At 44.0% G+C, this 576,716-nt stretch overlaps 7 protein-coding genes, 2 long non-coding RNA genes, 2 other non-coding genes and 8 pseudogenes across 25 annotated transcripts; 13 read left to right on the forward strand and 6 right to left on the reverse strand.

The window, feature by feature from the left end:
* The first annotated feature begins 21,951 nt into the window (after nucleotides 1–21,951).
* Nucleotides 21,952–23,517, forward strand: LOC118664645 (annotated as a pseudogene).
* A 5,753-nt stretch (nucleotides 23,518–29,270) lies between these two features.
* Nucleotides 29,271–29,415, reverse strand: LOC118662112 (annotated as a pseudogene).
* Nucleotides 29,416–34,658: 5,243 nt separating this feature from the next.
* Nucleotides 34,659–46,788, forward strand: SPESP1 (sperm equatorial segment protein 1). Its single transcript, XM_036353037.1, has 4 exons — nucleotides 34,659–34,665; nucleotides 36,808–36,960; nucleotides 37,060–37,826; nucleotides 46,717–46,788. Exons 1-4 carry the CDS (start codon nucleotides 34,659–34,661, stop codon nucleotides 46,786–46,788), a joined length of 999 nt encoding a protein of 332 aa, XP_036208930.1.
* A 4,880-nt stretch (nucleotides 46,789–51,668) lies between these two features.
* On the forward strand, nucleotides 51,669–52,127 carry LOC118664648 (annotated as a pseudogene).
* Nucleotides 52,128–56,617: 4,490 nt separating this feature from the next.
* Nucleotides 56,618–94,816, forward strand: NOX5 (NADPH oxidase 5). The gene is made up of 16 exons (XM_036325013.1): nucleotides 56,618–56,667; nucleotides 63,367–63,490; nucleotides 65,015–65,165; nucleotides 68,917–69,127; nucleotides 70,239–70,473; nucleotides 71,734–71,887; nucleotides 72,111–72,289; nucleotides 73,571–73,753; nucleotides 75,280–75,412; nucleotides 78,697–78,839; nucleotides 83,789–83,833; nucleotides 84,143–84,267; nucleotides 84,539–84,623; nucleotides 85,739–85,838; nucleotides 92,905–93,071; nucleotides 94,121–94,816. The coding sequence occupies exons 1-16, from the start codon at nucleotides 56,618–56,620 to the stop codon at nucleotides 94,250–94,252; spliced, it is 2,217 nt and encodes a 738-aa protein (XP_036180906.1). The 3' UTR covers nucleotides 94,253–94,816.
* An 83,036-nt stretch (nucleotides 94,817–177,852) lies between these two features.
* LOC118664659 lies at nucleotides 177,853–178,251 on the reverse strand (annotated as a pseudogene).
* A 22,245-nt stretch (nucleotides 178,252–200,496) lies between these two features.
* Nucleotides 200,497–307,804, forward strand: GLCE (glucuronic acid epimerase). 5 transcript variants are annotated; one of them, XM_036305974.1, is made up of 6 exons: nucleotides 200,497–200,631; nucleotides 202,540–202,617; nucleotides 242,167–242,258; nucleotides 295,697–296,292; nucleotides 298,805–299,050; nucleotides 304,008–307,804. In XM_036305974.1, the coding sequence occupies exons 4-6, from the start codon at nucleotides 295,710–295,712 to the stop codon at nucleotides 305,030–305,032; spliced, it is 1,854 nt and encodes a 617-aa protein (XP_036161867.1). In that variant the 5' UTR covers nucleotides 200,497–200,631; nucleotides 202,540–202,617; nucleotides 242,167–242,258; nucleotides 295,697–295,709; the 3' UTR covers nucleotides 305,033–307,804. The 5 variants fall into 5 exon arrangements, with proteins under 5 accessions (XP_036161867.1, XP_036161850.1, XP_036161854.1 ...); XM_036305957.1 differs by lacking the exon at nucleotides 202,540–202,617 and adding an exon at nucleotides 249,336–249,451; XM_036305961.1 differs by lacking the exon at nucleotides 202,540–202,617.
* LOC118661159 lies at nucleotides 212,942–213,048 on the reverse strand. The gene has a single exon (XR_004969173.1). It is a non-coding gene; the product is annotated as a U6 spliceosomal RNA (small nuclear RNA).
* A 17,508-nt stretch (nucleotides 307,805–325,312) lies between the features above and the next one.
* LOC118664667 lies at nucleotides 325,313–326,256 on the forward strand (annotated as a pseudogene).
* A 12,919-nt stretch (nucleotides 326,257–339,175) lies between these two features.
* PAQR5 (progestin and adipoQ receptor family member 5) lies at nucleotides 339,176–414,296 on the forward strand. Of its 4 annotated transcripts, none has more exons than XM_036305987.1 (9): nucleotides 339,176–339,328; nucleotides 370,183–370,348; nucleotides 391,745–391,872; nucleotides 394,690–394,698; nucleotides 394,780–394,985; nucleotides 399,093–399,219; nucleotides 406,154–406,250; nucleotides 408,119–408,260; nucleotides 411,118–414,296. In XM_036305987.1, exons 2-9 carry the CDS (start codon nucleotides 370,298–370,300, stop codon nucleotides 411,357–411,359), a joined length of 1,002 nt encoding a protein of 333 aa, XP_036161880.1. In that variant the 5' UTR covers nucleotides 339,176–339,328; nucleotides 370,183–370,297; the 3' UTR covers nucleotides 411,360–414,296. The 4 variants fall into 4 exon arrangements, with proteins under 4 accessions (XP_036161880.1, XP_036161900.1, XP_036161888.1 ...); XM_036305995.1 differs by lacking the exon at nucleotides 339,176–339,328 and adding an exon at nucleotides 341,443–341,604; XM_036306002.1 differs by lacking the exon at nucleotides 339,176–339,328 and adding an exon at nucleotides 353,719–353,736.
* Nucleotides 414,297–420,571: 6,275 nt separating this feature from the next.
* On the forward strand, nucleotides 420,572–463,456 carry KIF23 (kinesin family member 23). Of its 6 annotated transcripts, XM_036306016.1 has the most exons (25): nucleotides 420,573–420,688; nucleotides 423,786–423,855; nucleotides 426,319–426,447; nucleotides 439,772–439,877; nucleotides 440,319–440,455; nucleotides 440,661–440,770; nucleotides 441,206–441,376; nucleotides 442,143–442,184; nucleotides 442,891–443,003; nucleotides 443,344–443,465; nucleotides 445,985–446,032; nucleotides 446,832–446,934; nucleotides 451,515–451,594; nucleotides 451,679–451,798; nucleotides 452,085–452,211; nucleotides 452,542–452,700; nucleotides 453,528–453,685; nucleotides 455,070–455,243; nucleotides 455,503–455,682; nucleotides 455,946–456,257; nucleotides 459,665–459,895; nucleotides 460,757–460,839; nucleotides 461,039–461,117; nucleotides 461,930–462,000; nucleotides 462,952–463,456. In XM_036306016.1, the coding sequence occupies exons 1-25, from the start codon at nucleotides 420,675–420,677 to the stop codon at nucleotides 462,965–462,967; spliced, it is 2,955 nt and encodes a 984-aa protein (XP_036161909.1). In that variant the 5' UTR covers nucleotides 420,573–420,674; the 3' UTR covers nucleotides 462,968–463,456. The 6 variants fall into 6 exon arrangements, with proteins under 6 accessions (XP_036161942.1, XP_036161909.1, XP_036161929.1 ...); XM_036306049.1 differs by lacking the exon at nucleotides 455,946–456,257 and having other exon boundaries at nucleotides 420,572–420,688; XM_036306036.1 differs by lacking the exon at nucleotides 445,985–446,032 and having other exon boundaries at nucleotides 420,574–420,688.
* Nucleotides 463,457–471,327: 7,871 nt separating this feature from the next.
* Nucleotides 471,328–471,434, reverse strand: LOC118661172. The gene has a single exon (XR_004969178.1). It is a non-coding gene; the product is annotated as a U6 spliceosomal RNA (small nuclear RNA).
* Nucleotides 471,435–472,664: 1,230 nt separating this feature from the next.
* Nucleotides 472,665–475,102, forward strand: RPLP1 (ribosomal protein lateral stalk subunit P1). Its single transcript, XM_036306064.1, has 4 exons — nucleotides 472,665–472,884; nucleotides 473,536–473,610; nucleotides 474,660–474,777; nucleotides 474,971–475,102. Exons 1-4 carry the CDS (start codon nucleotides 472,813–472,815, stop codon nucleotides 475,048–475,050), a joined length of 345 nt encoding a protein of 114 aa, XP_036161957.1. The 5' UTR covers nucleotides 472,665–472,812; the 3' UTR covers nucleotides 475,051–475,102.
* Nucleotides 475,103–484,845: 9,743 nt separating this feature from the next.
* Nucleotides 484,846–485,894, forward strand: ARF6 (ADP ribosylation factor 6). Its single transcript, XM_036306070.1, has one exon. The coding sequence runs from the start codon at nucleotides 484,879–484,881 to the stop codon at nucleotides 485,404–485,406; it is 528 nt and encodes a 175-aa protein (XP_036161963.1). The 5' UTR covers nucleotides 484,846–484,878; the 3' UTR covers nucleotides 485,407–485,894.
* Nucleotides 485,895–529,464: 43,570 nt separating this feature from the next.
* LOC118677742 lies at nucleotides 529,465–531,143 on the reverse strand (annotated as a pseudogene).
* A 7,032-nt stretch (nucleotides 531,144–538,175) lies between these two features.
* Nucleotides 538,176–542,685, forward strand: LOC118677890 (annotated as a pseudogene).
* Nucleotides 542,686–543,349: 664 nt separating this feature from the next.
* On the forward strand, nucleotides 543,350–544,295 carry LOC118654677 (annotated as a pseudogene).
* A 19,507-nt stretch (nucleotides 544,296–563,802) lies between these two features.
* On the reverse strand, nucleotides 563,803–570,549 carry LOC118654684. Of its 3 annotated transcripts, none has more exons than XR_004967025.1 (5): nucleotides 570,189–570,549; nucleotides 569,808–569,943; nucleotides 567,750–568,698; nucleotides 565,929–566,016; nucleotides 563,803–564,963 (listed from the first exon to the last, which is right to left on the reverse strand). It is a non-coding gene; the product is annotated as an uncharacterized LOC118654684 (long non-coding RNA). The 3 variants fall into 3 exon arrangements; XR_004967024.1 differs by having other exon boundaries at nucleotides 565,929–566,135; XR_004967023.1 differs by having other exon boundaries at nucleotides 565,929–566,320.
* LOC118654698 lies at nucleotides 570,004–570,915 on the forward strand. Its single transcript, XR_004967026.1, has 2 exons — nucleotides 570,004–570,276; nucleotides 570,541–570,915. It is a non-coding gene; the product is annotated as an uncharacterized LOC118654698 (long non-coding RNA).
* Nucleotides 570,916–576,716: the final 5,801 nt, after the last annotated feature.

A 576,716-nucleotide genomic window follows, 5' to 3' on the forward strand; every position in this document is an offset into this window, starting at 1 on the left:
GATCCCTAATCCAGTGAGAGCTAGTAGGATTGGAAAACCCAGACTTCCCCCTTTTACCACACCAGAGAGCAATACTGTTTCCCTGGAGAACCATAGCAAATTAGTGTCACCGTCAAAACCTTGGAAGTTGCAAAAGTGATGACTTCTGTCACACCTGCAGTATACGTGGCAATTTGGCTGATGCACAATTTAGAAGAACTTGGAGAATGGATTGACAATGGCTTTAATTGTATCTGCTTTTACAGATGTCTCTTTCATAGCCCCTGATATGTCACTGTTGATTTGGAAAGTGCTTCTTCATCTCAATGAAAGCAGCCATTTGCTTTCACATGGCAGGGACTGCAGAATACTTTCAACTTCTTGCCTCCGACTTATATCAGCTCCACGGTTTTTGGCTTCAGTTTTGTACTTAGTAACCTTGATCATCTCACCAACCCACAGGACAGTCCTGGGCCTCTACACGGATGTCATCATGCTAAGAGGGCCTGGTGAGCAGGAAGGAACAGGTACCCTGGTTGACTTGGTAAGACACCTGCATACTGAAGGTGGGAGATGTATCTTAAGAAAAACCAGGGAACTATCACATTAGTGAAGTTTCTGAGAGTCCAGTAGTCTGAATTATGATGGATAGTTCTCCAGAGTGAAAGGTAAATCTCTTAATTTTGTGCCCCCATATAATTTTGACAGAGATATAATACTTTATAGGACATTTTTGGAGGAGCAAACACTTGTTAGCTTTGTGTGAGGCCCAGAGAAACAGAACACTTCTCAAGCTATCCCAGGCTGCAGTGTAAGTAACTGCTACCTAGCATTTCTGACCAGTACATCTCCTGGTATTCAAAGTGTCTGTGGAAGACTGGGCTGTGTGGAGTCTGGGGCAAACCCAACATAAGAAGTCGTATGAAGGCTAATATTCCATTACTGTCATTTCTCTGTGATAGTACCACATGATTTCTGTTGTTAATATATTTTAAACATTTTTCAATTGTGTAAAATATAGATAACTTAACATTTACCATCTTAAATGTACAGTTCAGTGCCAGTAAGTATATTCACATTGTTGTGCAATCATCATTACCTTTCATCTTCAGAACTTTTTTCATTTTGCAAAACTAAAACTGCATAACCATTAGCAATAGCTCCCCACCCCTCTCTCTCCCTAGTCCCTGGCAACTGCCATTCTACTTTCTGTCTCTATGAATTTGACTGCTCTAAGGTACACCATGATTTAAATTTTGATATCTTTACAGTATCTTTTGCTCTGCAGAAAGTCGTCTTTCCTCATTGTTCTTTAAAAAATTTCCTGGACTCACCCTGGCCAGTTGCTCAGTGGTTAGAGTGTCAGCTTGAGGACTAAAGGGTTTGTTTCCAGTTAAGGGCACATACCTTGGTTTCAGGCTCAATCCCTGGCCTGGGTCAGGGTGGGTTCAGGGGGTAACCAATAGATGTGTCTCTCTCACATGGATGTTTCTCTCTGTCTCTCCCTCCTTTCCACTCTCTCTAAAAATAAATAGAAAAAATATCCTCAAAATTTCCTGGACATCTCTTGTACATTTGATTTTCCAGCTTAGTTTTTGAGACAGCTTATCAAGTTTCATAAAAAATTCAGAGGGGTTTTTTGATATTACACTGAACACATTGCTAAGGTGTAAAATTTAAGCTTTATTAAAATATAATTTATTAAAACAAGTTAAGTCTATTATAAGAAGTCATGAGACTCTAATGACTGCAAATAGAGATTTTCTTTTCTTTTCAAATAAATAATATCATACTCAGGTTAATTTTATACAGGTGAGAACAATTTTGTTCACATTTAACTGTAAATATGTTCTCAGGATGTCTTCATTATATCCATACAGAAAGATAAGACTTTTCCCTTGAAATATTAATGAACAGTCTCATGGGACTTCCTGTTCCTCGAACATATGGTGTTAGTAGGGAAAAGACAGGGCCCTGGAGAGTGGGGTAGACTCTAAAAACTGAGATTACAAAAATTTCAAAATAGGTTTGTATCAGATAGCCTAATGTCCCTAACTATGTTTTAGCCACCTTGGATGGACCATAACATTATTTGACTGCCCCCTAATTCCATGCATCATATGTCAACCAGCCACAGGGTGAGCTTTTATCATAAGGTCAAAATATAATTCAATATGGTGTGTGGTAAATATACATTTTTTAATGGATGGCTGGTTTTTTAAAAATATATTTTTATTTATTTCAGAGAGGAAGGAAGAGGGATAGAGAGATAGAAACATCAATGATGAGAGAGAATCACTGACCAGCTGCTTCCTGCACGCCTCACACTGGGGATCGAGCCCAAGCCTGCAACTCAGGCATCTGCCAAGACAGGGAGTCAAATCTTGACCTTCTGGTTCACAAGTCGATGTTCAACCATTGAACCACACTAGTGGGGCCACATCTTCAAGTATACTTTAAAAATCACATCTAAGACCATTCAGTTTATAGTGTGATGTAGGACAGGGGCCTTTTCCCAGCAGAAGCATCCATTCAAACCCTACTAATTCATAGCTACCATGCTGTTCACCTGAAACTAATACAAAATAATACTGAAGATAAAGCATAATTGAAAAAAAGCCTCTACCAATTCATATATGAAATGTGTCCCACTCAACTCTTCCACGCTGAGGCAAACAGCATATTTCATGTAGTAAAACACAAGAGGGTGACCTAGGGGCCCAAACTCCCATTACAGAGAATATCTGAGGATAAACTGAAAATATGGTCAGAGTCCTTCCTTAGATTGAGTGGTAGAGTTTGAAAACCTCTGGACTGATAATTAGATCAAAATCCAATGCATTATAGTAATATTTTTGGAAGCATCCTGGATCCATCCACTTTAGGGATGGTTCTTTCATGTGGTACAGAAAATTGAAAGAAGGTTTTTCTGAATGGCATTCTAATTATACCAAATTTGAATCAATTACTCTGTAAGTTGAAGTATTCAAAAGTGTATATAACCAACTACCTGCTTAACATTAAAAAAACATTTTTAATATACATTAAAAAACATTCCCCACCATATTTTACAAGTATAACTTAAATTTATAGTTTCTAAGATAGTTTTGACCTTATTTTGATTATTTTACATATATCATAAAGAAACAGAGCTACATCCTACATGCAAAGGCTCACTGATTAGATACTCTGTTACTTATTACTAAGGATGAGACAACCAGATCTCTTGTGCTTCTGAAGGTGATGTAAATTCATGAAGTCCTAAGTTTGGCATTCCAGGGCTGAAATATGAAGTATCCAAGACAGTTGAGGGATATATAATTAGATAAAAGGTTTGGAGAATATATGGTCCAGCTAAAGCTGTACCCCTTGTAAGTTAAATAACTAAAAAATCAATACACAATGTTACCGACAACCAAGCTATTGCATTGTGGAGGTTTTGTGCTGAAACAGATAGTAGTAAAAGAGAATTATGTTGTTTTTCATGCATCATATGTTGCCTTCCAACCAATGGCATGATCTGGGGAATCCATAAATAATGACTTATAGCAGGACCCAAGCCTTGAAATAAAGTCGTTTGTGATCAAGTTTGATGAACATCTTTGCCTGTTGTTATTTAAAAAGCAATAAAAGACTTCTAGACCTGAAAGATAATCATCAACATGTTAAAAGAATAAATAAGTTACAGAAACTTCATTAACTGACCACGTAAAGCTTGGCCCTTTGCAGCACCTTGCAATTTAAACTGCAAGGTCAGTCAGAACAAAGGCTGTTGTAATGAATGATTAAAAATGGATCAGCTGTATGAAAATGGAGAGCCAAAAAAGAAAGCCCCACCCCAAGGCCATGTTTTGAACACTTATATCTGTTTGTGGGAAGGGAATTTAGTACAGTAGTCTCCTGTTATCCACAGGGCATACATTTCAAGGCCTCCGTGGGTGCCTGAAACAGCAGATAGTACCAAACCCTACATATACTGTTTTTTCCTATGCATACATACCTATGATAAAGTTAATTCATAAATTAGGTAGAGTAAGATATTAACAATAACTAATAGCACAATTATAACAATATCCTATATAATAAAAGCATAATATGCAAATCAACTGAATGGCTGAACAGCAGAACAACCATCCAGATGACCATCCGGGACCACACTATGACACTCACTGGTGCCAGGCCAGCCAAGGCAGGTGTGATGCGATTGGTCAGGGCCTGGCCATTGCCCCATGATCACCCCGCAGAGGGAGGCCCAGGCCACCGGCTGGCAGGGCAATCAATTGGGGGAATCCATGATTGCCCCAAAGAGGGAGGCCCAGGCCACCAACTGGCAGGCTGTGGGGTGGGGGGGCGGGGGGGTTCCCTCTGCGAGAAAAGCCTGGGTCCCTGTGGCTGGAGGGAAGGAAGGCCAGTCTTGCACGAATTTCATGCATCAGGCCTCTAGTAGTGTAATAAAAGTTACATGAATGTGGTCTCTCTCTCCCTCTGTACTCATCCTTCTTCTTATAATGATGTGAGATGATATGATGCCTCCGTGATGAGATGAAGTGATGTGAATAATGTAGGCATTGCGACATAGTGTTAGTCTATTATAAGGGCTACTTGAACACAAGCACTTCGATACGATGACAATTGATCTGATAACGGAGACGGCTACTAAGTGACTAATGGGCGGGTAGTGTGCACAGTGTGAACACGCTGTACAAAAGGATGGTTCATGTCTTGGGCCCAGCAGAACAGGACAGTGAGGAATTTCATCATGCTACTCAGAAGAGTGCAATTTAAAACTTATGAACTGTTTATTTCTGGAATTTTCCATTTAATATTTTCAGACTTTGGTTGACCATGGGTAACTGAAACTGCAGAAAGCTAAACCTTGGATAATGGGTGACAACTGTACAAATGTTTTACAGGGAAATTTGGCCCTATATACAAAATTTTAAATATGATGTCCTCTGACTCAACAAGGCCATCTGTAAGAATTTGGCGCACTGAAATATTGGAACATATAAAAAAATATATGTACAAGAAAAGCTCATTACTAAATATTTATAATATTTGTGAAAGTGAAAAGTTGACATGTCTAAGAATAGAGTTAAAAACATTATTGTAGATCCACAGTGTGAATACTATGCAGCCAGGAGCAAGAAGGAGGTTGATTTACATGCACTGACTTGAAAGTAACTCTGGGGTCTATTGGGGAGAAGACAGTAAGTTGCAGAGCAGCATGCATAATGCAATTTCATTTTGTAAAATAAATGTAAAAAAAGCAATCTGAATACACACGCACATGTGTGCTCATAAATAATTCAGGAAATACTATATTCACAGCAAACTGTTAAGAATGGTTAATGCTTAGGAGTGGGTGAGAGTGCTTCATTTGAATTTTTTAGGATGTACTTTTGTTATTTTATTTTATTTTTTTAAGGCAGAATTTAGTTTTTGTTTCTTTTAAGAACAATGGAGCATGTTGTCAGTTAGGTTCTCTCCATACCATCCCAAGTACAGGGATGAGAGAGAGAGAGAGAGGGAGAGAGAGAGAGAGCGCTGATCTATTCTACTGTATTTTTGGCAAAGGTTTCCATTAGGTAACACATTAAAATCACTTATCAGATAAATATCATATGTTACTTGAAGAATTAAAATGATATATTTGTGCCTATTCATATTGCTCTATTTTAAACGTGGAATATAAAGAATGCTTTTCCTTCTTCCCTAAGCTATTTCTCACTTCCTGGGTCTTCCAAGACCTACATCTGTCTCTCTCTAGACACCATTCAATTAGCAGAAGCTGTTAGTGGTTCTAAAAGAAGTGGCATTTCTGGAAGTTTCCATATGGGCTAGGTGAATGAAGGGGGTCAGGACATACTTATGGGATCCAACAAGTGATCCAACAATTAAGAGACTGAAGAGCAACTACCCAGAGATCAAGGGTAAATCACCAAGATGGCACTTCTGTTCCCACCCAATAACAATGCCTGTCAATCAACTTAGTACATTGTGAAAGCAACCAAAGAATTAATGGAGAGTATTAAAAGTATAGAGAATTAAGGAGAATTGCTTTGAACAGTAGCAGTTTAATTTTGGAAAACATCATTTGAATTCTTAAAAAGGGATTAAAAATAAACTCTTGAGGTATAATATACAAAAACAAAAGTACATATTTAATTTAATAAGTGTACAGCTTATTAGATTTTTATAAACACAACACTTCCATGTAATCAGTATCCAAATTAGGAAATACTAAATCAGTATTACAGGAACTCCTTGGTTTTTGTTTTTGTTTTTAGTGTCAGGTGACAGTATATGTGTGAGTTTGCTTTTGGGCTCTCTTGGAAAGGACTGACATGAACACAAATGTTGAATTTTTCAATTCATGAACATGGTCTATCTCTCACAAAGGGAAACTTTATGATTCAACAACTTCCCTGAGAAATGCAAGAGAATCAGGAAAAGAGTGACTAAGTTCATCAGTTTCCCTGGGGCTCCTGAGGGTCGCTGCAGGGAGATGTCCTGCTTTACCATACCCTCCAAAAAATAAATTTTTTACTGATCTGAAAAAAAAATAGATAAAATTTTGATTCATTCACACCAGACAGCTATTACCATTTTTTAATCTGACAATCTAAAGGAAAAGAGTTCATTGATCCTGACTAAATAGTCAAGTATTGCATGTTTTAAAAATTCTTGCAGCACACTGGTGTGCCTCTTGAAGCATACCAATAGAAAATTGCTGCTGTAATCCAATTCCCCCTTACTTTCTCCCACATCTATGTAATCTTCCTTAGCTCCCTCCTTAATTTCAAATGCATAAAAAAGCTGCAAAACTGTTATTCTCCAGAGCATTTGAGACTTTGTTCCCCCCAAATGGTGTCAGTTTGGCTCAAATAAACTCATAAAATTCTCTACAGGTTTAGGCATTTCTTATGTTAACAGGTTGAAATCAAAGGACAGTGGGCAGTGCTCAAAGCCTTATGAAAAAATATAGATGTCCAGTAAAGGAAACTACATGGGTAAATGTAAAAGCTAGCATTGCTGTATTTGGTTTCTAACTCCACTTTTTATATCTAATGATTAAAAGACAAAGGTAAAAGCAATCATTATAAATGTATAGATGCATGCACAATGTATAGAGATGTAACTTGTGAAAATAACAACCTAAAGGGGGAAATGGAGCTGTACAGGAGCAGAGTTTTGTTTGCCACTGAAATTAAGCTGGACTCAATTCAAACCAGATTTCTACAAAATTAGGGTGTTAATTGTAATCCCATGGTAACTATTAAGAAAATATCTAAAAATTGTACACAAAAGGAAATGAGAGGGAATCAAATGGTACATTACAGAAAAATTAATCACAAAAGAAGGCAATAATGAAGAAAATGAGGGATAAAGGAATAAGACATACAGGAAACAAACAGCAAATGCCAAAAGTAAGTCCTTCCTTATCAGTAGTTACTTTAAATGTAAATGGATTAAACTGTCCAACAAAAGGCAGAGATTGGCAGAATAGATTTTAAAAAATGATCCAACTACATGTTGTCTGCAAAAGAGTCATTTTAGATCTATGGACATGCATGGGTTGAAAGTGAAAGAATGTAAAAAAGGTATTCCATGCAAACAGTAATCCAAAGAGAACTGGAGTGACTATACTAAAATAAAATAAAAATAGACTTAAAGCCAAAACTTTTAAAAGGAGAAAAAGAAGAACATTACATATTAGTAAAAGGGTCAATTCATCAAGAATTTATAACAATTATAAACATATGCTAGTACACACCAAATGACAGAGTCCCAAAATATATGAAGCAAACACTGGCAGAATATAAGGGAGAAACAGACTGTGCTATAATAATAGTTGGAGACTTCAATACCTCACTTTGAATAATGAGTAGAACATGTACACAGAAGATCAATAGGAAATAGAATAATAATAATAATGCAACAGGACTATAAAACAACTAAGCTTATATAACATACATATATAGGACATTCTGCTAACGACAGCAGAGTACACATTCCACTCAGATGCACAAGAAACATTCTCCAGGACAGGCCATAGATATCAGGACACAGAAAAATCTCAATAGGTTTAAAAAGATGGAAAGCATGCAAAGTGTACTTTCCAAATTCAATGAAGAACACATACCTAGGTAATAAAAGGAAAACTGAAACATAAAAAAATACGTGGAAATTAAACATACCCTTAAACAACCAATGGGTCAGAGAAACAAATCACAAGGGAAATTACAAAATATTTAGAGACAAATGAAAATGAAAACACAACATACCAAAATGTATGAGTTGCAGTAAAAGCAGTGCTAAGAGGAAAAACCTATGCTTACATTAAAAATAAGATCTCAAATCAACAACCTACATTTACAGCTGAAGAAACTTGCAGCATTATTTATAGTAGCCAAGATTTGGAAGCAGCCCAAATGTTCATTAGTAGCTAAGTGGGTAAAACAGCTATGGTACATTTACGCAATGGAATATTACTTGGCTGAAAAAAGAAGGAAATTTTACCTTTTTTGACAGCATGGATGCTAAGTGAAATAAGCCAGTTAGAGAAAGACAAGTACTACCAGTATATGATTTTACTCATATGTGGAATCAAATGAACAAACTGAACTAACAAGCAAAATAGAGACAGATTCATAGAGGCAAAGTGGTTTCACTGGTGGATTCTATGAAACACTAAAGAAGAATACCCATTCTTCTCAAACTCTTCTAAAAAATAGAAGGGGAAGAAACACTTTTTAACTCATTCTATAAAGCTAGCACTACCTTGATACCAACTCCAGACAAAGATATCACTGTAAAGAAAACTATGGTCCAATATATAAATATAGATATAAAAACTTTCAATAATATATGAGCAAACCCAAGTTGACAGTATATTAAAAAGGACTATACACCATGACCAAGTGGGATTGGTTTTTTTTCACTTTGCACAATTTCTTGGAGGTTCATCCAAGTTGTTGCATGTATTCATAGTTCATTCTTTTTTATTGCTGAGGAGTAAGCATTTCATGGTATGGATGTACCACAGTTTGCTTAACCACTTATCCATGGAGTGACAGCTGAGTTGTTTCCAATGTTTTTGTTATTATTAATGAAGTTGTTATGAACATTTATGTCCAGATTTTCTATAAAACACATTTTCAATTCTCTTGGATAAGTACCAAACATTGCAATTATTGAGTCATACAGTTGTTTCATGTTTAGTTTTACAAGAAAATGACAAACTGTCTTCCAGAATGACCACACCATTCTATCTCCCACCAGCAGTTTACGAGTGATGCCGTTTCTCTGCATCCTCTGCAGCATTTGGTGTCACTGTTTTCATTTTGGCCATTCAGATGTGTGTGTAGTGGCATCTCGTGGTGATTTTAATCTGCAATTCCCGAACGGCTAATGAGGTTCAACATCTTTTCATGTGCATGATTTGCCATCTGTCTATTCTCTTGGGCAAAGTTTCTGTTTGTACTTTGGCCTGTTTTCTAACTGATTTTTATCTTTCACTGTGGAGTTTTGAGGACTCTACATATTCTACATACTAGTCCTTTGTCAGATTTGTGGTTTGCAGAGATTTTCTCTAAGACTGTAGCTTGTCTTCTCATTTTCTTAACAGCGTCTTTCTTAGAGCAAATGTTATTAATTTTGATGAAGTCAAATTAATCAATTTTTTTGTATAGCTTTTGGTGTCAAGTCTAAGAACTTTTTACTCAGTCCTAGGTCCTGAAGATTTTCTCCTATTTTTTCTTAAAGTTTTATAGACTTATATTTGTGATCCATTTTGAGTTAATTTTTGTACAAGGGGTGAGGTGAGGTTTCTAGTGTTGTTTTTTTAACCTATGGATGTTCAATTGCTCTAGCACTATTTCGTTAAAAGAGTATCCGTTTTTCTATTGAATTGCTTTTGCATTTTGTAAAAAATCAGCTGCGCACTTATATCTAGGTCTATTTCTGGATTTTCTATTCTGTTCTATTGAGCTATGTGTCTATCCCTCTGCCAATACTACACAGTTTTGATTAGTGGTTATTTGTTTTTAAAGCTCTGCACTAATTCTAATGTGCTGTAAGGACTGAGAACCACTGCTGGAGCTAGAAAAATGGTTTCAAGGGAATGACAAGTCCAATGATCTCGTATAATCCAGAGAGCTGGAGTGAAAAGCATGTGATACTTAGAGGCAAAAGACCTGGGTTTTGCAGTCTTATTGCCTCAGGGTGTGGCTGCAGGACCTGGCCAAACCTTTTAGGCTGAGCCTCAGTTTTCTCATCTAAGGAAGGTGGATGTTAATATCTGTTTAGCCTACCCGTCCAGTATAAAAGGAAATATAGAGTCTGTAAGGTTTAGACTCAATCCAGTATTCAAATTAAAGGGTTATTATTTGAGTGATAAGGAAAATGAGATCCCAAGAGATTAAGGTCCTTCTCACCTTCTATTTGATTTGGTGGCATCACCAGAAAGTGTCACACGTTATTTGACAACACTTCCAGAGCCCACATTCTTTCAGGCCCTGTGAAAAGCCCCTGGGACACCAACACAACAAGGCATGGTCCCTGTCCTTAAGAATCTTTCTTTACAGTGGGGACATATTCCATTTTTCAAAGGTTAAGTGAATTCAAATTAAATTTATATTGAGGAATCCTTTAGAATTCCAGGACCTTCCTAGGTGGATGGATACACGGAGTAATAAATCATGGCTCTGACATCTCTGTAAGTCACCAGCTACATTCGCAGACTTTCATAAAGCTGCACACTGACTTTGGTAGAGCGAAAGGAAAGAGGGAGGGTTTTCCTGGACAGAACTAAAACCACTCGGAGGTTCATATGCTTGCAACCACTTTCCAACTATTCCCACAGCCATTCCAGGATTTCTTTGCCATCTACTTATTAAAACAAAACAAAAACAGCCCATGGGAAAACAAACCCCACGGAGCCAATTCAAAGTCCTATATAGTGAATTAAAAAAATGCATTTTGTCTACCTGAAGTGGGGCAGAACCTGTTGAAAGAGGGCACTTCCAAGGCTCAGCCTGCCTCTTCTATGTGCCCCCAGGTCTCATTTTACAAAATGATTTCAGCCCAGGTCTGTCTGCAATGAGCTGCATTGTGGAGTGGCTTTAACAGCCAGAGAAAGACTAGATGTACAACAATCCTCTAGACAGCCTGCAGTGGAGAAAAATCTCACTTATTGAACAAACTGATATTATTGAATCATTTTGAATATTAGTACATCCTATTTGGTGCATTTAAAATGCACCAAACAAAACACACAACAGCAAAACACACTCCAGCTCAACAAAATCAGAATCCAGTTCCTAGCCGCACAGCTAGAGCAATTGGTGAGGCTCTGCTGCCCCCAGGCGGCTGAAGCCTTTCTCAGACAAAGCCACAAGTGCTCCAGCGCTAAGTGTTACGGTAACTTTTAGAATGATTTGAGTGGATGGATGGATAGGGAGATGGGTGGATTCGTTTATTTGTTCATTCAGTTAATAAATACAGAATTTAAACTGTTTTTCAAGGCACTGCCACAAGTGCTGTTAGGAAGTGGCATTTGAGACATGACATCTGAAAACTTCTATGGCCAGAGCTATCCTGTGTATTGGTCCCAAGAAAATAGTGGGAGCAAGTGAGCTATGATGATAAAGGCAAGAATTCCCAAACATGTTATTTCTCCCAAAGGACAAATATATCTCATAGCCTCTTAATTAAAACCCATTGGGAGAAAGAATATGAAGCAGGTAAACATATACATTAAAAGGAATGAATATAGGGAAAGTTTGAGGTGGGGACAGAGAGTAGGCAGAACCTTTTGCCTCACTGAAAAAAAAAAAGTGAACAGACTAAAACAACAAGATACCATATTTAACATGGTCTATCCTCAAAGGTGATGACAGCCAATATTAGTAAGTCACCATACTATTGGTGGGTATAGAAATTGGTGCAATTTATTTGATAGAGCAATTCTACAAGTAGGAACTTATTGTCCAGAATTACTTGCAGAAGTGTATAGAGGAAAGAAGAGATGAAGTGACCACATGCCATTTGTTTCACCGGGATTAAATAACAGAGTCACAGACACTTAGAGCTGAGGAGTTCCTTCTTAAGACTAAACATTGTGCTGGAAGTTGCCTCTGTAGTTGTCTTACTATTCTTAGGTCTTTTTAGGACTCAGTAAGCCTATATAAAATTCCCAACGTTTTAATTTCAATTGAACTCAAACATGCATTTATTGAGCACATTGGTCAATCCAAGATTTTGGCTGTGTTGGGGAGGGTGCACTGCAGAAATAACTTAGATCTGGTTCCTGGACCTCAATGACCTTGGTCTAAAAAAGATTGACTTGTTAAAAGATAAAATTCAGTAATTAAATGAAATAATGGCTATAAGATAGCATTATGGAAATAATATGAGATCCGGAAGACATAATATGTTCTAAGTGGAGAGGTTAGGGAGGAGTGGACTTCTAGCAAATGTGGTATTTGAGCCTTGTAATACAACAGGATTTTGATAGGCCTGGGAGGTCAGAAGGGGGGAATAACTCTTTTTCTTTAGGTTGGAAGATTATGAAATGTTAACTGTTGAGCAAGTCTTTACTGAACACCAACAAGGTACTGTGTTAAATAGAGAAGCACAAGAACTACTATATCCCTGAGAAAAAAAGTTGTATTAAGTGATGCTGTGTGATTAGGTATTGCACAATCTACAGAGTTCAGAAGTAAAGCAGAGATGCAGCCTAGACATATATTTTTGGGAGTGAATTAGCCACTTGAAAAATATTTCAGTAATAGAAAGCATGAAACATAAGATATATATTATTTCTATTACTGTCCCCCCTTTCCAAGTTTCTAGATTTTTTAAAAAGTAATTGTTTTATTTTTAATTAAATGAACAATGTATAATATACAGTATAATCTTGTTTGGAAAAGTTTAAGGGACAAGGAAAATATTTTCAGTCAAAATTAAAACTCCCCCTTCAAAATTTCCCATTCTGCCCCCAATCTCATTCTCTTCCCAGCAAGCACTGTTATCTGCTTGCTGTGTTTCCTCCCAGAATGATTCATGTAAATATATAACTGTGCTGTATTTTCACATAAATGGATATGTGGAGGGTTTTTGCACTCTTTCTTTTAACTCAATACCATATTTTGGAGATTTTTCTATGTTAGTACATAGATCATAGAATACATAGAGTTAAAACTCATTCTTCTGAACTAGAATTCCACAGTAAGGCTATACCCTGGCTATTTCACCATGTCCATTTTGATGGTCCATGACAGTCACTAAGGTCTGATCTGATTTATATAAACAAGCAAAAACAACCCCACTTCTGGGCTTAACAGAAAGACATTTTATTTGAACCTCTCACTTACAGCCCCTCGCTCAATTCCCAGACCTGAGTCCATTCACAAACCCAGAGTCTCCTAAAGGAAGGGAAAGCTGAAAACTTGAGGAGTAAACATTAACAACATCACAAGTACGTACTGTGACTCTTACTCCTAGCCTTACCCAAAGGAACCAGTGGTCATCTATAGAAGATCTGCATGGACAAAAAGAAAATTCAGTCCTCTGAGATGACCGAGGCCTAGCTGTGAAGTACATTAACGCCTAGAGACCTGAAATGTCACTGCAGTTCACTGGTAGGAGTGAGACTCTATACAGCAGTGAGGTGATCAAAGAAATTGTAGCCTGAGTCCACCTTACAGTGAGTTTATTGGGCTCCTAAACCATTCCTGTGGTTATTTCCCCAAATCTTAAGTGTACAGCAGAAGGAGATATACTGTTCACATTGGTTTCCAGGCTTTTACAACAAGAGTGATTATGATAGAAAAGACTACGTGGAAACCCACAGGACTTCCTCCCTTCACCAAATCAAAAATGGAAGTTATATAAATCCCTTGGCTAATGGCCATAGCAAGGGTCACCATCAAACATTTGAAAGATACATTTAACCTGCCAGCTTGGTTGAGGATGAAGATGGATGGATCTTGAAGAATGACTGAGGATTATAAACACAATCAGGTAACGTATCCAACTGCCTTACCCAAAGGGACCAGTGGTCATCTATAGAAAACCTGCATGGACAAAAAGTGCTTTTCCAGGTGTGGTCTCTTTTGAGGAACATATCAACAGAGGCCCTGGGATGGAGCCATTGCCTGAGCAAATGCTTCCCCTCATGTATTTTTATAGATAAAACGTACCAGAAGCAACTTGCTTTCACCTGGAAGCAACTGTTGAACACCATCTTGCCTTAGTGTTGATGTAACTCTACGGATCTGTTTGGTAAGCAGAGATCATGATCATCTCACTAGCCCACAGGATATCACAGTGGTTCCAAGGCTGATGAGCTGCTTAGTAGCACTCCATTATTAAGTGTGTGCGTGTGTGTGTGTGTGTGTGTGAGAGAGAGAGAGAGAGAGAGAGAGAGAGAGAGAGAGAGAGAGAGAGAGAGTTATTCATTTGTTTGTCTGCACTCGGCTACATTTCTACCTTCCTATACTCTTCTTAGTTATCATAAGGGGCCAAAAGTATATAAAATACATTTATCAGACACTTTGCAAGGTAGCTTCCAGTTAGGTTTTTGACAATGAAAGATAGAAGCCAGGAGAAGGCATATTTTGTTTGTATTAGTCCCCGCCCCCTCCTATTTCTGGCTTACTTACAGACAGCAGTAACTGTGGACAAGAGTGGGCCCCTGGGTTCCCATGTTATTCCAGAGATAGCAGTAGCAGCAGGCACGCTGGAAGCCACTGAACAAGTGACCCTGGACTCTGGCTGTGGTGGGGGCAACAAAAGAAGGTGTCTGGTATCCTGCAATGTCATGGTGGTTGTAGCACCAATGGCAGCATCCTCAGCAACAGGTACTGTAGCTGGCTCACCTGGACAATGATCGTGGGCTGTGTGTAACACCATTTATCATTCTCTGTTGCTGTGTTACACATTACTCTCAAACTAAGTGGGTTAAAACAAGAAGCATTTATCTTACAGTTTGTGGTCAGGAATCTGGGCATTGCTTACCTGGGTACCTCACATGGCAGCTGGCATCACTCACAATGAATCAGCAAGAGATTAAGAGAAGGTGCCCAAGATGGAAGCCACAGGGCTTTGTGTCCTAATCTCAGAAGTGACATCCTGTCACTTTTTTTTTTTAAATACATTTCACTGATTTTCTAGAGAGAGGAAGGGAGAGGGATAGAGAGTTAGAAACATCGATGAGAGAGAAACATCATCAGCTGCCTCCCTCACGCCCTCTACTGGGAGATGCCCGCAACCAAGGCACATGCCCCTGACCAGAATCGAACCTGGGACCCTTGAGTCCGCAGGCCGACGCTCTATCCACTGAGCCAAACCGGTTAGGGCCATCCTGTCACTTTTGTTGTATTCTGTTCAGTAGAATCAAGTTACTAGGTCCAGCCCACACTGAAGCTAATATTTACTCAGTACTTACTATCTGCCAGGTCCATAGACTCTGTCTCCTTCTCTTACAAGCCACAGGCATGTCTGAGTTCAGAGGTGCTCTCCCAGCATTTCTGAGCTCCCCCTGAGGCTTAGGAACACTAGAATGCTCCCCTGAGCTGTCCACCTGACCTGTCCACTTAACTGAGTCAGCCATAGCTGCATAATTGCTCTGCGCCCATACGGGAAGTGCAGCATATCTGAGAAACTTGAAGTTTCCCCTAAATTCTATCCTGAAAATGAAATGCAAATACAGGAAGGTTCTGCACGCCCCCCAAACCTGTCAGGGGGTCTATATGCAAACTACAATCCTCCTTTTCTGCTCCCAGAAACTTTACCCTGAATCAGGGAAGCTGACCTTACATCATCTTGATTCTGCCCTTGACCTATGGTTTATGCTCTCCTGTCCTACAAGTTCCTTGGCTTTTGATACTCAAAGCCAAGCATGTCCACTAAAAACACAAACAAAACAAAAAATACTTTTTAACTTACAAAAGGGCTTTGACTTTTTAAAAAATATACAGGTTTTTATTGATTTGAGAGAGAGAGGAAGGGAGAGAGAGAAATAGAAACATCAATGAGAGAGAAACAGATCAGCTGCCTCCTGCCCGACCCCTATGGGGATTGAGCCTGCAACCCAGGCATGTACTCTGACTGTGAATGGAATCAGTGACCCCTTGCTGCATGGGTTGATGCTCAACCACTGAGCCACACCAGTTGGGCAAAAGTGCTTTGACTTTTAATCCCACCATGAATTTTTTTTTAAATCCAGTCCCTCTTTTAATGTCTCTGTTCAGGATTCTATCTATTTTTCCCTGAGGCAAGTACATTAAGGTGATCACTAATATCTCAGTGGTGGAATGAAAGATAAGGGACAAGGAAGCTCAAGGAGGGTAGAACCTTAGTTAATACCTCAAATATCATCTACTACAAAGTGTGTCTTAGGACATATCCCCCCCCCCCCTCTTAATTTATATTACATCATTTATATCATAGTATTTATACTATGTTAGGCTTTTGTTATATGTTCTAGGCTGCTTTCCAAATAGTGTAACTGCTTGATTCTAGAAGACTGCTATATTTGGATTAAGCCCTGGTGCAGCATATTAAAGACTCCTACACCAGCCATGAAAACATTGTCTGAACTAGCTATCACCATTTCCTAACCTCTTACTTATTCCTCGACTCACTGTGGTCTGGCTTCTTTCTTTAGTGAAGTGGTTTACTCCACTAAAACTGTTTCTGTTTCTAAATCTAAGTTCTCTTGTTTGACTTCTCAGAAGCATTTGATAATTATGTATTCCTCCTCTTCCATGAAGCTTCTATTTTCTTCTGGTTTTCCACTTCCCACTTTTAATCTCCTTTGCAGGTCCATCCTCCCCTTTCTAGCCTACCCAGGGATCTGTCTAATGACCTTCTCTTTCTAAAAACTCTCCTTAGGCAATCTCATACATCCCCACTTCAAGATGCTGATGCCTCCTAAATCTCCTTCTCCATTTCAGCTCTTTCCAGGGCCCTACATCCATGTGCTCCTGTACAGGCCACTCCAGTAGGTCACAGCCAGGCCAGCAGACCCTGAGTGATGAATGAATGATTACTCTGACACACGTTTCTGTGAAAGAGAGGGCTAAGGGACTGCTTGGCTAGAGAAACCAAACAGCCCATTCTCCTGTCTCCTCAGGCTTTTATTGTAACAGCAGCTTGAACTAAAATTAAATATTAGATACTATCAGCAGGGTAAGCATCCTTGAGAAGACATGCATCTGCAGTGTCCTTTAAGCAAGAACATCTGAAGACTAAGTATAACGATTCCAGTAAACACCCAGGTGCTCACACATACACAGACTTGCTTCCCTACCACAGCCCATCTCAATAGAACAACGTAAAGCTAAATGTATCCTCCTCCATCCCCTCCTCTCCTGTATTACCCATCTCACACCACATGAAGAGGTACCCAAGCCAGAAATATGAGCATTATCTTCTTCTTCCTATTTCCTCACATTCAATCTCCCCTTCTTGTTGGTCCTAGCTGTAAATATCTGTCAAATCTGTCCACATGCCCCATGCCCTCTGCCACTGAAAGGACAGAACAGGACTGATAGCTGTGTCCTTATCCCCTCTTCCAAGAAAAAGCCGCAGAATGTATCAGTTACTCAGCCTGCCCTTATCTCAGCCAATGGGAAAGCGGGGAAACTAGCCCAAGGCCAAGAGTATGCTAGCCACCCCCCTGTCTTTGTGTAACCAGACCCTAGCTGCACCCTGCCCTTGCGTCACTAGCCCCCGGCCCTCACTCAACCAACCGGAAACAGCCAAATCAGTGGTCAGAGTGTGCCCCCACCCCCCGACCCCAAGCCCTATAAATTCTTTGTTCCCTTGGGATTCGGAGCTCTCTCTTGCATCCAGTAATGGAGGCGGGGGGGGGGGGGGGACCAAGTCCCGAGCTTGAATAAAAGACTCTATGCTTTTGCATTGGACTCGGCTCCCTAGTGATCTGTCTTGGGGGATCTTGAAATCTGGGCATAACACCACCAAGAGCCAGGCCTCTACTAACCCGTGCCTATATTCCTGGAACAGCTTTCTAATGTGGCTCCCTGCCTCTAGTCTGGCTTTTCTCTAACCCAGTGGTTCTCAATCTGTGGGTCGAGACCCCTTTGGGGGTTGAACGACCCTTTCACAGGGGTCGCCTAAGACCATCGGAAAACACATATATAATTACATATTGTTTTTGTGATTAATCACTATGCTTTAATTATGTTCAATTTGTAACAATGAAAATACATCCTGCATATCAGATATTTACATTACAATTCATAACAGTAGCAAAATTACAGTTATGAAGTAGCAACGAAAATAATTTTATGGTTGGGGGTCACCACAACATGAGGAACTGCATTAGGAAGGTTGAGAACCACTGCTCTAACCTATTCTTTAGACTATGCCCGTGGTCGACAAACTGTGGCTCTCAAGCCACATGCGGCTCTTTGGCCCCTTGAGTGTGGCTCTTCCACAAAATACCGCCTTCTGCACATGGGCCACGAAGTTTCAATCGCACTGTAAGTGGTATTTTGTGGAAGAGCCACACTCAAGGGGCCAAAGAGCTGCATGTGGCTAGAGAGCCGCAGTTTGCCAACCACCGGCTACGCGAAGTGAGCTTTCTGAAATGCAAATCTAATTACACAGTTGCCAGCTCAAAACCTTGCAGTATGTCCCCAATGCCTCAGAGTAAAATCTAAGCTCCTTGCTTCCTGAAGCAGCAGTTAGAGGTGAATTTTAAGAAATTATCGCACAGTAAAATTGATTCTTTATTGTGTACCGTTCCATGGATTTTATGATATGTTTACTTAGATTCTGCGCCCACCACAACTATCCATCAGTCTCAAAAAACTCCTTCATGCTCTTCCTTTATAATCACGCCCTCCCCCATCCTCAACCCCTGACCCCCTGACAACCATCGATCTATTCTCCATAGCTATAGATTTGTCTTTTGAAAGAAAAAGAAAAAAAAAAAACAGAAAGAAAGGGAAAAAAGGAATGTAATCTTTTGAAAAAGTAAAACAAAACCCAAGCCCCTTAAAGCGGCTTTAATGCCTCTGCCTACCCCACCTCCAGCAACTGCCCCCACCCCTTGGAGTGATCTATTTTCGGTTCTTGGGGAGCTCCAAGCTTTCTTCCAACTAGACAACCTCCTCAAACCCTTTTGGAGAGGGGGGTACACAGAGGCGCACTCCGCAGCGCCTAACACTTCCTCATTATAACACCTTTATGTTGTTGCAGTGGCCAGGTACTTGTCTCTTCCCACAGTTCCTTGCGGCTGGGACGTGCCTTAGGCGCTGTTACATGCCAGCTTCCCCGATGGGCTGAGCTGGCCCCCAATCCACGCACCTGCTGGGGCGTTGACACTTTCCGAGGCTCTCACAGTCGCAAAGCTTCGCAGGCAGAGAGAGCATGCGCACCAGGGCAGACAGGGCGTGGCATGGTCACGTGGCCAAGAGGGGGCGGGCCCAGACGCTCCCGTCCGCCTCACACTGGCTGCAGCTGCGCTTGCGCGCTGCAAACAACCGTTGCGGGGCGTCCGTCGGCCGCCTACACCCTGCCCCTTGGCCCTGAAGTACCCGGCCTGGTGGCCCAGGACGTTCCCGTCGCATGGCGGAGTGCTGCGGAAGATGCCCATGAAGTCCTTAGTCCTTCTAGTTGCGCTGTTGACATGGCCTTCGTTTGTAGCGGCGTACCCAAGTGAGTGACCGGCCTGAGGTTGCAGGATACTCCCAGGGAAACCTTCGGGGTCCCGCCGGAATTCCGGCTCTTCTTTCCTTGGTCCCACATAACTCCCAAACTTCACTATCGAGGGTTCTGGCCTCCGAGGCTGAGGTGTGTCCCTCCTCCCCTTCCTGCATGTTGCGAGGCTGGCCTGGCCACGCAGTGACCCAGGCATTGGCTCCCAGACTGGACCCAGGATGCACCGGCGGGGCACATGGGGCACATGGGGCACATGGACCTCCTTCCCCCGGCGGACACGGTCCTTGATGTTAACGCGGCCCCCTTCTGCCGGGAGTCACTGCGCATGCGGTAAAGCAGGGTGCGCGAACTGCAGCCAGGCCAAGGCGGCCTGTTTTGGTATGGCTGGCTAGCTAAGGATGGTTTTGACATTTTTAAGGGTGAATGTGAAATGTGATCTTTAGTGAAATGGGAAAAGTATGAAATTCCAATTTCATTGTTCATAAACAAAGTTTTATTGGAACATAGCTGCTTTCCCTTGTTATAACATCCAAGTGACAGTATGGCCTGCAAAGCCGAAAATATTTACAGAAAAAAAGTTTAACCCCTGTGGTAAAACATGGAGAACATGTGGATTGCAAACATAGGCCTGGGACACTTACCCCGTGTGCACACCTAAAAAGCATCCTCAGGAGTATAGCATTAAAAACCTTTGTTAAGAATTATAACTTATGACCTGTCCCTCCCTAATAGCTGAAAATTAGTAAGGTGGCTACCTTGAGGCATTTAAATAGTGAAGTCCAGCGTCTGATAGCTGATATTCCAGATATGATTTGCTTGTCCATCTAGTCTAACTATAATTCATTATAGCATTTTGTAATGTTGGGATTTGGTTTAACCAAATCAAATTTAACAGGGAGGTGTAAAGTACTAAAGTGCTTGCTAGTTATGCAGGCCTACATTTCATGCATAGTAGTGGCAAAAGTTCTGGATAAAGTGTCTTAGATAAGTTAGTCCATTAAATACTTGCACTTACGATTTTGAGTTGTTTTAAACAAAAGTATTTAAAAAATGTTCTTTGCTATAAATAAACAGAACATACTGAAAATGATAATTATCTTTTCTTGATATCTGATGGTCATTACTAACTAGCAACCCAGTGCACGAAATTCATGCACGGGTGGAGGGGTGTCCCTCAGCCCGGCCTGCACCCTCTCCAACCTGGGACCCCTTTAGAGATGTCCGACTGCCAGTTTAGGCCCGATCCCACCATCCCTCTTGCAATCTGGACCACTGGCTCCTAACTGCTCACCTGCCTGCCTGCTTGATCACCCCTAAGCACTCTGCCTGCAGGTCTGCTTGCCCCCAATTGCCCCCCCTGCCAGCCTGATCACCTCCAACTGCCCTCCCCTCCTGGCCTGATGACCCCTAACTGCCTCTGCCTCAACCCTGCCACCATGGCTTTGTCCAGAAGAATATCAGGAAGGTCTCCTGGTCTAATTAGCATATTACTCTTTTATTAGTATATATATCAGTTATTGCATTTTGGTAGTTGTAGATCATTAGGTCACAACTAACATATATGGAGAGTTTAGATGACATTGTTACATATTGTACATTCTGGGACTGCTAAAATGTTAAAGGGACATCTTTAAGAAGAAAGAAATGAAACATTAATATATAAATAATAAAATGGCAATAAATACTACTTATCAATAATCACTTTAAATGTAAATGGATTAAATGCTCCAATCCGGACAGGGTAGCTGAATGGATAAGAAAACAAGACCCATATATAGGTATCCAAAAAAATGTAGGCACACACTTTGAATAATTACAAAGGCAGTGTTTATTAAAATACTGTACATTTCATTTTCAGAATTGAGCTATCAGCTGTTAGAGTGCGTGTGTGTGTGTGTATACGTACATATATATATATTTGGGACACTCTGTATATGCTGTCTATAAGACAAAAAAAAATCAAAAAAGATAATAGCAGCCTTAATGACACATTAGATCAGATAGATTTAATTGGTATTTTTAGAGCATTATACCCAAAGCAGCAGAATATACATTCTTTTCAAGAATACATGGAACTTTTTTTAGGATAGACCACAAAACAAATTTTAATAAATTTAAGAAGATTGAAATCATATCAAGCATTTTCTCTGACCACAATAGTATGAAACTAGAAATCAATTACAAGAAAAAAAACTGGAAAACATGCAAACAAATGGAAGCTAAATGACATGTTACCAAACAACATATGGGTTGCCTTTTCCTGTGGGAGCCACTGGGTAGAGAGGAATGTGGCCTTCTCCTCTCCCCACCATGGCGTGTGCTCATCCACTGATATCTGTGTACTCCAAAAAGGGGGAAACAGCTAGCAAAAATGTCACTTTGCCTGCTGTATTCAAGGCTCCCATTCAACCAGATATTATGAACTGTGTTCATAGCACCTTGTGCAAAAGCAATAGACAACCCTATGCTGTCAGTGAATTGGCAGGTCACCAAACCAATGCCGAGTCCTGGGGTACTGGCAGAGCTGTGGCTCGAATTCTCAGAGTCCGAGGTAGTGGAACTCATCGTTCTGGCCAGGGTGCTTTTGGAAATATGTATCATGGGGACCACATGTTTGCACCAACCAAAACCTGGCGCCGTCGGCACCACAGAGTAAACACAACACAGAAATGATATGCCATCTGCTCTGCCCTAGCTGTCTCAGCCTTACCAGCACTGGTCATGTCTAAAGGTCACTGTATTGAAGAAGTTCCTGAACTTTTGGTGGTTGAAATAAAGTTGAAGGCTACAAGAAAACCAAGGAGTCTGTTTTGCTTCTTAAGAAACTTAAGGCCACCCTAGCAGGTTTAGCTCAGTACATAGAGCATTGGCTTGCGGACTGAAGGGCCTAGGTTCAGTTCTGGTCAAGGGCACATGCCTGGGTTGTGGGCTCCATCTCCAGTAGGGGGTGTGCACGAGACAGCCAATCAATGAGTCACTCTCATCATTGATGTTTCTATTTCTCCCTCTCCCTTCCTCTCTAAAATCAATAAAAATATATTTTTAAAAAATTAAACTTAAGGCCCGGAATGATATAAAAAAGGTCTATGCCTCTCAGCAAATGAGAGCTGGCAAGGGCAAAATGAGAAACCATCATCATATACAGCACAGGGGACCTTGCATCATCTATAATGAGGACAATGGTATCATCAAAGCCTTCAGAAACATCCCTGGAATTACTCTGCTTAATGTAGGCAAACTGAACATTTTGAAACTAGCTCCTGGAGGGATGTGGGCCATTTCTGCATTTGGACTGAAAGTGCTTTCCACAAGTTAGATGAACTGTATGGCACTTGGTATAAAGCTGCCTCCCTCAAGAGTAACTATAGCTTTCCCATGCACAAGATGCTCAATTCAGACCTTAGCAGAATCTTGAAAAGTCCAGAGATCCAAAGAGCCTTCTGAGCACCACGCAAGAAGATTCACTGCAGAGTCCTGAAGAAGAATTCACTGAAAAACCTGAGAATCATGTTGAAGCTAAACCCATATTCAAAAACCATGCGCTGGAACACCATTCTTTGCCAGGCCAAGAACCACAGGCTTTGGGTGGATAAAGCAGCAGCAGCGCTAGAAGCCAAATCAGGTGAGAAGGGGGTTCCAGGCAAGAAGCCTGTGGTAGGGAAGAAAGGAAAGAAGGCTGTTGGCCTTAAGAAGCAGAAGAAGCCTTTGGTGGGGAAAAAGGCTGCAGCTACCAAGAAGCCAGCAGCTGAGAAGAAGCCCACAGAAAAGAAACCCACCACAGAAGAAAAGAAGCCTGTGGCATAAACTTACATTTGTTTATTCCATAGCGGTCAAATCACTATGGACAGCTAATTTTGAATAAAAATATGATCAAAGGCAAAAAACAACAACACAATACAAAACAAAAAAACAACAAAACAATATATGGGTTAACAATAAGGTCAAGGAAGAAATGAAAAGATATCTTGTGACAAATGAAAATGAACACAACTACCTAAAACCTATGGGACACAGCAAAAGCAGTCCTAAGAGGGAAATTCATAGCAATATAGGCCTACCTCAAGAAACAAGAAAAATCTCAATCTAACCTTACACCTAAAGGATCTAGAAAAAGGACAACAAACAAATTACAAAGTGAGTACAAGGAAGGTCAGAGTAGAAATAAACAAAATAGAGTCTAAAAAAATGTATACCAAAGATCAATGAAACCAAGAGCTGGTTCTTTGAACAGATAAACAAGGTTAATAAGCCTTTAACCAGACTCACGAAGAAAAAGACTGGAAGGACTCATAAATAAAATTGGAAATAAAAGGGAAGAAGTAACAACTGACACCACAGGGGAAAAAGGGGGTAGTAAAATACTCATGTATATGCTACAATATAAATGACCTTAAAAACATACTAAGTAAAAGAAGCCAGTCACAAAAGAACACATATTGTATGATTTCATTTATATGTAATGTATAGTATAGGCAAATCCATAGAGACAAAAATAGATTAGTGGTTGCCTAGAGGGATAGGGGCAATTGGGAATGGATTTATTTTGGGGGTGATGAAACTGTTTTAAACTTACATTTGTTACATTTGTGGTGATAGTTGCACAATTGTGAATATACAAAAAATCATTGAATTGTATACTTTAAAATATGTATTTGATAAATTCTGAAGGTATATTAATATTGCTGGAGATTATAATTTACTTAAAATTATGTTAATTATTTTAAGTAAATTAAAAGTATATTACTTTAGAGATAAAATCCAATATAATAAATTAATAGGACTTAAACTTATGTCATGTAAATTTATACTAGGCCATTTAGTAAGGGCCAACTAGAAGAATGTGGGGGTTTTCTGAAAATTGTAACTATTTAACTACAATGTTTATGATGTTCTTTTAGATAAACTTTTGATTTAGAAATTTAGAAAAATATGGTTAAAGTTATATCCTTTATTATTATAAAAACTTTATTCCCGAAAATAAGAGAATTTTTTAAAAATATATTTTATTGATTTTTTACAGAGAGGAAGGGAGAGAGAGAGTTAGAAACATCGATGAGAGAGAAACATCGATGAGAGAGAAACATCGATCAGCTGCCTCCTGCACACCCCAAACTGGGGATGTGCCCGCAACCCAGGTACATGCCCCTGACCGGAACCGAACCCGGGACCCTTCAGTCCGCAGGCCGACGCTCTATCCACTGAGCCAAACCGGTTTCGGCGAGAATTTTTTTATTACCCAGATTTATCCCTTAATAAATATTGGAATGTTATCCCCAAACCCCGACCCCTCCCCCCAAAAAAAGCCAAAACAAAGCAAAACAGATTTATTTTATTTTATTTATTAATCGTCACCTGAGGATATATTTTCTATTGATTTTTTTAGAGAGAGGGAGGGAAGGAGGAAGGGGAGAGAGAGAGAAAGAGAGAGAGAAACATCGATGTGAGAGAGACACATTGATTGGTTGCTTCCTGCACATGCTTCTACCAGGGCCAGGATAGAGCTTACACAATTTTTTTTTTACCTGTTCCTTAAGGTAAATTACTGGAGGCACAATTAATTTACATATTTGCAAGCTTTTAGTTCATTCATGCAATCATTCATTTAACAATGCGTATAAAATATATATATTTTTTTATTGATTTCAGAGAGGAAGGGAGAGAGAGGTAGAAACATCAATGATATTTCTATTGATTTCAGAGAGGAAGGGAGAGAGAATCATTGATTGGCTGCCTCCTGCACACCCCCTACTGGGGATTGGGCCTGAAACCCTGGCATGTGCCCTGATTTGTAATCGAACCAGTCACTTACTGGTTCATAGATCAGTGCTCAACCACTGAGCTATGCTGGCCAGAGAAAGACTAATGAAGGATCTCTAGATCATAAGGGAAGTAAGAAAGTTACTTCCTTTATTAAGGAAGTAAACTATGCACATGACAATTTTAGGTTTATTGTTTAAAAAATATTATCTACTTGACTGGCAAAATGAAAATTGTTTTTAACTTGTGTTTCTTTCATAAGCAGTGAATTTTAGCAAGTTTTCATGCTAATTGGCTTTTGTGTTATTCCTTATACCCTCTTCCTCCTTTAATTGGCCATTCTATGAGAAGGAAGTACATATTTTGAATGTATTGTTTGTTGGTTGGGATTTTATATTTCATTGCTCATTTTAAAATATGATTTTATTAATTTGTCTTTCATTTCTCTGTGAAGTTAGTTTATTTAAGTTATTGACTGTCGATTCCTACCAATACTTTCTAGTAAGAAAACATTAAATTTGGATCAGCTATTTTTAATATTTCCAAATACATACATCTTAATATAGGGCAGGGGTGGGCAACCTTTTTGTAAGTGCATGCCAAAACCAGCAAAATCTCTGACTCAAAATTCTTCTGCGTGCCAACCCTAATTTTTTGAGAACATGTTACGCCTACTTTATATCTCATAAGGTGTACGTACGTGAAGAACCTTGAAGAAATAATAAAATTCATTCGAGCGACAAAAACACAGTATATGATGATGAAAAATACATTTATTTTTTAATGTACACATGTACACTGATAGTCCAACAGAAAACTTTATGACTCCGTTTGATATTATCAGTAGGACTTTTGCTGCTGTATCACTGATGACAGAGATTTTACATCAGGTTTATATTTCGTGAGCTTCAGAGATACGCACGAGCTACTACTTTCATCCGTCAGGCTACTCCTATTACGAGACTTAACAAAATTCATCACTGAGAACAAAGATTCACAAGCGTATATGGATGAAAACATGGAGAGTAACGCTGTTGCAAAGGTTTTTAAACAGAAAAAATTTTCTGGAATGGCATTCCAAGTCCTCAATAGTCGTTTTCAACACTATTGAAATTGCTCTTCCCCTCTCTCGTCAATCCATGTCTGTGGTCTTTAAGATAACTTATTATGTAAAATTATTTATCTAAGATGCACCTACACTGAATTTATCTGAAAAATAAAAAAATCAAAATTAAGAAAAAAATTGTAAATGGAAGATTATAAGAGAGGGTTTCGCGTGCCAGCAAAAGTTATTGGCGTGCCATATTTGGCACGCATGCCAGGGGTTGCCCACCCCTGATATAGGGTGTCTCAAAAATGTATACACCTATTAAAGGTATGCATTTTAGTCCAGTTGTCAGGAGAGCAAACTTTTGTATATTTTAACAAACTTATTTCATTTATTTATTTTACTTTAATATTTACATTTTATTAATATTAAAATATTTATATTTCAATATTTATTATCTATATATATAAAGCTAGCAACTAGAATGCCATAACGACCATAATGACCAGTCGCAATGACACCCACTGTGGCCAGTGAACTTGCCCGATTGGGAAGCTGGGCCAGCGGCCAACCTCCTGCAGACCCCCCCCAAGCCGGCCCCACCCCCAATGGGCCCCTACCATCCCAATCAGCCCCCCCCCACTCCAATCAAGGGCAGGCCAGCTGGCCAACCACCCATGGCTCCTCTCCCAGGCCGCTGGCCACTGATCGACCCCTGCAACCCACTCGGGGGTGGGGCCCGCTGGCCAATCGCCCATAGCCCCTCCCCCCAGCTAGCTCAGCCCTGATGGGCCCTGATCGGGGTGGGCCGGCCAGACTCCACCCGTGCACAAATTCGTGCACTGGGCCTCTAGTTTATAGGTTAACAATCAACCACTGAGCCACATGGGCTAGGCCTCCCAGACAGTTTTATCATCATACTTCTCTTTTGCCAGCATCCTTGTGCCATCTTTTTATGGCAACATTGTGTAGTTACTTATATGTACCTGCTTTGAAGTGAAACAACATATTTTTGAATCCCATTCTTACCACTTTCAAGTGGAATATAATTTTAGGCAAATTACTTGTTCTTTCTAAATATCCTCCTTTTTTCTCTTTATAAAGGTAGATTTAAAGCCCTTAATATAGTGCCTGGCACATAGCAGTTGCTCAGTCAGAACTGTTATGGTCTTTCAATCAGTATTTTCTAATTTCCCCTTCAGATTTCATACCACTTTGTTTCTACAGTTGTTTGATCATTTTGTTTACTTCCCTGTTATTTGTCATGTGCATAATTCTTCATGGTCTATTTCAAGAAGAGAAGTGCTCAGCTATAACTTCCATATCTGTGATTCTTGCTAACCTCAAGCCTGCTTAGCAGGTAGCCATCCTGTTAACTAGAGGCACAGGAAAGCAGCATTGTGGTTTTTCAAGGTGGAAGAGATTCTTATTTAGCCACGTTCTGAGACATTGCTATGTTTGGTTGGATCACTAACTGGTAAAATAGAAGGAATATAATAACACAAGGGCAAACAACAAATATTCCAAGTTTAATAACACAACTCCTAGCAGAGTGGTGTGGTCTTTGTAAGAATTTGAAGTTTGTTCATCCCTCTAAGCACCTCCTAAAAAATGGGATAAAGCAGGTTTTCAGTGGCCAGCGCAGTTTGGAGGGATATTGAGGCTTGACTATCTTTTATTACCTTGCCTGCAAAGATTTTTATAGAGATCAGGTTGATTTGCAAGAGCAGCTCTGGTTACTAGAACTGACAAGGTCTATATCAAACATACAGATATTTTAGGGACAAAAGTAGGAGGTGGGAGGTGTGGGGGGAAGGGATGGATTTAACAACAGAACAATGTGGAGACAAAGGGTACATAAAGAAGGGAGGAAAAACAAGATAGGAGGTAGAGTGCTAGATTGATAGGCAGCATGAATAGGCTTGTTAGTGTTGCCTGAGTACAGTATAAAGGGATAATGAGTATTGCAGGTGGTTTTTCCCTTTTAAAAATCAACTAGCAGTACCTCCTTTTTCTGTCCTTTGACAATCTAATTCATCTAATAGTAGCCTGGGTATCCTATTTACTACTATGAGAAGAGATAAGTTAAATGATTAAACATTGAAAGGGAGGGAGGAGCAGGGGAAGAGAGAGAAAACATCAACAGGGCTGGGGATTGAACCAGCTATACACACTCTTGACGGAATGGAACCTGGGACCCTTCATTATGCGGGCTGATGCTCCAACCACTGAGCCAAACCAGGCAAGGCTGGAAATGTCTTCTTAAAAGCATTTAAGCTTTTGTTGCTTGCAGACTTTAGATTTGCTTATGAATAGTTGCTCAGAATAGATTTTTTCCAAAATTGATTTTTAAAAATTTTTTATTTTGGAAAAAATTCAATAAATACACAAACAGAAAGAATGGCATAATAAATCTCCATATATCTATAACCAGCTTCAACTATTATTAACCCATAATTAATCTTGTTTCATTTATACCTCCACTCACATTTCCCTCCCTCACCTCCCCAACTTCGCAGGCTTGGATTATTTAGAAGGAAATTCCAGACATCATATAATTTTATAAGTAAATACTTCAACATGTAGAACTAAAATATAAGTACTTAAAAACACAACAATGTGAATTTCATACCTAAAAAGATAATTATTCTTTAATATTATAAAATATTTGGTTAGTGTTGAAATTTTCCTAATTCTCTCTCTCTCTTCCAGTTTGATTGCATTGGGATTCAAATAAGATTCATACGTGTAATTTGTTGATATGTCCATTAATTCCCCCCCTTTTTTTTAATATGCCCCAGACATGAAACAGCTCTGGCCACCGACACAGACATCAAGCTAGGATGAACTAAGGACTGTACATCTGCTTTGCCCCTGATTGATATAAGAGCAATACCACCAATCAGATGTTTCCTTGCCCATTGCCAGGGGGTCATTAATTTCCTTTTAACCTATAGTTCTTCCTTCATCTTTATATTACCCCTGGTATGTAAGTGTTGAAGAAATTGGATCATATACCCTGTAGTTTGCTGCAATCTAAATTTTGCTGATTACATATCCATGGTGTACCAGGGTCCAGCCCCAGCGGGCCAGGGGTTCCCAAAGGTGTGGATGAGTCAGCGAAGAATGATTTATATGGAGACAGCGTTCAGATGATCAGCATAGCTCTCTTTAGTCTCTGTGGATCTTCCTGTGCCTGGCTGAGGCCACAGAGAAAGATCCAGAGGTAAGCTGAGCCTTTATTTTATAGTCAGAGGTAAACAAGGTAGTGGTTACCATAATTACACTGTTCTTGTGAGTTTCACTTGTTTTGGCAGCACTTCCTGCTACTCCCTCAGCCCATTAGCTTCCCAGATAAGATCTAGGTAGCTTATAAGGTCAAGCCTAATTATGCTAAGAGGACTGTGCCCTCTAAACTGGGACTTGTTTGTGACTTTGCCAACAGGTCAGTCCGAGGCTTAACCCTATAGCCGCGCCCCACAGTGGTGTAGTTTATGTTTTCCTTTGTTGTCCCATGTATTGTCTGCATATTGTTAGTTAGATCTAGAGGTCCTGTTAGATTCAAATTTGACCTTTTTTGCAAGACTGCTACATTGAAGGTTTATGTTCTTTCATGAGGATGCATATCTAATTTTGTACCTTTTTGTGATATCATTAATATTGATAATCATTGAAAATGATCATATTCTAGTTATAAATGGCTTCTTGGTTTATTATTTGGAATAATTTATAAATTGAAACTTTTTTCATCTTGAGCTATATTTCAATATGCAATTCGGTCTATTTCTGTATTTTCTGTTCTGTTCCATTCATCTATTCATATGCAATGCTAAACTATTTTTATAATAGAGGCTTTATACTGTATTTTAATATCTAATAAGGGGTAGCTCCTGTTTTTCTGGCTATTCTTACTCATTTGTTCTTCAAATGAACTTCATAATCCATTTGTTCTGTCTTCAGAAAATAACTACTGATATTAGGAGCATATTAAATGTATGGCCCTGGCTGGTTTGGCTCAGTGGATGGAGCAACAGCCTGTGAATTGCGGGCTCGATCTTCAGTAGGCGGCATGCAGGAGGCAGCCAATCAATGATTCTCTCTCATCATTGATGTTTCTCTCTCTCCCTCTCCCTTCCTTTCTGAAATAAAAAAAAAAAAAGTGACATCTAAGCGTCTTTATGATATTGAATCTTTTTGTCTGAGTACATGGTTTATTGTTGGTAAATGTTTCTCTCCACGTCCCGCGTGGTTCAGGGTTCAGGGCCTAGAAGAGGAGCCGCACCCAAATGAAAGAGAAAAGACACGAGATAATTTGGAAATATTGGGGGGCCAGGCGGGCAAGTCCAACTCAAGGAGAAGGACTTCCACTGGTGCTCAGGCCGCATCAACCTTTTATAGTCAGAGGTAAACAAGGTAGTGGTTACCATAGTTACACAGTTCTTGTGAGTTTCACTTGTTTTGACCATAGTTACACTTCCTGCACTTCCCTCAGCCCATTAGCTTCCCAGATAAGATCTAGGGAGTGTTATAAGGTCAAACCTAATTATGCTAAGAGGACTGTGCCCTCTAAGCTGGGACTTGTTTGTGACTTTGCCAACAGGTCAGTCCGAGGCTTAACCCTATATTGGTTCCCTGCAGTTTATCTTTCTATTTGTAGAAGTTTGCATTATGCCTTTTAGATTTTATTATATTCTTGTCTCCGTTTTCTGAGGTTGTTATAACAAATTACCAACAGAAACTTATTCTAGAAACTTACTAGAGGCCTGGGTCTAAAATCAGTTTCACTGAGCTAGAATCAAGTTGTAGGGCAAAGCTGTGCTCCTTCTGAAAGCTCTGAGAGCCAATATTTTTATTGCCTCTTTCAGCTACTGGTGGCTGCCAGCATTCTTTGTCTTGTGGCCACACTAATCTCTGCCACCTCTTCCATATTACCACCTCCTTGTCTCTGTGTGTAGCATCTCTTTCTCCATCTCTATCTTATAAAAACATTTGTGACTATATTTAGGATAATCCCCTTTGGCAAGACCCTTAATTCAATCATATATGCAAACAGCCCTTTTCCATATAAAGTAACATTTACAGGTTCCAGGGATTAGAGCCTGATCTCTGTATGTCTATATTCAGCCTAGAATAATTCCTCATATAGATTTTGGGCATGTCCTTTTAACTTTATTATTAGATTTAAATTTTTTTTGTTTTCAAAATAGCATTTTCCCTCTCATTTTATCTTGTAACTGGTTTATATTTGTAGTAGAGGCCCGGTGCACAAGATTCATGCACCCAGGGGGTCCCTCAGCCTAGCCTGCACCCTCTCACAGTTTGGGAGCCCTCGGGGGATGTCCGACAGTCAGACATCCTCAGCACTACCGTGGCCGCTGCTGTGCTCACCAGCCATGAACCCAGCTTCTGGCTGAGTGGTGCTTCCCCTGTGGGAGCACACTGACCACCAGGGGGCATCTCCTGCATTGAGCGTCTGCCCCCTGGTGGTGCGCATTATAGCACCAGTCATTCTGCCATTCGGTCAATTTGCATATTAGCCTTTTATTATATAGGACTAGAGGCCCGGTGCACAAAAATTTGTGCACTCGGGGGGAGGAGGGTCCCTCAGCCCGGCCTGTGCCCTCTCGCAGTCTGGGACCCCTCGGGGGATGTCTACCTGCTGGCTTAGGCCTGCTCCCTGGGGGATTGGGCCAAAGCTGGCAGTCAGACATCCCTCTGGCAGCCCGGCAGCCCTCGGGGGATGTCCACTTGCCAGCGGGGAGCAATCCTAAGCTGCAATCAGACATCCTTAGTGCTGCTGAGGAGGCAGGAGAGGCTCCCACCACCACCACTGTACTGGCAGCCGTTAGCCTGGCTTGTGGCTGAGCAGAGCTCCCCCATGTGGGAGCACAGTGACCACTAGGGGGCATCTCCTGCATTGAGCATCTGCCCCCTGGTGGTCAGTGTGTGTCATAGTGACCAGTCATTCCAGTCGTTCTGCTGTTAGGGTCAATTTGCATATTACCCTTTTATTATATAGGATAGAGGCCTGGTGCACGGGTGGGGGCCGGCTGGTCCTGAAGGGTGTTCCGGATCAGGGTGGGGGTCCTGCTGGGGTGCCTGGCCAGCCTGGGTGAGGGGCTGAGGGCCATTTTCAGTCTGGCCACATGCCCCTTTAGGGTGGGGGTCCCCGCTGGAGTGCCTGGCCAGCCTGGGTGAGGGGCTGTGGGCCATTTCAGGCTTGCCACACCCCCTTCAGGGAGGGGGTCCTGCTGGGGTATCTGGCCAGTCTGGGTGAGTGGCTGATGGCTGTTTGCAGGCTAGCCAAGCCCCCCAGCACAGACCCTCACCCCATGAGGGTGTGGCCAGCCTGGGTGAGGGGCTGATGGCTGTTTGCAGGCTAGCCACAGCCCCTTCAGGTTGGGGGTCCCCCTGGGGTGCCTGGCCAGCCTGTGTGAGGGACTGATGGCTGTTTGCAGGCTGGCCACAGCCCCTTCAGGGTTGGGGTCCCCACTGGGGTGCCTGTCCAGTCTGGGTGAGGGTCTGTCTGAGGGCTGTTTTCAGGCTGACCACACCCCCTTCAGGGTATGGGGTCCTGCTGGGGTGCCTGGCCAGTCTGGGTGAGTGGCTGATGGCTGTTTGCAGTCTGGCAAAGCCCCTCAGCGGGGACCCTCACCCCATGAGGGTATGGCCAGCCTGGGTGAGTGGCTGATGGCTGTTTGCAGGCTGGCCAAGCCCGCCAGCAGGGACTCTCACCCCATGAGGGTGTGGCCATCCCTGGTGAGGGGCTGATGGCTCTTTGCAGGCTGGCCACGGCCCCCAGCCACCCACGCTCCCAGTGGAGGCTGGCTGGAAGCAGGTATCTGGGATTTATTTATCTTCTATAATTGAAACTTTGTTGTCTTGAGCAGAGGCCACAGCTGGCCAGGGCAGGCAGGAAGCTTGGCTTCCTCCATTGCTGGGGCAACCAAGCCTCCTGCTTGCTCCAGCTTCGTGGCTGCCGGCCGCCATCTTGGTTGGGTTAATTTGCATATAGTTGCTCTGATTGGCTGGTGGGCTTGGCTTGGGCATAGCGGTGGTGTGGTCAATTTGCATGTTTCCCTTTTATTAGATGTTGGTTTTTGTATGTTGATTTTCTAATTTGCTACTTTATTAAATTCTGTTATTCTTTGTAATAGTTTTTCAGTTGATTCTTTTATGTGATCTGGATGTATAATTATCCTATATAATAAAAGTGTAATATGCAAATCGACCGAACAACAGAATGACCATCTGGACAACCATCTGGGACCAAGCAATGACACCCACTGGTGCCAGGTTAGCCAAGGTGGGTGTGATGTGATTGGTGAGGGGCCTGGCCATCTCCCCATGATCACCCTGCAGAGGGAGGCCCAGGCCTCCGGCTGGTGGGTGGGCGGGGCCTCCCTTTGCGAGAGAAGCCCGGGTCCCGGGCGCTGGAGGGAAACCGGTGCCGGCAGCCAGGGTAAGGAAGGCGTACTCTTGCATGAATTTCTACATATAAAGATAGTTTTGCCTTTTTCTTCTGAATTCTCATGCTTCCATTCCTTTCCTCTGTCTTATTACATTGACTAATACCTCCACACCCTGTTATATAGTAATGGAGATATTAGTATCCTGACCTTGTTCCTGTCTTTAGGGGAACAGCTTCCTGTGTTTTACCAAATAGGAAACAAAACATGTTTTTAATGTTCTTTTTAGGGACTTGAGTTTATATTTTAAAATTAGAAGTGTAAGCAGTTACCTTTATAGAGAATATTATTATCTTAAATAGTGCTCTGTAGCTTTTGAAGTATTTTTAAATATTTAATTTATTTGGTTCTGTGAGAGAAAAGGGCAAATCTAGCATTTTAATTTTATAGTGTGGAGAAAGTAAGTAATTGCTGTAGGTCATGATGTTAGAAAGTGGTAGAGCCAGGCCAGAATCCAAGACTTGCTTTTTTTCTTTTTTACTGCACTCAAGGCTACATACTTACTTTTTCTTCAGGAAACTCTAGATTTAGGACAATGCTTTTTATACATATGAGAATATATAAATAAGTTATTTCATTTTTTAAAATGTAACTTTAGTGGTTTATTAAGTGTGTGTGCCAGTGTGTGTGTGGTTTTTTTTTTTTTTGAGAGTAAAACATCCTATATAATAAAAACTTAATATGCAAATTGACCAAATGGCAGAACGATGATCGGTTGGCGGGGGGCGTTGGTGGTGACTGGTGGTGGCGGAGGAGCAATTGGGGAGTGCGGCCAGTCGCTTGCCTGCTGGCGCCGTCTCCTGATCGGCCTGCTTGTTGCCACCCACAGAGGGAGGCCACCAGAGGTGGGGCGATGGGAGGCCGGGTCCTGAACTGCACCCTGGTGGTCAGTGTGCTCCCACAGGGGAGCACTGCTCAGTCACAAGTCGGACTGATGGCTGGCAAGCACAGCAGCGGTGGTGGGAGCCTCTCCCGCCTCTGCAGCAGCACTAAGGATGTCCAGCAGGGAGCAGGCCTAAGCCGTCAGTTGGACATCCCCTGAGGGCTCCCGGACTGCGAGAGGGCACAGGCCAGGCTGAGGGACCCCACCAGGCCTCTCGTTATAGATAAGTCTAAAGTCCTCTTTAATGACCAACTTCAGTCTCATTTCCTCTCCTCAGAAACAAGTACCCACATGAGTTTGGTATGTTACCCTTCTGTTCATTTTTAAAAAAATCCATAATTCACAGACAAAATGTATGATACTATGTTAGTGATTAAAGAGAATACCAAAATCTACCTTATGTTCTGTATCTTCCCCTTTTTTACCCACCATCATTATATGGATCTTGGAGTATGCAAGGCTTTTCTCAGCATGACATAAAATGTAGAATCCACTTTTAGAATCTAGATCTCCAGTCTAGTATCTTCCCACTATCATATTGCCTCACTAAACTGTTTTCATTAAGACTTTTAAAATTTAGAAATATGCTTTCAATTTTGATTAAACTTCATCATGATAGTGGCAAAATCTATTCAAAACTACATGCAATATAAAGTCCCAACACTTAAAATTTAAAACTCCTGACTAGGAGTAGGGAAGTTGGGCAGAATTTGAGAATATCTTATTCAGTAGTAGTTTTTGTTTTCCATATTGGAAATGAGAGGCTTTACCACTCAGATGCTGCAAAATACCAGTATAAATAGAACTGTCATTTTTGTTTTAAGTATGAAATATTGATGGTTTAGACAGAAATCTGCAAACTTTTCTGTAAAGGGCCAAGTAGTATTTTCAGCTTCTCAGGCCATGTGGTTTCTGTTGCAACTACTCAACTCTGCTGTTGGAGCCAAAAGCAACTACCCTATATAATAAAAAGCCTAATATGCAAATTGTCCCCTCAACTAGGAGTTCCACCGGAGTTCGACTAGGGGGCGGGGCCAGCCAGCGAACCGCCCACGGCCCCTACCCCTGGCTGGCCCCACCCCTGACCAGCCTCCCCCACCCCAATCTGGGCAGGCCGGCCGGACCCCACCCGTGCACGAATTTGTGCACCAGGCCTCTGGTAGATAATAAAGAAACAAATGGGTAAGACTGGCTGGTTCCAATAAAACTTTATTTACAAAAAAAAAACACAAAAAAACAGTTGGGTGGGATGACCCACAGGCTATAGTTAGATCATTTTTGGTTTGAAGGCAGTGGTGTACTGGTAAATGTTTAACTGGCTTTTTGGAAAGAAGGGTAAGTCCTGATTTACAGCATTTGCCCCATCATGGCTGATTTCAAGCTACCTACTTGACATCACTGAACAGAAAGGTAGAAAGAGATCTATAGTAGCACACCATTATATAGCGTTTCTACCATACAGATAAGCTAGATGTAAATAACTTCAGGAACATAGATAATAAGGAAGTGATGAGTTTGAAGATTTATTACTTTTCTTTTCAATACAATTTATTTAAATGAAAATTCAGATAATTTAATTATGAACGATGTCTATATGCAATATCTGGCTCACAAAGTTTCTAAAATGTAACAGTTGGCTCTGGTGAGTCAGTATGAATCTAATTCAGCACACCACTGTGTTGGAGGACATAATCATGAATTTTGTTTTAATAAGTTACCTACTGAATCATAAGTTATATGTGAGAGTAATAGCAAAAAGAATTGTGTTAGTATGCACTGATCTTGCTCATTTGTTTTAAATAAGAATCTGCAAGAATAATTTTAAGTGAGAGTTGACTGTCAGATACGCTTTATTCCTTGGTTCTTTAACTTTCAAGTGATAGCATATGAAGTAAATATGGGCCAGTAGATTTTGTCACTATATCATATATGATAATAAATGTTACTTATTATTTGATTTTTTCCCCCTTAAGGAATAACTGTGACACCTGATGAAGAAAAAAACTTGAATCATTATGTACAAGTTTTACAGAATCTAGTATTAAGTGTTCCCACTAGGGAGCCAGGCCAAGAGAAAATATCAAAGTCTCCAAATAACGTTTATTCTATGAAACCGAAGTCTTCAAATAACGTTTATTCTGTGAAACCGAAGTCTTCAAATAACGTTTATTCTATGAAACCGAAGTCTTCAAATAACGTTTATTCTATGAGACCAAAGGTATCACAATTTAAGGAGCTAATTTCACATGACAAAGCTTCAACTGAGAATGATATTTTAAGCGACCCTATCAGTGATAAAGCTACACCTTTCCCTACTAGAGACTTCCAACCTGAAATAAGGAGGAACAAACGTACTAAAAGTACACCATTCTGGTCAATTAAACCAAATAACATTTCTGTTATTTTAAGTTCAAAAGTACCTTATATTGAAAGAGAAGAGCCAGAGCCAGAGCCAGAGCCAGAGCCAGAGCCAGAGCCACAATTTAGAGCACCAATGTTATGGCCAAATGTTACTGAATTACCTCCAAGTCCTTCAAGTAGGAGCACTGACTGGGATACCACCACAGAACTAGAAGATGTTCCTCAGCTCTCAGGGGAATATGAAATACCAATTTATGAAAGTCAACCACTAATTTTGAGTAATGAAGAAATTTTGGATAAAATATCAGATATTCGTTCAGAAGTACAACATGTACCTCTTGTTGAGAGCCTCAAGCCAGAATATAGAGAGGACATTCGAGCCTCTAGAGAGAACCTAAAACGAAGCCTTGCTTTAGCAGAAGCAGCAGAACACAGATTACAAAAAATGTATAAATCCCAGTTATTACCAGTAGGACGCAGCAGTTTTCCCAGTGATGATATTGAAACTATTATTAACATGCTGTATAATTCTAGATCTAAGTTATCTCAATATTTAGATATTAAATATGTTCCATTAGAGATGAGACAGAAAGCTACTACAGTAATCCATATATTGAAAAACAGATTATGTGTAAATCAACTACAAACTCAAAACCTTATTAGGAAGTTATTAAACAATAATATAAAAATTTTAAGCCTACTTGATGTTCCATAACAAAGGTGATCTAAGAAAACTGTCATTCATTAACTGGCATTCATTAACAGGAGAAATAAGCATACTAGTGATTCAAAAGTTGTATAAAATAATTTCTATTGTAGTTCAATGTGCTAACATCTTTACATGTCATATGTTATGAACATTTTTCGTATGCACTAATATGCCTAAAAATTTAAAATAAAAGTTTGGTTCAGGAGTTTGTAGTTTTCTTTCATTAATTTATTTTTAAAATTATGAAGATCTAATCTTTAAAATATTTAAGCTTTGATTTACTTGAATAAATTAAATTCACCCATTAAATAAGAGTTAAGGGCTGTGCAATCTATATATGTAGCTTGTTTTAAATGAGTGCATATAATGTAAATGTTTAGGGTATATAGTCTCTATTACTCTTGAGAGAATCTGTGTTTTCTGTCTGAATAGCATAGAAAAGTAGAGCTTGTATCAAAACTACTTGTATTTGAATATATGTGTGCCTCCTTTGAAAAGTGGATGATACATTAAGATACCTCTTTTTCTTTCTTGGTAAGTACTTTTGGATTATCAGTGAGGGACTGTAAACAGAATTGGTAGTAGAGTTGTTCTCACTTATTTCCTCCTTTGTTTGTTTATATACGTGTACTTTGAAGCTTTGCAAATCTTTTATTTGGGAGTATGACTAACATCATTAAAGTTAACTGTGTAATATTGTAATTATGGTGAAGGTAATTCTGTTTTATAATTAGATCAGTATTTAAATTTATTTACTTATTCATCAATCCAGTCATTATTAGTTTAATAAAGATATAATGACCTTTTACTATGTAACGGAAAAAATAGCAGGCTTTTGGGATATCATAATAAGATCTAGTTTCTTCTCTCTTTGAGATTATATCATAGCAGGATAGCAGAAAGACAGACACTAAAAAATAACTTTAACAATATTTAAATTTCAGTTCTGACAAGTTGTTATGAAGGTGTGAGAAATCTGACTGCATCTAGACCAAGAATAATGGAAAAGCTACCTTGAGAAGGTAGCATTTAGATGAGACCTAACGGATGACAGTGTGTAGGGGGAAGGGGGCATTCCAGGTAGAGGAACCAGCATGTGTGAAAGTTCTGGGTTGAACATGAATATGACAAATTCAAGAAGTAGCTGGAATATATAGAAAGGCAAGGGAGTGCATATCATTATAAAGCTGGTAAGAGCAGAGGTCAGAAAGGCATTGCACTGCATATTGAAAATTTTAGCCTTTATCCTATGATCAATAAGTCATTCATGGATTTTAAGCAAAGGATGGGTATGATGGGTATGATTAAATGGGTTTTTAAAAAAAGTACCGTTCTGGCTACAGTTTTGGAGGTAGGTAAAAATAGAAGTACACCATACACAAATTTAGCTTGGACTAGATGGAAAGACATGGCAATAAAAGGGTAGAATCGGTAGAATTTTGGTAGTTGAATGGATATGGGACAGAGGGAGTATCAGAGATCAAAAATAATTGCCACACAATCAGCTATATTATAAAAAAGACTACATAGTTTTTGTTTTATAACTCTTTACTATTTGCTATTGTTGCATTATGTATATATATCTATACTTGATTTCAGAGAGGAAGGGAAAGGAAGAGAGAGAAACATCAATGATGAGAGAGAATCATTGATCAGCTGCTTCTTGCATGCCCCCTATTGGAGACCGAGCCCACAACCCAGGCATGTGCCCTGACATGGAATCAAACCATGACCTCCTGGTTCATAGGTCAACACAACCACTGAGCCACACCGGCTGGGCCGATGTTGCTTATTTTTAAAAATAATTTTGCTATGGAAAATTTCAAACGTGCAAAACTAAACAGTTTCAACAATTATCTATTAATGACCAGTCTTATTTCCCTAAACCCCTACCCCTTCCCCTCTTCCATATTTTATGTTGAAATAAATCTTTGATAACTTTTTCATCTGTAAATATAACTGTGAAGCTCTATAAGCTTTATTAAAAACCACTTCTACAATATCATTACATAAAAATTCAATAATTCTTTAGTATCATCAAATATCCAGTCAGTGTTAACATTTCTAATTTTCTAATTTTTTAAATTTAGAATTTGTATGAATCAAGATCCAAATAAAGTGCACACACTGAGACTGGTTGATTTGACTCAAATCTCTTTTAATCTAAAGATTTTCCTCCACCTCTGTTCTCCTTGAAATTTATTTATCAAAGAAATTTGTCATTTGACCTATGTTTTATACAGTATGAGTTTTGCTGATTGTATCCCTATAATGCCATTTAGTATATATTTTCCTGTCCTTTGTATTTTCTATAAATTGGTAGTTGGATCTAGAAACTTTGTCAGACTTGGTTTGTCTTTCTTCTTTTTCTTTCTTTGTTCCTTTTTTCTTGTCAAGATTGTGTTATGTTTTATCATTTGATTGTGGCCCCTTTTGTAATTTTTTCAACCTTGGATCATCATTACCTAGATATATTAGTTGTGCAGTCATTTCTGCACAGAGGCCTCTCACACAAACTGCTTTTCACAGACAAGCCTGCACTGAATTGCCTACCTGCACTGTATTTCTTTCATCTAGTCAGCCCTTATAAAGGAGTTCTTGGAATCCTATTAGAACTAATAGGACTGAGGCTTTCCCCATCCAATCAGAGCTGTGCAGCCCTGGCCAATCAGAGGGGCTCTGTTCTGACCAATCAAAACAGTGCCTTTTGGACCAATCAAGTTGTGAGGATTTGGATTCCTCGGTTGCATTAGGATGGACCAGTTATGGAGCAGGGCTGGGGACTCCTGTCCATATACACTGAGTGGCCAGATTATTATGACCACCTGACGTTTGTAGGCAAATTAGCCGGACACTGCATTGTATGGGATATGGAAGCCAAAGGCCTGTTCGAACACCTTTGCTGTCTGCAGTTACCAAGATAAAACGTCTCCAATTCGCACAGGAACACAAGGATTGGACAGTCGAGCATTGGGAAAAAGTCATGTGGTCCGATGAATCACGTTTCCAGTTGCATCATGCAGATGGCAGAGTGAGAATTTGGCGGAAACAGCATGAAAGCATGCACCCCACATGCATGAGTACAACCCTTCAAGCTGGTGGGGGCAGTGTTATGGTTTGGGGCATGTTTTCCTGGCATGATTTGGGCCCTTTAATTCATGTGGAACAACATCTGAATAGCACAATATACCTAAGTATCGTTGCTGATCAAGTTCATCCTATCATGTTGATAGCATATCCCAATGGAGATGGCTTCTTCCAACAAGACAATGCGCCATGCCACGGTGCTTGTATTGTGCAGGAGTGGTTTCAAGAACACGAGGGAGACGTTGCCTTGCTTAGGTGGCCCCACAATCACCAGATCTCAATCCAATTGAGCATTTGTGGGACAAAGTTAAAAGAGCCATCAGGCAGCTGGTTCCACAACCATCAAATCTCACAGAACTGGACAGTGCTATTCATCAGGCATGGTGTCAGATTCCTCACATCACCTTTCAACATCTCGTGGAGTCAATGCCAAGAAGAATTGCTGCAGTATTGAAGGCAAAAGATGGCCCAACAAAGTATTGATGGGGCGGTTATAATAATCTGGCCACTCAGTAATCTGGTGGCTTTTCTTTACAAAGCCCTGGGCACAGAGAGGATTCCTCACCATCACTCAGCCCTGTTCTTTGGTTACACCCTTGAGTGGGGGTGAGCTGCAGCAGTAGTTGGCTCATACCAATATACCAACCTGACCCATCCATAAATCAGACCCAAGTTTTCCTTCTGCCTTTATCAGGTTGTGTGGATCCCATGAAGTTTGAGGTAAAGTGTTGCTGCAAAAGATGTGGCAGTCTTAGAGGTTTTGCTCACTTGTTTATGTAGCTTATCTGTGCCTTCTGTGTCTACTTGAGCTCAATCCTGAATATATCATTTCCATGATACAAAGGATTACTGCTGCTTTGGTCCATTTCTTGACATGGTGGATCTGACAATATGTATAACTCCAGTTTCATAGTTGCTTATGTTCCACAGTTAGGTGCTCATTCTTTATTAAGATTCACTTCAGAAAAAAAATTCACTTCAGGATCTCCTTTTCAAACAGGACCTCCTTCCGGAACAGGACCTTCTTTTCTGCTGCAGCAGATAGGGCTTTGCTCTGGAAGCTGAGGTCTGATTACAGAATTTTTGTTGGGACTTGCCAGAGACTCTTCATAGTGTGCTTATCTACCATGGATATCTCTAGCACCTTGGCTAGGCTGGGTTATAGCATCTAAATGTCAGGGCTGCTCAAAACCTGGACTTGCAATAGATGCAATAGAGCTCTCTCTTAATCAGAGCCTCACTCAAAACTGATAGCCTTCTAAGGTACCCAATAAATGGGTTGTAGCAATAGTCCCCAAAGAAGTACATGTTGTCTACAAAATCCAGAAGCCCATTAGGTGCTGTGTTTGTTTCTAAGTATTAAGGGGTGAGAGATACAAAGAGTTGATCTTATGGAAGGATGAATTGGCATGATCAGACTATTCACCTGATCTGACCGACTCCTGAATCATGATAGAATAAACCTCCTACCCTCTGGCACATTTCCTTAGACCATCTCACTTCTTGTTTACCAAATATAATTAACATGACATTTTATCAATATAGACCATCAAGATATAGTGTGGAATGTTAAAATGATCAAAGTCTCTCTGGACTGTATTGTGACAGGGAACAGGAGCGTTAACATAGCCTGGGGCAATGCCATGAGCACTTCTGTACACACTTCTGTTCTTTCCATGTAAATATTATTGTAATTTGCTCTTTTATATTGATGGAGATAGAAAATATTGCATTTTCCAAAACATTAGTCACATACTAAGTATTATATCTATTTTAGTAAACCTTTAACACCTGGCACAATAGCTGTACTTAGAGATAGCACTTGGTTGAGTTTTCAGTTAGTACACCATTATCCGCCACAATCAGCGGATCATCGATCAGCTGCTTCCTGCACTGGGAATCAAGCCTAAAACCTGGGCATGTGTCCTGACCAGGAATTGAACCGTGACCTCCTGGTTCATGGGTCGACCCTCAACCACTGAGTCACACTGGCCGGGTTGTTTTGCTTTGTTTTTAATATAAACGTTTTTTAGGCAAGGTACCTTTCCTACTCTATGGAAAGATTTTCCTTCTCTGTGGAAAGAGTTATGAGGTGGACCTGGTTGCCAAGCTGCATCCTTAGCTGTAGCAGAGGTGAGAGTCCACCATCTCAATGTTAGCTGGACAGCTAATACTAAATTACTCAGGAGCAAAAGCAGTGCTTATTGCCAAGTAATCTGGCTGCTGTGAGCATCTCTGTGCTCTTGCTTTGAAGAAAGGACTAGGAGTCTGGAAGCAGGATTCTGGATTTGCCTCTCCAACAGTGGTTGGAGGCTCCTCCCCCCTCTCCCCAGCTATGCAGAAGCTAGCTGAAGAGGCAACCAGCCTGGGAGGCCCTTTCCTTTGACTGGAAGTCCTCAATCCTGAATACTTGGTGGCAGAAGATGGGGAAAGGACCAACTTTTTGCATTTATTTTTCTTTCATAACTTCTCAGAGGCCATGCTGACATTCTTGAAGTGAGGACTAGGTGTTGGGTGAGATGAGTTTTCTGATGCTCCAACTAAGGATCTGAAGAGAATGTGTCAACCAGGAGCCTTTAGGTTTCATTTTTAGGCACACAAGGCCCTTCCCTGCCCAGGTTCCATAGATCTGTGCCAGTGTGGTGCTGAAAATCAATATATCCTCGGGAAAGCCTAGAATATGACAAATTGGGAATACAGGAGAATGCCCCAACTCACCAGCAAATAAGGGAATTTTTTTTTTAAACATCAGTATGAAATCTCTTAGACTCTCAGTGTATTAAAACTGAGGATCCACCAGGTAGGCTGATCTAAGACCCTCAGTTTATAGATGATAAGACAGGTCAAAAGAGGGGTGGGCCTTGCTCAGGATCACCCTGACTAGCCCCAAGTTCACCCACTGCCCTCACCACCAAATGTTTGGATAAAGGTCAACAAACTCTCCTTTTCTTGTTCTTGCTGCCCCTCAGAACTCATCTTTTAAATGTTGTGCCTGTATTCTTTTTCATCTAGTCCTACTGCCACTGCCCTAGTTAAAGTCTTTTTCTTTTGCCAAGATGGTGATGATGATAATAACAGCAGCAGCTACCATCGATTGAGCCCTTCCTCTTCATCAGACCCTATTCTAAACGTTGTAAGTATGGACACTTAAATGTAGCCCTTTGAGGGAGATACTAGTATCACTTTCATTTTATAGATGAAGAAACTGAGGCACAGAAGTTAAGCACAAGGTCATAGAGCTGGTAAGTAGTGGAGCAGATTTGAATTTGGGCAATGTGACTCTGAAGTGCATGCTCTCAACTATTTTATTATACTTTTTAGTGTACATTAGCATAGTGGATGACATTATTACCCCATTTTACAGACCAAGAAACTGAGTTTTGGTAAGATTAAGGTAGTTCATAAGGCTAGTAAGGAGCAGAGTTGGTTCTCAAACCAAAATACTTGCTCTTAAATACTAGTGATACATTCTCCTTGTCATAATAATGTCCACACATCATATGGACTAAATCTAAATTTCCAACAGGAGAGACAAATAAACTGTATTTTTAACAAGTCTAAGGACCACTGCTATGTTGATGTCCAAACCTTTAACACAGACAGCTGGGGGATGAGGACATGTGCTGGGGGGTGGGAGCAGCCAGGGAGAGGTCAATTGGGGAAAAAGGAGACATATGTAATACTTTAAACAATAAATAATTTGATTTAAACATATATATATTTATTATTATTATTGATTTCAGGAAGAGGGAGAGAGATAGAAACATCAGTGATGAGAGAGAATCATTGATTGACTGCCTCCTGCATGCCCCCTACTGGGAATTGGCCCAGCAACCCAGGCATGTGCCCTTTACCGGAATCGAACCCAAGACCCTTAAGTCTGAGGCTGACGCTCTATCCACTGAGCCAAAGCGGCTAAGGCACCTGTAAAAAATTTTTATAAAAATTTATTTGAGTCAAAAAGAGGATACACCTGAAAGCAAGATCAACAGCCTGAGCTCCATGCTTCCAAGAATAGCAGTGTGCAGCCCCTCTTTATGAAGGTAAGGAAGATTTCGTAAGGGTGGGAGGAAGCCCTGCAGGAATGGGATTACAGGGTAGTTGAGATTATGTACTTAAGGGCCTGACAGGGGGTATTTCAAAGGTGTGTTAGCCTAGATGCACAGAAACAGTGGATGGGGCTTGCTTATGAGAAGTTATATGCTTGGAGTGAGTCTGAAAAGGGGGGTGGGGCAGCCTCTAGTTGCCATGGCAGCTATTGCTCTTGGTGATACAAGAGGCAGGCCTGGCTTGCCCAGCCTTCCAGACAACAGCATTTCCACATCAACCTGAGTCCTGAATATTTAAAAACTGTCTGTAACACTAGTGTAAGTCAGCAGTGTTCCTTCTGGAAAACACTGCATTCAGTGCTTTGTGCTGCGAGGTGTCCACTCTCTACAGACAAATGTTCTTTATCTAAAGCATCTTTACCCTCTGCCTTGGAGCACCCAGTGCCCATCCTCCTCCCCACTGGGATAATCTGGCTTCACTGCCTCCATTGCTTTCTAGACACAAAGTCCCATTCAGAGGTTATCTTAGGGGCAGCCTCCTTCTCACACCAGGCTCCCTCCTGGCCCACTCAGCCTCCTCTCTCAGACCCCGAAACAGGAAGAACTGTTTATTGCTCCGTATGGGCTAGAGAACCCATATTGTCTGTAAGAAGAAAATTAGGCTACCCTCCCAGGAGGTGCCCTCCAGAAAGCTTTGATTTCCCCTGGTGAGTCAACACAAACAATAAGTGTCATAAATTAGTTTCTCCATAAATTATTGTGCTACATTCAATGCCCATAAGTTCTCTTTCAGTTCAGGTATCTTTTGCTAGAGTAAAAGTTAAGTGGAGTGAGAACTAGAGAACTAAATTAGTCTCTTGAGGAGGAGTGTGCTGGGAAGGGAACATCTGTGGTGGCCCCTGACGGTTATGGAGTTCACCTGGTGAAGAAATGAGGAGGCTATGATATGCTCGGTGCTAAAACCCAGGGCCTGAGTCTGGCCAGAGATTTCCCAAACCGTACCATGCTGCTGTGGCCCTAACCCTCCGCATCGCCAGGATTTAAGAAGCAAGTTCCGGTGAGCTCAGAGCCTGGAGGGACCAATGCCCTCTTGTCAGCCGGGTGGAACGTTTGGTCGAGATGGAACCAGCAAGATGACAATATGATGCACTGAACCACCAGATGTCCCCTGCTTCTCTGGGGGAACCCATGTTCTGGGGGGAGGGCTGGGGCCACTACCCTACAGTAAGACCTTGTCATTCATGTTGTGATTTCTGTGGGTATAAACTATATCGAGTTAAAGGAAGAAAAGGAAAGGGGATGGGAAAGACATGGCAAGGTAGAGGAAGGCAGGGAAAGGCGAGTCTGCTTTGGAGAAGATCTTCCGCTGTGAGCTGCCCGTTTAGGAATGCATGATTAGATCACCCTGTGAGGTCACTTTTTTGTCCACAAAGCTCATATGTTCTTCCTCTGGGACTCCCAAAGCCTGATGATTCTTGGCACCTCTATAAAGCAAAGGGCCAGAATAGTATTTTTATTTTGTCCAATGAAAAGTCTGAATTTATAGCCTTATTCTCAGAACCAATTTGTAGGAAACCAAATTAAGATAAACAGACAGCATTCCTGACTCAGTCTAATAATTTCTTCCACTTATACTGCAAATACTCCTCCCTGCCTTTTTCCTCCTTATCTCTCAGATGCAGAGCCGGGGCTCACATCCTATAGTCACCTCCTCAGAGTGGAGGCTGGTGCAAAAAGCCCTGAATTAGGGAACCAGGGCTCTAGTCCCAGATCGGCCACCTCCTGGGTTACTTCCAGGAAACAGAACCACTTGTGGGCCCAAGTTTCCCCATCTAGGAAGGAAAGGTTGCACTGAATATTTCACAGGAAAAAAAAATCAGCACACACATTTTGGGGAGGGGGCCAATTAAAATCCTACCCACACAACTAAAATTAGTTTTAAGTGTTCAGAAGTGACTGGAGTAAGTAATTTCCAAGACTGTACTCGGACCTCATTTCCATAATTTCTAGACTTGAAGAGTGAAAGTGGAGGTAGAGTGGGAGGATGGCAGTGGACTTCTTTTTGCAACGGGGTCCCCACAGCAGCCCTCTCCCATCCGCTGCCCTTTTTGATGAAAAGGAGTGCGTCTCACACATGTCTCCTGAGCTGTTTCCGATGGCTGCAGAGGAAGTGGGGCCCCTTGCTAAGGATGCAGAAGGCTAGGAGGGGAGTGGGCAGCCTCAGAACTCATCCCCACACTATTGGAGCCAACTCCTCCAGGAAGGAGAAGGAAAGGGGTACAGGAGCTAGCATGGATTCAGTGCCACCTGCTAGAGGTGCACTTATGGCAGTGATGGTGACACGCGAACTCATTTTTTTGGTTGATTTTTCTTTGTTAAGTAGCATTTAAATATATAAATATCAAAAATATAAGTCTTTGTTTTACTATGGTTGCAAATATCAAAAAATTTCTATATGTGACACGGCACCAGAGTTAAGTTAGGGTTTTTCAAAATGCTGACACGCCGAGCTCAAAAGGTTCGCCATCACTGACTTGCGGTGTCTCAAAGGAGCCCCTATTACAGAGCAGGACGATTTTGAGGCCTGCGTAATGGCCTAGCCGCTTCAGCAGCCTGACAGCCTGTGCAAAGTCTCTAGGAACTGAGCTCCCACACCTGAGCCACGGCCCACAGAGAACAGATCAACACTCCTGGGCAACAGGCCTACAAAGAACAGACGGATCACAATTAAGAACAGTCCTGGCCTTTAAGTGACTCAGAAACGAATAACAGGAGGATGATGAGGAGCTTGGCTAAAACTACACAACGAGCTTTTGTAACTTGGCTTTGCTTGCTGTGGGAACCTGAGCACGGATGTGGTTGTCCCCTTTAAACATTGGACTCTGCAGATGGTCGTGGCCGCTTCTCTCTTGGGCTTCCCGAGTGGAGGAGCGGACACTGACCAGTCAATAAAGGCTCTCTAAATTTCAATCAGTCTGGAGTTCTGGTCATACTGTCGCTCGCGCTCCACAACACCCCACGACTTCATAGATAGGTCTAAGCGACCCTTCAGGTAAGAAAAATTCGGAACAGAGAAAGGAAGCAAGTTGGTCCCAGGCATCAAATGGTGGATCCAAGAGCCACTCTGTGGGTGGTTAGTGAGCTGGGTGTCGGGATCATAGCCCCTGTGTGGGCAGTCAGGGTCATGTGCACTCAGTTATTTCTGCTTCAATAGGACTAACCAGGGTTCTCTTTCTGGAACTTGGGAAGCAAAGAATGTGGTTGAGAATAATCAGAACAACCTTCGGAATGAGTGAAAGTGAACTGAGTGTCAGTTCTGGGCCAGCTATTTTCTCCTCTAGTATTTCACCGAATCCTCGCAGCTGTGTGGCCTGGTAGGCAGGACAGACGTGGCTCCCATCCTACATGGAGCTCAGGCTTAGCGAGGGTCAGCAGTCCATTCAGGGCCAGCCCTTCTCACTCGCTCGCTGGCCCCACTCCCATCATGGGGCCTTCTGGTCACACTTGCCAAACAGCTCACTGTCTCACGTGAGTTCCTTGAGCATAGGACCCTGTGTAAGTCCTCCCCCTCCTGCATCTGGCCCAGTGTGGGTGCAGAGGTGATGCTCAGAGCCAGAGCACGAGTGTTTTCCAAACGATTGTAAAATATTTGAAGTTGTGAACTTTCCCCACCCCAGCCAAAGCCTCGCTCTTTTCCATGTGTATGTGCCCGTGTACCAGAGTTGCTCCCGACAGCTAAGTGGGAAAACAAGTCTTTCCCTTTTGCAGGAAATCATACCTCAGTGGGGTGCTAGACAAGAGCACTGTGCTAGGAGTCCAGTACCAGAACAACCACAACCCTCTGGATGCCTCCGTTTCCCCATCTGTGCCATGAAAGGTTCCCCTAGTAAGCTGCAGGCCTCTACAGGGCCTAAAGGGTTCCAACCCTTTTATGGGTGGGGCTCCCAATACATCCCAGGGGCAGGCCCAGAAGGAATTCTTATTTAGCCTTGTCATCCACAAGCTGCCCCACACAGGCCCTGTCTCTGTGGTCTTTCCTGCTTTTCTACTTAAAAATGGTCCTCACTCAGCTTTGATCAGATCAAAGGGACACATGCTGCTGCAACTTGCTGGTCAGAGGCTGTCACTGCAAACTCTTGCCTGCTGGTCACAGTTGAGTTTTACCCAGTTCTGTGGGGGTACCTACAGAATGTGAACTCCATGAGAGCAGGAACGATGCCGCCCTTGATCATTAATTTATCTCTTGAATGGCATTGAATGTTTCTGGAAGGAAGGAAGGAAGGAAGGAAGGAAGGAAGGAAGGAAGGAAGGAAGGAAGGAAGGAAGGAAGGAAGGAAAGGAAAGAAGGAAATAGGGGATGAGTGGAGATGGTTCCTGCCATCTAGAGCCAACAGGCTAGTTGAGGAGAAAGGCACACACAAAGGTTAATAACTGAAGGACCAGGTTACCATACAGAGCAAAAGTACAAGGTGTTGCAAGACAGCATGTGTTCAGGCCAAATTTGTGTGTAGACAGTAAGGGCTGTAGGAACACAGTGTGACTCTGGGGACAGCAGAAAGGCACTGCAGGTCAAGGCGGAGGCAGACTCCATCCGTGCAGTCTCGGTGTTGGAAATGAGCAAGGCACGCTCAAGCTCTCCAACAGAGAAAAGGGAGCCTGGGCAGGACTAGCTCGGCTCAGAGAGTCTGATAAACAGAGGCTCAGAAGTCCATCCTGTCGGCTCCGGTTGGGAGTTCCTGGGATGTGTCTGCGGAAGCATCTTGACAGAGAGGTTTGCAAATGCTGATGCTCACCTTGACCCCACAGCTCCCAGAGAAACCTGCTCCTGGAGGCAGGCACAGTGTTTGCTCTCCACGCTTTTCTCCAGCCAAGGGACAGTGACTCAGGACCCAGGAAACCGATGAGGACCAACTCAGCACCCACTGGTGGAGTAGCACCCACTGGTGGGCCGAGCCCCAAAGGAAATGTAGGAGGAGGAAGACGGGCCCCAACCTTCCGGGGCTTAAGTAGGAGATACAAAAAACCGGTGAAACTTCATGTCCTCTGATATTTTATGTATCAGTCAGAATACTAATGGGACTTGGAATGATGTTAGGTGACCTTAACTGCCCTGTTTTCATGAGGAGTTCATTTCAACCCAGAGGGGTGGGGAATAACAGTATTTCATCTCATTAGAATCAACTGTAGTCACATCAGGGCTCTGCTTATTTTGTTTCTTCTTCTTTTATATATATATATATATATATATATATATATATATATATATATATATATAATTTTTTATTGCTGAAAGTTTTACATATGTCTCCTTTTTCCCCTCACTGACCCCCATCTCCAGCCTGCCTGCTTATTTTTCTTCTTCTTTCTTTCTTCTTTCTTCTTTCTTCTTTTTCTTCTTCTCCTCCTCCTCCTCCTCCTCCTTCTTCTATTTTTGTTAATCTCACCCAAGAATATTTTTCCCATTGGTTTTAGAGAGAGTAAAAGGGAGTAAGAAAGAGAAAAACAGTGAGAGAGAGAAACATCAATGCGAGAGAGACACATCGTTTGGTTGCCTACTGCACATGCCCGGACCAGGCAGGGGATCAAACCTGCAACCCAGATACATGCCTTTGACTGGGAATTGAACCCGAGACCCTTCAGTGCGAGGGTCGACACTCCAGCCAGGGCCTGCTTATTTTTCTTGACCCCAGGGATACCAAACTGTTGGATAGGCCTCCAGGGGGAAAGTTATCCTCAGCAAGTGGCCTGTAAACAGCTCCTTGTGAGCCTCTCTCCTAGACATGAGTTGCATAGTGTGGAGAAGGCCAGCTCATTGGCTTTAAAAATATCTGTCCCTGTTTGCTCGGACACAGAATCTTCACTGAGCAGGCGAGGGACTGGGTCCTGGAGAGAGGAGGTGACTTTCCCAGGCCATGCAGTGAGTTAGGCTGGGCGTAGAGGCCACCCTTCCTGACTAATGCCTGGAGCTGATTGGTCCTCTCTTCCTGCTGATACCCCTTAGAACAGAAGTCGGACCTTGTGAATTGGTGACTGGAGTACAGAGTTTCCTCTGCAGCGGTTCTCAACCTGTGGGTCGCGAACAATGAAAATACATCCTGCATATCAGATATTTACATTACGATTCATAACAGTAGCAAAATTACAGTTATGAACTAACAACGAAAATAATTTTATGGTTGGGGGTCACCACAACATGAGGAACTGTATTAAAAGGTCGCGGCATTAGGAAGGTTGAGAACCACTGGCTTATGGGATGCTAATGTAGCCAGCCCACTTCAGCCATTTACTACATATTGATTGTGTGACTATTATGGTCTGGGCACTCTTCTAGTCTCTTGAGATTAATTTGCAAACAAAACAGACACAAGTGCCTACCTTCATGGTGCTGACATTCTAGTGTGTGTGTGTGTGGGGGGGGGGAAGGCAGATATAAAACAATAAACATAATAAAGAAGCATGTGATATAGCATGTGAGAAGATGATATATGTCTGGAAAGAAGAGAGGAGAGCAGGGTAACGAGGATCAGTAGCTTGGGGTAGGAGTCATGTTCTTGTTGATGCTCTTGAAAACCATGAAGCTAAATTAGCTAATTGAGGGAGTTAATCTAGATGGGGGAGGGGGAGGAAAATGAGGCCTTTTTTCACAAAGATGGCACTGAAAGTGAAGAAGGAAGTTCCTCTCCCTCCCAAAGCCAAAGCCAAAGCAAAGGCTTTGAAGGCAAAGAAAGCAGTGTTGAAAGGCGTCCACAGCCACACAAAAACGAAGATCTGCACATCACCCACCTTCCAAATATCCTCAGAAGAGTGCCCCCAGGAGAAACAAGCTTGACCACTGGGCCATCATTGAGTTCCCCTGACCACTGACCAAGTCAGCCATGAAGAAGACAGAGGACAACAAACCACTGGTGTTCATTGTGGATGTCAAGGCCAACAAGCACCAGATCAAACAGGCCATGAAGAAGCTCTATGACATTGATGTGGCCAAAGTCAATACCCTGATCAGGCCTGATGGCGAGAAGAAGGCATATTTTGACTGGTTCCTGACTATGATGCTTTGGATGTTGCTAACAAAATTGGGATCATCTAAATTAAGTCCAGCTGGCTAATTCTAAATATAAAAATTTTAGACTAAAAAAAAAAAACTAGAGGTCTGAAGACTGAGCCCAACTTTCAAAGGTCAGATAAAAGGACAGCAGGCTGCATCAATGAGGCAGGACACTGAGAAGGAGTCAGTGAGTTAGAAAGGAAACCAGGACAGGGCAGGATTCTGGAAATCAAATACAGAGGATTGAGAAGGAAAGAGTTCTCACCTTTGACCAATGCCGCTGAGGACTGAGAATGACCACTGGAGTTGGCCATGAGGAGGTTAGTGGTAATCTCATTGAGAAGGGTTTCTTAAGGGCATAGAGTCTGATTGGAGTAGGTTCCTCCCACACAGAAAGAGAAATGAATAAGTAGAGACTGAGTATAGGTAACTTCTTCAGGGAATTTTACTCTTCAGAAGAAATTGGTCAATAACTGGAGGAAGAATGATTGAGCAGAGAAGGGGGAAATGATGCAGAAAGCAAGGAGATAATTGCTGGTCACAATCTTTGAGTGGGTCAGGGGATGAGGGGGCTCCAGGGCACAGGTGATGGGCAGCCACATGCAGGAGCACAGGCAGGTGACCCATCGTCTCCCCTGCCTTTGTCCACACCTCAGTTGCTTTTCCTGGCTCATTCTACCATAGTATCTACACCTACAGAAAACAGGGAAAACCCATGAGCTACAGACTTGGTACTTAAAATGAGGCCTAAGAATAAAAGAATAATCTGAGATAGGACTCGAGCAAAATATGTAATGCCATTGACCAAAAAATAAAAGTACTTTATTTTAAAAATCAACCTATTGGGAGCATGGCTATCTAAAAGATGCTCTGTATCATCAGTGTAGAAAATATGCTCCATTTCACCCAAGAAATGAGGAAAAGATGCTTTCATGATTTTTCCTTTGACAATGATGCTTCTAATCAAGAAAGGCAAATAAAATCTGCAAGATATCCCTCTTTTTGTGTGTGTGTGTCTAGTTGACAAATAAGAGATAATAAGTATTCATAGTGTTTGGTGAAACAGGCATTCTCTTCAAACAAGGGGGAGGGTGAAAATTGGTTCAAGATTTTTGGGACACAATCTGGCTATATTGAAAGTACAACAGCTCTCTTCCCACTCTCTGTAGCTGGTGTCTTTTTGGAAAGTACTTCCTAGTACAGGGTTGATCTCCTGGGCCTCCAAATATGCAAGACCACAGAGTCCAAACAGTACCAGCCATCTGAATTCCCTGCAAAAGAGGGAGAGCAACCTGTGAGAGAAACAGCAAAATGGGAGTAATATTGTCAAGAGAACAATCTAGAATGGAATTGAGAGGCCTCTAGGAAGCTGAGTTCACACCCTCCATAGGGAACTGAGATAAATTATAAATGGCTACATCCTGATACAATTCCTGGAACTGGCTCTGCGTCACTGAACTCTCTACTGACAAATAAAATTTTCACCTAGCAATAGTCATAAGCCATCAGTCATATATAGTACAGAGTAAGTGAGCTTGCCAACACTAATCACAGCTCTTTCAAAACAACTTGTATAACTCTCCCTTTGGGAGTCCCCCTTTTTCTGTCTTTATACATTCCGTCTCTCTTTCCTCCTTGGAACACAGCTGGAACAAATCTGTGTCACCCAATTGCAATTCCTAAGACCCCCCCCCAAAGCTTTTGTTTGCCTTGAGTTCTTGGTCAAAATTGATTGACAACTCCTTCTCTCTTCAGAGACCTCAGATCAGAGGTCAAGGGCAGGCTGAAGAATAGAACCATGCTTTCCTTCCTCTCAGGGGCCACTCCGAACTCTCCACTTACACCGTTCTCTTCACTGGCTCCCTTGCTACAAGCAAAGCAGCTCTTGTGAATGAGTTCATCAGACACAGCCCCACTCTGCATTCTATACCGTGTTACCTTCTGCCTGTAACTACAGAGAAACACTCAGTTTCAGCGGTGATTTTATCTGGGTGGGTGGAATTTTAAAAATCTCCTTTTGTGTTTTTAGGTATTTTTCTAATTTTTTATAATTAATGTTTATAATTTTTGTAACCATATAAAAATGTTATTGGGGAGAAACTTCTGTCCTTTCAGTGTGTTTGTTAAAAGATGCTTTTAAAAATAAACTTTCAGCTCGGCCACCATGGCTCAGTGATTGAGCGCCAACCTATGACCCAGCAGGATACAATTAGATTCCCTGTCAGGGCACATCCCCAGGTTTTGGGCTTGATCCCCAGTGTGGGGTGTGCAGGAGGCAGCCAATCAATGATTCTCATCATTGATGTTTCTATCTTGCCCCCCTCTCCTTTCTCTCTGAAATAAATTTAAAAATAAAAATAAAATAATTTTTCACAATATTTAACATCTTCCTTTTAAAAACTTGCATTTTGTCCAGATACTAGGATATGAAGTAGTTTTTTATCTGTCTGAACTTCGGCAAGCATCTGATCATGTTGCTCCATTGCTTAACATTAAAAAAAAAGATTTTCTAAAAAATATAGTTTCATTGATTTCAGAGAGGAAGGAAAAGGTAGAGAGAGATAGAAACATCAATGCTAAGAGAGAATCATTGATCGGCTGCCTCCTACATGCCCCACACTGAGGATCAAGCCCGCAACCCAGGCATGTGCCCTGGTGCAGAATCAAACCCAGGACTCTTCAGTCCTCAGGCTGAGACTCTATCCACTGAGCCAAACCAGCTAGGGCTAAAACACACACACACACACACACACACACACACACACACACACACACACACACCATCACCACCACCACCACCACCATCACCACCACCACCACCACCATCACCACCAAAAAACAAAACCTTTTAACTGATTTTTTTGAAAGAGGAAAGCAGAGAGAGAGAGGAAAACATCAATCAGCTACCTCCTGCATGCCCCCTACCTGCCTCCTGCATGCCCCCTACTGGGGATGGAGTCCACAATCTGGGCATGTGCCCCAAGAGGGAATTGAATCTGCAACCTTTCAGTGCACAGGACGATGCCCAACCAACTGAGCAACACATGCCAAGGCCATTGCTTAACATTTTTACTGCTTCACCAGCTCCCAGAGAGAATCCTAGTTCTTTAACTTGCCTCATTCCAGACCCTTCATGATCTGACTGCTGCTTCCCGCTCCAGTTCTGCTTGCAAGCTTGTCCCTTCCCATAGGATTTAGTTATACCTGAACTGCTTCGAGTTCCCTAAACACAGAATGCACTCGCAACTTCACACCTTTGTCTTCCAGCTGCTCAGAATTTTCTCTCCCTTTTCCACCTGGCAAACTCCTATTCACACTCTAAAACTCATTTCAGATCAGTCACTTCCACTGGAAAGTGCTATTTCTCTCTTTTTGGCACACTCTGTATCCTCCTCTGTCGTGTTGGATTATTTTGCTCATCTTTGTGTACTCAGACAGGACCTGCACATGGTAAGTATTTCGTAAGTATTAGTTGAATGGCGGCTGGTTTATTCATTCCACACATGCACTTGGAGTGCCCACTATGTGCTGAGCACAGTGCTCGTTTCCTGGGATTCTACATTAACAAGGCACAGACCTTGCTCATAGTCCAGTGGGGGAGCCAGAGAGGAGCACATAATATTACAATGACAATGATATACTGGCAACTCTTTCACCTTTTCTCATTCTTCCTTTTCTCCCTTAATTGGCCGTAACTTGAAAGCATAATTCATATTTACCGCTTGGCTCAATTGTTTTTCAAAAGAATTTTCCATTTACTACACTTCATTTCTGAAAGTGTTTAATAGAATTTTTTTCTATTTCTGTCTTTACTCTAGTATGAGGAAGAATATTTGAACAGTCAAAGTAGCCTTTCCCCCGCCCCTCTCCTCCCCCCTCCATCCCCACACAAACACATTGTTGCTTCTCAAGCCAGGGAGCACTCTATGACTGGAGGCATGCATGTCAGGACCAGTGACCACAGGTGTGCTTGGGGAAGGCTGGAAGAGAGATGGAAGTGAAAAAGGGATTGGTTGAAGTCTATGACCTTGAAGGGCTTTCCAATCCTGATTCTAAGACAAGGCAAACTTAAACTCAGATCATGAGTCCGAACTCCTAACATGCTGTCATCACAGTGCAAACCCTTGTGGGAGAAAAACAAGATGCTCTTCATTTCCTCCTGGCACCGAGTAGGGCCTGCCTTGAGTTGTGGGTGATTTTTTCCATGGTATGTTTCTAGTTCTCACATCTGTACACTCTCCTTGAGGGAGGGAAAGTGGAAGATATTGGACCAGGAGAAAGATAGCCAAAATTTTTCCCAGTGAATGTCTTGCCCCACCTCTGCATCGGCCTTCACTGTTGGAATTTCTCTGGACCAAGCCAGCCACTAGCCATCACATGAATGACAGAGGAGCTATGGGTGTGGCCAACTATTTAGGAAGTCAGGAAAAGGAGGAGTTGGGGGAGAGGTGAGTCGTGGGATCCAACACCCAGGCTGCTGTATGGACAGCAGCTGCTCTGGGACCTGTGTTCTCTAGAAGACAGGAGAAAGAATGAGCATGCCAGGAGACCCAGCCCAGCCAGACCCTGAAGGCTGCAGAAGGTGAGTGGCTCTTTGTCAAGCTTTCCATGTCAGGGACAAGGGAAAGCAAGGGTTCTTGGCCTTTGGGGGCATCTACAAAGAGTGACTGTGTCCGCCTGGGACAGACGTCCGGAAACCCGAGCTCTGCTCTTGCCAGGTTACTACCAAACTGTGCGATCTTGGGTAAGTCACCAGTCTCTTCTGGGCCTGTTTTTTTCATCTGTAAAATAAGGAATTGGCCAAGGCAGACTAATAACAAGAGCTAGCCTTTATATAGTGCTTGCCAGTTGAACTTTCCTGAATAGCATCTCATTTGGTCCTCAGGGCAGTCCTTAGTTGGAGGGATGCTTGTCACATTTTATAAATGGGGAATCTAGAGTGCAGTGGGTGAGCAACTCAGTTGGTGTGAAGCCAGGCTGGACCTGTAATCCTGGTCTCCTGGGGACAGTTCTGGACTCTGTGAACATGTTATTCCCTGGAGGTCTGGACTCTGAAGAGCACCAGCTCTTGTCAGGACTTCGTCTCCGTCCGTGTTGCCCTCGCCCGCCTCACCAGCTGTTTCAGACTCTTCTCCGTCCCTTTCCCAGAGTTACCTTTCTCATTCTGCAGGCTGACACATTTCTGAGACGAGGGAGGTGAACCCGAGATACGCCACCTCCACCCTCCTGCGTTAATTAGCACTTTTACGCAGTGATATTTCCAGGGTTCTCTCTGCTTTCTGGAATGTCTTCCTGTGAGGCCTTGCGAGGTCAAGAAAGAGTGAGAACTGATGAACCCTCAGGGCAGCGGTTCGTTTCTGCAGGTGTGGCCCAGTACTGCGGGTCCAGGGTGTTGGTTAAATGTGGAGATTCTTGGGTCCCACCCCAAAGTTGCATTTTAGCAAACTTCCCCTGTTTCTGACAAGCACACATCAGGCAGTTTGGGAGTAACTATTCTTGGTTATTGTTTTCTTTTCTTTTTTTACTTTTTTTTTGGGGGGGGGCAGGGGTGGTGGGACCACTATTCTCTAGCAGACCACTGCTCTGCTGCAGAGGCTGTGGAGAGATTTCCTAATAGTCGCTCAGTATCCTTATTTTACTGGAGTAAGCCTTTCCTGATGACGGTGGATTACTAATTTTAAATTAGAGTTCAGGATTTAGGTTGGTTATATTTTAGTTTGAGTTTTGCATCTCTATAAGTTAAATTTGTCTAGAATTTCTTTTGTACACTAGCTTTGCAAAATAAGTTGGAAATCTTACTATTATTTTCTACTAGAGGCCCAGTGCACGAATTCATGCACGGGTGGCGTCCCTCTGGGTGGCCTGCAGGGATCAGGCCAAAACCCTCATTCCAATGTCACCTGCAGCTCCTACCTGCTGTTCCCGCTCATCCCAGCCCCATTGTGCCTGCCGAGGGCTTGCTCCCAATCAGTCCCATGAGAAACCACAGGAGGGCTCCAGGGCATGTCTGGCCCATCTCGCTCAGTCCCAATCAGCCAGACCCCAGATGCTTCTACCAGTCAGAGCATCTGCTCCCTGGTAGTGCACTTCATAGTGACTAGTCGATCAGTTGACTGCCTGCCCCTGGTGGTCAGTGCACATCATAGTGAGCTGTTAAGCAGCCTTAGCATATCATTAGCAATTACGCTTTGATTGGTTGTTCAATTTTTCTGCCATTTGGTCTATTTGCCTTTTATTATATAGGACTAGAGGCCCAGTGCATGAAATTCATGCACTGGAGTGGGGGTCCCTCAGTCTGGTCTGCCCCCTCTCACAGTCTGAGAGCCCTCAGGGGTGGGAGGCAACCCGGCAATCAGGGGAAGGCGATGCCTCCATCAGACCTCTGCTGCTGCCACTGCCAGCAGCACAAGCCTTGGGTGGCCCTAGGTGGCTGGGCAGCTGACAGCCAAGGCTTGCCTGTGCCTTGGGCCAGCTCCGAGCGACTGGGCAGCCACCATCTGAGGCTTGCCTGCGCCTCAGGCTGGCCCTGGGCTGCTGGGGGACTGAGGGGACTGGGGGACTCTGGAGGCAGGTGCACGGCAAAGCCAGGCCCGTCTAGGGGCAGGCCTGGCCTTGCCGCATGCCTGCCACCCTGGCAGGGCTGAGGGGACTGGGCGTCACCATCTTGTGGCTGTGGGCGCTGCCATCTTTGAAGGCGTGGCAGTCAATTAGCATATTCCCTCCTTATTGGCTGTGGGCACCCCCATCTTTTGCAATGGCGTGAGGGTCAATTAGCATATTCCCTCTTTATTTCTTTATTAGATAGGATAGTCTGAGATAGTTTGATATTGGACTTATTCTTTGAAGATTAGATTGAACTCAGTTATAAAAACAAGGTAGGTCTAACATTATTTTAAGTGATTGGCATTTAGCTGCCTTTCTAATTTCTTAAATGATTATTGGTAAGTTCAGGTTGTTACTTCTTGAGATTAATTCATTTCTCTAAATTCACCAACATTTGCACTTGATACTCTTATATTTCTGTAGCCCTACTTTTTCTTGAGTTCTATTGTCTTTGTTAATGATAATGTTTTTGTTTTGTTTGTTTCACTTTCTTTCTTTAATCATGATTTTCTATTTAGTCTTTTCAAAGAACCAATTTGTAGTTTTCCAAGTACAAGTCTTTTACCTCTTTGGTTGAGTTTATTCCTAAGTATCTTAATTTTTTTGTAAATGCAATTATTTGTTTAGTTTATCTTTCTGACCATTCATTATTGGTGTATAAAAATGCCTTTGATTTCTGGGTGTTGAGTTTGTATCCTGCTACATGTGCTGAATTCCTTTATTAAATCTAGTAGTTTTTTTGGTGGAGTCTTTAGGGTTTTCTATGTACTATAACATATCATCTGCAAATAATGAGAGTTTTACTTCCTCCTTTCCAATTTGGATGCCTTTTATTTTTTTCTTGACTGATCTCTGTGGTTAGGACTTTCAGTACTATGTTGATTAAGAGTGGTGAAAGTGGGCATCCCTGTCTTGTTCTTGCTCTTAGGGGAAATGGTTTTAGCTTTTGCCCATTGAATATGATGTTGGCTGTAGGTTTGTCATATATGGACTTTATTCTGTTGAGATATGATCCCTCTATTCTCACTTTGCTAGGAGTTTGTGTTTTTAAAAAAAAAATAAAAAATGGGTGTTAGATTTTGTAGAATGCTTTTTCTGTGTCTATTGATATGATTATGTGATTTTTGTCTTTCAATTTGTTTATGTGATGCATCATGTTTATTGTTTTGCAAATATTGTATCAGCCTTTCATCCCTGGAATAAATCCCACTTGATCATGGTGCATGATCTTTTTAATATATTGCTGGATCTGATTTGCTAATATTTTGTTGAGGATTTTAGCATCTATGTTCATTAGGGATATTGGCCTGTAATTCTCTTTCTTTAAAGTGTCTTTATCTGGTTTTGGAATTAGAATAATGCTGGCCTCATAAAAAGAGCTTGGAAGTGTTCCTTCCTCTTGGATTTTTTGGAATAGTTTAAGGAAGATAGGTGTTAATTGTTCTTTGAAGGTTTGGCAAAACTCCCCTGTGAAGAAGTCCAGACCAGGGCTTTTGTTTGCTGGGAGTTTTTTGGTTTTTTAATTACTGCTTGTATTTCATCAGTTGTTATTGGCCTATTCAGGTTTTCTGATTCTTCCTGATTCAGTTTTGGGAGATAGTATTTTTTTAGGAATTTGTCCATTTCATCCACATTGTCCAGCTTACTGGCATAGTATTTTCTTATAATCCTTTGTATTTCTGTGGTGTCAGGTGTTACTTTACCGCTTTCATTTCTGATTTTATTTGAATCCTCCTCTTTGTTTCTTGATGAATCTGGCTAAAGGTTTATCAATCTTGTTTATCTTTTCAAAGAACCAGCTCTTTATTTCATTGATTATTTTGGTATGTTTTTTAGCCTCTTTGTCATTAATTTCTGTCATTAATTTATTATTTCCTTCCTTATACTTACTCTGGGCTTTTCTTATTGTTCTCTTTCTAATTCTTTAAGTTGTAGGGTTAAATCGTTTATTATTAATTTTTCTTATTTTTTGAGATAGGCCTTAGTTCTATGATCTTCCCTCTCAGGACTGCGTTTACTGTGTCTAATAGATTTTGGGTTGTTGTGTGTTCATTTTCATTTGTTTCCAGGAAGTTTTTTATTTATTTCTTATTCTCACTGGTAACCCATTCATTGTTTAGTAACATGCTATTTAGCCTCCATGTGTTTGAATGTTTTTCAGTGTTTTTACCTGTAGTTGATTTCTAAATTATTCCATTGTGATCTGAGAAGATGCTTGATATGATTTCAATCTTCTTGAACTTGTAGAGACTGACTTTGTGTCCCAACATGTGGTCTATCTTTGTGAATGACCCATGTGCACTTGAGAAGAATGTATATTCTGCTGCTTTGGGGTGAAATGTTCTATAAATGTCAATTAAATCCATCTGATCCAGGGAGTCATTTAGAGTCTCTGTTTCCTTGTTAAGTTTTTGTCTGGAAGATCTATCCAGTGAAGTCACTGGGGTGTTAAAGTCCCCTACTATGACTGCATTGCTGTCAATCTCTCCCTTAAAGTCATCTAGAAGTTTTTATATATATTTAGGTGCTCCTGTATTGTGCATATATGTTTACCAGGGTTTACCTTTATTGGATTGATCCCTTTAGTATTATGTAGTGACCTTTGTTGTTTCTTGTAATGGCCTTCATTTTGAAGTCTATTTTGTCAACTATGAGTATTGCTACCCCAGCTGTTTTTCATTTCCATTTGCATGGAAAAATTTTTCCATCCCTTTACTCTCATCCTGTGTGAGTCTTTTGTTCTGAGGTGGGTCTTATACACAGCATATAATTGACTCATTGTTTTGTATCCACTTAGCTACCCTATTTTTTTTATTGGAGTATTTAATCCATTTACATTTAAGGTTATTATTAACTAGAGGCCTGATGCACGAAATTCATACAAGAGTAGGCCTTCCTTCCCCTGGCTGCCGGCACCGGCTTCCCTCTGGCACCCGAGATCCCGGCTTCCCTTGTAATCCTGACTTTGTCCAGAATGTCGCCTGGAAAGACGTCTGGAAGGATGTCTGGTCTAATTAGCATATTACACTTTTATTATTATAGATAGGTGCTTATTTATTGTCATTTTAATTTTTTTTAAAAAATATTTTTATTTATTTCAGAGAAGAAGGGAGAGAGACAAACATCAATGATGAGAGAGAATCATCTATTGGTGCCTCCTGTATGCCCCCTACTGGGGATCAAGCCTGCAACCCAGGCATGTGCCCTGATCAGGATTGAACTGTGACCTCCTGGTTTATAGGTCAATGCTCAACCTCTGAGCCACACCAGCTGGGCCCATTTTAATTCTTTATGCCTATGTTTCTCTCTATATATATATTTCTTCTCATTACAGCAGTGCCTTTATTTTTTGTGTGCATGTTTCTCTTTTTTTAATAATTGTTTTATTGCTTAAAGTGTTACAAAGAGTATTACATATGTCTCCCTTTTTTCCCCCACCCTTGACAATCCCCTGGCCTCCCCTACCCCCCAGTGTTCATTAGATTCCACATGAATGAGACCATGTGATACTTATCTTGCTCTGACTGGCTTATTTCACTTAGCATAATACTCCCCAGTTTCCTTCATGCTATCTCAAAGAGTAAGAGATCCTTCTTTTTTACCTCTGTTCAGATCACTGCATAGCTAGCCCACCTCTGAGGGTTTTAAACAGGTGATACCCTTGGGTTATTGTAGAATAAGTCTTGGACCTAGAGGGTCAAAACCTGAGGTCTGAGTCTTGGTGTGGCTTGTATTAGAAGTGTTCAAGCAGAGGGTGGAGGCTCTGGCCTTGGATTTGAACTCTGTAAATAATTTTTGTTGAATTACTCAACTGCTCTGAGCTTATTTCCTCCTTATAAAACGGCATAGTGCAACAGATTGTCATGTTATATTGTAAATCAGAAGATGCCTTAATCAATAAGCCAAATTTATTTGGAGTCTTTTTCATTTCGCTAGTGCTAGCAGGCCCAGAGGAAATATTGCTTCTCAAATTCTGGGGCCCAATATGGTGGAAGTCTTTCCTATTTATATGTTTTTCCATTCTTTTTTTTCTAAATTTGGAATGAGACTTCCGGACCTTCTGAGAAAGAAGAGGTCCTGCGTGCTGGGAAAGGGCCGTGAGACCACATCTCAAGGCCTGGCCTGGCACCAGCACTGACAACTCTGCCTGGGGCATAGTTTATGGCCTCTCTGGAATGGGAGTAGTCTTATTTTTCCCTATTATTTAAACAAGCAAACATTTACAGAAGCCAGAATAGCAGGGTTAAAATTTTAAACAGCAGTTTTTACCCAAGATGGAGGTTACTCTGCTTCAGTCACAGAGACCAAAGTAAGTAGTGGGTGGGAAGTATTTGGAAGACAGTATAGAGCTGAAAGTCATTGTCATCCTCTTAACAGCACTCTGGGAGCATGCCATTCTCCAACCTTATACCTATAGTTTAGGGTTCATTTCACTGGGGCCCTATCATTCCAGAACCTGAAAAGACACAAGCCTGGGCCAAATGATGCTAGATGGAAGGAACAGACAGGGTCTTAAAGACATAAAGAAACACCTGTGTGGAGGATCCTCTTCCATGGCCCAAGTTGATTCAACTCCTTGGGAGGCCCATGGCCCTAGTTAGAGGAAGGCAGAGGTCCTGGGACCACTGTAAGCCCAAGACCATCCCAAACTCATAAACCTGTCTCCTTTGTCTCTCAGTATCATGAGTGCCAAGGAGGATGCTAAGTGGCTTCAGTGGGTGACACACCAGTTTGAGACCATTGCCGGAGAAGACCGGGAGATCAACCTGCAAGAATTCAAAACAGCCCTGAATGTCAAAGAGGCAAGTGTCCACTCCAGAAGTGGGGACTGTGTTTACAGAGGAAGACAATCTGGTTCCCAGGACACAGTGCCTCACAAGGAGGGAAAGGTCCCCTCTGGGTTCTCTGGGCTTGAGGCTTCACTTCTGAGCAGAGTGTGGGGGAAAGTTGATGTTATGATGTAAGCCTCCTTCTAAGAAATGAGCTTCTCCCACTGCCACATCATTCTCAGTCTTCCTTCAATTTTGGGGGTCCTCTGCCCATCCCCATAACAACCTGCATACCTGACAAACAATGGTGACACTAGCAGAGAAAACAGCAGGACTGAGCCTGCAAATGCCAACTTCTCCTCAATTGTCCTCTGGGCTAGCATTCAGATGATGGCCTATGTCCTTGATAAGGGGGAGCCAATGAGCATTTGAATGCCCCTTTTTGGATCAGAAGGTTCCTCACTTGCTGGTACCTGGGATACTGCAGAGAACTCTAAATGCTCTGCCTCCGTCCATTGTAATTATGGGGAAGAAAAAAAAGACTTTCTGCCTAACAATATCATTACCATGATAACAGGAGGCTGTAAAATGTACTAAGATAAAGGCCATTCAGGAAGGTAGAGAGTGATAAGGCATTACTCAATGGATCCAGGGGGGAAAGAGTACCAATAAAGCCAAGGCAGGCTTGACTGTTCATAGCTGACTTCATGTGAACTCATAGTTTCTTTAGGTCAGAAACAGGAGCGCTGCAGGCTTCTCTCCCTGCCTTGAGGGAAGCATCCAGAGCATAGCATACTGGTAGCTGGGACACTGATCCAGCCCAGGTCTTCTTAATACCTGTCTTTCCCAGTGTCTAACACCAGGCCTGGCAAGCAGGGGCTATGCAGGACATGATTTTTGGATGGATGGATGGAAGGGTGGGTGGGTGGGTGGATGGATGGATGGATGGATGGATGGATGGATGGATGGAGTGAATTGGCACTTAAGAACAATCCTTAAGTGTAGGCCATAGGCAGCCAAAACAAGCAAAGGAAAAGGCAGGTGACATCTACTCTATAAGTTCTTCCTGGGTTCACTTATCCCTGGTGGTGACCCCAAAGGGGATGGGGAGGACCCAGGGGAGCCTGTAGGAGGATCCTAATTTGACCCTTTCCCTATGTGAAGTAAGAAGACACCAGAGGTCTGGACTGCAAGGCTGATGGGGGTGATGGCAGAGAGCCTACACAAATGACCAGTCCCAGAGGCTAGAAGGGGGCCTGAGCCCCATACACAAGGTCATCCTTGCTGTAGGGCTCCAAACAGTTCGTCCACTAGAGCCCAACCTTGCTCTCAGCAGGCAGGATGGGCCATGGACACTGCACCCTGGTGTGGCCTCATGGGCAGATATAAACTGGGTCCTGACTGAATCCCATCACCCCAAGGTGTACAAACACACACACACACACACACACACACACACACACACACACACACACACACGGTGAATGAATTCAAAGCCCAGGCCCTGCAGCCACACTTGCCACACTTGTGTCTGTCTCTGCCCTTCTATGGCCACAGTCCTTCTTTGCTGAGCGGTTCTTTGCCCTGTTTGACTCGGATGGAAGTGGCACCATCACCCTGCAGGAGCTGCAAGAGGCACTGACCCTGCTCATCCACGGCAACCCCATGGACAAACTCAAATTCCTCTTCCAGGTGTATGACATCGATGGTAAGGGCTCTTTGTAGGGGTCAGGGGGACTCCATGGAGGGAGGCGGGGGGGGGGAGGGGGAGGGCGGGGCGGGAATCAGCCCATCTCAGTGCTGTGCCCAACACAGGGCTGTTTTCTCCAGGCGAGGCTGATGGTTCTCCCTCTGTGGGTCCCCCTCCCCTATCGTTCTGTCTGGTCCCTTTTTGTGGGTGGAGAGAAGGGGAGACTGGCCCAGGAGACAAATGCCCTTGATTCAACTCACCTGAGACCAGAGTTGTCCTTTGTCTTTTTCTCTGATTGGAAAAAAAAAAATCTTTGTTACTTTTTTCTTGTAACAATAATAACACAAGCCTGATATAGTACAAAATAGTTTAAAGAAAAAAAGCAAAAATTACCCAGAACATTTTTCTATACTGTCTTCTAACTGATCACACACACACACACACACACGCACACACACATTTTTAAATAGATAGGATTATACTATACATGCTACCTTTTATCACTATTTAACAATATGAACATTTGGTTCATGTGAGACTATATTGTTTTATAACATCATTTTTCATTGTAGTAAATATGCATAACATTAAATTTATCACTTTAACCATTTTAAGTGTACAATTCAGCAGCATTAAGTATATTCACGTAGTTGGGCAAGCATCGCCACCATCCATCTCCAGAACTTTTAATTTTTCCCAACTGAAACCCTGGACCCATTAAACACTAACTCCCATCCTCTCCCTCCACCTGCCCTCATCCTTGGCAACCACCATTCTACTTTCTGTCTTTAAAAATTTGACTATTCTAGGTATCTCATATAAGTGGAATCACATAATATTTGCCCTTTTGTGATTGGCTTATTTCATTTAGTATCATGACTTCAAGGTTTATCCATGTACTAGGTGACAAGAGTTCATTTTTTAAAAAAACTAAACAATATTCTATTGTCTGTATATACCACACTTTGTTTATTCATTCATCCATCAATGGTTTCTTGAGTTGTTTTTACCTCTCAAATATTGTGAACAATGCTGCAATGAACATGAGTGTACAAATATCTCTTTGACATTCCAATTTCAATTCTTTTGGCATATACCCAGAGATGGAATTGCTGGATCATAAGGAAATCCTATTTTTAATTTTTTGAGGAACCATACTCTTATCCATAGCAGTTGCACCATTTTACATACCCACTAGCACAAGGATTCTAATTTCTTCACAGCCTTGCCAGCATTTTTTATTTTCATTTATAATAGCCATCCTGGTGAGTGTGAAGTGGTAACTCAATGTAGTGATAGCATCATTTTAAGTGGCTGTGTCATATGCCACTGTACATATGTGGTCCTGTGTTCCATATAGCATAGCCCAGTACATAGTTAAGATCTCTGACTCTGAGGCCAGATTACTTAGGTTCAAATCTCAGCTCCACCAATAATTTGACCTTGAGCAAGTTACTTCACTTCTCTATGCCTCAATTTCTTCACCTATCACATGAGAATAATGATAATAATAATACATTTCATGAAGTTGATCTGAGGATTAAATTAGTTAACTTAGCTAACAGTACCTAGCATAGGATACACTCTGTTATTTATTATTATTTATTCAAACCCTATTATTGAAATTGTCTTCCCCCCTTCTTTTTGTGGGCGGCATTATAAATGAACATCCTGGTTTTTACATATTTGGTGACTTTGTAACCTAAAGGGCTTCTGAAGGCCTGGAATCATCAGGGCAAAGGAAACTGGAATGGGAAAGAAGCATCCAATGAGACTGGAATGGTGGGTGAGGTCATACTGTGCAGGCCCTGGGGGCCGTGTTTTGGGGTCTCAGTAGAATGAGTAATGGGAAACCATCAAACAGTGCTGAGCAGGGTAGTCACAGGGCTAGATTTCCAGCCTGTAAAGCTCAACATACCTACAAATCTGCTACTGGGCAAGGTTCTCTGGCCTGTGGGGTTTCTCTAGCTCCCATGCCCACCTGACTCAATCTAGCCAGACCTCATTCCTGGAACCCACTCCGAAGTTGACTGGCCTGCCCACTCCATGGGCAGTTGACCACGCTGCTTCCTGGGCATCTTCCTCAGACCCCACTCCAGTCATCACAGGGCCCTCTTTACTGACTGCTTTCTGACCACCAAGCTGTGCTCATACCTGGGGATTTTCCAAAGACTTGAGGATGGAGAGGTTGGCTTGTAACAGGAAGAACACAGACCTACATCATACTCAAGGTCTCTTGCAGAGAGAGGTGGGGAGGAAGACCGAGGGCAGAGCAGGTGTAAGGAGGCTTGTAGTTTTACAGAAAGAGCTAGAGGGCATTCTCTTCCAGTGGCCCAAGTTTTCACTGAGAGCCAGGGAGGGATTGATTGGATGGGCACGGCGGTGAGAAGTGGTCTTTGCAGACAGAGGGAGCGTGGTCTTACGAGAGGTGCAGGAGAGGACTGTGGGCAAGTTGCAGGCCTTGTTATGGCTGGGGATCAAACAATTCCTGCCTTCCCGGGTGATTGTCTTCAGCAATGTTCACTTAGCTGCCCTGGTACAGGAAGGAAGAAAACAGGTGGTTGGATTCACCCAGGGATGGGATATTCTTAGGGTCAGTGGAATAGGACAGAGGGATGAGGAAGAAGAGTGTGTGCATGAGAATTGTGAAGGAGGATAGCCTCTGGATTTGCAAATGCCCAAGGAGAGAATAGAGCTGGGTGAAGGAGCGGGTGTGAAGGGGCAGGGGAGGGACTGGTGCTCTGGATGTAGTCTGAAACCTGTTGCACAGTGGCTCTTGACTAGGAAAGCTGAGGACAGGAGGTGCGGCTGGAGAGTGATATGTTAGACTCTGCTCTGTAATGTGATTACAGACTTTGGCTTTGGCCCAAATGATGATCACCAAGCCAATAAGACTTTCCATTTATATGCAACCACCTTCTTTTACTGTGTTAAGTGCTTTATAGTTAATTATCTCTCATCCTTGAAGAGAATTAATTCTGAAAAGGAGGATTTATTATCCCCATTTCCAAGATGAGCAAAATAGCATTCACTACTGTAAAGGTCTTAAACAGCTCACCATCACTCAGATAGTAAGGGACAGAGCTTGTTGCTACATGTGTGTCTGTATCCAAAGCAGGCCAAGAAATCAGCAATCAAGGGTCTTGCTGTTTCTGAAGAATGAAAATACATATGGAAAAAAAATGCTCTAAATACTCATCTCAGTTGATAGTTTTGGCTTCCTTTTCACATCACTTTTAGCCACTCATGTTCACGTAAGTCCACATGCTGTGGCCTCTCAGGACAACATGGTTGAGCAGAGCCTGCTGCAAGTTAGGGCACAACAGGGAACTCCCCCCTCACCACCACCTCATACACAGTTTGCCCGTGGATAATTGAGACTCTGGGCATGTAGCTTCTTATAGATTAAGCAAGTGAGTGTATCTTCTGGACAGTTGGTCTTGGTCATCGAGTGATACTTAACGAGGCGGCTGCAGATTCTTCAGCCAGGCAGGCACCGAGGCCAAAGCTTCTCCATGCTGGGGGAGGGGTTTGTCTCTGTTGAGCTTGGCAATAGGAAGCCATGGAGGGTTTGTGAGCCGAGGTGACACATGTCCTTTGACTGTCTGGCCTGTACCCCGAAAGGAAATTGGTTGGAGGAAGACTGAGGTAGGCGAGCAGGAAAAGTTCACTACTCTATGCAATGACTGAGCAGGGCAGAGGTGTCTGCAGGTACAGAGTGGGGTCCGGGCGCGGGCCCCCGACTTGGCGTCATCCCCTCCTGGGACAGGCAATGGCTCCATCGATGCCGACGAGCTGCGCACCGTGCTGCAGTCCTGCCTGCTGGAGAGCGCCATCTCGCTGTCGGAGGAGAAGCTGGACCAGCTGACGCTGGCGCTCTTCGAGTCTGCGGACAAGGACTGCAGCGGCGACATCACCTTTGAGGAGCTCCGAGATGAGCTGCAGCACTTCCCCGGCGTCATGGAGAACCTGACCATCAGGTACGCACAGCCTTTCTCCGGCGTGGGCACTGCATGTGTCCGGTTTAGACTCCGGGAGCGAAGAGCGGCCTGAACTCACTCACCAGCGATTCCTCAGTCCCGCCTCCGCTGCCTTGGGTCAGCCCCGTCCACCCCAGGTCAGCCCCGCCCCGCCCCAGGTCAGCCCCGCCCCGCCCCAGGTCAGCCCCGCCCCATCCCAGGTCAGTCCCGACCCACCCTAGGTCAGCCCCGACCCATCTCGCTTAGCCCAGTTCTGCCCACTTTTCCCGCAGGGGACAGCTGTAGTCATGCTTCCATTTTCTACTGTGTCTCTTCAGAATCTACTCACAGAAGTAAGCACCTACTGAGTGCTGGGCATTATTACAAATATACCAGTGCATTTTATAGCACTGGTATATTTGTAAAAGGAAATTAAAGTTGTAAAAAGATTAAAGTTACAAAAAAAAAAAAATTAAAGGTATTTCACCTGAAGTAACATGCCTAGGACCACACAAGTGATTAGCAAAGGCAGTCAGGTATTCAACTTGGTTGAACAGCTACTATGTACCAGACACTGTTCTGGGAAAAGGCAGTGCCCTGCTGGGCTGCATCCCAGAGGGAGAGAACGTCATGTATACTAATAAACACATAAAGTAGAGAAGCAGAAATGTAATAAGGTCTGTGAAGAAATAATATACGTCTGGTGTAGACCCAAGTTGGTCCCAAGCTCTGAATAAATTGTGCCCGTTTTTAGTTTATTCTTTTTGTGTATTAACTTTTTTGTGGGTTATTTACTACAGCACATCTCAGAGTCTTCCATCCTTTTCAATTGCTGGGTTTTCTTTTTTTCAATTGGGAAGTAAGGAGAGATAATAAACATAGTCACAGATGTGGCATCAGACAGAGCGAAGCTCCATCCCAGCTCCACCTTGCTGTGTGTCCCAAAGCAGTCGCCTGTGTTTCTTACAGTAAAAGGAAGCTTGCTTGTCGCCAGGCTCCAGAGAGTAGGTGGGCTGCAGCGGGAGTGGGGTCTCTAGGTTCAGAACCCGGGGTCCCCATCACAACCCCGGTGGATTCCTCCCTCCCCAGCCTGCACGACTTCGTCCTTCTGAGTGGAGCCCCTCTCTTGCAGTGCTGCCCACTGGCTGAAGCCCCCTGCCACCAAACAGCACCCACCCCGTCCTCGCCCACTGACCTCGGCCTACTGGCACAATCACCGCAGCCAGCTACTCTGCCTGGCCGCCTACGCGGGCCTCCATGTGCTGCTCTTTGCCCTGGCAGCTAGTGCACACCGGGCCCTCGGCATCAGCATCATGGTGGCCAAGGGCTGCGGCCAGTGCCTCAACTTCGACTGCAGCTTCATCGCGGTAGGAATCCGAGGGTACAATGCAGGGAAGCGGGCAGGGGCACCGATGTAGGCTCCTCATAGACAACCCACACGGTGGACATAGAGTGCCAGGGCAGGATGGCACCTTTGAAATCAGGGTCATTACTCAGTGGTGGAGCCTGAAGCCCAGAGAGGGGCAGGGACTTGTCCATAGTCACACAGCACATAAATAACATAGCTGGCATTTTTGTGCCCTTTACTGGGTACCCATCAGGGTGCTAAGCATTTTCCATTGGATGGGCACAACAAAACTATAGTGGATCTGGAGGAGGTGGGACTGGCTCCTGGGCAGGGCTCCCACCAGAGAGAACCGTTCAAGAGGCCTTGCTTGCCAGGCTAAGGAGTCGATGTAATGAACCCTCTGGGCCAGGGAATTTGGTCACCAAGCATTTTTGCCTACTCCTACCATTAAAACAAAACAGAAGACCCTTCCAACAGCCCAATACATGTGTATTTACTTATAATTATATGCATGCCCTATTATCATTAGCCAATCGACTTATACCACAATATAGCTGTAAGGCAAGGTTCGTTTTTAATGGTCAGGGATGTACATCTCTAGTTCAAACACTCTTCTTGATCATATCAGCTTCTTAAGAGTGGCTTGTATTTTTAACCTCATAACTGCCTACAAAGAGTTCATTCCAGGAGTGGGAGGCACATGGCTTATTTTCTCAGCTATTGCATTATGAACACTGTTTTCAATCTTCACTTTCTTTGCTGTGAATCTTTTTAAGCTACTTGCCACTTCTGTGAGGCGTGGTTAGTTTACGTTAAAACCGGACAATGTAATCTGCAAGTCCACATATCTGTGTCCGGTAATTGCATTGAAAGCAAATGAGCAAGTGAGGGAGCCCCGTCAGGTGCCCCTCGGAAAGCCAGGTCTTTCCCAGGACACCTCAAGAACCACATGTGACGTGTGCCCATCTAACATAACAGGATAAATAGGGCATCGTGACAATCCAGGTATTAAGTGTTAGTGCTTCTCGTGTGTTTAGATAGAAGCAATACCAGCAGGCATTCTATAACATTTTCTCTTCCCACCCCCATTCCGGAGACCCTACTTCGGAGACCCCGGCTGTGGACGCAGGAGAGCAGCGAAAGCTTGGGGGTGGAGGTGGCGATGGGGCCCTTCAGGAAGCATAGCTAGCTCAGAGGGAGGCAGAGAGACCGCTGCTGGGGAAGGATGGACAGGGCAGAGCGAGAGTCAGGTGGGGATCTCGGCCCCTTTGTCCTGCAGGTGCTGATGCTTAGGCGCTGCCTCACGTGGCTGCGGGCCACGTGGCTGGCTCAGGTCCTGCCCCTGGACCAGAACATACAGTTTCACCAGCTTATGGGCTATGTGGTGGCCGGGCTCTCCCTTGTGCACACTGTGGCCCACGTTGTGAACTTTGGTGAGTGGCCTGGGGCAGGGGGGATGGTGGGACCTGAGCCTTTCACAACCACTCAGTTATCCAGTCCCTGTGTGTCCTGCCTGCCTAATGAGTGGAGAAGTGGTGCCCCCGATAAGCCAGCACTCTGGACAAAAGTCCCCGCCCTCATGGGGATCTGGTGGGGAAAAATGGGGACCACAAAGGAAAGTGGAGTGGGAAGAGCTTTTCTTGTGTTTGTCTCCAGTGCTCCAGGCCCAGTCTGAGTCCAGCCCCTTCCAGTTTTGGGAACTGCTGCTCACCACGAGGCCTGGCATTGGCTGGGTCCATGGCTTGGCCTCCCCGACCGGCGTGGCTCTCCTCTTGCTGCTGCTCCTCATGTTCGCCTGCTCCAGCTCCTGCATCCGCAGGAGTGGCCACTTTGAGGTGCCCAGCCCTTGCCCCTTTGCCTCTCCCAGGCTGGGCTCCCATCTCATTTCATGCCGTGCCCCCTCTAATGTACTCCCAGAGCCCATGAAGGTCCCAGGCTAGTATGCATATTATGTGCATGTGATTTGGGTTCTGCCATTGGGCTGTTGTTAATGTCTGCCAAGTGCAAGTGTTTTGCTCTAGAACAGTGGTTCTCAATCTTGGCTGCACATTAGAATCACCTGGGAATCTTTTTAAAATCCTGATTTCTGGGCCTCATACTCCGGCAATTCTGTTTCTTTGTTATGGGGTGGGGTCACAAAGAAACAGAATTTCCGGATGATGAGGCCCAGAAATCAGGATTTTAAAAAGATTCCCAGGTGATTCTAATGTGCAGCCAAGGTTGAGAACCACTGCTCTAGAAGATTCTGCCTTTTCTCTGGCTCATCCCCTAGTTTGATTAAACTGGGCTCAAGATGGCATAGGGAGGTGAAGGAACACAGGCCCCCAGGGTTCTAATCCCCACCCCTCGATTTACAGGTCACTCAGCTTCCTCATCTGCAAAATAAAGCTATAATCTTCTACTTTTGATGTTATTTTAGTAATTAAATGAGATAATGTATGTGAAGCCAGTAACTACCTACCTGGAACAGAAGTGCTCCAAAATGTTAGTTTTATCTTTGCTTCCCTCTCTCTAACCTCCTGAAGACACAGGAGGTCACAGAGGATTTAGTTTGGAGACACTGGCTGTCCCTGGACTGACCTGATCACATCAGAAATAGACGCATACAGAGCACCTACTCTGGGCCAGCAACAGCCCTTTGAAGTAGGAATCAGCATCCTCATTTAACAATGAGGAATCTAAAGCTCAGAAATGTCATGTACTAAGCCGATGTCCCATGAGAGTAGCAGAGTGCGTATTAAAACTCAGTCCTCAGCCTTTTTCTTTTCCGTTCCCAGAAAACCATTGTTGTCTTGCCTTTCTTTCCCTGGAGAGAGGGTCCGTGTGATGGGACATCGGTGCTACGAGGCCTTTGGGGGTGCTCCACTCTGCCCAGAGCACCCCCAGGAGGATGTTTCAGATGTTTGCCTGCTGGCACCAGGAAACTTCCCTTACAGGCTCCGTGGGCCAAGCCCCCAGAACAAAGAAGCGAGGAAGCTTCCCAGCCTCTTACCCAGTCCAGTTCCCAGGAGAGGGTGTGTATGGCCAAGACTCTGGGCACCATCCTGGCTTTGAGGATGGGCCTGAGCCCTGGCCTTGCCTTGAACTCTAGCGGCTTATGCCTCCCACCCCCACAGGTGTTCTACTGGACCCACCTGTCCTACCTTCCCATGTGGCTCCTGCTCATCCTGCATGGGCCCAACTTCTGGAAGTGGCTGCTGGTCCCCGGCATCTTGTTGTTCCTGGAGAAGGCCGTCGGGCTGGCGGTGTCCCGCATGGCAGCCCTGAGCATCGTGGAAGTCAATCTGCTCCCCTCCAAGGTGCAAAGAGGGCCTGGGGGGCCACGGGGAGATGCAGATGGTGGTAGGGCACAGCAGCTGGTTATCCTATTTGGTCTCCAAGGAGAAAGGGAGCCCCAGTCCAGTGGAGGAGACAAGCAAAGTGCAAGACCCAGTCCAGCCCTTTAGGAGTGACACTATAGGAGGGGAATGACAGGCTACCACTAAAAGCCAGGTCTGCAAAGAACATGCTCAGTTACCATATAGTGAATGGCTATGAGGTGGAGGCCCTGTGCTAGGTGACAGACACAGAAAAGGCTCAGGCACTGTCATGCTCTCCACGGCTCCCGAGGCTAGTAGAGGATCGGTCCTTTCTTTATAGTGCAGGGCTGTGTTGGTAAGAGAAGTATAGTTCCAGGAGGGATCAAACTCTTTGTCTCTGAGAGGCCAGAGAAGACTTCAGAATGAGGGAGGAGATGCTATATCAGGGCTTTGAGAGACGAGTAGGAGTTTGTAGGATTGACAGTACATGGAAGGGCATTGCTGAAGGGGTGGGCAGGGCCTATGGTGAATGCAGCCTCCCTCTGCAGGCCCCAGGGAATCCCTGAGCAGGGTGGGGAAGAGAGTGTGGTATTAAGCTGATATCTGTTCCAGCTAAATTTTTTAGTTGCTCTGTGGAAGGTGGCTTGTAGGGGACTATTTGGGAACTTGTTGCACAAATGCAGATAAGAGCTCATCAGGGCCTTGACCCTGAACTGGGGCAGTGACTGTGGGATGAGGAGGGGGCATATCACAGAAGGACTCAAAAGGCAACTAGATGCATTTCAGGGTAGAGAGAGAAAGGAGGCTAGGACATCTCCCAGGTGTCTGAGTAACTCGGGCCATTTACGGAGAAAGGGAAGGCAGTTTAGGGTGGGCAGGGCTCTGGACAACTTAAGTGTGAGGATGTGGAGGTTAAATAATGAGGCTGTGGTTTATGTCCTGGTTCTGGCATCAGACAGTAATTATTGGATTCAAATGCCATGGTTTCCTGGCTGATGGCCTTGAGCAAGCTATTTAACCTCTTTGTACCTCAGCTTTCCATCCAGAACGTGGAGAAAGTACGACACGTTACTGTGAGGACTAGAGAGAACACTTGAAGTGCTCCTTAGAGCTCTGGCACACAGGAAAGTGCTCAGTAAACTGACGCTATTATCCAGGATGGTGTTATTATCCCAAAGGTTGAAATGCTGGCCAAGTGCTACAGGAGTTCCAAGAAAGAGGCTAGAACAGTCAGGGAGGGCTTCACGGAGGAGGAGGCCACTAAAAAGCAGCATTTACACCATAAGAAGTAGAATCAAGCCATGAACCCACTTCAGACACAGCCTGACTCCTCCCTTCTTTGATAGTTGCCCGTCCCTGGTTAACGGATGTGCTGCAGGGGTGGCCCCCACTCATAGGCACAGAAAGGTCTCAGGACACCTCAAGAACCACATGTGACATGCGCCCATCTAACATACAGAATAAAGAGGGCACCTGCCATAGTTCTGATTTATGGCAGAGGAATGATGCTAATCTTCTTTCCCCAGGTGACTCATCTCCTCATCAAGAGGCCCCCTCTTTTCAACTACAGGCCTGGCGACTACTTGTATCTGAACATCCCCACCATCGCGCGCTACGAGTGGCACCCCTTCACCATCAGCAGTGCTCCGGAGCAGAAAGGTACGCCAGGTCCTCCCATCGTTCAGATGTTTACGGAGTTCCACTGTGCACCAAGCGCAGCCTGGAAACCAGTCACACGGAGGTAAACAAAACCAGGCGCGCAAAGTCCATCTCCAAAAGCTCCCTGTGAAACAAGGAGGCGGATGGGTAGACACGGTGAATGGCCTGGCCAGGGCTGTCCCAGCTACTGCGCAGCTCACAGGGGCGGGCCTGACATGATGGGATAAGTAGTGAAGGCTTCGCAGGCATGTGGCACTTGAGCTGAGCTTTGAAAGGTTAGTAGGAGTTTAGTAGACAGGGAAGGAGATGGGTGGGAGGCAGAGGGGAGAAGCATAGGCAAAAGCATGAAAACCTAGAAACATGGAGCATCTGATGTTGTTAGAGCTAAGGGTCGGGGAGGGGTAGGGAGGAAAGAAGGGAGGGACACACAGAGAGAGAGAATAGGGGCACAGGAGCAAGGGTCAGAGAGGGATGAAAGGCAGACAGTGTGGCTGGCAAAGCCCGTTAGAGCCGGGTGGGACCAAGGAGGCCTTTGAATGCAGAGCTGGAAGCTGGATGGCCCAGCAGGTGGGAGCCCACGAAGGTCTTCAGCAGAGAAGCAGCCAGCTCACAGGAAGGGGTACCAGGGGGCTGTGCCAAGAAGCCAGGCTTCCCCACTCCCTGTGGGCATGAGCCGGTGGACCCCAGGCAGCAGACTCCCTCACACCCTTTGCCCCAGCCCTGCACTACTCCATTTCTCTGCGGGTCCCCAGCACCCATAGGACCGTTCAGCTGGCCCTTCCTTCACCCAGCTGTTCTTGGACCTCCCCCCTCCCCCGCCATGCGTGTGCCTTCCTTCTGGTCCTGGGCTGTTGTAGGAGCCAGCACTCAGACCTCTGCCCTCCTGCCAGGCCAGAGATTGGCCTTCCCACCTCAAGTGGTGCTTCTGACAGGACAGGCCTTGCGTGGCCTGTTACACTGAGACGCTTGCTTGGCTTCATGAGGGGTAAAGGGGTTCTCTGACTCATCCCTACGAGAAGATTTAGCTTCACTTAGGACGCCTCCTCACCAGAGCCCACAGGACCCAGCCCCAGAGCTCAGGGTGCAGATTCAAGGCCAGGGTTCCCCCCACAAGAGGCTGCTCAGCAACCCCCCCTTGAATGACTTGATTGGTGGCCTGGATGTAGAATGGGATGAAGACAGGGATGGAGGTTGAAGAGGGTGCGTTATTTTCTTTCTATTTTTCTTCCCTTTTCTGTTTTCTAAAGAAGATATATGCTCTCAGAAAATTCAGACAATATAGAAATCTGTACAGAAGAAAACTAAAGGCCCTGGCTGGGTAGCTCAGTTGGTTAGAATGTCATACCAATACACCAAGGTTGTGGGTCAGAGCCTCTGGTTAGGGCACATACAAGAAGCAACCAATGAATGCATAAAAGTAAATGGAACGAGTCAATGTTTCTCCCTCACCCTTCCCCATTTCTTCTCTCTCTCCCCCTTCCTCTCTCTCTCTCAAATCAGTAAATAGAAATAAAATATCATAGTTAAAAAATTAAAATCCCTCAAATAATTCCATTTAAAGAAAAGTATTGTCAATCTTTTGGTGAACAGCCTTCCAGCCGGTACATCTACATGGATAATCAGATGCAGGGACAACTTTGCGTATGTGGAATCACACTGTTCCCACTGTTTTGCAGCCAACTTTTCCTCAGTGAATAGTGTGTCATGAAAATCTCTGCATGCCAGTTTTTCAAAAAGAACATTTCCTTTTCGTGGCTGCATAGTATTTCAGTTTATCGCTACTACTCTGGTTATAATGACTATGTTTATTATGTTGATGGGTCATTTATTTGACCAGTTCTTAAAGGAGCTTCTTCAGGGTCTCAGCGTGGAATCCACCTCTCTCTTGGGCTGTGAGTCTCCTGCAGTGAGCTGAGTCCTCATGGGAGCTGGAAAATACTCTGGCTTTGTTTACGAAGCTGTTTACAGAAATCAGGAGTGGGACTCAGGTTGGCAGCTGTGGCTGTTTTAATGCAACTAACATTTAGGGGGGCCTCCTACGTGTGAGTCACTGTGTGAGGCACTTCAGGATGCATTTGTGTAGAGAGGCATAGCTAACACCCCCCCTCCCCCCACCATGCACACGCACACACACACGCACTTATAGCCTGAAGGGGGAGGAAGCCTGAGAGAGGAGCATGGGAGGAGGTGTCTGAGGACCTGAGCTCCAGTCCTGACTTTGCAGGTCACTCCTCACAAAGCTGTGAGGCCTCTGTAAATACAGGGTTGAACCAGTTTATCTGTGAACTTGGAAGGGGTGGGGGGTGGGGAGTGACATCTTTATTTTCACTAATTGAAATGTAGCCTTTTCTTCATTTAGGAATGCAGATAACCCACAATAGTGTTAATAATACCTGTGACTTTTTCTAAATAAAAGCCATAGATTCCTTTATATCACACGGCAATTGTGGCTGATACCTCATCATTACTTCAGATTTCAGTGGCCATGCAACTCCCCAGCGGGAGTTATTTCATGTGTTAACAAAGAAGCGCATCCATTCCTAAATCACACATTTGGTATTTTTTTAAAAAAATTTTGATAACTTTCTCATCATAACTGGTTTCATTTGTAATGCCTACGTATGTTACTTTATGTATTTAAGAACCTTACTGTGAGGAGTCTATCCACTGCCTTCACAGAGCTGCCCAAACAGTCCCTGGGTTAAAAGAATAGAAAAAGGAGGTCTCGTAGGGGCCTCCTCAGTCTAATGCTGTGGATTCTCTCTGGTGCCCCTCAGCAGAAGGGTGGCCACCCCACTACCTTTCTGCCAGTCATCCACTCAACAGAGAACCTTAGAAAGCACCTGCTACATCCCAGGCTCAAGATGCAATTAAAATCATTGGTCCCACCACCAGTTAAACACCTGCTATGGGCAGAGCCATTGACAGGCACCTGGCTGAATGTGGGAGGGAGATGGTCCCCACCTTAGTGAGACCCTGGCCTGATGGAGGAGGCAGGGACTCCACCCCAGGGAGCTCCTGGTGTGCTCAGGGCAGCTCTGACCCCTGCCTTGGCAGAGGAGACGGAGCCTTTACTGTGTAGGCTTAGATTGACTTCATTGAGAAAATTTGCAAGGGGGAGATCAGATCTCCATGTCCTATGTCTGTGGCTCTAGTTTAGATCTGAGGAAGGACATTCAACCCAGGACTTGAGCAGCGGACACCCAGCCCCAATTTCTCAGGTGAGCCGGGCCTGCTCCTCGCTGGATTCCAGCATTGATCCTCTCTCCGCATCTCTTGTTCAGACACCATCTGGCTACACATCCGCTCAGAAGGCCAGTGGACAAACAGGCTCTATGAGTCCTTCAAGGCATCAGACCCAGTGGACTGTGACGCCAAGAGACTGTCGAGGAGTTTGAGAATGAGAAGGAGCCAGAGGAGGCCACAGGTAGGCGCTATGGGGAAGGAAGGGTCCACCATGGAGGCCAACCCATGGGGACCAAGTTGCCTTCTGCCCGGTTGAGAAGCAGTGTGCACACTGGCCGAGAGGCAGTGTGAGGACCAAGGCAGCTCAGCATTGTGTGGTCTAAGAGCCTTCTCAAATCTTGATCCCCCCAGCCCTCCCCAGTCTGTGCCCTCCATTAAAAGGTGGGGGACAATGAAAAGAGAGGGAAAACTGAGATCAGAAAAACTCACCTCTACGTCTCTGCTCCAGCACTTGCTAACTGTATGGCCATGGGCTCATCCTTTAACCTTGCTGAGTCCTAGGTTGTTCACTTACGAATTGACTTCCCTTTCTCACATGGTTCTTTTAAAGGGCCAGTGGAATGAATGCCTGTAAAGTATTGAGTGACCTGGGCAGCATGGTCCAGATGGACCATTCATCATCACCATCAACACCACCCACATTAGCATCAGCGTTGTTTTCATTTTTTTTGTTTTGTTTTTTATTTTAATATATTTCTTTATTGATTTCAGAGAGGAAGGAAGAGGGAGAGAGAGATAGAAACATCAATGATAAGAGAATCATTGATTAGCTGCCTCCTGCATGCCCTACTGGGGATCGAGCCCGCAACCCAGGCATGTGACCTTGGCCAGAATTGACCCTGGGACCCTTCAGTCCACAGGCTGACTGACGCTCTATCCACTGAGCCAAACTGGCTAGGGCATCAGTGTTGTTTTTTGAACCTGGATAAAATCCACAAGCCTTCTGGGTTGCCAGTGCCTGGGGTGCATACAGGCTCGGTGGGGTTTGGTAGGAATACATAGAGATCAGAGCGGCACCTGAGGAAGAATAGATGAAGGAGACGGAGGGCGCCTGAACACTTAGTGGGCTGTACCGCCAGGCTGCAAACCCTGCGGAAGGTCAAAAGAAGAGAAGCCCCCAGGCCTGGCCCTGCCCTGCCTGGCCCTGGAAGTATTTGAAGTCCAGGGGAAACCAGGGGGAATCCTGCCGGGTCAGACCAGAGGGCCCTCCTGGAATGGTGCCCAGAGCAACGCTTTGGGAAATGGAGGGGCAGGTAGAAATGAGAGAGCATTGTCTACTGTTAACCAGGGGAAACTTCCTGAAGGAGGAAGCTGCCTTTTGAAGCTAGGTGTGTTATGGCACACCGGGAATTGTTAAAAGCTGTGTTTCCTCTGGGACCTGACACACCTCTGACAAAAAATACATCGGCACAATCTTTTTGGCGGGCAGTCTGGCCATAAGTGGCAGCATTTTAAATATCTATACCCACTGGCCCAGCAATTCCATTTTTAGGGATTTATCCTAAAAAGCTAGTTGGACAGGTGCACAAGAATACCTTAAGCACCTTGTTCGTTCATTCATTCATTCATTCATTCATTCATTTAGCAAACATTTATTGAGCATAGCACCTACTGTTTCCTAAGTACTGTACTAGATGCTGGAGACATATCAGTGAGCAAGACAGATACATTCACTGCTTATGTTCTGAAGAGACAGCCAATAAACAAATAAAATAGAAACAGTGTCAAGTGATAATAAATGCTATGAAAACAAATCAAGATAAAGTAGCAATTTTCAACCTTTTTCATAGCATGTCACACATAAGCTAATTACTAAAATGCTGTGGCACACAAAAAATGTATTATGCCCTAACTGGTTTGGCTCAGTGGATAGAGCGTCGGCCTGCAGACTCAAGGGTCCCAGGTTTGATTCTGGTCAAGGGGCATGTACCTTTGTTGCGGGCACATACCCAGTAGGGAGTGTGCAGGAGGTGGCTGATCGATGTTTCTCTCTCATCGATGTTTCTAACTCTCTATCCCTATCCCTTCCTCTCTGTAAAAAATCAATAAAATATATTTTTTAAAAAAATGTATTTTTTGCTGATCTGACAAAAATAGGTATAGTTTTGATTGGTTTACAAAAAATAATAATAATAATAATAGTAATTACCTACCCTCATTGCTCCAAAGTAACTTTTTAAAAAATCAGGTGTTTATACTTGTATATAAGAATTTCTGTTATCAAGAATTAACCAATCAGATGCAACCTTATTATTGAACATGACTAATAAAATGCAATACTATAATGCCCTAACCGGTTTGGCTCAGTGGTTAGAATGGCGGCCTGCCGACTGAAAGTTCCCAGGTTTGATTCCGGTCAAGGGCATGTACCTTGGTTGCGGGCACATCCCCAGTAGGAGGTGTGCAGGAGGCAGCTGATCGATGTTTCTAACTCTCTATCCCTCTCCCTTCCTCTCTGTAAAAAATCAATAAAATATATTTTTAAAAAAATGCAACACTATTATATGTTCTATATATTTGTTTTAAAATATATTTTTATTGATTCAGAGAGGAAGCAAGACAGAGAGAGATAGAAACATCAATGATGAGGGTGAATCATTGATTTGCTGCCTCCTGCACGCCCCACACTAGGGATCAAGCTCGCAACCCAGGCATGTGCTCTTGACTGGAATTGAACCCGGGACCATTCAGTTCACAAACCAGCTAGGCTATGATCTATATATTTATGGTTCAAGACAGGGCATTCACATCTGACTGCTATTGTTGTGTTAGCTATTGTCATTTTTTCATTCAGCAATCTAAGAGAAAAGAGGCCTGTGCCCCTAACTAAATACTCAGGTATTGCATATTTTAAAAATTCTTGCTGCACACGGGCTGAAAATCGCTGGAGTAAAGGATAGAGATGGAAAAGGTGCTATTTTGTATATGGTAGTTGTTAACAATAATGAGGAAATAAGGATAATCAAAATTCCACAATAGGAAAGTAGCAAAATAAGTTACCCATCACCCTTATAATGGAATATAGGTCCCTAAAAAAAGATATGCACTGGAAAGCATGGAAACCTAGTTAAGATATAATAAAGTGGAAAAGCCAGATTACAAAGCAATATGTTCCATTTATGTAAGAGAGAGAGAGAGAGAGAGAGAGAGAGAGAGAGAGAGAGAGAGAGAGAGAGAAGAGAGTATGTGAGAGAGAGGGGGGTGGTGGAGAGAGAGGAAGTCTAGAAGGACATAGAGAAAATGCTTAAAGAAGTCATATTACCTGATTCAGGTCCCTTTTCACTCTATTCGTTAACATTCTGTAATATCTGAATCTTTAAAACTAATGTATTACTTTTGTGATTTAAATAATAAACAATTCCCATTTTGAAACCAAGAAGGATTTGCAATCCCAGCCCATTTATTCCAAGGCCGTGGCACAGGGAGCAGTGGTGTCCAACAAGGACGTCAGTGTGGAGCTGATATCCTACAAATGCGAGGGAGCTCCGTGGCAGGGGGGCGCAGGCCCGGGGCACACAGGGACACAGGCCGGGACCCAGGCGCGGTGCGGAGCCTCGACCAGCAACCGGGTTCTGGTGAGTGGTCGGGCTGAGGAAGCCGGGCTGGAGGCTGGGGAGCCAGTAGTTTGTCCCCCCGGAGTGGCGGGTCCTTGGAACTTGGAAGAGAGGGCCTTAAGGACAGCCACCTGCAGGAAGACCTCACATTTCCCGGTGTTTCTGCACAGTCGTCTCCCTCCCACCCTCATCACTTTTGCCAGATTCACTTCCCACCATAATATTTCCTACCTCACATTTCCCTTTGTGTCCCAACATTACTTTACACTTACTTGTATTTAAAAAGGACGCTCCTAAAACTGATATCCTCTGCCAGAAATAGACAGTAGCTCTAAGAATAAAAACAATGAAAACCAATGTTATTAGACTCTTATCAGATGTTTCTGCCTGCCAAGGTTCAGAGCCTGAAGCTGCACTCCACTGCTCTGCCCATTCTCTCTCTCTCTCTCTCTCTCCTCTCTCTCTCCTCTCTCTTTGTTAAAAGAAAAAAAAAAGAGGAGGGATTAGTAAATGCTAAAGACATAGAAATTATAACGTAGGGCTTTCTCTTTGCAATCAGAGGGATTAAAAAACATAGAAAGGTTTAGGTCTCTCACAGTGTATCTCCCAAAGTCACCAGAAGTACTTCACATCCAACACATCGGGAACGCAGCAGTCCGTCTCCTCAGACAAAGGTGCCATGTGAAGAACACTGGCCAGGCCCCAGGACACTCGGCTCTGCCCCAGCTGGTGGGGGGCGGCTGGGCGGGTCACTGGTACGCTCTCAGACGAAGCTTCCGTTCTGTGAAATGAGGGGTTGGCCTGGATGAGAGTGAAGGTCCCTCCTAACTCTGCCTTCTGGTGTCAGAGAGGGAGTTAGCGCAGGACCCTGTAGCCTGCTGGGGGGTCTGCTTCCTTCACCTCCAGAATTTGACCTCAACAAATCCAGTCTGTCTGCCGGCTGTTGCTCAGGCCCCGAGGAGTCAGGCAGGCCCGCTCCCTGACCCAGGGGGCTCTGGTCAGCCAGCCACTGGCTTTCTGCCTGGGTCAGCTGGGCAGAGCTTCAAGGAGGAGCGACCACTTCACAGCAGCTGCACACTGAAGGATGCACAGGAATTGGCCAGCTGGGTCAGGGGAAAGGGTGTTCTGGGCTGAGGTGAAGGAACGTTCAAGGGCAGGGAATTGTCTAGAGACGTGACAGGAAGGGGCTGGAGACAGAGTGGAACATGTGTCTGGTCACACCCTGAAGCTGACTGGTAATGACCCGCAAGAGCTGATGGTTAAGTTCCCAGGAATTCTGAGAGCCAGTTATTAAATGCAGACCTTGGTGGGAGCCATCACAGCGCTATTCACACCAGAAATCAGCAAACTTAACATGCAGGAGTTTTGTGGCTGTTGCTGAAGAGTGAGTGAATTTTCCAGAACACCACTGATGTTCTCTCCCAGAAGGGCGCCATGCTCCCTGGAATGGTGGGGGCAGAACAAGCAATGCCCTTTTAGTGAAGTCGCTCAGGCTGGCAAGCGCTCGGAAGCCTCTGAGAAACACCTGCCATGCCCACTCCCAGAGACCCACAGCTCACTGCTGTACTCCTCGCAGGTCTCTGAGATGCCCCCTGAGAACCACCAACTCTGTAACATCAAGGTGAGTGGCTCCGGGATCCCCTGCCCCAGGCCCTCCATTCTCCCTGGGCTGATTTCCAGATGTCCAGAGGATGGAACCAAACCCTCCAGGCCCAGGGGCACACAGGGGTGCTAGGGGAGCCCTGCTCCCATCAGCTCTGCATTCTGAGATTCTAGGGCTCGCCCAGAAGTGAACTCAGAGCACAGAGCTTAGACCTGGGACAGGCCAGGAGACAGCTGCCTGTGTAGAAAGGGAGTCCTAAAGCCTTGGGGTCCAGCTCTCCCCGCACCCACTCACCTCTCTCTTCCCTCCAACCTCTCCGGTGCACAGTGCTACATCGATGGCCCTTACGGAACCCCCACCCGCAGGATCTTCGCCTCTGAGCATGCCGTGCTCATCGGGGCGGGCATTGGCATCACGCCCTTTGCTTCCATCCTGCAGAGCATCATGTACAGGTGGGTGGCCTGCAGCAGAGTCCTGAGAGAGCCCTCCCCTCTTCTCTTCCCCTCCCCGCTCCCTTCTCTCCTTTCAGTATCTCCTTTCCCCTTTTCTTTCTTCCCCTCCCCTGCTCATACAGCCTCTTTTTTTGGGGTCTCATCCCTCTCCTTTCTCATAGGGTGGGTTCTGTCACCCCATCCTCCTTCCCTGTCCCCTGCACTGTACTCTGAGGTCCTAAAGCCTCCTACTCATCACAAATTCAAAACCCCCGCTCCTGCCTCCCCTAAGGTACCAGAAGAGAAAGCACATTTGCCCCAACTGCCAGCACTGCTGGATGGAGGGCATCCAGGACGAAGACATGAAGCTCCACAAGGTGAGCATGGCCCTCGCAGCAGGCCTGGGCCCCTCTCCCTGGGAGACCATCCGGAACAGGAGCCAGGCCCTCCTGCTGGGATCTGCTGGCCCCTACACTTCCCCCAGTGCCCTGCATTTCCTGGAGCCTCCTAAGTGTCCAGGCCTCCCCACTTCCATCACCCCTCTTCACCCCTGAGAGATGTTCTGAGGACAGCATCTCATTAAAGACCAAGGAGCTTGAAAGTGAGGCAGTCTGGATCCCGTTATAGCCATGATGCTTACTAGCCATCACCTGGTGGTGGTTTTAAAAATGAAAACATTTGCCTTTTCAAAATTTATTATTTTGACTAGGCCACTTCAAAGAATTTCTTTTTTAAAAATATATTTTTATTGATTTCAGAGAAGAAGGGAGAGGGAGAGGGAGATAGAAACATCAGTGATGAGAGAGACTCATTGACCACCTGCCTCCTGCATGCCCCCTTCCTGAAAATCAAGCCCGAAACCTGGACATGTGCCATGACCTAGAACCGAACTGTGAACTCCTGGTTCATAGGTCAATGCTCAACCACTGAGCCATGCTGGCCAGGAAAGAATTTCTTTAAAAATAAGTACTGTGGCCCTAGCCGGTGTGGCTCAGTTGGTTGGAGCATTATCCCATACACCAAAAGGTGGCATTCTCAGTCAGGGCACATACCTAGGTTGCAGGTTCGATCCCCGTCACTGTGTGTTACAGGAGGCAACAGACTGATGTTTCTCTCTCCCTCTGTTCCTTCCCCTCTCTCTAAAAATCAATAAAAACATATCCTTGGGTGAGGATTTTTTAAAATAAATAAATAAGTAATGTTTTTCTGGCTGTCCTATGCTTAAGATCCCAGTACATTGCTTGCTTTAACAGTAGATTATTAAAGAAAATCCTGACCCAACAGTTAGGAACCTGGGTTCTGGCTCCATGCTGCTCTGTGGCCTGGTCAAGGCTCCTCACCTCTGAGAGCCTCAGCTTCCCCCTCCTTAAATGGGGATGATAATGTGTACCCCAGTCATGCCAGGTCATGTCATCATACAGGCCTTGGGGAGCAGACATGAGCTGTGAACTTGGTAGGCCCCACCTCAGAACCGAAGGGCCCCTCTCTCTAGGTGGACTTCATCTGGATCAACCGAGACCAGCGGTCTTTCGAGTGGTTTGTGAGCCTGCTGACCAAACTGGAGATGGACCAAGCTGAGGAGCCTCAAGAGGGTAGGAGAGGGACAGGGCCTGAGGAGGGTGGGAGTGGGGCCGGGTCTTTGTGAGAAGGTGTTTAGATTATTCTATTTCTATAAAAAATGTGGGGGAGAGAGGATTGCTTTTATTTTCCACTTAAATGTAACATTTTGTGAAACAAAACATAAAGGAGAAAAAAATCATTCATAATCCATCCAGCTATCTTGTCTATTCCAGGCATTTTAAAAGATTTCCTTCTGGTATTTTTTCTTATTCACATTTTATAAAAATGTATGCTCTTCTTTTTTCTAATTTCTCTTTTTCATGACATTTCTTTTCATTCAAAGTGAATACTTGTTGAAAATTTAGATTTCAAGGCCTCACCTGAGAACTTTCAAAGCAAATTCTCTGGGTGGAGGCCCAAGAACAAACATTTTAACATTCTTCTCAGGTGATTCTTATTCATACCTTTTTTAAAAATTTATTTTATTCCCACAGATTGCTAGTCCTTTATTTATTTACTAGAGGCCCAATGCACGAAATTCATGCAAGAGCCTTGGCCCCAGCCCCCGCCAGCCACCGCTGTGGCCAGGGGCCTCAGCCACCTCTGCCTAAGCCCCCCACCCCCCACCCCCACAGCAACTTTGTCTGGAATGAAAGACGTCTGGTCTAATTAGCATATTACACTTTTATTATTATAGATTTTTATTAAACGTATAGGGGTGACATTGGTTAATAAGATTATATAGGTTTCAAGTGTGCATTTCTATGACACATGATCTGTAGATGGCATTGTGTGCACACTACTCCAAGTCAAATCATCTTCCGTCACCATATATTTGGCCTCCTTTACACTTTACTACCCACCACCACCTTCCCTTTGGTAATGGCCATACTATTTCTGTCTATGTGTTTCAGTTTTATGTCCTACATATGAGTGAAATCATGGTTCTTAGCTTTTTCTGACTGACTTATTTCATTTAGCATAATATTCTCAAAGTCCATCCTTGTTGTCACAAATGGCAGTATTTCATCTTTTCTTATGGCCCAGTAGTATTCCATAGTATATATGAACCACATCTCCTTTATCTAACCATCTATCGAAGGACATTTTGGTTGTTCCATGTACTGGCCACCGTGAATAGTGCTGCAATGAACATAGAGGTGCATATAACTTTTCAAATAAATGTTTTCAAGTTTTTCCAGGAGATACCCAGAAGATTGGCTGGATCATATGGTAACTCTATTTGTAAGTTTTTTGAGGAAGCACCATACTGTTTTCCATAGTGGTTGTAGCAGTTTACATTCCCACCAGCAGTGAATGAGGGTTCCCTTTTCTCCACAACCTCTCTAACACTTGTTATTTCTTGTCTTGTTGATAATAGCCATCCTAACAGGTATGAGCTGGTATCTCATTGTAGTTTTGATTTGCATTTCCCTAAGAGCTAGTGAAGTTGAGCATCTTTTCATGTATCTGTTGGCCATTTGAATGTCTTCTTGGGAGAAGTGTCTGTTCAGGTCCTCTGCCCATTTTTTTAAATTGGATTGTTTGGTATTGAGTTGTATGAGTTCTTTATATAGTTTGAATATTAACCCATTGTCGGAGCTGTTGTTTGCAAATATCATCTCCCATTTGGTTGATACCTTTCCGTGATCCTTAGGGAGCTCCATCCTACCCATTTGGGAAGGGCACCCCCTTCCATGCTACCCAGGGAATCCTTATCCCAAAGGAGGGGCCCTCCTGCACCCTTTGGAAGCTCAGGAGATAGGCCAAGGAGCAGGTGAAAGGCTCAGGGAGAGATCTGGTCCCAGGGAGGGGGAGAGCACCAGCTCAGAGTGGCAGCCAAGGGCTGAGGGGCCTGGAGGCAGGGCACAGGCTCTTATGGCTCCTGGAGGCTCCTCTCAGTGTGTATGGCCGTACCACCCTGAACATGCCTGATCTCGGCTGATCTTGGAATGGGCGGCTGCCTGGGAATACCAGGTGCTGTAGGCTTTTTGGCTCCCCCAGGTGCTCACCCTCTATAGCCATACAAGCCCACAGGCCTAGCCTGCCCATTAACTTTTTCTTTTATTCTTTATTGTTTAAAGTATTACATATAGTATTACATATGTCTCGTTTTTCCCCCATTGACCTCTCCCCTGCCACCCCCACCCCACCCCCCAGCACATGCCCTCACCCCCCTAGTGTTTGTGTCCATTTGTTATGCTTATATGCATGCATACAAGTCCTTTGGTTGATCTCTTACTCCCCCTCCCCTGCTTTCCCTCTGAAGTTTGACAGTCTGTTCGATGCTTCCTGGTCTCTGGATCTATTTTTGTTCATCAGCTTATGTTGTTCATTGTATTCTACAAATGGGTGAGTTCATGTGATATTTATCTTTCTCTGACTGGCTTATTTCGCTTAGCATAATGCTCTCCAGGTCCATCCATGCTGTTGTGAATGGTAAGAGTTCCTTCTTTTTTATAGCGTAGTCTTCCATTGTGTAGATGTACCACAGCTTTTTAATCCACTCACCTGCTGATGGGCACTTAGGCTGTTTCCAAATCTTAGCTATGGTGAATTGTGCTGCTATGAACATAGGGGTGCATATGTCCTTTCCAATTGGTGTTTCTGACTTCTTGGGATATGTTCCTAGGAGTGGGATTACTCTGCCCATTAACTTTTTACTGGCTGTCGGGCATTATGAATTGCATGTTGTTGTGTTCTGGATTTTGTGGCATTTCTTTAACTTTATTATGGTGCACAGCTGCATTATTTGGGATAATTTGAATTCTTTGAGGACTTGCTTCAACTTCTGGTATGGTGAGTCCAGGGCAGACTTTATTATGGGACTAATGTAGCCCCAGTATTAAGAGGTTATACCTCTGAGGAGTCTACCTACTGGCCTGTGTATTACAAGATCTCCCTACTCTTTCTGGTGGAAGCACAAGCTCTTTTTGAGCTCCAGGTACTGTTCAGCCTAGTGTTTTCCAGGAAGTTTCTTTCAGACATGTGCAGATTAATGCTTTGCCAAAGGCTTGGGGGAACCTTTATGCAGATTTCCAGAGCCAGCGTCCTCCCTCCCTCCTCCCTGACTCCCTCCCTTCCTCCCTTCCTCTTTCTCGTCTCCCTTCTCTCTCTGCGGTTCCCCTTTCCCAGTATTGTGCTGCATATTCTAGTTGTCTTGGCCTCATTGAACCCCGATTTCTGTCCCCTTGCTCAGTGAGAGCAGCTCCAGGCTGGGACAATTGCAAGGCTCACTTCATTTGCTTCCCTCTCTTGGCAATTACAGTCTTGCACTACCTGTTGACCATTGTTTTATGTATTTTGTCCATTTTTCTAGTTGCTTAAGGTGAGAAAGTAAATATGGTTCTTTTTCTCCAACATACATTTTTAATGTACATAACCAGTTAGTTGAAATGAACATGTGAATAAGCACATATATGTATTGGGGTTGAATGCTCAGTATTTTTCCTGATGCGGTGGCAATAAAAACATTTTAAGAGTGGCCTAAGATAAAGATTCAGCACCTTAGCACATATGAGCTCTTTTACTGTTTGGGCCCTTCTTTTATACTTTCATCAAACATGTCCTCCTCCCGCCCCAGCAGTGTCCTCCCCGCCCCCACCCACGTGCACATTCTGCATTATTCGCTAAGCCAGTGCTTCGTGTGTACGATGACATGCTTCCCTGGGTTATATCATCGCCTTCATGGGACACCTTTGTGGGATACTGATGTTTTGACCCGTGTCCTAAAGTTAATCTGTTAGCTTCATTATTATTTTTTAAAATATATTTTTATTGATTTCTGAGAGCAAGGGAGAGAGAGATAGAAACATCAATGATGAAAATGTTCTGAATTGGGTGGTGATGATGGCTGTACAACATTGTAAATGTACTAAAAGCCAATAAATTATACACTTTAAAATGGTTAAAAAATAAAAATAAAATTAAAAAAAAAAAAAAAAGAAACATCAATGATGAGAGAGAATCATTGATCGGCTGCTTCCTGCACGCTCCACCCTGGGGATTGAGCCCACAACCCGGGCATGTGCTCTGACTGGGAATCAAACCATAACCTTCTCCTGGTTCGTAGGTCGATGCTCAACCATTGAGCGATGCTGGCTGGGCAGCTTCATCATTTCTGTTTCATTTTGTTTTACTTGTGGAGTAACTTACACAAGGAGGAATATCTTTAGATCTGTTCCTAACTTCAAGAAAATTACGTGTTTTTTAAAAAAATACTGGTTGAGTTCATTGGAATTGGATCTTATTTGGCTGTTTAACTATCACAAGGATGCCATGAGTAAATTCAAATTTCAATAATAAACATAGTTTATAAGTTCAAGTAATCAAACATTGTTTTCTGCAGGAAACATTCAAACAGATGTAGCTTACTGTAGCAAACATCTAAAGCCTTAAAGCCTCGTCACCAATCTTTGGAAGATAACTATTAAACCTCAGAAGGTCGCAATAAAGCTCCTTGCCCTTTCTTGTAAATAACAATTATAGCAAATATTTACATAGCATCCACTTTGTTTTGAACGCTTTTGTGCATATCAATTCATTAGAAACTGGATTTAACTACTATGATGTTAGTAAGCAGGGGGAAAAATTTAGATTTAATTTAAATTTCTAGTTACTGGTACATAAATACTTACTGTTTGCTTCTTCCTGATCCATGTAAACAAAGGGCACCAGCTCACCCAGTGCTTTCCGTTCTCAAGGCCACTTGAGTCAATACCTTTATTACTTCAAATTACGGTCTCTGATTTTAATTTCATACTGAGGTTTGAGTTACAGAATTTGTAATTTATAATTTTTCAATTTCTATAGCTTAAGCTTCAATCATTCTGTTTGGCTTGCATCTCTATCCCATAGTAGCTATAGAAGCTTGGGCACATTATTTAACTGCTTTGCTTCAATGTCCTCATCTGAAAAATATGGATACAAATGGATTGTTGTGAGGATTAAGTGAGATATCATATGTGCAGCACTTACAACAGTGAGTGGAGCTTAATAACTGCTCAGTAAATATAGTAGTAATGGTAGTAGTAATAGTAGCTGCTCAATAAATTTAATAGTAGTAGAAGTAGTAAAACTACGCAATAAATGCAGCAATCGCAGTAGTCGTATTTAATGGCTATAATTATTTAATGGCTATTAATGAATGATATAGTTAGTGACTTGCCACAAATTATTTAACCAAGCTTTCACTACTGGACATTTTGTTTATGATGTTAGTAAGCAGGGGGAAAAGTTTAGATTTAATTTAAATTTCTAGGTACTGGTACATAAATACTTACTGTTTGCTTCTTCCTGATCCATGTAAACAAAGGGCACCAGCTCACCACCATAAGTAAAGCTGCAATTAATATATATGTGCACATAGTGGGGTTTTTCTCCTTCCTTTGGATGATTTCCTTAGAAGAGTGTCCCAGAAATGGGATGACTGTCTCAAACTCAGCTGTTTTGAAGAGAGAGAAACTATGTCAGGTCTGATCTTTCTCCTCCCTCCCACACGGGGTCTCCTTCTCTCTTCTCCGACCCCTCTCTGGGGTGTGGTGACCGTAGGAGGGTGCGGAGGGTCAGGGCTCTCCCAGATGGGCATCCTTTGTAGTACATCGCCCTCCCTCACCAACCAGCACTACTCACGTTCACCGATATGTGACATAAAAAGTGGTGTCCCTTCTAAGGCCATTTGCATTTTAACAGTGGCTGAGACCTTAAGTCAGGGGTCCTCAAACTACGGCCCGTGGGCCACATGCAAATACAAATATTGTATTTGTTCCCGTTTTGTTTTTTTACTTCAGAATAATATATGTGCAGTGTGCATAGGAATTTGTTCATTGTTTTTTTTAAACTATAGTCTGGCCCTCCAACGGTCTGAGGGACAGTGAACTGGCCCCCTGTTTAAAAAGTTTGAGGACCCCTGCCTTAAGCCAAAGGGAAACTGGGCTAATGGTGCCAGATGAAACCATCTAGAGCGAGTTGGGAACGGACAATCCTTTAGACTGGGGGGAGGAGAAGGATGCGTGACCATCAGCCCATGAATCAAACAGCCTGGATCAGGCCCTGCCACTGCTGACTCTGCACGGGTGCACGGGCCATCGTGGCACCATGGAAAACGGTACCATTTGTATGCCGTGTCTGGGAAAATGGAGGAAGGAGCCCGAACACAGAGCTGCCCACTTGAGCTCCCGCTGTCCTGAGGGCTGAGAAGGGTCAGCACCTCAGCTAACCTGTCCCATTGCAGGCATTTAACTGAGGCTGCTCAGACCTAATGGCCTCCCTGATGTCAGCCTGTGGCCTTTCCCTTTGGCCCCTGACCCTCCTTTCTGAAACGCTGTTTCCATCCTGCCATGCTCTGCTCAGGTGCCCTCCACCGTCCCCCTTTCCTAGCTGGGCACTCAGACCTTTTGCGTTCTAGCCTCAGAGTGTCCGGTCCCCCGTCCTGCTGCTCCTGTTCAAGGATCCTCCGCTCTGGCCAGGCAGTCACCTCATGCCCCACCATCACCACGTTCGTTCCAGCCGCTTGCCCTGGGCGCAGGCTAGCTCCCCTTCTCGGGATGCCTTCCTTTCATCTCCTCTTTGAGTCTTGCCCCTCTTCCAAGACCTCACCCAATCCCCACCTCCCGGGGAGCAGCTCTATGCCAGCCCTTCCCTGTGTAGCAGTAGCCTTGGCCATCATCCTCTCACTCAACCCTTGGCCCTTTGGTCTCAGTTACCATTTCATGTGCGCATGGCTGGTGTCCCCCACCTGCCAGAGCAGCCACCACGTGGAATGGAAGGGCACACGCTTCGGAGCCCAAGGACTGCCACAATGCCCTGGGATTAATTTCCCTCTAGAAACAGAACCCCTGGGTGGTGGTGAGGCTCACATTAGACACTGGATATGAACCAACTCATGTATGCGGAGCGCAGAGCTGGCCCAGCTCAAGCAGTGGGCTCGTTCCTGTCCACAGCACGTGGGGGAGGGGGGTCCTGGGTGAACACGGTGGCTGCAGGTGTGAGTTCCAAGCCCTCTTGGTGTCCCTCCAAGCCCCAGGGCGAGGTGGCTGACGTTCTGTGCCCATCACAGCCGCTGGCCCTTCAGTGCCACCCTCTCCTCCCACCACGTAGGCCGCTTCCTAGAGCTGCACATGTACATGACCTCTGCGCTGGGCAAGAACGACATGAAGGCCATCGGCCTGCAGATGGCTCTCGACCTCGTGGCCAAGAAGGAGAAGAAGGACTCCATCACGGGCCTCCAGACGCGCACCCAGCCGGGGCGGCCTGACTGGAGCAAGGTAAAGCCTGGCTGGAGTCCCAGCCCCAGGGACCTGTGTGGCTGAGAGCCTGAGCGGTGGCCGGGTAGATTAGGGCCCAGCAGCCAGGGGCAAAGCGTGAGGCTGGCATCTGGAGTCCAGCCAGGATCGCAGGGCTGGATCCGGAGGCAGGGGACCCACTTCTGGATCCATCACTCACTCACTTTATTCCATGATGAGCCTCCGTTTCCCCATCTGTTTAGAGAGGAAGTTAGCCCATATGACTTCCAAGGTCTCCCCCAGCTCTGACCCGCTATGAACCAGAGCCAGAAGGCCCAAGTGGGCGGCATCCTTGTCTTATCCCTTCCTGGTACAGACGGGGGAAATGAGGCCCAGGGACATAAGGCGGTTGGCAGCCTTCCTATTTTATTTCTCAGGTTGGTTTTATTTTTCTTCCCTGAGTGCTCACCACCTGGGGGCTAGGGTTTCACAAACTGACCCAGGAAGTACGGCTTTTCCAACTGCTGCCGATACTCCAGGCCCAGGGAGTGAGAGCTGAGGGGGAACGGCTGCCAGGGGTGCTCGGGCACCAAAGAGGACTTTCAGCAAAGGCAACTCTGAAGCAGAACCTGGGGTGGAAAGGGGTCCCCACTGGGGGAAGAAGCCCGATTTCAGGAAAGACATTTCAGTGGAGGCGCGTGGCCGGCTGGAGGACAGCACGAGGTTCCGGGCAGTTGGGGTCAGCATGCTGCTCAGGGCTCCGTCACTGTCCTCCAACAGGGCAGTCAGTGGGGTGTGCGTCTCCCCCTCACACCAGCTCCTTAGGCGAGGGCCTGGGTCTTACTCTTCTCTGGCCCATCCCCTCCCTGGGGTGGGGGTCAGGCAATGGCTCCTACAGGAATGGCTCCATGTTACACTCTCTGCTCTGAAGACAAGCAGCTGAGTCTTGGCATTCCTCCTGGGGACAGACAGATGGCCATGGCTGCCACTGCCGACCCCTGGCATTGCCAGCTTCAGGTGGGTGTGTCGCGGGGTGGGCCCACAGTCCCACCTCTCCTCCCTCTGTTCTCCCCCCACCCCGCGGACTCCAGGTGTTCCAGAAAGTGGCCGCCGAGAAGAAGGGCAAGGTGCAGGTCTTCTTCTGCGGCTCCCCGGCCCTGGCCAAGGTGCTCAGGGTCCACTGCGAGCAGTTCAGCTTCAGATTCTTCCAAGAGAACTTCTAGCCCCGCCTCTCCGAACTCTGCCCACCCCACCAGCCAGTGGGTCGCCTTGCATAGTGCCCCTCAGGGGCCAGCCTCCGACGCCACACGCAGAGCAGGAGGCCCCACGGGCAGGGGGACTTCCTTCAGGGGGTGGGATGGGAGGTTTCCAGGGCAACTGCTCCTCCAAAGTACAACAGGGGTCCTTCCTGGACCTGCCTAATGATCACAATCCTTCAGGAAATCCCCCCCGCCACTACTTTATTATGAAATTTTTCAAATATACAGAAAATTAAGGGAATTGTACAGTGAACAGTGTTATCTACTTTCTAGATTCCTCAGTTAACATTTTGCTGTATTTGCTTTATGACATATTACCCACCTGTCGCTTCCTCTATCCACCCATCAATGTACCTTCCTTTCCGGATGCGTTTCAAAGCACACTTTGCCACTCAGAGGACATTCTTTAAAGGGAGATTCCTGGGTCCCACTCCCAGAAACTCTGATTCTGCAGATCTGGGGATGAGACCTGGAATGTGTATTTTATCCAAAATTTATGCCTGTGGGGAGAGATAAGAGGCATCTTTTTTTTACCTTTCTCTCTGTCACTGTCTTCCCATCATCTATCTGTGCCCCTTGTCTCCTCTCTCTCTCTCTCTCTCTCTCTCTCTCTCTCTCTCTCTCCCCCCCCCCCCCCCCCCCATTGCTCAGCATGTGGGTCTCTCCCTTCTCTCCAAGCACCGAGCCATTAGAGAAACGGGATGGAGATGGTGCCCGTGTGTCTGCGGGGTCACAGAAAGGCCATGTGCTGGAGATCAAGCAGGTTGTGACCTGAAGCTGAGCTCAGCCACACCCAGCTGTACAGCCCTGGCAACCTCTCTGAGTGTGTTTCTTCTCTGAAAAATGGGACTGACGACATCTCCCAGTCACAACTGCAAGTGAAATGAGACACCACCGTCCGTGCTCAGGACATTGGTCTTCCATCCCTGTGGGTCCTTATCTCTCCAGACGTCGTTGTCTCTGCATCTTCAGGCTGTGTTGCGGCTCCCTCTCTCACCGCGTGCCAGCCTCTGCTTGCACCTGTCCCTGTCTGGGCAGGAGTAGATGTCAGAGACAGCAGATGCAAAAGCTCTCCGAGGAGGCGCTTTGGGGAGGAGAGGCCCTGGGCTTCGGGCAGGAGTGGGAGGGCTGGCCTCACCTCCTCAGATCGGAGCTGCCCCGCACTGCAAACCCCTGGGCACCCCGCGGTTCCTGGGCACCCTCCACCTTGCAGCTGGTCTTGCCAGGTCCTGTCTTTTCTGTGACAGACTAAGACACTCATCCCCCAAACTGCCTTCATGGGGTTGGGATCAGGCACTTTTCAATAGGGTGTAGATTGTGCCTTTCTTTTCCACGGGTCGGGTTGGAGGAGAACAGGAAAAGCATTGAGGTTCTAAAATCCACGCATTTGACTTGGGACCAAGTGTGCCGGAAGGCTTTCTCTCCAGATATATTCCAGTTGCCCACTGGGGGGCGATGCAGAACCAGGGATCCCAGGAGGAGTTGTTTGCCGGGAAGGAGACGGCTTCCTGAGTGGCAGTGCATCAAAGGCAGGCAGGGAAGACCGCCCCTCACTCCAAAGCTCCCGGCTGGAGGCAGCACCTCCAGGCCCAGTCTCAGGCGGAACTGCGATGTCACGAGAGTTCAGTTTCAAGGTCAGAGTTTCTCTAGCTGCCAGCTCCTCATCCCAACCTACAAATGCACACACACACACACACACACACACACACACACACACCCCTCCCTTGCCCACACCCAGTGACCAGGTTCTGGCCTTCCCTCTTTCCCATCTGCAAGTCAGGACAGGCCTGGCTGGGGAGAGTTGTAGGCCCAGGCTCTGCCATTTCGTATCATCATAGGGGGCGGGATCAAATATGTGGTGTACAGATGACACCGTCTGTCCAACTGGATGGTTCCCAGATGTCCAGATGGTGCCATCCTACTGTCAGCAAGAACCAAATGCATCCGTATGGCTGGCTGACTTTTCTCCTTTCACCCAGATGTTGGCAATGCTGTAGACACATCTGGGCCCAAGATGGCTAAGGCTGACACACACCGGCTAGCTGCAGACACAGGTGTGTGCTGTGAGTCCCGCAGGGTCAGGCCTGTGGCCCCAGGATCTAGCACAGAGGGCGGGGCAATAGGCGTAATGCAGACATCGGTTCCCACCAGGCCAAGGGGTTGCTTAAATGGAATTACCTTTGGGAAGGGTCCTCTGCATACAACTGTCAGGTGTGATCTGGGAACAAAGGTGCAAACACAGCTCCCTGAATGAATGTCTTTGCCAGGTTCCAGGACGCCGGTCTGCTGCTAGGACAGCTCTGACAGACACAGCAGGCATTAGTGAAACAAACAGTTAGGCAGGTCCCCGGACAAGCAGCACAAGTATAGTCTATGAATACACTGAGAACCTACAGCATTCCGGGGGTATGTGGGGGTGTGTGACATGGGCAATAGTGAGAAGTGTCATCGCCTTGCAGACCAGGCTGAGGTTAGGAAGGGATTAGAGACACCAGCCGAGGCTGGCTGTGGGCAAACGCCTGGGAGATGTACAGCGGAAAGCTCTTTGCCCTCTGAGGCAGGGCACCGGGCTCCACATGTGCCTCTGCCCCAGTCAGCTGTGTGACCTCTCTGAGCTCTCACTTCCTCATCCATACAATGAACAGATGAAGGATATGTGTGTTTACATGCTAGTATATGCATAATCATTTCTTAAAAGATACACAAAAATATGTGTATTTTATCTCTTTGCTCTGAGAGTGGGAATTGGAGGGACAGGAAGAAAATAGGTTTTTTTTGTTTTTGGTGCTTATTTTACTTTTATTTTCTTCCTCTCTTTAAAGTTTGAAGTTTTTATAATAAACATGTATTAGTTTTATACTTTTATTTTTAAAAGAAACCCAAAATAGAATGTTAGGTTAAAAAAAGTACCCAATGTTGCTATGATCCTATTCACATAACAAAATATAAACTGTGTGCGTAGTGCACCTGGGATAAATAGGGAGAAATGCAGTGGAAGACAGTGAGAAGGAGACACATCAAATAGTTCACGGTGGTCGACGGTGGAGGCGGTAAAGGAGGACTTTAGCGCCTTTCTCTTTTCTGTTTCATATGCATATGTACTTCCCATGTAACGTTTCATGGTATAGAATTTTTACACCACGCGCTTCATGTATGACTCATGTGGCATTTTACGCTTTTACCTGTGTACTCAGGTTATGGCCGTGTACATTTTTTAAAAGAATAAAACAAAATGGAGAGATGGTCTGAGGTGTCGCCTGAAATCCCCTCATATTCATTAGTTCTCAAATGAAAGTGTTTCAGACACATCTGGGGCCGTGGGTCTGCCCCCTCCAGCTGGGGGCCTCTTCTGAAATGTGAGGCTGTCACAGCGCCCTACTCAGTGTACAAAGCAGCCCGCTTTGGAAGGTCTAAATATTAAAACAAAGGCCCCTTCCAGGCCTGGGGCTGGTCCAGATGCAGGGGCCATCGGCATCCAGGCCTGGGGCTGGTCCAGACGCAGGGGCCATCGGCATCCAGGCCTGGGGCTGGTCCAGACGCAGGGGCCATCGGCATCCAGGCCTGGGCCAAGCACCTGCCCAGCCTCACAGTGCAGCCGCCGCGGGGCACACGCTCTCTGCTAAACAAATACTCATATTAACCAGCCTTCCTGACAGATTGATGCATCTTTTTACGATCTGTCTTTACCATATGATGACTCTCTCCTTTTGAAAATAAGATGAATTCAGACAAGACATTTATTTATGGGGAAATCCATCCGAGGGTAGAAGGGGGAATTCCCAATTCCAGCAGAGGTGGCTGGAAGGAGACTTGCTTCTCAAGGAAGTTCCCAGCCTCCTAACCTTAGCCAGGTGACCAATGGGCTGCCTGCCTACTCCTACCCCTGGACAAATGGGCCATCTTGAATCATCCCAATGTGAGGGAGGAAAGGGTGCATTTTTTGGTAAAAAGAAAAAAGCTCTGAGACTCACCCCAACTTGGCTGGATGAGTTTATATACACATGAAGCTTGTCTTTAACCCCGCAGAAGCTTCAAAGGAAATTAATTATTTGTTCCTGCGTCTCTGTGACTAGAACAGTGCTATTACCCCGTAGGCACTTGGCAGTGTTTCACGACTGTTTCTGCGCCCATGAGCCTGTTCAGCTGGTGGCACAGGAGGTACCCTTGCCTCCTCTACTCCCCCATTCTCCTCCCACAGTCAGTCACCGAGCCCCCTCAATGGGACATTCTATATGCTTCTCAAATACAGTCTCCTTCCTATTGGCCCTGCCTTGGTTGGGTCCATAACTTGCCTTTTGCCTGGACTATTGCATCCATCTCCTGACCGGTCTTCCTTTCCCAGCCTCTTTCAGCTCCAATCCACCTCCACACTGATGATCACACACTTCCTGTCCCATTGCTGTCGTCCAACTCCTGAGGCTGGCCCACGGGCTCCCCCACATAAGCACTCCATTAAGATCTGCTGTTCCTTATTATTCAAACCACTCTTCTCCTCGGTGTCTACCCCTTGTGTCCTGCCCATGTCCCTCTCACTCTCCAGGCTCTAAAATACCATATAGCGTAGAGTTCCCCATGCAGGTCATACGTCCCAGCCGTCGCTCTGCTGAGCCTGACATTTGGATGACATTTGGAGCACCTTCCCCACCTGCAGATTGAGATTTCAGAACATTCTATCATTGACCCGTCTGTGAAGACTTCCTTGCAGGCCATTCTCTTCACAGAATAAACTGTCTCCCCCAGGACTGCATGGGACCCCCTTTGGAGCGAGAGCATCTACCGCAGGCATTGTATTTACCCAGTTACTTGGTGATGAACTTCTTGAGAGCAGGACCAGTGTCTATTCGTCTCAGTCTCCCCAGTGTCTGGCGTGTAGAAGGAGATCAATGAAAGCGTTGGTGAGCTGACATGACTCATTTAAACCCCATCTCACCTTCCCTCCCCGACCTTCTCTGCTTCTCCCTTTCAAGGAGAAAATGCCAGCATCCTGCAGGCAGGCAGGACCAGCTTTACCCGTGACAGAGTGAGTCAAGGTGTAACCACAGGGGCCCTAGGACGAGTCCTGCCTCCCCCGACCCCCCATACCTCCCACACTCGCTTTTCTTCTTCGAGCAGAGGTCGGGTTTAATGTAGAGCTGCTGGTGGCCGAGGTGCAGTCCGTCCGCAGCGCCCTCTGTGAAATGAGGAGGTGGGGCTCACGGTTCCTGTACCCCTGTGACACCTCTTTCTCCTCAAACTCATAAGAGATGAATGACTTAGAAAGAGCAAATGAATCAGAAATAGGGAAAGCAAAAATAGAGAGTAATTTTGCCAAGTTATTATTCAAAGGAGCTCTCTGGGACCCAGAGCAAGAGCAGCCCCATCAATCACCCCACAGAGCTCTGGGGGCAGGCGGGTGGGAGCGGCCAGGCGCTGTCTGCAGACAGCTCTGTGCGTGAGAGACAGGCCAGGAGCCTGGGGCCCTCTGCCAGCCACCGTGCAGAGAGGGAGGGAGGGAAGCGGGAGACACTGAAAGGGGACAGTCAGCCCAAAGGCCGGGGGCAAGGCTCTCTGACCTGCTTTCTTGACAGGCCAGAGTCCCTGGAGGCCCCCCTCTGGCCTGGCCAGCTCTGGGGAAAGCACCCCTCAGAGAGGAGAGGGGTTGGGAGCAGGCCTCAGGCCTGGAGTGCGCTGTCTGTTCTGTTCCTCCTCAAAGCCTCTGCTAGGCCGAGGGAGGCAGCCACTGCCTCATTCCACCAGAAGGGGGCCTAAGCCACATGCATCCCCGCATCCCAGGGCTTAGCCACGGATGCTCCTTGAATGAGGGACTGAGTGGATGGATGCATGGATGCATGGATGGATGGATGGACGACAAAATTATTACAGCACATTGTCTGCTTCTATTTTTGTGTTTTATTAGTTTACCAGAATTTTTATTCATACCTATCCCTCCTTATTAAATTCTAATTGTAATCTGCTTGGAGGCAGGAACTAAATATGACGCCTCTTGTGCACAAGTTCCGCACCTAGGAGGCCCTTAAAAAGTAAGTATGTGAGGGAAGAGTGCTGGAGGGAGGGTCGAGTCTCTTAAACAGTTCAGAGCCTCAGTCCATCTCCAGGCGACACTATGCCATTTCCTGGGAGATTGTTGGACCCCAGGCTCCACACCAGAACACGTGATGTTAAGTAGAGGAGCTTGTTGAATTCCTACCATTCTGGGTGCTGGAGTTCAACAGTGGATGGAAGAGTCATGGTTCCTGCTCTGTTTCCTCATCTGTAAAATGGGGACAATAATAAAAATGGTACCTATTAGATGGTTTAATGAGGAGGATTAAATGAGTTAATGTGTGAGAGAGGCTTCAAACGGAGCTTGGCCTGTAGTAAGTTTCAGTAGATGTTGGTTATTTCTGTCTTAGTCCATTTGGATTACTATAACAAAATACCATAGGCTAGTGGAGTTATAAACAACAGAATTCATCTCTCACGGTTCCGGAGGCTGGAGTTTGAGGAGATCAGGGTGCCCGTGAGGTGGAGTTCCAGTGAGGGCCCTCCTCCTGGTGGCCCCACTGCTGCCGGAAGCATCTGCAGCTCCTTGTCTTCCAGTTCTCCATGGCCAGCTGCATTTGGGGGCCAATAAAAGCCTTCCCTGGGGTCAGCAAACACCACCCCCGACTCCTTCACATCCCAGGGGAAGCCTGGCCTTGCTGTGTGGAGCACACACAGCCCTCCAGGCGTCTCTCCCAAACCCGCTAATCCTGGGCTGCAGGAGGCAGGAGAAGATCAAATCACAGCTCCCCCAGCTCATTAGCGCTGCATTGTGAATTCCGGGGATAATGTATGTTCTTTTCTTCCCTGATTGCTTCTGAAATCTCCTGCCTGTTTATCAAATCTGAGCCACGCTTCCCCACCCTCTGGCTTTGGCTCCGAGCTCCCCTCCTCCAGAAGGGAAAAATAGGGAAATGCTCCAGGGGGAGGAGGGGTCGGTGCTGGTGCTGAGGAGGGAAAGGCCATTTCCATGGGCCCATCTCCAGTGGAGCAGGGAGATGGGGGCTTTAGGGAAGGAGGCAGGGCCTCAAAAAGCACCTGCCCCCACCCCCTCTCCCAGGCTGGACTAAGGCTGGTCTCCCAGAAAGGAAAGCCCCCCTTCTCATGCTCCCACTATGCCCAGCAAACCCTATCAGGTCAGCTGAGGCCCACTAGTTCACCATTAGAGAATCACTCATTCATTTACTTACCCCACAGCATTTGTTGACTGCCTGCCGTATGCCAGGCACTGTGCCAGGTGACAAAGACACCAAGTGTAGTGCCAATACAATCAGGTACATGCCAGTGCAGGGCCTCATGAAGTGTGATGGCAGCTGAAGAATGGGGGAGTCAAGGTCAGAGCGAGATGAGATGACCCCGGACCCTGGTCTAGAAGGAATGTAGGAAGCAGGGGTATGGTTGTGCATACCGGTCTGTACACCATGTGCATGGGCACAGAGGTACGACTGTTTATCTTGGGGTAGCTGGAGGGAGGCGGGGAGGAGGGGAGGGGGGGGGAGTGCAGGGGCAGGGATGGGCCTGGAGGCTGAGCTATGAAGAGCCACTCAAAGGTTTAAAGCAAGGGCGTGACAGATCATGTTAGAAAGATATGGAAAATGAAATGGAGAGGGGAGAGCACATGCAGGGAGAGCACCTGGCGGAAGACCTGGCCTGAGGCAGAGGCGGGGATGGCCTGGAGAAGGGATAAGAGGTAGGTGAAGGGGAGAGGGAGGAGGGGTGAAGGGTGAGGATGAAGCCTTCCCACACCAAGACTATTCAAGCTACAACACAAAATCCCTTCAAATCAGCCCTAATAAAAGGAAAGTTGATGGTCAGGATGGAACAGGCAACCCCGAACCCTGGGATAGGATGGACCCCGGTCAGGAGTGAGGACCTGTGTGGCCTCTTGACATAGCCCCACATGATACCAGGACTACCCCTTAGAAGCTGTGACATATCCTCCAGAAGCAGCGTGGGCAGGACAGGCTGGGCGAGTGCCTCTCAAACAGCCCTCACCTGGGCCTCTACTCCATACCCATGCACTCAGGTCCTACAAAGCCTTTCTCACTCTCTCATGGTCACAGGTTGCTCTGTGTGTGTGTGTGTGTGTGTGTGTGTGTGTGTGTGTGTGTGTGTGTGTGACTTCCAGCTGGTCTGGAAGTTCCCTGAAGCTGGGTCCTGTCTCCCCCTGCACATTCCCTACAGAGCACTTGAAAAAGGGTAAACAGCAGGCACTCAATAAAGGCTTTTTGCCTGATCTTGGATTCCCCCCTCCGACTTCCTCTTGCACCCCTCCCTGTTCCTGAAGGGCAGGGCGGAGTTACTGTGTCTGGGGCTGGCCCTCTGGCCTGGCTCTGACTCCCAGAGCTGAGGAGGCCAACAGGGCCCAGCTCTTCCCAGGGAGGAGACTGTCAAACCCCCACCCCCCAAACACCAGGAGGGGGAGGGAAGCACCGAGGGGGCACTTTAAAGTCATTTCCTGCCACTTGGCTCCAGCCTGGCATTATCCCTGATGTGAGCCATTAACCTGCTAATTACCAACCAATTAGCTCTGGTTGAGGCTGCTGCTTTCACAGTCTTTTAAGTCTCTGCTCTAGGGCAACGTGGAGGGGCCCGGCCAACCTCACTCCCCCCCCCCCCCCCCCCCCCGCTGCCCTTGGGGGAGACCTACAGGGCTCTCTGCGCTGGTTCTGCACATCTTCCTGAGTTCGCTCCGGTGGGTGCTGAGAAGGAACTTTCCCTCAGAAGACTCACAGTCACAAGCAGGAGACGTATAATTCAGCAGGAAGAGATGCTGCCATTCGCAAGTTATATTTTTACCGGATGGGAAGGAGACAGTAAAGATCTTGAAATAACCAGCTTTCCTAAGGTCCCCACTGCAGGCCTACATCCTGACGTGGCAAGATCTCTTTTTAGCCCCATTTTTTGATATCCAGGCTAATATCAAACTTGAAGTTTCTCCGCTCCTCTTCTCCGTGCTCTTAATGTTCTTGCCATGCTGCTACCAATGCCTCACCCCCCATTCTCGGAAATGTCAGGTGCCTCTTCCTTCAAAATCCAGGTCAAAACCCTTTTTCTCTAGAAAGTGCTCCCTGCCTCATCCTTCCCAGCCCATCACTAAACAATCTGTTTGCATTGTGCTTCTAGGCACACACTGGAGTGTGGGTTAGTAAATGCCTCGAATCTTTATACTTGCCTACGTACAATCCCTTTGCCCAAACTAAGTTCCAGAAGGCAGTTCCTCTGTATCTCGCATAACGAGAGCTCATGGTTTGGTACACAGTGAAAGCTGAAGATATTGCTGACTGTTTCAGTTCTCTATTGCTGTGGATAGAGCATACAGACAGAAGGGTCCTGGGTTCAATTCCAGTCAAGGGCACATGTCTGGGTTTCGGGCTTGATCCCCAGCAGGGGGTGTGTAGGAGGCAGCCAATCAATGATTCTCTGTCATCATTGATATTGTTATCTCTCCCTCTCCCTTCCTCTCTGAAATCAATAAAAATACACTTAAAGAAAAAAAGACTAGGACACACACACACACACACACACACACACACCCTCCTGGAACACTGCCACCCCAACCTATAAAAATTACAAAATCTTTATGAGGGTGAAGTTGTGTGTATGTTATGAAGGGGAGATTAAACGGGTTTTTGGGGTTTTTTTAGCTGCCTATTTATAAGGTGTCTTTGATACATTTTCTCATTTGATCCTGATCTCCACCCCCATTTTAGAGATGAAGAAACTGGGGCTCAGAGACATTAAGTAATCTGCCCACAGCGGTGGATAGATCTAACACCATGACTTTTTCATCATACTGAAAGGAATTATTAGAGAACAATGTAATGTGTGTAGTCTAAAGAAATAAGACCCAAAGGCAAAATTGCCCAGGTTCCCTCAGCCCGGGTCCTGATCCCCTTTAGAAAGGAAGAGAAGCAAAAGTAAGCACAGGGCCTGGCACACAGTAGGTGTTCAGTAAACACAGCCCCGCCTCTCTTCCCAAACCTTATTCTTCCACAGCTCACTGTCATTGGTCTCAAGAATGCAGCTTGATGTTGTGTGACTGGCATCGTGGGCATGACTGATTCCCTTTCTGATTGGTGGGAAGACTGAAGGGCAAGCTTGGAGTGACTCTATTCACTCCATCTCACTTCTTTTCCTGCTCACATTTCACCCAACAGTCGTTTGCTTTTTGAGCAATCTGTTCCTGGAAAGCAGAGGAAAATAACAGATTGATGCATCGACTGTGTGTGGCCAAGTGATTTATTTTTAATGTGCCTAAACAAGACACACACCTGCCTATGGAAACGTAATCACATTGAATCATCAGGGACTCAGATGGCTATTTAGGCAAGGATAGACAGACAACAGAGGAGAGGAGAGAGGAGAGAAGAAAGTGGGGTTGAGGAGAAGGTGAAATTGGGACCAGCTCCCTAAAAATTATTATTTCAGCAGCATCAGTGAAACATCCTCAGTAAGGCCTCTCATTTAGTTTTGCTGATGCCTGAAAATTCAGCAGTAAATAACAGTGGCTTAAACAGATAGAAGTTTTATTTTTCTCTCATACAAAAGTCTGAGTTGAGCCCTAACTGGTTTTGCTCAGTGGATAGAGTGTCGGCCTGCGGACTGAAAGGTCCCAGGTTCGATCCCAGCCAAGGGCATGTACGTTGGTTGTGGGCACATCCCCGGTGGGAGGTGTGCAGGAGGCAGCTGATCGATGTTTCTCTCTCATCAATGTTTCTAACTCTCTATCCCTCTCCATTCCTCTCTGTGAAAAATCAATAAAATATATATTTTTTTAAAAGTCTGAGTTGGTAGAAAGCCCTGAGAAGAAGGGTGGCTCACCTCCACAAGGTCATCCAGGGGTCCAGGTTCTTTCTATGGTCATCCCACCATCCCCAAGGGTGCTGCCTTCATCACATGGTAGAAGTTGGCTCTCACCACAGCTGTTCTCCCGACAGCATTCTTCAGCGGGAAAGGAGAGGAGGCTAGCAGCCTCTTTAAGGGCGTTACAGAAGTTTCATGAAATACTTCCCATTGGCAGTTACATGTCCCGGGGCAGCAGCAAAGGAGCCTGGGAAATGTAACTCAAAATGTCCAGTGAAAATTTCAGGAGATCTATTGTGAAAAGGAAGAAGAGAGACAATGGAGATTTGGGGGACAATTAAGAGTTTCTGGTACAAACAGGAATTATCAAAATTAAAGGCACATATATCAGTTGACCCAGCAATCCTAGTTCTAAAAATTCATTCATACAACTGCATCAAGACTGTGTATAAGGGTAGTATACGTGGTTTTAAAATACGTTCACAGTTCTTTGACAAACCACCCTTTGAAAGAGCTGGATCTAGTGACTTGCTTCTAATGAATAGATTTGGCAGAAGTGACAATGTGTGACCTCTGAGGTTACGCCATAAGAAGCACTGCTGCCTCTACTTCACTTTCTCTTGAATGACCTGCTCTGGGGGAACCAGCCACCTTGTTGTGAGGACACTCAATTCGCTTGGTGGGGAGGCCCACTCAGGGAGGGACAAAGGTTCCCCACTATCCACCGGCTGCCAACACCCAGTCGCCAGCCCAGGAGGGAGTGGACCCTCCAGCTCTAGTCGCATCTCGGTGACTGTAGCCCAGCCCACAACTGGACTACAACCTCATAAAAAGCAGTGAGCCTGAAGCCACCCAGCCAGGCCGCTCCCAACTTGCTGACTGGCACAAACCATGAGAAATAATAAATATTTATTATAGTTTTACACCACCAAGTTTTGGAGTAATGTGTTAGGCAATAGATAACTAATACAAAAGTTATTGCTTCCTTGTTTGTAATAGCAAAAAAATTAGAAACACCAGAAGTGGCAATGATGAGAGGTTAAATAAACCATAAGATTTCCACAGTTTGGAGCGTGCAGCTGCTAGAATGAGATAGGGCTGTGCGTAAAAGACCCGTATGCTCTGTCACTGACAGCTCCCCAGAACACATAATTAAGTGAAAGTAGGACTTTGCAGAACACTTATGTTGTGGTCCCAATTACATAAAAATACAGAAAAGTTATATATACATATACATATATGCACATCTGTAATAAAGCCATATTTGTATGTACCCAAATGTATCCTCTATAATAAAAGGCGAATGTGCAAATAGACTGAATGGTGGCACAACCGAACAACTGAACACCTGAACAACCTGTTGTTATGACGTGTGCTGACCAGCAGGGGGTGCGTGAGGAACATGGTGGGTGTCGGCTGTGGCGGGATGGTGGAGCAGGTGAGTGGGGGCACCAGACCAAGGCGGGGCACCAGTCGCTGTCATCAGGGCGAGCCTCTGGTGATTACTGAAAATTCTTTGCCCCCACTCAGTGCTTGTACCTGCTGCCCACCCGCTGCCAGAGCTGCCGCTCACACCCATTGCCAGCACCAAGCACAGGCCCTGATCGCCCCTCAGGGCTTCTCCAACTTCCCCTGCTCCTGAGGGTCGATTGGGGCCAGCAGCCACCTCTCACACCCGCTCGCACCTGCTGCCAGTGCCCTGAGCTGCCGCTCATACCCACAGCTGGCACCCAGAGCTAGTCCTGATTGCTCAGCACTGGCAGCGGGTGCAAGTGGTGGCTGCTGGCCCCAATTGCCCCTGAGGGCTTCTCCACCTCCCCCTGCTCCTGAGGGGCGATAGGGGCAGCAGCTGCCGCTCATACCCACTGCTGGCACCGGCCCCAATTGCTTTGCCCGTCAGCCCTATTAAAGGGTCGAGGCATTAGGAAGGTTGAGAACCACTGGTCTAGAGTGTTTTAAAGGCTGGGCGTTTAGGGGAGGTCTTAGGGGAGGATCTCAACAGAAAATTCATCAGCTTTATGCTGATGTGCCAAAATGAGATTTATTCCCCTGACTTCATCCGTCCTTGGGTATGGTTGGCAAATGGCACTAATTGGATTTCTGCTATCTCCCTGAGTAGGGTGATTTAAGCTATTTATCCTCTCGTTGGGGAGGAGACGTGTAAACCATTTACTCTTAAGTGTCCTTGGTTAGGGAAGATAGAAGTTTGCTATTTACTAGATGGCTGTAAACTGCTTGGCCCTTTAACTATCTGTCTCAGTTTTCCTATTCCACTAGTTCTGGCTTCCTAGCCTGTCTCAGTAACTCAATACATGTTGGTTTCCTTCTTGCTAAAATAGACTTGGTGTCCACCTAACTTCGCTGGAACCCTAAAGGAAACCAATTATCCTGCCCTTTCCCTGCGTGTCTATTGAACTTGGTGTGCCCATCATCGCCATAGAAATATCACTAACAGGCAATGCCAGCAGGATTAGATCTGCAAAGTGTTTAAAGTTTAGGAAGAAAGCTTTCTGCAAATGTCAACACTATCACTCAGCTCCCTGCAAACCAGAATTTTAATCAGCAGGACTGCCATTTCCAGCTCATTGAGCAATGACATAAAAATGTCCCTATGCAGTCAGTTCTCTAGAAGAAAAACCACCAGAAGACAGAAAAGAGGTCATAACAATCACAGCTGCCTACTACGTGCAAGGTGTAGTACTTGCTGCTTCAGCTACATTCTCACTGATCTTTAAAACACTGCTGTATGGAGAAACTGAGGCTCACAGATGTTACACAGCTACAACTGAGGCCATTTGGGGGCCTTCCCTTCAGCCTCACATCAGAGTGGGAGGGACTTAGGAGTCTAGACACAGGAAAAGAGCATAGCTGTGCACCTCATACAGGGATGAGGGGCTGGAGCTCCCATCTTTTCTTCTCCCTCTTCAGTTCCCCTCAGAGGCCAGGTGTGGGATGTAATGATTTTGGAAATTTTGAGCTGAAGGAGGAAAACTTTCTTCTTCTTTCTTCTTTCTTCTTCTTTCTTCTTCTTCTTCTTCTTCTTCTTCTTCTTCTTCTTCTTCTTCTTCTTCTTCTTCTTCCTTCTTCCTTCTTCCTTCTTTCTTCTTCTCCCTCTCCCTCTCCCTCTCCCTCTCCCTCTCCCTCTCCCTCTCCCTCTCCCTCTCCCTCTCCTCTCCTCCTCCTCCTCCTCCTCCTCCTCCTCCTCTTCCTCCTCCTCCTCCTCCTCCTTCTCCTTTTCCTTCTCCTTCCTCCCCTCCTCATCCTCCTCCTCATCCTCATCCTCCTCCTCCTCCTGCTTCTCCTTTTCCTTCTCCTTCCTCCCCTCCTCCTTCTCTTCCTCCTCCTCCTTTCTTTTATTTAAAGAGGGCACTGTTCACATGTTTGCTTATTGGGTTCCTGGCATAGCACCTGGTACACTTGATGGGATTTCCAAATGAAGTTACCAATGGAAATTGTTCACTGGGGACTTTCTGAAGAAATTGCTAATAGAGAGGGAGCAGCTTGTGCTGGGGGACGGAAGTGTTGCTCCAGGTTGTCACAGGTGTGCAGAAGGGATTGCGGCCAGGCATGGCTGAAGCGTTACCGCAGGGTCACCTCTCAGGCATGGCTCTGTACAGAAAGCATATTTGAGGAGGAGTCAAAACAAAAGTATAAGCCCAGGTGCAAAAGACAGTACCTGAGTTAGCCATCAGTCTGTCTCTGGGTGTAGATCGGAGACTTTCAATCGTGGACGGAGGCAGGCATGTCTGCAAGAGCCTAATTCCTGATTCCTGGCCAGGGATGGATAGGCTGGGGGCAGCAAGCTCCTAATTTTGATCTCCAACATCCCTGAGATAGTGTACCAGTAGCCTTTGGTTCCCAGCCCTGGCTGCTCACTAACATTATCTGGAGAGCTTTTAAATAAATACAAAAGCTCAGGACTCAGCCCAGATGGATTAAATTGGAATCTATGGGGCAGGAACCTGGGCCATGTGATTCCACTGTGCAGCTAAAGTTTAAAACCTCGGATATAGTCTAGGTATCAGTGATCACAAGAATCAGCTGGAGAACTCCTCCAAATAATTTGCCTAGGCTTCTCCCCTGTAGCTCTTTCTTTTTCTAATATATTTTTATTGATATATTAGGGAGTGGAGGGAGAGGGAAAGAGATAGATAGAAACTTCAATGATGAGAATCATTGATTGGCTGCCTCCTGCATGCCCCCTACTGGGGACGGAGCCCACACTCAGGAATGCCCTGACTGGGAATCCAACCGTGACCTTCTGGTTCATAGGTCGATGCTCAACCACGGAAACACACCTGCTTGGCTCCCCTGTAGCTCTTGATTCAGTGGACCTGACATGGGCCAGTGAATCTGTGCCTTTAAGGAGTTCCTTGATAGTGGTTATGATCCAATAAACTTGGGGACCCACAACTGTAATAAAATATTATATTCTCATATTCTCATCATTATATCAACACTTCTGACACGTTATATTTTTATTTGTGTATATGTTATTGTTTTGCATCCATCATTAGATTATAAGCTTCCAGGGGGAAAGAACTCAGTGTTTGTTGTTTACTGTAGTATTCTCAGCATGAAGAGGAGTGCAGGCAAATCATGGGGACTCCATGGATGTCTGTTGAATGAATAAATGTGTTTTTTTTTATTTTGTCACTTCTACCTTATAAACCAAGTCAAGCATAAAATGGAAACTTTGAAAGCAAATAGAATTACATACAATATTTTATTTCCCTTTCCTTTATAGATCTACAGTCCCATTGTTAGAAACATAAAGATGTATTTTATATGGAACTTGATTTCCTTCACTCAGTCATCAAGTTTGGATATTTGGACCCAGAGAAACCAGAAACGTTCTTGAGAAAAAAACATTCAGAAATACTTAAGAGAGCCCTGGCTGGCGTGGCTCGGCTGGTTGGGCATTGTCCTGAGCACTGAACGGTTGCCAGTTGGAGTCCCAGTCAGGGCACATGCCTTGATCCCTAGGGGGGCGGGGGGCCGGGGGGGGGGGCGGGGGGGACGCACGCAGGGGGGGGGGCAGCTGATTGATGCTTCGCTCTCACATTGATGTTTCTCTCTGCCTCCCTCTTCCTTCCTCTCTCTTTAAATATCAATTTAAAAAAATTTTTTAAGAAAATTTCAAGAGAAAAATCCCCTAGTCCTAACCATTTTTTTTTTTTTTTGCCTGAAAATTTCTGCTTTATTGCAGAATTTATTTATTGTGTAACTACTGTTTTCCAGTAAGTGCCACTGGGCATTCAATGAAAAATAACATGCAGTCCTGCCCTCAGAGATATCGCAGTTAGTGGAAAGCTAGCCATGGAATAGACAGTTACAGTACAGTGTGATAGCATGAGTCACCAAATCTAAGATGCCTTCTGCAGCAAGATGTACCATGTGTGTATGCCACTAAAAAAATGCTGCCAATTAAGGCGTGACAGGCCATGGACTGTAAGACCTATTCTACTTTCAGATGTGAAAATGTAGGGGGGAAATGTGCATTTTAGAATGGATAAAATGTGGAAGTGCTGAAGGGTAAGAACATTTAGCAGAATAAGCCAAAGGGTGGAGTGTGGAGGGTGGAGGGAGGAGGTAGAATATGTGTAGAGAGAGCCCTGTGTGCTGGGAGGCTGGGGCAAGTCTGGGGCAAGGGCCCCCTGGGCTGGAAGGTGAGAGATGAGGCTGGAGGGGGCAGCAAGGGCCAGATCAAGAAGGCCTTCTAAACAGGTGACTTTTGCCCTAATTTAGTCGGTAGCACCTCCTCCTTTCCATCTCAGAAGTGCCTTGTTGGGCAATAATGTCTATGGTTGACCTACTGCTAAGCCATTTTGAGGTGTGTGCTTTTTATTCTAACAGCAATGAGAACAATTCAAGGGTTTTAAGAGAGGAGAGTAAGTAAGCATAGATTTGTCAGTCTGAGTGCTGGAGTGGGGGTGGGGGCTGTGGGGATTTCTTAATTAGATTTTTTTAGTTAATATGTTCATACAAGTCAACATTTGAAGACATAAAAGTGAAAATTCTTTCTTCCACCCCCGTCCTCCATGCACCCATCCACCCACCACTTTCCCTTCCTAGGAAAAAACCATATTACCAGTTGCTTGTGCGCCCTGTCAGTGACAGTTAATGCTCATACAAACAGATCTTCCTGCCTTTCATATCTATTGTTTTCTCTCTAATCCTTTCCTTAATCCTATTTAATTTGGTGACGTCTTATTCCTCTGTCTCTCGCTGAGTTTTTAGCAGTATTTATTTTCCCTTTTCCTCCCCCCTCAGATTTCAGACTTTATATTAACAATGAAGTTTAGATAGTTGTCTTTTTTTCTTCCACTCCTTCCCTGAGCTCTGCCAGCCCAGGATTCATTTCCTCCTATTGTTTCATGACCTCGCCCCTGATCTCTAATGTGTGTAGTTCTTTCCCAGAGTCAATTTCCTCACTGTATTTTAAAATTTTTCTAGTTAGAATTTTCATTTGCTCCATGACAACATTTTTTGATGTGTCTTCTTCTTTGCCTGCTGCTTTCTCTCCTTCTTTGTTCTTGTCATTTCTTTGTATAAATTACTCATCACTGAAGCAGGTGATTTTTTCCCCTTCCCCAGGGACCTCCAGTATAAAAGTGGCTGAGGTTGTCTTCCAGGTAGGTTGTATCTTCCTTATGACCCAAGGTTAATACAAGTGCATTCAGCCTTGAATTCCCTCCAGCCAATGGTGAGGCTTTTCCAATGCAAAGTCTCTCCTCCCTGTTGACACAGAGAAGACCACTTCCTGCAAATATGGCTAGTGTGGGTAATGTCTCGCTTAGTCCTGGTCCACACCAGGACTCCTGCCACCAGCACATGCACCCACTTCCTCCTGTTGAAAACCAGGACCTTCTGGATTGCACCTCCAGGTACTGCACCTCCAGGTGTTTTTGTGGCTTCCCCCGAGACTCTTTGGCCTTGTGTCCTCACTCCACTTCCTCCTATCTGTGCCTCCTGCTGAAGATCCCTTGTTTGGGGCAACTCTCCCACCTATTTTGTGTTTTAGGTGTCTCCTGTCTTCACTAAAATGGAGTTTGTGTGCTTATTTTTCAACTTCTTTTTGGTGTTGGATTATTTCCAGTAAAAGAAGAGGGGATTGCTAACTGGACACCATCTTCAAATCAGAAGTTCTAACATTGGAAAGATCGTGCCAGCTGTGGCATGGAGAGCAGGCCTGAGGCAGAGAGACGGGAGTTGGTAGACCCGCGAGGAGCTGCTCCTGCACTGCCGAGTTGGTGTTGGGGAGAAGTGGACCCAAGACAGGCTTAGAAGGTAGTGTTGCCCTAGCGGTCAGCAAACTCATTAGTCAACAGAGCCAAATATCAACAGAACAATGATTGAAATTTCTTTCGAGAGCCAAATTTTTTAAACTTAAACTATATAGGTAGGTACATTGTTATTAACTTAATTAGGGTACTCCTAAGTCTTAGGAAGAGCCACACTCAAGGGGCCAAAGAGCCACATGTGCCGACCACAGCCCTAGCCAGTTTGGCTCAGTGTATTGAGCATCGGCCCATGGACTAAGTAAGGTAGTGTTGATAACTCTTCCTGGCCGATTAGCTGTCTGAGTGGGGGTTGGGGACAGGGACCAGGAGGAGGTGAAATATTTCAGGGCTGGCTTCCGGGAGCTGCTTGTGATGTAATGTGGAGCTGGGCTTCCTCTTCTACTGCTTCCTGCTAAGTTCCAAGCTTGGCTCTCTGGTAAGGGCTTGGGAGACTCCCAGTGGGCAATGAGCTTCCCACTGCTGCCCCAGAAGTTCCCCTGCAGATTTTTGGATGATGCTCCCACTGCCAGGACCGTCTGAGCAGACCTGAGGCAGTCACAGGTGAGCTCCTTGTCATCCCAAATTTCTGTCCTATTAACCAAGTATCCTGACGATGATACCTGAAAATAGGGCTTGCAAGGTTCAAACAAAACAAAAAACTGGATATAGCCCTAGCCGGCTTGGCTCAGTGGATAGAGCGTCGGCCTGTGGACTCAAGGGTCCCGGGTTTGATTCCCGTCATGTGTAGGAGGCAGCTGATCAATGATTCTCTCTCATCATTGATGTTTCTGTCTTTCTCTCCCTCTCCCTTCCCGTCTGAAATCAATAAAAATATATATTTTTAAAAAAACTAGATGTACCTGGAGGATATTATGCTAAGTGAAATAAGTCAGTCAGGGGAAGACAAATACCAGATGATTTCACTTATAAGTGGAATCTAAAGAACAATATAAACGAAACAAAAACAGACTCATAGATACAGAGAACGGACTGATGTAGCCAGAAAGGGGGTGTTTTGCAGGGGGGCTGGATGAAAGAGGTGAAGACATGGAGAAGTGCAGATTGGTAGTTACAAAATCGTCCTGTGGATATAAAGTACTGCATAGGAATATAGTCAACAATAATAACTATGTAATAACTATGTATGGCGCCAGTTGGGTACTGGAAATATCAGGGGGATCATTTTGTAAAGTATATGATTGTCTAACCACTATTTGTACACCTGAAACTAATTACAAATGACAATGACTATAAATGGTAATTGGGGGAAAAAAGACCGTTAGTTCCTTCAAAAAAATAAATAAAATTATTAAATGCCTAAAGAAACCTGGGTACAATAAATGAAATTATTACATGCCTAAAAACTGGGTACAAATGCTCTTTAAAATTGTTGATAGCCCAACATTTGCTGCCATGTCCTAACTAAAAAACATAGGTTCCTAACCTGGGGTGTGTGTGGTAGGTAAGAAGTCACCTGTTAAAGGTCATATAGTCACCCCCTGCCCCCAGAAAGGTTTTCTAGACTATCTAAACTGCAAAATTAAGCAGAGAACTTTGTCTTTCCCTAGAGGGGGGAAAAAAGCTGTCCTAGGCATTTCCTTTGTTTTTGTTTTTTTTTTCCTTAATGTACAATCAGGGTTCAAAGTTAGGAATTTGCTGGCCCAGGCCTGTCCACTCCTATCCAGTAACACACAGTCTGCCTGTGTCCAAGATGAAATGTCTTCCCTGGGGTCAGGCAGATGGCTGTTGGCACAATCACCCACGTAATGTGTCTTTTGCATCTAGTTTTAAATAGTTTTATCTTGGCTTCTCCTAGGAGCTGTTTTTGACCTGGTAATGTGCTTACTGCAAGTCTGGCCTCGATGCCTTCTGCACACAGCTTTAATAACCTGGAGTGGCATTTCCCGTCCAACGTAAGCTGTTCCCTATTAGCGATTTTTATGGAAAGTCTCCAGCAATTCCTAAACTAGTTATTAGGGCTCTTAGAGACTTACTCTAGCAAGGATAATCCTGGGGTGTTTACTTCCTGCCCCTAAAAATCCCAGGCTGTGCTCTGTAGTGGAATGTTATACAATAATTTTAAATGGTGCTTACATAAGACAGGGTGTTTAGGGCATTTTTTTAAAACTTAGGAGAATGCTTATCATATTGTAGGAAAGGCAGGATACAAAATTGTATAATTTCAAGTATATTAAAAAATGTGTGGTGAAGTAAAAAAAAACAAAAACTTCTTACCCTGCCCCCTCACCCCTATTTCCTTTCCAAGCAATTAGAGCAATATGCTTTTTTGTCAAGTTAATGAAGGAGATCTTGTCATCTCACCTCGACAGAGAGGAGGTAAATGTTCTTTTGGGCTAATAAGGTCAGGGTGTTTGCTCACAGGAAATAGAGTTACAAGTATAGTAATAAGAAGAATATTAATTTCTTATGTGGATCAAATATTATTTGTACGGTTGTGGAGGTTTTCTTGGAAGAAATTAGTCTTGGGGTAATGAGATATGCTTTATTTTAGATATACTGTTGGGTGAAGGAGCTCCAGTTTAAGTGGAGACTCCATCTTCCATCTCCCACTCCTGTACCCCAGAGAATAGTGCTCCCTCCCTAAATTCTATTCCCTCTCGAGCAGGAGCAGCTGGCAACAATGGAGAAAAGACATGGTCATTTTTTTATAGAAGTTTTTAAAAAATATATTTTCATTGACTTCAGAGAGAAAGGGAGAGGGAGAGAGAGAGAGAAACATCAATGATGAGAATCACTGATCCACCACCTCCTACACGCCCCCTATGGGGGATCAAGCCTGCAAACCCGGGCATGTGCCCTGACCAGGAATGGAACTGTGACTTCCTGGTTCATAGGTTGACACTCAACCGCTGAGCCACGCCGGCCAGGCAAGACATGGTCATTGGAAGCCAGAGGCTGGGAATGAGGGAGACACAGGAGTGGATTCAAGAGTTCCTCATTTATTTTAGGAAGCGAGGCCATTCCCAGAAGGGGGTGGGCTGGATTTCTGAGCAGAAAGACGTGAAGAGTCAGAGGCAACAGGAGGAGAGAAGAAAGGGAAAGAAATCCAGTGGGAGACCTTCTGGAGGCCCATGGGACATTACCTACTCCACCTTCCCGACCCCACCAAATGTGACTCCGTTCTGTAAGGCTTGGCGATGGTTTTCTGTTCTCATGTGCAGAGCTGGCATCTTCCCTATGGTCCAGGGTCGCTGCAGAGAAACCTGTCCCACCTCCTTCCTGGTGGGATGGGCCAAGCAGCCCCTTCACTGAGAGCCACTGGGCAGGAGCAGCGTTCACCCATTGGGGACACTTGGAGGTAGTAAGCTGGTCTGACACCCCCTCTCTAGAAGACCCCAGAACTAAGCCTCTCATAGGAATTACAAATATATATGTATGAGAAAATAGTGGAAGAAAAATAGGCTAAAATGTTAATCATGGTTCTTTCCAGATATGGGTATATTTTCCTGCTTCTTTATGCTTTTCTGAATTTGTCAAATTTTTTAATAATAACAGGTATGTGCTATTTTATAGTCGGGGGGGGGGGGATTAAAATAGTTGTTATTACCAAAAAATTGTCCATCTGCCCAAGGAGGCCTTAAGGCTGGCGGTTTCTTAGTAAGAGGTCAGAGGCAGACTTATGAGATGGGGACATCATGGTATGGACAAGTCAGGCTGGAAGGGACCTTGGGAGGTCATCCAGTCCATCCCCTGGCCTCTCACAAAATACCTGAACAGAACACAATGTCTGAGCCTCCTTCCCCATGTCAAATACTGCCCCTTGCCTGCACACCCTTCCGCTGCCAGCAGAATCCCAAAGAGGTTAGATTTCATGCTAAGTGTCCTTATTGCTCTCGTGGTTCCCGTGTTCTGCTAAATGGAAAATAGGGCACGGAAGGCTAAAAGGAAATTAGGGCATGATCCTGCAAAGCATTTGTTCTCAGGTGTCTCTAGGACAGTGGTTCTCCACCTTCTGGCCCTTTAAATACAGTTCCTCATGTTGTGACCCAACCATAAAATTACTTTCGTTGCTACTTCATAACTGTAATGTTGCTACTGTTACGAATCGTAATGTAAATATCTGATATGCAGGATGGTCTTAGGCGACCCCTGTGAAAGGGTTGTTCGACCCCCAAAGGGGTCGCGACCCACAGGTTGAGAACCACTGCTCTAGGACCTGCCTGTGGGCAGTGTCCTCTTAGAAGAGCCAGTCACCCAAGGGGGTAAGAACTCAAGCCGAGCCCCAGGGAGAGGAGACCCTCGGCGAAGATGGAGGGGAGCTCATTCATCCAGGACTGACTGTGCAAGGAGAGCTGGTGGGTCTGCAGAGAAGTAGCTGCCTCCCTCTCTTCCTGTTTTCCTTCCTTCCTTTTCGCTCTAATGGTGTGAGGGGCTATGCCAGGAATATTGTACAGGATATAACACCAACATTGAAAGCTTGGTCCCTGGCTTCCAGGACTTTACCGCCAAATGAGGAGGCGAGCCCAGCTGGGAGAATTAACTTCCCAGCTCAGATGCTTGATTTCCATAAACTGTCCCTATGCCCAAGACTGGGAGGAGGTGACAAATAAGAAATAAACATGGTGATGTTTATTTCTTTAGGTGGGACTGGAAAAAGAGGTCAGCTATGATGCTTAGGTGGCACTACATGTAGAGAGTTCGGGGATGGGGGGATGGCCATGCTTTGGAGCAATAGTACCACCCCTTCCTTCCATCCCATCCTCTCTTTCTTCCCTGAATAATGCTTCCCCCGCCCAGATGTCCATGTCTTAATCCCTGGAATTTGTGAATATGTCAGTTTACATGGCAAAAGGATTTTTGCCGATATGATTAAAGATTTTGCCATGGGGAGATTATCCTAGATTATCTGGATGGGCCCGATGTAATCACAGGGTCCTTCTAAAAGGAATCAGGAGGCTCAGATAGAGAGAGAAGATGTGAGGATAGAAACAGGAGCCAGAGCCGCAGAGAGAAGATGCTCCGCTGCTGGTGTTGAAGACCTGGGACAGGGCCCCCAGCCAAGGTGATCCCTCAGAGCTGGAAACGGCAAGGAACTAGATTCCCCCAGAGCATCCAGAGGAACGCGGTCCTTCCAGCTCATTCATAGACTCCCCACCTCCTGAACTGGAGACAATAGCCATGACCTGTTTCAAGTTTGTGGTACTCTGTTACGGCAGCAAAAGAAAATTAATACAGCCCTCTTCCCTCCCTGTGACCCTTAGGAGGCCATGGTTTGGGTTACCGCCAGAAACAAGAAATGCCGGAGGGACAAAATGGCAGCAGTACAGATGGACGTGTCCCGAGCCTTGTCCGGAGCAGACAGGGTGAGCAGCTGAAACGAGTCACATCCAGCCCGAATTGGCCAAGGAGACTCAGCTGGGAGACGGTTTGCAGCCGGGAAGGGCAGAGGACCCCTGGAGAAAGGTAAAGTCAAGGCTCTGGGAAGGATAATCTGCCAGACCTCTGAGCCCTGAGAGTCAGAGGGAATCCGCACGGCACTGGCTTGAGCTGCGTCCCTTAGGACAGGCACAGTGTCTACTGTGGGAAAAAGGTTCGCAGAACTGCTGGTCGGCAGGGAATTCTAGGTCTGGGTCCACAGTCAGGAAAGGCTGAAGAGTGCCGGCAGGAGAGGAGCGCGCAGAGGCGCAGCCTTTGCCCCCTCTGTGGCTTGTGCCTTTCTTCATTGAGCCTAGTTCAGGGGTGGGCAAACTTTTTGACTCGAGGGCCACAATGGGTTCTTAAACTGGACCGGAGGGCCGGAACAAAAGCATGGATGGAGTGTTCGTGTGAACTAATATAAATTCAAAGTAAACATCATTACATAAAAGGGTACGGTCTTTTTTTTTTTTTTAGTTTTATTCATTTCAAACGGGCCGGATGCGGCCCGTGGGCCGTAGTTTGCCCACAGCTGGCTAGTTCATAGGACCTTTCGGATACAGACACTTACCCGTGGCTGGAGTGTGGGAGAAGGTGCGGGCTTGTGGAACCTGAGGGGAGAGGGGGGTCCAGGAGAAGTGGCAGCGGGTTTGGTGCTGAGTCATGCCTGAGCCTGGGACCTGGGCAGCCAGTTTGTCCTGAAGAGATAGCCCCTCCCTCCAGTATCCAGGCAACTAATACAGCCACACCCAGATTCCACCCTGAATGGTACAAAGAATTGAAAAAAAAAAAAACCTAAATAGTCCCCGAGAGTCCAAAGGGACTGGCCTAAAGAGAGACTTTCAGTCTCAGCAACCGGAACCTGAGAAACACTACAGTACAGAAGACTGGGATCTTAAGCCAGCCAAAGGAACACTTCACTTTTTCATTTTTATTTTTTTATTATTATTTTGTTACCTCTTTTTTTCCCCTTCATTTTTCTTTGTTTTCCTGTTTTTGTTTGTTGCTTTTATTTTCTATTTCTTTTCACATTGTTTTTCAACCACTCTATTTTATTTTATTTTTATTTGCTATTTTTATACCATTTTTGAAATCAATTTTTTTGTAAATTTTAAACGTAAATGGACTAAATGCTCCAATCAAAAGACATCGAGTGGCTGAATGGATAAAAAAAAACATGACCTGCCCTGGCCGACTTGGCTCAGTGGATGGAGCGTCGGCCTGCGGACTGGAGGGTCCCAGGTTCGGTTCCGGCCAAGGGCACATGCCTGGGTTGCGGGCTCGATCCCCGGTGGGGGGCGTGCAGGAGGCAGCCAATCAACAATTCTCTCTCATCATTGATGTTTCCATCTCTCTCTCCTCCCTTCCTCTCTGAAATCAATAAAGAAATATATTAAAAAAAAAAAACAACAACAAAAAAACATGACCCACATATATGCTGTCTATAAGAGACCCACCTCAGAATAAGAGACCCACACAGACTGAAAGTGAAGGATGGAAAAATATCTTTCAGGCAAATGGAAATGAAAAAAAGCTGGGGTAGCAATACTTGTATCAGACAAAATAGACTTCAAAGTGAAGGCCATTAACAAGGGATAAGGAAGGCCACTTCATAATACTAAAGGGATCGATACAACAAGAGGATATAACCCTGATAAACATATATGCACCCAATGCAGGAGCACCCAAATACATAAAAAAAACTCCTGGAAGATATCAAGGGAGAGATCAACAACAATACAATGATAGTAGGGGACTTTAATACACCACTGACATCACTGGATAAATCCTCTAGACAAAAAATCAGCAAAGAAACATCAATCCTAAATGACTCACTAGATCAGATGGACTTAATTGACATCTTCAGAACATTTCACCCCAAAGCTGCAGAATATACGTTCTTCTCAAGCGCACATGGGACATTCTCAAAAATAGATCACATATGGGGTCACAAGCAAAGTCTTCCCAAATTCAAGAAGATTGAAATCATATCAAGCATTTTCTCAGACCACAACGGCATAATATTAGAAATAAACTACAATAAAAACAATCCAAAATATTCAAACACTTGGAAGCTGAGAAGCATGCTCTTAAACAATGATTGGGTTACCAAAAGAGATCAAAGAAGAAATTAAAAACACCCTGGAAACTAATGACAATAAACACAACAATCCAAAATCTATGGGACACAATGAAAGCAGTCCTAAGAGGAAAGTTTAGAGCTCTACAGGCTTACCTCAAAAAACAAGAAAAAATGGTAATAAATCATCTAACTCTACAACTCAAAGAATTAGAAAGAGAGCAACAAGAAAAACCTATAGGATCCAGAAGGAAGGAGATAATAAAGATCAGAACAGAAATGAATGACATAGAGACCAAAAAAACAACAAAGAAGATCAATGAAACGAACAGCTGGTTCTTTGAAAGGATAAACAAGATTGATAAACCTCTAGCCAGGCTCACCAAGAAGCAAAGAGAGAGGACCCAAATAAACAAAATCAGAAATGAAAGAGGCGAAATAACAACAGACCCCACAGAAATACAAATGATTGTTAAAAAATACTATGGACAAATCTATTCTAACAAACTAGAAAACCTGGAGGAAATGACATATTCCTAGAAAAATACAACCTTCCAAAACTCAATCAGGAAGAATCTAAAAATCTCAATAGGCCAATAACTATGGAAGAAATTGAAGCAGTCATCAAAAAGCTTCCAGCAAACAAAAGCGTGGGGCCAGATGGTTTTACAGGGGAGTTTTACCAAATATTCAAGGAAGAACTAAAATCTATCCTCCTCAGAGTATTCCAAAAAATTCAAGAGGAAGGAACACTTCCAAGCATATTCTGTGAAGCCAGCATTACCCTAATACCAAAACCAGATAAAGACAACACAATGAAAGAGAATTACAGGCCAATATCCCTCATGAACATAGATGCCAAAATCCTCAACAAAATTCTAGCAAACCAGATCCATCAGGACATCAGAAAGATCATACACCATGACCAAGTAGGATTTATCCTGGGGATGCAAGGATGGTACAATATCCGCAAATCAATAAACATGATACATCACATAAACAAACTGAAAGAAAAAAACCTCATAGTCATATCAATTGACGCAGAAAAAGCATTTGATAAAATCCAACACCCTTTCTTGATAAAAATGCTCAGCAAGGTGGGAATAGAAGGATCATACCTCAACATAATAAAAGCCATATATGACAAACCCACAACCAACATCATACTCAATGGGCAAAAACTAAAACCATTTCTCCTAAGAACAGGAACAAGACAGGGATGCCCACTCTCACCACTCTTGTTCAACATAATACTGGAAGTGCTGGCCATTGTGATCAGACAAGAAGAAGAAATAAAAGGCATCCAAATTGGAAAAGAAGAAGTGAAACTGTCCTTATTTGCAGATGACATGTTACTGTACATAGAGAACCCTAAAGACTCCATCAAAAAATTATTAGACTTAATAAATGAATTCAGCAATGTAGCAGGATACAAAATTAATGCCAAGAAATCTATGGCATTTCTATACACCAATAATGAACTTACAGAAAGAGAAACTAAAAAAGCAATTCCATTTATCATCGCACCAAAAATTAAGATACCTAGGAATAAACTTGACTAAGAAGGTAAAAGACCTATATGCGAAAAACTACAAGACACTTAAAAAGGAGATAGAGGAAGACATAAGCAGATGGAAGAACATACCGTGTTCATGGGATTGGTAGAATCAACATCATCAAGATGTCCATACTACCCAAAGCAATCTATAGATTCAATGTACTCCCCATTAAAATACCAACGGCATATTTCACAGACCTAGAACAAACTTTCCAAAAATTCATCTGGAATTTAAAAAGACCCCGAATAGCTGCAGCAATCCTGAGAAAGAAGAACAAAGTAGGTGGGATCTCAATACCAGATATCAAGCTGTATTACAAAGCCACTGTTCTCAAAACAGCCTGGTACTGGCACAAGAACAGACATATAGATCAATGGAATAGAATAGAGAATCCAGAAATCTACCCAAACCACTATGCTCAATTAATATTCGACAAAGGAGCATGAACATACAGTGGAGTCAAGACAGCCTCTTCAATAAATGGTGTTGAGAAAATTGGACAGATACATGCAAAATGAAACTAGACCACCAACTTACACCATACACAAAAATAAACTCAAAATGGATAAAGGACTTAAATATAAGATGGGAAACCATAAAAATACTAGAGGAATCCACAGGCAGCAAAATCGCAAACATATGCCAAAGGAATTTCTTCACTGATACTGCTCCTAGGGCAATGGAAACTAAAGAGAAGATAAACAAATGGGACTACATCAAAATAAAAAGCTTTTGCACAGCAAAGGAAACCATCAACAAAACAACAAGAAAGCCCACTGCATGGGAGAACATATTTACAAAGGTTAACACCAATAAGGGTTTAATCTCCAACATTTCCAGGGAACTCATACAACTTAACAAAAGGAAGATAAACAACCCAATCAAAAAATGGGCAACGGACCTAAATAGATACTTTTCGAAAGAGGACATTCAGAAAGCCAAAAGATATGAAAACATGTTCAAAGTCACTAATCATCCAAGAGATGCAAATCAAAACAACAATGCGGTACCATCTCACACCTGTCAGACTGGCTATCACCAACAAATCAACAAACAACAAGTGCTGGCGAGGATGTGGAGAAAAAGGACCCTCCGTGCATTGCTGGTGGGAATGCAGACTGGTGCAGCCACTGTGGAGAACAGTATGGAGTTTCCTGAAAAAAACTAAAAATGGAACTCCCATTTAATCCAGTGATCCCACTTCTAGGAATATATCCCAAGAAACTAGAAACACCAATTAGAAAGGATATATGCACCCCTATGCTCATAGCAGCACAATTCACCATAGCTAAGATTTGGAAACAGCCTAATTGCCCATCAATAGATGAGTGGATTAAAAAGCTGTGGTACATCTACACAATGGAATACTACACGGCAGTAAAAAAGGAGTTCTTACCATTTGCAACAGCATGGATGGAATTGGAGGGCATTATGCTAAGTGAAATAAGCCAGTCAGAGAAAGATAAATATCACATGATTTCACTCATTTGTGGAATATAATGAACAATATAAACTGATGAACAAAAACAGATCCAGAGATAGAGAAGCATCAATCAGACCGTCAAACCTCAGAGGGAAGGTTGGGGAGGGTGGGGGAAAGGGGGAGAGATCAACCAAAGGACTTATATGCAAGCATATAGGCCTAACCAATGGACACAGACAACAGGGGTGTGAGGGCATGAGTGGGGGGATGGGGGGGAATGTGGGGATAAGGACACATATGTAATAACTTCATCAATAAAAAATTTTTTTTAAAAAGAAACAAGAAATGCCAACATTTATTTGAGTTAAGCAGTGAAAATCAGGGGAAACATATTTATAGTGAAGTATGGTAGCAATCATCTCAGAAACTATAGTTTAACTTCAATCCTGCTGTTTAGCTTCTGTACTTATTTGCTTTGTTTAACAATAGAAAAGTTGCTTTGATTTTCTGAATTGTATAAATCATCCCATTTGATTGAATGCCTTATTGATTGTAATGCGAATATCCCATTGATTGTGATCTTACTGGTTTTAGAAAGCAAATTCCTCTGTACCTGGGAACCAGGACAGCACAATTATCCCAAGACCTGAGGGTTCCAGATAATGTTTTCCTGTCAACTCAGTGGTCCCAAGTCCCAAGGGCTCTAGATAATGTGTTTCTGTCAACTCAGTGGTTCAAAGACCCAAAACTATAATTAATCTTTGTAGATAACTAATCGGCTCAATCTTGCTTCTGTAACTGCTTTGTGTAAACCAGGGTCCTCATTCCAAACCCTGGGATATAATCAATACCTATGTGATTTTTGCCTATATAAACCTGGTGTTTCGGCCATTTTATCACTGTGAGATTCGGGAGAGTGAAATGCCCCCTCGTAATCCCGGATTTGCAATAAATATGACTCCTTAATTCGACTTCTTGAGGCGTCCTTCTGTGATTTGCGGGGTACATTACAACAATAGCACATAAAGTTGACCAAAAACTAATTTCTTTAATTTACCAAGTGTTTAATAAGAAAAAGACCCAAACCAGATTTTTCAATGAGCAAAGACCATGAACAGTGTGTGTGTTCAGGAAATAAAGAGTGCATGGCTTTGTGCTGAAGTGGAAAGACCCTGTCAGATATGTCACTGAGTGAGAAAAATCAAACCACAGAACATCTAGGGGGAATCGAATGACCCCATTTGTGTTAAAAAACAAAATAGAGTCACACATACAGAGTGATACATATTTCTTCTTCCTGGAAGGGATTTCTTGTGAGAAAATATTAGCAGAGATTGTCTTTAGGAGAGGACTAGAGGGGAATGGCATTTAATTTAAAGAATGTTCCTACTATTTGAATTTTCTAAACTTATACTTTGAATTTTTTCCAGTTTTATTGAGCTATAATTAACATATGACACTGCCTTGGTTTTAAATGTATAACATGACGTGATAGCTGTATACATTGCAAAATGATGACTACCATAAGTGTAGTTAATAGATTGTTTAAAAAAATGTCAACAAAGGCTAATCTGACCAGGGAGATTATGACTTGTTTTTTGTTTTTCTTCTTGGTACCTTTCTGTCTTTAAAAAAAATAAAAGAAATTTAGCCAGCATAACAAAAGGTGGACCACATAGGGACAAATCTGGCTGAGAATCTATTGGGGTTTACGTGTATTATCTTCTTGCCAACAGGAAGGACTGGGCTGTTCTGTAAGGTTTACTACTCAGGGGAGCTAGAGCCAAAAGAAATGCAATAAACGGCCAGTCCCCTGGGCTCCTGGCGTCTGTGACTGAGTCACCATGGCCCTAAGCTCTACACATGGTGGTGTTGTCAGCCTGGCGCCTCTGGGGCTATGGGGAGAACAGATTTGCATTTAGGTCCCAGTTGTGCCACTCATTATCCTTGACAAGTCTGGGGTCTTCTCTGGGCCTTCGTCTCTTCATCTGTGAAAACAGTGATGGTGAGGATGCTTGTTTTCGGGTTACTGTGAGGCTTAAATAAGATAATCCTTGTGAGGCACAGGCGGCATGGAGACTGGCCCAGGCAGGAACACGAGGAACCCAGGTTTTCTTCTCCTTCCTTACCTTTCTTTCCAATCCTGTCAAGGGCAAAGGAGGCCCTTGTTCCACTGAAGAGAGAGGTAAGAGCAAGTCCTTGTCTGTAAGAGTACAGAGACCTCATAGAGAAAGCCTAAGTCATGCAGACACATATCTACTTTCACATTTGTGTGGCTGCCACCAGTGTGCCGTCTCTGCCAAGTCACAGAAGGTTAATAAAGTTTGTGAGCCTTTCACAGCCAAGCAGGCACATTTTGCCTCCTCCCCGATACAGATTTTAGTGTCACTGCAGTAGCTGAAATCCTAGGTGTCGTTAGCCCACATGCCCACCACCCGTGACCCGGGGAGGGGAGGAACCAGCCCACTTTGTCCCCAGAGCCCCTGCTGCGATGTGCTAGTTTTCAGGTGAATTCAAACAAGAAATGGAGCAATTCCATTTTTAGCTGCTCCAGGTGGTAACTGGGGCTAACTGTACTGAGCTTAAAGGAAAAGCCAAACCCTTGCAATCCTGAGCCCTGGAGATTTGAAGGGCCTTTAGGAACCCTCTGCTCGAATGGTTGCCTCACACCAGGAGCCTCTCTGCAGCCCCTGTGCCTGGTGAGGTGGGGGGAGGGGTGGCACCCCTCGGCCTGCTGAGCACGGCATGAGGAGGGGACAGATGCCCAAGGCCAGCACAGGTGGTTTGAGGCACCTCCTGCTCTCCCCAGCTCCCAGAAATGTTGGCTCTCCTCTCCAAGAAGAATCCTCTTATTCTTTTCTCTTGAATTCATTTGTTTGTTCATTCTGCACATTTTTGTGGAAGTTGTTAAACACCAGGCGCTGTCCTGGGCTCTGGTCAGTGCATCCGTGAAGATATAGGCCCTGCCCTCAGCACAAGGCCACTCAGCTGGCCGAGGCAGCAGTGGGGAGGTCCCTCGGCTGAGGGAGTGGGCCTCGGCTGAAATAGACACCATTGGTTCCCCAGTACCTCCTGAACACCTAACACACTGGCAGTGAGGCACAAAAGTAGATGGATTCTGAGAAATGTATGGCCTGGCGCTTGATTACATTTAGGGGAGGGGGAGAGGAGAAGGGGTCAAGGATGAGCAGGTTTCTGGCTCAGTGGTGGTGGTGGGAACACACAGGAAAGTAGCTTTGGAGCCGTGTGGTTGGGGGAGTGAGACTGAATTGGGTGTTGAATATGTGGTGTTTCAGGCCCCAGTGGCACCTCTGAGGGCACAGGTCCCAAAGGCAGTTGCGTCTATGGTTTCATAGCACAGGAGTGACATCTGGACTGCGGTGTGGATTCAGGGGTCATCAACAGATGGGTGGTCAAGGAAGGCAGAAGGGGTGAGAGCTCAGGAGAGAGAAGCCCCAAGACAGCACCATGAGGACCCTATACTTAAAGGACGTGACAAGAAGAGGAGCCCCAATGTCTAAGAGGAGTGGCCATAGAAGGTAAGGAGGACACATGGAGAAGGTGATGCCATGGTGGCCCCGTGTCCATACCCACTTTTTGAGAGCACTTTTCTTTGGGACGCCATCCTTTCTTCTTTGTCTTTCCTGTGGTCGAGTGTGGTTTGGATTGGAAGCAAGGAGACCTGGGTGTGAGTGAGGGAGGCCATCCTGGGAAAGAGAAACTCTTCCACCGGAAGAGAGACTCCCGCTTGGCTTGGAGAGAGGAGGGTAAGGATGTGAAGTCAGGCACTGATGCAGCCATTTATGTGGGAGGGGAAAGCCTGGAGCCACTGCGGGAGCTCTAAGGGAGGCCCGGGGATGACGCCTAAACAGTGGATGGCAGGACAGAGAAACCAGCTTGTGGATGACATTGTTTGAGCCACAAGATCAAGCCTTGCCGGAAACTCCATCTACCCCTGGGCTTTTCAGTTGTGCAAGTCAATAACGTCCCTTTACTGTGTAAGTCAGTGGGAGCAGAGATGGCATTTGTTTGCTTTGCTGCCTGCAATACCGAGCCCTAAGTAATGCACAGGCCGAGAAACACACCCCGTGGGCTCTGTCGGTGGAACATGGGATCGAGAGGAGAGGTGTCAGCGTTACAGAAACGTCTACATGGAATCACTGTGACCTGCAGCCACATCGGCAGATTTTCTATTTTCTGTTTTCCCCTCCTGCTGTATCGCTTCCCTGGCAGTGTAATTAACATGATTCTAATGTTGCTTAGTCACTAAACATGAGATGTTGTTGGAAAATAGATTAGACTCCCGGTCTCCTTATGTGGCTTGACCAGATACTAACGTCTGTCCTCATTAAACAGGGTCAATGACATGCAATAGCACGTCCTTGAGTTTCTCCCCATTCAGATCCATCTTCCACACTGTGGCTGAGCGGGCTCTGTAGAAACACACACTCCTGCTTAAAAAACACTTCCCATGGGTTGCCGGAGCAAATTGCTTTGCATGGCACATGTGATGACATGCATATTCTAGATCCTAAGTGACTTCCCTAGCTTGAGCCCGGCACTGCACTCACTGTTTGTAATCAAACTACTAGAATGTGCCTTGCACCCCCACGCCCCTGGGCCTTTGTTCTCACTTTCCCTGAACTTGGAGAGGCGATAAATAACAATAGCTAATGTTTACTGGGCACTGCCAGGCACTGTACTAAAGGCTACACGTGGATTATCTCGTTTAATCCTCACAACTTCCCAATAGTATTCCTCACCCAGCTCCTCACAGTGTTCAGAAGCCAGGAAAGAGTTTGTTTATTTGTTTTTTGTTTTTGTTTTTTAGCAGGAAAGAGTTTGAATAACAAGTGGGGAGAAATAGTGAGGAACTGGGGGTGGCCGTGAGGGTGGGAAACGTCATCTCGGTTGACATTGGGGCTTCTCCCCATTCAAGCAAGTCTCAGGGCCCTACAGAATCCACATCATTCAGGCTAGGTCCTCTGTCTACATGTTACCCTCAAAGCCACACGTAACAGCTATGCCCATATTTCCTAGATCCCAAACACTGGAGCCTCTAGTGTCCTTGCCAATCATACACCTGTGTGTGTGTGTGTGTGTGTGTGTGTGTGTGTGTGTGACTATTGGTATCTTTGCCAAGGTTGGTAGTCTGTGTGACAAGTGGGGTCCTCGATGGCCACTTCCCTCCAAGGTCCCATCAGGGCATGGTCCCCACCTCCCAAGCCTGCCCTTTTTTTGGTTGGGAGACACTCCCCAATTCTCTCCTCCAGCTGCTTCTATCTTGCTCCATCCAAGCACTCCCTCTCTCAGACAATGCAGCATAATTCCCCTGAAAATGTGTTTTTCACAAAACAAAAGTCAGGAAGGGGAGGGTGTCTTCTGGGTGCTTGGCAACAAACTGCAGCCTGTAGCTCCCAGCTCACCAGGCAGCACAAAGGCCTCTGGGAACAGAATGCTGGGCTGCCACCCGTGCTGGGGGAGTGTCTGTGGCAGGAAGAGCCAACGCAAGTGAATGATTCCACCCCCCCCACCCCCCACCCCCGCTTCCGTTTGTAATTACATATTCATTTGGTTAATGACTGTCTCCTGGGTTCACCACTTGAGCATATGCTGCATGAAGGCAGGATTTTTGCATCTGTTTTGTTCACTTTGGCCCTAGCATAGGGCCTGCTGGAAGAAATTGCAAACCTCTTAGCATGGTACGTGTGATCACATACATGTTCTAGAAATGTATGGAAGGAAGGAAGGAAGGAAGGAAGGAAGGAAGGAAGGAAGGAAGGAAGGAAGGAAGGGAGGGAGGGAGGGAGGGAGGGAGGAAGAAAAAAGGAAGGAAGGAAAGGAGGGAGGGCTCCTCTGTCTGTGCCCCTGAGGACAGGCCCATTAGCAGCCTATTTCACATAGCAAAGGGATGCCCCAAGCTGTAGGAACCTCTGCATGGAAGGGAACAGCTCCCCAGCCCCCTCCCTTAGCCCTGCTCATCTTTTGTTCCAAGAACCCCTTTCAGTGGCACACCCCTCGTCTCCCATCCTGGCCAGAAAATGCAGCTGGCAAATTTCAAAGCCTGTCTGTTGGGGGGCGGGCAAGGGCAGTGTCCCTGGGCCAAGGAAGGAGCAGGGGCAGGGCTAGTTCACAGTTTGAATCCTGATGTTTACTTTCTTTCTTTCTATCCTCAGTTGCTCTCTTTGAAGAACAGCCTCAGGGTTCATGCTGCAGCATCAAACAGAGAGGGGGTGGGGTGGGGGGAAGATGCATCTCCCCTTAGCAGTGGGAGCCTAAAGCAACTTAAGTCCCTGTGGGTGCATGGCACACAGAATTCTGCATTGAGCCCGGAGCTCAACAAGGGGGTGGGGGCTTCCCAGATGGACTGAGAGCAGCAGACAGACACACAGGCCACAGGCACAGACACAAATACTGCCATGCAAATGTGCCTGGGAGCACAGAACCTCTCATATGCACAGGTGCATATATGGCTCCAATGTGCATCTAGGCAGCAGCCTCACACACATGTAAGCATAGGCATGTGTGCACACAACATGTATGTAGATAGTCACATACCTACACATACAAATACACAGAGACATACCTAGAGGTTCTTGGCAAGGAACATATTTTTGTCCTCAGCTTCCTGCCAATGAGAATCTACTGATTCCATGTCTGAAATCCCTCCTAATTGTCCCCCTTCCCGACCCCTGATACAGCCTGAGCCCCTTTAATCCCCAGCTGGACCACGGGATCTGGCTGGATCCTGTTCCTATTGGGGCCCACTCTTCTGTCCATCCAACTCACAAAAGCAGGGGTCATCGGAGTATCAGGGAACTCTGACTGCATCATTCCCAGCTTCAAACCCTTCAGAGGCCTCCCCTTTCCTACAGGATGAAGTTTCAACCACTTGGCTTCATATAAGACCCTTGGTAGCCTGGCTTCAGCTCATGATCTGGCATCAGCCCCTAGCATGGAGCCCTGGGCACCCAGTGCTCCAGCTGAGGGCCTCCTGGAGGAAGATGCCCTGCCCCACACCTCATGCTTTTGCTCACCCCGGGCTCAGCATGTGAAATTCCCTTCTCTCCACTTCTGTCATTTCCTGCGCTCAAGTAGCCGCTCAGCCAATATGGCCCCACTTTACCCTGACATTCAAGGCATTGCCACTGGCCTGTCCCATAGCCCTCACAGTCCTTTCTTTGGCCCTCACCAGTATCATCGTCAACTGAGTGCACAACCTTCTACTGACTCTAAGCATGTCCAGTACAGAGCTCAAAATACCAGGTGCTCAACTGAGCTCTGAGTGCATAAGTGAATCTGTCTGTAAGATAATTGGATCACGCTAGGTGATCTTTCCTGGAATGTGTTTTAACTTCTCTGCACTCAGCCTTCACAGGGGTAAGAGGGTGTGCTGCTACTTCCTGGCAGAGTTTATGGTATGAGTATAGGGATGTATCTGAAGAACTTAGCTGGTCGGCTAACACATGGTGGGTGCTATATTGGCCTCCCTGGAAACAGCCTCCCAAGTTTTCTTTGGGGACCACTCCTTATTTCATTGGCTATTGGACTGTCAGTCACAGCCTCATGACGATCATAATTGCTCTATTGACTTCTAGTTCCATTAAGGTCATCCAATAAGGTTGTCTAATCTCTGTCCCCCTCACCACCTATCTGGTTCAGTGCTGGGTTCTCAGAACTGATGCACTAAAGGTTTGTTGTTAGATTGATTGACTCCATAGCTCCTGAAGGCTGGTTTCCAGTCTGCAAATTCTAAGCTGAGTAATGTTCTCCCCTCAGCCTCCCCTGAGACTGGAAGCTGAGAGCTGCACAGAGTTATTCTTCTTCCTGTCTCCCCAGGCTCAACAGCTGCTCTGTTTGGAGTCCTGTGAACCAAGCTGAGTTAGGGCCTGGGGAGACAGGAACAGCTGGGCCTTTCTGCTCCAAAAGGTAGTCAGTACAGCCAGCCCCCCAGCAGCTGCAGGCACCCTCCGGATGTTGCACATGTGGCTGGGGTTCCCATAGCAACCTCTGTGGGATCTGCTGTCTCTCCTTCACTACAGCTCCTCCTGGACTGTGTGAGAGGTTAGGACTAGGAGGGGAAGGGAGAGGGCAGGACTGCCAGGCACGTTCATATGCAGACACTTCAAATCTTTTTAATATTCACAACAACCCAAAGAAGAATATGCTATTATTGTCCTCATTTTCCTGTCAAAGAGGTTGAGCTCCAAAAACATGGGTTTCTAGCCCAAGTTCATCCACTAACAAATAAGCGCACTTATCTGCAACCATATCAGTTGGCACTGTGGGTCAGCCAGCTGCAAGCAATGAAAACCAACCCTATCTTCCCAGCCAAGAAAGGATGTACCAAGGGACTGAGGCTCCAGAAGGAAAGGAAAAGTGAGATGTGTGACAAGCAGAGCAGCTGCGAGGGTCTGGGTGGCAGGAATGAATGGACAATCAACAGAATGAATGAACTTTGGGTTTTAAATCTTTTTGTCTCTCCATTTAGGACTTGAGTTCGAGGGCCTGGGCCCAGTGCCACCTGCTGAGTGGGAGAAGGCAGAGGCTGTGATTGACAGTTCTACCAAGCCTATATCCAATGGGATAGGGCAGCCGTGGGCAAACTACGGCCTGCGGGCCAGATCCGGCCCGTTTGAAATGAATAAAACTAAAAAAAAAAAAAAAAAAAGACCGAACCCTTTTATGTAATGATGTTTACTTTGAATTTATATTAGTTCACACAAACACTCCATCCATGCTTTTGTTCCAGCCCTCCAGTCCAGTTTAAGAACCCATTGTGGCCCTCGAGTCAAAAAGTTTGCCCACCCCTGGGATAGGGAGTGGTTTGCAAGGAAAACGTGAGATGCTCTTTCCAGAAGAAATGGGAATGAATGCCAGGCAGACAAAAGCCGAGCTCACCTGGCTGCACCATGTGATGGGACACAGGGCAGGGAAGTTCCTAGGAAGGAAATGTAAGAGGCATGAACGGGGGGTGCTACCCAGAGGAGCTTGAGTCAACTCAAGTGGCATTTAGAGGATGGACATCCAGAAGAAGGAAGCTGTAAGCTGGCAGTCTTCATTTTCGTGGGAACAAATGTGCTGGGGTCCAACCCCAGCAGGTCCAGGGGTCCCCAAAGGTGTGGACGGAGTCGGCGAAGAAGGAATGACACGGAGGCAGCGTTCAGTTGATCAGCAGCCTAGCCAGGATCTCTAGCCAAGTTCTGGTCTGGATCTCCAGCGAAGTTCTGGTTAGGATCTCCAGCCAGGTTCTGAGTCCATGTTCTCTTGCTAGGTTCTCCAGGTTCTCCAACCAGGTTCAGTAGCCATGTTCCCTCGCTAGGTTCTCCAGCCAGGTTCTGTCCAGGTTCTCCAGCCAGGTTCAGTCACTAGGTTCTAGTCAGGTTCTCTTGCCAGTTTCCGTAGTCAGGTTCAGTCCAGGATCTTTTGCCATGTTCTCTCGCTAGGTTCTGTCTCTAGGTTCTGAGGCCAGTTTCTGTCCAGGATCTTTTGCCATGTTCTCTCCAGTGAAGTTCTTCTGTCTCTAGAGAACGTTCTGTGTAGGTTCTGTGCCTAGGTTCTGTCTCTCCTGGTTCTGTCTTCTTACATCTGTATTTATACCAGTTGATTCAATCCTATCAATCTCTATTACAAAGGTTAGGGCGTTTCTTATCTCCATTCCAGGGAGTAAAGATTATGTAGCTTAAGCATGATTGTTCATAGTTAAAGTGATTAATTACCCACCTGGCACTTAGTTAAGAGGTTTTATTCCCTCCCTAACTTCAGGGGAAAATCCCTACCTGGGGAAACAACCTTTCTCAGAGACCTTGGTTAAAACACATAGTGCCAAGAAGGTGAGCAAACATATTAAGAACAGTATGCCATATATGCCAGGTCCCTTGAAACAGCAAGCATGGACCGGCTCCCGGCACAAATGCACCCGCATCTCAATGATATCATATTATCTACCCTCTTACCTGACCTTCCACACCTCAATACACACACACACACACACACACACACACACACACACACACACACTGCGTTCCTTTTCAGCTTTTTTTTTAATGCAATATTTAATTCTCAGGATCACAGAGAATTATTCATCATTAGCCTTAGTTAGTAGAAAGAACCCTAGTCACCTTCTAAATTTTATCTGATTTATTTGTTATGTTCATTGTTTATTCCCTGCCTCTTCTGTCCTCTGTAGATTGTAAGATCCAGAGGGCAAAGAGTTTTCTCTTGTGTGTTCACTGGTGTATCCCCAGTACCTAAAAAAACATATGGCATGTAGTAGATGCTTAATAAATATTTGCTGAATAAGTGAGGATGTACCAAGTACTCCAATAGGCCTTTGGGGTACAACAGTGAGCTAAAAGAATAATCCTGATCTTGTGGAGCCTGCTGTCTCTCCTTCACCACAGCTCCTACGGGACTTGTGTGAGAGGTTAGGACTAGGATGGGAACGGGGAGAGCAGGACTGCCAGGCACATTCAAATAGCCTAGAGAGACAGAAACACCACAAAAATATATAGCAGAGGAACAAAACTACAATAATGAAAAAAATGTGACATATGTTTTGAAAAAAAATAAACAAGTATTTTTAAAAAGGACTAAGAAGATATAAAGTGACCTCGATACGGCATTCACAGTAGAACAAAAGACCTCTCTCAAGCAATATTTAAATGGAGACCAGAAGGATGGATGAGAAGGGACTGCCCATGCAAAGTGTGAGGGCAGATTCTTCCCAGCAGAGGAAAGAGCATGTGCAAAGGTCCTGGAGGAGCTTGCGATGTTTGGAAACTGGAATGAAAAGACCAGTGTAGCTGGAGCTTAGTAAGCAGGGGCTAGAGAGACACAGGTTGAGGAGGAAGAGTGTGCCAGGCGCCAGGCCACTTGGGGCCTTGTAGGCCATCACGTAGGGCTTGGATTGCATTCTGGGTAAATTGGGAAGCTGTTAAAGGGTTTTTTTATTATTATTTTCTTGGGGTGACATTATATAAGTTAGTAACATTGTATAAGTTTCAAGTGTGCAATTCTATAATCCATCATCTGTATATTGCTTTGTGTGCTCACCATCCAAAATCTAGTCTCCCAAGGTTTTTAACATTAGTGCTTGGCCCCCATTTATGATGCAAGCTGATCACTTTGGCTGGAGAACACACTAAATCAGGGAGCAGAGGCCCATCCGTAAGTGACTATGGCAGCCCAGACTGGGGCTAAGCTCAGGTGGCCAAGACCAGAGGACAGTGGGACACCGTCAGGCCCCCTCTCGGGTAAGTCAGATGTAACAGTCAGGCTGGATGATATCACCGTGTGGGGCACTGAAAGACCCTCCCCGCCCCCAGTCCACTCCCAGGCTGTGGGTGATGGATGGGCCACTGGCGATCTGGCTGGGCCCTGTGCCTAAGTGATGGGTGACGGATGGGGTTGGAACGGAAGACTCTGGGCCATGTGGCCCACACACTGATCCAAGGAGGACTTTGCAGCCAGGAGCTAATTTAAAGAAAGGAGTGGGGGAGCTCAATATCATTTCCTTCACTGCTCAATTAGTGGAGAGGGCTGTAGGGAGCTGGAGCTTTAAAGATCCCCTTAATCATCTCCTGTCTGCCTGGCAGTGTGCAGACGTGTGGCAGGGATAATTGCACCTACCCATTAACAAATGCAATTAAGGCACTGGGACCTCCAGCACCCCCCTCTCCAATTAAATAGCAGAGGAGGGGCTCATGGGAGTGGCCTTTGAGATGACTCACTTGAAGCTGAAAACTTGAAGCTGGAAGTCTGGACAGAGAGGCGATTAGGTTGATAAAATCATGATGAGGAAGGAAAAACTCTCATCCAATCCCAGCCTGCTCCAGCTCCAGCTCCAGGCCCTCCCTGCAGTTGGATGGCTGTCCTTCAGGACAAATTAGAAGTTCCACTTTACACAGGGAAGAGTCAATATTTGGAATGCACGGGCCACCTCCTCCAGCCAGCTGCTTCCCCTTAGCCAAGGACATACCCACAGAGTGTTTAGATACAGGTGAATTCCTGGATATGTAATGTTCGGAGAAACCAGGCTGTCTGGTGTGTTGGCAGGAAGGGTGCTGGGAGGGCATGCTGCTATCCTGGGGAGGGGCAAGGGTGGAGGGAAGGGGACTTTCTTTCTTGGGCATCTCCAATATGGCGGGCCTCTGCCCCCTCCTTTCCCAGAGGACATCTCCTTTAATTTAATCCAAATCCCAACAGCCTTGGAGGAGGGCCATGATCTCTTTGGAACAGAAGATAGAACAGAAGCTTGGGGAGTTCAAATGCTTTGTCTAAGATCCCAGAACTAGGAGGTGGTAGAGTCAGGATTTGAACCCTGATCTACATGACTTCCAGGTCTTCCCTCATTCCACTATGTTGAGAGGCCTCTTTGAAGCCATTAGTGCCAAGATCTTGCCCTTTGCAGGTGGACTTGGGGACTTTGCAAATGGTATTCCAAACTTTCTCACCGCTTCTCCCTACCCCTGGCTGGAGCTCTGAATGTGAAACAAGGTCTCTGTGGCTTCCGCCATAGCCAGAGGTAAGATTTGACAGGTTGGCTAGTACTGAGGCACTGACCACTGTGCTCATCTCAAACTGAAAAAAAAAATGAGGAAAGGATACCCTCCCATGTTAACTGTCTCTCCCTGTTCTCTTTAGTGTCTCACCAATTACAAATGCTGTGGGTCATTATACACGTGTGAGCATCGTTTTCATTCAGCGCCTCCACTGAAGCCTCAGTGCCGAGTGCATCATGAAACGCTGCGCGGTTTGAGTTTGCAGGGAGGAGGCCCAGCTCCAGTTGAACACCATGGCACACAGGTCCCCCTGAGAGGGCCAGATTAGGGCCAGGAGACAACAGCCCAGTGTCTGCCCAGGCTAGTGGTGAAGTAGCTCTGCACTAGCTGGAGGGGGGAGTGGGGAGCTGTGTTTCCTAATCCCCAAGTGCTTCATCTGATTGCCCTGGGAACTTGGCTTTAGGTTTTGGTTTAGTTTTGTTTTTCTCTGTGGCTTCGGTGAGAAGCTGGTTCTAGAGAGCAACAGGAATTGCAGAGTCAATTGTGTTAGCCGGGGAACCACCTGCCAGTCATGCCTTCCTTTGAGGCCTTTCTGAACCAACACAGAGACACCTGCTGCTCTCCGAGGCCTAGATTCTTCCTGAGTTAGGACTCTCCCACACCTGCCTCTTTCCCTCTGGACCCCATCAAAGCTCCGGTAAGACGGGAAGAGAAAGGGGCAGGGGACCAGCTGCAGCTCAGCCAGGTGAGGAACCCCTGCCAGTCTTCAACAGCAACCCGACCAACCTAGCTGCCAGAGGGAGGGCTCTGGCGCCCCACTCCCTAGGATATCTCTGGGTGTTCAGAATGGCAAGTGAGTTCTCACTCCTCCCTTCCTTTCCTGTTGCAAACAGTTATTTATCAAATGGCTACAAAGATCTGGCCAAGTTCCAAGGGCTGGGGACCAAGCAATAAATAAGCCAGCTTCCCGTCCAGTAAGAGAGACACTCAGGTGAGGAGCACATCATAATAATGACAACGTGAGCATCCGGAGAGGCCTCCCTCTGGGAGCATGGAGGAGAGTGTGTGTGTGTGTATCATCCATTCTGCCAGGGAGGCAGACATTTGCATTCAGTCTTGAAGGCTGAGTAGGGCAGGGTAGGCACAGGCTTTCCAGGAAGAGGGAAAGCCTGAGCCAAGACCAGAAAGGTACAGCGGACGTGACCTGTTTGATGTCACCTGGACCCCGCTGCCTCCAAGGTCCTGGAATCATCAGAGTTCCACAGAGCCAGCTCCAAAGTGGAGGAATGGCGCCGGCCTCCCAGGGGCCTCTGAGCCAGGTGGGGGTATTAAAGGGCTCAGGTGCACACCCTCTCCTTCTCTTGATAAGCTGGAGTGTAGGAGGGAGGCTGCAGACATCTGCTCTGGGATCAGACTCCAGATTCAGGGAGAGCCCTCAGCGCACACACCTTGGGTGTCAGCCTGCCTAGGGAACAGTCTAGCCAAGATTTCTCTAAGCCAGAGTGAGCACGCCCGCACACACACACACACACACACACACCTACAGGCCTGGCTCCCCTTTCATGAACAGGTTTCCCTTCACACCAAGCTGAGCATCGCCAATTGCCCAATGCCAAACAGATGGTGGGAAGGAGCCCTCCCTCTGAGGGGTGATGGGCCGCAAGGTCACTGCTAACAAGTGAGGGCCGGCTGCAGGGCCCTCCTGCCCCGCTACCCACATTCAGCTGAGGTGTGGTTCAGTGTGGAGAACAGAATCCATAAGGTTTGTTTCCCCCACGCCCACTCTCACATTTCCTTCTTTCCTCTGCTTTTTGCTTTCTTCTTGTTGAACCTTCTTCACTCTTTCCTTTTCTCTTCTACTCTGTCTTCTCTTTCCTTTGCAGGTGGTGGGGGTGGAGACTAGTAAACTGGAGGGTGTGAGGGGTGAGAGAGAAAATTGACAGCCCCTGACTTTCAGAAACTGGCCTGAGGCTGGAGGGGGTCAGTGGAGGGGGGGGGGGCATACGTAATACTTTCAACAATAAAGATTAAAAACAGGAGGAGAAGCTGGCCTGACACTCAGAGTTAAGCCAGGCTATGCTCCTATTAGATAGAAATGATTTCACAGAATCCTAACCTCAGACAAGTTTACTCAGAGACGGAGATAAAACGAGATGAAGCAAGGCCACATCATGATTTTGTCTAAGCACAGACAAAACCAAGGTCATTCTACCGCCCACCAAATACGAAATACACCCACTCTTGGCCAAGATGAGTGGCTGCTATCTCTATCCATTTCAACGTTGTCTTCATTCTAATCTCCTCTCCCTATAGATGAGATTCATTGAGATATTAAATCACAATTGTCCTGCTTTCTGAAGCCATTCAATCTAGAATACCCCCTCACATACTTCTGTAGATGCCTCCCCCCCCCCCCCCCCACAAATCACACCATCAAAGCCTGCTGTAACAGATTCTTTCTAACACCTTCTCATGAGAAGAATGCACCTGTAATTCCCCACAGGGTATGTTCTCCTCCCTGCGAAGGGAGGAATAAATTCAACTCGTTTAACTGCAGATGTGTTCCTGGTGGTCTTTGGTTGAAAGGCATCAACAGAATTGAAGGTTTCACCAAGATTCACCTGAGACCTCACTGCCTTGGACCAAGACCCTCACTCAGCTCAGTAATAATGCACACATCTCTTTTTTTGGCGGACAGGTCTTGGTATTTTTTTTTCAAGCTCCCCAGGTGATTTTAATGTGCATCCTGGGTTTTGAGAGACTGGGTGGCAAGTCACTTCAGGAGGCTGTAGAAGGGTTGGAAGGGCAATGCCAGTGCAGCACTGAGCTTGGCCAACCTGTGGTCCTCAGGTCCTACGAGCTGTCACTTGTTTGCTCTGTGCCTTATTCATGTTGCTGTCCCTCTCAGTAAATGTCTGTGGAATGAACATTAATGTTACTGATGAGAGGCTGTGAATCATATCTAATGTCATACATCTCAAACCCTGCTGTCATTTTTCTCCCCAAAACATCTTCCCCTCTGACTCAGTGTTCCCCAGTCCCAAGATCTGAGCCTGACTAATCTCAGGGACCTGTACCCCATCCTCACAGAGGATCTCTCAGCACCCCTTACTTTCTGATCTCACTTACCCCTCATCAGTTCAGACCCCACAGACCCATGGTACCATTCCCTCGGTCTTCTCTATGCAAAGGAGCTTTTTCTAGAGGTTGGTCAGACCATGATGTACCTCCAACTCAGACTCTCTCCATAGATCCTCATCACCTCCTAATGATGTTTGAACATTTAGCTTAACATTCAAGACCTTCCATAATCCAGTCCTACCTCACACACATCCTATCTAATAATAGAGAAACATGGTAATTAACCATAACTTCGCTACCCTTCCCATTGGCTAATCAGCGAGATATGCAAATTAACTGCCAGCCAAGATGGTTGAAACAATGTTCCAATTATGGAACCTAAACAAACCCCAGAAACCTGCTTTCAGCCAGCATGGCTTCAGAGCTTAGAGCGGCCAGTGATGGCAACAGAGTTTCAATTATAGAATCTAAACAAACCCAGGTACCTCCTTTCAGCCGGCAACGGCCTCAGAGCTGGAGCCTGCTCTCAGCTCCAGTGACAGCTATAGAAGGTAAATTAATCCCAGAATAAAAAAAGAAAAAGAAAAAAGGAGAGGCTGGGAGCTTCAGTCGCCCACCAGCCTGAAAACGACCCTCAGCCCCTCACCCAGACTGATCAGGCACCCCAGTGGGGACCCCCACCCTGAAGGGGGTGTGACCAGCTGCAAACAGCCATCATCCCCTCATCCAGGCTGGCCAGGCACCCAAGCAGGACCCCCACCCTAAAGGGGGTGTGACCAGCTGCAAACAGCCATCATCCCATCATCCAGGCTGTCCAGGCACCCAAGCGGGACCCCCACCCTGATCCGGGACACCCTTCAGGGCAAACCAGCCAGCCCCCACCTGTGCACCAGGCCTCTATCCTATATAGTAAAAGGGTAATATGGAAACTGACCCTAACAGCAGAAGGACTGGGAATGACTGGTCACTATGACACACACTGACCACCAGGGGTCAGATGCTCAATGCAGAAGCTGCCCTCTGGTGGTCAGGTTGCTCTCACATGGGAGGAGCTCTGCTCAGCCACAAGCCAGGCTGATGGCTGCCAGTACAGCGGTGGTGGTGGGAGCCTCTCCTGCCTCCTCAGCAGCGTTAAGGATGTCTGACTGCAGTTTAGGCCTGCTCCCCGCTGGCAAGTGGATATCCCCCAAGGGCTGCCGGGCTGCCAGAGGGATGTCTGATTGCCATCTTAGGCCCAATCCCCTGGGGAGCAGGCCTAAGCTAGCAGGTGGTCATCCCCTGAGGGGTCCCAGACTGGGAGAGGGCACAGGCCGTGCTGAGGGGACCCCCCCATACCCCCCAAGTGCACACATTTTTGTACACCGGGCCTCTAGTCTATATATATAAAAGGCTACTATGCTAAGTGACCCTCTGACCATCCACTATGATGCACACTGACCACCAGGGGGCAGACGCTCAACACAGGAGCTGCTGTGACGCACACTGGCCATTTACAGAGAAATGGCACCACGGACCTGACACCCACAAAGCAACACTCGGCTTCCCCAAAGTGGGACACAGGTCCCGCCACCACCCCAGAGTGACAGCCCACGAAATCGCAGCCAACACTGCTGAGATCCCATGGTGCAAAATGCAGCCCACAGCCCAGCCCAGCCAGGAACCGGTCGCTGTGGGTGCCAATTAATGACATCACATAACAACACTGGCTTCTTCTCCCTGGTGACTACCCTCCTTGCAGTTTCTGCAGCCCAGGAACACGACTTGCTTTATAGCCAGGTGCAAACATTTTACACTTTAACCAAATGTTTGTGAAGCATTTTTCCATGTCTCATCTCATTTTATCCTCACAGAAGTCCTGGAGTAGGTAGATAGGAGACTCAGTAGAATCCTATTTTCTTTTCATTAGCCAGAAAATGGAGACTTAGAAAGTTTAGAAACTTGACCTGACTGAAAAGAAGTAAGAAATGGTGGACCTTGAAAATGACTTCAGGTTTTCTCACTACACAGAATATAGCCAAACACTGCTGCAGTTAAATATTTTACCCTTTGTTCTCCCTGAGTGATCTATAATAGTAATCTGCTTTGTGTTGATATTTACTGCTGTGTTGCTGACAATTACCTGAAAGAGAAGTTGGAGTGCTTCACTGGGGCTAGAAAAAGTTTAGCTAAATCAGAAAGCAGGTCTAATTAAGCAAGTTTATTCTGTATCTATAAAAGGCTACGTTAACTCACGCATGTGTAATACATATAAAGCTCACGCTGGTGCCAATCACACGCATGTGTTTCCATCTCTTATTGTTGAACATGAATTTGGTTGACACTATTATAGAGAAAGGGCGAATAGCGATATTAAAATATTTCTTCTAATTAATTTCCTATCAATGTACAAGAATTCGAGCACTGGGCCACTAGTACCATATAAGAGTTCTTCTCATTAGTCCCACAGGCATTATTCATGCCTTTAAGTCATTGTGCTTTGCTTATGCTGATCCTGCTGCCTGGAGTGCCCTTCCCACCATTATATCTAGATAAATCCTACTTGTTCAATTTCAGCTCAAAGGCTACTTCCTCCATTTCTCATCACCTCAACCAAAAGGGACCATGACCCCTTTATGGTCTCTTAAAACTATTCTCCTGTTTTAACTCACTGATGACCCTTTATCATATGCTAGTCTGAATTGTGATTATCTTTGTTTACCTTCCATCTATGTGTGATTGGCAGCATTCTGGACCAGGGGCTAAGAACCCAGGCTTTACAATCAGGAAACCCTGGAATTATGATTGTTTCCTCTTCCTACTAGTTCGATGACCTTGGGCAAGTGTCTTAACTTCTCTGAGCCCCAGTTTCTTCATGTGCCCAATGGGGGGAACCTCATAGGGTTATGGGGAAGTTTAAATTAAATATTCATACATGTAGAATGCCTCGCACAAAATCTGGTAGAAACAATAGTTGTAATTACAATAACAGCTGTTATTATTACTAGCTTGAAATCTTGAGCAGGGTGTCTCAACTTCGGTGTGCCTACAGATCACCGGTTAAAATCTAACCATGATTCAGAAGGTCCGACATGGGCCTGAGATCCTGCATTTCTAACAAGCTCTGGGTGCTGCTGCTGCTGCTACTGCTGGTCCAAGGACAACAGCTGGAACAGCCAAGTCCTAGAGGGGAGGCTGGCGTCTTGCATAGCAGTATGTCACTCACAGAATCTAGCATGGTCTCCTACACAGAGCAGGGGCATCATCATGTTTGTAAATGAATGCATCTTCATGGTGGTGGTAGGAATGACATTGCATGTAGCTTTCCCTACTCAGAAGATTGCACACACCACACACCATCACCCCACACCAGCTAATCTAACCTTGTGTAGGACTAAGATTTCCCAGGGGCCCCACTGCTGTGTTTTCAGAAATCAGCGCTCTGAGATGGAACCGGCTGTGCACTAACCTTACAGCCCTGATTAATTCTCTCCCTTTGTTTGCCTCATTATCGTGATTAGGTTCTGCCCGTAGCATAGCAACGGCTAATTGTAGGCTGGTTGCAGAGTGCATAATTCCCGCTATTAAAATTTTATCGAGGCTTAATTGCGCTCCTTTTTGCAGCAGCAAAGCTTCAAAGTTTCAGAGAAGAGAAGAGGCGGTGTGGTTAGTGGAAGCTGGTGATTTTTTTAAACCTTAGCAAGCTCTGTAAAGCCCCACTCTGCAATATCATTGACCTTGAGATGGTTTCCTGTGGCCAGAAAGATGCCCATCATTTATTTATTAACCCTCCAGAAGGTCTGCAAACAATCCCCTGTGGCCAGGCAGAAAGCATATTATGGGTCAGAAGCTATTACAAGAAAGCCCCGAAGGGCAGGCCGACCAAATAGCTTGCCCAAGTGGGCACGCGGGCGGGCGGGAGAGCTGCAGCCTGCTGGCGGAAGTGGTGCGGTGCATGCAGGTGTGTCACTCCGCGGATGCCCCGGTGCGGCTCAGGGGCCCTCCGAAACCAGCTGCTGAAAGTAGTTTTCTAGGAACTCTGTTTTCTAGGAATCCGAGTGCCAAATTGCCCCAACCTGTGCTTAGTGGGAGGCGGAAAGAGATGAACCCATTAGCAGGTACTTTGTACAAATGGTTTCCAAATCTAAGTGATCGCTGGCACCATGTGAGAGCTTGTTAGAGCTGTACGCTTCCAGGCTCCAGCCCAGACCTGCTGACTCGGCAGGGTGGGGAGGGGTAGGGGTGGGCTGGACACCACTCCTCTGGTGCTGCCGATGCTGAGCCACTTTGGAAATCACTAACTTGCAGCCAGGAGGGACTTCAGTCAACATAAAAAACGGCAGCGGATCCAGCCGCCCCATGGGGAGCCACCCACTTACTCTGCTTCATTCAAATTGGAACCAGGAGGCCTGATGGTAAGGATGGCTCTAGGTCAGTGGTTCTCAAACTGCAGCGTGCATCAGAATGACCTGGAAGACTTCTTAACACACCTTTGCTGGGCTCCACTCCCCAGAGTGTCTGATCCCTTAGGTCAGGCGCAGGGCCCAAGGCTTTGCATTTTTAACAAGCTTGCAGGAGATGCTGGCGATGCTGCTCTGAGCACCACACTTTGAGAGCCACCGCGCTTCATTTGGGCCAAATGTATCTCTTTGAAAGGACCCCGTTGTGTTTCCTGGTTCTCACATCACTGGGTATTACTTTACAAGAAACCTCTGTCCTTGTGGCTCGGGCATCTTTCTATGATCCAGAAACAGTGGCATTTGTCACCAAGATTTGACCTGAGAGGACATTATAAAGGAGAAGTAGAATCCAAGGTCCTGGATTTAAATACAGCTGAATCCAGATGATCCACTACAGCTTTACCATTATTAAGTCAAGCAAGGCTTTAAAGGAGGTGGGATTTGGGGTACCTCTTAAATGAAAGGCAAAACATTATTTGATGAGCTGACCTCAAGCTGGGAAAGGCATTAGGTAAGGCACAGTAATGGAATTGTGGTGAGTGAATGGAAAATAACATTATTATTATTATTATTATTATTATTATTATTATTATTCGAGAGAGGGGGGGATATTGATGTGAGAGAGAAACATCAATTGGTTGCCTCCCTCATGCACCCCATCCGGAGGTCAAATACATGCTGTGACCCAGAATCAAACCTCAACCTTTTAGGTGGATGGGACGATGTTCCAACCAACTGAGCCACTGGGCCTAAGCACATTTTATTGAGAGGAGATAAAACGGGGAGGAGGATGGTGAAAGAAAGAAAATTCAGAATAAGTTTAAAGCAGGGGTTGCAACTCAAAAACCTCAGATAATAGAAATGAGTGAGGCAGACAAGTCAAAATAGAATGTGTAGTTCCAATCTGAACAAGACGATATGGAGTGGTGGGGACTATGGTAAACTGGAGAACCCTGGTCCTTCTAAAAGGGGAGCCTCAATTCAGCTTTTGCCTGGTGCTACCAGGAAGAATTTGGGCCTAGTAATTGCTTCCTCTTTCAAATTTTCAAGAGATGCTGGGAACCTAGTAAGAAGCTGGCCTATGAATCAGATAGGATTCTGTGGTATAAGAAAAAGTAAATATTTGGTCTTTGTGCCTGGTTCCTGGCACAGAACTCCTAAAACCCTTGGCATCTCCTGAATGATACTGTTTTTTGTATTCTAATGAGATGATTGGTGGCTAGGGGGCCTCTCATAGCTTCAGGATGGTGGTGGTCACCAGAAAGACCAAGGCATAGTTAGAGGGATGGAACTTAGAGCCCTACCCTGTCCCACCTCCAGGTAGGGGAGAAGGGCTGTAGATTGAGTTCAATCACCAGTGGCCAATGATCTAGTCAGTCATGTCCATGTCATGAAATCTCCATAAAATCCTCTAAGCAACAGGATTTGAGGTTCTTGCCTATTGGTGAATGCATAGAGAAGTGTTGGCAGGATGGTGCCTGGAGAGGGAATAAAAGCTCCACACACACACCCATACCCTATGAAGCGCTTCCATTTAGCTGCTCTGCAGTGATATCATAAACCTGTAAACATAGATAAAGCTACTCTAACAAATTATCAAACCTGAGGAGGGGGTCATGAGAATCCCTGACTTACAGCTGATTGGCCGGAAGTATGTGACTGGTGTCTAATGTGGGTACAGTCTTGTGGGACTGAGCCTTTACTCTGTGGGGTCTGACGCTAACTTCAGGTAGATAATATCAGAACTGAGTTGAATTGTTGGACACCCAGTTGAAGATTTGAAAACTGTAGAGATTCTCTTTGGCTGGAAGTAACAGAACACCTGACACACAGTGACCTGAACAAGTAAGACGTTTATCATGCTCGTGTAATGAGAAATCAACTTGTGTTTCATTGGTCAGAAGCAGCTGCACAAAAGGAGAAGTGTGAATAACCTGGCATATTTATGTCCCACACCATGGGAGTTTTGATGCCTAGGAAAGAAAGAGGAACAGGTATATATTTCTCAGTGTCTGCCACTGCCAGCTTCTGCTGGAAAAAGAAACAACCTGTCTCCCTCTCACGCTTTCCCTTTCTCTACCAAATGCAGCCATTCAACCACAAGCCCAGCAGCTCGACCAGCCATGCTCAAAGGGAGAGGTCTGTGTCTCAATTTAATGGCTCAGCATTTTATATTTGCCTGCCTGCTTCTTCTAGGTTCATTTCACAAGGAGCTGATTGATCTTGAGCTTGACTCAGCCCATTGATATCACCACTACTGAGAAAAGGTCTTAGGGCAATCAACTTTAAATTTGAAGCAATGGAGATGAGCAAACATTTTCAAATGAGCATCTTCTGCAAACCTGTGCAGACTTCCAGATGTCTGGCACAAAGGAAGAGGCCGTAGAAGGAGCTAAAAATAAAGTCTGCAGTTTGCATAGTTAGCCCGTGGCCATTCCATGAGTTAGAAGTGCCTTGGTGGGAGAAGCAATAAAAGGAAATGAGATTGAAATTCACGCATTTTCTTTCTTTTCAGCGACTTCTTGGAAGGAGGAAACAGAGATGAAGGAGACATAAAATCACGGAACTTAAACTTGGAACTGCTCTAAGAAATAAATTAGCAAACTTTTCATGCAATAGCAAATCATAATAGCTAATGTTCGTTGAGTGTTTACTACATGCCAAACAATATACAAAACAATTTACTTGCACTCTTTAATTTTACCCTCACCACATCTCTAAAAGGTAGTATGATTTTAACATCTGTTTTAAAGGCATCAAGTTAAGTAACTTACTCAAGGCCACAGTGAATGGTGGGACCAAAATTCCTGCCTATGCACTGCCTTCTCCTTCGTTTTTTCTGTCCCATCCCATCTGCATCACCTCTCCCAGCTCTCCACTTCTCTTGACAACTCATTCCTCTTTGGAAAGTTGGTTGCTCAAAAACTCATTCATATATTAAGCTGCAGTCTGCTTTTCTGGAACTCTTGTCATTTGGTCTGCCCACCGAAGTAACACATAAGCCAGTCCCTCCGCCCTACTGCAGTCCTGCCAATATCTGCACTCCACAATCATGCACCTCGGGGCCTTTCTTCTTCTTCAAGGTAAATATCTATGGCCATTCCAACCCTGGCCCGCAAAGCCTTGCTATATGCTACACTTCTTCCTCTATGTGCACTGCACTTGAACTGCAAGTACAGACTTCCACATGCACAAGGATAGTACTGAAAATAGAGCAGTGTAGGTACAGTAAATTCACGCGGCCCTCTCACTCTTTCATTCTCCTGCTCTCCATAGAAACATGGCCAGAGAGCGTTTCTCTGCAAATTCAGTGATGAAAGGCAACCAATCTTCAGTCTCACTGTTGAGGAACAACAGGGAGTGGCGAGCACTGTGACAAATGGGCAAGCACATGCTTGATGTAAAGGAAGCACATACTGCTCAGACCCAGCCAAGTGTTGTCACTAAAAGATGGTGCCAGAAAGAGAGAGAGCGAGAGAGAGAGGGAGAGAGAGAGAGAGAGAGAGAGAGAGAGAGAGAGAGAGAGAGAGAGAGAAAGCTTCTGAACTTCTCAAAAGTTGCTGGGAATCTGAGTTTCTACTTGAAAACTTTTGCTTTTTATTAGATCAGGTGTTTTAATATATATATTTACAGTGTTCTATAAGCCAAACAAAATGTGTCTGCAGGCTGGATCCAGCCCTTGGGCTGCTGGCTTACACCTACTGTTGTTGTTCACCAGTTAGCCCCAATGGCCCAATGAAGTCTGGCACAGACTCCTCCTGCAGCTCTGCCCCACTGACCAGGAAGAACCCCTAGGCTTCACCCCAGATCCTTCAGTCTGGACTCCCAGCTTTGGTCTTGAATTCCTAGCTTGATTCCTGATTGAACTGTAGCAAAGGTAAGCTTACAGTTGTGAGTATGTGAAACACAGAGTTTATTCTTATACTATGATTTATTTATTACCTTGCATTATGATTATTTATGATTATTTATTTGTATTATTTATCTTCTTCTTCTTGTTATTATTTTGTATCCTTACTTATGATTTATCTTTTAGGTAAATACAAACAACCGTAAACCTACTTTTGCCCAGCCTTGTATTTGGCCCTGGATTTCAGCTTTGTAGTAGCCCACACTCTGCCGCAAAGATCAGTGTAGCCCTTGCCCAGTGCCCATCCTAGGCACCTAGCCCTTGGCCTGTGGCCTGAGACTGAGCTCCTGCTTGTCCAGGAGGATATACACTGTGCCACGCACCCATTATCTCACTTAATGGTGAATCCACTTCCACAGCCATCTGGCCTCAATTTTTTAATCGACCCATTTTGATTATCAAGGAATTTGTATTATTTATGCTCTTCCTGCCTCGTTATTATTGTGAATAATTGAGAGCAGGGCCCTGAGCTATTCAGCAACCATCACAAAGCCACCAGCACACACTCACTTAGATTCCCTATCCTTTTGTGAACTCTTTGTGACATAGCTCACTATTTTCATCTATAAAATGGGGTTATTGTGAGGGATCTACTGATAGATGTTCAGTGTTTATAACAGAGCTAAGCATGTGGTGGACAGTCATGGATGTTAGGTGGAAGGAATAGCAGTTGGAGAACTCACCCTGGTCATCTCTTGGTCTTGCCCCCAGTAGCCAAAGAGACCACCTCTCTTCTCTAAGAAAATGTCACTAATCCCCTACCATCACCAATCCCCTACTCAGCAGCAGGCAATCCAACTTGTTTTTCCGACAAAGGGAAAGATTTGATTCAAGCCATGCACACGGCCCAGTGGATGGTTCTGGAAGACCGAGGACTGCCTCCTGCCTCTGCCAAGTATTTGTTGTGTGACTTTGGGCCAATTGTTTCATTTCTCTGAGCCCAAGTGCTCCATCTGCAACATGGGGTTGCTAATATGTAGCTTACAGCATTATAGTGAGGGTCAAATGAGAAGTTTAGGAAAACACCTGGCACGTAGTAGGCATTTGATATGGTGACGATGATGAAAATACTGCAGCATGTGCTATCATTAGACCGTCCCAGTCTTCCTTTTTTCCTGCCAGATTTGCAAAAATTAAGTTACAAACTTCTTGCTTGGTTGTTATTTAAAAATTCAAACAAACAATATAGGCAATTATAAAACAAAAAGTTGGGAGTTCTCTGCATGCCCATCCTACGCTCTAGAGAGAACCATGATTAACTGTTTGGTGGTGTCCTTGCTAATGTTTTTCTAAACACACACACACACACACACATTGTTTTTAAAGCAACATTAGGATCATACCATACATACTCTTCTGCAACTTGCTTCTTCCTCAGTAAGCAGGATTTCATGGCCATTTTCCCAAGTCATAGTATATGAAGCTAGTCCAGTGCTATGGACTGAATTGTGTCCTCCAAAATTCATATGTTGAAGCCCTAATTCCCAATACTTCAGAATGTGACTGTATTTGGATATAAGGATAATTACGTTAAAATGAGTCATTCAGGTGGGCCTTAATCCAATATGCCTGGTGTCCTTTTAAGAGGAAGAGATTAGGACACAGAGAGACATCGGACACGTGCACACACAGAGATGACCATGTAAACACACAGCAACAAGGTGTCCATCTACCAGCCAAGGATTGAAGCTTCAGAGGAAATCGACCTGCTGCACCTTGACCTTGGACTTCTAGCCTTCAGAACTTTGAGAAAATAAATTTCTGTTGTGTCAGACACCCAGCCTGTGGTATTTGTTATGGCAGCCCTAGATAACTAATATATCTAGCCTTTCATAAGACACATAGTATTCCATTTTGTAGATGCTATAAAAAAGTGTTTATTGAAAGACTTTTAGGTTTTTTACGGTGTTATGCTATTACTAAAGTGCTGCAGGCAATATCCTTGCAATACGCTTTGTGCACTTATGTGAAGATATCTGTAAGATCTGTTCCCATATGAGAATATGCACACCCTTAAAATGTATGAATTATTTGTGCCAATGGAAACTCCAGCAACATAGGCTAGTTCCTGCTTCCCTTTTCCCCAAAAGCATAATTTCAAGGACTTACAAATGGTGGCCATAAAACCTAACTAAACTGACAGCCCACACAATATGACACTCTTGACCTTGGCTTTGCAATGGCCTCTTCCAAAACCTTGGCTCCATCAGCCACCTCCAGAAACACACATGTCTCCTGAATGGAGAAAGCTCTCACCACACTTTATAGTCTCTTCATTGTGAAGGCAAACTTGATAAGAACCAACAGCCATGCCACAAACAGAAGTATTGATTTTAATTTTAAAGAGTATAAATAGATTTGAGTCATACACAGTATATTGGATTTGGGGAGAAAATATTTCATGACAACCTGCCAATATATTTGTCTTCTCATCTTTCACAAATAGGAATGAGGGCTGCAGAGATGGACAGAGGTTGGCAATGCCGCTCAGGTAAGCAGAGATATTTTTATCTGAATTGATGCGTCTGACTGGCCTTTTGTTTAAAAAGAAAAACCAGAAATGGGAACCGTCTTCTGTGGTGGAGATGAACCTGGGGGTGCCATGGCCACGTCCTTCCTGGAGAGTGTAAGGGAATTCCCACCCCCAGGGGCTTGGCATTCCCTCTTCTTGCTCTTGCTCTTCTATTCATCTGGATGCAGAAAAGAACCAATCACTAAAGGAAATCTATAAAAATGGAAGCCATGACCCACTGGCCACTTAGACAATGTGTGGAGGAAGAGTCCTCATGCCTCATGGTGGCCTGGGTGCTGGTTTGGGCAGAAGGGTAGCCGGCAGTGGGACACTTCTAGGCATTGATCTTTGTACCTGTCTGTCTTTGTGGGTTACTTCGAAGCAGGAACCATCAAATTCATCTCTGCCCATAGCCCAGCATAGGTCCTGGGCACAGATTCTCTTCTCTCCTCCTATCATACTCTCTCTCTCTCTCTCTTTCTCTCTCTCTCTCTCTCTCTCTCTCTCTCTCTCTCTCTCTCTCTCTCCCCTCACCCAGTGATATTTTTCTATTGATTTTTAGAGAGAGTAGAAGGGAGAGGGAAAGAGAAACATGTTGATTGGTTGCCTCATGCACGTGCCCTGACCAGGACTTGAACCGGGGAGGAGCGTGCAACCAAGATACATGCCCTTGACTGGAATCAAACCCAGGACCCTTCAGTCCACAGGCCAATGCTCTATACACTGTGCCAAACCGGCTACAGCTGACACATTCCCTCTTGAGACAATCTCACAGAGTTTGTGATTTTAAATATGATAACTCACAAATTTATGTGTCTAGCCTAGAGCTCTCTCCTTAATTCTAGCATTTATATCCATCTGCCTACCTAACACCTCCACTTAGATACCTAATATTCATCTCAAACTTAACATGTTCAAAAGGGAACTTCTGATCTACACTCTCCACCCCAGTCTGACCCACCTGCAGCGTTCCAATCTCAATTGGTGGCAACTCCATCCATCCAGTTCCTCAGCCAAATGTCGTGGAGTCATTCTTGACTCCTCAATCTCTTGCTCCTCAGATTCTGTTGGCTCTACTTCAAAATAGATCAAGAATATTTTCAGTACCTTTATTGCTACCACCCTGGTTATAAGCCACTGTATGGAGGTGAATTATGCCCTCCCCCCAAAGATATGTCCAAATCCTAAACCCCTGCACTGTGGCCTTATTTGGAAAAAAGGTTTTTGAATTTGTAAATAAGAATCTTGAGATGAGATCATCTGGATTCGAGGTGGGCCCCACATTCAATGCCAGGTATCCTTGTAAGAGAAGGGCAGAGGGAGATCAGAGACACAGAGACCCAGGGGCACAGGGAGAAGGCCAGGATATCAGATTTTTGCACTGTCGAGCAAAGGTGCACGTGGAGCCACCGGAAGCTGGAAGAGGCCAGGAGGTTCTCTGATGGAACCTTTGAAGAGAGCACAGCCCTGCTCACACGTTGATTTGGGACTTGTGAGTTCCAGAACTGGGAGAGAATATATTTCTGTTATTTCAAGCCACCTAATGTATGATAATTTGTTAAGGCAACCCTAGGAAACTAAGATAGGCACTGTGATCACTCACCTAGATTATTGTAATAGCCTCCTAACTGGTCTTCCTGTTTCATTCCTTACTTCCCTACAGTCTTTTCTCAATCCACAAACTAAAGCAATCCTTGACACCGTAAGTCAGATCATCCTACGCCACTCAAAATTCCAGTGGCTCCCAATTTAATTCAAAATTAAAGCTAGATTCCTTACTGTGGCCTGAAAAGCCCCATCTGATCTGCCCACCCTCTATCTCGAACTCCTTCTCCTACTTCTCTCCATCTTGCTTGCCCCATTCAGCCACAACGGCCTCCTCTCTGTTCCTTGAATGCATCCCCTTTAGAGCACAGCCAGGCTGGTCCATCTGCCTAGAAGGCTCTTCCCCAGGTGTCTGCTCTCACTCCCGTGCCTCCTGTAAGTCTCTGTTCCATCCTCGCCATCTCACAGAGGCCCACTCTGACCACCCTATTCAATATGGACCCGCTGCATGTCCACTCTGCTTCCTCTGCTTTGTTTCCCCATAGCATCTGCCGTCTCCCAGTGTGCTCTCTACTTCACTTATGCTTCCTGCCTCTCTCCCACCAGAGCACGTGCTCTTGTCATTTCTGTTTATTGTTGAGTCTTTGACACTGAGAAGAGGGCCTGGCATGTAGCAGAGGCTCAACAAACATTTGTTTCATGAACAAATAAGTAAATAGCTGTTACTATACCTTTTTGATTTCTAATTATTATTTTCTGAATATGTCAGACATTCACATCATTCAAAATGCAAAAGGTACAAGAAGATGTGTAGCAAAGCATCTTCCTCTCCCCAATGGCAACTGATAACAGTTTCCTGCCTATCCTCCTTGATTTTATATCTGAGCACCTATCGTCTCTCTCTGATTTTTAATGAACATTGAGACATGAAGGTATTTTGTATCAGCACATAAGAACTTCCTCACTCCTTTTTATAGCACGTCATGGTGTGTATACACCTTAAAACGACTTAACCAGCACTCAGTTAATGGACATGTAGGTTGTTTCCAATCCCTTGATATTCCACACTTGTGAGTAATCCCTGCAGCATAGTAGCTTGTTAAAATAACTGAACTTTTAAAATGAAATTTTTAATCAATGTTTATGAGGGTCAAGTCCTCCTCACACCTCCAGCCAGAACCGGCCATCTCGTCGTCGATGCTCTCTGCTTCTCGTGGTCTCATTCTGGCTGGGGCTCCTGTTCAGAGCCGGCTAAGAGTAACAGCAGCCGCTCATTGGACACTTGCTGGGCACTAGGCATTATGAGAAGCACTTTACTTAATTCCACTTAATCCTCTGTTGGAGAGGGATTAGTTTCCTCATTTATATTTGAAGAAACTGAGGGTCAGAGTGGTTCAGTAATTTACTTGCCCAAGCTGACATAGTGAGAATCAAAAGCAAGATTCTTTTTCAGGTCTTTTACCAGAACCTGAGGATATGTTTCCATTGATTTTTAGAGAGAGTGGAAGGGAAAGAAAGAGACACAGAGAGAAACATCAATGTGAGAGAGACACATCGATTGGTTGTCTTTGCACACTCCCCGACTAGGGCCAGGGATCGAGCCTACAACCGAGGTATACGCCCTTGACTGGAATCAAACCTGGGACCCTTCCGTCTGCAGGCCTACGCTCTTTCCACTGAACCAAACTGGCTAGGGCCAGAACCTGGACTTGTGATCACTATGTACTTAACTTTTCTCTAACTCAGTTTCTTTAATCATAACATAATAACAGTGGTAATTTTATCAAGTTGTTTTGAGGGTGGGAAAGGAAGCAGCAAGGAATGGAGTGGATCAGAAACAGGAGGGGGAAGAGTTCTAGGCAGGTCATGGTGAATTTTTAGGGATGAACAGTGTTTCTCAAAGTGTCATGCAGGGCCACCCAAACTAGCATCACTTTCGGCACTTATTTAACATGCAGCTCCCAGGGCCCCTTCCTAGATTTCTTTAAGAGCAGAGCCCAGGGATGTATCTACAATTTTAAATTGGCATCTGGGTGATTCTGATGCACATTGAAATTTGAGAATTTCAGGTTCTAGGATATGTGTGTGTGTGTGTGTGTGTGTGTGTGTGTGAAATAGCACTCCTCTGGCTCTATAAAAAAACCCTCTCTTCACCTTTCCTCCTCACTCCCCACACCCAACTCATTTTTCTCATCACCCACATAGCCAGTAATCTATGCAAAAGCAATTCCTACATTCCAAAAACAGAAATCTGTGTGTTATTCTGATTTTTTTTTTTTTTGGCTGGGAAAAAAAAAGTGATAGATGACCCACAAATGATGTGAAACTGTGACCTGGTGTCTTAAAAGTACAGGGACCCATCTAGCCCCTCATCACATCCAGTACCCCTGGATCCCCACAGTCTCTGGTCCCCTGAATCTCAGGGCTAGCTCTGATGACCCAATATTGTCTGCAAATTAAGGAGGTGGTGAAAATTTAAGTAAACCAATATTCATTAACGTTATGATCATGTGTGGCGTTTTCTATTACTAAATGAACCTGTACACAGATAGTATTCACTTAAATAATCAATCACTGTCAACAAATTACAGGATGCAGAGAATGAAATTAGCGAAATGAACTAAGGCTGAAAAATTCATTTGAAATTCAATTTAGTGACATTAGCTTTCAATTAGTCTGCCCAACTCCTTGAACATCTTCCTTTTGTACATATTTTTCTTTAAATAAATGTAATTAACCTTTTTACCGTTTAATTGCTGTTCGGTGTGACAATATCATTATTACATGGCTTCTATTGTTTCAGAATGACATAATTAAAGGATGATTTGGGCTGAGGCCATCAGGGTGGCCCTGGGCTGTTTCTGGAGCTTCTATTCCTGACTGAGGGGTGGCGGAACAAGAGGGGTCCCGGAGGTGGGGATGGGAGTGCATCTGAGCTGAGGCTCCCAGTGAGTATCTGATATGCTGCACTGCTTCTGGATTCCTGGGGAAACCTTCTCACATGCCAGACTCCTCATTCCCTAGTCCACACACAGTGGTTTGCATTCCACATTTCCGGCCGATTCCTCTGAAAACTCAGCCCCTTCCTCCTAGACCTCATTTCCGTTCATGACTCTCTGACAACTATGACCCAGTCACTCTAGCTGGGGAGCAGGAGTCCCCTCAGATTCCTGCCTCCCCCTCAGCTCCCACGGGCAGTGAGTCACCCCTTCGTGTCTTCCTACGGCACCTGCTGTCTGTGCCTGTGATGCCACAAGCAGTCTGGGTTCTCACCTGCACTCCCTCCTTGTCCCATTGGGTTGCTACAGTCTTGCCTCTACCTCACAGCCCACCCTGCACACTTCTGCCAAGTTTTAACAGACCCAGACACAAGTCCCTGCCACCGCGCTCCACTACCCACAGAATCAAGCCCAAAGCCTCCTGCCTGTTCATTCCTGACTGCCCTTGGCTGTCCCCCACAGCCTGGTGGGTACAGCCTCACGCATCTCACCTGTTTCTGCTCCCTGTCTGTACCCAGGCTTCCCTTTAAATTGACCTCCTCGCCCTAACCGGTTTGGCTCAGTGGATAGAGCGTTGGCCTGCGGACTGACGGGTCCCAGGTTCGATTCCAGTCAAGGGCATGTACCTTGGTTGCGGGTACATCCCCAGTAGGGGGCGTGCAGAAGGCAGCTGATTGATGTTTCTAACTCTCTATTCCAGGGGTCCTCAAACTACGGCCCGCGGGCCACATGCAAATACAAATATTGTATTTGTTCCCGTTTTGTTTTTTTACTTCAAAATAAGATATGTGCAGTGTGCACAGGAATTTGTTCATAGTTTTTTTTTTTTAAACTATAGTCCGGCCCTCCAGCAGTCTGAGGGACAGTGAACTGGCCCCCTGTTTAAAAAGTTTGAGGACCCCTGCTCTATTCCCTCTCCCTTCTTCTCTGAAAAAAATAAATAAAAAATATTTTTAAAATAAATACATACATACATCAATAAATTGACCTCCTCCTTGCCTTTAACTAGGCCCTGCACTCTCCTGCCCCCCACACCCCACCCCACACGCACACCTTTGTTCATGCCAGCCACTCCATCTGGAAAACACACCCTTTCCATTTCTCTCTCTCAGTAAAACTTTTCCTCCCTTACCCACGGCCCAGCCCAAGTCCCACATCTGCAGTTAAGCCTTCCTGGCCACACCTCAGTCTCTGGAGCTCCGTTTCCTTCAAAGGGCTCAAGCACTGACTGTCTGGGACGTCCCTTTTGATCCTTAATCACACGCTTTGTGATTTTCCTCTGCGCTCTCAGCCGAAGAGCAGGTTCTTTGACAGCAGGGACATGCCTGTCTGTGGTCCCTGCTTCTTGCAGATGGTCTTGCTTACGCCTTCCCTGAAAAAGAACGACCCCAGTGTCTTTCATTTCCTGTGTGAAGGGCTGTCTTGAGGTGGACGAGTCAGCTGTGCTAAGAGCAGGCAGCCGGGCTTTGCCGCGCGGTGCGTGGTGGCGGCTGATGGGATTTTGGTGAGACAGGCAGGGACCAGCATCACAACACGTGGACACACTGAATTCTTCTGGAATCTGTGGAGAAGCTACATGAATCCTGGGATTTTTCTCCAAGCATCTTAAAGAGGGTGGTCCAGGTACTGGACTTGTTCCTTCTCAGGTCTGAGGACAGAAAGAAGTAGCCTCACTTATCTCTGAACAATAGTTCTCCTTCCCTCGCATCCAAAAGCCAAACTGTGTATCTCTATGTTAGCTTTGTCCCACTTGGTAAGCTACTATTTATGTGCCAGGAGCCGTGCCAAGTGCTTTACACATTTATCTCATTCATCTACACATTTATCGCACGGCAACCCCCGGAAGAAAGGTGGTTCCCATTTTAGAGATGGAAAGTCTGAGGTTGGGAGAAGTTAGCAAACCCAGCTGGTAAGCAGAGCCAGGTCAGAAACCAAGTTGAATCTAAATGTCCCCTTCCAACCACCATCCTGACCTGGCTCCCTGCCCACCCACCCCCTCCGCCTCCCGAGCAGTTCTGAAAACCCATCTCCTCTGGGAAGCCCCCTCCCAGGCTGCCTAGATCACTCTGCAAAACACATGTTTTTCTTCACATCTGTAAATTTCTTGAGGGTAAAAACTGAGTCTTGCTCCCAGTGCCTAAAATGTTTTAAGTGAGGGAAGGCATGTATAAATGGATGGATGGATGGATGGATGGATGGATGGATGGATGGACAGTGTAAGTCCAAGCTCAGAAGGGAGACCATATCACAAAGAACACGAGAAGGATCTGGAGAAGGTTGGTTTGGACTCAGCTCCCAGCTCTGCTACTTTAGTAGCTGTGCTGCTTGCTCAGCCTCTCTGAGCCCCACTTTCCTTTTCTGTAAAAGAGGATAGTGAATTCCTGACAGTGCTCTTGTGAGGAGGAAATGATAGAATCCATCTACTGTGCATTGCTTGGTGGCTGGAACATAGTAAATGCCCAATCAATATTAGCTCTTACTACAGCAGGCAGGAAACTGGTATTTGAGCCTCTTAGTCCTTCAGACGCTGTCCTCCTTACCTAACTCCTCTTGTACTGCCTGAGCCCTGAGTGTGTCAGTGAGGCAGGTGCTCTGTGTCGATTACTGGGCAGGTGGGGGCAGCTGTTGTGACCAGGCTGCAGCTGCTGTGGCCTGTCAGCCCCCTGTCAGACTCACCCTGAGGGCAAATACAGCCCCAGCTCACCCCTGGAGCAGGTCCTCGGCGGCTGTCCCGGTTTTTCCTAGTTCCCCATGTGCTTTGGCAGCTCCAGCTCTCAGCACGGCCAGGGCTAGAGAGCAGGCACTGAGGTGCCCTTCCCCAAAGATCAAGTTACAGAGCACATTCCCTGGCTCCACCTTGGAGAACATCAAAGGCTTGAGCCAAAGCAGCCTGCCTGGGGATGAGGAGGCAGCTGCCTACTCTGTGATTCAGGGTGGCTGGAAAAATTCCTTAAGCTCCAAATATTTTACTGCTATAAGGCTGAAACTCCACCATCGGGGCCCAATCTTATCATCTGAAGCTGTTCTCAAAGTGTGGCCTCCCCACCAGCAACATCAGCATCATCTGGGAGCTCCTTAGAAAAGCAAATTCTCAGGCCCCACCCCAGACCTTCTGAATCAGGATCTGTGGGAGGGAGGGTGGGAGTGTCTGTGTTTAACACAGGGACGAGGAGAGGGGAAGGAAGGCCTGGTCTGGCTAGTGCAGTCAAGTAGATCTGGGACCCACTCCTAGCTCTGCCTTCTAGCTGTGTGGCCCTGGGCAAATTACTTAATCTCTTCAGCTTTGTTTGTACTACTGTAAACTTCAGATTGTACAAATAATTCAAAGGGCCAAAGATGAAATAAGATACATGAAGAATCTGAACATAATAGGAGCTTAATGAGTGCTAATGTCCTCTCCCCAACACCCCACCTGGGTTCTCACAGAGAAGAGGTCTGGGTGGAGTGCCATGGTGAGGAGAAAGTCTCACGGGTGGGGACTGTGAATGTGGGTGGGAATGCCAAGACAGAGAGGGAGGCACAACTCTCTCCTTTTGGTTCCCTCTGTTTTGCAGGGGCTGGTGCTGGGGTGCAGGGCTCCAGCTCCAGTGACTGGCCCAGTCTCACCACCATTCTTCCCAGATTCTGGGTGGAGCTGACTCTCTGCTTACCTTTCCCTACTTTATTCTAACCTCTTTTAGGTGGTTGAGTTGCAGGTCTAAAGGTTTCCTGCGGGAGATGACTGGTAGAAATATAGAAGTGGTGCGTTTCCCTGTAATTCTGGGTCCTTAGGGTTAAGAAGAGAGCCAGCAGCTCTAGCCAGTTTTGCTCAGTGGATAGAGCGCTGGCCTGCTGGCTGAAGACTCCCGGGTTCGATTCCAGTCAAGGGCATGTACCTCGGCTGCAGGTTCAATCCCTGGCTGTGGTTGGGGTGCACAGGAGGCAACCAATCAATGTCTCTCTCTTGCAACGATGTTTTTCTCTCTCTGTCTCTCCCCCTCCCTCCCACTCTCTCTAAAATTCAATGGAAAAATACTTTCCGGCGAGGATTAATAAAAAAATGAAAGAGAAAGCCAGAAGTTGACACAGAGGCCATGCCGGAGACCTGACTCTTGTCCAGGCCCTGCCAGGGTCTCCCAAGAAGCCAGAAGGCAGGCAGCTGAGAGCATCGGAGCGGCAGATGGGGCGCTGGAGAAGCAGATCTGTGCCCCCGAACAGCCGCTTCCCTTCCTTTTAAAGCCTGAATGCACATCCTGAGCCTTGGATGGGAGGACAAAGTAAGATCTCAGTCTCACTGGCAGGCTCACGTGACATGGTCCAGGGGTGATGATACTTGGATTTCCCTCACTCCCTGTCACCAGGAATCCCAGAATCAATGTTTCATCGTTAATTTAAGGGTTTATCTCTGCCAGAATTCGCATCTCCACTAAGCTATGTTCTGGGCTTGGGTTAGTCAGTTTGGATTCAAACCCCTATTTCTTAGTTGTTATGTTCTGGTTAAATATTTAACCTCTACAAGCCTAAATTTCTGCCTTTATAAAGCAGGAACAGTGATTATATATTTAAGTGTATACTGTATATTACTTATAATTATTTCAAGGATTAAAATATGCAGTGCTGTTTGGATTCCTTATGAACATATCTCTTTTATTATAAACATATTTCTTTAAAGTTAAAAAAGGGAGGAAGGAGGAAGGACCTAAGTGAAAGGTCACGATCAGGGATAGCTGATTGGTCTCCACTATGATGCCAACTTAGGGGGATCTGCAGGCGCCACCAGCGCACTGCGGGGCAAGGCTTGTGAAGGGCTCCAAGACTGACTTGAGTCTCCGCAGACCAAGTGCATGGCTGAGCAGAATGTCTCCTCCAATCCAGGCAGGGGGCCTGGGAAAATGTGCAGCCCACATTTACCATCTCTGCTTTAGCTGCCTCCGCCCCGAAGGCGGGAAGGCGGGCTGTGATTCTTACGATTGCCTGCAGAAGCATTATGGAAGCCATTACTGGGATCTTCAAAGGCTCCCACTGAAAGAGTAACTTAGCCTCCTAAGGGAACACTGTCTCCCAGTATCATTTTGAAAGGCTGCACCAGTCACAATGCATCGCCTTTTGATCTTCGTGATAAAAGTCCTGGATGAGGACTGGCGAGGAGAGAGAAAGAAGAGTGCTCTCTGCAGTGGTGAACTGCACAGATCCTGAAGCCGGTTTTGTCAGGGTGGTGAGGAATGAGGGGTGGGTGGGACCTGGAGGACCCAAGCCCCCAGAGGCACCTGAACTCTAACCCATTGTCTATTCAGGGGATCAACTGTGGCTTTTGTGTGTTTCCCACATTGGGGGTGGGGGTGGGTCTCTGAGGCACACAGGTGTTTTGCATTATTAATCAGCTAGATCGCTTTCTTCGTAATAATCTCTCCCTCCACATCTGTGCAAGCACTTTGACAAGCAGCAGCAGTGTGTCTGTGCAGAGTGTTTGAAGCGAGACGCCAGGGTGGGCCCACTGGAGGTAGGACAGCAGGCACTGTGCTGGGGCCCAGGGGACACTGAGGGGCCATAAAAAGGTTTTGATTTTAGTTTCTTTTAAAATCATAAGAAAACAAATGAATAGAATAATGAATCCAGTTGAGATTTTATTTGTCTTTATATCAATACAATCATAAAGTATAATTTTAAAAAATATTTTTAATGGTGGAAGGGGCCCTCGAAGGCAAAGTGCTTCGGGCCCAGAGAAATCATAATGCAGCCCTGAGCATAGGTCAGTGATGGTGAACCTTTTGAGCTCGGCGTGTCGGCATTTTGAAAAACCCTAACTTAACTCTGGTGCTGAGTCACATATAGACATTTTTTGATATTTGCAACCATAGTAAAACAAAGACTTATATTTTTGATATTTATTTTATATATTTAAATGCCATTTAACAAAGAAAAATCAACCAAAAAAATGAGTTCGTGTGTCACCTCTGACACGAGTGTCATAGGTTCGCCATCACTGGCATAGGGTCTAGAAGAGATCTGAATGGGGTCTGGAGGCAGAGCTGTGGTCCCACTTCAGACCCTGTGACCCTGAGCAAATCATTCATCTAGGGCTGTGGTTTTCTTGTGGTCCAGTGTCCTACAAGTCAGAAGAGGACTGAGGGTTCCTTCTCAACCCTTCTTCTCAGTCCGAGCTCTAAGGAGATGGTGGAAATACGCATGAGGTATAGAAAAGGCCATGTTCTCAGAGCCTAGAGGGAAGATGGAGACCACATGCTCCAGAAGGCAGGTGAATGTTCCCACAGTGCCCTGACATCTTTCCCATTCCCGAGAAAAAATAAGTCAGGGAGAGGCTGATGAGCAAGCTGGGCCTTTGAGGGGTTGTGGGGCTCCAGGGAAACAGAAGCCTTCCCAGACTGCACAACTCTGGCCAGAGTTAAGCTAGCTTCTGGAATAACCCAGGGGAGCAGGGAGATGGACAAGAAGAAAGGGACTCCCGGGGTGAGAGGTGTGGCTAACCTGCAGACCAGGTGGCCTTCCTGCTCCTTGGGGTACTTAGGCTGAGATGACGATAGGCAGGGCTCTGAAAATTGAAAGGACTTTTCAAAAACAGGCTGTGGGAGAGTTAGGGTGTGCTTTCTGGGGCGCGATGAAACCTGTTCCTTCTTCCCAAGGAATCTCCACAAAATCAACTTTACTCACCCCAGCTCTGGAAGTTGAGTTGAATGTTTTGGCGATATCATTGAGCGCCAAACAAATCAGATGTGTGTTCCAAATCGGGCAGGTGTGTAACCCAACTGCCTACTGCTCTTCCTTTTCCCTCCTTTACTCTTTTTCTTCCCTCTATTTTCCTTTCCCTTTTTCTCCCCTCCCCCTCTTCCTCACCCTGCTGGCCCCCTACTCCTCCCCTTCTCCCTGTTTCCTCTGCTTTCTCCCCACACAGCAGAAAGTGGAGGGAAGTGTGCCAACTGGAGATCTCCCAACTATAGGGACCCCAAACAGGAGGGTCAGGGAGCCCCCCTGAGAACCGCAGCCTCCATCTGCTTTCTGACGAATGCAGCTCTAGATGGCGGACTCTGCAGCTAACCCAGGTTTTGTCAGTGGCATTACTAGTTTACATACCACTTCGTTTCTTCTCCTCAAGCACCTTAATAGAATGGACTGGGAGTGGGGAAACTGAGGCAATGCTTTTTCCTCAGTCTCTGAGAACAGGCGTCTTCCCACTCAGCTGTGGAGAGAGAGGTGCAGGACAGGGTTAGCCGACAGGCCCAGCAATGCCAGGGCCTTCATCTGGAAGGGCAAACCACAACCCAGCCTGGCCTCAAGAAGGAAACCCCTGACTCCTGTTCTGCCCGTCCCTGGGGAGAGAAAAGGAAGGGACTGGCTTAGAAAAAAAGGAAGTCCAGGCATTCCCAAGGCGGTTTGGGGTACGGGTCGGGGTTGGGCAGAAGAATGGGCTGGCAGAGCCCTCTCCACCTCTCAGAACTCCCTACAGAGCTTCCCGCTCATACAGTGTCAAAATTGCTATAATTAAGAATCAAAGAAATGTATGTTCACATAATTGAAGGTCATTTAAAGAAATTATCAGATGGGCAAAAGAGTAAAAGTTTTTGAAGACTTTGCCTATTAAACAGGTGCTCTCAAATCCCACTGGAAGGAACCACACAAGCTTCCTGGAGACACATTTAAAAGTATGTAACCCCCAATACATCCTTCGCCTCAGCGATTCCACTCCTAAGAATTTGTCCTAAGAAAATCATGAATATCATAAAGAATTACTCACAAAAATGGCCATTGTCATTTTTATTATGATAGTGAAAAATTTGAGACTTAGAAGAGTAGTTAACTAAGTTGTGGTGCACTTATTCAATGAAATTCAGAACATCCGTTGAAGATGATTATAGGTATGGATTTATTGACATGGAAGATGTTCACGATGCACTGCTTAAATGAAAAAGCTGTTTCTGAACAGTGTGTATATTATGATCCTACCTTTAAAGAAAACATACATTTATAAGTATAGTCATTCTCTATTACTGCATAGCAAATTACCCCCAAAAAATGTGTGCCTTGGAACAACAAACATTTATCACTTCACAGTTTCTGTGAGTCAGGAATTCAGAAGTGGCTTCTGGCTCACAGTTGCTCATAAGGTTATACTCGAGATGTGACCTGAAGTCTTTAAAGGCCTAGAACAGTGGTCAGCAAACCGCGGCTCGCGAGCCACATGCAGCTCTTTGGCCCCTTGAGTGTGGCTCTTCCACAAAATACCACGTGCGGGCGCGTGTGTACCGTGCAATTGAAACTTCGTGGCCCATGCGCAGAAGTCGGTTTTCGGCCTGGGTGAGTCTATTTTGAAGAAGCGGCGTTAGAAGAAGTGGGGGGGTGTCGGTAGGTCAGTCGGTCAGTCGGTCAGGCGATGGGAGACACAGTGCAGGCGGACTGCAGGATACACAGCGTGGGGGAGGCAGGCGATTCATGCAGGAGTTGAGTGAGCCAGTCAGTCAGCAGTCTCATGTGCAGTGGTTAGTGCTAGTCGCGTCCACAAATCGCGCAGGTGACAAAAGTACCTACTCGAAGCATAAAGTTACCTGTATTTTTCCAACCAGCTGCAAATCCTACAGGTATTTTTGTCATCAATTTAAGAGTTGTAATTATTTTGCGTTGGTGGCTTTATTATTATAAAATGAAACATTTTTTAGGTGCCCTGTTGGACATGACTACAAAGAAGAAGCAAAGAAAAACAGAAGATGAAAACCGTGAATTTAAAGTTGAATGGACCGAGACTTTCGCGTTTATTCAAGACTTAAATGGCCTTCCGACCTGTCTTATTTGTCAGGAAAAATTGGCGCAAAACAAGGAATCAAATTTGGAGAGACACTTTACAACTAAGCACGTGTCATTTAGTACTAAATATCCTGTCGGTGATGCAAGGAAGAAAGCAGTTGAGGAACTTCAGAAGAGTCAAGAAAAATCAAGTTCTGTATTTAATTACTGGATACAACCTTCCAACAATGTTAATATTACAAGTTTTGTGGTTAGTCAAGGGATTGCTAAGAGAAGAAAACCATATACAGACGGCGAATACATAAAAAGTTATTTTATAAATGCATCCGAAGAGCTATTTTGGGATTTTAAGAACAAAGCAGATATTCTAAAAAAAAAATTAAAGAGTTATCATTGTCTGCTAAAACAGTGAAAGATGGAACAGTCAAAATGTCTTCGAATATAACCAACCAACCTAAATTGGTTTCAGCTTTATCAATAGCAGTTGATGAGTCTTGTGACATAAATGATACAGCGCAAGTTTCACTTTTTGTACGATTTATTTCATCTACAGGTCCTAAAGAAGAACTTTTAGGATTATTGCCACTCAAAGGTCAAACAGGTGGAGAGGATATAGCAAATGCTGTAATTGAGTGCATTGAAAAACATCATATTCCACTCGATAAAATTGTCTCAATTGCAACAGACGGGTCGAAAAGTATGACCGGCATAAGAAACGGGTTTGTTGCTATTTTGAAAGAAAAATTAATCACGAGATACTTACTTACCATTGCATCATTCATCAAGAAGCGCTTTGTGTGCAGACATTTCCAGAAGAAATTTGCAAAGTTATGGAATTGGTGATTAAGATTACCAACTCCATTATAGCTAAAGCTCTTAATCATCGCCAATTTAAAGAATTTTTAGGTGAAATGGAGAGTACGCAGATCTTCTGCTGCATAGCAAGGTATGTTGGTTATCAAGAGGAAACGTTTTGAAACGTTTCGCTTCCTTATTAATAGAAATTAAAGCATTTCTCCTTGAGAAGCGTGTTCACTATCCAGAACTAAGGAACGATCAGTGGATCCAAAAATTTTATTTCATGGTAGACGTTACGTCTCGTCTAAATCAGCTTAATCGTAAACTACAGGGGAAAGGAAACACAGTGTTTTCGATGTCAGAAGAAATTATTTCATTCGAAAACAAATTATCTCTTTTTGCTCAAGATTTTGAAAGAGAAACTTTGATTCACTTTCCAAGCCTGTTGAAACATCGCCAAGAAAATAATTCTGATATTGACATTTGCTATTTCAAAACAACACTTTTAAATATGAGGGAAGCTTTTCTCAACAGGTTTCAGGAATTCAGAAAAGCGACGTTAGCCTTTGTTAAAAAACCTCTCAATGCTACTGTAACAGAATTAAATTTTTCTCCCTTTAATACTGACATTGGCAACTTTGAAATGCAATTGCTGGATTTAGAAAACAACTGTGGAGCTCAAAATTTGAACGTCTTTGTGCTGATATAGAAATATTGGAGAAAAACAAATGTGAACTTAGTTCACAGCACAAGTGGTCTGCTTTGAAAGACCTGGAGAAGGAAGATATGTTGATTTTTAACACCTGGAATAGTATTCCTGATTCATATAATCAACTGAAAAAACTAGCGTTTGCTTTTCTTTCCTTATTCAGGTCTACATATTTATGTGAACAATCATTTTCAAGCATGAACCTTATCATGAATAAATTGAGGAGTCGTCATATTGATGAGAACCTGGAATCGTGCCTAAAATTAAAAACAACAACATAGAAACCTGACTTACCCAAACTTTCCAAGGAGATGCAAGGCCATTGTTCACATTAGTGTTTGTCAGTCATTGTCATGATTTAATTTTATGGATATTGTAAGGTAAATTGTAAGGAATTTAATTTTATCAATAAATAATATCATTATTAAGTATGATATCAAGTTTTATTCAATGTACTTATATAGTTCAAGACTTAAAACTTTAAGTAAAGTTTATTAAGTTAATTTTAGGGAACGTTGTGGAGTGAAAGAAGATGTAGTGTCGAGGATTGAGAAAGGTATGTTGAGATGGTTTGGACATATAGAGAGGATGAACAAAAGGAGATAGACGAAACAAGTATACAAGACGAGTGTGGATGGGAGAGTTGAAAGGGGTCGACCTCAGCGAACGTACCTCAATCAGATTGAGGACGTTTTTAGCAAAGGCCAGTTTAGGAGTACCCTAACTAAGTTAATAACAATGTACCTACCTATATAGTTTAAGTTTAAAAAATTTGGCTCTCAAGAGAAATTTCAGTCATTGTACTGTTGATATTTGGCTCTGTTGACTAATGAGTTTCCCGACCACTGGCCTAGAAGACTGTGTCTAAGATATCTCATTTACATGGCTGTTGGCAGGAGGCCTCTTTCTTGCTACATGGACCTCCCCATAGGACAGCTTGAGTATCCTCATGACCTGGCAGTGGGATTCCCCCCAGAGCAAGTGATCCTAGAGAACAAGACAAAGACTGCAATGTCTTTCATGGTTTACCACTTTGTCACTTCTGCAGTATTATATTGATTATGCAAATCAGCCCTATTCAGTGTGGTAGAGGACTACACAACAGCCTGAATTCTAGAGGGCAGGGGTCATCAGGGATCATCCTGGAGGCTGTCTACCACAGTGCCTCTACTATTCAATAAATAGTTTTTGAGTGCCTACTAAGCGTCAGATCATAGTGGCACCACACTGAGGGTCCACACATCAACGGAGAGTCAAGGTGCCTGCTCTCTTGGAGATCATATTCTAGGGGAGTGGAGGGGAGAGACCCTAAAGAAGGCAGAAAGGTAGCCATACACAGTGATTCGGGAGCAAAGGGGAGCATAGGGGAGATGCTGTCAGAGAAGTAGGCAGGTCAGGTGAAGAAGAACCTTGCAGGCCACCTAAGGAGTTTAGATTTTATTCTAAGTGTGATAGAAAGCCTCTGGTGGATTTTAAGCAATGACGTGCTCTGATTTGTAGTTTTAAAAGATCCCTCTGGATCAGGGGAGAGAATGCATTCAGGGACAAAAGTGAAGTCAGAGAGACCAGCTCGGAGTTAGTAAGAGTAGTCTAGTGATGGTGGCTTGGATGACTACACAAGTAATCCCTCGGTGCAATGGGACAAGTAGGATTATGGAGGGATGAAGAGTGAGACTGGAGGGTGCAGAGGCAGAGATAGTGAAATGCAAGCCATTTCGATGGGGGAGGGAAACAGAAGGCATAGATACAGAGGGAAGTGGTGGTTTGTGGGTTGAATTGTGCCTCACCCCCACCCCAGAAGATATGTTGAAGTCCTAACCCCTGGTACCTGTAACTGAGACCTTATTTAAAAGTAGAGTCTTCGTAGATGTAATTAAGACATAAATTGAGATGAGGTCATACTAGAGTAGGCTGGGCCCTTAATCCAAAATAATTGGTGTCCCTATAAAACAGGAGAAGAGACTTGGAGACACACAGGGAGAATGCCACGTGAGGACAGAGGTAGAAATCAGAGAGAGGCAGGTGCAAGCCGAGAAACACAAAAGATTGACAGCTACCACCAGAAGCTAGGAAGAGACAAGAAGGCATTCTCCCCTACAGGTTTTGAAGGGTGCATGGCCCTGCCAGCACCTTGATTTTGCATTTCTAGTCTCCAGAACAATGAGACAATACATTCCTGTTCTCTTAAGCCATCCAGTTTGTGGGACTTTGTTACAGCAGCCATAGGAAACTAAGACTGGTCATGGCACAGAATTTTAAGGAGAGGTGATACTGGAGCAAGTTTGGGAATGACCCAGAGGATGAGACCTTTAGGGGGAAAGAGCTGGGGTGACAGCCAGAGTGGAGTGATGGGGAGGAGCCCTGGCAGGTGGAAGGGTTGGTTTTGTTTTTTGTTTTGTGTGTGTGTGTGTGTGTGTGTGTGTGTGTGTGTGTGTGTGTTTTTAAATATATTTCTTTATTGATTTCAGAGAGGAAGGGAGAATGATGGAGAGATAGAAACATCAACGATGAGAATCACCGATCGGCTGCCTCCCGCACGCCCCCACCGGAGATCAAGCCCGCAACCCAGGCATGTGCCCCTGGCCGGAATCGAACCCGGGACTCTTCAGTCCGCAGGCCAATGCTCTATCCACTGAGCCAAGTCGGCTAGGGCTGGAAGGGTTGGTTTTGACATGAGCAAGTCCACTTCCATTGCAACAGCAGGCGAGAGTGCGTGTACAAATACAGTGGAACCTCGTTTCTCAAACTGTTTGGGAAGGCTGTTCGAAAACCAATTTGTTAAAAAAAGCGAATCATTGTTTTCCCATTAGAAATCATGTAAATTAAATTAATATGTTTCAGACCCCCAAATAATTCTATTTTAACCTTTCTTATAGAAAGTACATGTCTAATGTACTGTTTAATTTATAAATAAACACTTCTTTTTTAAAATTTATGGAACCATCTCCTACTAGCCTTAAACAAATTGTTCATATATCACTGCCTTGGAGATGTTATCACCAGCTAATTGCTTTTCCTTTATCCAATCAACTACAGTTTTTCTACATATTCAATGGCCTGTGATTGTTGTTTTGTGAGCACTTCCACATCCTTAGCAACATTAGAACTCTGACTGTTTTAAAATTGCACTAATCCTCAATTTCACCAGCAACAAAAGCATTCTCTCCATTGTTTGTTGCCTGAGAGACGCTTTTTGTCATGCTGAGGTATCAGCATGAAAGGGTTGTCAGGTCAAAAACTGAAGTTTTGGTAGACAACCGAGACATTTTTACTGTGAACAACTTGGTCAAGAATCAAAATGTTTGAGATGGGAAATGTCCAAGAACTGAGGTTTGACTGTAGAGGTAAGTTCATAGGCCTGGTGGTGAGAAGATAAGAGAGTTCATGTCTAAGGGCTTTAATTCTCTCAGAATAGAAGAAATATGAGGCGAGAAGTGTGGGAAAGTGAATTTAATAAAGAAATATGGTAGGCCCTAGCTGGTTTGCCTCAGTAGATAGAGCATCTGCCCGCAGACTGCAGGGTCCTGGGTTCGATCCCTGGCCCTGGTCGGGGTGTGTGCAGGAGGCAACCAATCCATGTGTCTCTCTCACATCGATGTTTCTCTCTCTGTCTCTCCTTCTCCCTTTAATTCTTCCTAAAGTTCAGTGGAAAAATATCCTTGGGTGAGGAAAGAAAGAAAGAAGGGAGGGAGGGAGGAAGATGGTAGAATTTCATTCAGACAGAAAAAGTTTGGAAAACTATATCTCAGAATTTTAATAGTAGATATCATTAAAATGAAATTTGGGGTGAGTTCTCTTCTTTCTATTTTTCTGATATAAAATTTCTAATTTTCTTCCAATGAGCTTAGATTAAATATCCAATAAAAATAACTTTTCAATTTGAAACAATGCATGTCCTGGTGCTGAGCCTAAAGTACCAGCCAGCTCTTAAGGGTATGTGCACACCATGAAGATGGGATAAAATCAAGAGGCTGTGGGTTTTTTCAGTGAGAAGGAATAGTTGGAATCAAGGAGAAGCCCCAGGCATGGACAGCATCCAACAACGGTCATCCTGCTTTGGATAAGCACCAGGGGCAAAAGCAGCAGCATCCTTTAAGGACACATGTGCCTGGGGATTTGCAGACCCTGGAGGGATCGGAAGACAAAACTCAGTTCCTTCCTTGGAAGATGCAACTCTTGCTCCTGGAGGCTCCGGGCAGTCACACATCTGCCAAGGACCTGCTCTCTGTAGGAAAAGGAGGATAGCTTACTTTCTGCATTTTGTGAGGACAGACCTTAATGCCAGTAGAAGCACCAAAAGTTACAGAACTTCAGAGTACTTGACCCACCTACCTCAGAACTGGCAGAATCCAGGGCCCTGTGTTATTAAAAAGCTTCCAAATGACTCTGATTGGCCAGTAGAGTTTGGGAACCACTGCTCAGACCTAACTCTCCGTTATATGGTTGAAGAACAACTGTGCTCTGAGATAGTAACTTATTGGCATAGAGGCAATGCTAATGTCCCAGGTATCCTCGAGTCTGAGTCTTTCCACTCCCCCACCACACACACACCCTTTTCTCATAGAGTCCTCCCCAGTGAGGAGGAGGACTGCTCCTTTGCTCCGCCAAGTCCCACTCATTCTTCAGGGCCCAGCTCAAGTCAGCCCCTCATCACCAACATTACAGAACAACTGACTACTCTCTCACTGAGCTCTCCAAACTTAATTCATCCAGGAATGGCAGCCCGGGTGTTTTGACCCTTTCTCCGCAATGAAGTTTGCCCACAGCTGTGAGGACAAGCATTCTTTTCCTTTTCTTCCTCACCCCTCTTCCTAGCAGAGCGCTGGGCACATGGTAAGGAGGTGGGAGGCCAAGTGGACAGGGTATTGAACACTCCCACTGGCAGCCAGCATGCCAACGCTGTGCCTCAGTTTCCTCATCTGTAAAATGTGGCGGGTGAGTGAGGTCAGTTGTTTACCAACTTAAAAAAAAATTGTTAGCAGTGGAACCATTTTGTGCCATTGGAATCAGCACCCTAATTGTATAAACCAAATTAAAGAGGTGCCGTGGCGGAAGCAGGGGTGGACACTCCCCGCCCCTGCTCCTCACTGGCTGCAGACATGGTCTGAAACCCAGTGAAAGAACTCCCAGCTGACCTCTTACACCGGGGAATGCGCCACATGCCAAGCAATTTCCTAAATACTCGTGGTCGGCCATTCTGTCCGATCGCCAGGCCTTCCCTGCCGCCACGTCGAATGCTCTGTTCCATGGCTCTCCGCCCGGCCGTATCTGGACATTCCATTCCACTCTGCTCCTTGCACGCGGCTGCCAAGCTGGGCGGCTGTGATGCGGACGGTCCCTCAGTCCCTCGCTGGGAAGGAGGCCTCCGTGGCCGGGCAGGGCTGATGAGTTTTCATCGTATTTAACAGAGACTCAGGGCTCCCTGGGGAGGAAGAAGCTGCTCTGAGATCCCCCTTGTAAGCTATCTGATGAGTGGCTGCTTTTCTCTAAGCTCCTCGGATGAAACTTGTCAGGGGAGATTTCCTAGCTGAAATCCTTTACTCCCTCCAAAGCTGCGGCCCAGACACTCCCACATCCTCCCAGCCACTCTGACATCCTTTCCTTCCCAAGGAAATAGTTCACTTACTAGCCATGGGCTGCTCACCCCTTGGGCTTTGGCACCCTGATTTATAAAATGGGGGTATCGGCACCTACCTCGCAAGGCTGTTACTCAGCTAGTACACATCAGTGGAAGTGTTCCGGTTATTAGCATGTTCAAATGCGCCCATAGCGGTAGGTGAAAAGCCACTGCCCCAAGCCCCTGGATTTCCCTCACCTCCAAACACTCTAGCCATCCCCTGTGGAATCCCCAGACATCGGTTCCTGTCAGACCCAGCAGGAGACTGCTGACCGGGTTCCAGAGCTGTGTCCAGACTCAGTTCTGAAAGACTGGTGTCCGAGCCTTCCAGGTTGTTACATATTTTAGTATTACTCTTGGCTGTGGCGATGCACGATAATGTACCTGCCACTCCCAGCACATTAGGTTGCTGGGACACCAGAGAAATGGTTTTTATAATCCTTCTACTTCACGGCATGGGGCCTCTCAAGTTTGTTTTCCTCAGTCAACGCCCAGCTAAAAATTATCCTTATTCATGCCTTCGCACCACCCCTCGTTCCCTCCATGGAGAGCTGAGACATTGACAAGGGTGCCTTGTTTATATGTTGTTTTTTTAAATTACTCTTAGGTCTCCATGTAGTTTTATGTCTAACTCCTTTGTGAGTTGATTTCAGATCCAATACGGTGAAAAGAGATGAGCCCTTTTTGTTTGGATATCAGGCTGCAAAGGGGCAAAACTGACCTGCTCCCTGGTGACAGCACAGCTAGATTACAAATAAATCACCAAGGAAGGCTCCAATACCCCATCAAACCCAACCCCCAAGTGTGAATGAGGAAACTCCCAATTTAAAGAAAAGGGCATTGTCAGGAACGTGATCAACCTGTAATTTGTGCCTAGTCCTGGTGACGTTAGGAAACCAGGTGAAGAAAGAGTCCCTCAGAAAAGGGGCAGATAAGCTCAAGCACCATATGCTTGGTTTGCTGTGACCCACTCATCCATCCATCCGTCCATCCATCCATTTATTCACTTATGTATTGTCTACATCTTCCCAAAATTATTTTGTTACTGTAGAACATACAATACCTTTACTATGTTGCGAGAGAAGAAAGGGAAGGTGGGAGTAGGAAAGAGAAGTGAGAGTAGCTGACAGGTAACTAAGAGAAGAAGAAGGAAATACAGTCCCCATCCAGCAAAGATTCATTTACTAAGCAAACAACGCTTTCTATTTTCCTTTGGCTGAAAAGGCCTCCACTGAGCAGTATCGATTGGGGAACTGGGCCACGGTGCCCCTGCCAGGCAGAATCCATCAAGGCTGCACCGGCACTCGAGAGAGCTGGTTTTCCAGCCCCGAGGAAGCAGGACCCCAGCGTGTTCTTTGCAGGAGCCAGTTTGGGTTTAAGTGTGCCCACGAAGAGGGGAAACTGAAGGCAGATCCAAGAAACTAGGGCGGAGGGCTCAAAGAAGCTGAGATTCGCGTTCTCTGGGTGCGGGAGGCCTCGCACCTGTGAGCTGGCCGCAGGGCCTTGTGCCCAGCTCATTGGAAGGGCTGTCAGTCACCCAGCTGAGCACCTGACCGATAGGTCTGTCTTTATTGAACAATTCTCAATGTATCCTGGAAAATGCCACCAAACTGAGATGCTTGGCCGGTGCCTTGGGCCTTTGCTAGGGAGAAAATGTTGTCATTCACTTTTTTTTTTTTTAGAAATAAAATGTTTTTATTGATTTTTAGAGAGAGGGGAAGGGAGAGGGATAGAAAGAAAGAAATATTAATCAGCTGCCTCCTATACACACCCCTCCTGGGGATCAAGCTCACAACCCGGGCGTGTGCCCTAACTGGGAATGGAACTGACAACCTCTTGGTTCCTGGGTTGATGCTCAGCCACTGAGCCACACCAGCCAGGCTTGTCATTCACTTTAAATAGTGAGTGATTCTTGAAAGCTGACTAGTGACTTCAGACATTAGGGGAAGGAAAGAGGAAGAGAGTCTGGCTGTCTGCATTGACTGACGCTATTAGGAGAGTTGACTCAATGGTCGACAGTTAAATTCCAGGGTTCTGAGGAAAAAAACGTTTTGGAAAGCAATTTCTTCCTCATTATAAAAACCAGAAGGTGGCCCCGAGAAAGGTGGAGTTGGTGCGCCCATTCTCAGCAGAGGTCAGCAGGGGCCGGAGGGAAGTGGGGTAGAGAGGAAGGTGGAGGCTGTGGCATAAGCAAAGGTAAAGTTGGAACCATAATGCATGTGTGGGGCACAGAGTTCTGGCCCAGCCTGACTGGGGCCAGGCCTGCCCCGCACTGTGAGCTTAGGAAAAGTAAGGGTGGTGCCTGTGGGCATGGAATGCTAGTAGCTCACACCTGTATGGTGGGGCTTAAGAGGTAGACATAGTATATTAACTGGTGAATTCTCCCCACAATCCTCTAAGACAGGTGTCATGTTTTCCCCATTTTACAGTCAGAGAAACTGAGGTCTAGAGATACTAAGTAACCAGCCCAATGTCACCTACAAGTAAATGACAGAGCTGAAACGTGAACCAAGTATCCTGGCTCCCATACCCTGAATTCTTAGTCACCATGTGATCCTGTCGCTATCAATATAATCGAGAAAGGGAGCCAGTATGTGTGGAAAACGATGCTTTCAGGTTGGGACCTGTGGCATTGAGGTGGAGGCAGCCAGGCAATTGGCGATGTCTCCTGCAGCTCCTGAGACCAAGGGCACAGAGGGCAGGCCCCTGAGATGGCTTTCGGGGCCCCCTGTTCTTGGGGATGGAGGGAAAGACATTGGAAGGTGCCTGTTTTGTTTGTTTCTGAGCTTGTCTGCAGGACAAGGTCTTATACATATGAAAAGAAGATGGAGGCTATAGAAAGAGGATGATATAGATGGAGGATGGATACGTATAGTCAGCCACATATAATCCCTTTTCTCTTGGCGGATACAAAGGCAGAGGTCTTTATGCTGAGCCGATCAATGGCCAGTCAGAGCACTCTTTCATCCATGAAAAAATCAATTAGTCAGTCTGAACCAAACGCAGAAGAGCAACAGGATGGCCCAAGTGATGAAACCCACTTCTGGGAAAGCTGCTTCTGTAGTTATTCCTTCAACTTTCAAAACAACCCCTGGCACAGGGACTACTATTACATCCATTGTTACTGATTGACACATTCCCCGTGGACAAAAGCCTTTTATGTAAGACATGCAGTTGTTGGTGGAAAGAGGCCCGGGCTGAGAATCAGAACACATAGCTTGTAGATCCCATTTTGCTGCTTACAAGCATGTGTTGTTCAGTCTTGGTCCCCTCACCTGTAAAATGGGAGCAGGGATTGAAGGCCAGCATTGTTAAAGCTCCTTTCTGCTAAGGCTCTAGGATTCCTGTACTGCCCTAGGCCTCTTTCCATTGGCTTCCTGGGTCCAGGCTGGCTGCTCTGCTCCTGCCCCAGCTGCCCCTCTCCTAGCAGGCACAGACTTGTGGCTTCCATCCAATCTCTGCCCTCCCACCTCCCCCCACCCCAGAGCCTTCAGTGAGCGTCTGTCATTGCTTTCCTGCTTCTTGGTGTGAAACTGGGGAGGAGGTGGCACCCTGTGGTTCTTGGCCAAAAGGCAAGGCTCTTCCCCATCTGACTGAGGAGGGGGAAGGAGCGTGGCAGATGGTGAGCAGAGAGGCTCCTGTCCCCAGGCCCTGGGTGGCTGTCATCTGCCACCCTCAGCTCACTGTGGCCGTGGCCTTTCCTTGCTGGCAGCACGCAGCCTGCAGCTCAGCCAGTCGGCCAAATGGCCTTTGCAGACAAAAAACACTGAGCCTTGGTTTCATACTTCTCATCACTTTTGATTTTTGAGTTGGCATTTTCATTTCATTGCATGAGGATTCATTAGGTCAGGATCCAAAGCAGCTCACTGGCCCTCTGCCCTGCTCGCAGGTATCAGAAGGCCTGGACCAGGGGTGGGCAAACTTTTTGACTCGAGGGCCACAATGGGTTCTTAAACTGGACCGGAGGGCCGGAACAAAAGCATGGATGGAGTGTTTGTGTGAACTAATATAAATTCAAAGTAAACATCATTACATAAAAGGGTACGGTCTTTTTTTTTTTTTTTAGTTTTATTCATTTCAAACGGGCCGGATCTGGCCCACGGGCCGTAGTTTGCCCACAGCTGACCTGGACAGTAGGGCAGAGTCTACTTCAGGGACTTACCATGGTAACTGACTGCAGTGGGACTTACCAAAGTACTCCCGCCCCTGACACCTTTCATGAAGTCTTCCCTGAAAATGCAGGTCTACGTTTACCTCTGACTTTTCAATTTCTTTCCCACCCCCACCCCCTCTCTCTTTCCCCTGAAAATGCTACACGGTGTGGTTGTGCCTGGGTGGTCTCCTCATCTCTTAGAGGGCAGCAGAGAACCTATGAGGAGCATAAGCAGGCCTTGGAAATAAGTGGTTTCAGCACAAGTCCCAGAGATCACAAGCAGAGCAGGGCCCAATACACCAGGCCTGTGAATGCCACCTTTTCATGTCTTCTCCACAGTGATCAGCACCGGGCTCAGGACTCAGTACATCAGCGATGATCCACTGTTGGTCAAAGGAAGTAGCCAGCCTGGTTGGAACTCCACTTCCTGCACTTAGAGGAATGTGGAACAAGGGAAGCGGGGATTGCTAGGGTGTGTCATGGAGTTGGGCAGACACAGGAGCAGACTCTACCGCCTCTCATGGAAACTTAACACTCCTTAATTGGAGCGCCTGTATTTGGATGTACATAAATGTGGAACTGCAGCCTATGTGTGTCATATTTTATTAAACTGGAAAATGCCATGGGGAAGCTGTAGGCATACAATCCAGCCCTTGACAGTCAGGGGCAGCTGGAAGTCAAAGGTGACCAGCCCTCTGTGGTTGGTGTCAGCAAGGAGAACGAAGACAGGGTCTGCATTTAAGAAAAGCATTTGGGTGAATCTCCTGGCCGAGTGCTCCTGTGGGGCTTGGATAATGCTGATGAATATGTGCATTTTGAAATGATCAGGAGTCAGCCTGTAATCTATCACATATAAAAATACCTTTGGGGGCAACTAACCCTTTCTCCACTGCTGTGAAGTCCAACCCTTTATGAGGAAGGGGACCTGGGCCACATCCCCACAGTCTTTATCATTATCAGCCATCATTGCCAGGGTACGTTACTGAAATGCCTGCTTATGTGTGGTGCTTGAATAAAGCTCTACCTAGGATAAGACCCAAGTCCTTATCACCTCCCGCAGTGATCCTGTGGTCTATCCCTGTTTCAGCCTACGCACTAGGAGACCACGTGGGATGGTGGCTCAAGCATGGCTTCTGGAGTCTGGTAAACCTGGGGTCCTGACTCTGCCATTTAGTAGCTGTCTGTTTTTAAGTAAATCACTTAGCTTTTCTGAGTTTTAGATTTTCATCTGTTGTTGTGAGATATAATGAGTGAGCCACTATTAAATATTTATATAAGCAAATCTTAAATCCCTTCCCTTCCTGCCCACTTATTATTCTTCTAAGGCAAACAGTGACATAGGTCAGGGAGGGTGTAGATGTGGCACATGTGTTGTCCCTATGCTTCCAATGCATGTGAATTAATCCATAATTAATCACTGCACTGTGCTCTGTCCTGCTAAGCTTCAAGGCCCCAGAATCTTCAACCCAGTGTTCCAGGCTGCACACCATTTAGGACCTAGACCACTTTCTCTACAACTCATTTGGTCTCTTGAGAATGGGACCATTCCAGTTTGGTGGACTGTGGGGAGGCCAACAGTAGAGGTCTATTTGCATGAGGAACCAAGAGACCCCCTGGGAAAGAATTTATTCCAAGAGAAGAGAGAAGGGAGTCACAGAGTTAGAATTAAGGGCAGTGGCCCATGGTGTGGGAGTAAGAGTATGGATTTTGCGGCTCAGAATGACCTCGCCCAGCCCCAATGGATTGATGTCTGAACCCTTATTGATGGAAGAGCTACAAAAAAATATATGAAAGATTACCTTCGCAATGATGGTGGTAGTTGCCAATGGTCTAAGGCAGCTGCTGCTTTAGGACCAGCAACTTCTGCCTCAGTGGGAAGAGGGGGAGTGTCTCTCCGGATACCTATGCCAAGTTTGGGGCATGGGCAGGTATGGGGCGTGGGCAGATGTTGGACATGAGTGGCTTCAGCACAAGTTTAGGAGAACACCAGCAGCAGCAGGGTCCTTGGTGGTACCCAGTGCACCAGACTTTGGCAGGCACCCTCTGTGGCTACTGCACATGCCACAGGCAATGGCGGAAAACCTGAGCTCAGCAAGGCAGAGCAGATGAGCAGGCTGCTGTCAGGTGCCCCGAGGCCTCGATAAATAGTGTATCGCCCACTGGGAACTCTCAGAACTACGAAGGGAGAATTTGAGGTGCCACAGAATGAATAAGAGGCAGCCAGAGAAATATTTTTAAAAATAGTATTCCTAGAGGTCCCCTCCAATTCAGCCCCTGGTGGCCTAGGAAACTATAGGGTTGGTGTATGATGCTGAGCCCTCATGCATTCTATATCTATATATCTATCTATATCTATATCTGTCTATATTGAGTTTTTTAATGAGTCTCTGGTATAGGCATTAGAAGCAGTAGTTGGATTTTATGCCTCATGGTGTCTTAGGCAGTCCCTAGAACAAGCTGGAATGATAGTAGGCCCTTGAAAAAGGCTGGTCAAAGGAATGAAAAAATGAATAATGGAATGAATTCATGGATGGATGGATGGATGGATGGATGGATGGATGGATGGATGGATGGATAAATGGAGTGTCATTCCTGGAAGCCAGTATTGAGGTCCTCTGTCACTGATCTTTATTTGCATTTTGTTTTTCCTTCTCATTTCTCTCTTTTCCTCCCTGCAACATGTTTCTTGCTCCCTTAGTTTTTATCACCTCCATCTCTGTCTCTGCTGTGAGCTTCCTTTCTCATAGGTTCACCCTCCTGAAATCAGAATGAAAGTGTAAATCAATTTTCCATTAATTTATTAATTAATTGAGTCAAGAACCATTTATTGAACCCCAGCTGTTCCTTTGTCCATTCGTGCAAGCACTTGACAAGATGTTTATTGAGCACCAGTGGTGTGTCTGAAGTGGTGCCAGGAGCTAACTGATGGGGAAGCAGAAAGATCTAAACAAGATCCCCGCTCTCTGGGGTCCAACAATCTAGCAAAACCAACAGAAACTGGAAGCCACTGATCTCTGCTCACCCATCCCTCCCACCCTAATCAGTTGTCCCTCATTCAGGTTGTATGGGGCAGTCCACTGGCCATGTAGCCTCTTGCTCACTTGCTAATTGGTCTAACGTCAGTGCCTGCAGTGGCCACGTAATTAATGTGCTATTTCCAGAAGCAGCCAAGCCCTCTCTCCTCTTCACCTCCCTTTACCCAGCTCCTCTCATTTATCTTCAGTCCCTTCTGCTCCTTCCTTGATTCGAACCCTCAGATCTCAGAATTACTAGTAGAAGAGATCTTGGAATGCATCAGGTTTCAGCTTATGACTTCCCCAAGCTGGTCCCTGGGTGCTGGCAATAGCCTCTCCTCTCTGCCTAACGGGGCTCCTGGCTCTACTGTGGCTGATTCATATGTTTGGCTTAAGTTAACCCACTTTGTCTGCCAGAAATTAGAGCTCAGGATAATCCTGATTCATCTTTTGAGCTGTAGCCTGTCAGATATTGGAATTATAGCTATTATGTTTCTTTTCAGGATTTTCTTCTTGAGAGTAAATATTTCCAGTTTCTCAGCATTTCCAAATTCAAATACGATCTGTCACAGTACAGAAGAGCTTTCTCTGGACAGACTCTAGTTTTCCTATAGACCCCTCAAAATATGCCCTATCCCTTAAATGACTACTATAAAGAGGTCTTCCCAGAAATTGAGGTCAGCTGGACTATTGCCTTGTCTTAAACGAGCACTGTAGTCCTATTTGTATACCCTAAGTCTGCATCCATTACTATTTGCCCTTACTGAACTTACAGTCAACTAAAATTACCAAGTCTCCTTGACTTGGCTAAAACAGGATATGTTAAGGTTAAAATAAACCAAAGAATTATCTAGTAGTTCAATCCACCAATTTCCTTCCTTCCTTCCTTCCTTCCTTCCTTCCTTCCTTCCTTCCTTCCTTCCTTCCTTCCTTCCTTCCTTCGTTCTTGCCACAAGGCAGAATTCTATGGTTTTATTAACACAAATACAATGTGTACACAATCCATCTATTCATTTTCTTCACTGTGCAGCCAGGCCTTGAGATCGGTGACTCTGATAGCCAGCTGAGCTGCTCTTTCCACAATGTCTTTGCGGTTCTTTGAGGAGACATTGTGAGCAATCTCAGTACAGTGAGATTTATTGCACTTCTAGCTCCTTGACACTGTGGACTAGGAACTTCTGAACGCTACTGGGCAGCATGTGTATTGTGTGTGTTTTTTGTTCTAATAACCAATGTTGGGCATCAAGATCTGGTCATTGAATCTTCTGCACACTCTGTTGTCAATGCCTCTGGGTATCCACCAGTTCCACTTAATTTTGACATCTAGGTCTGATTGGTGCCAGATGAACTTCTTGGTCTTCTTTTTGACAATTTTGGGTTTCACTAGGTGTCTGAGGACAGCCATGGTGCTGAGTAGGAGATGGCTGTCACCTCAATAGGCAGTGCCAAGGCAGAGACCAACCTACTAATTTTCCAAGAAAGAAAACTGAGGTCCAGAGAAGTCTAGTGATTCACAGCTTCTATAGAGTGGGACAGAGTAGGGATTCCCAACTCCTGATCTGGTTCTCTTTCTACTACATCAAGCTGCCTTTTGATTGGCTCCCATTTCAGAAGGGAAGTAGAAAGCATTTTCTGCTTTCAAGTTAGTTTGTCTTATTCAATATTTTGCACTGTAGGGTTTTGCAACCCAGTGCATGACCTTGGGTTTAGTTCTTTTGGATTTCATCTTATTCACTTCATTCAATCTGTCAAGATCATTTCTGGCCTTGATTTGGCAATGCATTGCTTGGCAGGTCCTCCCAGCCTTGTGCTGGAACTTCTTCTAGCTCTGGGTGGTTTTTGTTCTGTGTGCTCTGCCAGTTGTTCCACTGGAAGCTTGGCAGAGAAGACACACTGGCAGAAGCCAGACTCACCACGAGCTTCCTTCTCCCCACATCCGTCTGCTTGGCTGTTGCCTTCCACAGTGGGTTTCTCTTCTCCCATTTGCCTCTCACCCTGCTTCTTAGGAGCCCCACAAATCCATTTCAGATCCTACTCCCAGTATGAAATTTAGGGGAAAACATGATAAGAAGAATTTGTTTTATTTTGTGACTTAGCCTTTCCTGAGAGCCTATATGAGAAAAATTCCTGGGCCGGGCATCACCCCGACACTGGTTCCTTTTACTTTGTGCACTCACATTATTTCTCTACTAGGACATAATGGGGCCATATGGAAATTCTCAGCTAGTGGCCAGCGGCTCTGTGTTATTAGCTATGCCAAGGTCTTTGTTTATCATTTGCATCTCATTTTAATTGTCACCACAAGCCTTCATAGCAGGAAACATCCCCATTTCAAAGAACAGAAAACTGAGGTCAGAAAAGTTAATTTTCCAGGGTGCATTCAGTTAGTAAATGGCACAATTTCTTCACCCCCTGCCCTCTTTTGTTGAATGATTGTAAATATCAAGTAATTTAGAGATGAATGTAAAGCTGCTTTGCAAAGTATAAAGCACTCTGTAAATAGAAGGGAGTATGATTAAAATACTGAGGTTCCTCACTTGGTTGCTTTCCTTCTCCTTTCTGTCACCTCCCTACAGTATAAGCAGCTGCCTTTGGTCCAGACCTATCAAAGAAATGTCATAAAATCATTTTTCAAAATGTCAAATGCCTGTGTACTTTAGCCCAAAGTAATTAAGCCCTTTTATTTTCACTAAGTCACAATGCAGAACCCTGGGAACTTCCAGAATGTGCCCTTTCTCCTCCATCCTGAACTAATGGAGATCAAGGCTGAAGGCTGAGCTTGCAGGGGAGTCCATGAGAGCCCTTCGGTGCCTCGGAGGCCTGGCCTGACTTTGGCCGGTCTCCAGCAGTGACCACAGAGTGCTAAATAATAACAAGGTTGAATTATTTATCCAAGGGCCAGTGACACACGATGGCATGGCCCACTTCTAGCGGAGTGCCAGGTTCCAAGGTCTAAAGTGAATGGATGCCAGAGGCAGGTCTGCAATCCTTGTCTCTAGGTCACCACCTCCACGTCCACCCCCATAGCTCCCCTCCCACCCCAACCCCTGAATTATTCCACCTCCTACACAACAGGGAGAGCAAGAACGCGGTGCCTGGAGGGCAGCTAACATTTCTGTGGCATTATTGGGTGTTTAAGCTGAGCTAGATATTTGTACATACATTTCCCCATTTCATCCCCGCAGAAATGCTTTTTTTCTCCATTTTTCCTGGTAAAGAAATTGAGGCTCATGCTTCAAGTCGCACAGTTGGCAAGGGGTGGAGCCAGAATGAGAGCCTAGGTCTGACTTATTTCAAGGATACCAATGGGCTTTCTCTTGGAATTTCTCTTACCCGGCAATTAGTTGTTTGTTTTGTTTTTGTTTTTAGATGTACAGAATTTTTTTATGTTTTGTTTTTTATTGATTTCAGAGAGGAAGGGAGAGGGAGTAAGACACAGAAACATCAATGATGAGAGAGAATCAATGATTGGCTGCCTCCTGCATACCCCCTACTGGAGATAAAGCTCGCAACCTGGGCATGCGCCCTGATTGGGAATCCAACCATGACCTCTTGGTTCTTAGGTCAACACTCAACCACTAAGCCACACTGGCTGGGCTACAATACTTTTTATCATTAAAAAAGTGTGGCAAAGAAGAAAAAGAAGAAAATCTCTAACTCCATTTATGGTTACTTGATATCAAAAGGAGATTAATAGCAGCTTCAGAAATAAATACCATTATAATAAACCCAAAAATCCTAAGTTAATATTAACTAAATCCAACAACTGTGAATGTCAATAAAACTAATATTTAACAACTAAACATTATGACCAAGCAGAGTTTTATCCACTAAAAAAAAAAAACATGAATAACCCTGGCTGGTATGGTTCAGTGGGTAGAGCATGCCCCATGCACCAAAGAGTTACAGGTTTGATTCCTGGTCAAGGGCACATACCTGGGTTGCAGGTTCCATTCCCAGCCTTATTTGGAGTGTGTGGGGGAGACAACCAATTGATGTGTCTCTTTCACATCAATGTTTTTCTCTCTCCCCCCATCCCTTTCCCTCCCTTCCACTCTCCCTAAAAAAATCAATGGAAAAAATACCCTCAGTAGATGATTTTTAAAAATGCATGAAGAAAATGCCATTCTCCTTCTTTCCTTACTGAAACTCTCAGCTTTAACTCCCATGATATTAGATTACTATACCAGTGAATTTCCCTTATTTCTCAAAGATTTTTTACTCCTGGTCTCCTGTCACTCTCTCTGCAGTTACTGTTTTCTGAATTCTTAGAGATTTAAAGGTAAATGTAGACGAAGCTTCTAATATCCTGACTGCTCAGATCTTTGACCTCCTCTCCTCAAGTGAACTGTCTTCTCTCCTACTTCACCTACACTTCTATCAAGACAGAAATCTTATACAATAACTGCTCTACTTTCGCCAAAAGGGGAGGAAAAGTGCGCACACACACACACACACACACACACACACACACACACGCACACACACCAGCAAAGGCAGAATGAAGAGCCTGGACTTTTCTCCTCTGCAGGTGTTAATGACAATAAGTTTTAAAAGCACAATCTAAGAAGTTCAGGTGGTGCCAAGCACACTCTTGGGGAACAGTAGATTCTTAGCATGGTTTTTAAAGCCCTCCCTCCATGATCTGGTCCCATTCTAGCTGCTTCTTATTGCAGACACAGTGTTTTCTATCATCAGAATCATCTGGAACGTTTTAAATACAGATTCTTGGTTCACATTCCTGATTTACTGCGATCATATACTTGATGCTGGGGCCCAGGAATCTGTTTTTGAGCCTCCCAAGTGATATGATGATGAGTTGGTTTGGAAACCATCAATTTGCACAAACCTTCTCTTTACTTGCTTTCCAAATTATCTTTTCTGTGACTGCTCAATGCCATGGACTTCATTTAGACTGGCTTTTCTCTACTTCCACCCATCATTATTTCAACTCAGCTCACACTTCAACTATAAGGATCTTGATCACCAACGCTTCCAGAAATGTCTGCCCCCCACCCCCACCCCTGCCCTGTATTCCATGAACATCTTTGGTCTTCAAGTAGCTCGTAACAGAGACTCAGCGTAACATTTTCCCCTCACCACCTAGAGATACATTTCTATCTTCCCTAGCAGTGCGAGAATAAGCAGCCCAGTGGGGGATCCAGGGCGCCAGGGACCCAGGCTTCGCTATCTTGTTGCTCAACTCTAGGATACTGCCTTCGTTCCGGCGGTCAGAAATGGCTCATCACCATGTGCACATTGCAGCAGTGGGAAAAGGGAAAATGAGGCGAGGGACAGCAGTGGCCCAAGAGTTATACAGAAAAAATTCTAATCCCATTTCACTGTCCAGAACTCAATCATATGGCCATGTTTAGCTGCAACAAAGGTCAAGAGACTAAACGTTATTCTGCATGTCTACATGCCCCATTAAAACTGGGAGTTCTATACATTGTGTGAGTGAGAGGATTGAATAGATAGTGGGGAACAACCTAACAGGTCTGTCATTTTCTGTTTCTGTCTGTATTCCCGGCAAGACTGTAAGCTTTGTGAGAACTGGGCCCCAATGTGGTGTCTAACGTATGGAAGGCATTAGATGAATGCTTCTGGTTGACAAAATAGACTAGAGTGATTGACAAAGCCCTGGGATTTGGGTCAGATTTTTATTCTAGTTTTAGTTCTCCATAATTTAGGAAAAGTTTCTTACCCACTCTGAGCTTCAGTTTCATAGAATCATAAAAGTTAGCCCAACCGTCTCATTTTATAGATGAATAATCTGAAAAACAGACAGGGTAGTGACTTGTCTAGGACACAAAACTTCATAAACAGAAGAGCCAGAGCTTAGATATCCTAGCCACCAACCCAAGTTCAGCACTAAGGAATCGCCCCATATCCAGAGAATGCCTACAAGGGACAGGTGACCTCTAAGCTCCCAACTCAGAAACTCTGATGCACATAGGTGGTCATATTTCTTCCCTTCAATCAAATTAAATACAAAACTCGGCCAGGAGCCCAGCCTTATATGGCTTAGTTGCACCAAGGCCGGGGCACAGGCCAGAGTTGCGGGCTCCATCCCTAGTAGGGGGCGTGCAGGAGGCAGCCGATAGATGTTTCTCTCCCATCCATGTTTCTATCTCTCCCTCTCCCCTTCTCTCTCTCTCTCTCTCAAATTAATAAAAATATATTTTTAAAAAACTGTCAGGGAACCACTGCATCCTGCTGAATGTGCTATGTGCTTCAGCAGCCTAGACAGTCATTCAAGAGGCAGAAAAGTTCAGAGCTTCGGGTTCCAAGGATATCTAAGAAGTAAAACTAGTTGGGGAAGCAAGGGAGAGAGCCTTGGATGGCCCCATCCCTTGGTCACAAGCAACAGTATTCAACCATCTGAGAGGACACTCCTCTCATTGCCATAGAGCAGCTGCCCTCAGGGAATTCAGAATCCAGGTCACACACAGTTAAATAGCAGTGGGAGAAGGCATATGTAACATCAAACAGAAGAAATGTCACAAGGCAAACTGGCCATAATAATAATAACAGCTTCCGTTTATTGCTCAGTTGCAGTGTGAGCCCCACTCTGTGATAGGTATTTATTTTATAGGCTTGATCTCATTAAATTCTCACGACAAGCTTCTGGGATTACTGAAGGTCATCTAGCTGGTAAGTGGTGATTAATTGTGAGAGGAGTGGTGTGAAGACGATAAATTATGGAGCAGTTCAGGAGAGTAGCATGTGGATAGAGTCGTCTGGGAAGGCTCTGAGGGGGAGGAGAGATTTAACTGGACCCCAAAGATGGGTGGGATTTGTGGAAGGGAAGAAAAAGGGACAGTGAGTGGGGGGTGGCAAAGGTAGCATATTACCGGTAAGGTATGGGATCAGTCAACACAACTGCAAACAGCCGAATTGTGGGGCTATGGAGTAGAAGAAGAGAAGGACACACCCAATGATCGTTTTTTGGACAAGGGGTAACAGGTCAATCTGGGGCCCCATGCCCATTGCGAAAGAAAAGAGAAAGTAGAGTGACCGGGAAACTCTAAAGGCAATTTGTGTCAAGTGCCTTATAAACATGTGTCATTTCATCCAGGAATCTCACTTCTAGGATTTTACCTAAAGAGAATTTCAGAGACAGTGTGAAACTGGAAACAACTAGATGTCTAATAATAGGGGGATTGTTGAATACATTATGGTGCATGCCTATGACTAAATGTTATGTTGCTTCTACAAGACATCCTTTGAAGAATGTGAAATGATATCACAGAATGTCAAGTAAAGAAGCATAATGCCAAGCTGTTGTACAAAAGTTTTTCATTTTAAATTATATATGTGCATATAAAATCGTGTGTGTGTGTGTGTGTGTGTATGTGTGTGCACGCGCGCACATACACAGAAAAACAGACTAGAAGAAAAGACACCCGGAATATTGCTGTGATTATTATTGCAGAGTGGGAATATAAGTGCTTTAATTTTCTCTTTAGACTTTTCTATATATGCCAAGTTTTATTCAGTGACCATGCACTTTTGTAGTAATAAAAATGCTTATTTTAAATCTTTGTAAAATGTAAAATCCCCACACTCTGCCTTGAAACACTATAATAAATGCCTTGCTTTGTCTTTAAAGGTAATTCATTATCTCATCCTCAAGTATACAGATACTAATATTACAACCACATGATTGTTCAGTAATGACTGCTTCCATAGATTTTTCTGAAAGTTCATTTAAACCTGATATTTCTGGGTCCCCATGTAAAGTTCTCATCTCTGTGGCTCTCACTGTATCGGAAACACTAACGTTTCCCATTAATGTTCACTGTAGCCATTTAGATAAATCCCCTTCCCCAGACCCATAAATCCTAAAGGAAAGACACCCTTATTTCAGGGGACAGGCACCAAAACCTTTTTTAAACTCAATGATTTATGAATCAGTGGCTTTCAGGATATCAGGGGTCCTTCATCAATACCCACAGGACCTTTCCAGGTACAGGAATGCATCACATCCGATGGAAAGCCATTACTGTACTCAGGTCAATAGTTTTCGCCTTTATCCTTCCTGCTTGGTTTGGTTTGGGGGTTTATCCCCCTCCCCCTTTCATTGAAATAATTGGGATAGTAGCTGAGTAAGAGAGGCAGTGCATTAAATATGACTTGATCAGAATCCCAGGCCTGCCTTTGCCCTCACTGCGATAGGGGAAACATAAAGGTTAATAACTGAGACAGGTCCCCACGCACTTAACCACAGTGCAGCACCCCATCACGGAGTGACAATTAGGAACTCTCTGTGAATGCCAATGACGGGTGATCAGAGCTTCACCCAAACCAGGCGGACTGCTGCATTACATTAGCTCAGCTCTCCATTCATCACTGAGCTGACAGCCTCCAGAGCTCCATGTGGATGGAACACTCGGCTCAGTCTTTCTGTTTTACCCAGCGAAATGATCTATGCTCCCAGGACCGAGTGGGAGAGGTGCAGGGGAGGGGATGAGCGAAATGAAACAGGCTTGTCTTTGGCATGCTTGGGCAACAGCTCAAAATGTCTGTTTGAGACTTGAAAAGAAATATCGCACAGTGATCTTGCTTGTCCCTGCTTGCAACTTTCTGGCTCTCAGACAAGGATGGCCCTACCTTCAATAGTTCTCTTTTTGCAGGCAGCATGACAAATTGGAGCAAGCACACAGCCAGCTGTGTGATTTTGGACAAGTCGCTCTGGGCCTATATTTTCTCCTCCTTGGAATGAATGGGTTGGATGAGAACAATGGTTTTAAAATTGGGTTCCTCAAGGTCTCAAGGCCCTCAGAACCTACAAGGGCAGGGAGGTTTATTTTATTTTATTGAATTTATTGGACTGACATTGGTTAATAAAACTATATAGGTTTCAGGTGTACAATTCTATAATACATCATCTGTATATTGTACTGTGTGTTCACCACCCCCAGTCAAGTCTCCTTCCATCACCATTTATCCTCCCATACCCTCTTTTTTTTAATATATTTTTTTTAATTTTAGAGAGGAAGAGGGAGAAAGAGATAGAAATATCAGTAATGAGAAAGAATCATTGATTGGCTGCCTCCTGCACGCTCCCCACTGGGGATGGAGCCCTCAACCTGGACCTGTGCCCTTGACTGGAATCAAACCTGGGACCCTTTAGTCCGCAGGTCGACGCTCTATCCACTGAGCCAAACTGGCTAGGGCCCTCCTTTACCCTCTTTTATCTCCCTTCTCACCTCCTTTCCTTCTGGTAATCACCATACTATTGTTTGTGTTTATGAACTATTAGAGGACCAATGCATGAAATCCGTGCATGGGTAGGGTCCCTAGGCCTGGCCGGCCATCAGGGCCAATCAGGGTCTTCCAACTGCCAGCTGGGGCCCTCCTTCCCTGGCTGCTGGCTACTGGCTGGAGCCTTCCTTCATTCCGCACCACCCCCTGGTGGTCAGTGCACGTCATAGCGAGCAATTGGTCTCCCGGTCTCACTCCTGTGGGGGCAATTTGCATATTAGGCTTATTTAGATAGATAGATAAATTTTTTTGCTTAGTACATTCACCCTTTTCACTCAGCCCTGCTATCCCCACTCCGCTCTGACAGCTGTCGGTCTGTTCTCTATCTATGAGTCTGTTTTTATTTTGTTTGTTAGTTTTTTTGTTCATTAGATTTCACATATGAGTGAAATCATATGGTACTTGTCCTTCTCTGACTGGCTTATTTCACTTAGCATAATCCTTTCCAGGTTCATCCATGCTGTCACAAAGGGTAAGATTTCCTTCTTTTTATGGCTGAATAGTATTCCATTTTATAAATGTACCACAACTTTTGCATCCACTCATCTACTGATGGACACTTGGGCTGCCTCCAAATCTTGGCTATTGTAAATAATGCTCAATGAACATAGGGGTGCATATATTCTTTTTGTGTGTGTGCATATATTCTTTTGACATAGTGTGTAGTCACAGAAGTGGAATCACTGGGTCATAAGGCAGTTCCATTTTTAACTTTTTAAGGTAACTCTACTGCTTTCCACAGTGGCTGTACCAATATACATTTCTACCATATCCTCTCCAAGACTTGTTATTTGTTGATTTATTGTTGATAGCCATTCTAACAAGTGTGAGGTTAGAGCTCATTGTGGTTTTAATTTGTATTTCTCTGATGATTAGTGACACTGAGTGTCATTACATATTTCTATTTTTCTCTTTGGATAAGTATTCAGGCCCTTTGCCCATTTTTTTAATTGGATTGTTTGGGGTTTTTGGTGTTAAGTTTTTTAAGTTCTTTATAAGTCTTGGATATTAACCCCATATTAGATGTATCATTGGTGAATATGTTCTCCCATTCAGTGGGTTGTATTTTCGTTCTGTTGATAGTTTCCTTTGCTATGCAAGAACCTTTTAGTTTGATGTCGTCCCAGTTGTTTGTTTGGTTCTTTTGTTTCCCTTGCCCAAGGAGATATATCAGAAAAAATATTGCTACAAGAAATGTATTAGGCAGAACTGCCATGACTCCCAGTCTTCGTTGGGTGGTCTTATGTAGCAGGTGCCCTGTGGAGACAAGCATTTTATTATGTTCATGGATTCCTTGGGTCAGAATTTCAGACAAGCACAGCAGGAAATGCTCTCTCTGATCCATGATGTCTGGGACCTCAGCTGGGAAGACTCAAAGGCTGAGGATGACTCAATGGCCAATGGCTAGACGCATCTGGATGTATCTTCACTCATGTGTCTATCTATTGACTGGAACATCTACACATGGCCTTTCTCTGTGGTCTTGTCATAGGGGCTAGTTTGGGCTTCCTCACACAATTGCAACTGAGTTCAAATGGTTGGTGTTCCAAGAGCAAGGCAGATTTATATGGCTTTTTTATAATCTAGATTCAGAAGTCACAGACTTTCTTCTGCTATACTCTATTCATTGAGGCAATCCCAGTGTTTTACCCATGATCAAGGAAGAGGACACGATGGGGCAAGAATCATTGTCACTATTTAGAAGAGCATGTGGGAGGGAGATAGTGTGTGACCACGATTGGACAATACGGCCTGCCAAGCCCTATTTATTTGAAAGACAAAGAATTAAGACATATCTACTGAGGGCAGAGCTGGGGTGTGAACCACTTTCTTCAAATCTGAGTTCCTTCTACTTTACCATGCTGCTTTTGACTCTAGGTTTTTTCTTTCTAAATTGACTGGCCATTAATTTGATGAAAATACTCCTTCAAATATTAATTCTCACCATGGTGGTGCATCACCAGTCCAGGAGACCAATATCTTCTAGTGCATGGAACATTTTGTCTCGTCTATTCTGAGAAAATTGGAATGTTATTGCAACATATACAAATATTGAATCATTACGTTGTACACATGAAACTAACATAATGTTGCATGTCAATTATACCCCAATAAATTAACAAAAGAAAATTGAAAATGTATATAAATTTCATTAAAATTAAGTTAAAAGGCTGGCTTCTAGTCCAGCATTAGGAGCATAATTGGTACTTAGAAAAGGGTTGCTTTGTTGTTGTTTTTTAATGAATCAACAATTGATATTGAATCCTTTCCAAAGTCAGGGCCATATAAACAACCTTTTCAGGTTGCTTTGATGCTTTGATTGTTCCTACTTGGAGCTTACTCCTTTCTTCATTCATTTTCATAACACCTGAGTGTACTTCTAATTTACCAATGAGAAAAACAAGAGGTGAGAGACTGAGAGAACCAAGGACATAGGGTGGAGGCTGAGGAAAGAGTTGACCTCTGGGGAAGATGTGAAGTAGAAAAGTTTTCACTGATCCAGCAGCCAAGGATTATAAGTGACAATGGCTGATCCTCTATTGGACACAGAGTCCTGAGACAAATTAACAATGGCCCCTGCCATTGAGGGCTTCACAGCCTAAAGGAGAAGATATCTAACATAACCAGTGTTAAAGAGAGCCAGACCAAAGCACTGATTGATGAACACAGAGGAAGCAGCAACTGGTACAGGGGAGATAACATTTAATTTGGACTTGGAAGGAGAAGTAAGAGCTGTCCAGGCAGAGACAATGGGTTGAAAAAAAGTGCCAAGCATGGGGAAACGTGGGAGGCACAGAGATATAGGAGGACATGATGTGTCTTGAGAAAGGAGGATATCTGGTTAGCATTGGAGGCAGATGTGAAAGGTGGGAGGAGGCCGGAACAGTAAGTTGAGGTCACATTGTGAGGAAGTATCAGTAGCACTCTTAGCTATCCCCCTTTCTGTGAGCTTTACTTTCCTCATAGTCTCACTTTACCCCCACTTCTGAGACCCTGCTTTCTGCCTCTCTACAATTAAAATCTACTCTGGAAAATGCCTGATGTTAGTCATTTACACCATAGTGTAAATTAGATTATTTATAGCCTATAAGCTAGTGAGTTATTTCCTGGAGAGTTGTTTTGTTTTTTTAATTAGAAATTTGATTTCAGCTTATAAAACAAAAGGCTGTGTCTCTCTTATTTGAAAGTGTTGTGGAAATCCTGTCTATGGCCAATGAAATTTCAGCCAGAGCTTCATTATTTCAAGAGCTGCTAACTACTTCTCCCAATAAAACACAGTATACCCCATAATGATCAACTGCAGAACTCTTATCCTTCACACACAGCAAGCCAAAGTCCTAGGCATGGGATGGAATGTAAATGTTAACAATCTCATAGCTCATTGCCTATAAAAACTCTTTTATGAGTGTCTAAGTAACAGATGAATGTCCAGTGCCTGCAGCTAGAGTGATAATTCCACCTTCTACTAGCTGAATGAGACGAGTGCTGATTCTCTTTGTAAGAACACATGGGTTATAGTGATGTGCAGGGAAAGCCAGACCTCACCAACACATAGGCACAGTTCACCCACAGTGCTGCAAGGGAGGAATGAGGATATTTCCTTACGGCGATTGGTTTCCTTTCCTTGTTGACTGGTATCAGGTACATCCTGATCTCCTAGCTCATCAGTGTCCCTTCTCATCTCCCACTTGTTGCCACCCTTGAACTCAACCTGACCTAGTATTAGAAGGCAATTGACTGAACATTAAGTTCCATTCTTGCTGCGTACACACACACACACACACACACACACACACACACACACACACACACACACTCTAGAGGCCCAGTGCACGAAATTCGTGAACAGGTAGGGTCCCTAAGCCTGGCCAGCGATCAGGGCCCATCAGATTCCCTGCCTCCCCACCTCCCCACCTCCATCTTCCCTCACTCCCTCAGCACCCCACCACAGCTGCTGGTCTCCCACCATGTTCTGCACCGCCCCCTGGTGGTCAGTGCATGTCATAGCGAGTGATCGAACTCCAGGTCAAACTCCTGAGGAGACACTTTGCATATTAGCCTTTTATCTAGAGAGATATATTGATGTCATAGAGAAAGGAAGAGGGAGAGAGAGAGATAGAAACATCAATGATGAGAGAGAATCATTGATCAGCTGATTTCTGCATGCCCCGGCCTGGGGATCAAGCTGGCAACCGGAGCATGTGCCCTGACCAGGAATTGAACCATGACCTCCTGGTTCATAGGTCTATGCTCAACCACTGAGCCACTCCAGCTGGGTGATGCTTTGTCTCAGATTGCTTTTTTAACTCTTCTTCCTGCCATCTCTCACCTTCTGACCCTGACTCTCATTTCTCCTCCTGAGCTCTAGTTTCTTAACATTCCACAGTGGGACTGCTTTTTAACCATGTTCTGCTGTCCTCTGACTGTGATTGCCAAGGCTACTTGTACCCTCCCATAAGTACCCCTCTGCAAGATCCTTCTCTGAGCATTATTACACCAGGAGATTGACATCAAGACAGCCATACTGCTTCTGTTCCTCTAAAATGTCCCTGGGCCTTGTTCTGTGTCAAATTCTCTGCCTGGTCCTGCAATCCTGCTCACCTGGTTCGTATCTTATCCTTTCACTCCAAGCCCTGCCCTGACCAATTCCTTTCTAAATGCTCCATTTCATTCCTTGGGAATGAGGGTCCTGTCCTGCCATCACTGTGCAAACTGCGCCCTCAGAAGCTGGAGTCCAGTGGGAGGGGAGGTCTAGTCCTTGGATCTCAAGACTCCTTCTTGTCATGCTCAGTTAATGACAAGCCATGGCTCCAACACCACCTTGGAGACCCTGATCTAGACTCTGGCCCCTTTCCTGTCCATCTCATCTCTGGTCTCTACATGTGTTGCTGGGTCTATCCAGAAACCTGCCCTATCTCATCAATTAGACCACCTGTTGTGACCCCAAATCTCAGTAGCCTAACAGATAACAGGTTAATTTTTCACCCACACAGTTTCCATTCATTTCTAGAGAGGAGTCTACCACATGGTGATTCAGGATCTGGCTTCTGCCCTCATCACTGACTAGAACTAGTACCTGGCTGCACCTAGAAAATGCAGTCTCGCTGTGTGTCAGGAGAAAATGGAATGGTTGCTCTACAAATAGCATTGTTTCTGCTACACTAAGGAGCATCTGTTTTCAAAGTGCGATCTATACCTAATGCAGCCCATCTTACCTGCCTCAGTTTATCATTCTGTACAGAGCCTAGAAAGGACTGGGCTCCTGAGAAGACATCTTAGAAGTGGCTAAAGATGTGGACCAGGGCTTTTTCCTTTCCACCACCTGAGCAGAAGATGGATCCCAGGCACTCTGCAGAGAACCTCAGGCCCTACATAATCTCACAAATTGGACTCTTTTTGACAAGTGTCAGCCCTTCATTTCTTTCAAGAAGTATTCTCTTTTCCCTCCTGGGGACTTGTTCAGAAAAGAGATACTCAAGTGATAGGTGTCTCACAAATACCTAGATGGAGGGGAAGGTGGCATAAAGAATAATTTAGACAAAACAATGTAGATTGCCATGGAAACAATCTTTAGAACACACTAGGGAGAAAGAATCATTGTTAACATGGTTCATATTTTGCAGAGGTATCTAATCATCAAATTCAATTCTGGATCCTTCAATCACTCTGTTTTCAAAATGCTGGGCTGTTACAGTCAGAGAGTACATGCTGGCTTTTAGGGAGTCCTTTTCGTATCCAGCTAATAATCTTTAATGAAAATAATGCTTTAATTAAGGCAACTTATTATTTCCCTGTTGGTTAATTTGAAGTCTGTGAAAGGTCAAGTTACCACTAAACACAACGAGTTTACTAAGCTTTCCAGAAGTGTTTATTCTGACAGCAGAGGCTCATAAGAATATGGGGGAATGTACACAAGGAAAATGGGAGGCTTATCTTTTTTAAAAAATCCTCACTGGAGGATATTTTTTCCATTGATTTCTAGAGAGGAGGGATACGAGGGAAGAGGGAGGGAGGGAGAGAGAGAGAGAGAGAGAGAGAGAGAGAGGAGAGAGACACACTGATTTGGTTGTCTCCTGCACACACCCCAACCAGGGCTGGGGATCTTTTAACTGAGGTACATGCCCTTGCCCGGGAATTGAACCCACAACCCTTGGGTCCTCCGGCCAATGCTCTAACCATTGAGCAATCCACAGGGCAGAAGGCTATCTTTTGCCATTCATAGAAAGAAAGAAAAAGAAGCCCAAAACAACAACAAGGTACCACCTCACACCTGTCAGAATGGCTATCATCAACAAATCAACAAAAGACAAGTGCTGGCGAGGATGTGGAGAAAAAGGAACCCTCGTGCACTGCTGGTGGAAATGCAGACTGGTGCAGCCACTGTGGAAGACAGTATGGAGTTTCCTCAAAAAGTTAAAAATGGAACTCCCATTTGACCCAGTGATCCCACTTCTAGGAATATATCCCAAGACACCAGAAACACCAATCAGAAAGGATATATGCATCCCTATGTTCATAGCAGCATAATTTACAATAGCTAAGATTTGGAAACAACCTAAGTGCCCATCAGCAGGTGAGTGGATTAAAAACTGTGGTACATCTACACAATGAAATTCTATGCTGCTATAAAAAAAAAAAAAAAAAAAAAAAAGAAGGGACGTTTACCATTTGCAACAGCATGAATGGAACTGGAGCGCATTATGCTAAGTGAAATAAGCCAGTCAGAGAAAGATAAATATCGCATGATCTCACTCATATGTGGAATATAATGATCAACATAATTTGATGAACAAAAATAGATCCAGAGACAAATGGCAGGGGAGGTGGGGAGGGGGGGTTAGAAAGCAACCAAAGGACTTGTATGCATGCATATTAGCATAACCAGTGGACACAGACACTGGGGCGGTGGGGTCTTGCCCGGGGTGGGAATAGCTGGGGGGGGGGAGGGGAGGGGAGTTAATCAGAGGGGGAAAGGAGACATATGTAAAACTTTAGACAATAAAAAAGAAAGAAAAAGCCATACTTAGCTACTCAAAAGCAGTTTTTCTCAGATTCTTCTGCCCTGACATGTGTACAAAAGTTTATAGGTATGGGTCATGTTTGGTCAGTAATAATGATTGAATATGGCTATTTAAGCAAAACCTCTGGGGGTAGCTAATGAACAGTTTGTTCCAGGTGTTACTAAAAATAAATGTCAGAATAAGGGCAGTAGCTTTTGTAAGTGAGACTTCAGAGATGTAGGGTCACCACGATCCAGATCTGGGCCTCTACCCTGCTGGCACAGGAATGCAGTGTCTGCCATAATTATCTGCCCACTAATCTCCCAGGGCTCCACCCCTGCCCATTGTCTTATCTTGTGAATCCTGGAACCAGCTGGGTCACATGTCATGCTCCGTGCACCCTGAGGACTTCCGGAGAAAGAATTTGTGTTCTCTTCTCCCCTTTCTTTGTCTCCAGTCTTCCCTATGTGCAGGCTCAGGGAGGAAAGAGTCAGTTTGCTTGCCTGAAATAGATGCCAGGCCTTGGTAAAATGATAGGATTTCTTTCTTACCTTCTTCCATTTTTTCCTAAATATAGTTGTTGAGCTTGTACTATGTACTGCATGTCCTCGAATAATGTTTCGTTCAACATCATTTCGTTGTAACATTGATGAGAAGAAGAAAAAATTTCTAGCTTGGGCCCCTGTCTGTGTAGAATTTGCATGTTCTCCCCATGTCTGCATGGATTTTGTCTGGGGACTTCAGTGTCCTTCCACATCCCAAAGATGTGCACATGAAGTAAACTGGCCTGTCTACAGTGTCCTGGTCTCAGTGAGGGTGGGAGGATGTGAGTGGCCCTCTGATGGAAGGGCTTCCTGTCCAGGGTGGGTGCCCCTCTTGCACCCTGAGCTGCCCGAAGAGGCTCTGCCACCTGTGACCCTGAACTAGAATAAGTGATTTGGAAAATAATTCTCTTACTTGTTTTCATTAATTTTACTTAAATGTACATATAGCTCACATTTGGTTCAACGTTTAATATTAGAAGTTTGGCAATGTTTTTGTGAGCCCGGCTTCTGGCTGAGCCATGCTCCCCCTGTGGGAGCACACTGACCACCAGGGGGCAGCTCCTGCATTGAGCGTCTGCCCCCTGGTGGTCAGTGTGCATCATAGTGACCAGTAGTTCCACTGTTCGGTCCATTTGCATATTAGCCTTTTATTATATAGGATATCAATTGGCCTATGATAAAATTGGTTTTTGCTTAAAGTCAGTTTCCAAGAACCCATCCACATTGAGTGAGGACTTATTGTACTTGACAATGGGAATGGAATAGTGGAGATTGGATTAGCTCAAACAAGGTTCATTCCTGGAGCAAGGACATTGCTGAACTAAAGCAGGGTTCTGCTAGAAGGAATGAGGGGGTAAGGTTCTTGCTGTTGGCTAGGTGTTCAGGAGTGACTGCCCAGGATGCCTTGTCATCAACTTATCTGCTAGCCTTTGAGAACTTACTACATGTAAGGCATGATATATATTTCTGATTTTCATCTAGTCCATATGGATTTTTTTTAAATCCTCACTCAAGGATATGTTTTTTACATTTTAGAGAGAGAGGAAGGGAGAGAGAAACATCAATGTGAGAGAGAAACATTGATTGGTTGCATCCTGCACATGCCTTACCTGGGGATCAAACCCGAAACTTAGGTATGTGCCCTGATCAGGAATTGAACTCTCAATCTTTTGGTGAAGAGATGATGCTCCAACTAACTGAGTCGCCTGGTCAGGGCATGGCTCTGGGGTATTTTTTTAATGACAGGAACTGTGGCTATGCACTTAGTAGCCATCCAATAAGTATTTGTTGGTGTTTTTTGTTTTTTTAATTTGATGGTGAAGGGTTGAGAGAAGGGTGTAGAATTTGGTTTTTCTGGGTTCTTATGGTTCAAAGATTTAATTTTTGCCCTCACTGTTAAAGGAAATGAAAGATCACCACATCTGTGTGATGGTCATTTAAATCATGCAGATGCAAATGAATCTCAAATATATCTTCTCAGCTGTAAGTTAGCTCCTGGTCACCTTGTAAATTATTTGACTCAGTATGCAAGGCCCGTCTATATCACACTTACATATGTTAAATGAATTTAGACAGGCAATGTATGTGACTTGGCTAACCGGTCTCCTTTTTATGTGGCTTTTCCTCATTTTTTATTTAATAGGGAAATTGCTCTCCCACTGAATCTTAATTCACAATGTTAAGACTTCAGAAATGCAGTTTTATATTCAAAAAGAATTTCAATCTTCTTACTGTCAAACACACTGTGCTCTCACATGGGCACTGAATATTGTCAGGATGTCAATTTAATTTTGACAGGGCCCCCATAGATGGAATTTTCCACTTTTTATTCTTAATTAATATGGATGAATAAATAGGATATTTGAGGGTTTTTTCCTCTCTGTTTTCATGGAAACATATGCTTGCCCATAAGATTGGATGACAGTAATACGTTGGGAAAGCACTCTACGCTTCTGAGGGTGAAAAGTTTCTGTACTGCTCAAGGCTTACTATTAACTGCCTCCAAATGGCTCCCCCGTTGTTATCTCCGAAAGCTATGCTCTTAATAGTCCGTAGAGCACTGGCATCTTTGTTCTCACCAAGAAATGTTTTTTTCTACTTTCTTTTGGTGTAGCCCCACTTGGCGTTTAGATGTAGCAAGTTATAGCAACAAATTTATTGTTCTTTGCTCTTTAGGTCATGCTAGTGCCTGATGATTAATAGGGTGTAAGTTTTTAGATTTTTTTCCCAGGAGTAGCAGTGGACTGAACTACTCTCAAGGCTCTTGTAATAGCTAGCAATGGCTGCATAACAAATGATTTCAAAATGAAGTGGCTTAAAACAATAGACATGTATTATCTCACACAGTTTCTGGGTAGAATAAGGGAGAGGTTTAGGTGGGTGGTTTTGGCTGAGGGCTTCTCATGATGTTATTTTAAAGTGTTGGCCTAGAGCTGCAGGTACCTGAAGGCTTAATTGGAGCTGAACTGGGGTTTCCAAGATGGTTCACTCACACAGCAATTGGCTGGAGACCCAAATTCCTTGCCATGTGGGCCTCTGCTTGAATGTTCCTAAGGCAGCAGCTGGCTTCCTCCAGTCCAGAGTGAGTGATCAAAGAGAGCCCAAGGAAGAAGCTGTTATGCCTCTTACAAAGCAAGTCTCTGGAATCATACACTGTCACTTTTGACATATTCTCTTTATTGAAAAGGAGTCCCTAGTGTAGGCCATACTCAGGGAGAGGAGAATTAAGCTCTATCTATTGAATGAAGGGAAGTATAGAAAGAATTTGTGGACACACTTTAAACCACTACAACCCTCTTGATTTCTCACCTTTGTTACAAGGTATTTGCAAAAAAACCAAACAAAGTCAGAGGTTTGTGGTCAGCAAAGGGACAGGTGAATACTGTTCCCTCAACCTTGAGGTAAGTCTTACAGAATTTCAGCCTTCTAACCTAACCGGAGAGGTGCTCCACCAAAACTCTAAAAGGATGGAATAGAGCCCAGCCAGTATGGCTCAGTGGTTGAGTGTCAACCCATGAACCAGGAGGTCACGGTTCAATTCCCAGTCAAGGCACATGCCTGGCTTTCAGGCTTGATCCCCAGTAGGTAGAGTGCAGGACGCAGCCCATCGATGATTCTCATCATTGATGTTTCTATGTCTCACTCCCTCTCTCTTCCTCTCTCTGAAGTCAGCAAAAATATATTTTTTTAAAAGGATGGAGTAGAGGTTGGATCTGAGAGACAGATTTATTCTTTCAGCTTTTCCAATAATACTGTTTTTTGTGTCCCTTATGAATATGCAGTGGCCAGGAGGTAGCCCTTCCCAGGGCATGTGTGCAGAATGGGAGAGCAGTAAGGATGGTTGCTGAGCAGGGATAGATAGGTTTGCATTTGGTTGTTTTTGCCTGGACTAATAAGTCAGATACAGCCAGCAGATGGTAAGACCTGGTAAGGAGTTAGCTGGTTCTGTTCCATTGTTGGCTGGCAAAGACCAGACACAGATGGTGAGAGTGAGGCTATGAGTGGAATCAACTCTTGGGATCATGCAAGTGCCAAAGCCTCCTGCTGAAATTATCCGCAGCACCACTGAGAGAAGTGCAGAATCTGCAGGCGGGATTCTAGGCTTGGATTAAGAAAACAGAAACCATGGTGGTTCTGGCTCTTATCGTAGGACGTGAGGAAAGGAGCACTTGGTACCAGATGGAGAGGTTTTGAGAACAGAGAGTGACTGTCAGGCCACAGAGTGAAGCATCATGCCATAAAGACAGATGGTGAGAGGGGTGCCCCCGTCTGTGGTGGCTTACTGTCTTTTCAGTACTCATCCCACTTGTGTACCCTTCACATAGGGCCTCCTCAAGAGCTTCTACTTCCAAAGCATTTTGGCTTAGAAGTCAAATATAAGTGTTCCAAGCGTTAGTCCAGGCGAAGAGTACTTCATAGCTTTTCTTTTTTCTCACATTTAGAGACACCCAGATTTCTGATACACTAATAAGGGAATCATAGAATGGTGTAATTTATGAAACCAGGCAAAAGAAGATACCATATAAAGACAAAGTAGAGCCCTAACCGGTTTGGCTCAGTGGATAGAGCATCAGCCTGTGGACTGAAGGGTCCCAGGTTCAATTCCGGTCAAGGGCATGTACCTTGGTTGCGGGCACATCCCCAGTGGGGGGTGTGCAGAAGGCAGCTGATCGATGTTTCTCTCTCATCGATGTTTCTAACTCTCTATCCCTCTCCCTTCCTCTCTGTAAAAAATCAATAAGATATATTTTTTACAAAAAAGACAAAGTAGAGTGAAGAATAGTTTTCTCTCCAGTACATTCCTGATATTAAGACACCAGTGCAACAGCAGAGGAGGTGGAAAACATAGAAAACAGAGATTTATACTTCAAGATATGGATCAACTATACATGCCATTACCCCACCAAAGAAATTCAGTGGCTCTCCTGCTGCCTCCTGTGGACGCAGGTGGGAGAGGCCTGCATTTAAGGGGCTCTGGTCTGGCCCTTCTCCAGCTGCACTACCACCTACTGAACAGAAGACCATCAATGGGGCGGGGAGGGGGAAGAAGGGGAGGAATGTGCTTTTCTGGAGTTGACTTGACTCCTTCCGACCTTGTTTTAGGTACCCAGAAGCCAGAATTCCCTGCCCAAACGGCCCTGAGCCTGCATCCAGGGCTCATATGGACTTCTGCCCTAGGTCCTGAAATATTACTCCTGGACCCGTGGAATGGCCAAAAAATGTCTGTTTTAGAAAGGGAAAGGTGGGAACAGAGTTTGGACATGTGGGCTGGAGTATCCAGAGAGTGGGGAGTACCTTGCAGTGTGGGGCTGAACTGGCTGTGGGGGAGGACGGGGAAGACTGCTCTTTGTGGGGACCAGCTCTCCCCGTTCCAGCAGGGAACTCTGAGAGGTCCCAGAATTCTAAGTGCAAACAGGGTCTTCCAATTTTTTAATTTCACATGTTGTTGGCTTGTTTTATATGTTTTACTTATTTTGACATTTGATATGTGAGATGTGTAGCGGTTTTGTGGGTCCTACAAATGTTAGGTTGGTTCTGGTTCCCCATTTAATACAGAAGCAAACTGAATCAGCTTGCCTTGTTGTTGTTTTTAAGGCTTTTTGCTATTGGCTCCTCTCTCATCTTACCTCCACGGCTCTTCTGCAGGAATTTTCCAACCAGCAAACTGATCTACTCATAGGCAGGCTCCACTCACATCGTCTTCTCTGTGCTCAGGTTCACACTGTTTTTCTCTGAAAGGCCTCCATTTTTGCCCTGCATTTGGATAGGCCAAGCTACTGTTTTAAGACCCAGGCTCATACTTGTGCCTCCTCCCTCTGCACTCCTCTAACAGCTTTTGTCTGAGCCACTTACTGGCACTCAAAGTGTGCAACCACATGTAGTCATATTTCTTATTACAAGCAACATATGGCTATACGATAAGGAGATATCAATACACAACAGTTTTCAAACCAGGAAAGAAGATTAAAAAAAAAAAAAAGTCAGAAGAGTAGCTAGAGAATCAGGAGAATCAGATACCAAAGACTGCAGAGAGGTCATTGGGAAAGATTCCCCCAAACAGACCATTTGCCCATTAGGAAAGAGGTCTTTTGTGGCCATTGAGAGAACAGCAGATTGTGTGGGCAAAAGCAACATTGTCATGGGGAAAAACAGAGATGAGTAAGTAGAGATAGCAAATATACTTTGATGTTTCTCAAGAAGTATGATTCTGAAAAGAAAGAAGAGAGGAGATAGAGTAGCTTGAGAGGGTGGAAAAGGTAGGTGGTTCTATTCTGTTCAAAAGATGGAGAATGTTTGTGGCAGAAAAGAGCTTGATTAGAGAGGGGAAACTGATAAGAAAAGATTCAACAAAATCTGGGAATGGCTGAGCTCCAGTGCACAGGTGCTGGGGTTAACCTGAATGAGGAGAAAGGACACTTCTTGCTGCTCTAGGTAAGGCAGTGAGGAAGGGACAATGAATGAAGGCTACAGGACAGGCATAACAATGAAGAGATTGGATTTAGGGAGTGGCTGTCATTGTAGAGGAAATGTTAAGAGAGCCAGGATTTTCAGGGGCGGATCCAGATTTCATACATTTAAATATCACATTCTTCATTCATTCCTTTCACATTTATTCAGTGTCCTGCGTGTGCCACGCACTGGGGTCTAGAGAGATACGACTTGTAATTTGTTATATTGGTGAGTCAAGTAAGATTTACTTTTCTAGAAGGCGTTAAGTAGAAATAAATGCACGAATCAGAAGAGTCCTTTGTCAGACCCGATGTCCTGAGTTGGATTTTGGAAAACACGGGCATCTCAACAACGGCACCATGTTTGAGGTGGAGAGGGAGGAGAAGCCGAGATGGGGGGAAAAGTAGTTTAGAACCAGGTAACCAACGAGGGTGCGTCTTCAACTAGGAAGAAGCGAACTTCATTCCGGCAGCGCTGTAACCAAGGGTAACAGCGCCTCTGCCTGCACAGGTGTGAAGACCGGCTTCTCCCCCGAACCAGGGGTATCCACGAAGGCTGTGCTGGTGCAGACACTAGCCAAATTCGCGGTCCAGGTTGCTACCCCGCGGACGCCCACCGCCTCGGTCTACTTAAGGTCACTGCTGCCTTTGCTCCTAGTTTATTGAGGAGGGGCGGAGGAGGAGCAGCAGCGGTGGGCGGGGCAAAGTACCTTTCCTATTTTACAATTGGTAGTAACAGGCTCTGAGTCCCGCCTCCCACGCCGCCGCCGATAGGCTCTGGGCGCTGTCACTCGAGCCGCCGCTCCCGCCCCTCGCCGTGGCTGGGATCTCGCGGGAAGAGCGGCGGGCACGGCTGTGGCTCGGTCTCCTGGCTGCGCGCGGAGCGGGAGGGCTCTTCTCACACAAGCGCTTCCTCGCGGAGAGGTTGGAGCTGCGGCAGCCGCAGGCCTGGGCCGCCCCTTCTCTGCCGCCTCCTCTTCTTCCTCAGGGCTCCCCGGTCCGCTCGCCCTCCGACGCTGCCCAGGTAAGGAAGCCCGGAGCGCGTCTCCGCCGAGGAGCGTTCGAGGAGCGCGGATTCGGAGCCGCCGGGGCAGTCGGGCTCCCGACGGGGGCGGCTCCGGGGGCGGCTCCCGGGGCAGCGCGGCGCTGCCTGATGGGCGCAAAGCTTGGCGGGGTTCGGGAGTGCAGGAGGCGGTGTGGCAGGATCGGGTGCGGGCGCCCAGGGGCGGTGTGGCCAGCGCTCCTCGGGGTGAGGGGGCGGTTATTAGGGTCCTAGGGTTCTTCGGGATTGGGGGGTGGTGGCGGCGGTGGTGGCGTAGAGGGTAGGGTGCTGGGTCTTCGGGATCGTGGGAGAGTTATCAGGGTCCTGAGGTTCCTTGAGGTGGTGTAGCGAGCGGGGTTCCGGGACAAGGGGTCCCTTTACCGGGGTCTCAGGCTCTTAGAGTGCAGAAGATTCAGTTTAGCCAGGTGCTAGGTCTCTGAAGGGGCAGGTCTCGGGGAGGTCCTTTGAGCGGGAGTGGGTGTCTGTTTCGCATTTCTGAGATGAAGAAGCAGATTATTAGGGTTCCGGGGAAAGGGGTCTGTGAATCGGGGTCTCCGGGCTAGAGGGCGAGGTCTCGGCGCCCCGCTGGGGCTGGCCGGGCGCCTTGGTGTGCTGCTGGGGGCGGAAGGGTGTACCGCGGAGACCGGCGTCTTTATTGGGGTTTTTGCTTTGCCCAGAGGGGGGCGGTAACTTGGCATGGTCTCCAGTCTTTATGGGGGGGACGGGGCGAATTCGCGGGTTCCCGGGTGATCTTGAATGGAGGGCGCGGCCCCGCAGGCGCCGGGGCGACTCGCAGCGCGAGGGGGCTTCGAGGGGCATCCTGAGCCGGCCCAGGGGACCGTCTGGTCGGCCAGCCTCCTGGGACAGGTCTTTCTTTCGAGATGAGGATGTACTCGATGCTTGGTTGGAAGGTCGATCCGTTCTGTTGACTAGTTGGAGAAAGAGTGGGTTCGCTCTGAAGTTTTCTTTCCTCTGCCCCAGGGTCCCTGTGGGGGCGTGCTGGCCTTGCTGCTCTGGGACCAGGTATGGCAGCAGCCCCTGAGGCGGGGGTGTAGACGATAAGTTTGTTTGTTTTTTTAGGAGGCGAGTGTCCTCGGGTTCAGCGTAGAAGCCGCTGAGGATGGGGAAGCATGTGTAATTTTGGCTTTGGCTTCCCTTTCCTGGGTGATCTGCTTTGCCCAGACTGTACTCAAGTCTTGTCTGAATTAGATCAAGTCAAGTGGTGCTGGGAAGGTGTGTTCTGGCTGCTCTAGACTAAAGCATGTGTGGATAAGGGGATCTTCAAGTTTAGCCTCCAAGTAACATACTGGAATTTGAAGTTCCAGAGCTAAAACTCTGCAGCAGTGTCATTGGAGACCGGTACGGGTGACTAACAGGGCTCTGTTAGAGAATCGTGCTGAACAGTTTTATTGGAAAGGTACAGTCCGTCATGAAACTTACGTAGAGTTCTCGGTAACTAGCCCAGACTTAGATGCAATTCAAATCAAAGGACCTGTATATATGTGAAATGTGGTTCAAAAAAAAAAAAATCTATGGGTCAGAAAGTCTGTGAGTTTGCCTGACAATTATTCTGGTTAGATAGCTACTTTATGATAGAGGCCTGTAAATGAAGTCTGATGTAGCAGGCAGTGGAGCTCATAGTAATTCTGTAATTTTAGGTAAACAGACAAATTTAAGTATGCCAAAGCAAAGAATTTTGTCTTTTTCTTTTGGTTTTAGAATCAGATAGATTAGGGAAAATGTACTTAATCCTTGAATATTGCAATCATTTTTTTTAAAAAAAAAACAATGGAATCCTGCATAACAAATATTTAAGTCTTTGGAGAGCTGACGTTGTTCTTTGTTGTTGCTGTTATAATTAAAACCAAAATACCTGATTGACTTTTATAGCTATCAAAACTTATCAGTTCAGCAGATATTTGGAACTACAGCCAAACTCCCCCCAAACAAACAAGAACCCCTCCAAACGTAAGAAAACTTTTTTTCTCCTCACTTTTATAAGACAAATGACAAATTAAGCAGATTTCAGTAACTTATTTTTTTAAGCAGCTTGTCTAATTTCTAAGTAAACATAATAATCAGTCAACAAGTATTTGATTAGCTGCTAGGTGTCAAGCACTGGAAGTACAATGATTCCAGCTCTCATGTAACCTACTAGTACATGGAGCGAGAGGACAACAACTAAATACATAAAATAATTGAGATGCTGATAAGGAAGAAATAAAAGCATACTTGGGATTTAGCTCACTTTTTAAATAACCCCTGAATGATAATATAATTGATGTCTGTTGTGATAACCAGAAACCAAGCAAGATAATGATCTACCTTCTGAATTATTAAAGATTACATTATGATCAGTAGAGTTTGGGTATTAAATATATATTGACTCTTTGAGGATTAGTACCTGTTGTTATGTAAGCATTAAAAAAGTCTGTAAGAACACACATCAAACTTATCAGTGTTTGGAGGATTTTTCAAGAGAAATTGCAAAGACATAAGACAGCTTATTTTGTTTTTATATTATTTGAATCTATTTCAATGAGCAGACATTAATTAAGTGTAAATTAGAGAAGTGTAAAAATTAAAAATTTTGATCACTGGGCAAATTTGTGAAAAGTACAGTATTTATCAGACTTTTGTCAGTGTTGCCACATCTACTTGTGTGTATTAGTGAAGGAAAAATATATATTTTAAGGATCTAAAAATATAGGGGTGGGGAGCATGACAAAATAAGAAAAAGACTGAAACTTAAGTAAAATGTTAAAACATGTTAAAGATGTTGGAAATTTAATTATATAAAGATAAGTTAATCTTAGGCCTTTCTTTTTTCAAATTTAATTGTGTCCTAAGTTTGACAAAGGAAGTTTTTAGACTCTCTGCAGAAGAATAGGGTGTGTTTTAATGGCAGAGGAGGAGTGTTCTTGTTTTGTGAAACACATGCAAATCTAATAGATATGTTTTTCTTCTGAGGCATATGAAACGTAAAGATAGTTCTATAGTTCATTATTACACTGCTGAAAATTACAATAGCAGAGTGTCTTTTGGATTATCATTCAGTATTCTAGAATCATAAATATGATATACTAAATCACTTTCTAGAAAGGAAATAATAAGACATGAATTCCCATCTTCAGTGTGCAACTAACCATATGACCATAGGTAATTCCTTAGTCTCTCAGCGCCTCCGTTTCTGTATATATAAAATTAAAGCAAGAGAAATCTCTATAAATAATCTATATAAATTCCAAGGGTTTTATTGCATTGGTTTTTATGTTGCAGATCTGCAGTATTATATGCACAAAAAGAGATAGATGCCATAAGAGTAGATAGTACTCAGGATACAACTAGTTTCATATAATTTTTACAAGTCATACCTAATTTTAGAAGCCTCTTCTTTTTTAAGATTTATGAGAAATACTTAATTCCAGGATATACATTTGCGAGGGTAAACGATTGCCTTTTGATAACTTAGCTTTATCTGTTAAAGCGTTGTTGGTTTTATTTCTGGTCCCTGATTCTATAGTAGAATATCTATATGATAATCTAATGTCCTTATTTAACTCTGATTGTAGAGTGAGGTCTCTAGTGGTTGACCCCCTTTAATCCATACTTTACACTAATGCCAAGGTGATTTTTCTAAAATGCAAATCTGTCCAGTGCTTCTTTCTTAAAACCTATACTCCTTTACCTACAGTGTTTAGTCCAAACTATGTATTGTTACAAGGCCCTTCATCATCTGACTCATCTCTTGCCATTCCCCCACCATAAACTTAAAGCTCTAACTGTATTAATAAAATCAGTTCGCTGAAAGAGCCATACTGCTTCCTGATTTAGAGCCTTTTCATATATTTTCCCCATTGCTTAGAATGCGTTTCCTTTTCCTAACTTGTAGACAAAGACTACTGATTTTTACAACCAAGCTCTATCGGCTTTTTAAGTCTTCAGTGTCCTTTTTCCTCCTTCTTCTCTTCCCACTCGGTTATTCACTCTTTATGTCTTGTTCATTCTCTGATGTTACTTAGTTTGCTATAATTATTTATTCTGTCTCCTCCTGGATTCAAAGGCAAGTTTATATTTGTATTAGTACTTTTTCAGTCTCTATTGCTTATTTTACACTGTTGGTTCTCATTACATGTTTGAACTCAATGCCACGATTAATACTATATAATAAAAGCCTAATATGCTAAGTGTCCGGTTGACTGGTCGGCTGTTCAACCAATCACAGTGTGATATGCTAAGGCCGCTCAACCGCCGCTATAACATGCACTAACTACCAGGGGGCAGACAGTTGACCGATCCACCAGTCACTATGACGTGCACTGACCACCAGGGGACAGATGCTCCGACTGGTAGGTTAGCTTGCTGCTGGGGTCCCGCCGATTGGGACTGAGCAAGAGGGGCCGAACACACCCTGGAGCCCTCCCGTGGTCCCTTCTCAGCTGGCCAACCTCCCGCGTGCCTCCCCAGACCCAATCATGCACCAGTGGGTCCCTTGGCCGGGCCTGAGCCCTCTTGCAATCTGGGACCCCTCGGGGGATGTCGGAGAGCTGGTTTCAGCTTGATCCTGCAAGCCAGGCCAAGGCACCCCACTGGCTTACGAATTCATGCACTGGGCTTCTAGTGTCTTCATAATATCTAAGATGAATTAAGCTGAAATCTCAGTGTTGTCCTATTTTTCTAAAACTTGGGGCTTTCTAAATTATCTTACTTTCTTGCCTCACTGGCCTCAAATTGACATTTGATTCTTATTAAGATGTGAGACTACTGCAACTATAGGAGTTAAGGGTTACTCTGTTAAACTTGCAGGAAAGTCCGAATTTTGAGGTATCCTTATATCTAAAATTGCTAAGAGAATTATGAACTAGTTTGGGTATTTCAGATCTTGGATATCAGTGATTTGGCAGATATTTTACCTTGGCTGTTTTCTTATATGGGAAATGATTGTTGCCAATGTGTGTGGGTTTTTATATTCGTTTAATAATTGCTTTACATACATTGCCATTAATCTTCAAAACAAGTACTGTAGATTTAATAACTTACTCAGGGTCATTATCTACTAAAAAGCAGGTTATGACTAGATCCAGGCCTGTCTTATTTCAGAATCGATATGTTTTTTCAAAATACTACATTACTTTCTGAATATGACTGTTTATTCAATATATTTTAAATTATTAATAGATACTTGACTCATTGTATAAATTGAAAAAGTAGGTTATAAGGTTTATCCATTCAGATTTTTCAAAAAATCTAAGGAGAAGTTGAGGTTGGGTGGACTTTAGAGACCAGTTAATCCAAGTCCTTCATTTAGCGTATGAGGGAACGTGACATAAGCAAGAGAAGTTGAATGACTTGCTCAGGATCACACAGCTAGTTGGTTAAGAGTTTTTTTAAGTTAGTTGTAAACATGGTATTATAAAACCATTATTTGAAGGAATATCAGATGCCAGGTCCCCCCCGCACCCCTCAACCCAAGGGGGAAAAAAAAGCCTAGAGTGGCCTTTAGAAAAGTGATGTTGAGGATCTCAGAGTGTTAAGGACATGGCTCAGAGATAATCCTGACTTTGGATCATGACACATGGAAACGCCTCAGTACCTTTACTCACATAGTTCCCTAGTCTTGGTCTCTTTCCTTCCTCTTTTTATTTTTAAAAAATCTGTCCACAGTTTACTAATCTTATGCCTGATGAAGTTATTATTAGCATTGGCCTTACCAGTAACTATTTAAGTACTGGACCAAGTACTAGGGATACAAAAAAGCATAACATTTAGTCGCTGTTCTGAAAAGGTATGGTTTATTTGGGAGTGGGAGGCAGTATTATTTAATTGCAAGGTAGTATATAAAAATGCCATGAGTGATACAGCTATAGGAGCAGAGAAGGTCAGATAAATATAGAGTGGCTAGTGGTTATAGAAGTTTCTGTGTAAAAAATGTTTAGCTTAAGTTAGTCTTTCAATAAAGAGTTGGAGTGGTATGAAAGGGGGAAAAGAACCTCTCGCTTTTTTTTTAAAAGTTTTACCCTTGCTCACTTCCCTTCAGTGACAGTGGCCTCCTTGCTGTTTCAGAAGGCCTAAAACTTGTTCTTCCAGATATCCATGTGTCTCCTTCCCTACTTCCTTCACATCTTAATTAAAAGATCACCCCTTCTATGAGGCCTTTACTGGCTACCTTGTTTAAAATTACAATATCCCTTTCACACATACTCATTGTATTCCTCTTCCCTGCTTTGTTTCTTTTATTGTGCCTTTTTGCTACCCAACATACTCTATATTTGTATTGTCTTTTTACCCCTACTATAGTGTAAGAGCCATCATGGCAGGGATTTTTATGCATTTTATTCAATGCTTTATACCTAGTACCCAGAACAGTACCTGTTTCAGAGTAGGTAGCCAAATTTTTGTTGAATGAATAAGACAATTGAACTTTAAAGCAGAAATGTAAAGATCATTTGATCTACCTCCCCTCTCTCCCTCCCTCCCTCCCTCCCTCCCTCCCTCCCTCCCTCCCTCCCTCCCTTCCTTCCTTCCTTCCTTCCTTCCTTCCTTCCTTCCTTCCCTCTCTCCCTCTCTCCCTTCTCTCCCTCTTTCTCTCTCTCTCTCCCTCACTTCTGGCTGGTATGAAGGAGAAGGAACTTTTTTTTCTTCTTCTTCTTTTTTTACTTTTATAGGACTTTAAAAAGTTATATACAGAAATCATAAACAATTCCATGAATTTCTACATGTATAAACTAAATGTGTAATCACCAACCAGATCAAGATATAGAATACTTCTAGGATCTTAGAAGTCTTTCTCATGCTTTCTCCTAGTCAGTACTTCCCAAGGTAACCACTATTTGACCTCCATTACAATAGATTAGTTTTGCTTATTCCTGAACTTCATGTAAAGGGAATCAAATCATTCTTTTGTATCTGGTTTCCTCTGTGAGATTCATCCATGTTTTTAGAGTTAGCAGTAGTTTATTATTTTTCATTGTGTAGTATTTAATTTTATGAATATATATATTTTTCTCTTCTACTCTTGATAGATATTTGGGACATTTCCAGTTTTAGCTCTTAGAAACAAAGCTTCTATGAATAACTTTGCACTTGTCTTTTGATGGGCATAAGGTTTCATTTCTTGGCTAAATAACTAGGAATTAACCTACAGGTGCACATAATCCTTAATCCCACGTGGTTCTTAGCACATGCTAGAAGGTCATTAACTGATTGAAGATGATGATGATTTTAATAGAGAGGAAGAGGGAGGGAGAGAGAAACTTTTAAGTGAGAGAGAAATATCAATCAGTTGCCTCCCATATGTGCCCCGACCAAGCAATCGAACCCACAGCCTGGATATGTACCCTGATTAGGAATCAAGCCTGCTACCTTTTGGTGTATGGGACAACACTCCAACCAACTGAGCCACACTGTCCAGGGTAAAGATAAATTATTAACTAATCATGTACTGTGAGATTATCTCAAACTTATTAAAAATATTGGAGAACAATCCCTATACATTTCTCTTCTCTGCCTTTAAAAACACCCACCCATATTCTTTATTAATTGCTCTCCCTCCTCCAGAAGATGGGAGAAATATACACATAAAAGAGAAAAATCAAATTAATTTCAAAATGTGAATTTCAGACCTTATTGGCTATTTTCTTATATTTTTTTCCATAATAAAAGCCAATTCTTTCTGACAGTTTGGTTTATCATACATTATATTTTTCTACTTTTTTATAGTTTGAAATCAATGGGTGGAAGAACTATGAATCTGTTTTTTATTTCTTTTATGTGTTAATAACCTATGTTTGAGGATATGTCAAAGAAAGGCTTTCTTTGATGGCCTTAAGTCATTTTAAAAGTGGCTTTAGTTGGTGAAGATGCAAACGAGAGCCCCTACAATAACAGGAAAAATCCTGATAAATATTTTTCTCCTTTTGGAAAAGTTTTCAGTTCCCCTTTGAAGTGATTCTTAAGCTTCAGTCTTGAAAGATGAATAGGAAATAAGGTGGATGGGATACCCATAGGAAATGGGTAACAGTACACTATAGGTAGAGAACTGCATTTGCAGAGAGAGCAGTGCAGATTTGGGGATCTGCAGGCAATTCAGGAGGGCTAGAAGGGTGGATTTCAAACTATAACGTGCAGATGAATCTTCTGGTAGGAGTGGGGCTCATGAATTTGTAGTTCTAAAATGTTCACAGTTGATGGAGATGTTGCTCGTTCAAGGATCACACTTTGCAAACCACTGGGCTAGAGCATAAGAATCAAGTGAGAATGAAGGAGGAGGGAGTAAAAGCAAGGCATGAAGGCTCTTGTAAGAGTTGTAAACACTGCATTTCAGGCAGTGGTAACCCACTGAAGGATGCTAAGCGTAATAGTGACTTGGTGAGATTTGTGATTTCCTAGTGGGCAACTAGTGGTGGAAATAATCTTTAGGGGAAAACTCCATCTATATTTGAAACTATACAGATTAGTTAATGTGTGAGAAATTATAATTTACCCATTCATTAATAAGTATTGTTTTTCCCACTAGCAAACTCAGTCCATTTAAAAGAAAAGTTTGGTTCTATTTATTAATTTGGATGTTATATGTTAGTTTAATCAGTTCCTTTTTCCAGGGATATTATTTATCCTAATAAGTGTAATTATTTAACTCATAACAGTATTAATCCTGTTTGATGGGGTTTAAATTTTGTTCATATTTTATCATATGATCATCTGAAATTTTCCTTTGTTAATTTTTAGTTATTTATTTATTTTTATTTTAAATTCTTTATTGTTTAAAGTATTACATGAGTCTCCTTTTTGCCCCATTGACCTCTCCTACCCCCCAGCACATGCCCTCACCCCCCTACTGTCTGTGTCCATTGGTTATGCTCATATGCATGCATACAAGTCCTTTGGTTGACCTCTTACTCCCTTACCCCCTGCCTTCCCTCATAGGTTGGACAGTTTGTTCGACGCTTCCGTGTCTCTGGTTCTATTTTTGTTCATCAGTTTATGTTTTTCATTATATTTGAAATTTTATTATTTTATTGTATTGATTTAAAAATAAGCTAGCTAGCTGCCTGGCCAGTGTTGCTCAGTGGCTGAGCATCAACCCATGCACCAAGAGGCACATGCCTGGGCTGTGGGCTCAATCCCCAGTGCACAAGACAGCTGATGAATGTTTCTCTCTCATCGATGTTTCTTTCTCTCCCTCTCCCTTTCTCTCTTTTTAAAAAAATCAATAAAAACATTTTAAAAAATAAAATAAAAATAAAGCTAGCTGGGAGTGCTATTGCATGGTAGGAATCATCTTAATGATACACAGTATATGGGCTATTTTGTCATTGGCTTCCATAAAAGTTTACACTTCATTTATTTCAGCTGTTTAAATACCACATCAGTTTTGCAATATTATAAACTTAAGAATATGTGTGTGGTCTATACATATATAAACATATGTATATAATGTTTTCCCCCCTGATTTTATAAGTTCTAAGAACTCATTTTAAAAACTTGGAGAAACATGAAAGACAAAAATCTAATGCCTTAACCCAAATATAAGTATTGCTAACATTATAGTATATATTCTTCCTCCTCCCATGAATATATTTATTCATTTGTATACTGTTTATCCCCCCCCAGCAAGCAATAAATTATGATTATTTTTACTTTGTTAAAATTGTTTCAAAACCTAATTTTAATATCAACATAATATTCTATTGAGTAGATGTATGATTTAACCATTCCTAATTATTGAACATTTTACTCCTCTGATGATAATGTTGATGAAAATCTTTGTGCATAAATGTCTCCATACTTGATTATTGTCTTAGGACGGGAATAAAAATGTTCAGTCAAAAGGTAAGAACTTTAAAAAATTATACATATTGACACATTGCTTTCTAGAAAGGTTATGCCAATATTTAATATTAGTTTTAAAAATCTTTCCTAATTTTATAAACAAAATGATCTTACTTTAATTTGTATTTCTTTGATAAGTGAAGGTGAGCATTGTAAATTATTTTTAAAACACTTACATATAAAATATATTTTCTAGCTTTCTAAATATATATTGTTGAAAGTATTACATATGTCCCCTTTTTCTCCCATTGACCCTTTCTAGCCCACCCCCAACCTCCATCCCTGGCCTTTACCACCCTGTTGTCTGTGTCCATGGGTTATGCATATATGCATACAAGTTCTTTGGCTGATCTCTTTCCACCCACCCCAGCCTTCCCTCTGAGAGTCAACAGTCTATTCCATGATTCTATGTCTCTGGATCTGTTTTGTTAATCAGTTTATTTTATTCATTAGATTCCACATATGAGTGAGATCATATGATACTTGTCTTTCTCTTACTGGCTTATTTCACTTAGCATAATACTCTCCAGGTCCCTCCATGCTGTCTCAAAGGGTAAGAGATCCTTCTTTTTTACTGCTGCATAGTATTCCATGGTGTAAATGTACTACAGCTTTTGTATTCACTCATCAACTGATGGGCACTTGGGCTGTTTCCAAATCTTAGCTATTGTAAATTGTGCTCCTATGAATATAGGGGTGCACACATTCTTCCTGATTGCTGTTTTGGGTTTCTTAGGATATATTCCTAGAAATGGGATCACTGGGTCAAATGGCAGTTCCATATTTAATTTTTGAGGAAACTCCATACTGTTTTCCACAGTGGCTGCACCAGTCTGCATTCCCACCAGCAGTGTAGGGTTCCCTTTTTTCCACATCCTCTCCAGCACACTTGTCATTTGTTGATTTGTTGATGATAGTCATTATGACAGGTGTGAGGTGATACCTTATTGTTATTTTAATTTACATCTCTCTGGTGATCAGGACCATGAGCATTTTTTTCATATGTCTCTTGGCCTTCTGTATGTCCCCTTTGGAGAAGTGTCTGTTTAGGTCCTTTGCCCATTTTTTAATTGAATTAGTTTGTCTTCCTTTATCAGATGTATCATTGCAAAATATATTCTCCCATACAGGGGGTGCTTTTCATTTTGTCGATGGTTTCTTTTGCAGTACAAAAGCTTTTTATTTTGATGTAGTCCCATTTGTTTATTTTCTCCTTAGTTTCTTGTGCCCTAGGAGATGTGTTCGGAAACATATTGCTATGAGAGATGTCTGAGTAAAATCTTTTTATTTTATTTTATTGTTTAAAGTATTACAGATAGTAGTACATATGTCTCCTCTTCCCTCCCCCTCCCCCCCATTGACCTTCCCCTGGCCTCCGTACCCCCCCCACCCCCCCGGCACATGCCCTCACCCCGCCCCCCAGTGTCTTGTGTCCATTGGTTATGCTTATATGCATGCATACAAGTCTGTCCTTCGGTTGATCTCTTACCTCCCCTGCCCCCAACACTCCCCAGCCTTCCCGCTGTAATTTGACAGTCTGTTCCATGCTTCTCTGCCTCTGTATCTATCTTTTTGTTCATCTGGTTATAATGTTCATTATTATCCATAAATGAGTGAGATCATGTGGTGTTTTTCTTTCACTTACTGGCTTATTTCACTTAGAATAATGCTCTCCAGTTCCATCCATGCTGCTGCAAATGGTAAGAATTCCTTCTTTTTTATAGCAGCATAGTATTCCATTGTGTAGATATACCATAGTTTTCTAATCCACCCATCTTTTGATGGGCATTTAAGCTGTTTCCAAATCTTGGCTATTGTAAACTGTGCTGCTATGAACATACAGGTGCATATATCCTTTCTGATTGGTGTTTCTGTTTTCTTGGGATATATTCCTAGAAGTGGTATTGCTGGATCAAATGGTAGTTCCATTTTTAAATTTTTGAGGAAACGCCATACCGTTTTCCACAGTGGCTGCACCAGTCTGCATTCCCACCAGCAGTGAAGGAGGGTTCCTTTTTCTCCGCATCCTCTCCACACTTGTCATTTGTTGATTTGTTGATGATAGCCATTCTGACAGGTGTGAGGTGGTACCTCATTGTCGTTTTGATTTGCATCTCTCGGATGATTAGTGACTTTGAGCATGTTTTCATGTGTCTCTTGGCTTTCTGAATGTCCTCTTTCGAAAAGTGTCTATTTAAGTCCTTTGCCCATTTTTTGATTGGGTTGTTTATCTTCCTTTTGTTGAGTTGTATGAGTTCCCTGTAAATGCTGGAGATTAAACGCTTATCGGTGATAACATTGGCAAATATGTTCTCCCATGCAGTGGGCTTTCTTGTTGTTTTGTTGATGGTTTCTTTTGCTGTGCAGAAGCTTTTTATTTTGATGTAATCCCATTTGTTTATTTTCTTCTTAGTCTCTCTTGCCCTAGGATATGTATGTGTCTGTAAAGATATTGCTACGAAAAAATATGGAACGCTTCACGAATTTGCATGTCATCCTTTCGCAGGGACCATGCTGATCTTCTCTGTATCGTTCCAATTTTAGTATATGTGCTGCCGAAGCAAGCACTGAGTAAAATATTTAAAAAAATATTTTTAAAAGATAATGAATGCCTTACCTGGCTGGTTGCTCAGTGGTTAGAGCATCGGCCCGAGGACTGAAGGGTCCTGGGTTAGATGTCCACTCAAGGGCAGGTACCTTGGTTGCAGGTTTGATCCCTGCCCCCATCAGGGTGTGTGTGAGAGGCAACCAATCAATGTGTCTCTCTTCACGTTGATGTTTCTCTCTTTCTCTAAAATCAATGGAAAAAATATCCTCGGCTGAGGATTTTTAAAAAAAGATAATGCTTCATACATTATTTTTTAAGGTGAAATATTTTAACTAGAATTAATGGTTTATTGTTGTAGTTTTTCCTTTTAATAGATAATTTAATCTTTTGAATAGTAGTTATTTTAAAAACCCAAACAGTTGCCCCAGAGGCAATCACTGTTATCAGTTCCTTTTGTGTAGTTCCAGAGGTATTGTAGATGGTGTGTGTGTGTGTGTGTGTGTGTGTGTGTGTGTGTGTGTGAGAGAGAGAGAGAGAGAGAGAGAGAGAGAGAGAGAGAGAGAGAGAGAGAGGAGAAACACTCGGTGAATTATGGAGAACATTTATTAAAATACTGTCTAGTTCAGATGTGGTATTGTGTACTAAATTGTATAGTAAGAATTAGAAAGGGTCTAAAAATGATTAGTTTCTGGCTACTGGCCCAGGAGGAAGAAAAGCAGGGTCTGACAGTATTTGGCACTAATTTTCTATAAGACAAGTGTCCTTAGCTCTTTTTATTTTTGGATCAATTCTTTGACAATAGCACTTCTGTTTATTTTCTAGTACTGATCCAAAATGGAAAGCCAAGATTTTGAAAATTAGATAGTTGGTACCTGAAAGAAACTCTTTAAAGTACAAAAGCTATTTTGAGGTATTTAGGAGAACATTTAGGGGAAAGATACTTTATTCTTAGGTATTTTATGATTTCTTGGTGGTTACAGTTTTAGCAGAATTTTAATTACTTTGTTGCTTAACAGTAAAAGTTTGAGCTTGAATAATTGCAAATAAAATTCATCATTTTCTTAAATTCACATTTACTTAATTCAAAAGCAATCAGCCATGACATAAACATTTTAAAAATATATTTTATAAAGATATTCATATTAATAGTATAGTAGTCATTTGTCTCATCTAAGAACTTGGAACTTACTTAAATGTCATTACTAAATAAATAGTTGAAGCAATAGGAGTCAGAGGTTTTAATTGAATTCTATAGAGTTTTAATGCTTTATGGCAAAGATATTTGTTTTGGGATATATTTTTTTTAAGTCCTTTGTTTCCAGAAATAAAATTTTGGATGACTATTGTCTATTGAATACTAACTCTCTTTGTGGCCCAGGTTAAGTAATGGTATTTAAGACCTCCTATTTGCTGGAATTTGTGTCTCCTATTCCAGATTAATTAAAGGGCTATAAAGGCTGCTAAAGAATATCTACCTAGTGATTGGTAATATTTGAGGAGTTTTAAGAAATAATTTATCAGAGGTGGGAAAAGACAATTTGGATTTTTTAAATATTTAATTTTGAAATAGTTATATATTTATTGGAGAATTGCAAAGATATTACAGAGAATTCCCATATACCTTTCACCCAGCTTCCCCTGATGTTAACATCTTATATAATTACGTTTATCAAAACTTAGAAAATCATCTCGATTTTTAAAAAGAATTCAACAAACCCTGTTTTTGAACACCTGCTATGTGTAAAAGAGTGTTTTAGCTGCTGAAATATGTACAATATTGGAAAGCGAGTAAAGGTTGCAGATAATTATAATAAACTGGCAATCTTAGTCTCTCTCAGAACAAATTCTCAGATTATTGAACACATGTATTGTTGGTACTTAAAAAGTAAGACAGTGATCACTAGGAGCCAGCAGGGGTTTACAGAGAACAAGTCATGCCATACTAGCCTCACTTTTTTTCTTACAGGGCAGGTGAACTGGTTGGCTCCTCAGCAGATACTCTAGCCATAGTCTATCTAGAATTATAGCTACATTTATTTGATTTTTAATTTTGTGCTAGACACTGATGAAATGCTTTACATAGATTGCCTCATTTAGTCCTGTTTTAAAAATAAGGAAAGGGACCCCTGCAATCATACAGTAATACCTTTGACAGCCTTTTAAGATACCTTTGTAGACAAGAGAAATGTCATCCAAATTATTACATAGGTAGATGGATCTGTAATTCATTAATGGTCCGATGTTAAAAACAAACTACAGTTTATTCTTAGTGGTATGCCTCAAGTTGCTCTCATTCCCCATGTAGTATTTAAGATGTTTATCAGTTACTCTTAAAATTGTGAGGGGGTGTGCTAGTATGTTTGTTGTGTGACGGAATCAGGATCCTCCCCATACCCCACCCCCTAATTTTAATAACTGGAATGCAAGACTATATCTAAGAAAATATTTGTTACAGTACTTTTATATTTGATGTGTATGTATTGGATAGGGACAAACGAAGCTCTGTAATTGAATTTTTAAAAAATCTGCACAGGTGCAGAGTTAGAGACTTGGGGACCTAACAGCAGTAGGTGTTTGTTTTTTAAGCAGATGAAGCCTGGATGTATCTTCTTAATTGTCTGAAGTTGGTGAGTCAGTGATTTGTTATAACTGCCCCAAAGGCCAACACCCACTAAAAACATTATTTTGAAGCATGTTGTCAAAATGCTTTGTACACTCAGTATTCTCAGTTCTGTTTGTCACATTTTAAGGAGGCATTGATAAACAATGTATTCAGAGGAGAGTAATCAGTATGAAGCCCATGTCTTGAAAGAGAGTCTTGCAAAATAATTGAAACATTTAAGATTTTTAGCCTGGAAAAAAGGACGCTTTAGTGGGATATATGGTAATGCTTTTAAAATTGGGTAACTGAATGATCTTTCAGATCTTCCTGTCTCAAACCTGTAATTCTGTGAAAAACAGGAAGGAATGGCATGTGGAAGAAGAATTAAACATATCTTTTGCATTCTCAGAGAATAGAAGTAGGAACAGCGAATGAAAAAGGAAGGGAAATACTGATACATAATGATGTTTTTAACTATTGAAATGAAAATAGAGTGTACATTCTGTCATTGAGGCATTAAAGTATGTACAGAGTTTGATCAAGCAGTTCTCTAGGGACTTCTCCAGCTCTGACCTTTTTTTTTTTTTTTTAAATTCATTGATTATAATTCCCCATAGTAAAACTTTCTGTTAGGTATATTACTTGTTCTCAACATCTTATAGTTTCATATAATATCAAGTGTTAGTAATAAGATATTGTTATGCAAAATTAAATTACAGTAGAACATTTAATACATTAATAATGTATAACTGTCACCAATATCTAGTTTCAGAACATTCCATCACCCCAAAAAGAAATCTTGTAACCGTTAAACAAACATTCCCCATTCCTCCTTTTCCCTCAGCCCTCGGCAACCATTAATCTTCTTTCTGTCTCTGTAGATTCGCCAATTCTGGATATTTCATATAATGGAATCAAGCAATATGTGCTGTTTAGTGGCTTGCTTCTTTTACTTAGCATATTGTTCTCAAGGTTCATCCATGGTGTAGCCTGTAGCACTGCAACATTCCTTCTTATGGCTGAATAATACTTGTATAGGTATAGCACATTTTGTTGATCCTTTTATTCACTCATTGATGAACATTTCGGATGGTCTGCTTTTTGGCTATAGTGAATTCTGCTGTGAACATTAGTGTAAAATTTTTTGTTTAAACACCTGTTTGAATGTATCTATTTAGGAACAAAACCTAGATAGATATAGAAATATAGAAATTATATGATTAACTTATTGAGGAATTACTGTACAGGGGTGAGCAAAAGTAGGTTTGCAGTTGTATGTGAAACACAGTTTATTTTTTGTATTATTTATTCATTATTGTATTATTTATTTGTATTACAACGGTAAACCTACTTTTGCACACCCCTGTACTGTTTTCCATTGCAGCTATAACATTTTACATTCCCAGCAGCAATATATGATGGTTTCACTTTCTCTACATCCTTGACGTTAATTTTTTAAAATTATAGCTATCCTAGTGGGTATAAAGTGGCATTTCATCATGTTTTTTATTTGAATTTTACCTAATAACTAGGGATGCAGAGCATCTTTTCATGTGCTTATTGTCCATTTGTGTATCTTTAGAGAGATATCAATTCTTTTGTCCAATTTTTAATAGGTTGTCTTTTTGTTGAATTATTAGAGTTACTTATATATACTGGATCTAGATTCTTGTCATACATGATTTGCGAATATTTTCTCCTATTCTGTAGGTTTTCTTTTTGCTTTCTTCATAGTATCTTTTGATGCACAAAATTTAATTTCAGTAAAGCCCAATTGATCTGTTTGCTTTTCTTTTGTAGCTCATACTTTTGGTGTCATATATAAGAAACCATTCCCAATCCAAGATCATGCAGATTTAACCCCATGTTTTCTTCTTGGAGTTTTATGGTTTCAGGTGTTATATTTAGGTCTGCTCCATTTTGAGTTAACTTTCCTATATGGTGTGAGATAGGGGTTCAAATTCTTTTTTATGTGGATATCTAGTTATCCTGGCACCATTTGTTGAAAAGACTATTTTTTCCCTATTGATGGGCTTGGCATCCTTGTCAAAATCAGTTCATCATAGATGAATGGGTTTATTTCTGAACTCTCAATTCTTTTCCATTTATCTGTATGTCTATCTTTATGCTAGTACTGCATGATTACTGTAGTTTTTAGTACATTTTGAAAGAGAAGTGTGAGTCCTCCAACCTTTTTTTTTTCTTCAAGATTTTTAGGGTTGTTTAGGATCCCTTGCAATTCCATATAGATTTTAGGATCACCTTTTTCATTTCTGCGAAATTAGTTATTGAGATTTCGATAGGGATTACATTGAGTCAGTAGATCACTTTGGGGGCTATTGCTATTTTAACAATTTTAAATCTTCCCACCCATGGACACGGGATGCCTTTCCATTTGTTTAGTTAGATCTTCTTGAATTTCTTTCAGCTTTCTTTTGTCACATTCAGTGTACAAGTCTTTTTAAAAAGATATGTTTTTATTGATTTTAGAGAGAGTGGGAGAGGAAGAGGGGGGAGGAAAGAGAGAGAACATCAATGTAAGAAGCATCAATCAGCTGCCTTGGTCATGTTTTATTCGTTTAATTGCCCATTTCAGAGCTTTCTGTACCCCAGGGGATCAAACCCACAACCTGGATTTGTGCACTGACTGGAAATCGAACTGGTGACCTTTAGGTACACAGGACGATGCTCTACCAACTGAGCCACACCGCCAGGGCAGTGTACAAGTCTTGCAGCGCAGAATAATGACACCTCTCCTCCCTCATGAACTCTACCTCTCTCCAAGTCTTTCAGGAATATCCAAATCAGAAAAATATTAATTAGCAAAATTTGTTCCATTTCTTTTTTAAAGTTTGTTCTAGAATTTGTTTCATCTATTTTATATTACTGTAAGAATTACCCACTGAAAGAATAATAGTGTTCTGAAAATCTTCTCAAAAATCCAAGAGCTTATTTTGGTTCTAGGGCACCTTTAGTAGTCCATCAGCTAGGTGTATTATCTCCATGCCTGTTTCAGTTAGGACCAACAGCCTTACATTACACAATAAGGAAATTTATTAGCTTAAGATAAGTGGAAGTCGGGCACAAGGCTTCCGGATTAGTTGGTCAGCACTTTAATAAAGACAGCAAGGATTCAGATTCTTTGCGTTGTTTCATTCTATTATCCATAATGCTGGCTTTATACCAAGGCAGGGTTTTCCTTGTAGTTGTATGATGGGTGCCAGGAAGAAAAAGTCTGGCTTCCTCTTAACAGAAATGACAAACTGAACCAGAAGCTACCAGAAAACCTTTTCATATCTCATTGGCATGATTCCTCATTTCTGAATCAATTTCTGGCAGAGATAGTCTCACCCTTGAGCCCAAGTCAGTTCTCCAAGTTGCTGCCACTTACAGTTGTGGAATGGATTTTGGAGCAGGATATTGGTTGTGTCCTATTGCTCTGAGGTTTTTTCTCTATTCTTTTTTTTGTTATACTTTCATAATGAGTAAAAGTAAAAATATGCTTTGTCATGTTTTTTGGTTTAATTGCCCAGTTCAGAGCTTTCTGTCATGTAAAGCAATACAGCAATTATTAAGCATTCCTTTCTTAAAAAAGAATGTTGGAGTAGTGAAAAGATTGGAATAGTTGGCAAATTTGAATTTGTATTTCCTTGTAACCAATAACTTTTAACTGCTTTCACAACTAGATAATTGACTTAGCTACCATTTACATAGAGGCTCTAGTGATTTGATTTGTATCTCGTTTCCCTCTTCAAGTTGCCTGAAGCATTGTAATAAAGTGGAAAGTGAGCTGGGTTATGAGTAAGGTTCTAATTAATTCTAGCTTCACTGTCTTCCAGTTACGTGTGATCATGGGCAAATCACTTCAACTCTGACCTTAAGTCTTTTCTATAGGCTGAGATAATACTACCTATCTTCTCACCAAATTGTGTTTATGGGAGTTCAGTAAAATTGTGTGAAAGAAGTGTGAAACGTATAAAGTAGCACACAATTTTAAATTGTCTTTATGTTACACTAATTAAAGAGAAGGCAGTTAAAAGGAGGAAACCTAAAAAACAGGAGATACTGGCTCTAAAAATTAAATAATTGATCTTAGATTCTAAGTACTCAAGCTATATCAGTAGAAAATAAAGATGTGTTCAGCTTTTTTAAAGTTAGATGCTTCATGACTAAAAGAAAGACATTTTATAAAATATATATGTGAAAGCTTGATTCTAGTTAATGTAACATAGAAGCTACCTTTCAAGTATTCCCCAGAATTTTTTTACTTATAATTTTTGCTGTGGTTTTATGGTTAAAGCTGTTTTTGAAGGTAAGTATGGAGTAAATTGTAAATTTATAACACTATACGGTTTGCAGGAAATGGATACATTTATTTGTTTATTTTAGTTATTGCTTTTTTCTCATATGCATTTTGCTTTTCTTTCTTGGAACATTATTCTTTTAAGAATCTTGAGGTTTCACACTGGAATGTGGGTGGAGTTTGGATGTTATCACCAAATGAGATACCACATTTCATTGCTGAGAACTCTGAAAAGCAAAACTTTGTGTTTGGAGTTGAATGAAACTAAGATGATACTAAGAAATTTGATTTTTTAAATACTATTTAATATATTCATCATGTCTACAGTTAATGTAGATGTTCAGTCTGAATATGTTAATAAACTATAAAGTATTAAGTATAGTGTTTCTCTGTGTCTTATCACTATTGGTGAAACAAAGCATATATGCTTCTTGAATTGATTATCATTTACCTTTTGGTTTTGAGCTACTTGCTGTTATCCATCATGTTGGATTTGGGGCATTACCCTTTTCTAAATGAGAAGATCGATCTCACAGTATGTCTTTTTCTGTTATATTGGAGACTAAAGGCCCAGTGCATGAAATTCATGCATTGGTAGGGTCCCTAGCGGCTGCTGGCTGCTGGTCAGGGCCTCCCTCCCTTCCCCAGCCAGCCTTGCCCCCTGGTCGAACTCCTGGATGACCTCCCGGTTGAGGGTACAATTTGCATACTATGCTTTTATTATATAGGATACTGTATATAGGCATTGAAGGGAAAGAAGAACTAACATGTTGACTCTGCTGCTATGTACAAGCATACCAAGTACCTAATATTTATGTCATCTTATTCTTCCTCCAACCTGATGGGAGAGTATTAGTGTCCCTTTCATTTTACAAAAGAAAACATTTAAATTTGGAGATTATGTAACTCAAAATTACTCTAATGGAGAAATCCCACTGTCTCTCCCTCACTTTCTCCTACTGTCATTACATTTTTCATACCTACTTTCATGTAATTACTACAGTCCTCTGAGGAAGATGTTTCTTCTTTTTTATTTTCAAATGAAGAAAAGAGTTAACAGAAGTGTACAGTTTAAGAATAAGAATATGCACACTATATATTTGCTTTTCTCTAAAAATACCACTTAGTCATGATATATTATACTTTTTATTCATTGTTGGACTTGATTTACAGAAGTGTTAAGAATTTTTGCATCCACATTTATGTAATATTTGGCCTTGTGCAATGAATTGAAAAGTGTTCCTTATTACTCAATTTTCTAGATGTTTTTTATAATTGGCATTATTTATTTCTTAAATATTTGTAGAATTCACCAGTGAAGCCATTGGTCCTAGAGTTCTTATTATGGAAAGATTTTTTACTATAATTCCGATATCTTTAATAGATATAGAATGTTCTGTTTTTTCTTTTTTTTAAAATTAAATCTTTATTGTTGAAAGTATGACATATATCCCCCTATTTCCCCCCATTGACCCCTTCTAGCCCGCCCCTGTCCCCTGTCCCCTGCCCCTGCCTCAGGCCTTCACCACCCCATTGTCTGTGTCCATGGGTTATGCATATATGCATACAAGTTCTTTGGTTGATCTCTTCCGACCCACCCACCTCTGCCTTCCCTCTGAGATTCCACAGTCTGTTCTATGCTTCTATGTGTCTCTGGATCTGTTTTGTTCATTAGATTCCACATATGAGTGAGATCATGTGATACTTGTTTTTCTCCGACTGGCTTATTTGATTTAGCGTAATACTCTCCAGGTCTCTTCATGCTGTCTTCTTTTTTTTTTTTTTTACTGCTGCATAGTATTCTGTGGTGTAAATGTACCACAGCTTTTTTATGCACTCATCTGCTGATGGGCACTTGGGCTGTTTCCAGATCTTAGCTATTGTAAATTGTGCTGCTATGAACATGGAGGTGCATATATTCTTTCTGATTGGTGTTTCGGGTCTTTGAGGATATATTCCTAGAAATGGGATCACTGGGTCAAATGGCATTTCCATATTTAATTTTTTGAGGGAACTCCATACTGTTTTCCATAATGGCTGCACCAGTCTGCATTCCTACCAACAGTGTAGGGTTCCCTTTTCACCACATCCTCTCCAGCACACTTGTCATTTGTTGATTTGTTGATGGTAGCCATTCTGACAGGTGTGAGGTGATACCTCATTGTCATTTTAATTTGCATCTCTCGGATGATTAGTGACTTTAAGCATTTTTTCGTATGTCTCTTGGCCTTCTGTATGTCCTCTTTGGAGAAGTGTCTATTTAGGTCCTTTGCCCATTTTTTAATTGGATTTTTTGTCTTCCTTTTGTTAAGTTATAGGAGTTCCTTATATATTTTGGATATTAACCCTTTATCAGATGTATCATTGCCAAATATGTTCTCCCATACAGTGGGCTCCCTTTTAATTTTGTTGATGGTTTCTTTTGCTGTGCAGAAGCTTTTTATTTTGATGTAGTCCCGTTTGTTTATTTTCTCCTTCCTTTCCTTTGCCCTGGGAGAAGTGTCTGTAAACATATTGCTAAGAGAGATGTCTGAGATTTTGCTGCCTATGGTTTTTTCTAGGATTTTTATGGTTTCATGACTCACATTTAATTCTTTTATCCATTTTGAATTTAATTCTTGTGTATGGTGTACGTTGGTAGTCTGGTTTCATTTTTCTGCATATATCTGTCCAATTTAACCAACACCATTTATTGAAGAGACTGTCTTGACTCCATTGTATGTTCTTGCTTCCTTTGTCAAATATTATTTGAGCATAAAGGCTTGGGTTGATTTCTGGGTTTTCTGTTCTGTTCCATTTGACCTATATGCCTATTCTTGTGCCGGTACCAGGCTGTTTTGATTACAGTGGCTTTGTAGTATAACTTGATATCTTTTATTGTGATCCCTCCAACTTTGTTCTACTTTCTTAAGATTGCTGCAGCTATTCAGGGTTTATTGTTTTGTTTTTTGGTTCCATATAAATTTTTGGAGTATATGTTCTAGATCTGTGAATATGCTGTTGGTAAATAATAGGGATTGCATTGAATCGGTAGATTGCTTTGAGTAATATGGACATTTTAATGATGTTAATTCTACCATTCCATAAACACGGTATATTCTTCCACTTGTTTATATCTTTCTCTATCTCTTTTTTCAATGTCCTTACAGGAGAGAATGTTTTACTGCGTAGGCTTAATTTGCTCTTTTATTTCTAATTTCTTAAGGTCATTGATTTCAGACCTTCTTTTCTAAGATTTACAAGTGTGTCTTTTGGTTTCCAGATTTTGGGGAATTTTTTTAGATGTTCTGATTTTAATTTAATTACATTGTGATCAGAGAATATACTTTGTCTAATTTTTAATCTTTAAAATTTCTTGAGAATGGTTTTATGGCTCAGAATGTACCCTATCTTGGGTAATGGTTCCACATGTACTTGAAAAGAATGTGTATTGAGTGGAATGGAATGTTCTATAAATGTCAGTTAATTCAAAGTGGTTGGTAGTATTGTTCAATCTGCTGTATTATTAATTTTCTGTCTTGTTCTATCAATTTTGGGGAGAGTAGTGTTGAAATATCTGATGATCATGGATTTTCTATTCTTCCATGCAGTTCTTTCAGTTTTGCTTTATGCATTTTGAAGGTGTTAGTTTAGGACTCTTATATCCTCTTGAATTGGTTCCTTTGTCATTATGAAATGACCATATTTATCTTTCATAATAGTCTTTGCTGTAAAATATACTTTTCCAGCTCTCTCTTGATTAGTGTTAGCCTGGTATACCTTTACCATCTTTTAATTTTAAACTTTTTGTTTGTATACTTAAAGTGGGTTTCTTGTATACCACATTTTATCTAATCAGACAGTTTCCTTTTAATCAGGAGTTCAGACTAATTACATTTAATGTGATTACTGATGTAATTGGGCTTATGTCTGCCATCTTGCTATTTGTTTTGTATTTGTCTTTATCAGTTCTTTGCTTTTTTAGTCTTTTCCCATCTTTTTTATTGGAGGGATCCTTCATAGTTAAATTGTTTTAACTTCTCTCCATAATGAAGTATGATGTAACATGTCAGTCCCTCAATATTGCCTGAAAATGGAAGAAAGAAAAGAGTATCTGAGGTAACAGATACTGTTCCACAAAGCCAAACCATGTGTACTGAATCCTTACCTATTTTTAGGTTAGTTTGACTTGGCCCTAGAAATGAATGGCCCTCTCTATCTAGGCCAGATTCTGTTAATTCTAAGTGTGCTAATGCCTGCTGGGCTTGCAGCCATATTTGTAGTTTCAGAGTCCCAATAAGCCTGACATAGGTTTAGAAATGAATCCAGATTTCTACTAGGTCAAAAAGAATTCATTCTTATTCAGTCCAGATTTCCAGGGTTATTCAGATAAGGATCTAGTATGAGATCTAGTGGTAATATGTGATTTTTACCTGGAATAGCCTTTCATATATATTCTCTGGCTGCAGGGATATCTGTTTAATAGTTCAAAGGTCCTAAAACATTGATCTTTTGTACAGAGGATAACCATTAATCTCATATTACTACTTCTTTGGATACTAAGTTTTCTTTATTTGTTTTTTATTGACTTCTTGGGCTTTTTTCCTGTTGTTTTCTGTAAGAATATTAGCACATTTGTAACATCTGCAAACACTTTTATAACAGATTGGAATGTGAAAACCCCAATCCTGAAGGAAGATGCCTTTACAGTGAAGTCTTTGTACACTTATAGAGTGGTACCTTTCTTTAATCACAGAACGAGCTAATATGTCATGATAGAAAATAGTGGACTTTGATTTGAAAGAACTATTATAGTCCAGGTTGAACCATTTATAGCTTATTTACCTTGAGCAAGTCAGTTAATCCCTTTGTTACTCAATTATTTCCATCTGTAAAGTATATGTACATATGTTGGAGGTGGGGGAGGGTGTGATTAGATCTGCCTTTTTATTGTGTATGTCATTGTGAAGATCATAATAGATGAATATGTAATAGCACCGTGGAAAATGTGTAAAGCACTATACAAATACAAATGTAAAAATAACATTTATAAAATTATTTTCTCAGCTCAGTCAAGTTGTATTCTTATCTTTGAGAAACTTTAAATATTGATTCATCTAAGTAGTTTATTTCTTTTATCACTGATAGTGTAAAAAAAGGAAATGAAGTATATGTAGGTTGTAAAATGAATGGAAAACACATGGTATTATCTTAGGCAAAGTTATAAATTACCTCTAAAAATTTATAAAATCTTGAAATATTTTGTGCTTTTATACTAGTAAATGTGATTGAAATTTTTAGTCATCTTTTTTTTCTCTTTACTCTTAGGCTTTGAAAATTCTTAACAGTTATATTTTATGAAATGTGCATGTGGCTTTTCCACTTTGGATTATGAAAAATTATTATTTTTTTAATCAGTGTGGTTGTTTCTTGTTGTCTAGGATGATTCTGGACTGCTCTTCCCCTCCTAATTATGCATTGAAGGGAATGCAAACTAATTTAATATAAACTCAATCTCTATATATTAAAGCCTAAGCAGCTGGTCTACCGGTCACTGTGCTCAATGCAGAAGCTGTCCCTGGGGGTCAGTGTGCTCCCACAGCCAACCTCCCACAGCCAGCCAACCTCCATGGCCCTGATCAGCCCCTGGTCAGCCCCCAATCGCCAGCCAGGCTGAGGGACGCCAGCCAGGCTGAGGGACCCCACCCATGCATGCACAAATTTGTGCACCGGGCCTCTGGTATGAGTATAATTAAGAAGTTAAATATGTCAGAACATAAATCACAATGATTAAAATATGAAGATAAACTTTGGTACCATTGACATTTTTTAGATTACTTCACTATGTTAAAGCGGATCAGTGAGAGAATCCTCTTGATTGGTTCAGTCATTCATTAAGCAGATATTAGCCCAGCCAGGTGGCTTAGTGGATGAATGTTGACCCATGAACCAGGAGGTCACAGTTCGATTCCCAGTCAGGGCACATGTCTGGGTTTGGGGCTCAATCCCTGGTGGGGGCCATGCAGGATGCAACCAATCAATGATTCTCTCTATCATTGATGTTTTTATGTCTCTCTCCCTCTCCCTTCCTCTCTCTAAAAATACTAAAAATATATCTTAAAAACACAAATATTAATACAATACCTACTATGGTATTTACATCTCTCTCAGCCATTACTAGATTGTTGATACCTTGATGCCATTCATTATTCAACTTTTGGTTCCTGTAGCTATCTATTGCTACACAGTAAATTACCTCAAAACTTAGAAGCTCAAAGTTTTTATTATCTCGCATTAGGTCAGGAATGCGGGAACAGCTTAGGTCTCTTACAAGGCTACAATCAATGAGTTGACTGGGTATGCAGCCCATCCATCTAAAGGCTTGCTATGGAAAGATCCACTTCCTAGCTTAGTTGGCAGGATTCATTTCCTTGTTGGAATTGGCCAGAAGCCTCCCTTGGTTCCTTGCCACATGGACCTCTTCATAAAGCATCTCCCTCAAAGTAGGCAATCAAGATCAGAGCAAGTAAGTGAGAGGGCAAGAAAAAGTGCCAGCAAGAAGGACATTATAATCTTTTATAACCTAATCAAAGAAGTGATATCCCATCACTTTTGCCATATTCTATTCTTTAGAAGGAAGCCACTAGGCCAGCCGTGGGCAAACTACGGCTTGCGGGCCGGATCCGGCCCATTTGAAATGAATAAAACTAAAAAAAAAAAAAGACCGTACCCTTTTATGTAATGATGTTTACTTTGAATTTATATTAGTTTACACAAACACTCCATCCATGCTTTTGTTCCGGCCCTCCGGTCCAGTTTAAGAACCCATTGTGGCCCTCGAGTCAAAAAGTTTGCCCACCCCTGCACTAGGCCCAATCCACACTCAGAGCAACAGGCATGTGAATACCGGGAGCAGAGATCATTGGCAGTGCATCATAGAAGTCTGCCACCTAGTCTCCAAGCCCTGGTGCTATAAAATAACAACTTGTTGAGTGAATTAACTCTTTCCCATGCAGGCTCCTAACTGGTAGCGTGTCTTTGTAAGAGGGCTGGGCAAAGGTACAGATTCAGTTTGAGACGGTAAAATAATAACTTGCTATTTAGGGATTCTTTTAACCATGCCCCTGATATCATTAATGATTCGCTTTAATGAAATCAGTTAATATTGGTAAAAAGTCAAAATTATTTTATATCTTGAGGACCTAAATGAAACCAGGAATGCTATTTAAGAATATCAGAATACATGCAGTATATAATTTAATGGGAATCCAAGAAATAGTCTAATAGCAAACTATATTTTGAGATGATTCAAGCTTCCCAGTCATTCCCAAAACACATATCATTTTATGACCTGGGTAGACGTAATGATATATCAAAATCTGTGCAATTGAAGTATAGCTAAATTTCTACTATAAGATGATCTTTCTTAAAAACACACACACACACACACACACACACAAACTTTTAACAAGCTGGAATAAGTATTGGATCATGGATTTTTTTAAAAAATTTTTTACATAGTTTAAATGTTGAGGCAGTTTAATCTTTTGAAGAGAACTAAGGAATCTCATCCTAGACTTGTAACATGTTAGATACTAGAAATGACTTATCCAACCTTAAATTTTTACAGATGAGGAAATGGCTCCCTGTGACATACTCAGGCTTGCTGGTGGTAGAGCCAGTGCCAGATCTAGACTTGATTCTGTTCAGTGCACTGTACCATACCACGTTACTAATAATAAACTGGAACCACTTAGATTTTTAAAAATACTGATTCCTATCCCCTACCCAGACATTCTGATTTAATTGGTATGGGGTGGAACTTGAGCATTGGGATTTTTAAAAGATCCAAGTTTGGGAACTGCTCCATAAAGCTATTATTGTGCTTAAGGACTTGGAACCAGGGTAAAATCAATAATACAGACTTCCATCCATTCTGATTTCTTAATCATATATTTGGCTAGGTTTTTTTTCTGGACAATAAGAAAAATACTTACATTGAAAAATAGCCAAGAGTGCTGCTGAACAAAGGCTTTCTTAATAAAGCTGCCCTTTCACTCATAAGTATGTATTTTGTAAATGAGATAGCCTGCAACAAGATTCTTCATACTCATGAAGTAGGAGAACAGTTCTTTGACACTGATCAGACAAGGAGAAAGTCTTCTGCCATCTGTGTTGTGGCATGCTCTGCTGTTGTTTTAACTAGATAAAATTCTAATTACTGTTAAACAGACTGTTTATGAGGTGGTTCTAATATTTTAGAGCAAGTGTATAACTATAAAGAGGCAAAGAAATGGTACCAAATGTAAAAACAAAAGGCCTTTCCTTTGAAAGTAAGTTAATCAGGATTTGTTTGACATGCTGGATTGTTAATAACACGTTCTGTGTATGTCCTTGGTACTGTATGTTGCAAAGGATGTGAAATTTGCAGTTTGTTGTAACCATTCTACAGAGCTGTCATGTACTCTTTTGACACAATGCTGACCAAACATTGTAACTAGAAAATACTAATTCTTTTTCAAGATATCCATTCTTTTAAACGAAATCTTTCCTTCTTAATGGCACGTGTGAGAAGAGTGAAGAAGAGTTAAGAATAGGAGATTGTGCCCTGGCCAGCATCTCAGTGGTTAGAGTGCCAGCCTGAGCACCAAAGAGTCACAGATTTGATTCTAGAAGGCACATACTTGGGTTGTGTGTTGGCTCCCCTCCCCAGTCTGGGTGTGTGTGGGATACAACTAGTCGATGTGTTTCTATCACATCGATGTATCTCTCTCTCTTTCTCTCTCTCCCCTCCCTCTCTCCCTTCCACTCTCTCTGAAGAGCAATGGAAGAAATATCCTCAAATGAGGATTAATCAGAAAGAAAGAATAGGAGATTGTGATCAGATTGAAGCATTTAAGAATTTTAGATCTTTTATTGAAGCAGTGGCAGGATGATAATGAGAGGCTATATATTTGAGTTGCTAGAATAGAGGTTAAAGGGGATGTAATAGTTTTCCATTGCTGTCATTACTACAAACTTAGTGGTTTAAACAACAAAAACTTACTATCTTATGTTCTCCAGGTCAGTAAGACAACTCAGGGGTCCCACAGGGCTAAAATAAAAATTTCGGAATGATGGTGTTCCTTTCTGGAGGCAGTAGGGCTGGATTCTTTTTCTTGAAATTGTAGGGCTTAAATCACAGTTGCCTTGTTAGCTGTTAGATGAGGGCTCTTCCCAGCCCCCGGAGACTACCCTCGTTTTTTTGCTGTAGCCTTCCTTCCAACATTTTAAAAAGCCAGCAACAACAGGTCAAGTCCCTTTAAGACTTGCAATATCTCCTCCTGTCTCATCTCTCTGATCCATCTTCTGTTTTTCTCTTCCACGTTAAAGGACTCATGTGATTAATTTGGGACCACTGGGAAAATCCAGGATAATCTTTTCATCTCTGTGTCCTTAACCTTAATTATAACTGAAAGTCCCTTTTGCTTTGTAGGAAAAGCTAGGCTGGAGGTTAGGGGAAGGGGGCAGGATATCTTTGGAGAGCCTTTATTCTGTCAAAGGGGGCTAGGTTCCTGGAGTCAAGGAAGCCAGGTGTCAGTTATGACATAACTGTTGAAAGTCTTAATTTATCCAACAAATAATTTTTGATTACTTACTATGTACTGGATATTACAATAGGCACTGAGGTTACTGTGGTAAACAAGGTAAGGCATGGCCCTTGCCCTTATATGTATAGCAGTATACTTATAAAAAACAAGCAAATCAGATATAGTCATGCTTTATAACAGATTCTTTGTGTGTTTTATATTTATGTGAGTTATTTGAAAGCAAGTACTAGTGTAGTGCTTTTTGTTTTGGCCCTTTCCTCACCCCACCACTGATACTGTTATAATTTAACCTAGTTATAAATAACTGGAAAGGAGCAGCGGGAAGGCCAAATAGTATAGGTATGTTATTTGTGCAGCTTTGCCAGGAAACAGCAGTTTAACACTCCTCAGGGGGCCACCAGTCTATTCCCTGTAGATCCTGGGGGAAGGGAGGGACTGGAGAGGGGGAGAATAGACGCATACCCCATAAAGTCTGGGTGTATTAGGGGAGGTACTACCTGTCAGTCACACCTGGGAACAGGTCATTGGCCAGAGTAGGCATGGCCACTGCAAGCACAGGAGCATTTGAAATATTTAATCCCCTGAACAAAGGAGTTAGTGCTCTTGCTTTCTCTTGTGCTCTTGGCTCCTGGCTCTTGGTTGACTCCTGGCTTGCGTGTCTCCCACACTCCTGCGTTTTCCCACGTGGCCCACAGCCAGGTGGACCCCACACAATGGACTAATGGACTGCAACTAGCCTAATGCTGTACCGAATCCAATTCCAACATGGAATGGAAATTTTGGACACTGGCTCTGCTTCTAGCTTTATTGAAGGGATGTAATTCCATGAAAATAAAGCTTTCAACTACATCTTCTCATCCTCCCGTGGGGGCCTCCGAAAATGCTTATTCTAGTGGTACCCCAAGAACCCCACTCCCACTAGCAAAGGAGAAAGGCAATCTATGCATTTCTCCGATAACACCACTACAATAGTGTTTTACATACTAGATGCTCAACAGATATTGTTAACAAGGCTTACTTTGTTTTTCCTTGTGTGTTGTTAGGAACATGAATTAACTCTCTTTTCTGCTATGTTCTACTCCAAAAGCAGTGAGGAATTTTGAGTTCTGTTATCCAGATTCAGATGACAATTTAAGATTCTGCTGAAGGATTTTTTAAAAGGCCTTAAGAATGATCATGTACTCCATTTTATTTTTCTTAATAAGAATTCTAAAGTGCTAAAGGCAGTTTTACAAAAGCTATCATATAATTTGCTACACTTTTGATTTCCCCCCCTGCATTCAATAGCCAGAAAGTATTTACCCAAGTAAAAAATAATCAGTAATTGCTTTAAACCAGTATTCATCAATTGATAGTGAAGAATTGCCAACCCAGAAGCACATTAAAATAAACGCCTCAATGCCCTAACTGGTTTGGCTCAGCGGATAGAGCCTTGGCCTGCGGACTCAAGGGTCCCAGGTTCGATTCCGGTCAAGGGCACGTACCTTGGTTGCAGGCACGTCCCCAGTGGGGAGTGTGCAGGAGGCAGCTGATCAATGTTTCTCTCTCATCAATGTTTCTAACTCTCTATTCCTCTCCATTCCTCTCTGTAAAAAATCAATAAAATATATATTTTTAAAAAAATAAAATAAACGCCTCAATATGTTTTTTCTTTGACTGGGTAGACTTTTAAAATAGTGAGAGATTTACTATCTGTTATTTACTACTATTACAGCTTCTGTCTTTCTCCTATACAATTCCCTAATGCGCTCTCACTATGTGCTGAGTGTCAGTGTACTCTTTATTGAAAACCCACCAGATTCTTATCAATTGTTCAAAAAAGTTCTAGAGGCAGTTGTTCTTAATTTTTTTTGGAGATGGTCAAGGTTACAATTCTGTATTACATAATTTCCCAAAGCAGCAATGGGGAATTTTAATAATGATGAATTGGAATAAGCTTAGTAAGTAAGTATGAGACTTATAGATAATCTACCCAGGTATTAATTTCAAACTTGACCATTACAGAACTTTTTAAAAATCAGAACTACTAGTGAGTGACTAAATATACTTGTAACACAACTTTGGCCTACAAAGTGTAAAAATCACATGGGTTCTTATGGCACCTTAATACATACCAAGTTCTCCATCCAAAATTTCTTTATAATTCTTTGGCCATTTAACATTATTCATGGATAATTTCTTATCAGTAAGTATGACTCTTTATGTCTCCAAACAAATAGCCTAAATATATTTATACAAAGATTTTATTTCTGAAAAAAATAACTTTTGGAATAGTGGATAGAAAATTCACTTGATTTGCTTATGGAGAGATAGCTATTGTCATATTAAGTTTGGATAATACTAACTTGGGTGAGAAAAGGTGATAACTACTTTTATTTTTTAAAAGTGGATTAATGTACTATAATTTTTTAAATGTTAGTAGATAGTGTTGATTTCTGTAAACTTTTTTGATATTTCAGTGCCTAAGAAAGTGTAGCATCCTATTGGATATAGTGCATATGCAAAAATTCTTACTGAGTGGAAACTTGAAGAAAGCTGGAAGTATATCAGTGAATGGCACAATAATAAAAATGATTGAGGTTCTCTTGATTCTTTTGAAAAGAGAGGGAAAATACCCTTCATGGTTATGGACATTAAAATAAAGGAGTAGTCTGACCGGTTTTGCTCAGTGGATAGAGCATCAGCCTGGGGACTGAAGGGTCCCAGGTTCGATTCTGGTCAAGGGCATGTACCTTGGTTGCGGGCACATCCCCAGTGGGGAGTGTGCAGGAGGCAGCTGATTGATGTTTCTCTCTCATCGATGTTTCTAACTCTCTATCCCTCTCCCTTCCTCTCTGTAAAAAATCAATAAAATAAATTTAAAAAAAATAAAGGAGTAACTAAAATATATGCTGTGCACAGAAAGATGAAATGTACTGTCTTACTGAAAAATTTTTACAGGTGCATTGCATCTTTAGAAGGCAGATTTGAATTATTAAAGCAGTCTTTGTTTAGTAAATTGAGCGTCTACTAAGACTACATGGAGGAATAAGCAAGTTTTAACAGATGTTGAAACTAAAATGGCCTTAGTAACAGTTAGGCAATTACATACAAATGGCTTCAGTTAGAAAGGATAAGCCATATATTTTTCCAAATGTGTTTCTGGGAAAAATAATCCTAACTTCTTGAAGTGGCCATTTCACTTCTAATTGAATATAGTATTAGGAAAACAAAAGGCCTAAGGCAAAAAAAAAAAATGTTTTCTTACAAAAGTTTTTGTTTTTCACTTGAAATTAGTGCAGTTATAGATTGGCCTTTTTTTAAAAAAAACAAAAAACAATCTTATTCTTTTAAATAAAGTGTAGCAATGTGAAATTGTTGATAAACTTACTAACAAAGCTGTGAACAATTGTATCCTTAAAAAACAAGTAATCAGCACTAACCGGTTTGGCTCAGTGGATAGAGCGTTGGCCTGCGGACTGAAAGGTCCCAGGTTCGATTCCAGTCATCAAGGGCATGTACCTTGGTGTGGGCACATCCCCAGTAGGAGGTGTGCAGGAGGCAGCTGATTGATGTTTCGCTCTCATCGATGTTTCTAACTCTCTAACCCTCTCCCTTCCTCTCTGTAAAAAAAATCAATAAAATATATATAAAAAAACACACACAAAAAAGAAGTAATCATTGAGTTTCACTTAAATACAAGTATTTGGCTGAATATAATTTTTAGAAATAACACCTAAGATAAACAGGAATAGAATAGATTAAATATTAAATATGGACAGGTAGCAGATTTGTACTTATTGTTTTTTAAATTTAAATTAATTCCTGTAGTATGTGGATTTGGATGTTTTGTGCCATGTGTACATATAATATATAATGGAAGCTTATAGTACTAGTGGATTAGTAAGATAAATAAACTCTGCAGAATAGAATTAATTTTGAAATATTGTTATCTGATTTACATTTTTGTTTCACCTTGTCCAGTTTATTCAAACAACTAATTTTTCCCTGATAATAAAGGTGGAAACAAATGATTGTTTAACTTTTTTTATTTTTAGAATGCTCTTAAGCATTTGAGGTAGAATTAATCACAAAACATTCTTCCCTTCCTGAAATTCTCTAACTATAAATCAGTATTTTTTTTTTTTTAAAGACAACTTTAATGGAAGTTCTTTTATGATGCCATTAAGTCATTATCAGGATTTACTCTTCAGTTAGGTAGGGTTGTGATTGTTTGCAGATTAGATTCCTTTGCAGGTGATGCACTATCTAGAAGAACTGACATTTAGATTATTGATCCCACAGTGATTCTACATGTCAGGACAGAGCGGTGATATTTGTCACTGCTCTATCTTAAAAGTAGCCAGAATAAACAAGAGAATTGTTACAGACTATAAAATCCAAACTAAATATTCTAGAAAAACCTTAATGAGCTAAAGGTTATTTGTTTAATTATCCTAAAAAATTTTTTCATGAACATGCAGTAAAATTGACTTTTTCTATGTACAATTGATGAATTTTAACATGTCTGTAGATTCATTAACCACCATCAAAGTCATTATCCAGACAGTTCAATTAATTCATAAAACTTCATGCTATCCCTGTCACTTTGCAGTTGCACCTTCTCCAGCCCATCAGTAACTCTTGACAACCACTCTGTCGTTTTAGTTTTATTTTTTTCAAAAATGATCATTAAATGGAATTATACAGTACGTAGCTATTTGAGACTGTTAGCATAATGCCTTAAGATTACTTTTAATTGCTGAGTAGGATTCAGTTGTATGGATGTACCAGAGTTTGTTTATCCATCCATTCATTCATTGAAGGACTTTGAGTTGTTCAAGCTTTTAGCTAATTTGAATAGAGAAGCTATAAACATTCATGTACAGGCTTTTGTGTGAATGTGAGTTTTCGTTTCTCTTGGGTAAATACATAGTAGTGGGATTGATGAATCAGATGCTAAGTATATAATTTAACTGTATAAGAAATTGCCAGACGTTTTTCTAAAGTGGTTATACCACTTTGTATTCCCATCAGAAGTGTATGATAATTCTAGTTCTGCCTGCTTGTCAGCACTTGATATGGTTAGTCTTTTTAATTTTAGCCATTCTAATAGGTTTGCAATGATATCTAATGATTTTAATTTGCATTTTCCTAGTAGCTAATGATGCTGAATATATTGTCATGTGCTTTTTTGATATATTAGTATATCTATAATAATAAAAGCGTAATGTGCTAATTAGACCAGACAGCCAAACGACCTTCTGGGCGTTCTTCCAGACGACCTTCCGGACAAAGCCGGTGGCTGCAGCCACTGTGGCTGCGAGGGCCGAGCCCCTGGCACAAATTTCGTGCATCAGGCCTCTAATATGTATATCTTCTTTGGTGAAGGGTCTGTTCAATTCTTTTGTCTATTTTTTTTAAATAATAGAAACTTTTATTTTGGAGTTATTATAGATTTATAGGAAAGTTGCAAAGGCCCTAGCCAGTTTGACTCAGTGGACAGAGCATTGGCCTGCCGACTGAAGGATCCCGGGTTTGATTCCGGTCAAGGGCACATGCCCAGGTTGCAGACTTGATCCCCAGTAGGGGGTGTGCAGGAGGCAGCCAATCAATGATTCTCTCTCATCCTTGAGGTTTCTGTCTCTTACTCTACCTTCCTCTCTGAAATCAATAAAAATACTTTTTTTAAAAGAAAGGTTGCAAAGATAATACAGAGTTCCTGTTTGTCCCTCACCCAGCTTCCCATAATAACATTTTATGAAACCAAGTACATTTGTCAAAGCCAGGAAACCACCATTGGTACCTTAAGTTAATCAAACTCTATATTCTATACTTGGATTTTGCTGATTTTCCACTAGTCTTCTTTTTCTGTTCTAGGGTCCCATACAGGATTCTACATTGCATTTATGTCTCCAGTAGTCTGTGGTATTTCTCAGTCTTTCTTTGTTTTTTGGGACTTTGATAGTTTTGAGTACTAGTCAGGTTTTTTGTAGAATGTCCCTTAATTTGTGTTTGTCTGGTGTTTTTATTACTAGACTAAGGTTAAGAGTTTTAGGGAAGAATTTTATCACATCCAATCGGAAGTACATGATAGCATCACTTGGTTAAGGTAATGTTTGCTGGGTTCCTCCACCTTAATGTTATTATTTTTGTCTTTCTGTACTCTATTCTTTAGAAGTGAGTCACTAATTCCTGCCTACATTCAAGGGGGTGGGTTGATTGCACTACATTTTATGGATTGGTTATCTCTCTCTATATATATATTATTAGGAATTCTTCCGTAAGGAAGTTTGTCCCTTCTCTTCCATTCTTCACTGATTCATTCATTCATTCATTTACATCAATATGTATACTTACTTTATAGTAGTACATTGGTTTATAGTTCAATACTATGTTACTTATTTTGTTGCTAAAATTATTCCAATGTTAACTCCTGTTCCTTTTCTTTTTTGAGTTCCTGATTTCTGGCACTACAAGATAACTCCAAGCTCATCTTGTCTTTTCTCCACCCTACTCTTAAAATCAGTCATTTCTCTAAGGAGCTCTGGTCTCTTGTATTGGAGAATTGTGTTTAGAGACCAATGTCTAGGTGCTGGATGTACTTATTGAGGTATCACTGTGTCTAGGCCTTCTCAGAGAACAGAACTAGGAATTATACATACTAGTATGTATGCTAATCCATGTGTGTATACATATCTATAATTATTTCTGTGTTTATTCATCTATAGTACATATTAAGCAGTGTATATGTTAAGTTCATACCAATGTCTGTGACTACAATCCAGTACCACAGGGTGCATTCTAGCCTTCTCCGCCTGGCTTCTCTCTGACAGTGAGAAACCTGGCTTCAGTCATTCATTTACTTACTTGTTCCATCCCAGTATACATGTAAAGCAAGTTCAGAATAGTACCACCACCAGAAATATATTTACCACATAGAGTACAGTGTTTATGTGCAGGCTCTTTTACTAGTATATTTAGCCTTAAAGTTTCCATTCAAAACATTATTTCCCAAATTTACTTGGGTCAGTTCAATTTCCTCCTATCCCCTTCAGTGAGGTAATGCTATTCATTTATAATACAGTCAGATTCATTTGTCACAGACTGTATTCTATCTTGAAATCCCCCCAATTAGTTGATTTTTTTAAAATTTGCATACATTAAAGTTCACTTTTTGTGATGTGTGATTCTATATGCGTTTTTAACAAATACACAGGATCATTGTCAATTACCCCTGTACCATACAGATAATTTCATCACTCTAAAATTCTCCTGTTAAAAGGTTCTGAACACAATTACAATGTGTGTATGGCAGGGGGTCCCCACACCAATAAGTAATTCTTGGACATCAGCTGGGTATTCTACAATTCAGCTCCACTCTGACACTATCTATCCAGAGATAGCATCAGATTCCTCAGGTTAAGAGCTCAGTCCCATAAGGCTGCTCTCCCCTGCCACTCCTACTTCAGAGGCCAATCCTAAGTCCAGGTTGTCACCTGTACTTCTGATCCACCAACTGTAGATTGGCTATTTCAGTGACCACCTCTGCTCTTTGGGTTTTATTAATTTGCTAGAGTAGCTCACAGAACTCAAGGACACACATTACTTACTAGATTACTGGTTTACAAAAGGATATAAACATCTAGATTAAAGAGATGCATAGGGCCAGGTATAGGGAAAGGATATGGAGCTTTCATGCCCTCTCAGAGCCCACCACTCACCAAATTTTCACGGGTTCACTAACCAGCCTGGAAGCTCTTTGAAACCACTCCTATTGGGTTTTTATGGAGGCTTTATTGTGTAGGCGGGATTGATAAATCATTGGCCCTTGCCATTGGTGATTGATGCACCTCCAGCCTCTCTTTCCTACCTGCATGTCAGGTGTGGGGTTAGGAGACCGAAAGTGACAGCCTTCTAATCACATAGTTGATTCTCCTGGTAACCAGCCCGCTTAGGTGCTTTCCAGAAGTCATCTCATTAACATAAACCCAATTTGGTGGAAAGGAGCTTGTTAAGAATAATAAGACACCCATTTTACATTCATGGCTCTGAATTATTTATAAGAACTGAGGACAACAAAGTATGCTCCCATTGCTCTTATCACTTGAGAAATTCCAAGGGTTTGGAGAGCTGTAGGTGAAGACCAACTATATATGAAAAATATATATTTGGTCATCTGAATGACCAAATACATATTTCTTATAAATCACAGTATTGCACCCTGTGCATCTGCTTTGTAGTCAACCATTTCCCTATCCTCCCATCCCTGACAATTTGTTTTCTTTTCCTATAGTTTTGCCTTTTTCAGTGTGTCATAATGAATGCAGTAATACAATATGTAGCCTTTTGGATCTGGCCAGAGCTCTTGATTGTGTTTTAAACTATATCCCTATGGGTTTGTTTGTTTTTTTAGTGGTTGCTGTAGGAATTACAATGCCATACAAGTCCCTTTACCCCCCCCCCCCCCCGCATTTGGTAGTTACATTTTATATTGTATTATATACATACTAGAGGCCCGGTGCACAAAACTTTGTGCGCTCGGCGGGGGGGGGGGGGGGGGTCCCTCAGCCTGGCCTGTGCCCTCTCGCAGTCTGGGACCCCTCAGGAGATAATGACCTGCTGGCTTAGGCCTGCTCCCGGGTGGCAGAGGGCAGGCCCAATCCCTAGGTGCAGCCCCTGGTCGGGCTCAGAGCAGGGCCGATTGGGGAGTTGGGGCGCCTTCCCCTGTCATGCACAGAGCAGGGCAGATTGGGAAGTTGCGATGCCACCCTCAGTCACGCTCAGGGTAGGGCCAATTGGGGGGTTGGGGCACCGCCCCCTGTCACACTCAAGGCAGGGTTGATGGGGAGGTTGCGGCGTCACCCCCTGTCATGCACAGAGCAGGGCCCATCAGGGGGGTTGGGGCTCCGTACCCTGTCATGCACAGAGCAGGGCCAATCAGGGGGTTGGAGCGCTGCCCCCTGTCACGCACAGAGCAAGGTCAATCAGGGGGTTGGGGAGCTCCCCCCTGTCATGCACAGAGCAGGGCCGATCAGGGGGTTGAGGAGCTCCACCCTGTCACTCACAGAGTAGGGCCAATAGGGGAGTTGGGGCACCGCCCCCTGTCACACTCAGGGCAGGGCGGATCAGGAGGTTGGGGCGCCGCCCTCTATCACCCACAGAGCAGGGCCGATCAGGGAGTTGGGGTGCCGCCACTGTCACACTCAGGGCAGGGCCGATGGGGAGGTTATGGCTCTACCCCATCACACACAGAGCAGGGCCCGTGCGGGGGGTGGGGGGGGTTGGGCCGCCGCACCCTGTCACACACAGAGCTGCAGGGCGATCAGGGGGTTGGGGAGCTCCCCCCTATCAGGCACAGAGCAGGGCTGATCAGGGGGTTGGGGCGCCTTCCCCTGTCACGAACAGAGCAGGGCAGATAGGGAGGTTGTGGCCCCGCCCCCTGTCACACACAGAGCCGCAGGGCGATCAGGGGGTTTGGGAGCTGCCCCCTGTCACGCTGATCCCGGTGCCGGGAGGCCTCTCGGCTCCGCTGATCCCGGTGCTGGGAGGCCTCGCGGCTCCGCTGATCCCGGTGCTGGGAGGCATATTACCCTTTTACTATATAGGATAGAGGCCTGGTGCATGGGTGGGGCTGGCTGGTTTGCCCTGAAGGGTGTCCTGGATCAGGGTGGGGGTCCCCACTGGGGTGCCTGGCCAGCCTGGGTGAGGGGATGATGGCTGTTTGCAGCTGGTCACACACCCTTCAGGGTGGGGGTCCTCACTGGGGTGCCTGGCCAGTCTGGGTGAGGGGCTGAGGGCTGTTTTCAGGCCGACTGGAGCGCCCAACTGCTCCTTTTTTTCTTTTTTTTCTTTTTATTCTGGGCCAGCTTTAGCTCTGGCTCCAGCTCTGAGGCCTCTGCTGCTAAACGAAAGTATCTGGTTTGTTTGTGTTCTATAATCGAAACAATGTATAACTCCAGCTCTGAGATCCCGTGCTCGCTCAAAGCAGGTTTCTGGGGTTTTGTTTAGCTTCTATATTTGTTACAATGTTTCTTAAACTGCAAGCTCAGAGGCCAGCAAAGCAGGCGGGGAACGTTGGAGTCCTCTGTCACTGAAGCAAGCAAGCCTCATGTTAGTTTCAAGCTGCCTGGCTGCCGGCCGCCATCTTGGCTGGCAGTTAATTTGCATATCTCGCTGATTAGCCAATGGGAAAGGTAGCGGTCGTACGCCAGTTACCATGTTTCTCTTTTATTAGATAGGACTAGAGGCCCGATGCATGAAAATTCATGCAAGAATAGGCCTTCCTTCCCCTGGCTGCTGGCACCAGCTTCCCTCTGGCACCGGGGACCCCGGCTTCCTTCCTCCAGCCACTGGCAGGCACCTGAGACCCGGGCTGCTTCCCTCCTTTGGCCAGCACCCGGGACCCGGGCTGGCTTCCCTCAGGCCCAGCTTCATCAGGAAGGATGTCTGGAAGAATGTCTGGTCTAATTAGCATATTACCCTTTTATTATAGATTATAGCATGCTAGAGGCTCAGTGCATGGATTTGTACCCTGGTGGGGTCTCTCAGCCTGGCCTGCGGGGATCGGGCTGAAACCAGCTCTCGGACATCCCCCAAGGGGTCCTGGATTGTGAGAGGGTGGTTCTTGGGTGACACACCCCAGAATTGGGCTCCCTCCTCTGTGGTTCTGGTGTGTTACCCAAGAACTGCAGGTGCCAAGTCACTGTGCTCATTGCGCATCATAACTACTGGTCGGACGGTCGGACAGTCGCTTAGGCTATTATATATATAGATATGTTGGAAGCCCCATCAGACAATATACTGTTTTGCTTTCAACTATCAAACTTATTTTAAAGATCTCAAGAACATAAGAATAGTCTACTATATTTCCTCAGATAATTAGCAATTATGCTACTCGCTCTTTATTCCCCGTGTATCAAAGTTTCCTTATGATATCATTTACCATCTGTTGGAAGAACTTCCTTTAGCAATTCTTTTAAAGCAGTTCTGATGTCAACTTATTCTCTTGTTTTTCTTCATCTAAGAATGTCTTTATTTCATCTTCATCTCCATTTCAAGATGTTTTTTGTCTTCAGTTTTCTAAAGTTTAATTAGTATATGTCTTGCCATGGATTCCTTTGTATTTATTCTGGTCGAGGGTTTGCTGAGTATTTTAAATCTTACAGATTATGTCCTCCAACACATTTGGAAAATATTTTTTTAAGATATTTTTATGACATTGAACTCTTTGTTCTCTCTTGCTGGAATACTTGGTATCACAAATGTTGAATTTAAGGCATTCTTTTTTTTTTTTCCAGCCTTTTTTTTCTCTGGTGTTCACCTTAGATAATTTCTATTCATCTATACTAAGTTCACTAACTTTTTCTTTTGTAGTCTCCATTCTACTATTGAGATCATCTAGTGAGCTTTTAATTTTGGTTATTGATATTTTTCTAATTCTAAGATTTGCATTTGGTTCTTTATATCTTCTATTTGTTTTCTGAGTCTTTTTATTTTCCACATGTGTAAAGAATGTTTGCTCTTACTTGGTAAAACATTCTAAAGAGTTGCTTTTATATTTTTTTATATCTTCCTCAGATAATTTCAGTATCTGTTCTTTCTTGGTGTGGGTATCTTTTCCCATGGAAGTTGAGATTTTCCTGGTTCTTATGTTAAGTAATTTTGGATTATAGCCTAGGCATTTTGACTCTTATGTTATGAAACTTTAGGTCTTGTTTAAATCCCATGTATAATGTTGATGCATTTGTTTAGTATGCTATCAGCCCAGTTAGGTTCAGGCTGTATGTTCTTGTGGATAGTGGTTACAACATCAGTTCAATTTTCAAGGACTTTGCCATGCTGTTTGCACTGTCCCACGTGTGCACCACCCATTGGCTAATCTGGAACTTGGTAGTGGTCTGTCTCATAGTTCAAGTCTCAAAGTCTATGTTATTTGGGTCAAATCCACACATGTGCTGCTTGAGGGTAAGCCCAGTGGTTCATAAACAATTTTGAAATGTTGCTTTCCCAAGCTGCTCCTTCTCTGGAATCTCCCAGTGCATTCTGATTTGCTGCAACTCTCCTTTTTCCATCTGACCAGAAAGATAGGGCTTTACTTATCCCTCTTCAATGTTCATTATCTACAACTGTGCCCTTATCTAGGGCCAAGTGGCAGGATGACAGAGGGAGAGAAAAAAGCAATAGGGATTCATCACATCCTCTTGGGCCCACAGCTACTCTGATCAGAGAGGAAGGTGTTCCCCTCCATCAGAGTCTTGGGGTCCCGATGACTTCTATTGCCACAGCTGCCACTGGAGGATAATTTAAGCGTGAGAGAATGGAGAAAAAAGAGGGGAGGTATTCCCACACATTTTGGTGTGAGGAGGTCCCTTTCCCTTTCCCAGAGCGAGCACCGGAAGACTTCTGAAGCTTTCTCTACACTAATGCTTACTTCTGGGTGGAGCTATATTAAGTTCAGGCTGGGAGAAACCAGTGGGAAACAAAATGCTCTTTCAGTGATACTTCAAATTCTGGTCTTCTTACCCAACCTGCTTGCTGCTGTTTACTTTTCAGAGTCCTCAAGTAGATGCTCCATGTATTCTATCCAGATCTTGAGCTACATTCACTCAGAGACAGGTTGGAATATGATTACCCCATTTTATCCAGTATTGGTTAACAAAGGTTTTCAATTTTGTTTCTCCAGGAATTTCACAAGAAACTGAAGTTTTGATCAAAAAATATTTTGAGTTTGAAACCAGACATGTACTAGAGTTTAGATTCTTTCATTTAATTAAGGTAAGATTATTTAATACGATTTAATCACATCCTTACTATGCATTTTCAGTATATATGAATATTTTAAATATGTTTTTATTGAATTTTAGAGAGAGGAAGGGAGAGGGATAGACAGATAGAAACATTGCTCAGAGAGAAACTTCATTGACCAACTGCCTCTTGCACTCCCACTGCTAGGGATCGAGCCTGTAACCTGGGCATGTGCCCTGACCAGAAATTGAAATGGTGACCTCTTAGTTCCTGGGTTGACACTCAACCACTTAGCCACACCGGCCAGGCTCAAACTTATATTCTAATGTGTGCTTTATTAAAACTTTTCAATCTACCAGAGATTCTGACCTAAGAAAATATTTTCATGGTTTTTATGATTTTAATAGCTAATGTTCCATGTAGCAATTTCCAGATATGAGGGGAATATCTACACTAATAAAAGACAAAGATGCTAATTGACCATACCTTTGCTATGCCCTAAGCCACGCCCACCAGCCAATCAGAGCGACTATATGCAAATTAACCCAACCAAGGTGGCGGCCGGCAGCCATGGAGCTGGAGCAAGCCAGAGGCTTGGTTGCCCGGGCGATGGAGGAAGCTAAGCTTCCTGCCAGCCCTGAGCCAGCTGAGGCCTCTGCTCATGGCAGCAAAGTTTCAATTATAGAAGCTAAATAAATCCCAGATACCTGTTTCCAGCCAGCCTCCACTGGGAGTTTGGGTGGCTCGGGGTTGTGGCTGGCCTGCAAACAGCCATTAGCCCCTCGCCCCAGCTGGCCAAACCCTCATGGGGTGAGGGTCCCCGCTGGGGGGCTTAGCCAGCCTGAAAACAATCCTCAGCCCCTCACCCAGGCTGGCCAGGCACCCCAGGGGGGACGCCACCCTGAAGGGGCTGTGGCTAGCCTGCAAACAGCCATCAGCCCCTCACCTAGGATGGCCAGGCACCCCAGCAGGACCCCCCAACCTGAAGGGCATGTGGCCAGCCTGAAAACGGCCCTCAGCCCCTCACCCAGGCTGGCCAGGCACCCCAGCAGGACCCCCACCTTGATCCGGGACACCCTTCAGGGCAAACCCGCCAGCCCCCACCCATGCACCAGGCCTCTATTCTATATAATAAAAGGGTCATATGCAAATTGACCCTAACAGCAGAGCGACTGGGAATCACTGGTCACTATGACACACACTGACCACCAGGGGGCAGACGCTCAATGCAGGAGCTGCCCCCTGGTGGTCATTGTGCTCCCACGGGGAGCTCTGCTCAGCCACAAGCCAAGCTGATGGCTGCCAGTACAGTGGTGGTGCTGGGAGCCTCTCCCGCCTCCTCAATAGCGCTAAGGACGTTCAACTGCAGCTAGGCCTGCTCCCCGCTGGCAAGTGGACATCCCCCGAGGGCTCCCGGGCTGCCAGAGGGATGTCTGACTGCCAGCTTAGGCCCAATGCCCCGGGGAGCGGGCCTATGGCAGCAGGTGGTCATTCCCCGAGGGTTCCCAGACTGCAAGAGGGCACAGGCCTGGCTGAAGAACCCTCCCGAGTGCACCAATTTTTGTGCACCGGGCCTCTAGTATGATTATAATGTTTACTGGAGGTGTTATATATTGATAATCAGATCTGTTTGCCTAGTACAGTAGTTGGTAAGCTATGGCTTACGGGCCAGTCACCAGTTTTGGTAAATAAAGGTTTATTGGAACATAATCCACCCATTAATTGCATGTTGTCTATGGCTGACTTAGCACTACAGTGGCAGAGCTTATTAGTTGCAACAGTGTCTCTGTACCTGCAAGCCTAAAATCTGGCTCATTAAGAAAATTTTGCTGACCCTTGGCCTAGGTGATTAAATCAGGTTTTCTTACTATGCTGTATAATTATATGTGAAGTGAAAGCTAACCAATTTTCAGTTGTCAGTAAGTGTTGTCAGGTATGAAAACTAATGGATGATTTGAGTAGGTGTGCTCCTACCCCTACCTCTGCCACAGGAGGTTAAGCTTGAGAGAATGGTGAAAAAAGGTGAAAAGTGAAGAATCTGGTATTATTTAAGAAGAGGTATTAATTTTCTGAGATAATTGATTTTACAAATAAGACAATGCTGTGAACAGCTAAATGCCAAGTGTTATTTCTAAGTAAAAGTCTTTATTTTGCTTAGATTTTCAAAAATAAAAGTTTATATGATAAAAGTCACACTTGTTCCTCTCTAAAAAAAATTTCATACCAATGTATTTATAGCTTGTCTTTCTTGGTAAATTTAAACAGAATTAGTAATATTTTGAGAATAATGATTATGTGTTTTTAATATCTATCCTAGTAACATAGTGGTTTAGAGTGTATGAAGTTTTAAATGAAAGCGTCCTGATATAAAACTATGTTTAGTGGGTAAAATTGAAATTTTATTTATCTCTGAGGTTTATATTGAATCACTTATACCTGTTTGTGATTCCTAAAATTATGAGTGTTTAAAAAACATAAAATAGGAGAAGAGATTAAAATTTGAGCCTAGCGAGCCTATAAAATATTTGCTAAGCTTCTCAGGAATCTCTTGACTGAAGAAAAAACTGTATTTTTACAATATGATAAATAAATTAGAATTTCTAAGCAATATCAAATGAAATGCATGATAAAGATATTTCTCTTGTTTTGAATTTGTTTTGGAAACCAAAATCTTTAAAAGACATTTTTTTGCTAATTTTTAAGTAATTTTAACAAAATAAAATAAGTTTCTGAAATCTTCATCTCTTAAGAACTATTTGATTTGAAAAACACCCTCTATTATGTCATGCATAACCTGAGATATATTTGAATTGCTAACAGACTTCTGTGAGGTATCTTTGCTTGTGTTCTAAAAAGCAAATTTAAAACTTTTTAAAAGTGGGAAAGGTAATTTATCTGTAAGAATATCTTTGCATTGTTTTATACCATCATACATTTTATATTTATACTAGAGGCCCGGTGCACAAAACTTTGTGCACTCGGGGGTGATGGGGGCCCCTCAGCCCGGCCTGTGCTCTCTCGCAGTCTGGGACCCCTCAGGGGATGACCACCTCCTGGCTTAGGCCCGCTCCCTGGGGGATTGGGCCTAAGATGGCAATCAGACATCCCTCTGGCAGCCCGGCAGCCCTCGGGGGATGTCCACTTGACAGCGGGGAGCAGGCCTAAGCTGCAGTTGGACATCCTTAGTGCTGCTGAGGAGGCAGGAGAGGCGCCCACCACCACCGCTGTACTGGCAGCCATCAGCCTGGCTTGTGGCTGAGCAGAGCTCCTCCCATGTGAGAGCGCCCTGACCACCAGAGGGTAGCTCCTGCATTGAGTGTCTGCCTCCTGGTGGTAAGTGTGTGTCATAGTGACCAGTCATTCCCAGTCCTTCTGCTGTTAGGGTCAGTTTGCATATTACCCTTTTACTATATAGCAGGGGTCCTCAAACATTTTAAACAGGGGGCCAGTTCACTGTCCCTCAGACCGTTGGAGGGCCAGACTATAGTTTTTAAAAAAATTGTGAGCAAATTCCTATGCACACTGCACATATCTTATTTTGAAGTAAAAAAACAAAACGGGAACAAATACAATATTTGTATTTGCATGTGGCCCATGGGCTGTAGTTTGAGGACCCCTGCTATATAGGATAGAGGCCTGGTGCACGGGTGGGGGCTGGCTGGTTTGCCCTGAAGGGTGTCTGGATCAGGGTGGGATCCCGCTTGAGTGTCTGGCCAGCCTGGATGAGGGGATGATGGCTCTTTGCAGCTGGTCACACCCCCTTCAGGGTGGGGGTCCCCACTGGGGTGCCTGGCCAGCCTGGATGAGGGGCTGGTGGCTGTTTGCAGCTGGTCACACCCCCTTCAGGGTGGGGGTTCACACTGGGATGCCTGGCTAGTCTGGGTGAGGGGCTGAGGGCTGTTTTCAGGCTGGCGGGTGACTGAAGCTCCCAACCTCTCCTTTTTTTCTTTTTCTTTTTTCTATTCTGGGACTTATTTACCTTCTATGGCTGTCACTGGAGCTGAGAGCTGGCTTTAGCTCTGAGGCTCGGCTCCAGCTCTGAGGCTGTGGCTGGCTGAAAGCAGGTATCTGGGTTTGTTTAGCTTCTATAATTGAAACTCTGTTGCCATCACTGGCGCTCTAAGCTCTGAGCCCACTGGCGGCTGAAAGCAGGTTTCTGGGTTTGTTTAGCTTCTATAATTGCAACATTGTTGCATCCGGAGCTCAGAGCTGGGCTGCGGCAGGCGGGGAACCTTGGCTTCCTCCATCACTGGAGCAAGCAAGCCTCATGTTCACTTCAGCTGCGTGGCTGCCGGCCGCCATCTTGGCTGGCAGTTAATTTGCATATCTCGCTGATTAGCCAGTGGGAAGGGTAGCGAAGTTACGGTTAATTACCATGTTTCTCTATTATTAGATAGGACTAGAGGCTCAGTGCATGACATTCATGCACCGGAGGGGGGGGTCCCATTGCCTTGCCTGCGCCCTCTTGCAGTCCAGGACCCCTCGGGGGATGTCCAACTGCCAGCTTAGGCAGGGAGCAGGCCTAAGCCGTCAGTTGGACATCCTCCGAGGGGTCCTTGCGCTGCTGCGGAAGTGGGAGAGGCTCCCACCACCGCTGCTGCACTCACCAGCCATGAGCCTGCCTTCTCGCTGAGCAGTGCTCCCCCTGTGTGAGTGCACTGGCCACCAGGGGGCAGCTCCTGTATTGAGCGTCTTCCCCCTGGTGGTCAGTGCACATCATAGTGACTGGTCGTTCCGCCATTCGGTCAACTTGCATATTAGCCTTTTATTATATAGGATCGGTATAGACTTAGAATTAGAGTGTTTACACATATGAATTATGATAAAATTAAACTACAGAAAAATTGATAGGAATAGCTTGAATATGTGAATGAGGCCTCCATAGTAGTGTGTGTATTTAGTTGTGGTCTAAACTGAATTGCATTCGTAAGGTACCTATCTGATTTATAGAGTGAGACTCATGCATAAGAATTCCATTTTAAATGATAGATGATATAAGAAGGTACTGCTAAAGCTTTTTGCCTCTATCAAGATCATATCTTAACCCTTTGAGTGCCAACCAATATCCTAGGCACTATGCTAAAATTGCCAAGGCATTTTTGCTGATTTTACAGCAGTTTAGGAAAAAAATTATGAATCACAAGTAAATGAAGTTAGCTATTCAAAAACTTAAGGAAACCTTTATTACATTGACATATTTAGCAATATCATCATCACTAATAAAAGCAGACTTAGAACTGGACGCCATTTCGAAGCTTTGATAGCACTCCCGCCACTTTTGGCGAAAGACAGGAGGAGCGCAATCGTGCTCCCCGGCACTCTAGGGGTTAAGACAGCTTTTTTAAAAAAAAAAATCTTCTCTGCCCAATGGATGGTGTGGCTCAGTGGTTGAGCAGCAACCCATGAACCAGGAGATCATGGCTTGATTCTGGATCAGGAACATATCCAGGTTGAGGCTCCATCCCCAGTGGGGAGATGGGGTGTGTGCAGGAGGCAGCTGATCAATGATACTATCTCATCATTGATGTTTCTCTCTCTCTCTCCCTCTTCTTTCCTCTCTGAAATTTAAAAAAAAAAAAATCTTCCCTGATTTACATTTAAGTATGGTACTTAAAAGTAAAATAATTAAAAATAAATTTATAGAAAAGTTCACAATTTTGTATTTTTCTTCCATATAATCCCCTATTATTACAATCTTACTTTTCTAGGTCAATATAAAATATTTTAAAAATCAAATATTGAGCCATTGCCAATTTGACAGTCTCATTGAAATTAAATATGTGTATTAAAAACAGGGCAGAATTTCTTCTGTAGATGGAATATGCTGCTTATCTTTTATATGGCTGAATAAGAAAGGACTTGGGTGGACTTTAGATTTTTTTCTGTTCATATCATTCATGGTTTTCAGACTAATAAATAATGTCAGTGTCTTAGTCTGTCTGGCTGTTATAACAAAACTAGAGGCCCGGTGCACAAAAATTTGTGTACTCAGAGGTAGGGGGTCCCTCAGCCCGGCCTGTGCCCTCTCGCAGTCTGGGACCCCTCGGGGGTGACCAGGGGATTGGGCCTAAGATGGCAATCAGACATCCCTTTGACATCCCGGCAGCCCTCAGGGGATGACCACTTACCAGCAGGGAGCAGACCTAAGCTGTAGTCGGACATCCTTAGCGGTGCTAAGGAGGCAGGAGAGGCTCCCACCACCACCACTGTACTGGCAGCCATTAGCCTGGCTTGTGGCTGAGCAGAGCTCCCCACTGTGAGAGCACACTGACCATCAGAGGGAAGCTCCTGCATTGAGCTCTGCCCCCTGGTCGTCAGTGTGTGTCATAGTGACCAGTCATTCCCAGTCCTTCTGCTGTTAGGGTCAGCTTGCATATTACCCTTTTACTATATAGGATAGAGGCCTGGTGCATGGGTGGGGGCCGGCTGGTTTGCCCTGAAGGGTGATCCGGATCAGGGTGGGGGTCCCGCTTGGGTGCCTGGCCAGCCTGGATGAGGAGCTGATGGCTGTTTGCAGCTGGTCACACCCCCTTCAGGGTTGGGGCCCCCACTGGGGTGCCTGGCCAGTCTGGGTGAGGAGCTGAGGGTCGTTTTCAGGCTGGTAGGCAACTGAAGCTCCAACCCCCTTTTTTTTCTCTTTTTTTCTATTCTGGGATTTATTTACCTTCTATGGCTGTCACTGGAGCTGAGAGCTGGCTCCAGCTCTGAGGCTGTGGCTGGCTGAAAGCAGGTATCTGGGTTTGTTTAGCTTCTATAATTGAAACTCTGTTGCCATCACTGGCGCTCTAAGCTCTGAGCCCACTGGCGGCTGAAAGCAGGTTTCTGGGTTTGTTTAGCTTCTATAATTGCAACATTGTTGCATCCGGAGCTCAGAGCTGGGCTGCGGCAGGCGGGGAACCTTGGCTTCCTCCATCACTGGAGCAAGCAAGCCTCATGTTCACTTCAGCTGCGTGGCTGCCGGCCGCCATCTTGGCTGGCAGTTAATTTGCATATCTCACTGATTAGCCAATGGGAAGGGTAGCGAAGTTACGGTTAATTACCATGTTTATCTATTATTAGATAGGATAACTGGGAAACTTATGAACAATGGAAATTTACTTCTCACAGTTTTGGAGGCTGGGAAGTTCAAGATCAAGGTGCCAGCAAATTTGATGTCTAGTGAAGACCTGCTTTCTGGTTCATAGATGACTGTCTTTTCAATGTGCCTTCACATAGTGGAAGAGGTGAGCAGAGCTCTCTGGGACCTCTTTTATAAGGGCATTAATCCCATTTATGAAGGAGAGGCCTTAATCACCTCCCTAAGGTCCCACCTTCAAATACCATCACCTTGGGAGTTAGGATTTTAACATGAGTTTTTGAGGTGACACAAAAGAGTGTTTAGCAGTCAACTTTTTAATTTTGTAATCCTGACCAATGTCATTTGTACAGCCTTATGTCAATAAAGAAACTAGTTTGGAAATGAACCTCTAAGGTTTATCCACATAGGAGATAATGTAAAAACATCTTAATTTGATTGACCACTATGGGGTTTTCTTTAAAGAACAAAAACAAAAAACTTGAGGTAATATATTTTTTAAAGCTTTTCTTTGTACATAGTCATTTCATTTTCTACCAAAATAATGGTTTTTAGAATAAAAATAATTTTATTCACAGAATTTGCTATCAAGAAAGTTTACACATTTGAAAGAGGGGAATAAAGGCTATTTTTTAAAGCTTCCTTTTTAAAAATATTTATTTTGGAATAATTTTAGATATACAATTAAGTTCTAAAGTTACAGAGCTTTTGTGTATTCTTCACTCAGCTTCCCCTATTGTTAACATCTTATATAACCTTGGTACAGTGATCCTAAGGACCTAAGGATCATCAATGAATACTAAAGTACAGACTTTATTAGGATTTCACCAATTTTCCACTAATGTCCTTTTTCCAGGATCCCACATTATATTTATTGTCCTATTTTCTTCATCACCTCTAATCTGACCGTTCCTCATCTTTCCTTGTATTTCATTACCTTCACATTTTCAAAGACTGCTGATCAGGTATTTTGTAGAATATCATTCAATTTGGTTTTCTCTGATGTTTTCTCATAGTTAGATTGAACTTACAGATTTTTTGAAAGAATGCCAGAGGGTTGATGTGTCCTTCTCAGTGCATGATATCAGGGGTTACATGATGTCAATATGACTCATTACTGATGATGTTATTAACCTTGATCACTTGATTTTGGTGATGTCTGCCAGATTTCTCCACTGTAAAGTTACTGTTTTCTCTTAATTTTAATAAATATGGGGGGGGGGGATATTTTGAGATTACACAAATTGCACTGTTTCTCCTTAAAATTTTGCCCACTGATTTTAGCATTAACTTGTGGGTTTTGCATGTAGCAGTTATTACTCTGAAATTCTAATGATGATTTCCTATTTCATTTCTTCCTTCTACATTTATTAATTATAATTCATCTGTAAAAAAGAGTTGTTTCTCCCCACATTTATTTTATTTAATCATTTATTTATATCCATGCACACTCATGGATATTTTATTCTTTGTAGTAAAATCAGTGCTATTGTTTTTTATTTTTATTTATTTATTTATTTATTTTTTATTGCTTAAAGTATTACAAAGGGTATTACATATGTGTCCATTTTATCCCCCCGCCCTAGACAGTCCCCTAGCCTCCCCTATCCCCCAATGTCTTATGTCCACTGGTTATGCTTCTATGCATGCATACAAGTCCTTTAGTTGATCTCTTACCCCCCTACCTCCTGCCCCGCAACCCTCCCCGGCCTTCCTGCTGCAGTTTGACAATCTGTTCGAGGCAGCTCTGCCTCTGTATCTATTATTGTTCAAAAGTTTATAATGGTCTCTATTATCCATGAATGAGTGAGATCATGTGGTATTTTTCCTTCATTGACTGGCTTATTTCACTTAGCATAATGCTCTCCAGTTCCATCCATGACGTTGCAAATGGTAAGAGTTCCTTCCTTTTTAGAGCAGCATAGTATTCCATCGTGTAGATGTACCACAGTTTTCTAATCCATTCATCTACTGATGGGCACTTAGGCTGTTTCCAGATCTTAGCTATGGTGAATTGTGCTGCTATGAACATAGGGGTGCATATATCCTTTCTGATTGGTGTTTCTGGTTTCCTGGGATATATTCCTAGAAGTGGGATCACAGGGTCAAATGGGAGTTCCATTTTCAGTTTTTTAAGGAAACTCCATACTGTCTTCCATAGTGGCTGCACCAGTCTGCATTCCCACCAGCAGTGCACAAGTGTTCCTTTTTCTCCACATCCTCTCCAGCACTTGTCGTTTGTTGATTTGTTGATGATAGCCAGTCTGACAGGTGTGAGATGGTACCTCATTGTTGTTTTGATTTGCATCTCTCGGATGATTAGTGACTTTGAGCATGTTTTCATATGTCTCTTGGCTTTCTGAATGTCCTGTTTTTTATTTTGTTACTCAAATTTTTCGAGCTTTGGCCACTGTGAGCCCTTTGAAGGTGCTGCTGTGTCCTTTCAACATGTTTTGTATGTGTTGCTGTTGTTGTTGTTTTAAGTTATTTCTTACTTTCTGGCTCTACAAGATGTCTAGGCTAGTGATGGCGAACCTTTTGAGCTCGGCATGTCAGCATTTTGAAAAAGCCTAACTTAACTCTGGTGCCGTGTCACATATAGAAATTTTTTATATTTGCAACCATAGTAAAACAAAGACTTATATTTTTAATATTTATTTTATATATTTAAATGCCATTTAACAAAGAAAAATCAACCAAAAAATGAGTTCGCATGTCACCTCTGACATGCGTGTCATAGGTTCGCCATCACTGCTCTAGGCTCATGTTGTATTTTCCCTGCCCCAGGCCTGTAATTACCCACTTCTCCAAGGTGCCCAGGTCCATCTTATTGGAAAACAGTATTTAGAAACCAACTTCTGGGTACTAGATGTGCTCATTGCTACTGAAATGTTACTGCTTCTAGGCCTTTCAGATATCAGAGGTAGGAAATGTATGCTTATGTGCTAACCCATATGTTTGAATAGAAAAATAATACAGTCCTATATAATAAAAGCCTAATATGCTAAGTGTCTGATCGTTCACCAGTCGCTATGATGCGCACTGACCACCAGGGGGCAGACGTTCCGACCAGTAGGTTAGCTTGCTGCTGGGGTCCAGCTGATCAGGACTGGGTGAGATGGGGCGGATGTACCCTGGAGCCCTCCCATGGTCCCTCCCTAGCCGGCCAACCTCCCACAGTCCCTCCCTGGCTGGCTGGCTCCAATTGCCCTGATTGGGACTGGGCGAGAAAGCCCTGGTTGGCCCTGATGGGGACTGGTGAGATGGGCTGGACAAAATACCTTATCAGCAGTCTTTGAAAATGTGAAGGTAATGAAATACAAGGAAAGATGAGGAACTGTCAGATTCAAGGCGATGAAGAAAATAGGACAATAGAGCCCTCCCATGGTCCCAATTGTGCACTGGTGGGGTCCCTCGGCCTGGCCTGCGCCCTCTCACAATCTGGGACTCCTTGGGGGATGTCAGAGAGCCGGTTTTGGCCTGATCCCTGCAGGCCGAGGGACCTCTAGTAATTAATAAATAACAATACAAGAATAAACAGTTTCTTGTACTCATATCTGTAAACCTTTTACCCCACCCTATATACACTGAGTGGCCAGATTATTATGACCATCTGACATTTGTAGGCAAATTAGCTCTAATTTCATGCTGAAGTTGCTAGAGGGCCAGACCATTATAAATAGGGAAGCAGATTGTTTACCACGACAGAAGTGATTTTTTTCTGAAGATATGGGTAAACAATGCGATTTAACAGCCTTTGAGTGTGGGATATATATATATATTTTTATTTATGGCTATTTCTGTATGTACTATCTGTATATACAGAAAATAAATTAGTTTATACTGATAACTACAAATCCAATCTAGCACCCATAGGGATTATTCTAGCATTCCTCTTTTGCTTATTTATAACTACATTTACATATTTGCTATATATATATATATAGTAGTTTTAGAATTGCTACCCATACTCCTGTGAAAAACAAATTTACCAAACACAATACAGTGTTTATGTACAGTTCTTCTTTATCTTTACTCTCACAGCATCCAGCCAAAATGCTCTTTTCCAAAATGCTCTTTTTTTTTTTTTCATATCTCCATCAGTCTGCTGTGTCACTCATTTGTAATACAGTTAGATTCATTTGTCATAGTTTGGATTCCATCTTTGGCTTCCTCGACACCCTGGTTTGTTTGGTTTGGTTTGGTTTAATTTGTATCATGTAAAATTCAAACTATGTATTGGTTTTGAGAAATGCATAGTCATGTATTTACCAACAACAGTTCCATCATCCTCTAAATTCCCTTGTGTTGCCCCTTTGTGGTCAGCCCCTCTTCCTACCCCAAACCCTACCAACCACTGATGTATTTTCCATGTCCTTTAGTTAGCCTTTTCCAGAATTTCACATAAATGGAATCACTGGCCTCTTTCACTTGATAAAATGCATTTAATTCATCCATCTGTTGCATAAATCGTTAGTTTGTCTTTTTTTATTGCTGATTAGCATTCCATTGTATTACCACAGTTTGTGTATCCATTTACCTGTTGAGGGAAATTTGGATTGTTTCCAGCTTTGGGCAGTTATGAATAACCTACTACAAACATTTATATAAAGGTGTTTTGTACTCTGTGTGTGTGTGTGTGTGTGTGTGTGTGTGTGTGTGTGTGTGTTTTACTTTGTCTTTGCTTTAATTTCATTTGGGTAAATACCTGAGTGGGATCATGTACCTTAGTGTAACTGTATATTTAATTTAGAAGAAACTGACAAACTTTTTTCCTAGTAGCTATACAATTTTGCATTCCTACCACCAGTGTATGAGAGTTCTGCATGGCCTTCAGTACTTGTCAGTTTGTTTTGTCTTATAGCTGTTCCGCTATATGTGTAGTAGTATCTTGTTTTAATTTTCCCAATGACTGATGGTATGGATATGCCATCCATCTGTTTGTGAAGGGGCAGCTGGTCCCTTTTATATCTCCTAATTTTCTCCTTATGTGATAAACCACGTGGATAGAGGGTTTGTTGGTGGTTTGTTTTGTTTGTGTTTTTTGTTTTCAATATATTTTTGATTGAACTAGTTGCCATCATCTCTGAATGTCTGGCTATATTTTATAATAAAAATACACATTTCCATATATGAGTTTTGATTTTCTATGCTTATTGCAGTAGAATGAATGTATAATTTTTTATATAGCTGAGTATTTGAATGATAATTTCATTGCTGTCCAAAACAGGATTTCTTTGTAAGAATCTATTTATAAGTTCCATCTTGGACTGAAAAGACATTCAAGAGAAGGTAAAATGAAATAAATTCTGTTAGTGCTAAAGGTTGGCTTTGGATTAACAAATGTCACTTTAGGAAAAGAAATTTTAGGGTCTTAAATAAGATCTTTTCTCCTTTAGCTATCAAATGAACAAAGAAAACCAGATACTTTCTTCAGATATCTGTCAACACATGCAACTTTTGGTATGTCCTTAAAATTAATCAGTTAATTTCAGTGAAAGATATTACAAATTAATGGTTTTAAACTTGGCCTCTTTACATAAACATTTAAATTGACTGACAAAGCCCCGCTGGTGTGGGTCAGTGTCGACCCAGGAACTAAGAGGTCACCAGTTTAATTTCTGATCAGGCCACATGCCCAGGTTGCAGGCTCAGTTCTCAGTAGAGGTGTGCAGGAGGCAGCCTATCGATGATGTTTCTCTCATCAATGTTTTTATCTCTCTCCCACTCTCTCTAAAATAATAAATAAATAACATTTAATAAATGAATACATACATGCATACATATATAAATGGACTGACAGGTTAAAAACACTTTAATATATCGCTTCATTGAGTTGAATTAATTAAAATGTGTGGAATACTCGTTACCTACTTTCTTGAATTTCAAAGACTACTGCAAAAAAAAGTGTAAATCAGTAATGGAATTCTTAACTTATATTTAGCTTTTATCAGAATGAAATAAAAACAAAGTTTTAATGAGTGATTTTTACCCTATTTGAGCTTTATATTTACTATTTCTGTTTGGTAAAGACCTGTGTTAAATCTATTAGAATATGTGCATGGATACCATGTTATTTAAATAGATTTTTCTGTTTGTTTGCTGTATACATCCTTTTGAGAACTTAATATATTACATAAAATATATGCTTAAGTTGGAAAAATATGATATGCCTTAAAGGATAGCAATTCCTATGACATCACTTGGGTAATTATAATTGATATCCTTGATACAGATTCTAGGATTATCTCCTATTTCAGTAGGGAAAAGCCAAAACAGTGTTTTATTTACATATTCAGATTCTGAAAATGTTAGCATTAAAAATCATTACAAATGGAAAGATGACTTTCTTGTGTGCTTCAGCATGAGCATATCACTTTAAACATCCTATTTGATAAGTGTGATTATGTCACTGATATTTGTAGTGGCTAAACCCAGGTTTGTTGTAGTTATAATAATGACAGTCTTTGAATTTAAGCCAGCAAGTTTTAAATTGAACGGTGCAAACCTTTCTATAGTGACTGCTCTGGTCACTGTACATAACATAACTTAATAATAGTGCCCTACCTTCTCAGACTCTTTTTGTAGATAAATATAAATAAGACAGTGTTTTCCTAGCTTTGTGAAAGGGGCAGGGAAAAGTATATATTTATATATTTTATTTTGTTTTCCCTTTTCCTGAATAGTAGGGATAAAAAAGTAAAGTGTGGGGTTTTGTCTGTTAAGGTCTTGATGGTAACCTACTTCCTTATTTATAGAAGACTCCGAAGATAAAGTTTGTAACTTCATTGAGTATTCTTTAGAGCCTGAGACTAATAAAGTGGCAGCTACAAGCAATTGACAGTATCAGTTTTACCTGACATTGTTGAAACAAACATTTCTAAAATTGAGAATTAAGGAAGGATGAAGTGTAACTTCTTTTGAGCAACTGTTTTTTGGTTAACTCCAAGTCAGGTACTTTGTTTTGCATGTTAATCGTCACAATTAGCCTACATGATATGCATGATTACTTACATTTTATGAGTAAAGAAAATTTATCCAAGATAACACAGCTAGTATTGGCCAAGTCGGGATTTGAACCTGTTCTCTTACCTAAAAGTCCACACATTTATCTATTATACTACACTGTTTTTCACTAGAAAAGTAGTGAAAATTATTAGAAAACCTCTAAACTTTTAAGCCCTAGGAGGGAAAATAATAATTACATAAGACTGAGATTATCTTTAACTTTATGTAGTGCTTTCTTCATCCTTAAGGGGCGTCACTTTTGAAAAAATCTATTTTATATCAGGGAACAGCCAGCATAGTACTATTCATTAATGTTAATTATATGAGTCTCCAATTGATATTTCAGGAAGGATTCTCTAATGATATTTTAACTAATAGCTTTCTTGAAAATAAAAATCATCTATTTTCAGAAATAATGCACATCTGCATTGCTGTTAGCAGTGAAAATATCTAAAAAATGTAACACATTTGCAGTAACTTTTTAATAGTCTAATTAAACACTAGAAATGATACTTGGTATAACATTTGCAAAACAAACTCTTGTATAACTGCAAATAACGCTTTAAACTGTTTTGTCAATAAACTCATTTTATGGTAGATCAATAAATTCCATTTGCACAGTGATTAAACCTTCTTTATCTTAATGGTATTTTATTCTGTAGTAATGTTATACTGCCACAATTAATGACTACATGTAGAATTGTTGGTTGTAAGAGTTTTTCTTAACATTTTCGGTACATTAGTGCTTATTGTACACTTAATTTATCTATAGGCCAGTTCTTAGTTATTTAGTATTTATTTCTAGCATATTAAAATTCTCAAATGACTAAATATAAAAAGTATTTTAAATATGATAAAATGGCCCTGGCCAGTCTGACTCAATGGTTAGAGCATTAGTCCTTGCACCAAAGGATGTCAGATTTGATTCCTGTTCAAGGGCATGTTACCTGGGTTGCTGGTTTGACCCCAGGCCCCAGTCGGGGCCCATGCAGGAGCCTACCAAGAGATGTGTCTCTCTCTCCTTCCCTTCCACTCTCTCCAAAAATCAATGGAAAAAATATCCTCAGGTGAGGATTAACCAATAAATAAGTAAATGTATGGGAAATTATTTTAGTATATAAAAGCAGTCAAACCATAGACTTTTTTTTATATGTTTTTATTGATTTTAGAGAGAGAGGAAGGGAGGAGAGAAGAGATAGAAACATCAATGATGAGAGAATCGATTGGCTGCCTCCTGCATGCCCCCTACTGGGGATCAAGCCTGAAACAGGGCATGTGCCTGACCAGGAATCCAACCAGGGACCTTTGATTTCATGGTTTGATGTTCAACCACTGAACCACACCAGCTGGGCAAACCATAAACTTTTTGTTTAAAAAGTGCTAAGCATTAGTTGGCATTTGGTAAGGAAAAAGTCCAGAATTCAGTATTTCAAAGCATTACCTGACTCTGTTTATTTTCTTATTTATTTTGGTGTTGCAGGTAGATCAATAAAGGCAGTAAGCTGAAATGGAAAGCACAGCCTTAGAAATTATTAGAGTTCAGGTATAATGTTAGTGCAGTCGATACTAGTTGTGTGACTTTGTACAAGTCATTACATTTCTCTAGATTTTAATTTTTTTGTTTGTAAATAACATAATTGGACTGATTTCTAAGATTATTCTCAGTTCTATGATTCTTATGCCAGAAATTGTGTCAGTACTAAACATAACATAAAAAGTATAGTTCTATTTTTCTTCTCTGTTTCATAACCAGTAAGTGGGGATTTGGAGGTTTGTTGGTTTTTAGAATGGGCAGTCCAGTACAACTATGCTAGTGAATTTAAGTGCTTATAGTACTACATACTATTATACCTACACTAATACAGTACATGTAGAAAAGTATGATTCTTGCCAAAAGGAATAAAAGACTACATTATTAGCCAAATATTTTTAAAGTTTTCCCCCTACCTTTTTTGTTTGTTTGTTTGTTTGTTTGTGTGTTTTTTTGCAGGAGGGAGCTAGGAAAGAGTTAGATTATTTGGTACTCTCTAGACTTGGCATAATACAGAGTCATCCCTTAGTTCTGGAAATGACTGCAATATATTAGACGTCCTTGTATCAGCTCTCATGAAATTCCTTGTTGTTATAGACAAAATGTATGTTCTTTATCAAGATCAACATTAATTATATATGGTCTTAATCTAAATAATTTTTTAAAGAATTATTATAAGGCATTTTAAAAAATGTCTTATTTATTGATTTTAGAGAGAGAGGGGAAGGGAGAGAAACATCGATTTTGTTGATCCACTTATTCATTGGTTGCTTCTTGTATGTGCCCTGACCAGAGATTGAACCCACAACTTTGGCATATGGGGACAATGCTCTAACTAACTGAGCTACCCAGCCAGGACATGATTATAAGGTTTGGAGGGGCAGATGTTATACCTCTTGTTTTTAAATCGCAGTGCCTAGTAGGTATTCAATAAACATGTATTGATTGGGTCATCATATATAATGAGTAATATTGTTTTGTAGAGTAGTAAAGTTTTTGAAACTTAGACATTAGGTTGAAAGTATATACAACTTACTGTGAAATATGTTTAAATTTAAAATTTTAAACTTTGCTTACATTTTTAATTATTAAAGATTCTTTCTCTCACATTTTAGAAATGTGGTGGTGCTGTTTACTAACCATTATTTAGTACTTTCTAAAGTACTAAACACTTTAAGTAGGGAATGGCTATAGGGTCAAGCCTCGGACTGATCTGTGGCAGGGCCACAAACAATTCCCAGCTTGGAGGCAGAGCCCTCCTAGCATAATTAAGCTTAGCCTTATAGTCCTCCCTAGTTCCTTCCTAGGTAGCTAATGAGCTGTGGGAGGTGCAGCAAGTGCTGCCAAAACAAGGTGAAACTCACAAGAACATTGTTCACATGTTGACCACTTCCCTTGTTTTGCTTTGTGTGCTCTGACTATAAAATAAAGCTTTGGTTTGCAGGCTGGGTCTCTCTGTGTCCTTATCCAGGCACTAGAGATCCACCTAGCCCCAGCTGTATTCTCTTGTCTGTCTTTTCTGATCCTTCACCGCCCCATCCTCAGGTTCACCCATGGCCATGCTGGTGCAGCACAACTTTACATACATTAACTCATTTGATCCTACCATATGAAATAATTATTCTTGAAGCCCATAGTTTTATGAAGAAACAGAGTTGTAAACAAGTTAAGTAAATGTTTTAAAGACACAGAGATAATAAGTGATAGAGCCAGGATTCAAACCCAGAAGGAACAGTTAGAATAGTACTCTTTAACTGCTATTCTATATAGCTTCCTAATGTTATGTGTGTGGAATTTCAGATTTTTGTTGGACTAAGGCCCTAAATTCATCAAAACTAACCCTCCTCTAAGTGGGAAAGTGCATGCATGTGTGTGGACAGACACACACACCTATTCCATTTCCTGTTATTAGTTACAGTTATTAGACTATCATGATCATGGCAGTCACTAAACTGCTTGATATCACTTTTGTTCCAAATTATTAACAATTTAGAACTATTTCATGAAAAAGAAACATGATTTAGGCAAAGTTCCAAAGTATTAAACTAGATAGAATTCTGACTATTCTATTAAGATAGACAATGCAAATGAAATCCTATATAATAAAAGGGTAATATGCAAATAGACCGAACAGCAGAACAACTAAACAGCTAATCAAAGTGTAATATGCTAATGATATGCTAAGGTTGCTCAACCACTCACTATGATATGCACTGACCAGCAGAGGGCAGTCAACCGGTCGGCCGTTTGCTATGACGTGCACTGACCACCAGGGGGGCAGATGCTCTGTCCGGTAGGTTAGCTTGCTGCGTGGGTCCAGCCGATCAGGAATGAGTGAGATGGGCCAGACATGCCCTGGAGCCCTCCCATGGTCCCTCCCAGGCCCAATCGTGCACCGGTGGGGTCCCTCAGCCTGGTCTATGCCTTTTCACAATTGAGGACCCCACAGGGGGTGTCAGAGAGCTGGTGTCAGCCTGATCCCACAGGGCACTCCCCTTGGGAGGGCGTGAGATGCAGGGCTCATGGCTGGCAAGCACTGCTGTAGCAGCATGAGCCTCTTCCAATTGGGACTGATAGGGCGGGGGCCCACAGCAGGCACAGTAGGGTCACGATGAGTGGGAGCAGCAGGTAGGAACTTCAGGTGGCGTTGGACTGTGGGTTTCAGCCTGATCCCTGCAAGCCACCCAGAGGGCCGCGCCACCCCCCCCCACCCCCCCCCACCCCCCCACCCCCCTCCCTCCTGTGTACAAATTCGTGCACTGGGCCTCTAGTATTTTTATAAAACTCTCATAAACTTTCTGGTCTGTATAAACCCTGCCTGTCTCGCAAATGTACAGATGCAGAAGATAGGAAAATCTGAGGCAATAATATAGCTAGTCAATTACTTTTTAAATTTTGCATTTTTACTTTGTCCATAGTGTTTATTGCAAAACAGCATAGGAATAATGGAATCTTCAGAGTAACACTAAATGGCCAACCAGGAAAGTTCATACTAGAATGAATTCCAACATGGCTGTATGGGAACATTATAAGAACATGCATATTTCTAATCTGTAAACCAGGACTTTTAATATATATTTCATGTTTTCAGCCAACATAAGCCTGCTAAGTAATATAATCTTGAGTAGAAGTCAGTAGAAACTGCCGAAACCGATTTGGCTCATTGGATAGAGCGTCGGCCTGCGGACTGAGGGGTCCCAGGTTCGATTCCGGTCAAAGGCATGTACCTGGGTTGCGGGCACATCCCCAGTGGGAGATGTGCAGGAGGCAGCTGATCGATGTTTCTCTCCCATCGATGTTTCTAACTCTCTATCTCTCTCTTCCTCTCTGTAAAAAATCAATAAAATATATTAAAAAAAAAAAGTCAGTAGAAACAAAATTATTGTCTAACTAATCAGTGGTGATTAATTGTTTAAATGCAGTTTGAATTTGAGGCAATGGACCATGTGTGAGCAAGAAATAAATCTGTTTGCTAAGTCACTAAGAGTGTGGGAATATTTGTTATTGCCTCAGGCCTTGATTATCCTGACCAGACTAATTTGTATGTTTTATAGTAAGGGTATCCAATTAATCATTGGAGATGACCCCTATTTAAATAAAAGGATATTTTGAAGAGAGAACATCAGTATTAGGGAAGCCCTATAGCATCAGTCTCTAATCTTGAATATTATCTTCTCATTATACAGCTGATACTAAAGTAAGTGTGTCAGAAGAAGCTTTAAAAACACAGCATTCAGTAGGATGAACTGTTACATAACTAAGAGGAATTATCAATTTTTTTTATATTACAGTTATAAGGGGGCTGGGAGTGGGGGTGGGGAGAATAACATAAGTCCTGTAAGGAGCATTCTTCTACAAAGAATGTAGAAGACAGAAAATAAAAGTTAGAGCCAAAATTAATTGAAGTATAAACAAAGAGAGATTCAACAAAATCATTACTTTTAATAAAAGTAATAAACCCGCCCTGGCTGGTTTGGCTCAGTGGGTAGAGCACCGGCCTGTGACTGAAGGGTCCCAAGTTTGATTCCAGTTAAGGTAACATGCTGGGTTGTGGGCTCGATCCCCAGTAATCAGTGATTCTCATCATTGATGTTTCTATCTCTCTCTCCCTCTTCCTTCCTCTCTAAAATCAATAAAAATACATTTTTAAAAAAAGTAGTAAACCCCCTGGAGAACTGATGAAGAAAAAAGGGAAAAGGCATAAATTTCTAATTTGAGGAATGAAAAAATGACACCTTAGATCCTACAGTCATTTAAAAAAGATAAGACAGGTTTAAAATTACTTTATGTCAATAGATTAAAAATTTAGACAAATTTGAATGTAAAAATCTGTATAGTTCCATATTTATTAATGAAATTGGATCTGTAATTTGGAACTTAGCCATGATAAAGTTTCTAGGCCCAGATGGTTTCACAGATAAATTCTTCCAAGAATTTTCAGAAGAAATAACATAAATATTACTAAAACACTTTCAGATAATAAAGAGAGAGAACATATTTCCCAACCTGTTTTGTTGGTATTTGCATAACCTGGTAAGGACATTCCTTATAACAAAGGAAAACTTCAAGACCATTTCACTTGTGAATACAGATTAACAAATTTAAAAATGTTAGCAAATCAAATATAGATAGATAAAAAATATATAGATAGACAGGCAGACAGACAGACAGACATAGGTAGATGTCATGAGCAAGTTGCATTTACTATAGAAGTACAACTTTGGCTTAACATTCAGAACTCAGTCAATGTAACTGACCAAATTAACAAAAAAAGAGAAAGAATAACATTATCTCAATAGGTTTTATCAAATAGAAGTATTTGATAAAATTTACCTATTTGTGATTTTATTAAATGCCTTTAGCAATCTGTTAGTAGAACAGACCTTTCTTCATCTGATATGGAATTCTACCCCGATCTCTACCTCCTCCCAAAAAACCTACAGCAAGTATCACATTTAGTGATGAAATAGTAAAGGCATGTATTCTGAGGTAAGGAATAAAATAAGGATGCTTGCTAAACCACTTGCATTCAACATTATGTTGGAGATCCTAGATCTGAGCTGTTCAATACCACTTGTGGAAATATAAATTTCATTTGGTTAAATTTAAAATAATAGATTATTCTGACTACACACCAGGTGCTCAATAGGCACATATGGCTAGTGGCTACCATATACCATAAATATAGAACATTCTCATTATCACAGAAAGTTCTATTTAACAGTGCAATAGGGAGGAAGCATAATGATTAGAAAGAGGGGAATAAAACTGCAGTTATTTACAGGTAACATGATTGTTGCAAAGAAAATTCAAAAAATTTGCAAACACAATTAAAAAGTGAATCTAGCATCCCTAACCGGTTTGGCTTAGTGGATAGGGCATCGGCCTGCAGACTGAAGGGTCCCAGGTTCGATTCCGGTCAAGGGCACGTACCTTGGTTGCGGGCACATCCCCAATAGGGAGTGTGCAGGAGGCAGCTGATCGAAGTTTCTCTCTCATTGTTGTGTCTAACTCTCTATCCCTCTCCCTTCCTCTCTGTAAAAAAATCAATAAAATATATATTTTTTTAAAAAGTGAATCTAGCAAGGTTGCCATGTACATGATTGATATACAGAAATCATTTTTAGGCCCTCTTACCAGCAACAAACAAAAAATGAAATTTGGAAATTGCAATTAACACTGTCCTGCACTAGAGATTGAGAGGTGTAGAGGATCTTTCTAATACATAGTCACAAACCCAAACAGAAAGCCAAAATGAGGAGACAAAGAAACAACCCCAAAATAAAAGAACTAGAGAATTTTCCAGAAGAGATAAATGAAGCAGAGATAAGAAATTTATCTGAAACAAGAGTTAAGAGTAATGATGGTAAAAATGCTCAACAGCATGAAGAAAGATATAGTACCTATGAACAAAGAACAGTCTGAGATAAAGAATGACATAGCACAAAGAACACATTGGAAGGATACATAGCAGATTAGGGGAAGCTAAGGATAAAATTAGTGAATTAGAAGACAGAGTTGAAAATATCACTCAATCAGAGAACCAAAAAAACAATTAAAAAACAGGAGGACAGCTTAAGGGAGCTATGGGACAATGTGAAATGTAACAATATTAGAATAGCAAGTGTGCCAGAAGAGGGAGAAAGGCATAGAGAAGGTGTTTGAAGAAATAGTGGCAGAAAACTTACCTAACCTGGTAAAGGAAAATGTCACAAAGTTCAGGAGGCACAGAAAATCCCAGACAAGAAGAACCCAAACAAGCTCATGCCCAGACACATCATAATTAAAAATGCCAAAAAATTAAAGACAGAGAAAATCTTGAAGGTAGCAAGAGAGAAGAAAACTGTTACCTACAAAGGAGTTCCCATAAGGCTGATACTTGATTTCTCATCAGAAACCCTACAGGCCAGAAGAGAATGGCATGAAGTACTCAAGGTAATGGAAAGCAAGGATCTGAGACCAAGATTACTATATCCAACAAGGCTGTCATTCAAAATAGACAGTCAAAGAGCTTCCCAGACCAAAAAAAAAAAAAAAAAAAAAAAAAAGGCTAACGGAGTATATCACCACCAAGCCAGCATTACAAGAAATGCTAAAGGATTACTGTAATGAGAAGAAGAAACAGAGAGAGAAACCTTGCCATACAGAATTAAAATGGCAATAAATACTTATCAATAATAATCCTAAATGTAAATGAATTAAATGCTCCAATCAAAAGGCATAGGGTAGCTGAATGGATACAAAAGCATGACCTAACTATATGCTGTCTACAAGAGACCCAACTCAGAACAAGACACACACACACACGGTGAGAGTGAAGGGATGGGGAAAAAATTTCCATGCAAAAGGAAAAGAAAAAAAAGCTGGGGTAGCAATAGTCATGTCCAACAAAATAGACTTTAAAATGAAGGCCATCACAAGAGGCAACAAAGGTCACTACATAATACTAAAGGGATTGATCCAACAAGAGGATATAACCCTGGTAAACATAAGCATCCAATATAGGAGCACCAAAATATAAAAAAAAAACAAAAAAAACAAAAAAAAAAAAACTTCTAGAGGACTTTAACGGAGAGATCGGCAACAATACACTCATAGTAGGGGACTTGAACATCCCTCTGACTTCGCTGGATAGCTCTTCCAGACAAAAACTTAGTAAGGAAACAGAGACTATAAAGGACCCACTAGATCAGATGGATTTCATTGACATTTATAGAACACTAGTGGCCTGGTGCACGAAATTTGTGCACATTAAAAGGAAATTAGAGGAAATACTTTAATATTGCTATTTGCCCTTTCTCTATAATAGAAGTGTCAGAGATGAAAGAAAATTAGTAAAATGTGTATGAAAATTTTCCTTCTGTCAGAGTCTGGGGCACATTGTGGGACCCAGACTCAAGTCCCTGCCCACCCGTGTGTACTCGAAATCTCACAAGACCCAGGTCCGGCCGCCCTCCCCCCACCCCCATTGGGTGAGATCCAGACCCAGCTGGCCCCACCCCCGTCAAGCCCTGCCAGGTGGGGGCACAGCCTCAGGTCCCCCGCCAAGCCCCGCCAGGTTGGGGGCGCAGCCTGAGGTCCCCTCGCCTGGTTCCAGGGCGGGGGGTGCAGCCTGAGGTCCCCCATCAAGCCCCGCCAGACGGGGGGCACAGCCTGAGTTCTCCCGTCAAGCCATGCCGGGCAGGAGGGCACAGCCTGAGGTCCCCCGTCAAGTCCCACTGAGCAGGGGGGTGTGGCCTCAGGTTGCCTGCCCCAGCACCACGCAGTGTCAGGTCCCTGCTGATCACTTGTTACACCTCATTACGGGAACCCCACCTCCGCTCTGGGCACAGCCATCTTGTGTTACAGGAACCCTACCTCTGCTGTGGGCGCAGCCATCTTGTGATGGTGTGACGGAGTGAGGGTCAATTATTACCTCTTTATTATATAGGATTTCACCCCAAAGCAGTAGAATATACATTCTTCTCAAGTGCACATGGATCATTCACAAAGATAGACCACATGTTAGGACACAAAACAAGTCTACAAGTTCAAGAAGATTGAAATCTTATCAAGCATCTTCTCAGATCACAGTGGAGTGAAATTAGAAGTCAGCTACAGTAAAAGCACCTGGAAACAAGCAAACACATGGAGGCTAATAGCATGTTATTAAACAATGAATGGGTTACCGAGATCAAGAAAGAAATCAAAAACTTCCTGGAAATAAATGAAAATTAGCACACAACAACCCAAAATCTCTGGGACACAGTAAAAGCAGTCCTGAGAGGGAAGTTCATAGCACTACAGGCATACCTCAAAAAAAGAAAGAAAGAAATGAAAGAAAAGAAAAATCAGTAATAAACTAACTGTACAACTTCAAGAACTAGTAAGAGAACAACAAGAAAAGCCCAGAGTAAATAGAAGAGAATAATAAAGATCAGAGCAGAAATAAATAACATAGAGACTAAAAATAAACAATACAAAAAATCAAACCAGGAGTTGGTTCTTTGAAAGGATAAACAAAATTGATAAACCATTAGCCAGACTCATCAAGAAACAAAAAGAGGACCCAAATAAAATCGGAAACGAAAGTGGAGAAGTAACCACTGACAACACAGAAATACAAAGGATTATAAGAAAATACTATGAATAACTATATGCCAACAAGCTGGACAATGTGGATGAAATAGACAAATTCCTAGGGGGAAAAAATCTCCCAAGACTGAGTCAGCAAGAATCAAAAAACCTGAATGAAATAGAATCAGTAATTTAAAAAAAACTCCCACCAAACAAAAGCCCAGGTCTGGACAGCTTCACCAGAGGAGTTTTACCAAACATGCAAAGAAGAAATAACACCTATACACCTCAAACTATTTCAGAAAATTCCAAGAGAAAGGAACACTTCCAAACTCTTTTTATGAAGCCATCATTACCCTAATTCCAAAACCAGATAAAGATACTACAAAGAAAGAGAATTACAGACCAATATCCCTGATGAACATAGATGCTTAAATCTGCAACAAAATATTAGCAAATCTCACCCAGCAGTATATTAAAAAGATCATACACCATGATCAAGTGGGATTTATTCCAGGGATGCAAGGCTGGTACAATATCCGCAAATTAATAAATGTGATATATCACATAAACAAATTGAAAGACAAAAATAGCATGATCATATCATAGATGCAGAAAAAGCATTTGACAAAAATTCAACACCCATTTTAAAGGCCATGTATGACAAACCTACAGCCAACATCATACTCAATGGGCAAAAACTAAAACCACTTTCCCTAAGAACAGGAACAAGACAGGGATGCCCAGTTTTACCACTTCTGTTCAACATAGTACTGAAAGTGCTAGCCATAGCAATCAGACAAGAAGAAGAAATAAAAGGCATTCAAATTAGAAAAGAAGTAAAACTGTCATTATTCACAGATGACATGATATTGTATATAGAAAACCCCAAAGACTCCATCAAAAACTACTAAACTTGCCCTAACTGGTTTGGCTCAGTGGATAGAGCATCAGCCTGTGGACTGAGGGGTCCCGGGTTCGATTCTAGTCAAGGGCATGTACCTTGGTTGCGGGCACATCCCCAGTGGGAGGTGTGCAGGAGGCAGCTGATTGATGTTTCTCTCTCATTGATGTTTCTAACTCTCTCCCTTCCTCTCTTTAAAAAATCAATAAAATAAATTTTTTTAAAAAAACTACTAAACTTAATAAATGAATTTGGCAATGTGGCAGGATACAAAATTAACACCCAGAAATCTATGGCTTCTTTATACACCAATAATTAACTCACAGAAAGAGAAATTTTTTTTTAAAAAATCTCATTTATCATTGCAACAAAAAAAAATAAGATACCTAGGAATAAACTTAACTAAGGAGGTAAAAGACCTGTACTCGGAAAACTACAGGACATTGAAAAAAGACATAGTGGAAGACATAAACAAATGGAAGAATATACCATGTTCATGGATTGGTAGAATCAACATTATTAAAATGTCCATACTACCTAAAGCAATCTATAGATTCAATGCAATCCCCATGAAGATACCAATGGAATATTTCACAGACCTAGAACAAACTCTCCAAAAACTCATATGGAATAAAAGAAAAAAGACCCTGGATAGCCACAGCAATCCTGAGAAAGAAGAACACGTTGCAGGGATCACAATATCAGATATCAAGCTATATTACAAAGCCACTGTTCTCAAAACTGCCTGGTACTGGCACAAGAATAGACATACAGACCAATGGAACCGAACAAGAACCCAGAAATCGACCCAAGCCATTATGCTCAATTAATATTTGACAAAGGAGGCAAGAGCATACAATGGAGTCAAGACAGTCTCTTCAATAAATGGTGTTGGGAAAATTGGACAGATACGTGCAAAAAAATGAAACTAGACCACCAACTTACACCATACACAAAAATAAACTCAGAATAGAATGCATAAGGGACTTAAATGTAAGACAGGAAATCATAAAAATCTTAGGCAGCAAAATATCAGACATATATTGTAGCAATATCTTTACCGATACAGCTCCTGAGGCAATGAAAACTAAGGAGACTACATAAGAATAAAAAGCTGCATAGCAAGAGAAACCATCAACAAAACAACAAGAAAGCCCACTGCATGGGAGAACATGTTTGCCAGTGTTATCTCTGATAAGGGTTTAATCTCCAAAATTTATAGGGAACTCATACAGCTTAACAAAAGGAAGATAAATGATCCAATCAAAAAATGGGCAAAAGATCTAAGTAGATACTTTTTTTTTTAATTTATTGCTTAAAGTATTACAAAGGGTATTACATATGTGTCCATTTTATCCCCCCGCCCTAGACAGTCCCCTAGCCTCCCCTATCCCCCAATGTCTTATGTCCACTGGTTATGCTCATATGCATGCATACAAGTCCTTTAGTTGATCTCTTACCCCCCTACCTCCTGCCCCCCAACCCTCCCCGGCCTTCCTGCTGCAGTTTGACAATCTGTTTGAGGCAGCTCTGCCCCTGTATCTATTATTGTTCAAAAGTTTATAATGGTCTCTATTATACATGAATGAGTGAGATCATGTGGTATTTTTCCTTCATTGACTGGCTTATTTCACTTAGCATAATGCTCTCCAGTTCCATCCATGACGTTGCAAATGGTAAGAGTTCCTTCCTTTTTAGAGCAGCATAGTATTCCATCGTGTAGATGTACCACAGTTTTCTAATCCATTCATCTACTGATGGGCACTTAGGCTGTTTCCAGATCTTAGCTATGGTGAATTGTGCTGCTATGAACATAGGGGTGCATATATCCTTTCTGATTGGTGTTTCTGGTTTCCTGGGATATATTCCTAGAAGTGGGATCACAGGGTCAAATGGGAGTTCCATTTTCAGTTTTTTAAGGAAACTCCATAGTGTCTTCCATAGTGGCTGCACCAGTCTGCATTCCCACCAGCAGTGCACAAGTGTTCCTTTTTCTCCACATCCTCTCCAGCACTTGTCGTTTGTTGATTTGTTGATGATACCCAGTCTGACAGGTGTGAGATGGTACCTCATTGTTTTGATTTGCATCTCTCGGATGATTAGTGACTTTGAGCATGTTTTCATATGTCTCTTGGCTTTCTGAATGTCCTCTTTTGAAAGGTGTCTATTTAGGTCCTTTGCCCATTTTTTTATTGGATTGTTTATCTTCCTTTTGTTAAGTTGTATGAGTTCCCTATAAATTTTGGAGATTAGGCCCTTATCAGATATGACATTGGCAAATATGTTTTCCCACACAGTGGGTTTTCTCGTTGTTTTGTTGATGGTTTCTTTTGCTGTGCAGAAGCTTTTTATTTTGATGTAGTCCCATTTGTTCATTTTCTCTTTCGTTTCAAGTGCCCTAGGAGCTCTATCAGTGAAGAAATTGCTTCGGCATATGTCTGAGATTTTGTTGCCTTTGGATTCTTCTAGAATTTTTATGGTTTCCTGTCGTACATTTAAGTCCTTTATCCATTTTGAGTTTATTTTGTGTATGGTGTAAGTTGGTGGTCTAGTTTCATTTTATTGCATATATCTGTCCAATTTTCCCAACACCATTTATTGAAGAGACTATCTTGGCTCCATTGTATGTTCTTGCCTCCTTTGTCAAATATTAATTGAGCATATTGGTTCGGGCCGATTTCTGGGCTCTCTATTCTATTCCATTGATCTATATGCCTATTCTTTTGCCAGTACCAGGCAGTTTTGAGAACAGTGGCTTTGTAATACAACTTGATATCTGGTATTGAGATCCCACCTACTTTGTTCTTTTTCAGGATTGCTGCAGCTATTCGGGGTCTTTTTTTATTCCAGATGAATTTTTGGAGAGTTCGTTCTAGATCTGTGAAGTATGCCGTTGGTATTTTAATGGGAAGTGCGTTGAATTTATAGATTGCTTTGGGTAGTATGGACATTTTAATGATGTTGATTCTACCAATCCATGAACACGGTATGTTCATCCATCTGTTTATGTCTTCCTCTATATCTTTTTTCAACGTCCTATAGTTTTCTGAGTAGAGGTCTTTTACCTCTTTAGTTAAGTTTATTCCCAGGTAGCTTAATTTTTTTGGTGCGATGGTAAACGGGATTGTTTTTATAATCTCTCTTTCTGAAAGTTCACTATTGGTGTATAGAAATGCCTCGGATTTCTTGGGGTTAATTTTGTATCCTGCTACATTGCCAAATTCATGTATTAAGTCCAGTAGCTTTTTGATGGAGTCTCTAGGGTTTTGTATGTATAATATCATGTCGTCTGCAAATAAGGACAGTTTTACTTCCTCTTTTCCAATTTGGATGCCTTTTATTTCTTCTTCTTGCCGAATTGCAATGGCTAACACTTCCAGTACTATGTTGAACAGGAGTGGTGAGAGGGGGCATCCCTGTCTTGTTCCTGTTCTTAGGGGAAATGGTGTTAGTTTTTGTCCATTGAGTATGATGTTGGCTGTGGGCCTGTCATATATGGCTTTTATTATGTTGAGGTATGATCCTTCTACTCCCACCTTGCTGAGAGCTTTTATCAAAAATGGGTGTTGAATTTTGTCAAATGCTTTTTCTGCATCAATTGATATGACCATGTGGTTTTTTTCTTTCAATTTGTTTATGTGATGTATCACGTTTATTGATTTGCGGATATTGTACCATCCTTGCATCCCTGGGATAAATCCTACTTAGTCATGGTGTATGATCTTTCTGATGTACTGCTGGATCCTATTTGCTAAGATTTTGTTGAGGATTTTGGCATCTATGTTCATGAGGGATATTGGCCTGTAATTCTCTTTCATTGTGTTGTCTTTACCTGGTTTTGGTATTAGGGTGATGCTGGTTTCATAGAATGAGCTTGGAAGTGTTCCTTCCTCTTGAATTTTTTGTAGTAGTCTGAGGAGGATAGGTTTTAGTTCTTCCTTGAATGTTTGGTGAAACTCCCCTGTGAAGCCGTCTGGTCCTGGGCTTTTGTTTGCTGGAAGCTTTTTGATGACTGCTTCAATTTCTTCCATAGTTATTGGCCTGTTGAGATTTTTAGATTCTTCCTGATTGAGTTTTGGAATGTTGTATTTTTCTAGGAATTTGTCCATTTCCTCCAGGTTGTCTAGTTTGTTGGAGTAGAGCTGTCCATAGTATTTTTTAACAATCATTTGTATTTCTGTGGGGTCTGTTGTTATTTCGCCTCTATCGTTTCTGATTTTGTTTATTTGGGTCCTCTCTCTTTGCTTCTTGGTGAGTCTGGCTAGAGGTTTGTCAATCTTGTTTATCCTTTCAAAGAACCAGCTCTTGGTTTCATTGATTTTCTGTATTGTTTTTTTGGTCTCTATGTCATTTATTTCTGCTCTAATCTTTATTATCTCTTTCCTTCTGCTCACTCTGGGGTTTTCTTGTTGCTCTCTTTCTAATTCTTTGAGTTGTAGAGTTAGATGATTTACTACCATTTTTTCTTGTTTTTTGAGATAGGCTTGTAGAGCTATAAACTTCCCTCTCAGGACTGCTTTCATTGTGTCCCATAGGTTTTGGATTGTTGTGTTTTCATTGTCATTAGTTTCCAGGATGTTTCGAATTTCTTCTTTGATTTCATTGGTAACCCAATCAATATTTAATAGCATGCTATTCAGCTTCCAGGTGTTTGAGTATTTTGGGTTGTTTTTATTGTAGATTATTTCTAATATTATGCCATCGTGGTCTGCGAAGACGCTTTTTATGATTTCAATTTTCTTGAATTTGGGGATACTTTGCTTGTGACCCAATATATGGTCTATTTTTGAATATGTCTTATGAGCATTTGAGTAGAATGTATATTCCCTGGCTTTGGGGTGAAGTGTTCTGAAGATGTCTATTAAGTCCATCTGATCTAGTGAGTCATTTAGGATTGCTGTATCTTTGCTGATTATTTGTCTAGAGGACTTATCCAGTGCTGTCAGTGGTGTATTAAAGTCCCCTACTATGATTGTATTGTTGTCGATCTCGCCTTTGATATCTTCCAGGAGTTTTTTTATGAATTTGGGTGCTCCTGCATTGGGTGCATATATGTTTACCAGGGTTATATCTTCTTGTTGTATTGATCCCTTTAGTATTATGAAGTGGCCTTCCTTATCTCTTGTTATGGCCTTCACTTTGAGGTCTATTTTGTCTGATATAAGTATTGCTACCCCAGCTTTCTTTTCCTTTCCATTTGCCTGAAAGATATTTTTCCATCCTTTCACTTTTAGTGTGTGTGAGTCCCTTCTAATGAGGTGGGTTTCTTGTAGACAGCAGATGTATGGGTCATGTTTTTTTATCCATTTAGCCACTCAATGTCTTTTGTTTGGAGCATTTAGTCCGTTTACGTTTAAAGTTATTATTGAAAGGTACTTGTTTGTAGCCATTTCTGTTTTTGTGTGGCTGTTTTCTTTCTGAGCTTTTTATTTCTTATTTTTATACCAGTCCCTTTAGCATTCCTTGCATTGCTGGCTTGGTGGTGATAAACTCCCTTAGCCTTTTTTTGTCTGTGAAGCTTCTTATTTCCCCTTCAAGTTTGAATGATAGCCTTGCTGGATAGAGTATTCTTGGATTCAGTCCTTTGCTTTGCATCACTTTGTAAATTTCCGTCCATTCTTTTCTGGCCTGATGTGTTTCTGTTGAGAAATCATTTGACAATCTAATGGGAGATCCCTTGTATGTAACTTTCCGTCTCTCTCTTGCAGCCTGTAAGATTCTCTCTTTGTCCTGAACATTTGCCATGGTAATTATGATGTGTCTTGGTGTGGGTCTTTTCGGGTTCACCTTGTTTGGGACTCTCTGGGCTTGTGTGACTTTTTTCTTCCTCACCTCAGGGAAGTTTTCTGATATTATTTCTTCTAATAGGTTTTCTAATCCTTGTTCATCCTTCTGTTGTTCTGGTACCCCTATTATTCGTATGTTGTTTCCTTTCATGTTGTCCCAAAGCTCCCTTAGGCTCTCCTCCTGTCTTTTCATTTTTTTCTCCAATTGCAGTACATTTTGGGTGTGTTTTGCTTCCTTGTCTTCTAATTCACTAATTCGGTCCTCCGCTTCTCCTAGTCTACTGTTGATACTTTCAATGGAGTTTTTCATTGCAGCTATATCACTCTTCATTTCTTCTTGGGTCTTACTTAAGTTGTTGATTTTTTCATCTGTTTCTTCTAGCTTCTTCCATATGTTATCGATTTTTTCATCTGTTTCTTCTTGCTTCTTGCAGAGGTTGTCGATTTTTTCCTCCATCGGTTTATGCACTCTAGGACCCTTATTCTGAATTCTTTTTCTGTCATGTTGCATGCCTCTGTATTACTTAGCTGCTTTTCTGGAGAGTCCTCCTTCTCTTTCCTTTGGGGGTTTCTTTGTCTACCCATGTTTGATCTCACTGACATATCTAGACGTTGAGTCGTTCAGTGGTTGCTCCCTTGGTGGCAGTGACTCCTTGGTCTCTTCAGTTGGCAGCAGCTCCTCTGGTGGGTGCTGTTCACAGCTGTGGTGGCTCTTCTGGCTGGTGGGGCGAGGTTTCACGTACAGCTGTTGTTCCTCAGCAGAGGGTGTGGTACTCAGGAGGTTGCTGTTGCTTGGATCTGCTTTCCAGGGGAGTTCTGCTCTTCCCGGCTGCAAACCATCTCACCAGCTGAGCAATTTCGCCAATTCGGGGTGGATGTTACTAGTTTCAGCTGCTCACTCCATTTGCTCCGGGACACGACCTGGGACGTGTCTGCCTATACCGCCGCCATCTTCTGTCCTCTCCTCCTAAGTAGATACTTTCGACCAAAAAAAAAAAAAATAGGTATAATTTTGACTGATTTACAAAAAATAATAATAGTAATTACCTACCCTTTTTGCTCCAAAGTGACTTTTTAAAAAATCATGTGCCTATCCTATCTTATATAATAAAAGGCTAGTATGCAAATAGACCATACAGAGGAATGGCCGGTTTCTATAATGTACACCGACCATCAGAGGGCAGATGCTCAATGCAGGAGCTGCCCCCTGGTGGTCAGTGTGCTCCCACAGGGAGAGTGCCGCTCACGACTGGCGAGCGCAGCAGCAGTGGTGGGTATTGCACGTTTTAAAATTCTTGTAGCACAGCAGTGTGCCACAGCACACCGGTTTAAAGTCGCTGTCCTAGACTAAAAGCTACTCTGGACCCACCTAACAAAGTTTAAAAGTAAGCCTTGAAATTATCAAATTATTGCCAAGTAACTTAACTACACCCAGAACAAAGCTAAAAAACACTTTAAAAATCTATACCATATGATCGAGCAGTCCCACATCTAGGTATTTGTTCGGAATAATTAAAATCAGGATCTTGAAGAGGTACTTGCACTTCTCTATTCATTGAAGCATTGTTCACAGTTGCCAAAGTGTGGAAGCCACATTAATGTCCATCGATGGATGAATGAATAAAGAAAATGTGGTATATACATATAATGGAAAAGAAAAACTGTCATGCAGCAACATAGATGAACTTTGAGGACCTTATGCTAAATGAAGTAAGTCATTAAAGGAACAAATACTGCATAATTCCACTTGCATGAGTTTTCTAAAATAGACTCAGAAGCAGAAAGAATAGTGGTTGCTAGGTGCTAGAGGGAGGGAGAAATGGAAAGTTGCTGTTCAGTAGGTATAAGGTTTCAGGTATGCAAGACGGAAAGGTTCTAGAGTTCTGTTGTGCTTGTAGTTCATAGTACTGGACTGTACATTTAAAATTTGTTGAGGGTAAACAAATAAATTGTACACATTCATTTATTGACTCATATCTTAATAGCATTTTCTACTTTTAAAAAAATATGCAATATGTTTGTATAGTGAAGATTAAGCACAACAGATGAATATATACTCATAACAAATCTGAAAAAACAATCCAATATTCAACAATGCAAAATTCTTAAATGTTTTGCATCCTATGAAAAATTACCAGACATGCAAAGAAGCAGGAGACTATGACCCATCATCAAGACAAAAATTAGCCAATAGGAAGAGAGGAAGATCGAATTAGCAGACAAAGACATTAAGGCAGCAATTATAAATATACTCCATATGTTCAGGAAGGTAGAGAAAAACATGAGCATGTGAAGGAGAGAAATTGAAGTTATTTTTAAAAAGGGAGAGCCAAGTAGGACTTCTAGAAATGAAAACTACAATATCTGAAATGGAAAATACCATCCTGGCCAGTATGTTTAGTGGTTACAGCATCAGCCACTGCACCTAAGGGTCACAGGTTTCATTCCATGCCAAGGGCATCTACCTGGGTTTCAGGTTCAATCCCTGGCCCCTGGTTGGGGCGTGTGTTGGAGGCAAACAATCAGTGTGTCTCTCTTACGTGGATATTCCTCCCTCGCTCCCTTTCACTCTCTCCAAAAATCAATGGAAAAAATATCCTCAGGTGAGGATTAACAACAACAAAAAAGAAAATACAGCAAATGAGATGAGCAGATTCAACATTGAAGACGAGCAAGATTAGTTAAAACCTGAAGACAGCAATAGCAATTATCTAAAATGAAGCACCAAGAGAAAAAAATACTTGGAAAAAATACACATCAGTGAGACATGGGACAATATCACGCAGTTTAACACAAGCAAAATAAGTTTCAGAAGGAGGTGGGAGACAAAAAAATATTTTAAAGAATAGTAAGCAAATGTTTACCAAGTTTGATGAAAACTATAAACCCATAGGATACAGAAGTTCACAAATCTCCAAGCAAAGGAATCAGGCAAAAGAAATTGTTGAAATGAAATGACAAAATCTTAAAAATTATCTTAAAAGCAGCCAGAGGAGAAAAGTATCACCTTAAATAACAGATGAACAGATATATAAAAATTAGTGTAGACCTCTTGTCAGAAACTATGCATGTCAGAAAACAGTGAAGTGACATTCTTAAAGTACTAGAAGAAGAAGAAAACAGCCTAGAACTCTGTACCTGGCAAAAATGATCTTTCCAAAATGAAGGCAAAATAAAGACTTTTGGATTAAAAAGCTGAGAGAATTTGTCACCAACAGACTTGCATTACAAGAAATGTTAAAAGTAGTTCTTCAGGCAGAAAGAAAATGGTATCAGATAGAAATCTGCATCTTACAAAGAGAATAAAAAGCACTGGAAACTAAATATGTGGGAAGATATAAATGCCTTTTTCCCTTCACTTAAGATATTTTTCTCTTGAAAAGAACTGCCTACAACAAGAATAAAAATATATTGTGGTGTCTATAACATAAGTAGAAGTAAAATAATAAAAAGGTATAGCTCATAAGTCAGTACTAGAGATAAAATGGAATCATAAAAATACCAAAAGATGATAGGAAAAAAAGAAAAAGGTGATATAAATAGACAAATAACATGATAGAGGTTTAAATCCAACCATATTAATAATCACATGAAATGTAAGTGATCTAAACACCCTCATTAAAAGAGATTGTATGATTAGATGTTTTTTAAAAAGACTTAATTATGTACTATCTACAAGAAACACACTTTGACTATAAAGATACAGTTGGAATTAAACAAATGAGAGCCCTGGCCAGTGTCGCTCAGTTGGTTGGGCATCGTCATGTGCATCAAAAGTTTGCTGATTCCATTCCTGGGCACATGCCCAGATCCCCAGTAGCAGGCATGCAGGAGGCAGCCAATCAATGTTTTGTTCTCACATTGATGTTTCTCTCTCCCTCTCACTTCCTCTCTAAAAAATCGATTTAAAAATATTTTTTAGAAGTAACAGATGAGAAATGTTATGCAATGTACTAGTAAACACTAATCGAAAGAAACCTGGAGTTCCTATATTAATATCAGAAATGTATATTTCAGAGCAAGAAATATGAGATACTCCAAAATGTCTAGACATCTAATAACAACTTTAAAATAAATGAAGGTAAACCTAGTAGAACTGAAAGGAGAAATAGACAAATGCGCAACTATAGTTGTAAACTATATTTTAGTTTTAATTTTTCCCCTCGAATTAAGATTTGTTCTCTCATTAACCAGAAGATTATGCCTGCCAAGCCTGATTATAGAAATAATATTAAAGGTGCAGATTCTACATAAGTACCTACAGTCAGGTGTCAGTAAAAATAGTAAATATTGGGGCTTACTAATTGCGAGGTGTATTAGTTTCCTATTGCTATTGTGACAAATTACCACAATTTAGTGGCTTAAACAAATTTATTATCTTACAGTTCTGGAAGTCAGAAGTCCAAAATGGGTGATAAGGGAGATGTAACTCAGTGTTTAGGATACCAAAGTACAATTTGAGGTGAGAATTATATTCATCGGAATTTATTGAGATGTATTCCCAGAATAATTAGACCATTATATGGAAAGAAAACAAAACTGCATTGCCCTAGGCACTTTGGGGGTTGGGGGGGATCATCCATTTACACATGGTTTCTCTTCTCAAGGTGTTTATTTTCTGATATAAATGCAACAACAAGGGTATATAAGAAATTCATCCTTGGAGAGTTGCAAGGTTTAGATTAGTCTAAAGTCATCAGGCTAATTGAGAGTGTTTCTGTTTCAGTGGAGGATGTGCTTTATGGGGAGGAGCAGCAGACCAGAAGGAATGAGGCAGAGAATATACAAATGAGAAATAATGTAAAGTAAAGAAATAACATTTGACATTACTGAAGATGATAGAATATCCATATTTGGGCATTTTAGGGTAATTTCTCATTTTCCTGGAAAGGTTTACAGTGGTTCTCAACCTTCTGGCCCTTTAATACAGTTCCTCATGTTGTGACCCAACCATAAAATTATTTCGTTGCTACTTCATAACTGTAATGTTGCTACTGTTATGAATTATAATGTAAATATCTGATACGCAGGATGGTCTTAGGCAACCCCTGTGAAAGGGTCGTTCGACCGCCAAAGGGGTCGCGATTCACAGGTTGAGAACCGCTGGCTTAGAATTTGCTGAGTCATCTTAAGGAATTCCTTACAGAAAAATATGTTCAGGTTGGGAATATTTAACATTAGGGTGCTCTATAACCCCCAAGAGTGTCAGGTCTAAAGTATATAAAAAACATGTAAAAAGATTCCATATGACCCCCAAAAGTCTTAAAACCGCCAACATCCCTATGACTTGCTTAATCACTTCTTGTGATTAAAGTAGAGAATAAGAAAGAAATAAAAAATTTTATTGACTTTATGCTTGTTTTTAGCTTATGAATAAAACCCCCTTGTTTCATTTCTGCATTCAGGGTATGTAAATTTACACCAAGAAACTGCTAGAAGAATTTAATCTTCAGTCAAGAAATAGACATCAATAATATACTTGAACATCTTTCCCCTTCCCTACCCCATATAATAGAGTAAGGGGGTAGAAAACAGTGGTGTTATGTCTTCAAATTCAATGCATAAAGTTAAGCTCCTTTTTAAATTCGCTCTGATTCCTAGAGATGGAGTTTTACTCCTAACAACATAGGCCCTAACTGAAGCTCAGTTAATAACCAAATTCCTATTGGGTTGCTTGGAGGTCCTAGCCACTTTGTAGTTCGCTTAATGGAGAAGGGAAGACTTGTGTATCGTCTTAATTTCTCATTTTTAAAACAATATTTGCCACAGAAGCCTAAAGCTTATAAAATGTGCGTAATACTTTTAAATTCTATTTTGTAGATGAGAAATGTTATGCAATGTACTAGCAGTTTTTAAAAAACATGAAGCAGTGTGTGGGCTATATGGTGAGCTTATCACAGAAAGAAAATATATACATATATATGTATATTCGATATATGAAATGTACATGATACACACAAATACATTTATGGAGGAGATAATTTCAATTTGGGAAGATATAGTTTTCTCTTTGCCAAATATTTGTAATTCAGGTCTCACCTTTGTAAATAATCCCAGTACCAAGAATTGAAACTGTTTATGTAAATGTCCATGAAAACTTAGTTTCAACCCTTAGAAAATATATAGAAATGTATTTCTAAACATTACGAAATACTATTTTGGATAAATTTTATCTCTACTTCAGGCACCTTATTTAAGTAAATGGAATTTGTGTTGTAATTTCCAGTTGTCTCAAATTTAAAAATCAACAGAAAGTATTTATACCCTTTGCTCAGCATGCAGTAAGGTCTTAAGTAGGAGTTAAATGAAAGTTCCTACAATGCTGAAGTTAATTCGGTTTGGTAACCTTCCTATTTGCTTAGAAAATTGTACATCTGGGAAATCTTAGCTTAACTCATATTTAATTCACATTTATTGCTGATAAGATTTATATTCCATACCAATACATCATTCTGTGGAAAGGCAGATTATATTTGTTTCTTGATTGCTGTTCTTATCAACTTTTATGACATAAAAATTACAGAAGCTTAGAGAAAGGTGTTCTTTTGAGAGGCAAGGGGGTGTACTTCTCTCGGGTTGCCTATTTGGAAAGTGCTAACATACCATATAATAGATGCGTAGCGAAAAAAAAACATGTTGCTTAAATTAACTGATGTAGGAAGGTGATTATTCCTGTATTGATTTAAAAAAAGATACCACTTTATTCATAGACATTTTCCTTTGTTTGCCTACTGTATGGTGGGAACCAAAGCAAGTGTTCATTTAATCTTACAACTACTTGATAAAGTAGAAGGTCTTATCTCAGCTTTACAGATGAGAAATCAAGATTTGGAAAGGTTACCTAACTTGTCCAAGATTGTCCAGCTTACCAATATTCAAATTTAGGTCTATCAAACTCAAGAGCTCAGGTTTTTTACAAAATATACTATCTTCTTTTTATTTTACCTAATTTATTAGTTTCTTCTATATTTTCATAGCCTTTATTATTCAAAATAAATCCTATAGAAATGCATTTTTCCTGACTAATTTTACACATTGTTTTAACAATAAGGTTTATTGAGGTACTAGAGGACCCGTGCACAAAATTCATGCACTGTGGGGTGGGGGGAGCTGGCCCTCAGCCCAGCCTGTGCCCTGACCACCAGGGGGAAGCTCCTGCATTGAGCATCTATACATCATAGTGACCGGTCATTCCGCTGTTTGGTAAATTTGCATATTAGCCTTTTATTATATAGGATAATTTACACTCAATAAAATGCACTTCTTTTAGCCTGGCTGGTTTGGCTCACTGATTAGAGCATTGGCCTGTGGACTGAAGAGTCTTGGATTCGATTCTGGTCAGGGCGTGTGCCTTGGTTGCAGGCTCGATCCCTGGCCCCAGTCATGTGGGAGGCAAACAGTCGATGTATCTCTCACATCGATGTTTCTCTCTCTGTCTCTCCCGCTCCCTTCCATTCTCTCTCAAAAAAAAAAAAAAAAATCAATGGAAAAAATACCCTTTGGTGAGGATTAATAACAACAACAAAATGCACTTCTTTTAAAGTGTACAGTTAACCCTAGCCGGCTTGGCTCAGTGGATAGAGCGTCAGCGTGTGGACTGAAGGGTCCCAGGTTCCATCCCAGCCAAGGGCACATGCCTGGGTTGCGGGCTCGATCCCCAGTAGGGGGTGTGCAGGAGGCAGCCAATCAATGATTCTCTCTCATCGTTGATGTTTCTCTCTCTCTCTCTCGTCTGTCTCCTTCTCCCTTCCTCTCTGAAATCAATAAAGAAATATATTAAAATAATAATAATAATAATAAAGTGTACAGTTATGTGAGTTTTGACATATATATACATTCACGTAACCTGCACCACAACAATCAAATCTGGAACATTTCCATTACCACCTCACCCCCTCACCCTTGCCAAGTCCCTCATGCCCCTTTATAGTCAATTCCTTCCTGCCACTACTGATCTTACTTTTATCACTATAGTTTTGCTCTTCTCAGAATGTCACATAAATGGAATCATATGTTAAGTAAACTTTATTTTAGGATTCATCTATGTTGTTATAGGTATCAGGTATCAGTTTATTGCTGAGTTGTATTTCATTGTATGAATGAATCACAATTTACCAATTGATAGACATTTGGGATTTTTCCTGTTGGTATTATTATAAATAAACTGCTATAAACATTTATGTTTATAACCTATTAATTATAGAATTTCTGGGTTAGTATGGCATTCTCTTGAGTGAGATCCTAAGAGATCCCTTAGTCTTAGATAATCTAAAAGGAGACTTGTCACCGAGGGCTCTGAGTCCACTTAGAAATTGGGGACAAAAAACATGTTGACTGTTTTCAAAATTTGGAGGTACCATATGACATTTAGGACATACTTTTTAATTTCGCATACTGTAAAAGTAGAAAGATAAATTATATGAAATGAAGTACAATGAAAATGTAGCATAATGGCAAACACTGAACTAAGAGTTCAAAAATTGAATTCTAGTCCTTTAATCTGGTTTCAGTTTCCAGCTCTTTCTTATTAGACTTTGGACAGATTTTTACTTTGAACAAACTAGTAATCCTCTGCAAGGAGCAAAATAAAACTAACATTTCCACTTTCTTTTTAATCCTCACCTGAGAATTTTTTTTTTTTCTTAATTTTAGAGAGAAAGAGAGATCGATGTGAGAAACATTAATCAGGGCATTGAACCCACAACCTAAGTATGTGCCCTGACTGGGAATTGAACCCGCAATCTTTTTGGTGTACGGGACCATGCTGCAACCAACTGAGCCACCTGACCAAGGCCCACAATTTTCATTATTCAGATATATACATTATTTCATTTAGTTCTCAAATCTACCCTATGAGGTACCTATGAGGTAGATAGTACTAGTTCTATTTCCCTGATGAAAAAACTGATTCACAGAAGGGATAACTGGCAGGGGTAGCAAAGCTAGTAAGTAGGTAGGTGGTTGAGTGAACAGATGACTCCATATCATTTCCCTATCTGGAAAAGGAGATAATACACACTTTGTAGATATGAGAAGTATATGTGATAGTCTCTTTCCTTCCCTTTTAACAAAGGTCCCTCTGTTTCCTGCCCTGCTATTCTGTTAACTGTTATTAAGAGAAATCTAACATGTGGATGCTAACCTTATCTTTTTTTTCTAATTGCAAAGATTATGTAGTGCAGAAAGCTGGTATATTAGATGTTTCCTTTTATCATAAACATTAGAAAAACAATAAGTCAACTAGCAAATAGAATTCACAGTATAATCTAACAACCTGACAGATTGTTCTCACATAATTCTTGTTAGCACATTCTCTCAGTTATTTTTTTCCCAATGTGATACTTTCTGCATTGCTTTGTGAAGTAGCTCAGAAATGCATTCTACTATTTCTGTGATAAAAATTAGCCCAGTCACTTCTCACATTTAGGAATCAGTGTGGGCACTGATTTCTTCACATACAGCTTCTTTTTTTTTTTTTAATATATTTTATTGATATTTTACAGAGAGGAAGGGAGAGAGATAGAGAGTTAGAAACATCGATGAGAGAGAAACATCGATCAGCCGCCTCCCGCACATCTCCTACTGGGGATATGCCCGCAACCCAGGTACATGCCCTTGACCGGAATTGAACCTGGGACCTTTCAGTCCGAAGGCCGACGCTCTATCCACTGAGCCAAACCGGATTCGGCACATACAGCTTCTGTATGGCCAAGACTATCTCTTTATGCCTTATGATTGTTTAAAATTACTATAAGCAACCGACTTGATGAACCTTTTTCCCCTTCTGTCATTCCTGTTTTGCAGGATTGCACCAAACTTGATAAAACATTATCAGCAGCTATTTTGTAGAACTTCTTAGGCTAGCTAGTTCTACCAATTTGTATTGTAAATCCCTCTGTCCAGAGCCATGCAGAGTAAACAGATCATTAGGTTTTCTTTCTCCTGACTTTCCTAATGAGGGGAGAAATCTCACACAGCTTGAAAAGCATGGGATTTATTTACATAGCATATGCTTAGTTTGACACATTGCTTAGAAGAAGCAGACAGTTTTTTTTAGTTAAGTACTATACAAATACTTCAAAGAACATTTTAGCTACACTATAATTGTTTAGCTTTTCTGGATACAAAGCTGCTCTTTGCTCTCTGTCCTAGTTCTTTATATTATTGCTTTAAATGTGAGAGAGAATTAAGCTGAATACATTTAGAAGCTGTTTTCAGAAACATTTCGTTTCAGAAGTTGCTGCATAATACTAGTAGTTTAAGATGTCTGCACAAACCAAGGACAAGTCATTGTGCTCTGATCTAGTCGGTAAGAAAGTAAATTGGTGAGTTGGAGCCAGATAATATGCTATTGTGGTCAGATGTAAAGAACCTTCACTTTGCAGCCAGATAAATCTAGGTTTGAGTCCCACTATGTGCTTGCTAATAATTTTTTTCCCAGCGGAGTTAAAAGTACTCAGTTTTCTCAACTACTAAATGCTGGTGATAATAAGAGCTTCTTCTTAGGGTTTGATTGCAATAACTAAAGTATGTACAGCACCTGGCATATGGTAAAACTACCCATTAAATTTTTCCTTTCCCTGTAACCTTTCCTCCTACCCCTTCAAAAACTAAACAAAACAAACACTTTTATTCTTCAAATGTGGTTTTTAAAAAACCGAATATGTCTCATGCAGGTTTGAGGGTAGATTAGGGTAGCTGGGTGGGCCTACCCCTGCAGTACTAGGGATGGTTTTCAGCAAAGCTCTGGACTAGGGAAAACTAGGTTGCCATATTAGGTAATACAAGCCAATGGATTAGTTTGAAACTATACATGACTATAAACATTGTGACTAGATACATACCTTCTGTATGCCTGAATAAACACATTTCAATTTAATATTTGAGGATTACCTACAATGGGTAAGACATTCTATTGAGAGATGATATGCTCTTATGCCCTTCTTTCTTTCCTTTTCTTTTTGGGCCACAACACAAACGTGGTGACTGAGGCTTCAGTATTTTTATTGGGCCATAGTGTGATGTAAAAAGATAGAAAGCACCTAGATCCTTAATGATGTAGGTGTTCATTAGCTCCAGACTACCTACTTCTGAGTTTTGTCAACTGAAAGATGACAAAACAACAGCAACAGGAGCCCCCAATTTGAAGTGCATTGAAGGGGGAGAGACTTTATGTAGTGCAAATAGTTCAGTTGTGATATAGCTCAGCTGTGACAGCTCAATAGTGATATATCATGGTTGGAACACCACGGCTGTGAGACAGCTCAGGTGAGAAGGCCCCAGTGTTACAGCTCTGCTCCACTCCTGCATGACTGCTCCATTTCCAGCTCTGAGGTCACATCTCTACCTGGGGAAACACAGTTTGAAGGAAACTTAAAGGGCATTCCAGTGAGGCAGAAGTAGCTTGCTTATATAGACGCTAGTGCCCCAGTCTCTGATTGGTGCATTCTCATACAAATGAGGGTTTCAAATCCTTTGAGTTTGATTGGTCCAAAAAGCACTATCCTAATTGGTCAGAATGGAGCTGCTCTGATTGATTGGTGAATATACAAATGAGGATATAGTTGTGCAGCTCCCTGTGGATGGGGCAAGTCTCAGTCCTATTGATTGAAATACAGTTCTAGGAGTTTTCTTATAAGGGTTGGTTCAGAGAGCAGGTACACAGTGTTAAGAGGTTTGACAGCCCAGTCTGCTTTTCCTTGAAATGCAACATGTGTGAGAGACTTCTGCAAACAATGGTTGCTAGACTCTGATTATGAATTTGAGCTCAATTAACAAAGAGGAGTCCTTTTTAGCAGGTATATGCTTCTCAAGGTCAACAGTTTAATTTACTGTTGTGAAAATAACAATGGCTTAAACACAAAAGGATATTTTTTCTGGTGTCTGCTAATAGCAGAACCTAATCCTAACAGATTCTGATAGCATTCTGGCTATAGGTATTTGATTCCCTATAACCCTACCTCCAGTCACTATTAAAATGACTAATATATCTAAAAATAGTACACCAGCACTGAAACATGGAAAAGGGGTGTTTATGTACCTGAAATAAAGAAATGTCAAGAAATTTCTATTAGAAATAATCTAGATATTCCCACTGAAAGCAACTAGAACTCTTTCAAGAATGGCTGTTTCAGGTCTTTGGCAGGAAGTGTACATGATGAACCTGGATATCTTGTCATACAAGAAAGCAGGAAAGCTATCAGAAACTACTTAAAAATAGAATTACCATATGATCAACAATTCTATTTCTGGGTATTTGTCCCAAAAGAATTGAAAACATGGTCTTGAGAAGATATTTGTACACCCATGTTTATTGCAACATCATTCTCAATTGTCAAGAGATGGAAGCAATCTAAGTATCCATCAGTTGATAAATAAAGAAGCAAAATGTGGTATATACATACAATTGAATACTAATCAGCCTTAAAAAGGAAGGAATTTCTGGCATGTGCTACAACATAGATGAAACAAGAATATACCAAGTGAAATATGCCAATCACACAAAGACAGATATTATATGATTTCACTGATATCAGATACTTAATGTAGTCAAAAGCATAAACACAGAAAGTAGATTGGTTGTTACTATAGGTTGATAAGGTGAGAAGAATAGGGAGTTAATGTTTAATGCTTAATGAGTTTCAGTTTTATAAGATGAAGAGAGTTATGGAGATAAATGGTAGTGATAGTAGCACAACATTATGAATATTTAATACCACTTAATTGTACACTTAAAGTGGTTAAGAGAATATATTTTATGTTATGTGTATTTTACCACGATTTTCTTTTTAATTGGGGAGAAAAAAGAAAGCTTCCACACTTGAGTAATAGAAAACAGCAGGTGGTCTCAGCTCTCCTTGCAAATACAGCACAGTACCACATTGTACCTTTCCCAGCTTCTATACCGTTAACATTCTCTATTAGATGGGTCTCCTTTATTTCTATAGTTTGAAGTTTTTCATTTTTGTTTTGTTTGTTTTTTCCTTTCGTGGCAATGGATATGAGAATAGCAGAGAAAGCTGAACTATTGGGTTAAATTGTTTCAAAGCAGATTTGTTTTGAGTAACTGAGCAGATAAACTTGAGCTTTGATGCCACAGATAATTTTCATTCTGAGGGTAATTACAGGCAGTCTATATCCAATATTATACATTCTTGCCAGAAATTACACCAAGTAGAAAAAAAGGTTAAAACATTTAACCTGGGTTGTAGTTTTGTGGGGGTTTTTGGTTTTGGTTTTTTGGGGTGTGGTTTTTTTTGGTGGTTTTTTTTTTTTTTTTTTTTTTTTTTTTTTGCCCCTGCCTAATTAAAAGACAATCATGAAATAAAAATATTTTTACCTTAAGATTTATACTTTTTACAGCCTCCCTTTTTATACTAATGCTAATTACTCTGACATTTACTGCCACCTTGGGATTTTTAGCACCAACACATTATTTTCAAACCCTCAAATTAACATGGACTGATGAAACTGTTATTATGCTCCATTTCTGTCTCTAGAGAAAGGTTTTGTTTTAACAAGCCACCCCAGAGCATCATGATAATTATCAGCAGAAATGAAGCTTTGTTATGCATTTGTAAGTTATTGCTGGATTTGTGGGGCCAGTGGGATCCTATTTTCAAGGGCTTAATTATTCTAATCTACCTAGAGACTGGGTAGCTTTATTGGACTGTATATACTTAAATATTCATAATTATGAGTCATTTCTACTGTTTTCTTATATTAATATGGCATGCAATTACACTGTTGAATTTGAAGATAATTCAAAAATACTAATAAATTTTTAGAATACTAGATAACTTTTCCTAAAATCATATTTTACCTTTGCAAGCTATTAATTCAAGGTCAGAATTCAACTTTGTCTGGAATAAGACCTGTAAATGTTTGAGTTCAATTCACAACTGGTAACCTATTATAAATTCAAATATCTCCTTAGGGAAGGTAGTATTCAGCGTCAGAAATACAATATATATCTGCTCAAAGATACCCTATGACATGTCAGTTAGAACACAAGGTTTGGAATCAAACAAACTTGAATTCAAATCTCAAGTGAACTATCAAGTAATCTTGTGACCTAGGGTAAATTACTTAACATCACATAGCCTCAGTTTTATCATCTATAAATTAGGAGAAATACAATTTTTAATCAGGTTTAAATTCTCATTTATTTTGGCTTTGTTCCTATCCTCTTCTTTAGTGAAGCTATTGTGGACTATTATACCTTAGCCTCTTCATTTCTGAAATGTAAATAATATAATTTACCATATACTCCCTATTCAATTTCTTTGGGATGTGTACCTAGAAATATAATCTTATTTGATGCATTATAGGCCACTTGTGTCAAAGATTACTTTAACTTTTGTTATTCTAAAAAATGGGGACTAGCAAAATTCCCTTCTCAGTTTGTCCTTTATTGTAATTGCCAGAGAATACTGCTTGTTTACATTATTGGAAGAGGCCTGACCACCAGAAATATTAGGCACTTCTCCTTTGAGTTAGAGCTATCACAGAATGCTTAACCATTTGTGTAATTTAAATCTTGGTCTATCAAACAGTAAACAGATGGAACATTACTAAGAGCAGTAATTAAATTGTAAATCTGTTTTAAAGAGTTGGCCAGTATACAGCCTCACAATCCATATTCTATTGTTTCCATTATGTTCATTTTTATTTGGATTATGATTTCAGAATACCCAAATATGGGAAAGAAAACAAAGTTATCTATTTTAAATGTCTGTTATTTTTTAAATTGCATACTTAACATTGTTCATTCATTCACTAAATCTATATTGAATGCCTCCTGTGAACCAGGCACATTTCTAGCCGCTGGGGATTCAGGAGAAACAAAATCCTAGTCCTTGTGGGATTTAAATTCTAGATTGGAGAGGATTAATAATCTAAGTATGTATATATAGTATCAAGTGGTGATAAATGCTAAGAAGGAAAATAAAGCTGGAGAATGACGGGGTGAGAACTGCTATTTTAGGTAGCGTGGTCAGAAATGGTCTCTTTGACATGTTGCCCCTTAAGCAGGGACCTGAAGAAGTAAGGGAGCAAGCTACTGGATATTTGGGGAAACAGTACCAGGCAGAAGGAATAGCAAATGCAAATACTTGTCTGTCAATCTTCTACTCATTCCACCTTGAAGCTTTCCTCAACACTTTACAAAGTTAAGGAACAGTAACAGGCTTCCTCCTTTATGTTTCATACCAAAGTTATGTAACCTTTTTTACAGTTTTTGTCTCATAACATTTTCTATATACATAGTCAGTTTGATTATCTATTGAGCAACTCCTATTCCTTTTATTTACTTGGTACCAAAAAGAATTATAACAAATGTAAATTGTTAGATATATAAATAATTAAAGAATGAGCAAGCAAGCTTTGGTCTACATTATTCAGAGGAAAGAAAAAGCCAATGATTTCTTTCAATGAAATCTTGTACAAATTTATCTTAAGGTTGTTCTTAAATGAAATATGACCTTCATATTTTAAAAAATCATGGTGATATTCACAGTTTTAATGTTTATTGAATTACTCTAGTGGTTATTTAAAATATTCTGTTAAGAACATGAATTTGAAAAGTAAATTATCACAGAAGAGTTCTTTGAATTGCAGGTCGTTTTAGAAGAGAACAATTTGTTCTAACAAAGAAAAACTAAGTTATATTTTGTTTTCCCTAATTTTTATCTATTTCTGTAAAGTTTTTCCAGTTTCTTTATGATCTTACTGAATGTTATTTTCTGTTTTAGATCTCCACAGTTACTAAAATCAGATTTTATTCCATTATGTTTCTAATAAAATAAATCTTTAGGGTCAGCAATAGATGAGTTTTCAAAGTTTTTTATTTATGGGTTTTTTTTAACTTTTTTTGTAACTTGAAAGGTTAATCTAGTTCATAAATGTGGCAAAGGCTTTTAAGTTAAGTAGGAAGCTTGTCACCACTCAGCAGAAAACCCTCATTTTAGCTCTTAAATTTACTATCATTTATATTTAGCAAAATGTCAATGCAGGCTGATTTTTGAAATTTGAAAGTTTCTATGGTCAGTTTTCTACAATTTGAGCAACATTATAATAAAACTAGAGGCCCGGTGCACAAAAATTTGTGCACTGGGGGGCGGGGGGAGTCCCTCAACCCGGCCTGTGCCCTCTCGCAGTCTGGGACCCCTCGGGAGATAACGACCTGCTGGCTTAGGCCTGCTCCTGGGTGGCAGAGGGCAGGCCTAATCCCTAGGTGCAGCCCCTGGTCGGGCTCAGAGCAGGGCCGATTGGGGAGTTGGGGCGCCTTCCCCTGTCATGCACAGAGCAGGGCAGATTGGGAAGTTGCGATGCCACCCTCAGTCACGCTCAGGGTATGGGCCGATTGGGGGGTTGGGGCACCACCCCCTGTCACACTCAAGGCAGGGTCGATGGGGAGGTTGCGGCGCCACCCCCTGTCACGCACAGAGCAGGGCCGATCAGGGGTTTGGGGAGCTCCCCCCTGTCACGCACAGAGCAGGGCCCATCAGGGGGTTGGGGAGCTCCCCCCTGTCATGCACAGAGCAGGGCGGATCAGGGGGTTGTGGCGCCACCCTCTATCACCCACAGAGCAGGGCTGATCAGGGGGTTGGGGCACCGCCACTCTCACACTCAGGGCAGGGCCAATGGGGAGGTTATGGCTCTACCTCGTCACACACAGAGTAGGGCCCGTGGGGTGGGGGGAGTTGGGGCGCCGCACCCTGTCACACACAGAGCCGCAGGGTGATCAGGGGGTTGGGGAGCTCCCCCCATCAGGCACAGAGCAGGGCTGATCAGGGGCTTGGGGCACTTTCCCCTGTCAGGAACAGAGCAGGGCCGATAGGGAGGTTGTGGCCCCGCCCCCTGTCACACACAGAGCCGCAGGGCGATCAGGGGGTTTGGGCACTGCCCCCTGTCACACTGATCCCGGTGCTGGGAGGCCTCACGGCTCCGCTGATCCCGGTGCTGGGAGGCATATTACCCTTTTACTATATAGAATAGAGGCCTGGTGTGGGTGGGGGCTGGCTGGTTTGCCCTGAAGGGTGTCCTGGATCAGGGTGGGGGTCCCCACTGGGGTGCCTGGCCAGCCTGGATGAGGGGATGATGGCTCTTTGCAGCTGGTCACACACCCTTCAGGGTGGGGGTCCCCACTGGGGTGCCTGGCCAGTCTGGGTGAGGGGCTGAGGGCTGTTTACAGGCTGGGATTGAAGCTCCCAACTGCTCCTTTTTTTATTTTTTTTTATTTTTATTCTGGGCCAGCTTTAGCTCTGACTCCAGCTCTGAGGCCTCAGCTGCTGAAAGAAGGTATCTGGTTTGTTTAGGTTCTATAATCGAAACTCTGTATCAACTCCAGCTCTGAGATCCCAGCTTGCTGAAAGCTGGTTTCTGGGGTTTTGTTTAGCTTCTATATTTGTTACAATGTTTCAAACTGCAGGCTCAGAGGCCTGCAAGGCAGGCGGGGAACGTTGCAGTCCTCCGTCACTGAAGCAAGCAAGCCTCATGTTCAGTTTAAGCTGCCTGGCTGCTGGCCGCCATCTTGGCTGGCAGTTAATTTGCATATCTCCCTGATTAGCCAATGGGAAGGGTAGCGGTCGTACGCCAATTACCATGTTTCTCTTTTATTAGATAGGATGTTCACATTTACCTTTAGATAAGCCTGATTTGGTAGTTAATACCACATGCCAATATCAGGGTTTTCTTTCTCTCCATCCTCCTTCTATCTCACCAATCTCTCCCTCTTCTCCAAAAATGTCAGTGTCTGTTTTGAAAGCTAAATACTTATACACATTTTTAACTTAAAATTTATACTTCTTTCTTTCAACATTTTAACAATATTTCTTTGACCTTTTTAATTTTCAATTTATACAGTTAAAAACAACAAATACAATCATGAAAATTAGAAAATACGCTTTTTTTACTAAAGTGAGATCATACTATATTTCTGTTTTATAACCTTCTTTTTTAAATTTAACAGTATCTCTCCATATGTCCTTCCATCTTTCCTTCTTATCAAGTCCATAGTCAAATTTCCTGGTGTAGGGCTAATTTTCACATCTGGTTGTTATATGCCTCCTCTCTCTCTCTCTCTCTCTCTCTCTCTCTCTCTCTCTCTCTCTCTCTCTCTCTCTCTCATTGAATCTAGTCCCCTTTTTCTTTGTATGCCACTAAACTTATTGAGGAGACAGGGCTAGCTCTCCTGCAGGATGTTTTACCTTCTAAATGTATCTGGTTGCTCCCATACTTAACTTGTTCCTCTATACCTTGTATTTCCTATTAACTAGAAGTTAAATCTTAAGGCCCGAGAGATTTAAGTTAAACATTTTTGGTTGGGCTATGTGATAGGTTGTGTACTTTTTATTTTAACTCATCAAGAGACACTGTATCTGCAGAGAACAGACTGACAGCTGTCAGGGAGACTGAGGGCTGAGTGAGTTAGGTGAGGGTACTAAGCAAAGAAAAAAAAGGGAGATTCATGGACACAGACAACAGTATGATGATTGCCAGAGGAAAGGGAGGTGGAGGGAGGTAGAAGTGGGGATAGGGGGATAAATGGTGATGGAAGGAGAACACACAATACAATATACAGATGTTTTGTAGAATTGTATACCTGAAACATGTATACTTTTATTAACCAATGTCACCGCAATAAATTCAATTTTTTTTTAAAAAGAGACACAGTATCTAGATGAGTCACCATTAATGAGACTGAATTTGACCGCTGAATTAGGGTAATGACCATTTGATCCTTCACTGAGGGATTTCATCTTTCTCTTTGTAACTAGAAAACAATACATTTGGTGTTACTTCGCACAGTATGAATCTCTATGTCCCTATCAAACATATACCTTACTCTCATATTTGCCTAAATTAGTAATTTAATGAGGAAGCCCATAATTTTTTATTTAAAATTTTTTTTCTACTTTATTAGCCACAATTTTTCTATAAAATAGGGGTTTTTAACATATGAGGCTATTGGTTTGGTCATCTTAATTCTCACAACTCTGACTAGTGGGGAAGGGGACCTTTCAGCCTCATTCCTGTCCTGTGTCTTTTTGCTATGATACTAGTTTTCTAAATTATGGAAACGTTTAAACATAAAAGTATAGAGAAAAATACAGTGAACCGCCAAGGTATCTTTCAGCCTCAGTAATTATCAATATATTTCTAATCATCTTTTATTTGACCTCTTCTACTTCTTTTGATTTCTGGATTATGATTCCATTGATATTTGAAAAGTTTTCTGTTATGGCAAGGCCCCAGACCTGGAATCATCCATTTCTCTAAGAAGCCCTGATTGCTTTGATTGAGGAATGGTATCAGATAAAATCTGGGCATAAAGGTTATTGAAAGTTTTTAACTTCGATTTTTCTTTACTTTCCCCCTCATGTGCCTCATCATAATGGTAGCCTACTCTCACCAGAGTCGTGGAGAATGGGCACTTCTCAAAGATGCAACAAAAAGCTTTATATTTCTATTTTAATTGGTCTACGTTTTAGGTATAGCTGACAAATGATTCAAATTTTGGCAGGTAAATGTTTTTAATAAAGGACCTTTTTCTGAAATAAACACCATTTATTATTATCAGTTTATCTGTACCACAATATAAGGAAATTCTCAATGTATAAATATATTACTTCTGAAGGTTTGCTTATGCCACACTGTATTTTCTTTTTTGTGTTTTGTGTTTTTTTAGTATTCAACACATTTTCTCATACTAATAATGCAGATGATAAAATGTTATTGAATTCTAGCTCTTAAAATCTGTATGATTTCCAAGATTAAAGCCATATCTTTGCCTTCTTTTCCTCCTGATGCTCTGATGAAATAAAATGTATAGAAATAAGAAGTGAAGAAGCCAATAACAATAAATAGGAAGACTCCCCAAGAGTAATAATTGAACAGATTTCTGGATCTCTTTTCTAGTACAAGAAGGCACAAGTATATCCCTCATCTCACCTCCCATACCTCTCTCACCCCTGCGCTTGGACTACAGATAGCTGGCATGAACCCAGGCAAAGCACCGGACAGATCTTTTTTTAGAGAAATTATACTAAGACTTCTTGAGTACAAGTTATGTCCCCAGAACAAAAGAAAAAGCCATCTTTATTCTGGCATTTACAGGGCCTGCTGGCTCCCCACCTACACATCCTAAAGGAACACTGTATACCTAGCCCACACAGAGGCCCCCTCAGGAGAGCCATTTCGCCAAAAACAAAACAAAAAAAAACCCAGACCATCTTGACAGTAACAGAAAATTTATGTTGGCTAATGAGTCATTTAGGCCCAAATATGAATGAGTAACCAGAGATCACCAGGCATGTGAGGAAAACTAATGGCATGAAAGAGAGACTAAAATAATCAGAAAAATGCCACTGGAGAAAATAGAGGCAACCAGAGATAACTTTATAAAAGAGAAACTAATGTACTCAAAGCTACAAGAAGATACATTGATTAAACAAGAATAAGAGGACACCAGTTTTCAGATTGAAAGGACACATCAAGTATTGAAATAGTGATGCAGACATAATACTGTAACACATGAACCTGCACAATTCCTAGGATAAAAGATCCAGAGAAAAGTCATGTACAAAGTGACAAGTATCAGTCTGAAATCAAATCTCTCATCAGTAACCTTTAATGCTTTAAGACAATAAAATATTGCCTACAACATTTGGAAAGAAAATACAGTACAGTGCAACCAGGGATTCTATATCCTGCCAAACTATTCATGAAAGGTGAGAGCAGAATAAAGTTGTTTTCAGACAGGCAAGGACTCAAAGTTAACTTTCTTGGAATTAAAAGAAGTAAATGGATTGCACATTCACCATCAACCTTCTTGTAAAACAGAAATTCATTGTGTATTTTTTCATTAAACATTTTCATTTTGGGCTTTTGGGGTTTTTTTTTTATCTCATTGGTGCCAAAAGAGTTTATTGAGAGGAAAAAGGGAAGGAGGATTGCAAACAATAAAATAAATAGTTATGGATTTATACCACAATAAATGACAGAGCTACCAGAGCAAACAGCAATGAGACCATTCCCTTTACTCTCAGCAGGCTGAAATATTCCATATATTGCACATAAATAACTCATAATTTTTCATATTTCTCAATGACCCCAGCAATAGGCAACCTGGGACCGCTTACATATAAACACAACTGGCTGGTACACTATATAGCCAGCAGGGATAACAGCATCAAATTCTTCTCCCATCATGACTGGAATGACATGATCTGGCTTATATTCAAAAGCATCATTCTGACCGCTGTGTTGAAAATAGACTTGGGGGTAGAATAGTAGAGCAAGGATAGAAGCAAGGAGACCAGTTTGGACATCATTGCTGTATTCCACATGAAAAGTTACAGTGGCTCTGATTTGGTGGTAATAGTAGTAACAGAAAAGAGGTCAGATTCTGGGCATAATTTGAAGGTAGAGCCAATAGGATTTCCTGACTGATTGGATATGGGGTGAGCAACAAAGGAGTCAAGATTTCTGGTCTGAACAGTAAGAAATGAGGAACAGATTGGGGGAAAAGATTAGAAGTTAAGTTTTGGGTGTTATATTTCAGAAGTCTATTTGACCTCCAAGTAAAGATGTCAGTTGTTGGATTGGAACTTAGATATATATGTCTGCAGTTCTGAAGAAGGACTGGCCTGGAGATAGAATTTTGGGAGTATATGAATTGTATTTAAAGCTATGGGATTGGGTGAGATCTCCTAGAAGTGAGTACAGATGAAGATGTTTGAGGACTGGGACCCTATGTCACTCCCAACATTTTAGTTTCAGGGTGATGAGAAGGAATGATTGAAGATGACTGAGGAGAAGCAGCCACTGGGCTATAAGGAGAACCAAGACAGAATGGTGCCCTAGAAGCCAAGGAATCATTGAGTGTTTTATACTGTGAAGAGGTCAAGTAGGATGAGCACTAAAAATTCACTGTTGGATTTGGCCACATGGATGTTGGCATTTACCTTAATAAGACCTGTTATGTGTTTAAACAGCTACTAGGATGTTGAGACAAAAATATGTATTAAGTTGTTTGGGCCCAACTACTTAATAAATGGAACTATTAGATATTTCTTTGGGCCTATAGGCTCTGTGAAAAAATTACTGTGATACAAATGGAAATACAAACAGAAAGTTTGAGAACCTCTGCTTTTTTTTTTTTAATATATTTTATTGATTTTTTACAGAGAGGAAGGGAGAGAGATAGAGAGTTAGAAACATCGATGAGAGAGAAACATCGATCAGCTGCCTCCTGCACATCTCCTACTGGGGATATGCCCGCAACCCAGGTACATGCCCTTGACCGGAATCGAACCTGGGACCTTTCAGTCCGCAGGCCGACGCTCTATCCACTGAGCCAAACCGGTTTCGGCGAGAACCTCTGCTTTAGAGACTCGTGCCAAGTGAGCATTTTAGGGGAAAGCACCTCTTGCCTTTTCTTTATCATGCCAGAAACTTTGAGTTTGTAATTTTAAATCTGATTGGATTACATGCAATTAATAAAATTTCCTTAATGTGGTAATTCAGCATAAAAAATAAAGCCTTATCTCGTGAAATATCAGTAGTAATACATTTTTGCATGAATTTTTCTTCTTGATTCCATAGGTATGGTCTGAATATGCGTTGCTTGGCAGCTCGGGTCAACTATAAGACTTTGATTATCATCTGCGCACTCTTCACTTTGGTCACAGTACTTTTGTGGAATAAGTGTTCCAGCGACAAAGCCATCCAGTTTCCACGGCACCTGGGTAGTGGCTTCAGAGTGGATGGATTAGAAAAAAGAGCAGCAGCATCTGAGAGTAACAACTATGTGAACCATCTGGCCAAACAGTCCGAGGAGGCATTTCTTCAGGAACAGCAGAAAGCACCCCCTGTTGCTGGGGGCTTCAATAGCAATGGGGGAAGCAAGGTGTTAGGGCTCAAATATGAAGAAATTGACTGTCTCATAAATGATGACCACACAATTAAAGGGAGACGAGAGGGGAATGAAATCTTTCTTCCATTCAGTTGGATAGAGAAATACTTTGATGTTTATGGAAAGGTAGTTCAGTATGATGGCTATGATAGGTTTGAATTCTCTCATAGCTATTCCAAAGTCTATGCACAAAGAGCTCCTTATCACCCTGATGGTGTGTTTATGTCCTTTGAAGGCTACAACGTGGAAGTCCGAGACAGAGTCAAGTGCATAAGTGGGGTAGAAGGTTGGTATCTCTGCTCCACTGCATTTTTCTATCCTAATTGTGTTGGGGAATTAGATACTATAGGTATTAATTATATAGCAAGTACATACATAATTTACCATCAAGAGACCTTTCATCACTCTGACGTAGCACGGAAGAACAATTTATTCTCAACCTAGGGCAACTTTCTAGATGGTGTGAGCTACAATAAGATCATACCTGATCAAATAGGATTATTCCATCGATCTGCCTCAGAATCAAAAATTCTCACCAGTAAGGCCAAGGCACAGGATCTTCAGAAATTTTGTGTTAAAATATAGTTAATTTTCCTATAAGAGGAGATGGGAAAGAAACAGAGACCATTCAGTGGAGCCATCAATGTCCCAGTTATAGTCTTATTACCAGACTAGAGGCCCAGTGTGTGATTCGTGCATGGGGGTGGGGTCCCCTCAGCCTAGCCTGCACCCTCTCCAATCCAGGATCCCTCTCATAATCTGGGACCTCTGGCTCCTAACTGCTCACCTGCCTGCCTGCCTGATCGCTCCTAACTGCCCCCCCTGCCAGCCTGATCACCCCTAATTGCCTCTGCCTGCCGGCCTGATCATCCCTAACATCCCTCCCGCCACCGGCCTGGTCGCCCCCAACTCCCCCCCCCCCCCCCCCCCCCCCGCCAGCCTAGTCTCCCCCAACTGCCCCCCTGGCTAGCCTGGTTGCCCCACGCAGCCTGCTGTTCAGTCATTTGGTCGTCCCTCACTAACCCCCCTGCCGGTCTGGCCGCCCCACACAGCCTGCTGTTCGGTCATCCGGTCATCCATCTGGTTGTTTCGGTCGTGACAGCCCCTGGCTTTTTATATATTAGGATTAGCCAGGCATCATCTCTGGGTGGAGGTTTAAAGTCCTCATAACTAGACAATCCATAGATACCATGTTCTCTGAACTTATTCTGAACTCCTATAGTCTATTACATATTGTCTTTCAAATTTGGAGCAATGGGGATTCCTTATGATTATATTGGTGTCCAATTTGAATTTGTATTTCAAACCTAGGATTGATCAGAAAGCGAAATTGAATTTGACTTTTCATTTACTTATGATTTATTAACTTTAGAAATTTTCAGTTCTATTTACTAAACTTGGGGGGTTTTATTTAACCTTTTCCTTTTATGCTTAGAAAGTCATTTGCCACACCATAATCAGCTGTTCCTCTGTATTTTCTCTAATAGTTTTATGGTTTTTGTTTTTTTACATTTAACTTTTTTAATCCAGCTAAGTTGGTTAATGTTTTGGTAAATGGTAAAAGGTAGTCTGTCTTTAGACTTTTTTCCTAACATGTATTAAATAATCTCCTCTTTTCCTCACTGATTCATGATGCTAGCTTTATCATTATATTAAAGTATTTTGAATACCAGAGTATGTTTATGGCCTACTATTCCATTGATCAGTCTATCAGTTTTCATGCCAGTTGTATATTATAGTTATCAATCATCTTTAATAAGACTGTATAAGCTTTCCTTTTATGAAGTGAAAATAATTCTGTTTGAATTTTAGAAAAAAAAATCTCCCCTTGGAGAAGGAATTCAGAAGTTAAAAAGCTTACTTATAGCCTAGGTTTCCTCACCTCTGTGGCCCCTAGTTTCGGAAACTGTGTTGAAACTATATCAGAGCACATACAGTTTTATAGGTTCCCAGTTTCTGCTAGGACTAGAACTACATACAGATCGGACTTTATGTCTCAACACATACCCCATGCAACAATACAGTAGTCTGTGCAATGTGGTGTGATTGTATTTCCCATGTAGGGAATTACTAAAGTAAATAAAATACGGAAACCAAGCATGTATAACTTTTCCTTAGAACTTTATAAGAGGATAATCTATTAATAAATTATTTCAAGAATCTGTTTAAACATACCACTTTAATTCGTTTTTAAAAATACTCCTTGTTCTCAAGAATTACCTTTTGACATGAAGGATATGAAAAAGCTTCGCAAGCTTGTTTATACTTTTAAGTTGCCTAATCTTAACTGGGTTCTTAAGTAAATGCTTTAACCATCAGATTATATACTTATGAGACCCCATCTTGTTATTGGAGGAGAGATGAGTACGTAATTAACTTGATAAGTATAAATGTTTAAGAAAATTTCAGGATTGACACTCTAGATTAGAATAAAACTATGATAACATTATCTACATGTACTTAAATTGTGCAAAACTTGAATGTTTGAAGCAGGATTATAAAACATAACATCTATAGTTATGAGCAGAAGTACCACTCATAAAAAGTCAGTTTAAAAGATAATCTACAACATTATATTGCTGCCTGTCAACAAATAATGAATGCGAGTAAATAAATGTTTAATTTTGTTTTTCCTATCTGGTTAATTGGGTACTATTTTTTAGTAAGTATGAAAACTATATGAGGAAGCTCAAATTTTGCTGATAACTTTATATCCCCAGAGGTAAAACAGTGAAGAGTGGTGTTCAAACAAACTTATAAATGTATGGACATGAGTATTTTGTTTCTCTATGTTACAGGTGTACCTTTATCTACACAGTGGGGACCTCAAGGCTATTTCTACCCAATCCAGATTGCACAGTATGGGTTAAGTCATTATAGCAAGAATCTAACTGAGAAACCTCCTCATATAGAAGTATATGAAACAGCAGAAGATAGAGACAAAGCCAGCAAGCCCAGTGACTGGACCGTGCCAAAGGGCTGCTTTGTGGCTAGTGTGGCTGATAAGTCTAGATTCACCAATGTTAAACAGTTCATTGCTCCAGGTAAGTGATGTATTGTGTGACTGCTAATTTTATGTTGATTTATAGCATCTGATACTCTTTAAATTATTTTTTAAAAAACATACATTAGCAAACCTTTCATGTTACATATATAAAGAAACAAATGGTGTCACTCAAGTAAAATCCCTAAAAAAGAACAGCTAAAAAGTTCAAAGTTATAGAAGGCATATTTTCTGGGTTAAGAGCCAAGCCCTAGATTGAATATTAAGATCCAGGTTACTGCATGGTGTGCATCTCCTTCCAGGGATCTGTGTCCCACAAGAATGAAGATTTTTTGTGTATTTCAGTACAATATTCTTTAATTTTTAAACTATTTTGCATTCAGGTAGAAGTTTTCCCTTATAGAAAGAACCAGCCTTTCCTTTGCATATTTTTACCAGTAGCTATTAAATTTTTTCAAGATAAGACAGCATTACCAACTAGGCCTGCTTCCCATATTGAATTTTGTTAATGTACTAAATTGTCTCAAATTTCATATAAAACCATTTCATCAATAAAATCATTTATAAAATCAAATTAACTTTATGCAACATTTTCCCTTTTATTAAGACAGTCTCATTAATTAGGATGTAATGCATTTTCCTCCACTAATCAATATCGATGAGAATTAATGAGTCCATTACTTAAAAAGACAATGAAATAATTTTAGTTAGCACCTCAGGCTTTACTTCTCTATGGGGAAATGTTGTCAAAAATAGAACTCATTCCTCCCTCCCACCAACCTTGCAGTCAGTAAATAGAAAGAGAAAAGGTTATAAGCCCTCTTCTGTATTCTCTCCTTGTCCTTTAGTGATGACTGTGTAATTCACAGACCTTGAAAGCCACAATACAAATCTACTCATTCTGGATGGCCTTAAGTAATGGATTTATGAGTGCTTAATGCAGTACAAATAATGGGTGACCTTTCGTTTTTATTCTGTGACTAGGACTTCTTTTCTCCTGTGGTATTCTGTGATATTCCAGTACATAGAACATCTTTTCTTATTGTAAAACAGCAGGCTTAGCTGGGTGAGAAAGTATGTGGAAATGTTTAAGGATATTTAGCTTGTGATACCTAAGAGGTAATTTATTGCAGCAGGAAATGCTTGGACAAAGCAAAAGGATATTTGGTTTGGGGTGCACCAAAGGGGCTTATTTTTGCACTAATTACAAAATGTTGTCTGGATTAGGGTGGCAAACAGCAGCCCTCATCTTGATCTCTTCAAGTGCTGGAAGGTTTCTAGAGCAATCTTTTAACTCTATCCTTTTTAGAGCAATAGATTTCATGGTCCACTTTTGGATGCCCTGGATAATACAAAGATGGGTCCCCTCATATAAAATGAGGAACCCTCACTTTAGCCCTTCTTTCTTCAGCCGGTAGCTGGAGATAAAACTACTTCCTGATGTGGTTTTAAGCATGTGAAAAAGAGAACTCTGTGTGGGGCAGTACCTCTGCAAGTAGGAAAAAGCTACTCACAGTTGGAACTCCCTGTTGGTGGGAGTGTGCTAGCTGGGGATGGAGAGCTTGTTTTGATATCCTGGGTGTGCCTGGTGTAGCCCTCAATACAAACGTTGGAGGGAGAGTGAGTGGAGTTACATGGGGGTTGTTGCTCAGAGCAGGAGAAAGAAATCCCAGAGGTAAGTCTGTTTATTAAGGCAGTAGTATAGGAGATGAGGCTTTTTAGAGGATATAGACCTCATGGGAGATAAATTCACAGAATCACTGTTGAGAAGAAATTGGGACTTGTACATAAAAGCATAGGTCTAGGTGAGATGAGGCTCTAGGGGACCAACGCCTGAATCCTGTTGGCCTTTTATTTTTTATTTTTTGGCCTTGAATATTTTTGCCTTGAAGGGAACAAAATCATCTAGCAGAAAGAATTATTACATGCACCTGTAGCATATTTTTTCTTGTTTTATTTGCTGAATAATATTTTGTTCCTATTCCTGATTTTAAGATGGAATGAATTAAAACTTTATACCTGTCCTGCTCTATTAAATTAAATTAGTTTTTCTTTCCCAAAGCACTCTCTTTATTTCATTTCCACGGTATCATTTTTCCTTTCTCTATAGCATTCTTTCTCAGGCCTCTTGTGAGCTTCTCTTCTTCTACCTGACCCTTACCTTTCAGTGGTCCTGGAGATTTTGAGTAAGGCCTCTTCTCATTCCACATAGTAAACCTGTTGATTAAATGAATAAGTCATAACAGTTTATGTACTATGTGAAAATACTGATTTAAGACTACTCTTAAGTGTTTATTATTCTTTGTTGCCCAAGTACATGTAAACACATACTAAAAATAGACACTTGTAGAGACTCCTCGGAATAACTGCTCAGAGAGGAGGGGTCGTGGATTTCAAGCAATTAGGAAATTTTCTATTACTAGATTTAAAGCACTATGGTTGCCACACCATAGTCAGTTCCATTTTCTACCATTCAGATCCTTCTCAGGAAATGAAATTAAAAATTATCTCATAAAATTGTTGTGAAGATTATGGTTGTTGGTAGATTGACTTAAATTAGAGATTGTGACTTCTCTGTATGGTGGTGGTAGGTTTTAGGAAAGTTAGTAATGGTTTTTTTAAAAGGTTACATCCCATGACATCATTCATTGCTGAGTTCTTTGAAGTAATCTGTTATATTGAGACATAAGGTGATTGACTAAACCATATCATTTCATTGGAATTTTATATATAAAGTGAAAATCAGAATATAATTCTGGGAGAAAAATGGGTACTTCGTTAGCTTCCTCCCATTTGGACTTCTAAAGATGGGCCATTGTTACCCACTTTAGTGAAAATGTATGTCATAGTTAATACTCTTGTCTGATTAATGAGGCATTACCCTAAGAATGAAAAAAATAAGTAGCACTCAAGATAGTCTGCTTTGCTGAATATAATTTAACCTTGAGTAATTCATAAGTCAACAGAATCCTGTAGTGCTTCGGGGATATACTGAGCATCAGATTCTATTTTACTATTGATGCAGAAAAATGCTAGGTAAGAGAGAGATTGCATGTTGACATTTTCCAGATTAAATGGATTTTTACTGTATTAGAAGTATACTTTTGAAATCACTTTTTAAAAATATCACTCAAAGCCTGCATAAGTCTATCAAGATGTTCTCATTCTTAATTCAGTTTCCATAATTGTCCATCAAATGAAGTAATTAAGAGCCTTGGATTAATTATATCCACATTGGTAAAGTCCACTGTTGGGAGAGTTAATGATCAACTCAACATGCTAATACTCACCGAACTAATCACAGTGTATACATTATGCACTGTCATCAGCTCACATTTCTAATTTTTGCTCCCAGTTAAAGATTTCCTCAAGGACTCCTCACAGCAGATCTGATTCTATGGCTATATATATATATATGAGAAATAACTCTTTCACTGATTATTCTCATGAGAATGCTACTTCCAATATCATTTCTTTCTCACAGTCTTTGAACTTGGGTTCAAGAATCCTAGTTTCTAGTCCCTACTCCACTACTTAGCATTTGGTTTTAGGCAAACCTTTTAACCTTGCAAAGCCTTCATATCTTCATCTCTAAAATGGTAATTCCTGCTCAGTAGATAGTAATGCCAGCCTCAGTAGATTATTGTAAGGATCAAATGAGATAACACATGTGAATGTGTTTTGAATATTTAACCTCTAAGAAGATCAAGATATTTACATTTACTGGTATCTTTAATATTATAAAATTTGTACAATATTTTCTGTTGTTTTTCTTGTTCTTGCTGCTGCTGCTGTGTGATTTAATGTGCTTGGTTTCTTTGCTTGGTAGATCTAGCCCAGCAGTACACAGAAAGTCATCTTTCTAGGAGCCAGCCATCATTGCACTGTAAATATGCAGGAGAAATTTCCTATTTGATAATATGCCAAATTAAATAGCTTTTACTATTTATCAGCTTCTGAAGCCAGTGGCTTCAAAATAATAATAGTAATCACTGTCATTTTTTACTATGGTCCAAGCCAATATCTTTTTTTTTAATATATTTTTTTTATTTCAGAGAGAGGAAGGGAGAGGTTGAGAGATTTAGAAACATCAGTGATGAGAGAGAATCATCAAATGGCTGCCTCCTGCACACCCCACATGGGATCAAACCCGCAATCCAGGCATGTGCCCTGACCTGGACTCGAACTGTGACTTCCAGGTCCATTCGTTGACGCTCAACCACTGAGCAGCACCAGCGGGCCAAGCCACTATCTTTTTTAAATCCTCACAATTACTTTGCAGAGTAATATTATCTCTATTTAACATGTGAAGAAACTAAGACTCCAAGAGGTGTATTTATTGAACATCTCAAAGCTAGTAAGTGACAGAATAAGAGTTTATACAAGGCTGTTTTTTTGTTTGTTTGTTTGTTTGTTTTAACTCCAAAGCCTGTGCTTCTCCCTCTACCTTCCTCAGTCTCCCTCACTTTTTGTTGACTACATCATCCTATTCTTCCTTAATTACCAGAAATTTTATTCACAATTCCAGCAAATATCTGAAAACAACCTATCATTTTTAATATCAAATGAGATATTAGTAATTGAGAGCCAGACTAGACAACCTGGGTTCAGCTAGCTTTTGACTGTGTTTTTCTTTTTGCAGAATGGGTATACTGAAATACTCACTGATTATTGATCGGCTGGTATTTGAAAGGCAGTTTGATCAACAATACCTTAGCCATTGCTCTTACGTTATGTAACCATCTAATGTTAACCACACAGGCCAAAAGATAAAAGCTTTAGCCTGGTGCTCACAGCCATCATGGACTCACCAATTCTATCATTTGTGATTAATTCAGTAAAAATAGCAATAACAATAATAATGATGATCTGACACAAAATATTGAAGTATTAGTTTTGTATGGTCAGTGGTTGTCAAGGATGAATTATAGTTAACTTTTAAACACAAAGAGGTTGCATTCTAATCAGTCTTTGTTGGTATATTTTATTCTCTACAGAGACCAGTGAAGGTGTATCTTTGCAACTGGGGAACACAAAAGATTTTATTATTTCATTTGACCTCAAGTTCTTGACAAACGGAAGTGTGTCCGTGGTTCTAGAGACTACAGAAAAGAACCAGCTCTTCACTGTGCATTATGTCTCCAATACCCAGCTGATTGCTTTTAAAGAAAGAGACATATACTATGGCATTGGGCCCAGGACTTCATGGAGCACAGTTACCAGGGACCTGGTCACTGACCTCAGGAAAGGAGTGGGTCTTTCCAACACAAAAGCTGTCAAGCCAACCAAAATAATGCCCAAGAAGGTGGTCAGGTTAATTGCAAAAGGGAAAGGATTCCTTGATAACATTACTATCTCTACCACAGCCCACATGGCTGCATTCTTCGCTGCCAGTGACTGGCTGGTAAGGAACCAAGATGAGAAAGGTGGCTGGCCAATCATGGTAACCCGGAAGTTAGGGGAAGGGTTCAAGTCTTTAGAGCCAGGGTGGTACTCTGCCATGGCCCAAGGGCAAGCCATTTCTACATTAGTCAGGGCCTATCTGTTAACAAAAGACCATATATTCCTCAATTCAGCTTTAAGGGCAACAGCCCCTTACAAGTTCCTATCAGAGCAGCATGGAGTTAAAGCTGTGTTTATGAATAAACATGACTGGTATGAAGAGTATCCAACCACACCTAGCTCTTTTGTTTTAAATGGCTTTATGTATTCTTTAATTGGGCTGTATGACTTAAAAGAAACTGCAGGAGAAAAACTCGGGAAAGAAGCGAAGTCCCTGTATGAGCATGGCATGGAATCCCTGAAAGCCATGCTCCCCTTGTACGACACTGGCTCAGGAACCATCTATGACCTCCGGCACTTCATGCTTGGCATCGCCCCCAACCTGGCCCGCTGGGACTATCACACCACCCACATCAATCAGCTGCAGCTCCTCAGCACCATTGATGAGTCCCCAATCTTCAAAGAATTCGTCAAGAGGTGGAAAAGCTACCTTAAAGGCAGCAGGGCAAAGCACAACTAGAGCTCACAACCAAAAGCCTATTTCAGTCTCTGCTGTACACAGAAACTACGGGCCCTTGCCAGCAGCGCAGAGGCACATGTGGAAATGTCGGAGACTAGGTTTCTGTGGATGACATCAAAGTGATACCTGATCCTTAAAACCAGACTCCTGAGATAATGGCATTCCATGGGATGGGTGTTTAGAATTGTAGGTGGCATTCAGAGCAGGAAAGTGTTTAGTCAGGGGGCTGAACAGAGATGTGTAACCTTGCCTTGCTTATCACCCTGTACAGTTCCACAGGTAGCCCAGTCCCTCTTAGTTTGGGAAAATGAATGGTAAGTAGCTGTTACTGGCCAACTGGCTATCACTTACCTGAAAACTTAGTATGGGGTGCTTTTAAAATGTGATTATTTATGTTTATGTTGAAAGCAGACTTTAAAAAAAATAATGTGCTGTAATACAGTGAGTATTTACCTGTAGCCTGAATAGTGGACTGTGTGCAACTTTTTTAAATGATGTGTGTTTTTTTCTATAGATTAACTTCTTGGGGGCAATGAGCATTTGTTGCTTTTGTTCAATTGGTTATATATGGAGAATATTTTGAATTTCTGGTTTTCTTGATGTGTAAATTAAAACACAGTCTTTGTTCAGGCTTCACAGTTATGTAATGTAAGCACAACTAAAATGAAACGTGTTGACTGCACAAGAAATTACAAAAATATTATGTTTTATGAAACTTGATCTACAATCAGTAAAGGTTTGATAATCAGACTATCCCTCCCCAATCTCCATTGTGATTGGTTTCTTTTGTTGTTATCTAGAATTTTCTATTTCAATTCAGACTACACACGAGTTTTTTCTATTTGGGGGGACATTTTGGGGTCATTATTTAGGAAATTTTAAAAATAAACCTAAATTTGGAAAGGAGCTAGTAATTCTAATAAGTCCACATCTTTAGGATTTTTTTTCCCCCTTAAGGAAAAATATTAGATTAGATATTACATAAAAGAATCACAGAAGGGGTTTTTCCTACTTAGATCATTCTTGGTCAACTTTTGAAATCATTGACTACGCATCATTGTTTTTCCTTTGCAATTTTAATTTTAAATTATTTAAGCTCTTGGATAGAAGTGATGTTACTGCATTTATTGGTACATGTAATCAGACTTTATTTGGCTTTTATATCTCACTATACCCTTATATGCCTTTAGGTTTCTTACCCCACATACCCTGGGCAGTGTCTGCTGTAGGGCTTCAAGCATTAGGTCAGAACCAAAGGAGGCTGATTTTTCTGTCTTTTGTTTAATGTCTGACAGTACACTGAATCAGTACTATAACTTAGACAGATTGGAATATGAGACCCCACACTTTCAGGGGTCACCACAAACAGTGCAGTTTATCGGTGACCTATATTAAATGCGCATTACAACTCTGTTTTACCCACAACAAAACAGTTGTGGGTTACTAGGTTCCCCATAGCTTTTGACCTTTGTAGTTCTTCTATATTAGATGTCTCAACAAGAACATCTGGATGCCTTCATTTTTAATTTCAGTGCTCAAAAATAAACGTTCTCCAATCCGGGAACCCTTTTTACTTCATTGTATTTGTTATTATATTAGAACAGTCCAAGACTGCCTTGTGTTTGCATACTGGTACTTCAGATTAAGGGAATCAACAAAAACAGTATGGTACTGCTTCTGTGACAAATATCAGTGCCTTAACAATGTGTCTGTCCTTTTCCACTGAAAAAGGAAAGGCATTTTGATCTAGAAATGGCATTGCTATTTCATTGCTGTTGGTTTCACACTGCCTTCCACATTGCAACAGCAACTGGATTTTTCTTGTGATCCCAGAATTCTCTAAGAGAGTGAGTTGAACCTATAGCAGCACCATCAGTACAAACTATTGGTTCTCAAACTTCACGATGTCTCAGAACCACCTGGGAACCAACTGAAATACAGATTCCAGATATTCAGTAAATCTGCCTGTGAACCATGGTCACCTGCATTTTTAACAAGCATTCAGGTGATTCTGATGCAGGTGATCTGGGGGCATACGTGGAGGAACACTGCCCAAGACCATCCATTGCACTTTTGTTCCTAAACACCTATGGAGTTTTCTAGGGTTTTTAATCATGAAAAATGTTTACTTACTCTGTGCTTAGAGAGAATGGGGAAGGTGTTTTGAAGTTTTATTTTTCTTTAAATTTGTCTTTGTTTCAAGATTATGGGTTTTAGTTTACACTTATCTTGAGTTAGCTTTGATGTTAAGTTAAATCTATTGCCACTTCAGTTTTGAAAACAGTCAAAAGTTTCAGATAAAGGTCAAGTTTGACCCTTTAGCAGTTACTGTACATAAAGGCTTCATCCAAAAACCATCCAGTGTATGTGAGCAAATACAAAAAAAATGACACACAAGCACAACTCTCGAGATGTGGCAGTCCTTTTTCTTTGTCGCTGTACAAACTTCCACTGAAAGCTGCTATCCGCATACTCCTTGTAATTGTTTTTCTTGTTTTTCCTCCATCGTACATGTGGGTTATATACCATGTGTTAAATATGCAATAAAGTGTTTACTGGATGCCCTTCTGAAGGGTAGTCCTTTGTAAAGCTGTACAGACTTTGCAGTTTAAGCACAATGTGCACATGTTAGTTTTATATACAGCAAAACTTGATTTTTTGCAGATGGAAAGGTATTTTGTTTCTATACAAAGTAAATGGATTGTGCTGAATGTAAAGCTGCTTTATAAAATTGTAAAATAAAGTTTTTATCCTAAAAGGAATGTACCTGGATATTTCTCTTTCATCTCTAATTATTCTAAGATTATTTTATCCCAGCAAGCAGATTTCTGACCACCATTTTCTGTTCAGCCTGTGGCAACTAGTCAGGCAACAGATGCTCATTATAAGGTATATCAGGCCCTTTAAGACAATATGGGGATGAGAATATCACATGGGCCTTAACCAGGAGGGTTAGTCTATAGGGAGTACACAATATCCACAAATCAGTTTCAGAGAAAGAAAAAAAAAAGCTGAACTGTGTGGTCAGTCAAAAAAGGCCCTTATGGAGGAGATAGAGCCTAAGCAGGGCCCAGCTACCAGGTGGAAGAAGAGGATCGAGTCACACGATCAAAACCAGAGTGCCATGCTGGCTGTGAGGATGCCCTTCCAAGCTAAGTCAGCTGATGACTGTTTCTATCTGATTAGATTTATTGGGAAGTTGGCCCTTCCTATGTTTTCTGTAGTTGTGCCTCCTGCAGAACAATAAGCATTACTTAATCCTTCCCTTCTTAGAGAGTAATAAGTGATCTAGGCTCCCAAATACATTCAAAATCATAGACTAGTCTGGCTTCATGTTATGTTTCAATGCACATTAGTTTTTTTGTTATGAACGCTGCATTTATATAATGGAATTCCAATTGATCACCAATCAACTTTCTCCAGCTGATGGATGCACAGATTTTGTCAGGCTGCGAATCCACATTCTTGGCCTCGCTTCCTTCTCTGTCATCCTCAGCTGGGAAACAGTCATAAGGGGGCAAGTAGTCTTGGTCTGGATGAGGTCTCAGGCTGCTCTTGCTTTGATTTTGCTCTTTGTAGCTAAATGGTTAATATATTAGCCATTCTTCTGCAGCACCCTGAACGCCACTTATTTGTCTCCCCATTGCCCTTGAGAGGGGACAGACCCTCCGTGCCACGGAGGACTTACTCCAGTTTGTTGAGCTCTCCTTTCCTGAGAACGCCTTCTTCGTATCCGTGGGGCTCTGGTGGCCACTGTGTGTTATGTGACCTGCCTCTTCTGGGCATGACCGTTAGACCCGAGTGAGTCCCTCACTCAAGGTGGGCCAGTGAGTCTCTCCCCCAGGAATCCGGAGTTGGAATGGGTAACTGAAGAAGATACACAGTGAAAAAGAGGGGAATCTTGGCAGTGCTCCAGGCGCTGGACCCAGTGCATTTCAGAGGCCAGCAGCATTTCCTCTGGTTCCGTGAGATACACTGTCCCTTTAGGACACATTCCTCTGTGTGCTAAGTTGGCTGGATTGGATTTCTGTTGTTTATAACTAATGAACCCTAACTAATAACTGTCTGCATTATAGAGAAAAATATAATGTAAGGCTGGACCCACTATATTTTCTAGGGCTGCCATAACAACATACCACATGGCTTAAGCCATGGAAATTTATTTTCTCACCATTCCGGAGGTTGAAAGTCCAAAATCAAGGTGTCAGCAGGTTTGGTTTCTTCGAGGCCTCTTTCCTTGCGTTGCAGATGGCCACCGTCTTCCTGTGTCCTCTCTATGTTGTCTTTGTCCTAAACTCTTCTTAGAAGGACATCGGTCATACTGAAGTAGGGCCTCATTTTACCTTCATTACCTCGTAAAGGTCCTGTCTCTAAATATAGTCACAGTCTGAGATCGTAGGAGTTGGGGTTTCAACATGGATTTGGGGGGACACAATTCAGCCCATAAACCACTAGTCACTCTCAAGTACACAGAAACTTGTTGATAACCAGTTAAGGCCAAAAGTCAGAGCTCTTTGGGGACCATTGGGTGGGCAGACATCTAGACTTGGGACTCAGGCCCTAGCCGGTTTGGCTCAGTGGATAGAGTGTCGGCCTTCAGACTGAAGGGTCCCAGGTTCGATTCCAGCCAAGGGCACATACCTGGGTTTCGGGCTCGATCTCCAATGGGGGGCGTGCAGGAGGCAGCCAATCAATGATTCTCTCTCATCAGTGATGTTTCTATCTCTCCCTCTTCCTTCCTCTCTGAAATCAATAAAGAAATATATTTTAAATTAAAAATAAACTTGGGACTCAGGAGCCAGGGCTCCCTGGCTCTGCCATTGTAGCATCAGGACCTTTCTCCACTCCATGGCCTTCCCTTGCCTCATCACACAGTCCAGTAGGAGAGAACTAATGGATCTTAAATTTTTCTTTATAAACTAACAAAAGGTAACCTTTAAACTTAAGCAGTGGTGTTAAAATTATATAAAAGCACCAACATTAGCCACTAGATTTTTATTCTTCCTACCATGTGCCATTTCCGTGAGTCCATTCTGAATATAGAACTTGAGGTGTTAAAAATGTAGAGAGTTACAAAGCATATAAAAATAGCAAGTTGTGAGATTTGTTTAATGACAATTTTTAAAGTCTCAAGTCTGCATTATTGTAACTTACAGACAATAATAGAGGGATAAAAGATTGATTTTCATCAGGCCAACTCATTAAGGATGTCAGGTTGAAAATGGATGTGAGTTTAGATGTTGCATTGGTGGTGAAATTGTTTGCTGCTCACTTTCTGATGAAATGAGATACATTTACCATCTGGTAAGCATGATTGGTAACTGGTGTGTGTGCACGCTGCACTTCCTGAATGGTAAGCAGCAGCAACACCGTGTAATTCTGCTCATCCTTTTCCAGGAATAGAAGGATTTTGTAAAATGACAGGACTGCAAAGCAAACCATTGAGGAGCAGTAGCAAAGAGACAGCAAAAGGGGCAGAAAAAGGCCCTGTGAAGGATCAGAAATAGAGCAGCCCAGGAACAATGGTAACGCAGTTTAGACTGGATATTACTAAGCAACCCCAAGCTCACTGCAGCTAAGGTTACCACCTGGACTTTGTGCTGTTCTCCTCAGCACCTAGTGAAATCGCCGAGATAAGCATGGCCGGCCCCTTTCCGTTTAAAAACCCTAGTAAAGGGTGTTAGTCCCTGGAGACTAGAGAAGGCAGTAAATCTGGGTGAGGTGGGGTGGGGAGTCTTGGCAAAAGGGCATGATTTTATTTTGATGCCTGTTACTCTCTTTCCTTTTCAACACCAGTGAAATTAAATCTGTGCACTTCAATTGAATATAGAGTGGGCGGCCCCAAACTAATTCTCAAATCCCATCCATGGTGTGGCAAGGTAATCAGGACGAGTGTATCTTCTCAACTCCTGCAGGTAACCCAGAGAGGCACTCGCTTCATCTGGAGATATCCACCGCAAGATATCACCCGGCAACTTCCTATGAGCTTGAATAAATATTCAGAATTTAGTGTCTGGGTAGAGCACACTATGGTTCTGGATTGGGGCTGCTTTCTTCAGGAATAGGGAGAGGGAACAAGGCGCTCACGCCTGGAATCCAGACTCTGGAGGTAGAAAAGGAAACACTGTTTAAGTAACTTGCTCCAGGTCATGCAATTCTTTTCACTAAATACTTCTTGAGCACCAGTCCCGTGCTACCTACAAGACAGAAAAGGTGAGAAAACGCCCTTCTTGCTCCAGTCACAGCCTGGAGTGCTCTTCCTCTGGTAGGCTTTGGGTAGCCTTCCCTTTCCAAAATCAAAGACCATGCAATGGTGTTATTACAGCAATATGGCTGAGTGCCCACGGTCAAGCTCTTGCAAAAGGACTCCACATGAATTCTTTCTAATTTTGGAAATGTGATGTGGGAACAGGGGGTCCCTCGGGGGTGAGGACGACGGAGCCCAACCCGCTAGGGCGCTTGCACGCACGACTCCGGAGACCAGGTTCAGAGACACAGATCTAAGTTTATCGAGGAAGTACAGCCGTCTATAAAGGGGTAAGCAGCCAATGCATCAGGGACACGCTTGCTATGTTATCCAATGGGCGTGAGGGCCGGGGCTAAGAGTAGGTGGCTCTTGGAGATTTGTCAGGCGGGCGTTGTCACTTCCTGGCGTGCCAAGGAAGCATGTTTGCTGGAGTGTGCTCACAGCATTGCACCGGCCACAGCACTGAGATAAATCTCTTGAGCTCTGCCCACATGATGTGAACTTTACAGATGGAGGAACAAACTTGAAGAAGTTAAACAACTTGCCAGAGGTCAATCAAGCCAAGGTCTGGAAACCAGGTACATCTGATCCTAGATTCCATGTTCTTGACCCTCATCCCTGAGCAATTTCCATGATCCACCATCTCCTGACTCCACCCATGGGGTCCCACACAGTGGTCTCAACCAGGGATGCAGATCTCAACCCGGGCACCTCCCACACCTGCCAGATGAGGAAATGAGCCCATTTCATCTGTGAACTCTACATCAGATCTGCTCAATTGGTTCTTGCTCCCCTAAACCATTAGAAGAGCCAAGAGCCTATGAACCAAGTGGTGATGGTTCAATTCCAGTCAAGGGCACATGCCCAGGTTGCAGGCTCGATCCCCAGTGGGAGGCGTGCGGAGGCAGCCGATCATTGATTCTCTCTAATCGTTCATGTTTCTATCTCTCTCTCCCCCCTCTCCCTTCCTCTCTGAAATCAATAAAAATATTTTGAAGAAGGAGGAGGAGGAGGAGGAGGAGGAGAAGGAGAAGGAGGAGGAGGAGGAGGAAGAAGAGGAGGAGCCCAGAAACAGACAGGAGGTTCTTTAGTCATCAAGTCTCCTTGGCATGTGCCCCATTGCTTCAGCATCCCTGGACCATGTGTTTACATTTGGTTTTGGACAACCCAGCATCACAGCCCCTCTGCATCCCCTCCAACACTGTCCAGCTATTGACTGTCTTCCCAAAAGGCTTGCAAAAAGTACATATTGCAGGGTAAAATAAAAGTTGCGTGTGCTTGTGCATGTGCAAATGCGCATGCACACATGCCTATGTCAATGCACAGAAAACATCTGGAAGGAATCATAGCAAACAGTTAGCTACCAGGCACTCTGCCTTCCGAGGGGCTACCATGCTGAGAAGACTGCCCTGCCCTCCATAAGTCTGCAAAGTAAGAGCTTCCGGAGGCACATACTTTTATTTTTGTCTGTGGAAACAAGACATGTTTAAAATATTACCAATTCCAAACTCGAGTTGGAATGAATGAGGTCCTAGAGTCCTTTCGTTATTTTAGTTTGTCCTCAGCGTGGTCTTAGGGGACCAGTGGAGTGGGCACTTCCTGTCCATAGAGGAGCGGAGGCGCGGGTGTGTGGTGGCTTGCAGGGTCAGGGTGCTGGTGGCCTTGCTGAGCTGAAGCCCTGCTCTCTGGGCTTGAGGTGTGGCCTTCACATCCTGCATGGGAGTGGGGAGAGGGACCCGGGCAGGCTTGCCTCCTTCGCCCTAAGCTTAGCCTGAAGAGAGGGCCTGGGAGCACTTCTCTCTTGGTTTCCGTTTCTCTTTGGTTACCAGTTCAGCCCTAACCCATCACATCGAAGCTCTCCTGACAGCGCAGGAGAAAGTGACCCAGAAAACCCCCCAAAGCCTGCCTACATGTTGCCCTGTCACCGTGTTTAAAGCTGGGTTTTTATCTAAAGAAAATGCATGTTAAGGGGAGGGGGGGAGTTACTCTATCTTGAGATGCCCATTACTTCATAAACTTTTGGGAAGGTAGTTTTATTTTGTTCCCAAGGAAACCCAAGCTGAGTCTTACACGCTGGTGGCCCTCCGGCCTTCCATTTCCTGTAGCTGTGAGAGGGGCTGAATCGTGCTGGAGGGCCCGCCCACTGTTGACCAGCTGTGCCAGGTGGAGCCAGTCACTTCACCTCTCCACACCTCAGCGACTCCAGCTGAGCGGACTTGGGATTGCAGGGCAGGAGTGGAAGTGGGGTGATCGTGGCAGGAACCCCGTGAGAGGGGCAGTGGCCAGGACTGAGGTGAGGTGGTGAGATGTGGTCAGATTAAGGGCAGATGGCAGAGCTAATGGGCTGGCTGTGCAGGGGGAGGGAGAGCAAGGAATCCAGGGCAGCTCCCAGGTGCGGGTGGCCGAGGCTGAGGTGGGAAGGCTGGATGGTCTCACGGGGGTCTTCTGAAGACTGGGTCCCCTCCTGGGCCCAAGAGCAGTGCCTTTTCCAAAGGTATTTGAAGGGATGAGGAGAAAAGAGAAGTTAGAGTGTGTGTGTCACCTCTTTATTCACCAACGGGATTTCACTTCTGCCTCTGTAACCCTGTGTCCACGGAGCCAGCAGAGACACTGTTTTAGAATAAAAATCAGATGCTTAAAACTCTCCAAGAGCTTCCCATGGCCCCTGCCTCGCCCTGGCCTGGCCCTCGGCCTGAGCCTCTCCTAGTCACTCACTGCCGGGGGACTTTGCACTGCCATTCCCTCTGCCCGGCCTGGACTGTTTGCTGACTTCACGAGGCTGGCTTCTCCTCACCCGGTCATCAGCCCCAATGTCAGCTCCGTGGTGAGGCCCTGGGCCACCGGCTACGGCAGCTCCGGGTGCCTCTGATCGCAGTGCCTGGCTTTCCACGTTTGCATAGTCTTTCTCCCCAACAGAAGTGGACTTGCTCCCTGTGCACAGCCCTCCACCCCCACCCCCAGACTGAGGCCTCCTTGAGAGTAAGAGCTTGACTCTGGTCTCTGCCTCATTCCCAGCACCGAGCACAGAGCCCCGCCCATAGAATGAGCTCAATGGATGGTGGGTGGGTGGGTGTTTCAGTAGTTAATTAATGAGAGCTTCCAAAGAAAGAGGGGCCTGCAGCTGGCTCTCTCCTCGCAGCACTGGCAGTGCTTGACGCTCTCCAGCATCAGCCTGGGCCTTCGCCCCCAGCTTCCTGGAAATGAAGAATCCAGGCTCCATCCCAAACCTACCGAATCGGGGCCAGCGCTCTACCAACCCCCCAGGTACCGGGCGTGCTCATTGCCTTTAAGGAGCGCTTCCGAGCACACTGATTCGCAGACTTGCCGGCACATTGGCATCCCCTGGGGGTGACACGAGCCTGATGCCTGGGCCCCAGTCCCAGATGATTCTCTGTCCTGGCGTGGGCTGGCTGTGCGCTGGTTATAATATGCAGCCAAGGTGGGGGAATCGCTCCTGCCCGGTGTTCCTTCCTGTTGGGAAACAGAGAGCAAAACTCAAGGACAGACAGAGTAAGGCTGGAATCACGGGGGGGGGGGGGGGGGGGGAATGGGCGACTGCCTCCCTGCCGCCGGCTCAGTCTTCGGCCTATTGGTTATGTGTGTGCACCTTCCGCTTAGTTCCTAAGTTGCTCTGGGCTGGCTTTCCTCCTCTTCAAGGAGGTCTCTGAATGGAGGGCTGTGGCTCCTGGCATCACCCAGGGAGGGGGCTGAACCCCATCAGACAGGGACCTCGTGAAGGCTTCTCATTTTCTCCATCCTCCCCCCACCCCCAAACAAGCCAGTGCCCCAGAGTTCTCAGCACGGAGTCCTCTGATGGGTCAGGGACAGGGTGAGGCCCAGACCGAGTGTGAATACACATGCATGGGTGCGCTCACACACAATGGGCACCCTGCCAACCCCCTCGGGAATCCAGACCTCTGCCCACAGGTCCTCCAGTCAAAAGTTTCAAGGAGGCTGGGTTTACAGAAAACCAGGAAAAGTCGGGAAGATCCAGACAGCTGCTGTCATTTCAAGGAGAGTCGGTGCCCATGCCAGAACCTCCCGGAAAAAAAAGGCAGGGCTGTGCTTGGGTCTCAAAGAACAATTCCAATTCTCAGATGAAGAAAAGGGACTTGGGACCGAGGACAGGGCTCCTGCCCCTCCACCCCCTACTCCCCCCACCCCTCACTCCCCAAGCCCACCTCACAGGCCCCACCCCAAGGTTGTCCTCCACCCTTACCTCAACCCAGCAAGCTATGACTCCAATCAAGATGCAGCCCTAGCCGGTTTGGCTCAGTGGATAGAGTGTCAGCCTGCAGACCAAAGGGTTCCAGGTTCGATTCCAGTCAAGGGCATGTACCTTGGTTGCAGGCTCCTCTCAGGCCTGGGCCCTGGTCAGGGTGCGTGCAGGAGGCAACCAATCCATGTGTGTCTCTCACATAGATATTTCTCTCTGTCTTTCCCTCTCTCTTCCACTCTCTCTAAAAGTCAATGGAAAATTATCCTTGGGTGAGGATTAAAAAATAATAATAATAAAATTAAATAAAAAAGAAATGGTGTCAGAAAAAGAAAATCTGTCAAAAAAAATGAGAGTAAACTGTTTCCAACGGCTACACCTGGGTGTAAACAGAGTAGCCAGGTCCCTGGTAAGAGTGGTTTGCTGGGAGCGGCACAAGCAGGGGCCCTGGGGCCAGCGTGGAGAGGCCTGGGGGCCCACACCACCCGGCTCAGTGTGGCCCTGGTGTTGTATCATAAATCAGCGAGAGATACAAGATGCCTTAATGAGCAATTAATTAGGAGTCGTTTACTGCGTGAGGCCCAGAGGGAGGTGTTTCTTCCAAATCTCTGAGCGAAGTCACACAAGGAGTTTTCCGTATTTATACCTTTTGAGCTTCTTTGTCTGCAGGTTTTACAAAGGGCTCTGTGTGAGTTATTGTTACAGTTTGTAATCTTGGATACATAAAGAATGAACATTTGGCATAAGAATATGGGAATTATTATCAGTATTAGTCCATTATGTTAGATGGCTAGCTTGCCAGGTCAGACAGTTAAGTTTTTATCTTTTTCTATTATTCAAACTAAAACAGTTATTTTATAGAATAAGAGACTGTCTAAAAATGACAGTTTACAGAACAAGGGACTATCTAACAATAGCAGAGAATTTCGAACAGCAGTCTTTATACAAGACGGAGGTCACTGTGCTTCACTGGCCGATGCGGCCTGCAAGCTGCGGTGCTTATCTCCCTCGCAGGCTCTGTCCTTCAAAGCGGCCTCTTAATGGTGGAGGAAATCATTAACTGAGAGCTTTCTCTCTGGTTCACAAAGTCACTCCCTTTGCCCAGCTGCCTTACATCAATGCACCCAGCTCCGGTGACGCCCAGAGCCTGCCTGTGCTCTAAGCAGATCTCACAGTGCATTAATATTTTTAATTACCAACAGAATTAAAATAGACCGAGAGGAAACAGTGAGCAGAACTCAGCCCGGGGTCTCTCCTTTGCTGATTGCACAAAATTTCTCCAGCGACCAGCCCTGACCCCTCCCGCTCTAGCTGGGCCTCTGTCAGGAGAGAGGGGGGCCAGGGACTCCCTCACCAGAAAAATGCTCAGAGAATCTTAGATACATTTCAGGCCTCCTGGTTCCTGCCCACAATTGTGGAGCCTCCTGGTGCCCTGAATTTTATCCCAAGATCTGGAGAAGGTCCAAGAAACCCAAGTGAAAAATCACTGTATTGTTTTATATTTAAAAATATAAACTCACCAGACTGCCGCGAGCCCTGTCTGACTCGGGTGTCAACACCCACTCCCTACGCCGTGGCTCTCACCAGGGGAGATTTTGCCCCCAGGGGACACTGGTACCATCTGCAGATGCTGATGGTCACCATTTGGGGGAAGGGGCTGCTGGCATCTAGTGGAGAGAGGTCAGAGAGATTGCTGGACACCCGACAGTACAGAGGACAGCCCACAACAGAGAACGGCATGGCCAAAGGCCAGTGCCGAGATGGAGAGACCCTGGCACCGGAGGCCCTGAATGAGCTCTTTGGGGGCAGCGCTATGTCCTGGGGAATGCCCAGCTCCCAGCGCCTGTGACACAGGGTCTGGCACACAGTAGGAGCTCACTCGGGCCTGTTAATGAGGTGGGATGCCTAGGGGGTGGTCCTAAAGGGAAAGATCCCATCTCAGCCCAAATGGCACTCAGCTGAGTCCGAGGGCAACCATGCCATTGGCTCTCCACACAGACAACTCAGCCACGCCGACAGCCATAAAGTGAGTTTGCTGAGAGGGGCTTCCTGAGCGTGGGGAGGGAGCACTGGGATTCTTTGTGCAGTTGGGCTCTTTAGGTTGCAGGCACAGAATACCCGCAGGGCTGCTTGCAAGGGGAACATTCACTGCAAAGAGAGATGCAGATGGAAACCCAGGCCTTGGGGAAAGCTGAGTGGCTGCAGGACGGCTGGGCTGGGAGCCATCCCTCTGGCACCTTCCATTAAGAAGATGGAGATAAAGCTACATCTCTTCTCTGGGTGCCGCCCACCCCACCCCCAGCTCCATCAAGCAGTCCTGCTTACCCTTGACCTGGGATCCTACCAGGGCCAACTTACCTGTTAGCCAAAGGCCCTCAAAACTGTTTTAATCTAATTTCTTTTAAAATCAGAAGAACAAGCCCGGGCAGCGTGGCTCAGTGGTTGAGCGTCGACCTATGAACCAGGAGGTCACGGTTCAATCCCGGTCAGGGCACATGCCCGGGTTGCAGGCTCAATCCCCAGTGTGGGGAGTGCAGGGAGCAGCCAATCAGTGATTCACAGACATCACTGATGTTTCTATCTCTCTCTCCCTCTCCCTTCCTCTCTGAAATCAATAAAAATATACTTTTAAATAAAATAAAATCAGAAGAACAACATAATATAATAATAATGATAAATATAAAATAATAACTCTAGATTGTATTATGTTCATCTTTATACCAATGCAGTCACATTAGGCTTAATACTATATTTTTATAAAAAGAAGGGGCTACTCCCACAGGCACTGCCCATCTCCCCCTCCCTGCCCCTCTACATCTCGACCTCAGGTGCAATGCCCACCTCGACCACTGCCCTTGGGTCTTAATGAAAATCCCACAGAGAATCCACTGGAGACATTTGAATACAAACATGCAACTAGGAAATTCGTTGACTTTGATGAATTTTCCTTGGGAAAAGGTTTTCCGGAATGGACTCCATTAAGTCAATTTAATCCCTTGATCAATTTTCTATAAAGCTCACTTAAGCTATTTCCAATTTTTTCGCTTTTTCATTTTGAGTTGACTGAAACTATTTTCATTGGGACCAAGTCTTTTTTTCACTTAAATTTTATATCAGAAATATGGTTCATAGCTCAAATTTTTGTCGATATCAGATTTCACTGATGATAGCTTCTGTCAGGGCAGCTTTTCTCTTGTAACCTTTACCGCTACCAAGTCCATTTTCTGGGGTCACATTTCATTCTAAATGTTGTCAAGAACATTTGATTCTTTCATGAATTCTAGTAGGTAGCCTAATTGAGCCATCTACTTTTTTTATGCATTGGATAAAAGACTTGAGAGTTTATAACTATTTCTTAGCCTTCACCACAAGAAAACTGGGACCACACTTATGAGATGGAGAGAAAGGGTGATGCAAAGTAGAGAAGAGAGAAGTTCAGCAGCATTCCCCGGCACTGAGGTCAGGATGTCCTGGGAAGGAGAGGGAATCGTGGGAGGATGAAAATGTTCTTCCCCGTTCCAGTTGATCTTTTTCTGCTTTTATCTTATGTCATATGTCACTTGACCCCCTTGGGACAACTGTGGGTTGGAGGAAGCATGTGGTATAAAATATGATGGCCCAGCCCTGGCTGGTGTGGCTCAGTTGGTTGGAGCTTTGTTCTATGCACCAAAAGGGTTTGATTCCCAGTCAGGGGCATATATCTGGGTTGTGGGTTTGATCCCCGGTTGCGCATGTGTGAGAAGCAGCCAATAGATGTTTCTCTATATATATTTTTTAAAATATATTTTATTGATTTTTTACAGAGAGGAAGGGAGAGGGACAGAGAGTTAGAAACATCCATGAGAGAGAAACATCCATCAGCTGCCTCCTGCACACTCCCTACTGGGGATGTGCCTGCAACCAAGGTACATGCCCTTGACCGGAATCGAACCCGGGACCCATCAGTCCACAGGCCGACGCTCTAGCCACTGAGCCAGAGATGTTTCTCTCTCTCTCTTCCTCTCTCTAAAATCAATTTTTAAAAATACACACACACAGACACACACACAGAGACACACAGAGACACACACACACACACACAGATGGCCTAGACCTGCCACTGAGCCGACAGCTGGGGCAAGCCATTGTCCTTTGGAGGGAGGTAAGGCGTGAAACCAGGGTCTTGGGCAATGGACAGGATAGTTTCCATCTGGACAGTTCTCTCTCCACGTCATGGAGCACTTCCATGCGTATTATTTCACATGATTTTTCAACAGCACCTGAGGCAGGCAGAATCACCTTTGATTTATGAGTGATAAGGGAAATTAGGCAAGTAAGGTGGGTCCTCTTGTTTCCCACCCCGGATCCCCATCATGCCTCAGGCCTGTGAAAAGAGGGCGAGAACGACATCCACATCTCAGTCACAGGTGGCAGAGGCCTTGGGCCGGCTCCTCAAACTCCGGGGGCCTGAACAGTACAAATGGACCCCTACCACGTGTCTCAACACTTCATGGTTATTACTCAGGCTCACATGCCCTTACACGAAAATTCTTTCTCCTTTTACCTTGACAAATAATACCTTAATAATAACAAAACTGAAAAATAGTGTTTTTCATATGACTGAAAACTGGTATTTATTTATTTAAAAATATTTTTATTGATTTCAGAGAGAAAGGAGAGGGAGAGATAGAAACATCAATGATGAGAGAGAATCATTGCTCAGCTGCGTCCTGCATGCCCCGCACTGGGGATCGAGCCCGCAACCCGGGCCTGTGCCCCTGACCAGAATCGAACCTGGGACCCTTCAGTCCACAGGCCAAAGCTCTATCTACTGAGCCAAACTGGCTAGGGCTGAAAACTGGTTTTTATATGGCCGAAAATTACTAAAACATCAAAGATGACAGCATTTGCCCAGCTGAGTGGCTGAGCATCGACCTATGAACCAGGAGATCGAGGTTCGACTCCCACTCAGGGCACATGCTGAGATTGCAGGCTCTATCCCCAGTAGGGGACATACAGGAGGCAGCCGATCAATTATTCTCTCTCATCATTGATGTTTCTTTCCCTCTCTTCCTCTCCCTTCTCTCTGAAAAGAAAAGAAACAAATGACAGCATTTAATCATTACTAGGTATGCCCGAGTGTTCTGTTAATGAGCTAGCGATGTTAGAAAGAATAATAAAATAAAAATACATAAATTGTACACTATTTATTTCATAAAATTTGCCTTTCTTTATTTCAACAAAATTACAAATCATGTTGTTATAATTAGGATTTTTACAAAAATGTTGTTCTATTGGCAGAAATGTCAAATTAGACCTTTTATTTTTTTTGGGGGGGGGGGTTCTTAGACAGTTTTGCTTTAAATTCTATGCGGAGAAACTTCAGTTTTCTGAAACAATAGGAACTGGAATTATTTATATATTCCTTACAGAAGTACTCAGATTCTGAAGTGAACCATAAATTTTGCATATCATGTTCAAACCCTATAATGGGCTTTTATATGATAAATTATTATTACAGGAAACATTACATAATATTCTAATTTCCCCACACAAATTTCTATCACTTACAGATCCAGCCTCTCTTGAAGCAGTGTCTAGCTTGGTGCTACTCGGAATGCCAGTCCATGGAACATTTGTTGCGGGTCTGTGATAAGATAGGAGGCTGTGAAAGAAAGTGTCTCTGGGCACACCCTTCAATTCAGCTGGCTTTTTTCAAAACAAGACATTCTTGATGAAGAAAACAGTATGTTGATTAGCATTCCTTAATCAGCATGAAGAATTCATGTGGCATTTCTTAACTTCTTCCCAATTTTTCAACACTGAGATATAATAAAGAAAACCAGAAGTACCAGTGCTCATTTGTGCAAATCTCTCTTCAGCTGAGATTCTGCCTTCATCTACAATGGCCGGAAAATAGTCTCTATAAACTGGACTATTTGAATGTGAATCTTCTTTATAGTCATGAGAGCATTTTGGTTGTGTTTCCTAATTTCCTTATATTCTATCGGTATATCACTTTGATTGCATATTTCATATGAAGGTTTGTTCTATTTATGTAAAAATTTCTCTAAACATGAAAATAATGTTTCAGTCCTTTAAAAAATAGCAGCTAATTTAGATCTGTTTTTTTTAAATAATAATTTTTCTAATATTATTGACAAGCAACAGTTTATACCAAATAATTATGAGTAGCACACATTTTAAAAATAATTTCATTTTCAGCCAAGCACCATGACTTGCTCTTTGTGGATCTGCTGTTTCACTGAACTCTTCTAATCGTATTGCATCTTGTCCAGATTACTTCCGATTCCTTTTAAGGGCATTCGCTGGCCTTCCCATCGAGTGTCTCTGAGTGGTTGTAAGGTCAGATTTGATATGTGTTTCATCAAGATGTCCTGTCTTGGGACAGATCCAGAACATATCATATATAATTGCTGAATTGTCCAAAGAATGCCATTGCATTGGTGCAGTTGAAGCCACACCTCCTAGTATGAATTGAAACCATGAGCTGTACACAGCACAGGGAATGCTTCTTCATTTTTTATTAAAATTCTGGCTCATACACTTTTTTTTCTTTATGATCACATTAGTGGCATCATCAGAGGTTTATCCTTCACAATTTTGTAAAAGCATTGCCTATAATTGAAAGCCGTTATTCAATTTTTCACTTTGATCAAAACCTATCTATAATAATAAAAGTGTAATATGCTAATTAGACCAGACATCCTTCCAGACAAAGCCAGGCTGCGAGAGCTGAGCCCCCTGCATGAATTTTGTGCATTGGGCCTCTAGTTCTTTTCATAAAAGGTAGAAAACCAATGAAAATACTCCTTAATTTTGACTTTTTCTGTAGTTCAAAACTAATCCTATATAATAAAAGGCTAATATGAAAATTGTCTCCTTGACTAGGAGTTTGACCCAGAGTTCAACCAGGGGGTGGGGCCAGCTGGCCAACTGCCCACAGCCCCTCCCCCCGGCCAGCCTGGCTCGATGGGCCACTATCGGGGCGGGCCAGCTGGACCCCACCCATGCACAAATTCATGCACCAGGCCTCTAGTACAATAATATTAGTCATTCAATGTAGCTTTTGTCTCTGATACAATCTAATTGATCAGAGTAATATTTGTTTTTTTATTCAATTTCTTCTCTCACTTTTTACCCTTCAAATTAATAATCTCATTTTGAATTCTACATCCTAGATAATTATTTGTTTCACTTTTTTTAAAAAAATATTTTATTGATTTTTTACAGAGAGGAAGGGAGAGAGATAGAGAGTTAGAAACATCGATGAGAGAGAAACATCGATCAGCTGCCTCCTGCACATCTCCTACTGGGGATGTGCCCGCAACCCAGGTACATGCCCTTGACCGGAATCGAACCTGGGACCTTTCAGCCCGCAGGCCGACGCTCTATCCACTGAGCCAAACCGGTTTCGGCATTTGCTTCACTTTTTAAAATTCCAGTTACATGTTTGCCTATTTTAGCATAAAATTTAAAGTCATTTCTACTAAACCTAAGCTTTATTAGTTTCCTGCATATTTAATGTCGTTAGTGCCTCTCCCAAATACAGCATTCTGTTTGGCTGGATACAGGGAATATCATTTTATCCTTTAAGAACATCCCATCAATGTTCCTTATTGGTGTTTGCTTATTTTTATTGAAAACTGCCCACAGTTGGCTGTCTAATCAGCTCCTTTTCCCGTTTTTAGTAATTTTATGTTTTGGGGGGGTACCGGTAAAATCTGCTCACTTGTTGGCAGTTTAAAAAATTTTAAGCAGGCTGTCACTTTCCAGATTTTCTATTTCTTTTCACCTCTGGTTTGAGCTCCACGTTTACAATTGCTCTTTCTATCATGACCTCTAGTTGCACTCATTCTCACTGATCCATGGGGTTAAAAATAAAACTAATTACATCAAGAGTATAAAATTTGGATATATTTTCATCATAGCAATGTAAATTAGATCAATTGTAAAAGATGAACTTTTTTTTTTAATATATTTTTTATTGATTTTTCACAGAGAGGAAGGGAGAGAGATAGAAAGTTAGAAACATCGATGAGAGAGAAACATCGATCAGCTGCCTCCTGCACATCTCCCACTGGGGATGTGCCCGAAACCCAGGTACATGCCCTTGACCGGAATCGAACCCGGGACCTTTCAGTCCGCAGGCCGACGCTCTATCCACTGAGCCAAACCGGTTTCAGCAAAAGATGAACTTTTAAAAAAGGTATGTGAAAATAATATTATTTTTCTAAAATATTAAAAAGTATCTATTAAATTTAAAAGGCCAAGTACAAGTTATGTTGTGAATATCAAAACTTAAAGTCAAAATTACTTAAACCTGAAATTTTCTATTTGATTTTTTAAAATTTTATCTTAACTAGTGTATAAAAGTAAAACCACTTGTGATTCTAGCATTCACTGTCCATCAGGCAATATAATCTTTCCTGACTCTGACACATCTTGTGTGCTGAGGAACAAGAATGGGTAGCATTTATTAAGCGCTAACATTTACCAAGTGTGTCCTGACAGCCTTACGAAGGAGGAAGGATTATTTACATTTTTAAGGTGGGAAAACAGAGCAGCTAAGGACTTGTCAGGTGTCCTCAGGCCGCATCAGTAGCCGACTCACCCTAGAAAGGCACACCGGGGGGAAGGCAGCCCCCAAACCCAGGGTTTTCTCTGTCTTCACACTAATGCCACCGCAGCTGCTTCTGGCCCCGTCAGGCCTGAGGCTGACTTTCTTGAGGCTTTATGTGGCCCAGGTTAGAGACCAGACATGTGGCCACGGGTCCCAGCTGCTGCAGAGCAGGACCAAACCTGCGCCGCCTCTTGAGCCGGCACGAGGGCGCCACCTGCAGGGCAGCAGGGGCCCTTCCAGAGCAAGCCAGCTCACCTCAGAGCAGGAACTGGGAGCATGAAGAGGCCTGGCTGGCTCCGGCCCACAGAGGACCTCGCGTGATGAAGGAAGTTCAGACAAGTGCAACCAGGAGACCCACGCTGCCCTCCCACCATTAGCTCACTTCTCCCTCTGGCAGAAGGAACGTTCTCCCTGATGTCTCGCTTCAATCCTCGGACTGCAGAAGGGAGCCCTTTCACTACAAAGAAACAGAATAGGGCAAGACCACGCAGTCTTTAGCTGCTTCCCAGGGTTTCCAGAGATACAGCTCCGTGGGAATGCTGTCCCATTCGAGCCAAACCTGTCCCTTCACCTACAGCTCCCGGGCAGGCCGATCTCCTTGCCCAGGACAGCTCCTCAGGCTGCAAATGTGTGTGTTTAGAATCCTCCATAGCCCTCAGTCAACCCAGTGAGGTCAGGATTGCTGTTGCCCGTTTTCAGATGAGGAAACTGAGGCCTGCGGAGACGGCATGACTTCTTCTAGAGAATCAGAGACAGGCCAGAAGCACGGAGAGATCTGATCCCAAGCCCGGGCACTTCTCGCCAACTACTGTCTCCCCTCGTGGGAAAGGAGTGTGGTGTAAAGGTGAATTCCTCTGCCCATTCTGTGTGTGAATGGGGATGTGATCACAGGAGCATCCAGCCCCAGGGTGCACACACACGTGCTTTGCACAAGTGCATGAATGCCTGGGACAACTGAACTTCTATTTGCAAGACAGAAAAAAAAAATCTCTCACCTACCCCACATCTTATACAAAAATTAACCCCAAAATAGATCATAGTCTTAAACATAAAATATTTGTGACTTCGGGTTCAGCAAAGAGTTCTTAGATACCAAAAGCATAATCTGTAAAAGGAAAAATCGATAATAAATTGGACTTCACCAATATTCAGAATGTATAAAGGAGTCGGCGAGAAGAAGTGCCCGGGGGCGCGATGGCGAGTATCTGGGGCTGGGTGTCCTGCGCGGTGCTCCAGGCGGCCGAGCTCTCTTCCTCCGAACCGAGTGGTCAGACCTGCGCAAACCTCGGCATTTGCCCCAGGATGGTGTGGAATACAGCACAGTCACCTGTCCCCCCGCCGCCGTGCCGGTTCGAAGGCTGGGTCTCTCTGCTGGGCTGTGAGAGCTGCCCGTGTTCCGCTCCTGCGCCCGCTTCCAGCTGCCTGTGGAATCCTTCCTCTGGGACACAGCGCCCCCTGACCGCAGCCCTCACTCGCCACAGTCACGGGCCGTGGACAGGTTGTTACTGACTGTTCAAAAGGGTGCGTTGCCGAAAGCTGCCAAGGCAGGCCTCTTGGCACTCTCCGCTTTCACCTTTGCTGGGCTTTGTTATTTCAACCATCTCGATGTGGGCATGTGCGAAGCTGCTGCCAGGCTGTGGAAGCTCTGACCTTTTTGACTTAATACCTTGAGAATTGACTGCACAGCTCTTTGCCTCCGCGCTGTCCTGCCATTCATCTCCCAATAAGGAGGAAATGACAGAGAAGCCCACTGGCGAGATAAGCCCCTTCCTCTGATCACCTGGCTGGCTTCAGAGTTTACTCTGTGAGGAAAGGCTTGAGAGGAATTGTCCCCAAGAAACTGAGAGACGGAGTTCCATGTTCTGGCGAGTGAATGAGGTGGTCTTCCAGCTTCTCACAGGCCCACGGGTAACTGAACATGATACACGAGCTTTCGCAGTTGAATTTACCAAGCATCCAAGGGAATTCAGCTTTGTTATGATCAATACCTGATCAAACATCTATACTCGCTCTGGGAATGATGGGAAAAGGGAAAAACTATTAATTCATGAGCAAAGACTGCAGACACTTAGGCAGTACTTAATGGCTAACTGCCCCCTTGGTTCAGTTGGTACCAGTCACTGGTGGTTTATATGTCTTCGGGAGACTTTAAAGTTAGGAAATGCTGATATTTCACATTAGTAATTTCTAAATCCTGGGGAAAGAGCCTGAAGAACTTCTGAACATAGAGGAGTTCCAATCAGGGGGATATTACACATTCTAAGCTGAGACACAATCCTCAAATGTGTTCATTTTACTTGTCCTGAAATAATGTCCACAGATATAAAACTTTAAGTAATAAATTGTTATTTTCCCACTGCAAGAATCCCTAATGTATTCTGTGAAAATAAAGTTTTTAAAAAAATAATAAAAAAAGAAATGACCCAATTTAAAATACGCAAAAGATTTCAAACGATATTTCACCAGGAAGAACTAAGGACGGCACCTGAGAGATGCCAGACATCGTTCATCTGAGAGGGATGTGAACTAACACCCCATGGAGGACCCCAACTGCTCTGAGGCACAGCATCCCCCTTAGTGCGGGGCACACGTCCCAGACCCCCGTGGATGCCTGAAACTTCAGATATGCTGGTCCATCTACGTGCTGTATTGTTCTCTCCTATACATACGCACCTATGATAAAGTTTAATTTATAAAGGAGGCACAATAAGAGATTAACAGCAACAACTAATAATAAAGTAGCACAATTATAACAGTATACTGTAATAAAAAGTATGTGAGTGCACTCTCCCTTTCTCTCTCTCTCTCTCTCTCTCTCTCTCTCTCTCTCTCTCTCTCTCTCTCCCTATCTGTCTGTCTCTGTCTGATAGCAGAGTTGGCTACTAAGTGGCTGATGGGTGGGGAGCATATACCTGTAGCAGGAAGGTGGGAGATTTCATCATGTTACTTTATTTTTTTTTATTTTATTAAATCTTTATTGTTCAGATTATTACATTTGTTCCTCTTTTTTTTCCCCCATAGCTCCCCTCCACCCAGTTCCCACCCCACCCTCTGCCCTTACCCCCTCCCCACTGTCCTCATCCATAGGTGCACGATTTTTGTCCAGTCTCTTCCCGCATCTCCCACACCCCTTTCCCCCCAAGAATAGTGAGTCCATTCCCTTTCTATGTCCCTGATTCTATTATAATCACCAGTTCATACTGTTCATCAGATTATTTATTCACTTGCTTCTTAGATTCACTTGTTGATAGATGCATGTTTGTTGTTCATAATTTGTATCTTTACCTTTTTCTTCCTCTTCCTCTTCTTAAAGGATACCTTTCAGCATTTCATATAATCCTGGTTTGGTGGAGATGAACTCCTTTAGCTTTTCCTTATCTGTGAAGCTCTTTATCTGACCTTCAATTCTGAATGATATCTTTGCTGGATAAAGTAATCTTGGTTGTAGGTTCTTGGCATTCATCACTTTGACTATTTCTTGCCACTCCCTTCTGGCCTGCAAAGTTTCTGTTGAGAAATCAGCTGACAGTCTTATGGGTATTCCCTTGTAGGTAACTGAGTTTCTTTCTCTTGCTGCTTTTAAGATTCTCTCTTTGTCTTTTGCTCTTGGCATTTTAATTATTATGTGTCTTGGTGTGGTCCTCTTTGGATTCCTTTTGTTTGGGGTTCTCTGCACTTCCTGGAGTTGTAAGTCTATTTCTTTCACCAGGTGGGGGAAGTTTTCTGTCATTATTTCTTCAAATAGGTTTTCAATATCTTGCTCTCTCTCTTCTTCTGGCACCCCTGTAATTTGGATGTTGGTACGCTTGAAGCTGTCCCAGAGGCTCCTTACACTATCTTCGTATTTTCGGATTCTTTTTTCATTTTGCTTTTCCAGTTGGGTGTTTTTTGCTTCTTCGCATTTCAAATCTTTGACTTGATTCTTGTGCTCCTCTGGTCTGTTGTTGGGAGTCTGTATAATATTCTTTATTTCAGTCAGTGTATGCTTAATTTCTAGTTGGTCCTTTATCACAACATCGAGGGTCTCATTAGATTTCTTGAGGATCTCACTATATTTATCGGCGGTCTCACCAGTCTTTTTGAGGGCCTTACTAAGTTTATCAGCGGCTTCTAGACAGTTCTTGAGAGACCTTAAAAGTGTGGTTTTGAACTCTATATCCTCCATTGACAATTTTGTCCTGTTTCTTTGTCTCCACATTTTTTATGCTTTCTTGGTGCACCCTCTAGTGGTCTTTGTGCGCAGTCTTGTTGTAGTTAAGCCTTGATTGTTGTAGTTAATACTAGGGGGATTTGACCTCCAGGCCAACTGGCTGTGAGAATCAGCTGTGTCTGCAGTGGGAAAACTTCTGTCCTCTGGGGAGGTGCTAATCTAGCCTTTGCCTGAGGCTATCTGGCAAATGGCTCTGCGCAGGGCTTGGGCAGGGCGGGTGGCACGGGATCAACAGGGCGGGTGGAGGGAGCAGTTATGGCTGCTCTCAGTCCCGTCCCCAGAGGCTCTGCCTCTCAGAGTCCCAGCAACCACGGAAAGCCTCAGAGAGAAAGCTGCCCTCGAGTTCCGACCGATGCCAGACAGTCCCGCTTCTCCCGTTTGAGTCTGGGTCCCTAGAGACTCGCCCAGAACTGGAGCTCAGGGCCTGAGCCTCCCTCCCGATTGAAAACGACAACCGCGCCCTCAGCCACCTCTGCACCTTTGTATTTTCCACACTGCGCCTCCTCTGAGTCTCGGTATGCTGTTCTCTTTCCTTCTAGTTGAAGAATTTCCCCTCAGCCAGCTTTCCTGTGGTTCTGGGCGATGTCCGTTCCGTCTTTTAGTTGTATTTTTGAAGTGGTTGTTCGAGGCAGCAAACTCCGGTGTTTACCTATGCCGCCATCTTGGTTTCCCCTCTCATCATGTTACTTTAAATGGTGCGTAGGTTAAAACTTTTGAATTGTCCATTTCTGGAATTTTCCATTTAAGATTTTTTCAGACTGAGGTTGACCATGGGTAACCGAAACCATAGAAAATGAAGCTACAGATAAGGGAAGGCTGCTATAAGAGTATAGTTAAATTATGGTACATTTCTACAAAAGTATATTATCCACCTTTCAAAAATTATATTTTGTTCTTCAAAATAACATAAAAAATAATTATGGGACAAAATATTAAGTTAAAAAATTACGATATAAAGATATAAACAGTGTAACCCAGGGGTGGGCAAACTTTTTGACTCGAGGGCCACAATGGGTTCTTAAACTGGACCGGAGGGCCAGAACAAAAGCATGGATGGAGTGTTTGTGTGAACTAATATAAATTCAAAGTAAACATCATTACATAAAAGGGTACTGTCTTTTTTTTTTTTAAGTTTTTTTTTTTTTTTTATTGATTTTTTTACAGAGAGGAAAGGAGAGAGATAGAGAGTTAGAAACATCGATGAGAGAGAAACATCGATCAGAGATAGAGAGTTAGAAACATCGATGAGAGAGAAACATCGATCAGCTGCCTCCTGGACATCTCCTACTGGGGATGTGCCCGCAACCCAGGTACATGCCCTTGACCGGAATCTAACCTGGGACCTTTGAGTCCGCAGGCTGACGCTCTATCCACTGAGCCAAACCGGTTTCGGCGGGGTACGGTCTTTTATTTCAATAGTTTTATTCATTTCAAATGGGCCGGATCCGGCCCGCAGGCCGTAGTTTGCCCACGGCTGGTGTAACCTCAACTTGAAGGAAAATTGTGTGTGTGTGTGTGTTTGTGTGTGTGTGTGTGTGTGTGTGTGTGTGTGTGTGTTAAATTCTTTTATTAAATAAAGAATGAAGCACATAAAAATATAAATAGGGCTCATTTCTGGGGGTGGTAGTTATATGAGATTTCAGTTTTCTTCCTTATACGTCTCAGAATTCTCCAAAATGTTTCCCAACATACACATATGGCTCTTATAAATTGTCTAATTAAGTCGAGAGAGAAAAAAATGGATGTAAGTCTGAGCCCCTAAGCCAGTGGTTCTCAGCCTTCTGGCCCTTTAAATACAGTTCCTCATGTTGTGACCCAACCATAAAATTATTTTTGTTGCTACTTCATAACTGTAATGTTGCTACTGTTATGAATCATCATGTAAATATCTGATATGCAGGGTGGTCTTAGGTGACCCCTGTGAAAGGGCCGTTCGACCGCCAAAGGGGTCGCCACCCACAGGCTTAGGCTCGCTAAGCCCTCCCTAAGTGTTCAGTTCTTTGCAGAGGAGACACCACCCAGCTCCTCCCTCAGCTCATCCAGAGGCCCCTTTTGGCTCTCTGCTCTCCAGCGCCTGACCTCCCTTCCTCCTGGCCACACCCCCTCCCCCAGCTTTGTCCTCACTCTCCCCTCTCCTCCAGCTGCTCCTTTTGTGTGGGTACTCCTGCTGACCCTCTCCATCCCCTTTTCCTTCCCGATCCTCATGGATCCCCATGGGTTTCACTCCCTCTGCGGCATCAGCAAGGCGCCCAGGACACCCACATCCCCATGTTCAGCTTCAAGGGTTCCTGCAGGCTCCAAGCCCTTGCGCACTCACCATTCATTCAGCTGGTGTGGCTACGAATGATTGCCAGGCACTGCTCTAGCAGCAAGCAGCGAAGGTGCTGCGTCCACAGCCCTGATGCTCTAGCAGAGGGCTCAGGCCGTGCACACGCAACAAATAAATGGAACCGGTGACTGCAGAACCTGCGTGTTAACGAGATCCCCAGGACATTGAATGTACATTAAAGCTGGAGAACCGCTGCTCTACCCCAGCGGTTCTCAAAGTGTGGTCAGCAACCAGAGGCCTCGGCATCTCCTGGGAGCTTGTTAGAATGCAAATTCTCAGCCCAGACCTACTGAACCCAAAAGTGTGTGTGGGAAGCCTGACCTCTGACCCGCCTGCCTTTCTCTTACAAGAACCCTTATGGCTGCAAAGGGCTCACTCTGATAATCCAGGATAGTGGTCCTATTTCAAGATCCTTAACTTACGCACATCTGCAAAATCCTGTTCGCTGTGCAAGGCAACATTTCCATGGGATCTGGGATCAGGACGGGACATTCTTGAGCTTCCCACAGCGTCGGTCACAGAGCCGGCTCTCAGTAAGGATGGATGGAGCGGAGGACGGAAGAAATCAGGGGCCCCATCAGCAGATGAGTGGATTAAAAAACTGGTGTATCTACACAATGGAATACTATGCCGCTATAAAAAAGAAGGAACTCTTACCATTTGCAACAGCATGGATGGAACTGGAGAGCATTATGCTAAGCGAAATAAGGAGAAAGATAAATATCACATGATCTCACTCATATGTGGGATATAATGATCAATATAATCTGATGAACAAGAATAGATCCAGAGTTAAATGACAGGGGAAGGGAGGGATTAGAGAGCAACCAAAGGACTTGTATGCATGCATGTTAGCATAACCAATGGACACAGACACTGGGGCAGTGGGGGTTTGCCCGGGGTGGGAATGGCTGGGTCAATTGGGGGAAAAGGAGACATATGTAAAACTTTAGACAACAATAATAATAATAATAATAATAATTATTATTATTATTATGAAATCAGGGGCCCTATGAAGCTTGCCCTTCCCCATCCTGTGAGCCCAGGCCCACCTGTGAGCTTCTGACCTGGTCCTGAGGCAGTGAGACCCCGCAATGCTCCTTGGCACAGGGGTCCTTCGATTCAAGTGGCCACGCGCCATGTGCACTGGGAAGGTGAGGCCCCAAATGGAGCCCAGCAGGTGGCACTCCTCAAGCACAGGCCAGGCCGACTGATGATCTGAAGGTCGGCTGTGAGGGGAATACGGGGTGCCAGTTGGGCAAGCTTAGTGTCTGGGGTCACCAAGAGAACATGCACTTTGGGTTCAAGTCCTGACTCAGCCATTTGCCAAGGGCGTGAGCTTGAATTGGGCATTTAACCAGTCTGTGCCTCCTCCTCTTCAGTGACTTCATCTGCAAGGGGAGGTGGGGGTTAGGTAACATCAGCCTCAGCAGGGAGTAGGGAGAACTGGAGAGCCGGAATGCTGTCTGGCCCTGGGGTGGTGCACGAGGGCAGGGATGCTACTGCTGGCGAAGAGGTGAAAGGGGGAGCTGGAGCCAGTGGGCGGGTGCTGACTGGCTCTGGGTAGCCTGGGATTAGCCGTGGCCACCACCACACCCAGGCCCTTGGCCCCCAGCCCTGACAGTTCTGGGCATGAATGAGGCTTTAGGTCTTACATGGCCCTTTGTGTGATTTGCTGACTCCCTTTAGTCATTCATTACAGGGGAACTGAACCCTGACATGGGAAGAGCCATAGGGCCTGTGGTTCTGGGGGCCTCCCTGGGGACCCCAAGGTGGGGCAGGAAGTGCTCAGAATCTGGGTGAAAATAACCTGGGCTCAGCATCTCCCTGTTTCCCTGACCCTTTAAGCTCCAGCTTCCTTCTCCGTAAGCAGGGATGGTGCACTCCATCCCGCCTCACCCGTGGCCCTTGGTGCTGAGACTGCGCCCGGGATGTGAAGGGCAACATGGGTGTGGGCTGGGAGGATGGAGGGAACAGAGCATTCAAGCAATAGAAAGGGGCTCTGTCTGAGGTCTTCTGACCGGGGTTCAATGGCAGCCCGAAAGGGGCTGTTTGTCCTTAGACTCAGGAATATTATGATAAAGACATCAGTGTCTGCAAGGATACCAGCTTGGGGCTAAATGACATATTTACACAGCCTTCAGCTACCTTCTCCCTCTCTTTAGCAACCCCCTGCCCGTGCTGAAACCTTTAGTACGGACTTCAGAAGTACGAGTATTCTCAAACCGCGCTCTGGGTCAGAAGGGGACTCGATGGTGAGAGGATTGTGACCACGGCTTTTCGCGGATCCCCAGCCTCTGCGGCTCTCATTGGAGGCCAGGGCAGTCCGCTGGGCCCCCTCAGGTCTATGTGTTGGAAGAAAGACATTGCACTTGGATCTTTGAAAGGCAAACAGAATAAACCGTGTAGGCTGATGGGACACAGACTGAACCCGAAGGATCCGGCTAGTAGACACTCGTCGGAAACCACCCTGAAAACAGTGACCCGAGAATGTTTGAGGAGGAAGAAACCCAGCAAGGCAGGTGGCAATCTAATGCAATTCAGCCTCTGGTTTATGGAGCGACCTCAGACGAACTGTTTGCCCTCTTAGGGTCTTACTTTTCCTGGAATAGCTAATAGATCTCACCTTCCTGTATTCTAATGTCTGAAATTGACCATAAGTTCTCCACAAATCATCCCATAAATGGACGATTTCTCAATGGCTTGATCCTGTGAAAGCCTCAAGATTGGCTGGCTAATGTGAAAAGGCGTCATATTTTGAACATTAGCTATAGAATATATGTTGTGGTGAAGACATGTTCCAGGAAAAATTGTATATGTATTTAATTTTTGGACTTTGACATGTATCCTCTGATTACTAAGAAAGGCAGTATAGCAGCGATTGAGAGCACAGACTTTAGACCAGTCCTGAGCAACTGCGTGACCTTGTACAAGTCACTGCCTCGGCTTTCCAGTCTATGAAATGGGGCTAATGGTAGGCATGGGGTGCAGTAAGCCTTGAGATACCGTGTCTGGCCTGTAGTAAGAGCCTGGTAAACACTGGTTATTCTCATCACCTTAAATCCTCTTGTCAAAATGAAGGCTTCCTGCCGGGCTAGATGTTTGGTGCAGATTTGGACTACCACGCCTTAAGCAGACTGGACCGGGCATGTGTGGGTTGCGTGGGAGTCCTGAGCTGCCCTCCAGGCCAGGCCCGGAGAGCAGCAGGTAGCACTTCTGCCTCCCACCGCGAACAGCTCCTGAGCTGGGTGTGGACAAAGAGCACAGCAAGGCTTCCTCTGGCCTTTCCTGAAAACACAACTTCAAAGGGGTCCACACCCAGACTTTAAGAAAGCCTGGGGCCCACTGCCAGCCCCCTCTCCCTGGGGTCAGCCCTATTTCTAAACTTGTCCTTGGCCACCCAGGCTGCCTCTGCGGAGGCTCGGGTCACCCCTCCACCTCGAGGGGGAAGCCCAAAGGCAGAGGGGAGAAGGCCCTTGCCCTTGGCTGAGCCCCTCCTGGGCACTGCCTGTGCTAGCTGGGGGCCTCGGCACGTTCTTACCTAGCCAGTGACCCCGTGTGAACCCACAGATACTCTTATTAATGAATAGAACAATGGGCAGGGCCCTCAAGGCTCTCAGCAGTGAGCTCTCCCTCTGCTGCCCCCCCCTCCGCCCCACCTCCCGCCCCCGCAAGGTGGGCGCCCTGAGCTCAGCGGGCTGCTGGGTGGGAGCGTGGAGAAGAGGGCTCATCTCTAGGTGGGCACCTCAGGCCCTGCCTGCCTGTACAATGGCTCTGCCACCCTGGCCCGAATGCCAGTCTGTCTGAAACTTCAGCTTCTTTCAAATGCAAATCCTCCACCGAGGCAGCCCACAGGAGGCCTGTGCTCATTTACACCTGAGCTTGAATAGGCTATTCAAGAGTCTTCCCAGAATGCAAGGCTAATAACAATCAGTATTATATACTCATACGATTATGTATTTATTGCATACTTATTCCCACAATACCAGAAACCAGAAAAAAAAAAAAAAAGAATCACTCACAATCCCAGACCTAGGAAATGGAATTTTGGTTTTCTCCCCAACCCCCTCCAGCCCTTGTACAGGCACATACACCGCTTTCTCTCAGCTGGACTCCTACCCACTGAATGTTGCACTCAATACCACAGCATCATCCGCGTTTCCCCGTGTTGCAACCGTCTTCACAAGGAGCTTTTAAAATGGGTGGGCTGCTGCAAACCAGCGCTCTGGAGCTGGGCATGCCGGCTGCTCTGGTTAGGTAGAATGCTGGAACTCTGTTCAAAGAGCGTTTTCATTGTTTGGGGATTACTCCCTTAGGATGCATTCTTAGGTGTGGGATTGCTGGGTTAAAGGTGATGAATGTTTGTGTGGCTCTTGAAAGAGAGCGGAGTCCAGGTTTTGCCTCGAGCTTGCAGGCAGCTGGTACCTGGGGACTGGGGGAGCTGGGGGTCAGCGAGGGGGGAAGAGGGCCGTCTCTGGGTTCACTGGGCAGTCAAGACTTCGCAGGGGCAATCCTTAAAGGCTTGCCTGGAGCGGAGGCAGAGCCCCGGGCTGAGAGCAGAAGCCAGAGGCTGCCCAGAGGAGCTCCCTCCTTCCCACTCCTCCAACGCGCACGACCGCAGTGGGGATGAGGCGGCTGGGAGAGGAAGAAACCCAGGGAAGTGGTGAGCCTCGTGCACTGGATGGCCCGGGATTCAGGCAGGAAGTGCAGCTGCAGTGGCTGCTGGGGACATCCCCCACTGTCACTACGTGCCACGGTGGTCAAGGCAGGCGCCCCGTCTCCGCACACACTTCCTGTACACACAGCATCCTTGCTGTGAGCTGATTCCCACCCGGGAGCCCTGGGGGCAGGATGATGAGGACACAGACGTGACCGAGGCTCTCTAGGTGCCCCGGACTCAGGCAGCTGAAGGAGTTGGACCACCTGGGGCCACCACGCTGGCTGCACAGCAGAATCAGCTGGGGAACTTTCAAAAGACCTGGCCCCACCTCCAGAGATTCGGAGTGAATTGGTGGCTGGTGCTGACATCAGCCAGGACGGAGACCACTGCATCGGGCGTTATATTTTCTTGTTAGAGCATTTGTGGGTGCAAGGACAGTGACCCTCTGAGGCTAGTAGGGGAAAACAGAGGTTATTGTGGGATAGCGATGATGTTGGGGCGGGGGGAGGGGGCAGGGGCGCTAAACCCCCTTCATAGTCTCTATGCAGGCCCTTTCCCCAGCCACCCAAATAAACCTTCCACGCCAATAAAACGACGCTTCTCTGCTAACGTAGCTTCAAACCAGTCCCCTAGCTCTCCCCTTGCAAGCAGAGGGCTGCCCCAGCCCTTGCATAGAGGGTTGTGGCCACCTCTCCCAGCCTCAGTTGGAGCAGTAAACCCGGATGGAGCCACCCCAGAGGAGACAAGCGGGGGAGGACTTATGTGTTAAGTCAGGTTGGGTGCTAGAGGGCCAAATCCTGTATTGAGTGGGGATTTCGGTCCCTTTTGTATTGTTCCTGTTGTCGTGAGAGGCATTTTGAACAAAGAGGACAGGCTGGGCCCTCCCAGGGGGAGCTGGTGAGCCCTGTGAGGGAGGAGTGGGGGCTGGTTAGGACAGTACGTTCTGATATGGTGCCCCCTGACCCCTTAGGGCCAGGAGGGCAGAGGCCGAGGTGGGAGATTCTGAGTCATATGGGTGGGACGGGACTATTCTCCCAAAGAGGGTAGCTGAGTTGCACTGTAAAGGTGTCCAAAGGAGATGTACGCTGGGGCCGCGTGGCTCAGTGGCTGAGCATCAATCTATGAACCAGGAGATCGCAGTTCGGTTCCTGGTCAGGGCACATGCCTGGGTTGCAGGCTTGATTCCCAGTAGGGGGCGTGCAAGAGGCATCCAATCTATGATTCTCTTTCATCATTGAGGTTTCTCTCTCCCTCTCCCTTCCTCTCTCTGGAATCAATAAAAGATATTAAAAACAAAGGAGCTGTGACATTTGTGACTGGCACTCTCCCCTCTTCCCGCCCTGACGGGTCCCTCTGACCATTTGCAGACCCCCCTTTCACGGTCCATGCACCCCCTGCCATGAAGAGCCAAGCAGAGCCCAACCCAACGTGGTCAGTTCCACATATGTTTACTGAGGCCCTGAAAGGAAACAACAGAACCCCAAATATTGCATCCGCTCAGCACTCAGCAGTTCACGGCGCACTTCCAACTGCATCCTGCGGTCCCGTGATAACCCTAAAAGAAAAGACGTTGTGACCCCCACTCTATAGATAAAGAAACCGAGGGCCAGAGAAGAGAAACAACTGCTCACAGTCGTTTCAGTACAGGCTGCCCGGCTCCTGGGGCTCTTTCCATGTCACCTCCCTGCCTTCCTGGCCTGTCGTCTGCTGCCTCACTGGGGAGTTTGGGGCCTGTACCTCTCGGGAACACCCCACGCCCGTCTCTCCACAACTGGTGTGGCCTGCAAAATCCCCAGGCTCCCTCCCTGCCCTTTCTCCTGCTCTGCCCTCCCTGAGTGTTTACCATCCACAACGGCCTCTCCTTGTTCCATGTATTTCTCCAAAGTGTTCCTGTTTAATCATTCAGCTAGATCTAATCTCCCTCCGAGCGCAGGGGGGTGTCTGTGGCACCTGCCAACCAGGTAGGGATTCAGCCAAGACATGCTGATAGGTTCCCTGGCGATCCACTGACCACCTCCCTGTAGGTTGGGAGCCTCTTGATCTTCCCTCTTTCGTTTCCCAGGGTGCGCACAAAGGGTCTGCCGTGGGCTGGAGTCTGGCGAGGCGCTGTGCATCTGTGCACTTCGCTGGGGTGGGGTGGGAGCGGGGTGGGGCATAGGCCACTGTGCATCCTGCTGCTGCCTCTGCAGGGTGGGGACGAGGCCAGCGCTAGGCTGTGAACATCTCAAGCCCTCTTCTCCCTCTGAAGTCCCTCACTGTCCCAGGCATCCAAAGATGACACCAGAAAGCACACAACCTCTTGCCTTCCCCATTCAGAGAGTTCCATAGCCAATATCTCAGTGAACCCCCAAAACCCTTGGGAAGGCGAAGGGAGGATTATTTACGAGGGACTTGTCTGAGGCCACACTGAGTTCAGCATAAGCTGGGACCGAGAGCCACTCCCCGAAGGCCAGCCATTCTTGTCAAGCTCTGCTTTGCACTGGATGACTGCCTACCTGTTTGTATGTCCTCATACAAACTTATTAAGTCTGGGCCTTGGCCAGTGTGCTCAGTGGTTAGAGCATCAGCCCGTTCAATTCCCATGTACCTGGGTTGGAGTTTCGATCCCAAGGTGCATGTGGGAGGCAACCAATAGATGTGTCTCTCTCACATCGATGTTTCTCTCCCTATCTTCCACTCTCTCTAAAAATCAATGGACAAAAATATCTTCGGGTGAGGATTTTTTAAAAAAATAAAAGAACTTATCAGGCTAACATAGACTGAGGGTCACACACACACCTTTACAAGACGTGCAGCCACAGAAAACCTTATAAAGCAAGATGCCCAATAACACAATTCAGGGACCATAGACAGGGCCTTAGAGATCATCCACTGCAACCCACTCGCTTCAAATGCGGAAACGGAAGCCTCGAAAGGGACGAGACTTGCCCAAGGTCACAGCTCAATGGAGGCCTCTGGGCTCTAGGGATAGTGCTCCTTCCACTGTCTGTGCACTTAGCACACAAGGCAAAGCGGGGAGCAGAGGGGCTCTGAGAGCCTGAGGCAGCAAGGGGATCTGATCCCCCCACTTCAGTCCGAGCCTGAGGCAGCAAGGGGGTCTGACCCCCCACTTCAATCCAGGACTTTTGTCCAAGGGGTGGATGCTCCCCCTTGTCTGGGAGGGTGCAGGGTGGGGGCAGGAAGTGGCTGCAACCTGTTCCTTGTGCACCTGGGAGCAGCCACAAAGTCTGGGTCCCAGAGACCAAACGTTCTTTGTCCTTTGTGTCCTTTCAGCTCTTATCTCTGTGTCCACTGAGTGGCAGAGGCCCAGGTCCAGCACCTTCCAGACCTGGGAAATGGAAACCTGGGGGGAAAGGTGAGGGGTGGGTGCAAAGCAATACCTCCCTCAACACCACCCCACCTCCAACCGGCTCCTTGGCCACTGGGGAGAGAGCCAGGTCTGGCTGACAACAGGGCCCGCACAGCCAGGAGCCTTCCTCCCCGCTCCTACCACCCGCCTCCTCCCTGGCTCCAGAGGAGGGCGTGTGGGGTGTGGCTGCGGTACCCAGTTTGTTTGGTTTTTTCCTTCCCTGTACTCCACCCCATGCAGTCTTCTGAAGGGCATGCTCAGGGGCCTGGCCCTGAAGGAGGCCTCAGGCTCCCCACCCTCGGCCCCTGGGAGTGGGGTGCAGGGGGTTGGGCGTGAGGGGGCCTATGCGCACCCCCTGGGCGCAGGGCTTTGGTCGCACCACAGCCTGGCGAGTGATGGGAGGTCACCCAGCCGGTGGCTGGCAGGTGGTGAAATGCCAGCCCCGCGCGGGGAGGGTGCCCCTGGCCCGCGGCTCCTCCTCCGCCTCCCCGCCCCGCCCCGCGCGGCAGGGGATCGCGGGCGGGACCGGCGGGACCGGCGGGGTAGGCGCGCCGACCGGCCGGGCCAGGTGCAGCGCCCGCGTGTCTGGGGGCCGCTGCGCCAAGAGGAGCGCCAGCTGCCCGCGCCCTCCCAGCCGGACGCCCGTGACCCTCGGAGCCCAGGTAACCGCGGGTGGGACGCCTCGCCGAGGCCGCCGCGGGCCCCGCGCACGCGCCCCCCCGGCTCCGCGGCCGCCGCGTGCTCCCCGGGCCGGACCGCAGCTCCGAGGGCGGGTCTGGGAAAGTTCACCCCGGACGGCTGTGCGCGGGCGGCAGGGAAATGCAGCCGCTTCCCCGGCGCCCTCCGCCCGCCTCGCCTCCCGCGGCGGGGAGCCCGGGGCCACGGGGGCGGGCGCCGGGGCGCACTGGTCCCCGCGGAAATCGGCTGATTTTTGCCCTCTCACTTTTCCATCTCTCAGTCTTCCGAGCCCGCGATCCTCCCCGCGCCACCCGCCCCCTGGAAAAGATCTTTGGATGGGACTGCAGAGCTGGCGATGGCTTGCAGCGGTTCTCAACCTGTGGGTCGCGACCGCTTTGGCAGGGGAACGACCCTTTCACAGGGGTCGCCTAAGACCATCCTGCATATCAGATATTTACTTGACGATTCATAACAGTAGCAACATTACAGTTATGAAGTAGCAACGAAAATAATTTTATGGTTGGGTCACAACATGAGGAACTGTATTTAAAGAGCCAGAAGGTTGAGACCCACTGGAACTTAAGGGATGTTTACATTTGTGCTTCCCGCCTCCTCGGGCCAGATACACGCTAGGACAGCGGGCTGCAGCCGGGGTGGGGGTGAGGGTGAGGCGGCGCCCTCGGCTCCAGGGGCCCTCTGGGCGCTGTTGGAGGAGTGGGTGCCCAGACAAGGGGAGCCTGGCCTCTGTGCTGTCTGTGGCTGGGCATCCTTGGCTCCCCCAGTACTTTCCAAGCCCCAGGAGACAAGCGCAGAAAGGGTGGCCTGCGACACTGCAGGGGCATAGACCTAGGGCGCAGTGGCCCCTGCTGATTTGAGCAGAATGGGCTTCCTCCAGCCGGGACTGTAAGGAGGGCTCAGCTCAGGGTAAGGATGGGTCTGAAAGGTGCTCCTTTCCATGCGGAGCCAGAGGGAACAGGCTGGGGGAGCTCAGTGGGTCAGAGAGGAGCTAACATGGACACATACATCTCTGATGTCACTTTACCCCCCAACACCAGTGCCCTAAGTAGGTCTTGTTCCACTGGCAGAGGAGGAAAGGCTCCAGGAAGTTAAGCAGCGTGCTCATGAGAAACGGTGGGCCTGGACCTCACATCAGCCTTCTAGAGCCAGGTGGTTGCCCCTCAACATGTTTGCGGGGCCCCTGACTCTGCAGGGGTTTGTTTCTTCTCCCTCCCCCCGAGGCCCCTCCCCTGGAAGGGGTCGGCCAGGAAAGGGCACCTCCAAGAAGAAATAAAAAATGGTCACGAAGCTCCTCCAAGAGAGAGTCAGCTCCTTGCTGGGCGGAGAGCGGGAGCAGGGTACCCGGAGCAAAGGTGCTCAATGAGCACTGAATGAACGAGCCTGAAGCAGCAGGCATTCGCTCCCAGCTGACGGCTCTCTGCCCCTGGCCAGCAGAGGAAAGGGCACCTGAGGAGTTGGACCAGAAAGGGGCCCACCACCACCATCACCAAAGGCCTTTGGCATCCTTGCCCACTTGAGGCACTTGGGCGTTTTTTAAACCAGGGAGCGCACCCACAACCCCATGTACTTTTCCAGACAGACAGGCTTTCGCTTCGCCCTCGGTCCGCTTCGTGTCAGGCCAGGGAGAAGCAGAGGGAGGCGGTTCCAGGTCCAGCTCGGCCTGCCCTGGGTTGGAGGCGGGGGACCCCTGTCCCACCCCTGTCTTATCCATCCCTCCAGAACAGTGGTTCTCAACCTTCCTAATGCCGTGACCCTTTAATACAGTTCCTCATGTTGTGGTGACCCCCAATGTCATTGTTACAAATGGAACATAATTAAGCATAGTGATTAATCACAAAACAATATGTAATTATATATGTGTTTTCTGATGGTCTTAGGCGACCCTGTGAAAGGGTCGTTCGACCCCCAAAGGGGTCGCGACCCACAGGTTGAGAACCGCTGCTCCAGAAGTCTTATTTGGAAATGTTAATCTCCATCGCCGCCTCTCTCTCCTTAGCACTCCCTGGGGCAACCGTGGATAGAGGGCCGAGAACTTGCTTTTGTGGACCTTCATTTGTGGGCCTATAAAATGATGGCAACACAATCTGCATGGTTTTACGGGAGAGAAAGTAGTCCAAAGGGCTCTGTAAGCTTCAGAGCAAACCATAGTGTCAGCCTGCCCTGCCCAGCTGGGCTGTAAATTCCTCTGGGAAGCCACCATGCATCTTGGAATCCATGAGGCTGACCTCATCCTGAGCACACAGTAGGTTTACAGGAAGTATTTACAGTCTCGACAGGGAGAGAAATTGCTGAAATTGGTGGGAAAAGGGGAGAGTTTTTAATCCTTTTTTCCCTCCCCATGTAAAGATAGAGGGCAGGCTACTGTATAAGATGGTCCAGGAGGAGGGACAGGAGTGGTGTGAGAGCCCCTGGAGGTGGAAAAGGTCATTGTCTTGTTTATGCAAGGCCAGGGTCAAGTGGGGTGTTGATGGAGGACCCTAGAAGATTTTCCATGGCAGTGCCCTGGACACCGAGGCTAGGAACCCATAACCCCAATGTCTGCTTTGGCCTAAGGACAGATCAGGACACCCAAAGTTGGTCAGTTTGTTCCTAGAGGAGGCCACTGAGAACACAGCTGGGATTTAAGCTCCTGAACCAACATGCCCTCCCCCCTCTCCCCCCCCCCCCCCCCAATCCACCCCACTCCCTGCTGTCCCTTCCCGGCTTCCTACTGCTGGTTCCTGAGTCTTAACAAGAGCTCTAGACCCACAACTTCTCAGCTGGAATCAGCCTTAGAGGCTATATCCCTACCCCCCCTCCCTGCTATATTTTCCATAGGACTTATCACCTCTAACAACCTCTTATCTTGTTTATTGTCTGTCATCACTGTTAGAATATCAGCCCGGTGAGGGCAGGGCTTTCTGTCTGTGTTATCACTGCTCTATCCCCAAGGATCAGAGCAGTGCCTGGTGTGTAGTGAGTGCTCGGTTAATGCATGTTGAATAAACGGTACCTGCAGCCTGCCCTTCCTGCTTGTACAGATGGGAGATTGAGGCCCAGAGATGAGAAGTGGCCTGTTGGAGGCAGCGCTGGAGCTTTTCCCGATTGGGCGGCAACTAATTCAAAGCTGGGTCACTGCCCCCTGCACCAGGTTGCCGGGGGTGCTTCATGCCAGCTGCCTTCAGTCACCCAAGGGGGCAGCTCCCGTGCTGAACAGACAGCCACCCCCACAGGCTGGTTTGAGAGCCAGGGAGGAGCGCTCCGGGCCAGACCTCATCTGAAAAGAAACCTAATGCTGCCCGGAAGGTGGCCATTCCTCTGTCAGTGGTGAAAGTTGCGCCCCCTCCAGGCCGCCTGCGAAAGTTCCCCAGGGCCGGGGAGAATCCAGGAGGACCAAAGCCAAGTCCCCGCAGCCCTGGGGAGGAGGGCGGAGCTTCAGATCACCGGGGGCCAGGGATGGCAAACCTGTCTGAGATGGTGCAACCAGATGTGGGCCAGGAAGAGGGAGGACATTATTCTGCCCAAGGCCCTGGGAAGGCTCGGACGCTGAGGCCCCACTTAGGAATCTGATTAGGGTGGTTCCCTGGGGGGCCCAGGAGCTTGAATTTTGAAGACACTGTGTAGAGACAAGCAGGATGGAGAAGCTCCAGTGGGGTGTGGAGGTGAAAATCCAAGAACTATGGTTGGATAGAAGCTGGGTCTTTCTATGGGATAGAGAATATGGGAAGGGGGGGAAGGAGAGGGAGGGATATATCTGTAATACTATCAACAATAAAAGATATATTTAAAAAAGAAAAAAAAAGAAAAGAAAATATGGGAGACACATCTACACACACCAAGCAACTTCATCCTCCCTCCCCCCTCATCCTTCCCTGCCATTGTTTCGGCAAAGGAATATGATCTGTTCTGAGTGAAAGCTCTGAGCCGCGTAGAACTGATCGGAGGGGAAGTCACTGGGGGCAAGGAGGCTGCCCGAGGGCCTATTTCAGGAGCACAGTTGGGAGATGCGGTCCCTGGAGGTACCTCTCCTCCTCCACTCCCAGGAAGTACTACTGCCTTTTTAGTAACAGTAATAAACAATCAATACTGTTAGCTTTGTGGCAGGCCCTGTTCTAAGCACTTTACATGTATTAGTTAATCCTTGCAGTTACCACCATGTTGAAACGATATCATCTCCATTTTACAGATGGGGAACCTGAGCCTCAGAAAGGTGACCTAATTTTGCCCGAGATGACACTTGGGCAGGGACAGGGGGTGCCAGAACGAGCCCGGACAGTCTGGCTCCAGACCCTGCAGCCTTAGCCTCCGCGCAATGCTGCCTCAATCAACCAGGCTGGCCACACGGCTGGAACGGAGAGCCTGGAGGCCAGGGTAGTCGGCACACCCCTCGCCGCAGAAGCAGCGCCTGTGCAAGCCCACATGTTAGGTCCACGGGGGCGTTGGCTTTCCCCAAGCCCTGCTGTCCCCCAAATCCTCTCCCATTGGTATGTGGTTTGCCAAATTCAGAGTTGGAATGCACCTGAGACTTTATGTTAGGGAAGAGATTCCAGAAGTTGGGCCTTGAGGATTCATAAGAGTTTACCTGCTTGTTGGAAAAATTGGAGAGGAAGGGGCCTGGGCAGGTGGAGAGAGCAATAAGCATTCTTAGTCTGAAGGAATGAATTCGTAGTGCATCTGAAGCCCCTGTAGGGACCCCCACCCAACCCTCGTTGTCCCCCACCCCCCAACCACTCTCTGTGGGCTCCCTGGCCCTGAAGAGGGTGAGGCCTTGACCTGAGACATAGCTCGTGCATTTCTGTCCCCTGACCTCTTTATCACCGCCATCGCTGCAAGTGTGGTGGCTTTTAGCAATAGTGGATGGAAAAGTACTCCTGCTGTGATATGATGTGAGTCAGTCCTTCACAAATGATGGGGTTGCACCATCAGTTCTGCTGCCTGGACCGGTGCCCTAGTGTCTGGCCCATGGTTGGAGACATGGTGTTGGCTCCTGGGGGAAGAACAAGGGTGACTCGAGATGTTATTTTGAAATTACACAGATGGCAGTGAGGAGCCGACAGGTATGAGAGATGAAGTCATTTTTGGCATCTGGGGGAAAAGACAGTGTCCCCCAAAGCAGTAATCTAAGGTGTAACTCCCACCCATGCCCTGTTCTCTGAGTCAGGGTTTACCCTATAGAGTCGTGCTCCCTTCTGGCCTTGATGCCAGGCTGGGATCACCCCCAGCATGTTCTGTTGGGACTTGGGTGGCAAATTTCACCTAAGCCTCAAACAGGCATTTTGCCTGGACACACCATAGCCCCTTAAGACATTCTTTCTCTCTGGTTTTTGGGAGCCCATGGCCAGGCTGACCCTGGCGGGGTCCGTGTGGAGCCTGCCAGAGGCACAGAGCCTAGCCATCATGGGCTTCTAGACTCCATGCTCCCAAAGTCAGCCGCTCCGCCCCCTTGCCACCTGCCGCTGAGTTGGTCACTGCACTCTTGGGAGCTGAAGGCTGTTGTGGCCGGTGTGACTGGTGGGGAGTCCTGGATTCTATTCTGACACTAACTCACAGTTGACTTTGGCTTTGTCCCTTCTTGGGCCTCTGTTTTCCCATTTGTGAAAGAGACGGCGTGGCTTAGATCGGGGACTATTGACGTGGTAGCCTGGATACTTCTTTGCTGTGGGGCTGTCCTGAGCAGCATCCCTGCCTCTACCCACCAGATGTCAGTAGCACCACCTCTCGCTTCCTTCATTACAACCAAACATGTCTCCGGACAATGCCAATCGCCCTCTGGGGCGAAATGGTCTCTGGTTGAGACCCACTGGGCTAGAGGCCCTCTGAGTACCCTCCCTCCCAAGGATCACTCTCAGGACCCAGATGCAGTTTCCTCTTCCAGCTCCGATTGTCAATGTGGGATGGATGGGAATCTGTGGGTGGGGGCTCCAAGGGCTGGCAGGGCAGGGTGTGAGAAAGGGGAAGGCTCTGGGCCTGCTGAGCCTCTTGCTGAGAGCCACCGCCAAGTTCTCTTTGCTTTCCAGACCTTGGGTTACATAAGAAAGTGGGGGCAGGGGCAGCAGGCCTGTGGTCGGCCCCCACACTAAGGTCAGCAACCTTCTAGCCAGTGACTAATCATCTCTCCGGGCTCAAAGGACTGGGCTTCTCCATGGTCCCCTCTTGGGGACACAGGAAGTGAATCAGCCCGTCATCTGCGCAGAGAGGGAGAGGACAGAGCATGGTGACGTGAGACACATGGCCAAGCGCGCCTGCCCCGACCCAGCCCTGGCTTTATTTTATTTGTTCCTCCCAAGTTAGCTGTTTATTATCTTCCTCCATGGAAGCCCCTTCTGACCAAGTTGCTTAATGAAAGAGGGGAGGTTTATCTTCTCCAGGAGAGGGAGGGGCTTGTTGATGAATCTTGGAAGTAAATCACTGTTCTAGGGACAACAGGCTGTGAGATTTGGGGTAGTGTTAATCCAAATGGATTGATTTGGGTTACAGTCCTCATTGGAGGACTGTAGGCTGCTCTAGACTGTGGCCTAGATGCTGGGGCAGGAGCAGTGAGGCAGACCTAGTCCCTGCCTGCAGAAACCTTCAGTCTGGGCGGACAGGGTGTCAGTCCGTAATTGCCATGTGCTAAGGATGTGTGCCAAGGATGTGTGCGAGCCTACGCAGAGGAGGGCCCGCTCAGCCCCACCCAGCGGGTGTTGTAGGGAATTAGGAATTGGCGGACGGGTATAGAGGTACTCAACACAAATCAGTGGGTTTGGGTTTTGTTTTTGCCTTTTTTTATTGTGGTAAAATGTACATATGACATAACATTTACTATTTTTATCATTTTAAAGTACACACTTCAGTGTCTTTAAGTACATTCACATCATTGTACAACCATCCCCACCGCCCAACTGTGGAACTCTTTTCACTTCCTAAAACTCTAACACTAACTCCCCATCCCCTCCTCCCCCAGCCCCTGGCAGCCATCATTCTTCTTTCTGTCTCCATGGATCTGACTATTCTAGGTAGCACATGTAAGTAGCATCATACAACATGTGACCTTTTGTGTCTGGCTTCTTTCGCTTACCATCATGTTTTAAGGTTCACCTGTGTTGTAGCATGCCTCAGAATGCCCTTCCTTTTTGAGGCTGGATACTATTCCATCATATGGTTAGACACGTTTTGTTTATTCATTCATCTGTGATGGACACTCGGGCTGCTTCCACCTTCCGGCTGTTGTGAGTAGTGCTGCTGTGAACATTGGTGTGCAACTCTCTATTTTGAGTTCCTGCTTTCAGTTCTTTGAGGCATATACCCAGACGTAGAAACACTAGATCCTATGGCAATTTATGTTTTATTTTTTGAGGAACTGCCATACGGTTGAGGAAGAAGTGTTTGGACTAGATTTTAAGAATGAACATGAGATCTCCAGTTATCTAGACAGAGGAAGGGGAAGGTAAGAGAAAGGAGAGAGGAGTTAAGAGGAGGGGAAGGAAGGGGAGCGGGGAAGGGAGGGCATGAAGCTAGTGGCACAGTGGATTTTGTGCTTGGGACTGGACAGGGGTGTGACTGGTGACAAGGCCATGGCAGGGTAGAGTATGACAGGTCTTGGACCAGGTTAGGGAGCTTGGCCTCCACCCTGTAGGCAGTGAGAAGCATTGGAGGGTTTTGTTTTGTTTTGTTTTTATCAGGAAGTGATACATGCCATTTGTCACCTTAGAAGGACATAGGTGGGCATGATGTCCCAGGCAGACTGGGAAGGAAAGAGACTTAAAGCAAGAACAACCAAGTGGGAGAAAACTGGGTAACACTGAAGCTTTATCGTTGGGTGGGGGGAGGGAGCAGGTCTGAAGGATGGATGTGCCACACAAGGGCGCGCAGGTTTCTGGTTTGGAGGCTGGGTGTATGGTGGGTAAGCTAACAGAAAGAGCGGCCAGTTTGACAAGATGACGAGGCAATAGCTTGGGCCCTGTTGGTTTGGAGGGGCCCCTGGAGCCACCTGGGTGGAGATGAGGGTTTGAGGGGTGTCCAGAGCTGTGCAGAGCTAGGAGCTGTAGTGTAGGGAGAGCATCTGGTCAAGGGCAAGGGACAGGACTGCTGTTGGACGGCATAGAGGACCCAGGGGAGTTGGAGGGTAGGACCCGGGGTGGCGTCTGCGCAGGACGGGTCAGTCCCTGCCGTGAGCATCTCATGTACCTTTTCACTGCCAAGTTCAAGGTTCTGTGCTTGAGGGTGGTCATTGGGGTGGAGATAGGTAAACATGAGCCAGTGACTTTAATTCACTTATTCACCCCATAAAGCTTAGAAAATGGAAGTTGGCCAACGCCTTTGCACAGTTAAATATTTAATCACGATTGTGATAGGTGATATGCAAGAGAAATAGAGCGTGTTGTGAAAGTGTGTCATGGGGACGTGATTTAGTCTGGGCAGGGTTTCTCACTCTGCACTGTGGACATGTTGGGCCAGGTACTCCTTTGCTGTGGGGCTGCCCTGTGCATTGTAGGATGCTTAGCAGCATCCCTGGCTTCTACCCACTAGATGCTAGTAGCCATGCACACCCCCACCCCAGCTATGCAACAAAAAATGTCTCCAGACGTTGTCAAATGTCCCTGGGAGGGGGGGAGGGGGGATAAAGTCAACCTTAATTGAGATTTATGGTCTAAAAGGTCAGGAAAGGTTTCTTGAGGAAATGATGTTAATCTGAGTTTTAGAAGACAGATAAGCATTAAGATAAAGCAGGTATGACCCTGGCTGGTGTGGCTCTGTTGGCTGGACATCATCTTGTGAAGGTTGCCACATGGCCTCGTTTCAGGCTCAATTCCTGGTGGGGGGCATGCAGGAGGCAGCCAGTTGATGTTTCTCTTTCTCCCCCCCCCCCCCTCTCTGAAAACCAGTACAAACAATTTTTTTTAAAAGATAAAGCAGGTATGGAGAGTGGAGGAGAGGGTTCATATGTGTGCAAAGTCCCTGAGATAGGAGAAAGCCTGAGGAAGACCAGTGAGGAGGGTGGTGGAGCCAATGAAGAGATACCCAGTAGGTGAGCAGTGGTGGAAGGGGAAGAGTGGATGAACTAGCGACACTCACCACGGATCACAGGCAGGGAGGCCTCCCGGGGGTGGAGGATGAAACGGGCTGGAAGATGGCGAGTTACATTTCGATTATGGTGGGTTGGAGGTCCCTGGGAGACACCCAGGCGGAGCCCTGAGGTGAGAAGCGAGGTCTGGCTGGAGATGTGGATTTGGGAGTTACGTGCACGTAGAAGGTGAGTGAAGCCCATAGAAGGTGAGTGAAGCCCGGGAGGGGATGAGCCAGGGAGTGTGTGAGGACCGTGAGGAGCAGAGCAGAGAGGAGGCCTAGGCGTGAGCTCCAGGAGGGTCCGCACTGAGAGAGTGAGGAGGAGCCTGCAGAGACTGGAAAAGCTCCCAGAGAAGGAGCAGAGGAACTCAGATGTGTGGTGCCCTGAAAACGTGTCCAAGGAGCAGGGCCTGGGCCTGTGACGTCTCTGGAGCTACAGCAAGTAAGATAGGACTGGGAGCAGCCACTGGACTTAGAGACCAGTAAACGCCATGGGAGAAGTCAGACGGAGGTAGCTGAGGAATGGGGCAGGAGGGAAGCTGGATGCCAGAAAGGGGAGTGGGTTAGGGAAGGTTTTGTTTTGCTTTTTTAATCTTGCATGTTCTACACACACACACACACACACACACACACACACACACACACCTTTTTTTTTTTCCTTAGAAAATAAATGTACAAGGTTCACAATTCAAAAAATGAGATTTCAGTGTGAAAAGTATTCACCCCCATTTCCTTTGACCTCCCAATCCCTTCTCCCCACCGTTGAGGCAACTTCACCAGTTTCTTCCAGAGATACTTCATGCATGAACCAGTAAACACATGTGGAGTCTCTCCCCGCTGTTGGTGGCACACTGCATGCATCTGCCCTTGATTCATTCTTTTCCCAGTTGTTTCCAGAGCAGTACACAGTGTCTTATTCTTGTTTATAGCTACCTAATATCCTACCACCACCTGATGTCATATAAGTTAACCCGTTTCCTGTTTTTTGGACACCACGAACAATGCCCCACAGAACTGCCTGCGCTTTAGTTATTTTGCAGTGTAGGTAGGTGCATGTGGCATAAGGTCCCAGGAGTGGAATTGATGGGTCAGAACTATGTGAGTGTGTATTTCAAAAGCTATTAGCAATTAGCTCCCCACAGAATTGCTAAGAATGCGTACCGCCTACCAGCCATGTGTGAGGATGCTAATTTTTCCACACCCTCCGATGTACAGTGTTACCAAACTTACTGATATTCGCCAATCTGGAAGGCAAAAATAATTTCTCAATATAGCTTAACCTTGCATTTTCCCTGCTATGAATCGGGTTGAAAATGCTTTCATAGACATAAGAGCAATTTCTATGTCCTTTTCTATGAACTATCTATGTGTATGTTTTGTCCATTTTCTGTTAGGTTGTTGGTCTGTTTTCATTGAATGGAAAATGATCTTTATGTATTTGGGAAACTAGTCTTTTGTTTAGCATATAAATTATAAGTTTGTATTATATTATAAGTGGCCCCTCTCCCCAATTATAAGTTTATCAAGGAGTTTTTTGCTGTTGCTACTATTTTTTTCCTTTTAAGAATTATGAATGCTGCCTTGGCTGGGTGGCTCAGTTGATTGGAGTGTTATCCTGTACACCGAAAGGTTGTGGGTTCGATCCCCAGTCAGGGCATGTACAGGAGGCAACTGATTGATGTTTCTCTCTCACATCGATGTTTCTTTCTCCATTCCTCTCTCTCTAAAAGCCAATAAAATATATATCCTCAGGTGAGGATTAAAAATAAACAAGTATTGCCGAAACCGGTTTGGCTCAGTGGATAGAGCGTCGGCCTGCGGACTGAAAGGTCCCAGGTTCGATTCCGGTCAAGGGCATGTACCTGGGTTGCGGGCACATCCCCAGTAGGAGATGTGCAGGAGGCAGCTGATCGATGTTTCTCTCTCATCGATGTTTCTAACTCTCTATCTCTCTCCCTTCCTCTCTGTAAAAAAATCAATAAAATATATAAAAAAATAAATAAATAAAAATAAACAAGTATGCCTGGCCAGTGTTGCTCAGTGGTTGAATGTCAACCCATGAACCAGGAGGTCACGGTTGGATTCCCGTTCAGTGCACATGCCCGGGTTTCGGACTCAATCCCCAGTAGGGGGTGTGCAGGAGGCAACCAATCAATGATTATCTCTTATCATTAATGTTTCTATTCCTCTCTCCCTCTCCCATTCTCTCTCTGAAATAAATAAAAACATTTTAAAAAAATAAAATACAGAATTACGAATGCTAATGGGAGAGGTTCACTAGAGAGGGTGGCACTGGCGCAAAGATCCCGAGGAAGCACTGGGCTACATTCCAGACTGGGGAGGCCGAGGACACCTCCGCTGCTGTAACAGCCAGAAGCAAGGGAGAGGTGCTGGTGCTAGAGGGTTGGTGGCCACAAGTTAGGGAGTGAAGGCTGATAGTTAAGTTTGTCCAGGGATGGGGTTGCATTAAGGAGGTATCAGAGCAGGAGAATTACTGTATTAGCAAGAGAGTGATTAGATTAATGAACCCTCGAAGCTGAGCTAGCTGAGGGGAAGTGAGTGGATGGGTGCTCTGCTTGCTTCGAGTCTGTCGGTCTGTTTGGCACCCATTGATCACGGGACCAAACTAACCGCCAAAATGAGTTGCACCTCGCCTGCGACCCAGAGTCCATGCTCGAACCACCTCCTTATCTCGGTCTCACACACCAAGCCAATATCTCCCCCTGCCCTAAACCATTCTAGGGCGGGTACCAGACAAGCAGGGACAGCTCCTATGCCCCAAACCCACTGGAATTATTCAAATGAGCCAGTCCTAAGCTTTTCAACCTGCCTGCCTTGCCTTTCCCATGGAAACCCAATAAAGACTCTAGCCGAGGCCTTCCCCTCACTCCTGTTCTGACTCTTAACCAAAACCTAGTGCCCCCCTTGTGGTCCTGTGTGTGTGATGTATCCCTTTCACTTGGGAAATATAAGTAATAAGTTATCTTTCAATGGCATTAGCCTCCCCGGTCCATTCCATCAGCTCCATGAATTAAAATCCTGTGGGTACAATTGAGACATCAGGAACCCTTGGACAGGCAGAGAGTATGAGGCTCAGGGAACCTCGGGTCCCAGCAAGGCTCCAGAACTATCCCAGCGTAGGTGGTTGAATCAGCTAGCTCTCAGAGAGGAGATGGGCTGGAGATGAGGCGAGGCCTTATGGTGGGAATACAGGACCACAGACTGGAAAGCACAAGGGAGTAGAGTGTGTGTAAGTGGGCGGTGGGGGCCAGGATGGGCGCTGGGGGGCAATGATCAGAACAGAATCTTTTTTTCAGGAGAATGCGGGAGAGAATCTGCCAATTTTAATAATGTTGGCCTACATTCCAGTCCTATGTGCTATAAGTCAATAAATCCACCAGAAGCTCCCAAACGCATGTACACAATTGGTGATGACTCATGCTACCTTGTGACTTCTCTTTTATTGTTGCCTAGAGAATTATTTACCTTCTTGAGAGTGGAATTTGGGGAAAATAATCTCACCTTCAGCAAGCCCTCACCTACTTCTTATGAACTCTGACCTGGGCCCAGTGCTGTGGGTCTCACAGGTTTGTGGCAGGAAGGGCACCATGTAACAATCCTCCAATACAGCCGCGGGTGCCAGTGCAGAGGAGCAAGGCAGCCGCTGGGCATGGCTGGCAGAGAAGACTTCTTGAAAGAGGAAGAGCTGGAGCAGACAGTGGATCTGGAAAAAGTGGCGAAGGCGAAGGGAGGGGAGATGAGGGCTGGTGAGGAGGCCCCTCGCTCTGGCCAGGTATCTGGGGGAGACTGACCATCCAGGTGACAGGAGGAGGAGGAGGATGGTCACCTGGTACAACGTGAGCCTCTAGATCAGCAGTTCTCAACCTGTGGGTTGTGACCCCTTTGGTGGTCGAACGACCCTTTCACAGGGGTCGCCTAAGACCATCGGAAAACACATATATAATTACATATTGTTTTTGTGATGAATCACTGTGCTTTAATTATGTTCAATTTGTAACAATGAAAATACATTCTGCGTATCAGGTATTTACATTATGATTCATAACAGTAGCAAAATGACAGTTATGAAGTAGCAACGAAAATAATTTTCTGGTTGGGGGTCACCACAACATGAGGAACTGTATTAAAGGGTCGCAGCATTAGGAAGGTTGAGAACCACTGCTCTAGATGGAAAGGGAGAGGAGGTGGTGGAGTCCTCGTGGGCTCTGTCATATGGGGGGCCTTCGCTAATAGGGGTGCCCCAGCGGGTGATGGAGCCTCGAGCTAGACAGGAGAGGTCAGACTCAGTGATCTGGCATTTCTCTGAGGGCCAGCAAGGCTTTGAAAACTTCCAGTGGAGCCCTAGCTGGTTTAGCTCAGTGGATAGAGCGTTGGCCTGTGGACTGAGGCGCCCCAGGTTCGATTCTAGTCAAGGGCACGTGCCCAGGTTGCCAGCTCGATCCCCAGTAGGGGGCGTGCAGGAGGCAGCCGATCAAATGATTCTCTCTCATCATTGATGTTTCTCTCTCTCTCTCTCTCTCTCTCTCTCTCTCTCTCTCTCTCTCTCTCTCTCTCCCTCTTCCTTCATCTCTGAAATCAATAAAAAATATATTTTTAAAAAGAAAACTCCCAGTGGGGGCTGTTGCCTCCTGAAGGACTCCTCTGTTGCCCCCAGGACTGGAAACCAGAGTTTCCCCAGATCAGGCCTCAGTATTGCTTCTCCCAGGGAGCCCTGCCTGTGAAAGGGAGGGGGCAGCAGCAGTGCGAGAAGGGCGCTAAGACACGAGGGCGTTTATTTCTGAAAAATGGGACCTCAATCCTTTATTTCTTGAATGTTTTTGGAGCACATCCTCTCTAGAACCTGACCGGTGGTTTTAAAAAATGTAAGTGATAAAAAAACGGAAATTGTGAGAAGGAGGATGGAACCTTTGGTTTAATCATGAGGCTGAGGAAGGAGGCGGGAGGAAGGGAAAGTGGCTGACTCCACTGCCTGCTCCCTCCTCCCGGTCCCCCCTCTCTCTTCCCTCTTCCCTCCTTCCTAGTCTGGTGTGGCTTAACCTTCACCATCCTCTTAGGAACCGTTCCTCCAAGTCCCACAGATGCCCAGCTCTTGGAATGCTGCTTCTCAAGACTGGAGGCTTCAGGACTTACCCTGGGCCCAGCCTGCTGTGTGACCCTGAGCAAGCCACCCAGCGTCTCTGGGCCAGGGTTTCACACCTGGCTTCTCTCCTGGAAGCATCAGTTTTGTCTTTTAGGCGCCTTTTAGGCTCCTCCTAACAACCAAACCTTTGCTCGTCATCCCTGAGATTTCCTTAAGGGCCTGCAAAGAGCAGCGGAGGAGTTTGAGGAGGTGAGTTCCCCTGGTTCGGCTCCGCAGGCCTGAGCGGGGAAGGGGTACAGACTCTGGCCACCGCCCACCCCCTGGGTGTGAACACCCCTCCTTGTCTGAAAGCCTCAGATTTGACTTTCAAAGGGAAGCCTCGCTCCTGATAAAGTGGGTCTTGTTCCCTTAAAGACAGCTTTGTTTGGGCTCCCAGTTTTAGTTCCAGCGTCCTGCTGGTGTGAGGAGGTCTCTGGGGCGTTAAGTGATTCCTCCCGCAGGGGGCCCAGCCAGCCTCCAGCATTGCTCACTGGGAGCCTATGGGTGCTGGCAAGGTTGGCCATCTCCATTGTCTCATACTAATGTAGGGAAACCGAGGCACCCCCACCCAGCGTATGCACTGGCTCGGACTGCTCCGTCAGACTTGAACCAGGTCTTTGGGCTCCTGCCCAGTGTTCTCCTCCCACAAACGGCTGTGATGCGGCTAACACAGCTGGGCTCCCGCCCCTCCGCTCCCGCCTCCTACTCTGATCTACCTCCCGACAGACTGCCAACTGCCACCGATTACTGTGGAAATGAATTCACTTGCTCAGGTAGGAAGACCTGGGCCTCTGTGTGAAAAATGAGAGAGAGAAATGTCCTCTAATTCCAGCGAATCACCATGGCACCCGCCTTCTCCCCAAAGTACCAGTGTGCTCCTAAGGCCCTTCTTTAAGGCCCAAAGAAGTGAATGGGTAATGGTGACATTTCCAGCCTCGCGATGTGGGAGGGGCCCTTGATTCATACCCGTGCTGCTGAGGTGACCACTTTTCCGCCTCCTTCTACAGAAGCCAAGCCCAGTACGACATTCCTGGGCCAAGCAATACAGAGACCCACCCAGCCGGTGTGGTTCAGTGGGTTGAACGTCACCCTATGCACCAAGAGGTCTCTGGTTCAATTCTGGTCAGGGCACATGCCCTAGTTGCGGGCTGGATCCCCGTAGAGGGTGTGCAGGAGGCAGCCGATCTATGTTTCTCTCTCATCGATGTTTCTAGCTCTCTCTCCCTTTCTCTCTCTCAAGTCAGTAAAGACATTAAAACAAAAAGAAAGAGAGAAATACAGAGATCCATCTTCCAGCGTGCTTCCTACTTCACGGCGCTGTGGTACACTGCAGGGGCATGTGTTCGGGGGAGGCGTTTTAAGCAGGAAAGTGAATTTTTCTTTCATTCTCACTTTTCATATAGGGACCTGGCTTTCCCTCCCTGGGCAAAGTGAGTTATTTTCCACAATAACCAGTGGCTGTTGGAGCTTTGGGGGCCCCAAAGGGATGACCAGGACAGCTTTGGCCAGAATCCCCACCCCCACCCAAGCTGCTGCCTCCAGGGCCAGCCCTCCTGGGGCCTGGGTGAGCTCAAGGCAGGGGCGCAAGGCCGGCCTGGAGCCTGAGGAGCGGGCGGTCTGGGCACATGGGAGGCAGGCAGGGGTTACCGGGCCCCCATCCCGAGTGCTGGCTGCATGTTCTTGGAGGCTGATTCCGAAGGAACCATTATTCCATTCTCCATGGTTTTTGAATAATGCATTTGCCTCAGCCCTTTTAAAAAGCCTGTGCTTAATAATGCTAGAATAATGACCTTGTGTCACATTGCAGCCACTGGGGCTCTTAATCCACCGCTGCATTCAAATGTGAAATGTGTTTCTTGTGCCATTGGGTTAGCAGGAAAAATACCAGCCTAGCGAGGAGGAAGGAGAACCACCGTGTAGCCTGTGGCAGGTTTGCGGGGGGTCCTCGCCTTAACAACCTCGTAAGGGCAGGGGCCCTTTTGAACACCTACCTACCGTGCCCCCGGCCCTCACACCTGGGTTCTTGTTAATGCCAGAAACAGACCCAAGAGGTCGTCACTCTGGGGACTATAAACATGCTCACCCAGAGGCACGTTGTGAAAGCCCAGGGGAGTATAAAATGCCCGAACAGGGCTTGGCACAGGCAGGAGATTTCAAGTCAACACCATCAGCCCCATGTTACAGCGGAGGAAAGCGAGGCCTGGAGAGACCTCAGGACTCAAACCCGGGTCGCCCTGACTCCAGGGCCCAGACCCACGCCTCACCCGCGGGAAGCCCTGTCTGGGAGCGAGGCCCCGCCCATCCGAGCTCCGTATTGGCTGTGGGTTCATTCTCCACTCACACCTGTTCCCACCTGGGCCCTGTGTCCTTCTCTGACCCCCACTGTCCTCTAACCTAAAGGTGTGGGCACATGCGGGTCCCCTGCCTGGTCCACGTGACCTGCTTCCTCTGCTAGTTTGGATCACCCTGGATGCCCTGACCGTTTCCCCCTTACCTGCGGGGTGTGTTTTTGGGTAATAATTGTGTGAAATGGTTCACTCAACAGTTTGATCAGTTAACAACACACACACACACACACACACACTCCCCTGTCCTGCTGTCCTGGTCCTGCCCGTGAAGCTCAGGGTTAATGATTGCCAAGGAGAGCTGGCCGGGAGGAGGGAGGTTGCTCTGAGCACCCTGGCCTGGGGGAGAGACGCACCAGGGGCACCGTGTCCTGGCCGGCTCCCTGGGCCCCTCCCCTGCTGGCCTCCCATCTCTTGTGTCTGAGTTCTGCACCAGTAGGCCTCCCTCTCACCCTCTGTTAGCTGCATCCCTTCTCTGGGCCTTCGCTCTAAAATTCCTCTCCCTTGGGGCACCGTTCCCTCTCCTCTGCCAAAGCAAGCCCTCCCCGCCTTTTGGGATCCACCCCGAGCGCTGCCTCCTCCAGAAGCCTTCCCTGACTGCCCCAACATCCTTGCTCTTCGTCCCTTCTCTGAACACCCCCACACCATTGGGCAAAGTTTTGAGCACTCCCCAGCATGTCATGTCAGGCGCTGTGGTTGGCCCCTGGGCCCGCCCTGAGCAGGGTGCCAGCCTGTGGCCCAGGAGGGACAGTTGTGCTCCAGGGCACCTGTGCAGCCTGAGGTGTGGCAGGGGTGCAGAGGAGTTCCCAGTGGCCTGGGGGCTGATGGGAGTGAGGCAAACTGCAGTCTGATGCGGGGCCTTGGGTGAGTGGGATTTTCCAGGCAGACAAGGAATGAGGGTCCGGGCATCTCGAAGCAGAGGGAGCAGTGTGTGCCAGGGCAGGATTCAGGGTCACATAGGGGTCCAGCTGTGGTGGGTGGGTTTGAGGCGGCTGTGAAACACCCAAGTGTGGCTGCCCCGAAGGCAGGCGGCCTCTCCGAGAACCTGTCTCCTTCCTCTGCGCTGGTCGCTCGCCGTTTTATGACTGTGTCTGTCTCCGCAGAGGAGGCGTCCTCCTGGAGGGCAGCCATGGTTTCTTACACGCTCACCAGGGACCTGAGCATGGAGCCTAGGAGAGGTGGGACTGAATCTAAACCTCTCCCCCTCCAGGGCCCCTCCCTCCACTCCCTCCTGCCCCACCCTGCACCTGCTCCCACCGCCCTGCTGGCCCAGGTCCCCAGCTCCCGTCCTTCTGCGACTTTGGGCCCTGAGTGCCTCCTGAGTGAATTCTAGGCCACAGGAGGCTGCACAGTCACAGGTGCTCAGGGCAGCCGTTCCTATGGGCCGTGCATGGGAATCGCCATTAGAGCTCGCTAACCAGGCTGCCCGCTGGGGATTCTGATTCAGAAAGCTGGAGATGCACTTGGTGAGCTCTGTGTTTGCGCTGTTGGATTTGGGACTTACTGCTAGAGAGCTTTTCCAGGCCCCTGTCCCTCCCGGTAACTTCATCCCCCTCCCAGGGGTCAGCACCCAGACTCCACTGGGCATTTTCTGGGCGTGGAACTCAGTGCCCACGGAGCGGCCCTTCCTCATGGGGAGACAGGCCTCTGTGGCTTGAGCTGAAGCCTACCTCCCCAAAGCTGCCATCTGGGGGTCCTGGTTCTGCCCTCAGAGACCGCCTGGCCTCCCCCAGGTTTCCACACCTGCTTCCCCAGGATGTGGGAAGCTGTCTGCTGCCCCATCTTTACTGGGTCTCCCTCATTTTCCTCCTCCTGTGGTCTGGGCTCGCCCAGGCTGACAGCCTTATCTCAGACGTTAAGTCTTGATCAGATTAGAAGCTTGGGAGGGGGTGGAGATAAGATCGTGCCTACCCTCAGCAGCCTGACGTGTCCCCGTTGGGGGAGGGGAACCCCCACACTCAGGGCCTGCATTCACCTTCCATGAACCTGGCAGGGCTTCACCCTGTTCCAGCCTGAGGGGAGGGACCTGCTTACTGTACCCACCCTGGAGGCCCACAGGCCATAGCATAGGCTCCCCGGTCCTCATTGTGTGGCTCAGTGGCAGACCGCCCTGGGTAGGTCTGCTCTCACCGTGGCCTAGACTCCCAGTGGTCTCCACACTGGCTGTGACGCTGGGAAAACGTGACTCACCTGGGCTGTGGTAGGCCTGGGGGAACGGCATGTTTTAAAGTTCCAGGTGGTTCTGAGGCACGTCACAGTTCAGGACGCTGGGCTAGATGCCCAGCACCCTCCTGGCCGGCTCTGACAACGGGTAGAAATAGCTACACTGGAGTGAAATAACCTTGGCTGTCTTACTCTGCATACCACACAACACTAGACTAAATCCTGGTAATTTACAGGAAGGTGTTTAATGAAGCATTTGAGTTAGTAAAACCAAATATTTCATAATTTTTAAATACAAAAGTGTATAACAGTTTAGAATATCAAGTAAATGTGAATTTATAAAAATAGACATTATAATTCTGGTCTATATTAGCAGGTAAACAAAAAGGAAGTATTCAAGACATTAAACGTGGGGATACGGACACATATGTAATAACTTAATAAAAATATTTTAAAAAACTTAAAAGAATAAGAAGACAAGACATTAAAATCTACATACTTCAGAAACACAAATTTAGTCATGAAAAATTGAAGGTGAAATATTATTTGATCCTTTTTAAAGCAGAATCTTAAATTCAAAGGACATTGGCAGTATCATATGTCACAAATATGTTTTCTCCTATAAGTTTCCTAGAAATTTTCCTGACTCTACCCTAGCTGGGGAATGGCGAGAAGATATATTTGTCAGATATCTTTGAATATTTTCCGCTGACAAGGCCTTTCGGCTTTTTTTTTTTTTTTCAGGTACTGCTGTCTTTTATCAGGAGCCATAGTTTTTGTTTCTAAAGCATTTCCCATTTGTCCTTAAGTTCCTTAGTTTTATCTTGTTCAGATGGTGGTTCTTATATCAGTTTCAAAACTGTCATGTTGATATTTCATATGTTAGGAAAGTGGGAATACAGTGATAATTATTCCTACAACATACTTTTACTTTATCTTCTGCCATGCAGTGTCTGAGAAGAAGGCAAGACATAGTTCACATTCCAGGGGTATTTTTTGACACGGTGGTTATCTCCTTTTAACAACATATAAAAGAAATTGAGAGATTGGTATAATGAACTTCCATGCCTGGCCTCCACAGTCATCAGCTCATGGCCAGGCTTTCTCACATCCACCCTTACCCACCACCCCTGTTCCCAAGTAGATTCTGTGGAAGCAGGTGCAAGACCTCATCATTTCATTTGTAACTACGTCAGTACACATCTCTCAATGAAAGGGCCCTTTAAAAAACATACCCATAGTACTATTATTGCACTTTAAGAACTGATTATTTCTCATGATTATAAAATATCCAATGGTCAGGTTTCCCTAATTGTCTTTCTTTCTTCCTTCCTTCCTTCCCTCCTTCCTTCCTTCCTTCTTTCCTTCCTCCCTCCCTCCCTCCCTCCCTCCCTCCCTCCCTCCCTCCCTCCCTTCCTTCCTTCCTTCCTTTCTTTTGTTTGTTCTTTCTTTCTTTCTATTGATTTCAGAAAGAGGGAGAGAGAGAGAAAAACATCAGTGTGAGAGAGAAACATCAACCGGTTGCCTCCCATATTCACCCCACCAGGTATCAAACCCACAATCCAGGCATATGCCCTGACCAGGAATCGAACCAGCACTCTATTGGTGCACGGGACGACTCTCAACCAACTGAGCCACACCAGCCAGGGCTCTCATACATTTTTTTATAGTTGGTTTGAGATTTCAGATCTTACAAATCCTGAAATAAAATTTTGAACCAAGCAAACTCCATTTGGGCACTGAAGTACAGGATTCATGAATAAAGCATGCCAACCACTGGGTAGAAGGTTCTAGAGAAATTACCAGACCCTGCCACTAGGGTTCAGATTGTGGTAGGCGGCAGAAGTACCCCTGTTCACACAGCAGGGAACCAGACAGACTCGGCCAGTCTTGACCTGCGGGAGCCAGGGCACTGGTATGTCACCGTGAAGTTTGCAGATGGGATGATGTAGACCCTTTCAAGTGATACAGGAATTTAGACTTGAATGGGTAGAATTTTGTCAGGAAGAGAAAGCGGAGGAAGAGGGGTCTCACCTGGGTAAACAGCAAGTGCAAAAAGCACGGAGATGTGAAAGCCATCGTGTTAAAGGGCAGAGACCAGCCATGGTGTGTGCGGCATATGGCAAGGCTGGTGGGAGGCGGGGCTAGGGCTGGGTGGGTGTGGAAAGCTTGAGGATATGCTAAGGAGCCGGGTCTTCAGGGGCCTTCTGGAGGGGACCCGAGGATTTTGTTGTAGGAGCATAAAGGGTGGGCCATGAGTCAGGAGAGCAGGGCCTTGCAGGAACTCAGAGGGGTTCCGATTTCCAAGCCCTTCCTGGAGCCCCATAGCTATGATGCCAGGAGTCCCATGGAAGCAGGCCTCTATCTGCCCCCATTTCCCTGTATCTCAAGGCTGGCATGGTGCCTGGCATACAGAAAGTGCTCAATGTGTGACTGCTGACTGCTGACCTAGTGCTCCCAGTGCAGGGCACTCCTGCCCACCTCTGCCTTCACCATGGTGATGACCGAGGAGTCCCCGGAGGCCTTTGACTTGAGAAGGGTGGTTGTTTTTCCAAAATGCATGAGCTGTTGGATTTAGGACCTGGGTCCCAGTCACTCTGATGGAGGACGGCCAGGCCGTTGTTGCCCCTGGCAGGGCCCAGGCAGACAGGCTTCTCAGGTAGGTGTGTGAAGACATGCCATTGTTTGCAGTGGATTTGCAAATGTTTGCAGTACAAACTTGCCATGATTTGGCTCACATAGCTAATTTCCTTAAGACCGGCCAAGGGTTAGAGGACTCATTCATTTATTTCCTTTTAGTAGTATTGTTGCTTTGCTAGTCCTCCTATATAATAAAAGTGTAGTATGCAAATTATTCCCTCAACCGGGTGTTGTCTGGGAGCTCGACCAGGGGGTGGGGCCGGCCCGAGAAGGGAGGGAGTACCCAGCCGGCAGCCGCTAGGGGACCCTACCAGTGCAAGAATTTCAAGATCTGAGCCTCTCTATATATAAAAGCCTAATATGCAAAGTGTCCCATTGGGAGTTCGACTGACCAGGAGTTCGATCTCTCACTATGACGTGAGCTGACCACCAGGGGGTGGTGTGGAGCGAAGGAAGGCCCTGGCCAGCAACCGGCAGCCAGCAGCTGCTAGGGATCCTACCTGTGCATGAATTTTGTGCACTGGGCAATAATAGCACACATGCTCATTTAGGCAAACTGTGTTCTAAAAAAGTGTAAAGAAGGAAGTAAAGCAAATCCCCAGAGCTGACCTCTACCACATAGAGAGAACCACTGTGCACACTTTGGGGAACATCCTTCCATACACTTTTCTGTCCATAAATACAAGCTGTTAAATGTAACACAATTTTATATATAGGTGGTGTTACAAGATTTATGTTGTTCCATAACCTGCTGGTTTCATTTAACAACAAGTGGTGACACTGTTTCCTGTCAGTAACCACAGGTCTGTAACATTTTTAATAGCCGCACAGTACAATTTTGCATGGGTGTACCATAACTTCACCCGCCAGCTCTCTCTTGCCAGAAGTTTGGATTGTTTCCAGTGTTTCTCTACAATGTGCTAAAGAATATCCTGCAGGCTTTTTCAAATGTGCACAGGTCGCCTAGTGGTAAATAGCTAGAATAGCTGGGATAGCTGGAACAAAGAAAAGGTTCAGGTCACTCACGGAGTCCAAAAGCCAAGCTGGAAGGTCGCCATGGCAACCCCTTCTCGCAGCACATGGAGCGCCCATTAGTCACAGCTTCAGCCTGGGAGGTGGGTCAGAGCCAGAGGGAAGCAGTCTGTTTTCATGCAGAATTACAAACCAAGGGCAGAGGGAGCATGAGGGAGCATTAATGCAGAATTCAGGTGGTTTGGGGTACAACGGTGATGATAGCCACCGTTTATGCACTGCTGGTTTTCTGATAGATCCCATGGTCTTTCATCTTCACAGGAGCCATTGATACTTTCATTATCCTCTTTTAACTGATAAGAATATTCAAGTTGAAGAGATTAGGTCATCTGCCGGAGGTGTGCAGTAAATGACGGAGCCAGGATTTGAAATGGACTAATATCCACTCCTCAGAATTCTCCTTGTCTGACCTACGGTCACCATCCTCTCTCCCATCACCATCCCTGAGACACCCCCCTCCCCGAATCCTAACTCACCAGCCCCCTAGGGCACTCATTCCCACCACATTCAGATGGGGTGCACTAGTCTTCATCTGGGTCTTCTCCAGGACCACCCTGGCGCGTGCGACTCCACGCCCTCCACCACCCTGGAGGAACTGCGGACAGCTCCCAGAATTGTGCACTCTTTCGACCTCCTTCCCTTGGCTCCTACTGCACCCTCAGCTTAGAACGCCCTCTCTCCTCTGTGGCTGCTGTGCGCCTGTTTATTTTTAAGGCTCAGCTCAAGTTCCATTTCTTCAAGAAGTTTCTCCTGACTCCCTAGTGTGATGTCCCTCCTCTGTGTTTCCCCAGAAGCATCTGGTTCTAACAGCTCATCAGATGTGCTCTGTGTCAATTATTAGTGTCAGTCTTCTACCCTGGCAGGTGAGCTCTTAAGGGATAGAACTGTCTTATCTGTTTCTCCATCCCCATATCCTGCCATAGCCTTGGCACATAGCAGATATGCAGGGTGTGTTCTGTGAATGAGTCAGTGATAGAGCGTATTTGCGTCCACTCTCCATTTCTGCTCCCAGGGCCAGCGGAGAGCACAGGGACTGCTTTATCCTAGGCAGATGGCAGGCATCTGCTGGCTGCTCTGCCTCTCACCTGGCTGGCTCCCCAACGTTGCCCCACAACAGCTGCCCCAACCTCATCCTCCTTAAGCCCGGCTCACCCCTTTCTCTCACAGTCCCTATTCTTTTCCTTCCAGGGAAACTGAGGTCCTGGTGAATCCTCTTTATCACCCCTCTGTCCTGCCCCACCTTTGTTAGTGTTGCCTCCAACCCCATGACCCAGACTTTTTCTTATCTCTTGGGTCCTCTGTGCTCCTTTCCCTTGGGGGACCTCAGTGCTTTGAAACTCATGTCTCTCTGCCTCCTAAATTGATCTGTAGCCTCCACTTCCCCTCCATGATGTGCTCACATATCTTCAATCTGCAAATCTGTGCCAATCAAATTCACCTTGTCTGAAAACTGCCCTCATCTTCCTCCCTTTCTTCATGGGTGTCACCATTTCCCAGCCCGTGGGAGATGGTGTTCCAAGACCCCAGCTCTCTCCCTGTGATTGGACACCTGACCTTGTCCCCCAGGGCCCCACCTGCAGAGCTCCCAGCTGAGTCTGGCAGGAGTGTGGGGCTGCCCACACTGAACTGAGAGCAAGCAGCAAGCGCTTGGCCAGGGAAGGAGCAGCCACTTGTCATCATGTGTGAACTCGGCCCAGTGCTGTAGGTCTTCAGATTTGTCGGGCTTTTATGTGAGGGCCCTTGATTTTTTTAATGTTTACCTAGATTTTTTTTCTTAATAGACTTTGTTTTTTAGAGCAGTTTTCGGTTTAGAGAAAAATTGTGCAAAAGGTACAGAGAGCTCCCATATGCCCCTTCTTGCCCTCCCCCAAGTCTGTATTATTAAGATCTTGCATTAGTGAGATACATTTGTTACAACTGATGAACCAACTATATATATAAAAGCCTAAGCAACCGTTAGGACCGTACGACCAGAAGACCGGATGACTGGCTGGTAGCGATGATGTGCACTGACCACCAGGAACAGATGCTCAACACAGGAGCTGCCCCCTGGTTGTCAGTGCGCTCCCACAGCCAACCTCCCGTGGCCGGCCCAATCGGTCCCAATTGCCAGCCAGGCCAAGGGACCCCACTTGTGCACGAATTTGTGCACCAGGCCTCTAGTATTAACTCCATTGTTCACACCAGGGTTCACTCTCTATAGTACATTGAATGGGCTTTGACCAATGATAATGTCATGTATCCTCCACGACAGTGTAATCCTGTTATTTTATTTTATTTTATTTTATTTTATTTTATTTTATTTTTATAACCCTGTTATTTTTAAAAGCACATCAGAAGCCCAAAGTCTGCTTTCTACACTTTCCTCCCACTCCATCCTCCTTTTCCTTGTCTCTACCACACTCTGTGTTCAGCTCTTCTCACCTCTCTGTGCTCCTTGGAGTTCCCCATCCCCGCACCCGGACAGTTTCTGGTCCGTCTCATCTCTCTACCCGACGTGAGCTCCTGCAGGCGCTCAGAGAGACCTAAGAAGTCTGGAAGTCTGCGTGTCCTCCTTGCCTGGGACAGGGCTGGAGTGCTTTGGGGAGTCGCTGTGCGCAGAGTAAATGCCTGCACGGCTGCTGGGCACAGTCGACAACAGGGAGAGAGTCTGTGGCCTGAGATGGAGACCTGGGACAGAGACCTGCCGGGAGGAGTGAGTGGGTGCCCCAGCAAGTACAGTTTAGGGAGGGGAGAGTGGAGGGCAAACACAGCTTTAGGTGGCAGGTGCTGGAATCCTCAGCAGGAGCCAGCAGGGGTCTCCAGGGCAGTGAGAAGGAGTCGCCCCAGGGAATGCCCCCACTGTACCAGCTTTCCCTCCCTCCTGCCCACACGTCAGCCTCCTGCCAGAACGTGGGTGAGCAGGCAAGCATGGGGAAACATTTGAGAACAAAAATGTTCCCCCCAAAAAAGATAAAAACCGTCTCCTTGGTGGGGCTGCCCCCGCCTCGTGGCAACCCTGGGCTCCCTCCTGCCACCTCCTACACACACATACACACGCACACGCACACACTCACTCCCCAACTTTGCCCCCAATTAGCCAGAAGAAGACACATACCTCCCACTCGGCTAAAGCAGCTCAAAGGGTGACTGTCTGTCCTATAACATATCTGTGTGCCTTTGTGCACGCTGTTCCTTCTGCCAGCTGTGCCCTCTGCAAACTGACAGATTTTTCTGATCTCTGTGCTCACAACAAATGCCACCTTCTCTGAAAAGCTGTAGCCCTCCCCTGCTTCTTCCCCCCAAATCTGACCCTGTCCCCACCACATGCTTCCATAGAATTTTGTTTTCATCACCCGCTGGCATCTAACCTGCCCAGGCACTGGTCTGCGTGGCTCTGTTCTTCTGCAGGGACCCCCCAAGGCTCGGCTGTGGTCGCACCACTGTGTCCCCCCGCTCTCGGGGCAGTGCCTGGCACGTAGACTCACTATGTGATGGATGGAGGAAGGAATGGACAAATAAACCAATGGGCTGCCTTTGAGTAAAACAGTCAGTTAAGTTTTTATTGTCTCTCCTTTTATATAAAAGCAGATCTAGCCCCATCTTTAAGAAATCTAAATTGTAGGCACCGAAACAACCACACCTGAAAGAATCTGAGACTGTGTAACGAAGGCCGTAACAACTGCCGTTTGCTGCGGGGCTGCAGGCCGCGCACTGTGCCGAGAGCCTCCTGTGCATCACTTCACTCACTTCCGAGCTCACGCGTTAGGGAGGAGACCCGGCTGAGGAGGCTCGCAGTGCGCGCCGGGGCTGTCCATGTGCGTAGAGGAGCCTGGGCTGGAACCCCGATCGCCTGACCAGCGTCTGATTGCCACCCTCTCACGTGTCGGGTGCTCAGGGGAAGATGAGAGCAGGGAAGGCTCCTGGGAGGCCTGGGCCTGGAAGGCAGGCAGAGAGTGGACAGGGAGAAGGTGTGCACAGCTGAGGGTAGGCTGAAGCCTGGTGGGAGTGGGAGATTCCCAGGAGTTTCAGGGAGGAGCTGGGAGCGCTTCCCCCACCTGGCTCTCCCTGGTGGCCCGCAGTGGTAATGGTGCCCGCAGTGCCCAGCTCAGTAGCGGGCAGGCACTGACAGGGTCCCCCTGGCCCGCTTTCCCAGCCCCGCCTGCCCCGGGGAGAGCAGGGTCTGCAGTGAGAACCACTCCCATGGCCCGCGGGTGGGGCCAGGCTGTGGCCTGGGTGTGGGCGTTCCTGTTAGAGGCGAGGCCAGCGCAGCCTGCACATGAGGTTCTCTGGAGTTCACCTGCTGCGGGCATGCCTTCCAGACTGCGGGCCGGGGTCTGGGTGCAGGAGCAGGTTTCTGCCAAGGAACGCTCTTCTCCTTCACCGACGGGTGGACACGACTCAGAGAGTCCACCCGTTTCCCACGGTCAGAGCCGGCCCGGTGACTCCTGGCCTGGGAAGGGGCCACAGGTCCTGAACCTTTCCAGCTCACCGCGACAGCACTGAAAGCCATGGCCCTGTCCCCCGTGACACAAACATACGTGTCTGTGTACTCACATGTGCCCACACATGCAGACACATGCCCACACACCATTTTACCTATAATTTTATTAACCTCGGGTTACAGACCCCCCACCCCAGGACTTGTTGCAGCGGATGGGCCCCTCTCCTGAGTGTGTCGCGATTTACAGCAATAGTAGTGGCATGACCGCTAAGAGGAGAGTAACACTACTGGTATTTACTTGGAATTCGTAGTAATAACTTTATATCCATTATTTCACTCTAACTCCCCACAGCTCTGACTGGGTAGATGTCAATATGCTTATTTCACCGATGACAACGATGAGTCGGGGAGAGTCACTCAGCCCAGCCGAGGTCGAATCTAGGAGACGGCACAGGGGAGACCAGGCCTTGGCCTCCCTGGTCCCCAGCCCCATGCGCCTCCCTCCTGTCGCACCTCCCTCAGAAGGCTTCTTGAACATTCTCCAAGCTCAGGGGGCCAGGGTGCTCGCTACAACATACCACGGACTGTCAGGAGGGGCTTCCTGCCCAGCCCTTTTGTCTAGATATCCGGAAGCATTGGTCCCCCAAACCCCACAGACACATCATGGGTGTGTGACTCTCGATGACATTTTTAAAAGCCGTGGCTCCTCGCAATCAGTACACGTGTCCGGTGGCATTTGCACGTTCTCTCTAACTTTTTTTGAGTGTGACCTTCCGTAAGAAATACCTTTTTTCCTAACCCAGCACAGATATTGGCAAGAATAGCATATCAGACATGTATAGCTTAACATGCATAACCAACAGGAATATCACAGAGCAATACTTACCTGGACTCTAGGCAGCACACTGATACTTTGTGCTATTATTTTTCATACTATTCTGTGTTAAGTGCTAGTCATGACCCACTAAGTCGATTTTATGATCTACTGACAGGTTGTGACCTGCAGCGTGGAGAACACTGCGTTACCGGACGCGATGATCGCGGTTTTAATGAACAATCAGCTGTTTGAAAGTTGTCTGTAATTTTGCCGAGGGGGGCATGTGACCCTGGCTGCAGCCAGGCTGGAGTTCAGATGCAAGTCATGTGTCATCTAGGGCAAACCCCCTAGCTTTTTGATACCTCAGTTTTCCTGCCTGTAAAATAGACAATTTTCTCTGTGAAAATTAGTAATAGCAGCAAGTATTGGTTGGAACCTTACTTTTTAGCAGGCCCTTTATATGGCTTCTCTCTCTTTGATCATAACAACAACGCTGTGAAGAAAGTACTACTGCTGTGTCCATTTTACAGACGAGGACACTGAGGCATGTGGAGTTAGGTCCCTTGCCCAGGATCGCAAAGGAAATGGCAAACCGGGCTTTGAACCCATGTGGCTTGAATCTAGTCCCGGGTCCTCACCTGCTCTGCCAGCTTCCCGAGATGGCGTGGTGAGGGTGAACGAGATAGAGCAGGCAGCAGGGTGACCTCACGGGCTGGGTGCACAGTGGGTGAAGGTCTCCCCTGTTCTCAGGGTGACTTGTGCTAGTTGGTTGGTGCATATCTGTCTCATCTCTTTCTTTATACATTTCTTGGGAACAGGGACAGCCTTATCCATCTTTTTTCCTATGTAACAAAAAATAGGATGGTACAGAGGATACCCACTCCCCTGTATTCTGTGTGTCACAAACCTCTACCATGTTTATGTCCGTTAAATTCTCACCTTTTCCTTCAAGCTGGAGCAGCCCGAGAGTCATCAGCTGCACCTCAGCCCTCCCCCGTCCTCATCACATGATAAAAATGCAGTGAACAGTGGCTGGATGAAGCCGTGGGTGAATCATGTACCACTTGCCTTACCTCTCACTTTTTTATTATTTTACTTTATTTTTTCAGTTACAGTTGACATTCAGCCCGTTAGTTACCAGAGTTCTGTTCGGCTAGTCTTCAGACGGTTCTCCGGGGTGACCGTGCTATAATGTTGATGTGGTGACAGAGGAGGCGAGCACAGCATGTGCCTGCTCTGCCATCTGACCAGGGGCCCTGTTACCCCTCACTTTTGATGTTTCGTGTGGTCATCCTCCCTGGATAGTGTGTGCCGTGAGAGCAGAGACCATCTCTTTTCTTCTTCCTGCCCATGACACTGCGGGGACTCCGGGGAGAGCCAGAGGACCAAGGGGGCAGGTCTGTGGAGACGCAGCCGGGGGCTGGGTTTTGCTGGTGCCCCTGAGATGCCCCAGCACCGGGCCTCCATCTCGGGTGCTGCCCCTGGTGACTCCATGGCGCTGCCGGCTTGGCGACTGAGACCTGGAAAGCCAAGGTGCGCGGAGTCCCACTCACATCAGCGCTGTTTGTTTGCAAAGCATTAACTTTCGTTTTTTTAACCTGGGTAAAGTGTACATGTGCTTTAAAAAAGTATTCTCTTAATTATTCTGTAATTTGGAAATATTACATAACTTTTTTAATGTGGTAAAATATGTGCAACATAACGTTTACCCTTTCAACCATTTTACGTGTACAATTCAGTGAATATTCACATGGTTGCTGTACAACCATCACTACTACCCATTTCCAGAACTTTCCATCATCCCCAACAGAAACTCTATGCCCATTACAAAACTTCCCGGTCTTCCCTCCACCCAACCCCTATTCTACTTTTTGTCTCCGTGAGTTTGCCTGTTCTCGGCACCTCACTAAGTGGAACCATACGCTTGTCCTTTGGTGACTAGCTTCTCTCACTTCACATAATGTGTTCAAGCTCCACCCATGTTGTAGCATGCGTCAGAACTTCTTTTTTCTTGAAAAAGGAATAACACTCCATTGTACGGCCACACTTTGTTTGCTTGTTCTTTTGTTCATCCTTCTGCTGATGGGCCTGTGTGTTGTGTCCACCTTTTGACTATTGTGAGTAATACATCAGTGTTGTTAAGATGGCACATTTATGACAATGAAACAAATACAACCGATTTTGCTACATAATGCCAGAGCGTAAAGAACTATAAGAAGTAAAAGTGTAAACGAACCACACAGACACAAAACCCACACCTTACGTTCAGAGGAGGAACAGCGTTGCTTAAATTAACAGAATTAAATACATGTTTTATGAAGGCCCAGGATGAGCCAGGCACCACCTGAGTTTCCAAGCATCCGGAGTGTCTTCTCCAACATCAGGGAACCAGGCCCAGGCAGGTGGCTTTCCCTGCAGGAGGATGTGGCTCAGGCCCCGGCAGAGGCACAGGCAGGGCCGGAGGGCTTCATTCAGCAACAGGGACCCAACCCTCGGGGGGCTCTAAGAGGTGGCAGATTTGGGCCCAATGCTAATGGGGCAGAGGAAGCATTGACTGTGGTACATTCCGAGCTCTGCTCTTCCTTTGCTAAACCAGCTTGTGTTTTTCTGTTTCTTGGGCCTGCCCCGGGGACTTGAGTTTCTCTAGTTCACATTAGTCACAGCTGTTAGGCAGTCTTACTCCTACATGTAAGCAACCTTGTTAGTCCGAGGTGCTCTGTCTCCAACAAGTGCTATGGGTTTTCCTGGTCTGGTTCTTTTGTGCTGGGGCAGACACGCTCTGGTTTGCCTTCCGGAAGAGCTGCTTCTCCTTGGGTGATTGGGAGCATGGCTCTCGGTCCTCTTCTGCCCACTGGGTGGACGCAGATGTGGGGTCCCACCGTCTGTCCAGGGGCAGCACGTGGTGCAGTGGGAAGTGAGCAGTCCTGGCCCTCCCCTAGCTGTGCAACCTGGGGAAGTTACCCACCCCTCTGACCCGCGTGTGCAGTGTGAGGGGCTGGGGTGCCCTCTGCGGCCCTTTCCAGCTCTACAGTTTAGTGATCTCCCATGTTCCGATTTCATACCTTCCCTCCAGTGCTCTTGGAGTGCCTCCGCGGTCGGATAGTTTGCCTGTTGGTTTTAGGAATGCCTCGTTATTTTGCCATCATAAGCAAGGTCTGATCCATTCACACCTGACAGCCTTGATCCGGCTGGAGTTGGGCTAAGACCGACTGGGTTTCTTTCCGCTCCTCTTTCAGGGAAGCAGCCGGGCACCCGCTGGCCAGAGGCTCCCCAGGCCATGTGAGCCCTTCAAGTGAGGCCCGGTAACGGAGAGCGGCGACCACCCACTGGCCTTCCCTGCCCGGCCTCAAGATGCTGAGCCTGAAACTGCCCAGGCTGTTCAGCATAGACCAGGTGCCCCAGGTAGGTGCCCTCCCTCGCATGGCTGAGTTCCAGGTGGTGGCGAGGATGTGGCCTCTGCAACCGGGATGGCTCTGTCTTCAGTCAGCTCTGTGCAGGCCCGCTCTCTTCAAAGCCTTCCTCCCAGACTCCTCGCGGGGGAGAGCTTCCTGTTCCTTCACTTACACCCAGCCTGGAAATGGAAGTGCTCCCGAAACTGTTTATGGCATAACCCAGTGGTTCTCAACCTTCTGGCCCTTTAGATACAGTTCCTCATGTTGTGCCCCAACCATAAAATTATTTTCGTTGCTACTTCATAACTGTCATGTTGCTACTGTTACGAATCATCATGTAAATATCTGATATGCAGGATGGTCTTAGGTGACCCCTGTGAAAGGGTCCTTCGACCGCCAAAGGGGTTGCAACCCACAGGTTGAGAACCGCTGGCATAACCCTTCCCTGTGACATCTGTATTTTATCCTGAAGTGACGTCGCTGAGACTACAGACTTGAGCGGAGGAGGTGAAGCCACCATCATCTTGCTGGGCAGAGGGTTTTTTTAGATCCTCCCTTGGGTGCTTGGACTCGGGCCCGAGGTGAAGACACCCCAGCACATGCTTTGCTGTGGTCCCCATCACTTACAGAAGGCCTGGGCCGGGCAGGGGTCAAGGTAGTGAGAAGGGTGTTGGTGGGCCTTCGCCCTGCCCTGGTCTCCTGAGCCAGGGAACTCAAGGGCAGTCGTCCCAGAACACCGGCACTCCTGGCAGTCTGCATGTTAAGCACGCCTTCGGGTGAGGCCAGCCTTCTGGTGAGCTGTGCTCTGGCCAGCTGGGGCAAGCCCTCCTTCCCTTGCACGGAAAACACGGCTTCATAATGCCCTCGTTCCGGTGTCCAATATCCTTGCTCTTTGACTGGAGAAGCGTTAGCCCAGGGCGGGCCTTCTCACCTGGAGGGGGTCCCGGAGGGAGGGGGCGCTCCTTGGCACGTGGTCGACCGCCAGGCGCGGACAGCGCTCCACAGCAGCCTGAATGGAAGGTTAGGAGGAGATGCACCGCCAGGCACTCTCCCTGACAGCGGGTGAAGCTGGGTGATGCCGGCAAGATGACACTGAGGGGAAACCGAAGACGACGCGGGGCTGTTGGTGGGAAGACGTGAGGAGTGCAGCAGGTAACAGACACATCAGAATGAAGCGGGGTTTCCTGGCTGTTGAGCAGAGCGCCTGCCTCGGGTCCCACAGGGCCATCCACTTGCCTTCCTGGTGCGAGGGTTTAGGTGGCTGATCTACCCACAGAGAGAGCACTGGTGGCTGTGATTGGTGGGATCGCAAGGTGACTCTTTGGCCCATTCACTCGTTACGTTTTTACTGACTGCCTGCTCTGTACAAGGCATGACTCTGTGGAATAATCACACACAAATCCTGCCCTTGCACGAGCACCTCTCTTGCAAAGTGGGTGAGGGTGTGTCCCAAGAGAGGGACAGATATGGTCAGAGGAGGGATTGGGCACTGACGGCGGCAGGTTAGGGGAAGCGGGGAGGGACGGCCCAGTGAAGGGCCGCCTTTCAGATGTGTTGTGCGGGTTGCGGGAAGAGCATTCCAGGTGGGAGGAACAGTGTGAGCAAAGACCTGGAGATGGGAGATCTCAGGGCAGGGGTGGGACTCAGGATGGTGATCATCAGACATCTCTCTGGGTGTTCCGATCAAGGTCGGGTTCAGAGCATGTGCAGGAAAGAAGTGGAGAGTGGTCTCAATGGGAGCTTTGGGTAACCTGCTGGAACTCCAAAGACGAGGACCAGGAAACTTCAGGACGCTAAAAAGGTGATCATGTCTTCTCTGTCCAGTTTCTGTAAATGAGGGAGATGGAAGTACCCTTTTTAGTAAAATGGCACTAACCAGAGGTGGAGAACCAACATCAAAACCTTCCTTGGGCTCCCACACCCACTACTGGGCTTCCCAGCATCATGCCCACGGTTCCTGCCCCAGATGAGAAAACAGAGTGACTCCACCCACCTGGAAGGTAGTGTTACAGGAGGATTTGGTGAGAGAAGGGAAAGGCAATTTTTGGTATTAAAACAGGTGCAAATATATTAAGGAGAAAAATGCATAATTTGCATAAAAAAATAAAATAGGAGATTTCATGCAAATGTTAAGCTTACTTTTGGTGGATTCTGTGGGTCCCAAGACAGTCTGCAGAGTGACCTTGGGCAAGATACCTAATCTGCCTACCTCAATTTCCCCGTCTGTAAAATGGGGGGATACTAGTATCTGCTTCCTAGGAGTATGCTGAGGGTTAAGTGAGATAACTCGTGTGAAGTGCCTGAAATATGGTGAACTAATATTGGCTGCCATCATTATTGTTGACTTTCCTAAGTCCTCCAGCTGACTTGGATCAGTAGAGCATGTGGGCAGGAGACTTTGAACAGCCCCTCACACAGACTCGAACCCAGGCTTCCTAGCCTGGTATTAGGCAGGCCTGGCTCCTACCCACCTCCTGCCCGGTTTCCCATCCCTGCACCCTCTTCTCTAGCCACACCAGTGGTCTCTTTAGCCTCCTCACCAGCTTGGACATTCTCTTGACCCCTGTTTGAAGAAGGCTTTCTTCCCCCCTACACCAGTGATGGCGAACCTTTTGAGCTCGGTGTGTCAACATTTTGTAAAAACCTAACTTAACTCTGGTGCCGTGTCACATATAGAAATTTTTTGATATTTGCAACCATAGTAAAACAAAGATTTATATTTTTGATATTTATTTTATATATTTAAATGCCATTTAACAAAGAAAAGTCAACCAAAAAAAATGAGTTCGCGTGTCACCTCTGACACGCGTGTCATAGGTTCGCCATCACTGCCCTACGCTCTGTTCCCCTTTCTGGCTTCCTCCTTCAACCAGCTGCAGATGTCCCCTCCCTTCCCCGAGGCCCTCCAGCTGTTGGTTAGGGCCTCTGCCCTGTATATTAACCAGCTGTGTGGCCTGAGGCACTTCCCCACCCTCTCTGAGCCTCACCCATGGGGCCGGGGAGAGCAGGACACCCACCACCTCTCGGCATTGTCAGAATTATAATTCTGGCACATTACTGGCTGAGAGATTCCTCATAGAAAAGGGCAGTTTCTCCCTTTCCTTACAAGGTGGGACTTGGGTATATGCCTCCTAATTTCTAGTCTCCCTTGTAGCTAAAAACAGGCCTGGGTATGTTCGCCAGTTATTAAAGATTTGAACAAATAGCTAAGGGATAGAAGAAATATCTAGGCGCTGATTCCTACACAGACCCAATTTAGAGGCAATAGTGATGTCCAGATAGCAGTTCACATGGATATAGCATGACACGTTGACACGAAACAAGGGCATTTTGTGTCAAATTGAGAAATCTTTTATTAACTACAGCCTTGGCCTGCAGGTTATAGGTAGGCACATGACCGGCCCAGATGCCTTAGTTCAGGGCACAAGGCAGGGGATCTTCTGAGGTGCTTTGCAAAGAGAATCTCCCAGCCTCGCACTGTAGCTCCGCCACTTACTGTGGGAATTCGACAAGACTGGAAACTCTCTAAGCCTCAGTTTCCTCATCTGTAAAAAGGAGGTAGTATCTGGTAGGCCAGCCTCACAGGGCTATTGTGAAGATCCAAGAAAAATTAAACAGAACAGCCTGGCCTGTGTGGCTCACTGGTTTGGCTGAGTGTTGCAGTGGACACCAGGAGGTTGCTGGTTTGAGTCCCCTTAGGGCACATTCTCTCATCGATATTTCTATGTCTCCCTCTCCCTTACTCTCTCTCTCTAAAATTATATATATATTTAAATTAAATAAAACAGTGGAAGTTTCTTGGGAGAACCAAGATGGCAGCATAGGTTAACGCCGGAGATTGCTGCCTCGAACAACCAATTCAAGGGTACACCTAAAAGACGGAACGGACATCATCCAGAACCACAGGAAGGCTGCTGAGTGGAAATTCTACAACTAGGAGGAAAGAGAATATCATACCCAGACTCAGAGGAGGCGCAGTGCTGAAGTGAGATACTAAGGTGCGGAGGTGCGTGCGGAGCGGGCTGGCGGCGGAGGGCGCAGTTGTTGTTTTCAATCAGGAGGGAGTTTCAGACTCTGAGCTCCAGATCTGGGCGAGTCTCTAGGGACCCAGACTCAAACGGGAGAAGCGGGACTGTCTGGCTTCGGTCGGAACTCGAAGGCAGCTTTCTCTCCGAGGTTTGCAGCGGTTGCTGGGACTCTGTGAGGCAGAGCCTCTAGGGACGGAACTGAGAGCAGCCATAACTGCTCGCTCCGGCCCGCCCTGTAGATCCCTGGGGACCCTCCCCGCCCAAGCCCTGCGCAGAGCCATTTGCCGGATAGCCTCAGGCAAAGGCTAGATTAGCACCTCCCCAGAGGACAGAAGCTCTCCCACTGCAGACACAGCTGACTCTCACAGCCAGTTGGTCTGGAGGTCAAATCCCCCCAGTATTAACTACAACTATCAAGGCTTAACTGCAACAAGACTGCGCACAAAGACCACTAAGGGGTGCACCAAGAAAGCATAAAAAATGCGAAGACAAAGAAACAGGACAAAATTGTCAATGGAAGATATAGAGTTCAGAACCACACTTTTAAGGTCTCTCAAGAACTGTCTAGAAGCTGCCGATAAACTTAATGAGATCTACAAGAAATCTAATGAGACCCTCGATGTTATGATAAAGAACCAACTAGAAATTAAGCATACACTGACTGAAATAAAGAATATTATACAGACTCCCAACAGCAGACCAGAGGAGCGCAAGAATCAAGTCAAAGATTCGAAATGCGAAGAAGCAAAAAACACCCAACTGGAAAAGCAAAATGAAAAAAGAATCCGAAAATACGAAGATAGTGTAAGGAGCCTCTGGGACAGCTTCAAGCGTACCAACATCAGAATTATAGGGGTGCCAGAAGATGAGAGAGACCAAGATATTGAAAACCTATTTGAAGAAATAATGACAGAAAACTTCCCCCACCTGGTGAAAGAAATAGACTTACAGGTCCAGGAAGCGCAGAGAACCCCAAACAAAAGGAATCCAAAGAGGACCACACCAAGACACATCATAATTAAAATGCCAAGAGCAAAAGACAAAGAGAAAATCCTAAAAGCAGCAAGAGAAAGAAACTCAGTTACCTACAAGGGAATACCCATACAACTGTCAGCTGATTTCTCAACAGAAACTTTGCAGGCCAGAAGGGAATGGCAAGAAATATTCAAAGTGATGAATGCCAAGAACCTACAACCAAGATTACTTTATCCAGCAAAGCTATCATTCAGAACTGAAGGTCAGATAAAGAGCTTCACAGATAAGGAAAAGCTAAAGGAGTTCATCACCACCAAACCAGTATTATATGAAATGCTGAAAGGTATCCTTTAAGAAGAGGAAGAAGAAGAAAAAGGTAAAGATACAAATTATGAACAACAAACATGCATCTATCAACAAGTGAATCTAAGAATCAAGTGAACAAATAATCTGGTGATCATAATAGAATCAGGGACATAGAAAGGGAATGGACTGACTATTCTTGGGGGGGAAAGGGGTGTAGGAGATGCGGGAAGAGACTGGACAAAAATCGTGCACCTATGGATGAGGACAGTGGGTGGGGAGTGAGGGTGGAGGGTGGGGTGGGAACTGGGAGGAGGGGAGTTATGGGGGGGAAAAAGAGGAACAAATGTAATAATCTGAACAATAAATATTTAATTAAAAAAATAATAAAAAAATAAAATTAAATAAAACAGTGGGATTATTATGAAAGAATGGAGGCATAGGCCAACAAATGGCTGGGAGTGGTGTTGGGTAGTTGGGTGGACTTGGGCGCCCAGGAGCAAGGAGCCATCTCAACGGGGAAATGGTTCCTCTAGCCCAGGATTTCTCAGTGGAAGCTTGAATCACCAGCATCAGAATTACCTGGGAGCTTATTAAGATGCAATAGCAGTCTTGATTGCAGTTATCTTGGTGTCCTCTTTATTGTAATCAAAAGAAATGCTTTCAACATTTCATCATTTAAGAGAATGTTAGGGTGTGTGTGTGTGTGTGTGTGTGTGTGTGTGTGTGTGTGTGTAAATAATCTTTATCAGGTTAAGGATAATCTTCTTTATCCCTAGTTTCCTAGAATTTTTTTTCCCTAATTAGGAATGAATTTTACAAGACCTTTCCCCCCCTCTGTATCTATATCTTTTGAGGTGGTCGTATAGGACTCATTTAAACTGTTAATGTGGTGAGTTACATTGACTGATTACTAATGTTAAACTAACCTTGCATTTAAATACAACTTGGTCATGGTGTAATATTCTATTAATCTATTGCTGGAATCCATAAACTAATATTTTGTTTAGGATCCTTAAATCTATTTAATGAGCTGGCCTATAATTTTTCCTTCTTATACTACCCTTTGCCTGGATTTGGAATTAAGATTATGCCAACCACAAACAAGTTGAAGAATGTTGCTTATTTATTGTATGGAAAAATTTATAATATTAGAATCACACTTTTCTGAGTGTTTGGTAGGATTTATCTGTAAAATGTCTGAGCAGGGCCACCATTTAGCCTACTCCAAGGGAGCACCATTCACCTTTTTGTCTACATTAATGGCAACCTGTAAAATTGTTCAGGGAACAACTTAATTCTATAGCTGAATTTTATTTGTGGAAAAATTGTTTTATGTAACAGCTTTGTTGAAACATGTCACATACCATAAAATTCACCCTTTAAAATTATACAGTTCAGTGGTATTTAGTATGTTTACATACACAAAGTATGTTGCAGAAAACCATCACCACAATCAATTTTAGACCATTTTCATCACACATTAGAAAGAAACTACCAGTTAGCAGACATCTCCCCTCCACCCCTGCTCCCAGGCCTATGGCAACCATTAATTTACTTCCTCTCTCTATGGATTTGCCTGTTTGGGACATTTCATATGAATGGGCCCATACCGTAGGTGGCCTTTGGCAAATGCCTTCTTGCACTTAGCAAAATGGTTTCAAGGTTCAGCTGTGCAGTAGCCCGTGTTAATACTGCATTTACTTGTTATGGCGGGATGATATTCCATTATGTAGATACACCATGGCTTTTTATTCATTCATCAGTTGATGGACACATGAGTTAATTCAATTTTTTGGCTATTGTGAGTAATGTTGCTGTGAACATTTGTGTACTAGTTTTTATGTAGACATATTTTCAGTTCTGTTAGGTACGTACCTACAAACAGAATTATTGGTTCGTGTGGAACTCTGTGCTGAAGTTTTTTATTTTAAAATATACTTAGCATCAAAGTTGCCATCTTAACATTTTTAAGTGCACAGTTCAGTGGTATTAAATAGAGTCACATGTTGTGCAACTGCCCCCACCATTCATCTCCATAATTCTTTTTATCTTATTTTTTTTAAAAATATATTTTATTGATTTTTTTACAGAGAGGAAGGGAGAGAGATAGAGAGCTAGAAACATCGATGAGAGAGAAACATCGATCAGCTGCCTCCAGCACATCTCCTACTGGGGATGTGCCCGCAACCCAGGTACATGCCCTTGACCGGAATCGAACCTGGGACCTTTCAGTCCGCAGGCCGACGCTCTATCCACTGAGCCAAACCGGTTTTGGCCTTTTTATCTTATAAAACTGAAACTCGACATCCATTAAACAATAACTCCCATTTCCCCTCCCCCCAGCCTCAGACAACTACCATTATACTTTCTGTCTTTATGAATTTGACTACTCTAGTTCTTCATATAAGTGGAATCAGACAATATTTGTCCTTTCATAACTGGCTTATTCATTTCACTTAACATAATGTCCTCAAGGTTCATTCATGTTGTAACATATGTCAGAATTTACTTCCTTTTTAGGGCTGAATAATATTCCATTGTTCGTATATACCACATTTTGTTTATCCCTTCCTCTCTCCATGAACACTGGCTTGCCTCTATGTTTTAGCTGTTGTGAATACTTTGACTCTCCTTTCAATTATTTTGGGTATATACCCAGAAGTGGAATTGCTGGGTCATTTGGTAATTGTTAGGTTTTTGAGGAACCACCATTCTGTTTTCCACAGTGGCTGTGCCATTTTACATTCCCATCGACAAGCACAAGGGTTCCAATTTGTCCACATCCTCACCAACACTGTTGTTTTGAGTTTTGTTTTGTTTTTAATACATAGTAGCCATCCTTAGGGGTATGAGGTGGTATCTCGTAGTTTTTTTAAATATATATATTTTTTATTGATATATTTTTTTATATATATTTTTTTATTGATTTCAGAGAGGAAGAAAGAGGGAGAGATAGAAACATCCATGATGAGAGAGAATCATGATCGGCTGCCTCCTGCATGCTCCACAGTGGGATGGAGCCTACAATCCAGGCGTGTACACTGAGCAGGAATTGAACTGTGACCTCCTGGTTTATAGGTGGAAGCTCAACCACTGAGCCACATTGTCCAGGCTCTCATTGTAGTTTTGATTTGCTTTTCCCTAATGATTAGTGACGTTGAACATCTTTTCATGTGTTTATTGGCTATTTGTATATCTTTGGAGAAATGTCTACTCAAGTCACTTGCCCATTTTTAAATTGGGCCAGTTGTGTTTTTACTGTTGAGTTGTAAAAGATATTTATATTTTCTGGATACAAGTCCTTTATCAGCTTATGATTTGCAAGCATTTTCTTCCATTCTACGTGTTAATTTTTTTCATTTTATTGATAATATCCTTTGAAGCACAAAAGTTCTAAATTTTGATATTACCTATTTTATTGTTGTTGTTCCTTGTGCTTTTGGTGTCATATATAAGAAACCTTTGGCTAATCCACGGTCATGAAGATTTTTTGTTTGTTTGTTTTTAATTGTTTAAAGTATTACATATAGTATTACATATGTTTCCTTTTTCCCTCATTGACCTCCCCCCAGCCATTCCCCCATCATCCCCCTACCCTGCACATGCCCTTACCCCCCTAGTGTCTGTGTCCATTGGTTATGCTTGTATGCATGTATACAAGTTCTTTGATTGATCTCTAACCCCCCACCTCGCCTTCCCACTGAAGTTTGACAGTCTGTTCAATGCTTCTCTGTCTCTATCTATTTTTGTTCATCAGTTTATGTTGTTCATTATATTCCACAAATGAGTGAGATGGTGTGATATTTATCTTTCTCTGACTGGCTTATTTTGCTTTGCATAATGCTCTCCAGGTCCATCCATGCTGTTGCGAATGGTAAGAACTCCTTCTTTTTTACAGAAACGTAGTATTCCATTGTATAGATGTACCACAGCTTTTTAATCCACTCATCTGCTGATGGACACTTAGGCTGTTTCCAAATCTTAGCTATGGTAAATTGTTCTGCTATGAACGTAGGGGTGCATATTTCCTTTCTGATTGGTGTCTCTGGTTTCTTGGGATATAGTCCTAGAAGTGGGATCACTTGGTCAAATGGGAGTTCCATTTTTAATTTTTTGAGGAAACTCCATACTGTTTTCCACAGTGGCTGCACCAGTCTGCATTCCCACCAGCAGTGAAGGAGGGTTCCTTTTTCTCCATATGCTCATCAGCACTTGTCGTTTGTTGATGATAGCACGGTCATGAGGATTTACTCATATTTTCTTCTAAGAGTTTTATCTCTTTTGTGATCCATTTTTTAATTATTACATGTGGCGTGAGAAAAGATTCCAACTTTAGTCTTTTCTTTTATGTATGAGTATCAAGTAGTTCCAGGACCATATGTTAGAAGGACTATTCTTCATTAAATTGCGTTGGCACCTTTATTAAAAATCAATTGACTGTAAATACAAGGGCTCTTTCTGTACTGTAAGTTCTATTCCATTGATCTATTTGTCTATTCTTATGCCACTACCACATTGTCTTGATTATGTGGCTTTGTAATAAGTTTTGGGAAATGTGAGACTTTCAACTTTGTTGTTGTTCTTCAAGATTGTTTTGGCTGTTCAGGATTCCTTGCATTTCCATATGAATTTAAGGATCAGCTTGTTAGTTTCTACACACACACACACACACACACACACACACACACACAGAGAATTTTGATAGGGATTACATTGAATTTGTTGATCAATTTGGGGAGCATTATCATTCTAATAATATTAACTCTTTCAATCCATGAACATGGGTTGTCCTTGCATTTATTTGGTCTTCTTTAATTTCTTCCAGTGATGTTTTGTAGTTCTAAGTGTACAGGTCTTATACCATTAAAATTATCTGTTAAATTTATTTCTAAATATGTTATTGTTTTTGATGCTGTTATAAATGAAATTGTTCCCTTAAGTTGATTTTCAGACTGTTCACTGCTTGTATATAGAAATGAAACTGAATTTGGTATATTGATCTGATATCCTGCAACCTTGCTGAACTCATTTATTAGTGCCAATCGTTTTTTAGTGCATCCTTTAAGATTTCCTATATGTAAGATCATGTCATCTACAAACACTTTTGCTTCTTCCTTCCCAGTTTAGATGCTTTTTATTTCTTTTCCTTGTCAGGTTGACCGAGCTAGACCCTCCTCTATGACACTGAATAGAAACAGTGAGAGCAGGCACCCTGGTCTTGTTCCTAATCTTAAGGAGAAAGCTCTCCTTTTTCTTTCAGTAAGTGTGTATGTTAGTGGGTGGTTGGGGGGCTGGGTGAAAAGGTGAAGGGGGTTAAGTGGAAAAAACCCTTCAGAGACACACACACACAAAGAAGTACATTACCTGTGGGTTCTTCATAGATGGGCTTTATTGGGTTGAACAAGTTCTGTTCCTATTTTTTGAGTGCTTTCTTATTATGGAAGGGTATTGGATCTTATTAAATGCTTTTTCTGCATCTACTGGCATAATCATGTGATTTTTGTTTTTCTCTCTTCTGGATTAATCTTGCCAATTTGTATTTTTTAATATTTGAAAAGAGGCACATTTGGACTCAGTGGAGCTTCTATTATGTATTTTATATCTCCAATTCCATTGTTGTTTTGTTTTGTTTGGGATAATCCTCACCCGAGGATATTTTTTCCATTGATTTTTAGAAAAAGTGGAAGGGAGGGTGAGAGAGAGAGAGAAGCATTGATGTGAGAGAAATTGATTGGTTGCCTCCCACATGCACCCTGACTAGGGCCTGGGACCAGTCCTGCAACTGAAGTACATGCCCTTGACTGGAATCGAACTCGGGACCCTTCAGTCCGTGGGCTGATGCTCCAACCACTGAGCCAAACTGGCTAGGGTTCCTTTATTATGGTTAATTTCTTTCTACTTTGGGTTTATTTTATTTTCTGTTCCTCCTCTGACTTCTTAAGTTAATCGCTACCTTATATCTGTTTCCGTATTGCTTTAACTTCAGCCTATATGTGCTATTCTAATGAATTTCTGATGTCCATTTTGATTTTTTATGTGACTTATGATTGCTTAGACATGTTTATTTTTTAATTCCCAAGTGTAAAATGGAGTTTTAATGTTATCGATTTAACTTAATTGATTGTTGTCTGAGAATGCCCTCTGTATTATTCCAGGCCTTGAAATTTGTTCAGACTAGCTATATGATCTAACACATGATCAATTTTCATAAGTCTTCTAAGTGTACCTGAAAATATTTATAGTCTCCAATAGCTGGGGGCAGCATTCCATGTATGTCCCACAAGGTCAAATAATTTTATATTATTACTAATTTTGTTCAGCTTCATCTACCATAATTGAGATGTATTAAAATATTCCACTATGATAGCAGATTTGTGAATTATTCCTTGTAGATAAGTAAATTTTTACTTTATATATTTTGAGCCTGTGTTTTTTAGGTATATCCAAGTTTATAATCGTTATATCTTCCTGGGGAAGTAAATTTCTTATTATTTCGTAGGGATTCTCTTTGTGTCTAGTAATGCTTTTTGTCTTGAATCTGACCGTCGTGCAGACACTCCAGCTTTGTGGTTTTATATTTGTCTGGTTTCTTTCTTTCCTTCCTTCGACTTTCAATCCCTCCCTGTCCTTATATTGTAACTGTGTCTCATGTAAATGACACATAGTTGGATTTTATCTAGTTTGACAGTATTTGTTGTTAACTGGACAGTTTAGTCTGATTATATCTATAACAAGTATTGACATATTTGTATTTGTTTCGATCATCTTAAGTGCTTTCCATTTGTCCTGTTTTCTCTGTTTAGTTATCCTTTGCTTTTTTGCTTTCTTTGGATTGAGTTTCATATTTTTGTTCTCTATTTTCCTTTTAACATTCTATTTTCCCCTTCACTTCTTTTATAACTCTATTTAGAAATATGCTCTATATTTATTGGTTTTGTGGCTACTCCAGCTGTTTTAATAGGAATAACTGTACTAGGCAGAAAGGGCTAAACTATGCTGACTTTCAGAATTTCTCCCGATAAATTAATAAGTGGCCAATGGACAAATAGACACTTCTCCAAAGAGGACATACAGTTGACCAAGAGATATATGGGAAAAAAAACCTCCTCAATGTCACTAGTCATCAGAGAGATGTAAATTCAAACTACAGTGAGGTATCACCTCACACCTACCAGAACGGCTACAATTAACAAATCAACAAACAACAGTTCTGGTAAGAATGTGGAGAAAAAGGAACCCTCGTGTACTGCTGGTGGGAACGCAGACTGGTGCAGCCACTGTGGAAAACAGTATGGAGTTTCCTCAAAAAATTAAAAATGGAACTTTCGTTTGACCCAGCGATCCCCCTTCTGGGAATATAGCCTAAGAATCCCAAACACCCATCAGAAATAATATATGTACCCCAATGTTCATAGCAGCACTATTTACAATCTGTCCAAGTGCCCACAGTAGATGCGTGGATAAAAAGTTGTACATTTGCACAATGGAATATCATGCGGCTGTAAAAAAGAAGGATCTCTTACATTTTGTGACAGCCTGGATGGGCCTGGAGAGTATTATACTAAGTGAAATAAGCCAGTCAGAGAAAGACAAATATCAGATGACCACACTTACATGTGTTATCTAGTGAACAGAATAATCTGATGAACAAAATAGGTCCAGAGACATGGACGCATGGAACAGACTGACAGATTTCAGTGTGGTGAAGACCTGGGGTGTAGTGGGGGCTGGATGGAGGGGGAAAGAGGAGAGGGTTGGGGGACTGTGAATAATAAAAAAAAATTTTTTTTAATTTCTCCAGATAGCTCAATGACTTAACATGCCAAAGTTTTATCTCACATTCACTTCACATAACTAAGGGCTCAGTGGGGAAGTGGGAGATGGAAGATCTACCGTCTTGTAGTTGCACAGTCGAGCATGGGGCCTCTGGTTTGCCACAGAAGGGGAAGAAAGGGCGATGTTTAAGTTGGGCTCCCCAGAAACAAAGATCTGTGTGCAGGAAGTTTATCAGGGTGAGTTCTCAGGAACAACACCTGGAGGAGTTGAGGGAAGCAGGACTGGGTAGAACAGTGGTTCTCAACCTTCCTAATGCCACGGCCCTTTCATACAGTTCCTCATGTTGTGGTGACCCCCAACCATAAAATTATTTTCGTTGCTACCTCATAACTGTAATTTTGCTACTGTTACGAATCGTAATGTAAATATCTGATATGCAGGATATATTTTCATTGTTACAAATTGAACATAATTAAAGCATAGTGATTAATCACAAAAACAATATGTAATTATATATGTGTTTTCTGATGGTCTTAGGCGACCCCTGTGAAAGGGTCGTTCGACCCCCAAAGGGGTCACGACCCACAGGTTGAGAACTGCTGACCTAGGGCTTCTGGCCTCTAGAACATGAGAAAATAAACTTCTGTTGTTTCAGCCAGCCAGTCTGTGCACTTTGTTATACTGTGCCTTGGCAGTCCGAGTGGACTGGTACACAGGTGGTAAGGTTGGGTGGTCAAGTCCCTAAGCCAAGGCCTCTCAAACTTTCTCTGCAGGTGCCTGCAGGTCACCTAGGGGTCTTATTGTAATTGTGTGGGGTTAGGATAGAGTCCAAATTTCTTTTTTTTCTTTTTTTACATTTTAAAATTTATTTGGGGGGGAGGGGTTGGGAGAGAGAGATGGGGGTTGAGAGAGAGAGAGAGAGAGAGAGAGAGAGAGAGAGAAAGATTTGTTGTTCCACTTATTTATGCATTCATTAGTTGCTTCTTGTACAGAGCCCTTGAACCTGAAATCTTGGCAGATCGGGATGATCTAACAAATGGAGCTACCTGGCCAGGGCGAAGAGTGCATTTCTGACCAGCTCCCTGGGCATGCTGATGCTGCAGCTTCCTAACCCAGGCTCCTGCCTCAGCATCCTGCTGCCACCTCCCTGCCTAGAATTAGTTCATCACAGAAGGGGAGGTTCCCTAAAAGGGACCAAATGAACCCAAAAACATGGGCATGAAAAGCCAGGGCAGGGCATAGAGACCACTGAGAAGCCTAGTGAAGTGTCTGGGCAGAAGGCCTGGGGAGAGCGGGGAGGGAAGAAGGCAGGGCGAGAACGGCTGCATCAACTTTAAGCTGTCACTGAGTGAGTGCCTGCTGCGTGCCTGGCCCTGGGTTGGACACTAAGCACTGTCTCCTGCAGGACCCTGCTTAGGTTCCCAATTAAACATCACTTGCCACAACCCATACGCAATTTCTTGAACTCTAACAGACAACTGTTGTTGGTATCAAGCCATTACAGGTAAGTGCTAATTTAGAACACTGGTGTGATATTCTCGAAAACATAACTGCCCAATATCCAGTAAGGATGCGTGCTGTACATGCAGCACAGTATTTATAAAAGATAGTGGTATATGTCTGCTGGCCAAACATATAAGAAGGATAAAGAGCAATGAAACAAATTATTACTGTCTAGGATGGAGGATCTAAAGGAGATTCGTAATTTAATGAACAATAAAGTGAAAAAAAGAAGACATAAAATGCCTTTAAAAAGTAACTCTGGCCCTAACCGGTTTGGCTCAGTGGATAGAGCGTCAGCCTGTGGACTGAAGGGTCCCAGGTTCAATTCCAGTCAAGGGCATGTACCTTGGTTGCGGGCACATCCCCAGTGGGGAGTGTGCGGGAGGCAGCTGATCGATGTTTCTCTCTCATGGATGTTTCTAACTCTCTATCCCTCTCCCTTCCTCTCTGTAAAAAAAATCAATAAAATATATTTTAAAAAAACAAAAAAGTAACTCTGACTCCGTTCAGGTAGGGGGCACCTGGGCCAAGTCCTGTTGAATGGCTGGCACCATCCCGGGCGCCGACACACAGAAGATGAGCGTGAGGAAGCTGAAACAAGGGAGTGTCCCTTCGGGTTCACATTTGTTATAAAAGGCAGTCTTTGATTTAAGGACTAGGAAAACGGTTTTCAGTTATAGGCATTGATTGAGAAATCTGCCGTGGGCAAGCCTGCGGTAATGGTATAACATGATTAGAAAGGCTGGGATAGGCAGAAAAATGGCCCCCAAAGATGTCCGAGTCCTAATCGCCAGAACCTGTGACTGTATCAGGTTACACAGCACAGGGGAATCGGGGTCTCAGGTGGAATTCAAGTTGCTCATCAGATAACATTACAATAGGAGTCCCATCTGGGCTTTTCAGGTGGGCCCAGCTCATCACAAGGGTCCTTACACGTGGAAGAGGAAGGCAGGAGAGAGGCAGGGGAACTGTGACTGTGGAAGGATAGTCGAGAGACCCAACATTGCTGGCTTTGCAGATGGAGGAAGGGGCCGGGAGCCAAGGAATGCTACCAGTGGTCTGTGGGAGCTGGAAAAGGCAAGGAAGCAGATTGCCCCCCACCCCCGAGCCTCTATCACCTTGATTTTAGCCTGAGACCCACACCAGACTTCGATCCTACAGAACTGTAAGATAATAAACATATTTTCTTTTTTAAGCCACCAAGTTTGTGGTAATTTCTTATGGCAACAATAGAAAACAAACACAAGGTCAGAATGTGACCAAAAATCCAAAAGCAATCTTCGAGCCAGAAATGGCAGCACATGGTTGCAATTTCTTACTAGGAGAATCGATGGCTTCCTTTGGAACAATTCAAAGATTATGCAGGACATTCTCTGAATCCTCTCCACGATGGGATATCTTGTTGAAATGCATAACAAATCTGACCATAAACTATTCTTAGTCACACAATGGGAATGCCAAATAAATGCCATTAAGAGAGAGTAGAAACAGCAATATAAAACCTGGTGATCCATATTAAATTAAAATATTTAATTTCTTCTAAATTATAATTATGCAACTTCATTACAATGTTTAAACTTAATATGTAAAATTTATAGTTCATTTCTGATTCTAAACATGGCTTTAAGAATATGTAGCAGAACTGAGCAGAAACTTGGCAGAAATTTCTTCCAAATGAAATTAATTAAAAAAACAAACTAAGACTCAATGACTAAGAATAGTGTTGTAAATTGGCATCACTGCTAATAGAATACAAATTTTGTGATAATGTTCATTACAACAATATAACTCATAATTCTGCTGAAATGAAAGCAAGAAAAAGAAACTATGGAATAAACATGTAGTAATTCACAAATTATATATGTTTTTATTTTATTACTCTTCCAAACATCACTAATCCATTATTATAACATCCAGATGTGCAATAATAACTGAATTTAGTTGTCTTTGACATTTAGCTGACTTCAGCTATATAAAAATCAGAGTTTTACATATTGTTTTTGTCATGAAGGGATATTGTCAAGGTAGAAATAGAACCATTTTCTATTTATTCATTTATTTATTTATTTATTTATTATGTAAGTCTTTATTATTGAAAGTATTACATGTGTCTCCTTTTTTCTTTTATTGACCCCCTAGAACAGCGGTTCTCAACCTGTGGGTCGCTACCCCTTTGGCGGTCAAACGACCCTTTCACAGGGGTCGCCTAAGACCATCGGAAAACACATATATAATTACATATTGTTTTTGTGATTAATTTTCTGATTAATCACAAATTATGTTCAATTTGTAACAATGAAAATACATCCTGCATATCAGATATTTACATTACGATTCATAACAGTAGCAAAATTACAGTTATGAAGTAGCAACGAAAATAATTTTATGGTTGGGGGTCACCACAACATGAGGAACTCGTGGCATTAGGAAGGTTGAGAACCATTGCCCTAGGTCAAGGTGCCAACACGGTTGGTTCTTCTAAAGCCACCCCCTTGGTTTGCAGATGGACCCCTTCTTACTGCTTCTTCCTGTGGTCACCCCTCTGTGCACACACACCTGTGTCACCCCGTGTGGCCAAATTCCCTCTTCCTACAGGGACACTGGTTAGATTGGATTGGGACCCACCTTAGTGGCCTCGATTTAACTTAATCACCACTTTTAAGACCCTATATTCCAAAAATGGTTACATTCTGAAGTGCTGGGGATTAGGGCTTCAATATATGAATTTTGTGGGGGACAAAATTCAGCCCGTAATGCCATTTTAAAGAGGAAGAGACAGAGGCTGAGAGAAGTAGGTGACAGTCCAAAATCACCCTGTGGGCCAGGAGATGAGCGCTTCGTCTCCAACAGCCCCTCTGAGCAGCAGCGATGATAGTGTAAGAGGCTGGGGGGTGGAGTCTCATGTTTGCATTTAAGTGTTAGCTTTGCACCTGGCTGGCGTGGCTCAGTGTTTGAGCATCAACCTGTGAACCAGAAGGTCACCATTCAATTCCGGGTCTGGACACATGCCCGGATTGTGAGCTTGATCCCCAGTGGGGGAGTGCAGGAGGCAGCCGATCAATGATTCTCTCTCATCATTGATGTTTCTCTCTCTCTCTCTCCCTTCCTCTCTGAAATTAATAAAAATGTTTTTTAAAAGTTTCAGCCTTGCTCCCACTATTTCTGGGATCTCGGTATATGCCTTCCCCTCCTCAGGCCGTAGTTCCCTTTTCTGTGAAATGGGAACCATAGCAGGCCCTTCCTCACTGGGCCTTGAGGATGCCATGAGATCTGGACAGGAAATGCAGACTTCCTCACTGATGGTGCCTGCAGACTCTGCCTTGCCCCTTCGCCTGCTAACAAAATCCACTTCTTCACCACCAGCCAGAATTCCCGATCACTTTCCGCAGGTGACTTGCAGTTTAATCGCTAGAAAAACCAAGGGTTTAAAAAGGTCGCGGTGGAATGCCAGGCCTCCGCTGGCAGGTGCGCAGGGTCTTTGTGGGAGCCATGCCCGGGCCAGGCACCGAAGGGAAAACCTGCTGGCGTGCCCTCCCACGCCGGTGCCCGGGGGTTCTCACGTCTAAATAATAGGCTGTGCACGATTTGATTTCATTTCGCTCTAAATGGCCCAGCCTGCAACCAGCGGTGTAAGGCGGGGTCCTACGAATCAATTCCGCTGCGCAAAGGAGCCGGCGCCCCTCACCTGGGGGTGCTCAGAATTGAGGCCCAGCCACAGAGCGTGCGGCAGTGATTGCCATTTGCCTTTTGGGGTCAAACTAGGTGTGAGTACAAAATTGCTTTCAAATGTTTCGTTTATTTGGGTTTATGTAGCCTGCACTCTGTGAAGATCTCCTCCATGCACAGCACTGCCAAGGCTAGAGCGGGACGGTGGGGAGAACGAGTCCCCTGCTGGGGCTCAGGGGGCTCAGCACTGGAGCCTGGCAATTGGCCTCATAAACCATGGTTCAGGATGGGAGGGCAGGGAAGGGGCGGGTCAGACATCGCTGTTCGGGGAACAGAGGGACTCCGTCTCTCATCTTTTATCCATCGAATCTTTGAGGAGGGAGGGCTCCTTTAAATCCCGCCTCTCTGGCTTGTTACATGTGGGGTTCCCACCCACGTCCGGGGTCAGGACAGCAGCTCAGGGAAGCAGGTTCTGTCGATCTGAGCGCAGCCCTGGCTTTGTAGTGAGGTATCCTCCGCAGGTCTGGGCAGATTCTTCAGTGTGGTCAGGTGTGCAGTGTGTGTATTTCCAGCCGCTCTGTTCTCCTTTGGCTTTTGACTGTGTCAGCATCCTCTCTTGCCTCCCCAAAAATTCGGGGTCCAAAGAGAGAAGGACAGTAGTCACACCGGAACCACCTGGGCAAAATGTAGGGGGTCTCCCTCTCTGGCTCATGTCCCCCCCCACCATCCCCCTACCCCCCCGCCACGCCGTGCTGTCCTGCAGCCCCACCCTGCCTCCTCCCTCAGTCCCACCCCAGCACGCCGGCGCCCTGCAGGACCCTTGTCACAAGATCTCTTGCTGCACAGGATCTGCTGACCTCGTTCATGGCAAGGAGTGACTCGTAACAGTTCCTCCTTTCCAGCGTCTTTGCATTTTAATTTAAACAAATGCTTTCATTTAAACAAAAAAAAAAATTTTAAGGAAAGAGAAAACGTAAGAGAGAGAATGAATGACCCATAGCTTCTACAAGAGGGCCTTCTTAATTTTTTTTTTAATCCTCACTGGAGGATATTTTTCCATTGATTTTTAGAGAGAGTGGAAGAGAGAGGAAAAGACAGAGAGACATATCGAGGTGAGAGAAACACATCGATTGGTTGCCTCCCGCATGCACCCAGACCAGGGCCTGGGCCAGGGAGGAGCCTGCAACTGAGGTAGATACCCTTAACTGGAATCGAACTGGGACTCTGGTCCACAGTCCAATGCTCTATCCACTGAGCCAAGCCAGCTAGGGCTACAAGAGGGCCTTCTGAGTGTGTGCCAAGCCCACACCATCCTCCTCACGTGGATCAAAGGCCGAAGGCTGTCCCATTTGCCTCCTTGCCCGCAGCCCTGGGGAGAGGGGAGGGGGGGCAGCTGTAAGCCAAGATCCCTGCTGCCCATTAGAGAGGCCTCTCCACTGCAAACCAGGATGTCAGCAGAACTGAACGGCGAATCTATAACTGGAACAAATCGCTTTAATTAGCTAAGACCCAAACCTAATTCAAATAGTATTTCTTCACTGAACCATGAACCAACTTCTCTATCCTCCTCCCCAGTTGACCAGTTTAACTCAGAATTGAACTAAGAAAGGAACATACTGACCACCCAGCTAGCTAACGCCTCCCATTTCACAGGTGAGAACACTGAGGCCCAGAGAGGGATGACCCAGCTCAAGGTCACGTGGCACCTCAGTGGCCCACATTTGACTCTTTAATAAAACCCCTGACTTGCTCCACTACTTAAAGTGACCTCTTGACTCAGAACCCCAAGAGATAGTATCAGTTATGTTCCATATTGTGTATCTTTGAATCAGGATCCTCTCTTACACTAAGAAGATGGTAACTCAAATGAGAGATGGGTGTCTCGGTTGGAATTCTCCCAGCCTTCCCTTCCTCCCACGGCCCTAGAAAATCAAAGGGAAAGATTTAAAATTTATTGTGACCTGAATTGTGTTATGATTACTGATATTATCATTATTATTTGCCTCGATTATCTACTCATATTAAATTTACCTCCTAACGGTTATAACACCATTCACGTAAATCAGTGGTTCTTAACTGGGGGAGATTTTACCCCCAAGGGATGTTGGCAATTTCTGGAGACATTTTTGGTTGTCACAACGTGATAGGGGACACAGCGGGTGCTGCTCGCATCTTTTCGGGAGAGGCATGGACACTGCTAAACCATGCCTAGGACGGCCTCCACGACAAGGGCTATCTAGTCCAAAATGTCAATCATGTCGAGATTGGGAAATTCTGATCTAAATCCACACAAAGGGGAAAGAGTGTCCCACAAACCCTGCTACCTCGGCAAATGAAACTCCACTTTCCTGTTCCCTCCCAGCCTCTGCCCCACCACGTGTGCTGAAATGCCTGTAGGTCTTCTCATCGTGGCTGGAATACAACTTACAGTCTACTTTTTTCCACTTAACTTTGCAGCCTGAGCTTTGTCCCTCTTGCCTCCTCGTCTTCACCACGACCATTTTTAATGGTGTGATGTTGTCCTCAGGCGGGTTGACAGACCGTGTTTTACCCGACCGGCCCAGGTATCACATGGGCACTTGGTACCTGAGAGGCTTGCCAAGTGGGCTGCGTGGGGTGGGGATGGCCTGTGTGGGCCAGCCTTGTCCTCCACCTCAGCTGATGCCATCATAGTTTTCATCATCAAAAGGCCTTTATGAAGCGCCTTGGTGAATATATGCCAGAGGGATCTTGGGCAGAGAGCTTCCTGCCAGCCCCTGACATCTGGGGCATGTTGGCTCAGACAGACAGCACATATGTCAGCCAGCCACCGAGGCATCCGAGGACCAGGCCATAGGTCCCTGGCAGAGGCTGCCAGGGAGAGGGTGCCAAACCAGATTCTTAAACAATGTTCATGACAAGAGTAAGTGTGTCTGAGAATGGAAGACAGGCTGGATTCCTGAAGGGAGCCAGGGCCCTGAATTGTCTCCTCCAGCTGGCTGTGGGCTTCTTGGAGGACATGGGATTTTAGAAGCCGGGAAGGGCGGGGGGAGCACTTCGACAGGTGTTCAAGCGCACAGCGTGGGAGAAAACCAGATGCCGCCAGAGATGTTCCTCCTCGGACCTGCCTGCCACCCTCTTGTCTCACCTCGGTGCCCCTCCTCTCCCCACAGGTGTTCCATGAACAGGGCATCCTCTTTGGCTACCGACACCCACAGAGCTCTGCCACCGCCTGCATCCTCAGCCTTTTCCAAATGACCAACGAGACCCTCAACATCTGGACTCACTTGCTGCCTTTCTGGTACCGTCTAGCCCCTTGACCAGCATCTCATTCGGGAATCCTGGGAGCCAGGGCTGCTTTAAACACAGCTGGGGTGGGGAGGGCTGAGATGCTGTGCTGGGGTACTGGGGACTCCGCCTGGTGTGTGGGTGTGGAGCTGAGATGAGCTTCAGATCATGGAGGGTGGTGGGATTCATGGGGCTCCTGGCTCTGGAGTCTTCCCTGCTCCCTGCCCCCGGGCCTGATTTGATCTGATCCCCTTCAGGCTCTGAGGCTCTCGGGGTCTCCCAGAAGCCCTAGTTAAAACGTCAGGAGCTTGAGCAAGTCCTTTATTCCCCGGGAGCTCTGAGCACAGCCCCTCAGGCTTTGGAACACCTGCCTAGTGTCTGTTTTATGGATGAACCACAGGTGATTTAGGCTGTTTTGAAGTTTGTGCCACTACAGAGAGCGCTGGCCTGACCACCTGGCTTGTGGGGCCTGAGCCCTGGGTGCAGATCCAGCTGAGCCCTGGTGGCTGAGGCACCCCTGCACTCCCAGGCCCAGCTGAGCAGTACGGAGTGGCAGGAGGCCCTGGGAGAGCCAGGAGTAAGATGCCCTAAGAAAGGGGGACTAGGGAATAATCTCAAGATGATCAAAGGATATGTTGTGAGAAACAGCAAATAGCTTAAGCTTTATTTCTGCTGGGACAGGAGGGGAAAGTTCCTCCCATCGCCAGAGGACTTAGCGATGCTCCGTGGGTCCCTGCGTGAGGAGCTTATAGTCTCCTTCCCTGGGAGGGTGCGAGGGGAGGGCGCCGCGATTAGCAGTACGTGGAGGTGAGCAGCTCTGGAGGCAGGACCCCCTCACGTGGGTTATAGGTCAGACAGATCTGACACAGCATGGACCTCGGCCACGCAGGAAAGTGATTGCAATGTTAGTGGAGGAATCGTGCGGAAGAGAAGGGAGAAAGCGTCCTGTTGTCTCTAGACTTTCAGGGCCCCCCTGGGGGGCTGCCTGTGGCTGAGCAGCCTTCCTATAAGGGGGATGGAGATGAGCCACAGGGATGGTGCCCAGGTCAAATGTGGATCCTCTGAGGGATGGTTGAATGCACCGGGGTATTTAGGGTGAAGTTAAAAGAGGTGGGGAGGGTTATGCCTTAAGATATTTGATGGGCCTGTTCTTTTTTTTTATTTTTTTTTTATTTTTTTTTTATTGCTTAAAGTATTACAAAGGGTATTACATATGTGTCCATTTTATCCCCCCGCCCTAGACAGTCCCCTAGCCTCCCCTATCCCCCAATGTCTTATGTCCACTGGTTATGCTTATATGCATGCATACAAGTCCTTTAGTTGATCTCTTACCCCCCTACCTTCTGCCCCGCAACCCTCCCCGGCCTTCCTGCTGCAGTTTGACAATCTGTTTGAGGCAGCTCTGCCTCTGTATCTATTATTGTTCAAAAGTTTATAATGGTCTCTATTATCCATGAATGAGTGAGATCATGTGGTATCTTTCCTTCATTGACTGGCTTATTTCACTTAGCATAATGCTCTCCAGTTCCATCCATGACGTTGCAAATGGTAAGAGTTCCTTCCTTTTTAGAGCAGCATAGTATTCCATCGTGTAGATGTACCACAGTTTTCTAATCCATTCATCTACTGATGGGCACTTAGGCTGTTTCCAGATCTTAGCTATGGTGAATTGTGCTGCTATGAACATAGGGGTGCATATATCCTTTCTGATTGGTGTTTCTGGTTTCTTGGGATATATTCCTAGAAGTGGGATCACAGGGTCAAATGGGAGTTCCATTTTCAGTTTTTTAAGGAAACTCCATACTGTCTTCCATAGTGGCTGCACCAGTCTGCATTCCCACCAGCAGTGCACAAGTGTTCCTTTTTCTCCACATCCTCTCCAGCACTTGTCGTTTGTTGATTTGTTGATGATAGCCAGTCTGACAGGTGTGAGATGGTACCTCATTGTTGTTTTGATTTGCATCTCTCGGATGATTAGTGACTTTGAGCATGTTTTCATATGTCTCTTGGCTTTCTGAATGTCCTCCTTTGAAAGGTGTCTATTTAGGTCCTTTGCCCATTTTTTGATTGGATTGTTTATCTTCCTTTTGTTAAGTTGTATGAGTTCCCTATAAATTTTGGAGATTAGGCCCTTATCAGATATGAGATTGGCAAATATGTTTTCCCACACAGTGGGTTTTCTCGTTGTTTTGTTGATGGTTTCTTTTGCTGTGCAGAAGCTTTTTATTTTGATGTAGTCCCATTTGTTCATTTTCTCTTTCGTTTCAAGTGCCCTAGGAGCTGTATCAGTGAAGAAATTGCTTCGGCATATGTCTGAGATTTTGTTGCCTTTGTATTCTTCTAGAATTTTTATGGTTTCCTGTCGTACATTTAAGTCCTTTATCCATTTTGAGTTTATTTTTGTGTATGGTGTAAGTTGGTGGTCTAGTTTCATTTTATTGCATATATCTGTCCAATTTTCCCAACACCATTTATTGAAGAGACTATCTTGGCTCCAATGTATGTTCTTGGATGGGCCTGTTCTTGATGATCCCGTTGGGGAGCACTCGGGCCGATCGAAGGGTGATAGATTCCAAAGAGACAGATGGCAGCTCAGTGAAGAACTTTCCAACTCTCAGAGCTGCCTTGGTAGGTGGTGAGCTCCTGTCCCTGGAAGCATGCAAGTTGAGGCTGGAGAATCACTTGGGCAAGATGCTGAGAGAGAGATCTGTCACCACCAGCAGGGAGAGGGGACTGGACTAGATAAAGGCTCTCTTCTTGCCTCTCCTGCTTATTTCCAACCAAAAAAGGATCCCACTCACCGCCCCTTGCTCATGGCATTTCACCAAAGTGAAAACAGGTAGGGATTGACCATCCCAGGGGAACAGGAGGAGGAGGAGCCTCCAGCCACAGGGATGGAGTGGGCCGTGCTGTGTTGCAGGTTCTTCGTGTGGAGGTTTGTGACGGCACTGTATGTGATAGATGTCCAGAATGACAGCTACTCCTGGCCCCTGCTTGTGTACATGAGCACCAGCTGCGTGTACCCCTTTGCCTCCAGCTGTGCACACACCTTCAGCTCCATGTCCAAGAACGCCCGGCACATCTGCTTCTTCCTGGACTACGGCGCTGTCAACCTTTTCAGCCTGGGTAGGTGAGGCCTTGCTCTCGACTTCCCTCTGCTGGGACTGAGTGACCTGCCCCTTCCCCTGGGAGCTGGGGTCACAAGGCTTTGGTGGGCTTGCAGACAAGTTGTGGGAATGCAGTGCCCCTTCCAGGTTCCCAACAAGTGTTTTAGAAGCAACTTATCCACAGGTGGGCTGGCAATACTTAACAACTACTTCTCTGGGGAGAAAGGCCCTGGTCTGTGGTGTCTGCTGATCTGTGGTATAAATATTCCCACATGTCAGACTTCAAGCCATGACAGCGCTGAACACGGTGGGGAGAGATACTCAGTAGCTCACCATTACATAGTCATTCCTCTCTACTAACACAGTAGATGGATTAATTGAATAGTGATTACTTTTGTTACTGATTCATTTCATTGTAACTTTATGATATGTAATTTCTAATACTGGCTGTGTCTAACAACTGGCTCACAAGTTCTCTGAAATGAACATCTGCTCTCACAGGCCAGGATGAGCCAACCACACATCGGTGCTGGTCTCTGTCGTGCCTGGCAGGGAAGTGGGTGGTCACAAGCCTCATTCGTCCAGGGGCTTAGAGGAGTTAGCGATCTTCTCAACCTTCTTGTGTTTTCCTTTAACTATGATGTCCCCTCTTGTTGACTCCTCGCCTCTCCCCCATCATAGGCTCCATCTGTCCCCTCACATCCCGGTTCTATCCTCTTCTCCCTCCCGATCCTGCTCTAGGTCTTCCCTTGCCCAAGGAGCCCACCTCTATCCCACTTCCTCTTTCTCTTTCTTCACAAGCTATACATACACATGTCCACATGTATAGACACACACATAATACACTATAATACACACATATACATGTGCACATAGAATATGCACACACGTAGAATACACATGCACACGCATAGAAGGATCAGGCCAGCAGGGGAGAGCAGTTAGGGGGATCAGGCAGGCAGGGGTCCCAGATTGGAGAGGGTGCAGGCTGGGCGGAGGGACCCCCTATCCTGCTATGCACGAATTTTGTGCACCGGGCCTCTAAAATATATATATAATGCAAAGTGTCCCCTCAGGAGTTCAGCCGACTAGGAGTTCAATAGCTCGCTATGATGTGTGCTGACCACCAGGGGATGGCGTGTAAGGAAGGAAGGCCCTGGCCAGCAGCCTATATTGGGGGAAGGGAGGCCCTGGCTGGCAGCTGGCCCCTGCTAGGGACCCTACCCACCCTACCCGCACTGGGCCTCTAGTATATACATATACTAGACTCTTGGGATTCATGCAGCTCTGTGGGCTCTCCCTCCAGCCTTTGATGCGGGGTCCCCTGTGCTCCTCAGACCCCCTCTCTTTCTCTGCCCCCTGGTGCGTCACTCCCTCCTCTTCCTCCTCCTTTGCTGGCTCTCTTCCTCTGCTCTCCCTATAGGTGGGGGAGCTCAGCACCAGTCCCTGGGCTTCTGCTCTGACACAGCCCAGCTCCCTGGGTGCTCTCCTCTGTGCCCACACCATCCCCTGACACCTCTGGGAGGTGCTCCCAACCCCCGTCTCTAGTTTAAACTGCTCACCTGAGGTCCCCCCACACCCAGCCTTGTGGCCTGGACTGTCCTCATTCTCCCCGCCCAGGCTCCAAGTCAGAAGTCTCAGCTCCCCACCCTCTCGCTCTGGCCCATCCCACTTCCTCCATCCTCTCTAATCAGCACATTCAGTTGAGTCTCCTCCACATTTTCCAGATCGGCTCCTTCCCCTGGCTTGGCTCAGACCCTCGTGCCTCTCCCCTGCACTGTTTGAACAGGCTCCTCTCTGCCCCCCCACACCCCATTTCCTCCAGTTGTCCGCGTGATTTCTACACCTTCTGAACCTGGCACCCCTCCCACTTCAAACCTTTCAGGGTGCCCAAATTCCTGGGATGAAGTCCAAACTCCTTAGCCGGGAGCTTCCACGGCCCTTGATCGCCTGCCCAGACTCACTGTGACAAGAACGAGCATATTGGAGTGGTCGCTGCCAGGCAGACTCCGCACGGGGCACCTGGCACACAGCACCAGGGGCGGCGTAACGCTCTGCTCGGGGCCCGGCTGCCACCCTGCTCTTGGGCAAGGCTCTTAACCTCTTCAACCTCCATCTCTCATCCACAAAATTGGCACGGCTTCCTCCTAGGAGTGTTGTGAAGATTAAATGCGTTTGGAAGGGAAGCACTTAGTAAGCACGGGAGGGTAGCCACTCCCACGATGACCTGGTTACCCTGACAGCAGTGCCCCGAGGTGGGGCCGTAATTATACCCACGCTCTCTCGCTCTCTCAGGGAGAATATCGAGGCACAGTGAAGGTCAGTGACCCAGGTCACACCGCAGAGCCAGGGCCCCTGCCTGTGGCTTCCTCCAAGCCCCCAGGCCTGGGTCCCCAGCCTGTGAGTGGTCCCTCTATCTCTGCCCCCCACTGGGAACACCTCCCTGAGGACAGACGTATACCTTTCACATTTCACTTTCCAGCCATAGCCCAGGGCCTGACGTGGGGTGTTCAGTGAGCAGGGAAGGAGGTTCTAGCAGTTGTGAGAGCCTGTGGATTCCACTAGACACCCCGTTCCATGTCTGCAGCCACTGCCCGCCTCCCCCCCACACACATACACACCCCTCCTGCAACCCTGCGGAAACCCTCAACTCTGATTTCCAGCCCTCCTCCCTCTAGGCCGTCCTGTGCACTTTAACTAGATGCTGGTCACCTTAATCCCCCACTCAGAAACCTTCCAGTCACACCTGACACGAGTACAAAATAATATTGAACGTAAACTGTAATTTTAAAAAAACTTTTTTAAAAGAAAGACACCTCCCGATTGCCTGAAGGACGAGGTTCGCTTTCCTTAGGCGTCCGAGGCAGCTCCTCTCAGCCCCCTTAAAGCCCTGCCTGCCCTCGGGCCTGTCGGACTCCCCCCCCCCCCCCCCCCCGACCCCCCCTCTAAGGAGGCTTCCCAGATCAGCCGCTGTGCTGGACGCCCGCCCACCCTAACACCCGCCTCAGACTGCAACGCGCCCGGAGGCTCTGATCAATCTTGCTCTGATCAGTCTCTGGCAGGGCCGGAGGCTCCTCGCTCTGTGCCACCCACGGCGTTTGGCACCTTGGCCCCAGACAACATGCACAGAGCGATGCATTCTGGCCCACGAGGGAACCTCCCCGTGGTATCAGCTGGGAGAGCAGGTTGTCCCCTGGGAGCCCGGCTGATACCTCACAGGTGGCCTGCTGGGGTGGGGAGCGTCATACCAGGAGGTGGCGACTCTAGGCCCCTCTGCCTGTGTGACCTGGGAGCAGCACTTGGCGTCACTAGACTCCACCTGAGAAATGGGATCAGAGCAGAGGTTGTGTCGCCCGAGCCCTGTTTCCGCCTGGAGCTAGAATTCCAAGCTCACTGTCTTGGGAGTAACAGGTGAGCTTGGCCTCACCCCTCAGGCCTTGGGCTGACCGGCCTGTGGCTGCCTCTCCCAGCAGGTGAGGGTGCCTGGAGAGGCCACCTGGCCTAGGTCCCAGACAGCGATCTCCCCTGTTCTTAGCTGCAGCAGACAGGTCTCATGAAGTCCCTTAGTTAAGCCTTCTCTACAAACTCCAAAACCTAAAACAAGACACAACCCTAAGGCCAGCCTCTTACCTAGCCTCCCAGCTGGCCAGTCCTGCAGCCCCCTGATGTGGCTCTCCTCACCTCCGCGAGGGTCCTCTCTCCCTGCACCTCGATCTTTCCACAAGGAGCACCTGGAAGGTCATCGTGGGCTGTAGCATGGAGTTAAAAGCAGGGACTGTTGCTGAACTGCCTGCGCTTGAGGCTTAGCTTTGCTGCTTTCTAGCTGTGTGCCCCTGGGTGGGTTACTAAACCACTCTGTGCCTCAGTTTTGCCATCTGTAAAATGAGGATAAGTGCAGGATGGTGGTTGCAACGATTATGTGAGTTAATATATGTAAAAGCCCACGGAACAATGTAAAGTCTCAGGGTAGGATCTGGGTAGGCAGAGGAGGGGGGCATTCGGGATGGCACAGGTAGGCGTGTAGCAGCAGGACTGTTCCTGGTCGGTGGGGATGATAAAGGTTGATCTTCCCGAGTGCAGACAGTGCCAAGTAGTGGCTCCTTACCGGCTGCTTTTCCTTCCCCAGGCTCGGCCATCGCCTACTGTGCCTATTCCTTCCCGGACACTCTGGTGTGCACCACCTTCCGGGACTACTACATGACCCTGGCTGTGCTGAACACCATCATCAGCACCGGCCTCTCCTGCTACTCCAGGTACCCGGCCGCTCCCCCTCAGATGGGACGGGGAAGGGGCCTCGTGGGCATCTCCATGGACTGCGGGGAGGGAGCAGCGCAAGAGGCATTTGGGAGCCTGGGACTCGAGCAAGACCAGCTTCGCGGGCACACAGCCTGTGCCCCACGATCAAGAGAGCTCCGCACGTGGTTCAATGCTCTGCTATTGCTGTCCTGAAATTCTTAATGATTTTTGAACAAGGAGATCCTACACTTGCACTTTGCACTGAGCCCTGCAAATGATGAAGCTGGTCTTGTTGCTGGGCAATCACTTATCTTCCTTGACCCTCAGTTTGCTCATCTGTAAAATGGGGCCAACATCTACCTGGTGAGATGGAGGTAAGGATTACAGGGAACGTACATATGTAGCCAGAACACCTAGTACAAGTCTGGCCCAGAGGAGCGCCCCATCAACGGGCAGGCTGCCACTCGGGACTAAGTGGCCTCTAGATACGTGTGCCGCGTGACAGATGATATTCAGAGGTCGGAGGACACATCCAGGGGAAGCCCCCGGCCATGAGTCACACCCAGCTCGCTCACTCTAATTTCCTCGATTTTTTCCCCTTTTCGCTCACAGAGGCTTAGTGGAATGAGAGCCAGAGGCATTATTTTGAGGATAACTACTCTCATTTATTTAGCTCTTTGCCCCAAAGCTCCAGTTCCCTAAATTACATAGGAAACCTCTCAAATGGCAGTGTCGGGGCTACAGCCCTTCTAGATGGTGTTGGGGTGCTGGGTGCTTCCTGGGCCGGTGCCTTCACAGGTGCCAAGGTTGGCTGATAGGTCACACCTACGGTTAGTCCCCTCGATGGCAGTTCCAGGGAGCAGGTGAGTCCCCCTATGAGACTGCAGGCCTCAGAGTTACTGGTACCTGCGGCCGTGCACTCCCCTGCCCGGGAGAAAACGGGGACGGGAGGCATGCTTCTGAGGGTCACTTTGGCTCCAGCTTTCTTTGGGTGACACTTAGGCTTTCTGGGACCCAGAGGTAGGCAAGTTGCACAAACTTGACAAACTGGTTTAAGAATGGCAAGATAGGCTCTTAAACAGCAACCAAATACCTGCCCCAACTTGCCCTCCACGGACCTGTCCTCGGACAGGTGGGAGCGTGCGGGGCCTCCCGTGGGCATGAGTCTCAGTTCTAGGCACAGTCTCAACACTGGGTTTTGCGATACTTTGTCCCGTGGAAAGGTCTGGGCGTAGGAGTGGGGGGTAAACTCTCTTCTGAAAATCACAGAGCTCCCCCAGTGCTGTGAGGAGACATGGTCTCCCACAGGGTAAGAAATGGAATCAGATGTCAGGGGTGATTATTTCCCTCCTCCTCCCCCCATTCCTCAAGGACACGGGGATTAAGAGCTCTTACTGGAGTGCAGCCCTAGTGCCCAGCCAGAGCTGGGGGGCTGCAGAGATGGTGGAGAGGGGAGGAGGCCGGGCCCTACCTTGTGTGAGACCAGGAGTAACAGGCATAGAAAGTAACAAGGATGCTAGAAACCGCCCAAGACAGGTGAAGCATGCCCACGAGGCAGTGCGCGTGGATGCGAGGGTTCACGGACAGCCTGGCCCAGGGACCCGCATACCCAGAGCTGGTCCTTGGACCAGTCCCTGTCCTGTCTGGTTGGGTCCTGCAGGGCCAGGCAGCTCAGGTGTTTGAAACTAGGATCAGAGGGCAGCAAGCACTGTGGGCTGAGGGGTGGGAAGGCTTGTGGGTGTGGGAGGAACAGTCCAGAGTCCATGAGCCAGGACTGCCTTCCCATGAACTCTCAATGCAAATTCTTAGAACATTGCTGCTTTTTTTTAAATTACCAGGGTTGACTGTTTCCTTCTAGCCAGGAGTCTCCCCTGATTGTTCAGATACAATGAATGGGTCTTACGCATATGGCAAGCCTGGTACCTTTGGACCAACTTGTTTGGCAGGGCAGGTCAGCCAGGAATATCTTGAATGCCCATGTAAGGGGGCTTTTCCCTTATCAGTGAAATGGATTACTTCTGTTTATTTATGGGGCACACCTGAGGCTATTCCATCCATCCATCTATCCAACCATCCATTCATGTATCCAACCATCCACCCATCCACCCACCTACCCACCCATCTGTCCATCCATCCATCCACCCACCCACCTACCCACCCATCTGTCCATCCATCCACCCATCCATCTATCCAACCATCCATTCATGTATCCAACCATCCATTCATGTATCCAACCATCCACCCATCCACCCACCTACCCACCCATCTGTCCATCCATCCATCCATTCACCCACCTACCCACCCATCTGTCCATCCATCCATCCACCCATCCATCCAACCAACCACCAACCTCTCAGCATGCCCTAAATGCCTGCCCTGCTCTAGGCATCATGTTAAGATCTGGGAACACCAGGAGGAGTGAGGCGCATTCCTTCCCTCAGAACGCCCAGTGCCTCAGGAGAGGCAAACTGTAGCCCCACAAAAGTCCAGGGCGCATGGCCGTTAGAGTGGAGCCGGACAGAATGTAACATAAACAAATAATGACAATACAAAATGACAGCTGCGTGGATGGATCCCCAGGGTTCTGCGGAGTGGCATTAGGACTGAGGACTACGGGAGGTTAAACACTTTAGCTGGAGAGGAGAGAAGGACGTTTGGACAGAGCAGACAGCCTGGACAAGATGAGGGGCCGGAGAGGATGGGGCTGCATTGGAGGCAGCAGGGCGGGTCACCGCCCCCATGTGGCTGGAAGGAAGAGAGCGGCTAGAGAGGGCCCAAAGGCGGCTGGGGATTTGAGGTGCCTCATGTGCCCGACTGGGGACTGGCCCTGTGCTCGGTCACATTCCTAGGGAGACAGTTCCCTGGGCTTAGCTTCCAGGCCTCGAGGGGCTTCCAAGTGTGTTAACAACCACGGGGCCAGGGGGCTGTGCTGGAACAGAAGGGGAGAAAGGGCAAACGCCACCCTCTCGGAGCCAGAGGTACAGTGGGTGTCCCAGGGGAGGGCCCTTCCTTTTCCTCCTCACCTTGTCCTCCTTCCTTTCCACGTTGGTGGCTTCTCTGATCTTACAAGGCCTCCCCTCTTTGTTTTCATTCTCTGTCTTCCTGGTTGTCAGTGTCTGAGGAGTGAGAAAGGTGATGTGGGCAGGGACTCCGGCGCTGATTAACTGTAGGAGGAGCCGGAGGAGAGGAGAGCAGGGCCACCTCCCGATCTCAGAGACTCGTTGCGTGGCACTCTCTGCCCCTCGGGGCTTCAGTGTCCACACGGTAACCAAGGGCCTCTGGCCGATGCCCCTGGACTTGCTGGTCTGGGCATTCCTCACTGCCACTTCCTTTTCCGAGATTTTCTCCTGCCTCTCCCTCCTGGCCCCTCAGCCCATGGAATGGCCAGGAGCATGAAAGCCCACCTTCTCCCCGCCGAGCACAGCAGGAGGCCATGAACCTCAGTAGCAGCTTTTCACTTATGCACGTGCTTCCCAGAACATCATGGTCCCCATGGCATTCCTTCCATTCCAGTGCCCGTCCTGATGGTGAAGCCCACACACAGGGCCCTGGGCTCCCCTGGCTGGTGATTCGGTCCTTATTACCATGGAATTTAGTCCAAATGAACATGTTCCAGAAAACTGCCTTTTTGTTCTGTAGCATTGGAGAGGGGACATGAGCGACTGCGTGGCCTCTCTGTGGTTCCGGAGCCGGGTCGGGTGACGGAGACCCTGCTCATGCCCGCCGACCACGCTAAGCCCAGAAGGCTCCACTCCCCTAGGAGCGTGCGTTACACAGTGTTTGCTGTGCATCACACGTCACTGTAGGGCCTTTTTTGTTTCTCCATCCCAAGCCACCAACCGTTGGGTTTTTTTGGCAAATACTCGCTTACGTGAAATGCTTTGTGGTCAATGCTGTAGGGATGGAAAGGGGTTGTCACCCCTGGTGGAAAGTGAGCTGTGGCAGGTGAGCAGTGTGGACGCCTGGAAGCGGGTTTGGAGGTCAGAGGGCTTGGCCAGATGACAAAGTGCTGCTACGGCGCAGCCAGCACACGGAAATGTCCACATCCCTGCAATGTCACCCAGGCAACAACAAAACAGCCATAACCACACACACACACACACACACACACACACACACACAGACACCGCTCGGCATTAGAATGAAGTCTCCAAAGGCCTGCTAATTCAGGAATTCGCTGGCAAATCCTTCCAGCTTTGTAGCAGAAAGATTGATCGGGCTTTGAAACAGACAGGTATTGTATCGACCCTCTCTTGATGGAGGCTTTTCCTGAAATGTGATGTTTCCTGTCGACATAGTTCTAGGCAGAGGAGGCCTGACTCCTTGTAAATGGGCCCTTCAACCCTGGGGTGCAGGGACTGCTCTGCCAGGGTGGGATTTGAGGCGTGGGGTGCTTCACAGGATTCCATGGCCCCAACCCTTCCCTCTCAAAACCTCTGGCTGTGGCGACACCCTGTGGCCTGGCCTGGAATTGCACCTTGGGAGTGGGGAGGCCCCTCTCTGTCGCTGCTGGCCTTTCTGCCTTTTATTCTCTGTTGCTGTCTCTCTTCTGTTCTGCTTTTTCTCCCTTTTCCCCCTATAGACTCAGCTTTGCTGTCGGAGAGGCTGATTCGATTGCCCTTGGGAAAGCACTCTATCGGGCTGGGCGAAATGTTGTCTCAAGTTGCAGGAAATCCATGCTTTGGGGGATGGCCCTCGCCAGCCAGCCAGAGCCAGCTTTCTTCCTGTGTAAGTGCCCACAGAAAGAGTGAGCTTTCGCAGGGAGCCTCCCTGAGCCCAGAAGTGACAGGTGGTGGCAATGCGTGCGGGAGGAGGGAGCAGGCTTGCTGGGGTCGACTAGCTGTGCCAGGCGGGGCCGAGGCGATTGAGACCAGCCCCGGTTCCTGGGGCATCGGTTTGCCCCCTGGAGCCCAGGGGGACAAACAAAGGCTGGCTGGCGGTCTGAGGCCTTCTCAGCCTGCTGGAGGGTGGGAGTGTGAAATGGAAGCCAGACAGCCGTAGGTTTAAATCCCAGTTTTGTCTCTGATTAGTCACCTGACCTTAGACCCATCACCCAGCACCTGTTGGCTCCCTCCGGCTCCTATTTCCTGGGGCAACATGGCTACACGATGGGGAGAGGGAGAGAATGGGTCCCATCACACATCTTGTAAAGCTACCATTTAGTGAGTGTTACTCTGTGAGTATCATTTCATCAAATGTTTGCAGCAAGCCTGTGAGGGGGTACGGTTGTTGTCTCCGTGTTAACATGAGGATTCTGAGGTGTGCAGAGTTTACGTGACCTGCAGGCTCACACCGTCATGAGGGGCAGAGGCAGGATGTGAGCCAGGCTGTCCCGGTCAGACACTGCCTGCGAGATCATGGCACTGCGCTGCCTCACCTGTCCCGGGGGGCGGGGGTGCCAAGGCTGGGGCCCTTGTTTTGGAGGTCCCCTATTTCCCTCCTCTTTCTCCTTGAGCTTCTGTTTCTTCTCTGCCCCAGGCCTGCCAGGTGCGTCTCTGACTTGTGGGCAGGGTCAGAAAAGGAGAGACGTGCTGGTGGACTTGAGTGGGTTTGGAGCTTGTCTCTGGAGGCTGCGGGGCTTCTCAGGGGCCATAGGGCTGCCTCGTACCCCAGTACAGGGATCCCCAGGCTTGGCCCTGAGGGCTGTATGTTCTGCCCAGGACCTCAGACGTGCTTCTGAGCTGGGTGTGGGGGACCCAAACCTGAGCAGCCCCAGCTCCAGTCCTTGGGAAGGTTGCCCACCACCAAGGAGGCAGAGGTGGGGTGTGGGGGGGTCTCTGCCGTGTCCCCGCCCAAGGATATGGGCAGCAGTGGGGTTTCCAGACAGGTGCCTGCACCGGCTCATAGGGGACATGACCAGGGAAAATGGGCCTGGGCTCGGGGAGCAGCAGACCGAGTTTGGGGGAGAAGTTGCAGGCTTGTGGGCTGGGATAAGGGGTTTGGGCAGCAGAGGTGAGGCGTGGTGGTGGGACACAGACCCCATACCCTCAGGAGAGCAGGGTGAGGGGCAGAACCATGGGGAAGACTGAGAGGGCCCGAGTGTCTCCACTGTCCTTCAGAGCAGCCACCCCATGAGCCTCGGCGTGCTAGCTCTGCACTACCTGTGCAGCCCTGTGGGCACCAAAGGGGGGACCCAGCCCCCCACAACTCCCTGCGGGATTGGAACAGGTACCTGTCCCAGGCGCGTGAGCATTCCTCTACCTGAGCCCCAGTTCAGGGCTGCAGATTAGTGTGAACATTCTCCCTGCCCTCCCATGTCCTCTGCCACCTGTACTGTCCCTGCCCCACCGGCCAGCTGAGGTCCTGTCACTTCCATCTCGGAGGACCTGCCTGTGGTGACCGTCAGCACCACTCGGGTTCATGTTGATTTCCCTTGTCCTTGGATTGGACGCGGGTGGGGGTGGGGAGGAGAGCAGGAAAGGCCGCATGCAGTTTCCCTGTGCCAGGAGTATCTGTGCGTGGTAGTGCACGCTCCAGAAGTCCCTCAGAGCAATTACACACCTAACTGAGCCGAGGCTTCTGCTCGGTAATCACCAGGGTGGCTCTGACCAGTGAGGCAGCTCGGCCTCCGCAGATGTGCTCCCCCAGGGCCTGGGCCCCGCAGCCGCCCCTGCCCACCCGTCTCCCTCCTGGCCGGCACTGCTCTTCCAAAAGGCTCTCTGGCAGTTAGATAACTTGGAGCTTGCAGGGCTTCTGCGAGCACGCCCCCTGGCTCCATCCATATACCATTGCTTCTCAGATGCCAAGAGATGGATTCCCCTGAGGTCTCCTCACATCTGAGGTCAAGCCATTGGGGGGGGCGGGGGGGGGGATGGAAGCTGGTGGAGAAGCTGCTGGAGGAAGTTGTGCAAAGTGCTTGTCCCCGCTGATGGCTTGCCTGTGGGTATTTTGAATGCGCACGTGTGTATAATTTACTGACACCCCTTTCATTCCCTTTCTTCCCTGATTTAGGTTTCTGGAGCTCCACAAGCCCAGGCTCTGTAAGATGCTCCGTGTCCTCGCATTTGCTTATCCCTACACCTGGGACTCTCTCCCCATCTTGTACCGGGTAAGGGCCCTGCCGTCTCCTCTGCCTGTTGGGCACCACTAGGAAGTCAGCTGTTCCCTGAGCTGCTGGGGGTCAGAGCAGCACAGGACCCAGGAGTGGGGACCCGGGTGCTTCGCATAGAGTCAGGAGCAGCATGACACAGCGGCCTCAGGAACCACAGGAGATGTGCTCACTGGGGCTCAGCAGCAGTCCCAGAGGGCTGGGCAGGGGAAGCAGCCTGGGGTTTAGTGGAGTGACCAGGAGAGCAGGCTCTAAAGGCAGATCTCTAATATTTACTCACTGGGAGCCTATGGACAAGCTGTCTATCATCTCTGTGCCTTCATTTCTCATCTGTAAAATGGGCATGGTAATAACACCTCCTTTCATCAGGCTATGGGAGGATTACATGAAATGGTGGCAAGAGTCCAAAAAAAGCATTATTACCATGTTAGTTATCATCAATTACTGTATTATCAGTAGTTATGGAGAAAGTATGAATGCAGGTCTGAGAGATAGGAATTAGATGGAGAACAAGAAATAAGAGGTGAAAGAGGAAAGACAGGAAGGAAGTCCATGCACTCTCAAAACAGATGGGCCTGAGTTCAAGTCCCAGTATCACTGCTCAATGGCTGTGTGACCTTAGACAGTCAGTACACAGTACCTCTCTGAGCTTCAGTTTCTTCCTCTGTAACAGGGACTAGCACCCCCTTCTTCACAGGGGGTTAGAGGGCATTAATCAAAACAGCAGACCTGCTGGGCTCAGTGATGCCTGGCACATGGTCAGCGCCCAGTGAGTGGCATGCCCCTCCCAGAGGCAGCTGGGGTCTGATCCTGCCACTGAGGTGGCAGGGCCCAAAAGTGAAAGGGAGGGGCCGAGCTGGCTCCCCCGGCTGGAGCACTGACCCCGTGCTCTGGGCTTGGCCTTTGTGGGAGACCTAGAATTGGGGGTGCAGCCCATTCCCCCACTCCTTCCTTGCGGACACAGACCACGCACACGAAATTAGAGCAGAGGGACCAAGCCAGTTCCACATGCCACCAAACCACACCCAACACAGGATCTGTGGGCGCCTGGCACACAGCTGCAGAGGGCAGTGGGATGGGAGGCCTAACCCTGAATGGTGAAGTTGACGAGTGCACGGATTCTGGACTCAGCCTGCCTGGATCCAGACCAGATCCAGACTTCACTTCTAATTAGGGTTTGCAAGTCACCCTCCAGCCCAGCTCCCTCATCTGCAAAATGGGGAAATAGAGTCTGCCTATGGCAATTGTTGAGGTGCCCATGAAATGATGCCTGGCCTCGTGCCCTCGGAAGGTGGGGGCTGCTGTCTTTATTTATAACAATAACAGAAACTGTACTTAACTCTGAAACAGTCTCATGGCCGTAATTAATACTTTTTGATGACTCAGAAGGCCTTCAAGGGATTACTAAGCCTTAAAGTCTTAATAAGAAGCATCAGTTCAGAGGACGTGCTGGTTAGAAATGAGTTCGAGTGTGAAATGATCCCTTTAAAAAAAAAAAAAAAAAAAAGAAATGATCACTTTTTACTATACTTACACATTACCTCCGTCCAGAAAAAAAGAGCAGAAATGTATCTAATAGGGTTTTTCCTTTCCTTCCTTCTTTTTTCTTTTTCTTTTTTTAAGTTAAATAACCCAAATGGCTCTCATAAACCTTTGGGGGATTAAAATACAATTGCCTTGGGTCTCAATTGATCCCTCTCAGAATAGGAATTCTGCTCACACAGCCCTGAGAGTTCCCTTTCCAAGCGCAGCCCCGAGGAGGTGGGGGCCCTGGCCCAAGTCCCCACGTGTGCGCCAAGATGTCGGCAGGTGATGACAGGGACAAGGGCCTCCTCTTAAGACCTGATGTTGCTTTTAAATACCTGCAGGTATTCCTGTTCCCAGGGGAGAGTCCGCAGAACGAAGTCACCTTGTACCACCAGAAGCACGTGGTCATGACCCTCCTGGCCTCTTTCTTCTACTCCGCGCACCTGCCAGAGCGCCTGGCCCCTGGATTCTTTGACTATGTTGGTGAGTGTGTGGTGGCTCTGCTGCCTTTGCCCTCCAGCCGTGGAGGGCTCCATCCCTGTGATGCAGCTACAGAGGGGAGGCCAGGGCAGGGAGAGAAGCAGCTCTTCAGGAAGTTCTCCAGGTGCTGGCCAAGGTGAGTGCAACGGTGAGTTAATAGGGGCCAGGATATACGCAGCCAGTGAATGGCCAGGGAGGATGGGAGAGCAGGTAGGTCTAAGATTCTAATGCATTCCTACCGGGTATGGGGCCAGGGTAGGCCTAGTATTACCTAGAACATGAAATCCCACTATTAAATGGCCACTGAGGGCATCCGTGGAGAGGACAAAGACAGACATGGTGCACATGGCTCCGAGGTGCCAGATGCTGTGCAGGGCTGTGCCCAGGAGGGGACCGTGTCTGCCTTTGTCTTATTCAGCTGGGTGCGATGGGACCAGGAGTCAGGGTAGAGAGGTGGCTCTCAGGTGTGGTGCCCAGACCAGCAGTCTCAGCCTCACCCGGGAACATGCAGATTCTCGGGCCCTGCACCAGAAACGTGGGGGTTGGGGCCCAGCACTCCCTCAGAGGCTGTGTGATTCTCTAGGTGAGCCTGAGCTCGCTAAAGTCGGAGAAGTGATGTGGCCAGGAGGTGTCAGTGCCACAGGTTTGCACCTGCTGGTAGAGTTCCTTCCCTCTCTACCTAGGGAAGTGGGCAGGCACTGCAGAAGGCGACCCCCACCCTGGCTCTGGGACTGGCTGGAGGCCCTGATCACTTCCGGCAAGGCTGATGTGTGCTGGGAGGAGAGCTCCTCAGATAAGCTATTATGGGGACCAAGGGGGCATCCTTGTCTCCCTGTGGTGAGCAGGAACCTGTTTGCTGCCAAGCCCATTTTGTCTATAACTTTCCATCTCTTACCACCTAGGTCACGTGGCCAGCTTTACTTTGTTCGTTCTCATTCGGGTTTCATCTCCTTTACTTATTCTGTCCTGCTGGAGGAATTTCAAGCAAAATGCTTAGAGGGCAGATTTCAAAAAAGGAGGGAGACCCAAGGGCCAGGGGGTACCTGCCTACGGGCACCCACCAACCACATTCACCTCCCAGCACCAGCTGGATGAAGTAGAGGGGATTGTGCATGAAGTCTGGGGGCTGCAGGAAAAATAGCCCTGGCCCTTATTTTGTCAACTCCCTGGCTTCTTAATAACATTTAATTTTTTCATCTCTATCCCGTTCAAAGCAGAAAGACGCCGCTATGGGGAGAAATTTGCCCGACAACAGTTAATGACAGATCATTAAATCTCTGCTGGGTATGGGACTCCCTCTCCACCAGCCCGAGTGGGAAGGGCTGGGCCGGCTTGGTTAGCGTCTGCCCACAGGAAGCTCCTCCCTGTTCCTGTCCGGTGGGATTGCTGAAACCACTCTTCCTGCTGCAGCCACATTTCACATATTTCCAGGGCTCTTGCGTCTTTTTATGTCTTTCCTAATGGAGACAGGGTTCCTCCGTTGTTGAGCACATCACTCACAGAGTTTGGGAATCGTACGCAGCCCATTAGTATAACGTGAGTGAGGCAGGGGTGGTACCTTGAAACACACCATCTTCCTAGGGGCTGCCATCTTTCCAGCTCTTGTCATGTGGTCTTCCCTCTGTGTATGTGCATGTCCATGGCCTATTCTCCTCTTCTCATATAAGGACACCAGTTATACTGGGCCCCACCCTAGTGACTTCATCTTAACTTCATTGTCTCTAAAAGACCCCATCTCCAAATATGATCCCATTCTGAGGTACTGGGATTAAGAATTCAACATATGAATTTGGAAGAGGACACAGATCAGCCCAAAACACATGTGGTCTTCTCATCTTGCTTTTGGTTTCTGAAAGTTGTCCCCCAAAGCAGGACCCAGCCCTGGGCAATGGACTCCTTTTCTCACCAGCCAACAAAGGTGCATGTCCCTGCCCACTCCTAGCACACTCTACTGAGCCCCCCGCCCTGCTCCCCACATGTGGGTGCATTCTGGTGAGCTGGGGTCCAGCAGGTCATGGGGAGAAAGAGCTCCTGGCCACATCTGGGATTGACCGGCAAGAGAAAGTGGACCCCCTCGTAAGTGGCCAACAGAGACTTTGGCTGGCTTCTCCTCTGGCACTGAAGTTGGAATCTGAGCTCATTAGCACTGGCTTTTAAGAGACTACCTTGGGCCCGGCCGGTGTGGCTCAGTGGTTGAGCATCAGCCTATGAACCAGGAAGTCACGGTTCAATTCCCAGTCAGGGTACATGCCCGGGTTGTAGGCTTGATCCCCAGTAGGAGGCATGCAGGAGGCAACCGATCAATGATTCTCTCTCATCATTGATGTTTCTTTCTCTCTCTCTCCCCACCCCCCCTTCTTCTCTGAAATCAATAAAAATATTTTTTAAAAAGAGAAAGAGAGATGACCTCTGGCAGAACATGATGCCTTTTTCATCTGAAAAGCTGGATTGGTGAATGTGGTTTACTCTCATGGCCTTTTTCTTTTTCTCACATTACATTTTAAAGATAAATTTATTGAAGCATATTTTGCATATCACATAATTCCCTAATTTCAAGTATACAATTTAATGCTACTTTTAGTAAATTTACCAAGTTGTACAACCATCACTACAAATGAGGTTTAAGACATTTTTATCATGCCAGTAAGATCCCTCATGCCCACATACTGTTCACCCCCACTCCCACCCCCTGCCCAGGGCAACCACTAATCTACAGTTTGTTTCTATAGATTTGCCTTTTCTGGACAAGTGATATGAATGCAATCATACAATATGTGTCCCTTGTGTCTGACTTCTTTTACTCAGCATGTCATTCCTTTTTCATTGCTGATCTTGGTGGCCTTTTGTATACTTGCTGTAGGTCACAGTCACCAGCTGTTCCACGTGTGTGTGATCCTGGCTACGCACATGCAGATGGAAGCCATACTTCTGGACAAGACTCTGAGGAGGGAATGGCTCATGGCCAACGCCAGGGCCCTGTCTTTCCCTCAGATAGCAGGAGCCATACTTCTGTGCCTCATCTTCAGCCTCGTCAACATAATTTATTTCTCAGCTGCTCTGTATCGGATGCCTGAGCCAGAATTACATAAAAAGGAAACATGATTCAGACCCTAAGCGTTTTGTGCCAGATGTCAACATTAAGCTACAACATCCTAACCACCATAAGCCAGTGGCATGGTACTGGTTTACAGTGGTCTAAGATATTCATAATGATTGGTGTCTTGGCATTTTTGAATGGGCTCATATCAATAAGGTATTTAACTGAGGAAATTTCTCTAGCTGTGCACTGATTCTGTATGTGTGGTTTTAAAAGGGGAACGTGGGTTCAAGCGAGTCCTCATTCAGGCAAATTATTAATATTTAATTAAGTTAAATTTATTTAAAATGAGTTTTGCAATTCTATTTAAACAGTATTTACTCTTTAAAAATGGAAGTTGATGAGTTTCATGTAGTAAATGCCTCTCCAGTCCCCAAGAGCTCCCACAATGGGAGGAAAATAAGCCAGAAAGGTCAAGGGGACCTTAGAAAGAGGAACTCGGGTCTGTCGGAGTCCTGGGGACTGGTTTCAGGGGGTGGGGGGACTCTTCTTTCTTTTCCCACCTAGTGAAGGGAGTGAAAAGAAAGCCCTCTTTTTTCCTCAAGTCCATTCTGCTTCAAAGTGCAAATTCCATGTCAATGGATTTGGATTTGGGACTATGGATTTGGATTTCCTTAAGAGTCCACAGCCTATGTCTGGGTGTCATATGTCCTGTTTTGCTCTGTTTTCTTGTTGCCAGTTTGATTCTGCAAAGTATTATGCAGCACAGGTAAAACATGGCACTCCGTGGGAGTTGGCCAGGTTAATCCCTGTCGGTCGTGTTCATCTGTCACATTTTAAATCAGTGACAGCACTGTATTTAGGGGTGTCATGCATTTGCTGTGGCTTCAGCATTTCAAATATGCTGCCAATTTTAGTGCTTATGTGCAGAGGATGCTTAAAGACCTTGCCAAAGGGCTGGGCAGATGCGATTTTTCAGGCTTTCCTGAGAACCTAAAACATATGGTGAGCTTGTGGCCAATGCAGATTCCCAGGGAGACCAGAGATTCTGCTTTACCCGTGTAAAATGCAGGTTTCTGAGAGGGGATCTGCGCTGGAGCAAGTCCCACGTGGTTCTGATGCAGAGGGGCCACGGGCCAAACTTGAAGAAATGCTGGTGTCAGGAATTCCAAAAGGCTTATCGGCTTTGTTTTCATTGATGTAATTTTCAGCAACTCACCACTGAATGATGTGTTCCCAGCTTTCTACTCCGCACAGTCCTAAAACACAGAGCATTTTCTCATCTGTTGCATTACTAATTAAAGTTCAGTATTTCGTGGTATTTTTGGACATACGGAAATGCTGACACAAAGCAATTGCTAACACGGGCCTATCAACCCCTGGTCTGCACTTGCTAATGACTTAAGGGGCTGTCTACAATGCAGAATTCTCTTTGCTGACTCAGGAACACCCCCTATCTTAGAATACTGCCTTTGTGGTTTACTGGCCCAGGTTGAATGGCCTGGTAAATAGCTCATCGTCCAATCCTCTGAGGACAAGTAACAATTTATATTGGATGAGAGTGGTCAAGAAATATGATTTCATTAGTTTTATTATCTGTTTACTTCCTCTGGAGAAGTAGACTGATGAAATTATATGGGCTGGTAAATTTTTGGTATATTAATTACAAAATACATGACAAAATTTGTTGTTTTTTAGCAACAATCTGAAATCATTAGAGACATTTTATTCTAGCAGGGCAAGTGGGCTTCCATTTCATCTTACTGTAACTTCAATTTTATAGTGGAAAAAGGGTACAACATTTAAATACCCTATTTTAGTAATGCCAAAGACATGAAGGCTTTCTAATTCTGTTTATAACAATAAAATCGTGTTCTATAGCTTACAAATAGTTGGAAAATATTGGATGATTAATTTGAAGGGCTTTTAGATGATTTAATCTTTGGTTATGTTACTTTTGTCATGCTTAATGGTGAAAATGAAATGTTAAATCAACAAAATAAGATCAAATGTTTCATAGTGGTTTTATAACTTTGGTAAATTTAGTCCCATTGTATGTTTTTGGACAGTATTACAAATTAAAATTTTATACCAATTTGCAGTACACTGATTTGGAAGCTTCTAATGTGTAGTGAAAATGAATTGAAATATCTGAATTATCAGTAAGTATTAAGTCTGATAGTTTTGCTTAAGTCATTCCAGAAAGTTAGAAAGGTTGGCAGTGGGTCAGTTGAAGACCTCACTGGGAAGATGCTTTTTAATGTAGTTCTCAAAAATTTTTTAATGTCTCAGTACACTATAGAGATGTGCCAGACTCCCATGGGTGCCAACTGTTCACCTTGACCCTGTCTCAAAAGGGATTATGTAGGGGTGGGTACATTCCCAATGGGATGTCCCTCTTTCCCCTCCCCCTGCTTGAGAATGATAACGCTAAAACTTATCAGACATTATAGTTGTGATAAAACTTCAATGTGTTTGAATGAGGCCATTTAGTCAAATGTATCTCCCCTTTACTTATTGTAGAGTTTCATTTTCCACGGCTCAATTTTTAGAGAGTTATGATCCATCTTCTTTGTTCAAGAAATGAGTTTTCCATTGTTAATGAGAATTATAAGTGGGAAGTTTAGAAACTTTTGAGTACAAAGTGCTTTAACTACGTGGTCTCCTGTAATCTCTTTCAAAGCGCTTTCTGTGGAACCCTGCTCATATGAGAGGTTCTGAGGAAGGCAGTGGAGTAGAATGGTATTGTCAGGTATGTTGGAAAAGCACTTCAGTTGGATCCCAAATTTGTTTTAGCCATGATACCCTTTCTACATGAAACACCTGTCAACACTGTAAAACATGTTATGACATATCTGTTGAACGCTAGCCTGATTTTCTAATCAACGATCCATATGAATGAAAAGACAAAGACCCATTTCCAAACTCAGAGATATTCTTCCAATGTATGGTTTTCTTAAATTGTGTGGAATAAAGAAATAAAGTTTATTTATTATAATACAGTTGTCCTGTTTCCCACTTGGTTTGGTTATATTTCACCCACCACTCTACAAACATGTTCATTTTTCATGAGAAATAGATTCCTGTACATGAGTGCATTGCTAAATCATGTGATGAATATTTTAGTGCCTGGTATATATAGAACAAACATTGACCTAGGAACTAGGGACACAGAAGTGAACAAAACCTACACTGTCCCTCCTTCATGGATCTGATGTTCTGATCAGTCAGTCAGACAAGATAAACTCCGGTAATGGTAAGTGCAATAAAGAAAATAAGCCTAGCCCTAGCTGGTTTGGCTCAGTGGATAGAGCATCAGCCTGCGGACTGAAGGGTCCCAGGTTTGATTCCGGTCAAGGGCACATGCCCAGGTTGTGGGCTCAATCCCCAGAAGGGGGTGTGCAGTAGGCAACCGATGAATGATTCTCTCTCATCGATGTTTCTATCTCTCCCTTCTGCTCTGAAACCAATAAAAATGAATTTTTTAAAAAAAGAAAAGAAGCCTAGTGAAGGAATAGGTGAGAGTGGATGACCACTCTGGTAAGCTTATATTTGAGAAGAGACTTGGTTGATGGGCAGAAAGGGGCCAGCTGTGCCAGCGTGGGGGGAGGTGTATCTGGCCAAGGTAGCAGGAATTGCAAAGGCCAGTAGGCACTTGTCCTATTGGATGGATGGAAACCTGGCCACTGATGCCTGATATGTATAACATCCAGAAGATGTCTGAATGACTTGATTTTTTTGAAGAACTCTGCAAATTTCTCCTGTTCTTCCTGGGAGATTGCGAATGGGGCTTTCCTATGTCCCATGGGTACTTGTATGAATGCTTCAAGTCTGTAATAAACGTACTTCAGACAAAGAGAGTTGTCACACATATTCTCTTCATCTCAGCAACAGATTTCTAAAGCTGGCTTATATTTTGCATCCTACAAGGCTCAGTGGATGAGCATCAACCTATGAACCAGGAGGTCACGGTTCGATTTCTAGTCAGGGGACATGCCCGGGTTGCAGGCTCAATCCCCAGTGCGGGGCATGCAGGAGGCCGCCATTCAATGATCCTCATCATTGATGTTTCTATCTCTCTCTCCCTCTCCCTTCCTCTCTGAAATCAATTTTTAAAAAAATTTCTTTTTAAAAGTAGTGCCGGGGCTGACCGGCAGACCCTGAGCGACGGATGAACAGATTGCTCTGACACACGTTTCTGTGAAAGAGAGGGCTAAGGCACTACTTGGCTATCGCCCCCAAGTAGCCCTGTTCGCCTGCCTCCTTTGGCTTTTATTCAAACAGCTTGAACTCAATCTCTAGATACAATCAGCAGGGTAAGTATCCTTGAGAAAGTACAGTATATGCTTCCACAAGGTCAGGTCTTTAAAGACTAAACATAGAGATTCTAGCAAAACATCCCGGGGGACCGGACTTGTTCGGAAAAGTCAAGGTAGGGTCCCGCCTTCGGCAAGGTCCCCCCAGAGGCCCCCGACCGTTCGGAGAATCCTCCTTACATTCATCCAAGTCCCGTGCGTCCCCAAAAAGAAGCAGTGACAGAGTCCATTATTTTTTAACATAATTTCTTCCTTAGAAAAATGTTGCCAAATAGGACAAAGAATCCCCAGGTACGTTTTAGCCTTCCCCTTTTGATATTTATGCAGCTCTAACAGAGAAAACTGCTCCTGTTGTCCACAATACATGTACTTCTTTGCTCAGTCCTAGAATGTACACAATGCCGTTTCAAAATTACTGACCTATGTCTGAAAAAAGCCTACTGATTAGAATTCAATGTAAGTTTCAAGATCTTTCTGTCTTCAGCCTGAGGGCATAAAGTAAATAGTCTTCATTACTTGGGTTAGTTATAGCCCCTTTCTGTGTATGTTATTCACTTATTTCTTTTTTTATTAATTTTACAGCTTCCCCCCAAGCTTCGTTTTATTAATTTATTTTCTGAGAATATAAAACACTGACTTCCAATCATTCATTTTATAAATGGCTTGGGAATGTGAGATGCTGGTTCCAAGACCACTGAGTGAACAGCAGGGCTGGGGAGAGGACTCTTTCCCTTGGGTGTTGGGGGTACCAGCTTCCACAGTGGTCCTGTCTCCATTTTACCACCTTCCGTCAAAACTCTGGGCTTCTCCAGGTCTGGTCATTGGTGTTCATTAGGGTCCTGTAGCTGGACTTACTTAGGTAGCTGGTTGGATTTATTATGGCTTCAAATTTGTGTAGTGTCAGCTCCTTTTCAGTGATTTACATAAGACCCTCCCAGTCCAGTCTGGCAGTTTCTTACAAAGTTACACTTACAAAACCAGTCATCCCATCCAAGAGAAATGAAAGCACATGTCTACATAAAGACCTTTACACAAATAATTATACTAGTTTCATTCCTGATCACCAAAAAGGGGAAACAACCTAAATGTCCATTAAACGAATGAATGAATGGTCATGCATTCATACAATAGAATACTACTGAAATAAAAGGGAACACACTCCCAGTACATGCAACACATGGAAAAACCTCTAAAGCATTATGCTGAGTTAAAGAAGAAACGTTCTGGAAAAGACAAAACTCAAGAAGTTAGGAAAGTGATTGCCAAGGGCTTGAGGGTAGGGGACAGTGATTGACTTCAAGGGAATTTTTTGTTTGATGGGAATCCATAATAATAAAAGCACAGTACGCTAATTAGACCAGATGTCCTTCTGGACATCCTTCCTTCCTGACAAAGCCAGGCAGGGGAGGAGCCCCTTGCACGAATTTCGTGCATCAGGCCTCTAGTTTTATATATTTAATTGTGGCAATGGTTACAGGATGGTATATGTTTGACAAATATGTAGACAGTTCAACTAAGAAGGTTAAATTTTACTGTGTGTAAATTATACCTTAATAAATCTGACTTTAAAAAACAAACACTCAGCATACCAATTCTACTCTCTCTTACCCTCACCTCTGGTCTGGATCTCTAATTCTAGGGGGAAATGCAGCTCTTTTACTGGTTATGGGAGCCCTCTGGGGGAAAAGATTAGGATGTGTTAGGTGTGAGGTACCTGTGGGACACCCTGAGAAATGATATAATGAATTGGCATTTCAAAGAAAACTAATAAGCCAGAGAGCTTAATATGGATAGAAGTGAGGGAGGAAGAAAAAACTGGCCGGAAAAAAAGCTGGGGGTGGTGCAATTTAACTAGGTCCTTGACTGGGGTTTTCTTTAAAAGGGTGGATTCACTCATTCCCTCTCAACATTTATGGAGTAGCTCAATTGTTGGACACCGGGGTGCAACAGTGCCATCTAGTGATAAGATGTAGGGATAAGATGGAGAAGAGACTAATAAATAATGATTGTAAATTGGGAAGTGAGTGCCAAAGCAAATCAGCAGGTGTGGTGACTGGGAAGTGCAGGGGACCAGCATCCAGAGCAGCGTAGATGGCAAGAGACCTGCTGAGAACTTCGGATAAGGAGACATTGTCAGAGGAAGGGAAGAAGGAGAGCTTGACAGCAAAGGTCAGCATGGCTGGAGGTGGTGGTGCAGGGGTTAATGATAGGTGATGAGCTTGAAGAGGAAGAGCCTTGGGGCTCCATTGGGGTTCTGCAGCCATGGGGAGCTACTATAGTTTTACAAGCACAGGAGTGGCATGATCAGATCTGTGATTTATAGGGGCGCTGGCTGCAAAATGGATCCTGGATGGGAAGGTAGTAGCCAGGAGGCCTATTAAGGTAATGGTGAGATCATGCAGGTGACCGATGGTAATGGCCAAGGGAAGGAAGAGAAGTGGAGAGGTTTGAAGGCTATAGGTAGAACTGTCAAGATTCGGTAATTGAATATTGGAATAGAGCGGGGAGGCAAAAGTCAAAGACGGTACCTTGGACTCTGGTTTGGGTGGGTGGGTAGATGGTGATGTCATCCACTGAGGGGGAGCAGGTTCAGGGGAAGAGATTAGGATGTGTTAGGTGTGAGGTGCCTGTGAGACACACAAGTGGAGAATTCATAAGGCAGTTGGATACATGAGTCTGGAGCTCAGAAGAGCAAATGTGAATGGAAGGTGAAGCCCTGGGCATGGTTGGGAGTGCCTGAGGAGAGGGACCAGCTAGTAAACCAGGTAAAAAACCCTAAGTCACAACATTTAAGGGAGAAAAATATAACTCAAAAATGAGGCTAAGAAAAATGGTCTAGAGAGCTAGGAAAAAAAACACACAAAGGCATAGGAAGAAATGAATGAGAAATATTTTTTAGTGCTATTAAAAGGTCAAGTAAGATAAGGGTGGGGAAGGGTCAATTAGATTTAGCATCAGGGAGGTGGTAATCTTGGTGAGAAGAGTTCCAATGGAGAAATTGAAGCCAAAACCAGACTGCAGAGTAACTACGAAGTAAGCCAGCAGTCCAGCCCAATTCCTAAATAATACAGATTCCAACCTCTCATTTGATTACAAAAAAAAAAAAAAATTCTAATGATCCAAAGACTTAAACATAAAAAACAAAGTAATAAAAGCACTAGAGCCCTGACTGGTTTGGCTCAGTGGATAGAGTGTCGGCCTGTGGACTGAATGGTCCCAGATTTGATTCCGGTCAAGGGCATGTACCTTGGTTGCGGGCACATCCCCAGTAGGAGGTGCGCAGGAGGCAGCTGATTGATGTTTCTCTCTCATCAGTGTTTCTAACTCTCTATCCCTCTCCCTTCCTCTCTGTAAAAAATAAAAATAAAATAAAATAAAAGCACTAGAGCCAAGCAGGTATGGCTCAGTGGTTGAGCATCAACCTATGAAACAGGAGACCATGGCTCGATTCCTGTTCAGGGTATATGCCCAGATTGTACGCTTGATTCCCAGTGGGGGGCGTGCAGAAGGCAGCTGATCAATGATTCTCTCTCATCATTGATATTTCTATCTCTCCCTCTCCCTTCCTCTCTGAAATCAATAAAAATATATTTTAAAAAAACACTAGAAAATATGATATTTAAAAAAATTATCTTAGTTGGAGAAGACTTCCTAGTATGACACAAAACACAAGACAGTAGAGAAAAGTCTGATAAATTTGACTCTCTTAAATATTTTTCTAAGCTGTCACAAAACAACATAAATGAAATAAAACCAAATTATAAACTATTAAACTTTTTGAACTCATATTTTGGATGAGGACCAGTTTCTTTAATATATTTACAATTCAATAAGGAAAACTAACAACTCAGTAGAACAAGGAGGCAAAGGAGATGAACACTTCATAGAGAAGAAAACACAAATGGCTCTTGAACATAAAAACAGACACCCGACCACATTCAACATAAGGGGGGAAATTTAAACCACATCGTGATTTTTTTTTCACCTATTAGATCAGCTTCGTTGTCTGATAATTGTGAGAAACAGGCACTGTCATACACGCCTGATGGGATTGTACATTTGGACAACCTTTACGGAGGACAATTTGGCAATACTGCCCAACATTACCCATGCGTATACTCTGACACAGCAATTATGCTTCTAGAAATTTACCCTCCAGATTTACTTGCATTGTGTAAAATTATGAATTCACTGTAACTATGTAATGGCAAAGATTAGAATCATTTTTGTATAGAAAAACATGGGCTAAGGATATTACATTGTGTCTATCCTTACCGGTGTCTGATCCTGTAGGAAGTTGAGGAAACGGGACTAGAGTTCCATGAGAGCACAGATATAAATGTATCTTGGATAGTCACCCGTTAGGGGCAGAGATCAGAATGAGAAAGGATCAGTTCATCATAGAAAAGAGTGGTCTGGACGTTCTGAGGGCCAAAATTTATTCATTTCTGTATGCCCAGGATCAAACATTGGTATATAAATGAAAGAGCTGGAGAGCCCAGGAAAGGTGAAGAAAAGAGAGAAAGGAAGCCGAAATGGTGTGGTGATACGAAAACCAGAGAGGGAGTCGGAGACTGCGCTGGGCAGAAGAGAACCCTCCTGGGCCGGAGCGACAGTGCAGACTTCTGAATCAGACCTGGATGTGCTCCGCCTTTGGGCGTCTCGTGCTGTAGGAAAACAGACCTTCAGTTTCCTTATCGGACTTGGAGGGAGTTGTATTTCACATCTAAAGACCCGGCTCCAGCGCTGCCGCGTAGACGCCCAGACTCCCCGCACCCTTTCCGCGTCAGTCTCCCAGGAGACCAGCGGCACTTCCGGCAGAGCAGGCGCGTCCTCGGAAGCCCCGCCCCTTCTCAGTGGGCGGCGCTGATTGGCCCGTTTGAAATGTGCCGGGCGCAAGCTCACCTGGGCTCGCCGTCGCGCCGCCCGGCTCCACTGAGCGCAGCGCTTCGGCCCCCGCGTCCGGGCTTCCGCGGCGCTGCTCTGCGACTCGCCGTCCCCGCCAGGCTTCCCCGTCCAGCCCGGTGTCCGCGTGCGCGTCTGGGCAGCGCGGAGCTTGCTGCCATGATGAAGCCAGCGTGAGTACGGGGCCGGGAGCGGGCCGCGGGGATGGGGCGGGCGTCTCCTCACGCCGCGGACCCTACATGCTCCATGGAGTCGGGCGCGGCGCGGGGACCCGGCCGGGGAGGTCGGCCCCAAGTCGGGGGAGTGGGGAGGCTTGTGCCATGCCGCCGGTTCCCGGTAGCTGGGCCGCCCCCGCCAGGCCTTTCTGAAGTCGCCCCTTTCCCTCCTGGCCGCCCGCGCTCTCAGGCGGCATTTTGCCGAGTTAGTGCGGGTCGTGTCGTGGGTGGGGTCGAGTGTTGAGCGCCGTGTGGGGGCCGGTTCGGGGGTCCCAGGCCCTGGCTTCGTGAGCGCTGCGGGCGTTCCCCCTGCCGGCGCCGGGGCCTGGGGCCGAGCCCAGCCCCGGTGGAGGCGGGTGGCTTCACCCGGTCCTCCGGCCGCAGACGGACCCGCCCACATTCCTCGCTGCCTCGGGGACTTGCTCCGCGCAGCGCAATTCCCGGACCGCTGCTGGGCAAACAGAATTGTGCAAGGAAGAGGGTCGGTGTTACCATGATTACCGTCATCTGCAAAAGGCAGCTTGGTTTTCTTAAGAGGCAAAGCTCAAAATCCTTTATCTTTTCTTAAAAACGTTCAATGTTAAGTAAACCTATCACAATTATCTTGCACTTAAAACACTAATTTGCTTCTTTTCATTTGGGAAAATGTTGAGAAAATAGTTTCATAATCTGTAGCCAAAGCCAATCATTTCACGTGATTTTAGTGGTAAGTGTTCAGCCTGTAGATAAATTGGAGTGGGGGGGGGGGCAGGCATCCTAGAGAAATAGTGAAATAAATCAGAACAGCTTTTTCTGTTGTCCCTACTGATAAAATTTCAACTGGGTAAATTTTAAAATTTTATGGGCTTTTACTCAACAGTTCGTGAATTGGGGCGGGGGGGGGGGGGGGGGTTCCTCATTTAACAGCTAGAAAGACCTGAGGAACTACATACAAAATGGGAGACTTTTTTTGCATTTATTTTTTAAGTTTTATTTTATTGTTTAAAGTATTACAAATAGTAGTAGATATGTCTTCTTTTTTCCCCATTGACCTAAATCCGGCCTCTGGTACATGCCCTCACCACCACCACCCCACCCCCAGTGTCTTGCGTTCATTGGTTATGCTTATATGCATGCATACAAGAGACTTTTCTAGGCTGAAAGGGGCAGGAAGAAGCAAAGAGCAAGCACCTTCCTTTGAGGGACCACAGGGATCTGTGAAGGCGTTTACCTCATTGATGCTGACTGAGAAATTCCATACTGACTGGCTGAGATTGTATTCCTGGGAGAGACTAAACTGCTATTAGGTATTAAGTCTTGGTTTGGTGATGTGGGCTTAGCACAGGTGGCTCCATTTGAGGCCTGTTGTGTGCATTACATTATTTAAGAGCAAGAAATTGCAGTTTGGCGACCACATTTTGTTTGGGGGACAAAGGATGATAGGTTTTAAGAATTCAGTGACCTTGAAAGTATAGACATAGGGAGAAACCAAGATGGCGGCATAGGTAAACACCGGAAATTGCTGCCTCCCACAACCACTTCAAAAATACAACTAAAAGACAAAACCGACATCATCCAGAACCACAGGAAGGCTGGCTGAGTGGAAATTCTACAACTAGAAGGAAAGAGAAAAGCACACTGAGACTCAGGAGGTGCAGAAGTAAAGTGCAGAGGTACGGAGGCTCGAGCGTGCGGAAAGGGGCTGGCAACGGAGGACGCCGGTGTCTTTTGCAATTCAGTGATGAATAGCAAGAACCTACAACCAAGATTACTTTACCCAGCAAAGCTATCATTCAGAATTGAAAGTCAAATAAAGAGCTTCACTGATAAGAAAAAGCTAAAGGAGTTCATCACCACCAAACCAGTATTACATGAAATGCTGAAAGGTATCCTTTAAGAAGAGGAAGAAGAAGAAAAAGGTAAAGATACAAATTATGAACAACAAATACACATCTATCAACAAGTGAATCTGAAAATCAAGTGAATAATCTGATGAACAGAATGAATTGGTGATTATAATAGAATCAGGGGCATAGAACGGGAGTGGACTGGCTATTCTTGGGGGGGAGAGAGGTGTGGGGGATGCAGGAAGAGACTGGACAAAAATGCACTTATGGATGAGGACAGTGGATGGGGAGTGAGGGAGGAGGGTGGGGTGGGAACTGGGTGGAGGGGAGTTATGGGGGGGAAAAAGAGGAACAAATGTAATCTGAACAATAAAGATTTAATTAATAAAAAAATTATGAACAAATACATATCTGTCAACAAGTGAATCTAAAAATCAAGTGAATAAAAAATCTGATGAACAGAGTAAACTGGTGAATATAATAGAACCAGGGGCATAGAAAGGGAGTGGACTGACAATTCTCAGGGGGGGATAGGGGTGTGGAGGGTGTGGGAAGAGACTGGACAAAAATAGTACACATACAAATGAGGACAGTGAGGGGGTAAGGGCAGAGGGTGGGGTGGGAACTGGGTGGAAGGGAGCTATGGGGGGGAAAAAGAGGAACAACTGTAATAATCTGAACAATAAAGATTTATTTTAAAAAGAAGTAAAAAAAAAAAAAGAAAGTATAGACATAAACCTTGATGAAAGAATGGATTCCTCCACATGTTTTTATAATTTATTGAAGTTAACCACTTGTCAGTCTACCTTGGGCAATGGCTGTTGGTGCAGCGAGTGTGCTTGTGTACACACATAAATGTGTTTTGAGGTAAGTGGTCATTTATCATTAGAATTTTCAAACTTGTAGTGCCTCTGTAAAATTGTCACTCAAGAAAATATCCCAGCTATTTTAACTATAAAGTAGGTACATTTAGTACCAAAAATGTCTCCTAAACCAAATTTTAATTATATTTGGATTATGCATGCCACAAACACTACTAATGCAATTTATTATTATTTTTTTAATGCTATTTATTCTTGTGTTAGTTATTTAGGGTGTAGTGTTTTGGAACTGCTCAGGAATAATTTATAAACCTTGGAAGTTTTTCTCTGTATGAATTATAAGTGAGGTTTTTGAATGTTAGTGCTGAACTGAAATGTTTTGTGTGGTTTTTTTTTATCTCTGACCAGGAGGACTAAAACACCCAGGAAACCTGTAGGGAAGAAAGGATCCCAAACGAGTCTTAAAGACCCAGTTGGGGTAAGGTCTTCCTGTGAATTTGTGTGTGTTCTTTCTTCATTCCTTTTATGTCTTATGTGTATGCTTGGAATGGATGGAGATGTGGAAGTGGAGTCAAAAGAACATTTAGTTAAAAGAACTGTACTAAATTGCTTAAGGCTGGTTCCAGCTTTCTAATTTTGTTTCTACATATGATTCATTAGTTCAGAAAAATGAAATTTTTAGTTGTCAACTACATGCTATAGTTGACTATAACTAATTATAATTTGAAGAGTTAGATAATGAAAAATATTCAACTATCCCAGAGAATTCTTCATACTCTGTAAGATGGGAGAAAACTTTCTGCTTGGACGAGCATCCTCTCCCATCTTCTGGACCAGTGGTCGGCAAACCGCGGCTCGCAAGCCACATGCGGCTCTTTGGCCCCTTGCGTGTGGTTCTTCCACAAAATACCACGTGTGGGCGCGCACATACAGTGCGATTGAAACTTCGTGGCCCATGCGCAGAAGTCGGTTTTCAGAAAGGAGATAGACGAAACAAGTATATAAGACGAGTGTGGATGGGAGAGTTGGAAGGGGTCGACCTCAGTGAACTACCTCAATCAGATTAAGGACGTTTTTAGCAAAGGCCAGCTTAGGAGTACCCTAATTAAGTTAATAACAATGTACCTACCTATATAGTTTAAGTTTAAAAAATTTGGCTCTCAAAAGAAATTTCAATCATTGTACTGTTGATATTTGGCTCTGTTGACTAATGAGTTTGCCAACCACTGTTCTGGACTGTAACACACCAATTGATGGCACGCTTCATGAGGAAAGCCCCAAACTCCATACTTTATGGGACCAAGTTTAAGACTGATATAGAACAGTTTAATTCAGTCTAATGACTATTCATAATTGCATGTACTTCACTAGTTTCAGGCTTTCAAAAGCAGGTGATAGCACTGGACGGTGTGGGTCAGTGGTTGGAGCGTCAGCCCATGTACCAAAGGGTCGTGGCTTTGATTCCTGTCACAGGCTCATACCTTGGTTGCAGGTGATGATCCCTGGTCCTCCTGGTCAGGATGCAGTTGATATCTCTCACATTGATGTATCTCTCCCTCTCCCTCTCTTCTCCCTCCCTCTTTAGTTTCTAGAACAGTGATGGCGAACCTATGACACGCGTGTCAGAGGTGACACGCAAACTCATTTTTTTGGTTGATTTTTCTTTGTTAAATGGCATTTAAATATATAAAATAAATATCAAAAATATAAGTCTTTGTTTTACTATGGTTGCAAATATCAAAAAATTTCTATATGTTACACGGCACCAGAGTTAAGTTAGGGTTTTTCAAAATGCTGACACGCCGAGCTCAAAAGGTTCACCATCTCTGTTGTAGAACATCAATAGAAACAATATCCTTGGGTGAGGATTAACAGCAACAACAAAAGGCAGGGGGCAAACATAGGACTGTTGATTTGCTCTGGAATATTTTATTTTCATTTTTAAATATTTTTTAATTGATTTTAGAAAGAGGAAGGGAGAGGGAGAGAGAGATAGAAACATCAATGATGAGAGAGAATCATGGATCGGCTGTCTCCTGTACACCCCCTGCTGGGGATCAAGCCTGCAACCCGGGCATGTACCCTGACTGTGAATCAAACTGTGACCTCCTGGTTCATAGGTTGATGCTCAACCACTGAGCCACCCTAGCCGGGCTGCTCTGGAATATTTTAAATCTCCCCTTCACTGGTACTGGAATGTGTCTCTTGGTCTGAGGGAACCACATACTCTGCACATAGAGCTAAACAGTTTTTTCTCAACACTGTCATTGATTAAGAAAACCACATTTCAGATCTTGCATCTACTTATGTATACATTAAGTGTTAAGCTGGCAAGTTTTAATTGACATTCAGTTCCAAAGAATTTGAACAGATTTTCAAATAATGCTCATTGTGTGATATGTTATTGATTTTTAGAGTTTTAAATTAGTAGTATAACTTTATTAAATTTGTGCCAATACAATACTGAAAAGAAGCTTTGGGTTTGATACTTTTGTTACCAAAATGTTTTAGATTTATGTGCATTTAAAATCTCTCATATCACCTGGCTAGTGTTTCTCAGTGGTTGAGCATCGACCCGTGAACCAGGAGGTCATAGTTCGATTCCCATTCAGTACACATGTCTGGTCAATCCCCATTTGGGATGTGCAGGAGGCAGTGATGATTCTCTTTCATCACTGATGTTTCTATCTCTTTCTCCCTCTCCCTTCCTCTCTGAAATCAGTAAAAATATACTTTAAAAATAAGTAATAAAATCTCTTATATCATATCTAATATCTGTATTTAACAGTCTTGGGTAGCAATTTTCATAGCTCTAAGTTTATTATATTGATCTCTTAATTTAAGATACCAAATATTTGTTGAATGGATGAATAGGAAGCTTAAATGAAAAATCAGGTAAAAAGTCAACTTTTGTTCTTCAAATACTTCCTTGTATTTTCAGGTATATTGTAGGGTGCGCCCACTGAGCTTTCCTGATCAAGAATGCTGCATAGAAGTGATCAATAACACAACCGTTCAGCTTCATACTCCTGAGGGGTACAGACTCAACCGAAATGGAGACTATAAGGAGGTACTTCCTATTGAAACCAAGCTGTTTTTACTTGATATGTTCTTTCCTGAATGGCTTTTTTATTTTTTTTAATTTAACAAAATTCATGTGTTTTTTAATTTTTTTTAAAATATATTTTATTGATTTTTTTACAGAGCGGAAGGGAGAGAGATAGAGAGTTAGAAACATCGATGAGAGAGAAACATCAATCAGCTGCCTCCTGCACATCTCCTACTGGGGATGTGCCTGTAACCCAGGTACATGCCCTTGACCGGAATCGAACCTGGGACCTTTCAGTCCGCAGGCCGACGCTCTATCCACTGAGCCAAACTGGTTTCAGCTGTTTTTTAATTTTTTTTGAAAGACTTACCTACTTCGCTGTAACCACCATACCTAAAGTTTTTAATTCCTAAGATATTCAGGCACACCTTTGGTATACTGGAGTTAGAGAATTGCTTTCTAGAAGATAATTTAATGTATGGGATATTTATTGCTTCTTAGAGGATATGTTAGGGATAGTTTAATGTGGAATGATATATGATCATGCTAGGAACAGACACAAAATTTCATATGTGGAGATTGAAATAACATTTAGTAGGCATTGTACACTTGTACCTACCTCTTATGAAGTGTTTTTAGTAAAATGTGCAAAATGAGTTCAATTCAGTTTAACAAACACATTGTGCTAAGCTTGGAGGGTGGAAGGAGTTTTTAAAAATAATTGAGACACAGTCCTTGCCTTTTTGGAGTTTATAGCTTGGTTAAGGGCACAGATGGTAAACAAGTAACACTCAAACAGATAAAAGGTGTGCTAAAAGAGATGACTGAGAATGCACAAGAAAGGATCAATTCAGGCTGGTTTATACTTTCAAGTTGCCATTCACTCTTTTGTGCACATTACTCCCGTGAAATTGTTCATCAAAAGCCCATCAGTGACACACCTCTTTGTCCTCATTATAATCTATTTCTCAGGAGTGCCCTCTTTCCTGAAACTCTCCTGTTCCCCCTGCAACTTTCCATGTTCTGTATCTCTTGGCCACTCTTTGCGGGCTCCTCCTCTTCAAACCTCTAAATACCAGGTTGGACTAAACGCGGGGCTCTCTTCTCTATGTGTACTTTTCTATGACTGTAAATGTTGATTATGTAGTAACTAGAGGCCCAGTGCATGAAAATTCATGCACTGGAAGGGGTGTCCCTCGGCCCAGCCTGCCCCCACTCACAATCCGGTAGCCCTCAGGGGCAGGAGGCGACCCAGCAATCAGGGGAAGGCAACACCCCATCACACCTCTGCTGCTGCCACTGCCAGCAGCGCAAGCCTCAGCCGGCCCTGGGCAGCTGGGCAGCTGCCATCTGAAGCTTGCCTGTGCCTCGGGCCAGCCCTGGGCAGCTGTGGGAGGCTGAGGGGACTGGGGAACTCTGGAGGCAGGTGCATGGGCGGGCCCAGCCTTGCCATGTACCTGCCGCCCCGGTGGGACTGAGTGGACTGGGCACCATCATCTTGTGGCAGTGGGCACTGCCATCTTGGGGGGGAGGGGGCAGTCAATTAGCATATTCCCTCCTTATTGGCTGTGGGCGCCACCATCTTTGAGGGCAGGGAAGTCAATTAGCATATCCCAGGGGTGGGCAAACTTTTTGACTCGAGGGCCACAATGGGTTCTTAAACTGGACCGGAGGGCCGGAACAAAAGCATGGATGGAGTGTTGTGTGAACTAATATAAATTCAAAGTAAACATCATTACATAAAAGGGTACGGTCTTTTTTTTCAATAGTTTTATTCATTTCAAATGGGCCGCATCCGGCCCATGGGCCGTAGTTTGCCCACGGCTGGCATATCCCCTCCTTATTGGCTGTGGGCACCACCATCTTTGAGGGCAGGGCAGTCAATTAGCATATTGCCTCTTTATTAGATAGGATAATTCTGAAATTTTTATCTCCAACCTAAATCTTTTCTCTGGCTCTAAACTTGAACATCCACTGCTTGGATGTCACACAGGCATCTCAAATTTAAGATGTCCAACTCTTGATATTTTTCCCTCCCTCTAAATCACTTTCTCCCTTATCTTCTCAATAAATGGTGCCACCATTATCTGTCTGTTTGCTCAAGCCAGAAACCTTGTTCCTACTTTCTCTGATTCCCCCTCATATCCTATTTATCAGTAAGTCCTACCACTTCTCCAGTGTATATCTTGAACTCATCTTTTCTATTTCCACTGCCACCACCCTCGTATGAGCCCTGTTATTAATCATGGAGATCAGTGCTTCTCAAACTCTGGTGAAGGAGCAGCTTTTTGAAATTAATTGTGACTGATACATTTATGCAGTTTTGCCACTTGAAACTAACCATGTCAGGGAGCAGAGAACCTGTTTATCTGTTTAGTAAGATAATCACATTAATCACATCCTGTTGCAGCCATGCCAAATGGCTACAAAAGTTTCTAAACATTTCCTCTCAATTTCTGCAGTTATCTCCTAGACTGGAAACAAGCATTTCTCAGAGAGGCACTGGTTTGCTGACCTTACTCTGAGTAACATTGACAAGACTGTGCTAAAGCTCAACTGGACTGCCTGCTTCTACTCCAAATCTTCTCTAATCCATTTTCCACAGAGTAGCCAGATGATCTTTTAAAGCATGTCAGACCTCACCATTTTTATGTTTCAGACCTTCTAAGAAAGCTTTTAAATAGGCAAAATCCTACTTAATCTGCTCCTGTCTATCTGGCCACCTCATCTCTTAGTACTCCTCCAATCCTGGATTCCTTAGATAAACCAGAATTCTGCCTGGACTTTTCCTTTGCTCTTATCATGGAAGGCTCCTCATCTTGTTTCAACTTAAATATCACCTCCTCAGAGAGTTTACCCAGACTACCTCAGAAGTAACACTGCTCCCCCTAGTCACCTGATCTTGCAGTCACTTTGATAGCATTTACCACAATCTGTAGGTTTATCTACTTGTTTATTGTCTCTTTCCCCTGGTGTAAGGTAAGCATCAAGGGCTGTTACATCTTCTCTGTCTTGTTTGCCAAACAATAAATATGGATTAATCATGAATGAATGGTCCAGGGAGGCTTCATGGAGGAGTAGATCTTTGAGGATATAAAATAGTTGAAAACGAACTTACTGAATTTTACTTATTAGAGTTAATTTCAAGTGTGTGTAATTAGTACTAAAGGTTTGGTGGAGATTAAAAGTTCTGTCTTGTGACACAGAAGGCAACATTGAATAATGGAAAGAGTGCTTTGATGCTAATTAGCTCTGTGGATTTAGGGCAAGTTCCTCCTTTGAGTCTCATTTTTCTTCACTGGGAAAGGAGGGATTTGTTCATGAGGACTTGGAGTCATCTGGGAGGTCATCTGACTACCCTGCCAGCACCATCCTGTATGTATCCTTTCCATTCTAAGATTGTTTGTTCTTTTTATGAATTCTAGAGCTGTTTCACAGGAGTGGAAGAAAAGCTTCCACAAAAGTGAGAGTTGCCCGGGCTGAAGTAGGTGTGTGATCTTTAACAAGTTATAAAATGAGCAAAATAATTATTAGTACTTACATCAGAGGTTGTAAGAATGAAATGATTCATTACCATGCTAAGGTAGTGCTTGGGACATGGTCAGCGCTAAGTGTCAGCTGCTGCTGCTGCTGCTGCTGCTGCTGCTGCTGCTGCTGCTGCTGCTATTGTTAAATTTGAGTACTAATCTATGTCTCCTTTTGGGGGACAAAATTGCTAATTTTAAAAACAAGGGTCATGAACTGCCAATGTGGCTCAGTAAATTGAGTGTTGATGTGTGAACCAAGAGGACACTGGTTAGATTCCTGGTCAGGGCACATGCCGGGTTGCAGGCGTGATTCCCAGTAGGAGGCATGTAGGAGGCAGCCAGTTGGTGATGTTTCTCTCTCATCGATGCTTCTATATCTCTATCTCTCTTTGTTCCCTTCTCTCTAAAATCTATAAAAACATTTTCTTAAAAAACATAAGGGTCATGAGATTGGTATCTGAGCAGGTTTAGTTTAAGGTAAAGGTAGTAAAACAGAAAAATGGGGAGCCATTTGCCAAGGCTGTAATCCATAATAAATTGTAATAAATACTCATGCACCAAATAACTCAGCACTGACATTTCATGAAGCAAAAACTGCAAGAAATTAAGGAAACCTGCAGAAACAATTGCAATATCTACAATCCAATAAAACTAAAAAATAATAAAAATAGAAATAGAACTCTAGCCCCTGAACAATTAGGACATTTTAATTTACATAATTTATACCCCAATCTCCAATGCAATTTTTTTATTTTATGCTGAATTTACCCCCAGACCATAAGTTTTTGTCTCTTCAGTTTCTTCTGGGATATCTTTTTCTTTTTTTAATTTTATTTTATTGTTTAAGGTATTACAGATAGTAGTACATATGTCTCCTTTTTTTTCTCATTGACCTCCCCCGGCCTCCCCTACTCCCCAGTGTCTTGCGTCTGTTGGTTGTGCTTATATGCATGCACACAAGTCCTTTGGTTGATCTCTTATTCCCCCCAACCCACCCCTACCTTCCCGCTGTAGTTTGACAGTCTGTTCGATGCTTCTTTGCCTCTATTTTTGTTCAACAGTTTATAATGTTCTTTATATTCTACAAATGAGTGAGATCATGTGGTATTTACTTTTCTCTGACTGGCTTATTTCACTTAGCATAATGCTTTCCAGTTCCATCCATACTGTTGCAAATGGTAAGAATTCCTTTCTTTTTTACAGCAGCGTGGTATTCCATTCCATAGATGTACCACAGTTTTCTAATCCATTCATCTGCTGATGGGCATTTAGGCTGTTTCTAAATCTTAGCTATTGTAAATTGTGCTGCTGTGAACATATAGGGGTGCATATATCCTTTCTGATTGGTGTTTCTGTTTTCTTGGGATATATTCCTAGAAGTGGTATTCCTGGGTCAAATGGTATTTCCATTTTAAATTTTTTGAGGAAACGCCATACTGTTTTCCACAGTGGCTGCACCAGTTTGCATTCCCACCAGCAGTGCATGAGTGTTCCCTTTTCTCCACATCCTCTCCACACTTGTCATTTGTTGATTTGTTGATGATAGCCATTCTGACAGGTGTGAGATGGTACCTCATTGTTGTTTTGATTTGTATCTCTCAGATGATTAGTGACTTTGAGCATGTTTTCATATGTCCCTTGACTTTCTGAATGTACTCTTTCAAAAAGTGTCTATTTAGGTCCTTTGCCCATTTTTTGATTGGATTGTTTGTTTTCCTTTTGTTAAGTTGTATGAGTTCCCTATAAATGTTGGAGATTAAACCCTTACCAGAGATAACATTGGCAAATATGTTCTCCCAGGAAGTGGGCTTTCTTGTTGTTTTGCTGATGCTTTCTTTTGCTGTGCAGAAGCTTTTTATTTTGATGTAGTCCCATTTGTTTATTTTCTCTTTGAGCTGTATCAGTAAAGATATTGCTATGACAGATGTCTGCTATTTTGCTGCCTGTGGCTTCTTCTAAGATTTTTATGGTTTCCCATCTTAGGTTTAAGTCCTTTATCCATGTTGAGTTTATTTTTGTGAATAGTATAAGTTGGTGGTCTAGTTTCAGTATCTGTCCAGTTTTCCCAATACCATTTATTGAAGAGACTGTCTTGTTTCCATTGTATGCTCTTGACTCCTTTGTCAAATATTAATTGAGCATACTGGCGTATGTCGATTTCTGGGTTCTCCTTTCTGTTCTACTGGTCTATATGTCTGTTCTTTGTGCCAGTACCAGGCAGTTTTGAGAACAGCGGCTTTGTAGTATAGCTAGATATTTGGTATTGTGATCCCGCCAACATTGTTCTTCTTTCTCAAGATTGCTGCAGCTATTCGGGGTCTTTTTTTATTCCAGACGAATTTTTGGAGAATTTGTTCTAGGTCTTTGAAGTATGCCGTTGGTATTTTAATAGGGATTGCGTTGAATTTATAGATTGCTTTGGGTAGTATGGACATTTTAATGATGTTGATTGTATCAATCCATGAACATGGTATATTCTTCCATTTGTTCATGTTTTCCTCTATCTCTTTTTTTAGCGTCCTGAAATTTTCTGAGTACAGGTCCTTTGTCTCCTTGGTTAAGTTTATTCCTAGGTATCTTAATTTTTTTGTTGCAATGGTAAATGGGATTGCTTTTTTCATTTCTCTTTCTGTGAGTTCAGTATTGGTGTATAGAAAAGCCATAGACTTCTGGGTGTTAATTTTGTATCCTGCTACATTGCCAAATTCATTTATTAAGTCTAGTAGTTTTTTGATGGAGTCTTTAGGGTTTTCTATGTACAATATCATGTCATCTGCGAATAAGGACAGTTTTACTTCTTTTCCAATTTGGATGCCTTTTATTTCTTCTTGTCTGATCACAATGGCTAGTACTTTCAATACTTTGTTGAAGAGGAGTGGGCATCCCTGTCTTGTTCCCGTTCTTGAGGGAAATAGTTTTAGTTTTTGCCCATTGAGTATGATGTTGGCTGTGGGTTTGTCATATATGGCTTTTATTATGTTGAGGTATGATCCTTCTATTCCCAGCTTACTGAGAGTTTTTATTAAGAAAGGGTGTTGGATTTTGTCAAATGCTTTTTCTGCATCGATGGATATGATTATATGGTTTTTATCTCTCAATTTGTTTATGTGGTATATCACATTTATTGATTTGTGGATATTGTACCACCCTTGCATCCCCGGAATAAATCCCACTTGGTCATGGTGTATGATCTTTCTAATGTAATGGTGGATTCGATTTGCTAGAATTTTGTTGAGGATTTTGGCGCCTATGTTTATGAGGTATATTGGCCTGTAATTCTCTTTCTCTGTATTGTCTTTATCTGGTTTTGGGATTAGCATAATGCTGGCTTTGTAGAAAGAACTTAGAAGTGTTCCTTCCTCTTGAATTTTTTGGAATAGTCTGAGGAAGATAGGTTTTATTTCTTTGAATGTTTGATAAAACTCCCTTGTGAAGCTGTCTGGTCCGGGGCTTTTGTTTGTTGGAAGTTTTTTTGATTATTGCTTCAATTTCCTCCATAATTATTGGCCCATTCAGATTTTTTTATTCCTCTGGTTGAGTTTTGGAATGTTGTATTTTTCTAGGAATACTAGTATGTGCATTTCCTCCAGGTTGTCTAGTTTGTTGGAGTAGAGTTGCCCATAGTATTTTTTAACAATTATTTGTATTTCTGTGGGGTCTGTTGTTATTTCGCCTCTATCATTTCTGATTTTGTTTATTTGGGTCCTCTCTCTTTGCTTCTTAGTGAGCCTGGCTAGCGGTTCATCAATCTTGTTTATCCTTTCAAAGAACCAGCACTTGGTTTCATTGATTTTTTGTATTGTTTTTTTTTGGTCTCTATGTCATTTATTTCTGCTCTGATCTTTATTATTTCCTTCCTTCTGCTCACTCTGGGCTTTTTTTTTGTTGCTCTCTAATTTTTCAAGTTGCAGAGTTAGATGGTCTATTACCAGTTTTTCTTGTTTTTTGAGGTAGGCCTGTAATGCTATGAACTTCCCTCTCAGGATTGCTTTCACTGTGTCCCAAAGATTTTGGATTTTTGTGTTTTCATTATCGTTTTTATTTCTTCTTTGATCTCTTTGGCAACCCACTCATTGTTTAATAGTATGCTAGTCAGCCTTCAAGTGTTTCAATTTTTGTGATTGTTTATTCTGTAGTTGATTTCTAATTTTATGCCTTTGTGATCTGAGAAGATGTTTGATATGATTTCAATCCTCTTGAATTTGGAGAGACTTTGCCTGTGTCCCAATATATGGTCTATCTTTGAAAATGTCCCATGTGCGCTTGAGAAGAATGTATATTCTGTAGTTTGGGGGTGGAATGTTCTAAAGATGTCAATTAAGTCCATCTGATCTACAGTAGGTCCTCGGGTTACGTCCGAGATTCATTCCTACGGCATGATGTAACATGATTTTCGCCATAAGTCCGAATCCACCTACATAAGCACCTTCGTCACTCACATGGAGCACATACACAGCAGTAATGAAGTGAAACAGTAAAAAAAAAATTAAAAGAAAGATAACAATTCCTGACCTTTACTTGTGGTAAATAAATTATAAGAAACATAAAACATATGTACATACATCGAACTTTTTTTAAATATATAAATACTGTAAATGGGAGATGGTGATGTAACCACAAAATGATGTACGTTGAGTCCGACGTAACCCGAGGACTGCCTGTAGTGAGTCATTTAGGATTGATGTTTCTTTGCTAATTTTTTTCTAGAGCAGCAGTTCTCAACCTGTGGGTCGCGACCCCTTTGGGGGTCAAACGACCCTGTCACAGGGGTCGCCTAAGACCATTGGAAAACACACATAAAATTACATATTGTTTTTGTGGTTAATCACTATGCTTTAAGTATGTTCAATTTGTAACAATGAAATTGGGGGTCACTACAACATGAGGAACTGTATTAAAGGGTCACAGCATTAGGAAGGTTGAGAACCACTGGTCTAGAGGATTTATCCAGTGATGTTAATGGGGTATTAAAGTCTCCTACTATGATTGTGTTGCTGTCAATCTCTCCCCTGATATCTTCCAGAAGTTTCTTTATGTATTTGGGTGCTCCTGCATCAGATGCATAAATGTTTACCAGAGTTATATCCTCTTGTTGTATCGATCCCTTTAGAATTATGAAGTGGCCTTTCTTGTCTCTTGTTATGGTCTTCACTTTGAGGTCTATTTTGTAAGATATAAGTATTGCTACCCCAGCTTTTTTTTCATTTCCATTTGCCTGATAGATATTTTTCTGTCCCTTCACTTTCAGTCTGTGTGAGTCCCTTATTCTGAGGTGGGTCTCCTATAGACAGCATGTATATGGGTCATGTTTTCTTATCCATTCAGTCACTCGATTTCTTTTGATTGGAGCATTTAATCCATTTATGTTTAATGTTATTATTGACTAGAGGCCCGGTGCACAAAAATTTGTGCACTCAGGGGGGAGGGGGGTCCCTCAGCCCGGCCTGTGCCCTCTCGCAGTCTGGGACCCCTCGGGAGATAATGACCTGCTGGCTTAGGCCTGCTCCCGGGTGGCAGAGGGCAGGCCCAGTCCCTAGGTGCAGCCCCTGGTCGGGCTCAGAGCAGGGCCGATTGGGGTGTTGGGGCGCCGCCCCCTGTCATGCACAGAGCAGGGCGGATCGGGAGGTTGCGATGCCACCCCCAGTCACGCTCAGGGTAGGGCCGATTAGGGGCTTGGGGCACCGCCCCCTGTCACACTCAAGGCAGGGTTGATGGGGAGGTTGCGGCGCCGCACCCTGTCACACACAGAGCAGGGCCGATCAGGGGGTTGAGGCGCCGCACCCTATCACACACAGAGCCGCAGGGCGATCAGAGGTTGGGGAGCTCCCCCGTATCAGGCACAGAGCAGGGCTGATCAGGAGGTTGGGGCGCCTTCCCCTGTCACAAACAGAGCAGGGCGGATAGGGAGGTTGTGGCCCCGCCCCCTGTCACACACAGAGCTGCAGGGCGATCAGGGGGTTTGGGCGCTGCCCCCTGTCACGCTGATCCCGGTGCCGGAGGCCTCTCGCCTCCACTGATCCCGGTGCTGGGAGGCATATTACCCTTTTCCTATATAGGGTAGAGGCCTGGTGCATGGGTGGGGCTGGCTGGTTTGTCCTGAAGGGTGTCCTGGATCAGGGTGGGGGTTCCCACTGGGGTGCCTGGCCAGCCTGGGTGAGGGGATGATGGCTGTTTGCAGCTGGTCACACACCATTCAGGGTGGGGGTCCCCACTGGGGTGCTTGTTCAGCCTGGGTGAGGGGATGATGGCTGTTTGCAGCTGGTCACACACCCTTCAGGGTGGGGGTCCCCACTGGGGTGCCTGGCCAGCCTGGGTGAGGGGCTGAGGGCTGTTTTCAGGCTGGCGGGTGACAGAAGCTCCCAACCGCTCCTTTTTTTCTTTTTTTCTTTTTAATTCTGGGCCAGCTTTAGCTCTGAGGCTCCAGCTCTTAGGCCTCCGCTGCTGAAAGTAGGTATCTGGTTTGTTTCGGTTCGAAACAATGTATAACTACAGCTCTGAGATCCCAGCTTGCTGAAAGCTGGTTTTGGGGGGTTTTTTTAGCTTCTATATTTGTTAAAATGTTTCAAACTGCAGGCTCAGAGGCTTTCAAGGCAGGCGGGGAGCGTTGGTTTCCTCCGTCACTGAAGCAAGCAAGCCTTATGTTAGTTTCAAGCTGCCTGGCTGCCGGCCGCCATCTTGGCTGACAGTTAATTTGCATATCGCCCTGATTAGCCAATGGGAAGGGTAGCGGTTGTACGCCAATTACCATGTTTCTCTTTTATTAGATAGGATAGGTACTTGTTTGTAGCCATTTCTGTACTTTATGCCTTTGTTCCTTTCTATTTCTTCTTTTTACAGAAATGCATTCCCTTTAGCATTTCTTGCATTGCTGGTTTGGTAGTGATAAACTCCCTTAGCCTTTTTTTTTTTGTCTTCGAAGCTCCTGCTTTCCCCTTCAATTTTGATTGATAGTCTTGCTGGATAGAGTATTCTAACTCACTAATTTGGTCCTCTGCTTCTTCTAGTCTACTGTTGAAACCTTCCATGATGTTTTTGATTATAGCTATATCACCTTTGATTTCTTCCTGATTTTTGCATAGGTTGTTGATTTTTCTCGTCCATCCGGTGTATGAACTCTACGACCATTATGCTGAATTCTTTTTCTGTCATGTTGCATGCCTCTGTTTCACTTATTTCTTTTCTTGGCAATGCCTCTTTTTCTTTCCTCTGGGGATTGTTTTGTTGTCTCCCCATTCTAACTATCACCAGAAGGTTCAAATGCTGAGTTGCGGAGGCCTGGACCATGTGCAGTGGGAGCTTCATGCCACTTGGGTGTCATTGAAGAGCTCCGACACCAAGACGTATGACTCCCATGGGTTGGTGGGAGCCATGCTCGCCCAGGATCAGAGTCACCAGTGCTCAGTGCGGCCTCGTGCGTGCACCTAGAATCAGGGCCCCCGCCTGCGCCACGCTGAAAAAAGAGACCCCACTGGCATGTGCCTAAAATCAGAGTCCCCTAACGCATGCCAAGAGTCAGAGTCCCCCTGTGCCCGTGTCGAGAATCAAGTATCAGAGTCTCTGTTGCTTGGTGCGGCCTCGCGCCGAGAATCGGTCTCTGTATGCGCATGCGCCAAGAATTGGAGTCACTGGCTCTTAGTGTGCATGCACTGGGAATCAGGGATCCCAGGCGTGTGCGATGAGAAACAGAGTCAAGTCACTAGTGCTCAGTGCTTCCTCTCACGCAGAGAATCGGGGTCCCTGGTCTGCTTGGGGGACCGGGTTGCACAGCCACCCTGTGTTAGCAGGAGGTCCACTCTTGCGCTGTGGGAGACAGACTTCCTTGTGCGCTTGCCCAGAATCAAAGTCAGGTGGCACTGCCACCCTTTGTGGGCGTGGGTTCTGGTCACATGATTGCGTGCTGCGTGAAGCAGATTCCCAGTGTCTGCGCGCCCAGGCTCAAATTCAGGTAGCAGAGCTGCCCTGTGTGGGCAGAAGGCTTGCTTGCGTGGGGCGGTCTAGCAGTTCCTATGGTACTACAGCAAACCTGCAGGGAGGGGGATGGGCTCACAGAAATCTGCAGCCAGGATGTCTGGATTCTTGGTGTCTGTGGGTCTGCAGCTGTGGTCGCAGGTCTTTGTTCCTAGTGGCTGTACCATCCCGGTTTGCATCTGAGACCAGAATCTAGGATTCTAGTCCCAAGCAGTTCTGTTTCTCAAGATGGTTTGGTCTCTGTGCCTGCGCTGGCCACCCCCGGAGTGTCCATGGTGGTAGCGGGGTTTCACCATCTAAGACTGCCCAGTTTGGCAGCCCCTTGGAAGACCTGCAGCATCTAACTGTCCCTAGCTCGCTCACATACACACCACACGTCCACACACTCCTCTATCGCTCCCTCACTCTCTCACACACTCTCCCTCCCCACCTTCTTGCTGGTCACCATCTTTTCTCTCCAGAGAATTGGGATATCTTTTTCTTCTGTGCAACCTTCTCCTCTGGTTTAGGAACAATCTCCTCTTTTTCATTCAGGATCATCTCAATGTGGCAGGGAGAGCTCATGTGGGTTAATCCGCCCATGAGCTCTTAAGTTCTGCACCGCATCTTGGGAGCTTTGTTCACCTAGATGTGCTCATTGACCAGAGAATCTAAATCTAAATTCTTAAGTTCAGCATTGCTCTCTGCATTTTTAAGATGTGCAGCAAAAATTCAGCACTCTTTGGGCCACCAACCCTGTATCTAGTCCCACTGTTTCTCCTGGGCACACCTACCAACACCACCATTGTAACGACAGAATGGCACACTACTTCTGTAAAGTGACATCCTTCAGATACTTGGTGTCTTTTCGAATATGCATACCCTTAATGGCTTGCACAGTTTCACAGGTATTCTTAAAGTGAACATGAAGATTTGAGCCTCTTGATTTGTGTGATTTTGTGGGGTTTTCTGGGTCAAGTGAAAAGCAAACTATTTTCAGAGGTCACCTCCAGCCACTTTGGGGATCCAATCTAATTTTCCAAGTATAAGTTTGGTAATATTTTTGGCAATATGGTTATACTTTATAATAATTAATTTTTGAAAGAGATTTGATAATTGAATCAAAGATCACAATTAATTTAAAATTTATTTTATATAAAAACTCATGGGTTTTTATATACAGTTTATATTTACAGTTCACTGCTGGCTTTTTTTAAAAAAAAAGTACATCAAAATACTTAGCTCTATGCTGTTATGCCATTTAAAATTACACCTTTATGAGAGAAAATAGAAAGTGGTAAAATGAGGTAATAAATATGTGAGGATTTTTGTATAGTGACTGAATCATTTTAATACCTTTTGATCTTCTTGGTCATTTAATTAAAACAAAGTCAGCCTTAGTCTGTGAAGCATTAGTGGGTTTAAGATTTTTCTACATTCTCTTCAGTAGTTATAAATGTAAATATTTAACATTTATAATTGGTATACTTAGGTAGGTCATGACTTTTTCTAAAAAAATTGTTGATTTTTAGAAAGAGAGGAAGGGAGAGAAAGAGAGAGAGAAACATTGATTGGCTGCTTCCTGTGTGCCTTCTACCAGGGATCTAGCCCAAAACCCAGGCATGTGCCCTGACCGGGAATTGAACTGGTAACCTTTCGATGCATGGGATGATGCCTAATCAAAAGAGCCTCACCAGCCAGGGCAGGATTTCTTTTCAGGGTTCCAGGTTTAAAAACCATTTGTACTTTTTCTTTGTGCATCCAGATCTTAGATGTTCATAAAGAAACATCTGAATGGGTTTAAATATGTATATCTAACCTAGATATAGTGGAATTCATTTATGTACTTTTATTTTTTTCCTTCTCCACAGACTCAGTATTCATTTAAACAAGTATTTGGCATTCATACCACCCAGAAGGAGCTCTTTGATGTTGTGGCTAATCCCTTGGTAGATGACCTCATTCATGGCAAAAATGGTATGATTCTTGGAGTTTTGTTGGATTTTCCTTTTTCTCCCCCTCTGATAAAACTTTTTTTGATATTTGTATATTTGATTTATGTTTGGCCTTGGATTCAGATTCGGTAGGTGGTGTTAAACCTGCTTTTTTGAGCTGGTTATTCTTATTTATTTATTTTTACTTTTTTTAGAGAGGAAGGGGGAGGGATAGAAAGATAGAAACATCAATGAGAGAGAAACATCACTGATTGGCTGTCTCATGCACGACCCCTATTGAGGATCGGGCATGGCCCTGATCGGGAATCTAACCAGTAACCTCTTGGTTCATGGGTTGACACTCAAGCACTGAGCCACACTGGTCGGGCGCTGAGCTGGTTAATTTTAAGTGTTTTTTAATACAATGAGTACTACAAGTGGAGGACTTTTGTGATATAACCCAGTGTGACATGCTCTGTTGCAGGTCTCCTTTTCACATATGGTGTGACGGGAAGTGGGAAGACTCACACCATGACTGGTTCCCCAGGGGAAGGAGGGCTACTTCCTCGTTGTCTGGACATGATCTTTAACAGTGTAGGGTCCTTTCAGGCTAAAAGATATGTAAGTACAATTCCTTTATGTTGTAACAGTTTCACTTGACACAGGGACCAAGATACCTGTGGATACAGTAGCATTATGGGAGAACTAATTGGATACATTTTGAAACCTTAAATATGTTTAAATAAATTTCTCAGTTCTCAAATATGTTTCTTACAATGTAAGTCAAGTTCTCAAAATCATGATCTGACTTTTGCCCCCACTTCAGGTTTTTAAATCTAATGATAGGAATAGCATGGATATACAGTGTGAAGTTGATGCCTTATTAGAACGGCAGAAAAGAGAGGCCATACCCAACCCAAAGACCCCTTCTAGCAAGTAAGTAATTGCATTTGTCTACAATGCTGGCCTGAAGGGCACGCTGCCTGATGGTTTCCTCAGGCATAGGGAATGATGCACATGAAATAGAGATTGTCTGACAAGTTGACATTAGTGAGATCAAAGATGAGAAATGTTCTTAAGTAACTTTATTGGCTCAGATGTTCTCTTTGTTTATGAACACACTGTCCTTGAATCACTGCTTAGAGAAGGTGCCACTCTGAGTGGGAGAGGGTGTAAAAGCCTGTGCTGTTTACCTGGGAGGACATGGGAGTATTGTTGGCTGATGGTGAGTGAATAAAGTTCTTAGTGCATTTCTGCTTGTAAGGCAGGACATTTGTGCTATATCTTTTAGCTTCCTCTTGGGAGCATTCATGTTTGATATTAATTCACACTGTGGAAAATTGGACTTTCTGGCTTTTTCCCCTTTTTCAGAAGACAAATAGATCCAGAGTTCGCAGATATGATAAACGTTCAAGAATTTTGCAAAGCAGAAGAAGTTGATGAGGATAGTGTCTATGGCGTATTTGTCTCTTATATTGAAATATATAATAATTACATATATGATCTACTGGAAGAGGTGCCGTTTGATCCCATAAAACCTAAGTAAGTAGTGAAGATAGTCTCTGCTTAGCTGCTTAATCTTGGGGCAGTCACTCACCTCAGTGAGCCTTAAATAGGAGTAATGCTTATTTTTGTTTTGAAAATGAAATATAACTGTGTATCATGGAACTGGTGCTTGATGATTCATATTTTTTTAAAATATATTTTATTGATTTTTTACAGAGAGGAAGGGAGAGAGATAGAGAGTTAGAAACATCTATGAGAGAGAAACATCGACAGCTGATGTTTCTATCTCTCCCTCTCCTTTTTTCTCTAAAATCAATAAAAATATATTAATTAAAAAAAAAAAAACACAAAGTGTCAGTTCTGCATACCCATTTCCCTAAACTTTTGTGATGTTATTCACTGCTAACAGTCAGTTTCATGTCTGCACATGTGCCAAGTTTTTGTTTGTCCTAAATAAGGTTATTTTCATAGGAGCCTCTTATCTTGATTTTATTTCATTACACAAAAGGACTGACAAATATGACTTGTGTGCCTTCCTTGTAATATTTCTTGTAACTCGAATAAACTCACAAGGTGCTTATTTGGCACTGAGTTCAGTTTTAATTTGTTTAGGTGGTATATTACCTGCTTTCTTTAACTGATTAATGTTTAGTGTGTGTGTGTGTTTTTAATACAATGTAGAAATATTGCATTGGAGGATTTTTAAGATACAACTCATTGTGACTCACATACTGTGGACTGAACGTGTTACTATGAGATGGCTGCTGTAGAAACAGTAACTTATACCTTATTCCTTTGGTAGGTGGAACAGTTGCGGCACACCCATGAGGAACACAGACTTTGTGTATGTGATTGTGTTGACTTTTTTCTTCTTCTTTTTATAAGGAGAAGGGTGCAGATATACTAGTGTTTGGCATCTGTGGAGTGTTTGTACGTAGGTGGTTTTTCATTGGCACTTTGCTGTCTGCTACCAATGAGCCCCTCCTTGCTTCCTGAAAAATATCAGCCATTTAGTGGGTGATGGTGGCTGATAAATGTTTTTATCTCCACCACTCACAAGACTGAGGCCAAACAAGCAGTGCCCCTTCCCATCTTATCATACAGACTAAAACTTGACCAGCCACTTTGGAAGGATTGCCACTCCTGGTATATACCAAACTCTCTCTGAATTTTTTTTTTTTTTTCTGACCCTGAGGTCAGAATCAGCTCTATCTATTGATCTTTCAAATTTAGGGAAATACTAAGTTTTGATGCTTAACTTGTGCATGTAATGTTGCTATAATACTACTATGATCTCTAATTGTTTAGTGTTATATCGTGTACTTTGTTAGAACAAATTAGAGCAAAACTTTTAAAACAAAATAAGTTTTTATAACTAATCTTGACTGTATATCCTTAAAGTTAACTGTTTAATATTTTTCTGGGTTCTTGCTTAGGTTTATTCCCATTATAACAATGGATGTTATGTTGCCTGGCATTTTAGATAACTCGACTTAAATAACTCTATAACGCACAATTTAGCAAACTTGTATATTTTTTCTTTCCCATAGACCTCTACAATCTAAATTGCTTCGTGAAGACAAGAATCATAATATGTATGTTGCAGGATGTACAGAAGTAGAAGTAAAATCTACTGAAGAGGCTTTTGAAGTTTTCTGGAAAGGTTAGAATTAAAATTAGAAAACTATAAAATGATAAATATATTTGACCAGCAGTACTTTTTGGTTTAGTAGAAAGTGTGTATAGCCCTAGCCAGTGTGGCTCAGTTGGTTGAATATCATTCCTCTGCACCAAAAGGTTGCCAGTTCGATTCCTGGTCAGGGCACACGATTATGGGCTCGATCCCCAGTAGGGGCATGCAGGAGGCAGCCGATCACTGTTTTCTTTCCCTCTTCCTTGCTCTCTCTCTGAAAATCAATTTAAAAAGGAAGACGAAAGAAAGCATATATAATGCAATGGCTGAGTTCAGATTTGGGCAATTATTTTTTTTCCTGTCATTATAGGCCAGAAAAAGAGACGTATTGCTAACACACATTTGAATCGTGAGTCCAGCCGTTCCCATAGTGTATTCAATATTAAATTAGTTCAAGCTCCACTGGATGCAGATGGAGACAATGTCTTACAGGTAAGTTGTAGTGTATCAAATTTTTAAACTGAATACTTAATTTTTGGAATTAGAATTAAATCGGAGGTTTTGTTGCAATGAAGATTGCTCACAGTGATGGCAAACCTATGACACGCATGTCAGAGGTGACACGCGAACTCATTTTTTTGGTTGATTTTTCTTTGTTAAATGGCATTTAAATATATAAAATAAATATCAAAAATATAAATCTTTGTTTTACTATGGTTGCAAATACCAAAAAATTTCCATATGTGACACGGCAGCAGAGTTAAGTTAGGGTTTTTCAAAATGCTGACACGCCGAGCTCAAAAGGTTCGCCATCACTGCTAGAACACAGATTTTAACCGGTGTGCCACAAATTTTTTTTTAGTTTATTAAAATGTAATTTAAAACTTATTTTTACCAATACATATATTAATTTTTTAAATTTTACCAGCTGTTAAAGCATTTGCAGAAATCACACATCTTGCTTCTGCTTTATTGCACAAGGTCTATAAGAAAATATTAATTTTTAACTAGAAAACATAAAAATGCTTTCAGTGCAGAAGAGACCATCTGATTTTTAAGGAGACCATCTGAGTTTTTATATATGTCTGCCCAAAAAGTAACAGACTTTCACACGATACCAAGCTGGACAGATGTTTCGGCAGATCCAGTACAAAGCACTGTGTAATCCAGCCCAAGATACTTAATCCAAACTGTATCATTCTTCATTACAAATCTAGATGCTACTCAAGGTGGTTTCTTATACTTAAAAAAGTTGAGCCCATGCCAGGTAGCCCAGTTGGTTAGAGCATCATCTCTATACACCAGAGGTGGGGAACCTTTTTTCTGTCAAGGGCCTTTTGGATATTTATAACATTCTTCGGCCACACAAAATTATCAGCTTAAAAATTAGCCTGCTATATTTGGTCAAACACATAATTAACTCATCCCTAATGCCTTGGCAGGGCCAGACAAATGATTTTGCAGGTCTTATATGGCCCATGGGGCAGATGTTCCCCACCGCTGCTATACACCAAGGTTGTGGGTTTGATCCCGGTCAGGGCACATGCAAGAATCAACCAGAGAATACATAATGGATGGAACAGCAAAATGATGTTTCTCTCTCTCCTTTCCTTCCTTCCCTCCTCCCCTCCCCTTCCTCTGTTTCTCTCTAAAAATCAAATTTTTTAAAAAAAGTTGTATATTTTATTGTGAGTATTCTGATTATCTTACATATTAAAAATAATGCTTCCAACTTATTAGCCATTTGCAAGTTTTTTTCCTCCATGCAGATTATCTCTGGCAACTGTTTTTAATGACTATTAAATGATCTTTATGCTGATTAAAAACATCAAGTTAAATACACATTTAAAATCTAGGTCTTTAATTTTTAAAATAGAAAATCAGTTTATAAATTTGTGTCATAAAAATTAGTGTCAAGACCATCAAGATGGCCTTCAATTATTTTATTTTGGTTGGTTCTCCCCGCAAGAATTTTTAAAACAAGTAACACCTGACCATTTAGTAGGCGCACTGATCTATTTTCCCTGATTGTCAAATTGAAAAAAATGACAGCCAACACAATAGCCATCTAGTGTGAATGAATCAAAATTATACTTTTTTTGGTCAGATAGGCAAAAAATATATTTTGTGGTGTGCCACAGAATTTTAGTAACTAGTTTATGTGTGCCATGAAATGAAAAAAGTTGAAAATCGCTCCTCTAGGATTAATAATATATGTAGGTGTTGGTTTTAATTATTCTGTTAGATGTGCAGTTTTGGAAAACTAACCTGGATTTTTGCTATGAAAAAGGTTTACAAATATTTATAAATAAGAATTTGTGATCCATTGTTTTACCTTTGAAGACTCATTTTGTATGTGGAAATTCAGTTAATGGTTTTAAACTGTCAGCAATTAACTTTCCAGGGTAGGATTAGTTCAGGAGATGTCCAATTCTAAATGGTTCTTCTCTTGGCTGACCTATTGGTCACTGTTTTATTGCAGGGACTGTCGCACTACAAGGCTTACATCAATTAGTAACCACACTTGAGCCCAAATATAAATTATTTAATAACTTTAAGCTAGTAAAGTGTAATTCTATTCAAAATACATTATGAAATTGTGGTATCACGAAAGTTTCCAGATGGCAGGAAGAAATGGTACAGCATGGTACTGAAGGATTCGAATTTTTTTTTTTTTTTTACAGTGTAAAATTTTTATATTTAGAATTAGGCAGCTGGACTCAGTTTAGATTATTCCAATTTTTTTGGCAACATCCAAAGCATCATAGTCAGGAGCCAGTCGAACATAAGCCTTCTTGCCATCAGGCCTGATGAGGGTGTTGACCTTGGCCACGTCAATGCCATAGAGCTTCTTCACAGCCGGTTGGATCTAGTGCTTGTTGGCCTTGACATCCACAATGAACACCAGTGTATTATTGTCTTCTATCATCTTCATGGCTGACTCGGTAGTCAGGGGGGATTTGATGATGGCTTAGTGGTCAAGCTTGTTTCTCCTGGGTGCGCTCTTCCAGGGGTATTTAAGCTGCCTCCAGAGCCTTAGTGTCTTCGGCCGTCAGAAGGTGGGTGACATGCGGATCTTCTTTTTTGTGTGGCTGTGGACGCCTTTCAACACTGCTTTCTTTGCCTTCAAACCCTTTGCTTTGACTTCGGCTTTGGGAGGGGCAGGGGCTTCCTTCTTAGCTTTCGGCGCCATCTTCGTGAAAAAGCCAGGATTTGAATTTTGATTTCCTTTTAATGCCCTGCCTATTTGACCTTATTGTAATAAACTCCTCATATAAAGTTCTTAATCCTGTGTTTGGCTTATAGTCAACACTTGATAAATGTTAGCTAGAAAATGGTTATAAATCAAGCTTCCATATACACTTGATTTCCTTTAAATCACATCTAACATTACAATGTCAGTTATGTACCTCTTGACTTTCATTTCTTACAAAAATTATTAGCATATTATGAAATTATTAGATCACAATGTTATTAAAATATCTGATTATAAAAAATTTTAGGCTAGCCCTATTCTAGCCTCACTTATTTAGCTTATATTTATTGAGCTCCTGCTGAGAGCTAGGCACTGTGTAAGGTTCTGGAGATAGTCATTACAAGGCAGAGTCCCTTCATGGAGCTTACAGCATAATGTAGAAGACCAGACAATGGGCAAGTAATCATTAATGTCATGAGTATATTTAGCATATGCTTTTAGCAAACTTTTCCCCCAAAAGTTGTGTCCTTTGCCCCTACCAGTACATTTTGTATTGTGCAAATATTATATTCATAATAATTTGTTAATTAAATATGTTTAAAGAACATTGTAAACCACTTATAGCTCATGTTACGTTATTGACATTATGATCTTCTCTTCAGGAAAAAGAACAAATCACTATAAGCCAGTTGTCCTTGGTGGATCTTGCTGGAAGTGAAAGAACTAACCGGACAAAAGCAGAAGGGAACCGATTACGTGAAGCTGGTGAGTAAAAACATACTACTTATCTATTGCTACACCTTTTAAAAGCTTGCAATGCCAATTTATCACCTGCTTATTGATGGGCAATTGAGGCTTAATTGTCTTAAGTTTCATAATTTAGAGGCTAAATTTATTGGTTAGTGCTGTTGCTTTAGTTATACTGATTTAGTATCAATCTGTTACATTACACTGATTTGTTTAATAAAGAGCATGGAAAACTGACTAAAATAAATACAAGTTATATTCATATTGAAAGGATTTGTTATATCTATTGCTGGTATTGCCAGTACCTGGGTCCTTAAAGCGAAGTCATTTAACAGTTACTTGAGCATTCATATTGGTAAAAAATGGCTTCTGGAGGGGGAAGGGGGGAAATCTTTGAACACAAAAGCCAATTAAAAGGAACTCTGTGGGTGTTTTGTTTTTATTTTAATCTTTCATTTTGTGTAGCCGTTCAAGTTATGTTTTATGTTAGTAACATTTATGGAGTACCTACTGTGTACCAGGAATTAACATAGATATATGAATTGAGCCCTGCCCTAGAGAGCCCAGCCTCGTACAAGAGATAGGCAGATAAGGAGACCATTTCAGTAGAATGTAATGGAAGTGAGCACAAGTTACTGTGGGAGTACAGAGTAGAGCTGCCTCATCCAATCTGAGGAGGGAGATGGGGGTTGGAGGAAGAATTCATGGAGTTGACACTTAAGTTGAGGAGTGAGCTCTGTGAAAAAGGACAGGACTAAAGGCATCATCCCCAACAGAGGAGGTTGCTACTTGTAAACAGACCAGTCTTGAGAAAACCTGCAGGGTCAAGGCAACAGAAGTGGAGAGTGTGAGTGGTAAACTGACAAAGAGGCAGGAGAGCAGGCAGAGCAAGGTCATGAAGACCTTGTCTATCATATTAAAAAAATCTGAATTTTATCCTAAGGGAATAATGGTGGCTACCAGTTAGTTATTAAGGGACTGTTGTGTTTCATAGTATCTACTATGCATGTGCTTGACTTATTGATTCTTGGACTTTTCAGAATTGTATCAGCCATTTTTCAGTTGAGGAGGTTGGAAGAAGTAATTTCCACAAGATTAGAGCCTGGGTTCAAACTCAAGTTGGTTGGACTCTCAAAATTTGTGTCTTTCTACCATTGTACAGCCGCCCCATAAAGCCAATGAAGGATTCGTTTTTTTTAGAAAGGTCGTTTTTCCAGTGAAGAGAATTAACTTACCAGGGGCAAACCTAGAGATGAAAAGCAGTTAGTTGCCTTTTACTGTAATTCAGATGAGCAATCATATGACCTGGAGGCAAAAGTCAAACAAAACCCGAGAACTAGTTAGGAAGCACGTCCACCCGCTTGTGAAGAGTGACAAAGAGGAGGAGAGGAGCTTGGTTTGGGAGCAGTTTGAGATGCAGGTATGGGCAGTTCATGAATTTTGTGTTGGGTATGTTCAAATATTCCAAGTGGATGTGCCTAGTAATTGGATGCAGAGGCACATAGATTTGGAAGGAGAGAGATTTGACTTGAGACTGACATGTTTAGGTTTTGCCAAAAGAGAAATGATAGAAGCAATGGGGGAGATAAGATTATTCATGGGGAACAGAGAGGAACAAGCTGAGGGCAGAGCCTTGAATAAGCCCTTGATGATTAATTTAAAGAGCCTATGGAGGCCGAAGCCGGTTTGGCTCAGTGGATAGAGCGTCGGCCTGCGGACTAAAGGGTCCCAGGTTCGATTCCGGTTAAGGGCATGTACCTGGGTTGCGGGCACATCCCCGGTGGGGGATGTACAGGAGGCAGCTGATCGATGTTTCTCTCTCATCAATGTTTCTGACTCTCTATCTCTCTCCCTTCCTCTCTGTAAAAAATCAATAAAATATATTTAAAAAAAAAAAAAAAAAAAAAAAGAGCCTATGGAGCCTGGTCACTGTGGCTCAGTGGTTGAGTGTCGACTATGTGGTCACAGCTCGATTCCCGGTCAGCGCACATACCCGGGTTGAGAGCTCAATCCCCAGTGGGGGACATGCAGGAGGCAGGCAATCAATGATTCTCTCGGCATTGCTGTTTCTCTCTCTCTCTCTCCCTCTCCTTTTCCTCTCTGAAATCAATAAAAATATATTAAATTATAAATAAAGAGCCTATGAAGAACAAAGAAGGTGACTTAAGGGATTATGAAATAACTAAAAAAAATACACATTACATATGTGTATACAGTAGTCCCCTTATCTGTGTGGTTTTGCTTTCCCTGGTTTCAGTTACCCAAAGTCAACTGTAGTCTGAAATGTTAAATGGAAAATTCTAGAACTAGTTCATAACTTACAGTTTTGCACCGAGTAGCATTATGAAATCTTGCACTGTCCTTCCTGGGACCTGTCCACGTTGTATACACTGTCCACCTGTTAGTCACTTAGTAGCCATCTCAGCATAGACTGTCTGGTATCACAGTGCTTGTGTTCAAGAAACCTTTATTTAACAATGTCACATTTACATAACTTTTATTATAGTATATTTTTATTAGTTATTGTTGCTAATCCCCTACTGTGCCTAATTTATAAATTAAACTTTATCATAGATATGTATGTGTAGAGAAAAACATAGTATGTATAGGGTTTGGTACTATCAGTCATCCACTGGGGGTCTTGGTACGTATCACTTGTGGATATGAGGGGACTATTGTATAAGAAGATCAGGAATCTGGAATTCAGATAATAAGAAGGATTAACCTTGATGTGGAAAGAGTTGTAGTGGGATTGGGAACAAAGTAGAAACCTGGGATTTATTTGTTGGTGTTTTGTTTTTTGGTGTTTTTTTAAACCTAATGGTTCAGATGCTTAGAGGGAAGAAACAGGAAGGACTGTCATTGTTAATATGGATGAGGAACACAGGTTTAGGGAGTGAGAACTAGAAGAGAAGACAGTTGTGGTTGGGGCATGTGACAGCCTCAGGTTCCCCAAGATGGTGTGGTTGTTTGGCTACATTATTGGTAAGGAGATAAAGATTTACTGGAGTTGAGGACAGGGCCTTCTGACTGCATGTGAGAGTGATTCTCCTCATAAATACTGAAATGACCCAGGAGCTGGCATGTAGGAGGAACATTAGAAGGCAGCAGCAAGGAATTAGGAAAACGTTGCTGGCCTCCCTCTATTCACCATCCTTATCAATGTCAGGCTTTAGAAAACAAGCAACTTTTACTCAAAAAGTGCTGCAGGGGGAGAGCACTACCCTTACGGGAAAATAAGGGTAAGGTTTCAGGGCTTTGTGCCATGGGTACAGGGTAAAGCCTGTGGACATTTTCCAGAATAGTATCTATAATAATAAAAGCGTAATGTGCTAATTAGACCGGACGTCCTTCCAGACAACTGTCCAGATGAAGCCAGAGCTGTGAGGGAAGCCCAGGTTCCTGGTGCCGGAGGGAAGCCGGCAGCCAGGGGAAGGAAGGCCTACTCTTGCACAAATTTCATGCATCGGGCCTCTGGTTTTTTAATATATGGCATAAAATACATAGGATTATAAAGGAAACCAATTAGATTGAAATACTTAAAGTATTCTTAAAGCATTTGTCATACAGTAATTTATGTGCTGCTTTAAGTAAAAACCCACCAGCAGGTCTAGTAACTACATACTTTCAAAGTAGTAATGAATATAAATATCATGAGATTAGCAATAACTGTAAGTGCTATAAAAATAAAGAAGTAACTTATTTCCCATCAAGTATGCAGACTCCCTGAAGTGTATGCATGGACAATATGGACACCTGGCCATTAGGGAAAGAAATGAATGGATTGTTCTGTGAGAGCTTGAGGATTTAGGGAAATCTGTTAACAAATATGGGTTCCTGAGAGCACTGTGGTAGAAGAAAGGACATTGGGAGTTGGAGGTCAAGGAAGATAAATCATGAATCATGGAATATTATGAGGGTACAGATGAGCCATGTGTTTTGAGAGGGTGGCCAAGGATGAAAATATGGTTTAGTCAACCTTAATCAGAGTTCCAAAATAAACAAATTCTTACGTACTTTTGGGGTTTATGCAGGTGAGATCTCCTGTGCTATTGGAGGCTTGATTAATTTTTCAGACTTGTCTTTGTTCAGAAATCCAAACAAAAGTGGTCAAAAGTAACAAGTATGCCACCTAAAAATACTTGTTACTTTAAATGTAGAGGGACAAGGATTAGCTGGGTCCTAAGACATTTGACTTAGAAACAGGAGCCCCTCTTGGTGCAGGAGAGATTTCAGTGTTGATGGAGCCAACTGTAGCCTGAAATGGCCATGCTTTAGAGATAATATTTTATATGAGGACATTAAACAGCTACATCTAATATACTATTTCACGGAATTTAAGATTTGGAAGAAAATGGGTCATGAAGTGTAATGTTGCATTCATTGGAGTGTCCTTTTGATGAATCCCTGAAGGATGATATTTAACCTCTCCTGAAACACTGCTATTAAAATACTGCCAGACCATGCATGGACAGCTCTTTAAATTGAGCCACTAAAATCTGTTAATTCCATCTAATAGTTGTATGCAATAGGGATTTTATAGCCAAACAGACTACACTGTTTTTTTCAGATGTCTTCTGTGTATATTTTTCTGTTAGGTAACATTAACCAATCACTAATGACGCTAAGAACATGTATGGAAGTCCTGAGAGAGAACCAAATGTATGGAACTAACAAGGTAAGCAACAGCCTTTCATTTGTATAGTTTATTTGTGTGCCTTTTTTGCCTTACATGTTTATTTGGATTTGAATGTATTTATAGATGGTTCCATATCGAGATTCAAAGTTAACCCATCTGTTCAAGAACTATTTTGATGGGGAAGGAAAAGTACGCATGATCGTGTGTGTGAATCCAAAGGCTGAAGATTATGAAGAAAGCTTGGTAATTTTAATGTATTTATCCTATACAGTCTCAGGTTTCTACAGAGAAAACAACTCTCTGACAACTATCTGTGAAGAATGACATTTTGAACATTTAAAGAATTGGTGCAGAACCATCAGTTACAGAAATGAGCTGATGGTCAATTTAATATTGTTTCATAGTAATTTCTGAGGCAGGACTTGGATATGTTTATTTGTAAAAACAAGAACAAACAGGACTTGGATATGTTTATTTGTAAAAACAAGAACAAACAAACAAAAACACTTCCATTTGTTTTGTGTCTTAGCAAGTCATGAGATTTGCAGAAGTGACCCAGGAAGTTGAAGTAGCAAGACCAGTAGACAAGGCAATATGTGGTTTAACACCTGGACGGCGATACAGGAACCACGTTCGGGCAGGTCCAGTTGGAGATGGTATGTTTTGGAATCAGATTATTTGTCCACTGATTGGTCTGTCTTTTTAATCTATTTCACATAAGAAAACTGTTCATTTCTCTTACCCTAAAGCATCAAGTGCAAAAAGAAATCGGAACCAGTAGAATATAAATGAGACTTCTTTTGTTACATATGATTAACTCATATTTTTTAACTTTTCCTGGTTTTCTTTTTACAGCTAAAAGTATGATTATGACAACTCAAGAAAATACAGTTAATTGGACTGGAGCTCTAATCAGTGTTAAACTTGTGTAAATAAGTTCTTTCTCTGCTGTGTAACTTTAAAATTTTTTTTATAATTCAATACAGAACTGTTGGTTACAGAAGTGGTCTTACAGAGTTTTCCACCCTTGCCGTCCTGCGAGATTTTGGATATCAATGATGAGCAGACTCTCCCCAGGCTTATTGAAACATTAGAGAAACGCCATCAGCTACGACAAATGATGATGGATGAGTTCACCAAACAATGTAAGGCCAAAACCTTTTACAATCATTTTAACTCTAGAAATTTGTAATGAATCTGAGTTTTGTAGTGGGGTGGATTTTTAAGAAAGGATTATTTTGTCTCTCTTTGCACTTGTAGTGAGTGCTCAAGGCATTGTTTAATTAGACTAACAAGGAACTTTTCCCATGGCTTTTTTTTTTTTTTTTTAATTCAAAGAAAGTAAAGCAAACGAAAAAAGTTGGTGTGTATTGTCTCCCATTTTAAAACTAACAAGTGATGTACACAAAGGAGTAATAGCTACTTGTAGTTCCTACTACTTATTTGCAAGGCACTTTATAACTGTACCTTTGGGCAGATTATTTAATCCTCTCTTTCTTAGTTCCCTGTCCACAAAATGGGGATTGTAATTGTTCTACTTCAGAGGGTTTTTGTGAGATAATTTATAAAAATCATGTAGAAGAGTGAACAGCCTGGTACACAGTTAATGCTCAGTGATATATCTATTTCTAGCACCATCATCAATTCATTTTCATCTTCACCAAAAAAAAAAAAGTATGAGATAAGTGCTATTTAAATTCCCACTTTGAAATGAGGAAATGTGCTCAGATAAATAACTTGCCCAAGTTACATATCTAGTAAGTGGTGACTAGAGATTCGATTTGGATCTAACTGTTCCTAGGATGAATCTGTTATTTCTGGTTTTGTATTTGTTGTTTTAAAGCCAATTATTTACCCATAAGGACTGGGATGTCATAGTGCAAAATGAAAGACTATAGTATTGGCTAAAAAAGTTGAGCGCGTTTGTTATTTTGGAATTGGAATAAACAAAACCTGCATGCTTTTGTTTCAGCTCTTACTTTTAAAGGTATGTTGCAAGAATTTGACAAGGGTGTTTCAAATAAAGAAAACTCCATTCAAGGAAAACTGAATGAAAAAGAAAAGGTGATCTCAGGACAAAAATTGGAAATAGAACGACTGGAGAAAAAAACCAAAACTTTAGAATATAAGGTTGGTTTTGACAATATTAGAATGGGTATTTACTACTGTTCTCTGACTTAATCCTTATGCTCTCCAGGTCTATAAATACTGCTAAGAGTTATCACTTAGTTATTTGCTAATCTTCAACCTACCACCCCCCAAAAAGAGGAAATGTGAGTGAAAAGCATAAAAGGGATGTTACACTCTTTAATTTTATGAGTTAGATGTTAACAGTTGAAGATGTTCTCTGGCCCAATCAAATAAGCTTTATAAAGGGCTTTCTAGAGCTTAGCTTTGATTATAGCTTGGTTTTCTAACTTATTACTAGACAATATATGTTTGTTCACTCATTTATAGAGAATCATTTGGGGGGAACACTCATTTTAGAGAGAAATTAATCTCAACCAAAATAACCTTAAAAATAAAATTTTAGGTTCTGGCCGAGTGGTTCAGTTGGTTGGTGGGTAGTCCCATACACCAAAAGGTGGCAGGTTCGATCCTGGTCATGGGGCATACAGAGGCAACCAAGCGATGTCCCTCCCTCCCTTCTGCCCTCTTTCTTCCCTTTGTCTCTTTTTAAAATTCAATGGAAACATATCCTCTGGTAAGAATTTTTTTTAAATAATAATGAAATAAATTTTAAATTTTAGGCCTGGCGCTCTCCCTCCCTGGAGAAGGACGGCTCCTTTCCCATCTCCCACCCATGCCCCTTCTCCCCCCGCCCCGTGACCTTTACCTTTGTCTTTCCTAAGCTCCAAGGGTCCCTTTTATCTAACTTATTTTTTTCCACTGCTCACTTCTACCTCTGTGACTTTCTAAATAAACTGTCTTATTGTTTGAGTGTTGGCTCTGAATTCTTTCTTAGCCAGAACTCTACTGAGGTTGCTGAACCAAGGTCCATTTTGACTCCACCTTCATACAACACACCTCAGTATAATACATGGTGCCCTTCTTCCTGCCAACACAGTAGTCAGCTGTGCAGAGACCCTGGGCCTGAGGCAGTGCTGGATATAGAAAAAGCAACATCTTCCTCCAACATTGACCAGCCTCCACTAGCACAGGCCCAGTGACTAGACTTAGGACCAAACCAAGCAGCAGTCCAGTGTCTGGGAATTCGGACTGTTAGGATGACCTGGCTGATAAGAAGAATGAAAAAATATTAGGCCTGATTTTAGGGGAAAATAATTTTTACATTAAATCATTTATAACTTCATCTTTCAGTATGAGGAACATGTTTAAAAAGTTGTCATTTCTAGGAATTAAGGTAGTAAATTCAGGTGAAATTTTAGAGGAAAATGCTTTATCCATGATTTTTTCTTTCCACAATTCTGCTTGCCATAAACAAATTATAAAAGATTGTTTTAGAGCTATATATTTACATACCAATTATTGAACATAACGGTCTGCCTTCCAGATTGAAATTTTAGAGAAAACAACTACTATCTATGAAGAAGATAAGCGCAATCTGCAACAGGAACTTGAGGCCCAGAATCAGAAACTTCAGCAACAGTTTTCTGACAAACGCAGACTAGAAGCCAGGTTGCAAGGCATGGTGACGGAAACAACAATGAAGTGGGAGAAAGAATGCGTGAGTGTCATCCCTCTGCTATCGCAGAGACGGGTGACTTATTTCAAATTGTAGTGTTTTGAATGACTACCTGGGTTAGGGTTTTGGTGGTGGTGGCAGTAGTTGCCTATTCAGTTCATTCCTTTCTCTGCCCTTGAAATTCATCAACATGAAGTGTAGTTACCTCAGGAAGAACTGGAGCACTATAGTTTGTATGACAGGGTTTCAGTCATCTGGCGGACGTGCAGAGTGTACATATATTACCACTGATAATCCACAGGAGCGTCGAGTAGCAGCTAAACAACTGGAGATGCAAAATAAGCTCTGGGTGAAAGATGAGAAACTGAAACAACTGAAGGCTATTGTTACTGAACCCAAAACTGAAAAGCCAGAGAGACCCTCTCGGGAGCGGGATCGAGAAAAAGCTGCTCCAAGATCTGTTTCTCCATCGCCAGTACCTGTAAGTTATGTGTAGTTGTGCAGTAACTTAGGGATAGGTTAGGTGACTGTTTTTATGAGAATCAGTTTTTTGTTTTGTATTACTTATATTTCTCAGACATCTATTTGTTTTTAATCTAGTATAAACACAAATTTAGTATAAAAATGTAGTAATTTAGTACAAATAATTATAATGTTATCTTCATGTGTTAAATTATAGAAAGTAATGAATTCTTTCTCTCAGTTTTTCAGTCTTGCTCATTAATTTCTTTTCAATTTTTTTAGCTTTCTGGTAACTCTATTGCTCAGATTTCCAACGGCCAGCAACTCATGAGCCAGCCACATCTACATAGGCGCTCTAACTCTTGCAGCAGCATCTCTGTAGCTTCCTGTATTTCGGAATGGGAGCAGAAAATTCCTTCGTACAACACACCTCCCAATGTCACATCCATTGCAAGGCGTAGGCAGCAGGAGCCAGGACAAAGTAAAACTTGTATCGTGTCAGACAGAAGGCGAGGGATGTACTGGACTGAAGGCAGGGAGTTGGTTCCTACATTCAGAAATGAGATAGAAGTAGAAGAGGATCAATGCTACAGGGTTAGTGCCAGTGTCATTTTAAAGCATTATAGCAATAGAATTTAATCTTGTGTTTTTATACCTTGGTTCAGAAAATTCGACAGAAAGGTGGGTGAGGTCCATTATAAACAAGGTCTAATTTTTATATTAATTTGAAAGATAAAATCATCCCAAAATTGAGGCCTAGCTCTTGAGCTGAAAAAGCCTGGCCCATGTGGTTCAATTGGTTGAGCATCATCCCATGCACCACTAGGTCACTGGTTTCATTACTGGTAAGAGCACGCACAGTTTTCAAGCTCAATCCCCTGTAGGGGGCATGCTGGAGACAGCCAGTCAATGTTTTTCTCTCTTTCCCTCTCCCTTCCTCTATGAAATCAATAAAAACAAAGAAAAAAAAGATTTTAAAATAATAATTAAAAAACACATTTTTTTAAAGTGCCTGTGTTCAGTGAACACGGTCAGTAGGGCACATGCCGGAGTAATCTGTGCTTTTTAGTTGCATAAGCTAATAAGCATGTGAATATGAGTGTCATAGCACATTTTCTGATTTTTTTTTTTTTTTTTAATATTTTCTTGTTGATTTCAAAGAGGGAGAGAGAGAAACACCTATGATGAGAGAGTCATTGATTGGCTGCCTCCTGCATGCCCCCTACTTGGGATCGAGCCCGAAACCTGGGCATGTATCCTGACGGGGAATACAACCATGACCTGGTTCATGGGTTGATGCTCAACCACTGACCCACACCAGCCGGGCTCCAAATTTTTTTTCTTATGGCTTCTTCCCAAGTTAGGTTTTTTGCTGCTTTTGAACTTTTATTTTTTTAACTTTTACTTTTTAAAACTATCTTTCCAACTTTTATTTTGAAAAATTTCAAACTCAAAGAAAAGTTGAAAGAATGGTACAGTATCTTTTTTTCCCCTTACCTACATGTACCAATCGTTACTTTATATAGATATGTAAACATTTTTTTCCTTGAATCTTTGAAAGTAGTCAGACTTCATGATACTTCATCCCTAAGAATAAGGACATAATTCTTTATAACCATCATCTTTATCACACTAAAGAAAGGTAATATTAACTCTGAGTAAACGTCCTCTGATATATAGTTCATGTTTACATTTCCCCAGTTGTCCCAGCAATGGTTTTCCTGTTTTCCATGCATGATTCTATCAAGGTGAATGCTTTGCATGTGGTTGTTATGTTTCTTTAATCTCTTTTAATATATAGTCCTCTGCTCTTTTTTTTATTTTCATGACATGGACTATTTTGAAGAGTCCAGGCCAGTTATTTTATAACTACTGAAGGTTTGCATGCCTAATAAATTGCTTTTAATCTCAAGACCTTTATTTCAATTTACAAGGGCTCTGCCTCAATCAAGGGTGTTTAAATAAATCCACATTTATATTTTCTTCTTAAGGATTAAGGTAAAGTTTCTCCCTAAATCTGAATAAATGAACCAAGTTACTAATGTGAACTTACATTTAGTAAAATCTTAATATATAGCTCTTTTAAATTTTTTCTTCTAAACAAATTAATCTTATAGTAACTATTTGCCTTTGATTTTTTTTTTTTTTAAGTCTCTTAAGTTCTGTTCTTTGCAGATACTGCTTTAAACCTTTTTAGGGAGCAAATGATGGTGACTGGTCTTTCTGATCAACTCTAGTAAATCCCCTTTATTTCATGAAAGATTATGGACAAAACTACTCATGGTTTGCTTATGCCTAGTCAACATTAATTTAACACCTAATTTGGCTAGGAGATATTTAAGAGGATTTACTAGAGATACTTGAACTTATCACTTGAAATCAAAATCTCTTAAGAAGTGCAGCAGAAAAGTTTAGGCTAGTATCTATGCATTTAGGTTTGTTGGTCAAAAATTATGTCCTGTAGGTTGAAATTATACTCAGTAAGGATGAAATTTTAAATATCATTTATTTCATAAACTGTAGTAGATTGTTAAGGTCTGTCATCTTTCTGAAGCTTGTTTCAGAATACATTTATTACTAAATGTGCTCAAGAAAACTATCACTTTTGCTAAATGTAGATCATGAGAGCCAGACTATCTAAGAATGGAAAGTTTCCTGCTTGCTGTGAAGCTTGGCGATCTTCTGGGACAAACTATATTGGCCGTGTTTTATACTGTCATGATATAGCACTAGTGCTTCATTTGTTCTAATTATACAGGGAAAATACTTTAGTGCTCTAGATATGCATTTTGAAATTGGAGTCTTCATACTTGACTAGCTTGGAAGGATTTAGCCTGTGGCACACGGTTTCATTTGCTTTCAGTTTTACAAACAAACAATTGGCAAATTACCAAAGATAACTCATTGTTTCAAACTATTAACTATGTCTTATATGATGTTTTCTCAGATTGAATATGCTAAATTTAGCTTTTCCAAACTTACATGACATTTGACTTGGAAGCAAATAGTTTTTCATTATATGATAGAGAATGGTTTGACATTATACTATTTATCTGGTTCTTGGAACTATTTATGAAATGTTTGGGGGGTGGGGATATGTTATAGCCATTGTTGTATTTGACCTTTTTTGTTTTTGTTTTTTTAATATATTTTATTGATTTTTCACAGAGAGGAAGGGAGAGGGATAGAGAGTCAGAAACATCGATGAGAGAGAAACATCGACCAGCTGCCTCATGCACACCTCCCACTGGGGATGTGCCCGCAACCCATGCACATGCCCTTGACCGGAATCGAACCCGGGACCCTTCAGTCCGCAGGCCGACGCTCTATCCACTGAGCCAAACCGGTCTCGGCGTATTTGACCTTTTTTAATGAACTTCTGTTTAGAGATTTTAAAATTTCAGAAAATACTCAGAAGTACTTTATTTACATTCATTTGCTCATTTTATACATGGGGTTCTTAATTTTACCTTATGTTCTTTAGCGTTTTGTATTATACGGGCCAATCAGCTTTTATTTTTTTTGTCTTTGTATAAGGCATGTTTTCTCTTTTATTTAGAGATCTATGAAATGTTTAGGCTTTTATTGATATTATTATTGAAGCTTTTACCATAGTTGTGGGCCTAATAGATTACCTCACAATAACAAGCACAAATACTGGGTTTTGATTAAGAATATGAAATGATTTTGTCTTGAATACTACCTACACAGGGAAGACTAACAGCGTTACCAGAATTTTTCCTTCCGTTCTTTGTTGAAAGGGAAGTTCCTGGTAGAATGTATAATATACAAGCTGGTGTTAAAAGATGCTTGTTGGTTTTGTGTTTAAATTCAAAGAGGACATTTAAAGCATTTGAATAACATATTTAGCTTTTGAAAAAGTTCATGCATTTGTTTTATATTGTCAGCAACTAATGTAGCCAAACCTGCTGCACTTCTAATAATACCCTTAAATTAATTCTGGGTTATGCTTGTTTCTTGATTCCTTTCAACTTGATCAGAACGCACCACCACTTCGTCTCCGACACAGACGATCACGCTCTGCAGGAGACAGATGGGTAGATCATAAGCCTGCCTCTAACGTGCAAACTGCAACAGTCATGCAGCCACATGTCCCTCATGCCATCACAGTGTCTGTTGCAAATGAAAAGGCACTAGCTAAGTGTGAGAAGTACATGCTGACCCACCAAGAACTAGCCTCCGATGGGGAGATTGAAACTAAACTAATTAAGGTAAAAACAAATTTGTACAGGAGAAAAAAAGTCAACAAAAATCCATTTGTCCTTCCATTCCTTCGATGACACACAGGCAGTGTCTGTCCACTGGGACATAAACGGGTATATGATATAATCTCTTTGTTACAAAACTAAAGTAACTGCTTAGGGTTTGAATCTGTTAAACCAGGACTAAATTTGCTTTCTATTTAATGAAGTTTAGATTCTCAGGTTTGTTAAAGGAATGCCAGATTTATTATGTACTTTTAATTAATGTGTACTTTGTTTTAACCCCTACTTGAAAAGTAAACCAAAACAAAGAACTACCTTTGCTTCCTGTCAGTTCAAGATAAAAAGCCCACATTAAAATCTGACCTATCAAAATTACTTAGTATTGAGCTACCCAAAGCCCTTTTTTGTCTGTCTATAGAAGAATTTCCCCCTGAACGTAGAGTCGATGAATTATCAGGGAAGATGAAAAAAAAGTTTTAAATTTCAAATTCAATTTAGAGGATGGTTCTTATTATAACTATAGTTTCAAATAAGACAGTTATTTGAATATGAAGGGGATGGCACACCCAGAGAGGAAAGTATAATGCCTTAGAACATTCAGAAATTTCTTGATCCTAAGCATAGTTTTTATAAGTTGAATGAAAAGGAATAATATTTTCTGCAATTAAAAATGTTACTGATTATAATGCATTGGACCTCTTGTTTAGTGAGAGAGCTGTACTCAAATTTCTGAAGTATTTTAATGTACAGGCCCACAGTCCCAAGCACCATCTGGTTTTGTGATTGCAGTATCAGTTTAAAGTATATCTGTATGCTTATCATTTGGATGTATGAAAGTGTAATGATGACCTTTTTTCTTGGCTCTAGGGTGATGTTTATAAAACAAGGGGTGGTGGACAAGCTGTTCAGTTTACTGATATTGAGACTTTGAAACAAGAATCACCGACTGGGTGAGTTAGCATCAAATGTGTCCCTTAGAGGACTGTCGTTTTCTTAGCTGCTCATTCTCCAGGAACAGACTAGCCTGTAAAAGTGTATTCTGTTCTTGTTCTCTGAAGAACTGTAGTGCTATTTCCCCTATTTCTAATGTTTTGTGTTGTTAGATATACAACAGAAATAATTGTTGCATCATGTTTCCCCTTTCTCCAGTCGAAAACGAAGATCTTCCACAGTAGCACCTGCCCAACCAGATGGTGCAGAGTCTGAATGGACCGATGTAGAAACCAGGGTATGGGTAAAACTTAAATACTTGTCTGCTTAATAAAAATTAGGGGTGTCATATTTTAAGCCCCACAGCTGTAGCTTTTCATGCTCTTTGGAGTAGCTGAGGTCTGATCTCACATTGCCAGTGCAGCCCTGTCTTGAACCATAAATATATAGGTCATATAATAATGTTGAAGTTGCATCTTATTTATTGGTCATGTCGCATAATAAGGTTGTGTCTGTTTGGTTAATTCTTGGTACCAGAAATCCTATACATGTGTAGGCACCTGATTTTTTTAAAAAGTCACATTGGAGCAAAAAGGGTAGATAAATTACTACTATTATATATTTTTTTGTAAATCAATCAAAAGTATATACCCTTTTTTTTATTTTTTTGTCAGATAGGCAAAGGTATTTTTGGTATTGCTGCAGAATTTTAGTAATTAGCTTGTGTGCCACGAGATGAAAAAGGTTGAAAATTGCTGCCCTAGGATAACAAGAATTCACTTCAGATGGATGGGAATCTCTGAAGCAGAACTTTGCTGTGGAACTGTTGTTCCTAAGAAGAGGCTCATATGGGAAGGTGGGGGCCAGGCAAGCTGTAGCCACTAATTTCTCGAGGAAAATTACTTGGATGATCTCCAAAGACATTCCAGATCACAGTCTTGTGGCCTATGTGAAATAAGCTGCAAGTATCTGACTGGTATTTTAACAGGTACCTGTGCTGAACTAGAAAAGCAAGGTGGATTTCACCTTGATGGAACTTATCTAAACAGAATTGTGTTTTATAGACTCTGAGGGAACTGATCTTTTCCTCTTCTGTAATTTTCCTATCAGTGCTCTGTGGCTGTAGAGATGAGAGCAGGGTCTCAGCTGGGACCTGGATATCAGCATCATGCACAACCCAAGTGAGTATGGGTAATTGGGCCCTGTATGTTTTCCAACACCACCCTTCTCCCTACCATCCACTTCTTTTCAGAGGACATAAGTGGCTTTTGCTTACCCCTTGGCGTACCTGGGTCCTACTGGCAGACTGCAGCAGGCAGCAACAGGGCTGAGGACCTTGCAGGGCTTGATAAGAGCAATTAGAGCTGCAAGAACAAAAGGAGATGGAAGATTGGCTCACTCTTGTTCATATTCTGCCAATGGTCAAAGCTTTCAGAGGCTGAACTGAGATCACCTATAAGGAAGGGAGGTTAAAGGCTTTTGTCAGGGATGATAGCTCTTCCTGTAATTCATTCTTTCCTAATGTGCCTCTTGGTCTTGTTACAGCAATTAAGTGTTCACTAAAGTAAAACAATGGTGAAATTTATAGGTTTGGAAAGGAATCATACTTTCCCTCTTCTATTAAACACATATCCAAGAGTCTTGGATGATCTCTAAAGACCATTCCAGATCACAGTCTTTTTTCCATATTAGTAAAACTCCTCCTTTTCAAATATCTACTTAAATAAGTCCACGTGTTCATATTTAACACATGTATTCCTTAGGCAATATATAAAATCGCTGTAACAGGATAAAGATGGAAAGACGTCCTGTTTTTTAAGTTTAATACTAGATAAGCATAGTTGGTAACGGTTATTTGCTTTCTCAGAAGGACTTGAATATTTCCCATGATAAAACCAGGAATTATCTTTTCTTATTATTCTTTATTGTTAAAAGTATTACATAAGACTCCTTTTTCTCCCATTGACCTCGTCCCAGCTGTCCCCACCCCCCAGTCTGTCCATTGGTTATGCTCATATACATGCATGCAAGTCCTTTGGCTGAATTATCTTAGAGCTCTCCTAGAGATTAAACTGCCCCGAATGTGAAATTGATAGCAAAATTCAACACTAAATGCTGTTTTTGCATTTTAGGCGCAAGAAGCCATGAACTAACGTCTCGGTAACGAAAGAACATTTTCATTGTGTTGGTGATTTTTCCAAAACCATGCTGGGAGAAGTCCAGCTTTGTTGACTCTCACAGACCTCAGATACATTATGCACTGGCCTAGATCAAAGATTTCCCAAAGACATCTAGGATTCAACAAACTTTTTATATAATACGCCTTGCCATATTTAATATTAACAGCAAAGAGAGACCCTCTTTTCTCATTGCCGTATGGACCTTTTTAATAATGATATTTTTTTGTATATTTCTTGTATACTCATAAACTAATCCGTGCAAGTGTTTGTCTTGAGTGATTAAGGAAGAAGATATATAGATCACACTTTCTTTTATATTGTGACTTTTCCAGCTCTTGCCTGAATATTTCTTAAGGTTTTATAAACAAAACAAATGCTGCTACTGATTAGCTGCAAAAATGCACTTTAGACATGTTGGACAATTCAAACTTTCAAAATAAAGATATCAGTGACTGGCTCTGGCCATTGTGGCTCAGTTGGTTGAAGCGTCATCCCATATACCAAAAGGTGTGGGTTTGATTCCCAATCAGGGTACACACCCAGGTTGCGGATTCAATCCTTGGTCAGGGAGTATGCGGGAGGCAACCTCTCAATGTTTCTCTCTCTTCCTCTCTCTAGAGTCAATTTTTTTAAAAAGTTTTCTTAAAAATCTTGAAGGAAAATGCCTTTTTAAAAAAATGGCAGTGACTGGCCAATACTAAAACCATTTTAAGAACTTATTTTGTATGTACATATTTACTTTCTGCTACTTACATATGCCAAAAGAATTGAAATAAAAAGCACTAAGAAATGCAAAGTTGTGTGCCCTGCCCAGGCCGGTGTGACTGAGTTGGTTGAGCATCATCCCATGCACCAAAAGGGTTACTGGCTCAATTCCCATCAGGGCACATGCCCAGACTGGAGGCTCAATCCCTGATGGGGAGGCATGTAGGAGGCAGTCGATTGATGTTTCTCTCCCCCTTCCTCTCTAAAATCAATAAAGACATTTAAACAAAAAAACTATACAAAGTTGTGTGATAGTCATAATACATATTTCCAGGATCTACCATTGTGCCTTACATTTAGTTGGCCTCATTTGTGGAATGGATTTAAAAGTCTAGCCCTAGCCCTAGCCCTAGCCCTAGCCAGTTTGGCTCAGTGGATAGAGTGTTGGCCTGCAGATAGAAGGGTTCTGGGTTCGATTCCAGTCAAGGGCACATACCTTGGTTGCAGGCTCCTCCCTGGCCCAGGCTCTGGTCGGGAGAGTCCAGGAGGCAACCAATCAATGTATTTCTCTCACATCGATATTTCTGTCTTTCCACTCTAAAAATCCATGGAAAAATATCCTCCCCCAGCTGGTTAGGCTCAATGGATAGAGCATCAGCCTGCAGAATGAAGGGTCCCAGGTTCAATTCCAGCCAAGGGCACATGCCCAGTTGTGGGTTCAATCCCCAGTAGCGGGTGTGCAGGAGGCAGCAAATCAATGATTCTTGTCGTTGATGTTTCTATCTCCCTCTCACTTCCTCTCTAAAATCAATAAAAATATTTTTTTTAAAAAAGTCCTCAGGTAAAGATAACCAAAATAAAAGGGGGGTGGGGGGGGGGGAGGAGCCCTACAGAAGACCTGAAAATACACCTCTCCCAAGAAGACATACAGACAGCCAATAGATATAAGATGTTCAACCTCACTGGCAATTAGGGAAATGCAAATTAAAACTACAATGAGTAGTTTTACACCTGTTAGAGTGGCCATTATCAACAAGATAAGTGGTGGAGGGGTGGGAAAAAAGGAACCTTCATTCACTGCTGGTAGGAATGTAAAATGGTACAGCCACTATGGAAAGCAGTCTGGTTATTCCTCAAAAAATTAAGAATTGAGCTACCAAATGACCCAGCAACCCCACTCCTGGGTAACCGAAAAACTCGAAATCGCTTATTCGCAGATATACACACTCCTATGTTCATTGCAGCATTATTCACGGTGGCCAAGACATGGAAACAACCAAAGTGTTATTCGATAGAGGACTAGGTAAAGATGTGATATATATATATGCAATGGAATACTACTCAGTCATAAGAAAGGATGAATTTTTGACAACATGGATGGATCTTGAGAACATTATGCTAAGTGAAATAAGTCAGAAAAAGCTAAGAACAATTACGATTTTACTCATGTGGGACATAAAACTGAAACATAAACACAAACAGCAGTGTGGGGTTGCCAGAGGGAAGGGGGTGAGGGGAAAAGAGGTCCTAACAGGTGACAGGAGAAAATCTGACTTTGGGTGGTGGGCACATGATGCAATATTCAGATTTCGTAACACAAATCCACACGTGAAAACTATGTTCATGTTGACCAATGTCATCCCAACCAATTAAATAAATAAACAAATAAATAAATCATGGAGCCCTAGCTGGATTTGCTCACTAGTTAGTGTCAGCCCACAGACTGAAGGAGCATGGGTTCAATTCTAGTCAAGGGCATGTACCTCGATTTGCAGCCTCAATCCCTGGCCCCAGTTGGAGCACATGCAGGAGGCAACAAATTGATGTGTCTCTCTCACATAAATGCTTCTCTCTCCCCCTCCTTCCACTCTCTCTAAAAATCAATGGAGAAAAAAAATATCCTTGGGTGAGGATTAACAACAAAAAAGTGGGATGAATTAAAACACTAGAGGTTTCTCACAAAAGGGCTACTTGTTTTAGGACACAAAGAAATGGCTTTGAAAGGGGGTGTTTCTCCTGCCAAGAACCAGGAATTCACCCCAAGTCAACATTCATAGCCTGCTGGTATGCCATGCTCATAGGCAATCCTTAACACGCAGTGTTTGACCTGGAATTACGCGCCCCCCCATCCTTTTTTTTTTTTTTTTAATTAATTCAGGTGACTTACCGAAGCTTCCAGGTATGAAATATTTTAATTCTTGATACTATACGTAACTTAAACCCATATATAAAAAATAGTGACGTCAGTATCATGGCAGCATAAGTCCCGTTTTTTCTCCCCTTTTACTTACAACTAACTGGTCACTCATATCTATACAAAAGTGTCTTTGCTCATTACACCAGGACACCCAAGAGATTTCTACCTTTGCTGCTTCAGAAGTAGGTGGGTAGGACCTGGGGGGGGGGGGGGGCGGTAGGGCTTCGGATCCAAGGGAGTCAGTAAGCCTGCCCCACCCCCTCTTGCAGTGAAGTGGGGTTAGGAGGGGAGCGAAACTGGAGAGTGCAAAACAGGTGGACACACAGGGAGATAGAGAATTTGTGGAAATCCAGCCAACCTCATGGGAGAACCAGGCCTGTCATCAAATGGGACAGAGACCAGTTTGGAGGCAGAGGAGAAGTAACTCAAGAAGTCAGCCCTCCTCCCCAGGTGACAGGGTAACAAGCTGGGCTTTTACCAGCAGTGACAACAGCTACCTTACTCACAAAGGAGGTAGAGAGAGAAAAGTATTGAGTAACTGACCATGGATGGGGCTGGGGCTGAGGTATCCATTTCTCCTCAGTAGCAGGAGTAACTGAGGAGGGATCTCCTGACTGGGTGGAAGGAGAGGAAAGGGAAGGCAGTTTACAAGGATAATAAAGTGTATTGAAAAAAACCTTAGGATTTCAGCAGGAGTCTGTGCAGGAACCTCTCCGAGTACCCCCACTGAGGATTCCCCTCCTGGGCTGTGGGCAACACAAAGCCCCAGATGCTAACCCTGCACTTCCCTTAACTCTACTCCAGATTTTTCTACACCAGTGTTTTTATACTCCTTCCCCAGGGCAGCCAGCCCCAGAGCCAACTCAGGAAAAGAGGAACCAGAAACTTGAGCTATTCCACCACCTTCTGGAAAATAAAAGGAGGGTTCCTAATTTCCAGTCTTGAATTGTAACAAGGTGAACAACTAAGAAAGATGTGTGCTATTTCAAATGCAACAGCAGAGACACATGTCAAACACCAGGAAAAATCATGGTAATATGGTATCGAAAAAATGAAAATGACCAGTCTCCAGCACCTGAACCCAAATTAACAGAATATTATGATCTATCTGGTAAAGAATTCAAAATAGCTGAAGAGATTCAATGAGCTACTAGAAAACTCAGAAAGGGATTCCAAAGAATTTAGGAATAAAATTATTGAACAAAAGGCATTCTGTGCCTAAGACTGAAATTTTTAAAAAGAAGCAGACAGGGCGGTGAACACACAATACAGTGTACAGATTGTATGTTGTAGAATTGTGCCACTGAGGCCTGTAAAATTTTCTTAACCAGTGTCACCCCAATAAGTTCAATAAAAGGAGGGAAAAGCAGACAAATTCTGGAGCTAAAGTGAATGAATGAAATGAAGAATGCATTAGAGAGCTTAGGGAAAAGGGCAGACCAGATTTTTAAAAAAGCATTCTGACTTGGAGGATAGGAATTTAGAAATGACTCAGGAAAGGAGAGCAAACTAAGATTTTTAGAAAATGAACCTTACAAGAGCTCTATGATAATGATGAGAGAAACAAATATAAGAATAACTGGTCCAGAAGGAGAAGAGAGGGAGAAGGGAGCAGAGTGTACTTAGAAAAATAATAGCTGAGAACATCCCAAACCTGGGGAATAAATTGAACAGATAAGTCTAAAAAGCTAATAGAACATCTTACTCTCTCAATGCAAAAAGGCCCAGCTGGCATGGCGCAGTGGTTTAGCGTCGACCTATGAACCAGGAAGTCATGGTTCAATTCCTGGTCAGGGCATATGCCTGGTACCTGGCTCGATCCCCAGTGGGGGGTGTGCAGGAGGCAGCTGATCGATGGTTCTCTCTCATCATTGATGTTTCTATCTCTTCTTCTCCCTCTCTGGAATCAATAAACATATATTTTTTAAAAATACTGTCTCCAAGACACATTATAATGAAACTTAAAAATCAATGGTAAAGAAAAATATATTAAAGACAGTCAAGGAAAAAGAGAAAGTAATCTACAAAGGAGCCTCCATTAGGTTATCAACAGATTTCTCAGCAGAAAGTCTACAGGCAGGAGAGAGTGGAATGACATATTCAAAGCACTGAAACATAAAATTGCCAGCCAAGGACACTTCATCTGGCAAAGTTATCCTTCAGATATGAAGGAGAAATAAAGGCTTTTCCAGACAAACAAAAACTAAAGGGAGTTCACCACCACTAAGCCTGCCTTGCAAGAAATGCTGAGAGTTATTCAAGCTGAAGTGAAAAGACACTAATTAGGTTCAACAGTGAATAAATCATCCAAACAGAAAATCAAGGAAAGGAAATTGAAGCATGCTCTAGAACAGCCGTGGGCAAACTACGGCCCGCGGGCTGGATCCGGCCCATTTGAAATGAATAAAACTAAGACCGTACCCTTTTATGTAATGATGTTTACTTTGAATTTATATTAGTTCACACAAACACTCCATCCATGCTTTTGTTCCGGCCCTCCGGTCCAGTTTAAGAACCCATTGTGGCCCTCGAGTCAAAAAGTTTGCCCACCCCTGCTCTAGAACAAATGGACTTAACAGACATAAATAGAACATTCCACACAGCAGGAGCAGAATACACATTCTCCAGTGCACACAAAATATTTTCCAGGATCAATCATATAATAGGGCACAAAACAAATTGCAGCAAATTTCAGAAGACTGAAATCATACCAACTATCTTTTCTGACCACAATGGTATGAAACTAAAAATCAACACGAGGAAAGCTGGAAAGTCTAAAAATACGTGGAAGCTAAACAACCAATAGGTCAAGAAGAAATCAAAGGGAAGTAAAGAATTATCTCAAATCAAATGAAAATGGAAATACAACGTATCAAATGATATGGGTACAGTAAAAGCAGTTCTGAGAGGATAGTTTATAGTTATATATGCATATATTAAGAAATTCAAAAGATCTCTAATGAACAACCTAACTTTACACATTAAGGAATCAGAAGAAGAAAAACAAGGTAAGCCCAAACTTAGCAGAAAGAAATAAATAATAAAAATCAGAGTGGAAATAAATGAATAGAAAAAAGAAAAGCAATAAAAAAGGATCAACAAAACTAAACGCTGGTTCTTCAAAAAGATAAACAAAACTGACAAGCTTTTAACCAGACTAAGAAAAAAAAGGACTGAAATAAGTAAAATTAGAAATGCAAAAGGAGACATTACAACTGATACTACAGAAATACATAGGAACATAGAGACTATGAATAATTATATGCCAACAAATTAGATAACTTAGAAGAATTGGATAAATTTCTAAAAATACACAACCTACCAAGACTAAATCAGGAAGAAATAGAAAAATCTGATTAGACCAATAATAAGCAAAGAGATTGAATCAGGAATGGAAACCTCCCAACAAAGAATGCCCCAGGACTAGACAGCCTCATTGGCAAATTCAACCAAACATTTAAAGAATTAACAGCAATCTTTCTCAAATCTTCCAAAATATCGAGGAGAAGGGAGTACTTCCAAACTCATTCTACAAGGCCAGCATCACCCTGACACCAAAGCCAGATAAGGACACCACAAGAAAACTATAAATCAATATCCCTGATGAATACAGAAATAAAAATTCTCAACAAGATATTAGCAAACCAAATTGAGGAACACATAAAAAGGATTACATGCCATGACCAAATGAGATTTATCCCTGGGTTGTAAGGATAGTTCAACATACAAATATCAGCCCAGCCTGCATGGGCTGATTTAAGATACTTAGGAACCAACTTAAAAACAATATATATACTAGAGGCCCGGTGGACAGGTAGGGTCCCTAGGCCTGGCTGGTGATCAGGGCCAATCGGGCTTTCCTTCCCCCGGCTGCCAGCTGCTGGCCGGAACCTTCCTTCATTTCTCGCCGCCCCCTGGTGGTCAGAGCAGTTGAACTCTTGGTTGAACTCCCAAGGGGACAATTTGCATATTAGCTTTTTATTATGTAGGATATTGTTTTTAAGTATGATCCAGCAATTCCACTTGTAAACATTTATCTGAAGAAAATAAGAACAGTAATTTGAAAAAAAATGTTCATTGCAGCATTATTTACAGCAGCCAAGGCCTGGAAACAACCTAAGTGTCCACCATAAATGTATGGATCACTATATGTATAAGTGCTCTATATACAATGAAATGTTATTCAGTCATAAAAAATAATAAAATCTTGCCATTGGAGACAACATGAATGGACCCTGAAGGCATTATGCTGGGTGAAATAAGTCAGACAAAGAAAGAGGAATACTATAAATAGCATAAGATCTCACTTACACCTGAAATCTAAAAGAAAAAGAAACAAAAAAAATAAAAAAGAAACAAGCTCATAAATACAGAGAACAAATTGGTGGGGCTGCAGGAGTTGGGGGTGTGAGGGTGGAGATAGGAAGGGGATGCAGAGTAGAAAAGGGGTGTGGGGTAGGGGTCGTGAAATAGGTGAAGGGGTCGTGAAATAGGTGAAGGAGTCAAACGGTACAAACTTCCAGGTATAAAAATAAATAAATCCTGGGCATATAATGTACATGGCGGCTATAGCTGACAATACTTAAAAGTAGTTGCAAAGAATAGACCTTAAGTCCTCACCAAAGCAAGAAAAGAAATTGCTTCTTTTGGGCGGGAACCATGATCTTCCAGTAATTCACCAAAATGACTAACACAAAGGGCAGGAGGAGAGGCACCTGCTATACGTTCCCCAGGCCTTTTAGAGAACACGGAGCTGTTCCTCTGGCCACATACATGCGTATCTATAAGAAAGGTGATATTGTAGACATCAAGGGAATAGGCACTCTTCCAAAAGCAAATCCCCACAAACGCTGCCATGGCAAAACTGGAAGAGTCTACAGTGCCACCCAGCATGCAGTAGGCATTATTGTGAACAAGTTAAAGGCAAGATTCTTTTTTTTCCCCTTTTAAATTTAATTTATTGGGGTGACACTGGTTAAAAGTATACAGGTTTCAGGCACAAAATTTTACAACACACCATCTGTACACTGCATTTTGTGTTGACCAACCCAAGTCAAGTCTCGTCCATCACCACTTATCCCTGCTATACCCGCCTCCAACCCCCCTCCACCTCCAGCAAGCACCACATTGTTGTCCGTGTAAGGGCAAGGTTCTTGCCAAGAAAATTAATGTACATATTGAGCATATTAAGCATTCTAAGAGCTGAGATAGCTTTCTGAACCGGGTGAAGGAAAATGATCAGAAAAAAAAGGAAGCCACACAGAAAGGTTCCTGGGTTCCACAGAAGCACCTGCCTGCTCCACTCCGAGGAGCACGGGTGCGAGAAGCAATGGAAAGGAGCCCGAGCTGCTGGAACCCATTCCCTATGAATCCATGGCATGATAGGTGTAAATAAAATAAAAGACCTCTGTATTGATTTTTTTTTTTTTAACATGGAAAGCTTCATGAATTTGCGTGTCATCCTTGCGCAGGGGCCATGCTAATCTTCTCTGTATGTTTCCAATTTTAGTATATGTGCTGCGGAAGCGAGCACTGTATTGATTCTTTAAAAAGAAAGAAAAAAATAATAACTATGTGTGGTGATGAAGTTAACGGAATTTATTGTGATCATTTCACAATATATACAAATGTTGAATTATTATGTTGTACGCATTAAACGAATATAATGTTATGTCAATTGTACCACCATAAGAAATGTTTTAATACCCTCAATATAAACCAAAAGAGGTTTTATTAGCTTCAAAGGACAAAAAGTGCAATGCAGCACCGAACCAGGCAGCAGTTGCAGCAAGATCTTTAGGCGGTTTCAAGGCATTTCCACCCAATCACCGGGTGCCTTAGTTATAAAAATTGAAGGAAGACAAAGTTTACTCATAATCCGCTTCTCCGCACTCACAAGAAGGCGCTTACATTGGGATTCCAGGTTCCAGATCCAGGCTCCACCGCACGCTGTCACCTTAGACGAGTTACGGGGTCGACGCCTTAGTCCATAGTTAATGGCGATAACAGCACTTACCGCTTGGGCTGTGTGAACATTAAATGAAACCTTGTAGCACAGTGGTTCTCAACCTTGGCTGCCCGTTAGAATCACCTGGGAATCTTTCTAAAATCCTGATTTCTGGGCCCCATCCTCCGGAAATTCTGTGTCTTTGTTACGGAGTGGGACCACCACATTAGTCACAAAGAAACAGAATTTCCGGAGGATGAGGCCCGGAAATCAGGATTTTAAAAAGATCCCCAGGTGATTCTCATGTGCAGCCAAGGCTGAGAACCACTGTTGTGGCGTGTGGCTCAGTGTTTGGGGGCATAGCAGGCGCTCAAACGCCACCTGCTACCGTAAACCTGCAAGCTTCCTATTTCCTCCTCCGTTCACTGGCCTCACCTGGACGCTGCGCTAAGACCCTGGGGCTAAACGCGGTAAAGTAGCGCTGCCTCCAGCTGATGGTGGTGCGGGGCGGGTGGGAGGGGGGGGCTGGGACGTCATTAAATGGCTCTCTAAGCAGTGTCACAGGAGCAACAGTGCTTAGGGTAACGTCCACTTACCTAGGTAACCTTTTCCCTAAAAATATGACTACTGTCCACGAGTCCTGAGCTGCGCCAAACCAGTGGAGTTCCTCGGCACTTACAGGTTCCTAGCCACTTCTTGAACTCGAGTCACGCCTTCTGCGCAGGCGCCTCCAGTGGGTCGTCCCGGGCGGCCCCAGCCCCGCCTCTTCCGCCAGGCGCGGGCGCGGATTGGTCCGCGTGGCCTGCATAAGTCCCCGCGCGCAGGCGCGCCGCCCCCTTTCCCCCGCTGCCGGTAAGGTGCTCGGTTCTTCCGAGGGAGCTAAGGCCGCGTTGGGGTGAGGCCCTCACTTCATCCGGCGACTAGCACCGCTCCCGGCAGCGCTCGCCCAGCACTCGCCCTCGCCATGGCCTCGGTCTCGGAGCTCGCCTGCATCTACTCGGCCCTGATCCTGCACGACGATGAGGTGACGGTGACGGTGAGTGCGGGCCCGGGCCCACGGCAGGGGCGGCCCGCGGGCGGCAGACTTCCCCGCCTTCCCAGGCCTCCTGTCCGGCCCTTCCGGCCATAGCCGGGGCCTTGGACGCCCACTGGGCGGCTTTGGGCCGGCGCCCGTCAGGTGGCCCCACGTGCGAGTGGGCCTGGGGCCTCGGCCACGTGCCGGGTGCGGTCGGGGCTGGATTACATGTGCGACTGCGCGCTCTGGCCGCGAGAACTTGTATTTGGAGAAACATGGGCCGCGCGTGGGCATCCTGATCCGCAGCCAGTTATACATCATTTTGAATTTTTTTGGTTGTCCTAGCAGGCCCTGTATGGTGTGGAGAGCGCGTGAGCTCTGCTCCACCTCCCAGCCTTTACTCGTAACTTAAAATAGCGAGACTTGGGCGCATTCCCAGCCCGTGCAATGGCAGCGATGAACTCGCCACACGGGACCAGATGGCATTTCTGTTACCGTGACGGCCAAAAGAGTGTAAGAAAGGGTCCTCTTAAACATAAGATGCAGGTGAAATCGTGAGACTGGATAAACGTGGCTAGGTACACACGTTTTGAATGATTTCTTTTCAACTTTTTGGAGACATCAGAACGCTATGGTTTGGTCTCTGATGGGTTGTCATTTTATCTGTTTCAGGAGGATAAGATCAACGCCCTCATTAAAGCAGCCGGTGTGAACGTTGAGCCTTTCTGGCCAGGCTTGTTTGCAAAGGTAAGGTGATGGCGGCAACCTGATTTGGAGAGGTAACTTTGGGAAGACCTACTGATTACTAAGGAAGGTGTTCATGCCAATATCCAAAAAATAAATAACTCTTAAGTGATATTTCCTTATTCCTATTGTGTCTTTCTTGATCTCAGATTGGTTTCTCTTTTCTTCTGCTTAGAAACCATGGTAAAAGAATTAACCAGGTTTTTCCTTTAAAAGGGCCATCCAGAAGATAACTCCCATGCTATTACAAGCAAATCCTTCTAGTATGATAGCATGCTTTAATGGAAATTGGGTGTGGCCTTTTAATGTCCGTTTACTGTGTGTTAGGAGATAAAAGACAAGACCCCTACCCAAGGAATTTGGCACTGGCTGCCTTCCATTCTACAGGTTACTGAGTCTCTAGCAAGTGAAGCTTGTGAATGCTAACTATTCACCTGTGTCCTGCAAAGAGCTTTGAAAGATTGAAAACATTGTACCTCTATCATCTTCAATAAATTTCCCAGAATTACTTAGCAGTCTGAAAAATAAAATTCACTGTTAAGAGGAGACGTGGAACTGGGTAAAACCCTGACTTAAGGAAGCTTGAGTATTAACAAGTTAAACCAGCATTTTGGGGCCAATTTTCTCATCTATAAAAGGAATTCAGCTAGCTGTACCTTACTACTTAAAACATAGCAATGCAGCTATGAGATTTACAGCTTGAAATTTTTTGTGATTGCTTATTTTTAGTATAGCTGTGTGGGTTGTTACGTTTTAGGGAATCTGAATAGCAGACAAGCTGTCACTGGCAGACTCCAGCAAAGGAGAAGGAAGAGAAATTTATGTATTTTTATGCTAGAAGCTGATGCATGAAATTCATGCAAGAGTAAGCCTTCCCCCAGCTGCGGCACCTCCCCACCCGGACTTCCCAGTCTAATTAGCATATTATGCTTTTATTATAGATAGTGGTGGGGGTAGGTCACTGTAAGTTCAAAGGGGCGGTACTTTTTTTCCTGGGTGAGTTATAACGGACAGAACTGAGCACTTAACCTCTGTATGCACTTGTGTTGCAGGCTCTAGCCAACGTCAACATTGGGAGTCTCATCTGCAATGTAGGGGCTGGTGGACCTGCCCCTGCAGCTAGTGCTGCACCAGCAGGAGGTCCTGCCCCCTCCACCGCTGCTGCTCCAGGTAGGAAACTAATTAGAGGCAAAATTGCCCTTAATTTACAAAGTAGATAATGTCTAGCAATCCCAAAACCAGAAGAAACATAGTTTGATGAGGGAAGTCTGGGGTATTTTGAGCATGTAAGTTGAAGGGCCTATAGCTCTTTGGAGTTCAAAATAAAGGTGTGTAATTTACCTTTTTTTTTTCTCCTTTTAAGCTGAGGAGAAGAAAGTGGAAGCAAAGAAAGAAGAATCTGAGGAGTCTGATGATGACATGGGCTTTGGTCTTTTTGACTAAACTGGCTCTTTTGTAACACGGCCAATAAAAGCTGACCTCTGTTGCTGTTGGGCTTGCTGATTGTGTGGGGATGTGCCTGTATAAAGATGATCTCACTTCTATAATGCTGGCTTTCAACCTTTTCTGCTATGACACAAGCTAGACACTGTACAAAGAATGCATCTAATATTGCAGCATTGAGAACTACATGTGGGGAGTAAGGATTATGATTTACAGGATTTGTTCCCTGCACATGAATAAGAGTCCAAGGAGAGGGCGTCCAGACCTCAGATTTAGAAAGTTTTTTTGCTAATTCCCAAGCACAGTCCTGGCAGTTAACAAATGTAGCTTGTCAGGGTGAGGGGTAAGACTGAACAATTACCTAAAGTGGGAATAGGTTGGCTGCTTCCCACATGTGCCCTGATGGGGAGTTCAGTGCACTGGATGACCGAACCACACAGGCCAGGTCTAGGCTCACTTTTAAAAATGCCAAGGCACCACAGGACTTGGATTTTTAAGACATCGTATATTCAGAGCACCTATGATGTGTGAGGCACTTGGAACATTCTGTTCTTACCCTGTCTGTCCCCATTAGTGAGATTCAGAAGTTGTTGAAAAGCAGGACTTGCTAGTCCTACTCTCCAAAATAAGATGCATTAGGTGTACACAGAAAATGTTTGGGAGTTTGAGAAAGGGGAAGGCACAATGAGGAAAATGAGTTAAATTTTGCAGTATCCACGTGTGAAGCAATGAGGAATGCTTCTCAAAGATGACTGATCCACACCACATGCTAAGTGCCACTTAGTAACTTTCACCAGCTAAGGGTCAGCACTGCTAATACAAATGTTACTCTGCACAGCAGTCCCATGGGGAGACCCCATGTCAGGTAAGTAGGTCATAAAGGAAAGCACAGCATGTAGAGCAACTGAAAATTGCCCTGGCTGGGTAGTTCAGTTGGTTAGAGCATCCCGATGTGCTAGGTTGCAGGTTCAATTCTGCCACATACAAGAACCAACCAATGAATGCATAAATAAGTGGAATAACAAATTGGTGTTTACTTCTCTTGAAATATTTTTAATTGGGACATTAAAAATAGATAGTTATCCAAACTAAACACAATTGCAAATGATCACTACAGCAAGACTCATGTTAATATGGCCTAGGGGTGGCTGGCTTTTTAAAACATCTTTCAATATAGTAAAAATCTAATAGAGCGAAAACCTTTGGAAAGAATGATAATCAGAAGACCCACATATGTGCAAGTGCTAACGTTTTCATATCGAATAAAACCGTCCAGTTCCACCCATCTTTTAGTTCTCTGGACAATGATGTAAACCTCTGAAAACTTAAGATCTTTTCCCTAGCTGTTTTGGCTCAAACTGAAGAGTCCTGGGTTCGATTTTGGATAAGGGCAGTACCTTGGTTGCAGGCTTGATCCCAGGCCCCAGTGGATTTATCTCACATCAGTGTTTCTGTCTCCCCTTCTCCCTTCCACTCAAAATCAATGGGAAAAATGTGAGGATTAACAAAATATCTCCTTCATATTTGGGAATGAGCAGAGTAAGTGAACATGCCCATCAGCGCTGGCATGTGATATTTCCTTTCTGCGTACGTTAACCAGAACCCCGGGTGCAGCAGGCCTAAGTCTTATGTTCCTCAAAATCATCCCTGCCAACCTTCACAATCAGCTTTGGTTACATGACTGGTTTCCCACTTCAGATTCTTTACCAAGCATACTTGCTACTGTTTAAACAGTTTCATTGTTCTTAAAATTATCCTAAAAACATGGCTGGCTAGCTAGCTGACTCACCCCTTTAATAGTCCTGTATCAGCAGGAAGCCAGGATTAGGTGCAAAGGCTCTCATCCCTCCCATGTTCTGGAGAATTTTAGGAAAAGACTGCAGAAGGCTCCCTGACAAACCATCTATGAACAACTTTTTAAAAATCCTAATTGTCACTGAATAACTTGCACAGTGGGATAAGTAAAAAGAAAATCTGAAGTTTGACTTTTTCTGCTGCTCAGTTAAAAAATGATAGGGAGAGAACCACATGTAAAATTTTATTTCAAATTATAAGAAAATATTTATTTAGAAAGTTAGAGGTAGAAGTGAGCCAGCTGGGCTGGGTAAACTCAAGAAACAAGTTGCAGGGGCAGAAGAAGAGCCCTTGGGATTCAGGAGAGAGAAAGGCAAAGGAAATGTGCCGGGGGAGGGGGGTAAGGGGAAGGGCAAGGCACAGATGTCCTCCCAAGAAGAAGAATGCACCCACATGTGAAATTTTAAAACTACCTTTTGGAACAGATAAACACTAATTAAAATGAAAGAATTCAAAATAATTATACAACAAAGCAACTTGGCATATTGTTACAAATTCAAATAAAATATGTCAAATCCTTGCTCCCCCATAATTTGAAGGAGCATGTACAGTAAAATTCTGAAGGAACAGTGTGAGCCAGGTGATTAGTGATTTGGCTGGGTAGCACTTTATAGTTTAGAAATAACTTTCACATGTTTTCCCATTCTGAACTTCACCATGTCAGTAACACATAATTAGTGCTGTTTATAAACAGGTATGTCTCAGTGGTCCAGTCCACCACAATAAAGTGATTCAAAATATTTTTGCTGGTGGTGCCTTGCCTTCAGTTTTTGTTGTTGTTCTTTTTGCCTTCAACTTGTAAAAAATACAACAGCTGCGAAGTGTAATAAAGTAAAGTGCAATAAAAATCAGTATGCCTGTATCAAGAAACTTGCTCAGAGTTTGAGTGCCAGGTTCACACAGCTAATGTAGGGCAAAGCAGGGCCCGCTTCCTACCTTAGTTGTCTCACTTCTGCCATGTCATGGTGTCCCCTCTACAAAAGTACTTTTGTAATGTACAGTGACCAGCCCTTGATTTCATTTTCTGTCACTTTACAAGCCACTTCTCCCTCATCTCTTTATCTTTGCAAACAAGCCTGGGTAATTACGCATGAGGTGGACATGGATTGCTTCAAGAGAGCACTAATATTTTTAACTCTTCTGAAACAGCCAGGAGACATCCCTCAAAGTCAGATCACAGTTACCACCCAACATGCATCTTGGAACTTGGATTGTTCAAATCAGACTCAACAATCTTTTGGAACACTCATGTCAGGACACAGGGTCAGGGGCCACCACATATGTTCACAGAACTGAAATAGTTATGGATTTCCAAAGATCTCCCCAAGTTCTATTCAAATTAATTCACTGAAGCTTCCAACCTTCTTATATATTTTGAGGGTTGTTATGATGTCCAATTAAAATACGAAATGTTTATCGTTCACTTTCCAGATCTTTGCACTGCTGTCCTCCCTCTCTCTGGGCCATTGACTACCTATCCCAGTTATATTCTACTTTCAGCTTTAAGAAGCCCACATCGGGCTCTATTAAATGTCTGTGTAAGTTTCCTGTACCACTTCTTAAAAGTAGATGTGTAGCCCTGGCCCGTGATGTTATTTCCTTTCTGCATAAGTTACAGTGTGGCTCAGCTGGTCCGAGTGTCATCCTTTAAACAGAACGGCCACGGGTTGGATTCAGGTCAGGGTACATGCCTAGGTTGCGGGTGCGATCCCAGATTGGGGCATGTATGGGAGGCAACCAATAATATCTATCTCTCTCTCTCTCCCCCCCTTCTCCTCTCTAAAAATCAACGAACATGTCCTCGGGTAAGGATTTTTAAAAAGTAGGTGTGTAACTGTGTTTGTGATAGTTCCTTTAATTATCTTTCTCCCTCTCCACACGGTAAGTTTGGGGATCAGGGCTGTTTTGCTCATCTGTATCTCCAATACTTACCACCATGCCTGGCTCATTGTTGGCGTTCAATATATACTTTATCCGAGTCCCACCTCTCCTTTAATCGTGAGGAAATAGGGCCCAGACAGGCAGAGGAACTTGCTCAGCAGCAGTGATTAGCAGAGCCAGGACTGCAACACAAGTCCCTGGCCCAGTAAATGCTCTCGGGGACCCAGCTGAGGACGGAAGGCCGAGACTCTGGTACCAGGTCTGGTTTTTACACATTGTTTAATCCTAAACCCGGAGGACCCGGCTCCGCAGACAAAACGCTATGGCGTCAGGGAATTTCCCCAGGTGATGCCTAGGCCTCACTGATGGAGGATTCTCTCAGCAGTTGGGACAGTCAAACCAAGGCGTGGCACCCCTGAGCCCATCAACTTCCTTCCGGACACGGCGACCTGTCAATTCCCGGGTCACGTCATCACCTAGGACAGTGGTTCTCAACCTTCCTAATGCCGCGACCCTTTAATACAGTTCCTCATGTTGTGGTGACCCCTAACCATAAAATTATTTTCGTTGCTACTTCATAACTGTAATTTTGCTACTGTTATGAATCATAATGTAAATACCTGATATGCAGGATGTATTTTCATTGCTACAAATTGAACATAATTAAAGCATAGTGATTAATCACAAAAACAATATGTAATCATATATGTGTTTTCCGATGGTCTTAGGCGACCCCTGTGAAAGGGTCGTTCGACCCCCAAAGGGTTCGCGACCCACAGGTTGAGAACCGCTGGCCTAGGATGAGGCAGGGAAGCTCGGGGACTCAGGCCGGTGGCCGTAGAAGTGTTTTCAGCTCTCCTCCGCCTTTCATTCACCAAGAACCAAGCTTCTTAACTGACGCAAGTGCATGAGACTGTAGCGCTCCAGTTCAAATTCTTCTAGCCCGCCGCTTGCCAATCAATGTCCGCGCTGGGCGGAAGAGGCGGACGAGAGGCGGGGCTAGAAGCCGAATGTAGTTGAACCCAATTGCACTGAGGCCTGTTGACCACTGGGGACGCTCCTAGAGCCTTGGGGCCTTTTGCGCATGCCCATTAGCATCAGTCCCGCTAGTAATAGCTTTTCAAGGCTGGTTTAGTGACCTTAGAGGAGGCACTCGAGTAGGCTAGTTGCCTGTTTCTTCGTATGCTTCGTGGGGATAATGGTACATCACAGAATTCTTGTAAGAGTAAATCAAATGGTACTGTAAAACAGCACAATTTGTGTTCAGAAAATGTTAGCATTTCTTTGATATCTCTCATAGGATGTATTGACATTTAAAATGTTAAAAAGAGAATCTGATTTAAAAAAAAGAATCTCAGAAATAATTCCTACTATTGGAGCCGCTGTTTTCATTGTGAAAACAGCTCAATATTGGATTTTCAAGATTTATATAATTAGATTGGTAGAACTGCATACAAGCTGAACGGCTTTGCTTACAAAAGGAATTTTTGAAAGTTTGCTTTTCAGTTACTGGCTCAATGCTGCCCTACAGTGGCTAATGGTAGGAATGGCTAAATTGGCCTTTTCATACCAGAGTGCCCCTAGGCCAGGGTGTGGGAGTCAGGCAGGCAAAGATGTCAGCTGTTGGCCCCAGGGTGAGAGAGCCAGTCCATACCTTGAAAAGGAAAGGCATATTTGTATATTCACCAGTGACCCAGCTAAGAGGGAACCAAGTGCACTTTATTATGGTCTTGCCGCCTGTATAATTTACTTAGCATGTTTGACTTTTCCTTTTAATATACGCAAGTTCACTTCTTGCCTAAAAACTAAATACCGTTGCTGAGCTGCAATACTAGCTGGTGTACTCTTGGCTTTCCTCCAAGATTTTTGGAAGAAACGGCCACATAAAACCACTTCTGCTTTTGCCATAAAACTTGTGGAGGCTGCTGTGTCCTTACTGTCCCACAAATAGGGTCACGTGTGGAAAATTATTTTAAGATTTAGGTCCAGGAGAAAGTCTGTATCCTCTGGGGATTGGTAACCATGCCTCCTTTACAAAAAGTGCTCTGTGGCTTGTGGTGCTTGTTTCTCTGCCTCAACTGCTGAGAAACAGTGTCAGGCTTGATGCCTGATCTTAGTAATTAAATTGACCCAAATAAATGATGTATTTGCTTCTTCCCCCTTTTCTGGTCTCTCCAGTGCTGGGTCTTCCTGTCCCTGAGGGCAGCCTGCAAGGCACAATTAATGTCCATTTCCATTGAGCTTAATCTGGTTTGTCCAATTGGCGGTCCTTTAGTCTTGCTGCCACTCCTTGAGGGCAGGCAGCCTAGATCTTCTAGGACAAACACAGCATGTTAGACTTACAAGGAACTCAAAAGTGCACTTGAAAATATATATAATTGATTTCAGGTAAGGGAAAGGGAGAGAGATAGAAACTTCAATGATGAGAGAGAATCATTGATTGGCTGCCTCCTGCAGGCCCCACAATGGGGATCAAGCCCGTGATCCAGGCATGTGCCCTGACCAGGAATCGAACCCATGACCTCCTGGTTCATGTTTGATGCTCAACCATTAAGCTACACTGGCTGGGCAACCCTCTTCTTTTTTACATTTGTGGAAGAGGAAGCTCAGAGTGGCAAGGTTAATGTGGCTGTACAATTTTAGAATCAAACCCAGGACATCCACCATCCTTGCCCCCACATCAGGTTACCACCTCCCAACTCCCAGCTTGTCAGGGGAAGGAGCTGTCTTTCTAGAGGCCTCCTTGGCTTGGACAACATAAGCCTTCCTGCTGGGTCTCAGAGACAGGGAGGGCAGAGCTGGAGGCCTGGCTTCTAGGCACTATCTCTGGGTCTCTCTCAGGCTTAAGTTACACCTCTACTCCAGCTGCAGGTTCAGAGTCAGCAGCAGGACGAAAAGCTCAGAATGGCACAGGAATCCTTGCCCTAGGGAGTGACCTCAGGCCGGCAGCGGTTCTTTGACCAGTTCTATTCCAAGTGTGGTCCCTGGACCTGTGCTGGTTCATAAACTGTTGTTACTTGCCCATATGAAGACAAGTACAGGAAGTTCTTACTGAGAACTTGAGAGTATTTAGAAACTTTTATATCAATTTGACATTGTCACATCATTCAAGCAGCATTTTTTTTTAAAATGTATTTTTATTGATTTCAGAGAGGAAGGGAGAGGGAGAGAGAGAGAGAAACATCGATGAGAGAGAGAATCATTGATTCGCTGCCTCCTGCACACCCCCTACTGGGGATCAAGCCCGAAACCAGGGATATGCCCTGACCAGGAATTGAACCGGTGACCTCTTGGTTCCTGGGTCAACTCTCAACCGCTGAGCCACACCTGGCTGGGCCAGCATTTTTTTTAATATATATTTTATTGATTTTCTTACAGAGAGGAAGGGAGAGGGATAGAGAGTTAGAAACATCGATGAGAGAGAAACATCGATCAGCTGCCTCCTGCACACCCCCCATCGGGGATATGCCCGCAACTAAGGTACATGCCCTTGACCGGAATCGAACCTGGGACCCTTCAGTCCCTAGGCCGACGCTCTATCCACTGAGCCAAACCGGTCAGGGCCAGCATTTTTTCTTTTTTTTTACTAATTCATTTTAATTGCATTTTACAAAAAGTTAACAGCAAGCTTAAAAAACCAACCATTTCCCAGTCCTTCGTGGATGCCTTAGGAAGCTACTGACTCCCTTTTCCAGCCTGCACTGGGCTTCGGAGGCTGCCCGGGGCTGTGGGCATGTGAAGTTCTCCTTCGGGGCAGGAGGGGGCGACAGAGACATGGGTAACCTGTCCTTCCCCAGGAAAGGCCAGCTCACACTTCCAGCAGCCTCCATTTGACCCTTCTGGATGTTGGCACACAGGAGAAAGGCAGGCTTTCTTCTTCCTGTTCTGCCTCGGCTGAGAGCAAATTCACCAGGGAGGACGGGCGGCTACGAGGGCTGTCCACGTACAGAAGGCAGGAAAGTGAGGCTCCTGGCCAGGCGCATTTCCCCCAAGGAAGTCTAGTTTTGTGGCTTGGGCACAAGGCTCTGAATCAGGCTGTCTGAATCCTGGCTCCTCCTTTTCATGGCTGTGAGGCCTTGAGATCTCTCGGGAAGCCGTTTCCTTAATGTAAAGGGCCCCTATTAATGCTAGCTGTCCCACCGGGCTCTTTGGGTAAAGTGCATATTAAGGCAGATGGAAAGTAAATCAGATCATTGTCCGAATATTAATAACTCTAGTTACTTTCCTCTCATGCATGCAGCTTATGGTTATCATTTAACCTATCTGCCATCATTACATTTTCTTAAATATGAAGTGCAAAGGATGTACCGTATGCTGTTTACCAGCTTCCTTAAAAAAAGAAAAAAATTTCCTGTTTCTCTTTCCCTTGGTTCATTTATTTCAAGTTTCACCTCATTTTACCTTTAAGCCTAACTTTATCACTTAACCATTTTGGTACACAAAGGTTCCCTAAAGTTTTCCCTAATACGAGGTTCCCTAATACTATTTAAGCCTCAGATGGAGTGCAGCGAGCAAGGCCAGTATGACACCGTTACAACACGAGGCAAACTTAAAAAAGGTTCAACGCCTGATCCAGGCCACAGGAGTCGTTCGTTTTTCTGATTCTAAATCCTATGCTAGGATTATATCATCTTTGCCTCTTAAAGTGCCTAACGGGTGGTGGGCGAGAAGCCACTACTAACAACACTAAACGGATCTATTCAAACACGAACAGTTACCACAGTCTAAAAAGCTGAAAATGCGACATGGCACAGAACTCTTGATAATACCGTAACTTTTAGGAAACGGGCGAGATGTACAAAGACGGGGCTCAAACACTTAAAGGCCGGGCTTCAGAGCAGAGCCGAGCTGGGAGAAACACTGCACTCGCCGGCTGGCAAATCCCACAGGAAGCGGTGGTCCCCCACGTGTCCCGCAGGAAGCGCCGAGCACGGGGAGTGAAGGCGGCCGGGGGAGGTAAAAGCAGCAGACAGGGCTGTCCCTCATGCACCGGGAGCGCGGACGCAGGGGCGGCGTGGAGGGAACACCGGGAGCATCGGGCGGGCCACGAGGTCTGAGAAAAGACCCGGAAGCAGCCCGCAGAGGCGTTCGTCCAGGGAGCGGGCAACCACGCGCCCGCCCTGTGCGGCCCCCCGGGGTTTTGCTCCTCTAGTTCGAGTGGGGGTGTCGGGGAAGAGGAAGGCAGAGACGGGAGGAGACGCTGGAGCAGCGACAGGTGGGCAGCGGTCGGAGTCCGGGCTGCGCGGGTCCCGGGGACAGCCGCCCCTGCGAGCCCTCCGGGCCGCCGTAGCCCCGCCCCTCAGCGCGTGGCGCCCCTGACGCCCCTGACGCTGGGCGCGCGGGCGCTTTCCTTCCAGAGGTCGCTCTGGTCCGAACGGTCGGCCCGTGCTGCGCGTGCGCGTGCGCGGTCGGGAGGGGAAGTGAGGCGGTTTCTTCGGCGCCTTTTCCGGCGGCGGCGGCGGCAGAGCGGGGAGGAGGAGGTGGCGGCCGGAGGGAGCGCGCGCTCGGGGCGGCGGCTGGAGGTAATCCCCCGGGCCGCGCTGGAAAGGCGGGCCGCCTCGGCCCCCGCGCCCCGCCGGGACCCCGGCAGTAACTCCCTCTCGCTTTCTGTGTCTCTGCAGGCGGCGCACCGAGTTCCCGCGAGGATCCATGACCCTGACGAGCCGCCGGAGCCTCGCTGCCTCTCGGTGGCCTGGGTCGGTGGGGAGCCGGTGCTCGCGGGCCGGAGGGTCGTAGTCTCCCGCGGCGTCGGGAGGCGGCGGCGGCGGCGGAGCGGGAACCGGCGGCGCTCGCGCGGCGCCCGCGGGGGGAAGGGCAGTTCCGGGCCGGGCCGCGCCTCAGCAGGGCGGCGGCTCTCCCGTCGCAGACTCAGGGCCCCGGCGGCTGCGGCGACTGGAGGGATCAAGTTGTGCGGCCGGTGATGCCCGAGTGAGCGGCGGGCCCGGCCTCTGCCCCCAGGAGGCAACTCCCACGTAGGCCCCACGGGCGCCCTCGCGGCTGGAGGCTCGGTCTTGGTGTCGCGGCGGCGGCGGCGTTGTCGGCTGAGGGGACCCGGGACACCTGAATGCCCCCGGCCCCGGCTCCTCCGACGCGATGGGGAAGGTGCTATCCAAGATCTTCGGGAACAAGGAAATGCGGATCCTCATGCTGGGCCTGGACGCGGCCGGCAAGACGACAATCCTGTACAAGTTGAAGCTGGGCCAGTCGGTGACCACCATCCCCACCGTGGGGTTCAACGTGGAGACGGTGACTTACAAAAACGTCAAGTTCAACGTGTGGGATGTGGGCGGCCAGGACAAGATCCGGCCGCTCTGGCGGCATTACTACACCGGGACCCAGGGCCTGATCTTCGTGGTGGACTGTGCCGACCGCGACCGCATCGACGAGGCCCGCCAGGAGCTGCACCGCATCATCAATGACCGGGAGATGAGGGACGCCATCATCCTCATCTTCGCCAACAAGCAGGACCTGCCCGATGCCATGAAGCCCCACGAGATCCAGGAGAAACTGGGCCTGACCCGGATTCGGGACAGGAACTGGTATGTGCAGCCCTCCTGTGCCACCTCGGGGGACGGACTCTACGAGGGGCTCACATGGTTAACCTCTAACTACAAATCCTAATGAGCCTTCTCCACCCATCCCCCCGGAAGGAGAGAAATCAGACACCCATTCATAGGATTATCGCCACCATCACCTCTTCCAATTGCCACTTTCTCTTGAATTTGAACTCGAGTTACTGTTCTACAGTTGGGGGTTCGGGGCGGGGGGGCGGTTAGGGAGTTTCCTTTTTGTTCCTTTTCTTTTTTTTTTTTTGCTTTGCGTTTAGGATGCTCTGATCTGACATTTGACATGAACACAAAGTGCTAGAGGCTCTTGTTAACTTCCAGCAAATGGGATGGGGAAAATATAGCAGTTCTTGGTACAAGTCCTTTATAATAATGGTATGATTTTTTTATTTTGAGAGATTTTTTTTTCCATTGTATGCTTTTTTTCCCCCCCTTTTTGCCCAGTTTCCTTACCATTTGCTGTAGATGGCTTATTTTGCATTAATGCAGACTATGTTGCAAGTCTGTTTCATCTAGTAAACTGAAAATTATTGCTTAATCAAACTGCCGTTTGTCTTTTATATTTAAGGCCTTCCCCCCACCCTTATGAGTTCTAACTTAGTAATTTCAAATGTGACCTTTTATACCGAAGACCAGTATAGTAAAACTTAGACCACAGTGGCAAAGAATGAGTAATATGGGAAAATGTTCCAGTTGCACATCAGTATGTTAAAAAGGTAATATAAGAAGTTATTTGAAATGCCAGCTGTTAAGTTTTGAAACATCATGCATGAGTAGGGATAAAACTCAAATTCCCCATTACATAACTAACTTACACTGCATAAAAATATGAAATTGTAACTCATTGAGAACACAGATTTTTTTCACTGCAAAGTTAGCGTCTTTGCTGTGTTTTCCCTTTTTTAACTTTAAAAAGACTCTTTCCAGAAAACAGAGCAATAATGGTGTATCTACACACAGTCGAAATATTTGTAGATATTTTAAGGGACTTTTGGGCAAAACTGGAATATATACTTTTACCATGTTTCAAATATCTTCAGACCAATAGTTTTTAAATTACTAGAATGTTTACTTTGTTCATTAGTAAAGCATTTAACAATTCAAATTGTATGCACCTTTTACCTGGTTGGAAAGTATACATTCCTGTTTTCACATCACATTACAGCAACTGATTAAAGATAAAAGCGTTTTTATAGATGAGTGATCCACACCTCCATTAATAACACTGGAAAAGATGTTTTGTAGAAAAGGTATTTAATTCTGTCTGATTGTAGGATTGACTCATGCAAATAGTAAGTCAGATATTCTGTTGGTTCAGTAATACAGTATCTCCTTTAGGGAAGGAAACGTGATGAATGAATGACGTGTAAACTTGAGGGATGACAAAGGGGAAGTAGGATGAAGAGAAGGAACCTACAGATGACAATGAATGTAAGCTTATTTTTTTTCAAGGGTCAGCAGTGTGCTCACTTGGTGATATCCAGGTCCTAATCAGATTACTTGCTAAATTGGTTAGGACTAGTAACTAGATTATTGAGACCAGTGTGAAATATTTTGAACCAAACGTTAATGCCTGATAAAGAATTGTGAAGCAGCATGTGGTTCTTGTATAGCCTTAAGGATTAATTTTAGAGATCCTCAAGGAATTAAACTTAGGGAACTTGAGAAATGTAGACTGCAAAGACAGTATACAGGAAAAGATGTGGGTTTTATGAGGGTATATGAAAACTAAAGTTGAGCGGGATATCATGGTATATAGTTGGACAGTATTGGTCCTTCATGCTTTGGCCATATTGTATAATGGAGCTCTTACCAAAGATGTATGAGAAGCATAAAGCTATAAAAAAAGTAATTATTCAAAGTAAAACTCTTAAACATTTTACTTAAAGCAGATGAGCAAAGGTGCTATGCTTGCAGGCTCCAGATGATGCATAGGGGTTTTTTAATTAAAAATACAACAAAAGTATAAAATTCTCAGTTTCACTTTAGTAGATGTACCTCTAGAAATGAAGCTGGGAGCCACATCTAAGAACATTTTAGTTGCTTTTAAGATTCCCAAGCTCCACCATAAATTAATTCTTAGTGTTTTAAATTATTACATTAAGGTACATACATGGGTAATACAAATATCAATGCTATAATAACATCGTGAAACAAGACAAGCACAAAGGTATAAATGCCTAAACTGGAGGAAACTTGAAACCCTCGTGTTAATTCTTAAATGTAGTATTTCTAACTTATGAGTTAGATTGATAGGCAGCCATTTTTTGTGTGTCTTAAAATAACGGGGCGTAGTTAAAATTTTATATATCAAGTGATTGCTGTTGAATGTTGCAGGTGAGATGTTATTTTTAGTTTACTTGAAATGTCAAATAACTGAAGGGGGTGGGGAGGGGGGAAGCAAATATTTGAAATTTGGGAAAATCCTAAACCTTTTGGTAAATTGTAATTTTCACTTACTTTTTTTAAGGATATAAAAGGCTGATACTTGTAGTTAAATTGAACCCTAACAATGCTGATCATGGGGCAAGTAATTAATAGCCTGCAACAACAGTTATAACCTAAGAATTTTAAAAATGAGATCCTGAAGTTTTTGTTTAATTGCATCAATTTCTGTATTTATGTGAATTTATAAACTACAGTAAGCTTTGAATGAGGTTAATCTTGTCTAATATAAGTAAATGAGTCTGTAGACTGATTGCCCCAGACTAAAAAGTAAAGTACCTGGAATTGTGTTCTTAATGGTTGTAGTGTTGGTAAAGCACTAATATGCAGAAAATAAAAGAATTACACAGTGCAGTTTCTCACGTTATGTTACTCCTTTGAACTAGATTAAGTGGGACATGTGGTGTGTTGGGCCATGTTATTCTCCAGGGACATACGGTATAAAGTGCCTTAATTTGGGAGTCAACTAGCTTTTTTAAGAACAAAAAAGAGAGTCAATTTGGTTCTTGATTACAAGCTAGCTCTATAAGGAGGTTTTGCCCTGATTAGGTTCCAATGAAATTAATCTGATTTTATGATAATTTAGAACACAAAAAGAGTTGAAAATAATTTTTAGAAAGTTCTATAGCAGTTTTTATTATGCTAGTTTTTTCAAAATCACATCCTTAGCATTTTTAGGAGTACAGAATTGTGTCTGTAAAGAATTGGCCGGAAGAATCATCTTAACCATTAACAACTGACTTGGATTTTAAAGTTGGACTTTCTTGCTTGATTGATAAGAATGGCAGAATTGTAGCCATTTAGAAAATAGTAGGTGAAGAATAACTTGTTGGATAAAAGGATTTTTAAAACACATTTCCTTTGCTGTAAGCATTCCCTCTTATCACCAGTTGCAGTTTGATTTTAGAATATCTTAGCTTGATCTCTAGTGTGACTTAACTCCTACATTGTTATTAATATATTTAGTATTGTCATTTACTAATAGCTATCAAGTATCAATTTATTAGTGATAGCAGTAGAAGAAGCTATTCTTTAGTTGATTTTTATGTTTTAATATAAGTTTAGAAATATAGTAGCCATAATCTGAATGGTGGTGGCAATTACTAAATTCCCAAAGTTATATCCTTAACACCTTGCCAAGTATATCTCAGGGTGATGGTAAAGCAAATCTTGTCCTTTTTTTAAATAGGTAAAAACTGTAAAACCATGTATAATAAAAGTAACTTTTAAGTCTCATTAATCACAGAGAATAATGTATTTTGATAATAGCATTCAATAGAAACAGCTTTTTGCTTTATATTGAATAGTAAAGACAAAGTAGGAAAGATTACAATATTAGGAAGTTTAATAAAAAGGTATATTGAGTAATGGAACCATAGATGAGGCAAAGTAACTTTGCTAAACTTTAAAGTTGCCAGACTGGATCAGTGAGTTGAATGGGCAGGGAATACTTACCGATGAGATCAAAGAGGCAGAACAGGTCTGTGGAGGGGTTTAGGAATGACAATTGAAATATATTATTAAATAAGCTAAAGTCATTGTAAACTTCCAGGGAATTATTGTATGAGAGATAACCTCACATTGTGAGACAGTAAGAAAATGGTTTAATTTTGAATCTTTTTTCCCTTTAAAATGTTTTATGACTAGAAACAATTTTAAAGTAAAAGTATTTGTCAATCTTGTCCTCAAGTACTTTTTCACTTATTAATTTATTTTATTAGGATACTATGTATTTCCTCCATAGTATTTGCTTTCTAAGTGTGAGGATAAATTTATTTATTAAGCACCTATTATATGCCTGACACTGTTCTAGGGACAGGAGATGCATCAGTGAAAAAAACCTATCTGCCTCATAGAACTCATTTTGGTGGTGGGCATGGATGGAGGTAAAGAGACAAAGATCAGATGACAAAAATGTTAGTTGATATACTGTGTATTATATACGATGTTATATATATGTGGGGACAGGTAGGAATGTGTTCTGAGAAGGTGACATTTGAACAAATATTTGAAGGAAGAAAAATTACTATCAGTGGAATTGACATTGTAACAAAAAGATAACATATATAGTATAAAGCAGGGGTGGGGAAACTATGGCCAAGGGCAAATCTGGCTGTAGTCTGTTTTTATAGGGATTGAGCTAAGAATTTTTACATTTGTTAAGGGGTTTTTAAAGACTACAAAAAAACAAATGTGGATATGCAACAGAGACAGTATTTAGCCTGAAAAGCCTAAAATATTTACTGTCTGACCCTCTATGAAAAACGTTTGTTGACCCCAAATCTAAAGCCCAATTTAAAAAACAAAAATTACCAAAATATATGGAAAATCCAACAATTTAAAGTAAAAGGCCAGTTAAATGAATGAGGCTAATAAAAACTTTAGGATACAGTGCACATACAATTTACTACATTTGGACATTTAGGGAGCCTTGAGACTTGTTATTTGTTACTGAGTAGTCTAACTGGGATTTTCTTTTTCCCCAAGTTTAAATGTGTGAAATCAGTAGTTTTTCAGTTTCCATTTTAACATTCTCTAAAATTTTATGATTCATTTCATTAAAAATATTTTCCTTATTTTTATGATAGTTTTACTGGTCTTTGGGTATAAGTTAAATGTGCTTCTCTGTCACAGTGCCTCCAGATAACCTAGATTAGTTTGGAATAGGTTCAGTTAACATCACTGAACTGTGGCTGTTACTCAGTTGGTATTACTGTAATCAAGTCCTGAGTCCAGTATTTTATATTATGAAACTTTGTAAGAGGCAGTATTTTATTGACTTGGAAACTAATATGTTGCATGATACTTGGTTTCTTCTAGTGTTGTTCTGAAACTAATACAAAATAGGAAAAATAACTTCACACATCAATTCTTACCTACAGTTGTATACTACTCTTAAAAGAGAAACTAAAAGTAATTAAGCAGAAGTTATGGAAGCACTTTATTGAAGACATTTACAATTAGGCTTTAAAAAATAAAAAACACTTGTAGTTCACAGAAAGACTTACGTGAATCTGGTTATTCATGACCATAAAAACTGTTTCCCAAAACAACCAACAAAATTATTGCCCATTACAACTAAATGGACTGGCCTAAGAAGGTCATAGCATAGTAGAGGGGGAAAAAACAAATTTGTTATGCGAGTTATAAAAGCAGGACTTTGGATCTTTGAAGTTTATTTAATGTGGCAAACCAAAGTGCTTTCTCTTTCTTTTTGTTTCTAAAAGTTAGTTTTTGTGACTAAGTCCTTGGTTGGGTCTAAGCCTAAAGAGATCAAATTGGGAAACAGAATAACAAGAGCATCTTTTTTATCGTTTGCCATATGCCAGTCACTGTTCTAAGCATTTTTATGCAAATTAATTCTCTTAATCCTCAACAATCTTGGGGAAAGAGCTCCCATTTCATAGCTGAGAAAACTGAGCCTCAGAAAAGTATGTTACTAAGCAGCAGAGCCAGACTGAACTTAGGTAGTCTGTACTAGAACTATACATTATGGTTAATAATGTACTTAATTTGTGTGTGTGTTTGCTTACAAAAAACTTACTTTGAGTAACGTTCTGTAATTTTCTTATTTGATCATTAATAGATTTTTAAAATAAATTTTATTGATTCTTTTTTAGAGAGAGAGGAAAGGAGGAGAGAGAGAAACACTGATGTGAGAAGCATCAATCAGCTGCCTCTTGCACACAACACCACCCAGGATCTAGCCCGCCCAACCCAGGCATGTGCCCTGCCCAGGAATTGAACCAGCAACCTCTCAGAGTACAGGATGACGCCCAACCAACTGAGCCACACTGGCCAGGGCTAGAAATTTTTTTTTCAATTAGCAATAATCCTGCCTCAGATAAATCTCATTGGCTCTGCAAAGCTATCTACAGACTTTGAGTTGCTTAATTTGAGTCATCTGTATAATGGAGAATATGGCATTAGATTCTTTTTTTTCCTGTAAAAATCATGTGAGTACTTGGTAGATTGTGAATTTTATAGGTCTTTGTGAAAAACAGAAAAAGTTTTCACTGATTTGATTATTTGCGTATATATATATATATATATATATATATATATATATACACACACACACACACACACACACTCATGGAACAGACTGGGGGATTGGAATCAGAATCCAATCTTGTATGCACATAGACAATAGGGTGGTGAAGGCCTGAGGCGGGAGGCAGGGGGCCGGCTGGAGGTCAATGGGGGGAAAAAAGGGGACATATGTAATACTTTTCAACAATAAAAAATTATTTAAAAAGAAGAGGAGGAAGAGGAGGAGGAGACCAGGGAAGAAGGCCAAGTGACCACAGAGGCAGAGACAGGGATATGTCTCCGTGCCAAGGAGCGCCATGGACTGCCGGCAGCCACCAGAAGAGGGTAGAGACAGGAAGGATCCTCCTTTAGGAGGGAGCCCAGCCCTGCCCACACCTTGATCTTGGACTGCTGGCCTCCAAAACATTATATATATACTAGGGGCCCAGTGCATGAATTCGAGCACCTTGAAAGGAACTGTGGACCGTGAGGCTGCGGTGGGCACAGGGGTGGGTCTTGGCCCGTCCTCCACGCCCCTGCCCAGCCCCTCCTGCCACAGCCCCCGGGTCCCTTGTCTGCCAGCAGCCCAGCTCCTGCCAGCGTGGAACTAATGGGGCTGGCACCAGCAATGGGTGCAGGTGGGACTGGTGCCAGCAGTGGGTGTGAGCGGCAGCTCTGGCGCCAGCAGCAGGTGTGAGTGGGGTTGTCACTGGCAGCGGGTCCGAGCTGTGGCTGCTGCCCCGATCACCCCTCAGGAGCAGGGAGAGGTGGGGAAGGCCTGAGGGGCAATCGGAACCGGTAGCTGCTACTCGCACCCGCTAATGGCGCCAAGCGATCGGGGCTGGCACTGGGTGCCGGAAGTGGGTGTGAGTGGCAGCTCTGGTGCAGGCAGTGGGTGCAAGCAGGACCAGTGCCAACAGCAGGTGTGAGTGCCCAGTGGGACCACGGTGCACAGGAGCAAAGAATTTTCAGTAACCACCAGAGGCTTGCCCCGATGACAGCAACCGACCACCCGCCTTGGTCTGGTGCCTCCACTCATCCTCTCCACCATCCTGCTGCAGCTGATGCCCGCCATGTTCTGCATGCACCCCCTCGTGGTCAGCGCATGTCATAGTGACTGGTTGTTCAGTTCTGCCGTTCGGTCTATTTACATATTAGGGTTTTATATATATACTAGAGGCCCAGTGCACAAAAATTTGTGCACTTGGGCAGGAGGGGGGCAGTCCCTTAGCCTGGCCTGTGCCCTCTCGCAGTCTGGGACCCCTCAGGGGATGACCACCTGCTGGCTTAGGCCCGCTCCCTGGGGGATTGGGCCTAAGATGGCAATCAGACATCCCTCTGGCAACCCAGCAGCCCTCGGGGGATGTCCACTTGCTAGCGGGGAGCAGGCCTAAACTGCAGTCGGACATCCTTAGCGCTGCTGAGGAGGCAGGAGAGGCTCCCACCACCACCACTGTACTGGCAGCCATCAGCCTGGCTTGTGGCTGAGCAGAGCTCCCCCTGTGGGAGCGCACTGACCACCAGGGGGCAGCTCCTGCATTGAGCGTCTGCCCCTTGGTGGTCAGTGTGTGTCACAGTGACCAGTCATTCCCAGTCCTTCTGCTATTAGGGTCAGTTTGCATATTACCCTTTTACTATATAGGATAGAGGCCTGGTGGGGGCTGGCTGGTTTGCCCTGAAGGGTGTCCCGGATCAGGGTGGGGGTCCCGCTTGGGTGCCTGGCCAGCCTGGATGACGGGCTGATGACTGTTTGCAGCTGGTCACACCCCCTTAAGGGTGGGGGGTCCCCACTGGGGTACCTGGCCAGTCTGGGTGAGGGGCTGAGGGCCGTTTTCAGGCTGGTGGGTGACTGAAGCTCCCAACCTCTCCTTTTTTCTTTTTTTCTTTTTTTTATTATTCTGGGATTTATTTACCTTCTATGGCTATCACTGGAGCTGAGAGCCGGTTTTAGCTCTGAGGGTTGGCTCCAGCTCTGAGACCTTGGCTGCTGAAAGCATGTATCTGGGTTTGTTTGGCTTCTATAATTGAAACATTGTTTCTTAGAGTGCAGCTCAGAGGCCGGCAGCGGCAGGCGGGGAACCTTGGCTTCCTCCATCACTGGAGCAAGCAAGCTTCCTGTTCGCTTCAGCTGCCTGGCTGCTGGCTGCCATCTTGGTTGGCAGTTAATTTACATATTGCCCTGATTAGGCAATGGGAAGCGTGTCAGAGGTATGGTTAATTACCATGTTTGTCTATTATTAGATAGGATAGATTCCTTTTGATTTAAGAAAAAAGTTTTAGCCCTGGCTGGTTTGGCTCAGTGGATAGAACCTGGTTGGCCCTCTTGCCCTAGCCAGTCTGGCTCAGTGGTGGAGCATCATCTGGTGGACTGAAGGGTCCTGGGTTCAATTCTGGTTAAGGGCATGTACTACGGTTGCAGGCTCCATCCCTGCTTGCCCTGTGTGCAGGATGCAACCAATCGGTATATCTCTCTCGAATGGATGTTTCTATCTCTCTGTCTCTCCTCCTCCCTTTCATTTTCTCTAAAAATCAATGGAAAAATATCCTCAGGTGAGGATTTAAAAAAAAAAAAACAACCCACAAAAAATAACTTTAGCCCTGGCCAGGCAGCTCAGTTGATTATAGAGTATCCTCCCTATGCCAAGGTTTGCCACAAAATACCGACTTCTGTGCATGGGCCACGAAGTTTTAATTGCACTGTACATGCGCGCCCGCACGTGGTATTTTGTGGAAGAGCCACACTCAAGGGGCCAAAGAGCTGCATGTGGCTCGTGAGCCGCAGTTTGCCGACCACGGGTCTAGGGTAAGCTAGAGTGCTTTAATCATGTACTTTGGAGGTTTAAGCCTCGACTTATGAACAAAAGTTGATAATTTTTGTAAAATGCAAAAATGCCTTCCTTAAAAATCCTATTTGTGAGTAATTTCTATGCACTGTCCTAAATGCATTACATGCATTATCTCATTAAAATGTATGAGCAAAGGCAAAAGGGTAGTGATCTATATATAATATTTGGGAGATAGAGAATAGAATCAGAGACTAGGGTTGCCAGATTCACATAGTTAAATGTCAATTTCACATAAACAGTATTTTTAAAATATGTTTTTAAAATTGATTTTAGAGAGAGAGGAAGGGGGGGAGAGAGAGAGAAAGAGAGAGAGAGGTGAGAAACATCAATTTGGTTGCCTCCTGTATATGCTCCAACCGGGGACTGAACCCACAACCTGGGCTTGTGCCCTGACTGGGAATCCGACCAGTGACCTTTCAGTGCATGGGATGATGCTCACTCAACTGAGCCACACTGGCCAGGGCTAAACAGTATTTTGAGTACAAGTATATTTCAATAACATACTAAAATTATATACTAAAAATTGTTGTTTATTTGAAATTCCAAATTAAAATACAGGGTGGCCTATATTTTATCTGCAAGCTTATGTCTGACTTGAGTAGGAGAGGAGGTAAGGTTTAAAATGGAAGTTGAAAATGAGATCTTAAGAAGGCCTCAAGAGCTAGATGAAATAGTTTGGATATTGTTTTTGTGTAAACGGAGCCACTGAAATGTTAAAAATGTTTATATGGCTGGAGAGAATCACAACATTTAGCTTTGTATAGAATCACGGGTGTCAGGATCAGGGACAGAGGTTGAGAGAAAGAAGTCTTTTCAAGAGACTTAATAACTTAGGTGAGAAAAGGTGTAGCATAGAGAAAATTAGAAACAAGTGAGATAAAGTGAATTGGTGGACATACATTATTTGTGGGAAGACAAAGAATTAAAGATTTTGATCCTTAATTCTTATGTAAAGGATATGATAGAGCCATCGATAGAAAGAAACCAGGATACACAGCAGATGTGAATAGAGACACTTTGGTAACTGGGTTCAGTATCTCATTTGCAATCTTGAAGAGGCATATATTCTCTTCTATAACTATTCTGTCCTAGAGCAGTGCAGTCCAATACAAATATAATGCAAGCTATATGTGTAATTTTAAATATATATTTTAGCAGTCACATTTTAAAAAGTAAAAGGAAACAGGTCAAATAATTTAATAATGTTTAACACAATGTATCAAATATATTCAATGTCACCAGTATAAAGTAATTATTAATGAGATATTTTACATTCTTTGTGTCATACAAAATCTTCACAATCCAAAAACATTTATTTTATACTTAAAGCACATCTCAATTTGGACTAGCTACATTCCAGTGCTCAATAGGTATACGTATTACACAGTTCATTTTTATTTTATTTTTTTAGGCTTATTTATTTATTTATTTATTTTAGAGAGAGAGAAACATCGATGTGAGAGCAAGACATGGCTCAGCTGCTTCCCACATGCACCCTATCAGGGATCGAGCCTGCAATCTGGGCATGTGCCCTGACCAGGAATCAAACCGGCAACCTTTTGGTGCTTGGGATGATGCCCAACCAACTGAGTCATTCTGGCCAGGGCTGCACAGTTAATTTTTAGAGGGAAGTTATTTCTTCCTAATGCCATGCCGTCAGTTTCAGTAACTGCACTAGCGGGTACCAGTTAAGATAATTAAGATATGGTAAACTTTCTAGGCCAGGTATTGGCAAACTATGGTCTATGAGCCAAATCTGGCTCACTGCCTACTTTTTAAAATATATATATATTTTATTGATTTTTTACAGAGAGGAAGGGAAAGGGATAGAGAGTTAGAAACATCCATGAGAGAGAAACATCAATCAGCTGCCTCCTGTACACCCCCTACTGGGGATGTGCCCGCAACCAAGATACATGCCCTTGATTAGAATCGAACCTGGGACCCTTCAGTCTGCAGGCCGACGCTCTATCCACTGAGCCAAACTGGTTAGGGCACTGCCTACTTTTATAAGTCAAGTTTTAGTGGAGTCTAACCATGGTCATTTATTTGTGTGTTGTTATGGCTGCTTTTGTGTAGTTATGATAGAGATCATATGGCCCACAAAGCCTAAAACATTCTAGGCCCCAAAATAAAGTTTCAGGAATAAAATACATACTTTATACATTTACATGAATTTTTAGTAATAAATAATGAAATAGTTAAAAGAATATATATATATATATATATATATATATATATATATATATATTAGAGGCCCGGTGCACAAAAATTTGTGCACTCGGGCGGGGGGGTCCCTCAGCCCAGCCTGTACCCTCTTGCAGTCTGGGACCCCTCAGGGGATGTCCACCTGCTGGCTTAGGCCCGCTTCCCGGGGGATTGGGCCTAAGCTGGCAGTCAGACATCCCTCTGGCAGCCCAGGAACCCTCAGGGGATGTCCACTTGCCAGCAGGGACCAGGCCTAAGCTGCATTCAGACATCCTTAGTGCTGCTGAGGAGGCGGTAGAGGCTCCCGCAATCACTGCTGTGCTGGCAGCTGTCAGCCTGGCTTGTGGCTGAGCAGAGCGCCCCCTGTGGGAGCGCACTGACCACCAGGGGACAGCTCCTGCATTGAGCGTTGCCCCCTGGTGGTCAGTGTGTGTCATAGTGATCAGTCATTCCCAGTCATTCTCCTGTTAGGGTCAATTTGCATATTACCCTTTTATTATATGCCTGATGCATGGGTGGGCTGGCTGGTTTGACCTGAAGGTGTCCCGGATCAGGTTGGGGGTCCCGCTGGGTTTCTGGCCAGCCTGGGTGAGGGGCTGAGGGCAGTTTTCAGACTGGCCACACCCCCTTCAGGGTGGGGGTCCCTGCTGGAGTGCCTGGCCAGCCTGGGTGAGTGGCTGAGGGCTGTTTGCAGGCTGGCCACAGCCCCTCCAGGGTGGGGGTCCCTGCTGGGGTGCCTGGCCAGCCTGGGTGAGTGTCTGAGGGCTGTTTGCAGGCTGGTCAAGCCCCCCAGCAGGGATCCTCACCCCTTGAGGGTGTGGCCAGCCTGGGTGAGGCACTGATGGCTGTTTGCAGGCTGGCCACAGACTCTTCAGGGTGGGGGTCCCCCCTGGGGTGCCTGGCCAGACTGGGTGAGGGGCTGATGGCTGTTTGCAGGCTGGCCACAGCCCCCAGCCACTGAAGCTCCCAGTGGAGGCTGGCTGGGAGCAGGTATCTCGGATTTATTTGTCTTCTATAATTGAAACTTTGTTGCCTTTAGCAGAGGCCACGGCCAGCCAGGGCAGACGGGAAACTTGGCTTCCTCCATTGCCGGGGCAACCAAGCCTCCTGCTTGCTCCAGCTCCATGGCTGCCGGCTGCCATCTTGGTTGGGTTAATTTGCATATAGTCACTCTGATTGGCTGGTGGGCGTGGCTTGGGGCATAGTGAAGTTACAGTCAATTTGCATGTTTCTCTTTCATTAGATTAGATATTAATGTATTCATTAAGGACTTATTTACTGGTTGCAGGCACTGTACTAGGCTCAAAAAACAGGAATAAATAAATGTTCTTAATCTTCAAGGAGTTCACAGTCTAGAAAAATAGAGATGAGTACACAGATAATTAGCAAGATATACTATAATGGATGGTGCATTGAGAGCACACCAGTTAGGTACTTTCCTCTGACTAAGGAATGGGAGGTAGTCAAAAGAATAGAAGGCTTCAGAAGAAGAGGTCCATTTGAGGTGAATTTTAAGGCCGAGTAGGAGTTATTCAGATGCCATTTTAGGCAGTGTAATGTTTATGTGCAAAAGCCAGAAGGTGTAAGTATAACCATTGAGAATTAATAGCTAGTTTATGCCTGGAGCATAGAGTGAACTGGAATGAGATGAAGATGGTCAGGGGCTGAATCATGAAGTGCCTTTGGTTTTTTAAGGACTTTGGATTTCGTAATTTGGGTACTGGGAAATCTTTTGGAATTTTAAAGCATGAAACTGCATGAGATTTACATTTTAGGGGGCTTACTGACAACTTTGTAAGTGATGAGTAAAGATCCTAGGTAGGAAACCTATTGTAGAATGGGTGAGAGAGGAATTCCCTAATCGAAGCAATGGTTATGATGGTGGAGATGGGAAAACACATTTGAGAAATACTTGAATGGCATTTTGTAAAGTATGTTCTGTAGAACACTGATCACAATCCTTGAAAGAAAGGCTTCCAAGCTATTTGGCAAATGCTTCATATTTTATCTGCATTTGGGATTCACAAGGCACTTTAGCAATATACAGGGGTGGGCAAAAGTAGATTAAATTACCAGCCATTGTAACCTAAAAGATAAATCATAAGTAAGGATACAAAATAATAATAAAAGCCCTGGCCGGTGTTTCTCAGTGGTTAGAGCATCAGCCTGTGGACAGAAGGGTCACAGGTTTGATTCCTGGTCAAGAGCACATATCTGGGTTGTGGGTTCAATCCCTGGCCCTAGCTGGGGCTCATATGGGAGGCAACCAACTGATGTGTTTCTCTCACATCTATGTTTCTCTCTCTCTTTCTCTTCCCTTTCCTCCTTCCCTTCCATTCTCTCTAAAAAATAAATGGGGAAGAAAAGAATCAGAAAACAAATGACACAAATAAATAATATAATAAATAAATAATAATACAAGAATACTGTTTCACGTACTCACAACTGTAAATCTATGTTTGCCCACCCCCGTATTGAAGGTTCTTGAGAAGTCCTGCTTTAACCCAGCATATCCCAAACTAATTTGATCACAGAACCACCACCCTCATCCCCTTTTTTAAAACAAAAACCCATCTCTATCCTATGGTTCCAAGGACTATAGTTTGGGAAGCCCTGTTTTAGAGGCAGAATCAACAAGTTTTGGCCAACAAAATGAAAGGAAACAAGGGAAAATGTCTAAACGAGTGACTGCCAACAAGGTCACATTTATACAGATATAAAGTAGAGAGAAAAGAGCAAGTTTAATGTGAGGAGGGAGATTCCAGGCCCATTTTTGACAGCAGGCGCCTATGGCATGGACATCTACATGGAGCTATGCAATAGGTAGGTCAGGAGACACTGAGACAGATAGAGGTTCAGGAGTTCACTTGTAAAGGGATTTTAAAGCCATAGAAGGTAGTGAGATTTCCTGGGAGTGAGAAGAAGAAAGGGCAGAGGATGGAACACCTCCCTGGGGAACACCAATGTTTAAGGGATGGGTAGAAGGAGAGGTTGTTAACAGAAAACTGAGAAGCAATGGGAGATAATGACGTCATATCCTACAGGGAGATCAAGAAGGTTCAAAATGAATTCTGTAGAATTTACATTGGAAAGTCTTTGGGGCCTTGGGTAAGTTTGAGTGAAGTGGTCAGAAATTAGTTAGCAATGAAAGAGACAGGAGGCAGTAGGGAAGCGGCTAATAGAAGTGTTCCAAGAACCTGGAGATGAAGGATTGTTAATAGATGTTAAGGGTGTGTTAAAAGCAGATGCATGTGAAAATTGATAAACAGTAATATTAGAGGTTCGTTTAATTTTCAAAACATTGACTATTGTATTGATTGTTGAGGGTGGAGTGGGGCATGAGGAGCATGTGCTCCATACCCCCAGTTTCTTGGAGGTAAAGGAAAATTGAAAAAAGAATCCACTTGAAAAATGTTAATTCTTTTAAGCTGCTTTTTTTCTTTTCTTTTTTTGCATAGGTAGAGCTCTCCTCTTGGAAATGACTACAATGACCTTGCCCAAGTAAATTCTAGTCCATTATTATTATAGATATAATGGTGGCATCCATATCGCACAAATGCAGATAGTAAGCCATGGTGGCTATGACTTGTCCAGTAAATCACAACAGTTAGTGATACAGCTGAGACTAGGCTCAACATTTCTTTGTACTGATCACTCATATAGCTATGGAGTGAAATTTAAAAGAATTTCTGATATGCAGGCATCATGCTGATGAACTTAATGCCTCTGAAAATTCTCTTAAAATTTGCAAATTGAGGTTTTAATACTTTCAGTTCTGAATTTTAGGGTACAGTTGACCCTTGATCAACTTGAGTTAGGGGCACTGACACCCTCCCTCCCCCCACTACAGTTGAAAATCCATGTATAACTTTTGACTTCCCAAAAAGTGTACTAATAACCTACTGTTGACCAGAAGCCTTACTGATTACATAAACAGTTTATTAACACATATTTTACATGTATTATATACTGTATTCTTATAATAAAGTTAGAGAAAACATTAAGAAAATCATAAGGAAGAGAAAATACATTTATAGTACTGTATATATTTATTATATTGTAAGTTTAAAAAAATCTGCCCGCACATATCAAACCCATATTTAACTGTATTTTCTTTCTTAAAAAAATACATTTTTATTGATTTCAGAGAGGAAGGGAGAGGGAGAGAGAGATAGAAACATCAATAATGAGAGAAAATCATTGATTGGCTGCCTCCTGCATGCCCCACACTGGGGATCGAGTCCACAACTGGGCATATGCCCTGACTAGGAATCGAACCTTAACCTCCTGGTTCATAGGTCAATGCTCAACCACTGAGCCATGCCGGCCAGGCTAACTGTATTTTCTTTACCGTGATTTAGGAGTTAGAGGGGAAAAAAATCTACAGAATGACAAATGTAATATAGAACTAAATAATAGTACACACTACTGAATAATTATTGTGTACCTGCCAATGTACTAAGGGCTTTAAATGTAATCCTCAAAACAGACTAGCAAGATAGGTGGTATTATCTCCCATTTTACAGATAAGAAACTTAATACACGAAAACGTAAGCATTTTGTCCATGATACCACAATTATTAAATGGGAGAGCCTATATTCAAACCCGTTTTGTTGACTCCAAAACAATAGCCTTTAGGAAGGGGGGAAGGTCTAAGAAACTGCCAATATATTTTTTAAATTTTTAAAAAAAACTGATGTCAGAGAAGAAGTGAGAGGAAGAGAGAGAGAAACGTCAATGGTGGGAGATAATCATCAATCAGTTGCCTCTTCCACACACCCCCACCTGGACCGAGTATGTGCCCCTACTAGGAATCAAACCGTGACTTCCTGGTTCACAGGTTGATGCTCAACCACTTAGACACACAGGCAGGGCCAAATATATATTTTAAAACATCGAATCAGTAAGGCATGGTGGCTGTGATTCAGCAGATCTGTCTGTCATCAATCCATTTAATCAGTTGCTTGTGTGTGCTCCTGGGAACAAAGCAGCATTTTTGAGGGGCAGGGACTTATTTGAAATGTATGAGGAAGACACTTCCCGCCAATGAATGAAAGAGCTGGCCATTTTAAATAACTCCCGAAGGTTCTCCTCTGCACATCCCCTAGCACCTAAGGGAAAGGCTTTGAGGAAGCGGGTGGGTAATCGGTGGCGAGGAGGAAGAGGCATTCCTCTCGGTTTACCAGTTGCTCTTTGTCGAAAGTGCACATCATTTCTGAACCCTTTATAGCTGGCTAGATCTTGTCTTGCCAGGACTTGGAGAGGAGGAGCCAGATGTAGTCTGTTTCTGTTGTGCATTTGGCCAGGAGTTCTGGGCATGTGTAGACGTGCCTTTGTTGTCTTCCTATTTAACTCTCTTCATTTGTTTTTGTGGGTCTGGACTTTGTGTTGGGTGAACTCATGAACTTATTCATAAGGACCTCAACATTTGAGGCATATGAGTAGTTAAAGAATTCATGGAAAATCGATGAAGCACAGCCTTGTTTTCAAACGTTTGTGCAGAGTGGCAAAAAAATACAATGAAATCATCTTTGTGCCAGTGGCTATTTAAGCATTCATTTGGGTAAAAACATCCCTAAACTTCTTCAAAAACTTTTATAAAAATCCATGTAGCATGTTTGAGTTTGATCCTCTGTTAATTGAATTATATAATAGGACTTTAGTATATAAGCTTGTAGAAAGACTTCGTTTATTTAAAAGATTAGATGAGGCCGCACAGGAAAGCTAGTTCTACAGTATCAGTGGTTTCTTTCCCCCCTGAACTGAATTAAAGTCGGAAGGGGGAGGGGAAGGCAAGGCAGTGTTAAAGCCAGGAGGTTGAATCATCTAAGGAAATGAGTCAGTGGCTATGAACCAAAACTTTCCTTTTTCTGAGGCTTTGACTTTGAGAGCTTAACACTGAATTATTTAAAAATTGTTCTTGCTTGCTATCAGTAAATTAAAAGTAGAGTTATTATTTTTTAAAGAAATCTTTTAACATTAGTATTTGGGATTCATTCATTCTTTCAATAAATAATATGTAATGGTATCTGGAAAAATACTATAAATAAATGCTAATAGGTACTCTTATTTGTTGCATATCTCATTGAATAGAGTATAGATTTTAGACTAGCATGGCACATTTTCTAAATTATATCCTGGGTAACTAATCTTCTGATTAATATGGTTGGCAGGGCTATTGTTTCCATATGTTTAGACATGTTAATTTTTCTCCTGTCACACCTATGGTGATTTCTAGGCTTTTTTTGTTTTGCTTTTTCTTGCTGCCTGTTTCATCCTAATAATACCTAAAGCATGCTGCCCACTGGCCCACCTCCAAGTCCATGTTGCTTTGCTGAGCACCAGAATAGTGACTTAGAAAACTGTGACTTTTGGATTCTGGGTTACAGTGTTAGAGATCATAGAGGAATTAGGGTCTGGAAACATCCTGTGCATGGTGTTGTGAATGTCATTCATAGCATGGAGAGCAGCCTGAAGATGGAAGAGATCCCCCTTTCCGTAAGTCGGTTATATAAGACACTTCCTGCCTTTCACCGGCATTTTTAGTTCCCTGCCTGACATCACTGATTTGGGGAAAGAGCATGGGTTTTTGAGTCAGACAGACTTAGGTTTGAATCTCAGCCCTGCCAACTCAGTAGCTAAGTGATATTGGAAAGTTGATCTCTTTGTCTGTTTCCTTTTCTGAAAAATGAGAATTGTAATATTCACCCAGCAGGGTTCACCCAGCAGTAACTCAGGAGAAAGACTCTAGCATAATATCTGGCATTGTAAGCACTCAATAGACGTTAGTTCTATTTTCCTTCTTCCCTCTAGTTTAATAATTTAAAAAATAAAGCCAAAATAAAATTCGAGATTTATGGTTAGTATCATTAAAATATTTAAAGATGAAATTATCTGACAAGGATTTGTATTAAAATAATCTGGGAGTGGGGGAAGTGGGATTATAGATGAAACAATATTGACCATGAGTTGATAACTGTTGAAGTTTAGTGAATGGGGTGTACGGGTGGGTGTTCATTTGTATGTTTGAAATGATCCATAATAAAAAGTTTAAAAAAGTATGCCATGCATAAAAAAAATCAGTGAACAAAGACTTTCTCAAGGGAATGAGGAACCCACTATTTGTGGTACTGTACCTTTTTAAAGTTAATGATTGGAAACAATGATTACTGGTTTATGAATAGAGGTAGTTTTTTTCCTTCACCCACACAAAATGTGTGGTCACCAATTTTTTTTACTAAGACAAGGAATGTGAGGAGGGCAGCCTGAGGAAATCCTGGAGAGGCTTAAATGCTTTTGTCTAATTATCTGAGTCACTCCTCAGGGTGGAGGTTCTGTGGCATGGCTCTCAGCCAACATAATTTTCAGCTGAAAAAAAAGAGAGCAGTTGGACCAAGAAACACATTAACCAAAATGACTACTATGACACGGGAGCCAGCTTTAAACACAGACATGTACTGTGTTATCTCAGGATAATATTGGAGAAGTACCGGTGTTTCCTCTTCTGAACCACATTAATTTTAAACACTGAAAATATTGAAAAAAATCCAGAGAGCGACCAAATGTGAGTCACTTGCTCATAGGGATGTGGCTATTCTACCCAGCGCTGAGATGCACAGGAAAAAAAGTAGGACTTCCTTGTGTTTAATGGTTGGTTAAAGGCTCACTGATTATTGCAGAAAGCTGAAGATGTACTTTAAAAAAATCCTTGCAAATCTTGTTGGGGTCAACTCTAGAGACTAATGTATTTGAGAAACGTTCCTGATATGTTTAAACAATTGGCATTCATAATATAGGAATATAATTAGATTACTTCGCTTAGTATTTCAATGAGGTTTGATATTCTTAATCATTAAATATTTATTTATTATTATTTAATCCTCATCCAGGATATTTTTCCATTGATTTTTTAGTGAGTGGAAGGGAGGGGAGGAGAGAGAGAGAGAGAGAGAGAGAGAGAGAGAGAGAGAGAGAGAGAGGTGAGAGAGACACATTCATTGATCCCCCTACTGGACTGGGGATCAAACCTGCAACCCAGGTACCTGCTCTTGAACACAGGAATTGAACCTGCAACCTTTGGTGTGAAGTTTGATGCTCTAACCATTTGGGAACACCAGTCAGGACTTTTTTATTTTTAATACACATCCAAGGATATGTTTTTATTGATTTTCTCTCATTTTTTTAGAGAGAGAGCAAGAGAGAGAGAAGCATCGATGTGAGACAGAAACATTGACTGGTTGCTTTCCTTACCCCAATCAGGGCCAACGTAGGTATGTGCTCTGACCGGAACTGAACCTGCAACCCTTTGGTATAGGAGGTGATGCTTCAACCAACTGAGCCTCCCAGCTAGGGCCGTCAAAGATTTATTTTTAAAGAACAAAATTAGAGGTCAAGTGTCTATTTAGCAGGAATAGGGATTTTCACTTCCTTGTTCTGCATTTACAAAGTAATTGTTTATTTCTTAAAACTTTCCCCAATGCTATAGGTATTCTTACCATAACCTGATAATGGATATGTACGGTAAGTAACTTTTCATTAAAGACTCAATTCAAGAATTATGATCATTCAACATTGACACTCACTTGTAGAATATTACTATGAAAGAAGTATAAGCAAAGAGCTATGGGCACCCAAAGGGTTGATTTAATTCTAATGGTATTGGGGTGTAGTAAGGAAGGGAAGAAAGACACCTAGAAGGGAAGTAGCAATTATTGAAAATTCCCTCTTATGGGTACCAAGTCCTTTTATATACTTACTAGAGGCCCAGTGCACAAAATTCGTGCATGGGGGGGGGCCCTCAGCCTGGCCTGCACCCTCTCCAACCTGGGACCGCTGACTCCTAACCACTCCCCTGCCTACTTGCCTGATCATCCCTGACTGCCTTTGCTTGCCTGCTTGATCCCCCTACCTGCTCTCCCTTGCTGGCCTGATCCCCCTAACTGCCTCTGCCTCAGCCCCCACCACCGTGGCTTTGTCCAGAAGGACATCAGCCTAATTAGCATATTACCCTTTTATTAGTATAGATTTGTCTTGCAGAGCTGCTTGAAGTTACTTGAAGTTAGCAGCAATTGTTCCGAGTCAGACTGTCTAGGTTCTCATCTTGGCACCTAACAGCATTTACTACTATGATGATCTTGGACAAAGATTGCATAGGACATAGTCATACTAAAAATTATATATATATTTAAGGAGAGAGAGATATAAACATCAGTGATGAGAGAGAATCGTCGATCAGCTGTCTTCTGCACACCCCACACAAAACCTCCTGGTTCATAGGTCAATGCTCAACCACTGAGTCATGCTGGCCGAGCTAAAAATTATTCATATTTTAAATCTGAAATTTAAATTCAACTGAGTATCCTTAATTTTATCTGACAACCCTATCACAGAGGATTAAGTTAGTAAAAGCTTAGAAATTACCAAAAACAGCACTGGGGCATATAATGGCCAATAAAATGTTGGTCTTTATTTTTGAAATTATCCCATTTTATAAATGATGGAAAACTCAGGTTAAATAATTTGCATTTTATTCCGTAGATTAAAAGTAGTTTATCTGGATTGTAAAATTCAGCAGCTACTTTAGAAAAACAGTTTGGCACTTGGCAACTAAATCCAGCCCACACTCTAGGGGAGCAGATTAACCCGGGGTGTAAATATGGGGAAGGGGGAGTGCTGGGGGCCTCCTTGGAGGATGGCTGCCATAGCACAGAACTATCATCTGTTTAAATCAGGATGGAGGATGCATCCTTCAGGTTTCTACTCAGAGAGGTTGCCCATCTCGTTTGAGAGGGAAAACAAAAACTTAATATAGAAAAATTTGACAACTTAGAACTCGTTTGAATTACAGTAAAGGAGAACTAAATGCTTATAGAATAACAAATATATTGCTATTGAAAAACTGAAACTCTCCCTTTAACTAATACAAGTTGAACGTTTTAATTGTTGGCTCTCCTAGACTCTGTGAACTTCAGAGAGAATAGCTGAAGGGACTTTTGCATTAGTTTGGGAATATGACCATTTCTTCTCCAAGTACCCAGATCTTACCCATTACCTTGGGTTTTTGACCTCCATATTTCCATAATTGGTGGAATATATGTGTCTACATATCTACACTGGCTTTTTACTAGATACATGTTTGAACTATTAAGTTAATGTTATTTTTGTGCATAAAGACCCATGTGAACTTATTGCCTATAAAGGTATGTTATTGCTTGAGAATATATAATGTGAGCATGCCATGTATATCAATTTGGAATTGTTTTCTGCAGAAACTACAACAAACAAGCAACAAGATAGGCATCTGGAGCCTGAACAATTAGGCCTGACTGTCTCCCATAGCTTAAGGGCAGAGATAGGCAGTCCTGGCCTGCTGTAAGGAAGTACGCTGATATGTTAAGTTAATGATATGTTTGTTGGCTTAGCTTGTCTCCAGGTTACATCCAGTCCAGATATCTAAAGCAGAACTTTTCCCTGTTACTTTGATCTGTAGTTTCAAAACAAGTACTGTCATATGAGCTTAAAGGAACTCAACCTATATGTTTTTGTACTGAAGTACAAATTAGTTTTAATATGGTGAGGAGACATACAGAGGGAAAATGTTTGAATCTAAAAATCCTTCCTAGGGGTACGTTCTTTCCTAGTCCCTCACCAAGTTGACACAGCCCCTTTGTCATGCTTTGAAATAATACACAGTTTCCGGGGATGTTATTGCCCATGCTCAGCATTGCTCACCTGACTGTACTCAGCTCTCTGAGAGTGAGTAGCAATCTCTTCTTATATTCACCAACCACCGAAGTGACATTATCATATAAATTCTAACTAGAGGCAAAACTAACATATGCTTCATATATATATATATTTAAATATTTGTATTGATTTCAGAGAGGAAGGGAGGGGGAGAGAGAGATAGAAACATCAATGATGAGAGAGAATCATTGATTTGCTGTATCCTGCATGACTCACACTGGGGTTTGAGCCCGAAACCTGCCATGTGCCCTGACAGGAATCAGACCATGACCTCCTGGTTCATAGGTTGACTTTCAACCATTGAGCCACACCAGCCAGGCCATATGCTTCATATGTTAATTTCCAATTGTTTATAACCAAATGCTTATACTCCACTACATGTAAAAAAATCTTTGATTTTTCTTGTGTGGTTTAGTGTTCTATTGATTAATCCAAATATACATACTACGATACCACCTATATAGAGTGTTTACATTAGTCTTCCCATTCTACCTGTTATTTGGATGATTACTATGCCCATATATTCTTTTCTATGTTTCTTTTCTCTTTTTTACTTCCTACTGGCCTTGACTCCTAGGACTCTATAAACTCTATTTTTATTGGGTTTGTGCCATATATGTTCAATTTTTCCCTAATCAAATTTTCCAAGTTGTAGCCTCACGAAATTGCTTCCTCTTTCACTAGCTTACCTTATTACCAACATCTGCTCTTGATCAAGCCCCAAGTTGCTCACAATGGTGGAAATAGCTGTGTCCATGAATATGAAAATGGGTAACTATATTGTGGTATAGCAGAATATGACTCGGCAATAAAAATTAACAAATTACTGACACAATACAACAACATGGATGAATCTCAAAAGCATTATGCTGAGCAAAAGAAAGCTTATAAAAAAGGGTGCATTCTTCATGGTTCCATTTATATGAAATTCTAGAACAAGCAAAACTAATCTACATTGGAAAGAAATCAGAAAAATGACAGCTTCTAAGGGCTTGGAAGCGTGAATTAACTGGGAAGGGGCATAAGGGAGCTTTAGGGGTAATGGTAATATTCTATGTTCTGATAGAAATTTGGGTTACACAGGTGTAGGCATTTATTAAAACAGTAAATATATGCATTTGTCAAAACACTGCAAACATTAAAATGTGTAGTCATTGTATATAAATTTTACACAAAGACTATAAACAAATATTGAATTCTAGCTAATAATAGGCAAAAAGTATGTGGGGAAAGTGTACTATTGTCTGTAATTTTCTTTGAAATGCATCAAAAATTAGAATGACTTGTTGATGATGAAGGGATAGATAGAGTACAAAGTATAATAAAATGGAAATGGTTGAATCAAGGCAGTGGGTACATAGGTATTCATCACAAAATTCTTTCAACTTTGCTGTTTAAAATTTTTCATAATAAGATTTTTTTGGGAAATGCCCTAGACTTTCTTTAACTTGCTTTGGCTGGATGTATCCTTTACTATTAATATCTCAAATAAATGTTCAATCATTTCCTCTCAAGGGAAACCTATGTCACGATCTCCCAGTCCATCTAATGTCTAATTTAAATGATTTCACAGGTTAATGGTCCTCAATCTAGATATAACTCACTTTGAAAATCAGGTGAATGTTGATACATTTTGACACATTTGCCTTGATGTACTGTGTTCATGGTGGGATATTCCCAGGATATTGCATATGGCACCAGATTTACATATCTCATATGATCTCAAAATAAACTCAGTGTTAGCAAATTTTTTTAAAAATTGAGAACAGTTCCTGTTATGCTAGCTGAAGACCTGATAAATCAATAATACCGATGTCAACACACCTCTCACCATCTAGCTTGCCCTCTTTTCACTTAACTAGCTTGAATTCAATAGCCTAATAGACCAAAGGTGTGGGCTGTGAAATATCTTTATCCCAGAAAAGGACAGGTTAACCAGGACCATTGTAGTTTGTTCCCTATCCAACATTTTGTGTTGATGTAGCACATAATGACTGCCAAGGTCAGCAAACAGAGGAAGCTCAGTCGTGGAGAAGAGAAACCAGCTGGTAAGATGGTGTGAGTAAGGCAGACTCTTCCTTAAATGGAATTTATAATTTTTAATTGATTTTTTAGAGAGAGAGAAAGGAAGGTTTGTTTTGTTCATTAAATTCCACATATGAGAAAAAAGAAGAAATGAATTACAGTTTGGAATATATACTTTCTTTCTGGTAGAATTTTCTAGGTATTGCTACACTCTATCTAATATTGATTGTTATCATGGAGAAATGGGAAGCCAATCTGATTTTTCTTCCTTATAAATGTCTTGATTCCTCCCTTGCCCCCCCCCTTCCACCTTGGCTGTTCAAAGAATCTTTCCTATTTTATTTTATTATTTATTGATTGATTTTAGAAAGAGAGAGATAAACAGAGAGAAACATAGATTTGTTCTTCCACTTAGTTATGCATTCATTGGTTGCTTCTTGTATGTGCCCTGACCAGAGATTAAACCTGCAACCTTGGTGTATCGGGACGATCCTCATACTGAGCTATCTAGCCAGAGCTTTCTTTATTTTAAAATAATATTTTATCTTCAAAGTTTAGTAAACTTATGACCATTGTAGCTCAAGATTTTTGTGGGATGTGACATGCCATTTCATTTTGTAAATTCAAGTCTTCTTTTATTCCAGGAAAGTTTTTTTTGTTTTTTTTTTAATCCTCACCTGAGGATATGTGTGGTGTTTTTTTTTTTAAATTGACTTTAAAGAGAGAGGAAGGGTGGGGGGGGGAGAGAGAGAAACATCAGTGGGAGAGAGAAACATTGATCAGCTTCCTTCCCCATGAACCCGGACTGGTAATTGAACCTGAAACCCAGGTATGTGCCCTGACCAGGAATCAAACCCCCAATCCCTGACCAGGAATCAAACCCCCAATCCTTTGATGTACCGGACAAGGCTCCAACCAACTGAGCCACCCAGCCAGGACCAGGAAAGTGTTTTTGAAATGTATTTTTAAATGTCTGTTCTCATCCATTATTCATGTTACCTTCTCCAGGTCCTCTTATTTCGTGAATTCTTAGTTGTCTACTCCTGCTTTCTTATTTATAAGTTTATCCCTGAAGATTTTATCTTATTTACATTTCATTTTGTACCTTTTGCTCACTTCCGACCCTCAAGTTTCATGCTGTATCGCTTTACCTTTGCCCTCCCTTTGCGTATGTCTCTACTAGGATTTTATTTTATTTTTATTTTTCATTCACTTTTTTCCAAACTCTGTCAGCTTACATTTCATTTTTTGTTCACTCACCCTCACTTCTCTGAGTTGTTTCTTTGTTTCTGGAAACAGTTGCTTCATTAATGTCTTTAATATTGAAGGTAAAAGGTGTGTTCAAAATTTTCATCTGCTCTGAGGTAACATGTTCATGGTGACTTTTCATTAGTTTTTCTGTTTGACATCTTTTTCTTATACCATACCTTTGTCCGTTCCTTTTTTATTCCTCTTCTTTGAATGAGGAGATTTTTTCCCGCTAGACTCACTCTTTACTTACAGGAGGTTTGTGTTGTGAGGGGCCCAAGGACACCTTCTCCATCAGGGAGAATTTCTCTTTTGACCCCAGCCAATGGAAACAGGCAGCTGCAGAGCTGTTCACAGCGAAGTCTCTTTCCTCCCACGTGAACACATGACTTCATATGTTTGTGGGATTCTAGTTTAGCCTCACCTCCTCTGCTACGCCAAACCAAACCAGATCCAGGGAAACGCGTGCGACCGGCCTGTCCCTGTGAATTAGTTGGTTCAGGCCTATTGACTAGTTGGCTTAAAACAACAGAAATATATTCTCTCACGGTTCTGGAGGCTAGAAGTTGGAAATCAAGGTATTGGTAGGGTTGGGTCCTTCTGAGGCTCTGAGGGAGAATCTGTTCCATGCCTCCATCCTAGTCCCTGGAGGCTGCTGGCAAGCCTGGTGTTTCTTGGCCGGTAAACGCATCCCTCCAATCTCTGTCCTCATCGTCACATGGCGTTCTCCTCTCTGTGTCCTGTGTCTAAATTTCTGTCTTCTTATAAAGACACCAGTCATTGCCTTAGGGTTCACCCTAATTCAGTATGACCTCATCTCACCTTGATTATATCTGTAAACTCTATTTCCAAATAAGGTAGTATTTATAGATACCAGGGGTTAGACTTCAACATATCTCATGTTGAAATGTGTGGGACACAATTCAACCCATAATACTACATTATTCCCAGGGCTGTATAAACAGCCATTGATTTTTTTTTACCTCACTATAAGCATCTTTTTTTTTTTTTTAATATATTCTTATTGATTTCAGAGAGGAAGGGAGAGGGAGAGATAGAAACATCAATAATGAGAGAGAATCATTGATTGGCTGCTGCCAGCACGCCCCACTGGGGATTGAGCCCGCAACCCAGGCATGTGCCCCGACCGGGAATTGAACCGTGATCTCCAGGTTCATAGGTTGTTGCTTACCCACTGAGCCACACCGGCCGGGCACTATATGCATCTTATATCGGTTGAACTATTAAACTCTTTCTGAGATATATAGCCTTGGGTGCCCTCACGCAGCTTCCTTTCATGCCTTTTCTCAAACCCCACTGCTTTTGGTACCCCTGCCACTGATTTTGTGGTTAGGAGCCTCACCTGTTTTCAATATTTTATTGAAGATGGGATTTGTATTCCTGTCTCTTGCTTCGTTTTTATTGTTGTTATTGTTGGGTGGTTTCTGAGGGATGACAGAAATGCCAATATTATGTGACATCTCCAAACTGAAAATGACTTGGGTGTCTCTCATTCTTTAGGGGTCACTGACACTGAATTGAATAAGAAAGGGATGTATGCCATTTTCGGTGCTTATTTCAATAAAATAGCCTCTAGTAGCCTACTAATAGGCCAGTTCGACCAACACTGTCTCACAGGTGGAAGCTAATAGAATTTACTTATATTGAGACTTAAATTTTTTAAAATAAGGATTATATTCAGCTGATATGCAATTGTAATTATTTTTTTGCTTTTATATAACAATTAGTGTCATACTTCTTTAATTACATGCCGGTTAGGAAGTTAATATTTATTTTTCTCAGTATATAACAAGTCTGTGTTGTATGTTTATAGCATTGTATTGTTGAAAAAAGCTTTAAGCTTTACATGATTTTTGCTCTAGTTGAATCTTTCTACACATTTAACAAAATCTAAAACTACTCTGTCAACCTAAGGCGTTCCTGTCCAGGAATAGCCATCATTTTTTATATATAGAATACTTAAAATATTCTTACCCTCAAATATTCCTGGAATCTGCTGCTTTATTGAGACTTATTCTTGTAATACTTTCTACTACAGTCTGCTAAATGCTTGATTCTGTTAAATGCTAATGACAGACACGACTGTTCAAGTCTCTCCAAGATTGTCAATTTTGAATTATTACCACTTCAGCTTCAATGTGATTCTTCTGGATGGCCGAGTCAGCAGCTACATGCTGCTCAGTGGTAGATGCACTCAGCATACAGAGCTGCTTGGGATTACAGAATGCACGAAGCAGCTTATTTTAACCACTTCTTTGTTCAGGACTATGAGAGGTAAAATATAGTTTCAGAGGTGACTTTTGCCAGGTTTGGCATTTGCGGGAACTATTTGTGCACATTTTGAATAACAGCATTCCTGAGCTACTATTAACCTGATTATGTGAACACCAATGTAGCGTCGTGTTTATGAACGCAGACTCGGAGCCCAACTCCCTGGGCTCAGATCTTGGCTCTAGGGGCTATCTGAGCTTGGGCAAGTAGCTTACCCTTCTGTGCCTCCGTGTCTTCATCTATAAAATGACCGTTGGTGTTGGATTAGACAGGTTAATAAGTGTAAGGCTCTCTGAACTAGTCCTGGCCCACCTTAACCACATGAGTGTTAGCAATCATGATAAGTGTTAATGATTTTCTTCATTTACTCCCTGGACCTGCAGTCAAACCAGCAGAGTGGCAACTACTGATCTGCTACACTGAGAATTGCTAGTGATTAATAGGTGTTCAAAAACCATTGTTGGAACCAGTCGCTGACTGGGGAAGTTGTGTGTAAAGGAGAGAATATCAAGCTCAAACCCTCACCTCAACATCCGCCAGACAGGAAGTTGCATTCAAGAGACAAAGCACCTCAAGTCTCCAAGAACAGTGTCTAGCACGTGGGTGCTTTGTGGCGGTCAGTGGAAGCTGAATAGTTAATGACACTGTTTCAAAGTTGGAAGGTTAAACCCCTTCATTCCAACTATGGAAAAGGAAGGGTAAGGTCCTGAACGCCAAGGAAGGGATCGTTTCTAATCGGAAGAAATCAACTGGTAGCTCTGCAAGCAAATAACAATTGCTGGCCCAGGAAATAAGCATCTGGGAAAAAATGAACGAGATTAAGTAATAAGATTAAGTTACTGTATCTGGTCTGGTCGGTGAATATTTTAACTCTTGTGAGTAAAACGTTCCCCTTCTTTTTCAGGAAGGACTTATAAATGTTTAACAATTGAAAGTTCTGGGCCCGGTGTTTGGTTTCCATTTTCTGTCTGTGTAGGAAAGGCCGAGGTATGGCGGCCTCTATACATCCTCTATAGCTCCCCAACCTCTCTCACAGACCTCCACTCGCAGTTCCTCAGGAGCTACGTCGGTTTCCTATGGGAAGACAAAGACCTGTAAAGCTATATTGGTGCAGGTAACAGGAGGACTGGGGATAGGATGGAAAATAAGAGCCCGTTTAATAGGTCCGGAGGTGCTATGAAAAGGACAAAGGCCTGCCCTGGCTGGTTTGGCTCAGTGGATAGAGTGTCAGCCTGCAGACTGAAGGGTCCCAGGTTTGATTCCAGTCAAGGGCACATGCCCAAGTTGTGGGCCCAATCCCCAATGGGGGGAGGGGGGGGCGGGGGGGGGGCGTGCAGGAGGCAGCTGATCGATGATTCTCTTTCATTATTGATGTTTCTCTCTCTCCCTCTCTGGGAATATATATATATATTTATATATATATATATATATATATATATATATATATTTATTTATTTAAAAAAGAAAAGAAAAGAAAAGAAAAGAAAAGAAAAGAAAAGAAAAGAAAAGAAAAGAAAAGAAAAGAAAAGAAAAGAAAAAAGGCCTTGGAGTTACAGACGAGTTTGTAGTCCAGGCTCCAGGGCTAACCAGCTGGGAGATTTTCGGTAGTTACTTAGTGCTCTGAGCCACATTCTCCCTGTGTGGGAAATGGGGTTACTATTATCCTTTTGAGGCTGTTGTAAGGATGAAAGGTAATGCTAGGTACAAAGTAGCCCCTCAACAGTATTTTTCTCCCTATGAACTGAAGATAGAAGCATCTGACCTGATTCTGTTTAAGCCAGCTTGGTATTTCCTGTCTCCAGCAGTGAGGGGAAAACTAGAAATAAGTTTATATATATATATTATTATTATTATTTTATATATATTCATAAAGATGCTATTCAAGGCTCTACGCATTAGAGAATAATGAAGGATCTAAATTTTCAGAAAATCTTCTGTTACAGCAAATGATCAGAACAATACGGCCATTTGCTTACAATGAAACCAATGAGTTTTGCTGTTAGCTGAGGAGTGGCCTAAAGTAAGATGTAGACTCTGAGGGCGGAAACTGTCTTCTTCAGGATTCCCGGAAACAGCTGCTCTGGTGTGGCATGCACAGGAAGTGCTGAAAGATGCTTATTTGACTAAAGTGCACGTTATACATATTTATACAGACATACATTCTTATTACTTGTTTCTGTACCTTTGAGAATGAGTCTTAAAATAAAAAAATGTAGCCAAGCAAAGCTTTTGCTAGGATTGTTGAGGTTAGGATTCAACATTGATTCATCCTTTGTCACTGTCAACAACCCCTGGTGCTGCACAAAACCAGCAAGCCTGAGTAGGCAAAATATGTGAAGGAAGGAAGCAACAAGGCAGTTCCATTACCGCCTGGACTTCAAGTAATTTTTTCTGCCTATTTTCATTTTCTTTAGTAAACTGAATTACTTTTATACTTTTAAACTCTGATCTTTCCCCCAATCACGGACCCATAAGCCTGTATGTGTCTCCCCCTCCATCTCAATACACACACACTCTCTTACAGATTCAGTCTTGGCGAGGCTGAAGCCGAACTAAAACATTAAATATAGGGCTGAAGGACTGAATGAATCTAAGTACTGATGTGCCAGAAGAAGGTCTAAAGAGATTTGGTTCTTGCATATACAAGCTGACCTTACAACCCAACATTTTGTCCATAGTCCTGAATTTTCATAGTTGTTATGGATCCCAGGAAATATGTGAAAATATTATCATACAACAGATTTTAATTTTAAAAACCAAAGTTATATGAGCATGTAATATAGTTTTTTTAAAAATATATTTTTTATTGATTTTAGAGAGAAAGAAAGAAGGAAAGAGATATAAACATTGATGAGAGGGAAACATCAGCATTGATTGGCTGCCTTCTGCACACCCAGCTGTTTTTTGTTGTTTTTTTAAAAATATATATTTTTATTGATTTCAGAGAGGAAGGGGGAGAGAGAGAGGGATAGAAACATCAATGATGAGAGAGAATCATTGATAGGCTGCCTTCTGCACATCCCCTACTGGGGACTGAATCTGCCACTCAGGCATATGCCCTTGGCAGGAATTGAACCCGGGACCCTTCAGTCCACAGGCCAACGCTCTATTCACTGAGCAAACCGGCTAGGCTAGGGCTGTGCTTATTGAATTTTAGAGAGAGGGGGGTGGAGGGACGGAGGGAGAGAGAGAGAGGGAGAGAAACACTAGTGTGAAAGAGAACATTGATTGGTTGCCTTCCACATGCACCCTGACAGGGCATTGAACCTGAAACCTAGGTATGTGAACTGACTGAAGTTGAACCCAAAACCTTCCGGTGCAGGTGACGACACTCCAACCAACTGATCCAGTATCTTTTATGACTTAGTCTCTGTTAGGGTCACCGAAGGAGGTATGCACAAGGCTGAAAAAGGTAATTTATGAATTTATTAGATCACCTGGATACCAGATGGGCTGAACCCCCAAATGGCGGTAGCACCCAAGGAAGGGGAGTCAGAGGTTTTAAAGGACTCTAGGCGGGCTTTTTCCATAGGGAACGCTCTGGGCTGTTGGATCCTGGGCAAGTCCGGAGGGGAAAGATAATGGTCTTAGCCAATGGAATGTGGTCTAAGTGAAAGGAAATGTTGGTTGTGAAGTGGTCTAAAGGTCAGTTCCCAGGGCAGGGGCTATCGATTCAATTAGTTGATCAAACCTATCAGTCTCAGAAAGTCACATTCCATCATTTTCACAATATCCTATTGTTTATACAAGTCAGGCCTATTTATTGTGGGAAGGGACTGTACAACAGTGCGACTACCTCCAGGCAAACATCATCAGAGTCAGCATGGAGGCTGACTACCAGAATTCTACAAAATTTGATACAAAAAAAAAAATCACTTTTTTCACATTGTAGAGTACAGATGGGAATAGGGATGTGTGTGGGGAGATTACGTTCTCTCCTGAGATAATCATTTTCAACTTTTAGTTGATTCTTTTGCTATGGTTACTTTGGATAGAAATTTTCTCCCTTCCACCTTTTTTTTTTTTTTTCAAAACCATTCGCCTTCTATTATTTTTTAAAAAAATATATTTTATTTATTTTTTACAGAGAAGAAGGGAGAGGGATAGAGAGTTAGAAGTATCAATGAGAGAGAAACATCGATTAGCTGCCTCCTGCACACTCCCTACTGGGGATGTGCCCGCAACCAAGGTACATGCCCTTGACTGGAATCGAACCTGGGACCCTTGAGTCCATAGGCTGACGCTCTATCCACTGAGCCAAACCGGTTAGGGCTTCTATTATTTTTTAAATCCTCACCTGAGGATGTACTTCATTGATTTTAGAGAGAGGGGAAGGGAGAAAGAGGGGGAGAGAGAGAGAGACAGAGAGAGAGAGACAGAGAGAGACAGAGAGATTGGGGAGAGAAATATCCATTGGTTGCCTTCTGTACACGCCCTGACCCAGAGTCAAACCACACAACCCAGGTATGTGCCCTGACCTGGAATCTAACCTGCAACCTTTTGGAGCACAGGACGATGCTCCAACCAGCTGAGCCATCTTACCAGGGCTCTTTTTCTGCTTTTTCTCACCACTTGTCCCTCTCAATGTCCTGCTTCTGAAGTGTTCTTCCCACTCTTTTTATTCACATCCTCATCTGTTTGGATCTGTGGGAAAATAACAGCATGGGGTGCTGATGAAGGAACTGGCCATTTAAGTTTCAGGGAATGACTTCTCTGGAATTATATTTAAAGCAAAACATTTACAAACTGAACAGTGTTTAAAATAAGGATGTACTGCCCTGGCTGCATGTCTCAGTTGGTTGGAGCATTGTTCCATGCACCAAATAGTCACTTCCGGTCAGGGAACATACCCAGGTTGCAGGCTCGATCCCTGGTTGGGGGGTGTGTGGGAGACAACCCTTAGATGTTTCTCTCTCACAATGATGTTTCTCTCTCTCCCTCTCCCTTCCTCTCTTTCTAAAATCAATTAAAACATATCCTCGGGTGAGGATAAAAATAAAATAAAATAAGGGTGTACAATTGGTTCATCACAGAAAGAAAAAGAATTCATTATCTATGTAATAAAGACACTTGGGTATCAAGCGCTAAGGTGACACATGAAGTTAGCTTTATTAGATGTGACTTCTGGCCTCAAAACTACCAACTAGTGAAGAGCCACGATGAATTTAGATATTTGTAAAGACAGTTTGATGAGTGTGTATTTATAAAAAGATACCTTCTTGAAAGAAAGAAAGAAAGAAAGAAAGAAAGAAAGAAAGAAAGAAAGAAAGAAAGAAAGAAAGGAAGAAAGAGAACACATTCTTAATCCCTATGTAAGCTCTTTAGCAGGTTCACGTTTGCCATCTCTTCAGGGCTATGGCTGTCCCCAGTGCCCTGGAGGACCCACTTCATGTCACGCTTCTGTCCTTCAGTGTCTGAGAAGCAGAATGAGGAGCCTTGGGAAGGGTGGGCTCGGCACATTTAGAGTTCCTGTGTCTTCCTTTAACTGTTTTTCAAGCTTTTCTAACTCTACCAGTTATCTATAGATGTTTTCTGGGATCAGCCTCTACCTCACAGTCACGTCTAAGTTTGTTTGTTTTTTTGTTTTTTTTTAATTTATTTTTTAGGTTTTTATTCCTTTAGAATTGCTGTGAACCAGGAAGGAAAATAACCAAGTGTGGAGAAAAAGGGGTCCTACAGAAAGTAACATCACAGTAAGTAATCTGATCATAAATTCCTAAATGAGCAGGTCAGGGTAGGGAGCCAAGTCCCAGGCATAACATAACTTCTTTTTAAAAAAAATATATTTTATTGATTTTTTACAGAGAGGAAGGGAGAGGGATAGAGAGATAGAAACATCGATGAGAGAGAAACATCGCTCAGCTGCCTCCTGCACATTCCCTACTGGGGATGTGCCCGCAACCAAGGTACATGCCCTTGGCCGGAATCGAACCTGGGACCCTTCAGTCCAAAGGCCGATGCTCTATCCACTGAGCCAAACCGGTTAGGGCATAACATAACTTCTTTAGTAAAAGGCTTGTCTTTACCTTAAGCAAGCCCTGTCCATTGTTTCTGTGCATCTTGGTCAACATGCCTTTGAAATGCCTCTTTTCAGCCCTAACCGGTGTGGCTCAGTGGATAGAGCTTCGGCCTGAGGACTGAAGGGTCCCAGGTTCGATTTCGGCCAAGGGCATGTACCTTGATTGCGGGCACATCCCCAGTAGAGGGTGTGCAGGAGGCAGCTGATCGATGTTTCTCTCTCATTGATGTTTCTAACTCTCTAACCCTCTCCCTTCCTCTCTGTAAAAAATCAATAAAATATTAAAAAAAGGAAAAAAAAAGAAATGCCTCTTTTCAGATCCCTCCTTCTGAAGTGAAAGTGTAAACACCCTCAAGAGAGCGCATAATCTCAACTATTTTGTAAACTGACCCCACCTTGCTTTCTCCTACCTTCACATAATCTTCCTTACATCCCCTCCGTAATTCCAAATGCATAAAGAAGCTGCAAACTGCCATTTCTTGGAAGCTTTTTTCTGTCTCTTGAGATCTTGCTTCCAGGTGTATCTACCCTCTATTTGATGCAAATAATTTTTATAAAAATTCTCTACAGGTTTGGATGCACTTATGTCGACACAAGCATATTTCATTGAAGCCTAAAAATGGATAGAATACTATTACTGAAATGAATAATTTTATGCTGCTCAGGCAGTATTACATGAATGTAGCCACTGGGACCACCTGGGATCCAGCTGCGAGTTTGAGGGAGCCCAGTGCTGGGTGATCACAGTAGAAGAGCTGTGAGTTAACCCAGGTAAAACGCTGACCTGCGAGTCCTAAATTTCTTGTGCAGAGCAACTCCAAAGGAAGCCTCATTGGGACATTCCAAGAAGGCAAATGCCTGTGACTAGTGGTGGTAGGCGTGGGGGTGGTAAGAGGGCCTTTGGGCTAGGTCAGTTCAGCGACTTCAGCTTGTCAGCTGTGTGACCTTGCGTAGTTTATTTACACCTCTTTTAAAAATGGGAGATAAAAGTACCTGGCACATAAGGTTGTCATAAGGATTAATGAAAAATGTGTGTAGGGTTTTTCTTGCCTGACATACAAGTGTTCAAATATTAGCATTTATTTCAAAGCACATACACATATTGGATCCTTACTGCAGTTCATCATGGGAGCCCATTTTTAACAGGCAGGCCACTTTAAAATGAGAATCCTCTTCTTTTCGGCAATTAAAACCTCTTGGTTAAAGAACAGTGTTTCAGGAAGAATGGGCCTTATGGAACAGCTCTCAGGATCTGACTACGGGATGGAATCTATCCATGTATGTAAACATTGAAGACTGTAAGGCTTTGGAAGGTATGGGTTAAATAGGCAGTGTCTCTGTACAAGTTAGATTTTGACCTGAGTTTAAAGGGCTAGAGGGGAGGATATGGAGAATTTTAGGCAAAGACCATAAAAGGAAAGAAGATAATCATCTGAATAAGTTATGCAGAAGCCAAGGAGGGGATGAGGTTAGGTGTGTATGGAGTAGGGAAGCTTTCAGAGAAAGAACTATATCCTAGGTAGCTTATGTAAAAATGGGATTTGATTAGCTCATGGAAGTGAAACCAGGCTAATCTTGGCTCCAGGAAGAGCTGGATCCAGGGCCCAAATGCTGTGGTATGGGAGGCTCCTGTCTCCACCTGGTAGATAGATTCTCTGTAAGTGGTGAGCAAGCTTAGTGACCTGGGAGAAAGTCTTTTCTGAGAAACCAGATTTCAAAAAGGTCTTGGGCCTGACCTGGATCATAGGCCCAACTTGCTCCAGTCCCTGTGGCCTTGGAGGAAATGGGTGTGCTGGCCGCGGGTCAGCTGACTGAACCGCATGGGTGGGTTCACCACCACCAAGGGGAGTTTTGCTCCCAGCAGGCCGGGCAAAACATGCTGAGCGGGCGCGAGGAACACAGCCGCAGCAGGTATCCCTCTGCCTAACCTCCCGCACCATCTGCCAATACCCCTTGGGCAGACGTAGCTTGTGTTTCAGCTTGACACGAGCCCCCTGAGCTAACAGGACCCCCTGCGGTGATTGTATGATCACATGAGCTCCTGGAAAACCCATCTTACAGCAGATCCTTGTTAAGAGGACAAATGTAGACAGTTCTTTTGTTCCAAGAGATTTGTAGCTATGACACAACCCAGTGAGTACAACGTCGGCAGAGCCAAGAGTGGAGTGAGGGTAGTGCTCAAGCAGTATTAAATGAAGGCAGCCACTGGGACCACCTGGGATCGGCTGCAGGTTGGAGCCCAGTGCTGGGTAGGTCACAGTAGAAGAGCGGTGAGTTAACTCTGGGAGGACGCTGACCCGCTAGTACTGAGTGACAGGTGCATCTCCATTGCCAGTGTCCTTCCCCTGTACCATAGGTGGTCTTCAGTTCAGTGGAATGTACTCTTTATTCCTAGTAGAAAAATCCCACAGACACTTTCAGGGAATTGTTTATTTACAGTCAGAATTAGCATGGTGCTTGATATGCTTGCTTCAAAGTCTTCTGGGCGAGGAGGCACGTGGGGCTGGGGCCTGGACCAGTGGAGAGAATGAGCACAGATTACTAGAATGCTGTAGAAATCCTTTTCTGCTTCAGATAAATGGCTAATTAAATTTGGGGCTGGCTACTGGAAAGATGCCAATTTTGGAAACGAGCATCTGTTGATCACACTTTGCTTCAGATGCCTGGCTCCTGCAAGAGCCGCTTTGGGAAGAAAGCAGGGAACTGCTGCTAGCACCACGACAAGCAGGCAGGGCAGGAGGAGTGATTCATCATATTTACTTTCAGGCTTTCATCTCGTAGCGAGATTAATTCAGTAGAACTCAACTTCCAGAGAAAAATGGTCCATTTACTGTTTTAGATTCAGGTTGAGGCACAGCAGGTGGACTTTCCAAATTGCCTCATTTGACATTTCCTAGAAATGTAAGCTAGCATTATTCCATTTTTTGGGCTACTGGAAAGTTATATTCGAGCGTTCTACAAGTCAGCTGGCAGGACTTGGAATTTCCAACACTTAACTATCTCTTTTGAGCTTGAGCTTGATTTTGTCAAGTGATTTTTAACCATGAGGCGATCTTTTTTCAGATCTGGAAATCGACTCAGAAAATTGAAGGCATTTGTCAAAGGTCACACATTAGAGCTGGGAACTGACAACCGTTGTTTAAATCCAGCTCTCTTATATCTTGGAGTCACTTGTAATAAGTGACTTAAATTTGTCATGCGTGTAACTTTGTTTAGCACATGGTATAAGTGGAGATTTTTGACTTCCCTCTTCTGGCTTTTCTCCTGGTACTTCTAGTTTGCTCACTGAGGTCTGCTCTTACCATCAGTGAGCACGGAAGGCTGCACGTCACATGTGCTCTTCTCCTAAAAGCAAACTTTCCTGCTGTGTTGGGCAGATTCCACAGGCAAATCCACTTTGCCAACAGTAATACTATATTCCAGGTAATGATGTCCTTTGATCTTTTCAATTGGAAATGGTAAGCCTAAGCAAATTAAATCCAAGCAAATACCATCAGTTAATGACTCCTTAATTGTTAGACATGTCTGATCTTCACCAGTTGTCTCTAAGACACCACTTTAATTCACTATTTTAATATATTTAAACTCCTTTGGGGTTTCTCTATTCAATCATCTTTTAGGTTATTCTTTGGTATTTTTGCTTGTTTGTTTTTATGGGGTTCATAGATTTCCCTCATATATCTCTGTACCTTTGGGGTTATTTAATGTAAATGTAGTCTTTTCTTGTTTATAGAATTTTTGATATTTGAAAATACCTCTTTGATTGATAAAATGTAGGCATTTTCTGGAGATGTGGGTTTGAGAAGAGATGAGCCAGTGGGTGAGTTTGGATTTAGATTTGTTTATTTAGGTGCCTCTACTCTACCCAGGTGGGAATGGCCAGTATACACTTAGAAATGGTTTGGAGCTCAGAAGAAAATTCAGGGCTAAAGAGAGATCTTTGGAATTATCAGTTTATATGTAATATGTGAAACCATAAGAATAGATGTAAATATCCAAGGAAGAAAGCAAAGTTGAATAAAAGTTATCATTAATGGCAATCAGGTGAAGTATAAATGACTGGTGAAGAGAGAGGAGGACAGTGCATTCAAAGAGATTGGCAAGTAAGAAGTTGAGAAATAGAACTGAGAGGTTTTCTAGGATGAAGAGTGTTGACCATGTTTCTTGGGGAGAAGAGGCAAAGAGGAATTTGTTGCAAGGGAGAAATTAAAAACAGGAGAGAACTGGGCCTATTGATGGCTTGGGGTTTCAGGGTGGTAAGGATAGTCTCAGGAGCTCTATGGTGAGCCTTGGAAGGAAGGAGTTGACTGAAAATATAAGATAGGAAGTAGAAAAGAGAGAAGTTGTGGGCATTATCAGCCCTGATGCCCTTTCCCTTCTGAATGAAGCAGGAGGCTGAGCACAGAGGGGGCATTGGGAGGTCTTTATAAGTTAAAATATATGATGCACCTCGGTTTGGTGGAACTCATAGGCTACGTTTCCATTTTGGAATATAAGTCATTTTTCACTTCCTTCTGAACATCATGATCAAGAGCCAACAACTTAAAAAAAAAAAAAAAAGAGCCAACAATTTACACCAAAAGCCACAGAAGAATGGAGGTGTCCACCCACCACTGCTTGTAGAACTCACACTGGGACCGTCTGCCCAGCTGAAGGCTTGTCTTCAAATGTGTAACCTGATCTAACGCAGCAAATCTATGCAGCTGTGATAGATGTAAAGATTGATGGCTGAGTAATATATGCCTTAACCGACCCGATAAATTGACTCAGTCTTGGAGAATGTTGGATCTTCTTTGGAGATAGAGTAGAAGCTCCTTGGGGTAGGGAGGTCCCCTGAGAACTGTTAGTGTTCCTGAAGTAATAATGGGCTAAAAAGCCTTTTATTATGGAATGAGTGTCCCCGCTAAGAAATGGGAAGAAAGAACGGTGAGTCATACAAAGTCCTCATTCCATGACCTTCAGGCGTTGTCAGTCATGTTTGGGAAAATGTGAAGAATTTCAATATTACATAGTCTATTTATACTTCATGTAATACCTATTAAGGTTATAACGTCAGCTTCACTTCTGGTGGAAAATGAGGCCAATATAAAGTTTCACTTTCCTCCTTTGTTTCAGCCTTTTTGCTGCCACAAGAGGCAGAAACGCCTTCTGTCGCGGTGTGACCAGCAGCGAGAGAGGGGACAAGGGGAGGAGACGAAGGCTTCTGCAGCTCAGTGGAGCCCTTAGACTTTTAAATTTTGCTCTGCTTCCTGTGGGACTCCTCAGCCCCAGGCTTCCCACTGCAGAGCCCGGTGTGAAGTAAGCTCAGAGCAGGCTTCCCACATCCACACATTCAGCAGAAGCCTGCCTGTTCTTGTCCAGGCTTCACGCTGCACCTCCGGGTTAGGTGCAGAGTCGCTTTCAAAACCTCAGGGCTGGCCGGCCAGAACCTGTTTGTTCTTGGCCAGTGGCCAACTTGGGGTGCTGTGACTCTCAAGGTCTTGCTAATTGGCACATTCAGTGACATACTGGTTGGGGACTGTGGACATCCTGGGGGGACTTTGCCCTTCCTTTGACCAAACTGACAACACAAGACCCTTAACTATGGAGCAAGCTAAGTGAAGAAGTGCAGGAAAATTAGAACCAGAAGCACTGAAAAGGTTTTGCCTTTATGTAAACTCCCCCAACCTTTTCTTTTAAAAAGAAAATTAGCTAATAAACATTTATTAAGCATTGGTCATTTATGGCTTATAAAACTTTCTAAGACTTGGAAGCACTCACTGTTGCACAGCTGTAGGTTCCAATGGGCCCTTAGACCTCATCTAGCTTCTCCTTTTCCAGAGCCTGTGTACGCTCTGTCATGTCCTGGATCCCGATGAACCTTCCGAAGAAAGGAGATTCTTTTGTCAGACACAGATCCTGAGGCGTTTCCATCCAGTGCTGCCAGATGTAAGAGGGGACTCCTGCCCTGCCTCAGGGGGCACACAGGCTCTGTCTGCTCACTGTTCATTACTCAGAGCTGGAGACGCAGCAAGAAGCAGGCACAGGTGTGGGAATGCCATGCCCCCTGCCATTGGCATGATCCCTTGGACATACTCCTCCTGTGCTCATGAATGGATTTGGAGACAGCCTTTGAGTATCTTCCCCCCGGCCCCCCGCCTTTTTTTTAAACAAGTGTTCTTTGTTTTCTACTGAATCTTCAAACACAGCTTGTATTTTATTTACTGTTGTATATATCAAGGATAGTGTTTTCCCGCTTCTAAAGAGCTTTAAAAAACAAGTCGCATTCCTATTTTTCGGAGAATTTGGTTCTGCCTATAAGTAAGGAGACAAAAATAGCCCTCTAAATCTATGGTCCTTACGTTTATCTTCCCTCTTAACTTTACCAGGAAGTCAACAGGACCCAAGTGCATTCAGGGTGGAGGTAAGAGGTGACAAATGAAGTGAAGAGGTTGTTCTGGACTTAGGGGCCTGGCAGGAGTTTCAGTCCCTGAGCCGGGGGAATTGCTGCAGTAATCTAAAATCAACAGAAGAAGCAATCCAGGGCCAACGAGCAGGGCAAAGTACACAGCAGGAATCAGGGTCATGGTTTACAAATCGACGTGGGAGTGAAATTATGAGCCTGCATAAAGCTTTTACAGGGCTTGATTACAGGAAATAAGGTGAATACATTTCCAAGGTAGTTAATTTAAAGCTGGAGTTTTCAGAACTTTAACACCTTTTTGTTTTCCCTAAGTGTTGGGGGAGGTGGTGGGCATTTGTCTAGTTTGTTTGTGTTCTGTTCAGCTTCCCCCTTTCACCTGGAGGGAACTTCCCCTGCATGTAGTATTGGGAGGTGCAGTGTTCCACACGGGATCAAGGATGATTCCCTTCCCCCTACCCCAGGCATCCATGGTATGATGCAGGACCCAGGCTCGGTCCCTCCTCTCTGGGCCTTTGAATAATAAGGGAGTGAAACAAAGATTCAAGAATATTTCAGAAGTCACTTGTGTTGCCAGTGTCTTCCTGTGGCAATAATGGAGTAGATTATCCTGTGACAGGACCTTGACTATGACCCTTACAGCCCATTCTCGCTTGGTTTCCAGCCCATTTCCTGAGCTTTGTTCTCCAGACTTCCCATCCACCCTGTAAACTATTCAAAATCCTTCCAGTACATTCTAGTTTAGATAAAATTAGCCAGGGCTGGCTTCTGTTGCTTGCGACCAAGAATTAGACGGGGCCACCTGATGTTCCTGTCCTCAAATCTAAAGAGGTGTTTCCAGTCCTGCCGGTTGGTCTCTATTTAGAATGGTCTGGAAACAAGCCTGAGAGCAGCTGTAGCTACAGATTTTAAGACCAATCTAGAGTTAAGTTTTTCTGGTATGTTCCCAAAATGGATACAACCAAAAATGTAGAGAGAAATTTCATTGAGTATGGGGTCTAATTGTCAACATTTGCAGGTGTGAATCCCAGGCCACAGACCTAGGTGACAAGAGATAATGAGTTTTTTATGTATTTAAACCAACTTAATTTCAACATCATCTTTTCCTACAAAGCAAGAAGGAAATATATTCCCAGGCATACTTGACTGGCCCCAAAGCTCCCTCACTCCAAGAGTCATTTGGAAGCTCAGGGTCTCATAGTGCCAAGATATGGAGGAGGCCCTCTGGTCACCAGTCATTGGATTGCATGGCGACTGCTGAGACACCCATGTTCCTGGACAGTGCAGTCCCTTCAAACCTGTTGACTCTGTTCCTCTGTGGGATCTTTGGCAAGGCTGCTGCCTAGTGTCTTATCTCCCTAGGTGTACGACAACGATAAACTTTTGAAGATTTGGTCACCTCCTTAGGGCACTATTAGGGAGATGTCTCTGTCCCTAAAGCTGAGGAATCCAGAGAACTCTGTCCCTCTTTCTTCTCCCTGATTGCACTTTCTTCATGTTTCCCTTACAACCCCTCCCCTGCTACACCAACGGGTTAATGTCCTCTACTTCTGAAAACAAAAGTCCAGAAGGCCAGCGTGGCTTAGTTGAGCATCATCCCATGCACCAGGAAGTCGCCAGTTTGGGGCACATACCCTGATCGCTGGCTCAATCCCCAGTGGGGGTGTGTGTGAGACAGCCAATCAATATTTCTCTCTCTCTTTCTTTCTCTCTCTCTTTTCCTCTCTCTCTAAAATCAACAAAAACATGTTTTGTTTTGTTTTTTAAAGTCAAGAAAGAAAATATCTTGCTGGCAAACTGTGCTTTCTGCTCTGCCACAGATCTCCTTTGAGACAAGGAAGCACAGAACTTATTTTTTGCTTAAACGGGAGAAGGGAGAAGGGTCACTACATGGGGAATAAAAACAAATTAATAGATTTTAAAGTTTTGCCAATAAAATTTAAAATTAACGAGGGGAAAAATAAAATAGAAGTGCTGAAAGGCCATGGGCTGCCAAATAGAAGGCTTAATTGTATTAGGTGTCACTATCTTCTGTGATTCCTTAAAGTTTCATAAGAGATGCAATTTATTTAGGTATGAATTATGTCACTCCCTCCTTTCACACCCTAACTTTTTAGAGTCAGGAATGAGGAGTGTTTCTTGTCTGCATTCTGTAAACCAAGTCAGCATTTCTATCTCTAATTAATACGGGGCTTCTACTACAGCTAGAAATAAGTATTTGCATTACAAACGAAATGGCATACAACCCATAATCAAGCTTCTTACTAAGGACCAGGTGCTTCTTTGAATAGAATCCATTTACTATAGACTTTCCAATCTTGGGTAGCAAGGTGGCTTCGGTGCAATCTCTCTGACAGCTTGTGAGCTTAATAATTCACTGATGCATTTAAAATAACCATTTGCTAAATTTTTATTCTTTATAGATGCTGATTCCAAGAAACAAAGAATCCACATTTTGGGAATTCATAGGTCTAGTTTATTTCACACATATGAAGCCTGGATCCTGGTAAAACTAATGAATCACTAGAAGAGGGGAAGTCAGGTCTTCATAAAACCATAACCACTACTGACTTCAGAAATGGATTCAGATGGGCTTAAGTCACAGTGGGATTTATGTTCCATTTAAAAAGGCCAGAGGTAGGTTAGGCCTAGGATTGGTCAATCCAGGGGCTCAGCAACATCAAAGAAAACCCAGCTTCTGCCCTAATTCCCCTCTGCCACCCTATATGTGTTGGCTTTTCCCCTATGGTTCCAAGACAGCTGAAGCACTTCTAAGCATCAAGCTTTCCAGATCTTCTTGCTTCTCTCTCTTTTTAAGAAAATATGCTTTATTGATTTTTTTTTAGAGAGAGAGAGAGGAAAGGAAATGGATAGAGAGACAGAAACATCGATGAGAGAGAAACATCATCAATTGGTTACCACCTGCATGCCCCCCACTGAGGAGCAAGCCCACAATCCAGGCATATATCCTAACTGGGAATCGAACCGGTGACCTCTTGGTGCCTGGGTCGATGCTCAACCAGAGCCACATCAGCTGGGCACTTGTCTTTCTCTCTGTTTGTATGTGTGTGTGTGTTTTGTCAATTCTCATGCAAGGATATTTTCCATTGAGATTATATATATATATATATTTTCTAGGGGCCTGGTGCACGAAATTTGTGCATGGGAGGGGAGGTCCCTCAGCCCAGCCTGCACCCTCTCACAATCCGGGACCCCGCGGGGGTTGTCCGACTGCCGGTTTAGGCCCGACCTGCAGGGATCCCTGTGGGATCGGGCCTAAACCAGCAGTTGGACATCCCTCTCGCAATCCGGGACCGCTGGCTCCTAACTGCTCGCCTGCCTGCCTCATCACTCTTAACCACTCACTTGCATGCTTCATCACCCCTAACTGCTTGCCTGCCTGCCTCATTGCCCCTGACCACTCTGCCTGTCTGCCTGATCACCCCTAACTACTCTGCCTGTCTGCCTGATCGCCCCTAACTGCCTCTGCCTCATTCCCCGCCACAGAATGACGTCTGGAAGGTCATTTGGCTGTCCGGTCTAATTAGCATATTATGCTTTTATATATATATATATATATATATATATATATATATATAAATTTTTTTTTTAGAGAGAGTGGAAGGGAGGGGGAGACACAGAGAGAGAAACATCAATGTGAGAGAGAGACATTGATTGGTTGCCTCCTGCATGCACCCTGACCAGGGCCGGGAATTGAGCATGCAACAGAGGTATGTACTCTTGACTGGAATTGAACCAGGACCCTTCAGTTCACAGGCAGATACTCTATCCACTGAGCCAAACTGGCAGGGCCACCTGGCTCTTTTTTGTTGTTGTTAGTTCACATCTTTTATTAACCCATATGCAATTACTTGTCTTCTGGTTTGTTGAAACAATAGGTCAGACAACATTTGCCACAGTAATGTCTGCCAAAGTAGCTGGCCATAAAACTCCAGCACCACGTTCATCTGAAGGGCACCCCTGACGAAGGCGGCTGCTTTTGCCATTCTCATCCACTTTGTATTATTTCAGGACAGCCAGCTTAACCTTCTTTCTCTTGTGCTTATTCCCCTTGGGCGTGATGTAAGACTTCTTCCTTTTCTTAGCACCACCATGAAGGCTCAACACAAGATGAAGAGTGGACTCCTCTTGAGTGTTGTAGCCAGACAAAGTACGTCCATCCTCCAGTTGCTTGCAAGCAAAGATCAGTCTTTGCTTATCAGAAGGAAATACTTCCTTATTCTGGATGTTGGCCTTTGCATTTTCTATTGTGTCTGAGGGTTCAACCTTGAGAATGATGGTCTTTCCCATAAAGGTTTTCATGAAAATCTGTATCTTAGCTACGATTCCACTACAGGTGGTGGATCAGAAAGAAAGAGCTGCTTGTCTCTTCTTAGTAGCGAGAGAATATCTCCCAGCACTATGCCCCGACCCCAGCAGATTTCTTCTCTTGGCTAGAATTGAATCTAGACCACTCCCTTGGTGCTTGACCCAGGGTGCCCTTTCCATAGCACATGGTCATATAGACCAACTCTCTGCTTTCCCAAGGAAGGATGGGATAGATTTAGACAGGCAACCAGCAGTGTATATCATGACAACTTATACCTTGTGAGCTTATATATAGCTTGTAAATGCTTTTTATACATTTCTACTAATATGTTTCTCTCTCCACATCCCATGCTTGGGGTTAGTTCAACTGCCACCATCCCTTTCTTAACAGCCTCAAGGGTATTCTCTCTTTAACCCACACCCCATCACATATCTCCACTCCATGTCCCCAGAAGCTTTCTAATTCCCTAGTTAAGAAAGTGGAGAGAATTTCTTTCTCCACTGACTGAAAGAGAGCTCAGAATGCCATTCTCCCATTTATTTATTCACTTAGTATATATTTATTGAGTGTCTACCCTATGTCAGCCTGGCAGGGTGCTATGTGCTGAGAAAGGTAAATAAAGCACAGCTTCTGCCCTCAAGGAACTTGTAGAGGAAATAAGTAAATAGGCAAACCATCTAGTATGATGGTTGTTATATAAGGGGGTGGGGTATAGAGAACTATCGATAATATGGTTCAGGGACATTGTGGGGGGAAATAAGTATTTACAAGGTGGATTGGAACCAAGCCACATTGCTGATGTTTCCAAACTACTGGCTTAAAAATGAAATTTTTGAAGAATAATCAATTTACCAATTAGGGGCCATATAGTGTTCCATATTAAGAGGAAAGCACGAGGGGAGGTTAGATTCTCCAGCTTTCCAAAGCAGTTGGTGACTTTGTCATTCACTAACTTACTTGAGCATCTCTTTTCTAGATTTTAATTAGAAGTACATATATGATGTTAAAATATATTCTACTAACTGATGAATGTTTCTTGTAAATTTTCATCAAGTTTCAGAAGGAACAAAATATTTTAGAACGAGTCCCTTATTGAATCTGGGTCTCTCTTACTCAAGATCATTTTCACTTATTTCAGAATTGTGTCAGGAGTCAGGGAGATGTTATGTGACTTGGCGGCTCCTACTTCTTGAGAATCATCCTGACTTCCCACGTGGCTTTCCTAGCTCCTCCTCAGACTCATCCAATCATTGTCTCCACATCTTGGTCCTTTGCTCTTTGCTAGTCTCTGCGCACACCCTCTCCCCTGGAGACAGCATCTGTTTATGCGATGCTCCTATCACAACCCCGTGACTTATACACAAATTTACACTTTGGTTCTGTCTCTCTTCCAAGTGCCAAATCACATTTCCATATGACTGATGGATATTTCCAATTGGGTGTATTGCTAGTAATTCCTACTTAGTACACTGAAAGTCATCATACCCTCTTCATCATCTCTAATTCTATTCCTAATACAGGGTGTCCCAAAAAGTATACACACTGTAACTGCTGCTAGCTCAATTTTAAAGATGAAATGTATTTTAATAAACACTGCGTTTATAATTATTCAAAGTGTGTATATACATTTGGGGGGATACCCTATATTTATTTATTCAAGGCCAACCAATTCAAATCCCATCTTCCCTATAGTAGTGCCTGTTATGGGACTTGACCTATTATAGACCAGACTATAGACTGGTGAGCAGGCAGCCTACCCCCATAGATTCAGGTGATGATGTATCAGATAGTGAGTGACAATCACCTCAGCTAAAACTGATCTCTCATGTCTGATCTTCTAAAACTTTCATTGTCTATATAATAAAGATACAGCAATGAGAAGGGCTTTGAAGAGAATTTGTATGGGCTGGGCGCTATTGTAAGTGCTTAACACACAATAATCATTTAATCTTCACAACCCTGTGAGATAGCACTGTTTCTCCTACCTTCCTTTTTTACAGAAAAGGAAACAAAGACAGAGAGAGTGAAGAAACGCACCTAGAATTACAACGCTGGTAAGTGATGAGTTTGCTTCCATGAAAATAAAATAAAATTATAACAAATCCTGTTTGGGGTAAAAATAAAGTATTTAAACCAGTAAAACATACACTGAGCCATGTATATAGGGATGCACATTTCCCTTTGGTGTTGGGCTGTAATGTGACTTGGCCCAGCATTATTGGAACCTGCCTTTATTTAAACTTTTGCTATTTCGTGCATCATACAGCTTTTACATTAATTTGATTTTTTAAAACATCTCATTAAAATATTATGTATCTTGATTACTGGGTTGTTTTTGGCACCTTCTTAAATTTTGTGCTGCTCTAATCCTGGCTTGAGTGGTAGAGTTGGGATTCAAACCAAAGCAATCTGGCTCCAAGTCTCCTGACTGTTACACTACTCATGTCCTAGAACTCCGATTTTTGTATCTATAGCTACATATGACTGTTCTTTTCAATTAAACTAAAATCCTTGAGGGTATAGACCACTTATTATACTGCCTTCTTATATTTCCGAAGCATCTAGCATGGTGTTTGTTCTGCACACAAGGGTGCTTGATACAGGTTGGCTAAAAGGGAATCAAAAGAGACTTAATTCACTGAATATTATATTTCATAAAAAGATGATGGCTCTGTCCAGTGTGGCTCAGTTGACTATGCATCATCCCATGCACCAAAAGGTCGAGGGTTTGATTCCCAGTCTGGGCACATACCCAGGTTGCAGGTTCAAACACCAGTCCGGAGCGCATGAGGGAGGCAACCAACCAATATTTCTCTCTTACACGGATGTTTCTCTCTCTCTCTCTCTCTCTCTCAAATCAATAAACACATATTTTAAAAAAGGATGATGAATGAACACATTAATAAAAACATTATGAAAATAAAATGCTTTCTTTAAACCAGTGTTTTCTTTTCAGTGCAACTTTTTGCATTTTTTTGGAAATATATGGCTTTTGGGAAGAAATCCTAGAAGTTTTACTTTTGTGAGTGAACAGATCAGTGTCGTAAAGAGAAGATAGGATGCTCATTGACATCATTGTCAGCTCTTCAGTTACAAAGTGATAGTTTCTGAAGGCACAACAGTTCTGTGGCTTATGCTTCCCTACAACCCTGAGCTCCTCCCACCCCCTGCTGTGCAATCCTCTTCACCTGTGGTGTGCCCCTCTCGGCCTGGTAATGTCACTCCTGGTTGCTTACATCTTCTCCAGCACCACTTCTGGGAATGCCAGGAGGGGGTGAGTATTTTCCCTCTCGCCAGTGAATGCTTAGAAATTCGGCTTTTTTTGGAGGTGGGATCAGGGATGAATGAGACAATTTATTCAGGGCGCATTACATAAAAGCCTCTGAGAGCTCTCCTCGGGGTAGGAGTCTTGGAGACAAAATAAAGGAAATGGATAGCACCAGGGAAGGTTCATAGCAGATGACTTCTGGGCCCCTCTTGCTGGGCATTGTCGCTGTCAAAGAGTTCTAACCCTTCTTGCAGGACCACTCCTGGGCTGGAGTGAAAAAGATACAAGTCACTTGGATGTGCTGGTCTGTATGTGAAAATCCTCTGAGCAGGTTTGAGCTTCTGTTGCATTTTATTTTGGAGTATTGCAGCTTCCTGGTTTATGGACCCATGTTACAAAGAGCCTTCAAAGAGTAGAGCCAGGCACACTATCACCAGCTTGAAACTTGGGGTCATCCTGATGCTTCCTTATGCTCCCGGGTTCTGCCAGGAATGAAATACTGTACGCAGACATATTTGGAAGTCTTACTGTTAGTCTACGTAGCATGAAGCATGGTGTGATTACCCAAACGCCACCGCTATAGCATTTGCCTAAGGTCTGTCTCACTATCAAGAGACCAGGTGTGAGGAGAACTGAATAGAACTGTTAGTTTGCACTAAGGGCAGTTTTGCTGAAAAGCATCTTTCCCATCAGATTTGTGCACGGAAAACCCTGCTCCATTCCTGGTGCAAATACAACTTCGTGAATGTTGGAGAAAGAAGAAACACTCCTGCTGAACACAGTATTTTTTTTATTATTGATTTGAGAGAGAGAGACATGGCTTTGTTGTTCCACATACTCGTGCACTCATTCGTTGATTCTTGTATGTGTCCTGACTGGCGATCGGACCCTCAACCTTGGCATATCGGTACGATGCACTAACCAGCTGAGCTACCGGGCCAGGGTGAACATAGCCTTTTTTTGGTGCAGTGGTTAGCTCCTCCAGGGCCTCCCTCTTCATCACCTAGACCACCATGGACTATAATGGGGCAGCAAAATCTTTCAAGTTTAATGAACACTCAAATCCATTGTAACTTCAATTATAATAATCGGAGCAGATAAAAGGGTTTAGTTAGAGAATCTGAGTTAGAGAAATCTGGTGAGAGTCTCCAAATAGATGAAAAAGAATAGCACAAAGCGTCACTACAAAGTGAGAAAAAAGGTTGCAAAGAGTGGGCAGCGGTAGGGCGCAGTGAGTGCTAAGACCTGGTGCTGCACGTTACCTCTCTGCGCTCTCAGGGGAGGCAGGAACATGTTGAAAGTAAGTGAGGCAGCCAGAGCTTCATCTGGGGTGAGCCAGCCTCAGACCAGGGCACAACAGAGGTCAACGGACATCCTACCCCTCCTTCTGGATCAAGGCCAGTTCTGTGCACAGTGGCAGGGGGCTTAAATTCAGAGGCATGAGGGCTTGATGTCTAGTCTTAGATTTAGATGAAAAAAGGTTAAGAAAGTAACAAGTGGGGAGGTCTGGAGGGATGTGATTTAAGGAACACGAATCGTGGGGCAGGTGCTGGCCACGGGGCTGGAGACGTGGGTGGACATAATGCCGTCCTCATGGAGCTGTGGCCTGTCCACGACCGTGTATCTTACATTCCAGCCCACTACACCTCCAGGATTGCCTGGTGTTACATAAATTGCAAGCACTCTTTCAGGACCACGTGCTGATATGGATGGGAATTACAACTAGAAAGGTCTGCAGTGATGACTCCCTTTCCTTTCCTACTTCCGTGGTATTGCCTGCACTTCAGATAACCTTTGTACCACCCCCCTTCGCGCAGTGTTTCTTCAACACCTGCCTCGACTTTTCTCCTGCTGAGCTCTGCTCCACCACACATTTGCCTCCCCAGAGAGCTAATTATGAGCCTCTATTTCAGTACCTACTTACAATGAAAGCTCGTGTCACATACCTATGTGCAAATTTTGATGGATATGATCCCAGAAGAGTGTTGAAGCAATGCTTTTGGAGATGTTTGCCATCCAGGTGATGGTTCAGGGAAGTTGAAATAGGGCTAGAAGGGTCAGTTCTGGCCAGGTGGATGCCTAATACGTGTTTATGGACAAAAGCCATCACGATAATGATGGAATGACCTAGTGCAAGTTTGTTTGGAACATTTTCTGTTTATATAGAGACAGGGGAACCTCTGTGTTCATCAAGGTCACAGCTTAGGCTCCCTCACCCTGGTAGGTAAGTGCACACCTTTGCAGGCCCACCAGCCTTTCTCTACCTTGAGAAATAATGTTTCGGATCTAACAGTAGCTGGAAATATTTGAGCATTGGGTCTCAAGCTTTGGATTTTTACTCACAGCCTTTCTTGTTAATGCTATCATCTCTTCGAATGCTATCATCTCTTGCGGTCTCTGAGCCAGTTCTCAATGGCTGGGACGCTGTTATCACTGCCTCGTCTCCATTTCATAGGTGTGAGCTGCAAAGGGGGCGGGGAGGGGTTGAAATAGAAACAGTGTAAGTGTTTGTTGATTTACCTACATCTTGGATTTTGAAAAGGAAACTCAGATCTTCCAAATTGGCTTTTAGCATCTATTCAAGGTGGAGAACGCTGTAGAAATGCCCCTCCCCTTAATACAAGAACAAAAACCCTGTGTTCAGAGCTTCCATGCACTTTTGTGTTTAAAGATGGAAATGTCTGCAGGACCAAAGATCTCCAAGCCCCATTGCAGGCCCCTCATTTCCATGGGGGGTAGGGGGGTGTCCTATAAAACCTTGTGTTGCTGAAAACCCTCCTGGGATTCCCTCCACCTTGAGGCAGGGTTCAGCATGTCACCAAACTGACAGCAGGGGAATGTTTCACCGGCCTGACTTGTTCTTACTCTTTCATCCAGGTTTCACTCGGTGTTTCTGCGCCCTGCTGGGTGTGGGAGGCGTGACTCACCAGGTGACTCACCAGGTGAGAGGAAACTGCTCTGTGCGAACAGACAGGGTGCTGCAGGATGACTGCGGAACTGCTCATTCAGGCTCGGTGACATTTTGTTCTTCCTCGGACATGCGATTGGCTACTTGCTCCCAAGGAGAACCAGTCCGTTGAGAATTCAAACATTACATTAATTCCTCTTTCTACACAGGTGGCCAAACAAGTTTTTTTTTGTTTTTTTTTTTTTACTGGAAGCATAGCCTAGTGCCCAGAGAAAGATGGGGGTGAGGAGAAGAGAGACTGAGTTTATAAGGCAACGGAACCTGTAGGAAACTGCTTTTCTGCCTAATTGCAAGGTTTATGCCACTTTTTCATTGACTGTGATCTGAGACATCAGTAGACTAAGAAAGGGTTTTAGTGAGGACAACCTCACATTAATCTGTGCCACGAAGCTCCCTCTTTCCTGTCGCAGCGCCATCCGCTTGGCCCAGATCTCACAGGGACCGGACCCCTGGCCATCTGACTCCTCTGAGTTGCATTTTGTACATAACACCTCCTCCCTTCACTCTCAGACTAGGGACTTATGCAGAACTCTAGTGGCTACAGACCTGCTACAACTGTGGAAAGAAGCTAGTTAGATGGACGCTGCTAAAGTCAGGTGAACCTACACACCAGGGGTTCTAAGGAAGTAACCTCACAGGCTCACCTGATCATACATTCCTAACTGGGCAGATCATGGTCGGTAGTCAATCCCCGGCATATACCTTTTTTAGTAAAAGGTTTATCGTTTTGGTTTTTTTTTTAATATTTTTATTGATTTCAGAGAGGAAGGGAAAGGGAGAGGGAGATAGAAACATCAATGATGAAAGAGAATCATTGATCAGTTGCCTCCTGCACGCCCCACACTGGAGATCGAGTCCACAACCCGGGCATGTGCCCTGACAGGGAATTGAACCTCCTGATTCATAGGTCAACGCTCAACCACTGAGCCATGCTGGCTGGGCTAAAAGGTTTATCTTTGCTTTAAACAAGCCCTGCCCATTGTTTCTGTGCATCTAGATTTACACACCTTTGATGCCTCTTTTTTTCAGAGCAACCACCCTCCAAACAGCACAGAATCTTAACTACCCTGGAATCCAATCCCCACCTTGCTTTCTCCCACCTTCATGTCATCGTCCTCACATCCCCTCCTTAATTGCAAATGCATACAAGGAGCTTCAAACGGCCATTCTCAGAGGCACTTTTCTCAGTCTGTTGAGATCTTGCTTCTAGAAATATTCTCTGTTTGGCTCAAATAAATTTTTTGTGAAAGTTCTTTACAGGTTTGGACATGCTTACCTCAACCCTCCTGGCACTCCCTCACTCTCAGAGGGTTGCTCACCCCTATGTCCTTTGGTTTCCCTCCTGAAGGCATTTCTAGAGCTGGGTAGCTTGGTTACATTACTCTCTTTTTAAAACCTTAATGTTACTAGTTTATTCAGTTATGCCCAAGGGCATTCAAGTCAGGTATTTTGGATAGTTGGTCCCAAATTCAACTGTATATTAGAACCATAGCAGTAAGAGGAGGAGAAGAAGTTGGCTTAGAAATATACAGTCCAGGACTCAATGACTTTACTAATACATTCCACAAAAAATTTAAAGGAGAATTAACACCAATTCTTCTCCTCAAAGTCTTCCCAAAAATTGAAGATGAAGAAACACTTCCTAACTCATGCTATGAGAACAGCAGTTTCCTGATACCCTGATTCAAAAGCCAGAAAAAGACTATACTAGAAAACCAAAGACCAAGGTCTGTTATGACTATAGGTTCAAAAATCCTCAACAAAATACTAGCAAATTGAATTCAGAACTATATTAAAAGGATCATATATCATGACCAAATTCAACTTATTCCTAGCTTGCAAGGATGGTTCAACATGTGAAAACCAATCAATGTAATACACCACATTAATAGAATGAAGGGGGAATAAACCACATGTTCACCTCAACTGCTGCAGAAAAAGCATTTGACAAAGTTCCACACTCAATAAACTAGGGATAAAAGAAAATTTCGTCAACATGATAAAGGCCATGTATGAAGAATCCATAGCTAACATCATCCTCAATGATGAAAGACTGACAGCTTTTCTCCTAAGATCAGGAGCAAAACAAGGATACCCACTTTTATTCAATACTAGAGGCCCGGTGCACGAAAATTCGTGCACTTTGGGTGGGAGGGTCCCTCAGCTTTGCCTGTGCCCTCTGGCAGCTCGGGGTGGGGGGGATGTCCACCAGCTGGCTTAGGCCCGCTCCCTGGGGATCAGGCCTAAGCTGGCAGTCAGACATCTCTCTGGCAGCCTGGGAGCCCTTGGGCTGCGGAGGAGGTGGGAGAGGCTCCCACCACTGCTTCTGTGATTGAAAACCCAGAGCCCTCAGAGGCTGAGAAACCGGCTTCTTATTATTGCCTTTGCCATCTCTGCTGCCGCCACAGTTGCTGACAAGAAACCTGGTCTCAGGCTTTAGTGGAGAACTCTTCTGGTGGGAAGGAGAAGACAGCTCTTACTTAGTGGTTTGCCTTTGGGGCGTCAGCGGCGTGGGTGAGGCGCCCTCCCTCCCCTAGAACCAGAGGTTGCTTTACATAAATCCACCCTTGTTTGAAATCCATCAAATCTTGTTAAGTCCAACACAACATCACGTAGCACTTATAAGAATAGAAGGACTTACGGTGTTAGAATTACCTAAATGGTGGGGGATGAGTTCTGAAGTTGAAGGTGGAAAATGAACAGTGAACTGCAGCACCACTCCAATCGCTGCAACTGTTCACCAGTTCTACCTCTCTGACTCCAAAGCATGCTGCCTGGTATCCAAGTGAAATGCTGGATCCACACAGGGTGCTGTTGGCATCAGACAGGGTAACAAGAATTTTTTCTCTATGTGAGCCCCAGACTCCCCCTAAGGTCATCACACTGTCAGAAGCAGAAGAGGAAGGTCTAATACTCAAATAAAGGCAGGACGTGTGCCACATCTCTAGGAGAGTCAGCAGTTGCATTTGACTTTGGACCATTGGCAGCATTCCCCCAAATTAAATTCAGATAAAAAGGCAAAGATCAAGTAGTGGCATACCCAGTGCACATCTGATATGAGAATGGGGAGACTTTCCTTACATACGTCAGTGTGTTACACAGCCCTGGGAATACGAGGAAGCTGTTAGGTCTATTGCTCATGCATCCTGCAGCTAAAGATAACTACGGTGACAATGTTTGTGCTGTACTCTGCTTACCCGATGTCCCCAATGTCTTCGTGATCGCTACTGAATCAGGAAGCTGTGTCCCTGTGTTGTGCTGGAAGGGGAAGAAGCAGATAATCAAACATCAGAAAGGTCCTGGGATTGCAGGGCCGACCTCATCCCTCCTGTGTTCTTATATGAGTGTGTAGAGCTGGAGCTTGCCCTGAAACTGGCATCTGTAGAGGGTGATCCCTTTGATTCTGACTTTTCTTGTCCGATTAATCTTCATAGAGATCCCAAGGGTCCCTCAAGCTATCACGGGACTCAGGAATCTGGTGAACATAGTGTTGGGCTAATTGGATTTAGAAATCTCTTACATTTCTTGAATCAGATGAAGATAAGGATAGTTTATAGCAGCGGTTCTCAACCTTCCTAATGCCTCGACCCTTTAATACAGTTCCTCATGTTGTGGTGACCCCCAACCATAAAATTATTTTTGTTGCTGCTTCATAACTGTAATTTTGCTACTGTTATGAATCGTAATGTAAATATCTGATATGCAGGATGTATTTTCATTGTTACAAATTGAACATAATTAAAGCAGAGTGATTAATCACAAAAACAATATGTAATTATATATGTGTTTTCCGATGGTCTTAGGCGACCCCTGTGAAAGGGTTGTTCAACCCTCAAAGGGGTTGAGACCCACAGGTTGAGAACCACTGGTTTATAGGAAGTTACTCCCAAATAGAAATGCTTTGTGGAGCACACCGTTTGTACGAAGCCAGTGCCGTGCAGGCAGTCAGCTCTGATTCGAGGATTCTGGGGCCCGTGACAATCTGCATCACCAGTACCTACAAATGCCTCCCAAGGCCTTTATTAAGCACAGTCCACCCAGCATCTCCTCCCCTGCTTTGTACTCAAGATGTTGCAGTGATAGAGCCTCCCCTCTGAATTCTGGCTGAACCCTCGGATTCCTTTGAAAAGCATTTTCGAAGCACTTTGTAAGATAGTGCTGCAAATCCAGCATTTTTGAAATCATTTGATAAGGAATGTCTTCATCTCATCAGCAGAGCCACCCAGGTGTTCAGGGAACAGTACATTCTTAAACGGGACCTGGCGAAGAAGGAGGTCCAGCTGAAGGTCAAATTATTATGTGACCAAAAAAAGAAACAACAAGATCTCTGTTATTGTTGAGAAGAAAGGAAAGTCTATGGCAGTGGCTCTCAACCTGTGGGTCACGGCCCCTTTGGGGGTTGAACAACCCTTTCACAGGGGTCGCCTAAGACCATCGGAAAACACATATATAATTACACTAGTAGCCCAGTGCACAAAAATTTGTGCACTTGGGGAGGCGGTCCCTCAGTTATTAAACATTTATCGGCACAACACTGACCACATTGGTGGTGGTCAGAATGTGTTATATTATGCAGATGAAAATCTATTTAAACAGATTTGATGTAGATATTTTCAAAGATGGAAGAATTGTCCCTGTCAACTATTTTAGTTGATTCATATCTTCACTAATTGTCATCATTGCAAAGTTTTCAGTCCCCATATGGATTGCTGGATATAATAGGTCATGCGCTGTCCCTGTCCTTTGTAGCCTTTGTTACCTTAAGGACTCTAGTTTTCCATTTATATGTTTAAGTACCAACCTTACCAGCTTAAAAATGTAAGCTTTTAACACTGCTCTCTCTGTTCCGTATCCTTTCGATAAAAAGTGGAGTTGGGTTGCAGCACAGGAGAGAAATTCAGAAGGGGAATATTGAAGTAATGACTGCAGTAGGAGAAGAGGGAACCTATTTCCCTGGCCACAGGCGCTGACACCCTGGACCACAGGGCTGGCAGCTTCTCCTGGTGGCTGCAGCCTGGGACCTCGGGCAGGTGGCTTGTCCATCTCCTGGGCTGCAGCCAGCCTCAGGCGCTGGCGCCTGGACCAAAGGTGGGCTGCTTCTTCTTCTGGCAACTTCTTCTTCTGTGTTTCCAGGGAGGGCAGTCAGTTATATGTATATGTGTGTGCATGCAGACATAGGTGTGTACATGTGTGTATGTGGAAATCTGCTGGGCAAGTCAAAACCATAGAAGAGTTGCCCCCTATCTCTTGAATCTTCCAGAGATATCCCCCACTTTTTTATTCTATCACTACTGGAGAGTCAGTATTTGCAGCCAGCCAGCCAGTGACTCTCTCAGTGTCTATTTCTGACTTCTTCTTTCCATCTGTCTTCCAACCCCTAATCATATTTCCACCTGGATGCATCATTTTTACTCCCAATATGCTGTATAGAGAAGGATTCAGGATGCTGTCTTCCCATGAATAGTACTCAGTAACAAACCAATTGCATTTTAGTTGGGCAATGCTCCTACCCACCCTTCAAATCCCTTCCACCATGCATTTCTGTTTCCCTTTTTGTTTGTTGGATTGTTCTGCTGCTCCTTCTCCTCACCCCACCACCCTTGGATCATAATGTAAAATTCTTTTACCATGTCAAGAAATTATTAAAAATACAGGTACTTCTCTGAACACCGGCCGAGGGGGGCGGGGGGGCGGCAGGGTTCTCTGATCTGGCTTCTCCGCCTGGCTTCTCCGCCTGGCTTCTCCGATCACCGGCTGGGGGGCGGGCAAAAACGGCCCCGGTTCTCCGATCACAGCTCTTGCCTGCCACCTGGGTTTCCGATCACCATCAGCAGCAGGCGGCTTCTTCCGTCCTTCCCCTTTTGCCTCCCAGCATTGTGCCTACGTATGCAAATTAACTGCCATCTTTGTTGGTGGTTAATTTGCATATTGCCCTGATTAGCCAATGGGAAGCGTAGCGAAGGTAGGTCAATTACCATGTTTGTCTATTATTAGATAGGATATTGTTTTTGTGATTAATCACTATGCTTTAATTATGTTCAATTTGTAACAATGAAATTGGGGGTCACCACAACATGAGGAACTGTATTAAAGGATCACAGCATTAGGACGTTTGAGAACCACTGGTCTATGGGAAATGCCTGAGAGCTTTGCTGACAAATATGAGGAAGTCAAGGAAAAACAAGGAGATAGGAACAGGATGAATAAAGTATGTCATAGTTTTCATTATCAGCTCCCAGTTCTCTGCTAGCGAGAGACACATGAATAACGAATTACAGCTGATGCCTGATCAATTTTGACATTTGGGCAATGCCATCAAACAGGTTATTATGGAAAAAGATTATCAGCAGCAAAAGATGGAAAAGGTACCGAGTCCTCAAAAACCCACCATTACTCTCAGTGCCCACCAGCGAAGGTGCATTCAGTCCATCCTGAAAGTGAAGGGTGAGCCCATAGGAGAAATGCTGAAACAAATTAATGATGTCTGAAATCGTGTAAATTTCTGACACCACCAACAGCACAGTCACACCTGAAGTTAACACAAGTGAAGGTTTAAATTCATATTGTAAAACAAACAGCATTTTCTAATTTATAGAGGCATTTGGATTAAAAAAAAAAAGAATTAATAACAGGGACTGAAATAGAAACTTATGCACCAATGTTCATAGTGGCATTATTCACAATAGCCCAAAAGGTAGAAATAACTCAACTCCCCGCCAAAATGTGGTAATTACATACAATGGCATATTATTTAGCTATAAAAAGGAATAAGATTCTAATTCATGCTATGACATAGATAATCCTTGAAACATCATGCTAAGTGAAATAAACCAAACACAAAGGGACACATATTTTATGAAAGTAAAGTAGAGGTTACCAGGAGTTTGGGGGAGGAGGAGATGGGAACTTATTATTTAACAGGTACAGACTTTCTGTTTCGGATAAGGATAGTGGTGATGATGGCATAAAACAGTGAATATACTTAATGGCATGGAATTGCAGACTTAAAAATGGTTAGTTAAAATGGTAAATTCTATATGATGTATATTTCACCACAGTAAAACAGAATTTTAAAAAAATATACACATATTCTAGTCTTTCTCAAAGACCCCTGGACCTACATATACTGACTATACCTGTGCAGCTGTGCCCGCCGCAGGTTTTAAAAATATGAATCCTTCCCTTTTCCTGACTGCCCTTTGCTGTGGAATAGCTTCAGCTGCTCCAAAACTTGATGGAAGTTTAGATGCACGAAGGAACCGGTGGAAGGCAACACACAGGAAACTCTATGGCTTGAATGAAGGAGGATGGAGGAGGACAACGTGGGAGAAGAATATGAAAATGATTGAGCTGCACAACCAGGAATACAACCTAGGGAAACAGAGCTTCACCATGGCAACAGATGCCTTTGGTGACATGATCAGTGAAGAATTCAGGCAAGTGGTGAATGGCCTTCAAAATCAGAAGCACATGAAAAGAAAAGTGTTCCGGAACCTCTCTGCTGAATTCCCCCAACTGTGAATTGGAGAGAGGAAGGCTGTGTAGTTCCTGTGAAGGACCAGGGTCACTGTAGTTCTTATTGAGCTGTTCCAAAAACTGGCAAACTTATTTCACTGAGTGATCAGAACCTTGTAGCCTGCTCTCAGTGTCGGGCAATGAGGGCTGCAATGGTGGCCTAATGGATAATGCCTGCCAGTAGGTTGAGTCCAACGGGGAGGGCTGGACTCAGAGGAATCCCATTCATATCATGCAAAGGTTGGACCTTGCAAATACAAGCCCGAGGATTCTGTGGCCAATGACACTGGCTTCGTGGACATCCGTGTGCAGGAGAGGTCCCTTGCGAAGGCAGTGGCAACTGCGGAGCCCATCTCTGTTGCAGATGCATGACAGCTTCCGGTGCCTCGAAGAAGGCATTGGTGATGATCCAGACTGCAGCAGTGAAGACCTAGGTCACAGCGTTCTGGTGGTTGACTGTGGCTTTGAAGGAGCAGAATCAAATAGCAGTAAATATCGGATTGTCAAGCACAGCTGGAGCGCAGCTTGGGGCAAGAATGGCCATGTAAAGATTCCCAAGGACCAGAACAAGCCGGGGAATCGCAGCCACCCGGCTGTGTGAGAGGATGGTGATAAGGAAAGACTTGATTGAGAGCAGGATACCCAGAGGAGGAATTTTATCTTCAAACTGACCACATTTTACTGCAGCGGATCTTGAAGATCCAAGTTGTGACTTGAATTCTGTGACATTTTACACTGGTAAAATGTTATCACTTCTTTAATTACTGCCGGAAACAGTTTTGTATGATTGATTTGCCTAATAACTGAAATTTTATGTCTTATAAGTACATACAAAGTTTTACCTTAAAAAAAAACTGAGTTCTATATGCAACCCCCCTCCCCCCCCAAAAAACACATATATCCCAGTCTTGATGAGGCTCACTGATTAATACAGTAAATATGGGTTGGGAACCTGGAATATGTATTTGTTTAAAATATATTTTTATTGATTTCAGAGAGGAAGGGAGAGGGAGAAACATCACTGATGAGAGAGAATCATTGATTGGCTGCCTCCAGCATGCCCCTCACTGGGGATCAAGACTGCAACCTGGGCGTGTGCCCTTGACTGGAATTGAATCCGGGACTCTTCAGTCCACAGGCCGATGCTCGATCCACTAAGCCAAACCAGCTTGGGCTGGACTATCTATCTTTTAATGCCTTCCTGTCTTTCTCAGGCATAGCTAGGTTTGAAAACTTATGGTTTAATCTCTGCCAGGTCTTTCCAAGGTAACTGGTGCGAGCCTGTGAGGAAATGTTGACCAATCTATGTGAAATATGTGTGTATTGTTCGTAGACATAAGTGTACTAATGTTAAATCTAAAGTGCTGCTTTAAAAATCAGAGATTGTCATGACCACATTGTTTCGGTGTTAAGATGCCCAGTCATTGAAGTGATGATGACAATCGTTCGGGTTGCTTTTTAAATGTCTGTACTTGGCAAAATAGAAATGAGCCATCCTACATTTTTGGAATGTTCATGGTTCGTGAAATTCCAAAGTCTGGGAAACTGTGCTCCAGACACCAACCATGTGAAAATAGTAATGACAGAGAGACTGCTCCTGCTATTTATTTCACTTGCACACTAAGAAGTGGAAAGGACCCCATACATCTTTCTCTAGTTCAGAGGACCCTGGAGCAAGAAATGGCACCTTGACAGCATGAGGATGCGGTTCTCCGGGGCCTGTTGCAATCTTCTTCCTCAGCAGGCAGCAGGGGCAGCCGGGAGGGGACAGGTGGCGGTGGCGCCAGGAGAGGAGAGAACAGTATAACTTCCCGGAGAACAAGTGTTGTCTGGGAGGGTGCCTTGAAGGCCCTCCTCGCCTTGCCGAGTTGAGTTTGGGGGCTGAGGTGGGGCAGGGGCTGAAGTACAGCCATTTCTGGGGGATGCATTCCGGAGGGGGGGGCGGAGAGCCAGTGTGTGGGAGCCCCACCCCCCACCCCCCCCCACCCCCCCCGCCCCGAGGAGGATTAGTTAATTGCTGAAAAGTGCTCCCGCAGCACAAAGATCTGGAGACACTGCCTGTGCCTTGGCTCAGGCCTGCGTGGGAGCTGCATTTCTGAGTCGCTGGGCTCTGCTAGGAGGCTGTGCAACCAGAAACGGCTCCTCCCTCTAGTGGGGCAGTCCTTTCAGAATTCCTATACAGTGCAGTCTATTTTGAGAGAGAAGCTAAGTTTATTTTGTAAGATATTTGGGTAAAGGAGCCACACTGGATTTCAGTTCTGTTTTAATTTTTTTGTGAGTTTTTAAAGTTCACACTCAGTCATTTATACATAAACAAGATTATGCAATATGTTCTATTCTGTGATCTCTCTCTCTCTCTCTCTCTCTCTCTCTCTCTCTCTCTCTCTCTCCTTTAACAGTGTTCCCTGGAGCTCTTTCTATGTAGGTACATATAGGCTTCCCTTATTTTCTTTTTTGAATTGATTTTTATGAGAGGGAGGGAGGGAGACAGAGAAGGAGAGAGAGAGAGAGAGAGAGAGAGAGAGAGAGAGAGAGAGAGAGAGAGAGAGACATTGGTCTGCTGCCTCCAGAACCCGCCCCGACCAGGGATGGAACCCACAACCTGGGTATGTGCTCAGACTGGGAATCAAACTCACCACCCTCTGGTATACAGGATGACGCTCCAACCAACTGAGCCACATCGGCCAGGGCCTCCTCCATTTTCTTTAACAGCCACATTCCTTCCCATAGCTGTATAGGATGCATAGGCTGTTTGCCATTTTTTACTGTTACAAACAATATTAGAGTAAACATTCTTGTACACAAATGTGTACACTTATGTGTAAGTGTTTCTGAAGGTTGTATTCCTAGAAATGGAATTTCTGAACCAAAAGACATGCACATTTCAATTTTTTGGTAAAAAATAGCAAGGCTCTCTCCTAAAATTCTGTTCTAATTTATTTTTTTAAAATATGTTTTTATTGATTTTTTTTTTTTTTTTTTTTTTTTTTTTTTTTTTTTTAGAGAGAGAGAAAGAGAGAGGGATAGAGAGATAGAAACATCAATGACGATCAGCTGCCTCCTGCATATCCCCCTACTGATGTGCCCTGACCTGGAATCGAACCGGTGGCCTCTTGGTTCCTGGGCCAATGCTCAACTGCTGAGTTACACCAGCCAGGTGATTCTGTTCTAATCTAGATAGCCACCATCATACTCATCAACACTGGACATGGCATCAGGTTTTTTTAATTGCCAGCATCATGTGCAGGAAAAGGGGTGTCATTTTAAATTTCAACTCTCTGACTTACCAGTTAGGTTGTACATCTTTTCATATGCCTACCCACCATTTGGAGTTAAGGTACACAAGTTGTAAGTGTACTGCCTAATGAATGAACAACGTGAATTCTTCTTTAAGCACCACCCAGGTCAAGAAGTAGATTATCAGACCTTCTCTTACCTCCCCCAAAGTAACTCTATCCTGCCATCTAACCCCTATAGATTAGTTGTGTTTGTTTTTTAACTTTATATCAATGGAATCACACACATCCACTCCTTTGCATCTGGCTTCCTTCATTCAACATTATGTTTATGAGTCATCCATGCTCTTGCCTGTAGCTGTAATATATTCATTTCCATTGCTTATTATATTTCATTATGTGAATATACCACAATTTATCCATTGATGAACATTTAGGTAGTTTCCAACTTAAAGCTATTAGCAAATAATGTTGCTATGAACATTCTTATCCTGACTTTTAGTATATACTAGTATGTGCATACATTTCTGTTGGGTATATATCTAAAAATAAAATTTGGGGGTATGAGCAATGCTCTATCAACCTGACCTATTATATTTGTGAATTTCCTACAAATATTCCTTGCACATTAAATATTGGGTGGTTTGTATGTTATTATTTATTTGTATGTGCTCTATTTATTCTGGATGTTAATTCTGTGTCACATCTGTTGTAAATATTTCTCCTAGTCTTTATTTGTATTGCCTTTTATTTCACAAAGTTTAAAAATTTTATGCAATCAATTCTGTAAATCTTTTTCTTTATGGTTTCTGGGATTTATATCGTGCTTAGAAAATCCTTTCTTATCCCAAGGTTATAAATATTCTCTTATGTTTCTTTCTAATACTATTTTATTTTCACACTACAGGCCCAGTGCATGAAATTCATGCACTTGGGGGGCGGGGCTGTCCCTCAGCCCAGCCTGCACCCTCTCTAATCTGGGACCCCTCAGAGGATGTCCGACTGCCGACTGTTGGCAGTCTGACATCCCTCTCACAATCCAGGACTGCTGGCTCCCAACTGCTCGCCTGCCTGCCAGCCTGATCACCGCTAACTGCTTCTGCCTACCAGCCTGATCACCCCCTAACCACTCCCCTGCCAACCTGATTGACACCTAACTGCTCCCCTGCCTGCTCGGTCCTCGCCCCCAACTTACCTCCCCTGCCGGCCCAGTCACCCCGAACTTCCCTCCCCTGCTGGCCCAGTTGCCCCTAACTGCCCTCCCCTGCTGACTTGATCGCCCACAACTGCCCTCCCCTGCCAGCCATCTTGTGGCTGTGGGCACCGCCATCTTTGAGGGCAGGGCAGTCAATTAGCATATTACTTCCTTATTGGCTGTGGGTGCTGCCATCTTGAGGGCGGGGGCATTTAATTAGCATATTCCCTCCTTATTGGCTGTGGGCACCGCCATCTTTGCAATGGTGTGAGGGTCAATTAGCATAGTCCCTCTTTATTAGATAGGATTAGGTTTTTTCATCAGTCTGGAATTTATTTTGTGAGGATAAGAGACAAAGGCTAATTTTTGTTGTTGTTAATCCTCCTCTGAAGATATTTTTTCCATTGATTTTCAGAGAGTGAAGGGCGGGGGGAGAGAGAGAGAGAGAGAGAGAGAGAGATGAAAAGAAAGAGAGAGTGAGAGAGAGGAACTTCAATGTGAGAGAGACACACCAATTGGTTGTCTCCCCATGAGTTCCACCAGGGCCAGAAATGGAACCTACAACCCATGACCGTGAATCAGATCTCAGACCCTTTGGTGCAAAGGCCATTGTTATCATTCTGGGTCACACTGGCAATGCCAGAGGCTAATTTATTATCTAATACTTAGAGAATGAATAAAATTATACCATTTGCTGCCTAGATTTTTTATATTTATTTTTCAAAATCTCAAGACAGATGACAACAGGAAAGAGATAAGAAACAATAAAAAAGTAAAAGAAAAACAATTTTGGCCCTGGCTGGTGTTCAGTGGATAGCACATTGGCCTATACACCAAAGGATCTAGGCCAGTGATGGGGAACCTTTTGAGCTTGGCGTGTCAGCATTTTGAAAAACCCTAACATAACTCTGGTGCCGTGTCACATATAGAAATTTTTTGATGTTTTCAACCATAGTAAAACAAAGACTATATTTTTGATATTTATTTTATATATTTAAATGCCATTTAACAAAGAAAAATCAACCAAAAAAATGAGTTCACGTGTCACCTCTGACACGTGTGTCATAGGTTCGCCATCACTGATCTAGGGTTTGATTCCCAGTCAAGGGCATGTACTTGGGTTGCAGCTCCGATCCCTAGCCTCAGTTGGGGTGTGTGCAGGAGGCAACCAGTCAATGTGTCTCTCTCTCTGCCTCTCTCCCTTCTACTCTCTCTAAAAATCAATCGGGGGAAATCTTCAGGTGAGGATTAACAACAGAAAGGAAGGAAGGAAGGAAGGAAGGAAGGAAGGAAGGAAGGAAGGAAGGAAGGAAGGAAGGAAGGAAGGAAGGAAGGAAGGAAGGAAGGAAGGAAGGAAGGAAGACAATTATTTTTCACTTTGGGACAGTTTCCCCTAAGTTGAGCCTGTTAGAGTCTAAACGGGACACATGTTCGAAGTCGGTGGCTGGCGCCCAGAATGCCATGCATGTAAATGGCCGGAGCTATCACTTACTATGCATATATGGAGCTTTAAAGTGCAGTTCTCACGGACGTGTGTGTCTAATGAGGAGGAAGACTCCATCCTGACACACTCAAGGTAGCCCGCGTGCCCACTGGATCTACGCCAGGAAGGCCACAGCTGCTTCTTCCCTCCCAAGGCCCCAGTGTGCGTGGACACTCCAAAATGGATTCTGTGCTCTGAACTCATCTCCAGTGCAGACAGAGGTCCAGTCTGAACTTTACTGTAAATTCCACGGTCAGCTTTGGGTTAGAGACATGACTTCCGCAGGCAAGGCTGCCACTTGAGGAAAACAATTCCCTTGGCTGGCTGGGTGATGGGTAGAGGGCCACATATGGGAGAAATGTGTTTGAACTCAGTCCATTTCCCCCTTTTGTCTAAAGCCAAGCTCTGGCTTGTCCTGCCTATTAACTAGCAGCCCTGAGCGTGGAGTTGTTTGGTTGTACGCAGACTCTCCAGTCGCTCATAGTGTGAGGCAGTTCTGTCCTGTTTGTCCCTCCTCTTTCCTTACACATTTTTGGGGACGTCAGTTACTTGAGATTTAGCTGATTACTTGGAGCTTGAGCTGGGGTGAGGAGAAGCAACACCCCCTTAGCGTGACAAAGATCCCCTTTAGCATGGTTTAAGGCGGGTGCGTGAACCATCTGAGCTGGTTTTCTTGGAAATTGCTCTGCTGGCCAAGCTCCAGAAATGTAATCAAAAGTGGCCTGAAATCACAAGTTTACTGCTTGTGTTCTTAGTTTCACAATTTAAGGATTTGGCTGGTGCCTGTCCTGAAAGCATGCAATTTTCTACTGTGTATAACACATGACATTGGGGGAGAGAGAGAGAGAGAGAGAGAGAGAACGAACTTGTACGTGCACACGTGCAGTGCACACAGTATGGGCTTGTCTGCACAGGCATGTTTTACAGCCGAACTGTTTATACTTATAGGGAGGCAGTGATTAAAGAATAACGGATGGCACATTTTCTTTGACTTCAAGAATCACACACCTGGATGTGTAGGTGAGTGCCTTTGGGGAAATGCGGCGGAGAATCTTGCATGGAAGTGCAACTGATCCTCTAGGCACAGGACCTCGCCACAGAAGTACCTGAGGATAATTACGGAGGGGGAGTCACTGTGCCATTTTTGGAGGAACAGGTGTATTGGGCCACGCATTGGGGGAAGTGAAGACAGGAGCTTTGAGGAAGTCAAGGTTGAGGCCGTCACAGGCAGTTATTTATATCAGAATGATGTGTACTGAAAGCAGAAGACTTTCACTCAACCACCGTCACAGAACTTCTTTGAGAAGAGGAAGGGCGTGCATTTTGCCTTATTAAATATCTACCGCACTCAGAGCTCCTGGTGTGGTTCTGATTTCTGGCGACCGGTACCCAGGCTCCACTGCCCGTGAAAGGGCGCATGCACTCTTCCTTCAGCCACTCTGCTACTCTGCCCATAACATGGCTCACTTCCCACTGGTTGATAGATGTGTGACTTGATTCTTGCTTCCTTTCCCAAAATGTCCCCCTGTGAGCAGCTTGGTGTGTATGTTTGGGGGGAGGGGGATGACTTTTCATTATGTCTAAGCTCAAAATAAGGACACTGGACTCAAAAAGCAACGGCCAAAAGCAATACACTAGGAACTCCTCCATTTGCTATTATAAACAATTAAGACTCACATAATGAGTGTTCATTTTTATATCTCTTGAGTTCTAAAGTCTGTCCCCTTACCTCATCAGGCTCTTGGTTGTGGGAAGTGAGTGTGTTTTGGGACAAATATGTCAGAATTATGAGGGAGAAACTTGGCAGTAGAAGAAACTCTGTGATATGCTTGACAAGAATTGAGAAACAGTTCTGGCTGGTGTGCTCAATGGTTAGGGTGTCCCTCACACACCAACTGGGGTCAGGTTTGATCCCACCCCTGTCAGAGTGCGTGTGGGAGGCAACCAATTGCTGTATCTCTCTCACATCAATGTTTCTCTCCCCCCCCCCCCCCTTCCTTCTACTTTCTCTAAAAATCAATGGAAAAAAAATATCCTCAGGTGAGGATTAACAACAACAACAAAAAAAGAATAAGAAACAATACACTGAAGATATTCTGAGACAGTCTTCAACTTTAGGTTCAGAAATGTGACCCAGAAACCACAGAAAGGGAAGCACCCTTACAGCTTCATTAGGGTCATTATGGGTCTTTACTAAGGAGCCAACAGAGACAATATTTCTGCACAAAAAGATGAGGTGTCTGTAGGAGGAGAACGTAGTCCTGCTTCCACCAGGGGTGGGTGGAAATGGCAAAGAAAGAACTTGCGGTCATTTGCTGTAAATGAGAAGGCCAAGGAGTTAGATGTCCAAAAAGCAGAACACAGCACGATGAAGCAGTAAGGAAATGCTAGGTGGCGGGAAACATGAGCACGTTTGCATAAATGTTGAGATTTTTCTGGGCTTGCCTAATCCCAGGCCTTAGGAGTTTGCTTTTGTGAGGGTAAATATGGTTTAATAGTGAGCAAATATTGGTTCACAGAATTGAAACCTGTTGAGTTGAACAGGAAACATTCAAGGGAAATCTGCAGGTGGCTGCAAGCAAGGGCAACACTAAAGGATCTTGGTATGGCGGCTCCTTCTCCCCAGGGTGGGGCCCTGGAGTGAAGCCACCAACGACAGGAGAGGAAACAGGCGGCTCGCAAAAAATAAAAGAATAATTTAAAAAATGAGCAGCACGGAAAGGTTCTGAGCTTATGAATAAGCTGCTGGCCCGGGGGAGAGTGTAAGAGGCATCTGGGGTATTTGCACGTTTGTTTACGGAAGGCAGGAAAGCTTTTCACAACTCCCTTTCCCTCTAATTCATTCAGGGCATGAAATTTCCAAGGCTGCTGCCATCACAGGGCGCGAATCTGTTTTCAGCTCCACTGCAGGCTTCACCGCACAGCGAAGAAAGGCGTTCCAGGACGACTTCTGAAAGGCGAGCCAGCCCCACTTCCAGAATGCAGCTTTGCACCGGGATGCGCTGACTTCCTGGAGGGAGCCGCATTCTTTTCATTCCGAGGCCTGGTCACCTCAGGACAGAAACCCTCACCCCCAGGCTGTGGCTGATGAATGGAAGGCGTGCCCGGCTCCGGCTCTGCCTTCAGTTCCTTAAAAACCCAAATGGAGACAATGGGTGTGTAAGGCACCATAATCCAGGGCAACACATGAGACAAACCGGGAGAGAAGAATAGACGGAGTGCGGATGGAAATGAATCTCATTAGGGAGATTTGCTTGTGGTGCATTTGAAAGGAGCCTGAAAGACGGGTAGGATTGTGACAGATGGAGGAGAGTGTCACGGCAGTATTATGGTTTGATATTACTGCTACGTTTGACAAGAGCTAAATGAATCTGGGTCTGTGCAGGACACGTGGAGCTTTCCAAGCCTGGCCTCACACACTACTCTGCTGGCAGGAGCTCCCCAAGGCTCCTTTGGAGGATCATCTTTTCCCCACTCTCAACCTAAGTGCTTCCAATGGGGCTAAATCCACCCCTGGCTCCGGCTTAGGCATGTGATCTGGACTAGCCAATAAGAGAATCGTATTCCCTTAGCGCAGTGATTGGTTCAGGGCTGGGCATGTGACCCAAGCTGGGTCAGTCCAGAAGCTCTTTCTGGAACCGCTGGGGCAAAGGGCCCTCTTTCTGCTGGGGTTGCGGAGCTGGTGGGTTGTGATTTAGGAGCTGCCGGGGGCCTATTTCGTTACCGTGGAGGGAGAACCTAAGTTATGGAGAAACTCCAGAGCACCTGGATTTAGTCTGCTTGAAACTACTCTTGGGCTTTCTAGTCACCCAAGCCAATAAACTCACTTTTTAACAAGCCACTGTTACTGCTTTTCCCTTGCAAACAACAAAAAGTCCTAGCCAATATAAAAAAGTTAAATACTATGCCCCAAAATAAGCAAAAACAACAAACAAAATAAATGAAAACAAAATCCACAAAGAACTGTGGGGGTAAGGGAATAGCAGACTCACAGAGCAGGTTCCTAGCAAAAAAAAAAAAAAAATTAAAAAATTAAAAAATAAATCTTTCTATTGCTAACATTTTCCAGGTCAGCTTGTCAAGCCCCAGTGACTTAGATATTGGAAACTTGATTCTTAAACCCCCTGGTCGGAGGCCTCTCACCAATATAGCTAACTCCTTCCTGTGTGCTGGATATTTTTCCATGAATCAGAGATGAAATATGCAGTGCCGTAGCCACAAAGCAATGAAAACATCTCATTTGCCTTTGTGTCTCTCCAAGCTTTGTTTTTTTTTTTCTGGGTCACACTTTGTAAGTGAAGAGTCATAATGATAATCCAGTTTGGATTTATTAACAGTTGAGTAGATGATTGAGAAAAGGCCCATTAATTACCAGAAGCAAATTCTCTGCAAAAGAATTGCAACCAGAGAATGGGACAACTGCCTTCAGCCAATGAATTTTCTGCCCCTCAGGGAAACTCTTGGATGTTTGGATCAAATGCTACATCTGGCAATGTGGGAAGATAATTGCTTTTATCGAGTGCTTACTCGTCCTTGGTGCTAAGAACAATATATTGCCTACATTCCCTTAATTTCATCAACATTACAAGGTAGGCCCTAGTCCTGATCTTGTTTTGCAGGTGAAGAGTAAGGCGGATACTTCCAGTTGCTATGCAACATCATTTCCTCTTTGTTCCCTATAAAGACAACCCCACTCGGTTACTGCTTCCCATTCAAAGCTTAGGCTCTGAGCAATGCCTGGAACCTCTCCTGCAGTAGACATGCAAAGCCACTATTGCCCTGGCCAGGTAGCTCAGTTGGTTAGAGTGTTGTCCCAATAGACCAAGGTTTCGGGTTAGATCCCCAGCCAGGGCACATACAAGAAGCACCCAATGAATGCATAACTAAGTGGAATAACAGCAATGTTTCTCCCTCTATCTCCCTTCCCCTCTCTCTCCAAAATAAGTAGCATTTCTTTTTTTTCTTAATATAGTTTATTGATTTTTTACAGAGAGGAAGGGAGAGGGACAGAGAGCTAGAAACATCAATGAGAGAGAAACATCGACCAGCTGCCTCCTGCACACCTCCCACTGGGGATGTGCCCGCAACCAAGGCACATGCCCCTGACTGGAATCGAACCTGGGACCCTTCAGTCCGCAGGCCGATGCTCTATCCACTGAGTCAAACCGGTTAGGGCAATAGCATTTCTTTTATAAATCCACCGTTTCTGCCCTGGAAGGGCTACATTTAAACGCTTTATGTGAAAAAACAACAACATAAAAAACCCATACAAAAACAAACATCCACATCTATTATTTGTTTAATGCAGTGATGTTGGGTTTCTGTTACAGACAACTGAATGCAATCCCTAATTGACACAGGAAAACTGAGCTGAAGTTAGTTTAACGGCCTTGCTCTCAGCTCCAAAGAAAGTGATGGCCTGGCTGGTTTGGCTCAGTGGATAGAGTGTCAGCCTGTGGACTCAAGGGTCCCGAGTTCAATTCTAGTCAAGGGCACATGCTTGGGTTGCGGGCTCGATCCTCACGGGGGTGGGGGTGGGGCATGCAGGAGGTTGCCGATCAATCATTCTCTCTCATCACTGATGTTTCTATCTCTCTCTCCCTCCCTCTCCCTTCCTCTCTGAAATCAGTACAATTATATTTTTAAAAGAAAGTGATGCCTCAAAGCTGAGTAAGACGTAGTACCCACCCTTGAAGAACTCAAGCCCAGTTCTGGAGGCAGATGCATAAAGAAACAATTAGAACATAATTTCACTAGTGAAATGAGAGTGGTTTACAAAAGCCATCATGGGTGCCTAGGAGAAAAAAAAGAAATGAGACGAAAGTGGAGCAGAAGTTAACCAGGCAAAGAAGAGAGGTGGGAAAAGCAATGACAGCTTGAGTAAAGGCAAGGAAGTGAGACACAGCACAGCATACGCAGCAGGCCACAGGCTGGTGTGTGAGTTGCTGGAGCATAAAGAACAAGGCAGGCAGTGGTGAGAATGCAGCTGGAGAGGTGTTTCATTTAGCCATTGCTGCCATCCCCACGACTTAGTAGCTTAAAACTACATTTTAGGATTTCTCAAAATTCTGCAGTCTGAGCTCAATTCAGCTGGGTGGCTCTTCATTCATGTATATCTGTTGGAGTTGGAACATACAAGAAAACTTAACCCCTATCTTATCTAATAAGGAGGGAATATGCTAATTGACTGCCCCACCCTCAAAGATAGCGGCACCCACAGCCACAAGATGGCCGGCAGGGGAGGGCAGTTGGTGGGGACCAGGCCTGCAGGGGAAGTCAGTTGGGGGTGACTGGGCTGGCAGGAGAGGGCAGTTGCGGGGGGACCAGGCCTGCAGGGAAGGGCAGTTAGGGGTGACCAGGCTGGCAGGGGAGGGTAGTTAGGGGTGACTGGGCCAGCAGGGGAGGGCAGTTGGGGGCAACTGGGCTGGCAGCGGAGGGTAGTTGGAGGGGACCAGGCCTGCAGGGGAAGTCAGTTGGGGGCGACTGGGCTGGCAGGAGAAGGCAGTTGCGGGGGAGGGGGGGGGACCAGGCCTGCAGGAAAGGGCAGTTGGGGGTGACCGGGCTGGCAGGGGAGGGTAGTTAGGGATGACCGGGCCAGCAGCGGAGGGCAGTTGGGGGCAATCGGGCCAGCAGGGGAGCAGTTAGGCATCAATCAGGCTGGCAGGGGTGTGGTTAGGGGCAATCAGGCAGGCAGGCAGGCGAGCAGTTGGGAGCCAGCAGTCCCAGATTGTGAGAGAGATGTCCGACTGACGGTTTAGGCCCGAACCCTGAGGGGTCCCAGATTGGAGAGGGTGCAGGCTGGGCTGAGGGACCCCCCACCCCCCCACCCCCGGCCTGGCCAGTGCATGAATTTCATGCACCGGGCCTCTAGTATTTGTGATAAATGGAATAGCCTGGGCTGGCTTTGCTCTCTCTCTCTCTCTCTCTTTCCTTCCCCCCTCCCTCCTTCCTTCACCTCTCCAAGTGGATAGCTAGGGCTTCCTCACAGCATGATGATCTCAGGGTAGTTGGACATCTTGCATGGCAGATGTGGATGGCTTCTGATTGAGGGGAAGAAGAAGCTGCCAGTGTATTTCAGATCTGGGCTCAGAAGTACCAGAACATCACTTCCACTGCACTCTGCTGATCAAAGCAAGCCACAGGCCAGCCCTGAATCAGGGAGAGGAAGGAAGTCGCTTCTACTTCTTGATGGGAGGAGCAGTGTGCACACATAGGGAGAGATGAATTAACAGTGGTTATCTTTGCAGACGACCTATCACAGAAGTAAGAAGGGCACAGATGAAGGATAACCTTGTCTGCTTGTCAGGTGGGTTGATATGAACATCCGACCTGGCGGACTTGCCCTGCTTCATATTTGGGATCTGAAAGGAGATGCCTCTCTGACTGCCCTGACCCATCAGAGTAAAACAGAATAGTGTGGTTAGGCAGGAAAGGGCTGGAGTTGGACTCCCCTCCACCCCCATTCAGTTTCCATGTGGCATGGACTGCACGCAGAGGTTCCCGTGAGTCGTGAGAGATGGCTGAGTTGAGGATCTGAAGTGGTGAAGCCCATTACAGAGGCTGGGGGAGCTCTCGGGCCACAGGCTGAGGGGAGACTGGCAGAGAGCCTGGAGCCAGGAGGGCAGGGGAAGCTGAGCAGGCTGAGTCTCTCTGGGAGAAGGACTGGGGACTTGGATAAGCAAGAGAGTCCAGAGGAGCAGTCACCCTACAGCAGAAATCAGCGAGGATCTGGAGGGCATGGTATCGATTCCAGCACTCGCCTTCTACCCTCTCAAGTCCCACCCCTCCCACCCACTGATGCTGGCCACCACCGTGGAGAGCAGCAAGGGGAAGGCGAGACAAGCTGTCTCCATAGCATTTCCTGGATGGACTTCACTAAAATTTACTCAGCAAGAAAGGCTCATAAGGAAGAATGATGAGTCATAACAAAATGAAGAAGTCACGTTAAGTAAAATTACACACACACACACACACACACAAAATAATAGGAAAGACAAATGCAGGATAGTTACCTCTGTGAGAGAGGAGGGGGATCTGGGTGTCCACAGGGAGCTTCAGCTGGCTTTAGAGATAAGGTTTTCTCTCTAAAGTTAGAGGATGAGCATGTGTGGTGTAACATTCTTTATGCCTTTCTGTGGGTCCTAAATAGTTCATAAGGTAACTTTATTTTTTTAAAATATGTTTTTATTGATTTTTAGAGAGGAAGAGAGAGGGATAGAGAGATAGATTGGCTGCCTCCTGCATGCCCCCTACTGGAGATGGAGCCTGCAATCCCTGACCAGGAGTTGAGCCAGCAACCTTTTGGTTCCTGGGTAGACACGCTCAACCGCTGAGCCACACTGGACAGGCCATAAGGTAACTTTTTAAAAAGCTACACTTCTAAGTAGAACTGTGAACCCTAATGCCAGGTTTAGATCTTGAACATATTGTGTGGGAGTGGGGACATAGAAAGGGGCTTGAAATGAGAGTCAGGTTTGCTTGTTAGGAAAATGCCCTGGATGTGAGGAGGACAGAGTAGAGAAAGGGAGGCCAGTGAGGAGGCTGTCACACCAACACCGTGAGAGGTGACGGGCGCCTGGCCTCCCCGGTGGTGGTCGGGAGTCCAGTTGATACGGTTTAATAATGGACGAGAGGGTAGATGGGAAAGGCTTCAGGTTTGAGTGAGTGGGTGGCTGGGAGCCCCCTCCTGCTGACGGGGACAGGAGAATCCCACTGGAGGGTATATGGAGATGGAAAGAAAAGGGTTTAGTTCGTGTCGGTTGGGTTTGAGGGGCCTGTGGGATGTCCTGGTGGAGATGCCTGGCTGGAGGGAGGATGCGGAGTTTGGACCCCAGGGAGGCGATCTGGGAAACCTCAGCATGGATGACAATTGAGCTGTAGAAGGACGTGAGATGCCCTGAAGAATAGCAGGCAAGAGGACCGAGGACAGGCGGACAGACTGGAATTCAGCATGCCCTCAGCTGGACAGAGGGAAGCTCCAGCCAGATCTGGGAGCCTGCTCTGAAGCAGGGGCATGGTCTCCGGGATCTGGGGAGTCTTTGTCTGTGGAGAGCGACAAGGGAAGGAAGAACTTGAGAGCTGCAGCTTGGGGCCCTCGGGTGCCTTGGTTTCCGTCTGCTTCCTGCTGCTGGGTGTCCCCCCTCCTGGGTGCCAGGCTTCCCTAGCTGGCCTTCCCCAGCCCCTCCCCGCTGACAAGCCTTTAGGATCTTTGTAGCCATGGAGCCTTCAACTCGCATTTCTAAAGACTGGGCTCTGAGGAAACCTCATAGGCCCGAGTTGCTGACAGTCGGTTGGTAATTCTCTCCCCTTGACCTCTTCCTCTTTTAAAGAAGGAATATAACATCATTTCCTTCAAAATGGGTTTATTGGCAATAGCAGCAACGCGCAGAAGCTGACTGAACAGTTTTGGTTGATGGCAAGACTGGAGGAAATGTGTGTAAGAGAATGACAGCCTGGCTGGTCCCTTCGTTCAGCCTCCCATCTGCCCCCTGTTTCCCACCCCCCCTCCCCCCCCCCCCCCCGTCTTGTTATAATAAATGCAAGACAATGTCGGCCTTTGTTTGTTCCTGTTGACAACCTGGGCATCCTCTCTTCTGCCAAGACCCTGGAAATCTCTTTGTTTCTTAACATTTGGATTCTGAGTTGGGCAGGGACTGCTTTGAGCTCTAGGAAAAAGATTGTTTTTGTTCCACATGGAAATTGGAACTATTTGGGAAGGGCCAAAACTACAAAGTTGCATTTCAGAAATATCAATCTCTTAAAGCATTTCTCAAAAAAAAAAAAAAAAAAAGTAGATTTCAGTTATGGCATAAAATCGATTGGTGGGAATGTTAGAGGGTTCTGGTTTCCTAAAACCAAGGCTGTAGTCAAAAATAATACAGTTGTGAAATAAGATAATCAAGAAAGGAAAGTTGTCATATAAAAAACATTTGAATGAATCATTCCAAAATGTTACAGCATCTACTCTGAGGTCGAGAATTGCTTACCAGCACTTTGGAACTCACTTGTATAAACTGTAACCCTCTTATCTACAATATCTGCCAATAAGAATAGGTATGTGCAAATAGGCTCATGATTTTCCTTTCAGCCAATCCTAGGACTGTGCAGGAGGTAGCAGGGGCCATCGCTTCACCCTCTGCCTCTGGACTTTGAACCCCTCAGGATCCTGCCTGCTGCTTTGGGTTTTGGTCTCCTTATCTTAAGCACCTGATGTTTCTGTGATGTCCGTTTCATTCCGATTCTGGGCTTGCCCTTCTGGGATGGTAGTCCTGTTCGATCTTTCCTCCAGCCCTTCTTTTGGGCCAGCTAATTGTGTCAATGACATGGGCAAAGGGTGAGGTCCGAGAGTTGAATGTGGTACTTTCCCAGGAAACATGTTTGCTTTTTAATAGGTGTCTCTTATAGGGAAGAAGTGTTCATTTACAGGGGTCTCCAGGCATTGAAAAAGCTGGTGTGTGTGTGTGTGTGTGTGTGTGTGTGTGTGTGTGTGTGGCAGGCGAGCACTGATGGGAGGAAGAGACAAGAAGAAGGAGGAGAGAAAGGAGGAGGAGGAGGAAATAAGTGGATCAATGCAACAAAAGGAACAGAGAGAACATCCTTTGTCCCTTCCATCCGGAGATGACCACTACTAATATCTGTATAGATATGCATAACTATCTTTACTTCTAGAACTCATATTGAGACACTTTCATAAAACTCAAAAATTGCATACACAGTTTCTATGTGTGCCATTTAGTAACACACTCCCGGTCTCGGTGACCCCACTTCTAGGAATTCATCCCCGAGAAGAATCTAGCCCTGGTAGCACGGTTGTTAGAGTGTTTCCCTACGTCAAGGTGCGGGGGTGGGGTGGGGTGGGGTGTTGATCTCTAGTCAGGGCACATACAAGAATCAACCAATGAATATATCCATAAATGGAACAACAAAATCAATGTTCTCTCTCTTAAATCAATAAATGAAAAACTAAAAAAGAAAACTCTAGAATAATGAAAATAATATAAGCTACCATGTACTGAATGTCATTTAATTCTTACACTGAGCCTACAAAGCAGATAACACCATCCCTCGCCTGAGGCTGGGAAAGTGGAGGACCTTGCCCAGGGCTCTCTGCTAGCAGGCTGGTCTGGAGCTGGGGCTCAGTGTAGGGGAGGGTACCCCAGGAAAAGGCATCATCTACCTGGATCCTCTCAGAAATGAGTGGACCTCCTTGTCCCAGAGTCTTTCGTCCTCCCCAACTGCTCCAAAGGCACTGTGTGGGGGGAATGTGGCCCCAAGTCTGGCCCTCACCTTCGGGGCTGGGTGGCAGCAGGTGACAGTGCCAGACAGGTGGTTTCAACTCTTCTTTGAAAGGTCCTCTTCCATGAAGCCTTCCCTCAGTCTCTCAGACCAATTTTGTCTCTTCTTTCCCTGTTCGTTTGGTGCTTTGGAGTGACCTCAGTATAACTCAGTATGTCCTGTCGCCTTCTCACTCATCACAGTGCTCCTCAGAACGTATTCTTAGGATCCCACTCAGAATCCTCCAGGGAGCGGTTAAAGGTACAGACCGCCCGAATCAGCTCCTCTGGTGGCGGGGCCCAGGAACCTGCATTCACAGACATTTCGGGGTGCTGGTAGCACACTCAGGTGGGAGAGAAACGGCCTGGCCCGCACGCCTCTGCTCATTGCCCTTTGTGTTCCATAGCAGACCCAAGTGTCTGGTGAATTCAAAGCAGAGATGCAGTCCTTAGGAAGGAAACAAGAGAGGGGAGGTGGAAAAGGCGGGCTTATGGGAGTGGAGTAACGAAGGAGAGTGTAATCTGAGAGCTTTGGTGGGAGAGTAAATGAAAAGGGAAGTCAGGGATGCCCACTGTTGAGATCCTTTAAGTGCTACCCAGAGAAATTCAGTCAGTACCTCTTCCCCTCCGTTTTCCCGCAGACACATACTTTAGTTGTAGGAATTTTTTTGAAACCCGAGCTTTCAATGCCAGAATGAGAAATTGTGTGCAAACTGGGTCACAAGGAAGTGATAACTAATGCGCAGACTATTTTAACTGCTGAATCAGAAATTTCTGTCTACATTATGAAAGATGCAGGAAGGAAAATAAGTAGATGATAAGAGTGGAAGGAATCCTAAAATAATATTTTCACAAACAATTCTGGCCCAGCATATGCCTGGGGGTGGAGGTGGGGGCGGAGCTCCAATGATACACGGAATAAAATTGCTGAACCAGAAATCTTTCCAAATGATGTCGGACCTCCCGAGGCACATGACCACTCAAAGCCACAACCTGAATGGCTTGGCAATGTCATGGGGTCATCTTAGCCACCCTGCTTCATAGCGCAGGCAGGCGGGGCGTAAAGGAAGCAAGGGCAAGAGGAAACGAAGCCCACGTACAAAAATGTAAAATCTGCTCTATTTGCTCTTCCCATAACAAACAAACAAAACTCGCCATTTTGGTTTCACTTATTTCAGAGGTTTTTTGTTTTGTTTTTTAAATTGTGGCAATTAACTAATTAATGAAAGCCCTGGTTGGGCAGCTCAGTGGGTTAGAGCATTGTCCTGATACACCAAGGTTTTGGGTTTGATCCCTGCTCAGGGCACATACAAGAATCAACCAATGAATGCATAAATAAGTGGAACAACAAATCGATGTCTCTCCCTCTCTCTCTTTCTCTTTCTTTCTCTCTCTTACTCTCTCTCGCTCTCTAAAATCAATTAGTCAATAAATTTTTAAAAATTGTGCCAAAATATATATATAACATAAAAATTACCGTTTTAACCATGTTTAAATGTAAAATTCAGTGGCCACTAATTACATTCACAATGTTGTGCAACTGTACTATTAATCTATTTCCAGAACTTTTTCATCATCCTAAACAGAAACTGTACACCCAGTAAGCAATGACTTCCCATCCCACCCCACCCGCCTTAGTCTCTGGTAACCATCATTCTACTTTCTGTCTCTACCAATTTGACTATTCTGGGTACCTCATATTAATGGAATCCTACAATATTTATCCCTTTGGGTCTGCTTATTTCACTTAGCGTAATGTTTTCAAGGTCTACCCATGTTGTAGCAGGTATAGCAGAATTTCATTCCTCTTTGTGACTAATAGTTCATTGTCCATATAATATATCTTATTCCAATTCTTCAATTCTCAGGCGTGTGTATCACTGGAACTCCCCACCCCACTGCTCAGGCATATGTTGGGCCAGAATTTGTTTGTGAAAATAATATTTTCGGATTCCTCCCACTCCTATCATCTGCTTATTTTACTTCTTCTTGTTTCTCATAATGTAGGTAGAGATTTCTAATTCAGCTGTTAAATAGTCTGTGGTATATCATAGAATATACTACATTTTGTTTATCCCTTCGTAAGCTGACGAACAGTGGGTTGTTCCTACCTTTAGCTGTTGTGAACAATGCTATCAATGCTGGCGTACAAGTATCCATTTTTAATTCTTTTGAGTATCTACCAAGGAGTGGCATTGCTGAATCGTATGTTGATTTTATGTTTAACTGCTGAGGATCCACAGACTGTTTTCTCTAGCGGCTGCACCATTTCCCATTCCCACCAGGAGCCCACGAGGGTACCAATTTCTCCACGTTTGCTCTTTCCTTTTTAAGAATAATAGCCGTCCTATGGGTGTGAAATGGAATCTCCGTGTGGTTTGGATAGATGTTTAAGCAGAAATCATACTGAGGACACATATTATAGGCAATTTCACATAGCTTAGGTTTTTGAACAGAAACTAAGAATCATAATGTACTGAAAAATAATACTAAGGATGTTTGTAACTCATCTTCTTGTGCACAGTATAATTTCATTTATCCTATTATTGGTGTAAAATTATACATTGCCCTCCTACGGTCTCATCTTGTGTATTAGTTAATATTTCTTCTTCATACAAGTTTCAAATCTTATCCAATGTTCTAAAAATAATTTTTGGACATGACATTCAAAGATGTTTTCATCTCTGATGACAATTGCTATTACTTCTGGTATCCTATTGAACCAGCCTTTGAGGTTGCGTAGATTCTTTTGATTCCATTGTTAAGTTATGTGGCATTTTGTAGCCCTTGGGAACAAAGATAAGAAATCGTTTCTTTGAAGTTGAGCTGTGTTGTGTTTTTTCGTTTTTTTTTTCCCCTTAAAACACTTATTGTGGTCAAATGACAGGCGTAATGTACTTAAATGCTCTCTGTTAAATGTGAATATTCTTTGGGCATAACCAACACATTTGATAAAGAGACACCTTTCATGAGCACTTGGTCAGCAAATATTTGAAGGCCTACTACCAGGCAGCCATTCTGCAAGGGGCTAGATAACATTGGTGAGTAAACAGGCCTCATGACACCAGGTATGAGTTTGCAAAAGGTTAGTCCTATTGTTTTTCCTTTTTGACTAGTAACTTAAGAGATAACTCACGGAAGTTCAGGGATACATTTGGCCTGGGACCAAATTATATTTATTGAATTGATTTTTTGCACATCTTTCCCAAAAGGATTTGAGTTAGTTTATAGGAGATACATATAATAATGTTAACATACAGAAAGGTAGAATCAGAATCAAGAAGGAAGGTAGCAACACACTAGCCATAAGTTTGCATATATTTGACACAATTACTATTATGTAATTACTGTGTTACTATGGTTGATGCAAACTCTAAGGATGCATTTGTCTGAAAAAAACAAACAAACACAATTAACATTGATGTAAACAATTAGAAGTTCATGTGTCTCATATAAGCAGAAGCCTGAAATTAATTATGCAGCCCAGGGCGAGGACAGTGACTCTCTCTACCAGGAGCCCAGGTCCTTCATCTTTCTGTTCTGCCATCCCACCTTTAGATGTAGACTGTTGTCCTCACGCTGTCACCTGATGGCCCCAAATTGGTTGCTGTATCTCAAGGTAAGAAGAAAGGAGAAAGGCCAAGAGGCAAGAGCTTTCTCCTACCTCCCTCTTTTATTCTGAAAGGAATATCCTGTCAAGAACTATGGAGAGTCTGAAGTTTCACCCTATTCACACGCTAAAAGTTAGCCTGCCCTGGTTTCGTGGATGCTGGCAGAAGTCGAGAGACGCCTGGGTCAGAGATAATGGACTTTATTACTCTCAACACAGCAAGTAGCGTGAGCACCAGCATATTTGTAGCCATTCTCCTTGCCCTGAAGACCCAAGGGGGCTATACAGAGAGGCCTCAGGAATGTCTTACGGGAGAGGCAAGATGGAATCTTACAAAATGGCCAGTAGGTAGGCCTGCCTTTTGCCCTGGAGTGATGCCATATCTGTCTTCCAAGTGATTTTAAGCAAGCCTCCCCATGGCTTTGGAGAGGCAGTAGCTCTGTCTTCCAAGGTTGCATGCCATTCAAACATCCTTGGGAAGAACAAAAGATAATCAGTGCCCCTGCTTGCAAGATAAACAGAAATATGAGAGACCATGGAGAATTGTTTCCCAACTACACCCTCTCCAGGAACTTCTGCCTGTATATCACTGGCCAGAGCTATAGCATGTGGCCACCTCTAACTGCAAGGGAGGCTGAGCACATTGCTGCTCTAATAAAATTGTGGTCCTGTTAGTGAGGGAAGGCAAGTGAGGGATGGAGCTCAGCAAAAGCTGTGCCCGAGTGTCTTCCTCAGTGTGCCCAATGTCTTCCCCTCACTGCATAACACATTCTATGACACCGTATTTATTGAACCTGCCAGAAATAATTTGTACAACTTAGACATAAAGACTCCCGGTCAAGTACCTTTCTACAACTTTCAAATAAGCCATTGGTAATTTGGTGCAGAGTTTATGTCACAACTGCATAATATCTAAATGTACAAGTCCATGATGCCTTAGAACTCTGTCCTTTAAAAAAATCTGAATTAGTTATTTTTACATATTTTGAGAGATGAGAATAACAGTTCTTTTAAGGAAATGTTTATGTCATGAAATTTCCCCAAATCTTTGAATATCTATAGCCCAAAGAACAAACACATGCTACTTTATGAACAGATAGGTGTTTGGTAAAAGGTTTATAAATGTCCCCTTTTCTGCTTGCATTTATTTTAAGGGGACTTTTCCACCTCATGACAGTCATTTGGGGCTGACAATGTTACCATGGTAACCATGCTCCAAAATGCTGGTTGCCAGTAAATACTGATCCTTAGCACCTCAGCCCCTTTCACGATAGTGCTCACCGCCCCTTACTTGAAAGACGCTTTGCTCAGAGCACATTTAGGTCAGGGAGTCCACACCCAGTGGCGATTTGGTACAATAACAGACGTTGACTGGATTTTCCTCCCAGGAACCGGTCTAAAGAGAATCCTGGCTCAACCCACGTTAGGATGGCTTACATTTCCACGGAAACAGATAGGGGCAAGACTTTCTTTGTCTCCTTTCCAGCTGCACCGTGGAAGCTCAGAAGCTCCGTCGACACATCACCTAAGGCGTCGAGGGAAAATTTCAGATGTGAACGGGCATGCCTTCTCCAGAGGCAAAGACGTTTGAAAATTAATTTCCAAAGCTCCGACTGTGTGATTTTGAAACAAAAATGCTTCTCCCTGAAAGGGAGGGAGAGATTTTAATCCGGGCAGTGCACTGGGAACTCGATGATTGATCGGATCAGACGTCACGGAGGTCACGGTTGCCTGGCTGTCACAGGGCGAGCGCAGTTGGAGTTCGCCCTGTCCTATCAGCGGGACAGCCTCTCCCCTCAGCGAGGTTTTGTGTATGAGAACGGGGAGGCCTGCGAGAGGGAGAGCAGCTCTGAAAACTTATCTCCTTGCCAAGAACTAATGGGCCGTCTTCAACGTGCATGAAAATATGTTCTGCACGGTGACCGGAGAAGCCAAAAGGAGGCCTCCACAGACCTAATTTGGCATCACTCTGTCGCCGTGCGAGAAGATCTGGATGCTGTAACTAGGAAAAAAAACAAACGCCCTGCAAAGTTCAATGAGACAACAGTCGGTCGGGCGCAAAAAAGGAATTTGAACCAAGATAACGTTAGTTACATTTTATCCACATGTTCCTGAAGCCTGCGCACTAACAGTTGAACAAATGTGACTTAGCCTTTCACCATTAGATTAACACTGAATCACATCCGCATAGACTTTGTATGATTAAGAGAATCTACACACACACACACACACACACACGTGGGCACACAGGTATCTTCGATAGGCCAAGAACTACTGACAGAACTGAAGGACGGTGAGACCATGGGAGACAGTTCCCTTGCTTATCATCTCTGTCCCGTGTTGGGAGAGGCCAATGTGTGTGTGGGTGAAGTGGAAATCCGGGGAGAAAGTGCAACAGAAGAAACTGCTCGCCTGTTACTGGGGGCGGCAGTAGCTTGCCTCTGTGACGCTCTGACTACCAGCCGGCCACTGTTCTCCAGGGCTTTGCAGCAGGATCCGAGGGCTCGGTAACAGCCCTGTCAGGTGAATATGATTAGAATCCCACTGTACAGCAGTGGCAACCGAGGCACAGAGAAGTTAGGCGACGTGCCTAACATCACACAGCTAGTTGTGCGGAGCCTGTGTCCCGTGTGTAAAACGATGTCCCCCGCCGCTCTCCTCCCCACCTCCCACCGGCTTCGTGGCTCAGGGTCCCCTGAGCAAAATACGGCAGCAGGCAGGGGAGAGGAAGTCGGCTGTGGTAGACCCGAGTGGCGAGAACAAAGGAGGCCTTAGAGTCAAGGCAAGAAGCGTGTCTCCAAGGTCAGGGCCACTTCTCCTCAGTGAGGTGGTGGTCAGGCCTGTCCAGGGCTTCTCTGCTGCCAGGGTCACGTTGCTCAGCTGCCTGTAGGGGTGCTGCAGCCTGGAAAGGAGCCCGGGCTGCGGGGCTGCCAGCACTGGCTGGCTTTCTACTTAAGGACGGAGGAGAACGCCATTTCTCCGTGAATTCTCCTTCAAATGACCTTTCTGGGGCCAGCCCTGTTTCACGGCCTGCTCCCCTCAGTCTATCTTCACCAGCACCCACAGGACACATCCTCTGGTACCTGTTCCACTTCTTGGGAACTTACGCACAGGTGACCCAAGCGCCTCATTCGGATATACCAATACAGACGTCAAAGGGTACTTACTATTAATTAATATGGCCGAGCTTAACCAAAAACTAAGAAGAGAGAAGACACAGGGAACAAACAATGCAAGAAATCACACAGGTTTAATTACCAGAGAGCTGATGGGTTTCAGTCCTTGGCAGGCCACCCGGAGACACTCGCTGACAGAGACACGGAGGTCGTCCAATACGCCGCGGCAAGGAGCTCGGTCTCTTGACTCGAAGAGAGGCCTCTTAACAGTCTGGGCTCAAAGGCAGAGCAGGAATGGCCGTTTGGCAGTTTCCAGGGGGGAGGAGAACGTCTGGCTGTGGAGGAGCAGACAGGCGTCTGAACCGCAGCAGATTTGCTCTCCTTAAATCCTTGAAGCTGGGCGTCTTCAGTGTCTCCTATCGGGTGCCATACACGGGTGCCGCCCTGTTATCTAGGGATACACTCAGGCGGGGAAGTTGTGTACATGTCCAAAGCTTATCAGTCACACACACGCATCTTATTTTGGAGTTGTTTACAAGTTTTGGCCTAAGAATAAAATGGGGTCTACTTATGCTAACTTGTGCTAATACAAAAATGGAGCCTACTTATGCTAACTAAACTTATTACTATAACAGGCTTCTTCAGTGTCTCATATCAGTGTGCTCCGGTGGCCTTCTGGGCTCATCAGGATGCACACGCAGGGGGTTACAAGGTACTTATCAGGAGTTAACATGCAGGGAGTTGTTGATCAGGAGTTACAAGTTATTTGTCAGGAGTTAACAGGCAGGGCGTTACAAGTTACTTATCAGGGTCTCACACACACACACAAATTAAGTTCCTCTTCTAAGTAAAGTTTAAAATTCACTCTAATAAAGAAATGAAATTTGATTATGCTATCTTATACTAACTAAACTTATTACTATAACAGTACCCAACCAGCTTCCCAGCGTCCTCTGGTCCTGGTGCCTGTGCTCCCAGGGGAGCGGAGTGGTTCCCAGGATGGCGTTCTGACCATGCTGTGCCGCCTGAGTATGGACCCGACGGCTTATCAGCAAAATGCACCTCTTTTTAGTTCACGCTGCCCGTTTTCCCTGGAGAATAAAAAGCTCTGTTTAGTCCAAGTAATAGATGGGAAATGTCTGGAACTGTGATGTCACCGTCTGTTGTTGGAAATTGGAAAGCAGAGAGGACGTATGCCAACACCTTCTTTTCGAATTTCTTTATCAGCCCTCTCAATGCAGCCACAGAGCCTCTTACATCTCAAACCTTTCCGCCATTTCTCATTTGGTCGTCAAGATAATGAACGCCTCTGGCCCTAATATAGGCACTATTACAATCATTTGGTTAAAAAACATATATTTTTTATAAATAATATATATATGATCACTAGATCAATGAATAAACTTGCTTAATCCAAATCAAGCCCTCTTGGTTAAATCTATAATGTCAGGTCTCATAGGTTTCATGGGGGGTTTGTTGTTGTTGTTGTCTTTTCTGGTTTAACTGGTGGTTTATTTTTTTTTAATTTATCTATATTGTCGAATTACAATGTTCCCCTTTTTTCCCCACTGACCCCTTCTGGCCCGCACCCATCCCCCGCCCCAGGCCTTCACCACACTATTGTCTGTGTCCTTAGGTTATGCATATGTGCGTATAAATTCTCTGGTTAATCTCTTCCCACCCACCCACCCAAGCTCTGATTTAAAGCATAATGTAGCTGTTCCTCTGAAGTCTAGAACTTAAAAATAAAATCCAACTGGGGATAATTGTTCACATCTGCCTAATGATATTTCTGTTTGAAAAGACATAATAGAATGTAAAATTTTGAGTTACAATAGCTTTCAGTTCATTATTAAAATCAATGGAAAATTCAAGTGAAAGAACTAGATACTTCTAAATGGCATTCTTTATATGAGGACTCAAGGTAACTCAAGGTAACATGTTTTCTTAGTATTATGAGACATTGATTTTTTTTTCTTTTTTCTTTTTCTGCTTTTGTGCAGCTGAGGTAGGGAGGAGCAGATGTTTAGTCTCTATTGAGACAATAATGCACTTCATTATTATTGTTTTATTTTGCCTTGTGTGGGCTCTTCATTGATAACTGAGCACTGCGGGGGCTCTATGAGGGCTGAAATGTACATTGTGTCAGAAGGCCTTGGGAAATCTGAAAAGAAGAAAATAAAAAAATCATCGTGCCGACCTTACTCAGTTATCTGTACCCTGCTATTCCTGAAGATTTGGAGAAGTCCAGCCCTGACTCAGACGCTGATGCTGACCACAGTCCTTGTTGCCCTCAACCACACGGGTAATCCAGAAAGAAGTCTTGACGAGCAGACCTGTGTTGGAAAGAACACAGTTCCAGGGAAAGACTAGTGAATGGAGAAGGGTAAGTATGAATGGGGTCTGACTGGAGCATGACAGAGAGGAAGTTCAAGTGCGCCACAAGTTAAAGTGAAGCCATGATTCTAATGAAAGACTAATGTGGTCTACTGAATAAATCGGAAGATGCTGGTCAGAGGCTCCTGGGTCGGGGTACGGTGGGGACCCGGTTTGGGATGGTAAGGGTCTGTGGAGAGAGTACCTGCAGTGACTGCAGCTTGAAAGGGGCTCTCCTTGGAGGAACAGGCACCACGCAGAGAACTGAACACAGCAGCCAGTGAACTTGTTTGGTAAGTAGGGTGGGGACAGAAACTGCTAGTTGCCTACCCGTATCTACTCTCCCCTTCTACCTTAGTAACACAGCCCAGATCTTAATCTTGGTGCCAATGTGCTCAGCGAAAAGACTACATTTGTTCGCCACCTTTGTAGCTGGAATGGCCATTGAGATAGAAGCGGAAGCTGTTGGGTGGCTCTTCGGTGAAGACCCCTCCAGAGAGGTAGACACTGACACTCATCGCTTCTCCTTCCTCCTTCCTCGGTACCTTCTGGAACAGGAAGATCATCAACGCGATGGCTGGAGCCCCAGCTGCCACACTGGACTGTGAAGTGACTTGGAAGATGGGAGCTATGTAAGGATGGGGGAACAAAAAGATAGAGGAAACCGGAGCCTGGATGACACCATAACTCCCATACCAGCCAGATTCCAACTTCCTTTACAGGACAGAGAAATAGGTTTCTGTCTTGTTGAAGTCTCTGTTATTTCCTCATTCAGCTGAGACAGCACACGCCTGGGGATCTTGGGAAGGCTTTGATTGAAGAGTGAGAAATTGTGCCGTGTTGTAGAATTGTGCACCTGAAACCTGTAGAATTTTGTTAACCAGGGTCACTCCAACAAGTTTAATAAAAAGGAAAAAAGAGTGAAAAATTGGGGTTTTTGTTTTTTGGTATGTTTATTTAAGTTAAGTAAGCCAGAAGATAAAGGTAATTTAAAATGACAAAATATAAAAATAAAAATAAAATAAAATGACAAAATATAGTCTCTGGGATCAATTATAAAAAGGAAGCAAGAGGTTGTAATATTGTGTTCTGTATTATTGGGTTTAAACAAAAAGGAGGTTTTATTTGTTTATTCATTGGAAGGTCCGGAAGTCAGGTGGGCTTCAGGTAGGGTCTTATATAGGAGCTGGACAAGTCAATGAATTCCCAGTGACTTCCCATCTCCTTAGCCTCCCACAGCACTGGCTTTATTCTTAGACTGACGCACCTGATGATTTCAAGACCCCAAAGCCCTTGGCAAAGTCTCCTTGCATCTAGGCCAGGTGGCTATCTCCAAACCAACCCCTGTGGCCAGGGCAGCGAGGACAATGGATCCCACTGGATGGCATTAGCCTCCCAAGGTCCCCCCAGAGAACCACAGTAGGTTAACCCTTCCCAACTGCAGGGCTGGGAGCATGGAACCCTGCTAGGAAGGGGAGGAAAGGGAATGCATGGGGGAGGGGGACTGGGGTGGTGGGTGGGGAGTGGGATCCTCACATCCTGATCTCTCCTGGCCTTTGTCACCAGGTAGTGTTATTTAAGCAGCGTCTGCTTTTAAAAAGGCGAAGGTCTTTTGCTCCCCAGTTCATTTTTACTAGCCAGTGAGCCAATATCGGTTTGAGGGGACGCACGGGATTTCCAGAGAATCTTTGCTATTCTTACTTTCATTCATTAATTCAACAGTAAACTTTCCTTGGGTAGTGGTTACGCGCCATCCAGATAGCAGGTCTTGCCTGAGAGGAGGAGCACATGTGAGCCCTTAGGATCAGAGGCTGGCACACAGGGCACACATACTCTTTATGAAGGTCAGGAAGCAAGTATGAGGGAGTGGGAAGTAGGACAGGTCAGTCCTGCTAGTGATAAGGGAACAGGAGTAGGAGTTGGGTATTGGTGATGTCCAGAGACAGTGTACGTGTGGGTCCCTCACCAAGGCCCCTGGGAAGGTTGCTGGTTTTGTGAACCTGAGAAAGGGGAAGCAGGAATGGGGCGGGGGGGGGGGGGGGGTGGTGGTGGTGGTGGTGGTGGTGGTGGTGGTTGCAGATACATATGGGAGCTTCAAGCTGTGCCTGTTTTGCTGTCTTACCACGGCTGGCTTTTTTAAAATATACATATATTTTATTGATTTCAGAGAGAAAGGGACAGAGAGAAAGATAGAAACATCAGTGATGAGAATCATTGTTTGGCTGCCTCCTATGTGCCCCCCACTAGGGATTGAGCCCCCAACCCGGGCATGTGCCCTGGCCAGGAATTGAATTGTGACTTCCTGGTTCATTGGTCGACGCTCAACCACTGAGCCACACCAGCTGGGCCAGGGCTGGCTTTTTTTTTTTTTTTTTTTTAAATATATTTTATTGATTTTTTACAGAGAGGAAGGGAGAGAGATAGAGAGTTAGAAACATCGATGAGAGAGAAACATCGATCAGCTGCCTCCTGCACATCTCCTACTGGGGATGTGCCCGAAACCCAGGTACATGCCCTTGACCGGAATCAAACCTGGGACCTTTCATTCCGCAGGCCGACGCTCTATCCACTGAGCCAAACCGGTTTTGGCAGGGCTGGCTTTTTTATTGGGGTTCTGAGTCCCCCTGGTTAGGAAGTCCCTGGGCATGGATGGGTAGTTAGTGGTTCTTCATTTGGGCTTTATGGGTAAAATGATAGGTAGCGAGATTGAAATTCCTGAAACTCCCAGGGAGAATCTTCCCCAACCCGGCTCGCCTGCTGCTGCCCTGATCGGGGAACAGCTTCTTGGAGTTTTCAGGGTACCGTGACACAGTTCTCTCTCCCTGCAAGAGTCAGAGAATCAGGGCTTCATAACCCAAATAGTTCACACAGCATGGTACTTGTCTCTATTTAAAATCATCTCCCATGGGGTTCAATTAACAATGTACATGTCAATTATGCCGCACCCATCACTTGCTCTAATTTGGTTAGGCTGGGTCAGGCAGTCCCTGAACTGACAGAGCTGTTCTCCTCCCCGCAGACGGCACAGCTGCCGTGCCCCCGCTGTCCTTGGCCTCAGCTGCATCAGGTGTAACACCCCCTAGGCAGTAGCAGGCAGTGCCACGGGAAATGTCAAGCCCATGACCACAGTGGCCTGTCACCAACCCCCTTTACGGATCTTTGCTCCTAGACACTGACGTGTGTGGGTTTGAATCATACCTCTTTCATTAACAGCTATGTGAACTTGGGCAAGTTCTTCAAATTTTCTGAGCCTCATTTTCCTCATCTGTAAAATGGGAATACTTGCAACACTTCATTCACAGGAGGATTAAATAGGATAATGCCTATAAAATGTTTGGCAGAATGCCCGGCACTTGATAACAACTCAGTGCTAGCTATTTATTATTAATAGTAGTACTTAATTTTTTATCTTGTTCAGTGCTTCAAAATTGGGGCTCCTCCCATGCTCACCCACCGGAAATATTTCACCAGCCCTCCAGAAACCAAGAGAAGGCAGGCAGCCCTTCCTGGCGGGCATGCGGGGTAGCCAGAAAAGCCACAGTGGTATTTTGACATCTGAATTATTAAAAATGTGGCAAGAGCAGCCTGGACTTTCAGAATAGCTTTGTGTGGGTACAGAAAGCGTCTTTCTCTGCCTGTCGGGGCGGGGCGGGGGGATCACGAGATGCTTTTGTGTGTCCATTCACTCGGCCTGCAAAGTGCTGAAGACACAGACATAAGGAGACATAAGGGTGCCGGTCACCCTCTGCACTTTATAAGGAGGTAAACGGAGGCACACAGAAGTCTACGACGCATGCGCAGCTCTTCCCCCACCCTCACAGGACAAGTGGAGCGGTGGTCATGATAGAGCTGGAGGCAGAGTCTCCTGCCCAGAGGACTGGAGGCTGAGACATGTGGGTCATAACCCACAGCGGAGGCCAAGAGTGGGGAAATTATCGGGGCTACTTTCCACGCACAAAGACGAAGCCTCTCGCCATCTTTCCCATCCAGAATCTCTGGGGTGGTCTGGCAGCCCCTCTGTGGGCACACCCAGGAGGCGGTTGCTGTAGAAAAAGCCCTGGATTCTAGTCGAGGCACCCAGTCCTGTCAGGCCAGCGGAGGGGCCCGGGTGAGTTGTGTAACCTGGGATTAGATTATGCTTCAGAAGCAGAGGGGAAGGCTTTGGACATCAGTGTTTCCCAAGCCAGACTGTGTTGGGGACAGCGGGGGTGGGGGTGGGATGGGTGAGAGCTGGAGCCTGGGAACCTGTATTTAGAACGTGTTCGAGGTGATTCTGAAGCGCAGTCACAGCTGGCAGTCCTGAAAAAGATGTTGTAAGATGCTCGCAGGGCTCCCATGTTTTCTGACTCCGAGGCCCCTTTTAGCACGTGCCACACAATTCCCACGGTTCCGCCCAGAGGCGACGGCAGCCCTCATGGTGGACCCCAGGTGGACCCCAGGAGAGAGTCGGTGTGTGACTCCAGGAGCAGCCACTGTGGCCCAGCGTCCGCTCAGGCCTGCCATATGCTGGCCCTGGGACACGCCTGCTTCTCCCTGCTTTGGAGCCTGTGAACTGGGCTCCCCAGAGGCGAGTGGAGCTTGGCCTCGACTGGAACCCCCCTCCCTGCCCCCCCCCCCCCCCCCCCCCCCGCCCCAGCCCGACCGCCCGGCTCCAGAGGCCTGGCCTGTCACCACAGCGCTGTGTCTGGAGCAGAGCGGCCTGAGCCCCAAGACCATGTCAAGAATCCCGAACAGCGGCCTTGCCTCACAGGAGCCTTTGAATTGGGTCATGTGTCTCCGGTTGTCCCAGACTTACAAAAAGTCCCCGTGTTAACGGGTTAACGGGTTAACGAGGCGCTGTGGAATGCTAGGGCTACAGCTGCCTTTAGCTCTTCTTTCAAACGTTTCAATTAGGGGTTAATCCTGACATTCTTTGGCTTTAGGAAACAGGGAGGGGGCTTTTGTGTTTGTGTGGGGGCCCAGGCAGGAGCACACGGTGGCTCTCCGGCTGACTGTGAGCCAGAAACGTGCGTCTACACTCCCTCTGAGTGGCAGAGGGAGCAGGGGAGCGTGGCCGCTCAGCCTGCAGGGCACCCAGGCGGGAAGGGCCATAGGCGTGTGTGCGTGTGTGTGTGTGTGTGTGTGTGCGTGTGTGTGTGTGTGTGTAAGAGACGTGTGCCTGGGCTGCCTGGTGTGGCCACTACCTGCTCGTGCCTGTTGTTTTCATGCACCAATGAGAATCTAGTGTTGCCAATACTTTGGTTCTTTGAAAGAAGTCAGAAGTCTCCAATTTAATGGAATTCTCCCAATTTTAAAATAATGAAACATTTCATTTAGAAAATTCCTCAGACCAAGCCCATTGTACCGTTGGCTACAGTCGGAGACGAGAGCCTGGCCTCAGGGTTGGTCTGGGTATGCTCTAATATCTTCCCCCCAAAAAAGCAGACACCCCAAAGGAGGTTCCTAAGTCCTGAAAGCTAAACCCACCTCCTACTTGGCGATTTCCTCTGTTGGAGGGGAAGGAATTCTCTGGGCCCTAGAAATCCCCTTCGTGGCTGCTGTGTAATGTGTCCCCTGCAGCGCCACGGATGGGCGGTCCCCCCACTCCGCCTCCCTCTGACTGTCCCGTGCCCACAACAACCCCTAATAACGGATAGCTCGTTCCCCGGACTGCCCTCAAGTCCTGCTGTATACAGACAGTAACGCATCTTTCCCACGCTGGGAAAACATCCCAGCCCAAGTAACCTTATGACGAGGACAACCTTGAGCTATCATTTAGTTTGTAAAGGTAAGTCATTTATGTGCTTTGGTACTCTATCAGAAACCACTTGTTTGTGACAGTGGGTGAGTAGGGGCCCCAGAATTCCTAAATAGGAAAATCTTGGGGTGACATTTTGTTTGGAAGCAAGGAATGGCTAAAGCACTTCTTCTAAAACTACATTGTATATTAAACTCCCTTTTTTTCTCAAAATACACATTTACTAAACTGCACACACAAAGAGAACCTCCAGGAGCCAAGCCTTGGCCCTGACATTGTGATTGGCCAGGGCATTGGGTGGGGGGAGAGATGGGCAGAATGAGGTCCCAGCACAACCCAGGTGCAATGCTGGCCCCACTGCTGAAGAAGATATTCAGTTTGGAGATTGAGAATGTTGAGCCAAGTCCCTGACATCATCCTGGACCAACAGGATGCATTCTACCTCCAGGCTGAGCCATTCTGAGTAAAACCAAACCCACTCCTTGGCCGAGGTCAGTAGTAATGTCAGTAGCATCCCGGACACCTGCTCTCACGGGCTCCTCTGCCAGGCAGCCAGATGGTTCATTATGACCAACACATAGTCCTCCAGGCCTGGTGCCATGGCTTGTTGGCAACAGAAAGCATAAGGGACAGGGACTTAACCCCGTTGTTCAGAATATGTCCCAGGGATCCTGCCCATGGTCTCCTTGTTAGGTGACTTAAAATTTACTTATTTATTTGAGGGGGGGGGGAGAGAGAGAGAGAGAGAGAGAGAGAGAGATTTGGTGTTCCACTCATTTATGTATTCACTGGTGTCCAAATATGTGACTGGGGATGGAACCCACAATCCTGGCATATTAAGATGATGCTCTGACCAACAGAGCTACTGGGCCAGGGCATCAAAATGACTTCTAAACGTTAGAAAGGTAGAATAAAATGAAACATTTGTTAGTTGCCAGGAAGTGGTTGAATTCTCTCTGTCACCATCATGCTACTATTTGGTATTATTTCAAGTAA

This window comes from Myotis myotis, unplaced genomic scaffold, assembly GCF_014108235.1.
Source record: "Myotis myotis isolate mMyoMyo1 unplaced genomic scaffold, mMyoMyo1.p scaffold_m19_p_1, whole genome shotgun sequence".
NCBI lineage: Eukaryota > Metazoa > Chordata > Mammalia > Chiroptera > Vespertilionidae > Myotis > Myotis myotis.

Excerpts from the sequence above, each read along its gene's own strand:
- SPESP1 (XM_036353037.1), top strand. Across the intron at positions 36,961-37,059 it reads TATGAAACCGAAGTCTTCAA|AATTTAAGGAGCTAATTTCA; the intron begins ATAACGTTTATT and ends CAAAGGTATCAC. Across the intron at positions 37,827-46,716 it reads TATTGAAAAACAGATTATGT|ATGCAGAGCCGGGGCTCACA; the intron begins GTAAATCAACTA and ends CTTATCTCTCAG.
- NOX5 (XM_036325013.1), top strand. The coding sequence starts at position 56,618 with ATGAGCATGCCAGGAGACCCAGCCCAGCCAGACCCTGAAGGCTGCAGA. Across the intron at positions 72,290-73,570 it reads GCAGGAGTGGCCACTTTGAG|GTGTTCTACTGGACCCACCT; the intron begins GTGCCCAGCCCT and ends CCACCCCCACAG. Across the intron at positions 83,834-84,142 it reads ACCAACTCTGTAACATCAAG|TGCTACATCGATGGCCCTTA; the intron begins GTGAGTGGCTCC and ends TCCGGTGCACAG.
- GLCE (XM_036305974.1), top strand. The coding sequence starts at position 295,710 with ATGCGTTGCTTGGCAGCTCGGGTCAACTATAAGACTTTGATTATCATC. Across the intron at positions 296,293-298,804 it reads GTGCATAAGTGGGGTAGAAG|GTGTACCTTTATCTACACAG; the intron begins GTTGGTATCTCT and ends TCTATGTTACAG. Across the intron at positions 299,051-304,007 it reads TAAACAGTTCATTGCTCCAG|AGACCAGTGAAGGTGTATCT; the intron begins GTAAGTGATGTA and ends TATTCTCTACAG.
- PAQR5 (XM_036305987.1), top strand. The coding sequence starts at position 370,298 with ATGCTGAGCCTGAAACTGCCCAGGCTGTTCAGCATAGACCAGGTGCCC. Across the intron at positions 370,349-391,744 it reads GCATAGACCAGGTGCCCCAG|GTGTTCCATGAACAGGGCAT; the intron begins GTAGGTGCCCTC and ends CTCTCCCCACAG. Across the intron at positions 408,261-411,117 it reads TGGATTCTTTGACTATGTTG|GTCACAGTCACCAGCTGTTC; the intron begins GTGAGTGTGTGG and ends TACTTGCTGTAG.
- KIF23 (XM_036306016.1), top strand. Across the intron at positions 446,033-446,831 it reads GTGTCTTCGGCCGTCAGAAG|GAAAAAGAACAAATCACTAT; the intron begins GTGGGTGACATG and ends TCTTCTCTTCAG. Across the intron at positions 453,686-455,069 it reads CCAAAACTTTAGAATATAAG|ATTGAAATTTTAGAGAAAAC; the intron begins GTTGGTTTTGAC and ends TCTGCCTTCCAG.
- RPLP1 (XM_036306064.1), top strand. The coding sequence starts at position 472,813 with ATGGCCTCGGTCTCGGAGCTCGCCTGCATCTACTCGGCCCTGATCCTG. Across the intron at positions 472,885-473,535 it reads ACGATGAGGTGACGGTGACG|GAGGATAAGATCAACGCCCT; the intron begins GTGAGTGCGGGC and ends TATCTGTTTCAG. Across the intron at positions 474,778-474,970 it reads CTCCACCGCTGCTGCTCCAG|CTGAGGAGAAGAAAGTGGAA; the intron begins GTAGGAAACTAA and ends TCTCCTTTTAAG.
- ARF6 (XM_036306070.1), top strand. The coding sequence starts at position 484,879 with ATGGGGAAGGTGCTATCCAAGATCTTCGGGAACAAGGAAATGCGGATC.